The sequence below is a fragment of the Pezoporus flaviventris genome, unplaced genomic scaffold (assembly GCF_033815535.1).
Source record: "Pezoporus flaviventris isolate CSIRO_AGI_PZ_B2104156 unplaced genomic scaffold, CSIRO_AGI_Pfla_v1 ptg000002l, whole genome shotgun sequence".
NCBI lineage: Eukaryota > Metazoa > Chordata > Aves > Psittaciformes > Psittacidae > Pezoporus > Pezoporus flaviventris.
Genome location: NW_026892550.1, coordinates 14613608 through 15174478, shown reverse-complemented (window position 1 = coordinate 15174478; position 560871 = coordinate 14613608). Strand labels below are relative to the sequence as shown.

Sequence of the window (560871 nt, the reverse complement as noted above, 5' to 3'; positions counted from 1 at the left end):
AGTAGTACAGTGTAAGGAATTGGGTTCTATTTCTGATTCTTGTGAGTAATTGCCATTTAAAAATTCCTCAAGCAACATTCTCACAAGTGGATGACTCAGTTTTGATTGCTATTCTGTTTTACTGCTTCAAGAGAGGTTACTTTTAGCTTGTAATTGACCTTACAGCTACTGTTTGGATAGGTGCAGAACGGCATAATGTCAAAGTGCTGCGATCTCTGGGAATGCATTAAAAAACGTGTATGAAATACAAGTCACTTTTGGATTAGGCATCTTTGAAGAAAATGTCTTTCCTAACCGAAAAGGTAAGTTTTCCTGCTTTTGATTAACATCTGAATACAAAATTCATACATGAAACACCATTGCTTGAACATATGATTAAGACATGAAGGTGCAAATGTTTTGGTTTTACTGAACGAAGAGCTCTCTATATTACTATTTGCTCATAGGTAAGGTGTTATCAGAATATCTAAAATGCTAACTGTTTTAAATTTTTTACTGTACTCCATTTTGACCACTTAACACTGTCCTGCTTGCCAAAGCTGTTTGTCTTATGTATTGTATTGGTGCTTTTTCACATCCCTGAGTGAACTGAAGGATTGTTTTTTTTTCAGTGTGTTTTGGCTGCTTTTTTGGGGGGGGGTGGTGTGGCGTCAGTTTCTAGATCTGATAGGGATTAATAGCATAGACATCTGTGAGAAATACTATTGTCCTTACAGTTCAAAGTTAATATACAAAACATGAAGAAAGTTTCTAATTTAAACAAACACCCTGTGAATTTTTAATCCCTGCATTCAAAACCTAACTTTTTGCATTGTAGAAGTGATCTTGGTTTTAATATAAACTAGGTTTGTATACCTCTACCATTTCCACGATTGGTTGAGTATGGACACTTGGGGAGATGGAGGAGGAGATGAAGTAATGATATCTAGATGTTAGATGTAAAATTAGTTTTGTGTAGAAGACAACCTTTGGAAACTTTTAGGTTGGCAAGATTGTAAGTATGACAGACTTTCATCTCTGTAATACCAGTCCACCAACACCACCTCACATCTGAAAAGGAAACATCTGAAGCATGCTCGAGTAGAGGCGGGGAAGGCAGCTGGATGCTGCTGTTCACCAGCATGGCTGTTTCTTAAAGCCCTTGCAGAACTAGTGCTGCTGACTCCAGCCGTGGCTCTCCAACATACCACACACCTTGAGTCAGGTGGGGGATGGCTCTACAAAGTCGAAAGACAGTATCTAAAAGATCAGTGCAGAGATGGAACGTGCCAACTTCCTTAAGCAAGCTTTACAGCCTGTTGAGTGCATGTCTAATGTGACTTTCATTTAGAAACCCAACCAACCTTCAGTTGCTGCAGTGATCTGCAATGAGAATGGAAGTACTTGAATCAAAATGAAATCCCGAAATACACGATTTGAGTATACAAATGAAGAAGCACTTAGCTGAATATAGCATTTTCTCTGAAGTTGGCGTCTACTCAGTATGATAGCGCTTAGAAATCTTACATTCTTCAAGCTCTGCAGTGAAGTAGATGAGGCAAGACTTAATTTTAGTTTCCATTGGATAAAGATTCTTGAAATCTCGTGCTTGATGCCTAAGTGCTGAATACGGTAAAAGTTCGATGCACCTCTTCCAAGGGGACATCTCTGAAAAGCCTGAAATCCAATAATTAACTTGCATGAATGAAAGAGAATGCTAAATGTTAGAGTAACATAAAAGATTAATTTTTTTAAGTGGCTAGAGTTGCTCCGGAGAACATACTTTTCATTAAATGAGTAAAGACACAGTAGACAGAAACATTTATACAAAAGAAAAAATGAAGTGTAAATCTAAGTTTTCACTTGGAGGAGGAGGTGGAGTTCAGCCCTCTCGCAAAGCCTAAAGGGCCTGCTGTGAGGAGTCACTAATTCTTGATATGATGATTGTTTCATATAAAACATACCTGATCTTTTCACTTCACCTAAAGTTCTCTTTGCTATGATTACTCTTTTTTTCCCAACATAGAGTCATAGAATGGTTTGCCCCCCACCAGGGAAGGGTACACCAAGATGATATGTTCCTCTTGCACCCTTTTTCCTAATCTCTTACCTGTTATGAGTTAATACAATGTTAGATTGTTGGCTACAGCCTCCAACACCATTCTACATCATTAAGCTGTAGAGCAGCTTCCTGAATTGTTAGCAGCAATTTCCCTTTAAATCATGGTGACTACGTTAAGTCTTCTCAGACAGAGTCCAAATCTGAGCAGCAGAAAACTGCAGTAGGCTGAGGCATGATTTCATCTGTTAGCTGATGATGTTGCATGCAACTACCAAAATGGGAATTGGTAGGAAGGATGGGTTTCCTCCTAGGGGGAGGAGGCATCCCTGGCAACATCCAGAACTGCTGAGGAAGATATTTAAAATTAGAATAAATACTCGGATGTAGTGTGCATCTAATCATTGACAGGCGTATCTAAAGGTGTTAGACATGCAACTTCCACAGGCTCTCACAGGAGCTGTAATACGAGAACTTGTTGACTGTTGACACAGAACACTTAACCAGGTCAGACCACAGTTTAATCTTCAACTCTAATGGGCTGAAGTTGTACTGCTCTTACAAATTTTCATGTAAAACTGCACTTGAGCTTAATCATAGCATGATAACTACAAGGCAGATAGTGTTTTCAGGGGAGAACAGTTTGATGCCAAACGGGAGAGGACAGTTGAAAGGCCATGTTTATGAAATATGGTTGTAGATGTAAAAATACCTCTTTGCAGGCCATTACAATCCTAAGATTTGGTAAGCAGAAATGGGTGCAATCACTGGTACCTCATTCCTTCCACCTGTAGATGATGAACAACCCAGCAGGTTGCTCTGGAATGCTACTGTGCTGGGGTGATGTACACAGTTGGCCAGTAACCCTCAACAGAAGGAGGATCAGGATGTGGGAGCCATCACCAGTTTGTCAGCACATCCCTGGGAATTACTGGCGTTATCCCACCCTGTGCTGTAAGGCCATGCAGGTATCTCATGGCTGAAGTTTTCTCTCTACCGTGTGGACAGTGCAAATTGGCTTTAAAAATGGCAGGAGTATAGTTAGAACAGCCTTATGTTACCAGCTTCAGAGAAATGGATCTTTCTATCTAAAACATTCCGCTGCACAGTGATAACTGCAGGTGGAGTAAATAGTGTCAGCTGTTCCCTCCAATACATGGCTCAGTAGCTTTCCTATCACCTTCAGCAGCCAACAACAAAGTGACCCCTGTTGTGTCCATCTTTTTGACAGTGTTTCATACTTTGAGATTTTTCTGTGTCTTGTCTGCTATGTAAGAGCTACCTGGCAAGCTTCATTCTTTAAACATATCAGCTCAACTAGTGCGATTTCCCCTTCCCTGTGGCCACCTTATATTTAGTGTTGTTCCTGGGTGCAAGAACAGGAAGGAAATACAGCTTAAGATTTGATCATTAGTTTTGTAATGAACTCTTGAATAAACTCATGATAGAAGTTTGAGAAATGGGAGGAGAGTTTCCTAATCCTGACCAGTATTTCTGATACAGGAGATGGGAAGTTTTAGTCCAGTGCTTGCCAGAAAAAACAACTACACAAAACAACAACAAAAAAGACTCCAGCCCCACACAACACCAAAAATACTCACAAGCCAGACCTAAGCTAGCAAACAAAAAAACCTTCCCCTTCCTAGACAGAGAAAGCAAACAAATTCCTGATGCAGATCCCGAAAGCAACAAGAGCAAAATTTAAATACTGCTTAATAGGTAAAAATGTATTCACAGTGGCAAAGATGAAGGTGCTCCTTCCTCTGAGGTGCCCTTAGATTGCCCAGTGTCTAGACATGGTGATAATACTGGAGACTAATTGCTGAGATCTGGTGGTGCTAATTCAGCCCCCACTGGTCTATGTTTGAAGCCTTTGTCTGAAAACAGGCAGGCAGACCCAAGAGTGTCAGGAAAAAGTAACTTGGAGTGAGGTTACATGCTAGAAATACCGCAGCAATTAATGGCCAAAGCTGTCGGAGGGGTGATCTGTGTTCCCCGAACATCTTGTACAACAATGTAATTACCACAGTTCTAGGACTGGGGTAAAATTATCTCCTCCCTGCTGTCAAACAGCTTATACTCAAACAGGCACCTGATGGGTTTTTTTCCCAACTCCTCTCCCCCCTGAAGTTAACAGATAACAGCTGTTAACTCAGCAAGTTGGTAGCTCAGCTTGTCCAACACATACGGTGTGAGTGTCTTTCCTCTCCTAACAGGTTCCATCTAATTATCTTGTTTCCCAAAATACTTTTTTCCTTAATGATATTCACTATAATAAGCAAATATTATTAATAAAATATTAGTAATTAGCAAAGCCCCAGAAATCTCACCCCAAGTCCCCTGCACACCCTTCCCCCATGGGATACTGCCTGCTGCTGCAGGGTCCTTTTGGGGTTTTTTTTAAGTGGGAAGCATTTTTTAAAGCTTTATTCAACATTATTGGAATTAAGACAGACAATAAATTCCTGCAAGGCCAAAGGATTTCTTCTGTGAGACACGAACTGTTTACCTATGTAAAGATGATGAGCTCTGCGATAGCATGATATCCTTGTTAGTCTGGATCAGAAATGCAAAAGGTTGCCTGGAGGTGTATCTATGAGCTGCTATATTATTCTTGTTAATTTCCTTAGGGTTTCTGCTTTTCACCAAGTATCACCTTAGAGTCTTCTCAAGAGAATGCTAAATCATCATTCCTAATGCACAGAAGAGCACTTAAGAAATAAAAAGCCTACCCCTTTTCTTTCTGAGGGCACAAGACAGAGATTTTAAATTTATGCCCACCTGCCAGTGTAACTTTAACACAGCTGTTAAATACAGCTCTATGGAAAAATAGAAAAAAAGACACATACAAACTTCTTCAGGAAATCAGGTTGATTTTGGTTGCTTTTTCCAGCTGTGTCTGCTGAAAAGATCCAAGTTACTCTTGGATTGTAATTTACATTTGTCCTGGGTTCAGCAGTAGCAGTCAATTTTTGTCCTTCTTGGTAGCTGGTGCAGTGTTGTGTTTTGACTTTCAGCCTGGGAACAGTGCTGATAACACTGATGTTTTTAGTTGCTGCTCAGTAATGTTTACTGACCAAGGACTTTGTGAGCCTCATGCTCTGCCAGTGAGGAGGGGAAGCCGGGAGGAAGCAGAGACAGGACACCTGACCCAAACTAGCCAAAGAGGTATTCCATACCATAGCACGTCATGCCCAGGATTTAACTGGGAGTTACCCAGAAGAGCTGGGAGTCTGCAGGGTTGGAGGAGGTATCGGTTGGTGCTTGGTTGGGCTGGGTGGGTGAGTTATCGGTCGGCTGGTGGTGAGGTGTTGTATTCTCTTCCCTTGTTATTTCCCTTATCATTATTATTATTGGTGGTAGCAGTAGTGATTTGTGTTATACCTTAGTTACTAAACTGTTCTTATCTCAACCCATGGGAGTTGTTTTCTTTTCGATTCTCCTCTCCGTCCCTCCGGAAGCAGGGAGAGGGAAAGAAGGGGGTGAGTGAATGAACGAGTTACCTGACTGGGTTTAAACCACGACAACATTAAGGTGAGTTTTCAGTGTATTACAGAACGGGTGTCTAGAACCACAAAGCTGTAGGGAATGCCTCTTAATACTCTGCCTTTTCCACTGCATGTTATCAAATCAAAAGCTGGGGTGCTATCAGGCAGGTGTTAGAGGTGAGCTGCTGGTATCTTGTGCATTATGACAATGAGGCCCCGACTCCTCATTTCCATGGATGTAGAATCTCAGTGAGTCAATGCTCTCACACTAGCTGTGATCAAGTCCAGCCATGGCCAGCAGAGCTACCTGCTAACTCTAAGTCATTGTTCTCCCAGAGTACTGGACTGCATGAAAATTAAGCAGGAAGAAAACACATGCTGCTTTCCAAAGCCTGACCTGCCCAACTGCACTCCTTGGCCTCATGTACACAGCTATCAGAAACGAGGTTGGTTTTCACTCTGGAGAAGCTGTCCCTTGGAGAGCTGTTGCTGTAGCACAGCACTTGGCAGCTCTTAGCCTGCAGCAGAGTTAAGAGACAGACTTCATTTGAAATTATTTGACCTGTAGGCAATAAGCATAAGGAAGAAATAAACAGTGCATGTTGGATATCAGCCAAATGACTTACAGAACATGGAAATTTGATATCAATAATGGAATTGTTGATCCTTTTTTTATATCATGAGCATAAGATGCCGAGCACTGTACTCCACCTGTTCCAACTCTCCTCATCCAGAAGTATAAGCTTCAGTGGCTGTGTGCAAAGGAAGGGAACTGCCTACAGCCCTGTGAGGAAGAAGCCAGCATCTCTGCCTTTTTCCACAAATTTCTGTGGGCTTTGACTGACAGGAACTGTTCTCTGACCTAGGAGGGCAACTAAAAATACATGCAGTCAGGAGAGCTGATATTCTACATACATTACTTTTGACGAGCAAAGAATTGAGCCAAGAGTACTGGGAAAATGTTTAGTTCTTGATATACAGCCTTTGTTTCAAGGAAACTTGCTATTAAAATATATATATAATAATGCAAATATTCCCTTTAAGAATAAATAAAATTAGAATAAATTAAAATTTGCATTTAAGAATAAATTGAAGTTTGCATTTCTAGTTTTAAAAGTTTTGTGATGTTTCGTTTGTTCAAACTTAAATAATGTATACACTTTTCAGCAGCGTTACAACTTTATCTATTTGATAGTGAGGGGACAGAAATTCCCTAGAACTGTGCCCCACTTGTGCAAAAGCAAGGAGGAAGCCAAGGAACATTAAAGGACAGATAAAATGAGAATGGGGACAGTAATGGAAGAAGAAAATGTGAAAGGAAAGATTTTTCCATTTATGCCATGAATCTAAGAGCTGGTAGGTACCAATAGGTACTGCTTCTGCCTCCGGATCCTCCCACGCTTCCAAGGAGGTCATGGCTGCAGAAATAACTTCAAGGACCTGAAAGATCCCAAGAAAATTGGAGAAGGAAGAACAGAGGAGAAAAATTGTGAAGATGTAATTATAAATATACCATAATGTTGCTAGTGCCATGCACCGGTAATGGGCAATATAAAGGAATGGGAGCTATCACAAAGATAGGGAAGGGACATAATAAATAGATGATCTGAAGTAACAATGTGAGCAATAGCAGGATGGGAAGAGGCAGCGCAAGCCTGTCACAATAGACAGTTTCAGTCACGGAGAGAGCGTTGCCATGGATTTCAGTAGGGAGCAGACTTTCAAAGTTGCCTGCATCATATTAAAATGGAAAAAGTTCCCAAATGAGAGCACACTCAAGATTCATCTCGAGAAATGAAAGCCTACTTCAGTTATAGTGGTAGCAGAGAAAACAAAGAGCACGCTGCTGCTGTGATAAGGAACACAAAATGCAGAAGACTGGTAGGTAATGCTGCATTATAAATGAAGACTTTTATTATTTTCACTTTTTCTATTTTGCCTTAGAATTGTATTATTGCTTTCTGTTCCTTCTATTGCTATCAGCTCTATCTGTATTACCAGATAGTAACAAAAATCAGAACTTTCACTCAAAATCACAGTGTGCATAACGTATTTTTGGTCTACAGCGTCATTAACCAAGGTGTTATTCTAACATTCTTTCTTATGAGAGAAGTTTAATCAAAGAACAGCAGGCTCTAATGTCAGCTCAGCAAAGCATTTTGACTCTTATGGCTAAATAGATTTGTAAGGCACAGGAGAAGTTAATGTAGAAAGTGATCCTTCTGAAGAGTTTATATGCCAGTTTATTATAAACTGTAAATTGCTTTTGGAGATGAAAGACATTCTTCTCTGTTATTAACTATAACATAATGACACTTACTGATTCTGAAATCATTTCAAAGCTAGGGACAGGAATATGCTCATCTCAGTGCACCTCAGCACTCCTGAAAGAGTACGGTACTGAAGTATTCACCTTTCAATCTCAGAAGAATGTGGATGCAGCAATAACCAAACCTTTCCCATAACAATGGGAACATTTGCTGTAACAAATTGGGTCTTCTGGATTCTTCATGGGTGTTTTTACAAAAGCGTAGCATTCATTAACTCTTTGTCTAAAATGGCAGAGAAACGGTCATAAAGGTACCAAGAAACATCAGGAAATCAGTGGAATTTAACCTACATGCATATATCTTGAATAAGCTAGAAGAGGCAGTTTTGAATTCTGATTAGTAATCTCTTGAGTCGTCCTGCCAGTTTTCATTTAACAACCAGTTAAATGGCATCTCTAAACATCTGCAGTCAGACAATGACTGCAATTTTTACCACGTAAACTTCTTTCACTATTAAGATACAAGAAATATTACGTCAACCAATAGTAAGTTGTCTAAAGCAGGAAATCAGGTGGTTTTGAGTATTTGCTGAGTGAATAACATCAAACAGCAATTTTGCAGCATCAGGTTGTGAATGCAAAAGTTATGTTTATGTTCACCATACCCATAGGTGAATTGTGACATTCTTATACATGTGATGGACTCCAGTGGTTCCCCTGGTCTGATGGTAGTGGTGATGGTAGTAGCTCTGCCTAAAAGCCACTGAAAATCAAGATAGAAAATAAGGGAAACAAAGCTAAGAGTGAAACATTAACCAGTCACCTATATCAAGGCAATGTTTGTTGGTTCTGTTGTTTACCAAACAGAAGCTTTATTTGTGACAAGAACAAAGAACAGAGATTTGGGTCTGGTCCAACAAAAGCCTGTACTGGTTAATGTTAGAACTGAACCCAAATTCTCAGGATAATTCTACTCAGTCTAGATTTTTTGCTAATTTCTTAGTATTTGCTGCAAATGAAAACAGGGGTTGTGTGTGCACATGCATGTCTGTGGGTGGGTGTATAAAATGTATCAGCTTCACCCTCTTCCAAATACCCCCTGGTAGTTAATTAAAGAATGTAAAATTTCCTATGGATATTTTCAGAAGATCCCAGGCGATTTAGGGGCTAATAAATTACTTTCACAGAGATCACAGAGCTCTTTGCTTCTGACTCAAAATGCACACTGTAAAACCCCATCTCGCATTCTTGCATTTTGATTTTTGTTAAGAAGCCATCACAGTTTATTTGCTTGCTGCTGCTTTTTGCTTTTTTAGAAAATATGATTTACTACATTGGCAAACCTTTTTTTTCCCCAGAAGATGGCTCTGAAGGCTATATTGCAGGGTGCGCATTTTTCTATACTGCAGTGTAAAATCCTTTTATGTTTTATACATTGCAGGCAGCTGATTCAGAGGAATTTGCAGCCAATATGCAAATATTTCCTAAAGTCCTTGATTTTGCCCCAATAGCATTACTGCAAAACCTATGGCCAGTGACTCTGCCTAAATTGTGGGTAACCTCTGTGGCAAGGCGAGCTCTGCTCTCCACAGATTCACTTATTCAACTTATCTGTCCACCACTATAGTATTTTATTGTTGTTATCATTATTATACATCTAGTATAATAATTAGACTATTCTCCAAGCAAATTAATATCATCCTTCTTCTGTTTGAGGAAGGAGCTATTAGAACTCATCACAGACAAGTCCACCAGCAAGTTATAACCCCAAACCCCTTTGTAAGTCAGGTGGCAATGGGCTGTTAGCTGCATGAGCAGGTTCAGAAGACTGACAAAGAACCAGACAAACCTTCAGAGATTCTCCCTGTTGTCTCTTGCAATGGACATGTTACGGTGGTGCCTCTCCATAGGCAGCTAGCTCCTGATTTGGTATAACACTGTGCCATTACAGCGTAGTGACTGAGGCCTCCTCATCAGATCGGGACTGGGACCAATTTACTCGAACAGACTGACCACCACTGTCCTTCAGAAATTTAGGAATACTTTTGTACAGTTAATATCACCACCTCATAAAAATCATGTTTTCTGTCCATGAGGCCCATATGATTAGCAGCAGGAGGATATTCCATCATTTTCTTTGCCACTGTCAATGCTCTCCCCTTGCTCCCCAAGTTGTCCTCATCAGGAGGCAGACCTGGTTCACCGGTGGTCTGTGCAGGAATATCCTCACAAAATCTGGCACCTTTTGCATGAGTTTCTTGTCTGGTTCCACAAGGATCTTACTCCTGCTGCGTTCTGTTGGACAGCCCTTGGCACTCTGTACTAGGTATCAACTTGTAGTGACTCCATAGCACCCTGGAAGCAGTTTCAGAAGACAGAATTGGGTATTTTCCTCATTGATCTTCTAATTTTCCTGTCCCCCAGCTTTATTTGTGCTATTAATGCTTCTTTATTTCCAAGGACCATTAAAGAAAATAGTTTAATTACAGCCAATATTGGTTTTCTCTTGTTTCAAAACTTGGAAGAGTCAGATTAATTTCAAATGCAGTCACTGGAACTTTAACCAAAAAGAAAACAATGTGTGAAATGCATATTAACTAACATATGAAGATAGACTTTAGTATGTGGTTTATATTGCTGGAAGTCATCTTCATGACCCCTTCAAAACTGTGGCCAATGATGAATCATGTGACTAAAGAACACTTACTAATACTTTAAGCAAAATATTTTGGGGTTGATCTAATACCTGTACATGATCTCAGTTATTTTGCTATAAATATCTTGAGTTTGTCCTGTAAAGCAGGCTGGATATATAATCTCTTAATTTAATTATTGAAACATGAAGAAGTCTAGAAGATAAATGGAAAGATTTGGAATTGCACTGTTCTTGTAAAACTGGACAGGGTGATAAAAATGGCAATCCGGAGTAGTTTTATGAAATTCTTTTCAGTGTTGGAGAACAAAAACATACTTTTATGATAGTGGTGAACTGTAAGTGAAAAGATATTAAAGTAGATCGCAAATTCCTAGTAAATATTTAAAATGGGTTCTTCCAACTAGAATTTGACTCAGAAGACAGCTCCTTTGCGGACTAGCATTTTAAAGAAGCAGACACAAGGAGCTACACTTATGAGGCTCATCCACATGACAAAATGGGTCATTTTGTGACCATAAAGTTGTCAGACTACTGAGGCAGTTCCCAACCACAATGGTATGCCCACGTAATACGTGCTGGGCAGCACTGTTCAAAGATGCTGCCTGAGGACTACAACACAGCAGGCCCACATCAGCATGATTCTGAGCTTGGGTTGGCAAGTCCTGCCTCCAATCAAGACCAAACAGTGCCAGCATGCTCCATCCCTTGCGGTGTTCAAGGCCAGATTGGACAGAGCCTTGGGTGACATTGTTTAGGGAGGTGTCCCTTCCCAGTGCAGGGTGGTTGGAACTAGGTGATCTTAAGGTCTTTTCCAACCCGAACTATTCTATGATTCTATAACACAGTGCTGTTTTGCCATGGCTACTAGTGTCATACCGTGCAGCAATACCACAGTCAATGCCTCACTCTTTTACTTCAATGACCTGAGTTACACAGGCACTTTTCAAGACTAACTCTCTTTAATGAGTGAGTTGATGACTTTTGGAACCAAGTTTCAGATTTCTAAATTTCTAAATGGTTTCAGTTCAAAATGTTCCGTGACAAAGGATCAGCCGTAGTATGTTCAGAGAGGTCACTGTGTCAGCAGGCACAAAACATGTATTTGCAACAAGTGGAACCATCAAACTTGAACTGTGGATATGACGCAATGTCTCTTTCTCCCTTTAATGCTAAAGGTGCCTGACAAGCTCAGAGAAGAGCCATAATGCATTTAGCTAAGTGTGATGCTTGGAATAAGCCGGTAGCATCAGTGAAAGCACTCTTCTTTTCTGGAGGTGTGGAAGTAATGTGAAGGAGATGCCCCGTGGATATTCATATCATGGAAATTGTATGTAAGCATCTAAAGCAGCTTTTCATTTAAGAGAGGTAAATATTATCTGTCTGTACCTTCTGCCTGTTAAACTCCCCTTATAATTTTCTGTATCATAAACCTCCCTACTTTTTAGAAAAGCAGGAGTTAAAAAGAACCATTTGGGGCATATTACTTTCAGATAAGTATCTACCTTCACCCATTTCAATATGTATGGAATATTCTTGACTTATTCTACTCCAAAAGGGATAAAAATCTCAGGAGATGGTAAGTTTTTGTGTTGTGTGAGTATAGATCAAACCATCCAACTGATACTGAAGGCAGACTACCACTCTAGTCAAACCTAGAAATATCCCGACAACCTGAAAATCTGTTCAGAACTTCCATTTTGTAACTGGACTACTACACAACCAATGAGACAAAAAGTCTCCTGACTGCGTTTAGGCTTTGATACTGAGAGAACCATTTGGTTTTCAAAATTGCAGTAAAACCTCTATAGTATCATACACCTGTTTTTCATGAACTGACAAACATCCATTGAGACCCACAGGTTGACTGGGGTGGGATGGTATTGGTGAAGATATTGCAAACACGTCAAGTCACATCAGATGAGTGAAAAAATTCTGTCCCAAGCAAAGTTAAACAAAAACCTAAACCACCACCTCCCTCATACACCATTAAAAAATCCCACAATTTACCACTGGGCCAGCAAGTGTTTCTGCACAATCCAGTGAGACTTCAGCCACCCACCTTTGCCTAATTTAAATGTATAGGAAATCAAAGGCAAGAAGAAAAGATGACCACAGCTAATGTATTGGCAAGAAGTGGAGAGAGGGAGAAAGGAGTCACAAATTAGCCACTTTTGGCAAAGCAGTTAGGCTGAGACACACCAAATCAGATGTTCCACTAGGCCGGCAGATGTGAAACCGCAGAGCTGGAGAGAGCAGCTACCGAACACGGTGAGAGCATTCTCTCTCCTCCACTGAGCCTCTAAAACAGATCCCAAGTGTTCTGGTTTGTTTCAGTGGAATCATTCTCTGCAATTATTTCAGTTGAATTTTCATAGACGTAGGGAACTAAAATATTCTGTTCCCCTATTCAGTGCAGATTTTTCCTCTGTCTTTTCCTGATCTCCATTTCAGTATGCAGAGTTCTCCAAGTTTAAACTTTCAGGATATACTTTTAGACAAAAAAGATGTCTCAGTATCAAAATCTCTTTCTCACAATTTAGGGGCTAGGTAGTCAGGCTTTTAAGTCAAAATCTGTTGTTCAACTCACTTCAACACTTCTCTTTAAGTTGATTTTGTTGAATTCATTTTTGTTCAATGATGAACCACTGAGTAACGGTTAAATAAGTCTCTAGCTGTTAGTTTCAGAAGAAAGCAGAAAACACAATGTCAAAAATACAGAAAAAGATCTGGAACGAGTGCTTGTTCTGTTCATTGTAACACGCCTACACAATAAATTCTCGGTATGTGTGAATAAGTCATCTTTAGCATATGTCATTCAGTAGCCTTCAAGAACTGCCCCATAGTCAGTACTAGAGAGATTGAAAGCTAATGCTGTCTATTTTAGCACAGCAACTATTAGCCTAGCTTCTGCTGGTGCTATTAGAAATTGCCATGTCCAGAGGAATCAGAGAGGTCCAGATCAGCCTCACTAGCCACAATTATAGTTGAGGAACACTGACAGAGCGCTATTCATCTCACCACACATGAATCCTGCAGGAGGTATGAAGATATCCTTCCACTGCCAATCCCTGCAGTGTTGTCAGTACAGAGAATGGGCAATGGATATCAATTTAAAAACAGCAAACAAACCTGAAGCTTATACCCCAGAAAGACAGAAATAGCACTCTCTTTCAGTCTGCACTGTGAGACAGTTTGTGACAGACACAAACACCTGAGGCAACACTTGGGGAACACGACTTCCATGTGTTCTAAATTTTTATGTTAACTTGCTTGTAATATTTTCAACAAGAGTAATTTAGTCTTTGGAAATCTTGTTTATTACTTAAGATGAAACTGTAGTGATTGTTTAAATCAAGTAAAATTGAATAGGTTTGTGGGTACAGAGGTAATGAGGAGGAAAAGGGGAATGCCATGAACTTATTGTTTGGTAAATTTGAATGGCTATATTGCTAAGTTGTCTTTTACCTAAAAATGTCATTTGTTTTCATATTTACAGAGATTTAGAGGGCCAGAAGAGCAACACAGGTAGAATAAAATTGGACTAAGTATTGTGAACACGAAAGGCAGAATTTAAATCATTAATGGATTAGGTAGACGGGAGTATTTTTCTTCTAAGAAAAAAGATCTAGTTTTTTTTCCAACCTGCCAACTGACCTTTGATAATTCCTCTTGATGAATTGCGTAAAGGTATTTAACTTAATCTCTGGAAAAACAAACCAGAATCTCAATGCACCTTTTCCTAAGTAACTATCTGAAAGGAAGTGAACTGATGAAAACTGCTGTCCTGGGCCCTGCTCTTTTAAACCTTTATGCTGAGTATTCATAACTCAATCAATTTCCTTTTCTCGGAGCCTATGAGAGAGTGTGAGTCACTATTAATAATTCCTGAAGTTAATTCTGTTCAGAAAATCTTTGCTCCTCCAGAGAGTAAACTTGGTATTCATATACAAGAGGATGTTGCCCAAAGGCCTTATACCTCTGACAAGGAAAAAAAAAAAATCAGGTTAAAATAATATTTTAAAATCATGGAGTTATGCATGATAAAAGGGAATTTTGTTTATTGATAAGCCTTGTGCAAAAGCAAGTCCTCAAGTTAAGAAGGAGTCAGGAGGTTGCACTGCAGCTGATCTGCTCTCTTATATTCACCAGTAATCCATAGTCTACTTTGTAATGTCTGAGGGGTTTGGTACATATAAGGTCTCACTCCTTGTGCTTCTCTGATCCTCTTTTCAACTACTGCTTCAATAACAAATTGCAGTGCTTGAAAGTTCCTTAAGTGCCTTGCTGTTGTACCATTTCATACCAAAGGCTCATTAAGATCCAAATAGCAGGTGGTATTGTGCTGGGGTATCAAACAGTATCTGTTGTTCTTAGACTATGCATAGTATTTATAGAGAAGCAAGTACTTATAGAAGCAGCAATGTTCTGTGTAACAAACAGCAGAGTGTAAGGAAGCAGGAATGCTACATTGAGCCCCTATTCTCAGGCTGAGGAGCTTGAATCCACACCACTTGGCAGGAGAAAGCATCTGTGCTCTGCAAGAAAAGAGCCGTCTCCCTTCCTATGGCTGAAAGAAAAGAAACCCAAGATCAACCAATCAACCAAGCACAACAGACCATAGGAGCAAATACAAGAGGGAGTACAATAGAATAGCAAGCATTTGTAATTGCAGTGCTGGTCAGAAGAGGAGACATCTAGGGTTCTGCTGTCATCACTGCCTCCAGGACCTCTTGTAGAGGTGTCCTTGTTGATGTCTTCAGCCCTACTCTATGAGTATGCTCTGAGCGCATGAGGAGGGTTTCTGTGCTTCATCTTTCCCACTCTGACAGTGTGGGAATCCACCACATTAGAGAGGTGAACGGCTTACACTCAAAGCCTAGCATTTCCAGCACTGCTCAAGGAAGACGTCTGCTTTTCCCAGGTAGGCCTGGAAAACTAACCTGTGCCTCCCAACCAGACCAAGCACTTGAGAAACTTTTTTAAGAAATAATAATACTTATTAAAAAATAATAAATTTAAAAAATAATAAAATATAAAAATATGATATCAGGAAAAGCACTTTCTTCTGCTGTCATTTCCCTGCCTTCATACATTCCCAGAAAGATTTCTTGAGATAAGCTAGCATCCATTTAGTTCTAGGAGAACTTGCTTCTCACCCAGGACACCTGTATTTAGCTCATCAGTTCTGAGAAAGTCAGGTCTTGCAGCCGTTGCTGTGTCCGTGCTTCCTGTTCTGAAAGCTCTGGGGGGTGACTGTTTTGGATCTTATTTCAAGGTGCTTTTCACTTCCCCCTGAGTCTTTACCAGGGCCAAATCCCCTGGTTCAGGCACTGTAGTGTTGCATTTGTGGGTGTGAATATTGTCAGCTCTAGCTGTAGAAGCTTTGCAGTGCAGAGAAGGAAAAGGGCTAGGTGGCATGTCTGTGTATTCATCACATGCACCAGCTTTCACTAGTAAGGGGAAGAATATTGCTGAGGTGCTTTTTCTTTTGTATTTTACAAAGTGAGGGTAAGTGTGTGCACAAGCAGGGAGTCTGAAGAAGGGGAGATAGTTTAAAGAATATGATTGAGCTGGGGTAGCTCTGAGATCACATGTGGGAACAAGACTAGCATAGGTACCAGCAACTGCAGTCTAATCACCCTAATTCCACCTAACGCACGCACACCCACACCCACACCCCCTTGCTCCCCCAGCTTTTTCCTATCACAGAGCAGAAAAAGTCAGCCTCAGGAAACTCCAGCCAAGCACAGATTTGGTGTTAGAGCAGCAAAATACAAATCCTTACTTTATAATAAGAAGATTAACAATAAAGGCAGTTCTTACCTAAAGAATCTCAATTAATATGGGAACAGATTGAGGAAAAAGCATTGAAGCAGCATTAGCCTGGTGCATGGCCCGTTCTTACAGAATTGTTGATGTTGGATTTTTATTAGAAGAGCACAATTCTCTCCCAGATAAATGGAGTATTTTATTGACTGGGTTATAGCTCTGCTAATTTAAAACAGAAAAATCTGCAGAGCTTTACTTTTCTTTGATTTTTACCTTGCCAAGAATCTACAACCAGAGTGCTAACAGGCAAGGTATATCTTAGTGTGCAAGTTGGAGGTAAACAAAAAGTCATCAAATTTATCTAGCCTTTGAAGTACGTGGTGTATAATGAACACATTGGAAATAAAACCCATTATTGCTTCAGAAACAGAGATGATTACGTCCCCTGATTGTTCAAAGCACTACAAAGTACACAAGACAATCACATGTAATTGGTATAAATCGAACATCCTGAACTGCCTGGAGCTTAAATTGAGAAAATGGAGAACAAGACCAAAGACCTATAAAATACTAATGTTTTCTCGAATAGAATGCTGAATTTATATTATATGCTTAAGCTTTATTTCCAAAACTTATTAAAGCTTTCTCTCCCACTGGCTTACACATACTCTTATCCCAGCTCCAAACACATACAACATGACTTGAGATCTGGTTTTGATATTTGGGGTTCTATCATGTAGGATAAAATGTATCGAGTATTTATGTGTATGATGTTTATAGCTAGGTGTTCCTACTAATATGGTAAGTATATAGCATAGGTATAATTCATAAATCTAAAATCACCTATCATGAAGAGAAACACATTATTTTGCTGTCAAACAGCAAAGGGACTTCATCTTTATTTCAAAGCATCACTTTTCTGCCAATGTTAGATTTTCATATAAGAGGAATGAGCCCTTGTTTATTAATAATGTGGTCCAATAAGAGGAATATTAGAAAGCCTTTATTAAGTAATTGTTTCTCCTGTTACAGTCTGAATTCTATTGGGCTTTCAGCTAAGGATTAAAAATAGTATTTTCGCCATTATTCTTTAATTACCATTTCTCCAGTGGGATGTATAAAACAATTAGCACACCAATCTGATGGGATTGTGGCCAGACATAGGATTTTGAGGAAGAGGGAAAAGGAAATATAAGGAGGCAGGTCTTGAAGTTGTATAATAAAGTGATGACAGCTTTAGGGTCTACGTGATTTTCAGTCAGTCCTAACCTGGCTAGGAAAAGTGTCTTTCCTGTTTAATGCATTTTCTGGAGTATCAGAAGGAAAACTGAGCACTCTATTGCATCTAAACTGGGAAACACTTTCAAGCTATTGCTTCATACTGGTTCTAGATGTCATTCACTGTTACTGTACTTAGAGAGGTGCTCTAAATTATGTAATGAGCTTGGTATAAAAGAAGAAAGTTTAATCATAGCTGAAAGAAAGGTTAGTTTTAATGCATCTTTTAGAGCTTTTGACACCCATCAAATTGATTTGCAGTTTTAGTTGCATTCCTCGCACAAGAATCCCAACACAGTCAATTTCTTTTGGAAAATTTGAGTTCAAGATAGTAAAAGCACAAAGCAAGTCACATGCTCTCTACCAATATAGTAAGATTAGTGTACATTGTCACTTCCTGCATTAAACAGGCACAGAAATCCATTACTGAGAGGATAATGATTTCTGTTCTCAGCAACAAGGAGTTTGATTAACAGAGCACATGCTGTAATTTAAAAAAGCCTCAAAGGAGAGTCAAAAGATTTCTGTACTGGAACCTGATTAAACGTTATATCATTTTTATGGATTCCAGATACTATTTAGAGATCATGGATGGGAAAGTCGGTTTCAGCTGGAAAGTGATGAGATTGTTTTACAGCATTATCTTTTGTTAGCCATTAAAGTTTATTAAAGATACCATAGGCCACGTTATTCCTCCTCTATTTGCAATTTATAAAGGATGTGCCAGTAGAATACACTAAAGCAGGAAATGTTATTTAAAGTAAGCTAGCCATAAATGGATAATGTCCATGCAGGAATGAGTACTAATACTGTTTGCTGCTTAACATGCCTCTCTTAACACTTTATAAAGGCAGTAGTTAATAATATAGCCTCAAAAAAGAACTTAGTTCCTTGGAGATAACTGAAGAAACTTTTATTGCTTCTACCAACTAATCTGTAAGGAATGCAGTTTCAGTTTCTGCAGCTGTGATAGTACTGCACATAGTTCAAACCCAAATCTTTTTCAGTACTGATATCCCTATGCCTTGTTGGGATCCAAACAGATGAGACATTTTCCCACGTTATCTTAGCTACCTCATCCTACAGGACTCTTCAGATACAAATCTACCATACTGGAACAAATCCCACCAACGTCTGTTCCTTCCCTTCAGGAACTGATCTTATTCACAAAGGTGTCCTTTTGTGCAGTGAGTAACACTACAAAACACTTCAAATGTGGTAAAACGTTCTGTTCCCTCATGTCCATAGCAAGGCAAAACATACACTCCTGCTTCTCTGGTGCACTGGATTAACAGCGCACTGGATTAACAACCTCCCTCTACTGAAACTACCAAAGTTTGAAAAGTAAAAGTAAATATAAAAAACCCAAACCAAACCAACCAATCAAATGGTTCAGAGCAATGTGGCTTTCTCATGGGTAAGGTGTTTTCACAGGGAAAGGTACTCTAGATTTCAGTTTCTGATTCAGCAAACACAATAAAAACCACTAGCTGCTGGTTTTATTAACAATACTTGTTCTGGGTTTTGTTTTCTTTTTCTTTTTTTTGCTTTACATGCTGTTTGTAAATCTTGTCCTCAAATAATTTATTCACCTCATGAATAGCATGAAGTCAACTTTGAGCTGTACGCTGTGAGATAGGTGTTTAAGGTAGGATGAGGCAAGCCTTGGTTACAGTGAATTTATTTTAACACGGTGAGTGGTGATGTTTTGGATTGGGGCTTAAATACCCCAAGCTTAAGTATCCAAACGCTCAGACTGAATGTTTGAAATTAGGTACATTAACAGTTTAAAGTAATTTCTGTCTTACAACATTTCTGCCAATACAAATTGCTCTGTATTGGTATGCCTTTTGTCATCTAGATGAAGACAGACATCGTTCTTTTTGGCCCCTAAGAGCTAACAGATAGATGGGTCTTCACCAGGTTATTTCCATTCACTAGATTAGTCTGATATGGATCCAGTATTTCTTTGGTTCGTTTTATTTACTTAAAAAGTATACACATCATATCTTCATTCCCAGATCAACGCCAGTTTCTCCCTATGGAGGTTTCTGAACACATAAAAAGCTCAGATTTCCCCTGGACTCCATGCAAACCCTATGAGGAACAATTCTCCACACAGCTATTGCAATCAGTGCTTTGTCCAGCCTGGCTTTTCTAATTGCCTCCTGCAATATCTGTCACTGTCAAACAGTTCCATACGTGATGACCACTGTTAAATAGTACCCCTTTTGATCTCTTCAGTTTAGTTCTTACTATGCTCTCTCTCCACAGCTTAGGATGGGAGCAGAAATTTTTAGCTATTATGAAATAGAGAAGAATTTTCTCCTCTTTATAAGGGAATTAGCTCAGCATATACATTGCACATAAGGAAAAACTTCATTAACAGAGACTGCTGCCTGGGAAAAGTAATCGATTTGACCCAGTAAGGGTAGAGACATGAGGTTCAGAGGGCAGAGACACAGCTAAAGCTGGTTTTGACACTAGCTGTTTCCTGTTAATTTCCCAGCATGCTACTTCCAGAAGAGAACAGGGTAGATAAGAGGATATATGGTGTTAAATTATGTAAGCAAGTTTTTCAATAGGATTTGTCAGTCTTATAAGGGCAGCAAGTCTCTTTTGCATTAAGTAGCAGAAACAAAATAAAATAAATTTAAAAAGGCACTTTCACTTGCTGTGATGCTATTTGCTTTAACCCCAGTAATTTAATACTGATAATTTTCTCTGAAGAAGTTCAGAATATATCATTACAAACTGATGCAAAGCTACTATTTTTCCAAAATGTTGACAAAAGAAGATTTAAAGTACTGGCACATTAGAAATATACCACATTATTAAGAACAATGATTTGAAAACAACAGTTTTACACTACATGTATAATACAGATATTCAGTGAAACAAACACAAAGAATGTAACTTCCAAAAAGAAAGATTTACAAGACATAAGCAACTGATCATTATTTGAGGCTAACACCACCAAGAGTTATGCTTTAGTGGGTAACAGGTATCATTTGTTAAAATGTTTGAAATGTCAATATCTGTATTTGAGGAATCCTCCTGTTTATGTAACATAGAATATACTTAATTTTCATTGTTCTTCCAGGATTATTAAAAAGGTGACTTTTCTTCCTTATTTACTTTCTCAATGAAAAAAAAAAAAAACAAAAAAAAGGAAGAAGAAATAGGTGTTAAACCCACAAATTGTGCCGGGTAAGTAAGTCTACAGCCAACTGAGGTATGTTGAACTAGGCACATGCCCAGTCAAAACACTGAGGCGAGGTTGACAAATTCTGGAAGGCACCATGTCCTTCTCAGAAAAATGTTTCAACACATTTCAAAACAAAAAATGGGAGCCAAAAAAAGTAAGTACCCATCTGGTATTTATCTGCAATTCTGCAGAAGAACCACTTTCCAAAGGAGCAAGTTATGTCGTGCTTGATCAAAAGCATGCAACACCCCAGCAAAATTTCACATCCCTCTCTATCCCTTCACCTCTCAATTAGATATCTGTGGTAACATAGTATGTAAAAATAGTCAAAGAGGTAAAAACAGTGTTTGGAAACACAATCCAGAGCAACACAGTTCTCACAAAGAGAGCTGAAGGGTTCTCAGTAACCAACAGATCTGCCAAAGCAGATTACCATTTGTGCCTGCAAAAAATCACATCTCCCAGCACATCAAGTCAGTTGATTATACCAAATTGGCTATCCCACTGCACTTTGAAATCTGGATTTCCATTAACACTAATGACACTTGCCTGCTTGCCTGGTTTCTCCCATTCATTCCAGTGTCTTTTGTGCTGTGGGACCCTCTTTTTCTCTCCAGAACTCCATCTGCCCTTTTACACAGGTCTTTGATTTGCCATATGTTAGGTTATTACATGAAAGGAAGCTGTACGTGCTGCTCTTCATTTAAAGGACTCTTAGTAGAGACATTGCAGCTAGCACTGCAGGCATTTCTAAGGCATGCTGGTGCACTTTCCAACCTTTGCTTTCTCACACAAATTCCATTTTGCAGCTCCAGTACTACAGTCATCCAGCACTTCACATCCTATTGGTAAACACCTGCTGTATTTAGAGTATCTTTAGAGTGTCTTTAGAGGGAGAGCAGCTATGGGGGACATCACTGTGGGGATCTGTTACAGACTGCCTGATCAAGAGGACTCTGTGGATGAAGCTCTCTACAGACAGATAGGAACAGCCACATACTCACAGGCCTTTGGCCTCACGGGGGACTTCAACCACCCTGATATCTGTTGGAGGAACGGAACGGCCCGGCACAAACGATCCAGGAGGTTCCACAATTGTGTGGAAGGCAACTTCCTTCTGCAAGTAATAGAGGAGCCGACAAGGAGAGGTGTCGTGCTTGACCTCGTGCTCACCAACAGGGAAGGGCTCGTTGGAAATGTGATGCTCTAGGGCAGCCTTGGATGCAGCAATCACAAGATGGTCGAATTTGAGTTTCTCAGGAACGTGGGAAGAGCGTGCAGCAAGCTCACTGCCCTGGAGTTCAAGAGAACAGATTTTGGCCTCTTCAGGAACCTGTTTAGTAAGGTTCCATGGGATACAGCCCCAGAGGGCAGGGGGGCCCAAGAGTCTTGATATTCAAGGATCACCTGCTACAAGCTCAGGAGTGTTGCATCCCAACTAGAAGGAAGTGCAGCAGGAGGGCCACGAGACCTCCTTGAATGGATAAGGAGCTGCTGAGGAAAATTCAAAGGAAAAAAAGAGGCTTATAAAAGGTGGAAGCAAGGACAGGCAGCCTGGGAATAATACAGGGATGTTGTCTGGGAAGCTAGTGGACCGGGTTAGGGAAGCTAAGGCTCAGTTAGAATTAAACTTGGCTAGGGGTGTGAAAGATAACTGGAAGGGATTCTATGAGTACATTGCAAATAAAAGACAGACTTGGGACAATGTGGACCCTCTCCAGAAGCTATCAGGAGAACTGGCTACCCTGGATTTGGAGAAGGCTGAGATTCTGAATGACCTCTTTGCCTCGGTCTTCGCTGGCAAATGCTCTGACCACACCTCCCAAGTCTTGGAAGGCGGACGCAGGGACTGTGAGAGTGAAGACCTTGCGCCCACTGTAGCAGAGGATCTGGTGGGAAACCAACTTAAGAACCTGAATGTGCACAAGTCCATGGGACTTGATGAAATCCATCTGCAGCTCCTGAAGGAGCTGGCAAATGAAGTTGCTAAGCCACTGTCCATCATATTTAAGAAATCACGACAGTCAGGTGAAGTTCCCGATGACTGGAAAAAGGGAAATATAACCCCCATTTTCAAGAAGGGGAAAATGGATGACCCAGGCAACTACAGAGCAGTCAGTCTCACCTCTGTGCCTAGCAAAATCTTGGAGCAGGTTCTCCTGGAAGGCATGCTAAGGCACATGAAAAAAAACAAGGTGCTTGGTGACAGCCAGCATGGCTTCACTAAGGGGAAATCCTGCCTGACCAATTTGGTGACCTTCTACGATGGGGCTTTGGAACTGATGGACAGGGGTAGAGCAGCCGACATCATCTACCTGGACTTGTGCAAAATGCTTGACACTGTCCCGCACAACATCCTTGTCTCTAAATTGGAGAGACATCATTTTGATAGATGGACCACTTGGTGGATAAAGGACTGGCTGGATGGCCGCATGCGAAGAGTTATGGTCCATGGCTCAGTGTCCAGCTGAAGACCAGTAATGAGTGGTGTCCCTCAGAGGTCAGGGATCGGCATTGGGACCGGTCTTGTTCAACATCTTTGTCGCTGACATGGACAGTGGGATTGAGTGCGCCCTCAGCAAGTTTGCCGATGACACCAAGCTGTGTGGTTCGGTTGACACGCTGGAGGGAAGGAATGCCATCCAGAGGGACCTTGACACGCTTGTGAGGTGGGCTGATGCCAACCTTGTGAAGTTTAACTATGACAAGTGTAAGGTTCTATTCCTGGGTCGGGGTAATCCCAAGCACAGCTACAGGTTGGGCAGAGAAGAGATTCAGAGCAGCCCTGTGGAGAAGGACTTGAGGGTGTTGGTTGATGAGAAAATAAACATGAGCTGGCTTCAGTGTGCACTCACAGCCCAGGAAGCCAACCGTATCCTGGGCTGCATCAAAAGGAGCATGACCAGCAGGTCGAAGGAGGTGATCCTGCCCCTCTACTCTGCTCTTGTGAGACCTCACCTGGATTATTGTGTGCAGTTGTGAACTGTTGGAACTAGTCCAGAGGAGGGCCACGAGGATGATCAGGGGGCTGGAGAACCTCCCGTATGAAGATAAGCTGAGAAAGTTGGTGCTGTTCAGCCTGGAGAAGAGAAGGCTGTGTGGAGACCTCATAGCAGCCTTCCAGTATCTGAAGGGGGGGCTATAGGAATGCTGGGGAGGGACTATTCTTTAGGGAGTGTAGTGATTGGACAAGGGTTAATGGGTTAAAACTTAAGCAGGGGAAGTTTAGATTGGATATAAGGAAGAAGTTCTTTACTGTAAAGGTGGTGAGGCACTGGAATGGGTTGCCCAGGGAGGTTGTGAATGCTCCATCCCTGGCAGTGTTAAAGGCCAGGTTGGACAGAGCCTTGGGTGACATCGTTGTGAGGTGTCTGTGCCCATGGCAGGGGGGTTGGAACTAGATGATCTTAAGGTCCTTTCAAACCCAAACCATTCTATGGTTCTTTCACAGTAATCTCTGTGTCTTTTATTCCTTGGTGAATCAATCAAAAACAGGGGTGCAGCTTTTCTTTTCTCTTGAACAGTGAAGAGACACTGCTCTGAAAAACTGAACTCTGATTATGTGAAGAGACACCTGCAGCAGGGAGTTGAACCAGAGCAGGTGGTATGGGGAGGCATTTCTCAATGTTCCCAAAGCTAATCAAGGTTTTCTGAAACTGATTAATACATCAGCTTGCTATGTGAGGTGACCCTCTACAGGTGAGGAAAGAAGAGGAGTATCTTCCACTGAATCAAGGTAGCCAAACCTCCAGCCCTCTTGTGGAAGTACACAACTAAGAGGTATGATTCTTCATCATTCCTGATATGTTACAGAGCCTGTGCTTTAACATGCAAACCATTCATTTACTGTCATTCAAGTCTACTTCAAAATTTGCATCACTGTATAAAAGTTTTTACTGTGATTTACTGGCTTAAAAAATAAATACATTGATGCAAAAAGCAATGAAAAATAACATTGCAGGTGTATGTTCTATTATAACCCATTTTCAGCATATTTTCCAAAAAGCAGGTTACCCTCTTGTTTACACGGTGACCAAACCAGAACAGCTACCTGGATATAAATATAGAAGAAAAGTAAGATGAAGCAGAGTAAGAAACAAGGAGAAGTATTGATGAATTAAGTTACTGCACTTTGAGATTTATAAGCTCGTATGATGTTTCAATGTAGCCATCCGTAAGGAGAGACTGTAATTTAGACCTCATGTCGAAACTTTCAAATGCCACAAGGAAGGTAGAACAGTGCCGCATCTCTAATTTGAAATATTTCAAGTACCTGCCATCCACTTTTAGTGATGAGGTCTAAAAATGTGACTGCAGTACATCCTGTAATTACATGCAAACATTTTAATAATGGAATCGGAGCATATTTTTGGGGTATTATTCTCTCCTTTTTATCTGTCTGTCTAATTTGTCTCTCTCCAGGAGCTTTTCTGTTTAGGGCTCCTCTGTACTCCTCCTATAACAAATCTACAGTTTCTTGTTTTATTCAGAAATATACAAAGAATTAAATATTATTTCTGGTGCATATTTCATACTGAAAGCTAGACCTATTCAATAATACATTTATTGTTAGAGACTGCAATAATGGGAGAAGGCATATGAAAAGCTTTTGACCTTCATCATTAAAATACTCCAATGACAAATAGGTTTTGATTAATTGAAAAAGCCATAAAGCCATCAGTTTCATGTTCAAGGGCAGAAAGTTCCCCACATCAACAGAAAAATCCTTGCAGTTAAGACTCAGACTCGGAAGGCCTCTGCTCAATTTACAGTACTAGCACAGTATTCCTGTTTGATCATAAGTACAAAGCACTTGAGATAATTCTAAAAGTAATTAGCCTTTGCAGTGTCTAGGGTCATGCATCAGTGTCAAGTTTAAAACTGAGATTTCATGCTCACAATCTGAGTTAGACATCTAAAGGAAGGTTATTCATGAGCAGGGAGGAGTAAATCACAGAAAGGACTTGAACACTTGCTAGGTATGCCAATAGGGTGTCTTTTCTGTCACCTATAAAAGGTAGCTGAGCTGCAAGAAAAGCAGAAGGTGATCATCAAGTTAACAGTTTAGTGGTGTGGTGCTGGAGGCATTTACTTCAGATAAGCCCATTCATGACGTATTGGTACCTGCAGCTCAAATGCTTCATTTGGTTCCTGGCTTGAGAAGTCAGTAACATGCAAAAGGGTGCTCCAAAGTTAATGAAATGTTTCCACACACTTCAGTTAATGTTTGATCAGTAACATAACTGTCAAGAGCATCAAGTCCTTTCAATACTTATTGAAGTAATTATTTCCTAAAGGTTGCCAAGAAAAGTGGAGGTGTCCATATCTGGATACATTCAGTAACTATAAAAATATCACATGGGTCATATTAACTTAATTACAGCAAGTGAATGACAAGCAACCATAGCCTGAGCGTAGCTAGACAAATAAGTAGTGAAGTTGCACTAGTAATGATTTGCATCATTGCTTGTTCTGATGGTCAGTATCATCTTATCCTTGTCATTTGTTTATCACATCCAACAGGGAAATTCAGTTGTCAAGATTTAAGAAACAGGCATCCCTGTCCTCGAAGTCTTTTTGAGGCATTGTGGTGAACTTCAGCCAGTTGGCAGCGCCAGAAGCAGGAGTAGCATACCCAAGCTGTTCAGCCCACATGACAGAACTTTTCCTAACAGTAAGAAACAACAACAGAACAGGTTTTCTTGAAAAATAGTTATCATTTTCCCTCTCAGTATTCAGTAATTGGGGAATTTCCTGGGGTTTATGACCTTTTAGATATATTCACTCACACATTATACAAGGAGGCATTAACCAGCTGAACTCTAGATAAATCCTTATTTCATGCCTTTGTAAGTCGAGATAAAAATGTTACTGATTCCCATGCCTGCTGTTACCATCTCTCTTAACTGCACAGCTGCTTGTTTTCTAGTGGAAAGAAAATATTCTAATATGCTGCTCATTAATAGGCAAGCATTGGTTCTTTTTAAAAATTGCCTGTCAAGTTGCTTTTCTTTAGAAGTTGTCTAGTGAGTATTCAATTTAAAGTATCAAATCCTTCTGTCCTTGCATTCCTTAGTATTCAGTTTCATTTTGAATGAGATTTTGTAAGGCAGTACTTTTGGATCCATGTACCTCTTCCCTTTGTGCAGTCAATTTTTTTTTTTGATCATTTAAAGATTTAAATGATCATTTTCACCCTTGAAGCCATTATAGTTTAAGAAGTGCAAGACAGGGGCAAGCTCTCTAGTAATGATCAATTTTGTGGACCTTTCAGATATATTTTTCAAGTTATGCTCAGGCATAGATATTTATAAGATCAGTTTGCCTTGCAGATTCTGTGCTAGCTGATAAAGAAGAAGGGAAGGAAAAAGAGTCCTGGTGTGACTGCCATATTCCAGGCAGAGTCTGCAGATCTGCAGTTACAGAACAGCTTACCTCTAAATGGGGACAGAATTCATAGAACACCAATGAGCACAGGACTCACACAAGTTGTTTGGTCAAAATAAGTAAAAGACTGTACAACAAATGCTAGCTGTTTACTTACACACTGATAACTCCAAGGTACAGCACTACATATCAAATATTAGACATACAGGGGTCTAACAGGCAAAGGGCAGACCTCTAAACAAGGCATAAAATTGGATAAAAGAAGTATTTGTGCAAAACGGTAATTTCAACTGATCACCAGAGGTTCATTCCACAGCTGCTTTAACCAGCAGAACTCAGTATAATTACCACTCCTCAAATGCCAATAGTCTTCCTCTGTATTTCAGTGAAATGCTAGCCCTTTTCTTTAATGTCTAGCTCTGTAACTACCTTTAGATCTCTGCTAGAGATTTGACTCTGAAAAGTCGTTTATTTTAGATAGAGATTTTTATTCTTTTTTCTTTAGCATAGATGTGAACTTTAATAACTTACTCACATGCTCCAAACCCCTTGTGTTTCCTCTCCTCTTCTCAATATGAGTCATGTTATTATCAAAAGCTTTACAATCCAGCTCACCTATAGCTTAATAAGCTCTTCCAAAACACATCATACATTTTTAGGAACACATTGTTAAAACAAGTATGACTTGGCTTTCTTAGCATAACTGTCCAAAAAGATATCTTTCCTTTGAGGAAAGAAACCACCTGAGTCCTCCTGACCAGACACAGTCTCCTTCCAAATGTTACAACATAGTTTACTCTTCTGCATGTGGGCATCCCTTCCCCATTTGTTCTTAAAGAGCTTCATCACTGAGCTTGCTATTACTGTCATCCTTGTCCTTTTGGTTTCTACTCAGCCATACTTTTGTATGTAGCATCCTTCACCTGTGGTTTTCATTCCCTCTCATTATCTATGTATGTGACAGCAAAGCCCTGGCTTTTCTCCCCTTTCTACATTTATCAGTTTTCAGGCAAACACTTTCAAGCAACAACCTTCTCACACAGTGCCCTGCTCAGTGTTTTAGTATTCCTAACAGCATCTTACCTGGAGAAAAATTAAGCCATTACTGTTAATACTCAATATTTGCATAACACCAATTCCCTGAGACAGATACCCCATGACTGCCTCTACAGAGACATCTCAAGAACTAAGCTTATGTATCGATAAAAGTAGAAAGTCACACATATCTATCTACATCATACCCCAGAGAATTGCTGTAGTAATTTCAGTTTTAAGCTCAATACAAAAGCAAGCCATGTCCTGCTTGTTCTCTAGGTCTACATTTCTATTCAATACATCTCCAAAGGAAGGATCAATCATGATATTTTGCTGGTGCATCACAAAGGTTCCTTCAAATGCTGAGGTCATTGCAGGCGGTGAAGTCAAATGTCAAGGGATACCTGCCAAAGATTATTTCCTCTTTTAAAACTTCAGTGCATTTTTAAAAGATGTTGAATTACCTTCAAAATTAGAACAACTAGGCAATTGTAAAACATATTTTGCCATTAATGTAATTGCTTTCAGCCATATTTCTTGGACATTTTGTATTTGACAGAAAGAAGGAAGAAATCATGCCAATTTATTTTGTGTAAGTGATGAACTTGATGAACTCAGCCAATTACATGATGGCCTTGGTCTATTTGTAGTAGAGGAGAAGTGAATCACAAGTTTTTATCTGGAATGAATTATCAGAGGAAAAAGATAAAATGTTGACATTAATCTTCATCACAGTAAACAGTGTAGCCATTACTTACTGCTGTTAGGTTGTGCTCCAGGTTATACAGACTCATACTGAGACATTACTCAGTATAAATTACTTCAAATGAGGGTAGTTTTCAGTTTTTGCATTGCGCAGGGCAGCCACATCTCTCAGAACACCATACGGCAGTAGTATAGCTCAGAACCTCATGGCATATGATGAGTTCCAGACAGACTGTATGAAAAATGTGTCTATTGATTTTCATCCTCCCCCTCCAACCACCCACGAGGCATTAACTGCCTGCTTTCCTCTCTCACCACACTAGTGAAGTAGCACAATTAACTGAACTGCTAGTCTTGAGTCCTCACAATGCTATTATGCATACCCCTCTTAAAGTCTTTTTCAAAATCAGGCCAAGCCCTGTAATACAAACACATTTCTTCACTCATTCCTTGCCAGATGATTTTCAACCCCTCAGCTGCTCCCTTATTTTGCCTCTGTCTCTCAGAGTTCATCTCACACATCAGCTGACCAGAGGCAGAGTTCAATAATACTCACCTATCAATGTACCCTTGTTGCATACACAGTAAGACCAGTTCCAGCTAGCACCTCATTTTTGGGTCTTCATTCAGTTCTTTGTTGTCAATGATTTTCTTTCACACTGAACAATACTCTGCTTTCAAAATGAACTTCTTAAATGAAAGGAAGGTTTGTTATCCTTCTCATCCATCCTCATTTCATTTTCTCTACATGCCGATTTAGAAGTGCTCAGACATCTTCCCAGTTCTACTTCTTATCCTGCTCTGAGTGCTAGAAAAGAATACGTTTTTCCCGCCCTCTGCCATTCTACCAGCAGCTTTTTTTTAGTGCTTTTTCAACATGGAAGACACTGATGTTATGACTGCCTTTATGACTTCTCCATTCTGCAAAGTTCCTGCCTGACCATTATTCTTACCAATCTGCTGCATTTTTTTTGCATGGTACCTTGATGACCACATTCCCTTTCAATTTTCATTTTCTGCTTGCAGCTTCCAAACAGCACCTTTTCTTCTCCTTAAATACCTCTTCACAAGTTTTTTCTTCATAGGTGCCACCTTTCCCTGAACATTCAGCATCAAAAAGCCCACACCCATTGTAAGAAGTCAAGACCAAAACCATCTTCAACAACTTAGCACTCATTTGACTACTGCATTCAACACAACTGGCTAAGTTCCACCTTCGTAGTTTGCCAGCCCTTATTTCACCCAGTTTCTTATAGGAGCTACCTTCTTCCTCTTAAATCATGGGTTGGTTAGATGGGACACCTGAACAGGGCTCATTAACCTAGAGTTTTGGACCTTATGAAAAAGATAACTGTATTACAAACAGGTAGACCATAATTTGGTTGGGATGAGAATTATCAGAAAATAAGCAAATATTTTTTGTGTTTGTATCTAAGGAATCAAGTGATCCCACCCCTCTACTCTGCTCTTGTAAGACCCCACTTGGAGTACTGTGTGCAGTTCTGGTGTCCTCAAAATAAGAAGGACATGGAGCTGTTGGAGCAACTCCAGCGGAGGGCCACGAGGATGATCAGGGGGCTGGTGCACTTCCCATATGAAGTCAGGCTGAGAAAATGGGTGCTGTTCAGCCTGGAAAAGAGAAGGCTGTGTTGAGACCTAGTCTAGCGTGGCATCCATGCCCACGGCAGAGGGATTGGAACTAGACGATTTTAAGGTCCTTTCCAACCCAAACCATTCCATGATTCTATAAATTAGAATCCCTTTAAATTCTGTCCCTGTTTTCTCTAAAACTTTACTCATCTTTCGGCATAATGAAGCCTTCTGTTGGGATATGTGAAAAAATGTTTTCTTTTTGGCTCCTGCTCAGAAGCAGAACTGAATATGCCCTTTTTTTTTTTTTTTTTTAAGCTTTAAATGCTATACAGCACATTTTTATCTTTCTGGTGGCCTGCTGGTGCTCTTGCAATAAAATACAGATCATTTATTCATGTTATGAGAGCATCTTGCAGAGTCTAGTCAGAGCCTGAGATTCTATTTTGCTGGGTGATGGATAAAATCAATAGAACATACCAAGGTTTTTTTATTTGTATGAAGAAGACAAAATACTAAACCTTTACAAATTGCAATGGATTTTTTTTATATCTTTCTGTGACTTTTGATTATGCATTAATGGTCACATCCTCAAGTGATCTAAATCAAGATGTTTCTATTTGTTCCATGCTTGATGGGTCAAGTGAACACAGTTTGCAGCATCTGAAGAACTGGTCCTTTTTTAAAAATTTATGTATTCACACTCAGGGTATTTAATTTTATAATCATTAATAGGAAACAAACAAAAAACCCCACCTTACACTCTGTGCTATGCATATGTGGCCAGAACACTGAGATTGGCCAGCTAAATGTACTACCCACCTGCAGTTTGTCAGCTGCATTTGTTCCAAAATATATTGCGCAGCCACCATCTGTCAATCATAAAATCTGTGGCCAATGAGCAATTTATTAATTTAGAAATTCTGAAAAACACAGGTGCTGATGGAACTCATAACAAAGGTTATTGGATGTGTTGATCAGTATTATAAACAAATATTCATTGGTTTTTACATGTTTGCTTTTAAAAAATTTTTTTTTTCCAATTTCACTGATAATTTGGCATATGAACAAGCTGCTGCTTTACTCAATTAGGTAATTTTGATGTTTTATTTTCTTGCCTTACCAAAAAGCCCAGAATTTCAATAAATAGTCTTTCTTTTCCATTTGTTCATTAAAGCAGCTTTAAAGAGAGACAGTTTCAGGACTAAAGGTATACATTTTAGGGTTGTAAAAGCTGCTGGGGTCCATATAAAAGAATGAGAACAGTTTATTACCTATGGGTAACCAAAGGAAACATTGGTGAATGAAGAGAAGCTACTACAACTCTTATAATATGAAAACAATTAAGAAGCAAATCAAAAGAAGATAGACTTCTTATTCTAAGATTTCAGAAAGTTTCCAGTCTGTGGTTAAAACCAGAATAGCTGTACATACAGAGACACTTTGAAGAGAGTGAATACTAATATAAGGATATCATCAGCCTTCAACCTGAAGGACCTCTTCATTAACAAAAGCCAGAAAACATTACAGGTGTGGGTATACTACCCTTTCTTTCTGAGGTGCGGAAGAGGGAAGAAGATGTGATGGGCCTCTGTTATTTCTTAATACCCAGAAACAAACTAGTGGTTCCACACAGTTACCTACAGAGGCATCTAGCTATCAAATCTTCCGTTATCATCTTCTCATAGTTGGATTTTTACTTTCTTTTCTGCTTAAAATATGGCAATGAAATGCAGTTTAAGAAGCTATCTCCCAGCCAAAGGTTTTCTTAGCTTGAAAACTGCCACTTGCCTTATATAAAGAATAACACCCAACTCTTGAATTTACTCCGTAAGATCCATGTATATACGAAACATCAATATTTAATCACAGCATAGAGTAGCTTACAACATAACACTCTTAAATTTTCCAGATATTAATTTTAAGTGTTTATATCAGACTAACACATTGTTTAGGTTCACAGAGCAGGTTGTGTTCTAGGACTCATTTCTTTGGCCATGCACATCACTCATGCTATCTCAGCACTTGCTGCCTGCGAAGGAAATTGTTATTTTTTTCTCTTGCTCATAGAAGAATGTATGCTAAAGGCATACAGATATAAATAGATTTATAGCTATTAAACATTTACCTAATGCTTATTGAATTGTGGTTTTGTATGTCATAATATAAAAATACTGAATGCAGTCTTTATCATGTAATAATTGTATCTTTCTTCAGTATAATAAAACGGTTACACTTTGGAAGTGATGTTTTCCTTTCTTGTCAGAGTGTTAAGGAGAAAAAAATTTTCAAACTTTTGTATGAGATGTTTCTGTGCTGGTGGAGAATTAAGATTGCACAGGTATGATTGTAAACACAGTCACATCAATAGTAGGCAAAAACTTTGGATGCTTGAGTGAGATCTGACTCATTGCTCACTCTAAAAATGTTCCCCTCCTGTTCAAGTATTTGCACAATTTCCACACTTCCCTGAAGACATAGAGTAAGAAAAATGCTGTCTTTTGATAGTCTGGAACTTGTATCATAGCCTTAATTCACTGATCTTGGCATTTCAAAGTACCCACTCTCTAGTGACAAGCATGGCCTCTTTTTACATTTACCAAAAGTTTCTAACAATAAGACATTTCTTTGATTGAGATAACATGCAGGTGTAACGAATGAATACACAGCACAGACCTTGAGGTTTTGATATAATAAAATTAAACTTCTGGATCAAAAAAGTCCATCAACTTCATTTAATATCAAAGAAGAGGTACAGCAACACACTATCATATCAAGTTTTTAAAAAATCTAACAGTTGGAAAAATAGGAAATTAAAACTATATAACTGAAAAGAAGGAATATTCATAGTTAAAATAATCTAACACATAACTCATTAAAACTTCCTAAATAAAATCTCCACTGTAGCTGGAGTCTATGTCCTAAAAATTCCTATCAGAACTGACTGTTATCTTTATACGTTTTAGAATATATATTACAGCATGGATTTGGGATTCTTTGAACAATGATTTAAAGTACAAACTTAAAAAAATAATGCTTCTCTAAGGAATATTTCTTTCTACTTTTTCCATGGAATTTTGCATAATGCAGGTGAGTTTTTTCCCTTTCAGTGTATTTGTACAGATTCCTATGAATTTATTACTGTACTACTCTTCTTGTTTGCTATTTAAACTGTTAATCTTTTTAACCCCAGGATCATGAAAAGGTTGAAACTGGAAGAGACCTCAGTAGGTCACCTTGTCCAACCCCAAATAACCCTTGATAAATTTTTAGGATCAGTGATATTACGGAAATAAGCTCCACAGGGTAATTCTAATTCATACTTTAAAAGCATTTATATTTATCAATATTAAAAGCATGTTTAGTTTTGTTTTCTTTTATTTCAAGGTACAGTTCATCATTCATCAATGAGAAAAGGTAGAAAACCGTAATGCCATTGATGACATTCTCAGAAAGTATAAATAGAATTCTACCTATGCAACAAACTTGACAAATGTACAGTTTTTTTGTAGCTTTAATGCTCACAAAATGGAAGGCACAGGTTGTTTTCCTCCAGATCTTTTGACTTTAAAAATATGAATATTCTAATTCAATAAAGAAGTGGTCAGTAAAATCCTGTATCTTACTCAGGCTATAGACTACACACCATTATTTAGATTACCATACGTCACTTACTAAAATGCGACATGTATATTAGTGAATCTAGCTTTTATAATACATGTTATAATAATTGTATTAATAATATATAATAGCATATATACTATAAATTATTTATAAATATATATATATAAATATATAAATATAAATAGCATATTTATACTATACCTACTCAAGCATAGTATACTATTTATTGTATAATACATTATGTACACATCGTCACTGCTGTTACATGTAGCTGATGGTAGGGAAATGGAGAATAAAGATTGTTACACTGTTTGCAAAAATGTGTATCACCTCAGCTGCTGCTGGTAAAGTTCTGCTGGGTTGAAATTTCACCTAATAACTTGAGTATTATTTTTGATATATTTATTATTTTTCATACTACCAACAGTTGTGATGATATTTCATAGCTATTCATTTAGCGTAATTTATATGGTTTATTTTGGGTTTGCTAGCACAGCCTTTTTCAGATCAATGAAACAGAAGATAAATGGTGATAAATTAATAGCTTTTAAATTCCCTTTAAATCTGGCTTTATTATCACACATATTTATTGTGCTAGTTCATCACAGCACAGAGGGCTAATCCTTCATGTCCAATAGCCTGGCTATACTCCTTTGCAGTACAAACTACACCAATACCACATCTGTTACCAATAAACCAGAGGCACTGTGTAAAAGTATTATTTCTTTTACTATAAAACCATACTATATAAAAAAAAAAATTAACCCGTGGTTTTCTCTCAATAAATGGGGCACTCATTTAATATCTCATAGAGGGATACAAATATTAATCAAGGGGTACAGTATTCTGTTGGTGTTAGTTCTTTGTTGAATCAGTAAATCCTCACCAGATCCTTGAATTTAGACTTGATACTTCAGTCCTGATATGGCAAAAAAAAAAAACCAACACATTTAAGCCTGACCAGGCACTCACAATTAGATCTTTTTTTATGCTCAGAAAAAGTAGCCCCAGCTTTTATTAATAGAACTGTTTAGAGCATTAGATAATAATGTCTGTCTAAATATGCACTAATATTAACCTCTGCCTTGTCAATAGGCGGTATGGAGGAAGATTAGTTCTTACATTTAAATATCTTTTTATTCCACTGAAATTTTGTCTTTTTTTGCTTTTGCACCTCATTAGTCATGATCAAAGTGTATGCCTCTTAATAGTGCCTCAATGTGATACTTTGATCATATTTTGTGACTAATTTGAAAGTCCATTAACTGAATTACAACAGAGCCTGGTGCATTTGAAGTTTTTAGAACCTTTTTCCTGGGGCCATTTTACTCTGTCAGATTTTAGGTATTTAATTGAGGTTCCTGGGAGCCTAGTTGCTCTGGAGTTCTTCTAGAATTGCAGAATAAGACCCTTGCAGTGAAAAGTGAATCAAGTATCTCTAGAAGATCATTCGGCCCTTCTATGGGCCAAATTTTTCTCAGGTATTTTGCATTGAGTAGAAGAGAACACTGTCAACCAGGATCTGAACTTAAGAAACCAAGAAATAACTAGCATAACTTTGGTCTATGTTTTATGCACACGATCTTTGTTCCTTGCTTACTCATGAAGGTCTATTTTAATGATTCTTAGATATGGGTATCGACTGACAATGAACATGTACATCCATGAGCTATAAGAGCATCCCTTTATGGGCTCGAGAATAGCCACCTTAAGGTATTTATTTTATGTACCTTGCACTTCCACACATGGTATACCCCACCCATTTTATCTATCTATATCCTTACTTTCTTGGAGGCCACCTTAAAGCCATCTTAAGACTTACTAGCAGAAATCTCTGATCTGATGAGTGGATTCATCCTTAAAAATGTCTGCAAAGCATTGTTACTCCATGTAAGTAGTTCTACTGCCAATTTATTTCTGCCTCTGAAAATCATTTGCTGAGGAATCAGTCACATAGTCAATACGAATAGATGTAGCAAGGCCACATGATTGAGTATCACATGATCAGAAACCAGTAACTACTTCAGAAAATGGAATAAAAAATGTTTGGTAGGTAATTAGGAACTCCCACAAGAAGAACTGTGTCAAAACCCTCATTAGTTAGAGGTTGGCTTATATTCTCCTTCTGTAACAGATAAGTGGAATGTAATTCCTAAGAAATTTTGCTTGATTCTTCACTATCCTGGAGCCATATTTCAAGGGATGCCATTCTTCTCATTGCTGTCAATAGTCAAGATACTGGATATCAGGTGCATTAAGACAAAGTAGTCATTAATTTACAAAATAGTAGAGGCAAAATCTCTGTACTGTATCACAGTAACTTCTGTGCTATAAAATGGTCTGGAGTCAGCTCAAGTTATCCTTTGGTACTGCTGCATGCAAATCCATGTATACTCTTCAGCAGAAGCAGCCCAATCCTGTGGCAGTGTATAGGAGCACATTCTTTGAATCAACATTTTTTCAGGCACCAATTTCTTGGACATTCATTTGTGAATACAAATTTATTGTTAACTTGTGTAGCTACCCAGACACTTACAATTAGCACTTTCAATTTCTGCCAGCTGTTTAGTCACATCTAATCATTGTGAAAGATGCAGAAAATATTTTTGAAAAATCATCAAGTTTTCAAAACTGCATCGTGACAGTTTTATTTGGCATTATAATTTATTGTGTTCATTTTCCTACCCCGACAATGAATTCTAACTCCTATTACCATACAAACCCCAGCTATCTCTTACTCAGCTGATATGTGCTCCATATAAAGAAACCACCAAGTCTTTAATACATTGCAAAGGCAAAGGGTGCCATTTTCTAGAGTATTAGAACCTGGTCTAACTCTTGGTGGAAATAAAAGCCTGCTTGGGTGAAGTCTTTCATTCCAAACACTGAGTTTTGTCCCTAACTATAGATTAGGTAACTTTTATTCCTAAAATCCAGTCTAGCTGTTTAAAATCCAACTGTATTTTGTTAACCTTTTAGAGTTAAAATTAATTCAACTAGATTTTTCTAGTAAATGTGATTGTAACACATATCAGGAAGAACTGAGAAGGTGTGCTATGGGTTCAAGCATAGCAGGCAAAATAGCCAGTTTAGGGATTATTTCACTAGTTTATTCGATTATGCTGGATGAAGGAAAGGTAGAATCCCTAAAAGCAGATTTTAGTACACCAATTCTCTTTCTGCTGACCTAGCCAGGATATACAAGCAGATGTGCTCCCCTTTCTTAGCACACCATCTATGGCAGGCTGTGACACTGTATTCTGTGAAGGCAGAAATCACAGAAGGAGCGAACTGTCAGAAAGCAGAAAGTTAAAGAAGCTTTACAGCAGAGAAAAAGGAGGACTGCTGCAACAGCTTATGACATCCTGGGTACAGCTTGGGTTGGATGGAGTTCAGAGCAGGATGTAGACAAGCTGCAAGTTACAGGAACCCTACGGAAGAAGGAACTGAGAACAATATGCTGTAGGTGGATGCTGGCAGATTCTCTGTTTATAGATGGAAGTTGAGGTAAGGTAGGGGAAAGCTGCAAAGCCTGTGGGACACAAGGCCTGGAGCTAGCCCAGGCTTTTAAAGAAATAATAAAAATACTGCTTTGAGCAGTGATGTAACCCAGATCAAGAAATTGAATTGCTCTCCCACCAAGCCTTTATAGTTAGATCTGCTGCAGTTCAAACACTGACTTTTAGGAAGTTCTGGCACATCAACCTGCATATATGCTTAAGTGCATACATGTCCGTGTTAGGGGAGAGTATGTGTGTATGTGCCACCAAGCAAGATAAACCAGAACCTGATCCTGAAAAACAGATCTTTAAAAGGACTGGACAGGCCATACTTCCAAACTGTCTTTATCCGGTACTAAACTTTCACCAAAAGAACACATATGACAGATTTTATTCCAAACTGTCACAGAGCCTCAACACCAAGGGTATGTGCAACTACCTGCCCTGCATTGTATCCAACTGATCTTCCAACAGCAACTAGCAGCTAAAGAAATTCTTCACTTCCGTGCTCTAAACAATATTTCAAATAGTTGGGCTTTGCCAAGGGGAAGCTGTTGTCTAGTTCAAGTAATTTTACCAGGCTTAAATCTTCCTCAGAATGAATGACTTCATGGGGGAGAGGCTGCTTGGATAAAATTGTCCCTATACAGCAACTACAGTCTTGAAAATGGATTTAGAATATAATCTGAATTATGCTTATTCCCCAGCCATAACTTTTCTGACTACACGTTATTTTGACTTTGCTTACACATATATCTTTGGGAAAGAATAACATAAACTTAAGTTAATCGTCACACAAATTTCTGTTTAATATTGGATAGTTTTGATCTAAATTTGCACTGTATCTCCATGTATTTCAAATATAAAGAAGCATCAATTTTATGTCCTAGTTCAGGTCCACTGCTTGTTAAAATATTCAGGTGTATAGACAGCAAAAGTCGCATAAATGTTTTGGCCATAATACTCCGAAGAGCAGAGAGGAGATGTAACAGAATGGGGAATTTATCTTACACATAGACAAGTACGAAATTCAGTAAGATACTAAATCAAAATCAGCAGGGGAAATGACTGTTTTTCATTAAGAAACTGAGGTGAAGTAGTCTGAAAAGATGGCTAATGAGTTGACATAAATATCTGACAAAATTCAGTGGGCTCAGGTGCGCTTTGTATTGAACTTGCTGTTCTTAATACAGGAGATATGAGCATTTATAAATATGTTTGAAGTTTCACCAGCTTACTAACAGGTAAACAAATAAAAATAGCTCATTGATTTACAGACACGTCAGGGTTTTTCAAATGTGAAATCTGAGCAGCAGGGTGATAGGACAGTTTCTGCAGTAGCTACTGTATTAGGCATTTTTTTCCCCAGCTAGTTTAATTACTTTGTTAAAGAAACTGTTGCCTTATTTTGCAGGAGCACCAAGTCTAAAAAAGTCTGACTAGAGTTAAGATCACATACTCTTCTTAGTCCTTGGAAATTATGTGAAGAATAATAGTTTTATCTGGGTTTCGTTGCTAAAGGGGAACCCAGGATATATCTGGATATAAAGCTGAAATGTTCAAGTCTCACACTGGCAGTATGAGAGTGAAGAGGACTGACAAACACCACAAGTTTTGCTTGGTGACAAAACCTTATCACTTCAAACAGACAAAGTAGAAAAATCTCCATTAGTAGAGAAAGGGGAGTTCTGTTTTTTTTTGGGTTGGGATCATTCAAAGGCCTCTTCTGCTCTGATCTGTAAGAAGGATCAGAAATCTCTGCTTTTGCCATATATATCAAGACAATGAACATATGGGAATCTGCCATATAGCAGAGTGAGTGAACTGTTTGTTGGACCTTCTGGTAGGATTCTTGCTGACTTGGACAATGTTTTATATTAATAGGAATTAAGATTTCCATTTTAGACTAGAATAAAATGGAATGGAATAGAATGGCAGATACATTTTTTGCTGAGATACCAAGCTAAGTTGATTAACAATCGTCACTGTATTGAAGTCATAATCTTATTTCAATTACAACTGATCCATATACCACTGGTACCTTATCGGTTACATAAGACAAAAAAAATTTCTTTGAGAGTTCAAACTAGAAATAGCTCATACACTACAAACCCCCACAGACCCGAATGAGATGTTTATTTGTGATATACTTCGGGTACTTCTTACTGAAAGTGAATTTTTTGCAAAACTGAGAACCTCTGGTATGAGAAAATGACTGTCAGGGATTGAGAACTTCAGTAGATACATATCACCATGCAGCTAAGTTAAGTACTTCAGCAGTGTGTGGTAGTGATTTGTAGCAACTAGACCATCATCTAGCCTCCTGCAGAACATTTTATACTTGTCATAAGAGGTAAACTATATTAACATAATGTTTTTCTTGAATAATACTGATGAATGCCATGAAAGCTATGGTTATCTTTTCTATTTTAAGTAAATATTTATTACCTATTTTTCCATTTTTGAGTATGTGTCTATTAAAAGCTGTTTTATAACTCCTAGTCCTACAAATGGAAAGAAAATGTATTACATTGAAGAAACTTATTATACTTCTATGATGTCTCAAAGTAAAAGGTAATTTTCCCCTGTAACTTTTTTTTTTTTCTGTAGCTAGGACTACATAAAGAGAATGCAAATGTTAAGGCATGAAATTTAATCATCTACTGAACGTTCTATGAGTTTTCTGGGACCTCAAATGTGCACTGCACTATACACATGCTCTAGCAATTCCATTAGGAATAGGGTATGCTTAAGTCTCCAGTCTCCAAACTTAGATCTTCCAAACCCCAGATATCAGTTTCCTTACTGTTTTCAATCAGTACATCGAGTTCATACTTACACATATTTTCATCTTCTAAATACTGTCATGTCTGTTACCAAGACAGCATTTCAGCTGTTCTTTGGGAAATGCTCTGGAGACACAGGCAAATATTAGTGTGTAATATATACATACTGTGAATTGACAGTATATTGATATCTAAATTCTCTTCATTCTTACGCTTCCACTAAATTAATGCTCATAGCACCTAAATGACTGATAAAGAGATTTTGTTGCACCATGAAAATTTTGGTAAAGCCAAATCACCTGCACCTAAATCTGCCAGGATTGGTTTGCATTTCCCATATATTTTCTTGCTGAGGATCATTTGTCATGTATTTTCAAAGTATGCCTAACTCCAGAAAAGATGTAACTTCTCCCCAGTCTTTCAGCCCTGACTTTAATCCTCCTACCAAAGGGATAGTGAGAAAATCTGGGAATACAAATGCTCAAATTTCTTTTCTGTCTGTGGTAACACAAATGCAAGTTTCAGATGAATCCTGTAACAAACAAAATAGATGCATATGCAGAACCAAATATTGGCCAAGAAGGAGGGGAGAAAGTAAATGTTAGCATATCAATGTGGAAGTCGGGGTTACTGATTTCAATTAATACTCTAGCAGATGTCTTAATTTCCAGTTTTCCCTACTGGCTAGCTTGGGTGACTTCTCATGCAGCTGAATATCCATTGTGAACTGGGTTTCCTGCATTCAAAACTTCCCCTGTGTTTCGGAAAAAGCTTAATAAAATTCATGGACCTAAGTACATTTAAATTCCTTATAAAATACAGAGGAGATGTAGGTACTTTAGGAGGGATTAGGGAGAGGAGAGGATTAGCCACTGTTCTGAGAAGATGTCCAAAAGACAGTGATTTAAGGATCTAAACAAAACACGAGTGCTCAAGGTAGGTGGCATTTTAAGCACCACAACTGCTGGAAGAGAGCACGTATGATTTAATCTTTTTCTTCTTTAGATGTCTAAATAACTTGCACTCTGACAGACACCCAAACCCCTCCTGCTTTTAGCAGTTAAGATTTGCTTGCTCTTGATGGGAGTGAGTGTTGTGTTTTGTTGTTTTTTTCTTTCTTTCAAATCATTAATAAATGCTATGTTCTAAAACATGACTGGATTATTTATTTATAATGGTTAGTTAAGAAGTTTGCAAGACTTGAAATCAGTGAAAGACATTTTACTTCTTAAGGCTGAAAGAAAAAAACGAGAAACTTTGGACAGTCGCAAATAGAGGTCTGTAAGCTACTATAGAAAAATTGATCTTGGAGTGAAATCTGGATACTGAAGGGGACATTGGAACTTTCCTAATTTAATTCAGGAAAAAAACTCAAGCCTCCATCATTCATCACTTACTTTGAAAATAATGCTTCCTAAGCTTTGGTCAATTAAAATTAAAATGAAGTGATGCCAAAAGCATGCCAGAACTTAATAAAGCAGAAAACCATTAGTATTTGGAATCTTCTTATGTCTATATTCAAATAGAGCATCTCCTGTATGAAGATAGGCTGAGAAAGTTGGGACTGCTCAGCCTGGAAAACAGAAGGCTGCGTAGAGACCTCATAGCAGCCTTCCAGTATCTGAAGGGGGCCTATAGGGATACTGGGGAGGGACTCTTCATTAGGGATTGTAGTGACAGGACAAGGGGTAACACGTGAAAACTTAAACAGGGGAAGTTTAGATTGAATATAAGGAAGAAATGCTTTACTGTTAGAGTGGCGAGGCACTGGAATGGGTTGCCCGGGGAGTTTGTGAATGCTCCATCCACGGCAGTGTTCAAGTCCAGGTTGGACGAAGCCTTGGGTGAGATGGTTTAGTGTGAGGTGTCCCTGCCCATGACAGGGGGGTTGGAACTAGATGATCTTAAGGTCCTTTCCAACCCTAACTATTCTATGATTCTATGATTTTATACTGTAATTTAACTACATCCATTAAAGATGCTAATAAATCATGACATCACTGCAGTTTGCATTAGAGAACTATGAAATAAGACAACCATTAAATCAGATTTAAGTTAATATATACCTTTTAAGGAGCTAACTCAATAGGTCTCCTCTTACATACTGAAAGATTGCTGTGGCATCAGAAAATATAAGGACCATCTCTAAACTGTTTGCAGTTTTACTGATTTGTATTCAACAGACCCTCAAAGGTATCTGTGGATGGCCACACCTGTCGGAAGACACGAGCAGGGAGACTTTGTACTTTGCCTTAAATCAAGCCTGAAGTCCTACAAAAACCCACTGACCTAGCATTTAATCCTCAAAAGCCCTTTGATTAATAGTTTAGTGGTTAAAGCTGCTTGCTTTAAATTGCAAAAACAGTTTTTCATTCAGAAACCACAACAGGAGGATCTATTCTTCAAGGTGAAAAATTCTGCGGCTTAATGGCACAACAAGGTTCTCATCTGTACTTAATGAATCTTCTGGTTTTCTGCCGTTGGCATTGTTTCAGTAAAAAACACAGAAAAACTCTATGATTGAAAGTCTGGGTGTCCTTCCAGGACACAGGAGTCATGGTTTTCAGTCTCCTCAGGCAGAGGATGGAAACATGAGCTTCCTAATTCCTTAATAAGTGCTTCCTGTATTAGTTTACTGTACAAACATGCATTAAAAAAGTAACTCATTCTTTGCTTTTCTAAAGCGGGCTAGCCACTTGCATCTGGATCTTGACTGGATAGATATATTTCTTTGCAATGCTGAATGTACCATGCAGAAGATAAATAGGATTTTAGAGAGATTCTGGCTAACTGTAAGCAAGTGTCTTCTAAGTAAGTTGAATTTGATGATTTTTTTTTATTCTGCATGCTGACAAGAAGTCCCATTCTCTGTCACTTTCTGAATCTCTGTCTCACAGCCGTGTGGGTATCCTGTGGGTATTCATGGGTAGATCTCTGTATTCACTCTTGGTTTTGTCCAAGTTAAAAGCCTAATTTTGAAACCTAACCCCTTACAATGTAATATTTTAGTTATAATATAAATATATTTAATTAGTTACACACTTTTAAAGAAAATGGTGTGAAAACACCAGATGATTAGATATCTGTAAGCCATCAAAAAGCATAAATTCAGGCTACTTGGATCACACAAATAACTTGTTCATCTGTCATTACAACTAGTGTGATGTTCCTCAAGCATTTTGATGGAAATTAGGACCAAGCCAATGCAGGAAAAATTTTAATTTTAGCATGCTTTTAGGCCTACACAGTGTTTTTTGATATGAAAACCTATTCCTAAAATTTAGCATACAGACTATAATCCTAAATCCTATAATCCTATCAAAAATTTGACAGTCGACCACTTGGTGGATATAGAACTGGCTGGATGGCCGCACACAAAGAGTTGTGGTCAATGGCTCAATGTCCAGCTGGAGACCAGTAGTGAGTGGTGTCCCTCAGAGGTCAGGGATCGGTGTTGGGACCAGTCTTGTTCAACATCTTTGTCGCTGACATGGACAGTGGGATTTAGTGTGCCCTCAGCAAGTTTGCCAATGACACCAAGCTGTGTGGTTCAGTTGATACGCTGGAGGTAAGGAATGCCATCCAGAGGGACCTTGACACGCTTGTGAGGTGGGCTGATGCCAGTCTTATGAAGTTTAACTATGCCAAGTGCAAGGTCCTGCACCTGGGTTGGAGCAATCCCAGGCACAGCCAGCTGCAGGCTGGGCAGAGAAGAGATTCAGAGCAGCCCTGCAGAGAAGGACTTGGGGGTGTTGGTTGATGAGAAAATGAACATGAGCTGGCTTCAGTGTGCACTCACAGCCCAGAAAGCCAATCGTATCCTGGGCTGCATCAAAAGGAGCATGACCAGCAGGTCGAAGGAGGTTATCCTGCCCCTCTACTCTGCTCTTGTGAGACCTCACTTGGAGTACTGTGTGCAGTTCTGGTGTCCTCAACATAAAAAGGACATGGAACTGTTGGAACAAGTCCAGAGGAGGGCCATGAGGATGATCAGGGGACTGGAGCACCTCCCGTATGAAGATAGGCTGAGAAAGTTGGTGCTTTTCAGCCTGGAGAAGAGAAGGCTGTGTGGAGACCTCATAGCAGCCTTCCAGTATCTGAAGGGGGCCTATAGGGATGCTGGAGAGGGACTCTTCATTAGGGACTGTGTGACAGGACAAGGGGTAACACGTGAAAACTTAAGCAGGGGAAGTTTAGATTGGATATAAGGAATTTCTTTCCTGTTAGGGTGGTGGCGCACTGGAACAGGCTGCCCAGGGAGTTTGTGAATGCTCCATCCCTGGCAGTGTTCAAGTCCAGGTTGGACAAAGCCTTGGGTGAGATGGTTTAGTGTGAGGTGTCCCTGCTCATGGCAGGGGGGTTGGAACTAGATGATCTAAATTTCCTTTCCAACCCTAACGATTCTATGATTCTATAAACTGGTGTTCTCGTTCAAAAACTTTGCTTCATTGTGACTTTAGTATGGTACAATTTTTAATAAAACTGTATTTAATGCTTTCACCTTTTTCCATCAATTTTTCTCTTTGACTTTAACTTATGCAATAGTCAATATTCAGAACAACTTGGACTCAGAATCCCTGAGGTCTACTTAAGGCTAAATATGTAACAGTTGGAACACCACCAGGAAAACTTACTCTGTTCTATCCAAAATGCTAAGAAAGAGGCACGTTGGCTCTGGTACTGTCCTCATGGTGAACTGCCTTTGTGTTAAGGAGCCTAGAAAACTCTGAGTTCTTCCTTCACCTGCCAGGTTGGTTTCTGAGGTGCTGCCAGATACATAAGCAAAATCTCTGCCAGAAAACTGATGGGGTTTTGGTAAATTTAGACTGTAATCTGAAGACATTTAGTCTCTGCTGAATCAACAGCTCTTAGTAGAAACATTTTATCAATCTTATTAGTTTGTTGCTTTTTTCAATCATGTAAATTTACAACTAACTCAGCTCTGGGCTTTGTCTCCCCTGTATTGATTTGCAATTTCTGAATGTTTGGAAACATATAATTTATATAAAAATGGCAACAAACTTTAATAGTTGTGTACCCTAAGTATACTTTCTGGGCATTTAGAAACTTATTTCATAATTACTTCTTTTCACATAATTTTAAAACAAATAATAATAGACTGAAGGTGTCACATCGACAAATACAGATTCTTAACTTACAAATCAGGTCTATCCTTACACCAGTGGAAGTTTTGAAAACAAAACTAGACAAAAAGCTTGAAAAAACAAAGAGCTTCAAATATTGGCTTTATGTCAAAAGCATTAAAAAAAGAGCAATGTATCACATGTAGTATTTTGTACATATATTGTTCCCTAAGAATGAGATGCCTTGATTGTGAAATGGGAAACCTATAGAAAAATCAAAGAGTAAGATCTAGTTCAATAAGCACTTTAAAAAAAAATAGGGTCTTATAAAGAATGTCATGGTCTGTCCCATAAAATCATCTTGGTGACTCATTTGAACTGCTTTTTCAAGGAAATGTCAGATGCACTCAGATTACCATCAATGTCATTCCAACTTTGTGCACAGATATGACAATATGTATAATCACATATAATCACAATCTAACTGACTCTCAGAGTTCAGAAATGCTGAGATCAAAATAGATTTTTCAATCCTGATTATGAGTTCAAGTGTCCTTAATACAGATATTAATGATGATTTTATTATGTAATTATAAATGCCCAAGAGAGGAAGGATTGCATTAACATTCATATCATAAGAAGCAGAAAGATGATACTCTCACCATAAAAGAGAATACCCTTTAATTTCAACTTGCATGCCTTTACACCCAACCTTTTAGGGCTGTAAATACAATTCACTACTGTCTGTATGTTATACTAGCTATATTTCTGAATATTACCCTGAGAACAGGTTCAAACAAACTGGTTCCTTTTAAAGAAAGAGAAAACCCACAAGACAAGCCATGACCATTTGACAGAAAACATTTTTTTTTCCTTTGGGATACCTTTGGAAAAACAGGAAAGTCCTATGGTCTGTCTTACACAAAGGTCACTAAAAGTATTTATAAAAGTTTCTTCTGATTTTAAACTCTAGGAAGCTATACAAATTTTAAAAGAAAGAAAGAAATCTACCTTTAAATTCCATATTTGTCTTTCTTACATTGAAACACATTTGTATTCATGATTTACTGCTAAACTTCAGAACCAGGACAATATTTGGCTTGTAGATCACTTAGAGGAATAAATGGAAGGTACAAAGATATAATAAGGGACAAACCCCTTGCATATGCTTTTGTTATTCAGTGATAGTTCACTGCTGTAGGTAGGTAGTACGTCAGGTAGACATGCTGCTGGAATTAGATGTTCAACAGTTGTAGGCAGGTTCTGCTGGGATTTTCGAAATCACCATATGTCAGATCTGTTACAGTGATTCTGAAAATGTCATAGATAAATGACCTGCACCTTCAAAGATTTCTAGGAGTTGAAAATGCAGTATTTTATGGCACCCGTAAGTATAGAACACCAAGTAAACTGCTTGCTTAACAAAACTGGCAAAACACTCCTAGCCTAAGATAAATTGCCCAATTATTTTAAAATCCTTAATAATTATACTTAATAGAATTTGGGAATTGCCACTGTGAAAGCTTATCTTTTTGTGCACTATTAGACTCCACTTTGATACACTAGTGGCTTTTATTTTTGATACAGCAGTGGCTTATATTTAAGAGAGTTAGGCTTTTTAGAAAAGACAGGTCTGGTAGATGGGGAGGGGGAGCTGCTACTTATGTTAGTATAGCCTGGAGAGTATGTAACTCTGTCTGGGGACAGGTGATCAGTCAACAGAGAGTTTGTGGGTCAGGGTTAAAGGGAGAAGAGTGATGGGAGACATCACTGTGGGGATCTGTTACAGACCGCCTGATCAAGAGGACTCTGTGGATGAAGCACTCTATAGACATATAGGAACAGCCTCACACTCGCAGGCCCTTGGCCTCACTGGGGACTTCAACCACTCTGACATCCATTGGAGGGATGCGACGGCCCGGCACAAGCAATCCAGGAGGTTCCTCGATTGTGTGGAAGACAACTTCCTTCTGCAAGTAATAGAAGAGCTGACAAAGAGAGGTGCCATGCTTGACCTTGTGCTCACCAACAGGGAAGGGCTGGTTGGAAATGTGATGCTCCAGGGCAGCCTTGGTTGCAGTTATCATGAGATGGTCGAGTTTGAGATCCTCAAGACAGTGAGAAGAGCGTGCAGCAAGCTCACTGCCCTGGACTTCAAGAGAACAGATTTTGGCCTCTTCAGGAACCTGTTTAGTAAGGTTCCATGAGATATAGCCCCAGAGGGCAGGGGTACCAAGACTGTTGGTTCATATTCAAGGATCACTTGCTACAAACGCAGGAGCGTTGCATCCCAACTAGAAGGAAGTGCAGCAGGAGGGCCACGAGACCTCCTTGGATGGATAAGGAGCTGCTGAGGAAAATTCAAAGGAAAAAAGAGGCTTATAAAAGGTGGAAGCAAGGACAGGCAGCCTGGGAAGCTAGGGACCGGGTTAGGGAAGCTAAGGCCCAGTTAGAATTAAACTTGGCTAGGGATGTGAAAGATAACAGGAAAAGATTCTATGAGTACATTGCAAATAAAAGACAGACTTGGGACAATGTGGACCCTCTCCAGGAGCTATCAGGAGAACTGGCTAGCCTGGATTTGGAGAAGGCTGAAGTTCTTAATGACTTCTTTGCCTCGGTCTTCACTGGCAAATGCTCTGACCACACCACCCAAGTCTTGGAAGGCGGACGCAGGGACTGTGAGAGTGAAGACCTTGCGCCCACTGTAGGAGAGGATCTGGTGGGAAACCAACTTAAGAACCTGAATGTGCACAAGTCCATGGGACTTGATGAAATCCATCTGCAGCTCCTGAAGGAGCTGGCAAATGAAGTTGCTAAGCCACTGTCCATCATATTTAAGAAATCACGACAGTCAGGTGAAGTTCCTGATGACTGGAAAAAGGGAAATATAACCCCCATTTTCAAGAAGGGGAAAGGGATGACCCAGGCAACTACAGAGCAGTCAGTCTCACCTCTGTGCCTAGCAAAATCTTGGAGCAGGTTCTCCTGGAAGGCATGCTAAGGCACATGAAAAACAACAAGGTGCTTGGTGACCAGTAACGAGTGGTGTGCCTCAGAGGTCAGGGATTGGTGTTGGGACCGGTCTTGTTCAACATCTTTGTCGCTGACATGGACAGTGGGATTTAGTGTGCCCTCAGCAAGTTTGCCGATGACAGCAAGCTGTGTGGTTCAGTTGAGATGCTGGAGGGAAGGAATGCCATCCAGAGGGGCCTTGACACACTTGTGAGGTGGGCTGATGCCAACCTCATGAAGTTTAACTATGCCAAATACAAGGTCCTGCACTTGGGTCGAAGCAATCCCAGGCACAGCTGCAGGCTGGACAGAGAAGAGATTCAGAGCAGCCCTGTGGAGAAGGACTTTGGGGTGCTGGTTGATGAGAAAATGAACATGAGCCAGCAGTGTGTGCTCACAGCCCAGAAAGCCAACCATATCCTGGGCTGTATCAATAGGAGTGTGACCAGCAGTTGGAAGGAGGTGATCCTGCCCTTCCACTCTGCTCTTGTGAGACCTCACTTGGAGTATTGTGTGCAGTTCTGGTGTCCTCAGTATAAAAAGAACATGGAACTTTTAGAACAAATCCAGGGTAGGGCCATGAGGATGATCAGGGGGCTGGAGAACCTCCCGTATGAAGACACGCTGAGAAAGTTGGTGCTGTTCAGCCTGGAGAAGGCTGTGTGGAGACCTCATAGCAGCCTTCCAGTATCTGAAGGGGGCCTATAGGGATGCTGGAGAGGGACTCTTCATTAGGGACTGTGTGACAGGACAAGGGGTAACACGTGAAAACTTAAGCAGGGGAAGTTTAGATTGGATGTGAGGAGGAAGTTCTTTACTGTGAGGGTGGTGAGGCACTGGAATGGGTTGCCCAAGGAAGCTGTGAATGCTCCATCCCTGGCAGTGTTCAAGGCCAGGTTGGACAGAGCCTTGGGTAGCATGGTTTAGTGTGAGGTGTCCCTGCTCATGGCAGGGGGGGTTGGAACTTGATGATCTTAAGGTCCTTTCCAACCCTAACTATTCTATGATTCTATAAGAATAATGGTTTGGAGGTTAGTGTTCATAAAGGCTGCTGTAGAAGGGAGTAAAAGATTAAATACTTATTTTTAAAGTTAGTTTTACATTTATGGTGTTGTATTTAGCAGTACATTTGACTCTGGGATTGGGCCATGGTACCCAGAAGTTTGACATGGCCTTCATAACAGTAAACTACACGCTACAGAAACAAGAAGACTGCAAATGAAATATTTAAAACTTATCTGAGGACAAGAAGGTTCTGGTTTTGAGACCAGCTAAGCACCTGATGTTCTTAACTTCATGTAAATTCCCAGTATTAAGGGTTCTGATGCTCAGACTTTAAACAGCACCACTTTGATCTAGTAGCAGTCTGACAGCTACCCTGGGAGATTGTAAAAACTTCAACCTTGGAAGTTTTCAAGATCTGGTTAGACAAGTGAAGTTCCGGTGTCCTTAACATAAGGACACGGAGCTGTTGCAGCAAGTCCAGAGGAGGGCCATGAGGATGACAGGGGGGCTGGAGAACCTCCCGTATGAAGATAGGCTGAGAAAGTTGGGGCTGTTTAGCCTGGAGAAGAGAAGGCTGCATGGAGACGTCATAGCAGCCTTCCAGTATCTGAAGGGGTCCTACAAGGATGCCGGGGAGGGACTTTTCATCAGGAACTGTAGTGATAGGACAAGGGGTAATGGGTTTAAACTAAGACAGGGGAAGTTCAGGTTAGAAAGAAGGAAGAGGTTCTTTATTGTAAGGGTGCTGATGCACTGGAACAGGTTGCCCATAAAACTGGTAAATGCTTCATCCATTGCAGTGTTCAACGCCAGGTTGAATAGAGCCTTGGGTGAGATGGTTTAGTGTGAGGTGTCCCTGCCCATGGCAGGGAGATTGGAACTAGATGATTGTAAGATCCTTTCCAACCCTAACTATTCTATGATTCTATTATTCTATATTTGATTGTCCTGGCTGTGATTATAACTCATACTGTACAAATAGTTTATGCTGATGAAACAAAAATAAATACCAAACAAAATACAAAGGAATAAGAATAATTTTTTATTCTATAATTTGATCATTTAATTTTCATTCCTTTGAACTTATTTGTTTACTTAATCTTCTACAAATTTAATGTTGATAGTGGGCAAATTAAATTCCAGTACATCAGCATGAAATCAGTGTAGCCAACTGAAGTACAAAATCTGCTAGTGGAAACAGGTATCAGATCACACCTGATTTTCTATGTTACAATATATCTTCCTTCATTAGTAAAAGGATATGACTATCTTTGTAGCTGATAAGGTGTTCTAATTGATTTTTAGCAATTTCTCTTAGCATTCATTTCTGGCATATTCAGTCCTTTTTTCATTATACAAATTGATGTGAAATTAAACCATGTCCTGAGGAGAGAAAAAGGATGAAACAATAATATTGGTATTTTATGCAGAACTTGCAGCAAAGGATTTTAATGGAATTAAAAATATGCTTAGCAAGGTTAGTGCAGAAAACGTGGACAGTATAAATGTTAAAGCCAAAAGGCTGTAAAGGTCATTGTGAACAGGCTGTATGCTTACAGGATATTTTAATATTTTTTTCCTAAACACGTATCTACAATAACTTATAAAGTAAATTTTGCTCACTTTCTGCCACATAGCTACAAACTCACAGCTTTTAAGGCCAGATAGAAGCAACCTTATCACACAGACATCACAGTTTTAATTTAATGCCTCTTCAGTGAATCCAGCAGTTTGTTGTTTCATAACTGTGGCTGTCTACCAGAAGGGTATCCTTCTCAAACTTATTTCCAAAATTTTTGATGCTATGGAATGACAATGCACACTGTGGGTGTGAACATGAGCAGAGTTTAATACTTGTATATGTACCTGGGGCAGGTCTGAGTAACAACAGGCTGGCACACTCTGGAAGAAACTCCTAGGGAACACACAGACTGAAATAACTATACCTGCGCTTTCTACTTGATGCAAGAAGGCAGCATTTGCCAGAGACTATTCAACATCCTTTGTGTTTAAGCATCCACTACTACAAAATAGGACAGTTGTTATCTCTCCTACCTGGTACTCCCATGGCTCTGAAAACCTACAGTAAGTATCAGAGTAAAATGTTGAATATGGGAATGGGGAACATATGGTCTTATGGTCTGATTGAAGCTGAGGTGGCCCACAGCTTTAGTCATTATGACCTGTGGCTATTTTCATGTAATTTAATCATAAATCAAAGAAAACTACAAATTATATGTGGCCAACCAAAGGTGTTCGAAAGGCCTATTTGAATAAGGATAACCAAGAGTGTAGAATATTACTTCATCATCTCTCCTACATAGAAATGTGGTATGAGTCAGACTTTGCACCCCTTTTGTAGTCTTTTGAATGGTACTCTGTTTCCTGCAGCAGAATTATAAAGCAGCTTTTAGTAGAAAATATCTGTGTATGGAAATGTACCACAGAGCTGGAGAAAACAATCACATCATTTGGTGTAAAAATATTTAAAATAAATTGGTTTACTGCTGTATAGTAAGGCATTTATAGTGTGATTTAGTAGAGTAATTCAGCCTTATAGAGGTTTCCCTGACACAGACATCAGCTACTTTTGTTCTAGTCTAAACAGTTATATAAGCTATGTTCCACTGTGGTGGGTTGACATTGGCAAACAGTCAATCAACAACGCTGCCACTCGCTTACTCCCTCTCCTGTGGCATGGGGAGCAAGGAAGGAGGTGAGAAGACTCAAGGATTGAGACTGGTGCCACTTTAAGTGAAGCAATAGCTGCATAAACAAACAAATTAAATGCAGAATTTATTCACTATTGCTCATGGGCAAGCAAATGTCCAGCCACTAACTGGCAAGCAGGGCCTTGGCATGCAATTACATAGGAAAACAAATGCCATAACCACAAATGTTGCCCCTTCCTCCTCCTTTCCCTGAGCTTTTATGGCAAAGCATGACATCATATGGTATGGACTATACCTATGTTCAATTCAGTTTAGCTGTCCCAGTTATATCCCCTCCCATCTTGCGCAACCCCAGCCTACTCACTGCAAGCAGGGTCAGAAGGTGAAGAAAGAGAACCTCCAGGCTGTGCAAGCACTGCTCAGCATTAGCCAAAACACTGGTGTGTTACCAGCATTGTTTTAGCTACAAATCCATAACACAGGACCACACCGGTGCTGTGAAGGAAATCAACTCCATTCAAGACCCAGTAAAACAACCCATATAGAAAGAAAGGAGTGATTCCTTTTGGAAAATCTTGGCAATGAACTAGACACGGTGGGCCTTCCAGATAGGAAAAACTGTATCAGGCCGAGAAGACAGTACTTAGTGTAACTCCGTCAGCATCATGGTGCCTAGCAAATTGTTAGCAGAGTCCTAGACCATTGAAAGCATTATCAGACTGTTCTGTTTTTCTACACTTTGACAGGGCTTTTGAAATAGTTGAGAACAATTACAAAAACATACGCAGTTCTACTGTTGCCATGCTTTGAGGTCTGATCCTTGTCCTCACTTCAGCCTGAATTCAATGGCAAAGTGCTGCTGAGTTAAATGATTTCAGTGTCTCACTATTTATATTTACAACCCAATATGCTCCATCTGTTTTCTTCCTGTCAAGGCAGTCACGTCATATGTCTGATAAATATTTATAAATACAAGTTAATAAACTGAATCCATTTGGAAATAGAGTATGCAGCAGTGATATTCAATGCTGCTTTTGTGTATGGATATCATTAATATGAAGTTGCTTATTATATGTACATACGATCACAGGAAACAGAGAATTAGCTCTGCACATCTTGCTGTTGCATGCAACTTTTTTCCGTAATTCTATTCATCTTCAAATAGCTTATGATCTTTGTTTATTAAAAGGCAAATTTCTGTTTTGCCCAAATTGGCATTTTCAGTGCCTTCTTATTTCACCATCTATTTACTAATGGGTATTTTATAGCCACGTGTTCGTGTGTCAGCTTTATCCCTGACTTCAACTTTATCTCTTTCCTTCACATTTTTATCTCCCAAACAGTTTGTAGACAACAGATATAATGATAGCTTTCATTCAGTTCATCTTTTTCTAGGTGACTAGAGTGATACACACTGTTTCAGATGATAGCTTAATAGGATCTTGCATCTTTGTATTAGTACAAGTTTTTGGCACAACCTGTTGAAATGCCATATCATTATCCATATTACAATTTTCACCAATATCCTTGTTATTCATTTCAATAACTTCAAATGTGCCAGTATTCAAGGAATCTGTGAATAAGTGTGTGCTTCCAAACCCAGAGTGGTATGCGTGCTTTCACTAGTGACCACCAGCTTTTACTGGCTAAAGAGGAGGAGGGGATTTGGTTGTCTGTGCTCCTGTTTTATGTGAGTCCTGTACGTAGGTGCTGTTGAAGGCAGCACCTTGTCTGTGTGGTTGGCCATGTCAGTGTCCTCTGTGTTTGTGTGTATGCACATGTGTGTGCCTCTGGGACACAAATTGATAAAACATGCAAACAGAAAGCTGCAGCCACATCCCTTGGCCTGGAAGAAAACTCCCAGGCACACTGGACTGGGGTCCAGCAGCTGGGAGAAGGAATCCCTGGGCCCCAAACTGCTGAAGATGGTAGTTGGTTATAATATCCCTTTGCATTTATTATATTTAAAAACATTAGAAGCAGCCCGTAATAATCTCTTCCATAAAACCTGTGTTCGTATTTTATGCCACTTTGCTTTACTATCACCAATTTTACATTAATTTTTCTACTTTTCTGAATAATGTATCTCTTCTGATGACTGCATTTTAGGCATGACGTGTTACAAGAATTGCACTATTATCCTTATATAAGGATATGTTATTGTTATATAACATATCATTATATGTTATCCCTATAGATATATATACTTATATCCTGACACTTAATCAGTATCTTTGATTCCCAAATTCTACTGCCAAAGCTGCCTGGTATAAAGAAATCCTCAATTTCTTTTTAAGCTTACCTAAGTCTCTAGAAAACTTTCTTACTGTTCCTTTTTACCTCCTGTATACTTCTACCAATACTATTTCTTTGTTCTTTTAACTGCTGATGAGTTATTACTTTTACAGCATGATAAAATTATTCTTTCACAAAGTGTTATCAAGTATTTTTATCAAGGAAAACAATATTGACTTAGCAGTCTGCACAGTACATAGCACTCTTGCCCTTACACATTACCTAGGTAAGCAAATTAAAAAAACAAAACAAATAAAAAAAAACCAACCCAAAAAACAAAGATGAGAGTTTTCTAAAGTTTTGGCATCCATGGAATCACAGAATGGTTTGGGTTGGGAGGGATCTTAAACATAATCTTGTTCCAACCCCCTTGCCATGGGGAGGGATAATTTCCAATAGACAAGGTTGCTCAAAGCCTCATCCAGCCTGGTCTTGAACACATGGAACAAAAGAGACTTTCCCATCTTCTATGGGCAATCTGTGCCAGTGTCTCACCACCCTCTCAGTGAAGAATTTCTTCCTGATATCCCATCTAAATCTACCCTCTTCCTCTTAAAGCCATTCCCCCTTGTCTTATCACTACATGTCCTTGCCAAAAGCCCTTCTACAGATTTCTTGTAGGCCACCTTTATGCACTGGAAGACTCCATATTATAAGGTCTCCCCAGAGCCTTCTCTTCTCTAGGCTGAACAACCCCAGCTCTCTCAGCCTGTCTTCATATGAGAGGTGCTCCAGCCCTCTGATCATCTTTGTGGTCCTCCTCTGGACTTGCTCAAGCAGGTCCAAGTTCCTTCTGTGTTGGGAGTCCAAGATCTGAATACTGTTCTCCAGGTAATTGTGTCTTTCCGACTCCTCATTTTTAATTTGTGAATGAGTCATCTTAAGGGAAGTTACTAACTTCTCCTCTGCACTGCAGGAAGTAATTTTAACATGGCATCCTAATGGGCCCCACTTATGTATGATCAAAATGCAGAAAAAAATAGATGCTGTATTTCCATAATCTGGCCTCTTTGGGCTATGCCTATTCTAGATCATGACAACTGCTTCTAAAGTAATTTCTCAGATACAGCAAAATTAGGATAAAAGAAAGAAAATTTTAAGAGTGAAATATTACCATTCATTAAGCAAAATGTTACTGATCTTTTGAGAATGTTGATATGTCTTTCAGCTATTAAATATTATGTAAAGGAGACATAGAAGACATGTAAAGGAGTCTCTGTCTTTTATGCTTAGCATCAGAGTAAGCACCTTCTCTTTCATAAACATGTTCTAAGTGCCTCCTGGTGTATATTTTTCATATTATCAATTAAAAATTTAAGATATCATGACCCTGAAGAACAGCTTTTGACTGGGAGGCTGGACCTTCTGTGAGATGTGAAGTTTATGTATTTTTACTCCTATGGCTGTTTTCTTTTGCTTATAACCCAGGAACAGTAACTGAGATGGATAAACGAAATGCTGCTCTTATTCTAGTGGATTAATGGGTTGTGAACACAGTACAATCAACTTCCTTCATTAGGGTCCTTAATTCTTGTTATTTTATTGTCACTTGATACTAACATTCTTAAATGCTGCAGAATAATTAGTATATTTGCTTAGAATTTCATATAAATAGGTTTAAAATCTGATTTTTTTTAATCTCCTGTTATTTCCTATTCAGTATAAGTTTAAAATGAAACAATCAAAACCTTTGAAACTGTAAATGCTTCACAGTCCTTATGCTAAAACTAGACCTGAAAACTTGAGTAGCTTTACTATACTTTGAATCATCAATAATACTGAGGACTGGTTGTTACTGAAGTATTTTTTAGGGGTTTCACACAAAGTTTCTTTTTTTTTTTTTTACTACGCTTTTGTTAGCTCTGGAAGATAATATAATCATCATGAAGGGTACTTTGAAAGTTCTGTGCATTTATGGGTTCTTAAGAAACAGCCACTGTGTTAGAGAACAACTAGTAAATATTTTCACTGATGTCCAAAGAAGTAAAGCTTATACACTTGTTCTCTATCTATCTCTTCTTGAATGACTTTTCAATCTGCGGACTTAATTTCAGCCAAACATTGGTAGAGTGCTAAAGTTCTTAAAACACTCATGCATATGTAATGAAAATGTTTTCTGGTTCATAAGAGAGATGTACAAATGGCTTTGAGGGAAGGAAAAGCAAAAGATGAACCACCAAATCGTATCAGTCACTAGAGAGTCTTCAGGGGAAAATGTTGTTAGAAATACCTCATCTATGGAGAAAGTAGCTAAGTGCTGCAATCAGACAGTTGACATGATCCACGTGAAAATAGGTTCCATTAGCTGTGCTGCTCAGGAAAGTCCTTCATTATGCCTGTTAAAAATCATGAACATATTAAGGTTATTGTTGATATAAAATGCTGAGTAAGTTATAAAATGTCATGACTATTAAGTCCGGTAGAGAAAATGTCCAAAATAATTAGCAGAGCACTTGGGTTTTCTGGTATGTCTGAAAACTACCATTTATACTGTACAACAGAGGTATGGCTCACTTATTTTTTCTCCTTGACAGTAATTATGAGAGAGCCTCTTCTAAAGAAATGAATTTGATTTAAAAAATGCATCTTTTTGGATTTTACAAAAAACTGAAACCTTGCACTTTTTCATTAAGAAAAAGCAAAGTGTTGATACTTTCTGCAGAAAATGTGTCAACTAAAGTTATTTTTGTTGCATAAAACTATGTTTTCTGAGAAACTGTAGTCAGTAATATTGAGGCACAAGAAAGGAGAGTCACCAAAAATACTTTTTTGCAATTGAAAGGATGAACAGAAATTTGACTTGATACTTCTTCACAAATGTGTGTGGGTAGGAATTAATAATTGGAACAATTTAATTTCAGTCCTCACATAACTTTTTTGACTTATTTTGAGACTACAAATAAAGGCTTCTGCCTGCTCCTATGTAATTTTTAAGTAATTGTATCATATCAAATTTCTTTGAGGGTCTATATTCTGGCATTCACTGAGTATGTACTTTTTAATTTGGTTTTGAACAAAGGAAAATTAATTACATCTGTTGCATTAGTTCTTTCATAGAGTCCTGGTACCTTAGGGAAAATTTACAGATCTACTGCAATATCTTGCCTAAGAGTGTGAACAGCCCAATACATTATCTTACACAAAATATTTTGAAATGTTATATGCTTTTATCCATGCCAGAAATACAACCAGATTTTGTGAACTATACATGTATGAAATTATGTATATAACCAGGTGTGAAAAAAATAGATGCTAACCTTTTATTTTTCCCCAATTTTAAACCAGTTAGCATATGCTACATCATCACATTTTACTGCACTAATGTGAAGAGTGACCTAGTTCTGTCTTTCTTTACCAGTATCTTCTTTTTGTTATGAGATTAGAAATTACAAGGTTCTATACTAATATAAATTACATTTTGCCTACGCTGTGTTCTGTGATTGTCAGACTGAAGTTTTCTGTAATGTTTGAAGAAATGAGTAATTACATTTATTAAAAATCCTTGTCCTGCTGTGTAAGCTGTTTAGAATTTGCACTGAGAAAAGACTGTTCACTTCTATACCTGCAAAAATTATGACTTATTTAATTTTTGGTGCTTCTAATATTTCCATTGCTCAGATGTCACTGGCTACACAGGCAGTGAATGGAAGTTTTCCAGCAACTGAGCTCATTATTGTCTAAGCCATTTGCCTTCACCCGAATATGGGAAGTATGATTCCATGCTGGATTACTAGCAATGCAAATTGGTCTTAAAACATGCAGAGACTGCTCGCAGTTTGCTGTGGCACTTTTCCAGCAGGCACCTGAATGGTTGAAAACTCTTATCAAGAACAGTGCTTCTGAGCATGATGCTTTCTGCAGTTGAAGAAAGACCTCGTCATCAACTTCTTGATCCAGTGGCCTGTAGCAGACACCAAACACAAAGTCTTCGTTGTTGGCTTGGTCCCTAATTTTGACCCATAAGCTGTACACTTGTGCATTGCTAGTCTTCAAAAATAGCTCTGTGCAATCCCCATTTTTGTCCTAGAAGGCAACTCTCCTGCCTATGCTTCCTTACCTGTTCCATCTGAATAGTTTATAGCCATCAGTCATTGCATTTCAACCATGCGATTCATCCCATCAAGTTCACAGGTGTTTTCTGGTTGCTTCCTAATATTTCAGGAGCCCCTGGCTTGTCTGGGGTGCTTAGAACTCCATCCCTCTCCCCTGCTAAATCTAGTTTAAAGCTCTGTTTGTAAACCCAGCCAGCTTGTGATCCAGGATACTCTTGCCCCACTTGGTCAGTTGAGCCCCATCAGTTGTGAACAGGCATGGTGTCCTGGGTTCAGCAGTAGCAGTCATGTTTCTCCTCCTTGGTAGCTGGTGCAGTGCAGTGTTTTGACTTTCAGCTCGGGAACAGAGCTGATAGAGATGTTTTGGTTTGGCCAAGGACTTTGTGAGCCTCATGCTCTGCCAGGGGGGAGGGGAAGCCGGGAGGAAGCAGAGACAGGACACCTGACCCAAACTGACCAAAGAGGTATTCCATACCACAGCACGTCATGCCCAGGATGTAACGGGGAGTTAGCCGGAAGGGCTGTGAGACTGCAGGGTTGGAGGAGGTATCGGTCGGAGCTTGGTCGGGCTTGGGGGGCGAGTTATCGGTCAGCGGGTGGTGAGGTGTTGTATTCTCTTCCCTTGTTATTTCCTTTATCATTATTATCATTGGTGGTAGCAGTAGTGATTTGTGTTATACCTTAGTTACTAAACTGTTCTTATCTCAACCCGTGGGAGTTGCATTCTTTTGATTCTCCTCTCCATCCCTCCGAGAGCAGGGGGAGGGCAAGAAAGGGGGGGAAGTGAGCGAATGAGTTACCTGGCTGGGTTTAAACCACGACAGTTCTTTTTGGCGCCCAACGTGGGGCTCGAAGGGTTGAGATAACGACAGATTTGACTGGATTAATAGTCACTCGTCACAATGCTGATTTATTGGCTCTCAGAGTTGTTCTTGTTGATCTCACAGCTTCAGAATGTTGTAACTTACGTAGAGCCGGTATTCGCTGTGTTAGTGTTTATCAAGTGTGGGGCCTGGGCTAAGGTTCTTGTCTCACTGTGCTTTATGGCAATGGCTTGTAATACGGGCGGGCTCCAGCAGCAGGGCGGGACGGACGTGGCCGTGGACTTGTACCTGGCCGTCCGGCTGCTCTTCACCGTCCTGGCCCTCGCCCTACTCTCCATCTTCGTGAGGCTGCGGGGAGCCGAGGGGGAGCGGCCCCGGGAGCTGGCGGCAGCCGAAGCGGCCCGGGAGAGCGGCCCCGGGGACCAAGCGGTGGCGGGAGCGGGGCCGGAGGCCGCGAGGGGACGGCTGCCGGTGGAGGAGGCCGGGGCGGTCGCGGAGCTGAACCCAGGACACATGGTTTCCTGAAGGTATGCCCAAGATGATAAAAGCCAAGACCTTGAGCATGCCACCTGTTAGTCATGTCAAGAGTTGTCATTTTCTGAAAATTGTGGAGTGATGTATAATGGTGTGATTCCAGTGACAGGGGTGGAGGAAAATGTTAGGGTATTACAAAAGAAATTGGGCAAATGAGAATTATAGATGATAACAAATTAGCAAAGCCTTTCTTGATGTTCGTGATTAGCCTCCTCAGGAGACTCAGAGCACAGCCATTTTTTTAAATTTCTAGATTAGGCTAGTCAAAATGCTGAGAAAATGAGTATCGATGTCTGCATCCTGCACTTCTCAGGGTAAACAAAATCTCTGTGACTTCCTTTAGTTCATATGAAACATAATAAATGTTTGCTGAATGTAGTAAACTCCTCAGACTACTAAACTCTTCAGTAGCTAACACAATTTGCTATTCTTGGCTTCAAACTCAGAAGTGGGTTAAGATGGGCTGAGGAAGTTTAGAGCAGTTTTTTCATGCTGTTTGTTTGCACACTTAAGAAAATCTCATTATAAAGGACACATTCAATTCCATTTTGAAAGTTTATCTTCATATAGATGGGAGTCAACAGTGCTATTTTTTATTTTATAAATTCAAGTTAGTGGATCCAGCAAAGACAAACTGAGGTTCTAAACCAGTTTGTTGTCTGCTTCTCTGTTTTAGAAGGAAAATATTGGTAAATGCTGTTTTAGCAATACAGAGATTACTTGGTTATCATTAATAGGTTTTAATGTTGTTTAAAATGCTAATGGAAATCTAAAATACTGCAATGGGCAGATGGAAAGTGGCAAGATGTTTACTACCACCTCTATGAAAATTATTTTCATTTAATTTTCCAAACTAATTTGGAAAATTTACTAAACTAATTTGGAGAGATTTATTCTCTGAAGGATAATAATGTATGCTGTAATTCAGTTTGGAATAGTTGCTAATAATTTTAGAAGGAACGGAAATTAATATTCCGGAATTAATTTGTTTTCTTTGTTACTGTTACTTAGAAATATTGAATTTATGTTTTTATTCAGACTCTGATGGTTGCTAAGGAAACCACTTGTATTATATCTGTGGGTATGGCATAGACCTTAACTATAAAAACAGGCAAATGTGTCTACAACTACCTTTTATTTAGAAAGAATTGCACATTTTAATCAGCACATGATCCTCATCCACCTTAATTTCTGTATTTTAACACAACAAAAAAATTACACTGCATACACCTCCCCAGGAGGACTTATGCACAGCTTGTGTTTTCAGGTACATGAAGCTAGCATCACAGCAAGAGTTCAATGCAAGCTAAATAAACTGAGATCAGGCTGAGGTCTGGATGAGAAGCTAAGCTGAGACATCCAGCCGGCCCTGGATTTCAATAGTCAAATACTGTTAATTTTCCTCTTTGATCTGCCCTGCCCAAACAGAATTAGAGAACATCATTTGGTAGGAGGCACTGCCCTTTGGGAACGAATTAAAACTTACGTTCTGAACACTCGCTGCCATCAAAGACTGTGAAGCTTCACATAAAGTTACCTTAGGTCATGGTTAAATAATGGCTTTGATTAGCTGTTTGCTTTATGGAGGGGGCCCACCTTTGGGAATCTATTCACTATATAAAATGGCCTTTGGATTAGACACTTGAGCAAGTGATGCAATTTGCTCTAAGGATATCTGAGTTTAGGTTACATAGGTTACATATATACAAGTTTAGAGAGGTTGTACAGAACAGAGGAGGAAAGGGGAGATGACTTATCAGTCCAAAAATTATTTTCAAGTATCCAACAAGTAAATATAAGATCATCAGGAATTTTAAAGATTTGTAATGAGGATGTGGGTGATGGTTTTTAGCATACTGCTGCCTGATGGCAAGTACAAGAGTAAATATAATGAATCTCTTATCTTAATTTGGCGTTTAGGTGATTGTGTGTCCAGGCGCTGAGGGCCCTCCCAGCCCTGACTGTTCATACCAGCCCCTCTGGTGCTCCTCCATCCTGCCAATTGCCCAGGACCACATTTCAGTCCCCCTCCCAGGTCTACCAGTCCCTGCCACTGGCAGCACTGGCAGCACTGGCAGCACTGGCAGCACTGGCAGCAGAGCTCCAGCTCCAGCTCCAGCTCCCCACAGCTGGAGCCTATTGAGCCATGCCCACCAACAGACCTGCTGTCTGGCCTGGCTTTGGCCTGGTCCCCTCCCCAGGGAGTTGTCCCATACACAGCCTGGGGATGTATCTGATCCCATTTCTCCTCACCAGGCCTGATCTTAAACTCCACCCACAGGCTGGCAGGGCAGCACAGCCTGGTCTTGGCTTGACTGTCACCATGGGACTTGCTGATGATCTGGGCTCCTTGCTGGATTCAGTCACAGCCTCTGGGATTGCCCCACTCTCTTACTAGGCATTTCTGATCCCAGGCATGGTGTGTGTGCGTGCGAATTGCTTCACTTGATCTGCACTGTTCCAGTTGAAAACCCTAGCCTGAAAGCAAAAGGAATATTTCCCTTGATTGCAGTATGAGCCTGAATCTAACCTCCAGCACATCCACAGACAGGACAACACAGCCTGGGGGAGGCAGAGAGCAGCCAGAGAACAAACAGGGTAGTGAATGCTGCACCCAGCAGAAGTTTAGCCTTGCTTTTCCATGAGGTATTGTAAATTCATCTAATGTTCTATCTGCAAAGGCATGCACAAAAAGTACTGAAGAGAAAGCTTGCTGTTGCAAGGTGGCGTTGGCTCAGCAGCCATCAGGAAAGCCTTGGGGCCTGCTGTAGCCCAGCCTGAGGAGCAGGAACATGAGATTGAGCACAAAGCTGTGGTATGGTGGCTAATTTTTCTAGCCCAGCTTGAGCACAGGCACCTGAGCCTCTTGTGGGGAAGAGACCGCAGACCTTGTGGAGGAATTCAGGCCCCAAAACTGAGAACTGTGAGGGGGCTGATGAGAGGAATGGGTAGCAGCCTGCAGCATCTCTGATCCCAGCCAACACCCTGTGCTAAAGTAAAGGGCAGGATTTTGATCCTGTCCCATTTCAATCTCTTTTGATCCCATTTAATTACTAATCCATTACCCATACTTTCTTGCAGTCTCTGGGAATTCACTTTTTCTAAATTTTCACCCATTCTTGATTAACATGCGTACCTGAAAGGCTAGGTTTATGTAGGTAGCCACCTCAGTTATTAAACAAGCATAATGCCTTAAACAAGCAATAGGTTACATGAGACTGTTTTCCCAATCTCTGAAACGTGTTTGGTATCTTGCTGAAGCATAATCAGGAGTTTCAGAAAGGGTCTGCAAAGCCATATGCTGGCACAGAATTTGAAGACTGGTTATTGCCAGTTATCATGAACAGCTTCTTCAGAAATGTCAAGGAGTTGAAGGCAGATTTCTCCCTTTGAAGAATAAGGTTACGGCTGGAATGTAGTTATAGAGAATTGCTTCTGTAGAGCTAATGTAGCTGCTAAAGTGAATTAAATGATTCCAGATGGGCTTGAAGATATAATTTTGGAGATGCTACCTGCAGCTGTGACTCACTTCCCATTAATTTTCTAGTAGTCCTGGGTCTCCTACCCATCTGGAAGCTATTATTTAGGATTATAGATGTGTTTAAAATCCTGGAGACTAGGAGCTGTGATTTTGAAACATGCTTAAGTAGGCCACGCATATGAATAGGGAGTTATTAGAGGGTAATAAAAAAAGCCTTATTTTCAGTTTTAAAGGTGTTCAGAGAACTTTTCCTGTGGATGAGGCAAGTAATAGCTTAAGAGTTTTGTTTACAGAGAATGTTGTCTATGTGGAAACTGTCAAGATCAAAGAGGTAAATAGTGGACAAAACGTGGTTCATACGACACATTTCTTTTCTTAGTACACAGCAGTCCTGAGAACCTTGCCTATCGAGAAAGCTGAAATTCAGATTATGGCTGATGTCAAAGTTTCTTTCCATGTAAAGTTTCAGAGAGTTAGGCTAAAAGAATCTGTTCAAATAAATTCAGCAAATTACTACAAAACTATTTCCAGAAGCTTCCTCTCATAGTTTCTTTGCTTATCACAAAATAGAGGTGTAGAGTTGTTCAGACTTTAAAAAAACACAAACAAAATACTGCTAATTGGTATGAGAATGTTATCTTCATTTTTTAGACAACTATTAGTATCTTACTTATATGGAAAGCTAGAAAAGCTCATATAGAATAATAAAGACTTTGGTGCAAAAGGTCTAGATTCTGCTTACAAACTGCTGAATTTCAGTTCATTCTTCATAAGGAAATCAGAAACTGATACTCTTCAGTGTCAGTGTTTTTTCCTCTCATTATTGGTAAGGCGTTGCTTGGCAAAGTGGAATGCTATTGCTAAGGTTAGGATCTGGATTGCAGCTGTAGGAAGATGGTCTCACTGAAGGTCCCACTCACACCTCAGCATGCTCTCTGGATTGGACAAATGAGCCCACACAGAGGCAGTTAATGGGGAGTAGCTAACACTAAACCCAGGAAAACATCAGTGATAGGTTAAACCCACAGTCTACCTCATCTAGTTTGCTGTCAACGGTACTGGCCAACACAATACTGTCTGAGAAAGAGAATAAAACCAGGCAAGTTTATAGTAAGTTGTTTAGATGAAAGAATATTCTTTCATCTCCAGAAATTTGTGATTCAGAGGTTTTCTGTGCCAGAAGCATTGCCTTTTATTTCAAATGTGTGATTCAATGTACACATTCTTAACCTTACCCTAACTAGAAGCCAAGGCTCAGCTACTATATTGGGGAATACTTATGGTTTCTTCTGTAATAGTATTGTTGGATGCTGGGCAAGTCAGTCTGAAAGAAAGTGGGAAGTTAAAGGTCCTTTCCAAAGCAGAAATATAATGCTTCAAATGAATTGAATGTTATGATCCAGTCCTGTTGATAATCAGCTTACAAAACAAGAATTAAATACCCTGATACAACTTTTCCTGGAAAAACACATAGCCTTGCAGCAGAAATGTTGTTTGGCAGGTAGCTCCGTAGTGCATACTAAAGCAATAGAAGTCACCTTGAGAGCAGATGGAACACAATCAAAGATTAATGGCAAATTTATGATCCTTTTAAGAACAGGAGCCAAATAAAGTCAAATTGAATCATAGATTTGGAGGCAATATAGGATCAGAACATGTAAAAGTAGACATTATTGGTAAAATCAATTTGGCTACATGACTAAAACAGAGAGCACTCTGAAACACTGCAGGATGGGTTCTGGGCCAGTTTTGCTAATCTCCCTAAGTAATTAAAAGAGAGGAGGAGTGGAACTGAAACAGAGCACAGCAAAAGCTGTAGGCTTTCTAAGTTTGAAAAAGAGTCTTTCCTTTCTATTGGCTTTGTGAATTCCGAATAGGATACGGAATAGCAGTTAAACCTTTTGTCATAGCAGACTAACTTCGCATTCCCAGTGTAGCATTAAGTGCATATTTAACAGCTTATGTGAGAGGCACTGTAGAAGTCTAGGCTCTTCAAAGGATGCAGTGTTTAAACCAAAAATAACTATTTATTCATTTTCTCATTTTTTTGGAAAGAAAGCTGTAAAAGAAATTTATCTATAAAATATTGATGCATGAGGTGTTATTAATAAATATTATACAATGTTTATTACAGATTATCTTCAGATATGCTAGCCAAAATTATGCCAGTATTTTTTGCTATCTAGTTCCTTTAACTTCTAGCTAAAATTAGAAATTTGAGACACAAATGACTTAATGTTACCTTGTTTTAGGGAGTGGGGAGTTTGTGAAAAAGTGGGGAGAAGAAAGCAAAACAGGAAATTAAGCATTAGTACAGTGTTTCATCAATTTTACTTACGTGCTGCCTTTCAGCATCATGTATTGCTTGAGAAATAAGAAATGAGATTAATCCATAAAATATATTAATATATCATAGCTTCAGCAAGCAGGCTAAATTCACAAATACTTTTTTTTTTTTAATAAATCTTGAAGTAGTGAAAAAGTAAGGCTTTTTTGTTCAAATTCTACACTATTATTAGTACAGCTAAATGGTCTCCAAAGGAGCTTTTGCTGATTTTTATCACCAGAGGCTCAGGTGACAAGTATTTCTGTTCATTTATAAAAATCCATCTCTTACTGATGGTGATGAGATGCACAGCATATAGTGTAAACCAGAACTTAATAGTGTATAATTTCAAAATTTTCTTAAGGTTGAAGATCAAATTAAGTAAATTTCTGCATGAACTACCCAAACATGACAAAATTTAAAAGGCCAATAAGGTATAAATTAGAAGTCTTTAAAAACTTTCCTTGAAATTAATGTGGGTATTCAGTGCAATATGGTAGGTGTCTTATATGGGACTAAGAAGCAAAAAAGTATATTCTGTATGATGAAAAGCACATGTATAACTGAGCTACATAGTCATGTAGCTATGACTATATGTTGTTTTTTTTTTTTTTAGGCAAGAAAACACATTATTTTTATCCAAATACATTCAGTGTGGCTCTTTCTTTTTTTTTGGTCAGGATAGGCAGCACAGAAGAGCTACACATTGAGTCAGAAGCTAGGATTAATGCTGGAGCTCTCAAACCTCGTGCACTGATTTGAGGGCTGTGCTACTGGTGTACTCACACATAGGGCTGTATATCATGGTTTCACAGCTTGGTATTGGGTCATGTCTTTTGCTCTCTTGGGGAAAGTTGCCAGACATTGCTGGGCATTGCTAGGCAACTTTGATGGTGGCCTGATGGAACAGGAAACAGGCAAAGGCAAATCTTGTTGTAATCCTTACTCCCATGATGTAACAGGGCACATGTTGTTTCATGTGCTGAAAAGATGTTTCTAACAACTTTAACCTGTATTGGAAAAAAATGGTATTGCCACCATTGTCTCCATCCATTTTTTATGTGGTTTTGGTTGTAGGACATAGGTATTTCTTTCTTGTTTAACAGTTAAAATAGTCCTTTCAATAACTAAATAAACAGAAAAGTAGTTTAACTCGCTTACATATATGGGCATCATCCTAACCTGACATTTTTCTCTGAGAAGAGTATATGAAACTCAAGTAAGGAATAAATAACGTGAAAAAACATCACAAGAGAAACCAATGCATCTAATATTTCAACTGTTGTGTCAATTGAGCTTTGCTTTTCTTTTTTTTTAAAACTGATCTGTAATTAATGGTATTTATGTTCAGTGCAATATTATCAAGCTGAGAACAAAACACTATCCTTTGACTGAATTTACTTACTGCATAATAGGAGAGAAAAAGACTGCAATCCTAGTGCTACAAGTTAACAATTTTTCTCTCAATGACAAATCTGTTGAAACCAACAAAACTTAATATAGAAGTGCTGTCTTTGCAGAAAGAGCATCATGATCAGAGCTGAAGTGATGGCAAGCTGGAAACATGCTGTAATGAGCTGGAAAGAAGGAATGTGAAGGTAAAAATGACAAGAAAATATGCTACATTAGACTAATGACATACATACGGAAGTGCATTTAAGTCATTGCTTTCTTTATCTGAAAACTGTAGGCTCACAAAAGAACACCCCCGACTATTTCAGGGAGAGCTGTGAATCAACACATAGCTGTTGCTCTCTGTTTTGCTATTAATTCAATAGGTTGAACCACTCTGAATTCATGCATACTCTTGAATCTTACAAATATGCCAATATAAATGATTGCTGTAGCTATGGAATGCCTCCAGCTAATAAATGGTTTAGGATTCTGCAAGTTAAGCTACAATAATTGTTTTTAAATGAGCCCAAGGCAAAATTTGAACCTTGGATTTCTATACTGCTTGTAAACATAAATACAGCCAAGGAAGGGCAGGATCTGTGACTTTTTCCATGAGGATATGTATCTACCCCTATTCTTATAACACTCAAGCAGTGTTTCCTGTGAATGTTCTGACCATCATCAACTCAGCTCACCAACAGTTTAGGGAGATTCGCAAGAAATCATAATGTATGGTGAAGCTATAAAAAAACTAATTTAATAAGAAACTCTCCGCTCCTGTAACTGAAGTCATGGCACACTGCAGCAAGAAGCCAAGAGGCATGGAGTTCAAAGTAGTGGGTGTCTCTATACATCTGCTATTAAACATTTTGCTACAAAAGGAAACCCTGGGATTTCATGCCATGCTTTTGTAATTGCTTATACATTTATATTAACAGTCATGAGGTTAAAGAGTAGAAATATTCATAAATTATGACTGTTGTTATTATTTAAGTATAGACCCAACTACCATCTCCTGGAAAATGAGAGCATTTCAGTCCAAACAACTACCAATTTTTACCTTGTTATTCCTGTTAATAATCTTCAGTTGCATTTATGAGTTCAGTTTAAAACAAGTAGAAATATACTTTATTGGTTAAACAGATAGAGGAAAAATAGATATTTTTAGTGTTGGTAATACAACCCTGCCCAAGACTGACGCTACTGAATAACGCAAAGAAATCTGTTCACAGCATTTTCTAACATAATTTTAATGCAATAGTTCTTGTAAACTGCTTCAAATTTTATCTGTTAATCTGTGCTCAAATAAGTGATTTTCTAGACACTGGCAGGAACTTCAGCTTTCAGAATGCAACTCATTATTAAAGATAATGGACAATTTTCTGTGGTAAAGAATTACATTAAAAGAGTACCAGAACAGTATTTCTTGAAAAAAAAAAACCACACAAAAAAAACAAACCCAAAAAAACCCCAACCACAAAACCAAAAAAAAAAAACCAAACAAAAAAACCCCAACCTAGAACAAAATCTGCATTGCACAGATTATGTAAGAGGAGAATGAAAATGGGCACCAAAATTATTGTGATCCTAACTCTTAATTAGATTTTACAGATACTGTTTCAACACACTAAATACAGATACTCAAGAAAAATGTCAAAAATGTCATTACTTTCTACAGTAGGAATTAAAATTTTCTAGATCAAGAAAGTGGGTAATATGGAGAATTTCACTTTAATCCATTTTTTCTCCTTCAACTATTAGCTAGCAGAAAGATCTTACACATATGACACGACACTAGTACAGTAATCTCTAATAACATTTCCACAGCTGGTGTTATTCTTTTAGATTTTTGTTTTTAACTGTTAGAGGAAAATATTCTTGATTTGAGTGAATGTTAAAAATATCTGTCAGTGAAAATGTTTGCATACTTTGAAAGCAGATAATACTCATCCTGAGTTTTCAGATATGAACAGATCTGTTGCTTTAGCGCAAACAACTTCATTCTGACAGTAGTGTCCTGTAACCTATTCACAATCATTTTTATAGCAAAGACAGCCAACTGCAGGGAATGGACTTCAGCAAAGCTGGTAGATGTCATAGGTACTGCTGCTCCTAGCTACACTGTGGCATCATGGCAGTGGCCATGTCATGTGGGACACCTTCCCAGGCAAGTAGGTTAAAAAGTTTGAAATAGCTGCATTTTTTCCTTAAGAAGGTATGATAAATAAAGGCTTGCCTTTATTTCTGAAAGTACTAAATTTTTAATTTTCTTTGGGAAATTAGTACAGTTTCTTATCTTGGTGGGCAGGATATAATTAGTAGACACTATCAGTACATTTTCTTCTTTTCTGTAATATTATTTCCATTTGTGCACAACTGGTAAACTATCACAAAACTAAGAATATTCAGGAGGGCTGATATATGTTTTATGTGTGCATTAATTATACAAAATACAATTTAATATGTGCATTAAATATATGAAAACTTTTAACATTAGAAATGGTGTGAAGCAGTTTAAAAGTTACTTTTTATTACAGATGCTGCTAAGAATTTGTCAATTAAATATTTCAATACATAAAAAACATCACTGGCCCAATTACTAAAGCTACAGTTCTGAAGAAGACTGTGCCATAATTGCCAAAGGCATTATTTAAAGCACCTACAAAATGTGATTAGAAAGGTAGCTGGAGCTGAATAAGATCAAGTTATATTTGCTGTTAGCTTCTGCAGCACCACTCCTAAGCTATTCATGGAGAAAAATAATAACTTCTGCCACTTTGGTAACTGCGCATTGTTTTCATTACCAGTATCTAAATTCAGAAAAGTAATGCATTTCCAGTGATTCAGACTGTTGTCATTGTTATATACATACTTGAATATTTGCAATTTGAAAAGAGTATTACATATTTTCAGTCAACATTATGTATCATAATGGAGCTGTGTGAAGGCAGGCTAGCAAGTTGACCAGTAATAACAATTTGTCCCCTTTTGCATGAATAGAGTACTGCATCTGCCAAGACTTCAAAAGTGTTTTCTGTCTCTCATATGGATAAAAACTGAGCCTCGCTGGTTTAGGAGGTACTCATCTTTGCAGGGTGATTGAAATACTTGGTAGCAGCAGCTGCAAGCTGTGCTTTCATATTGCTAAACCCAGGATTTGTTTTGTTTTGGTTTTGGTTTTGTTTTCTGAAGATTTCTTTTGGTACCTTAGGCTCTTTTTATTCTTTTCCACTAGACATTTGTAAAGTAATGAAAACCATTTTTTTCTTTTTCCCAGAATTATTTGGTTTCTACTGAATTAATCAACTTGTCTCTCTTTCATTTAGTTAAGTGAAACTTTTGCATATCAAGTGAACTATCTTGGCTGCCTTTTACTTACATTTTCTGGCAGTGATACTTTTTCAGCTCCTCTAATTCAGTTATATGTGTTCTTTCTATGGTATAGTTTTGAATTTATTTACCTTCTATTATTGGTTTGTAGGTTATCCTCTTATCTCATCCACTTGCCTGAATTTAGAAATGGCTGAAACTTATAACCTTACTGGTTAACACTTAGTTGACTGGTTCTCCACAATAAAAATTAATTGGAATGAATTTGGATAATGTAGGGATCACCTGAAGAAACAGTATAAACTAACTTTTCCATCATGGTGATTAGATTGAACCAAGGCTTTATTTTCTGTCTAACTGGAGGGACAGGTCTTAATTTTCCATAACTACATCTTGATCAGGATGTGGGCTTGGATTTGTGACTTCAAGGCAACAGGAGTCTTTGAAAGCAGTATAAAAAGAAGTAGCAGTTGTTTATTCTCTGTTCTGATACAGAAAAGCTCTTAAGTGCCTGTTCAAATGTGTAATATTTGTTGGCTGATGTTCCAACTGTATGTAGACTGAAATTAAAAAAAAAAAGAAAAAAAAATGTTGGAGTTGAAGGACAGACATCTTTTTGATTGGTATTGAATTGCCCGGGTTAGGGGGCACTTGTTCTATTTATTGGCATTAAGAGATCAAGTTCTTCCAAGTCAGTTACATTGCTAATATTGCTAAACAGTTTCTAATAAATTCCTTACTGATAGTTTACTATTTTATTCCATTTCAGGATATTATTTTTGTCTCCAAGGGAGTCAGAGATGTGCATACATCTTAAGCATCCTTATTGTCAGTTATGTACAGGATCCATGTCAAATGTTTCTGTTTGTCCCACATAATGTCCCAGTCAGTCTGGTCTTTTCAAGGTCTTTTAGACTGTGTATTTCTGTGCAGGTTATTTTATCAAAACTGTTTATATATGATTACATAGCATTAGTATATAGCTGGTTTATGTATGTTTGCTGTCCTGGGTTCAGCAGTAGCAGTCATTTTTCTCCTTCTTAGTAGCTGGTGCAGTACTGTGTTTTTGACTTTCAGCCTGGGACCAGTGCTGGTAAGACTAATGTTTTTCGTTGCTGCTTAGTAATGTTTAGTCTGACCAAGGACTTTGTGAGTCTCATGCTCTGCCAGGGAAGAGGGGAAGCCAGGAGGAAGCAGAGACAGGACACATGACCCAAACTAACCGAAGAGGTATTCCATATCACAGCACATCATGCCCACTATATAAACTAGGTGCAGCTACCCAGAAGGGCTAGATCACTGCTCAGTCGGGCTGGGTATCGGTTGGCAGATGGTGAGTGGTTGTATTCTCTTCCCTTGGTACTTCCCTTATTATTATTATTGGTGGTAGCAGCAGTAGTTTGCATTATACCTTAGCTACTGGACTGTTCTTATCTCAACCCATGGGAGTTACATTCTTTTCATTTTCCTCCTAATCCCTCTGGGAGCAGGGAGGAGGAAGGAAGGGGAGAGAGAGAGCGGCTGTGTGGTTCTGAGTTACAGCTGGGCTTAAACCATGACCCATGCATATAAATGATTACATCCACCAATAATACCTCTTTCCATATTACACTGTTTGCTGTTTAATGTAATATTTAAAGATTGACATTAGACTTTCTCTTAAATAATGGAACTGCTTGAATATTTTCATTCAGCTACTTAATCTTCCCTCTCATCCTTACGTAGCATCCAATTTCTTCCACTTCTGTTTGCTGAAAAGTCTTGTCCAAGATCTCAGTTTTTTTCCCCTATAATCATTGTCAAGACTTCCAGTATCATAGGTATGCATATATGCATAGGCATATATATATGCATATATAAAATACATATATAGATATAACATTGAAAATATCACAGTCCTCCAGGAAGAACAACCTTGCACATATTATGTGATGCACTGTAGTCATAATATTTTATGTTGCAAAGCAATAGAAATATGCATTTCAAATTATTGATAATTAAATTAAATGTACATAGTTATCTTTGGAGTTTCCTAACTCTTACTGTTCTGCTTTAAGCTCCTTGGATGCCTGAAAAAAGGACTACAACTAAATGGAAGACCAGACTTTTAACTATTCCCATGTTACCCTCTTTCATAGAATCATAGAATGGTTAGGGTTGGAAAGGACCTTTAGATCATCTAGTTCCAACCCCCCTGCCATGGGTTTCTCTGTTAGAAAAAAAAAAAAAGTGTGTTACTCTTTCTCTGCACACATCTGATTCCACTCAGCCACTTTGTACTACATATAAAGCCTCAGCAAGAGCTGCTGGATACCTTTGGGTCATGAGTTTCTCTGCTCTTCTTGAGTTTTAGCCAAGCCTTGTGAACTACAGATACACTGACTAAAGCATAATAGTCTAAAATAGTATGCTAACAGAATATTGTTTGACATTTTAATTTCACTCCACTCTAAATACTACTGTGCAACTTTACAGAGTGTATATGTTGCATAAAAGAAAATAGCCTAAGTCTTTAAAGCAGTGTCATAATAGCAAATTACCTATTTCATGAGAGGAGCTGCAAATAAAGCTGGTTTATCAGCACTTGCATTGGAAATTTTCATACATCTTGGCAGACAGTCACACCTGAAGTTAAGTAGAGAGTTCTGGCTCATTCACAGAGGAGGAACTTACTTATTGCTGCCTTGTGGGTACAGAAGCTGCTGCTTTTATTCATAGTTTCCTTTATTGAACAGTATTCCATGACATGACAGTCATCAGTCTGTGCTGTTTATCTTAGATCCCACTCCAGTGTATTGATATGCAAGAACACAGTCAATACTACTTTAACAATTCAGAATTTCCACCCCTTCTCACCACTGTTACAAAGTTCCTTGCAGATAGAAATTTTCATTTACACCTTAGGGTCCTCTGGGAAAATTATTTTTCTCCCCCTCCATTATTTAAGATGTAACAAAAAATTAGTATCCTTTCTCAAAACATAGAATAAATTAATAGATAGTATGATGGTTTTTGCATTCTCTTCTCAAAACCACTGAAGTTAATAAAAAATGCCTTTAAATTTTCTGTATTTTGATAAGCAGCTGGATCATCTTTTCCATCCAAGATGTGTTTTCAGTATGACAACTCATTTTCTTTTTGTTTGGCCTGAGCCAGAGTGCTAAAAGTAAAAATGATGGCTTCACTGCAGTTTAATTTTTTTCTCAAGAGTGAGTCAAAACTTTAGGCAAGCCCATTCATCTACTTGAATCAGAAGGACTTTTGCTTTCAGATGAAACAAATAATTGGTTTTTATTGCACGATTTGAATAACAAAACAGCGTTAAAAGACATTTATTTTGAGACAGCATAGCTCGCTTTGTCTTGCTGTCACTTTTCTACAATATCCTCTGCGCCATGCTTCAGAAGCACAACACCACTTTTTGTCTTATGTAGCTCTTTATATATTAAAAAATATCCACAGGAATTTTCCAGTAAGAATTTAGAGGTCTTTTTCTGCTTACATTCAAAGTAGTTTCATTCTATAGATAAGGAAACACAGGAGATAAGATTTGCCAGGTTTCACTGAGGAAATTGGTAAATGAGTCCAGATTCGAACTGCAATACTGTTAGATGATCCTTCAGAAAGTCAGAGGACTTAATTAGTAAGGCATATAAATAGTAAGTAAGGTATCTGTTTACATCTGATGTATTCATAACAAATATTTTGATTGTGAGTAACCCAAGCAAAAAGTAATATTCAAAGGGGAAAAAAGCAATGATTTTGGTGATTTGGTTATTACTGATCCAGAGATGTAATTTCCTAATGCATTTAGACCTAAAAATTATTTCTCATTCCGATACCTATTGCTGATACATCTGACATAAATGGAGATTTTACTGCATGCACTGTTATGTGTTACTGTATATATGACTCTGTAGGTTGTTAAACTTTTACACATATTGCAAAATTCACTTATTCAAAAATACATGATAATGCACAATTCTAATGACGTTCTCAGTTTAAATCAGCACATTGCAGGCAGGCATAGAAACACATTCCTGTCACCGAAGCTGAGGTGAGATTAATATCTATGCTTTTTTTACTTATTACTATGTAAAATGTCTAAACCAGCAATTGAGCACTGAAACCAAAGTGGGTTTTTTCAGCTCCCTTTTCAGATACTGTCCTATACAACTTAAAGCTAATAAATAAATAAATAAATAAATCTGCCTGCATATCATTGAAAAAAAAAACCAACCAACCAAGACATAGTTAGTCTCGGGGCCTGTAAGATTACTATGAAGATGGTGAGTTTCACTGGATGTCTTTCATGCACAAATCCAATAATGCCTGTATTTTTATTAGCTGTATTAAGTTAGCAAATTTATCCCCATAGAAAGAAGCTGTTTAAAATGAATTTTCTCATTTCACATTGAGTTTATGGCTTATTTTCTGATTACTTTTTAACCCTCAGAAAGTAATCAGATAGATGGTAATGAGGATTTTTCTTGCTGCATAGTGGATTTATGTCCTATGGACTTAGCTTCTGCTGTTTCTGTAACTCAGAGACGCATCTTGAAGAAACAAATGCTGAATCTGCTCTTAGCAGCAAGTAAGTTTTCAAAGACTTTATATTGCCTTCTCTGAACTGACTAGAAAGTGTAGTTTGGATCTCTGGCTTAGTAACTGATGGACACTATTAGGTCTTCCCTTCAGGAGACTACATCAAAACTCCCCCCTCAAGCAGCATTCTGACACCTATGCTTTTATGCTTGACGATCTTGCTAAACAAAAAGTAACAAATTTCACGCTATTTCTTAACATCTGTTGTCTGTCTCATACATTTTTGAAATGTTGGCAGTCTTCTGGAGATGGAGTTACTTTGAGCTAGAGCTCCTTCTGATTTTTTAAAAGCTGTTTCTCAAAGTCATGAACCCAGCTAGTTGGTGTTGGACAGGTTGTGTCAGGAGGTTATTTACAGTTACTAGTTTGTCATAAATTCTGTTCACGAATTATCACTGTTTTTCTTAGTGATTAATGAACTACAGCCACCCACCACCTAAGATACAGTTGAATTATATTTGCCTAAAGCTGGGCATTGGAAGAAGGCTAATTAGTAGATGAGTGTCATCAGTTGGTTGGAAGGAGCTGAAGGACTAGAAGTTTACCTGAGGAACGAAAAATTATTTGCTACTTGGGTAAAAAGCTTGAAATTTATACTAACTACTTTACTAGTGGGGCTAGCAAATACACTTATTTTCAAACATTGCATTTTTTGGCATTTTCCATTCTAGATTATTTTCCCTGTGGTTTTCAGATTTGGTGACTTTAGTCAGTGTAATGAGAGTACTATGGCAGATGGTGCTCCATTTCTCCTTTGTTGTAATCCGGACATGAAAGTCTACTGAGACCAGGTGCCCCTGAATGTGTGTAAAAAAAACCCAAATCCAAACCAAACTACAAACCCAAACTTCCATCATATTCCATCACTCAAGAAATCTTGGAAGCTGAAGATGGGCTTGTGAGCCTGATTGTTGGTCTACCACAAACTTAACAGATTTTAAAGGCTATTACATGGGTTAATTTTATTTATTAAACTTGTTTCCTAGCTAAATTTCTGCCTTACTTGCTCAATCCCATTGCCTGGTGGTTGTCCTGATCACCCAATATAATCTTTGCTTTTCTAGACTTTGGCACACTTCCTGGCAATATTTTCTGCATAGACTTTTGATTTGGTGTAATCAATTTCTTCCCCATTTCCTGACCTTATTTGCCCTGGCCATGGGGACCTTCTCCATCCCATCTCCATTTCTGATTCCATTTTGTCTGACTGTTTGCACCCTAATGGTATTAAATGTGTACATATGCCATTTAATAAGTAATTTATTCTGTTGACTGTCTTTCTGCTTATCCTGTTAAAATAGGATTGAAAAGATTAAATGATTAACAGATTTTAAAGCATACAAACCTGTAATTTAATTTCTGTCTCAACAGTTCAGTCATAACCGCACGCCATAAAAAAGAAAAGTCATGTGCCATAGGTAGTTTGGGTCAGGTCATCCCTAATAAATGAGTGGCAGTGTTTTCTTTATATATCTGTCACTCCTAGAAAAGGCTTTGTTAGGTTGTGTTCAGAATAAGGCTCAGTGAATCATTGCCCCTCTAATAACTAAGTAGGAATTGTATTGCAGAAAGGAAAGGAAAATAAAAGAGGGAAGGAAATGAAAAAATAAATTCCACAAAGCAAATGCATTGCATCTCGCCCCAACCCCAATATTCTCATGTAGGAAACTGAAGATGTACTTATTCTGTGTAACTTCTGTCAAGACAGAACTCATATGAAGTGGCATGAATCTTAGATAATCAAGACCTGGAATTTCCAAGAGCAAAGTGTGTGGGGGCTAAGCTTTAAAACTGGCAATTTAGGATGAAGTTTGATTCTTACGTCAAAAGGGCAGTGAATCTGAAGTTGGAGAGCTCATCAAAGTGGTCTAAATGACAGAGAATGGTGCCTGTGAAGCTTCCTTCTCATGACCCCCAAAAATGAGAAGCAGCAAGGGTAGTCTACTTTTAATGGATCTTCTAAGCTAACTCTTTGCAATAAATCCATTTTCTTCAGCACAGCCTATAACTGTACCCTGTATGTGGAATTCAGTGAGCTCACCATTGTGTGAAGAATAACTAGGATGCCCTTGCATATTAATCTAGCCTGTGGCCTGGTAATTGCTTTTCTTTTCTATCTCTTTTGGAAATACAAACATTCACAGGTGCTAATGAACTCCATCTTTCAAATCTCAAAAGCAGCAAGTGTCACATTTAATATTCTCATGAACTGTATCATACAGGTAATGGTACTCTTTCTCCTTACAGGAACTTCTTTGAGATTCAGATCAATTTTGTCTCCTTAAATGAAATTTAAAATGAAGGTTTCTAATGTTACAGTTGTTGAGAAGAACATGAAAGTGTGAAAATGTGAATTCTGTGTACACTAAGGATGTGCAAGTGGAAATAAAAATTAATTTCAGGCTCACAGAATTTCAGACAATGCCACTCATTGTTAATGGGAAGGAGGAATTAACCTCATGGTTTTCGATGGTCAGAATGGCAGTACATAGTACAAAGCTCTTAATGTATAGTATTATGTACTTGACATTCAGCCTTTGTTTATAAATGAGCACATTGGGGGAGGAATGGCATATTTGAGAATTTATCTTTTTATTCTTAAGATCCTAATACTCTTCTGAAATACATATTTAATCTTTGAAAGCCAGAAAGGGTAATCTGAATAGAATTTGATGCAACAAGGTAAGCAAAGTGATGGTAACTTTTATTTTATATATATATACAATGGAGGAGTAAAGTGTTTAGAAGGCTACAAAGTACAGATTCATAAGTACAATAATTAATACTTATTCACTACAGTGTCCTGTCTTGATAACAAATTCAATTTTAGAACACCAGGCCACACAAAATATTAAGTCAAATTTCATTGTGTTGGGTTTTTTTAAATTATTATTTATTATGGAAACAAACCCAAATATCTACTACTGTGGCACCAATTTGACCTGCAGCAGTTAGAATTCTACAGTATAAAACCAAAGTAATTAAGAGAGAGAATTCTAGCTTTTATCCTAGTCTAGTGGGTCAATTGGGTGGATGGAAAAGCTTACAATGGCAGTTAAGAGATCAAAGCCTGCCTTATAGATTTAATAATAAATAACAATATGATCAGTGACACTAATTTATACTCTACATTCATTAAGTAACCAAGTTATATGCATATATGGGAGGCTGTTGAAAAAATAAAGCAAGCAGATTCTGCTTCAGCATGCAAGAACACACACCTTTATATCTGCATTTCCAGCTGCCAATGGAAAATTGCTTTGCTCTCCCTCTGTCAGAGCTGTGGCTGAAATAAATGCAATTTGGCTGAAAATCAAGTTGACATTGGGTCAGTTAACTGCTGAAAAGACTGGACAGTAAAGTAGATATATTCTTGAATCTTTCATCAAGGATGTATATTTGCCCTTAGCTAACTTAGGTCACCGGCTGCAAGGCTGACCTTATGTTGAACATTAAACTGCAAGAACACCTTTTGTCTGATTCTCAGAGACTAAGATTTTTTCATTTTTATATTATTTCAGAACTTTCATTGACTATATGATGAACTTGGTGTGACCTGGCATGACGAGGATTCTAAAATCCCTCCAGAAACTAAAGCTTCCTCGATGGTGGCCTGCTTCTTCACATAGTTGTCTTTTTCCTATAGGCATATTAAATATATGTTTCTTCTGTAAAGAAAAAATCCAAGCTTCTGATAATATCAAGTAGAATAATGTCATTACTAACCACGGAAGTACTGATCTGACGTCCCTGAATCTTTTAAGTATTTTTATCTGTCATCACTGAAGACACCTAAACCTACTTTGGCTTTTGGTGAAACTTAAGAGACTAGTAGGTTAGTTTTTACATGGAAGGAAAGCTGATGTGATAATTTTTGTACTTCATCAAGTATTTCAGCTTTCAGGTCAGACTGTGAAACTTCAACCAGTATAAAAAGGCAGGCATAGACAAGACATTTATACTGCGATTATTCAAGCAATTCTATTTGAATGTCATTACAGTTATATTCTTTTTATATAATTTCTTGCTTGTTTGCTGAACTGCTAAACATCTATCAACATGGATGCTCCTTCAGTGGAAGAATTAAAATTCTGGATTCATTTTAGTCAACAAGTACTAGAGTTAGTACACTTATTCTAAGTGAAGCTTGTATTCTTATGAAAGGACAGGGTAAGGTTTTGGCCCAAAAAATGGTAAGGCCGTGTCACTTAGATGTGGCAAGACAACATATAGAATACTTGGAGTAGGAATTAAAATCAGTTGATGCAGAAATCTGAAACAGAATTGAAGCAAGAGAGCTGGTCTTCAAGGGCTTCAGAGAAGAGATTTCCATGACAACAGAATACTCAGGTATGCAAATTAAGAAACAAAGCATCTTAAAAATTAATCAGGAAATACACCTCTGTTTCATAGAATAAAACCTGAACAATTCAGCAGCACTAGGAGAAATGTAGATGGGGAGCAGAGAAAGTAGGGCCATTGTTAGCTAAATTTCCTTCTCACTTAAATCGGTACTACTCTTTTAATCATACAACATAAGGATATATATGGAGAGATGATTTTTCAAAACTTATAGTAATGCTGTATTGTGACAAGATCAAAAGCTCTAGGCCATGTTCAGCAGGTCCTCTATATAGCAGCTCAATCAAACTCTTCAACAATAGAGATTCCACTAAATTCTTCATGAAACTCTCTTAATATTTCAGTATCTTAGAAGCTAGATTTTTTTCCCTACATTTTAACTACTTCTTTGCTGCAATGTAAATTCCTTTCTCCTGTCAGACTGCCATTGGCCATACAGAACAATTGATTACTGTCTTCCTTGGAGCAACTATTTAAATGTGAAAGGCTGTTACCATATTCTATAAGATTTCAGGATAGAATAAATTATTGTAGAGGCTTTTGTTATTACATATGCTATGTTATGTAATCTCTGAGTAAGCATTGTAGCTCTCTTCCTATGACTCATGCTGTATTATGTTCAGGAGCTTTACTAGTTAAAAGGAAGGAAAACATATATATGATTTATTATCATAGGGCTCTGTTATGATCATAAAGATCACACCACATAATTCACAGAGTTATCAATCTATGACTTAAAACATTTATTTTGCCTTTCCTCCCCTTTGTTTTGGAAGAATATTCCAGTACTTGAATTCTTCAATGCTTAGCAATTTTGCTTAATATACAACCTGAATTTATAGATGGTGCTTGCATTGACCTTTTATCTGAAATAGCTATTTTTTCCCTCCTTTTTTTTTACTTGTCTGATATATTTATATAGTAACAATATGTCCTCTGGGACTTTTTCATAGGAGGATGAACATGCTCTTTTAGTCTCCCCATATGGATTGGGATCATTCAAAAAAAAAGTATTGCTGCCATCAAAAAGAGAATTTGGCTATATGTCTCTGTATTTAGATGTACCAACAAAAGATGAGATTACTGTCTTTCCATATTTCTATAAATGAATCATTAGTGCCATAAATCTAGTAATCTTATTCCCTGGAGGAAACATTATAGTAACAAAAAGGCTTTAAAACATTCTGAAATTTGTTAACTTTGTGTTATTAATGATTTCTTGATATTCTGTGAACTGGCTTTTGAGTTAGCTAGGACTCCCTAGACTTCCATTCTTAAAAACCTATCTTCTGGCAACTTTGTGGATGTGGATTTAAAAAGGGAAAATATGAAGCACCGCATTCAGTTACATCCTGTTGGCTGTACAGAGCACTACTGCTCTCTGGTATCCACTAGCTGAACACAAAATCCATTACTCTTTCTGCTGTTATTCAGTTTTTCATGAGAAATTATGTGTGAGGTAAATAGGAAAGGGAAAAGGAAATAGAGGGAAAGGAGACAGAGAAGTAGAGTAGGAGAAGGGTTTACTGAACCAGAATTACCTGGTAAGAATGGAGGACAAAAAGCAATGGGAAGCCAACACACAGATGAAGATAAAACTGCCAGAAAAACTGCTGAGAAATCATGCTGCCATAAACCGGCTCAGCCTGGGTACTGTCCTACACCAGGGTCAGCTCAGGGGAGTTTGTTGCTGTTTTTTTGCTTATTTTTTTTCTTTTTTTCTGTCTCTTCTGTGCATAGTGCAGATCACTACGAGCTGGTATTTCACACAAGGTCTTAAAGACCATGATCTATTTTATATAAAAAACTAAAAGAACACAAGACAGCTACAGTATAATTAGCCAATATTTTTCTTCACCCTACACCTGTCTAAAGCACTGTTTTTCAGCTGTGTGTCCTCTGAAGCTGGCTACATTTCAGCAGCAGGTGAATTTGCTCCCAGCATGCTTTTATCTTTAAAGCATTTTGTGTTTGTCAGGCTAAGAATGAGGTGTTTAAAAACTACAGTGCCATTATTTTACATGACGTTTACGTAAACAGGAAACCACATATTGGCTCAGGTTTACTAATGAAATAACTTCAGTGACAGTCTAATAATGACAACAAACAATTCAACAGCAATTTAGATAGAGGGATACAGATTATGCCAAGGAAGTCTCTAAGCAGCACATCAAAGTCATGCTGAATATTACATGCGCTTTTTAAGAATCTAACCTTGCATTCATTTGCAATGACTTTCTTCTAAAATATCTGCAGTGTGGCTATTCTAAACCATGAATGACAGTTAAAATGAGAAATATAACTGCAAGACCCTCACAAATCAAAACATCAGATGTCCAAATACTGCCACTCAATAATCAAGGCACTGCAGTAACCTGCAGCACACCGAGGTGAAGCCAACAAACACAGATACAAAAAAAACCTAGCTGGATTTTAGGTCTGAAGGAACTGAGTACTTCCCATTGTCACTGAGGGAAGGGTGGGCCCATACTTCCCCGAGTTTTATTTTAAAAGCCCCAACAAACAAGTCAATCCGTATCTTGGCTGATTTACATGTGGAAACAACATTTAAATTGGAAGGTTGTTAAATAGGTGTTTTCTCTTCTCTTTTTGGTTACCACATATAAATTCTGACTTGTTTATTTGTTTATGGTGAGTCAAGTTGCTTTTGAGCCCTAGAGAACTTATTACAAAATGTTAATTTAAAAAAAAAAATTGAGTTTCAAGGAAAGTAGGCTCTCACCTTTCCTCTCACCTTTTCAGTAATAAGGTATAGTAATACTACCAGCAATTTTTGCCAAGTGTCTTCATTGTTTCTTGTCACTTATTTCTGTGCAGGGTAAGGATACACAGTACACAATGTTCTTTTGAAGAAATGTCCTGATTAAGGTTTAATAGGCACAAAAATCAGAAAATTCAAGATTACTCCTTCTGAAAGCACTGACAGTATCTAAAACTTCATGTGTTAACAGGAAATCTTCAACATTGAAGCTCCACTGTTTCGAGGACATGGAGTTTGTTAATAGTCTGTGACAACTTTCCTACACCTACAATCTCATTTTGCATTTTGAATTCTTCCATATCCACCCTATGGTGGGTTAGACCCGGATGGCAGCCAAGCACCTCCACACCTACTCATTTACCCACCACCCCAGTGGGACAGAGAAAAAGTAGGAAGAACACGACAGTGAAAACGTTGGAGTCAAAAGAAAGAGAAATCACTCAGCAGCTATTGTCATGGGCAAAACAGACTTGGCCAGTTTCACTTAGTTTATTGACAATCAACATATTTAATTACTGACTTGGATATCAGGAAATAAAGAAGAAAAACATTTAAACATTTAAGGAAAAAAAACTTCCCCCGCCCCCCCCCCTTTGCAGGCTCACATTCACTCCAGACACTTCTTTCCCATCTTTGTTCACACTGCAGGTTACACTCAGTGAGATGATGGGCACTGCAAGTGACTGGGGTCAGCGCGTAGTGGTTTCTCTCTACTGCCCCTTGTTTTTCACTCTTTTATCATAGAATCGTAGAATCGTTAGGGTTGGAAAGGACCTGAAGATCATCTAGTTCCAAACCCCCTGCCATGGGCAGGGACACTTTACTAAATCACACCACCCAAGGCTTCGTCCAACCTGGCCTTGAACCCTGCCAGGGATGGAGCATTCACAGCCTCCCTGGGCAACCTATTCCAGTGCCTCACCACCCTAACAGGAAAGAATTTCCTTCTTATATCCAACCTAAACTTCCCCTGTTTAAGTTTTAACCCGTTACCCCTTGTCCTGTCACTACAGTCTTCAATGAAGAGTCCCTCTCCAGCATCCCTATAGGCCCCCTTCAGATACTGGAAGGCTGCTATGAGTCTCCATGCAGCCTTCTCTTCTCCAGGCTGAACAGTCGCAACTTCCTCAGCCGATCTTCATATGGGAGGTGCTCCAGTCCCCTGATCATCCTCGTGGCCCTCCTCTGGACTTGTTCCAACAGTTCCATGTCCTTTTTATGTTGAGGACATCAGAACTGCACACAATACTCCACGTGAGGTCTCACAAGAGCAGAGTAGAGGGGCAGGATCACCTCCTTCGACCTGCTGGTCATGCTCCTTTTGATGCAGCTCAGGATACGACTGGCTTTCTGGGCTGCAAGCGCACACTGCTGGCTCAAGTACATTTTCTCATCAACCAACACCCTCAAGTCCTTCTCTGCAGGGCTGCTCTGAATCTCTTCTCTGCCCAACCTGTAGCTGTGCCTAGGATCGCTCCAACCCAGGTGTAGGACCTTGCACTTGGCATGGTTAAACTTCATGAGGTTGGCATCAGCCCACCTCACAAGCGTGTCAAGGTCCCTCTGGATGGCATTCCTTCCCTCCAGCGTATCAACTGAGCCACACAGCTTGGTGTCATTGGCAAACTTGCTGAGGGCACACTCAATCCCACTCTCCATGTCACCGACAAAGATGTTGAACAAGACCAGTCCCAACGCCGATCCCTGAGGGACACCACTCGTTACTGGTCTCCAGCTGGACATTGAGCCATTGATGACAACTCTTTGTGTGCGGCCATCCATCCAGTTCTTTACCCACCAGGTGGTCCATCCATCAAATTGATGTCGCTCCAATTTAGAGACAAGGATGTCGTGTGGGACAGTGTCGAAGGCTTTGCATCAACTGCTCTACCCCTGTCCATCAGTTCTGTAGCTCCATCATAGAAGGCCACCAAATTGGTCAGGCAGGACTTCCCCTTAGTGAAGCCATGCTGGCTGTCACCAAGCACCTTATTGTTTTTCATGTGCCTTAGCATGCCTTCCAGGAGAATCTGCTCCAAGATTTTGCCAGGCACAGAGGTGAGACTGACTGCTCTGTAATTCCCTGGGTCATCCATTTTCCCCTTCTTGAAAACGGGGGTTATATTTCCCTTTTTTCAGTCATCGGGAACTTCACCTGACTGCCATGATTTTTCAAATATGATGGCCAGCGGCTTTGCAACTTCATTTGCCAGCTCCTTCAGGACCTGCGGATGGATCTCATCAGGACCCATGGACTTGTGCACGTTCAGATTTTTAAGATGGTCTTCTATCTTCCATCTTCTATAGAGCTGCTCTTCCATTATTACTTATTTCCCCTGTTCTGGCTTGGGTTTAACCATGAGCCATAGTCTTTTTTCGGTGTAAATTCGCCAGCATGGGTCTCCCCTGGGCCTTGGTCCCTTTGGGAATGTACATACTCCACCATGGAGCACCTCTCTCTCATTCCGCACTTCTCAGTATTTTGTGTCCCTCCTTAAACACATTTTCCTCAAGGTGCTTTCAAGTTGACTGATGAGCTTAGCCATGCCCTGAGGTGGGCCATTTGCAGAGATGCCTGGAGCCAACCATCTGGCACAGGGGAACCCTAGTCTCTCCTCAGAGAGACTGCAGCCCTCTTCCTACCCCTGCCCCCCAACAACACATTGTCACTGACACCCAATGCACACCCTACAACAGGGTGCCAGAGGACTCTCAAGGATTGTTTTATATCAAGTACTTTTATCACAGATGCTAAATATTTGAATACAGCCAAATTATGGTTATTATTTTGTGGTTTAAAGTACACATAAAATGTTCTTATATGATACATTCTTACACAGTAAAATAAAATAAATAAAATACACTTCTGACAATGAAAATACTCTTAGAAATGTATTGTAGCATGAAGAACAGCTTCTTTCTCATGCCTGAATAAAAAATAGCAAAATGGAATTTTATTAGTTTTTGGAAAAAAAAGAATAGTTGACCTAGAAGTAACTAACACACTAATTTAGCTGTGTGGTTTTCTTGTGAAAAACATTGGAAGTGACATGCAGTATAATCTTAATGACAGATTCTTCTGGGAATCAAAAAAGGTCCCACCTAGAGAACCATTCTTCAGCAGACAAAGCACTGGCTTCTCTGGAGGCCTAGAAAGTAACACGGACATGCTGAATCCTTTTGGCTTATATTTGTTCTGTTTGACTGCTTAATTATAAATTATTTAGCTCCTTAGTGCAAATACGATTTGGGTAGCTGAACTACTGTGTTAGCCCTTTGCAGATGTCCCAAGACCACTGGGGGATTAGAAGAGACTGAAAAGACTAAATCTTTGAGTATATACACTTTCCGAGTCTGAACTTCATCTCATTCACACAAATAGGTAGCAAAAAAACCTGACAGGTCCTCCATCACAGGAAGGTGCTACCGCTAGAAATCATGAATATGATGAATACCTCATATTCACAAAATATTATTTTCTCTTTTGGATGAAAAATGCCTCCTTGATCATTAGTCTAGCTTTAAGATTTAACACTTAATTTTATATATTACATATTTTAAACAGCTGAGGAAATCTGAGCTTGATTTGGACATGCTGAATCATAGTTATGTTAAGTCTTTCCAATTAGTTTACATTTGAGGGTAACAGAAATACGCTGATTCAGATTCTAATTAAGGAAATCAGATGGAAACTAAATCAACTATTTCAAGAAGAAATTAAAATTTTATCACAGGTGATGGAAGAAATTTTTAGCCATACATGTATCTTTTAAATATATGCTCAAGCAGTTAGCTCCAAAAGAAATATTTGAAATAAAGAAAGAAGAAAGGAAGGAGCAATATATTTTGAAAAGTAGAAACTAGAATGAAACTCTATATTCACAGAAATATAATTATATGTCAAAATGTAATTATATAGAAGGGATGAAATCACAGTTGATGTCAATTTTTACTGAATGTTATATAGAACAGATACATGGGCTTGACATGCTAATTGGAGGAAACCAAATCAGGTTTGGTAAACAATAAAGAATTTGCCCTTTAAAACAAATTTGGAAAAACTCCACAATCTGATATATATTTTGTTTTACACAGAGCATCAAAATGACACATATTTATGTCTGTCAATTACTGCCAATGATTGTCATAATGTACAGTTAGATAAAATTAAACCAGATGCTCACTGGCTGAAAATCTGCTCAGTTCTATTATTGCTATAATTCCTATGAAGTCAGATGATTATATACAACTGCATTAACTGAGGATTTTTCCACTGATTTTTTTAAATAGGTTTTCATTTTATGTACTGCACCCCTAATTTGTAAGTAAATGGTAAATAATACCATAACATCTAGATCTCACAGGCAGTGATGGTGAAAAGGGAAAATAGGTAAGAGAAGGTAAGACAAGGTAAGAGAAAACTAATATGTCTAAACAGCTAAGAAGTGAAAAAATTCAAAAGGATGTTTGGGAAAGACTATGGCTTTTTCCAAGAAAAGTATTTAAATCCCCAAAGAAGTATGCAGAGGGAAACTATCAAACTACTTCAAGCAAGGCCCGTAAAGAAAAACAGGAGATGGAGAGCAAGTGGATGAAAATAAAGACAGCAAGCAGAAAAATAAAGAAGGTGAGCTTGAGACAAACATGCAGATTTATGGAGATGACTCCGTTTACGTTTGTCACTTTCTTCTTTCTTTGACTCAGACACAACTGATCATAGAGAAGGCACACGCTACCTTTTTACAAACTTGGCAGACACTTCTGGAGCTTATGTTCTGTGCTGAGCTGCATACCTGTAATCATTTCTAAGACACGTATCTAGTTTAACTGGCAACTGGAAAGGTATTTTTGATGTATTACTGCCACTGCTGCCTTAGCTCACTCTGTTATGACCAGCTGCTCATGTATTTGGAGTGTTTTTGTAACTCATGGAGTTCTGCTACAACATTTGGGTAGAGCAGAAAGAGCAAAGGTGAAGTGACAGCCATAAATCAGAATTGTCTTACTCTGGAAACTACATATATATGTCACAACAAGGACTCCTGAAAAATTGTGATAAATTACAGTTTTCTGTAAGGTTAGCTCTTGATAGCAAGGAAGCTCAAATCCTGATAATGAAACCAAATGCAGGTGCTTCAAATGCCTTTCCCTTCGTCTTAAGCACAACAGCCAAATCAGTCCTGATATCACATGGTTTCAGTGGAAATCCACGAATTTCCTCCAGCACTGTCCAAAGGGCCTGACTACATAATTTCTTGTCTGGTGCTATTTCTGCGCTCCACACGTGGCTTCTTAGAATTTCATATCCTATAGTATACCATAATTTGATCAAATATAGTGTTTTGTCAGAAAAAGAAAGGGTTTGATACACTGTGGGCATGCTCCTTCAGATATGAGCTGATGGCCGTCTTGGTGTTGGTGTTTGCAGTCCGGTCAAGCAACACGGCAAAGCACGGCAGCCGCTACCCCGACAGATGTGATGGCTCAGCACAGGTGGGACGGGGACTCACCCTGGCCGGGCCCTGTGTAGGTCTGCATCCCGTGCACCCTGCTGTCCAACAGGTGATGCCGAGAGCACCTTTGTGAAGCGGAGCAGAGTGGGCTGTACGGCCCCTGCTCAGGGCTTTCCCCACGGCTGCTCCCTCTCCCACCGACGGCTCCACTCCCACGTCGGCCCGGGGCGCAGGTACCGGTCCAGCCCCGAGGAAGGAGCCGTCCGCAGCCCTGCCGCTGCAGAGGCAGTCAGGCAGCGCAAGGAGCCAGGGGTCAGCTCCCGTCGCCCGACAGGGAAGGGTCGAGGTGGCGACCCAGAACCCCATACCGCGCGGGTAGCGAGGTAGATGGCGGAGGAGGCGTTGCCGCCGAGGCGGAGCCTCGCCCCGCTCCGCCGCGCCCGGCCCCGCCTCACCCAGCTCCGCTCCACCGCGGCCCCGCTTCGGCTCTTGCGGCCCCGGCGCGGCCGTGCTGCCGCGCTCCCCCGCTGCGTCCCGGCTCGCCGCGCCTCCAGGCGCCTCCTGCCTCCCAGCATGAATGTGAGGAGGGTGGAGAGCATCTCGGCGCAGCTGGAGGAGGCCAGCTCCACAGGCGGTAGGACGCGAGTGGCGTGGGGGCACGAGGCTTTACTTCCTAATTATTGTGGGGTCTCGCCCTCCACCTTTAAGCAGCAAGTCTTGCAACTTGGTGTGGGGTGAGGAGGGGGGAACTGCCTGCTTGCACGGGGTAAACGCATCTGTGCTCTCAAACTGTGTGTGTCTGTGGGGACAGTAAGCAAACGCTTAATGTCTGGGATCTCGGGCTAAGAAACCTCCAAGTCTTTGCGAAGCCCGCTGTGCGGTGCCTGCTGTCACCTAACTGGTACTTTTGCCTTTGCTGAAATGACCTGGAGGAGGGTATGAACCTCCCAGGAGGAACATGCACATCCTTTCTAGTTACCAACTCCCAGGAGGTAATTTTGATAGGTCCTACTTAACACCTGACTGCTTTTTACCTTTCTGATGCTTAAGTAACAACTATGTGATAGAAACGAGATTCTTCTAGTAAGCCAAAGGCTGGCTGGTGCCTTTCTCTTCTCTATGTTGCACATTGCAGTTGTGCATTCACCTGTGCAAAATAACTCTCATTTTAGGGAGGAGAAAAGAGAGATTTCCTGTTCTCCATGGTGACTGTGATGCCTGGAGTGTTTGAGTTTTCTCCCAGCATGGGTAGGAAATGAGTTATGCAAAAATTCCTTGGGTGCAATGTGTGTAACAATGTTGTTGAGGAAGGTGTCCAGTTCAGTGCAGCTGGTTAACCAGAGGATGGTTGGACAGTTGATGAAAAACTTGCAAAATAGCCTGTCAAAATCAGGGGAAGCTTGTTTTCTAAGAAAAGATGGAGCTATTTCGTGTTTTCTGTTGTGTTGATGGATTTCTCATAAACTGTGATGCCAGTGTAGAATAGCAGTCTTAGCATCAAGTTGCTTGGAAGACCAAGCGAACCCAGCTTTATTGCTTTATTTCTGATGCTTCAGAATAGTCTTTTGCTTGCTGGAAGTCACTCACAGCCACATGTCCTCTGTTGGATTATACTTGGTTTTTCTCCTTCGTTAATGTCCCAGCTTTTCCCATGGGTAAGAGCTTGTAGCCCTTCAGATAGGATACTAGATCATTTGCTTCAGAGATATGGAACTTTTGTAATTGCCTATGCAATTAGTTTTAGGCTGTCAGCTCAATTGTTTAATCCATCTTTGCATTTCTTTAAAGCTTCAGAAAAAAAGAAATATACTTAGTCATTTTGGTTATCCATCAAGGGACTCAGCAAACAAAGCAATGTAGTGATACTTCTCACTGCTTTTCAGATCCAGCCCCCCATTATAGTTAAGACTTTTCCCTCCATATACCACTGTCACCCTTACAGCTCTAGTTAGAGATCTGAAAGTCAAGCCATTTTTCTGTAACCTAATGATACATCATCAGTGACAACACCAGGCAGACTCTTACCTACACACCTGTGCAATCACCATTCAGGACTGTTTGGGCTGAATAAAACTAAGGTCATAATTCAGACACAGTGGATTTGCACAACTGCTATTGAGGAATAATTTGGTTTATGGATTGTTACTATAAATTTTGAAACATAAGAAGAGTTAGCAGCTTAATATTTTATCTTCTAGATAGCAGTAACAGGGAAGTGTCTATATGAAAATTGAGTAAATATGACCTAAATCCATGTCATACAAATAATATGAAATATCAAGATGATATTTTTACAGAAAATGTTTTCAGTTGACCTGTGTATTATATGTGTGTTTTCCATTTTGGTTCTCTTGATATGCATGCCTTGTAGCTTTTAGGAATTAATGACAGCTTTAGCTCACTTTAGGCTTGTAATGGTGAACAGTAGTAAGATGCACTTTTGAACTGTTTCAGAATAAAAAGCAAAATCTAACTGAAACATGAGTTACTGTAGGAGAAATGTTTCTCAAAAATAAGTTCTTGTTCCAGAAAGAGCACATGGAAAGGTAAAAGAACAGAGCTAAGATCAACCCTCAACTTACATCTCGTCATTAGCTTGATGAAATGTGAAGCTAACAAGTGTCTAGCTTTACTGCTCTGAGCTTTCTCCCTGTGTGAGAGAGTACATTGATATTCATCTTCCCAGTTTGTCCCTTTTTCATCTACACTTCTCTTTCCACCCTTCCTTTATCTAGCTCTATCCATCCAGGCTCCTAAACTTTTAATTTGCTTTCAGTGTCATTAGCATTTCTGAATGTATTTCTGTTGGTTGCTTAACAAGGAAGAATTTGGTGGATTTTTTTACCTCATTATTTCTCTTCAAATAGAACCAGTGCTTAAAATGTTAGTTACTTTTAAATGGTAATGCCTGCCTTAGAGCTGTTACAGCAATTTTATGGTAGTGCAAAAGAGTCAGAAAATGAAACCAGCAGAAGTGCAACTGTTCCCCTATTTTAGTTTTCTAAGTGAAATAAAGCCCAAATACACATGAGCAGCTTAAATTTAGAAAATTATTAATGACAAAGGAAACATTTTGTACCTTTTAAGGAGTAATGACTCCCTTAACCTGCTCTTCCTCTCTACTCTATTGCAACTTGCAAGGCATCTTCTCCATTCAAGTTAATGTCAGTTGGAGCACCACTGAGAGTTGCTGAATTCTCTCTTCAATACTGAGCCACTGTAAGGGTGAACCTTTTCATCCTTCTGCCCCATGAAACAGCCTTTGTCAATGTCTTATCTGTGAGGATGTTCTATTTGTGCTAGTGATAGCCCAAACTCATCTGCTGCTGAGTAAAGGCATGAAGTATCTCGGCAAAATGAGAAGAGCAGAGGGAGATGATTATCAGGAAAAGTTTGTATAGGTAGGAGTAAGCTTAACCACAACGTGTACCATCGGTTCAATATCTAGGACAAACTTAAGCCATTGGGAATATTAATATGAATAAGATGCTGTCACAGCAACTGGTTGCTTTGCTTTAAGGTATCGTGAATTCAGAATGGGGATTGTGCTGACCAGTATGCCCTTCATGGATTTTGTAAATATTTCTGTTGTTTGAAAAGGACTCATTTATGACACATTTGGAAGATTTTCTCTGACTAGATGGGGTAGTTGCAAATTCTGCATGTCAGGGAAGAGGCTGTTATTTCTCAAGCGTATGCAGAAGATGGACCAAATAGTACTATTGAGAAGTGCTTATCCAACTTCAAGTTTACTTAGAGTTTGGTATTCTCTGTCATATCTATGAGAGATCCTTGTGCAATAGTGTTCACTTTTGCTTTCAGTGAACGGTGGTGTGCTCTTGTTGCTTGAGGAATTCTTAGAAAACAAAACAAGTAGTGCTAGAAGGACAAGAAACTAAGTATGGGAAAAACTGAACATAGAAATTTAGGAAATAGGAATTTAGGGATGCTGAGAAAAATAATGAAAGTGAGGAGAAAGTGCTCTTGAAAACAATTACAGGAAGAAAGGTGAGAGGAGGGAAATGAGGAAGCAGCTTCTTGTATACCTTGAGAAACAACTGGTGTTAAACAAAAGCATGTCCTATTGAGGGATACTGGAATCCCATTATGTATTGGACAAACCCCTGTTGGGATTCATCTGAACAATGTAAAGCAGGCAGTGACTTTCCAAGTGATTTCCACCAATACTTGCATCAATGTGAAGGCTTTGGTTTGTCTAGCAGTTCCGTCCATAAGACATGCTGTCAGTCAGGAGTTAGTGTCACTTTTTCAACTAATGATCTGTTGTCCTTAAACACTCTTCATCTTCCTAGGTATGAGAGACCTTCTGGCCATTTTATCCTACACGCTTGATCCTTAGTCTCTGCCCTGAGCCTTCAGTAACATGAATATGTTCTCACTGAGGAGCCATGGTCAGCTAGAAATGCTGCTTCCAAATGCCATATGTTACTGTGAAAGTTTCAAATCCACAAGGGAAAGAATAAACTAAATAGACTAGGAAGTAATTGATGATTTGAAAGAAGTAGCTGCGACATAATCCTCCGTGTAAAAGTTGGTCTCTGCCTCCATTTCCATTCCTGTATTCAGTGAACATGTGAAGCAGTAATTATATGCAGAATTCTAGTATAGAGGGCCATATATGATATGAATGCTGACAATACTTTGGCTTTCCGTCAATATCAATTTTATATCAAAATAAATATTAATTTGCACAAAATCCAGCTTTCCTTTTCATTATTCTCTATTTCAAGGTTACTACCAGTGCTCAGAGAGTTGATACCTAAGAAACTAAACATCTGGACAAATTTCAGGTATATTGGGGTTAAAGAACTGACTCTTTCCAGTTGTTTTTAGGTGTTATGAAGTATATAGAGGCATATACGGTATCTAGCAGTTAGTGTGGCCATAAGAGAAGTAGCTAGGGTTTGTCATGGAAAGCTTTTACAGTGTATCAGATAAGCACTTAGGACTCATGCTTTGGGTTGGAGCTGAATATTTGATCTGTGCAGCATTCATCTGTAATTCAGTAACCTATCCCATCTCAGCTACTCAGTTTGCCATTGTGATTTATTCGTAATCTTTGGCACTTGAAAAAGAAAGTATCTAAAAATACAACGTCTGATTGCTTCACTATTACATAGATACGTGCATTCTTGCTAGGCTGTCCTGTTATCCTTCCCCCCACAGTTCTGCTTGTCCTCTATTTCAAGAACTGAAATAGACTGTATTAGAAACCTTGCTTGCCAAACGAACACTGGCCATTTATTGTCTCCTATTAGCAGAGGCCATTAATCCTATTTGAGATGAGAGAGAAAACATTGGCACAAAATTGTGGACTCGGCCAGGAGCCAAATCAGTTTTTCAGTGGATGTAGTTAATTCAATGTGAACCAAGTAGGATTCTCTTATCTGTTAGCTTGGGCCTATTGTGGGGTGTAAGGAGTGCAGATATAGAAACCATCTTTCTTTGGAGCACAGTGTGGCAGCATAGCTGGAGATAGTTAATAGTAGGGTTAATGGGCTAGTTTGTCTCCACAATGTTTGGCCTGAACTGTAGTGTGTGGTTGTGTCAAAAGTAACTGGATGAAGGGTTGACATAGGAGTCAAATTTTTGCTAGTAGTCATCTTTTCCAGGTCCTGTTTTCTCTGGCAAGATCTTTGCTTGCTATTGCTTTGATCATTAGGCAGTATTTGGCCTAGATTTCCCACAAAGTACCCCAGATGGAATGTGGAAGAGATGCAAAAATGTATGCAATGTACATTTATGTATATATTTTTTGAGTCTATAACTATGGAAAGCATGGAATCCAATTATTTTGTGATATTGTTAATTATTATTTTGTAATTGATATTACAGGAATCTTGGGATCATATAGATCATGGTTTGTTTTGGGTTTTTTTTCCTCTTCATTTTCCATTCTCACACTCAACAGGAGGAATGATTTCTGTGTCATCACCTTTGTGCATGCAGCAGCAGAGGAGTTTGGGCTCTAGACTTGCTGCTATGAATTTGGGAGGTCTGTAGACAACTATAAACTGGCAGCAGTTTAATACATGTGGTTGGGTTGAAAGTATATTGGATCCATTTACCTCTAAGAATAAACCCAAACAGAATAAAAGCTGTAGAACTGAACACATACTGTGTTTTATTTCTGACAGCCCAGCAGAGACTTAATATGGTAATAAAAGGAGCTTTCTGTCAGAGGTCTGAAAATATAGTGTTGCTCTTCTATATTCTTTTTGACCTATAAACTAGATTTCTTTAGATTTACAGTTTATAGTTGTGATCCCCTGTTGTATGTTTATGATTTACGCTGCAGTGACAGAAACAGTGGTATAAAAGTCATGGACACTTATGTCCACTGGAGAAAGGCATGACAATAGGGAACTTTTAACCATAAACATTTCTCACTGTTAAGAACAATAATACATATTTAAATGTTTGGACTTTATCATAGGAGAAAATATCTTTACGTTTATACTAGATGTTTTCACCAAATAAAGTGTAAACCCAAAAGCTTCCCTGAGCACAATGAAGTGGTTGAACGACCTTAAAGGCTTTGAGTGTCCTAAGACATAGACTACTAGGTAGTTGCTATATTTCATGCAGTCAGTAAGAAATGTTTTGCTATTTTAATGACAGAAAAAAAGACCAATTTTACTGATACATTGTCTTGTTCTCACAATTTTCAGTTACCTTTCCAGCAGAGAGAGTTTTTATGAATATCACTGTAGTCATAAGGCTTTAGTAAAACAAATATTTTTCTTGTTTTTGAACCAAAATTTACTTTTGTTAATAACCACGGTGAAACATTTAGATTTATTGGAAAGGTAAATGGTAGTCATAAAACGTGATGATGGGTCTGATTCTTCATACTGTGGATTTTTTAATCCTTGCCAAAAGTGGGAACAACCAGAACAGCTCTTCATCACAGCAGTTCATTTGACTATCATGACTATTCCTATAAACCCTTTGAGACCTATGGCAATAATTCCATCAAATAAGGATTTTGTCCCTAATATTTCTAAAAATCAGGAGAACACTGAATCTGGAACTGAAACACAGGTCAAGTTTATGTGATTTCATGTAAAGGAAGGAAACTGCTGTGATGGAAGTCCTTAGCAATAATTAAAAGTTTTATAGCTCTGATATATCTGAAATAAAGTCAAATGACCAAAACCTTTTATTGAATCATTCATCTACATGTTTTACTGTAAAATCAACAGCACGTTTAGGCACCCCTTCTCCAGCCTCATAATATCTGCATAATACATGGAGGGTTTCATAATTCGTGCAGCCTAACCAGTGTTACCAAAGGTATGCTCACCGAACAGGTGTTGCAGTAATGTACTGTCTTCTGGCAGTGGGAAATGCTGATCCTAGTCGTGCTGGTACTTTGCTGTTTGAGGACTCCTTGGGTCAAATGTCTAACATGGGTTTTTTTGGTAAGAAATTCTGCTTTCTGTGCAATCTCGCATAAATGTTTCTGGTAATCCATACCAATTGATTTCCAAATCCTTGAACAGTTTTATTAAATAGAAAAGAAACAGTATAATTCATATGAAATCACTGAGTCACTGGAGACATAGAGTCTGCAATATTGACAAATATCCATTGTATAGAAATCAATACTGCTGATTTTTTAAAATTTATTTATTTTGTTGGTTGTGCTCCAAAACAGTTTTTAATTATTTAGTTATTATAAGAGTTATTGTGTCTGTTCTGTTGATTTGTATTTTAATTTAAAGTACCATTAATATAACAAATAAATTATGTTGCATTCTACATCACAAGCATTTATCAATTTACCAGTACAGTGTGATTTAATCACTATTCAAGAAGCTGGGAAAAAATTTGCAAAATATATGTAATTTTTGCTTTAAAAATTATATATAGTTATTTAACTTAGTTTTTTTTTAATTATACTACAGTGTATGTTATAATAAAAACATATTGAAAGAGAACATAGTACCAAACAAAAGATAAATATACTATGATGAAAAGAGCTATCATAAATGCATGGAGTAAGTTGTAATATAGGAAAAATACAGTTTAGCATTTATTTTTCAATTTTAACATACTTACCTGATGCACTTTGAAATGATGATCTGGAAGTCACACTCTGTGTAACATCTGTCCGATACAAGCATTGTTGCAGCTGGTTATGAAGGTTAGACATTCTATAGTATGTAGAAATATCTGTGCACATGCTAAGTACAATGAATTTACAATCTGTAGCACATTTTCAAGATACTCGAACCAGTACTACTACAGTGCTTTTATGCATGAATGTTATTGATTATAGTTTCAAAGAACACACTAGAAAGGAGTGACCTTTTTTGAGACCGTTTGTTTCGGAGTGTGCCCAAGTGTGTTGTACCAACTGCTGCCAGGTGTTCTGCAGCAGCAGGTGCTCCCTCAATGCCCAAGTGCTGTGGCGGGCCAGGAAAACCTCTGCATACACACACAACACCAGTCGTAGGAGGGACATGCTGTATGTGTGCACATGGTTTTCCAGTTTGGATGGGTGTTGGGAGAATAAAAAGTAGGCTGTGGGATTGCAGTCCCTGCCAGAGCAGGAAAAAAAAAAAGGAGAGGAAAAAGACTGAGAAATGCCTTTTGTGTGTGTGGCTTCAGTGGTATCGGAGCAAGCCAACTCTGAGATCTGCTGTTGTATTACCTTTAGCTGGGGATAAATGAATTATGTTTGTTTTAAAATAATTATGAGAAAAATCAGTAAACATACTGTTTTGAAGCAATATAAAAGATGTGTATCAAGCAGATCAAGGCACAGAATCATTTTTTGTTGTGTGCTGCTAACAGTATGGTGGGTGTTTCCTCAGATCACCATCAGTCTGGAGTTTTGACAGTGTAGCTGGTTTTAACCTGGTGATACCCAGAAGTCCTTAAACATTCTGGCTATTGACTTGTATTTCACTGCTCAGTAAGTAAATGGTACCCTGTATATCTGATGATTCACTCTTTCTATTCTGTTCTATGTATCATTTTCCATGTTGATTTATCGACATTTGAGGTCATTTTGCTGTGTTCTCAGGTGCAACGTTATAAAAAGTATCACAGGTTGTAATGCTGTCTATAGAGAAAAATAAATCTAGACTGTTTCTCTGGAGTGTTGTGTGCTGGCAGCATCCACCTGCTGGTAACTGAAACAAGTACACAATAAAGTTCATTGTTATTTTTAAAAAGATGCTGTAATTGAATGCATACACACACTGACACTTAGGTGCTGTCTTGATCTCTGCACAGCCACGGTCTGCAATCTGCCAAACCTAAGATGCCTAAGGAAAAAAATATAATAAAACAAAGGAGATATACCTGCAAACTGTGAGAGTGTGAAGTACAATTAATATGCAGAGAATCTCATGCTGCTGTTTCAGTAACTAGGTCTACTTGACGTACTATGTCATTCTTCAGTCTTTCTGTTGCTGATGAGGTGGAGTTTTCCCCTTTTGTTTTTTTTGCAATATGCCACATTGTGCAATCATCTTCCCAGCCCATTTCCAGAATTGGGAAAATGTGAGAACTACCTCTGTGGCTAAGACCTATCAACCTGTTTCATTGTTTGCTTCGAAGCCGTTGCTTTCAGTCTCTCCCCATATTTGTTTCCCTACCTGGGAAACAGGGGACAGAGGTGTTAGAATAGAATAATTAGGGCTGGAAAGGACCTTAAGACCATCTAGGAGGTCAAATATCAGGATGGGTTTGATAAAAAGTGATAGGTTTTGCCCTGTCTGCCTTCCATTACGTGATGATGAAGATCCTCTTTGCAGGAGGAGCTTGAAACCTTCAACTCTTTCAGACAGTGGTTCCCCACTTCTGCCTCTACTTGCACTTGGAAAGCACATATGAAGCCCTCAGCTGAATGAGTACTTTCTCACCTTTTCTGCCTGATCTGTTACCTCAGAGCAATGCTGCTTTGAGGTTATGCACTTTTTCCTAGATTGGTTGATTGTCAGTGAAAGGAGAGTATGTGGTGGCTTCAGTGGAACTGGTTGGTCTCTAATGCATGTTTTATACAACTGAATGCCAGGGTAAAAAACCACACTGAGATTAAGGTGAAGAGGGAATAGGTGTGACTGAGGGTATACAGTGACATAGCTCTTTACATGGCACACCTGCTGTCAAGTTTCACCCTAATACTTTAAATCTTTATTAAACATACGAGCTAGCAAGACTTAAAATTATACAGATTCATACCTGAATACCTTGCTTACTTACTTACTTTGCAGGGTTGTACAGAATTTACACATTGTGTAGACTTGTAAAAATCTTTGCTTCAGTTGCACCTTTTGTTTGCATTCAGCTAATTTTCTGATACTAAAATAGAATAAAGCAATTCTATACTTCAGTATAGAATTATAAAGATCACTTCTGATTTCTAAAGTCTTTCAGTCATTCCAGACTTCTTGAGAATCAGTGACTTTTTTCCTTCCTGAAGATATGGGGGTGTTCAGCTAAAGCCCCATTTGTATTAAAAAAAAACAAAACCCAAACAACTCTACTGATAATTTAATTTCATGATTTACATTACCAGGGTTCAAAACTGACTGACTGTACTTAGAAATGCAAAAGCAAAAAAGCTTTGACCTGTTCAGAATGGAACGTAAAGCTACTTGAAACATATCAGTACCTTTCTAACATCTTATTAAACAGTGCTTTATCAACAGTCACTTTCATCAACAGCACTTTAAATTACTACTAGACTGATAATCTGTTAGGACATTTTCAATTAAATAATTCAGAAGAAAGTAGGCTTTTTGTGTGTATTTTTTTCCTTTCAAGAGCCCAAAACATTAATAGTGTGCTTTCACATATGCTGCATCACAAAGAGTACATACAGACATGCTTTCAGATGAGAGACAATTTCTCATTGAAAACAAACAAGAAAAAGTTGATGTCATTGTCAAACCACTATTTAGTAAGTGGCAACTTACAATGCTGATCATGTAGATCGTATATCATCCATTTTGCAGGTGTAGTGTTGAAAGAAATGTGTATTCAATAGTGAACATACACTTAATTAGATAAACTGGTACCAATTTCTTGTTGCAATAACACTAAACTGATGGTCTGTGTTCCAAGAAGAGTATGTATTGATCAAGTGCACCTTGCACTGGAGCAATTAATTTAGATCTTTTCTATTTATCAGTGCCTGCTTTTTGACTTGAAGGCCTGATCTTACAATAGTTGCAATATAGCGTGCTGTTTACAACTGAGAATCACCCTGTTAAGAAATATACTTGGTCATAAGTATTTGAAGAGTAGAATTTGGTCCTTCAGCTTCTTCCATGCCTTACGGAGAGGGGAAGAAATAAAGATTTTCTCTCTTCCTGTATAGTACACAATTTCATAAACCAAAATAGTCTGTGGCTTTAGGGGATGCACAACTACATTGACAATACACCTTGGTATGCTAATATGATCATGTAATGCTAATATAATGTGAAAGAATATGAGAAACAAAAAGAGATATCAAAAGAGAGTCTGTTTCCCTGCTCAGAATACTGCAACTTCTTGAGAGTCAGTTGTTTGTTTTCTGAGAAACAGAACTTCTCAAGGAATGCTGAGATTTTTTGTGTAATATGATTTGAGAAACTTGTATTTTAAGAAGAAAACCCACAGAACCAACAAAGTTGTGGATTTTCTGACTGAGGAGAAAGTAAATAGCATATACTCTGTCAAGTTTCTAGGTTTATATTTGTCTCTAAATGGTAGGAAGACTGACTAACCAGGCTGGTTACATGGAGCCCTATGTAGTCCATACAGCCTCCTTGGGGCAGAAGACTGATGCAAAATCCAGCTCAAAATTTGTTATGTTTAATTTCAGTTGTACTTTTCAGAGAAAAGCAATAAAACCCCATTGAATCACAGAGAAATAGTTTGGAAGATAAGTTGAGAAGTCTTACTTTTTATCCTGATGGCCCAAGGCAGGATCAAATTTTTATATGGTATTTCAGACAGCTTTTGTATAATGTACTTAAAATCCACTGGTACTAGGTGCTTCATAACATAAGAATCTACTCCAGAATATCTTTTTCCTCATACGAAGTTTTCCTAGTTCTAAAGTAAGTCTTCTTACCTTTAAAGCCTGGTACACCAGCGGTTGAAATACATAGCCAATATTTTACACTGCTGAAAAGGACAAAAGTGTTATTTTGTATCTCTTACAGACTTTTGTCTTGTTTATATTTTCAAGTGCAAACTGCTGCCCCTTTTGCATCAGCCTTTCACCTGTCTTCAGCCTGTGATTTAAAATGTTGAGCAGTGTCACACTTCTAAGATACACGAGTCTTACATAAACAGTTTTTCCTCCCCTCAGTGTTTCTGTAGAGATAGATTATTTCTCTGGAACTCTACTTGGTGTCTTCTACTTTAAAAATGATAGCTAGTCTTTGAATGTTGCTTTTTATTTTTTAACTTCCAAACCTGTTGGAAGCTTGCTGACAACAGTGCTTGAAATTGAAAAAAAGTATGGTACAGACTTCAACTTAGATCCAGGAGTTTTGGCCTTGCATAAAGGAGAGATTCCAACTTGCCTCCGTTGATGGTAATTCTACCCATCATGCAAGAGCTCTTTAAGAGTTATTGCTTCCATGGATATGAGATCAGCAGCTCCCAGTTCCTGTTGGGTCTGAGGATCAGTCAGTATAGAATAAGTTACATCCTTGCAGTGCAGCAAATCTTTTGACCTTTGTATGAAGCAGCTCTCAAGAATTGGGGATGTGATAGCAGTCATTGTCTTACAAGAAGTAATAGACATCAACTTTACCTCATTTCTGTGGGAAGCTGGATGAAAGACTGCAGGGATCCTCAAGGGCCTCCAGAACTTCTCTTTTATGAGCTGAACAGGTATTCCAAATAAATGAAACAGATAAGTGCAACTTCAGTATGCACGGATTTCCAGCTGTTGGATTTGGATCTTTAGAAAGGAAACTTTGTGGGAGACCTTTTTATGAACTGTATCTTTACTAAGAATATTTTAGCTCTTCAAGAGTCGATATGTAGCATGAACATCTTAGTTCTTTTTTCTATACATAAAAACTGAAGATGGTTACTGAAACATTTTCTAACATGAAAAGTCAATGTCACAGGCAATAGCAAAGCTTTTGAAGTTTCAAACATTTCTTATTCAGATTATTTTTATCAGTGCTGTACCATCTCACACTTGATAAGATGTGCCACCCCTTTTATGAATGTCTTTACCAAATGTTATTATAATGATAAAATACAGTGTGCTCTCATATTTTTCAAGGCTGATGTATCTAGGAAGCTTTAATCAGGAAAGATGTAATATATTTCAACTTTGGTATGAGAGTCAACCTTTTTACTTTTCATTTTGGGCTTACATACTCCAAAAATACAAACTTTTGCCTAATTAAAACCGCCATTAGGATGGCACTTGCATACAAATGGCCATACAATATTTATTAGCTACCTTTTGCAAAGTCATTTTTATGCTTTAATAGTTTAGGGATTTGGTTCTTTAAGTTTGTAGTTCCAGGAGAGTTCAGTGATAGCTAGTCTGTGGATGTTAATAAATTAAACTGTGTGTTTGTATTCAGTTGTGAGACATGATTCTATGTGATAAAGCTATTTCGGTGAGCCCGGGCAGAGGCTTTTATCAGGCAGTCCTCAAACGGCACAGAGTTGGCACTTTGACTTTATGCTATTAAGCATTCCTTGTGTTGGCCTTGCTGGGAAAATGTTACACTTGATTTTTATATGTATATATAGCATCTTCTTTTTTGTATACTTCATCAACTTCACAGTGTTTGATTCACAATTACTTTGTTAACATTAATCACAACTGATGTATTTTATACACTGTGTGTCTTTGCCTTCACAGCATTTATTCTTCCTTTGAATTTTATTTTAAATGTTCTGCAAGTATGTCAGCCTAGTGTTGCCTTTTTCCTTTAGAACAGCTCTGTTGGGACACTTGACCTTGGCTGGAAGTGAAGTGTGCAATGAATTCTATTTGTTGTGCCTCTTCTTGTATAACTTTTTATTTAGTCTAGTCATTAGTTTTTTATTAAGCTATAAAGCCAGTAATCATGTACCTTTGATAGTCTGTGAGGAGAGCTGTATTGTTATTGGATGATAGACTCACAATGCTTTTTAATCTGAATTCCTGACACCTTAAAATAAAATTACTGGATGCTTTCTGATGTCTCAAAGATTAATTCGTGATAGAGAAATTAAACTGAGAAGTCTTAGTAGGAAGATCCTAACTTTCTCGGTCTAGGCATTTGGGCTATGCCTGAATTTGGGAAATAGTAGCTTAGACTTGTATTGTGAAGTGGGGTTATTGAGTAATAATGAATAACAGTTTTTTACAGGGTTTAACTTCTAGCGCTAGTCTAGTTTGGCTGACTAAATACCTGCTAATAACGGGAGTCATTAAGTAAGCTTCTGGACCACATCTTCCCACATAGTTTTATCTAAAAGAATCCATTTCTGCATTCCAAGTGTATTTCCATGATGTGAACCAAAACATGGTGACTGGGAACTATTAGGTGACTTCTGAAAGCACATTTCTGATCTAAAAAAAAATGCTGGTATGTCTGCATGTCAGACAGCACTGTGGGAGCTTTGCCATTTTTGAGGGCCCAGAAATTGGGTGAATCTGTTGAATTACAATTTGATCTCTTTTGCAGAATCCAAATCTGATCCTTCCTAGATCAGGGAACTTACAGAGACATGCTTAGAGACAGTCCTAATATTTTAGGGATGTTTGTTAAAGATTGGGCCTATGTGTATGTCTTGTTAGAGCCAAATTCTCTGGAAGAGATTTTACTAACATCTAATGACCATCACCAAACATCAGCATCATTGGGCAGAAGCTATTCCTCACTATTTGATATCTTGTATCACTTGCCTGATTGACAATTTGCAGTTAATTCTCATTGTGTGTATTCAGGATGCTCATTTAGTTGTGACTGAAGAACACCATGTGCGCAGAAAGTAGCACAGAACTCCCATCAGCTAAATGCCTTCTTGAATAACAAAATCTATAGCTGTGTCAAAAATACACATCATAGGTTTTAAAAGTAGAATACATATATGCTAGGATTTCAGTGCTGGACTTCTTAGATTGGATGTATTGCAGACTGCGTTCTGCTGCATAATGCAGACACACCCTGGTAACTTTCAGTAATCTCTGTGTTTCAGGATGCAATTACTTGTCCAGAGAGAATATACAGAATAAGTGAAACATCAGAGGGAAGATTAAGTCAGTAGCACTGCGAGGAGTATAAATCTGTGTGAAGGTTGGCTAATTTTATAAATTAATTTGTTGTTGCAACTTGAACTGGAACTTTTAAAATATTGTGCCAAAGCACTGCTCGCTGAATATTTCAGGAACGTTTGTAAGTACACTTAGAGCTTGATCATAGCAATTGGGTAGTGTTTTCCTTGCACACCATGACTATAAAGTCTGATAGTACTCCTGTTTGCTATAGAAGTGGCCACAAAGCCAAACTAACTTAATTTTGTCTTGGCCATATTTTCAAGTTCAAAATCTACACCTTGCAATGTCTTTTTATTTTAAAGAATCAAATTTATTTTCAGAATGAGTATGCTTCTTTTAAACATTGCTAAATTGCTTCTAAATCCAATTATTTCAGAGATGATGCAGCTGCCAGATTTATTCTTAGCTCATGTAAGTGCCATCTCAGCCTATTATAAAAATGTTTTAAAATCTTGAATGCATGAAGACTTCATTCCTTGTCTCACGTATTCAGTTAACGTAAGAAAAGACACACAGTTGTTTGGTTTTTTCCCCAGAATTGTGTAAGTGGAAATCTCTTCCATGATGGAAGCTAAAAATGGAAATTATTATTAGTAATACCTTGAAACTTAAAAGTGACTGGAAATTTCTACTCAGCACTGGTGAGGCCACACCTGGAGGGAGTACTGTGTCCAGTTCTGGGCTCCCCAGTATAAAGGAAACATGGACATGCTGGAGAGAGCCCAGTGTAGGTCCACAAAGATGAAGGACTGTGTTCAGTGTTCAGTACTTAAGTTCTAAATTAGAGCAAAGTATAGACATACCAAAAATAACAGTTTTCTTTAATATGTACTCCAAGATGTAGGCACTCAGGCATTACATATTATTGCCATGATCTATCTGAAACTAGTTTTGAGAATCAACTCTTGTGTCAGTAGAATTTCCTTACCTGTTAGGACTCTTGTTAGTTAGTTTTGTATGTAGAATGGGGTCTGTCCTTTTTGCCATTTGGTCTCCTGTTCTTGCAAAGAACCTTCAGTGGCCTAGATGAGCATCAATAGCTGCAGATTTGAGCCACAGCATGGAAATGTTGGATCTGTATGTATATGCATGTATAGCATGCAAGAGAATGAAATTATTTTTGTTTCCCGTTTCATTGTGTCTGTGTAACTAGTACTTGATTGTGTGGTACATCTATAGTATCTCTAAATGAACTGAATAGGTCAGGTGGGGTAAATTAAGCATATCACTTCATGCTGGGTTTTACAGAAGTTTTCAAAACCTAAGTCTGGGATGTGTACTAAGCTGTCATCTGTTCCCAGGAAAATGTAAACCAGATTAAGGGTTCTGGAGCTCTCTCATAATTTTTACTTTAAGTGATTTTGAAAGTTTCTTAATGTGTTGTAGCCCACAGCAGCAGCATCTAGATATTGCATAATTACCCGCTTAAGAAATTCAGTCAGAACAGATGCTGTACGATTGTGTATTAACTTGCATAAAGATGTTTCCAGTCAAGTCAAAGAATTTTGCCGTTACTAGTTGAACACAGGGAGCTGCACAGCTGAGCTCAGGTGAATATTAGTCTGTTTCTTGAAGAAAAATATTTGGTGATTGTATCATAACATAACCCAGAACTAGTACTTTAGATTTATAGTGGTACAGTTTTCTTTTCATCGTTACTTGAAAACACAGGAAATTTTCATGTAACCTGAAGTTCTGTCTCCCTCAGGGCGTTACTTAGTGCTAAGTGAGACCCTGATATCATGATTATGGTTTTGTTCCTTTCTCTTTTTTCATGCTGATGAAAAGGGAATCTTTATTTCGTAAATTTTCTTACTAAAAACTATTGTGTTAATAAAACCACAAATAAAAATGTGTGAGGCAAAAGTATGAGCTGAAACATTTGTACTTTTCAGGACTCTCTTTTCTTGTAAACAAGAATGGAATTGCATAGACTTATTCATACTTTAAATATATTATTAGTTTAATCTTGTTTGTGAGCATTTGTAACATGGCTAAAAATAAGGGAAAAAGCTCCAAATCACAAAAATCCCAACCTCTTAACTTTTTCCAAAGTTTTTAAATTTTGATTGTTAAATTATAGTTTGTATTGAAAGCACACATAAGAAAATTATCCATTAAAATTTACAAACTCATGGGAGACTAAAAAGAGGTTAGTGCGCTGACATAGTCCTGATGGGCACATTACCTCTCTAACTGTTTTGAAAGGCAAGACAGACTTCAATAAATATCTTCAGACCTGCGTGCCCTATACTAAAGACTTCAGTGGAACATTTGGTCGAAGTTGTCTTTCTGTGCTGAGAAAATCTTCTGTTCAAACTTGTTGACACTTTACCAGTTATTTTAATCGAGAGGAGATAAACTTTCAGTCCCTTCAATTAGCAGTTTATTTATTATTAAAAAAAATCCATATTTTTCAAAGTGCAAATAAGAACAAGATCCTTAATTTTCAAAACTGTAAATTAGGATTTCCATATAATAAAACATATCTACAGCTGTGCCTCAAGTACACCACTAAATATTATAAGAATTAAAACCACAAAAAGGAGTTCCAGGAAATACTGCAACTACTATGCTAAACTTTTTAGCGCATTCCATCTAACTATACTATATCTGCTAATTGGATAATACCTTTTTGGCTAAAAAAGATAAACTAAATTCAATACTGTAAGTATCCTTTTTTTTTGTTTGTTTTGTTTTTTTTAGATATGAGCTATGCTCAAAATGCTTCAACCGTTTCACTGATTTCTTATTTTGATCATGAAAACTGTATAACTGTATTATGAATGTTCATACCCTTCCACACTGGTAAATGAAATTGTCATTTACCAGCCAAATCTCCTGTGGACAACCAATTATGAGGAAAATAGCTTCTGCCCAAGATGACAAGCCCCAGCTTGTTGGAGCATGCTCTATTTGCAGCAGACACCTCTGTGGTGCTTCTTGGTGAAGTCCCAAGAAGTGTATGGCCTTCTGTGAAATGCTGTTAGGATTTTTCAGGGGGTAATGCAATTACCTGAGATAAGTGTCGTATTCAAAGTTGTGAAGTTATAACTGCATAGAACAGTGTACATAGAATTACAGAGAGACAATTTGAGTATAATTATTTGTTTCTGAAAAACCTGCTGACTCATACGTCTCAAAGTGGATATGTGAAACTTTGGAACTCCTTTGCTATTAACACCTTTGTTTGAAGGTATAGAATCATCCGCAGAAGAGATTAGCTGTAAAATATGACTGAATTTGAAAACAGTAAGGAATGAAAGGTATTTTTGATCAGGAGAGAGCTTGCACATTTGTTTGGCTCCTTCAAGCTCCAAGACATGATCATCTCTACTGAAGTTGAAAATCTTGTCTCTAGACTGCAAGAAAAAGAACATTCAGAAAAGTCTAGTTATATTAGTTTGCTACCTTTTAGCAAATTAATGCAGAACCCGTTCAAGACCATGGTTTCTGCATTAGTTAGATAAGATGTCTTGGGGCAATCTAGGGATACATGAAACCTTAATTAAAGCTAGTGCTAAGTCTTGTATGTGGGCATCACCTTTAGGAACTAAAACCGCATAAATGCAGTTCTAAAGCTCTGGAAGTAGTGAACTGACAGTAATTTTGAGCAGAGAACTATTGAAGTAGTTTATTCTTTCTATATTGTTTCCCCTGTCTTGCAACTATCAAAGTGTAGCTTTTGTACACTATCAAAGTGTAGCTTTTCAGGTTGGGACATAATTTGTACTGAAAGGTGAGAGTAATTTTTTCAATGTCTTATTTATTAAAGTTGAAATTTTTGCTAATGAACTGGTAATTACTTTGATGTGGATTATAGCAGGCTTGGATACTATCCTGTGATTAATTTGCAGTTCAGCTAGAAAAAGAAATTGACAACTAGTAATAGGGGAAGCACTTTAAATTGTTTTACTGAAGAGCTACTTCTTGTGATCATTTTATAATAGCTCTTCTATCTTTTGAGTGCCATAAACTCTTGCTTAAAGCACATTTGATAAACTTTTGAAACAAGGGATAATTTTAATGTCTTTTTTTCCCCTTTCTGTACACTTAAATATATCTGATATGAAGACACATTGCATCAGGCTTAAATAGATCTCTAATTAGAAGGGAAAATAGAAGAAAAATAATTGGATTGTGGAAAAGAGGCAAAGAGTCTGTCTAGTTTCCCAGCTCTGCCACTGCTTTTTGAAACTAAGTACTTTCTTACATGGTTACAGTGACCAGACGTGTGTGACATAGTATTTAAAATGTTGATGCAGCAGTTTATTTGTGCTGCTCTTGTAACTCCTTTTAACAGAAAAGGAGAAGTAAAGCAGAAGGAGAATAGGTCTGATGGTGCACAGTCTATGTGTAGCAGGGTATTTAAGCCAGTTGTCCTGGTTTCAGCTGGAACAGAGGTAATTTTTTTTTCGTGGTAGCTGGTGTAGTGCTGTGTTTTGGCTTCAGTCTGAGAGCAGTGCTGATAACACACTGATGTTCTAGTTCTTGCTAAGTGACGCTTACCCTGATCAAGGACTTCTCAGTCTCATGCTCTGCCAGTGAGGAGGGGTACAAGAAGCTGGGAGGGAGCAGAGATGGGACACCTGACCTGAACTAGCCAAAGGGGTTTTCTGTACCACAGCATGTCATGCCCAGCATGGAAACTGAGGGGAGTTAGCTGGAAGGGACTGATTGCTGCTTGAGACAGGCTGGGTATTGGTCAGTGGGCGGTGAGCGATTGTGTTGTGCATCACTGTTTTGGGGGGATTTTTTTTCTTATCTCACTCTCTCTGATATTTCCCTTTTAATTATTATTATTTGTATTATATTGTAATTTAATTATTAAACTGTTCTTATCTTAACCTGTGGATTTTACCTTTTTTACAGTTTTCCTCAACATCCCACTGAGGGCAGGGGAGTAAGCGAGCAGCTGAGTGGGACTTAGTTGCCAGCTGGGGTTAAACGATGACGCCCTGGTTTAAACCTGGCAGCCTGGTTCATCCTGCTGCTCAGTTAACGCAAGATCTCTCTTTCTATAGGCTAGCAAAGTTTAGGGCACCATATAAGTAATAAACACTGCTGTGCAGCATGTTAGATGAGGTAATGCAAATGCACTGCTCTTCCATTCAACTGATAATTTAACCTTCAACAAAACCAATCAAATATTGATGGTAGCTCCTCCCCTTACAACTTCTCTATTCATCGGGCTCTGATGTATTCCTATGAGAGTTCTGCACCCTTGAGGACTTGCAAACTTAGACTTACTAAAGCTGAATGCAGTTCAGGAAGCTCTAATGGGATAACTTGGGTAAGGTTGACTCACTTTTAATGGCATTATGGTTCTTAACTTCTCTTGATGATTCATTCCATTTTTAGAGACATATTTTCTTCTTATTCTTAATGTCAGTGGTTTATTTAAACAGCAAAAAGAAAAGAAAAAAATCTGTAGTCAGGGGAGTAGTATTCTGAATCTTTTGCTTCTCTCTGTGGTAATCTTCAAGTTTAATGACTCTTTTTTGCTGACATCAAATTTCAAGGGTTCTGCAGAGAGTAGCAGTTCTACAGTACAATTGTACTGTTCAAAGTGCACTATAGGGTCCTAAATTCTCCTGTGAGTTTTCCCACTATGAAAAGAAGATTGAGACTAAATTCTGAAATTATTAACTATTTTGGAAGATGAATTTCAAATAAAGATCATCTTGGCAAGAGCAATGGAAGAGAGTGTGTGTTTTGTTTTATGATTGAGACATTCAGCAGTATCTCATATAAGTATATAGGGTTTTGACAGATGTGGTGAACAGAAAAATGTTCTTTGCCATGAATATTAGAGGTTTTCAGATTGGGTAAAGACTTAATATAATGAAGAAATCATAAATATATATATATTACTGGTCAAATCACAGCTTTATGACAAGTTTACTTAATTCTAGTGTCATCTGGTTATTTTTAAGGGAATGAAAAAATCTGTCACTTATTTTCTCATTTTTCCTCTTAGGAAACTCTTAGGGCCATCTAAAAACTATTTATTCATAACACTTTCTTCTGTCTGTATTGTAGTTATGGCAACTTCAGCCTTCTGTGTAAAGGAACAGAGGTTTGCTTTGACTTTTTTTGGAGATAGAAAATTACCAGTAATGTAAGCCTCTGTTTCTGTCATACTGTCATTGCTTGGCTTGATTCTTTTGAAAACTCAGGAGAAGAATATTTAACATGCACTTTACAGCAGAAAGCACTATACTGAAATTTCAGTGAAGTAAGAAAAGGCCATAACTGACTTTTTTTTGTGATTTAATTGCAATAGGCTGGTTTGGCTCAAATGCTAAAACAATCTGATGATTTTCCTCTGCTTTGTATGCTTTTTGGACACAGCAGAGGAACAATATTCTGCTCACTTCATGCAGTTCACTTGGAAACACTATAGCTTAAGAGAACTGGAGGTGTGTTAACCGACAATGTAGAGTTTTTTGGAGTAAGTATACTAATGAGAAATTCACTGTTCATAGCAGAATTCATCTGAGCCTTTTTTTCAGTCAAGCAGACACTTAAAAGTTTACACAAAGTTCAGGACTGAGAGCCTGTGTGGAGAAGCTAAAGGCTACAGCCCAGGGGACCAAAAGCTTTAGCAGGTGTTGAGCTGTACTTGCAGCCATTTAATTCCAGCTGCTGTGGGCTCCTCAAGGGCCCTAGTGATTTTCATGACAATGATCAATCCTATCATCATGCTGCTATGTACAGTCAGCTGCTTCTTGCATTACTCTCCCGTTCCCAAGCCTCATGCCAAGGTCAGGGAGGTGACTACTGCAAAACATCTGTACTGCAGCTTGGATCTTCCTCAGATGACCAAGAAGTGGTCAGTTTCTTACCCTTGAAAGCACAATCCTAATCTTCCAATTTTTAAAAAAGGTGATTATATTAGTGCCTTCCTGTTCTAGCTTTCATCAGATGGATGCCTCAAGGAAGCAAAAATGCTGCATTCAAACAAAGTTTTCGTCTTCATTTTTCTAGCCAAATGATAACTGGGAAGTACCAGAAGTTTTGCAGAAAGACTAGAATAACCCCAGTGCTGGATTTTGAAGTATTTCTTTGTATTAAGTGGCTTTGGCAAAGATCTGGGCACTTCCGGGACATGTCTGTTGTTTAGAAAGGTGTGATAACCCATACACTGTCTTTTAGTAATCATTTTTGAAGAGCACCAGCATTTTCTGATTTATCTTCCTTTCAGTAGTTGAAAAGGCCTTCTTGAACAACTTACTGAAAGTCTGTTAATGAGAATTTTGGTGGACTTGGGGCCTTGGAAATTTATTTAATACTTTTGCATAGTTTTATCCTGCTTATTACATAAAATATCAGGTGAATTTATGAATGAAGTTCAGAAATGGTTAAAATGGTAGTACATAGTTTTCACATCTAAAGTATCTGGTGTTGCATATTTTGTGGCTGTTAAATTTAGCAAAACTGCTGACATCAGAAGACACAATGGCGTGTTTATGCATTTGTTCCCAACTATTTATTTTTTTTTAGATAATCAAGGAATTAAAATGAACATACCGAAATTTTGGTAATTTTACTATCAGAATTTTTAAAGACTTCCAATATTTTCTAATAATCTGGGCATTAACAAGCTTATAAATGAGAACAAAGTGAACAAATGCTGCTCTTTTTTCATTCTAAGAAGTGTTGATCAAAAACGGACAGCGAATTAGATTTGAAGCTCCAGGTATAATATCTTTAAATGGAGCAAGTACTTGTATTCAGAACTGTGTCCAGTTTATTTTTGTAGATAGTTAACATATGATAATAAAATCAGCATAGTGAATATGCATATATTGGATATTTTTCCAATGTTGTTGGGAAAATATTGTTGAATGTGTAGATATTTGAATTAAAAAAATGGTTGTTTCATTCTGCAGTGTAAGTAGAATTAAATATCCCCCTTCTTTTATATGGAAATGTGGAAACAAGTTAAAAATATGGTCTAGATGAAGAACAAAAGCTATTTATTTTCTTAGAAAAGATGGAAGAGATGTCCAGTGTTAGGGGAAAAAAAAAACTCTTTTGTACTCTAAAAGGAAAGAGTTGTTTCTAGAGCTCCCTTAGAACCAATGATCTGATTCTTAAACCTATTTGAAGACTGTGAGAGAACTGCCTCAGGTGGCTTCTGAGAAACCAGAAAAGCCACTTCAGATCACAGATGAAGAGACTGCATTGTCTCAGTTTGCTACTTGGTTCTTAGTTTTCCTTTTACCATCTGGCCATATCAACACACTAGATTGTTTTAAAGCAATAAATTGCTATATATCTATTAACTTCTTATTCTGAGGCTCACTGCTGTGGTAATTTGAGTGCAAATTAAGTGATAGAATTCAGTAGCCATCCAGTGCGTGGTATATGAATAGCTTTTAATAATGGGCACTGCTGGAGCTTATACAAATGATTTTTCTTTTAACTTTCCTTTCTTTTTATAAGTATTCTAATGCTCTGCAACCTTAAACTGACCTCTCTCTCTTTCTCAGTTACTTAAAAGAAGAGATTTTCATGTGCCACCATCAGGCTGCTGGCATAAAGTTAACTGAGTGCTAATTACAGTTCAGAATTTTTCTGTGCTCAGAACTGAATATACATGAAGCCACAAAGTATCCTCCTGCTAGGTCCTCAACCTTGCAAGTTTTCTAGGTACCTTAAGACTGCAGTTCCTGAAGCATTCAAGTAGGTAAAATCAATCCATTTTCAAATTAACCCATTTTATTAACACATGTTGAAGAGTCATGAAGAGAATGTTCACTCTCCATTTCATTTTACCTGGGGTCACAAGTAGAAAAGTGTTTCTGGTAGACTGCCTTCTGTGGCAATTAAGTATTTGCTAAATCCTGTAATCAAAGAGGCTTTTTACATACAGGTATTTTATTGAATCAAAGTTGTTATAACCTCTGAACAGTGAAGGTGTGAAATGACTTCCCATGAAGCCTCAAAGGAGAGGAAGAGCCGTAAGATCCAGAGGATGGAGATGGATCATTTGGGTCTAATTCTGGCATGGTCTTACACTTACCAGAAGAGGATTAAATGTTCTTTACCTACTACTGTCAAACGTACAAAATATACGACATCTCAGAAGTTCTTGACATCATCAAGATTTAAGCAGTTGTGTAAAGCTGGTTATTCCACCCCACCCCTTAAACTGGTGATTGAGTTAAATAAACGTTAAGAATCAGAAGTTTTAAAAGGAGTATAACACTTGAATTCAATACCCTTCAAAAGTATTTTTACTAAAAGTTATGTCTTTCTAATATAATCATTCCTAACTTGCACATTGTCAGAATTGATAACATGAAAAAAGAATTGAAGCAATGTGTCTTTAATATTTTGCTGTTAGTCCAAAATGTGATAAGTTTCCTAAACGTATTTTGATTGTATACTTTTTACTTCAAATTCCTTTGTGACTTTCTGAGTGCAATAGAATAGACCATTATATTTTTCTCATTCGTTAACTTTGTGTTTGAACAGATTACAAAACAAACTGTATTCACAGAGATGCATTCAGAATATTAGTTTAATATGTTTTTCATGTTGTGTCTAAGGAAGATTTCAACTTCAGTACTAGTCAGCATATATTTTTAAAATGATTCAGATGTGAAAACTGTCTTGTAATACAATGAACTCAGTCCCAAATTATTCCAGTGCAATTACTTTAATCTGAAACTGCCATTATATTTTCTATTTTCAAGTTCCAGTAGTCAGCTATATCTGCTGCTGCAACTGATGAACTATAATGCTTATCTGCAGAGGTTTCATTTCTTCCTATAACTTTCTTAGATCCTGATTGCATTAGGATGAAGTTTTAAGGGTCTTTATGAAGGGGAGGAATGTTCAACCTTCCTCATGAAACATGGAGAGGGAGACACCTTATTAGTAAAAAGAAAACTTTGCAATGCAATTAAGACAAAAGATGAGGCTTACCTACAAAAAGTGTCCCTATGGTTAAGAATATTTGAGTTTCACAGTGAAAACAGGTCTGGGTTGGGTTGGACTACTTTTTAGATGTGCAGAAAAGGTTTGATTCTGCACAATCTCATTGACATCAGTATAGGTTCCCAGCTGATTTAAGCATGTATGAGAACCAGGTGTTTAGCAGAGCACTAATTAGTGCTCTGCTCAAAAAGTCTCTGACTATATGCCCCACAACTTTAAGGAAAAAAACCCAGCAGCTCTCATTGGTAATAGCCTGGAAGGATAAATTATTTACTTCCAAACTCCTCTTGTAGAGTCCCCTCCAACCACATAGACAGCCTAGAACTGAAACCGCTTTGATTGCCTAAATTTGAGTGCCCAAGTACAATAGGACACAAATCATCCTTGCAAGCAAGGCAAAAGTATGACAGCAATAAGGGATGTTTAGAAGATGGGAATATATATGTTGATTTCCTCCCACAGCATTGACTGACAGTTCCTTACCTTTTCCCTGAAAGACTGCATGATTCTTAACGCGTTAATTGTTAGAAGAAAAAAAAGCCCAACCAAACTAGTGAATAATATTCCGATAGCAGTTGTTTTCCTATTTTTGAGCTGCTTAGGCGGGAGGTGCTTTAATTCACAGATAATTATTCTCTGCAAATTGTCCAAAAGTTTTGATAAATATTGCTTGCAGCCAATTATTGTACCAGCATTTCTCTTCATCCAGTCTCTCACTCAAGTACCCTAGTCTGTTGCATGAACTAGCCTCAAAATTCATTTTTAGTTCTTATAAGAACTGTCAGAAAAGTGACAAAGCTATGGCTTTGGTATTGACGTTTTTTTGCCACAAGGGCTCTTTTGGCTGTGGTATAATTAGAAAGTAGAAGACTATTACTTTTTCCTTGTATGTCAGTGGTTTTATTATCAGGTTGCTTTCTCTCACATTTTCTATTTCCAGTATCAATTTGCTCATCATTTGTGGTATATGTGCAGAACCTGAATTTATTATATTTTTTCAAAGGGTCTTGATTCCTTTTGCAATGGTAATGATTTGTCTTTCCATATACTGAGTGGTGTGGATAATTAATTTGCAGTAAACAGGATCAAATTTTGAGGACTTGCTTATGAAAATCAGTGGGCGCCTAGGTGGTTGTGTAACCTCTCTATTTTTGCAGCCTCATTTGCCCTGCTTCTTCCATCATTACTTTTTTTCAGATGAGGCTATCATTTTGCAATTATCCCAGAAGTAGGACTTCAGAGTGTACTGTGCAATTCTCAAGACTCTGAGAAACAATATTATTCTTAAAAACCAGCTAAGTCTCATTTTTAGTAAATCTAATAATGTTAATTTCTTGTGATTTTTATACATACTATTAAATCTTGAATTAGTCTAGTGTCTGTTTAGGGAGTTTTGTTTCCTCACTCCTCCAATTCTACTGATCATTATCAACTAAACATCTGGCACGTTGGTTTGTTGTTTTGGTTTTGTTTTTTTTTGTAATTTATTTTTTTAAAACTCTGTCTCTTTCTCTCAAACAAAGGTCACAGATATGTAATTCATTAGATTGAATAGGCTTAGAACTTAGGAAAGTAGCAATTCTCTCAACTCTGAAATTTGGCCATGACAGCATTTATGTGTGATTTTCACCTTGCAAAAAAATGGTAAAGAAATCTCTAGCACAAAAACTGTTTGCAGCTGTTGTATCTGAGGCCGTATACTTGTTTTATGATATTTACAGTTGTCCATTTCTCACACTTCAGAAGATAGATGAATGAGGCATAGAACCTAATCACTCAGTATTGCAACACGAAAGTTGAATATATTGTCTATTTGTAGCACTGCACAGTTGTGCATCTTTTGAACTGCCATCAGAAGCATTTCTCATAGATCAAGTGTTTTTTCTCTTCAAGTATTTAATATCTGATTGATGAAAAAAATCACATTAGTGGTTTAACTGAAATAGTGTTTCATATGCTCTCAAAGGACTTCCTTCTGAAGCTTGAATCAAATTACTGGAGGTGGTTTAAAGAACATAGGAGCTGAGGGAAGAAACTAAAATCAATACAGCCTAAAATTTATAATCTGATTTTTGAAATTACTGACTATATTATTTTAAGACTGTGATCCTATTAAACCTGAAACAAAGCAGCGCTCCTTTAATTGCTAGATTATGATAAAAAGAATGCATAAAGATGCAGATACTGATGCAAGAAGGCACTGGTCTGGAACTCCAGCTGTCTAGGTCAAGTTCATGGCTCTGCTGTACACCACCTCAGGCAAATAATTCAGTCTCGCTGGGCTTCCATTCTCCATCTGTCAAATGGAGACAATGGATGCATCCTTCTGCCTGGCCTTCATCTTGCCTATTTATATTGTGGTTTAGAGGAAAAATAAATGTTTCTTAAAACATGTTTGTATAGTACCAAATATACTGAAGCTTTTAGGTACTTCCATATTACAGTAAGGGATGACAGCCTCTAAGCAGAAGCATTTTTAATGTGTGTTCTGCAGAATGGATTTGCTGTCCACTTCAGACCAGTCCTGAAATAGTGTAAAGCTTTCTCCTGGTCATTTTGGCATATTATAAATTTTGTTGTTCAGTTACCATATTGTGGTTACCATAATTAGTACTGTCAGCATTTATTATTGTTTGAGTTCCCCCATCCTGCCTACCCTCTCCATGCACAAACACCCTTGTAATAGGACATTATAAGTAACCAGCATACATCAACTATTGATAGATAATGGCTTCCATTGTATTGCTAGTATTAAAACTTTAATTTTTATGGCCAAATTGCATTTCGTGATCCCATAGTGCCTATGAGTGCTAGGACTTGGTAGAAATTCAATAGGCATAAAATGCATTCACACTGCCTAACTTAGGTACTTGATTAGGTTGAAAATGTAGCCAGAAGAGGGTAGCTGTGGGCAGAACATGCAGGAATTCTGCATTTCCCTCTGATGGGGCATCTCTCTGCAGGACTATAGATTGAGTCAAGGGAATTTATCCACTCAGTGGGGGAAATTGAGTACTAAAAGTCATAAAGCTTCTCTACTCTTTACTCCCTTCTAACAGAGCAATTTTTGATTATTTTTTTTTTTTATCTTATTCAAGTGGGTATTTCTTTCCAACATAAACCTTCATTTGCTGCCCCTGTAAAAGAAATGTGAGGTTTATAAATGCCTGCACACAAATTAGTGATGATGGTTTTGGATTCATGGTTTTTACTTGGAAACACCCTCTGAAAATCTTCTGACATGATCCTTTAACACAGACTTGTTATTACAGTAAGTACTTCTTTTGTCCAAAATTAGTATCTAGAAAGAGTGATGTGCCATGGTGTAAAAATCCGTGTATACTCGTGATTCAATATATCACTTAAAATGGAAATGAGACTATGAAGTATTTTGGCAGGCATTTAGCAAGGTTGGAAATTATTTCGTAGTGTGTTTCCTCTTTTTAAATTAATTTGGCCATTTTGAACTAGTAAAAGGTAGTATATATTAGTGTACTAAGGTGAAAATAAATGTGGTGTCTCATGAAGGTGGATTGGGTTACCACTGTCCCCTTGGATATGTCATGGTTACATAAAAAGAAACTCTGTGTTACAATGTAGTTTCCATGAATAGTCAGAGAAATGTAGGAACGCAAAATACAGGGGCCTATTCTAGTTGTTATAAGAAGTGCCATGCTACTTGACTACCCTAAGTTATCAGAACCCCGGAGGATCCTTAGCTACTCTAACATGGTACAGAATTAGGTCTGGGACAAGTATCTGAATGCTAAATCACCTTCTCATCCTTCTGCAAAGTGTTACTTGGTCAAAATATGGGCTGAACTCTTGGTATTTCTCTTCTTAAATGAACAGCAGTAACAGAAGAGAGTTTGGGGAGCTGTGGGACAGCTGCCATATCAATATCATGGACTGGTACTGTTTCCTTTTATGACTATTTTAATATGGGAAATTAAAAAAGGAATTTGATAATGCCACATGTCCTGAACATTTAGCTCTCATTTTCAGCATTCTTTTTGCATCAAAAATTGAATTTTCAATTAAAAAATAAATGTATGGCAGGGAGAATCCTAATTGCAACAACATTTCTTTCCTTTTCCCCTTCTCAGTCTCCTTACCCCTGTCCCTAGTCCAGTCTCCCTCCCTCATTATAAAATCACAGTTGGAAGTTTCTTTAAGTCCATTAAAATAATTATTGTTTAATATATACAGATGTTGACATATCAGTTCATTGACTGAGTAGTAGGTAGCATTAAAAAGCAGTGGGTAGCAGTATTGACATAGTCTGTTGGATTACTATGCTGCTGGTAATATCTGTTATAAGTATACACGGTAACTACTGCTGTACTTCGTATCAGAAGCAAAAGTCATACCTTACAGTACCTGCTTATTGTCCTGAATATTTGTGTCTTTCTTATTATTGTGTGCACACTTAATAATTTTCTTTGCTGATGTCCCTCTAGTCTGTTAATATTTCTAAGCTAGTCATTTAATTTAGCCTCTTAGTTTCCCCTTCTGTAATATGGGATAATAATGGTGCTCAACCAACTCTGTTTGCTTGCTGAACTCTACCATTAAAATTTGCTCAGTTATCATTCCAAAAGATAGAATTGTTTTGTTTGACCATTATACAGAATATGACAGAAAGTGGCAATACCGCAGTGTGAGAATCGCAGTACTTCAGATGGTGGACTCCAGTTACTCAGAGCTAGGAAATGCCATAAATGAATGAATGGAAGAATGAACAGAAGTCAGAATGAAAAAGAAAGAAAAAAATCATCATACCAGAAGCAACTCATAGGAAAAAAATAAATAAGTGGTATGAATGCCTGTTTCTCATTAATTGTGCCTTTTACAATATGCAATACTAGGTACAGGAGAATAAGCTTTATTATAGATCTTAATACATTAATTGGCAGAATGTGGTATACAACCTTATTTGTATAAAGGATTCAACTGAGAAATCACAATAATTTTTCCTTTACAAGAGCTAGAAATATGTATATATTTGAAAAGGAATATTCACTTCTTCCTAACTCTGTTCCCTGGTTTTACTCTTCAGTTTTAGTCTCCTTTACAAGATGGGGGCAATGACAAAGTTGAAAGCTTTGGAGTTTAACAGCAGGTCTGGTGTCCTCAACATAAAAAGGACCTGGAACTGTTGGAAAAAGTCCAGAGGAGGGCCACGAGGATGATCAGGGGACTGGAGCACCTCCTGTATGAAGATAGGCTGAGAAAGTTGGGGCTGTTCAGCCTGGGGAAGCCAAGGCTGCGTGGAGACATCATAGCAAACTTCCAGTATCTGAAGGGGGCCTATAGGGATGCTGGGGAGGGACTGTTCCTTGGAGACTAGTGACAGGACAAGGGGTAACAGGTTAAAACTTAAACAGGGGAAGTTCAGATTAGATATAAGGGTGGTGAGGCACTGAAATGGTTGCCCAGGGAAGCGGGAAGCTGTGAATGCTCCATCCCTGGTGGTGTTCAAGGCCAGGTTGGACAGAGCCTTGGGTGAGATGGTTTAGTGGGAGGTGTCCCTGCCCATGGCAGGGGGGTTGGAACTAGGTGATCTTAAGGACCTTTCCTACCCTAACTATGCTATGATTCTATGATTCTAAGTCTGCCTATGTCAGGAATAGATCAATTTACATGCCTGTGGAAGGTCAAAAATCTTATTATTATTTGCAGTGTTTATGACTGCTTTCCTAACCAATAACTTCAAGTTCTGAACTGCAAGTGCTGGAAAGCCATTTGATCTATGAGATGGTTTATGAATTTGAACCACTTGATATTGCCTAAAGCTGTGAAAATGTGGATATAGGAAAGCACGTTATTGTAATTATTCAATTAGGAATCCCTTCAGTTTTTCAGGTGTTCTAATCACTTGGGTATTTAACATACTGCTAAATGATGGTTATCTGATTAAATACAGATTTGTATGGTGCTTTAACACTTTTTATTGCTGAAGGACAACATAAGCAAATGCAGACAAATGACTTAATCCTAAAAAATTGGTTAATCTTGAATTCATTTGCTATAATTTAGCTGGTGCTAGAGGCATTGTTAAAAGCTCTGGAATTTGGCAGAAAATCTGACAGAATTGCTACAGAACTGTATTCTATTTCATTTATTTACAGTTATATTTCCAGCTTTTAAGGGCAATGAAGGTAAACTTGCAAACAACCCATGAAATAATGGGAGAACAACATAGTGCTTTTTCCTTCCATCTGCAAAAAATAACTTTTTTTTTTCAATCTAGAGATGATCACAGTAATCTTCTAAACTGACCTTCTCAGGCAGAGGTCTTTTTTCATGGAGATTGAATCATAATTTATGTTTCAAATATGATTGCATTTAACAAAACAATAAAGAGATCACCACTAATATTTAAGTACTCTAAATATTCATTTTATTTTCAGATTTTTCTAGGTTCAATTTTCACCTTTTGCATCATACTTGGTCCATGTCAATCAGCCTCAAAAATTTTCCATAATCAGATCTCTTTTCTGTTTATGAGTATCTTCACAGAGAGATGTAGTCATCCCTTAACTTCCTTTACTTTGCAGTCAATCTCTGAAGTTACTCTCATCTCTTTGGAAGTGTGGACTCTAAACCAGAATGCTGTTCTGGTATAGTTTTAGGTTTTTTGGTTTGTTTTGTCTGTTTTTTTTTTTTTTTTTAACAAAAAAAGAGTCTCTATTCTTTGTTCCTAGAAGTGTTGTTTTTCAGTCTGCTGAGTCGAAAAAAAACCTAAATCTACTGGGTTTATCACGTAACAGTAAAATGTCCTCCTGATTACTTACTCCATAAATCTTTGCATTTGTCCATATAAGGAATTCATAGTGTTCTTTAAATTGCTGATAAAATCATTCACAAGTTGGACCAAGAGCCACTCTTTTCTGCATTCATAGAATCATAGAATCATAGAATGGTTAGGGTTGGAAAGGACCTTTAGATCATCTAGTTCCAACCCCCCTGCCATGGGCAGGGACATCTTACACTAAACCATCTCACCCAAGGCTTTGTCCAATCTGGTCTTGAGCACCGCCAGGGACAGAGCATTCACAGCCTCCCTTGGCAACCTATTCCAGTGCCTCACCACCCTAACAGTAAATAATTTCTTCCTTCTATCCAATCTAAACTTCCCCTGTTTAAGATTAAACCCGTTACCCCTTGTCCTGTCACTACAGTCCCTAATGAACAGTCCCTCCCTAGCATCCCTGTAGATCCCCTTCAGATACTCGAAGGCTGCTATGAGGTCTCCATGCAGCCTTGTCTTCCCCAGGCTGAACAGCCCCAACTTTCTCAGCCTGTCTTCATACGGGAGGTGCTCCAGTCCCCTGATCATCCTCGTGGCCCTCCTCTGGACTTGTTCCAACAGTTCCATGTCCTTTTTATGTTGAGGACACCAGAACTGCACACAATACTCCAAGTGAAGGTCTCACAAGAGCAGAGTGGAGGGGCATGATCACCTCCTTCGACCTGCTGGTCACGCTCCTTTTGATGCAGCCCAGGATACGGTTGGCTTTCTGGGCTGTGAGTGCACACTGAAGCCAGCTCATGTTCATTTTCTCATCAACCAGCACCCCCAAGTCCTTCTCCACAGGGCTGCTCTGAATCTCTTCTCTGCCCAACCTGTAGCTCTGCCTGGGGTTGCTCTGACACAGGTGTAAGACCTCACACTTGGCATAGTTAAACTTCATGAGGTTGGCATCATCCCACCTCACAAGCGTGTCAAGGTCCCTCTGGATGGCATTCCTTCCCTCCAGCGTATCAACTGAACCACACAGCTTGGTGTCATTTGCAAACTTGCTGAGGGCGCACTCAATCCCACTGTCCATGTCAGCAACAAAGATGTTGAACAAGACCAGTCCCAACGCCGATCCCTGAGGGACACCACTCGTTACTGGTCTCCAGCTGGAGACCAATTGAGCCATTGACGACAACTCTTTGTGTGCAGCCATCCAGCCAGTTCTTTATCCACCAAGTGGTCCCTGTATCAAATTGATGTCTCTCCGATTTAGAGACAAGGATGTCGTGTGGTACAGTGTCGAACGCTTTGCGCAAGTCCAGGTAGATGATTTCAACTGCTCTACCCCTGTCCATCAGTTCTGTAGCCCCATCATAGAAGGCCACCAAATTGGTCAGGCAGGGTTTCCCCTTAGTGAAGCCATGCTGGCTCTCACCAAGCACCCTGTTGTTTTTCATGTGCAACTTCATTTGCCAGCTTCTTCAGGAGCTGCGGATGGATTTCATCAGGTCCCATGGACTTGTGCACGTTCAGATTTTTAAGATGGTCTTGAACCAGTTCCTCTCCTACAGTGGGCCCAAGGTCTTCATTCTCACAGTAAACAGATGTATTCTCAGCAATGAGTGATCCCTACCATTTATGCTTAATAGGATCTTAACTATGAAACAATAACATTTAATGAATAATTAAAGACAGAACACTTTAAGTAGTTAAAGTCTGAAAGCAGACATGAAAGCTGGTAGAGTTGATCACACTAGTAACAACAGAGTATGTAACTAAGGTGCTGTGTGAGAGCTGTTTATACCACTTGATAGAGGAGGGACATAAAAATGCCCACCGGTATTTTTATTATATTTAGACAAATAACAGCTCTAATTTGCTGGTATCTTTTCAGGCTTCTGTTCATACCAAGCTGATGGCTGCTTAGGTCTCAAAATATGTAGTTACTGAATCTAAAGTTTATTATAATTCATCAAAGATAAACAGTCTCCAGCTATGCTGCCTTCATAGGCACTATAGAAATGCGTAAAATTTTTTCTTGTTTTCCATCCTTTATTGGTACAGTCTAATTACATTCTCACTTGTTGAAGAAAAATTATTCTTTATGTGTGTATGTGCCCAACCAGGAAAATGAGAAGTGATTATTCTTATTCATTAGCAATGAGAAAGAACTGAGTTTTGTCTCATTTATTAAGTATAGATAAAGATGAGACTTTGTCTTTCAAATGATGTAAAATCTGATGGACTGCAAAAGTGTGAGACTACTAAATTACAGCATTTGTTTCTTTCCTGCACTGCTGTTTTGTAGTCACAGCATAATACAGAGATATCTGAGAGCTTACAAGTTCACTAGGAAGTGACAGCTTTGATTTTCTGAAAGGTAGCAGTGGAAGAGTTAAAAGCTTGCAGAGTATTTTCTGTCATTGTGAAGTGTTAGAATAAGGCATGCTGTTGATGGAATCTGTCTGTGTAGTTTCTGAGTACCCTGCATCATTTCTCCCTTTGAGAATTTCACAGTAACTCTGTAAGTACAATCACTGCTCTACCTGGACAGACATTTAACATATGTTGACAGTACATAATCAAACATAAAACCACATCCTGAATATCCAAAAATTGCAGACTTCATTTTAGAATAGTGCTGGCCTGGTAAACCACCTAAAAAAGCTGTTGTTTTTTTTTTCCCCCAAGTAATACTGCGAGCGCACACTGCCGGCTCATGTTCATTTTCTCATCAACCAACACCCCAAATCCTTCTCCGCAGGGCTGCTCTGAATCTCTTCTCTGCCCAACCTGTAGCTGTGCCTGGGATTGCTCTGACACAGGTGTAGGACCTCGCACTTGGCTTGACTGAACTTCATGAGGTTGGCATCAGCCCACCTCACAAGTGTTTCAAGGTCTCTCTGGATGACATTCCTTCCCTCCAGCATATCAACTGAACAACACAACTTGGTGTCATCAGCAAACTTGCTGAGGGCGCACTCAATCCCACTGTCCGTGTCACTGACGAAGATGTTGAACAGGATTTGTCGCAACACCAACCCCTGAGGGACACCACTCATTACCTGTCTCCAGCTGGATATTGAACTGTTGACCACAACTCTTTGTGTGTGACCATCCAGCTGATTCTTTATCCGCCGAGTGGTCCATCCATCACATTCAGTTGCCAGTTTAGAGACAAGGATGTCCTGTTGGATAGTGTCAAACACCTTGCACAAGTCGAGGTAGATGACATCAACTGCTTTGTCCCTGTCCATCAGTTCTGTAGCCCCATCATAGAAAGCCACCAAATTGGTCAGGCAGGATTTCCCCTTAGTGAAGCCATGCTGGCTGTCACCAAGCACCTTGTTGATTTTCATGTGCCTTAGCATGCCTTCCAGGAGAATGTGCTCCAAGATTTTGCCAGGCACAGAGGTGAGACTGACTGCTCTGTAATTCCCTGGGTCATCCATTTTCCCCTTCTTGGAAATGGGGGTAATATTTCAGTTTTTCCATATATTTCCCTTTTTTTGTGTATTTTTCCATATCGCTAGGTTAAGACCCATGCTGATAAAGTTGTTTCTGTAATGGAAAATTCTGGTTTAATATTTCAAGATTATTTTGAGGAAGAAAAGGCTCTCAGTTGTTCCAGTTATGTGAATTCTGGAAAGTGTTGGTAACTGTAGAAAGTCTATGCTGTACACTTCAGTTACACTGTACTCCAGAAGGAATTCTAGGTGGGCAGAAATACGAAAACACAGTCTTATACAAGTGTAAAAGTGCACTTATGGAGGTGTATACTTATATAAATGTTCAAGACTTTGTTTTTGTATTTCATTTTCAAAATAGTTATTCTTATGTGTATCTGTGATAGCAATTAAGAAATTGATGAGAACCTCCAAACTCCTATGGCACTCTTTCATATACACTTTTAGTATTGCATAAGGATCATTAGGCTAATAAAAAATCAATAGGTAGGACATGGCCATTAAAGAGTTTTTCTTCAGTTGCTGATAGTCTGTGTAGTAATTACTGAGGAAAACTGTTTCTTTTAATGGTAAATCTCTGGTTGTTAATTGTTTGGTAACCCACTTTGTGTGGTTTCTGTTCCTTTTCTCTCAGAAACTGCAGCCACAAGACACCACAACTATCAGTCTTGCTAACTGCCCTATTAGTCTCTCTAATTAGGCCAGCAATTCAGAAGAAGAAAAAAAAACATTGTCATTAGGTGTAGCTGTTCCAGTGGAAGGCTAAAGATATAGCTCTTACACAGCACTTGTGATTTTCTTGTTCTGTGACAAAACAGAATGTTTTTGTTCCCATTGCTGTCAGGCACATTCACAATAAAGACTAAATCTCTGTAAAGTAAGCATTTTAAATTGTATGGGTGGCCCAAGTGACTGGTGGAGGTGGTATTCAGCCTACAAGATGCTCATTCAGCTTGAACCTAAATTGCAAGTATTGACCAGCCTGGCCTCTGAATACCTATAAACAGCTTGAACCCTTTTCTTAATAATTATTAAGATAGTTGCACATACAATTATTTTTGATTGCTGTGCGTGTTGTCAGTTTCATAAAGACTAAACACTGCTGGATGACCCTAGAAAGAGAGAAAGCTGCTATGTAAGAATGCTGTATGCCTCTGATGAGAAAATTTTAACTTGCTATCACTTTGAAGTAGTTCTGGTAAATTTATTTGCATGAGGCAGTAAAATCCATGTCAACTATTATTTTAACTTACTAAACAGTACTGTGAGTAAGTAACGTGAAAATGCAGGACCATTAAGGAAAAAAAGCTAAAATAGATTCAAAGGATAATTTGTCAGTGTATGATAATCACCTGAGCCTGATCATGCAAAAGCTGAACACTACATTCTTCCGTTATCCACAGTAAGAGCTAGAAGTGCTCAGCATATCACAGAATCAAGATTCTGTATTTATGTGACTGCAGTATAGTGCAGTTGATTATATTCTGAATTTATATTCTCTCAAGCTCTGTTCAATCTTTGAGGCTGTTAATATCTAGAAAAGCATAAATTATTTTAGAACAGTTTCATAGATGTAAAATTTTATGACAACATATGAAAGTCTGTTTAAAATTCAGAAATACTTTTATCGACTTCATAACTTTGTTCACTTTGCATGTGAATAGAATAAATACACAGCTTTAAAGTCTGTCTGAAAATGTCTTTATTGTTTTTAACTCCTATTCTGTTGTCCTCAAGGTGTTTAGTGTTATTTTGCTGAACATAAGGCTAGGCATGAAGCTTAATGAGACAGTAATTTTCAACATGATTTTATTTAGTGCAAAATAATGTAGCAACCTAAAAATGCAGGTTTGTATCCAATCTGTATTGTTTTCTCCAAAATTTGGAAGGTTATTTAAGAGTTCAGCTGATACTTCATCAGGAATCCAAGCAACAAAGGTGTTCATAGTAATTCATATGTAGTGTCTCCAAGAAATCTGTATATCCCTGAGACTTCTGTCTTTTTGAGGAAATGTGTGAGTTATGTTCTACTGAAATATGAAATCATAAAATTTCTTGTCTACTGGTTCATAATCGATTTTATTTGAAACTGGAATATGAGGCCTGTTTTGCATCCTTTCCCAAGCATATTGTACAGTAGCATTCCTCTTTTTATTCCAGTTTCCTCTCCAGTGACCTTATTATGGTCAAATCAATTTTTAGAAGCTTCTGATTTCACCTATTCAGTTAATTGCTCAGTTGCACCCCTTTTTCCTTTTTTTTTGTTTTGTTTTGTTTCTTTTTTTTAACCATTTAAAGGACTTTATCAACATGACATTCTAGCATGTGAAGTAATTCTGATTTTGTTCCTGATCTTCAGTGACTAAGCAATAATTGCTTTGTAGCAGTTAAGAACTCATTTTGTAGATGATTTATTGTAGTGTTTTCTTGTTCTAAGCTGTTTGTATGTGAAAATGTATTGGATGAAGAATACCATACCTAGAAATAATCATTTCAGATACTAGTAATAAATTGTTTATAAAAGGCAAAAAGAGGGGTCTTGGAAATGTTTTGTCATTGTTCAATTAGCTTCATTTGTTGGTGCTGCCCCACCTGCAGGATGCTCTCTGATGAGCAGTTTTCTGCCCTTTCTTATTACTAGTGCTATGCTACTGCTAAGTGTTATTCAGTGCTGTCAAAAGGTGTATGAAAGATGTAACATCCTGTAGGATAGGAAAGGAATCTTCAGTTGTGCTGAATAGGTAGCTTATTTCCCTTTAATTTGTCTGTGAAAGCATTCCAATCTAAGTTTCATATGTGGTTTTTTACTTAGATGGTCATAAATAAGTCACTGTCCCTATAAGACTTACTGGATATGTTCTTAATTCTGTGGCATTATCAAAAATGAATAAGATGGATATGTGAGAACTGAACACTTCTCCTCTGTCTCTGTACCCTATAAATAGTATGGAGAAAAAAAATTTACATATCCTAGCCAAATTTATTCTTCTTGTGTTTTGGAAACTCCATGCCACAAAATAAGGATGAAGGCTTTGTTTCATGGTTCTTTAATTATAATTTATGTGTAAATGATAAACATCCACAAAGAAAGGAAATTTCAGGTGGTTTCTAGGGGTATTTTGACAAATATTTGGCAAAGTAGGAACCTAAGCAAAAAGAAAGCATAGCACTTTAGAAAGTAGTGACCATCATCTGAAATTGAGCTCCAATAGTTATGATTTAACAGAGAATAGCTGCCTGGTATCACATAATCCTTATATGAGTCATGAGCTTGTGATTCTCTGGAGTTTTTAACTGACATGATTTAGATCCCTCATAAAAACAGTGATTTAACCATCAATAGGAAATTAACAACTTCATGTATGGAAACCCAAGCTTTATTTTTAGATGTCACTGATTACAGATGAAATCTAATAACATGAAATAACAAACCCCTGCTTTCTTACACAGTCCCCATCTCTGTGCACTGTTACTGCTGCAGTAAATGTTTGCCTTTCCTGTCTTGAAGCATGTGGTCAAGATGACCACAGGTTCCCAGTTGCTTCTGCAGTAGCGTGTAGGGGCTCAGACCAGAGGCATTCATTCCAGGGGTTTTGAAGATAATTTCTCCATATTTGTCATCTTGTTAATGCTCTCACTAATACATAGTTCTGTTTATTTTCTTTCTTACCTGTTTAACTGCTCCTTCTCAGTTGGAAGATCTGTCCATCCCCAGATCCTGAGGTTGCTCAGGCTTAGTACCTTGTAGGTACCAGACCCATATAGGTGCTCCCTAAAAAATGTGCATTAATTTCAGAAACTGGCTGCTCATTTAAACATTTTGAAGGGTTCAGCCTTGCACTGATCACTCACAGTTAATGCACCCCCAGAGTGCTTTTTTGGCTCCCTTTTCCATTTTGCCTAAGTTATTCAATGATTCAGTGTATGTAGCGGAAGCATGGATTCTGTACATCCTGGGTTAAAATTCTTTCCACATATGATACTTCTCACATATTACTTACAACATGACCTTTTTTTCTTCATCTTTGCATGTAATGAATTTTTTACAGTCCTTGGTTATGCACATGTGGCATTTACTACCAGTCCATTTCCTTTTCTCAGAGTACATAATTTGCAGAAGAGATAGACGTTAATCAAGTGCATTGCCTCAGAATAGTGATGTTCATTCCTTTTGTAAGTTAAGTATTAGGGACATGTGAGGTACAGTGTCAATTGCTTGGAAAAATTCAGTGGTGCCTTGAACTTTACTATTCTACAGGCTAAGTTTATTTTAAGCTCACTACAACATCGTAGCATGATGATTAGAGCCACAAAGAACATCTGATTCATGTAATCTTCTGTTATAGAAGAAAATTGCAATGAGTTGATTAAGGCTTGAAGTAAGACACCAGATACAGTGTAATCTGAACTCTGACATCTTCTGAACCATTTTTAGAAAAAATACTGCCTTCCAGAGTTAAATCTCAAGTGAAGTATTCACATCATGGCAAATAAGATAGTTTTCAGCTGCGCATAAGCAAATCCTAAAGATTTCAGCAAGGGTTCTACCTTTCCATGCCCTCTTGAGGTGTGTCATTGAATTTGTGCTCTCATATATCCCATCTCTGGCAAAGCTCGTCTGTATTTTTCTCCCTCCTGAAGACCTTGCTCAAATGCTAATGTCAGGTATCCAGCAGCCCTCTCCTATTGCATGTGAACGGTTGTTTCATGTTTACGTCATGGCATTGTTTTCACAGTTGTTTGTCTCAGCTCCTGTGTCTGTTTCCCCATTCACATTACCTTTGGATTAATGAATCTCTGAAATGAGGTGCTCCCAACTGGCAGAACATGTGTGACAGAATATGTCATGAGAGCTAACATTTGAGCTGGAGGATCAAGGATTTTGTAGCTGACCTTTCATGGACAGGCAGTTTCTCTGAAAGTTTATAGAAAGAAAATGAACTTAAACTACTTCAATGACATTTTCAAGTTTTAGCTGTTTGGGGATACACTACATGATGCTATATTCCAATGCTGCTGGACATAGTACTGGTTTTCTCTCTGTGCTGGAGAGAAGTGATATAGATGTGTTCCACTGGAGAAGATGGGTTATTTTGTGGATGCCCTGCGCAGACTGATCATAACTGAACCTCCAGTTTCAGAGGGATGAACTCTAATTTCTCAAGTACATTAGTTTCATTTTCAAGATGGGATGTAGAAATAGTTAAGAGCATTATCTTTTAAATATAATTTTTATTTCTATGCAATAACTAACATTCATGCTTCACTCTTGCCACTCAAAATTCTGCTCCAGGAGTCTTCTGGAAGTCCAGACTGAATCTTTTGTGGTGAAAATGTATTTCTCAGCACAGTAAAACACCAATGTAAAATTACTATTTATTCTGAAAATGGTACCTTTAAAAAATGTAAGATAAGAGAGCTGTGAAATATGCTGAAACTGGAAGAAGTTTCTTTGCTGAAGTTTCAGAAGTTTCAGACACTGTCACCAGATTGAAATTCAGCTCACTTTAGTAGCGGCTTGTGATGGGAATACAGCCATGACTGGAATGCTGTGTCATGCTATGGGACTCAAAAGGACCTGCTACCAGCAAGTACTGCTCCAACACTGCAAATTCAAGCCTTGTTCAGTTCTAAGTAGTGATGGGCCTGAAATATAGCCCTATATATGAGTTTGAATGCAACTGCTTCCCTTTCCTTTAGCTGCCTAAAAAATTGGTTAAGTCCCATGGTCTGCTGTAACGAACAGAATTCACTGCTGGTTGATAGGCTGTTTCCAGAGGTGGAATTAGTGTGCTTGGAAATCTCCATCTTAGCCTGTGCTGCTAGATCTGAGATATCTCTATTTGTTATAGGTAGGTATGGGGTTTTGTGTGTAAGATTTTCACAAAGCAAAGGATTTAAGCCATAGTTTAGATGTGTGCAGAAAATGTCACATACATACAACTTGCAAATTTATGTAATTGGCATTAAGATTAATTCAGTTATAAGGAAAGCTGACTGATAAAACCCCTTGGATTGCTAGGTTCTTAAAGAAAAAATAAACTTCAGGAAAGGGAAACTTTTTATTGATTGTTTTGCATAACTGATAGAAACTCCTGACACAAAGGCATGCAGTGAGGTCATGTCTTAACATCATGCTTTTTTTCCTTAGGAAGAAGTAAGTTTACAGTTGAAAAGTCAGCTTCATTTCCCAAACTCCAGGGTGTATTGTGACCAATGCCTAGTTTTTGTTTGTTTTTTTTTTCTTTTACTGTTTTCTGCCTCTTGCCTTTAGAACTTGTGTTTAATGTTAGATTCAAATTATGGGTGAGAGCACAGTATGAGGGAAAAGCAGGCAAGTGAAACGGGCCACTTAGGTGTCCTGCTCCTGGCTGGGCACATTTATTGTTTGTAATTAGAGTAGCTCCCCTGGTACAGTCTATGGCTGGTTGTCAAAGGGCTGCTGCAGCTTGCAGTTTTCTTCTGTCCTCAGCAGCAGTCATCTCCTTGGCATCTCAGGCTGGAGTTCACTGAAGAGCGAACATGAATGCTGTTTAAGACTCTTACATGACCTTGGAGTAGCATGAAAGTCCTGGAGCACTGGGTAGGTGCCTTTTCTTGGGTTTTTGGCCCCAGAGTAGGGCTTTGGTTAGGTCCTAGCAGGTGTTGGTTGTTGCTAATGGCCCCTGCCTCCTTCAAGGTGGCAGTGTATCAAGGAAAATGATGTAATATCAAAATTTATTGGTCTGCTTGTGTGAATCAGAAGGTACTGTAGAGAAATGGTCCCCCAGTGTACAACTGGCTCTAAGTGGCTCAGCCGCTTTTCTGCATTTGAGTGACAGTGGCATTAAGGCAGCACTGAATCCCAACTATTCATCTTTTCTGGGTAGAGCAGCTGTCTTTCAATAACAGCCAGGGGAATGCAGCTCTCCTCTATGACACTGATGTAAGCTAAGATAGGAAGGATAATAGGTTCATGCATAGAGGATTACGTTACTTCCTTTACCTAAACAACTGACTAAGGTAAGAGGTAAATACTTATTTAACATCTAATGATATTATGTAACTTATAGCATTTAAATAAAATAAAAGTTTTAAAGTAGAAGATAAAATCTGATTTTTTCCCCGTCTTTTTTTTTTACAAATACATTAATGTTCCAGATAAATCATTCAAATACAAAAGAACATAAATACAATAATTCAATTTAAGTTAATAATGTGAATGCATGAGATAAGAATAGTGTCTTTTCATCTCCAGTCTATATCTTCCCTTCTCCCTCCATCTTTAGCCCCAGTCTATGGATTTAAGTTGCGTATATATCCTTTAGGAAAACTAAAGGTTAAGTTTTTGTTTAGGATGGAAAAGTTAACCCCTGAGAAGAAAACACATGAAGAGAATGAAGATTTGCAGCAGTATCATCAGAAGCCTGCAAACTGCAAGAAATTGCTTAGGAATTGCTGCTTGATAAAGCGATTTTTTGCCTGGAAAAGTTTAAGCTCTAAAGGTACCTTTCCTATTGAAATGTTTAGTGTAGGAGAAATTGTTGTCTTTCCAAAAACTCTGAATTTTTGCTACAGTGGTGTTACTGAATTTAGCATCAGTCAAGTTACATGTACAAAAAGTCTCTGCTGTCTTGGGTCTATTGTTCAAAGAGATTAAAAATGGTACAGCTTTGATTGAAAGTGCTTTATCATAATGTGATATAAATAATTGTACTGCATGAGCATTCATTTTGCAGCACATCAAAATATATGGTTGGCAGAAAAAAAAATCCTTCAGTCAGAACATTAATGAGTACATGTAAAATCCCAGCAATTAAATGTATCAATTTATTGGTGCCCAAACCAAAAATCTGTTTTGATGAGTAACACCTCCTTTGATCACTGTCAGAGTATATTTACATGGAAATTACATGATATATCCCTTTGTCTTTGGGAAAATAGGGAAAGGTAACATCCTGTCACTTTTGTACATAATGGTGCTATATACTGTATTTATTAATAAACACTGAAAGAAATGCTTCTTTTTAAATTGAAAGTTGGCTATGAAATATCTCACCCATTGAAAGTCTAACTCTCTTATGAATAATAAATTATACATCAACCATCCTGAAGTGATGGCTAATCTGCTTCACAATGTTTTCCTCAGGAACACACACAGAGTTAAGGATTTTATTCAGCGCTGATTCCTCTTTTTACCTCTTAATGTTGCATATTTGTAATTTGCAACATTATGTAAAAACAAAGCAAAAAAGCAGTGCCCCGAACAACCCTTCTGTGTTTTGACAGAATTTTTCATCCCCTTGCACACAGTTTCTGGCAATAACAAAAACCCCAGGTCCTCAGTATATTGAATTTGTGTCAAACAGTATAAAAAAATGCATGACATTGTTTTGTCATGAAGAGCTAAGTCACCAGATCCTGAGTGATATGTTGTTTTACTTACACATTTACTTTAAAGGATATGCTCTAGGAGCTTAGTTTCAGCATTTAGAAACAATGATCTGTTTAAATGCAGCCTACCTCTGATTTTAAACTGCCCTTATCCCTGTGTTATCCAAGTAAACAAGTGTTTATATGCATTTTAATCTAAGCATAATCATGTAGCTATTTTTGGCCACTCATTTTTAAAGGTCTAGGGTAATATTTCCGACAAACGTCTGCTTTAATCTCCATTAATATTATGGTTTGCTAAATACGTTTGATTTCTGATTACTGTATCACTTTGTACCTTTAATTCTCTTCACTTTCATTACATTCTGTGTTGTTTGTAGAGCTAATGAAGTACAAATGAATTTGCTGTAACCTTTTCAAAACACTAATCCTTTCGTTCACAGGAATATTAGATTTTTTTTATTTTTTTTCATTGGGTTATTTATCAGCAATCTCAGTAGGCATAAGGAGTCGGCTCTCTAGAAATTGTGAATCTGAAGCAGCTTGCACTGAAATTAAAAGGTCTGATTCTTCAATATGTTTAAACTGGCTAATAATTTGCATCTCTGGAAAGGGTATTAAACTAGTCAATAGTAATGATAAAATTAAGGATTTATTTCTTCTTGGTAAAGCTAATTAGTAGATATAATGAATTACTGTAAAATCAGGCTCAGCTAAGTTACTCTGGGATACTCCAACAGAGGCAAAATCAAAATCTGACACAGTTAGCTCAACGGGAAGATATTAATTTTGCTTTATCTAGTGCTGAGTGATAGAAAGCGTATTCCCATAAGGATACCTTTACAAGAACCTTTGAATATTTATCAGGATCGAGAAGACTGAGATCCTGAAGTGCTTTTTTTCAGCACTGTTCTATAGCCCAAGGTGACCTCACTGGCTCAAAAAGTTTTCTTGGTCTTCAGTGCTAGAACCTACTGACATCTGTAACACAAGTTGTATACAGTATATCTCATTATGTTCCTGAGACACATCTAGGTAATATTTCATGCATGTAAACAAGTGGGACATTTCTGAAAACCCCTAGGCCTGGGCACGGAGATGCTCATCCATTCTCTGGCATCAGTTAAGTCAGCAAGAAGTCTGCTGTAATTTAACCTTCCTATCCTTCCACGGTGACCTGGTAGCTACAGAGCACCAGGGTACTGAGATAATCAATCGATACTTACTGTTTTCTGCCAGCGGAATGAAGGTGGGTTTGCAAATGATATCATGGTGGCTTATTCCCACCAAAGTATTCTTTTATAGAAATCAAATTCCTATTGGTTGTCTTAAGCTACCTTACACTAGTAAAGTGGAACAAAAATAGTTACCAGGCAGTTGAGGCTTGCAGTTTAGTACTTAAAAACAGCTGAAAAGTTTTTTTTTCATATTTATGAAGCATAAAACGGTAAATTCTGAATTATTTGGTAATCCACTGCTATTGTAACAGTTTGTAGCTAGAAATATCATGAAGTAATACATATTTGATCTTTCTTTTAAAACAGAGATTGTTCTTCACAATTTGTTTTTCATAGTTTATTTGTATGATATTGAAACTGACTTTGTCAACATGTTTTAACTTCGTAGAATTAATTATACTTTCAGAGACAATTTCCATTTATGAATTTGGGGCAGGCAAATAAATATTTGATTTACTGCAATATTCAGATGATTTAACTCTAATTTCAGAATGAATAGTCTTCATTCTTATGATAAAATCTTAGAATATCCTGGCACTGGGGATATTTTTCTGCTCTTCCCCTTTTAACATCTGTCCTAGGAATGTTTTAACACCAGTACTGGAAAGATAATTACACTTAACCCTTTTATATACAGTATTTAAAAAGCATGAATTTAATGCAGGAGTGATTGCTCCAAAGGAAGATCAAGAGAATTAAAGAAAGTGCTTTTTATTTAATTGAGAATTAAACAGAATGACATAGTTGTCAATGGGAAACAATTCAACACTAAAGACACTTTATAGTCAATGCTTAAGGTTCAGTAATTTGACTAAATCCCTTACAGAGTAGTTTCACAAGGCAGGTATCTTGTAACTAAGGAAAGAGAACAGACTATGACTATTGCCAGTTATACATCAGTGCGAGCTTGATATTGCCGTAAGCTTGGAGCACAAGTTTAAAGGATGTTGAAAACTGGAGGGTTTCACTTTTAAAAAAAAGGAGCCCTGAAGTATCTCCTCACTAAACTCAGTTAACCTAAGGCACTTATGAGTTTTTCCTGATCATTCCATGCTATGAATATGCATTCTGCTGCAGATTTTATAAAATGCAAATGGGAGACACCAAGAAGACAGCAAGTTTTCTGCCACAAAGATAAATATGGGGGAATCGTAAGGATGACTCTGCATTACATACTAACTTATGTAAAAAATATTATAGATTAGCACCTGTTTATTTATAAACTTTGTAATATTGTTTCTAGTATTGTTTTCTCAAACCACTTATTAATGGTGGAATAGTTCCAAGCTGTCAATTAATGTGTGCATTTTTCCCTGTCAAATACATTTGTCATATATTTCCCTGTCAAAAGTACATTTGACAAAATATTTAAGGAAAAAATAACTCATGTTATTTGAGAACTAGTTAAATGTTCTGCTGTTCTTAGGGTACTTCATATAATCTCATACCTTGGATAACTCAAAAAATTCCTGCTGGAAGTTGTCTGTACTGTTTTGGGTTTTTTTTAGATATGACTTCTTGTGAACAGGGTTTTAGTTCAACCTGTTTGCCTTTTCCTATGCAAATATGTTGAGCATTGCTTTGAAATTCAGTCACATCTCAGACCATGAAAAGAAATCTTCCTCCCATTTGTTCAAAATTAACAAGAGATATATTAATATTGAGCAGGGGTCATTTGGACTGAAACATTCTTACTGTCTCTCAGCATTAATTCTTGTGTGCCTATTCATACTCCTTTTCTATTGAGCTGTGAAGTGATGGGGCAATGACAACCTGAAAGGTAGATAGTGATGACAGCAGGATTATGTACAAGGTATGTAACCTGCTATCAAAGTTGCCAACTGCCTTGATTAGAAACCATGACTCGTAATTAGGAGACAAGAGTTGTTTCCTAACTGTATTACTGAAGCAAAAGCATGTGTTTCTTTTTTGTTTCCTTGTGCATGGAATGATAGCTACTGAAATCTGCCTTGTCCTAGTCACCCTTTCCTACAAGAATATGAAATAAATGTCATAGATAAAAATGACAGAAAACAACAATAAATAAAAGATACCCAGTGTCAGGAATAGCAAATACTCCTGAGTTTATTCCACTGTCCCAGTAGCTGCTCTCCGCGATCAGTTCTCTCTTAAAGGATTGCTGATACACTGTTCAGATTTTGCCTAGTAATTGAATTTTTATGTCCTGTCAGATGTGTCAGTTTTTACTTCAAGTCAGACTACTTTCTGGGATTTTTCTCCCCCCCCGGTTATCTCACAGATGCTTTGGGCAATGTCTGGTTTCTTTTGAATTTATTAATTTACATCATGAGAGGACTTCACAGAACTTCATATGGGCACTAGGAAAAATGTGTCCTATGTGCCTATAGAACTGAAGTTCACATGACTGTTGAGTCTGAAAGCCTCTGAGAGAAGAAAAAGGAGTGAGAGAAGAGAGAGATGGAGGAAGGGAAGGAGAAGTGAGAGAGACCAAGGACCATGTCCCTTGTCAGACCCCCTTCTCCTTTCCTTTCTACGTGGTAAATATGTAAATAATTAGAACATATCCTATGAGATCTTTGCTGAATACTCAGCAAACAGGTTTTACATGTAGGCTATTCCCTGCCCATGACAGGGGGGTTGGAACTAGATGATCTTAAGGTCCTTTCCAACCCTAACTATTCTATGATTCTATGATTCTATGGTTCTATGATTCTATGTATCAACCACTGAAGAGAATAACATATCTGAGATTTTATGCACTGAAGACAAACATAGAAATCCATTTAAAATTGAAACCTCTCATGATTTTAGGCAATATAGAAATCTTTCTTTTGCAAAAACTACAAGAAGAGAAATTCACTTGGGAATTCAGAATGAGCAATGCTTAACCCATTTTGTCTATTTGAAATATTCATGAAAAAGTTTTACAATTTGATGATGATGTTCTTGGTATACATGCTAATCTTAAGTAAGCAAGCTATGAACTCAGGAAAAGTTACAGGATTAAAAACTGATTGACTTTGTGGTTTCAATAACTTTTTTTTCAGAGAAAATGAACATTGCTCGGTATTGCTTTACTTATTTCTTTAATTAAAATGAACTGAATTAGCAGTGTTTTCTTATTCAGCTCTAATAAGTCAAAGTTTTGTGGTACCTTATACCTTCTGGCTCACTATGTAAATATTTCATCTTATGTTGCAAAAATTTCAACTTCTGAATGAATATTGCATACATTGTATATATATAAGTCACTGAACTGAGGAGAAAAGGTGGGTATATTCCGTTTATTTGTAAAAGTATTGCAAATGGTGAGCATTTTTTTTTTTTTGATTGCAGTTTTTTTTCCCTGAAACCAATATAGGACTCTATTCTTAGCTAATAATTCTCCATATTAGAATAGAGATGGAGTTGTACATACTTACTAGGCATGAAAAGATTGTTTAAAGGTTCTCAAATAACATGGTGAAAAGAAAAGGAAAAAAGGTAAGTGAATGTAATTCAATTTTAATATTTACCCATTATAATCTCAGACAAAGGAGTTTGTCTCTCTGGCAAAAAGGGGAACCTTGCAGTTTGGTTATTTCTTGCTAAATGCTAACTCTGAAAGACAAACCATGGCAATAAAATTGTAGGCTCTCCCAGGTGAATGTAATTTTCTTTTAAATTTGTAGGAGTGATCTAATCTCAGTAAGACTCCTAATACTCTCTTCAGGGTAGCAGTAATAGTTAGTGGCACAAATTAACAGGCATGTGTATTGTGAGGGAATGTTTGTTATCTTTCAGACCATTGAAAGTGGAATTGGAAAAACATTGATATCACAATTTTGAATAATTCCAGAATGATTATTCCAGACTGATCAATGTTTTAAAATGAGTTGTTACTGTGTATTCATGTACAGACTTGCAAAATCGAGCAATGTATAAAGCTAATGAAAATGTATATAATATATATATAATATATACTTTTGTAAGTATGTATAAAATTATGCAGCACCATTTTTGGCTCCAGAAAGTTGAACTGTCACTCCTGTATTTCTGTGTTAGGAAAAACAAAGCAAAACAAAACAAACAAACAAAAACCCACATATCTTCTGAAGTTTTTAATACTTTGAAATTTTAAGATTAATACTTCAAGGACACAGTTGTGACTTAAGACCTTGCTGCTTTCACTGCGTACATACATGCTTTTAAACATTGCCAGATGTTAAAATAGAATTGCATAGATCTTGCAAAAAACAGTAGTTTACAGTTTGGAGAGAATTCACAAATGCTTCTTCAGAGCCCTTGAAACAGTTATTAGTGCCTATTAAAGCAAATATTATCCGTAACAGAATTTTTAAAGACATGTAACACAAAGATAGCAAATAGCAAAGTCCAGATTATTAATTCAGTTCTCCTTAGAGTGAATGTGCTTGTGAGGAGAAGCATATTTTGTGGGAATTAGATTTCCTTGGGGTTTGACATGCAAAGGATTAAATACGCTCCACAATTAACCCCTTCAAGAAATGGATCAGGAAAATGTGAGCAAATCACTTTATGGAGTTTCTGCTTTATGCTTCCCTGGCTATATAAATATCACACAACATGGTATGTTTCTCCTTTTCTCTTGAAGCTCTGTGTCCTTCCTGTCAGAATGGATTTTTTTGTGGTTTCCTGCAATTGACACCACTGTAATCCTGGCGTTGCTGTTTCTGGGAGGGACATGGTATTGGAAGATGAAGCATTCACTCATGGCAGATTACTGCCCGAAAACTCTACAATTGCAGAAGAGTATGCTGAACTCCCTTTTTTTTGCTCTTTACTTCTCTTTCTTTTCCTACTGGCCAGCACCAAGCACCAAGCAGTTTGCATAACCTTCCTAAGAATCACAAAATCGTAGAACTGTTTAGGTTGGAAAAGACCCTTAAATGTATCGAGTATAACCTTTAACCCCGCACTGTCAAGTCCACCACTAAACCATGTTCCTGTGTGCCCCATCTACACATCTTTTAAATACCTTCAGGGATGGTGGCTTAAGCACTTCCCTGGGCAGCCTGTTGAATGCTTGACGATCCTTTCAGTGAAGAAATTTGTCCGAATACCTCATCTAAACTTCCCCTGGCACAACTTGAGGCTGTTGCCTCTCATCCTGTCTCTGTATCAGGGAGTTACCTTCCACAGTCTCTGGGAACCTCTTAGTCTGTATAGAGATAGAGACTGTGCACAGTTTTAAACTAGCTCTAATTAAGAGCTTTGAACAGACCTGTTTTATTAACCGTTTATTTCTTTATTTATCATAGCGAATATGTGTTTTCTTTTCATATAGAAAGCATGAGGAACCATCGAGCTGACTGGAACCTTTCCAAGTCGCTCTGGACTTGGCATAATGAAATTTTATTTTATTGTTGAGATCATTAAGCCTGTTAACCAATGATCACCTTATTCTTCAATCCATTTAAACTGTTGGAAAAAAGAACCCTAGCATCTTCTTGGATCTGGCTGAAGAATAAAAGAATAGATGATTAACTGCTCTTTAATCATCTAGTTATATCAGAAGTATAATTATTTCTCTAACGCTCCTTTTTTTCCCTAGTAGAATTGAAGTTACTGCTTCAATATTATTTAAAAATGATCCATTGCAATAAAATATAGACTTGATATGCCCTAAACATGAAAGTAAACTATGAAATTCTGACATCTCCATTTGGAAATCTGATATCCAGTTCTGTTTGCCTGGATCTTCCTTCATTGTCAGACAAAAGTCAGTGTCCCATTAAAAAAAAATTATTAAAAATTGCTAATTTATTGAAAATCTGTTGCTTAAAAATCAAGTTCTATCAGTGAAAGGTTTGGAATATAATACATGTAGAGGATCACCATTTTTGGGAAACTCAAACAGATCCTTAATGAAAACAATATGCACTTCTATTTAGCATTGGTACTCTCAGTATCTTTAATTTCTACTGTGTCTGCGAACTGTTGCTTTTTTTTTTTATTTCAAACCATTCTATCAATCAAAAACTAATAAGCCAAAGAAGTGTATTAGATTAAGTGGAAGGACTTATATTCATGACATAGTTAGAAAGTGGAATCAATCTTTAATATCTTGCCACTTTCCATCTGGGCATTATTCCAGCAATTTAAATGGCTAAATGTATTAAGAGTACTCCCGATTAAATGGTAGCTCTGAATGTCGTTTTATAAATGGTATGGCCCATAAAGAACTGAATTTGTTGTGGTTGTTAACGATATCTACATTTTGTTTACCAAAGTGTACTCTATATTAGTGCAGTATAACACAATGGTGCTTGTGAGCACCTATCCCTGGAAAAAGTCCTCCAAGTAGAAAGAGCTTGCAGTTAGAAGTTTTAAAGTATGCAAAGCCAGCTTTTTTTCTTTTTTCTTTTCTTTTTCCTTTTCTTTTTCCTTTTCTTTTATTTTTTTGTGGGCATGATGAGGCATTACATCTGGGTAACTTTCCACAAAAGACGAAAATTGAAGGGAAAACCCACATAGTTTATAAGTGGAAATTTAGGGCAGAAGAAGGGAGGGAAAAACAGTAAGGAACAAATAAACCAGAATGACTAGAACAACAAAATTACATGTTGCTTTATTTGCTTCTTTCTCCTCATTTAATTTATTGCTGCTGCCACCTTACTTGAATGCTTGTTTCCATGGGAGTCTGCAGTGTGGTCCTGACAGTTCTTCTGCCAGGCGACAGTTTTGACAGGATAGATTTGCCCTCCTTTCAGCTCAAAAGGGGTAAGTGGGAGAACTTGGTGTTCTTCATTGCTGCAGTAATGCCATCCTACTGGGACCTCCCTGCTGTTCCTTCGAGTAGCATTGTCTTCTTGGCAAGGAGATGTGTTCTCAGTTGTTTTAATTTTCTTATTCATCATTTCTATGTGCAAGAGACTAAGAAAAAGCTCATAAGGTCCTTCATTGAGCCATATAAATGTTTAGTGGGTATAATGACTGTGTTAGTCATATGTGACAACACTGCAAATGAATTGTGTGAATTGCCTCAACCAAATGCCAACAAACCTGTACGGTGCAGCAAAGCAGAAGGCATAGTTGATTTCACATATGTCTCAGAAAATGGTGCTGGAAATGTTGAGCTAGCTAAGCACTTTTTGTATTCTACTCTATACCCCTGTACCTTTGAGGCCAGCATGATTTCTTTATTATATAGCCTGCCAAAAAGAGACTTATAAGAGGCCAACCCATTGAGAATAATACTAAAAATCCTTTTCTAATAGATCATTTAATTTATGAGATCTTTGGCCCTGTAAGTGCAGAAGCAAGATACTTGTGTGAGGTGGGGTCATAATTTCCAACAGCAGAAAAACTTATTTCTGATTAGTGTTGTCTTGAATGTAACAGCAAGAGTGCCTAAGAGCAAATTAGTAAAAATCATAGTGTTTAAACCTCTGTCAATTCACATCACCCAGTTCCTCTGAATATAACTAGCATCACCTCATCTGACTTCCTTGTTATGCCTCAGATATATATATGTTTAAAGCCATGGACTAATACAGCTTTTGAGTGTAGCATCTATCAGCTGAGCTGTTATGTTTCTGTGTTTATTTTGCACAGGTTGTGTTTATCTTTGCACAATTTTGTGTTTATCTTTACTGGTTGATGGGCAAAAATTTTTCAACTTAAGGCCCTTGACAAGAGCTGCCTTCCTCCCAAGCTGTAGTTACTGCTGTAACTAAGTCTCTTAGTTCATACCACTTCTGATGCAACTGAGATGCAGAATGAACAATGAGAAAAATCAAACTCAGATGGAGGTGGAAACATCACACTATGTCCCTACAACAATTTAAAATTGATCCTTGTGTTCCTGAATCTCAGTATTCTCTGCTGTGAGAAAATGTCTGTAAATCCAGAAATTATTTCATCTCCCTCAAGTTTTGAATTGCATGGGGACACAATGATGTATTGCAGCTACCAGTTTCCTAGCTGTTGATTTTGCCTGAAATCAAAACCTCTTACTTTTTAGTAAATAGAGTGGAAACTCTCAGGTAATGAAGAGATTTTTAGAAATGCTTGTAAGAAAGACAACAGTGCAATTTCTTAGTTGTTGACTGGACAATTGAGAAAGTAGTGAACAAAACAGGATACAGAAAAGAGTTCCATGTGGTTAATTCATACTGGAGAACTAAATTTCCTCTGTCACAGGGTTCATATGCAAGCTTAAAGGAGTCAGTTAAGAGAAACTTTAGGGATTGACACTCTGTGTTATTTTCTGAGTGAATCCTTGGGGATTGATCTACAGAATGTTGACCACTTGCAGCTTTACTAACTTGGCTTTAAACATATATGAAAGGCTGTGTATTAAGCATTGTGAAAATGAGCTTCTATGAGTTTTCTACCAAGTGCCCAAATTAGTCAGTACCTTTGCTCTTACTCTCACTGTGCCTCTGTTCTGCATAAAGTAAATATAATGGTACTCTCTCATCTCAGTGATATTGTGAATATAAATGTAGTAATGTTTGTGAAGTACTCAGACACTGTAGTGGTGAACATCATAGAAATTAGATTTTCAGTAATGTTTGGTAAGTAAATTATGGGGGCACAAAATGTGGAGTGAATAAAGTTTTGAATTTGGTAAATAGGTAATATCCATTAATTCAATTATCAAAAGAAATTCCTGTTCAAACTGCAGCACATGATCATGTCATTAAAAAGGGTGCACTGTAAAATACATATGTAGAAAGGGGCTGAACTAATGCTGTTAGTGTTTATGATCACAGTACAGTTCTTTTGATGTATACATTGTATGTTATTAATATATATAGCAAAATTTCTGAGTGCAAAGGATTTACAACATAAAACTCACATCTTGGCTTGTAGTTCTGCATAAAAGTAGAGATAATGTGATTGATCAAAGGCTCGGGCCGTAAGATGCTGTTCTGGGTTCAGCAGTAGCAGCCATTTTTCTCCTCCTTAGTAGCTGGTGTGTGGAATGTGTGGTGCGTACAGAAGGATGTACATCTTTCAGTTAATTGTGTGTTAATTCTTGGCTTGTTGAAATGGCTAAGAATCTTGCCGTAAGTTTCATTATAGCAGGAATTTTGTTCGATTTGCTTTATAAAAATAACTCTACACTGAATAAGAAAAATTTTTATGTAGGGAAAAAAAAACCACCCATCTTTTGGCTTTCTAAACTTACATTTTAATATATGCCATATTCGTTTAGAAGGGGAATTTGGGGGAAAAAGAGATACTTATTTGATTTTTGCTATAAATGGTCAGTGTCTCATTTTAAACAAGGTCCTGATACATAACTTATTTAACTGATGTCCCCACTTTAATTGTTTTTTTACTTCATTGTATGTGAAGCAAATTATGAAATCTCCAAATCGTAGTAAAAATACAGGAAGTTTTTGAATTTTCATTACCAAAATCAAATCACAGAAATGAGAAAAAATATAATACCAATTTATTTTTATAATTCAGTTAAGCTACAATTGATTCTATACTAAAAACTAATCAGTATGCTATAATTGAAGAGGTATTTTTGGACTGATGTACCAGCTGGTATCGCAGATGGTACAGATGGCATAAGGCTCTTTAATGGGATAAAGATAATGTGTTGGCACAGAGTGGAGTGTATGAACATGTGATTTTTCTTTTCCATTATAAACTGTTTATCAGTTTATAATTACACAATTGATACATTTGTATTCCACAAATCTGAGTAAATACTAAGATCAATACTTTGCAGTCAGTGACATTTTTATAACCGTCATTTGTTCATGAAAATCTCATCTGCCATAGTAGGCAACAACATATTAAATGCATCACTTTAAAAGAAAGGATTACAGGACTAGTTTGATATTATCTAAATGGTCTTCCTTGTATTTTTAAGGAGGATTAATAGAGAAATTTATGGGAACAGCTGAATCCCTCAGAAAGGTTTTATTGTTATGAGCTTTCTGATTTTTTTTTTTAGGAGCAAGATCCTTCTGGCTATACTGTTTGTATAGGGACTGAAGTGATTTGACACAGGACAAAATTATACTGGCACTTGTTTCAGAAATAAGCCTCTGTTGAAGTTTAACGTTCTTGCCTTTTTGTAAATCTAAATCTGATTCCCAGATTTTGTTTTTGTATTATTAAAAATAGGGATATGTTTAATATACTAGGAAATAAGTCAACACTGTTATTTGCAAAACCGGGGAAGGAGGAAATGGGGGTAAGAGTAAAGATATTATGAGATTATGTTGTCATTTGTCTTTTCACTTTCACCGGGATGCTGTAGATTCCAAGTTGGTAAAATTTTTCCATTTCATTCATAAGAAGTGGAAGATTAACCTGAACCTTTTATTAGTTTTCTTCTCTGATTTCTATTTTTTTTTTTTTTAATTCTTTGCTGGGGAACTACAGGTTATGATCTCCTCTTTGAAAAGAGTTCTGAAGAGCCTTCCTTCAGTATCATAAAGCATTTTTGATCAGACCTTTGAGATGCCAGCTGCTTTATTTTCCAGTCTTGTAATTTTAAAATAATAATAATTATCATCATGATCTTTAGCTTCTTAATTATCTCAGTATAAATTTTTGTAAACATTCTATTTTGTAAAGCTGATGTTATATAAATAATTTCAACTTCTATGAACCTCCTTCACAATTAAGAGAGGTGCTACAATTCACTGAGAGGTTGATTTTTAATCAGGAATGAAAATCTGGGATTGCAGGTTGTATTTTTCAGGTACACACATCTTGCTTCTTCTTCACACAATGTCTACAGTGACTATAAAATCCATCCTACAGTTGTCCTTTCTATGGGTGTCAGATTTTGATTGTGTAATACACAGTTTACTTTACACCTGGATTGGAGATTCTGAAGATGTGGAAATTGCAGGTAAAATTGATGCAAGACCTTGTCGTCTGTGCCACTGGTCCACATGTTAGAATTGCATGTAGTTGCTGAAGGAGCCATATTCAGCATAAAATCTCAAACTGAGTTAACTTTTTGTTTACAGTAACCAGCAGAGTACTATAGTCATGTTTATAACTGCAAGATATATATGAGATTGTTTTGAGCAATTTCCACACTGTCCTGGGTTCAGCAGTAGCAGTCATTTTTCTCCTTAGTTGCTGGCGCAGTGCTGTGGTTTTGACTTTCGGCCTGGGAACAGTGCTGATAACACCGATGTTTTTAGTTGCTGCTCCATAATGTTTTGTCTGACCAAGGACTTTGTGAGCCTCATGCTCTGCCAGGGAGGAGGGAAAGCTGGGAGGAAGCAGAGACAGGACACCTGACCCAAACTAACCAAGGAGGTATTCCATACCGCAGCATGTCATGCCCAGTATATAAACTAGGGGCAGTTACCTGGAAAGGTTAGATCACTGCTCGGGTCAGGTTGGGTATTGGTAGGCAGGTGGTGAGTGGTTGTATTCTCTTCCCTTGTTATTTCCCTTATCAGCATTATTATTGGTGGTAGCAGTAGTGGTTTGTGTTATACCTTAGTTACTGGACTGTTCTTATCTCAGCTCCTGGGAGTTACATTCTTTTGATTCTCCTTCCCATCCCTCCGGGAGCGGGGTGGGGTGGGGGAGAAAGGGTGGGGGAGTAAGTGAGTGGCTATGTGGTTCTGAGTTACTGACTGGACTTAAACCACGACACACACTAAATTCCAAACTTAGTTTTTTGCATTCTACTTACTCATCATTTTTAGTTTGATCTTCCTCAACTTGAACTGACCTAGAAAAAAAATGGAAAACTTTCAAAATGTTAATGTAATAGGGACTATATCCGTGTGTTTCAGTAGCTCATATAATAATTTGAAATTAACTGCAGAATGTAACATCTGTTTTCAGAGCAGAAGGTCTGATTGTTAGCTGCCTTTCACTGCATTAGGCTCTTGGAGAGGTGTACAGGAAATGATTTATTCTTTTTGCTCATTGTCAATTATAGACATATTCTTAACCTTTCCTGGGGGGAATGTAGATACCATTATTGTTGCTGCTCATTGCTGCACAGCAGAGCCTGGCTTAGTTTTTTGTTGCCTTTCACTTCTCGTAGTAAGATGCACTTCTACAAATTGAGTAAAACCCCTTCCAAATGAGAAATAATACTTAAACACGTATTTATTTTATGCTAGAAATAAATTACTAAGCATAAGGCTGTGGGGAAATGGACCTTCTGCGTTTCGTAGACATTAAATCTGTGAGCTTTTCTAACTAACCTAGCAATACTCTATGGGATTCTCTGGGTGATTTTTTAATAATTTTTTTGTTATCTTAATTTCGTCCTCACTGTTCTCAAGTTCCAGGTGAGAAGTTAGCTACCTTTATTTTTCATTTATTTAAGAAGTGCTTTTATTGTTAGCCTTTTTAACAAGTAAAAAAATTGTAATCAAAATGCTGTGTGAATTCATAAGTTCCTTTATTTATAATTATTCCATATAAGGTAGACATTGCTAGAGGAGAAAAATGTCCCCCTACGTGGATAAGATAATGAGAAATTTGTTCAGGTAATATTTTAGGATCATTATCGTGTACTATTTTCATAATGAAGTGTCAAAAGCATGTGATAAAGTAGTCATATTTTAATTAATTACCTGAGTTAAAGGTATCATATAATTATACTTTGGAAAGGTTCAATGATTCCACTTCAATTTTTTTCTGTCATATAATAAAAAATATTCTTTCAAATATGCTATACCTTCTGCTGTGAGGACTTCTTTACACTGCAGTAGATGTTTTTAACTATGAAAATATTTTGAAAAATGATGATGTAGGTTTCTGAAGCTGTAATAAGTGATTTTTTTTTATGTACAAGTATATGTTCTGATATATGTAAGGTAAAATATTAACTGAATATGTTACCTTGAGACATGTAATCTAAAGAGAGATTTTTTTATTTCAATTGATCAGCTTAGGAGCAACATTTTTTTAGATAATGTGGGTCAAACCACAGATATATGTATATTAGTTATTTATCTTCTTGATCATCACCATACAGACATAAAAGGAATCCAGCTGTTTTTCTAGACAGTGATATACTATGCAGAGATACCACAGCTGAGCTAGTTCTGCAGTGGGAAATAATATGCAAGTCCTATTGCAGGACCTTCACTAGGCTAATTAGCTGACTAAGCAATGCTAACTATAGCAGGTATTATGCCACATAAGCAGAGCTGTGCTACTACTCAGACATAGCTACTGCCTGTACACGATGCTATTTTTGGCAATTATGAGCTCCTAACAACTTATGCAGAGCTAGCTGCATGCGTCTAGCTCCCCTGTAGAGTGGGGAGGAAAGAAGGCAGCTTCCAACAGAAAAACTTAAAAGAGAGATAAATGGCACCGAGTTTCTTTCACTTATGGGCTGAGTCTCCTGGAGACACAGAGTCTCAGGCCCATCTCTGCTGATGCTGCCAGACTGCCACTTACTCAGTGAGTGTGAGCAAGCCATTTTCTTTCCTGTCATCTCTAAAACTGGGAAGCTCCTTACAGCTTTGGAAGGAAGATGCCACAACTGTCCAAGGATATCTCCATTTCGTCATATAATTAGCATTACTGACACATCAGTAGAAACTTTGCTAGTGCCTTTTAGTAGAGATCTGCAATCAGCCAGCTATTAGTTTTGATGGTTATTCCAAAAGTAATGGAAAACTACAATTTGAGACTGAGAGAACTGCTTAATGCACCCCAAAGATAACATTATTTGGCTTTTTTTTCTGTTTTGAACTAGCTAGGAAAATGTATGTTTGATACAAGATGTGAGTTAAAAAGTGTTTTAAATAGAGTAACTTGGGTTTGTGTCTTTGAATTGAGAATGGCTGATGTCAACATAGCTACAAAATCTTTCAGTTGAATCAAATAATATTTTTTGTTGGAAAAAGTACTGGATAAAAATTTTGTCCAGCTATGAGTCAGTTTCTCTAATAAAGAAAAACGTTCTCAGAAGTTGTTTTGGATCAGTTGTAATGAGTAGGTGGTTGCAGTGCCAAAACTATAGCTGTTCAGGGTAAGCCATTCTCAGAAAATAATACTACAGATATTTCTCTATTTTTCTGAAGTCTATCATGATATGCTTCCCCTAATTAATTAGACACATGTTGCTTTTTCCATACTTTTTTTTTTCTTACTGAGCTGTAGTTCATGTATCATCTTCAGAAAAGCCCTGGAAAGATTCTAGCTGGTCAAAGACTTTGGGAAGAAATTAATGGATGGAAATTATGATTAATAACTTACTCTGCTTTTCTTTTTTACAGCAGCAGCACTGCAGCACATATATTCAAAGTGCTTAAATCAGCAAGTAGCAGTATATATAATATATAAAATTATTTGGCTGGTAAAAAAAACAGTATGCAAGCTAAGAATGCGGCCAGAAACATTCAGAAAATGCCTTTTGGCCTACAACTTTAAGTTGTGTCAGGAGGTCCTGCCATCTCAAAGGCTCTCCCTGTCACTTGGATCAGGCTCCCTGTCTACCTTAGATGATGTCAGTAGGTGGTGTCCTCTGTGGCTCTAATGTCCTGATCTCCCACAGAAAACAATATCTGTTTATCTCTTATCTAGGATGATAAATAGAGGTTTTCATGGAAATCTTGCACATGCTAGTTCTGAGCAAGGATGGAATGGTTGCCTATTTGGTAAAGGAGAATTTTTTAACTCTGAAAATGTGGTAAGAATTGGCCCTTGTGAAATACTCCCTTTCAGGAATATAAACTTTTTCTCATTATTTGAAGCTGAGTCATTATGCATTTTCTGGATGAGGAATGAGTACACAGGTTTTTTTTAGGAGACAGTCTTGTTTAACCATTCTTTGTTATTGGTAATAAATTCCACCTTGCATTGTTCATGAAGTGACTGATTTAAGAATCAATCAGATGTGCCACCAGGTTGTGTCTTTTCAGAGCGTTTCATGGACTAACATAATCTTACTCTGAGATATCAGATTCTTTATCATAAATGTCATGTCTATCTTGCCTCTATACAAACGCCCTTAGTATGCAGAATAAACAAGAGGAATTAGAGATGTGTGCACATCTACATGGCATCACAGGAACATGGTGGAATGGCTCCTATGACTGGCAGTGTTGGAAGGGAAGGTTATAGGCTCTCTAAGAAAGACAGGTTAGGCAGACAGGGAGGGGGTGTAGCTGTTTATGTCAATTGACTGGCTGGAGAGTATGGAACTCTGACTGGAGACAGGTGATGAGCCAACCAAGGGAGAACAGCAATGGGGTACATCGCTGTGAGGGTCTGCTACAAGCCACCCAATCAGGAGGACTGTGTAGATGTGTATACTGCATAGGCAGGCAGATAGGAGCAGCCTCACCTTGTTCTGATAGGGGACTTCAACCACCCTGATATCTGTTGGAGGGACGGTACGGCCTGGCACAAGCAATCTAGGAAGTTCCTCAAATGTGTGGAAGGCAACTTCCTCTTGCAAGTGATAGAGGAGCTGACCAGGAGAGGTGCCATGCTTGACCTTGTGCTCACCAACAGGGAGGGGCTGGTTGGAAATGTGATGCTCCAAGGCAGCCTTGGCTGTGGTGATCATGAGGTGATGGAGTTGACCCTCAGGACAGTAAGATCATGCAGCAAGCTCACTGCCCTGGACTTCAAGAGAGCAGAGTTTGGCCTCTTCAGGAACCTGTTCAGTAAGGTTCCGTGGGATAAAGCCCTTGAGGGCAGGGGGCCCATGAATGCTGGCTGATATTGAAGGATCACCTGCTGCAAGCTCAGAAGTATTGCATCTCAACAAGAAGGAAATGGGGCAAGAAGGCAAGGAGGCCTCCATGGATGGATAAGGAACTGCTGTGAAAACTCAGAAAGAAAAGGGAAGCTTATAAAAGGTGGAAGTAAGAACAGGTGGCCTGGGAGGAATACAGGGTCATTGTCCAGGAATCTAGGAATCGGGTCAGGAAAGCTAAGGCTCAGATAGAACTGAGTCTGGCCAGGCATGTCAGAGATAGCAGGAAGGGCTTCTATAGGTATGTTGCAGACAGAAGGCAGATTAGAGATAATGTGGGCTCTCTCTGGAAACAATTAGGAGAACTGGCTACCCTGGATTTGGGGTAGGCTGAGATTCTGAATGACTTCTTTGCCTCAGTCTTCACTGGCAAATGCTCTAGCCATGCCGCTGAAGTCTTTGAAGACAAATACAGGGACTGGGAGAATGAAGACCTTAGGCCCACTGTAGGAGAGGATCAGGTTCAAGATCATTTTAGGAACCTGAATGTGCAGAAGTCCATGGGACCTGATGAAATCCATCCTTGGGTCCTGAAGGAGCTGGCAAATGAAGTTGCGAAGCCACTGTCCATCATATTTGAGAAATCATGGCAGTCAGGTGAAGTTCCCGATGACTGGAAAAAGGGAAATATAACCCCCATTTTCAAGAAGGGGAAAATGGATGACCCAGGGAATTACAGAGCAGTCAGTCTCACCTCTGTGCCTGGCAAAATCTTGGAGCAGATTCTCCTGGAAGGCATGCTAAGGCACATGAAAAACAACAAGGTGCTTGGTGACAGCCAGCACAGTTTCACTAAGGGGAAATCCTGCCTGACCAATTTGGTGGCCTTCCATGATGGAGCTACAGAACTGGTGGATAGGGGCAGAGGAGTTGACATCATCTACCTCGACTTGTGTAAAGCATTCGAGACTGTCCCACACGACATCCTTATCTCTAAACTGGACAGCCATCAATTTGATAGAGGGACCATTTGGTGGATAAAGAATTGTCTGGATGGCACATGCAAGGATTTGTGGTCAATGACTCAATGCCCAACTGGAGATGGGTAAGGAGTGGTGTCCCTCAGGGGTTGGTGTTGGGAACAATCCTGTTCAACATCTTTGTTGGTGACATGTGTGCACCCTCAGCAAGTTTGCCAGTGACACCAAGCTGTGTGGTTCGGTTGATACGCTGGAGGGAAGGGATGCCATCCAGAGGGACCTTGACAGACTGGAGAGGAGGGCCAGTGCAAACCTCGTGAAATTTGAGAAGACCAAGTGCAAGGTCCTGAACCTGGGTCGTGGCAATTTCAAGCAGAAATACAGGTGGAGAATGGATGGCAAACAGCCCTGAGGAGAAGGGCTTGGGGGATGTTGGTTGACAAGTTCATAACCTGGCCAGTATGCACTTGCAGCCCAGAAAGCCAATTGTATGCTGGGCTGCATTAAAAGGAGCATGGCCAGCAGGTTGAGGGAGGTGATTTGCCTACTCTGCTCCACTCTTGTGAGACCCTACCTGCAGTACTGCATTCAGCTCTGCGGCCCCCAACACCAGAGAGATGTGGACCTCTTGGAGTGAATCTGGAGGAGGGCCACAAAGATGATCAGAGGACTGGAGAGGATGGAGGACTGTCCCATGAAGACAGGCTGAGAGAGTTTGTCTTTTTCGGTCTGGAAAAGAGAAGGCTCAACAGAATCCTTACAGTAGCTTCCAGTACCTAAAAAAGGGGCCTGTAACAAATCTGAAGAGGGCAAGTAGGGATAGGACAAGGGGTAGTGGCTTTAAACTGAAAGAGGGTAGATTTAGATTAAATGTAAGGACAAAGTTCTTTACTATGAGACCGGTGTGACGCTGGAATAGGCTGCCCAGAGAAGCAGTGGTTATCCCATCCCTGGCAGTATTCAAGGCCAGGTTGCATGAGGCTTTGAGAAACCTGTCTACTGGAAGGTGTCCCTGCCCATGGCAGGGGGGTTGGAATTAGATGATCTTCAAGACCCCTTCCAACTCTGACTATTCTATGATTCTGTGCAGGGATGACTGCTTTTAGTTGGTTTCTTCTTTTGTACCCTTTTGCAGTCACATTGGCATGAAAACAATTGAGGTTCTGTTGGTCATAATAAAGTGAAAAGAGTATTTTTTTCTTTGAGTCTTTGTTTGGGCTGTGTTAAAACTTGAGTGGTTTGAACTTGGCTTGTTTAGCAATAGAAAATCAAGGGAAATACTTAAATATTCAAGTGTATCTTTTATTTCATAGCCTTGTTTTTTTTATGTGACTTACTATGTAAAAATGATCCAAGGAAAATCTCTGTGAGAGAGCTTTTCTACTTTAGAACTGAAATTATGTAATGCCTACAAAAATGTTGTCTTTAGGTTAATACAATGGGACAGATCAAGCAAGGTTCAAAGGCTTAGTATTTTGTTTATCAACAATAGATACCAAACATTCCATTCCTCAGAATCAGAAGCTTTATTTCAATTCCTTTTATCTAGCTGGAGAAAGGTTAAAGGGAAAGATTAAGGTATTAAGATTTGTAAGAATTATGAGATTCTCTACAGCAGTTCCACAGAATTTCCAAGGAATTTATTTTTGGCTCAGCGGCATGATAGCGCAAACCAACTTTTGTGCTGCTTTCAGCTGAGCTATTTATACTTTGTAGTTTGCTGAAGACAGTGCCTGAGGTTGTTATTATTATTTTATTTTGCGCTTCAAATGTTTTAAAATTCACACAAAGTGACAGTACTGTGAGTTTAACTCAGTGGAAGAAAATCCGTATCATACCAACCCAGAAAAGCAGGTTGTCCTGGGTTTAGCAGTAGCAGTCAATTTTTTCTCCTTCTTGGTAGCTGGTACAGAGTTGTGTTTTGACTTTCAGCCTGGGAACAGTGGTGATAATACCGATGTTTTTAGTTGTTGCTAAGTAATGTTTACCCTAACCAAGGACTTTGTGAGGCTCACGCTCTACCAGGGAGGAGGGGAAGCCGGGAGGAAGCAGAGACAGGACACCTGACCCAAGCTAGCCAAAGAGATATTCCATACCACAGCACGTCATGCCCGGGGGGTGACTTGGAGTTACCTGGAAGGACATGAGGTCTTCTGGGTCGGACTCATTTTTCAGCAGGTGGTATCATATTCTCTTCCCTTGTTATTTTCTCTTATCATTGCTGTTGTTGGTGGTAGCAGTGGTGATTTGTGTTGTACATTGGTTGCTGGACTGTTCTTGTCTCAACCCATGGGGGTTGCGTTCTTTTGATTCTATAAACAATGTATTCACCACCTGGTCTACCATCTGATCAGGAGTCATCATCACATGATGAAGAAGAAGAAGAACAGGTGACTTCCCGACCTCAGACCTCAAACGAGCTACGGAATATGAGAAAAGATTTTACCCGTCAACCAGGGGAGCACATCATCACCTGGTTGCTCCGATGCTGGGACAATGGGGCCAATGGTCACGAACTAGAAGGTACAGAAGCCAAGCAGCTGGGATCACTTGCTAGAGAAGGGGGAATTGACAAAGCAATTGCAAGAGAGAAAAAGTCCCTCAGCCTTTGGAGGAGGCTCTTGGCAGCTGTGAAAGAAAGGTTTCCGTACAAGGACGATGTTACGAGTCGTTCGGCCAAGTGGACTACTATAGACAAAGGCATCCAGTCTCTGAGGGAATTGGCCATCGTAAAGATGATCTATCACATCAAGCCGAATTGTGGGGATATACCCATAGACCCAGAAGAAGTCGAATGTACACGACTCGTGTGGTAAAAACTTACGTGGAATGCACCGTCATCATATACCCATTCATTGGCAACAGTAACCTGGAATGACATAGTACCACTAACAGTGGATAAAATGATTCCTAAACTCTGAGAGTTTGAAGACAATCTCACCCTTTCCATCATCTCAGCTGTGGAAAAACTGTCCCAGGATCTCAAACAATTGAGAGACGATCTATCTGATTTATCCAGCTCCTCACGTGTACCAACACATGTCTCAGCTATTAACAAAAGTCATCCTATTGTTTGAGAGAGGAGATACAGGAGGTATACGCCACGGGGTACCCTATGGTTTTACCTGCGGGATCACAGAGAAGACATGACAAAGTGGGATGGAAAACCTACTTCAGCTTTGGAGGAACGGGTGAGTGAACTGAAGAAGAGAGCAGAGGCCAAGACTGATCGTCCCATGAGAGCTACAGCTTCAGTCTCTGGTGAGCAGTTTCCCAGATGGAATGGAAGAGCTGATTTTACTCCAGCTCCTGTGATAATGAAGAATAATCCCTTTCAACACAACTTAAGTGTCCAGTGTTGTGACAACTATTAGAGAGGCCCTGCCTCCAGCCAGGTGGAGGTAGGGGACAATCGGATTTACTGGACTGTGTGAATCAGATGGCCTGGCACATCAGTCCCACAGAAGTATAAGGCTCTAGTAGATACCGGTGCACAGTGTACCCTGATGCCATCAAGCTGTCAAAGGGTGGAACCCATCTATATTTCTGGAGTGACAGGAGGATCCCAGGAGTTGACTGCACTGGAAGCTGAAATCAGCCTGACTGGGAGGGAATGGCAAAAGCACCCTATTGTGACTGGTCCAGAGGCTCATGGCATAGACTACATCAGGAGAGGGTACTTCAAAGACCCAAAAGGGTACCGGTGGGCTTTTGGTATTGCTGCTTTGGAAACTGAGGAAATTGAGCAGCTGTCCACCTTGCCTGGTCTTTCAGAAGATCCTTCTGTTGTGGGGTTGCTGAATGTTGAAGAACAACAAGTGCCAATCGTGACCACAACAGTACACCGGCGGCAATATCACACCAACCGAGTCTCCCCTAATATTTCTTGTAGCCTAAAGGAATGAGACCTGTTCCCTATTTCTCTTTTGGAAATGAAGTGAGGGAGCATGGCAGGTGGTGAAAAGAATGATAGCAACATAAACTTCCTCCCTGAAACAGAATCCTGTAAAAATGCAAAAGTATGCCAGTGAAGACAGCTCTGTCCAGGGCTTGGCTGAAAAGCCTGATGTGGTCGAGTAGCTGTTCTGTAACTGAGGACTATTACTATGAGATACTAGAGCAGACCAGGTGCTCAGTGGTGCAGACCTATGTTGCATGTTTCTAATCACTCTTTCTTTAGAAAGTTTAACTTTGCCGCCAGTGAGAATTGTTCCATTAACTTCAATACAAGGCCAAAAAGAAAATATATGTACTGAAAAGAGGGGTAATGGGTTTAAACTTAAACAGGGGAAGTTCAGGTTAGATATAAGGAAGAAGTTCTTTGCTGTGAGGGTGTTGAAGCACTGAAATGGGTTGCCCAGAGAAGTGGTAAATTCTCCATCCCTGGCAGTGGTCAAGGCCTTGGTGCCTGTCCATGGCAGGATGGTTGGAACTAGATGATCTTAAGGTCCTTTCCAACCCTAACATTCTATGATTCTATAAAAGAAACAGACTAAGCACTGGAAAAATACAGATTTTTGTGCAATATTTTTTTCTTTCTTTTTTCTTTAATACAAGCCTGACTTGTGGGCTGGATTTTCTTTTTGTTGTATTTTTTGTTTTGTTTTTATACAAGCCATAATCAGTCCATGAAATTCTTTGATGCAGGACAGAATTGGGGCCAAGGTCTTCGTCTGCTGCTGGCTTACAGTCCATGTTTATTCCGTTTATGAAGCTGGATGGAAAGACTGAGAGGTTGTACGTGTTGTGGCACATCAGAACTGTACAATTCATGCCCTGTAGCTTGGGTCATGGAAGAGGCAGTAGCTTGGACCCTGGGGTAAGGTGGAACAGACAGCAATGTGTTAAGAACTGTTAGATCATTTTTACTTGAGACAGAGTAGGCTTTTAGGAGATGAGGTTATTTAATCAAGGATTCAAGTTTGTTTCCACTTTTTTAATGAATTTATAATTTTCTTATGTGCTCCTTAGGGTGACAGACTGACGCAGACTTAAGAACAGAATGGGATCTTGCACAGTCTAGTGAGAAAGCCTGTCCCTTCTGGGGTATGGTCCATGTATTTTCCTGTTGTGTAACTCTGATTTCCTATTGATTTGTTATGTCAAATCGCTTGTGGTTTAAGTTTCTGTGCTTCAGTCTGAAACCTATTTAAGCCATGCTGTTAGCCAATATACCTGTTTCAGCCTTCTTTCCCATTTCCTTGTCGTAATTTATACTTAGCCAGTTCATTCCAAACTGTTTATGTGCACTGAGCTATAAACGACAAGGCAGCAATTTGGTGTGAATTAGAGACAAGTTTTCTAGAAAAGATAATATGTTTAACAAATTACTTAGATGCAGACATTCAAGCTAATGTAATGCAAAGGAAATACAAACTCACTTGGTGTTTTTTCTTTGTTTTCCCTACTGTATATCTTCTGTAATTTGTTTTGTCTTTACCCTGTCCATGCAACTCCCCTGCCCCCCCAAGAAATTTCTGTAAGAAGTGGTACCAAATAGTCTAGGAACTACACTTTCACCATCATAGGGCTTTGAGTATCCTCACTGGTGTAGTAAAGTATGATGACGCTGGAGGCAGAAATGCTGTTTTATATTTTTTATGATTTTGTCATATTAGTAATTTTCCTTTATATAGTATTCTATTTGGAAATGTATTTTAAATGAACTGGTTTCAGCTATTCAGATATAAGCTGTTAAGAAATAATTTAACTTGTTTCTACTCATAAAAAAGCATAATCGTATGTCAGAGGCATCATCTATTATGGACACCATAAAAAAGCATAATCGTATGTCAGAGGCATCATCTATTATGGACACAGTTGTAAGCAATATGAAAATAGAGAAACCATGTGGTTTTTTTTTTCATATTTTCAGGTTTTTATGATTTTAGTAGCTGGACCACATCCACATGCAGCTCCTAATGCAGTTTATAAAACACCTAGAACTGAGCAAGTATGGCGTAGAGTCATGCAGGTACTAAAGGAAATGATCCAATTTATGGGTTACAGGTAGCACACTCGGAGATGGTGCTTCAGCCTCACCATGCAGGAAGTGTAGGAGCTGGGGACAAACACCACTTTCAAGGTATCAGGCAGAAACATTAACAGCAAAAGCAGCTTCACACAGACACAGAATGTTTACTGTGACCAAGAGGTCAGAGGTAATTTTTAAAACTGGTTAAAAAAGTTCTGCAAGTAGATCTCTCTGCAGTAAGAGTTCAGGAGCACATCCCATGAGCACACCAACCAAGCCATGTTTTACAGCTGCATCCAGGGAGGATAATGGGGTGCAGGTGTGCCGAGTGTACCTGCTGGGAACAAGCCTTTCTTTCTCTCACCTGAACTTTGCTGACCTACTTGTGGATAACGGGATTCACTATTAGGTTTAGGGGCTGAATCTTAGGTGAAAGTTGTGACTTGAAGGTTTATTTTGATAAAAAGTGCAGTGATATTGGTATTATTTAAAAGCACTGAATTTCAGCTGCTCTAGGAATTTAGAGAGTTTGAGGCAAATAGAAACTGGTAGCCTTGTCTTTGACGGCTTTCATAGACTTATGTAAGCAGCCTTACAAATAGTGCTGTGGAAAAAGGCTTTAGAGATACAGCTATTCATGATTTTTTAGAAACACCTGCTACCACAAGACTATAGGGCATACAAAGGCTTTGTGACTCAGACAGAAGTAAGGTGAAAGGCTGTTTGGAGTGAATTAATCTGGGATGAGTTTTTTCCAAGGCATCTGTGAGTGTTTTAATGGAGAAGAACAGGGGGAAAGGCTGCAACTGAAGCAGGTAAGTCTTTGCTACAGCAATTTATAGTTTTTATAGTTAAAATTATTAATTGTTCATATTTTTAGTGCACGGAGAGCACGAAAACCTGTTTACATTTCATGTGAAACTGTGTTGTCCGGTTGCAGTTCACACTTTTAAGAAAGTAGAAGCCGGTATGTGTCGAGCTATCACCACCTAGTGGTAAAATAGGAATGATAAAAATAACGAAACCTCGGAGATTCTTTCAAGCATGTTTGATTTTTTGGTTTTGGTTTGTTGTTTGTTTGTTTTTTTTTTTTTTTGTTAGCTGTTGTGCTTTTTTAAGATGTTGTGGAATACACAGGGGCGATAGGACTGATGAACTTACTTATGAATTAAAATTAATAAATGCAGGAGTAATCCCTATTTTTATCTTTTAACAGTTCTTTCTGTATTGTAAGGTAACTTGTTAAGGAGTAGTTAATTATTTAAGATTTTCTTTCCTTAAAAATATTACTTGTAGATGCAAATAGCTACGGCACCAGTTTTATGTTCTTGTGTGTGTTGACTGGTTGTAAATGAACTTTGACCTTTAAAAGAAAGGGAGGTTTCTATTATATAATGAAAAGTTTTAACAGCTAAACTACAGCTTGCACCTAACTACATTTTATACGTACTCTGTACTCTTGTTTGAATGCACTCTGTACTGACTTGTTTGTATATATTGTTGCTTGATATTTATTTAATATCTATTTTTAATAACACTTTCACTTTTTAAATAAAACCAGCTTTCAGTAGTGTGGACAGTAAGCAGTGTATGTACTAGCTCATCAGTGGAAGTAGGCTGGTGGCGGAGTCCTGGAATTTTGATACCTTCTTAAATATGAGTTTTGTCCGCCTCCATTTCTCTATCTTCTTGAGCAATCATTGATTCTTGCCCCTGCCCCAATGATCCTGGAATGGGGACTGGCTCACACCTCAAATAAGCCATCTATTGGGGGCTTGGCTTTTCTCAGTTCTCTAATGAGAATATTTATGTTCATTAATACTGTCTATAACTGTCATTTTCATTATTTCTTGCTTGAGGTAACTGTAAGAGGAGAAAAGAAAAAGAAGTCTGTCTAAAAGAGTGAGCTTGTCTAGCCTAGGGAAGCTGAGCTGTGGGGCAAAGATAATGTGATGCTGCCCTCAATGCCTTGAAAAGGTAACATGGAAAAAGCTATTGAGCTGATGAGCAGAGTTACCATGTAAATCATAAAATCATAGAATAGTTAGGGTTGGAAAGGACCTTAAGATCACCAAGTTCCAACTCTCCTGCCATGATCAAGGGCACCTCACACTAAACCATGTCACCCAAGGCCTTGTCCAGCCTGGCCTTGATGGAGCATTCACAACTTCCTTGGGCATCCCATTCCAGTGCCTCACCACCATTACCATAAAGAGCTTCTTCCTTATATCCAATCTAAATTTCCCCATCTAAGTTTTAACCCATTACTCCTTGTCCTGTCACTACTGTCCCTAATGAAGAGTCCCTCCCCAGCATCCCTATAGGCCCCCTTCAGATACTGGAAGGCTGCTATGAGGTCTCCACGCAGCCTTCTCTTCTCCAGGCTGAACAGCACCAACTTCCTCAGCCTGTCTTCATATGGGAGGTGCTCCAGTCCCCTGATCATCCCCGCGGCCCTCCTCTGGACTTGTTCCAACAGTTCCATGTCCTTTTTATACTGAGGACACCAGAATTGTACACAATGCTCCAAGTGAGGTCTGATCATTAAAGAGACAAGTGTCTGAAGTGGGCATCTAACTAGTAACAAGGAAAGAAGGATGATTTCTTCATAGGTGAATTTGGGATGTTCATGGATGAAATGGGACATATATTTCTGTAGTTGCAGGTAGGTGCTAAAATCAGTGATGCTGGGAACTCTCTGAATGTCTTAAAGCATGGATACAATGCAGTGTTTTTTTGGAAAATTTTTCTTCTGTACCTTTGTTGGTTGCTTTAAACTTCCTTATGTTTCTTAGAATGTAACTGCTTTACCAAAATTCTTATCCATTGCCTTTGTTTCAGTTTTGTTGGGATTTGTTATGTAAATATGAAATTGCCTGATAAGAAATGTGAGGAAGAGCAGGTTTTTGTCCAAGTGCATGAACTGAGCACACAAAGATTATGTGCTGTAGTTCACAGTAAATTGCAGCTTTATTTCTTGAGGGAGAAATAATTTCCCTCAAGAGAGGGAGTGATCAAAGTGATCTTTTTGACAAATGTGAACATAAAATTGTATTCTACTTATAGAAGTAGTTTTCTTTAACCACAAATGATTCTGTGTGTTAGAAAGGTATTTTACTGCCCTTTTAAGCTGAACACCTTTTGCCCGTGTTTTCAGGGAGGTTTCCTCTGGTAACTCACCTCTTCTGACTCTTTGCTCTTAATGTTTAAGTTTAGCCCTTATGTAGCAAAATCCATGGCTGCTTTGTTGGACACCTCTTAAAGTTTCAGTGTAGAACACCTGGGGTTACATTTCTAAATAATCTTGTTTGTTTTAATGAGGAAGATAAATACCAAAGCTTTTTTTTTTTTTTAAACTTTAGAATTACTAGTATTCTTCAGGTGACAGTTTCATCAAATCTGGTAGTGTTTTGGAAAAGTAAAAAAAAGGAAAAGTAAATAAAAGCTGTGCTATGTTTTGAAATTATTTCTGCTGAACAGCTTATAAGATTTTTCAACCAAAATCAAGTTGTGTACTGCTTGCTTAGGCAAAATGATACAGTGTGCTCTAGTTTTATCTCTGCCCTTCTCACTTTATTTTTTTTTCTCGTACTGATTACTAGTATTTTGTCTGAAGAGATTGTAATGTTTTAATTATGCATTGTTCTTTAATGTCTTATTATATTGAATTAATTATGATACTCTCCATCTTATAAGAGTTTTAGCTGCTGTCATATTACAAGTGGGAATTTGAAGAATTGGCAAATTGTTTCTCAGCACTCTACTATTCATATGGCCTTATGTGTTTAGCCTTGGTAGGTGTTTCTCATCATACCAGTTACATCCGTTAAATTGCATTCTAGACTGAGCCAGACTGTTGCGTCAATACAAAGTCAGCAGGTAGCAGATGAAGGCAAGACAAATTGCTGTCTGCTGAAGGCACCAGTGATGGCCTGGCCCTGGACAAAAGGCAGGAAGCAGTGACTTACAGTTTTGTACTTCTGGATGAATTTTGACTATCATTTCTATCCAGATAGTTTGTATTGCAGTTTGGACTTCTTGATACTACAGGTTGATCTTTTAGTTTTCCTCCATCACCATTGTCATGTGCTGCCTACACACTTGAATTCCTTTGTTCATTTTAAATGTGCCATTTTTCTGTTTTTCCATGTTTCTTTAACCAACATAATAGGAAAAAAAGAGTGTCAGCTGTATTTCCACCATGTTTGCCACAACTTTATAGTCCCCTAATCTCTCTCTCCTCTTCTGTGATGCTTCTCAAGGCTTTGGGGAAGATAGAGTTCATAAATCTGTTGCAGTAAACTTCAACAGGAAGCAAAGTGGAGTAGCTTTACTGATATCTCCTGGGCTCAGTTGGCTTGATGACACTGGTGGCAGTGGAAAGGTATGTGGAATGATAGAAGAATCTGTGAAGTAGAATGGCCTCTTTCCATCACATTGGAGTGAACTGATTTGTCACTTACAAATGGCAAAATGTAAGAATTTAAGTGGGCAAATGATAATTATTAATACATAGTATTAGTAATATGATAATTACTAATACAGCTGCAAATGGTACTGGCAGTACCCCAAGTTCTTGTTCCAAGTTGCATCCGCTTGCATGCCATCAAACAGATAACAGTCAGGGAAGTCTGGCGGCTGAAAATTGTGGGCTTTAAGGGAAAGAGAACTTAGCAGTTCTGTTTCTGCTAGACTGCAAGTATTCAGTAGAAGGACTATGGTTTAAAGGATGAAAATGAATGACTAAAACAGCATCCCATGACTTATATGGTAATTCCCAGAAATATTTTTCTAATCGATAGATTTGTTTACAGGAACATACTTTCTCAAAACATTTGTGACAAAGTACATGTTCTTTGCTCTGGAAACAGAGCACAAAATTAGGTCAGTGTGCAATAAATGAAAGCCCATTAGGTGGCACCCCCTAGCACTGTGTGCCATCTGGTGAGCTCTACTTCTATTTGAAGTTTCTATAATTTCATCAGATGTCTTGAGTGAAAATTCGTCTGTAAGGGTCATTGTCTGGCTTACTGCTCTCGTTTTCTGACACTCTTAGTTACTATGTGATTTTTCACAACAAATGTTGGCTGTGCGGTCTGTCTATCTGTCAGGCTTTGTGAGCAGCAAATCTGGCAATCTTCCTAGAAAGCATTGCATTCTCCACAATGCTTTTTATTTCTAGTGTTGCTGAGCTATGATGAGGGAGGAAAAGAGTCTACTCTATTGGATTGTTTTCTAAGAAGACAGAAGGTGCGTCATTTTCTTAAACTGAATAAAAATTGTGAGTGCAAAGCAGTTAACCCTTTTTTGTTATTGCTTTGTAATAGACTTCCATAGCATGAAGACACTTATGCATGTTTTTATTGTAGCTTTTCTGAGTGTACTCAAATGAAGGACTCGGCCTCACACCTTTCTTGCAGACTGAGTATACTCACTGATTAGAGATTTAGAACATGCAATGCAGACAAGTGTAACTATCCTACTATTAACTTACTGTATGTGGAGTTTGATAAACATTTCTGTAGCCTTGTCTTCTGCAGTCAATCCAAATAGGGCTCAAAAGGCTTTGGAGGTACGGTATAGCCCATTTCAATTCCATTAATGTTGGGTTTTGCTTTTTTTCCCCTCTCCTGAACTCATCTTGAAGTCTTATCCTTCCAGCTGTGTCCTACTCTAGAACCTTATTGGAATGAACCAAAGCAAGTCCCCAAAACTTCATTCTCTTTCTCTTTGGCTCCCCTCCTGGCATGCTGACTGACCTTGGGCCCCTCATGTTCTCCAAAACTGGCTTCTTGTCCTGCTTCTGGGGAGAATTTCTCACACTGATAGGTTGTAATTTGGGAGTTGGATGACTGAGTTTAGATGGGAGCAGGGAAGGAATAGGTATATGGCAGGACAAGTCCAAGGCAATCATAAATTCTGTCCTTATTACTTGCTCAACCCATGAGACCAGTAAGATTGAGCCCCAGCCCCTTTGATCTCTGTATCATCTTTCATTTGGCCTTGGTGAGCTCCTTGATGTTCCCACAAATCTTTAAGTTTTCCAGTGTGTGCCTGCATCAAAATTAAGTATTGCTAAAACACGCAGGTCAAGCTTTTAAAATGAATATCAACAAATTGTCAAAGTCACATGGTCACTTCTTAATTTCAAGCATGAAGTTGTCAAACTGCTCAGTACTGTGCATAACTTCTTGCTTAACCTGACTCCAGTACAAGAGGGATGAGAGAAAGTAAAAATGGTCTTTAACAACATTTCAGAAATTACAGACTTATAAATCTGATGTGTAGGGAAAAAAAAATAAAGAAAAAAAATGAAGTGATTAGTAGAAACGTGTTGCAAAGGGGAAGAATAAATGTTACTTTTATAAACAGAAATTTCAAACTAGGGCCTCAATTAGAGTAAGCTTTTGGGTAAAAATGATTGATTAAAATATGATAACGATTTGAAAGACTTTTAGATGAGTTTTCTCGCCAAATACTTTCAATGGGATAACAAGGAAAGTGCTCTTCTAAATGGCTAAGAGGCTAAATGTAAGAACCAAAGGGCTAAGAATTAATGGAAATGGATTTATGGTTTTTTTCACATTAATAAATTATCTGGGGAAGCAGGTGAATGGTAAAATGACAAATTCAAGAAATTCCCCAAATTAGTTGGCATATTCAGATCTAAAATTCAGTAGAGGTACTGGCAGAAGAATACAAATCCTAATGACTAGCCAATTAAAAAAAAAGGAGTTAAAAATATTAATAAATATAGATTATACAAATGGAGAATATATGTATTCAGAATTAGACAGTCAGTGTCTGGAAGCATGCATACCCTTGGGAGCCTTGATGGAAAGGAAGCATATAAAAAATATCACAATTACTCTTCACAAATTCTGTCCACTTGTTTCAGAAAGGATGTGAAAGGGATCTGGAGGATAAAAGCTTTGATGTGAGGAGAACTTAGAAAGTTTAGAACAGTGCTTGGAAAACAAATGTCAGGATAATGGACACTGGCATATAAATGCAGAAAAGAAAGCAAATAGGGAAGATTGTCAAGTCTTCCTCATGATAGACAAGTCAGCAAATACTTAATGAAAGTATTAAGTGCCAGACATAAATAGTTCTCCACGTTTCAAAATTAAATAGGAGAGTTCGCTTCTAACCACTTTATTAATAGCTTCAAAAGCCATTAGAAAAGTTCAAAGAAGAAAAATGAGTCAAGCGCTGTTAAAAACAGTGTTTGAATAAAGTGTCTGTTTACCCTTAAGCCACAGATGGATGATGGAAGGCTGCACGAGGAGCAGTAGTGGTGGTTATTTGCCCTGGTTTTTCTTTTGAAATCTTACATGAAAATCTTTGATCAGGTACATAATTTCTATAATTCTTAATATTTTCTTCATAGATGTGCTTGTACTGTTTCTCTCTTGCAAGTAAGCATCTGTTTGTGCTCTCTCTGTTTTTACTGATTCATCCAGGTTCAGGAAAAGGGTCCCAGCTGAAGGTCTCAAGCCCGTATTCTTGAGTAACTTGCAGTTTCTGCATAGCTGCCAGCTAGGTTTGGAAATCTGCTGTCAGCTGGAGATCACAGCACCAAAATGTCATTACAGCATCTGGCCTTCCAGATTTGGCTGCAGGGTTAAGTGTTGTGACCTTACCAGCATCTCCACAGGTGGATGTTCTTATTCATCAAATCTTCCAAAGCCTGTTGTATATAGTAGCTGGCAACCATGGGGCCTCAAATTGTGTCTTTCACACTTCTGCTGTTATTGGCCTAAATTAGCACTTTCTGCTGTATTGGCAGCAATACCTGGGAATTATGAGGTACCCTGTGAGCTCTTGACACTCCCTGCCCTGAGCATACTTCTCAGTTTTGAGTTTTCCTTCCTCCAGCTTTATCAGCTTAAAATGGCAAGAGGAGGAAAAAATGCATCAAATGACCAACTTTGGTCTTATGAAAACTTAAAATTTATGAAAGTTTTAGTTTTGATAATTTTATAGAGCAATAATATAAACATGGGTGCGACTGTAGCTTGCTAGAAAGGCCCTGAACTCGAATACACGGTTTTAAGCTGCTTTGGGCACAGCCTTACCACCTCCTGCCAGCAGCAGGTGGAAGCACCTGTGTGCTCTGTGCCCTCCTGGCTGTCTCTCACGTGACTTCTTTGTTTTTCCATTTAAAAAACAATATTATTTACAAATATTAACTTCTTTGTATCATAAACCTTCAGTAGTTATAAGATCTACAGAAGGTTCTTGTGTTTTTAAAGGATAATCAGAAGATAACACATTGTGATTTTTATTTATTTTTTTAATGCAATGGCTGATTATATTTCTTTTTCAGGCTCTGCTGCAGTTGAAAAATGGAATATAAAGCTCAATATGAAAAAGGAAGGCTTTATTGCCACTCTCAAAATAACTAGGCCAGCTTATAATTGTTATTCATGATATTTGATTTCACAAACCTTGAAAATCATTTTAATTCCTTGATTATAGAGACTGTTAAGAGAACATGCGTTTTGTTATAGATGCATTTGTACTAGCTAGCTTTTCACTGACCTTGAGCAAACCCTTAGCTGGTACATGATTTTAGCTCCCTTGAAATCCATTAGAAAAGTTAGATTACTCCCCATCCCCAACTTTAGCCTTTCCATAAAGTGAGCAATGAATAAAATGAGCTCATTTGTGGATAGTATTAAATGAGCCCAGTGCATCCCACTGATGTTCACCCCCACACTCCATAATCTTTAAATTTTTATGGGGATACATGAAGGAAAGAAACCTTAGCTATTTTAACCCTTTTTTAAAAATAGGAAGAAAAATAGCTACTATAAAGTGTAAATGCGCAGCTAGTAGGTTTTCATGGTATAGTCCTTTGCTTGTTATGTTTTGCTGTGGCTGCAGGATGATGGACCTAACTGCATGCTGTTTCCAGAGAGGAGCATCAAGGCTGACATACCATGATGCCTAGGTGATTTAATTATGGACAGCATGTTCTGAAACTATGTTAGGAGAAAATGAAAGTATATGATTCTCATATTGCTTGTCTGACGGAAAAAGGTAGCCATCCCAAATGCAAATGTGGTTAATTCTGAAGCATTTAGCAGGTACGTAATGTGAAAACCTCAAGGCTTCTATGTTACAGGCTCATCTAAATATATAATGTAAATCCATGTAAGTACATAATGTGAAATAATTTAATTTCTAGCAAAACTGACACAATCTTCATTAATGCCACTTAAAAAGTGTAATTAACATTATAAATATGCATTTGCAAACTTTGGCTTTGGAATTATTAGATGTGATGACATCCAGCTTGATTTTTAGCTACTCAAAATTGTAGAATTTTTGGAGTCCTACTAGGTGGCCATGGGAGAGCCAGTGTTAAAGCCAGCTTTCATGTTCTCTATCCCTAGCTGCACATAAAGAAATAAGGAGTTTTTATCAAAACTTTGTTTTTTGTCCTTACTTGACTTGACTGCTTGTTTTTCAGTTGAAGGTTCTGCTAAATTTTTGCCTGCAGCTGCTTAAACTTGCCTGTGTTCAAATTGTACAGGTATTGGTAGACATAGGCAGGCTGTAACTGAATTGCTACTTGTGAAAAAGCTGGTAGAGCTCTGTGTTAAAAGTTTTTAAATAATGGAATTGATTTATTTAGCCTTCAGTCAAGTTTCTGGAGGTTCTGCACAAAGGTTCCTGCTTATTCAGGTTGCACAGATTTCACACCTGATTGTGGAACATTTTCATCTGTTTACTGCTTTGGGGATTTTGATTGCTTTTATGTAGTGCTTGCTCAAGATGTTGATAAAAGTTGATGGGTTGGTTTGGATTATAATTATTCAAGTAACTCTTGAAAAACTGGATTCTTCAAGAACAGATACTAGAAAAGGAATTTTTGAGCAAGTCAGGTATTCATGAAGTAACTGTATTGAGCCTAAGAAAAAGTATATTTTGAGTAACTGGGTGTTAAGGTGCTATGCTTATTCAAAGCTTACTGATCTCTGCACAGAAGCAGTTGATAAAGATTGAGACAGTTTTGCTAGACTCCAAAGGTTGTCATTTAAATTCAAATTAGAATGTTAGCTTGGTGGTTCTTGGTGACTGTATGACCAATGCATCATCCTGTGGAGGCTGTAAGTTCCTCCTTCCTACCCCTGCTTAGGGTACTTGCATCCTGTTTTGACTGCAGCAACTCTGCCGTTTTTCGGGGTGGGGGAAGGGGGAGGGTTTTTTGGGTTGTTTTGGTGGTTTTTTTTTTGGTGGTTTTTTTTTTTTTTTTGTTTGCTTTTGGGGGGGGGGGATTTTTTGGGATTGTTTCTTTGTTTTTATTGCTTTGTTTGGGTTTTGGGGTTTTTTTTTTTGGTTGGTTGGTTTTTGGGGTTTGTTGGGGTTTTTTTGGTGGTTTTTGTTTGTGTTTGTGGTTTGCTACTTGTTTGTTTGTTTTCTTCTGTCTTTCTGAAGCACCAGTCAAGTTAACCTCCAGATCTTCCCTGGCAGTGGCAAGCAGAACCCAGAGAGATTCTGACAGTGGCTACTTGTGTTATCCTGGCAGCTGCTAGCTTTCTTTCCTTCTGCTGGGGATAAAATTGAAAGTTATCCTCCATTTCATAGTCTTCTTCATGGTTATATCCACTAAGATAAAATTATTTGTGTCTTTTACAACAAACGGTATGAAAGTTTTCTTTGCTTGTCACAATTCAGTGTAGGATAGGTTGATCATCTGCTTCCTATGAAATGCAGAAACTGAAGCAAGAACCAAATCTATGGAAATAATATTAATGGTTTATGAATTGTTTTTCTGTATTTAAAAGATACAGATAAGGAGAAAAGTTCATTTCCACTTTAATTGCTTACCTAACTTTAACATAATGGGAGTATGGGAAATAGCATTAAATGTACTGAATGCATTCATGCAAAACCAGCACTATAAAAAAAATAAGCAGTTGTATGAATCAGAAAAATATAACTAAAAGCTACTTGAAGGTGACATGATAAAATTGGACTACCCAGGTTGCTCATTTCGTGTTAAATTAAATGATGCTGGGAAAGGCAATCCAAAATAAAATTGGTATAAATCCCTCTCTTTCCCCCTTCCTTGAGAAATGCAGGAGAGAAGCTGTCAGATTTTATTGATTTATGTGAGCTTTTGCATGGTTTAGTATTCATACCACTCAGAACTCTCATTATCTGTTAAATGTTCTCAAACTGCTGCCTGTCCTAATGCTGAAAATATGAAGCAAATGCTTGAAGAAGAATGGGATGGGCAGAAAAGGAGCTGCTCAGCATCACCTAAACTTGGTTTCAGCTCTTTTTGGCCTCTGTGTAGAATTCTAATTTAGATCTTTATGAACTAGAAGCTTGTTTGGTAGACTGAGCTTAGTCCCAACTTCTGCTAGCTGGCTTGAATTAGGTAAAACAGAAGAAGATTCTACCAATATGAGACTACAGTTTTAAAATGAACCACTGCATTCTTGTAAATCTAAGAATGTATTTTTTATTTTATTATTTAAAATTACTAAAAATTCTCTAAATTAAAAAAAATCTATGAATCCTTAAGGATTAAAGTATAGAGAGGCATATACAAATCTTTCTTTTAAAGACTGATTCATAGCATTCTAGTACATGGTATTGGCAATTCTGGAATTTTGGCAGTAGGCAGATAAAACAGACCTGTTATCTAGGGAGTTTGCTCGCCCTCTCCTGTTCCATCTTGAGCTTCATTATCGAATCTTTCCTTTTTATCTCTCTTGCTTTTCCTTCACCGTTTTAGAAAGGATGATAAAAGCAAAAAGACGGGCAGACAGGTGCAGAGGACAGAATTCTACCTGGGAACAATGAAGCTGAGAGGAGGAATCAGACTAGAGCTTTGTGTATTGGCAGGTCTGCAATAAAAACTTAGTTTTGATTTCTTACACCTTACATAATTTTAAATATCAGATTATGTTGGATAATAGACATGTATTCAAGTTAAATGCAGGCTGTGCTTCCATACTCTGCATTTCTTATCTGGTCTCTGCACTAGCATGGCTGTTTACAGAGCTGTGCTAGAAATAATGTAATAGAAACTATTTTGCAAGATATTGCACTCCTTCCTCTTTACACGTGCAGGGACTAACTTGTTTTTTTTTAGTTGTCACATTGCAGTGAAAATGTGCTCAACTGGGTATAAATGATGTGTTTTAAGCTCTTGCATTAGAAAATTACCCTCGTATAGGTCATACAGCACAGCTTCATGTGTCATAACAGCATCCTGACTTTGTTGCTGTGCATGGTGACTCAATGTCAAATGCTAGAGTTCAGAAAAAGTACAATTATTATTCAGGTGGTGGAATAACACTGTCCTTCCCAGTCTGCCAGCTTCTGCAGCATAAACAGCAGCTGTTGCTCAAGGCTGTGGATAACTATCTGGGGTACAAACAGTTGGGTTTTGTATCCAGGTTTATGTGGTCAGAGCAGCAGAGTTGTTGCAGAGTACCATTGTGAAAGCTGTCTGCAGTCTTACCACTGCAGTGGGGCGTAAGAGAAGTGCTGGCACAGGCACACCTGTGCCTCTTCCCCAGAGACTCTACATCACTGGTGCGGCTCCCCAAGGGAATAACCTGCCCAGGCCATGGGACCTCTTAGATGCCTCTGTTCAGAGTTTTTCCCAAAGGGAAAAGAGCCCCAGCACAGAGATGAATTGCGGAAGCATTTCTGATTGCCTTATACACTGTCCTCCAAGCAGAAGTGGCGTTGCCAATTGAACGTTTTCAGCTAAATAAATATCATTCAATTAAGTGGTGTTTTGTTTGCTGCTTGAAGTACATTGCCAGCTTTTGATGGCCAGATCCAGAAGTTGAGCTCTTCTAAAGGCTTTGGCTGCTCTCCCAGAGATCATTCAGAAATGCTGATATAGTTTAGTGAATTTTTAAGTGGCGATGGTGGCAGACTAACACAGTATGCTTGGAATTGCTTCATTCATGCCAGTAAATATGATAATCTGAAACTGTGCCCTGATAAATATAAGAAAAGTGTCATTATGTTGTTCCATACAAGTATTTTAATGCTTTAGATCGGCCAACATTAAATGTTTCCTTATAGTCATTCACATATCAAAAAGGTATTTTTGAGAGTTGCCATCTTTGTTAAAATCTCTCCTTTATATTTCCAAGGAAAAATGTAATGTCTCAGAATATAGTCCAGGGTGATAACTTATGCTTCACTTATTTTGGAAATAGTTACTACTTTAACATACTAATACATTTCCCAAGGCTTATAAATTGCAGAAATAATCATAAAACATGACTGTTATCTCAGATACAGTTCCATTGTCTCAACAAACTGTGCATATTTCTCAGATAGTATCTTAGTTTGTTTTTGAAGTCATTAAACATTTTCTTGCAGCTTCAAGTAAAAGTTTAAAAATATCAACTTCAATCTAGTTTAGTAATACGACCATGAAATCGCAAAAAAGGCTCATTACTGTTATCTGACAATAAAGAGGATCTGATGTTAATTTCTGAAATGCTGCTTGTAGAGTTTCAAGTTCTACTAAAACTTAAAAAAATCAAACCCCCACAATTTTCCTGTGTTCAGAGTGTTACTGAAATGCCTTTATGGGTATTCCCCCACCAAATAAAAATTGCATTGTGTTAGCTGTTGGCAATTGTCATTGTATCCTTATGATACATATGTATCCTGTAAGATATACCAATATGGAGGCGAGTTACAGCAGTTTTTCCGGCTTTGTCCTGTAGAGGACATTGTATATAGTATTATAAATATGTTTAATGTTCATCTGTTGTTTGTGAATTTAAGTGTCTGTTCCGAATGGCATAGCTTGTATATCTACAGTACCACAATTCCTAAATCTGTGCCAAACATTAAATTTGTTTATAGTGGTGTAGTTACGTGACCTGTTTTATGGCTCTGTGCAGAGAGGAACGGTTGTCCTTTCTTTAAACTCTGCAGAAGTCTTTTTACTGCATCTCTGACCTAGTGTGATGTAGCAGAGAAAAACTCGGTTCATTTGGAATTGGATGCTGCAGATCACTTAGATTATTGCCTGTCCCCAGACATGTAGTAGCAAAGTGCAAGTCTCTTCAGTATATGAAGTATATAAAGTGCCCCTTTCTGCATACAAAACTTGTAATGAGCCAACATATTTTTAGGATGATGTAGTATCCTTAGGCTTAAGTAGTCTGGGAAATCATGTCTAGAAGCAGATCTCCTGTACAAGCTATAGTAGTTGCAGTACCAATCATAACGGTGGAGGTACTGCACCCCGTAAAAGGCAGTGCATAACTGGAGTGTGTTTGTGGAGGGGGTGAGCAAATGAGCAAAATCTGCTGCTGCTTTGAGAGGTGGGGAAACAATGTGTCTGCTAAAGGGAAATTATTCAGGAAAGTCCTTGGATTTCATCTTTTCTGAGCTGACTCCTGGGGTGTGATTGTGTCCTATCCTCGTGCCAGGTGGCTGTCATTGAAATATAATAGGCTGTTGACTCCTTTCCCAAAGGAAGTGGTAAAAGCCAAGTTATTTGCCAGGCTTAAAATTAGACTTGACAAACCCCTTGGCAAAGTACTGAGAAATTATGTTGCATTTTCAGGGAGATGAAAGCAATGCCAGCTTGCGCTTCCTAATGTTTTTCCCTCTGCAGAAACATCCTGCAAACCCAGATTTACAGGCATACAAATCAGCCATGTGGCAACAGTGAACTCTGTCATATTGTAGCTGTTACATACTGAGCTATGAGTCCTGTGGAGTAATTTAGGCTAGCTGTGCTTTGGGTCCACTCTGCTCATCTGTGAAAAGTGCCAGTGGAAGCCAGAATCTTACACCCTGGTAGCTCTGGGTGGCCAGAGGGTGGTGGGTTCAGCAGGAACTGTAGTGAATCCTGGCGTCCCTTGGGTCCTGGGAAGTGCTGAGCTGCTTATGGGAAACACACAGCCGTGGAAAGGTACAGAAGTGTGCAGTGTGAACTTCTAGAGAGCTGGTGAAACAAGCAAGTAGTTATGCAGGTTTCCATCTAGAGTACATTTTCAGATGGCTGAGTTTGAATGAACTAGCATTTTCTGACTGGAAAACAGTTTCACAGTTTTTAAAAACAAAACAACACAACAACAACCCCCCCCCCCCCCCCCCGTTGTTACTAATTCAGTAAAACTCTACTTTAATTGAATCTTTTGGGGTCTGAAAAAGCAGGGAAGATAAATTTGGGATGCACACAAAAAAGTTTCAGTTTAATGATATCTTAGATAATCAGAAGGATTTCACCTTGAATTCTAAGTAGTCTCCCTTATAAAGTGGTTTTGATTTTTAGTTTTTGTTTTGTAGAGGATAAAGAAGTTATATCTTACAAGCATCAGCTGGAATATTAAACCTGTTCAGAAGTATTCAGTATTACCGAGCATGTAATCCACCAAGTTCTGGACAAGTGAGTAAGATGGGTTTCCAGTATCTGATTTTCAAGTGTGCTCAGGTCTGTAGACCTAGACAGATCTAAGGGAGGATTTGGGGTTTGTTTATTATGGGTAGGATAATGGCTAGTTAAATGGAATTTATGATGTCTAATAACCAGGTGGCTTTTAGCCTTCCAATTTTTCTTTCTGAAATGTATTTGTATACACATCGAGCATGGGATAGTTCTATACACAGGTAACTTTTCTTAATCAGGGACAACTTTAGAGAAAGTTCTGCAGGAAATGTGTCATCAGTTACCTTAAAATATTTTTTTTTTTTACTTTTTATGTATATATACGCACTCTATATATCTTTTTTTTAAGTTTCATCAAAACTGGCAATCTTCTATGTTATTACAATAACATTAGATGAATCCAACACAGTCTCACTGCAAAAGCAGTGAATCTTCACTACTTTTACAGTAAAAACTGGCTCTCGTGCACTGTCTGAACAAGGCTGATGTTTTAAAATACAACTTGGCTTTTCTGTTTTGTTTCTCTTCCTATTACTTTAATAGCTAAAACCATCAACTTGGTTCCAAGAATATATTTAGCAGACTGATTTAATCTAATTTCCTCATTGAGCATGCACTGGAATAAAAAAAGCAAATCAATAGCACTCTCGGATATCTTCAAGATAGTTTCAGTTCCTGCTGTCCTGTGTCATCTTCTTTCTCCTTTTATATGAGAATGAGCAAAGATGGCAAATGAGGGAATATAGAGGTCAGTATTCCAAGTCTTTTAAATGTATGAGGAAATTGTTGTTAAGATGTTATCATCTCCATGGTCTGCTTTGTTTGTGCAATATACTTCTAATGCATCCTTGGTTTAGTGGGAAAACACATTCCACTACTAAGGAGCTGATGTCTAGGCAGGCTGTTTCTCAAGTGCTTCTAAGACTTGTGCTGCTGTTTGTATTGGTTTGTTGTCCTGTTGAGTTGTAGTGTCAGATGCTCATAAACAGATTTCATGATCCTCATTTTCTTGTCTTTTGATATATAGCTTAGCCCTCCTCAGATCAGTTGGTGGGTTTTGTTTACTTCTCTGACAGCTCCATGAGAAATAAGCTGTTTTTTTAAAGTTGACAGGTCACATGTATTTGTCTGTCTTCTGTTCCCAATTTTATTGTTTTTGTTGTACTGTATTCTATGGATTTATCCATGAATCCTCATCTGGATCTCAGCTTCTAGAAAATTCTACAAGTTTCTTCAGATTTTTCTAAAGTGCATTTCTAGACTGTAAAAGCATCATTCTGCAGCATTGATTTCTTTGGGATGTTTCTGAAAGAATTCCCATTTGCCATATGCAGGCAGAGACATATTCCTGTCTCACTCTCTCCAGAGGCAAAACCCTGATGATAGCTGTTTCAGTCATGGACCATCACTTTGCAAGATCTTCCCCAGAGCTGTTTGTGTGATGGTGTCATTTGAAACTAAAGTGATATGGTTAAACTATTAAAATGATGACAAAAGCTGTGTTTTCTAGTAGAAGTTGAGGCTTGCAAAATGCTGACTCTGTTGCCACTGATCCTGGACCAACAGACTTACCTACTCAGACAGCTGCTATAGATTCTGTTTAAAGCAAGTTGTAGCTAAAAGGAGGAAAAAGAGGATAAGGAAGGAACAGCGGGTTTAAAGTACTGAACAGAATGAATTCACATGCAAACCAGTGTTGTGCCTAGGGAAGCAGTCTATTTAGAAAAGGCACGAAAGAAGTTTGTGTTTTTCTGTCATCGTTATCCCTAAAGTACTATACACTAAACTTAACTTAACTACTAAAGATGTAAGGTATCTGCTACCAGAACAAACTCCATATGCGTTTTGTCAAAAACAGAGATTGCTGTGAGTGTGGATATAACTATCACAAAAAAAAATTATGTTCAGTGACCTTTGTTTCCAGTTTAAAGTTGGAAAAGAGGCTAAGTTTGTAGTTTGTTATAATGAAAGGATAAATTCTTGTCACTTTTTGAAATGGAGAAGGATCTTACTTTCTTCTGAAAAAGAGTTATTTAAACCACTTCCTTTATAATATGGAAATAAGTTTTCACTATTCGTTGCCCTTCTTCATGTTCCTGATGTACAAGATTATTAATTGCCTGGAAAACTTAAAACTAGTGGTCTTTCTGGAAGAATCTAAGACATTGCAGGATGACTGATACTCACAACATCACTGTGAGACAAGGCTGAATTTATACCTGTGATACAGACAAATTTCGGAAGGGTAAATGCTTTGCCTTGTGATGTAGTGAAGTGACCATGGAGATGCTAATTTTTTTTTCTCTCCCCCATGATTGCTGTGTCCACCCTGGGTAAAGAGGCACAGTTATCTTGTCAGTTCACTGAGAAAACATGAAAAACTAGCACCAGTGAGACTTGTTTGGTCATCATTTTGAGAATGTCACAGCAGCATACAACTGTTCTGTCCCTCATCCCCACTGTTTTCTCTGGCTGAACTAATTCACCCTTTCAACCTAAGCATGCAGACAGCTCCTGTCAAATTGAAACCTCTATGTCCTTCAGCTTTGCAAATACATTGCAAGCACTGTGCTGTAGATATCCATGCAATTCTTTGCACATATATGCATTTTGATAAAATTGAAAACATTTGAACAAGAAGTCTTCTCCAGGTTTCCTCTTAAACTTTTATCTTTAGGTATGACTAAAATACGCAAACATATTTAGCATTGTGTATTTTAGTATTCACTGCATATTTCTTAAAGCAGCCATTTCTTTATCTAATGCTTTGCCAATACCTTTTTGACATGGCAAAATCTATTTCTAAATTACAATGCTAGCAGTGACATGTACACAAATACGGATTCTTCATAACTCCCTAAATTTAATCTTCAGAATTTACTGTTTACTTATTTTTAAGACTGATTATCACTTTGCTACAGTTTCTCCTGAGGACCACTGATAATTTCTTATTTGTGTTCTAATACCAAGAAACACCAGGGAAAAATAAAGGCTGTGAATAAACAACCTACTTATGAGTCAAGATTAGGGTTTGTTAAAATTACTTGGATTTTACTTAATACTTTCTCCTACATTTGCTTCTGAAAAGAAATGGCATACCCAGAGAACCTTGAGTTTACATAATTAAAAGTTAAACTTTTATGCTTTAACCTTCTTTATTTTTGATTTGTGTGTGTGTGTGTACTTTATACTTACTTTTCTGAAAAAGTGGTTTTCGCATCTTCTTGAAAATAAGACTTGGCTTTCTTCATATATTCAGCTTATTTTCACTGATTGTCCTCCTTGTAAATATGGTCAGTTCCTCAGATTTAGGACTTTCGTTTTTTCTGTTCACTTAAGAAAATGCTTAGATGTGAAGATATGATGACCTGCAATAGAAATAAAAGTCACAGAAAACTGATCTCTTGATTATTGTTTGCATGAATAGCAAAACAGACATTAGTAGGAAAAAAGACAAGAGGTGACATGCTGTGCAGCACTTTGCTTTCCATGTGCTGCCTGGGCAATTAGCTGATGTTGTTCCCTGTTATCACTTCATCAGAATCCAAAAGCCAACATGTAATTTAGGCTGGAAAGGATGTCTGTGGTCATTTCCTCTAACTGCCTGTCAAAGATTTTGCTAGCCCTTCTCTGCTCCATTCCTGGTGAAGGATTATTGCTGAGTTCAACCTGCCCAGGAGTGATCCCGGTGCTGGCATAAAATTGTTGAGATTTACTATTCTCTCTTCTTTTTTGAAAAGAGTTGGTAGCAAAGAGGACAGGGATGCAGGATAAAGGAAGTCCTGTGATGCCCTTTGTTGTCAGCTTTTATTACTATATAGGCATCTACATACAGAATACGTTGCACAGTTATATCTTTTTCTTTTTTTTTAATCTGCCAGCAAGAAATTAGGTGAAGGATGGGAGCTTGAGAACGGAAAAATTAATTTAAACTGCTGCTGTGCATGTGCTGTGCATGTATTTGCTGTGGGTAGACATGAGACATGCAAAGCCTCAATAACCAGGCACAGTTATTAAAAAATATACATACTTATAGCAGAAAAAACATTTGTCAGAGTGTGAGGGAGCACCCAATATATGTACTATTAACGCTAGGGACAGTATTCACCTTTCACAATATTATTCTTTTTTTTTGCAGTGTTTACACAGGGAAGCATTCTGGCAGATACTAGAGGATGTATAAAATCTTACGTCTGTGTTTCGTCAGCTTCTGTAGTTTTCAGTATGTGTTTAATGGAATTATTTTTTCTAAGGGCAATGAAGGTTTGCCTTTAAAAGTAAATTCCAAGTGACAAACTGCAGACAATTTGAGGTAGTAGATCACTAGGATTCCTTATCTGAATTGTTTGCATGTCAGATATCCTTTGTAGCGTTCAAGAATTTGGATAAATGACCCTTCAGTTGGTAATTGAATTTCCTTAACAATAGTTGGGTAACGGTACATAAAAAAGTAATAAAAGCCTTTAGCAATGCCTTTTCCTGGAGCTTGTCACAGTCCATACCTCTGATAATGGATGACACTTATTACTCAAGTCATATTTCCTAAAAGCTGTGCTTTGCTGAAGTTTTGTCTAAACTCGCATCTTTTCCTTTAAGTGAATAGTACAGTATTTAAATCAAACTGATTTTTTGCTTGTTTTTTGGTTATTAGAAAATGTTATAGGCAACTCATTTTCCTCAAAATATATTCTCAGAAACTAAGGTTGCTGTTAGAAATTTAGTTTCCTAACATTTGTGTCCTTCAGAGATCAATTAATTTTATTGTCAGTAATTTAGCTTTACTGACATAAGGGAAATTGATTCTGGATTGTTTGCATGAGACTGCACAACTTCTACAGCTATGCATATGTTGTCTGAAGCTCGTATGGGACCAAAATTGCCTCTAGTGATACAGAGATTTTTACTGACCTAAGAATTTGAGATTTGGCTTTTAAAATACAAGTATTGTGTAATACAGAAATAAACAAGTGGAGACTAAATAGGAATTTATAGTTAATTAATTTTCTTTAAAGAAATTGCTTTCCCTGTTTCTGACTGGTACAGCTATAAAAATTCAAAATCTAACCTTTAATTTAGTTTGGTCATACCTGTGTCTTGCAGAAGAAAGTGAAAAATATTTACATAAGAGATATCCCTCAAAGTAGCCAAATTTTCCAATATGTCATCCATATTGCGTGAACTCCTGAGTTGTTGTTTTGTTTTGGGCTTTTTTCTTGCTAAAAGATTACTTATATTTCAGTCAAATCCTTTAAAGGCTCATACTTGCAAATTCTTAGAGGCGTTAATACTTTAATTTGCTGGAACACGCTGAAAAACACTTTTCATGTTAATTTCTTTCTCTTTATAAGTTGAGGCAATAGCAATACCCCGAGAACTAATTGTAAATTTTTGTTCCTCATCAATTTTCCATGCGTTTCATTTTCTGGATTGGATTCTATCTGTAGATGCCTTTTTCTAGAATACAGGAGTGTTTCTGTGACTACTAAATGTTTTCTACCTTGGTTTTATTTGCCATTCCAGGAAATGCCTTGTGATGCTGCAGCAAGCATAATGCTTGTTAAAAATGATTCATAGGTCAAATATCTGTAATTACTGAAACGGGTAATGGCAATGATAGTGATTTGAAAATACTGGCTGCTTCATTGTCTGGGATAGCAAGGGCCTAATGCTTTTACAATACTGTACATGTGGCTTCATTCAATCACACAAGGTATCTACATTTACTCAGTCTTATGTGCTTATTTGCTTTCTCTTAATAAGTTCAATTTGTCTGTTTTGATTTTCCATGAATATAAATTCCTCAGACTGGTAATTCTCCTCCTGTTTTTATGTTTGCAAAATACATGGTGCATTAGAATACCTCTGGTAATTAATTATCTCCTGTAATTAATTAATAAGGGTGATAGATATTTGCTCAAAGCTGCAGAAGTTGTTCAGCTCCTCACCATCTGTAACCTGAAATGTACCATTCAATCTCCCCCAGTAATAAACAGAGCTAAATTCTCATTGTAGTTAGCACTAGCAGGACTTTCCATGTTGTTTTGACTATATTGGAAAATCGATTTACATATGAATAAGCCACTCCATCTTGCATAAAAATACAATAAAATAAGTGTATTAGATATATTAGTTTCCTCATGCATCTTTGTCTTCAGTGCCAGAGTTCTGTATGTTTTTTTTTTATTTCTGTGAGATTTAGTAGGAGCCATTATACTTTCAAAGTACATAGTGGATTTCTGATTGCTACAAAGAAAATAATTGTGCTGGATAAGAGAAATCAAAGCCTTCCTATTGCATGAAAGTACATGGAGCACTTACAGATTTATGATTGCAAAACTAAAAATGCTGTTTTTAAAGTTTGTGGTTTTGTTTTGATAAACTAAGGATACTTAAGCAATTTCATAAATTCAAATTTCAGCAAAGCAAGTATTGTCTACAAAATGAGAACTGACCTTCTTTGGAAGTATAATTTTGATATTATAAATAAAGGATAGTGAGAAGACTCGTGATATTTAATCCTTCTTTAGATTATGTCAAAGTTTAGGTTGATTGAAAATAGCATTGCCTTCAGAGCTGTAGTAAAAGCTGCTATGAATAATCATTCACTAGACATTTTTGACACAGGCTTTTATAATGCATTATTTTTTCAACTGTAGTGTGTTTTGATAAGGGAATTCTGTACTTGGGGAGCAACTGATTGTAACTGCCTCTGAATGTGTGAAGTTGTAACAGTTTCCCTAGAAATGTCATTTCTGGAAACAGTGTTCTTGAGTTTGGCATTAAATGTCAGTGAACCAACTGTTCAAAAAGCTGCTGAGTTTCATGATTCAAATATTGCAGTCTTCCAAGTCAATTAAGCAAGCCAAATATGCTCTTTTCGTCCCCACTGGCTTCTAAGCTTCACCAGGAATAGTTAGATAAATGTAGCTCCCATTTTAGTAATTTGCGTATTTATCTTGTTACTCTCTAGGATACTCTTCATCAAAGCTTTCAAAATTAGTGCGTTGTATTCAACTCTTACACCCTTATATAAATATCTACAAGTGCACAGAAGCACTTGATTTTCTCTTCCTTTCCAAAAAAAAAAAGCTGAACATTTGAAATTTCCAGTTGTTTTCAAAGGAGGTATGTGCATACATGCACAGATGGTGGGTTTATGAGCCTGATTTTTCTGGCCAGACTTCTAACAAGTGCATTCTTGTGTGGAAACTAGCTTTGTTTTTTTTTTCAGAGAAAAATATATGCAGTATGGTGCTGTGAACAATGGGCTCTCTTTTTTTCTGTATAATTTCCCTATTGTTTCTTGAAAATGTAACCTGTCTCTTTAGTATTTAATGTTAACTTGCTTGGGGTCAACAGATGTGGCAAACATCTTGGAGCTCCAAAGCCAGTCTATAGATGGTATGGGAATATCAACAAACTTCCGTAACAAGGATTGGAGTGAATTAAGTGGAATTTTTGGATGCTATCATCAGCTGCTGCCCTGACTTCCAGGGTATGAACCCTTTATTGAATTTAGCATTTTAAAGGGCAGTTTTCCTCTGGACGTGTATGCCAGAAATCCATATGAATGGTAACATTTATAAACCCTCTCAGTTCTGAGGCTTTTGTGAAATCACGTATCATCTTTGCTTCACAAAATCATTAGTCACAGGTTTACATAGGAGAGCATGGAGCTCCATCAGAACAAACCTAAGCTGTTTAACTCTTTTTAGTTGCCTCCAATTTGTTTTGTGAATTAATTTCCTCCTACTTAAATTGTACTCGTATTTTAAGTTTTTTGTGTTCTCCAGGTGTACTTTGGTATCAGACTTTGAACTAATCAACAGATAATACAATTCATGAACTGTTATCTTTATTTAACCCAATTTTTGATACATTTTAGGTGTTGCTTTTTTTGTCCTGCTAGGAGTTAACATATAAGTAGTTGCAAATGGAAATCTTCACTCTCAGCTTTTGCTTGACTCCTCATTCCAGTGGTTTTCTTTGAAGCAGCACTCATAAATATTCTTTAATAGATGAAAATATCCTTGAAGAGCAAATGCATTCCTAAAGTGTTGTAAATGTCAAAGGAAGGATGGAGGTAAAAATTATCTCTGAATTTAATATTTCTACCAGAAAATTCCCCAGAGGGAAAGAAGCTTGCAAGGAGCGCTGATAATGCGTAGACACCCATGCTGATTCAAAAACTGATCTTTAAGATCTGATACATTTTGAGGTTTGTGGAAGGTTATATCTGATTGAACTTACTTTATTTCTGCTTGTACTAATAAATTTCTGTATGGCTATGAAGAAACGGAAACTCCATTTCCCTGTGAGCTTCCCTTTCTAGCCTTGGCTTGAATCTAATCACAAACTCAGTTTTGCATGAACATATTATTTCATCATCCTCTGTCCCAGTGAAGCCTACAGGCATACCCTTTTACTTCCTCATCCATATGCTTTACGGATCTACACAGATGTTGTAGATACTTGAACATACAAGGAAAGTAATGTGTTAATTGTGCCCATGTTCTTAAGTACAGGATGCTACTTTAGCTACTCCTCAAATTTTGTGGGTTTTGTTTTTTTTTATTTTTTTTGGTATTGTATACATATGGATCAAAGCAGATTATCAAATTACCAATATTTTTGGTCACTAACAAAAAAACCTATGCATGTATCAAAGAGTAATAGACTGCACCAGGATACTTGTTATCTGTGAGTAAAATTGTCTGGAAAGGCTTAGAATGTTACTTAGGGAGAGGCAGTGAAATGGTTAGATGGTGGGAACTGAAAATTAGTTTGGTTCAGTATGCTGGAGAGAGGTCAGAGAAGCTGAGGAAAGACTGGAATGCTGAGAAAAGGCTGGTGTGCTGGATTAAATTGCGATAAGTGGAAATACGGGTGAGTAGACAGGGTGAAACAGTTTATCAGATGTCTCTTACAGTAATCTTCTTTTGTGTTGTATTAAAGAGGTAGAAAGGAGTATCAAACTTGAGTGGAATGATGAGTAACAATTCAAAGTAGCTAAGAACATATGGAAACTGTAGAGGGGATTGTTGTATCAGAACATGGTACAAAATATTTCTCAAGAATTTGTTTATACTGATTTTTACTTATGGTGACCAAAAAAGAACTAACTTAGGTTATCAGTATAAAGGTTTTTCAAATCCCATAGTGGCTCTGGGGAGTAAAATCGAGGACAGGTAGCAGATTCCTGAGTTTTTACCAAATGGTAATTTTTCCTTCAGCTGTTAAATTTTTCACTCTAATTTTGAATTAACTGCATAGTTTAATACTCATGTTGTCTTTTGAGACATAATTTTCTTTTCTGGCTTTATATACTTCTCCTAATATATGGGAATAGTTGCACTATGAAAGACAAACATAAAAGAACAAGCCTGAATATTGAAGGCATCTGTTGTTCTCAGTTGGAATAGGATCCTGAGGGAATAGGATGATCTAATTGGGGTAATATAAATTGTGAAATATGACAGTTTTATTTAAACTAAATCTGAAATGGGATTCAGATTAAATGCTCAGGACAAAAAGTCTTAGACCTGAATTGTTGCATGAATAGTTATTGCTTGTCATCTTTTTACATTAGCTGTTTCTTGTTACGCTGTGTCCAAGGACTTGGTTTAGGAGTCTGTCGGGTATTTCTTCACTTGTCATTTTCTGGCTAGTCCTTGGTTTCCTCCCTCATGTTTGTCACAGGCTGGGGTGTAATTTCAGAGTTTACATATCAACACTCTTGCATAGTTTTCAGGTTCTCCTCAGTTTGGAAATGCACATAAAATTTCCTAGACTACTGTACACTTAAATGAAATTGTGCTTATTGCAGTTTAGAAAAAAAGAAACTGAAGTAGGAATGCTTTGAAGAGCATGTCTTTACTTCCTGGCAGGCTAGACTGAATAACACAAAGCACAATAAAGTAAAAGATGCAGTTCTTTTTCAAAGCATTCCTCTCTGTCTTGTCATCTTTGGAATACTTGCTCTTATGTGCACCCAAGTTTTAAATGCTGCAACTTGTATAGGTGGAGCAAACACTTCTATATCTCTATAGATGTCTCTCATGAACTTTTTTCTGTATTGCTCACAGTCTTGTAGTTGGTGCTGGGCTTTTTGTTGGTTGGCTCCTGTTCCTTCCCCACCCTGCCCCCTTTGGCATCTGGAAAGGTAAAATAAAAAATTGAAGTAACTTTTATATATCTATTTTGTGGCATTCAATAAATTATTTGCCATGAACTTTGATTCTTTTCAAGCTGGCATAATCTCTTGCATAACACACTTAGGAAATAATTCTGGGGTCACTCGTGATATATTGTCAGTTATGATACTCTGCTCCAGTAGCTTGTGACTGTACTGTCATGTAATGGGAAACACTACCTCATCTGTTATGGAGCTTTTCATGCTCTTAATGTGCAATTTTCTTCATAGAAACCCTCTTTAAAAGGAAAGGGTGGAAAGAAGGAGAAAGCTGATGCAGTGGTCTCCTATAGCAAAATACATACCCATATCACAGGGGAAGTGTTGAGAAGAGTTGAGAGAGGTATGAAATACTCCATGTAAATTCAGCAGCAAGGAATGAGAATTAATTGTTCAGCAGTAAAAGCAATTTGATCTGGAACAAGCTGCACCAAATGGTTTGGCTGAAAAGACCCAAGTCATCTTCAGCACGATTGAGAGTGGATATCCTAGAAAGTGCTTTCCAGTCCTGTGTTTACAATTTAACTTTTTTTGACTCAAATGTTAGGATTTCTATCTTAGCATCTCAATGCTTCAGTCTCTACTTGTATTTGCAAATTGTTGTGGAGCTAGTGGTCTCCTCATTGCTGTGATTTTGGGGGAAATAATAGTAACTATGTTCTTGCTGTCATATGCTTAAAGATTGAGCCTTTCTCTCTAGTTAAAGCATGAGCCATAGGTGTTTGTTTGTTTGTTTTTGTGGGTTTTAGTGTTCTGGTTTGGTTTGGGTTTTTTCCCCTACAAGCATCTGCATTGACAAGCATTTCAGTTCTGTGCTTTGGAGTCAGTGGCCATGCAACCAGTGGCTGTGAGTCAAGATCATAGAATCATAGACTCGTTATGGTTGGAAAGGACCTGAGTGGGGTTTCTGTTTGATGCTTGTTTTGTTTTGGGCTTTGTTTTTTTTTTTTTTTGTTTTGTTTTTTTTGGTGTTGTTTTTTGGGGTTTTTTTTTAGTCAAATAAAGCACTCCTGGAAAAGTAAAATCAATTGCTCTTGGCAGATTTTTGTAGTTTAGGTATCAGATGGTAACATCTGTGCAATAGATCTAGTAAAGGACCAGATAAGAATGCTTTCTATTTTAACTCCTCTTTGGAGAAATAAATAAAGACTGGACATGTCAACAAAAGTAAACTAGCTCTGTGTTGCAAGGGGTGGGAATGGTTCTGTAAATCCATGTTCTGGAACAGAAACCAGGAGTTTCAGGATGAGGCAGAGGAAGAGCCTAACCCAATAATGTACCTTAAAGAACTAAGGAGTGATGTGTGTCCCCCGTTTCAGACACCTGAACTACTTCAAATGCAGGAATGTCTTGCATGATTTGAAGTAAAAGTTGATTTATTTCTTGCAGTCTTTGTTGTCTGTTGGCAAGTATGTGTACTTGGGTGACCAGTTTGAACTGTGAGTTCAGTGGGCACAATTCTGGTAAATTGTTGTTGTAATGCTGAGCAAGTTCAGAAATTGGCACTGCTCCTAGACAATGGAAGTGGTTAGACCCTTAGGATACCTTTCTGTAAAAAGCCACTGAAAGGAAAGCGAACTGCAAACAAGTTCTCATTATAAGAGAAGGTGCTATGCATGAACTCTTGCTATGGAGAAGAGAGGGAGAATGCTGTAGTTCTATACCTATTATGTATGTTTACAGAACACAAGTTTATTTTTAGCTTATTAAAAATATTAATGGTATAAAAAACAGAAAAGTTATTCTTCCAATTGCAATACTATTAAATGTTCATATGCTTATGGAATCTCGTAGTTCAACAAAATCATGATTAGAGACCTTCAGGAATAATACTGCTTGAGTATTATCCTTTCCTGTATAGTATCAAAATCTCCCCTGGGAAGGTAGAATGTTTTGAAATAAGGTGTCCTTCTGTTGGTACTATTCTACTTTTATACATCATTTTCAAGGCAGTGAGCCACATAGACCACTCTTGTGGGCTTTGGTGGGGTTTTTTCTCCTTTGGTTTGTGTCTCAGAAGATGGAGTGTTCCTGGGGAAGCCAAAGCAGTATGTCATTTAGAAATATTAAATTTAATATTAAAAAGGTGAGGAAATCCTATGGGTGTTTTTAGAGAAATGTTTTACCTTCACAGAAAATAAACTGATTAAAACATCTATTACCCATTTATCTCCATATTTTTTTAAATCTTTTGTTTGATAGAAAACAAAAGCAGCAAACTATTAAAATGTGACCAACTGGAATGATATCTTAAGACATCATATGGGAGAGTCTTGATAATGATAATATAAAATAATGTACGATAAGTGTGATTCCTTATTCAAAAGTAGCTTAAGGAGAGTGGAATTACCTGGTTTAATCAAGAGACAAGAATGAAAACTGTCTGACCCTTTTTTTTTTTTTTTAAATCTCGTTCAGTGCATATAAGCTCTTCAGTCAAAAAAAAAAAAATCTATTAAAGTTATCTTATCTCTTCCATTTTAATACAGTTTCTGCAGTAGAGGTAGCTGCCCAATTCTGAGGAGAAAATTTTTAATCATCATTTATGAAATATAAGACATGATTTCTAATTGGTGTCTGAAGTTCTGTATCCAGGCACATAGAGCAGCTGGTTTGAAATAAGACATTTCTGCAGGGCTTAAATAGAAGTAATATCCTTATTCACGCCATACTGTATAAGTTCTTAAAGGTTTACCTAGTGTTTAGGTGTTGTGTTCTTCCAATAGTATTTGTTCTTCTCACAATGGGAGAAACAAGTAGTGGTATTCCCCTGTATCTTTCTGTGCCTGGGCATCAGTGCTTTTTATATAATACATATGTGTGTGTGTGCACTGTATGAAAATGACTCTTCTTTGTACTCACCTGTAGAGATGGGAGAAATACTCTTTACCAGCCTTACAGTTAACTTCCTGTTCTAGGCTTCAGATTTGGAAGTTTGCAGCCAACTAATGTAATTCTCATTTTGCTTGCCTAGACCATATACAGGTTATCATTGACGTGTATAGTAGCTGAGTTCATAATAAAAATTACTTCACTTCTTCAGGCTATAGAGTTAGAAAATTTGGATTTATGTTTAAAGCATTTATTTAATCAGATCTTTGACTCTATTGTGACTAAGGGACTGCAGTGATTTAATACTCAAGTTTTACAGTTTCCTGAGGTCTCAAGCACATGGTCCCAAATACTTTCCCTGACATTGACTTTTCCCATCTGGGAAGCAAAGTTTCTGTCTTTCAGTAATACCTGTTGGTCACATGTGAGATTGAATTCCTTAGTTCCTCTATTTCTCTGCTTTTAATCTCCAATATTTATTTTATTCTGCCTCCTTCTGTCTATGGTCCTTAGGGGCTGATTTGAAATAATAATAGGACAGATGAGAGAGGGCTGTCTGAAGACATAAATAGTTGTGGCTGCACTTCATGGAGAAGTGGTGGTATGTATGGTCACAAAAGAATGTGGTAGGAGGTAGGAAGATACATGATACTGCGCAGATACTGAATAAGGCCATCAAAATCTGCCAGCTTATGTAGTATGCAACTTCAAAACTGTAATGCAGACTTAGATGTCTCCTTTACAGGGCCAGTAATGCCAAATGGTTATGATACTCCGATTTATAGCCTTGCTTACTGTTTCCTACCTGACGTGCACAGCGGGTAGCTTCTTCGGGCTTTATCCGTAGCATGAAACTTGAATGAATCTCCAATTGACTGGGAACTATAATAAAATAGTTTTTGGAATGTGTGTTTAATTAGGCTCTAATGGAAACAAGTGTGCAGAATAGAAAAAAAAAAAAGTTATTTAGTTTAAAGTGTTAGTGTTTTGAGCACATATGAACCTTTCTTATTCCCTATGAGCAAGGTTCAGCTCAGGTTTATCAGACTATATGTATGATCAGATCAATTCTAAGTCTATTTAAAATTATTTTCCTGTTTGCCAGAGTTAAATTTTGCATACTTTGGGAGACTAATCACTTCTATTATGTGGGAGGAAGATCTATGTGCCAATATTACAGTCACCACAGTTCCGGAAAATCTGGAGTAGATAAGTAACTGCTCATGTTCCCCAAAAGGCTTTACTGAAGGATCCTACGGGAATGCTGACATGAGGTTTTTCTTCTGGAAAAGTATCTGCAGGAGCCTGCTGGGAGGGAAATGATAGACATCATAGGCCTAGCAGTGTGGTAATTTCACTTGTTTTCAATACTCATACTTCCTATGAAATAATTAACAGACTCAAATGTTGGATGAAGGACAGCTTCATCAAAAATTACTTCAAAATTACTTCAGCCAAGATGTTTGAGAACTGTTTGGGGTGTAGCATCTGTCATCTTTTTCCTCCCTGATGTAGTAGCTACAGCATATTCCCAAATGCATAACAATTCATGCCAGATTAAGGAAGTGAAGACTTAAGGATTTGCACCTTTAAATTTGAATTTCTTTTGTTTAATCAGTTCATCAAGCCACATCTGCAACCTCTACAGCATCCACAAATTTTTTGGGCTAGCAAAAAATGCCAAGGGACAGAAAATCCCTGAAAAGTGCAGGGAAGCCCTTGACTGAGAAGATGGAATGTAAGCTTTGAGCATTTATGGGAAATCCTAGGAGCAAAAAGATTCTCACAGATGACTGAATAGAATATTGAAGGTATGAAATCAAACTTTTTTTTAAAACCATATTTATATTTTATAGAAATATGTATACACATATGTGTTGCTACACATATATGTACTGAAAGCATCTTTCTTGTAATTAATTTTACTTACTGGCCTAAACTGAACATATGCATTTATTATGTTTACAGAATTCTCATTGCTGATTTGGTGCAATGACTAGTCCATAGTCTTAAGAACACTGCATGCCTAGTATGCATAAATGAAAGATGTTTGCGCACTATCTGATATGTTTTTGTTCTGTAACAGGTTAGTGTAGCTGTTGGGGTCAAAATGCAAGCTCTTCAATGTTCTTACTGTGTATGGATGTGCTATGCGTATACTTTAGTTATATGAAATGTTGAAAGATCTGCAGAACCTATAGACTATTAAGGTTATGGATTCCTTATCAGGGAAACTAGTTCGTTCTGATTTGTTCAGTTCAGCTTTGTCTTCCATTAAATGCAGATGTAAATATGAGCAGAATCTAGTACAACTGAATTGAGTTGTAATAGTTCCAGATATTCCTTCCACAGATGAGAGGTTTGGAATGAATAAATTCTTTTGTCTTGGAGGTAAAATGTAAATTTCTTATAAATGGGTTATGTGAAACTAAGGAGTCCAAAGCCATCAAAAAAAAACGCACATACTTGTTAATAGTGGTATGCCTCAGTCTTTTTATTTTTTTGAGAATACCCAGCATTGGTTTATTTGTTTGGGTTTTGGTTTGTTGTGGTTTTTTGTTTTTTGTTTAAGTTGGAAGATATGACCACACAAAAGAACCAGGATCTGCATAATAAGGAAGAAAAGATTCTAGTGTTCTGCAGAAAGATTATTGATAACTCTGCCCATGCAGGTTTTATTGTTAGCTTTGCATACTGGTACTCAATTTATATTCAACATTAGAAGATGGTACTCTAGCTTTTGCAACAAGAATATTACAGTGCCTGCACAGAACTTAATGTGTGTCAGGAAAACGGCATAATGCAGTTTTATGTTTCGGCAGGTAAGTCCCAGTCCTGTTTATTCCCAGCATGAACAGCAGGCTGGCTGTGGAAGGTCAGGCCAAGAAGTTGCTCATGTTTGACACTGCAACATTCTGGAGTGATGAATATTTAATTAGGCAAGTCAGGGCTGTAGGGGAGGTGGAGGCAGCCAGTATCATCTTAGAGTGTTGTGTGCAAATGAATCCTTGGGGTAACCTTCAAGGACACTGAGTAGGTAAAAAAGGCCTTCTGACAGAGCAGCTAGTTACAGGGAAGCTGGAAATAATAGAGATAAATATTTTAAGTGGGTTTGTTACACTGGTCAAAGGCTTTATGTTCTGGTGGGCTAAGCCACCATGTTTTATTAAGCTTCACAAATACAACAGAAAATGAAATTTGAACCTATAGAGTCTGGAACTAAAACAGCAATGAAAGTAATTTACTTTATACAGGTATTAGAATAGAGCACATGTATCATTTGTTGATGGTGTGTGAACAGCGTGACGTAGCAGTCATTCCTCTGTGGTCCTATTTAAAGCACAGCAATAAAGCTGTTTGATTTTGAGGATATTATTCTTAGCAAGATTTCAGGAGAAGTTAGAAGCTTTAGACAAAAGCAGGAAGACTGTGTTAATTTTCAGTGGCATAGGCCAGCATAAAGATTCCTTATTATTTTTTCTTCCACATTAAGAAGCATTGCATGCAGTTTGTGTACGTAATGGTTGGGCTACTAGAAAGTTATCAATTTGCTATTAAAAAAACCCCAACAAGTCTGTATTCATAACCAGGGACCTTGGCAACCCCCTCACTGCCTGTCCTGGGCTCTATAGAAAAATTCAGGGTAGACAGCAATGAACAATAACCATTTTGAACTAAGTAAATTCAGTTATCACGTTGCTACTAATCAGTTAGGAAGGAAACATTATCTGCATCTCTGCTTCCCCAACTCATATTCTAGCATATAACCATGTCTGGTTTGTGTTAATATCCAAGATTATATTTGGGCAAATGAGGTGTGGAGAATTTTGATGCTTTTCACTGGCTGTGGCTAGATGTGGTGGCTGATATTTTCATAAACATGGTGAATAGTTTGGAATTAGTCCTGCAGTTTCCAGCAACTTCTGTGATGAAGAATTCTAATCCTGCTGCATCTACTTTAGTATAATGGTGGCCAACTTTCGACACCTCAGTACACAATACTGTTGTGTTGAAGTAGAAGTTCAGGGAAGAGCTATTAAATACGTTAGGGATTGTGATTTATGCGGACCCTTACTTCTGATAACAGAGAAGGAGTGACTGAAAGATCTGATGATGGTCATCTACTTGTGGCAGCTGTTTATTATGCTGATTGTAAATATCTTGCTGTTACCTTGTGTTCACCCATCTGTTTGTTTCTACCCATCTGCTATTTCTTGCCATGTGCTTAGGTTGTAAATATTTATCTCCATCCTTTGAAATAAGGAGGTTAGAAATCCTCTGATAAAAATGTTCAGTTGTAAAATTCAGTATTTGCATTAAGAACAAAAACCCTTGCAAGCCTCTGGAGCCAACAGCAAGGAAACTCTGTACACAGGTTTTCAGTACTCCTGGTTGACTTCCTGCAGTCACCCTGCCTGATGAGGTTGAAGCATTAATTGAGTTGATTTTGTTATTGTTACAAGACTTAAATTTGCTGTTAGTCAATAGCACAGGCTAGTTCAGGAGGAAGTTTTGCTCTTTGAAGTCAGAAGGATATTTAAATAATGTGCGCAAATCAAAGGGCTATACAAGACAAATCTTTTCCAAGAAGCCAGACAACTTGTGTTCTGTATGTGTCACTTCAGCTTGCGCTGTTGGGTTGTTTTTTGTTACCAGACTCGCAAATTTATCTTTTATGCACTGTCATCCTTATTCCTTACTGCAGGGACTTCTTCTTCTTGTCAAACATTTGTGATGGCTTTTCCCCACCCCCACCATCCCTTTAAACCATTATACTGAGCTTTTTGCAAGTTGAGTCTTTGTCATTGTTACTTAATATGATGACAGCAAAATTTATTTTCTTCTTGAGTATTTTAATAGGTGGTTTGGCATTATTTTGTTATTAAATACAATCTGTATTTAGTACTCTTTCTCTCAAAATTAAAACAAAAACAAAAACAAACCCAACTATAATGACAGCTAATACAGCGTTAGTTATGATTTTATGCCAGGCCTCACAATGTCCTGTCCTGAGGTGGGCAGTGCATTTGGGGTTGAGATTTTTTTTGAAGGGAGATTAGACTAGATTGACCCAGCAACCTCTGCAGTCTAAAAATCAGGGTTTTTTTTTTTTTTCATATTTTAAAACATGTTTTCATATTGCTGTCAATTGATTTCTGCTTTGGTTTTGAATGCCTTTATAGTGAAATAGTATTCCTACATAGGAAAAGTACTGATTACATACTGGCCAATACTGACCATCTCTGAACTACAAGATTTGTGTAGTTTTGCTTTTTGTAGTATGAGTCTAAAGCTTCATCAGTGTAGCTGAATATGTTTAAGGTGTGCTTCAGTTGCCAGCATACGTGCTTAGGACATAGACCAGTGATGCTGAGACCCTGATTGAGTCATGTGGAATTTCATCTATGGATACAAAGGAACTGAATTTCATAAACTGACAGTTTTGTGCTTTGCTTTTCTTGCCATGGTGACAAATATTTTTAAGATTTTCTAGTAGCTTTGTTTGAAAGCCTCAAAGGAAGAGATCTTTATCACTTTGTCTTAATAGCTCTATAGTACACTTTGTACATCCAGAGAAACTTTTCCATTTTGCATGTAAACTGCACTGCTGTTGCGGACAGTCTTTAAAAAAAAAAAAAAGGATTATGTTTTCTCCCTAGTCATTTTATGCCTTCCAAATACTTCAAAAAAAGATAAGTTTGTGTTTTATATTATTTTGGGAGTCTGTCAGCACTGGACTGGGTGAAACTTTGAAAATCCATTAGTTTACAAACAGTGTTTAATTTTTCCTTCTGTTCATTTTTCCTGATGTCTGAAAACTCCTTTTGTTGTGTGTGTGTGTGTGTGTGTGTGTGTGCATTTTGCTCTTCCTCCATTGTACTTAAAGGCTTTTAAACACCAATTTCTAAGTATCTGATTCCAAAGTCAGAACTTTCAGGACTTTATCCAGAGATCCAGATCCCTGTGATGTTAATAGCCATTTTCTTCTTCTTTTCTTTTTTTCTTTTTTCTTTTTTTTTTTTTCTTTTCTTTATAGATGTGTTACTTTAGGTTTATAGAGTATTAATTATTGGGGTGGACATAGCTCATAGATATTGAAAGTATTTATATACATCAGGGCAAAGAGACTGTTTCTGACTGAGAACTTTAGTGTGTCTCATCAAGAAAAAATAAAATATTGCCAACACATAGAAATTAATATCCTCTAACCAATATTCTCCAACTATCCCTTCCCAAGAATTTATTTGTCAACAAAACCATGGTGGTCTTATTAGTTTTCCAGTCTAATTTTCCTGTCCGCTCTGCCATCATCTGCTCTTCTGATTTGGGGTAAGCAATTTTAGTCCAAAATTGGTCAGATTTTTCTGCTGAGCAAAAAACTGTTGGGAGCTAGGTTCAGATCCAGTTCTACCTGAATGATGCAGTGTTTGCTAAAAGCCTCTTAGCGAATCTGGTCTGAAACCTTTCACGACTCTTTCAGAGGTAGTAGTTACTGTTATTGCCCTCTTGAAATGTAGATGATTTAGGAAACAGTGTCAGAACTGATGCAGCTGTGTTTTGGAGGGCACATCACCAACAAAACATGATGTTGGTGATATATGCTTATGTAAGACTTTAGAGAACCCGTATTTTGGTTCTTTATTTTGAAGTAATTTCACTGCTAGTGAAATCTGTATGAAGCAATTAAAGATGTCAAAGGGTTAAGAAGTAGCTGAGGACCATTTGCATTGGCCACCTCAGTCCTCTTCTAAAGAGATACAAGCTTCTGTTTTCAGTCTCTCTGCCAATACCAGCTACATGAGGAATTTCCTTTTCAGATACCAGTAGGGTTTAGAAATGTGTAAGGCACAATGCAATCAATAATGACTCAGAATTTGATGTGTTTTGTTTTGTTGTTTTTTTTTTGGTTGGTTTTGTTTTGTTGTTTTTTTTTTTGTCAATCTGGGCAGATTTCCTGAAAAAACACAGAAAATAATTACTGCTTAAAGTGAGTGGCTGTAGCAAGTGGTGTAAACATGAAATCTTGAAATTTGCCCAGTTCCTCCCCATGCTAAACCTTTCACTGGGCTAAACAGGGGCTTCTGGGAGCTATTTAATGTTGGTTCTTTCCATTAAATATGTAGCCTCACTGAAAGCATAAGACAGCAAGCTTGTGATTTAGATAACAGGCACAGAAACTATGTCATCTAAGTGCAACTTTGATAATGCTTTGATGTATTGTGTCTGTAATGTATTTATCTCTACTCAGTGTGTAATCTAAAGAATAGTTTGAGGATGTGGATTTGTGTTTATTGTAATTTTTTAAAGGCATTCACCAAAATGTTTTATGGTCAATGAGATCAGACAGTGATTTTCTTCTGTTAAGCTTTACCTTAATGGATCTTTTGTCTTCTTTTAACTGTATTAGGCATTACATACTGCATCGCTATCTAATGCAATGGAATTGTTCTCTGTGTTTATGCAGTACAGGGATGTACTCCAAGGGAAATTAAAGCATATTGTTTGGGTTCTTTGGTCATGGATAAAGCCTTCAGCAGATCGTTTTTTCTTATAAGAAACACTTCTCACGCAAGATGGAAAATAATTACTTTATAAAGGAATAGTGGTGAATGCATATAGCTTCCTAAAGAGACTTTCTTGGAGAGATCCTAAGCACAAGATGTTGACTGTGCCAGAGCCGCCTTCCCACCCGCCCCAGGTCAGTGGGCTGGAGAGCAGGGCTGCTCCGTGCACAGAGACACCACTTGGGGTGACTTTACTGCTTCTGTAAAGTTGTGCAGTGGCTTGGGGTTTCCATGACCTTCGGCAAGCCACGGGTCCCTTGACCGACAAGCAAAGTGAAGTAGGTGGGGAATCACTAGATTTCATTCCTGGACGTGAGACGGAGGCAGGGCACTCCCCTACTCTGACCCTGAGCAGCTGGAGGCAGTACCTGGCACGGGGATGCTGCAGTTGGCACAGCGATACTTCCTGACGACTTGGGGGTTTGCTGTTGATTGGGTTCTGGTGGGTTTTTCCCTCCCCTCGCAACTCGGAAGCCGTGGGGTGCTGAGCCCAGGCCGGCTCCCGCTGCTGATTCACGGCGGACATACCGCGCATCCGGGTGTGTGCCTGCGCAGGGAGGGCAGCCGGCCTAGCCCCGCCTCCCCCTCCCGCTCTGTCGGGCTGCGCGGCCGCGGAGCCGGCCGCGGGCAGCGCCTGGCGCGGGACCGGGGAGCGGGTGCTGCGCCGCGGTGTGGCAGCGCCCGGCGCCCGCCGCCGCGGGATCTCTGCTGCAGGCAGCAGAGGTAAATCGAGGGAGTTTGCTTGTCGGCGAGGAGTTGTGAGGAGGTCAGCTGCCCCAGAAGTTTGCTGGCAGACACTGTCCGATCTGCTGGCAGACCCCGGGCCCTTCCCAGAGGAATACCGTGCTGCCTAAGATGAGTGGCTGTAGGAAGCGGTGTAAGCGCGAAATACTGAAATTTGCCGAGTACCTTCTCAGGCTAATCACAGGTTCTCTTCACACAGGTAATGACTTGTTTTTCTTTGTAGTCGAGCTCTGCAGCGTGATAACAGGAAAACTACCTAAGGTTAACCTAATGATGGCACTGGTTTGTGTTATGATTCCTTTAAGCTTGTAAATTATGATACAACAGAAATCTGTGAACTATTTTGTGGCTGAGCATAATAACAGCAGAATATGTAGCATTACCTTGTTTCAGTATTCAGAGAGTGTAATGTTCTCTAAGCCTTTACATACCTGAATCCAAAAGGGAGCGTGAGTTTATGTGCTTTCGCCTGTGTACCTGTGTACGCTGGAGGTAATGCTGACTATGCGCACGATGCTTCTAAAAGACTGGTCTTTTTATTTCCACTGTTTCTTGAACTGATTCACTTTGACAAGCAGACTACATTCTTCTTCTTAGAGGCTTGTTTTTGTTTACCTTAGGTTGTAAATCACCTGCCAACTGTCAATATAATGTTACAGCGTCTTGCTGCAAAGTTTAAATAACACTTGTGCTTTTTTCCCTTAAAGAATTTGAAACGTATTTGGCTGTCAAATTTAAGTATTTTTTTCTGTAACCTTGGACAAATTGTACAGTACCAGATAAGGTTTCTAAGCTAGACTGAAAGGTGTAGTTTTCCTCCTAGCACTTTGGAAAATACACTTTTCTCACAATTCAGCATTTTCTGTGTCTCTTTCCAACAGCTGACAAATGTGACATGATGTCATTCTATACTTATAAAATATAATTGTGCTTCCATCTCAACTTCATATTTCTTTTTTTCCCTCAGATAAATCGTCAAGCAGAGGTGCAAGTGCAGCACCAGCAGATAATAACCAGTTATACTGACATGGTTATCGAGAATTCATTTTACTACAAGTATTCTGAAAGTTTCTGCTGATGTTTTCTTTTGTTACTGTTTTGTCGTGTTGTGTCATGCCCTCTCTCTCCCCCACCCCTAGCTTAGGCACTGGTGGAAGTATTTGAGAGTAAAGTTGACTCTTCAGTAATAATTTGAAGTATTGATGTGTGCAGTTTATCAAATTTTGGGTTACAGTGCTGTAAAGATCATGATGTCAAGGTTGGCAATGAGTACTTCATAGGATGCTTTTAACTTGTGGAAATCTAATGCAGCTTTTTAATAAGTTTGAGTGTCCGGTAACATAGAATTTCCCTGTTCTGTTCCCAGTCTATTCTGGTTTCTTTTGTGCATCAGTTCAGATTTCTCTGAAAATTCTGGCTTCTTACTCCTGTGAGTTGCTATGGAAATTAAATAATATACAATACAAGAAGAAAGCTGTGTTAGAAATGAACACCAGTACTCCCTTTTTACAAAGTCATTCAAGCTTTTCCTTCCCTAACTGGCAAATGATTCACGTTGTTATTTTCAGACTGATGTTTGTACTGCAAGCTTTCTAAGCTCATAGTTCAAACCATTTTTAGGAATTGTTGTGGATGGTGGTTCTTATGTTACTACTAAAGGAAGATCTTTTTCATTTATAATTGAAAAGCACATTTTTAATGATAAGTTACTTGAAAAACCAAATGGAGTGGTATGAAATGAAGGGTCACGAGGAGGCTCAGGGGGTGCAGTGAAGGCTGATAAATTTGGGATTTAAAATCCCTATTTTTACAAATTCTGTGAAACTCCAGGGGTGTGGAGTACAGGGATGGTGGAAACCCCTTGCAACCTTGGGGTTGGACTAGATGGTTTGTAAGGACCCCTTCTAACTCAAACCATTCTGTGATTGATTCTGTGAAGCATGTTTCCCTGAAGGAGATAATCAAACAACCCCACACGCATGCTTAGGAACTGTGAAGAACTGAGACACTTCCTAGGAAACTTTCAGATCGTTTTTACTACAGGCAACAGTATCTTAGGACTGTTACTAGGTTAATAGACTTCATTGTGTCGATGTAGCAAATAAGAGAGATAAACTGTGATCATATTTGAAAGGCTAACCTCAACTGTTGCAATACCAGTTACTGTTCCCTCTTCAAAACCCAATGCATTATTTATTATGTTAGTAATCAGTTGATAATTAATGAAGATGAATGATAAAGCCTAGTTGAAAGTGTTAGAATGTTTTACTTTAATTGGTATATTAAAGATATTACTGTTTATATCTGGAGCATTCAAAAAATGTAGGATAGCTATCAAACTATAAAAAGTATGCCTATTTAGCTTTTTACAAGCAGGCAATCTGCTCACTCAAGTGATCAACTATTTTCAAAATGTAAATGTTTACTAAGGACCACAATGGTGAACACAGTTTAACTTCCCTGTTGACACAATTTGGCTCCTGGTTGTCTTTTGGTTTTGTTTTTGGTTGGTTGGTTTGTTGTTGTTTGTTTTGTTTTGTTTTGTTTTTTTTTAGGTGTTCTTTAATGTTTAAATTATACTTAATAATTTGGAACTATGCATTGTTGAAAGCACAGGCACTGAATCCAATCCATTTCTCCTTTCTGTATGGGTAGGCAAGTTGAGTATATACTTAATCTACATTAATATAGACTGGTACAAGCTCTGCTGTGGTTGGGGTGATTACAATGATTAGAAAACAAGAGGGGGTTTACTTGCTGTAGCCCCACCTAAGAAGTCATTGGTAACTGCTGGTTTTACTGCTTGTGTTTCCTAACCATTTACAGCACTACAGACCTGTTCTGTGGTGAATCTCAAAATTTCAAATAATTATCTCGTATAGGTCTCTGTGCTAGTACATAAACATGGACTTCTGTTCAGTTGTTCAACTCAGCTGTAGGTAATATTAATGAAACTCTCCCCTTGCTTGAAGGTAAATACTGCATAAACCTTTACAATGGATTTTAAGTGGCAGCCTCTGCCTGAATACATCTAAATCTCTTCCTTTGTTTTACAGCAAGTTGCTATGTTTGACAGCAAAATGTAGTAAAATGTGGTAAAGGAGTTTTTCATTTTCCACAGTTTCTGCTATCTGTCAAGTTGATGTGTTTCCACAAGTGAAACAGACTCCATCAAATGCTTGAAGACAGTGTTTTTCAAATGTCATACCAATTCCTACTTTATTGCCTGCTGCCTCTGGAGGTGCGTTGGAAGTGCTCAGTCTTTGAAACATTGTCATAAGGAAGTTAGTGCTGCTATTCTGAACATTTCCGTTTTTTTTGGATGCAGTGTGAATCTGTATAATATACAAGATTTTTATATAATAACAAGATCAAGAAATTATAAAATATTTTGGAACATGCAAGACAATTTTGGAGCAATGGCTGGGAAATTTTTCATATCTGTCACAACTGATAAAGTATGGGGATTAAAGAGATGATAGAAACAAAACTGCCATTGACTTCAGTGGTAAATTTTCACAAGTATATCATTTGCAGACATGTTCATATTAAACGTCATAAAGGAGGCTAGGTTTCCAGGACAGATTCAAATCCAGAGTTAGCATGTACATTTAAAAAGGAAGAAGGAAAAGAACAAATCTGCCTGTGGAACTGCATTCTCTCTCTAACAAACTGAAGTAACCTTACTCTTCTAGGTTTATGTAGATTAAGCTATGGACTGTTGTTTGTTTTTGTTTGGTGTAGAGATTAATGACATCGGTGTAAAGTAGGAGTCGTCACAGGTCTGAGAGTGTTCTAAGTTGAAAAAAGATCTATTTGTGAATGTGGAATATACTTTTTGGCGGCACTTTGGGAAAACAGGTTATCAGAAGGCAATTTTTAGTCTTAAATTGTGCCTGTTTCTGCACAGAAATAGTTTTCTAGCCCACTGCCAAGAGGAAATGCCATCTAAGCATAGACCTGAAGGCATGGGGGTCACTAGCAGGGGCACTCAGGCACTCACAACGGTACTCCTGTGACTGTTGTAGCTCACCCGCCAACCAGTGCCTGAAGTTTAACTGTGTCTGAGACAGGATTTTATTATGAATACTTTCCAAGGTCACTACTTGCTAATTTCAAGATTAATTACCATTTTTGAATGCAGGTTAGTAATGTTCCAATAACTGCTACTGAAAATGCATGTAAAATAAAATGAGAAGTAGAATAAGTTAAAAGAAATAATCTAAAATATCAAAATAATCCTAAATAATGAGACAGAGAGCAGATGAACAGGATGGTCCCCTTTTTATGCAAGTATTATCTAAAACAAAATTATTTTAAAAGGAGCTTGTAGCTTGAACGTGTCATGAATAATCTAAAATGTCAAAATGTGGGAAAACAAGGGGTTTGTATGTTTCCAAACACTATCATTTTTGTTCTGTGTTTCTGAAATACTACTTTTGATACTAAATCAGTATTGTTCATGAACCCGCTTAGTTTTTTTGTTTTTGATTTTTGGTTTCGTTTGGTTGTCGGTGGTTTTCTGTTGTTGGTTTTTTTTGTTGTTTTTTTTTTTTTGTTTGGTTTGTTTTTTTAATGGAAAAGAATTCCAGTTTTAAGGTCTGCATCATTTGACTGTTTCCTGTGAGGGAGTTTGAACCTGTAGGGTTTCGTATATTTTTCATCTACAGAGATGCAGTGTTCTCTTGCACAAGTTCTAATGTGCAAGGGTAAAATGTTTGCCACGTCTGGTTTAGGAAAAGAAGCCTCATTAATTTTAAAGAAACCAATCAAGATTTCAAATGAAGTTCTGCATTGTATTTTATGCTTTCTTGATTTCCTGATTAGCATTGACAACTTTTTCTGGTGCAGTCTTGGTATTAGTCTACCTCAGAGAGAAATCATTTTGTTGAAGGGTGTGGTGGATACAGAAAGACAATACTCTGAGGCAAAGACTAGATGTATTGAATTTAGCAGCAGTTAGTTTAACAGAAATTCTGGGAAACAGTGAGAATTCCATAATTTAGTGTGTTTATGCTATGTTCTGCTTCAAGCTGGAACGGATTATAAATATTTCTTTTGTTCATCCAAACCCCAGTCCTAGCTATATACCTCTTATGCTGCAGCCACAGACCTACTGTGAACTGCCAGTGATTTTTTTAGATCAGTTATTTTAACTAATGTAATTAATTAGAAAATGTATGATGATGAACCACTGCTAATTTGCATACATCTCTTTTCCCTTAAGCAATATCTGCAAAACTCACTGTTGTGCAGAAGTGTTTCAGCTTCAACTTTTATAATCCTGCATATGGTAGATATGCATTCAGAAGACTTAAGCAGTGGTGAAAAATTCATGTGGGTAGAAGGATATCCTGAAGTAGGAGATATAAAGGCAGTACGCTAATCTTTAAAGATATTCTCCTGAATATTTAAATATGTCACTGAAATGTCCCATATTTTTGACATATTAACTCTATCATATAACCTAGTTTAAAAAATCTTTTTTTCCAGATCCTTCCAAAAGAGTCAGCATTAAAGTTTTAAGGTTTCTTGTGCTATGTTAATGGAAAAAAGACTGACAAAACTACCATGCTGCATAGCATTTTTTTAAAAAAGATTGAGTTTTTATTCTCTCATTCCAAATCTGAATCTTATAATGAAAGATACAGTTCAGCTTCTCTTAAAAATGACACATTGAGAAGCATCCCATAGCCATCCTTAATGATCTGCCTTTGGAAGCCCTACATTCTGTCCATTCATTAGAGTCTAAACTGCTGACATAATTTGTAAAGAAAATATTCGAATTTCAGTTGTATGTAGGGCACAGCTCTTGACATTATGTTTAAAAGTATTCTTAAAGGAACTCTTAGAAAGTTACCAAATTATGCACACAAAATGTTAGGAAATGGTAGTGTTAAGACATCTTAGCCTTGTGTGATATAATGCAGTTCTTAACTGTATGCATACTTTTCCTTCAGCCATTGTATAGAGTAACGGCGTATAGCAGCAGTAAGGAATAAAGTATACTAAGACTAGAAATTTGGATGCAAACTGTAATAACTATTGCCTTAGAGTACAAAGACTGGGTTTTGGTTGAGTGAGTTTGTTTTATGGGAACCTTCTGTCATAGCTAGATTTTGTGCAATGATTCTCAAAGACAGTAAAATGGCAGATAAAATTGAATGTAGATTAATATGTAAAGTGGTGTATGCTGGGAAAAATAAGCTTTATGCGTAAATGGATAGGTGGTGAGTTTACCACTGCCAGTCAGGATTGAAACCTATGAAACACCTTACTAAAGTGTAAATGCAAGAAGTCCTGCATGAGTTCAGACATACAAGCCGGGCAAGCACTTGGAAGACAAATCTTTTGGGAATCACTAACTAGATTAGCTGTAGCATATGTGAGAAATCCCTGAGATGAAAACAATCCATGTCTGGGAAAGCGTTAGGAGAGAGTATTCAATATGCTTATCCTTCTCTGTGCATACACTAATAGCTGCTGCTGAAGACAGGATATTGTGCTAGATGGTTCCTCAGTCTGAACCAATGCAATCATTAGGTTTTTTATGTTGAAATAAAACTTTTCTGGAGTTAGGATATCATCACAGCTTTGGGGGGTTGGTGGAGTATTAACTTCTGCCTCTTCCTAAAATGCATTTTCAACTAAATCATCTCTCCTGAGCCCCTTTCTCCAACCATGAGATGTTTAAAATGGGTAGTTCGCATGGAGTTATAAAAAAAAATAAAGCCAACTGACATTTTTTTTTCTTTTTAAGACAGCATTTTACAGCCTAATTATTAGAATCGTGCCATGCGCTTTTTTAATATAAGCGCACTCACAGAAGTCTGTTTTCATCAGTACCCATACTTTATTAATTTAGGTATTTGAATAAATCTGAAATGAGGTACTATAATTTGCATCTCTGATAGTCTGCTTTTGATTGACAAATTTATTATTAAATCCCTCTTATGAAGCATGTGATTAAAATCAAACAGCACTTAACATTTGTGACATGCAGGCCTGTCTATGTATGGCCATGGTAAACTCCAGTTAATTTCAGGAAAAATGTGTTAGTTGATCATACGTATGTGATTTATGGCAATGTTTGTAAAGGTCGGTGGATGATATATTCCTTAGTCAACTCTGAAAACAGGACTTTTTACTCCTCAAAAGTTTGTCTGTAGATTCTTCAGAGCAATGCCTACCTTTCATTTCATTAGCTGGAGAATTTCTTAAAAATCCCAGGGCAGATTTTCTCTTCGGATATGGAGCCTCAGGCTCTGGTTTTGCAGCACTTGAGAGAGCAGTTGCTGGTCAAATGTGGTACTGGTACATGCACTTAGATACATCCAGCTTTGAGCAAAAAATTCAAATTAGTTTTTAATAGAGTACATATAGTAGCTGCTATGTTAATTATTTAGATTATCCTGGATTATGGAAAAGTTATGTTTTTTACATTTGTTAATATTCATATTCAAAATGTATAAATGCACTCATTTTTAACACACCCCCCTGCCCCCCCATTTCACCCCTTTAAATAACCTTTCTTCATTTTCAGTTGCAAGTTTTAAATGTGCTTATATTCAGTCATCTGTGTCAGGTACAGTCAGTACTTTACTAGCAGTGATGTCTCTGGAATACATGACTATAAAATCTGTAGGACTTTCTGTAGAAAATGCATCTGAAATTAATTACTGTAAATATGAGTCTAATGATTATATACATTTAGTGAGTTACCCCAAAATATCATGTTTGTTTCCAGACAAACAAATATTAAACACCAGTGATAAGGTGCTCTTGAACTGCTGTACTGAAGCCGAACTTTTGTAAACTTCTTCCATTGCCAGGCCAGGAAATTAATTGGAACATAAGAGAAATCTAAGGAATTGTCTTCATGTGCAGATTTAATTCAAATTAAGTAAAACTGCTACATTTCAGAAGAATAAGAGCTAAAGTGACCTTATTTCAATTTAGCATAATTCATTTCTCAAGGAATTTAAACCAAACAAAGTCTATTTTAATTCTGAATGAGAGGGTCTCAACAGAGACTGAATTAATTTTGACCGTTCCACCATACTGACTAATTAATGTTAAACTTTTCTGAGTAGCCTGTGTGCACAGCTCCTCTGGATCCCTGAAAAGGCAGCAGGGCTTTTTTAGTGAGGATAAGAAGATTTTTAATTTCTTCAATCAACGAAATAACTTTAAAAAAATGAAACCAACCAAAGAAGATTAGATGCAAATCAATGCCAAAGAGAAAGGAAAATAGAAGATAAGACTGAAAAAAAACCCCTCTACCTGAAGTAAAATAGTTGCACATGCCCAGGAGAGTGAGGGTGAGGAGGGAAGATGGAGGGGAAAGAAGAGTACAAGGGACACTAGCATATAAAAATGTGCATATATTCACAGACACTGATACATCTGATACAGTGGTACATGTTATTGTGTACTAGATTTATCCTGGGTATAAGCCATTGGCAAATCCGTACCAGTGAAGAGTTTAGACCAAGAGTTAAGAAACAGCATTGTGCCATGTCTTAACTTTCAGTGCTCTGAAGCTGTAAGACTCAAGGCAAACTTATCAAACTCATGATTTTTCTATAATACAAAGAGATATTTATGCCAGAAAAAAAATGGGCTGTTCATGGTTTTGTGTTTACAGAGTTACAGCAGTAACTAAAATTCTGGTTGAGGGGACTGAAATGCTGATGGTGGCTGACAGTCACCTCTCCTCTTTAGTTTGGTTCATCTGTTACCCAGATTGCTGGTTTTGAAAATTTCATTGCAATTCAGGCGCTCTCCCTCTTACTGCACACAGGTGAATCCAAGTGTCGCCATGTATCCTCTGTCCACATTCACAGTGCTCTGAAGCTTTAATGCTGAGTGACAGATGTGAATGGAAACAGCAGGGCATTCCTGCCCCCCATGAAGATTTACCAGATGAAGTGCTTGAAGCTCCTTAAATAACTGCTGTAGCCTATTGTGAGAAACTAATTGAGCTGTATATATTGTTACAGGAAGCTCTGGACTGATCTATTAAATTACTTACCTGTTGTCTGCACAGTGTTTTACTGTGTCAGTAACTGACATGTCATCCTGTTGAGACAGTGTAGGAATAAGGCCTGTTCTTTCACAACTAGTCTACTGAAATGTTTTTGTCAACGAAGTCATATACAGGAAAAGATGTACATTTTCATCAGGGAGAAAACTGCCCTTCAAAAAGTGATAGAATTCTCCTAAATATTCATCCTGGCACTATAAACAGTCAATTTGCTATGAAGGCTATCAGTTAGGAGGATAAATAGTGCTCCGCTTAAATTTTCTGTATTAGCTGAATTATCTCTGTCCATTTAAGCATCACTTATTTTGGCCATTTCCAGTAGGATATGTTTGAACTGACAGAACTGATACTATATACTAAGATTTAAAAATATTTTTCTTGAAGTTCACAGTGGTTTCTTCAGGTTGTGCAGGCACCTATTTACATATAGTTGAGTGCTTTGGTTTTTGCTGTTTCCTACTTCTCGTTTTTCACCTAGAGAACCCAGGACATCTTGTAGTACTTAAAAATGTACAAACACCATGTTTTAACAGTTCTGTATGTTTGCTCTTTGATTCTGTAATACTTTTATAATAATTCTAAGTGGTTTGTTTGCCCTTTTTTTTTTAAGTGCCACTAAGCTAATATTTTCTTAGAATATGAATTATGAGAATGTGTTTTCATTTTTTGGTCACTGAAGTCTGTCTTGGTTTGGCCCTCTGTGGTGTGAGAGCAAGTTGGTTTTCCTACATGTCTCATGTCAAGTTGGCTATGTTGTTTCGTCTGCCTGGTGTCTTTCATCACCATCCCCGTGTCACCCAGTTCCATGTGGTACTTTTGCAGTTTTTGCACTAACCTTTCACTGAATGTCATGAACAGATTTTGCTTATGCATTATGTTGAACAATAGGAGCTTCAGCATTGACCCCAAAGGACTCCTCCATAACCTTCCTCAGCTGTGATGTCTGACCAGTTACTACTTCTCCATTTCCTGCCTTTGTCTTTTTTTTTTTCTTCTCATTCTGTTTTTCTGTCACCTTGTCAAGAGTTGCAGCTAAGAGAGAGGAGGGTGAAAAGACTTTAAAGATTGGCTGTCTCCTTAAAGTATTGAATCCAAATCGAGAGGTCATACACATCCTGAAGGAAATTGGTGCCAAGAGACCTGCCTCAAGAAATAAGTGTTCTTACATCCAGTCTGGTGTGTGGCATTCATTTTTTTAAATGAATTTAAGCTTTCTACTGGAATAACAAGGTATTAAAACACATTATCAAGACAGAGCATATTCCTGTAAACTGCTGCATGTTTCTTCTAAACATGAGAAAAGCATGAATCACTTTGTCCAATGCTTTGGGAGACACAATAATGTCCTGGAGAGATTCTTCCACAGATGCTACTGACATAAAGATCTGTTATTCTAAAACAATGCACAGTTGAGTAGCTAGAATGCAAAACTGTCTTTTGATATTTTTGTTCCATCACCAATTCCCAGACAAGGACAAGCTATTTCAGCCCATGGGTAAGTACACTGGGACTCTGGTGCCTAAATTCTGCTGAAGTCCAAGAAAACATTCATAAAACTGCCTCCCGTGCTTTTAATCCTTTGCAGTCCTGGAGCAGAAGTCATTCTGGTAAAATTAAGTAGCTTGGTATCTGTCTTATGATGTAGGATTAAAGACTTAGCATCCCAGCACTGGATTCCTGAAAAGTCCAATCAAGGAAATATGTCAAAGGCATACAAATGCATAAGTGTGGTAGCAGATGACTCAATAAAAAGCAAAGTTGCCAGGACAACTCTCTCTCAGAAGTGAATGATAAGCTGCTTTTAATACAACTCTGTAGCAGTTATAGCCTTTCCTCATCCTAGCCAGAGGCTGGAATACCTCTTCTCAGAAGGTCACCTTCTACACAGACTCTTATTTTTACTGCCCAGTTTGTTAACCTTCTCTCAGGCAGTCTGTTGCACAGTGACTGTCTCCTAGTGACAAAAAAAAAAAAAAACAACATATTGAGGATACTAAAAATTCATCGTGTGTAATTTGTGGCAGTTGTTTTTCTCCTCGCTGCCTTCCCAGGCTGAGAGCAGTAGCTGTTGGAAACTGAGTGCTTAAATTACATGGCAAACTATGATAAATTTCCAAGCATAGCACTGTACCAGCTGCTAAAATAGACTACTAACTTTCAGTATGTTGTGAAAATGCAATCAAACATCTTGAATCCCAGATGGATGTTTATATAATTTAATTTGTTTCTGTACTACGTACTATGGAGAGGAGGGAAAAGTGTTCTTAAGGTAAGGGCTTGGGTTTCTTGTGGGTTTGTTTTCTGTTTAACTTACATTTAGGTCATTGTTTCTAGAAGGTAATTTTTACTGGTGTTTATATTTTTCTTTTTAAATTGTATTTTGAACAATACCATTATACTGCATCATAATTTAAAAAATATATTGCAAGGGAAATAAGAGTGTGAAAAAGTCAGCTCTTCCTTTAAGATTTCAGCTAATCAGCTCTAGAAGTAAGGGTAAACTCGTGTGTGATTGGGGTTTATTTGTTTGTTTGTTTGTTTTTTTTTTTTTTAGGGGGAGGTGTTTGGGGTTTTTGTTGGGTTTGGGTTTTATTGTTTTTAGGGGTTTTCGTTGTTTTTTTTTTTTTTTAATTTTACAGTGCTGCTGTCTTATCTCTCGCACTACTGCTTGTAAATGCCCCTTTGGTTTTGACTTGGTCACAAATGTCTTTCATATTGCAGTTATTGTCATACTGCAGATACACAGATTCCAGAAGGCAAAGGTGCTTTGCCGCAATGATATAGGGGGAAAAAGCTGAGGTACATGGGCCCTAACTCAAGAAGTCCTTTTGATTGTTTCCCTTGCTATAGATACACAGTACAAAACCCACAAAGGCCATATATTCCGTTTCTTGGCATTCTTAGGAACATATGGTTATGGCCTTGGGTTTTGTCATGTTGGGGTTTGTTTCCTTTTTTATTTTTTCCCTGCTTCAAGCCATTGAGTGAAATGAAGATGACAGGTTGCTCTTACTTTTTGCTTGCTAATTAGACATTTGAGAGTAAGAGAAATAATTCCAAAAACCAACCAGTAAGCCCCCAAATGGATGTCAATTACTTATACACAGGGCATGTAAGCTGTCAAAGCTGGTGATCACTTTTCTGTGTGATACCTCCTGTGATGTAATCCCAGAGGCTCAGCTTCTTTGTTATAGAAAAATGTGCCTCAGTGCTAGAAAATGGTGTAACTTGTTTTCTTTTTGTAGCTGGCTCTTTATTTTCTTGACATAGCTAACAAGTAATAAATATCTCAAGTATGTATTTCATTTCTGTAGGTCCTGTGTAGTGCTGTCTATAGGCTCAAAATCTTATTTCCCTGCAGTAGACCTCCAGCCTCTGATTACTACTCAGTTAAGAAACAGAACTTAACTATGAATTTGGTGGGGCCAGGAGGGTGTGTATGTGTGTGTGGGTGTTTGTGCAAGAAAAGTTTCATAGCATATCAAAGCAGCCTGTTTTCAGAATGGACTTGAATGACTTTGCTAAGGTATTGAGTATCATAGAAAGATATTAATCTGCTTTGACCCCCAAAACCATCTTGTCTTAAAGACACTGGTTTCTGTTTTGTTTGGTTGAGGGTTTTTGACATTTAAATAGAAATGAGGACTCAGTCCATCACCCTTCTGCCCTTTACTTCTGGGTGGTTTAACTTCAGCAGCTCTCTGTGTGTTTGAGAGCTCTGTGTTACCTGAAAAGCTCCTCACATTTCTTACCCTTTTGTTCTCTTGCCCCTGTAATGCAAGCAGTTCCTTTGCTGAGTAAAAGGTTTACTTTGCTTTGTAATAAAGCACTTTTGTATCTTTCCAGTTTGCTAATAGTCATATATTAAATTCACATATTCCTTTGCTGGTGGCTGCTACCCATGAGCTTAATCTCCTGACTCCTTTTAAATTTCCTCTTGCTCCTATGGACTTTGTCCAACTCTGACCACTTATGTTAAGTATCTTGTTTGCTTTCAGGTTCATGTCCCAGGAAGTACTGTTTAGTACTCTGGGGTGAAATGATGATCATGCAGTGCCCCTTTTGCTAGAATCTTTCAGAATGATCTTTCTAAACAAAGTAATTTGGATATAAGTGATTAAAGATGGTGTGTATGAAGCATTAGCTATGTCAGATTATGGCACTTTCTTGTAAAGGGTTGCTAAAATTGCTGATTTTATTACTTTCTTTTTCTATTGCTGTTGAGTTTTGGTTTACAGGTTTTTTGACTTAATGGTAAGCATGCATTTCTGTTTCTGTATTTCTGTATTCAGTGCAAAGAGCATTTTCATTCCGACAGCTTGACTGTGAGCCCTTTTTCCTTGAGAAAAGTTTATTTGCAGTCTCCTGCTAGTCTTTATTTTCTCTTAAATCACAATCATTCTGTCATTGGAATTTATTTAACCCTCAAGTTTATGAAATTAACTCTGTGAATTCAGAAAAGGCCCAGATAGACAATTTGGTAGGTTGTTTATGTTCTTGTTTGGTTCTTACAGATTTTTTGATAAAATCTTGCTGCCTTGCCATGCTGAGCTAACTTGAAACTGTAGAAGCTGCCTAGTTTTGGGATCAGCTGTTGTCAGCATGCTTCCTTGTTCCCATCATGTGTAGCTCTTTTCCCTGTCTCTGTGCGAGTTGCGCTTCATTCTTTCACTTATGTGAATTAGTTTTGTTTGCTTTATTAATTCTTTTTGATACTAAATACTATTTGGAAATCACTCTGGGTCAAGCAGACTTACAGTCGCTGCTTCCATTCCGCCTTTTGAGCAATTTGCACTGGGTGAGCAGAAGCCCTGCAGAAGATGCTTGCAGGTGGTTATGTCAAATTTCTCAGAGATTGGTTGGCCTGCTTTTTTCTATCCCTTAATTTACAAGCCATCCTCATTTACCTTTCTGAAAAGCCTGATGTAAACAACTGATCTTTTTGTGAATGCTTTCAATAGACTTGGGCTTTTTGCCAGTATTTAATTGAGTCCAATTACTCCTCTGAGTTTTGGGTAAAGGAACTTGCTTCTCTGTTGATAAAAAGCAAGATAGAGAATGCATTAGAGCTACTAGCAGCTTTCAAAGCAGAGAGGTCGATAAAAGTGCTTTGGCAATGGCTGTCCTTTCATGGAAGGAAATCTACATGAAAAGTGTGAAGGTAGAAGAAAAATACAAAAGTATACTGGGAAGGACGGGAAACAACTCTGAAGGTTTAAATTAAGTAAAATAGAATACAAAGTCTCATTCCTGTTGCCATCTGAAACAGGAGGTTTTTTTTACATCACCTGTTGGAAATCTTCAGAGTGTAAATGCTGCCTACCCTATGTTCTAGAAACCAAAGTGCACTTCTGACTTCATAGACTTGGTGTTTCTACAGGCTCCTAGGAATTAAGAAGCCTTGTTACATTTAAAAGCATCTCAGGGAAGGTGTCTGGTTGTCTTCTGAATGTGATAAAATACAAGAGTTATTCCTGCCTGTGTTAAGAAATTGTCTGTAGCTCAGTTCAGCAACACGAAAAAAATGGTTTTGCTCTCTTGAGGACTGTTAGGAACCTTGTGTTGCGAGATCCCCAGTATTAATGCAATAATTTTATTAGGAAAAAATAAATACTTTTCTTGCAAAACTAGCTAACCCTATGCAGAATCACATCATATCAAGGCAATGATTGTCACATAAAATAAATATGTGTCTTGGCAAGAAAAGTTTGACAATCATGTAAGATTGTGGGATTTAAAGGAAAAAAAAATTGAAACTGGGAATAAAATATTTCCAAGCAGTTTTCTGTAATAAGTCAGAGTAGTGTAAATCCACAAAAAAGTGCTGAAGTTTGTGGGACTTGTTCATGGTTATTGCTGCCTAATAGTGGTGTTGTTTAATTAATTGTTACAGTATTTAGCTAACATCTTATAACTAAGGTATTAAATTTTACATGGAATTCTTTTAATGAATTTGAAATCCAAATGAACAAACAATCCAAATGAGAGGTCCACAATAAACTACAAAATTGCTAATTGCCTTGCATTTAAACAGAGCTTCCTGGATGAGACAGATCCCTGGGAACATCCAGTATAAGTCTCAATTCTTTTACAGTATTTTGCAATATCTGCTAAATTAGAACTTTGAGTAGTTCTGATGCTACTCACTTTAACCCAAATTTACATTTTCTAGAAATCAGACACCTTAATTTGTCAAGGTGTTCTCCAGACTCCATGAAGTACACAGAGGATGTTATGGGCAATGAGGACACCACTTGGGGCATTCAAATAACTTAGTAGCTGTTGTGGTCATGTATATCTGTCCCCACAATCCTAGCAATGTGTCTTTATATGAATAATTTGAATTATCACATCCTTTCTCTTTGAGGTTACTGTTGCTTTTTCAGAATTCTGTTTCACTTATATACTTTTTGCCCCCTAAATTTTTCTTACCTTATTCAATTTGGACCTATTCCATTTGTATGCTTAGCCTTCTGAATTAATATATGTATTAATCAACAGCTCTGCAAGGGAACTTAATTGCATCTAGATGTGACTATATTGGTTCTGGTTGTACAGTACAGTTTAAAAATAACTCAAACTTTGACCCTTGCTGCTGTAAAGCCTGTGCTTTATGCTGTCGTGTAGTTTTGAATGGATTGGCACAGGAATTGTGTTCTGTCTGAGCCATTGAAATGCTGTTGTGTAGAAACAAGCGTAGCTGGAGACAGCTGGTGGTACTCAGTTCAAGTGTAACTTCATTTTTAGTATGGAAAAAAGTACAATTCTCCTGTATTATTTTATTTAGAACTCTGACTATCATTCTCACTATTTCCTCAAGAATGTTGAATTACTTGGTTAGGTATATTATGGTGTCTGTCTTTAAGAACCTTACAATAGTTATGATGATTTTTTTTTTCTTACAATGAACTTACCTGTTTATGTCCATGTTGGTTGTGTGGTGGGTCTTTTTCTATAAAATCTTTCCAGTCACATTTCTTTATGTCTCACTTGAGATCTAGAGAAAGAGAGATCAAGGTTTGCAGGAAAGTGTCTGGAAGCATTTGTATGCTAACCAGATAATACCATTTCTTCTATATTTTAAGAAAATTAAAACACAAACAAGCAACTTTTTTTTGAGAAATAGACTTCTGAGTGTCCTTGAAAATAGTTTTCAGTTTGAACATATGTTACAAAATGCATCATAAATTATTCCAACCACAACTTGCAAATACAAGACTAATACAGGTTTTACCTTATGACTTCTTGTAACTTATAACTCTGATGAAGATAATGAATGGGACATCATAAAAAAGTTTGAAGTAAAAATATGAAGAGGCTTCCGAAGCTCAAGGCTTGTATGTATTAAGTATTCCTTTTAAAGTGAAAGAATAGGAATTACCTGCCAAGGAGAACAGATGGCTCTTCATGTTGACCTGAAAAATGTCAGGGAACTATGAAAGAAGAATCTATGAGTTGTATTAGAGAGACAAAAAAGGACAACAGATTTTCAGAAGCATGGGAAACAATAAGGCTAGTAACATCTGATAGCAAAAAGCACAAGGAAGTGGATGATTGAGTATAATCCCTGGGAGAATCTCTAAATATAATGGGCTTGTGTAAAATCTTTTAAGCAGAAAGAAAATTCCAAGGTAGAAAATATTTTGGTTATAAATGAACAGATGTTCTATGAATTTTCATTACACTGCACTGAAGGAACATGCAGGAGAACAAGGATTTATTGAGATAAAGGAAAACAGAAAATTTTGTTCCTACCCCGAAGTTTTATGAGTGGATCTTATCTGAAGAAAAGTGCCATTCAAGAATGAAGTCATAAAGTACATGGGAAGGCTTGCTGTTTTAAATGGGGAAGCAAGAGCTAAGCGCTAGTAAATTCATGAAGCAAATTGTAACCCTTTGATTGAATGCTTATTCTGCAGGCTAGATCAGAATAGTAAGAAGGGCTTTAGACTGATGGGCTGAAGGATGGCCAAACTTGTGCATGGTTTGTTTGGTGTGTTGTTGTTGTTGTTTTTTTGTTGTTGTTTGGGTTGTTTTTTTTCTTTTGAAAACTGATCTTTGAGAATGTAAAAACCATCTCAGGTGGTTTTGTTTTGACAGAAGCCTTCCACTACTGTGTTTCCAGGTTTCTGTCCAGGTTCTGATTGCTCAGTGGGTGTTGTACGTACTGTTAATTAACAGATAAGATAACTTGTGTTCATTATAGTGGCGTGAAATATTATCTTGCATTTTCATAAGCAAAAATTTTCTGTCTGTATCCTTCCCATATTAAATATTGTGTATTAATAGATATACCATTTAAACTTCATATATATAGCATCATAATGCATCCTAGATGAGGTAGGTAAACAGTTACTGCCAGTAAAACTGTAACAGTTTCCTGTGAACAGGAAAACCTCAGTCAATGCTAGGAGGAATCGCAAGTAATAGCCAGCTTTCTTAGGGCTGATCTCTGGTCAGTAAAGGGTAAAAGATTACTTTATCTCCTTGTCCTGATTCCTTTTAGGAATTCCATTCCATTTAAAAGTGAATTCTGGTTTTAAAGTCAAGAATTGCTCAACATCTACATCTTTTGTAGTATTCATGATCTTTGAATACTCTAGGGCATTCTCCATAAACTGCTGTTTCTTTTTTTCCCTTTAGCAGAGGGTACAGTTATGATGGATGTGACTCTATGAAGTAACTTTCTGGAAGGGATCTTAGGGCACAGGTGCTTGGCTTTGGTTGCCAGCCAGGAGCCTGGGTAAGTTCTGCTGGAGGCTGTAGATAAGAGCAGGTTCAGAGAGATACAGCCTCCGCGGAGATGCCTGCAGCTATTAGTTGATCTCAGTGCTCAGTTCAGCTGGATTAAAAACCTGTGTTCCTCTGGTGCTGTGGAAAGAAGCTTCTTGAAAGAAAACTGTTACTTGCAGTTTTCCTTCCCCTAATCACTACTGATGGTTGCTTTGATGAGGGACATAGAGAAGACGGTTCATTCTTTCTAGCTGCAGTTACATAAATAGTCTTTAGTTTTCAGCCTCATCTGATTTTCTCTTAATTAATCTTTAATGGAAAATGAAGTTTGCTACTTACATGCCTACGTTTTCTCTGCAGAGCCTTTATTTTAAAATATATACCATATATACAATGAAGGAATGGCTCAGTAATGTGGGTTAATACTGTTTTCGCTCATTTCAATTTTCCTCTATAGTCTCATTTGTATTAAGCAAATAGGGCAGGGAACCATATATCATGAAGATAAACCTGTCAGTACGACTCAAAGATATCCTTATAGGATAAAAAAAAAAAAACACAAACCAGCTGCTATTAAAGTAATAGAAATGCAAAGCCTTGTAAAGTGTTTTACAGAAATTGCTGTAATCCAGTCAGGCCTAGTTTATCTGTGTTTAGACTGTTTCTGTGTAGCTGTAGCTTGTGTTGTAGGATATTTTTGTAATGAAGCTTTCCTTTAAACAGCAACAGCAACAAAAAAATTTGTTTCTTCCTTTTCAAGGACTCTAGTTTTACTCTTTTAGCTGGTGAAACAGAGTAATGTCAGAGAGCAGCAGCTCAGCTTCCTGTTTTCTTGGACCTATTAGTAAATGGTACAGTAAAGCTATTTAACTATCTTAATTTTTAATCCTTAAAGAAGTTAAATAATAGGGTATACATATTGGGCAGTATGTATGTGTTTATATTGTCCAGCTATTTCTTCTGGAGTGAGTTATTTAAAGTCTTTCTCCTCTTGAATTCAACTATCTGTTTCAAACTTACAAACAGTAGGTATAGCAATGCAATAGAGACTGTATATTCTGGCCTTTTATGCTTTTCTCTTCCTTACATGGATGGCTGCTACTTGGCATAAGAAAACTAGAAACAGCTTTGTATTTTTACATACAATTGTTCTGTAGGCAACTTTGCTTTTTAATGCTTGAGAAGGTAGGGTGATCAGCTTGCAGCATGTTCATGGCAGATTCACAGTTTGTGGCCAGCTCAAGCTTTTGTGTCTGGAGATATGTGGTTTATAACTGTTGTGCTAGCAGGATTGTCATGACAGTTTTTTTGCTTTCACAGCATGTTAAGACCAAAATACGCATACACATGGGTATACACACACACACTAACACAAATCTCAGAACAAAACATATTAGCATTTTGCAGCTATAAAAGACAAATTACCATTTTTGTCTTGTTCTCACAGAAAAGACCAAAATGATTTGGCAGATTTTTCTTAATTTCTATTTGAAAAATATTGAAAAATGCTGCCCGGTGCTTTCCTGGTTTCTTTTTTGTTTCTTTTTTTTTTTTTTTTTTGCTAACTGCTGACAATGTAATTCTTGTAAATGCACCACAAAATAAATTCCACCTTTGACTGGCTTGGATTGGAGGAAGAGTTCCATCTCTCGTCCCAATCTCCATCTCAATATGTCCATCATATTTGAAAAATCATGGCAGTCAGGTGAAGTTTCCAATGACTGGGTGTCCTGGGTTCAGCAGTAGCAGTCATTTTTCTCCTTCTTGGTAGCTGGTGCAGTGCAGTGTTTTGACTTTCAGCTGGGGAACAGAGCTCATAACAGCGATGTTTTGGTTTGGCCAAGGACTTTGTGAGCCTCATGCTCTGCCAGGGAGGAGGGGAAGCCGGGAGGAAGCAGAGACAGGACACCTGACCCAAACTGACCAAAGAGGTATTCCATACCACAGCACGTCATGCCCAGGATGTAACTGGGGGTTAGCTGGAAGGGCTGGGAGACTGCGGGGTTGGAGGAGGTATGGGTCGGTGCTTGGTCGGGCTGGAGGGGCGAGTTATCGGTTGGCTGGTGATGAGATGTCGTATTCTCTTCCCTTGTTATTTCCTTTATCATTATTATTATTGGTGGTAGCAGTAGTGATTTGTGTTATACCTTAGTTACTGGACTGTTTTTATCTCAACCTGTGGGAGTTGTATTCTTTTTGATTCTGCTCTCCGTCCCTCTGGGAGTAGGGGGAGGGAAAGAAGGAGGGGAGTGAGTGAACGAGTTACCTGACTGGGTTTAAACCATGACACTGGAAAAAGGGAAATATAACCCCCATTTTCAAGAAGGGGAAAATGGATGACCCAGGGATTACAGAGCAGTCAGTGTCACCTCTGTGCCTGGCAAAATCTTGGAGCAGATTCTCCTGGAAGGCATGCTAAGGCACATGAAAAACAACAAGGTGCTTGGTGACAGCCAGCATGGCTTCACTAAGGGGAAATCCTGCCTGACCAACTTGGTGGCCTTCTATGATGAGGCTACCTGGATGTCATCTACCTGGACTTGTCATCTATGATGTCATCTACCTGGACTTGTGCAAAGTGTTTGACACTGTCCCACATGACATCCTTGTCTCTTAAATTGGAGAGACATCGATTTGATATGTGGACCACTCAGCGGATAAAGAACTGGCTGGATGGCCGCACACAAAGATTTGTTGTCAATGGCTCAATGTCCAGCTGGAGACCAGTAACAAGTGGTGTCCCGCAGGGATCAGGGGTCGGTGTTGAGACCAGTCTTGTTCAACATCTTCGCCAGTGACATGGAGAGTGGGATTGAGTGCGCCCTCAGCAAGTTTGCCAACGACACCATGCTGTGCAGTTTGGTTGATGCGCTGGAGGGAAGGAATGCCATCCAGAGGGACCTTGACACGCTTGTGAGGTGGGCAGATGCCAACCTGAAGAAGTTTAACCATGCCAAGTGCAAGGTCCTATGCCAGGGTCGGAGCAATCCCAGGCACAGCTACAGAGAAGAGATTCAGAGCAGCCCTGTGGAGAAGGACTTGGGGGTGTTGGTCAGTGAGAAAATGAACATGAGCTGGCTTCAGTGTGCCCTCACAGCCCAGAAAGCCAACCATATCCTGGGCTGCATCAAAAGGAGTGTGACCAGCAGGTTGAAGGAGGTGATCCTGCCCCTCTACTCTGCTCTCATGCGACCTCACTTGGAGTATTGTGTGCAGTTCTGGGGTCCACAACATAAAAAGGACATGGAACTGTTGGAAGAAGTCCAGAGGAGGGCCACGAGGATGATCAGGGGACTGGAGCACCTCCTGTATGAAGATAGGCTGAGAAAGTTGGGGCTGTTCAGCCTGGAGAAGGGAAGGCTGCGTGGAGACCTCATAGCAGCCTTTCAGTATCTGAAGAGGTCTTATAAGGATGGTGGGTATGGACTGTTCATTAGGGACTGTAGTGATAGGACAATGGGTAATGGGTTCAAACTTAACCAGGGGAAGTTTAAATTGGATATAAGGAAGAAATTCTTTCCTGTTAGGGTGGTGAGGCACTGGAATGAGTTGCCCAGGGAAGTTGTGAATGCTCCATCCCTGGCAGTGTTCAAGGCCAGGTTGGACAGAGCCTTGGGTGGCATGGTTTAGTGTGAGGTGTCCCTGCCCATGCAGTGGGTTTGGAACTAGATGATCTTCAGGTCCTTTCCAATCCTAACTATTCTATGATTCTGTGATTCTAAGGGCATACTTCTTTCTCAAAAACAATAATTTCCATTATCCTAACAAACTCTTGGGTGTGTGGTTTTTGTTTTGTGAATATAAAGAGCTATCTTTCTCACCTCCTTCTCTAGAAAGTTTGTTGTAATTTATAGAGGAAAAAGAAACCTGAGCATCAAAAGAGGCAGTATTTTGGCCTTTCTGATGTTTATTTGGTTAGCAAATAAAGACCTATAGAATTTGTCTCTTCCTTGCAGCTTTTGATGTAAGATTGTGTTCCTTGGTGCAGAGACCATGATTTAAAAGTTTATGGGCCATGTGGTTTTTGGGTTTTGTTTAATACATACCATTTTGTCCATGGTGAATTCTTATAAACTGTAAGGTCTACTAATTATTCACTAGTCAGTTTTCATAAAGTACATTGTTCTCATCTGACTTAAAAATCTGTCTGATTCGTTCTTTAGTAGTATTTCTGAATTTCAATTATGCACTAGGGCATGTGTGTGTCTGCAGCCAATAGATACAGCATTTTACACATCTGATCATTTTACAGCTGTAAAATCTGCTGGTATATAATCAAACAGATGCTGCAATAGAAAATACCCTGTGAAATGACTTATTGAATTCTTTTCTCACATTTTACAGCTCATTTAGCAGCAATGCTGATTTCTCCTTTCTAGAACTTCCAGAAAGCTCTGTTAAGAGAAACAGAAACAATGTGTAATACCCAAGTTAGGATAAGAATCAATTCATAGGAGTTAAAATGAATGCTTGCAAAAGAAGAAAACTTCAGAACCTCCTTGAGCCAATTTTGATTGGCAACTGTGGATTAGTTTTGCATGAATGGGTTTATCTTTCAACCAGAAGGATATTCTTTGTTTATGGAAGTTGCAGGTGTCACTGAGGATTATCCAAGTATAGCAAGTCTAAAATAACTGTATTAATGGTTAGATTTTTAAATCCTCTGATAATTTCAGTCACTTTTAAGAGTATTTAACGTTTCATAGACTTTACACTGTGTGCTTCTGAGTAATATGAAAGACCACATTTACCAGAATGAGGCAATTGCGCTGTTTTCACTTGTTCAGGTTTTCACCTCCAGTGGGTTGATTTCTACAAATGGGTCACTTTGCATCTGCCTTTTCATTATGGGCATAGTATTTCCCTGCTAGATTTCAGAACTGTTATCCTTCATCACTCCACTGATCTTGTGAGACTTACAGGAGGGACAACATTTACACCTGCTACCTAGGAGGCTGGAGGTATTGAAGAGATCTTATGATACATGCATATGTCCTGTTAACACTTGAAAATATTTCGCAAATTAGACTTAATTTTGATGCTATCTTAGATACAAACTAGTACTCAAAACCTACAGATCTCCACTGAGCTGGTCAAAAGAACAACTCAGCCTCCTTGGAAGGAATCGGCACTGCTGAATTTCTGCAATGAGGAGGATCCAGTGACCTCCTTCTGCCTCTCTGGGGTGGAAAGTGTGCTGTCATGGTGTTACAAGCACAGAGGATACTCTTCTCTCTGCTTTCCATTTGACTTGCAGCTTTGTTCTGTTTTCCTTTTTTCCTTACTTAACTAAATGAGGATTTTTTAATCATCTTTGCTTGAAGATATTTTTCTTCCTTGTCGATCTAGTGACCAGCATGATCTAAACCAGAAAACGTCCTTTTTGCTGTGGTTAAGTCATTTCAGCATGACAGCTACGGTGTTTGCTGTATCCTGTCAAGATCTGGTGGGATGCAGGGCAGCCTGTGGGAGGGTACTGAGAAAGGAGACTCAAATTCCCCTGGTTTCTTTTCGTCTTGGCACCTCCTAATGATCTTTAGAATGCCTTCCCATCTTCACATCTAGCTAGTCCACACACACTTTTCAGTGTCAGAATTATATGTTATGGGTGATTTATCTGAGCTGATTTTCCAGCAAGGGAAGAATAGATTGAGAGGGTTAGAGGCTTTTGAAGGGTAAAGAAGCTAGGGGTGGACAAAGAGGGATAAAACAACAGCAGGAAAATGGCACCAGATGCTGACACTAGTAAGGACAAAAAGTACGAGAAAACAAATGTAGAAAGAAATAAAAGTGGAAAAAGTAAATAATGTAGAAAAGGGGACCCAGTCAGATTTTCCAGGTTAAAAAAAAAAAAAAACCCTCAAACTTTCACTTTTTGCTGTTGTATGACTGTGCCCCAAAATCCAGACTTTTAGAGGCCTGGCCCTTCATATTGAATAATGCTCTTTTCCATTTGAACTGTTGTGGTTTTGTGAGTAGTGCAGGTGAATAGATTAGTTTTAATTTGGTCATTCACCCAATCTCATGAGTTGAAATTTTCACTGGCTTTCACTTTTATGTGAAAGCTTATCATAGCAAATGTTCCTACACAGCTACATCAGCCTCTTCTATTGAGTGCTGCAGGGTATGCTTTCTGTGCCCCTGTTAATAACTTTCTGTACATGCTGGAGTTAAAAGTCAAAAGAATTTTTGAAGTAAAAAGCAATGCTGAAATCAGAAAAACTTGGAATAACTTTTATCTTCAAACCCCTGTTGCAAATATGGCCCTCTACTTTTAAGAGGATAATAATATGTCTCCTTGGGTTTTCAAGCTAATCACAAGACCTGTGTGGGTTATGTAAGCTTTCTTGAGAGACTTAATAATCCATGGGAGACAACTGCCTGTTGAGATTAATTTTTTTTTTTTTTTAAGCATAAATATATGAGGCTTTTATGTTTAAGCCTAGAGTTAGATGTAGGACACTTTGTCTCTCCTGCAAAGTTGAAAAAGACACTTGCAATTATGGTAATGTGGTCTGGATGGGCTTTTTTGGGGGGGTGAGAGTTGAAATACTAGATTACATACACTTATACCTGCTTGATTAGAGATAAAAATATCTTCTCCTACTGATAAACTGTTTCATCACACAGCAGTGTCTGCTTGTGCATGTTTTGAAGCTATTAGGGATTCAGAAGTCTCTGAATCTCACTTTGGCTCACTTTCCTCACTGACATGCACCTTGTGAATTTTGATAGGTAAAAAATTGCATTTCTAGATCTATCACAAAGAAATGCCTCTCATTGATTTTTTTCTTTTTTTCTTTTTTCTTTTTTCCTCCATGGGGAAGTCTTGATCACATTCAGAATTATGGTAGCAAAATAGCCTGCAAAGTTTAGAAACAATTCATCTGTCCATTACATTTTTATATAATTCTCCCAGGCTTTCATTTTGACTGCATCTAGTTCAGCCCTTTGACTATAGTAAACAAAGCCTTTCTTACTGATATGGGAGATGTCATTTTACATATTGCCCTACTTTCAGAGAAATGATGCTTTCTGCTAATAGGAAACACGCAGGACATATATTTTATATGTGATTGAAAAAAATATCTTTTTCAGTGTCTGAGATTTCTAAGGATAGTGAATGCCCTTGAAGGATATGTTTTCAAGATACTGTTAACTGCTTGAAACCTTCAGTATCAAGCTGCAATTCTAGGTGTGCTCCCACAGTAAATCTACACATTGTCAAAGTAATTCCAGTTTAGATGTTAGCACCTTTGGTCAGATCCTTTTTTAATAACATCAGTTAGTTGATAGTTTGCAGGTACGAAAACACAAAGCATGGATTTAAGATATTTCCTAGTAGTATCTTCAGGAACAGTAATGGGAACATTACATTCTGTTAGATAATTTCTATTGTATCATTTCATTCTGTTGGGATTTGTACTAGTAGGGGAATTTACATTGCCAGTGAATATGTGAGCTCTTCAAATTCTTTGTTTGTGGAAAGAAGCAAAGATTATTTTTTTCTTGTGGGGTTTAGCTCTTGGACAGCCAGAATACAATCATTTGTCTCTTTCTTGGAGGGAAAATTTAGCCATTTATCTGTAACCTTCCAAATATGTATGAATTTAAGGTGATTCTACACTCTTGGTACAGCTGAGAGTTTATGTGAAATCCTGTTTTTACTGCATTACTGAATACAGTCTCGTATTCCATTCTCTGCACTTAATCTGGTAGCTGTTTTAGTATCTGCTTATCACTGTTTGACATCAGAAGTAACTATCTCAATGAAAGCAGAATATCTTAAATGAACTGGTTGCAGAAAATATTGAAACTAGTGAGCAATGACTTCAGCATGACAACCTACAATTAAGACAGTTTGGAGGCTGTTTAAATCTGTTACTTGAGAATGAGATCAGTAATTAATTTACAAGGCCAGTGATGCTAAATAGCAACTACAGTCTAACCTTGCCACTTGAAATTGTTTCTGAAGCTGTCTAGACGTGAAAGTGGACCTAGCAGTGTTCTGGAATTAATTCATTGATATTATAGTAAGAGAAGGGTTCAGGTTTGTGTGCCATAGTCAGTGGAATTGGCTGAATATCCTGAAGGAGAAGGTTCAGTTGAAATGCAGAAAGACTCTAAATGGCTCATTAACTGAGTGCAGTCAACGGTCACAGGAGGTAAGGAGAGCAGAAGGTCTCCACTATTTTACCCTGAAGTAAGGGAAAGTACTTTAGTTGCTCAAACTCCGCATTCACAGTAACTCTATCTTAATATTACATACTACCTTCTCAGCTGCGTAACTTTGGTTCCCTTGGGATGCATTTCACATGAACCAGGCAGTTTTTCTTGTAGCATTGTTGGTATTTTACAATCCTGGCATTGTGCTGAGTGTGGGTGGAGAGTTAGGACCTTCCATACTTCATAGGTGTCAGAGTTCAGCTGCCACTAGAGCAAGGTTTGTTTTTTTTCTTCCCCCTAAGACTCCTTATTATGTAACCCCATCACAATATACTTCATCCCACCTCAATTTTTATTTCTAAATCCAGATTAATATGTTAAGGGTTTGAAAGTATCATGAAGAGAAAAAGTTTTTCTATGGGAGAGTCATTACTTTCTTAAAGGTAAAGGAACTAAAATTATTTAAGTTACTCAAGTTTTGCACACTAATAATGTGTTGTAAGAAATTATGAATTACAAAATTTGTGATACAATTCTACAATCAGACCTGGTTTTGACTTCTTTTTGGAGTATGTTATGTGCTCCAGAATATATTTTCTCATTCCACAACGCTCTTTATTAGCTTTTCTAAGCTAGCTGTGTTAACAGCAAACCACCCCAAATGTAGATGCAAGTAAACAACTTCCCCAAAGGCACATTTGTTGTAACAGACAGCAGTAAACCTGAAGGTGATGTCCTGAGGGATATCAAACATCTTGCATTCAGAGAAGGACTGTCCTGTGAGGAGCAGCGGCCTTCATGAATATAACCCTACTTTTGTTTGTATTTACCTACCAGCCAGCTCTTCAATTTTCTAATGTTTGTTTTCATTATATTTGTTTGTCCAACATGCCAAATGTTCCGTGATTCATACTGATGTTTTCAAATTACAAAATCAATTCAGACAGACTGGATTAGATAATAGCAGTTACTGAAGAGAAGCAATAAAATTTAATTAAGGTCTGAAATTTAGCCAGCGAAACTGACTATGGTTTGTATCTGACCTTGCATGTACCTATCTACAGAGAGAAAAATGTGTGCAGATGTTGAGCAGTAGTTGTCTGGACATTATTAATCCTCCCTTCTAGGAGTTCCGCTGCATTTGTTGAAGTACAGATAGGAAACAATAAAACCTCTATAATTCATTTTCACTTACTCTAATACTGTATTCACTGTACCCATCCTCAGTCCATTCCCTTGCAGATCTTTCAGATTTGCACAGCAATGTGTATAACAACACTAGTGCCAATTTCACTTTGTAAAAATAATTTGAAAATACTAATAAATCTTAATAATAAATAACCATAATAAATAATGATAATTTATTACAGCTTTTTTAGTAAAAAACATACTAAGGCAGGCTAAGAAAGTTGGGGCTGTTCAGCCTGCAGAAGAGAAGGCTGCGTGGAGACCTCATAGCAGCCTTCCAATATCTGAAGGAGCCTACAAAGATGGCAGAGAGGGACTCTTCATTGGAGACTGTAGCAATAGGAGAAAAGGTAATGTATTTAAACTTAAACAGGGTAAGTTCAGGTAACATATAAGGAGGAAGTTCTTTACTGTGAGGGTGGTGAGGCACTGGAACAAATTGCCCAGAGAAGAGGTAAATGCTTCATCTCTGGCAATGTTCAAGGCCAGGTTGGACAGTCTTGGGTGACATGGTCTAGTGTGAGTCATCCCTGCCCATGACAGGGGGGTTGGAACTAGATGATCTTAAGGTCCTTTCAAACCCTAACCATTCTATGATTCTTCCCCTCAGAAAATATTTTGGCCTTATTTCTTGAACAGACTTAGTTTCTCAAATATCCTTTAGGAAGATTTAACAGACACGTGCAAAGAAGCAGATAGAAATTGCTAAACTGAAGCAAAATGTAACGTTAAAACCAGACTCCAAGTTGTCTTTGAAATGACCTATGCTCTTCTGTGTGTTCGCTTCACTACACAGTGACCTCCAGAACTTTCCTATTTTTAGAAGGAACCTAAGTGTGGTTTCAAGATAACACTGTTTTATTTGTACTTGGAAACTTATTAAAACGAAACCAAGATTTGCAAGGCACAGGCTAATATTAGATCTCATCTACAAATCAAAAATCCCCAGGTGTTAGCAGCTTCAGTATGGCCATTATTTCAATAAGCAGGTATTTATAGTTTTGATGTGCCTTTATTTTTTGCATGCAAGATAACATTTTTAAGCAGTTCCACTGGGTACACTGAAATTAGAGCTGGCCCAAAAAGTTTGTGCGAAAGTTTAGCAGTTTGATTACCCGTGATTACCTAGACAGCACTTCAGACTGTAAAAGGGAGAGAGGCAGAATAATTTGAATTATGATGTGACTGCAATAAAATGGATTAAGACAATTTGGTTACACTAAGACTTCAGAGGTGCTCTAAATTGGTTAGCAATGGAAGATCTCATTTAAGTGACTTTTTCAACTGGTACTGAAAATCTGGATTTGAAAACTGGAATAAATAATGGCATTATTTCAATCACATATACACTAAGAAGGTGGATTAATGATGTCATGTGTTTTTAATTCTTGGTTGCCTGGTAATCAAAGGGAGAGGGCTGGCACTGATTTTTCTGCTCGTAATTAGTAATGGACCGATAATGACAAAACAACATTTGGGTGGTCCATCAGCTATCTAAAATCATGATTTTATGTTATTGTTAAATTGAGCTGGTTTTGAGCTAGTAGTGATTACTGGAAACTGATGGTCATTTAAGTCATATGAAAATAAAGGGTTGTTAAAGGAAAATGTAAAATTTCATTCAAGAGAGGTCATGTCTAACTAAGCTTCTGTAGCACTTCAGATGTATTACAGATAGGACAGAGAAACTTGATGGATGGTAATTGCTTTGATTTTTCATCAAAGACTGAGAAACTTTTATTTTTGGATTATAAGCTACAATAAAGAACTTGGAATAATAATAAAGATGTTGTTAAGAATAATACCAAAAAAGCAATCTTTTATACTGAAGTGCTGTGTAACTTGCCAGGCTTGTGACTAAGCCTAAAAAGATTATTTGCATGACCTGTTGCTTAAACTAAATTACTCCATTTGAATCTGGCATTAGTGGGATACCCATAAAAATGTCACATTGCTGCTTTTATTGGATATGTACTCAATGAATTGCAGCTGTTAAGTGTCTATCCCCACTGGGCTTATTGCTTTTAGTAGTCTCTTGTGTCTGTTTGACATAATAAATCATCTATCTTTCATGTGTCCTTGCTCATATTATCCTAGCTAAAGGTTATTTGCTCTGCTAGATTTATAAATATTAATATAGACAGAAGTATTCACTGTTGTTCCACCATTACATGCAATAGAGTGATACGTACTACCTCAGGCACTCTGTTGCCAGCAGACTTTTTAACTGTTGGTGGTAGTAGCTGCTGAAGTTCTTGCAGCTTTTTTGTTCCAGGTTGGCTATCTTTTAGGTCTTCATAGCATCTTCTACAGCTTTGTAATGCTATCACTGAATGATTCTCAGATAGCTTCCAGCATTTAGACATTTTTGCTGCATGAAGGACACTCACCTCCCAGAGGCCATGGTTTAGTGTATAGACATAGCCCAATCAGAATGTGTAGGTACTATGACACAACAAAATAAAGACTGCTTCAAAGTGTAAGTCTTTCTCTTTATTACTTTTCTGCTACTGTATTAATGTATTAAATATTATCCAGGAATGTCCCAGGCACTGGGATTTAATCATCTGTACTGGTATTGTGTTCCCTGGGAAGCTTCTGGTGTGTGCTAACTCATTCTTTCTCCATCAATTCCTGAACACCATTCAGGAGTTTAAACTTTTCTGAGATTATTCCCAAATGGCTGTTTGCACAAAGCTGTGCTATCTTGGAGGATAAGAGAATTTGCTAACAGAGCCATGAGCTGTTCCGTGCCTGTGTGCCAGTACTCAGAGACATTTCCAGGCATATTACATTTATTAGCATAAACATTCTTTTTCTGACTCCCATGTATAACAGAGAGGAAATAGAAACTAATATATTAAATCAGTGAGGTGGTCACCATATAATTACTAAAGAGTGACCCAGCTCCATATGTAGAAGTGAATTAACACAGTGTTTTAGTATACAGACAGTGTTGTATTGTACTCATGTCTGCGCTATGTTGCCTGCTGCCTGCCTGCTGCTGGTGCATTGGGTGATGTGACTAACATCTGTCAGCTGTTGTTTGTTCTTCCATCATGTCCACAGTGAGTGTGCAGTGAAGTGTAATATGTATTGAGAAAAGCTTACTGAAACAGATCTTCTATATGTGTACACCGGAAAAGACCTGCTTTTTTTGTTTAGGCCAGCAGAGTTGAAATTACTGTAAGGTTCATAGTACAAAACAAAGCTTCATGCAGTTAAAAATTTGCCACCACAGCTATTCTAGTTCTGCACATGGCTTTTTGTTTAGCATGTTTATATTTGTAAACGTTGAAATGTAGATGAAACGCCAGAAAGAAATGCCCTATTTGGGGGCTTTCATTAAGAGAATCAATCTCAAGTGTTTATGTAGTATTTCAAAACATATAATAGTATCTGAATAGATATTGTTAAGAAATAAAGAGAATCCCTTTTGAATGGAGCCAGTAATAAATGAGGCAGGATAAATCAGTGAATGCATTTGACATCCTATTAAGTCCTATTGACTAACCACTAAATATATTTCTTTAATATTTTAATGGCAAATTTCACTTTATATTATAACTAAAGCCACTCCCATCACCTCACTCTGCAAACAACTCATCATTGCTAATTACGCTTTGATTAAACGATGCAGCTTAAACTGTACTTAACCTAATTCTCAGTTTCCAATTCAGTATGTCAATGAAAAATATCCTTACAGCTTAGAATAACGCAAAGGTAGCCACCCTGCAGGTTTTTCTCTGTCTTTCACATTCTGGTCACAAAAATGTTTGCCTGATATTGCATCTCAGTTAAGTACACTCTTAACCAGTATTCAAAACATAATGGTCTAAGAAAAAGTTTCACAGCAACTAAATATCTGTTATTCTTAGCAAGCACTGCTGGTATTTATTGTTTTGGTGTTTGCATGCAACCTGGAAATCTTAACACATGACAGAGTACCCCCAAAATTAACATGATGTTCCTACTTGCCCTGTTCCTACTGTGTGTCTTTTTGCCTTTGCTTGCTGCTCACATGAACCCCACTCTTGATACCATTTCAGCACCTGCACAAGCCTGACAAACTTCCTCCATCATTAGTCAAAGGATACCAATGTGCTCAGTTCAGGAAATCTTATATGCCAAACTATTTGGTAATATCTATCTTCCCAGCTGTACAGTGATGATTTTGTAGGAAGATCTGAGTATTTTTATACCTCAAGGCACAAGACTGTTGCACAACTGGTTCTGCAGGAAGGAATTAGATATTGTGGACAGACAGCTGCAAATTCCTGAAGAGAGAGATTTGGATCCTGTCAGCAGCTCATCAATGTCCTGGTAATAGTTCTGTGCTCTGATTCTGATTTTTGACATTCTGATATTTACTTTGCCTTTAATTTAAGGTGTGCTTCACCTGAAGAAAATAAATAGTGCCAGTAGAAAGATAATTAAGGTATTTATCCATCATTAGATTCAGCTATGATATGGCGAGGACAAAAAACATGGTTGTATTCATCTCTTGCCAGTCTGGAGAGACCACAAGCTCAGTAGAGCAGTTATTTTTCCTGGAAAAGAGAAGGCTATGTGGAGACCTTATAGCAGCTTACGGTATCTGAAGGGGGCCTACAAGGACAGCAGAGAGGGACTCTTCATCAGGACCTGTAGCAATAGGAAAAGAGGTAATGGGTTCAAACTAAAACACAGAAGTTCAAGTTAGATATAAGGAAGAAGTTCTTTATTGCGAGGGTGGTGAGGCACTGAAACAGGTTGCCCAAAGAAGTGGTAAATGCTCCATCCTTGGCAGTATTCAAGTTCAGGACGGACAGAGCCTTGGGTGATATGGTCTAGTGTGAGTCATCCCTGCCCATGGCAGGGGGGTTGGAACTAGATGATCTTAAGGTCCCTTTCAACCATAGTCATTCTATGATTACATCACTGCATGAAACATCCCCAAAATGTATGTAGTCATACATTCTAAAAATCTGAGGTAATCATGTTGATTTAGGAAATAGATTCTGATGTAAAGTTTCTGCAAAAATCAAATTTTCATGTCGTCTAAAAGCTTCAGTTTTTACCTAGAATCCTGGCTTGGAAGAAGATATTTATAAAACTTGATTCACTCCACAGGTTTATGTTATATGTCTGCATGTATGGTGTCAGTGTAATGTGACAGATAAAAAATAAATAGAAAATGCATGGTAGATGTACATAAATTCAGTGACAGAATGTCAACTTTAGTTCAGTGAATTAAGTAATTCTTTAAGATGACTGTCACCCTTTAAAAAGGTGGTTTATCAGTTTCACCTTCTATAAAATACAAAAATTGAGACACTAATGTAATTGCAGTTCACTTTCCTGTTCATTCTATGTTGATCTTGATGGCAAAAAGAGCAGGTCTAGTGTAGAATGAATAAATAAATCAATGTTCAATGCTGGTTTTGTAGCAAAGTAATAAAGATCTGTTGCCTACATATCAAACTGCTGCATAAGGATTTATGGGTAAGCACAGGCTTTCCAGAAAGCCCTTATTTTGTGATTGCCTATCTGAACCTTTTTCAAGTGATTTTGGATGATCATATTCTGTTTTTTCTCTGCCTATCAAGCAAGTCAGTCATGGTCCATTAAATTCTGAGGGAAGGCAGAAGAATGTGTTCAAAAGTGCTGTTCCATCTTAAATGTCTAAATATTCCCTCTTTCAGTTGTCATACTGCAGACATAAACTTTGAATAAAGATTGTTCAAGAAACTTAACAAACTTAAGAAAATAAGCCTGTGTCCTGTGTTCAGCAGTAGCAGTCATTTTTCTGCTTCTTGGTAGCTGGTGCAGTGCTGTGTTTTTGACTTTCAGCCTGGAAACAGCGCTGATAACACCGATGTTTTTAGTTACTGCTCCGTAATGTTTAGTCTGACCAAGGACTTTGTGAGTCTCATGCTCTGCCAGGGAGGAGGGGAAGCTGGGAGGAAGCAGAGACAGGACACCTGACCCAAACTAACCGAAGAGGTATTCCATACCACAGCACGTCATGCCCACTATATAAACTGGGGGCAGTTAGCCAGAAGGGTTAGACCACTGCTCAGGTCAGGCTGGGTATCGGTTGGTGGGTGGTGAGTGGTTGTATTCTCTTCCCTTGCTATTTCCCTTATCATTATTCTTATTGGTGGCAGCAGCAGTGATTTGTGTTATACCTTAGTTACTGGACTGTTCGTATCTCAACCTGTGGGAGTTACATTCTTTTGATTCTCCTCCCCATCCTTCTGGGAGTGGGGGGGGGGGGGGAAAGGGGGGGGGGGAGCAGCGCGAGCCAGTGGCGTGGCAAACTGGGCTTAAACCATGACGGCCTAATATTAACATGTTTTAGTTTTTAAGATGTTAAGAAACACCAGTGAGTTGCCAACCTTGTAGGAATAAGTGCATCTGAACAACCTGTACCACACAAACAGTGCTCTGGTGCAGGTTCCTCCTTTTGTCACCCAGTGTTTTGTTTTCAGTAGGTAACAGTGCTTATGGTCCAAGGAGAACAAATACTCTTCAGTTTGTTTCTTACATTTGCTTAGCTAAACCAAACTGGAGATTTAGATGGTGAAACAGGCTGTTAAAATAAAAGTAATTTTGACAATGGGTTTTGAAGTCTCTGCTGTAATCATTATTAGGGTATTACTTTGTGATTTTACTCTTTGGATTCTTTTCATTATGAGAAAGATTTGAAACTAAAAAAGGAAGAGCTTTCTCACTTTACCAGTTTTCTGAAAGGTGTTGACCAAACTATTTTAGAAAATGCGATCTGAATAAAAAAGATGTTCTTGCAGTTAAGTGTGACTCAGACTCTAAATAGACGTTTAAACAATAAAATACATTTAAATTTCTCATCATTTTTGTGATACAGATCTAGGATACTTTTTTTCCTTGGTTCTTACAATAGGGCACTTTGGGAGAGAAATATAAAGGAAGACAATGAGTTGCTGCTTCAGAAACCCAAGTAGTCTGTATTCATGAATTGCTTGCTTTACAAAAACACAAGTAGTCTGTATTCTTTAATTGCTTGCTTTGCACCCTATTACTTAATCAAACTTATGTTTAATCTTTTTAATGATTAGGTCTATGTCTTTGGAAAATTGTTTTTCATTATCTACTTTGCTTTTCTAAAATACATATTTATCTTTTATCCCTCATTTGCTTTAATGAACTGAATTTGCATGTAGAAAACGCATCTAATGTTGTTTGAGCACTTTAGACCTCTTGGATCTGTAATTTTATTTAATTACCTTCAAACGCATGTTCCTTCATAATTTTTTTTTAACAAATTCTGCTATTTTGAGGAGCTTTCTGTTTAATCAGGGAACTTGACAATAACTTTTTTCTGGTTCAAGTTCTATCTTCTACTGCTTTCTGAAAAGTTTATCTAGAAAGTCATGAATATGGTAATTTCTCTTTCTGAGCAGACTCTTTTTTATGCTATTTTTGTTCCACAATAGTTAGATGTATAGTTCTAAGTCAGTAGGCACAGTGTGAGCATAAAATGGAGAAATGGCTTTCTTATTAAAAAAGTTAGCTGTAAAATGAAAATCATTAAATGATAATACAATAATCATATTTCTAAATTTTGCAGTGTTAATCCAAGCATCTCATTCTAGTGTCACATGGAGGTACTTAATAAAGAATAATTTTTAAACAGAGTTAATCTTCTACTGGAGGATAGCTGTCACTGAAATTTTGTGGCTCAGTGATTTTCAAGGAAAGCGGAGTTGTCAGAGAAAAGTGTTAAGTAGAAAAGGAGGATGTGCAGTGAGTGGGGTGAAGGTCAGAACAGAATTTGAGAAATATTGATTTGTGCTGCTGTGGTTTTCTGAGATTCTTGTGTTTTAAATCAGGAAAATCTGTTTAGACAAAAGAGAATATATTAAGGACATCAGCCAAATTTTCAGAATAAATATCATGATGTGGCAATGAATATAAAGATAAAAAATATTTAAAAAGAAAATAGTGATAAAATAATGAAATGAAATCAAAACATAACAACAGTCATGTCAGATTAAGTATTCAATTAAGTTTGTACACAAAGGAGAAATTTAGTGTAAGTTTAATGTGCTCCTTCCTTGGAATAAGTTCTTAGGCTGAAGCAAGCAGATATTTAAGAACTTCTTGAGCAGTAAATTTTCTCCAATTATGAATTCTTTTAACTTTTTTTTTTAAGTGGAGACTTTTGTACCTCTCAGTACCCCTTGGCTATGAATGCCACAGTTAGATATATGGTAGGTAGGAAAACTACTCCCTTCCCTTTGTTTTAAACTTGCTACTTGATATTTTAATTGGATCATACTATGGTTTTGGTCCACTTCTCCATAGCTATCTCTTTTCTGGTGTGAACTGTTGTTACACAGAGATCATTCTGTATGCCTGATCATCCTTGTTGTCTTTTCCTCTGAAAGTTTTTTGTTTCTTTATATTCAAAGACTGGAAAATCACCACTGTGCACAGTATCAGAAGTGCAGTATATAAAGGCACAAAGATGTCCTTCTGTTTTCTTGTCCTTTTCTAACAATCCATAATCCATATTTGTGTTTTAGCACTGTCAGTCACCATGACGATACTTTCTGATAACTGACCCCTGAATCTCTTCTAAATGGACTTAAATAAATCCCTGTGAATAATCATTCCTTTTTGTGCTCAGTGTTTTAAGATGGATTTTAGTGTTTTAATTTTATTGATTTATTATTTTAGCCTGCATATTCCTGTGTGAACTGCTGGATAAAACCTGAGATTCTAATACAACAATGATTACTGGATTACTGGCTGCAAATTCTGGTTCCTCAAATATTTTCTTGCAATATTATTTCATCATTTTGTCATTCAGACTCTTCCAATTGTGAGAGTGATTTGGTGGTGGTATCTCTTCAAACCTCACAGTAGGTTTCTGTAACAGGAAGTTGATCTATATTTTTTAAGATTAAAACCCATGAAAGGCTTGGTCTGCTTCTCCTTGGAAAGGAAAAGTCACAAAAAAAGGATTAATCTATGATTAGGTAGAGGATACAAATATTACAGGTGAAAACCTAAACCCCAAAAACACAGACTCATAGAATCCCATCAGGTTACAGTATGCAATCTTCTCCTTTGGTAAAGATTAAGATTCATATTTAGCAAATTATTGTTTACAAAAGCAGTGGGATTTTGTAAGCAATATGCAATTATAAAATTGAAATATTATGGCAGGGATTTTTCTACAGTGTTTAATGAGCTTCCCCTAACATACAGCAAACACTGGGGAATGCTTTCTGAGAATTAGCTTTCTGAGGCGGTGATGAAGGAACTGTCTCTTGCTACGTTGACGCAATCTGGTTGCAACAAGGGTGAGAAGTCTTAAACGAAGACATTCTTTATGAGCAGTAGATACAGAAATAAGATCAGTAATCACACCATAATTTATTATTCAATACTATGCAATGCATAAACTCTTTTTAAAAGCAAGCAAGAGCAACCTAATTTTAAACTACACATGATATTTTTATTCTGTTAAAGAGAGGCTAAATTATCCAGAGTCTTTTAGCCTCTAATATTACTCAGACTGCAAGGATGTCTATCTGTATTTTAGGTGGTTTCTCTTTCTTATTTACATGACTTCCATGAAAATGAGGTGACCTATTTCAGTGGGAGGTTGTGTTAAATTTATTTGTTCCTTGGGCTTCACAGTCTACGCTGTGACTTACTAGTCAATTAAACATTTCATTGCAGCAGCTCTAAGAAGGTGAGAGGATTCTTTATTTCTGCTGCCTGCTTGGTCGCTGATAGAGAATGCCTCCAGACATAGTAAGGCCCTCTCCGTATTGTATTCCAGTTTCATGTCAACCTATGTCATGTTAGCAGAGATATCAATATAATGCACAGTGCTGTTCACTATTTATAATGCATAACTGATTGTTTTATATAGACACTTTAAATTATAGAATGTGTGTTTATAGTCTTGCATGGTATTGACACCATGCAGGTTGTAAAATATGATAAACATGTGTAACTTCACCCTAAAGTAGGTTATAATTGGTTCCAAACTTTTACTGTCGAGTATTTAATTTTTTAAACTGTATAGCTATTTACCTGCAATAAGAATTATTACACTCTTTGAAGAGTTTGTGAGGGTTTACAGGCATATAAATGCATTCTGGTTTGGCATATAAATGACAAAAAGAACATAAATATCCCTTGTAGGTCAGACTAAACGAACTGAAGTTCATTTAGCTCCATATCAAGGTCAAGATGTTTAGAGAAGGTAAAGAATAAGAAAAGCATATACTGAGATGTCCTAGGAAAGCTCTCTGTTTCTGAGATATTTACAATTATTCAAGGACTTCCCAAACAGGAGATAATGTCAATGTATTTAATAGTTCTTGACATATTTTTCATCCATGAATTTTTAAAACTGTTTTTTGATGAATCTCTTTATTTAGAATCTGCAGCATTCTGTCAAAAAGAGCTTTGTATCTTAACTGTTCAGTGTGTGAAAGTATTTCTTTCTCCACCTGCCCGTTTCATTGGGTGTTCTCTAGTTTGCAGCTGGAACAGCTACAGAAGTACTGGTCTTTACTTTTATATTTTGACACATTTTGTTAATTCCTTATCTTTGATGATGCTCCCTGCCTTTCTCTGTCCCTCTTTTATTCCTGTTACAAGTTAAAACTGAACAAACTATTTGTCTCAGGGTTTTGTGTTTGGTTTTGTTGGTTTTTTTGTTTGTTTTTTTGTTGGTTTTTTTTTGTTTTGTTTTTTTTTGGGGGGGGAGTGTGAGGATATTTGAAACTCAGGACCATTCTTTAAGAGATTTCTAGCTGTTTTTATATTTCTCAAACTCATTTCTCTTGTAAAAGACCAATGGCTGTTTGCATTTGAATCATCCTTCTATGCTTATAAAATAAACGTTCTTATTTTTTGTGTAGTGCAGGTATCTTTTGCAAGAAAAAGGTGTGCTGAAAAGCAGATATCGTTGTAAAGATTTCCTTTTTTCCCCAGTCATTATTAAAGAACTTTTGATTATGGTAAAAGAACTTACCTTTTTTTGTAACTTGATCTCTTTTGCTGTGATTAGTTGACTCTTCAATGATATTATCAAATGCTTTATCTCTCAAGAGCTTTTATGTCATATGATCTCTTTATTTTGAGTGAGCTTAGGCTATTTTACCTTTTCAGTATGTTTTTAGATGCATGGTGAGAGACGGCACAGGAGCATGCGTTTTCATTACATGTAAGGATTCTCTGACCCAGATTGAGATTTGTTGTCCTTTGCAGGATAAACTGTTCTGTTTTATATAGTTTGGACTGCCATTACATTTTTTTTTCTGAAAGCATGCACATAAGACTGCAGACACAGCTTTTAAATCTTTTTATTAAACTAAACATCTTAATTTTTTCATTAAACTAAAATGCTATTTGTTTATTTTTACCTTCTTCCTTCCTGTAGGGTCACATAAACACATGGGTCTGTGGCTTTTTTGAGTTTAATGAAGCAAAATGCTTTGTTCTTTAAAGACGTCAGTCATGGATATACCAGGTGAGCACTGACAGAATATGCTTCTAAGGTTATATAAATTCATCACATCATTTACAGCCACATCTCCAGTCTTCATTGCTGTGATAAAAGAATTTGGGGATATAAATACTTTTTTATTCGTAGTAGTATTTTTTATTTTTTTAATATATTTTTAGTTTCGTCAGCAAATTAATCACATCAAGCAAAAGTAAAAAAGATTTTAAGACTTTTCAAGGAAGGAATACGTGTGTTCAAATGACAAGGCTTGTCTTCTTAGGCATTCAGTAAAAACCCTGGCTTAAATTCACAAGCCTTTGAGAGAATGAGGACCTGATGTTGGGGTTATTTTTCCCCAAAGTGACTGAGCTATATCCCAGAATGAGGGATGTGCATTCACTGCTTTTATCTGCAAAAGGTTTAACTAAAAATTACTGGCATCAGTTTCTTAACCCTTGCATAATAGGAGGTGGAAATGACTTGCCTCGGAATGGCAGTGCTGAAACCTTGGAAGAATGGAGATTTGAATCTCTATTTCCCTTATCCCTAGGAGTATTATTCAGTCCCACTGATGGGTGAAACTAACCTTTCATTCACCACACTCCATAAAACTGTTCAAATAAAATTTTGAAAGACAATGAGAGCATTGAGAGTAAATATTTTTGCCTTTCTGTAATGTTTTTTGAGATTTTGTGTTTTTGAAGTATGCAAATTGTACTTGAAGCAAAATTCTATTCTAGTTTGCCACATTTTAACAATGTTCATAAAACTTTCAGTACTCTGTACCTTTCCTTTTTAAAAGGCAATTTATGTCATGGGGCTTTTTATGGAAAATGCATTAAGTTACTAATATTAAACTCTTTGGTAAAGTAACTTTTAATAAATAATGCAAATAATAAATCAAAACTTCCCTGTCCATGTGCATTGTGACAAACAGGAGTTGGGCTCTGGGATGATTTTTTACAGACATTTTTCTGATTCCATGGGTGTCAATCTACAGGGCTTTGGGTTTTTTTAAGTTTAACATATTGCTACTATTTCATTATGCTTTTTTGGCATTCCATCCTATTTGAGGGATATGTTCTGTATCGAAGAACAATTTGAAATTGTAATACATGGTTATTTTTTATCCTTAGTATTCAGCAACAAATATAAGAATTTAGTATGTGAATCTACGTTGAAGTATGCCACAGGACACGACACTTTAAAAAATACAATTACAATGGGAAAATTCCATTGGTCCCATTGAAGATAGGTTAAATGTGATTCTAAACTTAAATTTTTAAACCGCACAAATGGTTGTCCCATGTAACAGCTACTTAAGGAATCACAAGAAAAGAAGAAATTTATTTGATTGGAAAGAGTACACAGGATCCAGTTCAAAATGTTACTGTCAAAGAGCTGCTCTTCAACTCTTTAGGTCAATATAATGTAATTAGATTCAATATTCCGACAAGAACAACTCATTATATTAGTGCCTAACTTAAAAAGAAGATTTATCTTAAAATTAGAAGTTCATCAAAAGAAAATTGAAAGGCCTGTTCACAAGGGTAAAGCACATTCAGATGTAATGGGGATAATTTTGATTTTAAAATGTCAAATTAGAGGCTCAGTAAAAACTCAGACTAGCGTATTAAAACAGATTTTAGTGGGGAAATAAAAGGTGTTGTTAAATAAAAAGGCTTAAAGAAATTACTACCTAGGAAGTCAATATTCAGAAGGTCCAAGAAAGGAAACCAGAAAAATCTACACAGTTAACTATAAAAATATTATTACATTCCAATGAAATCTTGAAAAATAACTGGCTAAAGGCATAAAAAAAATGTCAAAAAGATAGTTTGCCCTGTGTAAGCTGCAGAAAGCCTTTCAGAGAGTCTAGGGGACCAATAGGTAATCCCAGAGTACTTTATGTAAGTGGAAAGACTAAATGAATCTGAATTTCTATACCCATGTGAAGCACGAGGAAGGGCTTAGAGTATCTCCTCATACAAAGACAGTTGTATGACAGGCTGTGTGTTACAAGATATGTTTACAGTTACAGGGCAAGAAGAACAAATCAATTATATGAATTTTAACAATTTGTAAAGTGGGTAGACTGTTAGATCTGTAGCTTTATGGCTAAGTGGATTTTGCAGATTATGCCTCGGGAAATAAATGGAGATCGTTAATGACAGGCCTGAAACACTTTGGTATTGCATATGCAGCCTCAACACAGAGAGCTGGTTTGTTTTGTGCAGGGTTGTTTTGTGGTTTGTTATGCCATCAGAAATTGTGTACATACAATAGGATACAAAAACTTGTATCAATATGTCTTAGGTCTCCCTAAACCTGGGTGCTGTCATCTAGCATGGGAGTGCAAAGGCTGAAAAGAAGACCTGCAGGGTAGTCTTCTCCAGAGGAGCACTGAAACCATCTTAATGCTTCCTGTGGAATGAGAAACTGTTTTATTCTTTACATTGCACACTTTATTCAAAGAACTGAAATAGCAACACTTGGCAAAAGTTGTGAAGTTAACTAAATGGGGCAGATTATCAAAGTGTGACAGGAGCAAGTGTTACAGAACGAGGAGGTGCAAAGTAAGGCTAACAGGAGTGGCAGGCAGAGAAGACTATCTTATATAAAGTTCAACTAATATATCAAATGATCTTTAAAGTGCTTTTGTTACTTAAATGTTGACTGAAGTATTCTATAAGAGTAGAAAACAGTTCACATGTAACTGACTCCCAGGAGGCAAAGCCTGTGAAGTACTATTGCTGTAGTTAAACCTAAGGGTGTCTCTGTTACTTTGTTTATCTGTCTTTTCAGAGATTTATTTTGCCCTTCAATACAAACAAAAAAAAAAAAGTTTTTAAAATAAACCCTTTGATTCATAATTGCAAGTGGTGAAAAATAGCTCATATTATTAGAAAAAGTAGTTTCCAGGCTTTATAAAAAAAAATATATAACCACTGGGTTTTATTTCAGTGACCTTCTTAAGTCTAAATCTCATCCTCATTGTTGCTATCACAGTCCTGGCAAAAGGGGACAGCCAGGGAGAGAGAAGTTCCCCTTAGGGATGGGCAAAAAGCCAACAGTGAAGAATTGCAGAAGAATGTAGAATGAATGGGTGATAAAATGTCAGTACTCATAAATGTAATGTGCATGTTAAAAACATTCCTCCCATTGCATCTAAAATGGTGTGTGTTCTTGGTTTTATCACTCAAGAATGAGATCTGTGAATTATAATAGGTCGTGCTCTGAAAATGTCACCTCAGTGCCGAGTAGCTATCAAAAAAAGTAAATATCATGTTAAGAATTATTAGAAAGGAAAAGAGAACAAAAGCAAGTATCATATCATTATATGAATCTATTGTCTTTATCTTGAATCCTGTATATTCTTTCTGGTGTCTCATAAAGGACAATACAAAGCTAGAAAGGGTACAGACAAAAGCAGCATGCATGATCAAAGGTATGGAAAGGGTTTAATATGAGGACATCTTTAAGCAGATCAGGGCTCTTCAGCCTTGGAAAAAAATTACTAATGGAGGAGACCAGATAGAAGGTTATAAAAGTGAGTGGCATGAAGAGGTTTGCTGTTTCTCATAACTAAAGTATAAGGATTCAGAATGTACCAGGGAGGTACATATCACAGTGCATTCTGGCAACTTCTAAATGATATTTATTTTGGCCAAAGCTCAAATGGATTCATAAAAAACAATTTTATAAAGTCATGGAAGAGAAATCCAACAAGGCAAGGATGCAGGAGGTTTAGCTCTGTCTCATAAAGCCCTGGCTGAAAACATCAAGGATATCTTGAAGGAAATATCACTTTTCTAGTCTCCTCCACACATCTACTTCTGGCTACTCATGGAGACACAGTACCAAGTTGGAGGCGCTTTTGCCCTGCTCCAGTACAAAAAGCTCTTAAGTTATGAAGCTGGCCTGTGCTGGCCCTGAAATAGTGAGTGGAGGAGGAATACCTTAGAAAATATGGACATAAACCCAAATACAGCTACAGTCTGTGCTATGAGGAGAACACAAAGAATGTAAGTAATTTTCTATTCCACTACAAAATACCATTGTGCTTAATGCTCCAGTTGAAACTATTTTAGAAAACAGAGCTGACTGCTTTCACTGATCATGTCTTTGATTGTGGGTTTTTCAGACTATGCAAGTTCCAAATCCCTATGGCTTTTCTAGAATTATTTTCTTGGCTTTTACAAAGGGACTGCAAATAGCTTTTTTCCATGTTTTGTGCAGTATTAAGAATTCTTACATGTGTCATGACTTATGAAGATGCATGTATAGTTAATGTTTGGAAATGTTTTAACCTTGCCTTTTTTCTGTGCCAAAAATCATGCATTTTAGAGCCAAAATAATTCAAAATGTAGATGGAAGAACACAGACAGAACCTGTGAGACAGTCTAAAAATAGGGGTTAGTTGGGTTTCCTTTAGTCATGCACTGTGAACTTTAGTACTTCAACCATGTATATATAAAGCTTACTATAAATTCAGTCCTTCGGCAACTGAAGGCTCATTGCCTCTCAATGCACCTACAGTGGGAGAAACTTTGCGTGTGGAACTTGTCTTTCCTTGCTTTGTGCTGACCTGGGAATTTGCTAAGCTGTTTTCTGCACTGTTTAGTCTGAGGCAGTTTGAGGCAGTACACAAGAGAGGCTATTTTTATTTTGTGTTATTTTTACTTTTCTGAACATGAAAAAGAGGAGAAAAATAGAATCACGAGTTTGGCTGAAACGGCTTTTCCTAGACCAGTTTAGAGAAGCATATGGGACAATAAGGTGATTTAAACTCATATTGATTTCCTTCACCAGTTAAAAATACATTTTTTATTTAATTAACGTTTGTGGTGTTCATACTTCAGCTATAATTCCCCTCAAGGGAACTATAGTAGGCCTGAGAGTGATTTCTCACCTTGTAGCCTAATGGTGACTCTGGGGTAGGAAGCAAGTTCATCTCTAGAGGATTTACAGTCAGGTAAGAGATGAGGACTTAGCTTTTTCTGTCCTTCAGGTTCTTTGCTCTGCACCAGAGCCTCTTTGCTCTGTGAGAGTAGAGGATGAGTGCTGCAGATGACTGTGCCCAGCTTTGGGTTTTGCAAAGGGAGGTTGCAAACTGGAACAAGTCCAGCTGAGGCCAGTCAGAGGTTTAAGGGGCTGGATTACAGGAGCAGTCAAGAGATGGCCGTTTTCAGCCTGAACAGAAGAAAGCTAAAGAGGAACTTGTGCTGCCTAAGGGATCGTTATAGATAAGATGGAGCAAGACTTGTGCAGGTACCCAAGCTACAGCAAGGGAAATTCTGTGTGATTGTAAATAAAACTTCTCAACTCTGAGTGACGGTGATCAAATGCTGGAGCAGGTTGCCCAGATAGACTGAAATCTCCATCCTGAGTGATTTTCAGATCTTGCTGGACAAGCCCTGAGCAGCCTGAACTAACTTATATGATGGATTCATCTTTGAAGTTGGAGGAGCCTCCAGCAGGAGGCTGGACCAGATTGTTTTGCAAAGGTTTGTGTCCAGCCTTTATAATTGTGTTAGTGCATGAACCTGTGTAATCTAGTCCTATATGGCCAGCAGAGAATGTGCAACTGCCATATTACTCCTGGACTTGAAATCAGTTTACAAAGCTTTGTTTCTTAATGGGGAAAAACCTTTCTGTAAGTTCTGCCTCTCCCTGGCAATTGCAGTAATTCTCCTGAGTCAGTCTTTAAAGTGATTTCCCATAAAGTATTACTTTATTCTTGTGGTCATATTCTCTGTTGAAGAATATTGACCCTGTTTATCTCTCTTGGCACATAAATGCCAGAAATGCGTGTTTTACTTGTACATTTTGTGAACTGCCGTGCCTTCTGTACTCAACCAGCCCACCTACCCTGTAAAAAAATATTTTCTTGGTACTGGTTTGACAAACCAACATGTTTTGGATATTTTTTGTTTGTGTGAATTTTTTATTTTCTTTTAAGGATTACAGTTTGCAATAGGAGGAGTCTTTTCTAAAAATTATGTGGACACTGGCAAAAGATTTGCCTAGTAGTTTAGTACAGGATCTTTGCAGGAATCAAATTGGACTGATTAGTTTGTCATTCCATCAGTCCTCCATTTTCTCCTGTGTAAGAGAAAAACGCTATATTTGCTTTTCTCCAGTCCTTTTGGACCTCTCCTGCCCTCCAGAAGCTCATGAAGATAATTGTTAATGATTCTGAAATCCCTGTCTATTTTCTCTAAGGTGAATTTAATAAAGCCCAGCCAATTTGAACACATCTATCTTATTCAAATATTCATTCATTGCATACTTTGGCTTGCAGTACAGTTGGGTTTTTATTTTTATTTTTTTTGCTTTTGTTTTGGTTTTTGTGTTTTTTCTTTTTCTTTGTGTGTGTGTTTTGTTTTGTTTTTTTTTAAGTTGTCTTGAATGCAATTGTCAAGATTTACCCTTTTATGAAGGCTGGAGTGAAGGACGCAGTAGATAATTGTTTTACCTTTCCCTGCATTGTTTTGTCTCATTTCCTGTTACCACGGACGCTTGTTTTCTTTTTTTATTTATTGTGTATTTTAAAATCCTTTTTTGTTCCTTTTGTCTCTTGCAATTTGAAACTTTATACTTCAGCTTTTTCTGTTATATGTATATAACTTTTCTCTGTATTCTTCCTTTATTATGTGGCCTTCCTTTTTTTTCATCATTACTTTTTGACAGTTAATCATTGAAGATTTCCAAATAAAATGACCTATTATTTCCTTTCTTTGGGATAATTTGTGCATTTCATGTAGCCTTCCTGCATAAATTGCCAGCATACCTGCACATGTTTATCCTTAAGTCATCTTTCAAAAATACCTTTAATCAATTTCCACAGTGTGCTGAAATCTGTTGGGTTTGATGGTAGTGATGCAGTGGGAGGGTGTCTGTTGTATTTCTGTAGCTGTCATATATTATTTTTCCTAACATATGAGTTTGTCACTGCTTTCCCCAGAAGACCTTTCTTCATATTGTTAATCCATTCTTTCCTATTAGATAGCACCAAATCTAAAATAACCACTCCCATGGTAGCTTTTCACTCTGAAATGACAATTTGCCTCCAATGTAACATCCTAACAACCTGAGTCTTAGTTTTTTCATGTGATACCTAAGTACTTAAGGTCTCTGTCACATCGCCTTTAGATACTTTTAAGGTTTCTCATTCAGAAAACCCACCCCAACCCCTCATAAAAGATGAAGTCCTCACTTTCTGGCTCAGTTTAGCAAGTCTGCTCTTTTCCGTTTTTTAATTTGCACCCACATCCCAAGATTTTCAACAAACTTTTTTTATTTGTTTAAATCTGTTTATTTTCTAGCATTTATATGTGTTCTTGAAACAGAGGACAATATTTGCAATTTTTTTCCATTGAGAGAGCTTGATAAACAAGTAACTGTTCCACACCAATTTTTCAGTCCTGTGTTTTGCCTCACAAAGCTCTGCTGTCCCGGTTATGTCTTCACTTGTGAGTTAGCATCTCATTCTTTTTTACTTTCTTCCCTCTCATGTTCACCAGGACGTCATGCCGTTCTTTGTGCATGCTCAAGAAAACAGACATTGCCTTTTAGGACTCTAGCCAATTCAGTTAAATGCTTTCAGAGCCTTCAGTAAGCTTTGCGACCATTAGGATGTTAATGTACTGCTATCAGGTAACCTATGTGGGCTTTTAACTTGGCTAAAGTAAGATCTTTGTTCTGCTATTGCTGTTTGAGAAAGTGTCAGCTTAGTTGTTACTTGGCCATACTGTGCAAGGTTAACTTTTTGCTAAGTGTCTTTTTCTTTTGAACACAATATAATATTTGTATACATTTGGCTGTAGCCCAAGAGTTCTGACCTTCTTCTGATCACAGCCTCTAGTTGTGCTTTTCAGTTTTCCTTTCCTGATCACAAAGTCATTTTTGTAGATCTTTGTAGCCTTTCATCCATCAAAAACTTACGGTTTCTTGCAAATTTTCGAAGTCTGAAAACAGTAGAACCTAAATGGTAAACTGAAGAAACACTCTTCAAAAGGGAATTTCAAATCTGCACAAACAGGTTGTTCACCTAAAGGAAGCTGACAGAACTATATTAATGGATCAGATGCAGTTCTTCAGCTGTCCTTCCAACAAGGTTTTCCCTTATAGAGGAAGAAATTTCTCAGTTCTAATCTGCTTGTTTAAATCTTTCAGGTCTTGACATGACTAATTGGTCAATTGACTGGTTGGTTTGTTCTTTTTTCTTTTATTTCCCTTCCCTTCCCTTCCCTTCCCTTCCCTTCCCTTCCCTTCCCTTCCCTTCCCTTCCCTTCCCTTCCCTTCCCTTCCCTTCCCTTCCCTTCCCTTCCCTTCCCTTCCCTTCCCTTCCCTTCCCTTCCCTTCCCTTCCCTTCCCTTCCCTTCCCTTCCCTTCCCTTCCCTTCCCTCTTTTTTCTGTGTCTTGCACATGTAAACATCTGACCTTTCCTGAGTTATTTTGGTATTCCCTTGACATGGCAGTAATGTTTCTAGGAGTGTCAACTGTGAAATGATTGAGTGCCTTCACCTCAGCTCTTTACAGTGCTTATAGACACCTTCCAAAACTACGAGGCATCTGCAAATGTTTCCTTTGCAGTTTCATCCTTTCCTAATGAGTACATGTTTTGGGTAAGACAAAAAAATTTAGTATTATAATACTAATACCTTGAACTTCTGTCACAAATTGATGAAACTGTATCCAATACCCAAGGAAAATAAAACCTGGATGGTAAGCTCTGCATTTTCAACACTCTAGTTTTCTTTATTTTAACTGTGTTTTATTTAATTTTACTTTTTTTCAATTTTTTTTTTTTTCAGTGGTGCTGTCATTGACTCTTATACTACCCTGACTTATGTCCTTGCATCCAATTTAAAATTGGTAAGTGCCCATATATTTCTGGGTCTCTGATCAATTTATCATCCATGATAAAATGGTCTTTGTCCCTTGAAGCACCCATGGTTTTGATAAATAGGACTTTTTACTCTGTTAGGATTAGCTAAATGATCAAAGGAAGAATAATCTGAGTAAATAAAAAACTGTACCTGGCAGATGAAAAATGAAATAAAAAGAGAAGCTGCAATCCTGCGTGGAGGGGCAGAGGAATGAGAATCTCTTCTCCATCTCATAGCAGAAAAGAAACCCTGAAAAGACTGCAGAAATGAGCCCAAAGCCTTCTGCCGGAGAATTCCATCTACCGTAGGTAGCAAGATTAAATAGTGAATAGGTCTTGGATAATGCTACAAATCACAGAAAGAGTTTCAGTCACAGACACATGTATTGGAGGTTTCATAAGCCCATTAAACAGAATTTTATTTCAGAACAGAGAAAGTACACATTTAAGGACAGTTCCAAATTCCACATCAGAATGTTTTGAGCAGTATGTGGTCATACTGGCAAATCTATCTGCAGTGTAGAAACTGCATTTACAATACTTCTACTAAAATAAGTTATTGTTATTTTGGGAAGACTGGTAATTCTCTCAGGAAAAAATGTCAGAAAATTCCTCTCTGGTATTAACTGTCAAAATATTTTTTTAAGTTTTTGGATTTATGAAATTAGGGCTTTTTTATCATACTCTTTTCTGGTCTGTGAGTTTGGACATACTTTACTGTCATTAATGTAGATTAGTTTTTAAATTCGTAATCCACAGAGACAGCTACTTTTTAGCTTAGATTTGAGAGCTTGATAATTGTTGCAGAATAGTAAAAAATCCATGTGAAAAAATGGGGACATTAACAAATACTCATTTATCTCATTTTTGCCAGGTTTTATCTTTCTGCTTTGTAGAGAGAGCAATTCATTTTTTATCAAGCTGCCAATGATCTTTAGTCTTCTGATAATGCAACATAGCATGAGATTCAACAGACTGTCAGGTTTGTGAACCCTAGCTGCATTCAAAGAGTTCTTAATAATGCCAAAGGGAAGTTTCCTGTATCCTTGCAGCAAAATGTGAAGTGTCTGTTTAGTCCCTACTATTAGAGAAGTAGTCACTGCCTGAAAGACTGAGTTTGAAATATCCCATAGTTAAACATTAATTGGAGCAAAGCAACAAATAGTTTTATGTGATTTCTTCTAGCACTTATAATATTGATTTGTATTTCTAACTACGTCTTTTATTTGATAAATGTTTTACATCTGTGAAGTCTTATATCTTTCCTCTTAATACACAGAGAATTAGAATCAAATTCTGAAACTTTGGTGGAAAGTAGAGTATCATAGATTGGTTTTATTCCACATTTTTTAAAACAAGAACATAATTATAAAGTTGTTTCCAAGTTAGAAGATATTAAACAGTTTTATATAAGTATCCAATACTCTTGCCAGTACATTAGGCAGCACAGTTCAGCCTCAGCTGCTTTTTGACAACAGAAATTGATAGTTGTTACCACCTTCCTGTATTCTGCTATCAATTATGCAGACGTGTTTTCTCATAACAAAGCCAGTCATGAAGCATAATTTGTGAGAGGAAAATAATTTCAGACAGACTCAGCAGCCTGCTATAAATAAAGCACTTTTCTGACAGCCCTGCGATCAGCACCAGACAGCACCATCATAAAGCAATGGAGTGTTCTGCACTCCTTGCCTCAAACAAAGGCAGCTTGACTGGCTCTGCACTCTCAGAAGCCTGTGTCAAATGGTCTTCTGCTCTGAGTGCCAGAAGCTGGGAAGGAAAAAAGTAAACGTGGAGTAGCCATGAATTTCTACAGAAAAAAAAAAAAACATGGTTTTCTGAGAGGGAAATTTTAAGGTTAAGCTGCACATACTTTATAAATTTACATCCCCTCTGTTTTTCTTTCTTAACACAGAATAAAAGTAGCTTGGCTATTACACTTGACAGGAGACAGATGGGCTGTCCATGTCAGGTTTGCTCAGCATTGGAGAAGAAGAGGGGCAGAGCTGCATGAGTCACTCCAACGACCTGCAGATCCCTCCCAGCTGCCCTTTAGTATAGGGAGGCCTTTCTTCACCTGACTGGAAGCACATGTGCAATGGGATAATGGGATCAAAACACATACACTTTCATCATGAGCTGTGTAGGCTGCAGGGGAGCTGGTGATGTGTCAGTGGTTGGTTGTGTTTTTCAGCCCACACAGTTGGGCTGAATAACTGTTTTATAAGAAAATTGTAACTGTCCTCTAACTTGACATGGAGAAAACGTAGTGTCTGTCCTGTGTTAGCTCATCCTGGCCATGTGGTTATTCCCTGCCAAGGATAAGCATCCCTTTACCTCAGCTGGAGAGGACATTGCAGCTATAAGTTGTCTTCTGCCAAAAGCAGATGTTTTTCCAAACATCAGAGGTACTGTGAATCCTTCAAAAGCTTTGGCACAGCTGTACTTGATTTCATTTATGCCTGATTTCCTCTTTGAGTGTGAAGGTACTAGTGCTTGGCATACTTATTCTTTTGTTTTCTGGTATACTAGTTCCTTTTTTCCCTCCAAATTCACAACCCCCATGCTTATCCCTAGCTGCTATGAACTTCATTCTTCTATTAATTACAGAGGAATATATACCTTTATTTTTTAAAGTGTTTGCTATTCATTTGTTGTTATAGAAATGAAGATAGGGCTCATTAGATTTTACTAAGAGCTAAGATACCATAAAATTAGTAAACAGTAATTTCCCAAGTATATTCCCTTGAAAAATGTGAAGTAGTTTAAACATCTGTAAGAAAGTGGGAAGTTTTTAACAGTGTAGGAAAAAGATGCTGCCCTGAATAAACAATGCATTTGAAGGTCATGTTTTAGTTTTCTACACAGTAGCATCTCTATAACTACAGATGTACACAAATATTTTGCAATTCAGGAGTAATGGCATTAATTTTGCGGGTAAGTCTATGTACATTTTTGACCCTACATTTCTAAAAGTGCCTTCTGTTTTTGAATGACTTCTTTCTGGATAATTACTTAGCTAGAACTTTTTAACTTTTCAGTGACTCTCACAATGCCTCTGCCAGCTCATTCTTTACTTTGCTTTCTTTAGGACCCTGTATTTTTTTTGAAGTTAAAAGGTGCTTTTTCAGAACTGTATTGTTATGGCTGCGAAAGAGGAAGGTTAGAATCCGGAATACCTTCCTTTCTGCACATCTGTTTAGGTGCTGATTTTTTTTTTTTTATTTATTTTTGCTGCACTCCATTTAGAGTAAATGATTATAAAACTGTGCTAAACTGGGATTAATTAAAGGGGATGACTTCATAAGCAAACTGAAGAGATCGAGGTAAACTCCAAGTGATGTTTTGCAAAATCTAGTAAAGTACCTTCCCCCTACTGCGGTTATGGAGAAAGAAAATCTCTTACCTGTCTGAAAAAGTTTTAACTGCTCACTGCTCCCCCAGTTCTGGTTAGGTGGAGTTAAATGTTTTGACTCATGCACATTTGGTGGTCTTATAACTTGGAGAGCCTGATGCTTAACCTGTTTTTTAACCCTGATACACTGTATTGACAGGACAAGTCACCATTTCTTCCATGTTGAGCATGTTCAGCAGTGTCTGTGAAACACTTGAATATAGTGTTGATAAGAACTGTTGGAAAGGCCACATGGAATGATGGGTTTGGGTCCACTGCATAGCCTGAGCGTATATAGAAAACAAGGCAGGGACAGCTGACTGAATATGATGAAAATAACATGGCCTCATTCCTTTCGTGAAGATGGTCTAACTATGCATTCAGGGACAGGTAAGTAGAGACACTACCTGTGAGACCAAAATTATGGCTTCACAGTATCTTCTAAACCCATGTTACATAAAGATACTACTGCAATGTCATGGTTTAAGCCCAGCCATAACTGAGAAAACCACGCAGCTGTTCTCTCACTCTCCCTCCCCACTCCTTGCTCCCCCCCCCCGCCAACTCCCAGAGGGATGGGGAGGAGAATCGAAAGAATGTAACTCCCACAGGTTGAGATAAGAACAGTCCAGTAACTAAGGTGTAACACAAACCACTACTGCTACCGCCAGTAAATGATGATAAGGGAAATAACAAGGGAAGAGAATACAACCGCTCACCACCTGCCGACCAATACCCAGCCCAACCAAGCAGTGATCTAGCCCTTCTTGGTAACTGCCCCCAGTTTATATAGTGGGCATGACGTGCTGTGGTATGGACTGCAGGGTGAATACTGTTGCCTGCTATGTAGCACTTTTTATAGCCCACCAACTAGATGTCTTCAGGTCACCAGTGACTGGCCTTGACTTCCCCCCCGGGGTGGGGGGAGTGAGAGAACAGCTGTGTGGTTTTCTGAGTTACAGCTGGGCTTAAACCACAACAGTTCTTTTTGGTGCCCAATGTGGGACACGAAGGGTTAAGATAATGACAGATCTGACCAGAGTGTGTCTAATTGTATTTGTGATAAGCATTCATCGTTTTGGGTTAATAGTCACTCTTCACAATGCGGATTTACTGGCTCTCAAAACTGTTGCTCTTGATCTCACATTTTCAGCACGTCATATCTTACTTACAGACGGTATTTGCTGTATTTGTGTTTATTGGCTGGGGGCCTTGGGTCAGGTGTCCTGTCTCTGCTTCCTCCTGGCTTCCCCTCCTCCCTGGCAGAGCATGAGAGTCAGTCCAACCAGTCCTTGGTCAGACTAAACATTACTGAGGAGCAACTAAAAACATCAGCGTTATCAGCCCTGTTTCCAGGCTGAAAGTCAAACCACAGCACTGCACCAGCTACTAAGAAGGAGAAAAAATGCTACTGCTGAACCCAGGACATGCAATATTAAACTATACAAAGTGCATATATGTATGTATAATGTAAATGTAAGGACTAAGAGGGTAGTCTTACCCAATGAATGCCAGCTTTGTTTTTAAAAATGTCTGTAATGCTTTGTCTCAAAACATTTTGTCTTATTATTTCTATGCCATTACTTGTTTCACAACATGAAAAACAGACAATTGGAATAACTAGATAAACTATAGCTGTGTAGTTTTATTAAATACTTGTTTGTGGAGGCAGTATTTGCCAGTAAAAGAAAATGTTATTCTGTGTTTGTTATATTCTGTGCAAAGTTATATGTATACATATAAAAATAATATCTCACTTCATTAAGCCATCACATCCACTTTGTGGAATGTTCATTCCTCTCTAGAGCAATTAAAGTGTTTTCCAAGATCTTGGAATTCTGTTAATTGTTTTTCTCTGAGGTAAACTTTAATTCTTTCTCATGCAAGCTAAACCCATTTCTCATGAAGTGACTTTCCCTATCCTGAAGCTAAGTAATCACCAAGCATTGGGAGGGTGGGAAGGAAAGTAAAACTTTAGGCCTCCCCTAAGCCTCCAAACCCAATTCTTCTATTTGTGTGTGTATTTTTAAATTGATTTATAGTGATTTTAGAGCAAAGATAATCTGTTAAGATAACACTGTGCTGATGTTTCCCAGTGTGACAAGGAAGGACTCAACAGAGCATGTTGTTGGTTGTGATGGACTGGTTCACTGGTACTCATATGAAGCATAATAAGGACTTGGTTAAAGACAGTACAGGGATATGAATATTTATCCTGATGATCGCATTATAGCGTGAAAAGAGCTGGCTAAACTTTAACCAATCACAGCAGCACGGAACTCCATGACATAAGTTGCCTCACTTTGCTAATGTGCTTGCATTGCTGCAGTACCTGCATTGGTTTATTTGAATGCTGTCTTTACTTTGCCTTGCTGGAGAGCAGATACTGATAATGGTAGCAAGAAAAGATACTGATAGATGGTTTCAAGCCAAACAGAGGTCCAATTTCGAGTCAAAATGATTCCAACTTCTCATTAAGTTCGGCGTTTCCTTTTTAGTGGTCATACATGCTGACTACTAGTGACTGTGCTACTTAATCCTACTAAAGCAATAATTTCAGATTTTATTTTTTTTTATTTCTGTGGAACAGAACACTGCATAGAGAACTTTGGCATCACAATAATAAAATTTATCTTATAAGTTTCCTTTTGCATACTTTTAGGAGTGCTCCTAGTACCTTCAGAAGTCCATAAAAGATTACAGCCTCCTTTAATTCAGCAAAATAAAGCAGTATTTATTAAACTTGGAGATTAATCAGGCAATCCAGATTATCTTTGTAAAATACGTCTAACTATCTAGCAAGTATATTTGTGTCTGTGTATGCATCATTACAGCTTTCTTCAGTAAGGAGTCGAAGCTATCAGTGGTATCTTTGTAAAATATTGGCTAGATATTCTTCCTTATTCCTGTTAAATTCAGGGATTTAATAGAGTAGAACATTTAGCCTACACTAAACCTAAAAACTGTTAGCTAAAAATGTCTGTTTCAAATTATACCATATGACTATGAAGTTCTGACATTTAATAACAAGCTTTTCAACATAGGTAATACCCTGCTGTAAAACCAATAGTCCATGTCATAGCTGCAGGCAGCACACAAGCAGCTACTATGCTCTGTTCCTTTAACTCTTTTCATTAAACATTTCTGAAATTAATTTGAAATGTTTTATAATATGTTGAAGTTAAGAGCTGATTATGGATGGTCTTGTAGCAGTAGTTTCATAGTAAATGGACTTAAAGTCATTTGTAGCAAAGCGGTGGTAAATCTGATTTATACTGATAAAACCACCTTGTTCCATTATCAAAGATAAAGGAGGGTGACAAGACAGGAAATCTGTATTGATTTACCGGAATACAACAATAACAACAGAATATCTGGAAGATTTATGTTCTGAGTCATTCGCTATTTACGTGCACCACTGAGATTAAAAGTTGAAGGAGATTGCTACTTTTGTTATAATAAAATAACTTTCCCTTTTTTCAAGACTGTCTTGAGTGTAGCCAAATATTTATTTCCTCCCACAGTTTTAAATATTAGAATTTAATAGCTTCTTCTCTTTGCTACACACCATTAGACTCTTTCCCAGAAGTAATTTATCACGGTACATTCAAAACATGAGTCAGCAAGTCCCAGATGACAAATGGACCTCTCTAATGTCACATGTTGTATCTCTTTCAGATTGTCTGAATTTCTACAAATCCAAATTTATCACAGGAAGATTTAGATTAACACAACTGATCCATAGGAAAGTACATACGTATGTATTCATATTGAACCCACATCTTTTCAGAGAGACTCTTGTAATTTCTAGACATAGGTTTAACCAGATGCTATGTGTATACTACACTTCACATAGGATGATCTACAATAGTACTTTTAATTAACTGTTTATAATGCAGTCACTACTATGTATTTTCACATTATTTCCTAAAATGTAATAATTTCTCTTTTGTCTATTTGTAGATAATAAAGCAACCAGACTGCTTAGTTTTGCTTAGTTGGTATAGCCATAATAAAATCTTTGATTATTTTCATGACTGTATAAAATCATCTTTTCTGTGATGGATTACTTTGAAACATACTGAAATAAATAACTAACTTTTTTTGGGGGGTGGAGGTAGGGTAGACTATGTCTAAGAAAGAGTTTGACTTCAAGAATGAAAGAGTAGGTAGTGTTACGAGATGGTAAAAAGTCAACTGATGATCAAAATAGATGTGTGTTCAAAGTTAGACAGCCTTGACCTGATTAGAAGAAAAGCAGTGCCGAGTAAGTAGAAGCAGAGAGTGGATGGGACAATGAGAGTGGATACTCAGTTCCTTAATTTCTTTCAAATGATTTCAAATAAGATGTAAAATTGGGCTGGAACACTGCTGCAATCAGGAGGGAGTTAGCTATAGATTACAGAAATGTGGTCATGATTTTTGCTTTTTTAAGTAGTGATTGTAAATCTAGAGGATCACAGACTGGGGCTGTAAATGTTTTTGTCACCTATAGGTCTCCAGGATTTAGATTTTGCTTGCCTTCTTGCTCATTTGCACACACAGACACACACATGCAAGGCATTGAAAAGTAAAAAAAGCCAACATAAATTGCCTTTGAATGCTCTATGCCTTTTCTGTATCCGGTTCATTTGTTGAACTACAGGACACTTACTGCCTGCCTGCATGCTCCTAAGTTCTTCCATTCAGGCACTACAGAAGAAGGTTTCTTTCACATTTTTGCCTGTGGGTCTGCAGCATGGTTGTATAATGCAGCAAAACACCATGCAAAGTTTTTGTGAACTGTTTTGTATTTCAAGACTTTTATTATTGGAAAAGGACCATTAAAAAATCAGTAACTGTGGTAAAGTAAGAAGAAGGATCCTCCAGTGATTTGGAATTCTAGAGCAGAGAATTAGTCTTCCAAACAGAATCCAGTTCATTGAGGACAAAGAGTCCATGGATTCTGACTTCAGCTATTCATAGTTTTCAACTTAGCAAGTTGTTCTTCAGATGAGCCTCTTTAAAGGCTTTGCTGCCACACTGTGGGGAAAAAAATATTTATTCCATTTAAACTGCAGATATAAATAACACACAAGCTCAGTTCCCACATCTTCTCAGCATCCAATCCACCCTTCAAAAAGACAGCCAAAGAACCGTAAACTAAAAAATACAGTGTTGGGAAGGACAACATTGGCAATTATATGAAGAAAGTGATTTTAATAGAGGACTGATTGAAATCAATTTAAAGATTCCTCCTATTTATAAATGACAGGTCCAGGAAAAAACAAATATATATAAGGCTCTGTCATTGCAGATATTAAGAATAAACTGGAAATAAGTAAAAAAAAATATAAATTTTAGAACCAAAAAAAGTTTTCAGACGTGACTCTTTTGAATTCATAGAATTACAGAATGGTTTGGGTTACAAGAGACCTTAAAGATCATCTAGTTGCAACCCTCAATATTTCCATTTTTTTCCATTATGGATTGATTTCTCCTTTAAATCAGCCAAGACACCAATTTCTGTATAAGCAATGTAAGGCATGTCCAAAGGACAGGAATTGAGCATGACTTTTTCTTTTATCTGTTGTTTTTTTGGTTTTGTTTATGGTTTTATTTTCTTAATTTTCATTTTTCTTTTGAAAGATCGGTTCAATTTCCAGAATGCTGGCCTGGTGTAATGCACTGGTGCTAGTGCTTGTTACAGATTTCAGTACAAAAGGCTCTCAGACTCCGCAAAGTAATGAATAAAAATACCACTTATTGGCACTAACAGTAGAAAGGAAAAGAGGATAGTGTAGATATTCTTACAGCCTTTCAGATGGACCAATGGGAAAAACAAACTGCTCAGATCCTGCTTGTATTGAGTTTTCCTAGTAGTGAGCAATTCTGTGCACCATTTCTACTGCCAAGCAAATGGGGGGAGCAAGCTGCTTCACATCAAGATAAAGGAGTGTGACCAGCAGGTGAAAGGAGGTGATCCTGCCCCTCTACTCTGCTCTTGTGAGACCTCACGTGGAGTATTGTGTGCAGTTCTGGTGTCCTCAACATAAAAAGGACATGGAACTGTTGGAACAAGTCCAGAGGAGGGCCATGAGGATGATCAGGGGACTGGAGCACCTCTTGTATGAAGACAGGCTGAGAAAGTTGGGGCTTTTCAGCCTGGAGAAGAGAAGGCTTCGTGGAGACCTCATAGCAGCCTTCCAGTATCTGAAGGGGGCCTCTAGGGATGCTGGGGAGGGACTCTTCATTAGGGACTGTAGTGATAGGACAATGGGTAACGGGTTAAAACTTAAACAGGGGAAGTTTAGATTGGATAGAAGGAAGAAATTCTTTCCTGTAAGGGTGGTGAGGCACTGGAATAGGTTGCCCAGGGAGGCTGTGAATGCTCCATCCCTGGCAGTGTTCAAGACCAGGTTAGACAAAGCCTTGGGTGATACGGTTTACTGTGAGGTGTCCCTGCCCATGGCAGGGGGGTTGGAACTTGATGATCTTAAGGTCCTTTCCAACCCTAACTATTCTATGATTCTATGATTCTAAAGATAAGCACAGACAGGTGTCATAGTTGTTGATGCCAATCAGGAGATGCCTGAAGGCTCCCTTGGTAGGAATAAATGGTAGAGTTTGGCATTCCTTTGTGCAGGATTGCACAGCCCCGTGCCATGCTCAGGTCACCTTGTAGGGAGGTCATTATCTTCACCATAGGTAAGGTCCTCCCATTAGCACATCCACACATGTGAGCTGGGATGTGAGCAGTAAATCTTCTTACCGGGCTGCCTTAAGATGTTCTTCGTGTTCCTAGTTTAAAAATACTATTTGCATCTTACATGGAACGTTGATGAAGCAAAATTATGTGACAGGACTTAGGCAGGGCAGCAACTCTTGCCATGAATAACTACAAGACTTTAAACTTAGGAAAAAAGATTGTTCTCTATACAAAACCACAAATTTTCATGTTACCGTTATCACATCTTTCATTTTGCACGTTATTTCTTTACTTCCTATGTTTTATGTAGGCATTTTCTATTTTATGTCCTTCTCCTAGTTTTTTTTTGTAGCTTGTTTTTAAACTTGAACTTTCTGGCTAAGCTAAACAGAAGAGGAGGCATGCACTCCTGGCTGTATGATGTTTTGCAGTAGAAATTAATAAAGAGTAGCTTTCAGGCTCTAACCAAGGGTTGGATCCTTTAATCATAGGCTGAGCCACAGTAAACAGTTGAAAGTGAAGTACGAGGTGACACAGCTGAGTTGTACTAATGCATAATACTTCCAGGATATTAGTGTATTAAATACATGAAAACACAGAAGAATAAAACAAAACCATGATGTGTTTTTGAATTATAAAAAATGAAATAAATTTCTAGGTTCTCAAACTTGGTAAATCTAGGCACATTGTAAACACCTCAATATAGAAACCAGTAACCATATGATTAAAATAATTTGGCTTGCATGCAGTTAAATAATGTAATCTACTTCTGACATTGGAAATATTAGAACCAGATCTAACCACCTGAACAACAAAATATGACAACTGACGAAACCAATGCTTATAAAATTATTCATCTTACCTCATTTTTCTTTTTTCCTTTATCTAGAATTTTCACAAAGCTCCTTTGGTGTCCATGTCTAAAAATATAATATGTTTAACTATCTCTTAGGGAAATGAACTTAAGATGACTTTTTTATACTGAAAAACTATTTACTGTATCACTAAACATAAAATCTACTTACTATCTAGTATAATGTTAAAGTGATTATCTTAAGGATGGTGAAAAAGTTAATTTTTCAGTTCTTTTAAATTAAGATTTTTTTTAAACAAATATTTTTGAAAAGAAAGGCAAAACCTAAGGGCAATATTTGGAGTGATAATTTGTGTATAGCAGAAAGCATGCTTATTAAAAAGCAAAAAAAAAAATAATGAAGGTATTGTTAATTAAGCCACCAAAGGGAATCAATTCACTTCTCTGTAGTTAAAAGGTAAAAATAACATTAATCTTGGTTTATTGTGAGTATGAGACAGTAGAATACAATAAATGCGCTTTTCACATACTTCCCTCAAGGCTGGATTTTTTTGGAAAGAGCTTTGCAACAGAAGGTATTTGTCAGTTAATCAGCTGGTGTTTTGATGAAATTTACTGCTGCCTTGTCTCATGACAAAGTCCTATGATAATCATAGTTCTAAGGTATAGAAAATCAGATTGTCCTACCTGTAAAGACATGGATAATATTAGTCTTAGAAACAAGATGAAATTTACATGGAAAAAACCCAACTAGAAATCTGGTGGGATACGTTGCAGTAAATAATAAAAATGAAAGTGTATAGTTGGATAAATTGTAAACTTGTAATTAGAACATTTTGTATTTATTTTTGTTTAATTTTTTTAATAATGATATACACACTGCAATGTGGGGGTATGAGGTGATTTCCAAACCCTTAACAAGCAATTTAGTTAATCAGTCTGGGATTAATCTCCAGTATGAGAACAATGAAAATAGTCTTCTTCACCAATCTTCCCCAGTGTACACTTTCTGTATTGAAAGATGCTGAATTTTCTCAGAGCTATGGAATGATAGCAGTTCTAAATCTACATGTTTTCCTCTTTACCAAATAAATAAATAACAGCCTCATAGCAGTTGAACTTGCAAGTCCTAGAACCAGAATCAGCAGACATTTAATGTTGGAAGGCACCTGCTTCTGCTGAAATTTGAGCTAAGTAAGAAATTAGGTCAAGTTGTGGAGGACCTTGTCCGATCAAGTTGTGAAAATCCCCATAGTTTTATAACTATTTTAAAAACAAGGGAAAACATGCATGGAATAGAATCATAGAAAGTCAAAGTAGATGTAGGGTGAGTTCAAGTCCCAGTCTGATTCTGTAAAGTTCACAGTGACATAAACCATTAAAAAGTACTGACAATTTTAAGCCACCTCAAAAGTATTTGCTTCCTCTTTATGGACTTTTTGGGGTGGGTTGGGTGGCTAATATCAGTCAGAAATTATGAAAAACCATGCCAAGTGCAAAGTCCTACACCTGGGTCGGAGCAATCCCAGGCACAGCTACAGGTTGGGCAGAGAAGAGATTCAGAGCAGCCCTGCGGAGAGGGACTTGTGGTGTTCGTAGATGAGAAACTTAACATGAGCTGGCTTCAGTGTGCCCTCACAGCCCAGAAAGCCAACCGTATCCTGGGCTGCATCAAAAGGAGCATGACCAGCAGGTCGAAGGAGGTGATCCTGCCCCTCTACTCTGCTCTTGTGAGACCTCACTTGGAGTATTGTGTGCAATTCTGGTGTCCTCAACATAAGAAGGACATGGAACTGTTGGAACAAGTCCAGAGAAGCACCACAAGATGATCAGCAGGCTGGAGAACCTCCCATATGAAGACAGGCTGAGAAAGTTGGGGCTGTTGAGTCTGGAGAAAGAACTAGATGAACTTTAGGTCCTTTCCAATCCTAACTATTCTATGATTGAAAATAAAGCTGTAACAGCAGCTCAAATCCAGAATAATCCATTTTGTGTCCCTTGGGTCCCATTTCTTTGGGAAGACAAAACAGAAACATATCAGAGAAGTTAGATGGGCATTATTACCCCTAAGCAACGTACAATTCTAAAGTTTATTCTTATGAGAAAAATGTAAGATTTCTCACCAGCTGGTTTATTCAAACCTTCCAACATGTACTTGAACATACTGCTTCACATTCTCCTGTGAACTTTTGCAGACTTATTGAGCAGATAGTATGACTTGATGTTTTGCATAATATTTTCATGCCCTGTCTTAGGATGAATCTAGAATGCTCATTTGATTTCAATAAAGTGCAAGGTGAATTTGACTTGCTATGGGCTTGCCCAGGAATGGATGCTACGTACTAAATAATTCCATCGCATATCACAGCTGGCTTTCTTAGGTTCTAGATAAAGGGTTTAAGAAGTAGGGAAGGTTCTGGTGCTGAATGGAGCATAAATTATTTCAGTCAAAAAAAGCACAAGTTGTCAGGCATCAAAAATGTGCCAGAATTAAATTCTTGAACAGTATGCTAGCGATGTCTTCAGGAAAAAGAAGATGTTTTTCTTCCACTCCCCATCATAAGGCTGTTTTCTTTCCTTTCATTTTTCTTTTCATTATCTATAGTGTTTTTACTGCTTCTTGCATGCAGATGTTCTTTTGCTCTGCAGTAATTATCAGAGTGTGTCAGTGGTTGCTGATGCATTTATTGATTCCTTCTGCACAAATTTCCCAAAAGGATTTGCTATATTGGGAAAACAGCTGTTTCTTCATGCCTCTGTTTGCATTTCATATAATTGCAAAGCATGGCCATCCTCCCACTGAAGTTTCTTTAGCAGAACAAAGAGTTATACAAAGTCTGTGGAGCAAGCATGTTGAGGATATACTCTGTCTCTAAATCAAGATCTCTAAAATCACTGTGAACAAGATAAAGGTGCTTCGAAGTTCTGGACTGTAATTAATTTTGTTTTAGAAATAGCTGGTTTTCTGTGATGCTCCAACGCAAGCATTTGATGTATGATTTGAGGGAGAAAATACTTTTCTGCTGACTAATTTTAACCACTATTATTTATGTGCATTATGGAGCAATGCTATTAAAGATTAAAGCCAGAAATGCTTAGACCTTGTCTTGCACTACAGCATTTGAAAATAAGAGGAAATTTTCTGACATTTTCTTTTTTTAAATTCTTTTATTCTCACACTCGCCTGAAAAAAACACTCTACATCAGTGGTAACTACAGTAAATTCACCTAGGGGGAGGTAAAGTATTTGTTTCTGCTAAAGGGATGTGACCTGTGGCTTTTACAGATCCTGACTCAAATATTAATTATGTTATTACATTTTATTACTTCTAGTGGGTTTACTTCTTAGAAATGATGAAGTTCTGCTAGTTTTCCTAGGAGTTATGATTGCTCAGTCTCACTGAGGTTTCAGGCAAAGGAACCTGAAAATGGCTGGATTTTCTTTTTAAAGAGCATCAAAGGACAAGGATTTGAGGATCATATCTGTGTCAAATATTAGTCTTTGTGGGCCCATATAGCATTCAGAAATTTCTGAGTAAAAAAATATTAATTTTTTAATTTTTTTTTTTCTGGAAACTTTTAACAAGAAGGAACTAATTCAACATTTACCTATCCAGTACTACATCACAATCTAGTCCTATTTATTTAATATTACCATGTGATGTGCCCTACACTGGCTATTATAACATAGGCAACTCTATTTGTATCTTAAGAGCACTTGAAATTTGAAGAGGTGTGCAAGAAGATGCTATATTGTGTCATATCATCTGTGATTCTATGATGATATTCAAGCTTTTCCACTAAATTATGCCTCTGATTTCTGATTATGCATATCAAGATAGAAAATATGGAGAGCCAGGCATATTAATAGTTAGATTGTAAAGAGACGTATGCCTATGAGAGGGCAGTTGGTAAAAGCTGTTACCTTCTTTGGTTTTATTTTCACAATCCTAGCTCATTTTCCATACATTGTGAGAGAGAGGATCCCTAATGCAGCAAACTGATATCAAGAAACAGAGATACAGGACAGAATGTGAAGGCCAGTATTACAATGGTGTTTTTTTTCTTGTTTATAAAAGAGGGGAGATGCAGTATTGACCTGTTTCAATTTCATATATGGAATCACGTAAGCATTGCCTGCAAGTTTGCAGATTATTTTTCTATGCATACATATGTGATTTCTATATAGAGTTAAATTTGAAATTGTCTCTGCCATAGTATGAGCTGTATGAAGCACTATTTTTAATTGAATTACGGTTTTGGTTTTACTTTGAGCTTTTCTGAGAGTAGAAAAAACCCTAAATATCTACAGAGGAAATTGAAATGCTAACTACTTAGACGTAAAAAACAGTCTTAAATAAATTAGCTGTCTTAAGTAAATTATTCACAATAATATTCCTCCTATCAGTCAAGCTCTAGCATAGTGAAAGTTGAATCCATGATGCTGTTTAGATTTTGCTTGTAGTTTTAGGAAGTGATGATTATGGGTTGAGGGTTTCTGACTGAGCGAAAAGGTTTCTTCAGTTTGCCATTTAAAAAGTCATAAGTAATAGGAAATAACAGCAGAACTGACCAGCAAGGACACTCTAGCAGGGTATTACAGCAAGGACGTTAGCTGCGTAGTACAGACACACTCACAGCTTCCAGGGCTTAGGTTGCAGGCAGTCAGATGCCCCTGTCACATTCTGTGTTTGATGACCAGCAGTTTGGGTTAGGCTATTCATCATGCCAACAGCAGTAACTGTAATTTCACAGGCAGATGGGAAAAAGTTCATTAAAAAAACCCTACTAGGTAAAGCAAAGAAGAAAGGAAAACCTTAGAATGCAGTTATTCAAGAGTTTTCCAGGCCAGACACTAACTTCCAAGTGTACCTCCTAAATACATATGCAAATGTATATGTATATGTGCATCTATGTGTGCAGCCAAAGAGAGGATGAATCAGGAAGAACTCTTTAGAGTGTGAGGACAGTATGTAGGACATTTGTTATTTTTCTATCTAATTTGTTGTAGCTCAGCAACTATCACAGAATAAGAAAATAATTACTATAACAGGAAAGATTCTGTTGTGCTTTAGGACTTTCGTCCTGGAGATGCAGCTTTCCCAAAGACATTTTGTTTTTAAAGAGTAAATAATCTATAAAAACTTAGCTTTCAGAAGATATGCAGCCACAACTGCATTAAAGTCATGCCTGATAGTTATCTGTCTATTGAAGAGGGTGCACAGATGCCTGTGGTGCCTTCTAGTGACATCTGAGAGCAGGTATTGTCTTCCCACTGCTCTGAGAGTCTTTATCAAAATAGACTTTAAAGATTTCTGTCTTTTTAGCATTTTTAGCCCAGTATTGTTATTCTAATAATTGTTTTCACATTTAAAATCTTTGTTACTGTGCTGCTAAGTGGTCGAAACTACTAAAGCATTTGGGGAATTTCTTACTTAAGAGATGAAAAGGTTGTGATGTGGTAAATTAGGTTTCACTATAATGTGCTCCTGGTAAATTTAGGTTAAAATGATAAACAAACTGTCATTCTTGTCTAAGCAATGTTGCTGCTGTTTAGATGACTTCTGAGCAGAAAACTGTCTCAGTGATATAAATCACATCAAAATGAATGGGAATCTAAGTTAGGTTTCTTAATGATAATTAAAACCAGGCAGCTTCGTCTTGAATAATTGAAGTGCAGCAGAACATGTTCACAAAGTCGTGGTATGGGCACTGAAGGAATGAATCCTGAAATAGCTGACATTAATTTCTCTGTAAATACCACATCTTGTAAATATATGGCTGAAAGCAAAATGAGGGAAAATACAAGAAAGGAGCTTTTCCCTGCTTTGTAATAAATAACAATACAAAGTTTGTATTAAAAAGTAAACTTCACCTGTGACTACAATATTAAATATAACTACTGAAGGATTTTGAATGTTATACTTTTAAGTCTCTAATGGCATCTAAGCTTAGCTGCACGGTTCTGTGATAGCAGTATCAGCCCTCCTGCATTACTCAGGTTGATTTTGATCAGATCGTGATCTGATTAGGGTTCATGATTGTATTATGCCAGCTAAGCCAGAGGGACAATCTGGATTTACAGTGGTACTGTTTAATTTATCACCTTTATGCTACATGGGAAGACAAACAATTTCAGTTGTGATGAAACACGGGGAGGGAAGCATGTGATCCAACATTACAGCTGCTAGTGTAAGCTCAGTCTGCCAGCATTCTATTTTTTTCTTTAGAAAAAATGGATTATCAAGAAAGACAATCTTGACAATTGTCAAGAGATTGTTGATATATTGAATCATGTTTTGCATCAGTCTTACTGTCTTAAAATACATCCTTGCTAACGTCAGTGAAAACTCATTGAAGCATTTTTGAGGGAAGAAAAAAAGGTAAGTGTAAAGATCATTTTTCCCTAGGAAAAAAAGGTAGATGGCAAAGGTTAAAGGATAATGCTGCTTCTGCTCAACAAACACTCCTTATCTTTGAAGTAACTCATGATACTTCAGAACTATTAAAAATTTTCCTGAACTCCTCCAACTTAAAGGCTGTCATACAATGTTCCCAGCCTTGTAATGAAAGCTTTCCTCTTTGTTCCAAACAAGCACTTTGTGCCAGGTCTTCAGTCTATTTCTAGAACATGTTTCAGTTTTTTACTCCTTTCACATGCAATTTTAATCTTTCGAGCCTGTGAGGACATTCCACTCAAAATAAGTGCTGCAGATCTGGCCTTCACCAGGGGCATTGCTGCACTGCTCATTGTTATCATTACTATTTCTGTTAACTCGACAACCAAGTCAAAATTTATACACCTAACCAGACCTACAGAAATGAATGGGGCTACATGTTTAGGAAGGCAGTATTTTATGAGCTCTGCGGCTACAAAGAAGTCAGAAGTGTTGCCATTTGCTTTAATAAGGCTCTATTACATCTTTACCAGCCTGAATGCCCTAAGTGATCCTTAAGACCTTAGATTTGAGGACCATTGTTCCCAACTGCTTAAATTCAGTGCCTGAACAAAGAGTGAAAACAAATATTTTCTCCTTTTATTTTTTTATAACTGGAAGCAGTAAATTTACCATCAGTTCCTATACTGAGAAATAATCTAAGCCTTACCTACTGTTATAGTGATGTGTGATTCATAGTAGATTTAAGTACACTTCTTAACAAGTGTTATTACCAGTAATAGGAAGAATTAAACACAGTTCTTTAACTTTTATCCTGAATTTAAGTATTTATCAAGAACAGTCTCTGAATAAAATAATGACATTTTGAAATGATAACATGGTGATGCGACTTTCAACAGAATCTCTGAATCTTGTCAGATGTCTGTCAGCATACAATGCATACTCAAAATGGGAATACAGTTATTTTTAATGTAATCACGTTCTAAAATCAACCTTCATTTCTTCATGATTATTAAAAATCTGTGGTGTTTGGAGAGATAACAATCATCTAAGTTTTTAATCTATCAGTAGATTAAATAGATTCTTATCTCCATAGCTCTGCCATGCTTTTCATGTCAGTAAATATCTCAGATTAGTCAAAGTGTCCTTGAGCTGTTTTAGTGTTCCTTTTTCACTCCAGTTTTATCCTCATTTAAATTCCATCTGTCAGTGTCCACTGCCGGAATTTTGCAAAAGAGAAAAGATGAAGTTGGCATTATTGAGAAAAGATGTGCCAGTAATAGCTAAGTCATGTTTTCAAATAAGAAGTAGTCATTGGTTTTGTAGTAATAAAAAGGTAGCTATAACAGAAAACAAGACAAAACAAAAAAGCCCCACAAAAAAAAACAAACAACCACACAAACCAAAAAGCCAAACAAACCCAGCAAAAAAACACCCAAACCCAACAGTAACAACAAAAAACCCTCTTTAATTTAGATTTTGGAATCTTGAAACTATAACCAGTATTAAACTACTGCACTGATATGATCACTAGTGTGATAGATTCATTTAAGTAGGAAGAGTTCATAAAACCAGTCAGAGCTTCATCAGGATGAAAGGTAACCAATCTGTATGGGGAGGACTCTCTGCTCAGTAAAGTTAGGGAGCAGTGACGTCTGGTGGCTTAAAATATTTGGTGAGATCAGCTTTGAACTTCTGAACTGTGCTTGGTGGGTTGGCTAATGGATACAGCACCTTTAATGAGAAGCCACTGCCTTAAACCTGTGAGTGGATGTCCAAGAGCAAATGAGATGACCCTCATTCTTTACATTTGATAAAAAAGAAATGAGCTACACTGGGACAGTGCAGATAGCTGGCCAGGAACCGCACCAACTGCTGCAGTGCCAGCAGAGTCCCTGGGAAAATACATACCAGTGAGCATCCAAAATAGATATAGAGAGTAGGTGGGAAAGGCAGAAGTTGACCTAAGCATTCAGAGAGAGTATTCTGGAGGGCTTCGAGATGTCACTGAAAATATTTTCCTGGTGCTCACAGGCATCTTGAAAAAGGTATGAAGTATTCAGGTTACGGCTTAAACCTTAGAATGAGGTCTAGATGAGTCATGATCTTTGTGTTAGCAGTCCCTGAACCTTTCTGAAGACTGGCAGCACCAAAACAGGAAAATTACAGCCTGATGTGAACTGGAGGTGAACATTAAGCAGTGGGAAAGGATTCACTTTCTTTTTCATTCACTCAGAACATGATATGCCTAAGCTAAGCTAATGAAAAAGCTAATTCTTCAACATAAATGACAAGTGAAAAGAATGAGAACTGCATTTTGTCTTTTCATAGCTGTTAAAATAGCCCCACACAGACTTTCTGGCAGAAGCTCAGACATCATACCCACACCAGTGAGTCAGATGAGTTTGAAATTGAATGGCAAATGAGAAACAGTGTAACACAGCCGTTCAACATGACAGAAGCACAGCATTTGAACAAATAACACACTTGAGTGGTCCAGTGAATACTACTGTCTGCTGCCAGTCAGCAGAACCGTTCAATGTAGTTTAAGCTCTTGGTAACAAGTTTCCTTGGTGATTCACTGGCAGGTGATCCATGGAGAGAAATGTGGAAGAACAGCATACAGGATCCTGGAATCAGGTGGTATTTTCCACTGATAAGCACTGCTTCCAGACTGTAGTGGTGTAGAAAGCTGGCAGACATAGAAGGCTTTCACAGCTCTAAAAGCATTGAAATATGCCAATTTTAGGAGCAAAATTTCTTATAAGCTTTCAAGCCATGTGGAGCATCAATATGTTTTCCATGCTATACTTGTCAGTTTAAAGAGAAATAGTAAATTTATAAGGCACAACAATTCAGCAAAGTCTGCAAGGTCTGTGTGCAAATGAAAAGAGAGATGTCCCGGAGTACTTAGCACACCCAACATGTGCTATTAAAAAATTTAACAGACTTCATGCTAAAAAGTATAAAATAAGGCATATATGATTCTGAAAGCTGCAGTTGTCATGTTCTTTTCACACATGTGATGATGCTTACCAGCTCAGGTGAAGCTTTTAAGTGAAATCCAGTTAACATTTTTTTCCCATGGAAATGAAGTATCCAGTATCATTATGATGCATGTGTTTAATTGGAGGCAGGCATGCATAGTGTGGGGTCTACTTTTGACCTAATAACATTTGAAAATAATCTAATTTCATTCAGATTTGGTGGAGGGTGGATTCCTTAAAGGTATTCATTTCCACCTGCTTCAGGAAAATTCAGGACTCTGGGGCAGGGAAAGAAGCTTCTTAGTACAGAGTAGTACAGGGGGAAAAGCCATGAAAAAGAGGATTGATAAAATATCACCTAGGAGTATCCAGACAGCTACAAATTGCAACTCAGGCAAGGGTCTCATGTTTGCTAATATTTTGCTAAGTATCTAAAGCTGTATTTGCCTTGATTAGTACACATGTATTTACATTACAGCTGAACATAATTGAGCACCTTTAACTGAGAATTTTTACATAGCTGGATAGACTGTCCTTGACTCTGTTCCAATATGTGGTTGCTTTATAACAGACATGGAACAATTAACAACTTGTAAATCACCCAGGTAGTCAGTAAAACAATTGTCACTACTCAGTCTCTGCTAGAAAATTCTAAGCATTTCACTAAGTATTTCAGATGAATTCAGGTTTTTGAGATTTTATGTCCTTTTTACTTTTCCTTTTAATGTGTTGGTACAAAAACAAGGTGATATTTTCCAACATATTTTATCTTTTTAAGGTAATAATAATAGAATGCAATCTTATCTGTACACATAAGGGAAAATAACAGGGAAAATAAAGTAGCTATCCATATTTTTCACTAGTAACTGTGTTCTTTTATATTCCTTTTATATATTTAACATTTCATATTTGCTTCTTCCAGAGTCTCATATAATTAGTAATCTTGTTACATTTGTGGAGGAGAAAACTCTTTTCTACAATTTTAATATCTTTTTGTGGGTGTGTGTCTTTGTTTTACCCAGCTGTGTTTGGCTTTACTGCATCAATACAAGATATCAGAGTTTCTTACAGCTCTTCTGCACCACCATTGTTCTTTTGGAATCAGTCCTCTCTTCTGCTTTGTAACTCAGCACCAGTGGCCATTGTTGCTGTGTAGCAGATGGGAGGGAATGCATTTCCAGCAGGCCAGGCTGCTTTAGAGCCAAAGGGGTGAAGTCTAGAGAACTAAGAGAAATTCAGACTAGGCTTTTCAATTTCTCCAGCAGCAGCAAGCCCCCAGCTTTTCTGTACTCGTACGCTATTGTACTACCACTTGCATAGTGATGGTCACGTGCAGCATTCATAGTGGTCTAGATCACAGGATCACAGAATGGAATCATAGAATATCTTGAATTGGAAGGGATGCATAAGGATCATTGAGTACAAGCCCTGCTCCTCACAGGATGATCAGACAACTAATGGCTCTGAAAAATAAGGGAGAAAAAAAAAAAGTGGTTTTTCAGCTAACCATCCTTGACCCATCCAGCTGAAGGAACTGTTGTGCCAGCAGAATGGACAGGAGGAGAGCAGCCTTGGAGGAGATCCAGGATGGGAAGGTAGGGAATCAAAAGGTGCTTATATCAGTACAGCTTTTGGAGTAAAAAGGCTATGGTGCACTGCTTTATGATAGGTCAAATTTGTGTGGAGGTGACAGCTGTGTTTAGATTATATTGGGGACCGTAATCTAGGCTGATGAACTAAGGAATTAATTTTACTCTGCAATAGGTTGTAAGCCTAAAGTCTCCTTTCATCCAGCTGATGTCAGTAGTGGATCGAATATCTTATTAGGCAGTAGCTGTATAAAATATGACTAAAGAGAACCCTTTAAAATCTTACTGCAGCACGCAGCTAGTATTGTCACAATGATGTTACAGTCTGCCCTTGTCAGCAAAGAAGGAGTGGACCATAAAAACTAGGACCACATCACTTAAGATGTGTTTTCACCTATCACTTTTACGTCTGGAAAAGAAATATAAGGCAATTTGTACTGCATTTGTCTGCATTTGAAGAAAGTGGCTCACGTCCTATGCTTCCCTCAGAAATTAAGATCTTAACTTTCTAAATAAACACTGTGGGGTTAATTGAGATTGGCATGCTCATTCATGAGAAGAAACCCAGGGGATCTTGGCATTTACACTTAAATTGCACATTCCATGTGTGGGATGTAACACACGGCTGTGTTTGCCTACACCAGACCATGCGTTATGTTGCACTTTTAAGCTTTAAAGGATGTTGTGAATTACTGAGCACTCAATAGTTTGATAATAGGAATTAAATGCACTCAACACTCAGCATGACCCAAACACTAAAAAATCATGCCTGTGATTGTAGTCACATATTTAGCAAAATTATTACAGGCTTTGATATTGCATTAAAATAAACTTCCAAAGCAAAATGCCTAAGCTTTACAGATAACCTGGAAAGTCTGGTTATGCTTGTTATGGCATGGACGCTTCCAAGTCAAAATGAGTAGCAGAGGGCAAGCAGACCTTGTGCCCTTCCACGGGGAGGACTATTAAGCAGGCTCAGATGACCTGGGCAACACACCTTGACTTCCAGCCTGGGGTGTCTGCTCACTTTTCCCAGAACAAGAGTGTTTTAAGCTGGATCAGTTCACAGCTTGGTGGACTGCAGCTCCCAAGCAGTTGTGCTCACATAAATGAGAGGGTGGGCAGATACAGCTGGGTGAGCGACATATGGGAGTTGTCGTTCAGGTTACATTTGTGGAACCACAGCCATGTCACCTGCTTATGTTGTCTTCACTAATATGGAGAAAAGCACAGGAATATTCATACCTAACTAACATTTAAGGTGCCTGTTCAGAGAACAAAACAAAGCAATGTGGCAAAGTGCACATCACTGTAAACATCTCAACACCTTGTCAGCTGGGGAGTGCAGCCTGAACACAGCTATGGGTGCTTTGGCAGCTGTGGGTAGCAATGGATGCTGACCTGTCTGCACATCTGTACAGAAATATGCATGTGCTTGGTTTGTAGACCTCTTATTCCTGACTAAAAACTATTTAGTTAATGTAATCTACTGAAAGCAAATGTATCTCAGAGTCCATTACTTGTCCACTTGCTGAGTTCTCACATTCCCAGGAAGCACTGTTTTATTTTTCTGTCATAAATTTATTTATATAAGGATATATGTATATATATATGACACGCTGACTGCATTGACCCTGCTTGCCAGGTGACAGAACATGACATACATAAGATTCTTTTGGTGAAAAAACATACAAAGAGAAGGCAGTGTTTTAAGCTAAGGATTTTTCAGAGTGAAATTTGCGGAAATTAAAACACTAGGTGGTACAACCATCTGATTTAATTTATAATCTTTTCATCATGGTGAACATTATATTTCCAATTCAGTGGCGGTAATCTAATATGCTGTGATGTTGGCTAATGATTTCTCAGACATTCTATATTCACTAAAGCTTTTGTCTTTACATCTGCCTCTATAGATGAATTTGCATTTTAATTAAAGTGTTTAAATGAGCGATATTAAAGCCTGGAAAAGGGAACATAATTTTTACATCCTCTCTAATGTAATTTAAAAACACTGGATTTTATCTGTTGTGGAGCATTAAAGATAAAATCAATTTATGTTTATTATTTTCCAGTTTATTTAATAGTTTCTCTATTTTAAGAGCTTTACATTTAAATTTATTTACTTGAAATGAATACAGTATAAGCTACATTGTCGTACCATAGCCTCTATACTCTAAAATGTATGACTTCCTGAATCTTGCTCTTACAGTTTCAGTAAAGATATTATAGGTAAAGTTTTGATTAATTACAAGTGTCATAAATTACACTGAATTTGATAAAATTTAGTGATAGATTAAATACATTGTATCTATCACTTCAACAGCTTTTGTTCTGTCTCTTTCTTAATTTTTTAACTGAACAGCAAAAGCATAAAATCATAACAAACATTGATTAGATAGCAGAATAGCACATAAAGTCAACTACTGTTTAGACTTAAATACATAACATGCATTTTCAGGGTTTCTGGATGGCCCTAAAAGAGTGTTCTTAAAGACTACCACTTTCAGTTTCTCTAATTTAAAAGCTTTAACTAGGATCTCCAGATACTTAGCTAGAAGTCCAGCAAGATGGCCACAGGCTCAGTTTCTGTTTTCATCTTAAAAACTTCAGTTCCACACAATTTTTCCTTGAAGGACCTTTCCTTTTTTTCTTACCAGTGTGACAGAGATCTCTTATGTTCAAGTGAAGAATTCTGTCTACAAAGACAGGGGATAAAAATCATTCTCTTATTAATCATTAAAATTATGAAGAAAACCAATAGCATTTAAGGCAACTCATCTGTGAAATTCTTCATTTGTATTCCCTCTAGAAAACAGGATTTCCTCCAAAGCTGGTGACACATGTCGACCAGGCCCATCATTTCCCATCAATTTGTATAAACACAGTTCTTCCCTTTGTTTCACTAATCTATCACTGTTTAACTTTTCCAAAGATACATTCTGTCATGCAAAGTGGATTTCTTTTGCCTGATACACAATGCTTACTTGATTCAAAGCCATCCAAGCAAAACACTTAAGTGGAATTCAGAATTATCCAATGGACTCACAGCATACTTACCCAGCATCCTATACTGTAGTGTCACCAAACATGAAGTTAGCATCAGTAAAAGTGCCGTTCTAACAAGAAGTTTTTGGGTGTTTTTTAATTGAATTTTGAAATCTCCTCAGACAGGGTATGATCAGATAGCATTGTGTTACACTCCTGGATACACAGTTATGAACTGAATAAAACACTTCCTTCAAAAATACCTAGTATTCTGAAAGATCTGATGTTTTGGGCAATATTTGTTCTTAATTAAGAGTCTTCAGTAGCTTCATTAAGCTATTGAAGTTAGTTTTAAACTGCATAGCATATATTTTTTAATAAAAGCAAATTTTAGGTGTAAAAATACACTTGTAAGTTTCATCACTTACAGGTGTATTTTTACATTTTGGTCTTGGGGATTCCTTACACCATGATATAATATCTGTGAAAAGGAGCATGAGAAAGCTAAACTTGCTTTGTATTGGAATACATTTGGTTTATGTTTTCAGGGAAATGTGAATCCAGCATGCTGTTGTGTTGTGTGTTCCATGAGTTAGAATGGAGCAATTCCAGAAGTTGTGGGTTTCTTGCTGGTGAATCAACTGCTGTTTTCCATGTCTAAATCTCAAAAGAACTGTTACTCTGCTGTCCAGTACCTACTTTTTCTGTTTCTATGTGTGCAGATAGATAGGTTGAAAGCATAACTTAAGAATAAAGAATTATATAGAATCATGGAATAGTTAGGGTTGGAAAGGACCTTAAGATCATCAAGTTCCAACCCCCCTGCCATGGACACGGACACTGCACACTAAACCATGTCACCCAAGGTTCTGTCCAACCTGGACTTAAACACTGCCAGAGATGGAGCATTCACAGGTTCCTTGGGCACCCATTCCAGTGCCTCACCACATTAACAGGAAAGAATTTCCTCCTTCTATCCAATCTAAACTTCCCCTGTTTAAGTTTTAACCCGTTACCCCTTGCCCTGTCACTACAGTCCCTAATGAAGAGTCCCTACTCAGCATCCCTATAGGCCCCCTTCAAATACCGGAAGGCTGCTATGAGGTCTCCACGAAGCCTTCTCTTCTCCAGGCTGAACATCCCCAACTTTTTGTGTTGAGGACACCAGAATTGCACACAATACTCCAAGTGAGGTCTCACGAGACCAGAGTAGAGGGGCAGGATCACCACCTTTGGTTGGCTTTCTGGGCTGCAAGCACACACTGCCTGCTCATGTTCATTTTCTCATCAACCAACACCCCCAAGTCCTTCTCCACAGGGCTGCTCTGAATCTCTTCTTTGCCCAACCTGTAGCTGTGCCTGGGATTGCTCTGATCCAGGTGTGGGACCTTGCACTTCCCATGGTTAAAATTCATAAGGCTGGCATCAGCCCACCTCACAAGTGTGTCAAGGTCCCTCTGGATGGCATTCCTTCCCTCCAGCGTATCAACCAAACCACACAGCTTGGTGTCATTGGGAAACTTGCTGAGGGCGCACTCAATCCCACTGTCCATGTCACAACAAAGATGTTGAGCAAGACCAGTCCCAACGCCGATCCCTGAGGGACACCACTCGTTACTGGTCTCCAGCTGGACATTGAGCCATTGGCCACAACTCTTTGTGTGCAGCCATCCAGCCAGTTCTTTATCCACCGAGTGGTCCATCCATCAAATTGATGTCTCTCCAATTTAGAGACAAGGATGTCATATGGGACAGTGTTGAACGCTTTGCACAAGTCCAGGTAGATGACATCAGATGCTCTACCCCTGTCCATCAGTTCCGTAGCCCCATCATAGAAAGCCACCAAATTGGTCAGGCAGGATTTCCCCTTAGTTAAGCCATGCTGGCTGTCACCAAGTACCCTGTTGATTTTCATGTGCCTTAGCATGCCTTCCAGGAGAATCTGCTCCAAGATTTTGCCAGGCACAGAGGTGAGACTGACTGCTCTGTAATTCCATGGGTCATCCATTTTCCCCTTCTTGAAAATGGGGGTTATATTTCCCTTTTTCCAGTCATCAGGAACTTCACCTGACTGCCATTAGTTTTCAAATATGATGGCCAGCGGCTTAGCAACTTCATTTGCCAGCTCCTTTAGGACCCAAGGATGGATTTCATCAGGACCCATGGACTAGTGCACATTCAGGTTCTTAAGATGGTCTCGAACCAGACCCTCTTCTACAGTGGGCCTAGGGTCTTCATTCTCACAGTCCCTGCGTCTGCCTTCCAAGACTTGGGTGGTGCGTTCAGAGCCTTTGGCAGTGAAGACCGAGGCAAAGAATTCATTCAGAACCTCAGCCTTCTCCAAATCCTGTGTAGCTAGTTCTCCCGAGAGCTTCCAGAGGTTGCCTACATTCTCCTTAGTCTGTTTTTCATTTGCTATGTACCTGTAGAATCCCTTCCTGTTATCCTTAACATCCTTAGCCAAGTTTAATTCTAACTGGGCCTTAGCTTCCCTAACCCGGTCCCTAGCTTCCCAGACAACATCCCTGTATTATTCCCAGGCTGCCTGTCCTTGCTTCCACCTTTTAGAAGCCTCTTTTTTCAATTGAATTTTCCTCAGGAGCTCCTTATCCACCCAAGTAGGTCTCCTGGCCCTCCTGCTCCACTTCCTTCTAGTTGGGATGCAACACTCTTGAGCTTGTAGCAAGTGATCCTTGAATATCAACCAACAGTCTTGGGCCCCCCTGCCCTCTAGGGCAATTTCCCATGGAACCATACTGAGCAGGTTCCTGAAGAGGCCAAAGTCTGCTCTTTTTAAGTCCAGGGCAGTGAGCTTGCTGCACTCTTTTCTCACTGTCCTGAGGATCTCAAACTCAACCATCTCATGGTTGCTACAACCAAGGCTGCCCTGGAGTGTCACATTTCCAACGAGCCCTTCCCTGTTGGTGAGCATGAGGTCAAGCATGGCACCTCTCCCTGTTGACTCCTCATATCTTCACTATTTCACTACCTGATAATTTCCTCATCAGTAAGAGTGCCTTTGGGCAATTGGATTGCCATGACTTACTTGCTGTCCCTGTTTAAGATGATATTTGGATTTGTACAAATCTGCCTTGATACCTTCCTCTGCCTGCATGCATTGTGAAGTACACCAGGTAGTTCAAGACATCTCAGGAGCAATAAAGTTTGCCTTTAGGAGAGCTTAGAAATGTTTTTGATAAAGAGCATAAAATCGGCTGCAAGACCAAATAGTATTCAACAGATAGAGGTATGACGAAAAAGAAAATACGAATTTTCCTTTCTGTTCCCTCTGCCACTGATCATGGATTGTCATACAAAGTGAGTATTTGAAAATAAGTAAAGTTACATGTTAAAATAAGTAAGTTTGGCTTCTGTTTTCTAAAAAGTTAGTTTAAGGCTTCAGGGTATGGCAAATCAATAATAATGTCTAGTTAACACAGAAAATAATGGGTATGAATAAATTGATTTTAACTTTTTTTTTCCATTTTAGGATAAAATCAGCCTTTACACTTTTCCTATTAGCAAGTATAGGTTTTCACGGCATTAAAAAAAAAGACAAATGAGTGGATCCATAACTTTTGTCCTTCGTAAGAAAGACTTAAAAGGTTATTTGAATCTGGTTTACTGCAGGAAGACATTAAGAAAGAAATATGTGGAAAAAATTTAAAAGAGGAACAAAATTAAAATTGACACACTATCTTGGTGTATATAGAAAGAAGGAGGCAGTTACTGAGAACGAAATAGGCCCACAAAAAGTTGTCCTTCTGTCCATATTATTGGTTTCCTCACTTTTCTAACTGTATTGTACTTTTTAATAGTTAATATTAGAAAGTTTATATTACTGTTATATAATATAGTACTGATATACAATATATACTTCTGGTTACAAAATGTATTTCTGGATGGGTATTTTTTATATATAATCAGAAAACATTTATGTTACTGAAAGTCATTAGAGTCAAAGCAGACACTATTTCAAACACCTGGTTGCTGAACACAAACTTTTTTCATTCAGCTCTGCTGTTCTAGCGAATTGCTTAAGAGGGCAGCAAAGAAGCTCCTAGAAGTAAAAATGCTTGTATTAGCAAAGCAATATAAAGTAATAACTGTTTTCAGTGGAAAGTTTTAAATTATAAAGTGACTGAGAAATAATGATTGCAAAGCTAATAGATAGAACATTCCTGAAAATGTGTTTTTCTACACCCAGAGTCATCTTCCTGCTGCATGTTTATATTGCCACTAATAAGATTATTGGAATACAGTCAGATAATAGTGTTCGCCTTATGGTCATGCTGAATGAAAAAGAATGTGCTTGCAGCATCAGTGAAGACCGGTTGAATAAAATGTGTAAATAATCCTGTGAAGACAGACCTAAACCCAATCCTGGGCAGTCTGCTGGGCTCTTTTGGACACCATACCTTCTGCTTTTTGACAGGGTGGCTCTTGCTGACCTAAATTGGGGTCCAGTTCAATAGACAGGTGAGGACTGCTTTGCCAGAGTCCCATCGTTAGCCTGGCAATTAAGGTCCTGTGGTAAAAAGCTACAAGATGCCAGCTGGAAATGGCTTTCAGCACCGTCTCTTGCTGGATTACTGCTTGATCTAGTCAGTCACTGTGCAAAACAAACGTGTCTCTTTTTCTCCTCCCTCCACTCTGTTTTCAGAAAGTCAAGTGAAAGTGGAGTACTTTGCTTTATACTATCACCAGCTGAGTGACTGAGCCTTTCCCCAGATGCAAACCACAGGTGAAACCACTCGGTCACCACAGTCCCAGGGTCTAAAGTGCCTCCTGGCTCAGACAATCAGATTCTTTTTGGAAACATGAGCATCTTCTATCTGAACAGGGATTTTGACACTTTGAGTTCAGCCTAAACAACTTACCCTGAGTGATGGAAGTATTTGTGGCTAAGCAGAACTTGAGCACAAATCTCTCTCTGGAGAGAAGCAGTGCTTAAATCATTAGGGCATATTTTTTTCTGCTAAAATTATGTATAGGAAAGCCTGTTTGTCTGGTATCTATGCCCAGAATGTAAATGAATGAAACTTTATGATTACCAAGATTGACAAGTTAGTAAATCCTTCTCTTTGAAACAGGAAAATGTACTCTAAGATGTTGGTTTACTATTAAGAAAGAGCCTTTAGAGACTCTAATCCTATAAAACGCTGCACCATAGGAGAGCAAATGGTAGACTTGAGCTGGCTCAATGAAGTCCCCAGCTCTGCTTCCAATGTTCTCCTGTGCCAGCTTTAACAACAGGCATTTGTTTTGGTGCATTATTGGTGTAGCTCAAAGCTTCCTACTGTATATTCTGTTAACCATTGAATGTACTCTTGAACTCATCAAGTAGATTCAACTTACTATCATTGATTAGACTGAGAGACACCTGTGGAACATTAGTGCTTTAAAGATTTTTTTAAACCTTTTTTAATCATTTTTTGTTTTTTTAAACTATTTGCAACTTCAGTGTTTGATGACAACTCTTCTCTGCTTTCCCTTCAGATGCTGCTCATATACCATGAACTGTCTGATCCTGTAACTTTAGAACAGTGGTACAGTAAAATAAACCTTGCTTTTCACTCAGCTCCTGTAAACTTTTGTTCATATTACAAACAGCAAGGAGACTGCTCTAAAGGAAGAGACGCTGATCCAAGGATTAGTTAGCTGGAATGGAATGGAATAGAGTTTGGTTCACTAACTTCACTAACACAACTATAAATTCAAGCTCTTCTTATCCAAAGTAAAAAAAACCCCATAGGAATTGTAAATTTTGAACCATAGGAATTCTAGATTTTGAACCCGCAAGTGGAGAACAAAAGACAATTAATGTTGAGAAGTAAGGAATCAACTTTTCTGCAATATGTTTAGCGTCTCCTCAAAAAAATGCATATTCCATAAACGAGATGTTGAATATGAGAAGGGTCACACATCTATTACAGAAATTCCTGCCATGGTGAATCATTGCTTCTGGTCTGAAAAATCCTTTGCTCATTGTTGATTTAGGTCTCTTTTTTTTTACTTTTTTTTAATATATATATATATATATATATATATAAAATTATCTATAACTCTGAAGTTATGAGGAAAATTATAAATGAGCCTATATAGGTTATATTAAAATTCAGTAATAAAATTATATTTTTTTTCAGTTAAATTACCAAGCAACAGAAATGGTCTGTCATTAATTTGAATCCATTTTTTTTATGTTCCTGCTTTAATAGTATGGTTTTTCATTTGAAAATGTGTTTTAATATTCCTAGATAACTTATTTAAAAATGTGCTCTAATATTCCTAAATAAGTAACATGTCTAGGGAACAGTATTTGAGCATTCAATAAATGTAATTAAATGGCATTCTGCTCCATGCATTGTTCCAGCTGGCGCATATTTGCTGACTGAGGGAGATAAGGTTGTTTATTTGGCCCAGACCATGTCAACATGCTGAAGGAACATGTAGACGTCAGTGTTAACGGCTGGACCTATGCTGCTGGAGCTGAAATACATGTTCTGACCTAAACCTATGTGAGAATAGTGTTCATACTTATGGTACTTGCTGAAAGAGATGTTTACAGACTCACCACCTACTCCACATACCTGCTAGCAGGCAGCCCAGCAGCTTTACACACTCCTCCCGCCTGGGAGGACTTTGTGCTGTGGAATCAGGACCTTACAGGACACGGAGTCCCTTGCAAACAAAGCTTATCCCATTGCACAAAAGCAGATGAGAGGCAGAGATAAAAACAGGAAACACTACAGTGTGTTTTTGTAGGTGTGGTCATGGGTCTGTATTGGAGGCAAAAGAGAGGAGGATGTGCTGGGGGCATCATTGACCAATATAAACATGGCAGCTGCTCTTAAAAGCTGGTCACAAATAGCAATGCGTAACAAAAGCTCTCTACTGTTGTAAAGCCTCAGAACACATCACAGGATTTATTTTATAGAGTTAACGAAGCCCAGGGTGGTTGAAAGTACAGGGACCCACTTTATGTTGTTTGGTGATCACACTGATGGGGTCCTCTACTCTGAGGTCCCACATCTGACCTCACTGTAATTTCTACATGGGGTGCAAGATACTGAAAGTATTGAAGGAGTATTAGTTTTCATTGTAATGTACGATCTAGTAACAAAATCAGTTTGATAAGAAGAAAAAAGTGACATCACTGTTCTGATTTTGAATGGAGTAGAGTTAATTTTATTCATATTAGCTGGTATGGGGCCATGTTTTGGATTTATGCTGTAAGCAGTGTTGGTAATTCAGGGATGTTTTAGTTAATGCTGAGAAGTGCGTATGTACAGTCAAGGCCTTTTCTGCTCCTCATACCACCTCACCAGTGAGTAGGCTGCAGGTACACAAGAAGTCAGGAGAGGATTAAGCCAGGACAACTGACCCCACCTGACCCAAGGGATATCCCAGACCATATGGCATCATGCTCAGCATAGAAAGCTGGGGGAAGAAGGAAGGGGGAGATGGTGCTTGTCTTCCCAAGTTATTCATGATGGAGCCCTGCTTTCCTGGAGAAGGCTGAACACCTGCCTGCCCATGGGAAGTGGTGAATGAATTCGTTGCCTTATGTTTCTTTGCTTGCATCCGTGGCTTTTGCTTTACCTGTTAAACTGCCTTTATCTCAACCCATGAGTTTTCTCACTTTTACTCTTCCAGTTCTCTCCCCCGTCCCACCTATGGGGCAGTAAGCGAGTGGCTGTGTGGCATTTAGTTGCTGGTTGGGGCTTAACCATGACAATCACATAATATTTCGTGATCTAGATGACCTTTAGATGGATGATAGTTGTTGGTTAATACTCCAATACCTGACTAGTAAATACCTTTCATAATATAGTTTACCTTGCAAAGTCACCAGAGTATAATACATATGCTATGAAAATAGCTTTTCTAGTACCAGTGCTGTTATTTTTGTTCTTCTAAATGAAGCTTAGAAGTTCAGTTTGTTGGATTAGGTTTTCACCTACAACTACATATAATCCAAATTATTCTATTGTGAGTAGGGTTAAGCACTTTTTTTTTCAAAAAAAAAACCTGAAAATGTAGTCTTGTCCACGTAATCAGACTTATTCATTACTATTTGAAGGGTATAGATATCCTACAGATATGAACCTAGGAAAGTATTAGTCAAATAAATTAAATGTAGGCTATTGTTCAGACACCAGGTGTGTTAATAAAAGGTAATTATGTTGACTGAAAATAAGTAAAAGCTCCATCCAGCAGACATACACATTTTTTCCATCACTCTCTGTAATAAATACCTTTTAATAGAGTGGAAAATTACCATGCAGGTCTGAAATAACTAAGCAATTACTGAAGGCTTTGTTTAAAATTCCTCAAGAGAATGTCACAAAGAAAATGATTACCATTATTTCAACAATGAATATAGTACAATGGTTTCCATGAAAAATAAGCTCACATGTAACTATCAATTAGCAGCTTTTGATATTCTGAAATTGTTCCAGCATTAATGTATTCATTCATGTATCTGTCTAAATATACCTGAAAAAAAATGGGAAGAAGCTGAAGTTCTAAACAACTGCTTTTTGAATGAGAATGTTGACTTTTGTTTAATAGTTGACCTACTGGGCTCCTTGTTTGCGGTGTCTAAAAATATGGCATGTTGGTATATGGTTTTTCCTCCTGCATGTGAGCTACCACAAATATTGCCATTCAAAGCAATAATTTAGGAATAAAAAAAAAAAATAAGAGAAGTAGTACACTATGTGTCTAATTACTTTTGATTCAGATTTTGAGTTCAAAAGTAGCTTTAAAAAAGGGTCGTGGCGTCTTTATTTTGACATTTTGTACCAAATGCATTCAGTTCTGAATGCAGTAGGCACAACGGAAGATCTGTGCTCATTGCTGAAGGAGTCTTAAAATATGTGCACCTGGCATGCAGAGACAGCAACTTTCAGATCTGGGGAGCTAGACCTCAAGTCTTTCCTTCTGCTTTTGTATTATCAGAGGGATTCAGTGCTGGAACATAACAGAAAGGGTTAAAAGCTGCAGAGGGTGCACATTTCCAGCTTGCTACCAAAGGGTTTCAGCCAGAAAAAATATCAGCTACAAAAATAGAGGAAACTCAGGATAGGTATGGTTTCTGAGCCACTTAGAACACTTCCTGATACATAGAGCTAACTGACACCAATGTCAGTGACACACCACTGTGAAGGATAAGGTAGAATGTTTCCGCTTTCTTTTGGGTAAAACTGCCTGGCATATAGCCTCAGCAAGCAGCCTGCAATTTTAGCTGGCAGGAGGAAGACTGCCAAAACTCCCAGCTGAATAAAAAACACTCATTGTTTCTTTGATTAAATCACCCCCTGTGCTCACTAAGGTGGGAATTGCACGTTGTTATGATAATTCCTCTCAAAATAATGCACATCACACCTAAACTTTTAAAAAGATGATTCCCACTTACAGCAAACACCTATATATCCAATTTGCTTGAATACCGTGCTGTGATTCAATGCACACTCCTGTAGGCTCCCAGCTATTCAGTAGCTGCCTTAGTTGTCAAAAGCAGTAACTATGAAAGCCAGGGGAGCTAGTGGGAAAATAACAAAAAGTTAGAGTGGAGATGCATTTGTGACACTGTCAACAGCAGCTCAGGACATGCTCCATGTCAAAAATTTGACTTGCCTGTGATTTTTTTCTTAAGTAAGCAATGTCTTCAGGGTTGAGAATAAAAGCAATTCTGACTTCTCAGCAGCAAATACCTAAAATCAACTCAGCTTTATTTTTGGGACAGAGGAATATCCTCTCAATGCCTATGTCAAAATTTCATGTAGAGTAAGACCGAGATCCGTAAAAGCACTGCCATGCAACCAAATCTATGTTTGACAAATGTACACAGGACAATTATCAGGAAAGCATTTTAAATGGCTTTTCAAGTTTTTTTGTGTGTGTGTGATTCAGTAGAGAGAAACAAGTAGAGAGTCTACCATCAGTGCCACAAATCACACTAATAAAGGCTTCTCATTTAAACTTTCTGGGAAAGTTAGGTTTTGGATCTCTTCACAAGAGGGAAGAACCCAGCAGAAGAGCAATGGAAGGAATGAGATTACAGGTCTGTTGTACTTTTTAAATGTTACCCACCATCACCTCAGATAAACATTTCTGGCCATACATATACTCATCCTTCTGCTGTCTGATAAAAGCTAGGTTTTCCATTTATCTGGTCAGTTTTATAACACAAATACCATAAAGTAGCATGTATATATACTGCCATATTTTCAAAGCCTATATATCTCTTTTTGGTTTAATTGTATGAGCTCCGTGACTCTGTCAGGATGGACATGAAAAGAGAGTTCTGTCCACAGGTTTAGGTTTTACATCTGGAAGCAGGTGTACATTTGTCTGTCTTTTCATATACCCTTTTAGTCATCTGCAAGTGCATTAATTAAAACCTCTGTACAAGCTCCTGAAACCATATACTGCATGGGAAGTGGCTGTCTCCCCCAAAGACTTCCTGTCTGCAGGTGTTGTGGTCCTCTCCTGTGTCCTACTGAGTATTTGTCAACAAGGGGTGTGGTTACCAACAAGGAGAAAAGATTTCTGTGCTTTGCAAGAATATGGCAGTGGAAATGTTATTTAAACCATTATTATGTTTACTCACTATTCTGTTAGCACCCAAAGGAACTGTAAACCCTCATACTTTAAATAAAAACATTCTGCAAGTCATGTACAACAAGCTGGTTTCATCCACTCTATTGGTCTTTTGATACCGATATGTTTTAGCTTGGCAAAGTCTTCGTTAGTGCCTCTTTCTTTGGCTCTTCATTGAAAAAACATTCCTGGGATTTAAAAAGAAAAACATTTCTAAAAGTTTATTTGCAAGCTATTATAGATGACACAGCGTCAGTTTGCTTCGTTCTGTTATCTCAACTTGCTTTTTTCCCAGCCTTTTTTTTGAGTGTTTAAATGATAGTTAACCATGTAGGAGACAAAAGGAGGCAAAGTAACTGTCACTTGTTCCTTTGTCTCATTGTGTCATGCTGTGCTATAAATATATTTAATCTGGAGAGAACCAGTGGGGTAAAACCCAATTTCAGAGCTATCAATCAAAGGTAGGAAGCTTGCAAGAAACACTGCAGTCCAGGCTCAAAGCTACTGAAAGAAAAAGAAACAAAAAAAACAGTATGGTTAAGACTGTGAGTCTTTAGGAACTTTAAGAAAATCTTCCAATTTCCTGTCAAAACTTATTCATGGGCAGTTTAATCATTGATGCTATCTTCAGTTTAAATAGCTTCTCTCTGTCCCTTGTATTTATATTTTTCATTCGGCTATTGCCAGAGTTAGTATCTTTACCCATCGTTTTGCTATAACAAGCAAGCCAACCTTTCTTGACTTTTCACAAAGGGGAAGTCTGCAATTTCTGTCTCTTCATGGAGGAGAACAGGGTTTTAAAAAACAGTGAAGTCCTCTTCTTTTCACCTGTTCCAACCCAGTTCAAGTTAATTTTCTCTCGGACTTGGAATAGCCAGAGATGTGTACTTGTTTGTATATGAATAACTTGGTAGCTTCTTATTCCATGGTGTTTATACTTTCATCTTGCCTGGAAGTTACTCCCCTTGCATGTTCTTTAATCACGTATTTCTAATATTCCTTCTTTGACCATTTTTTGCATAACAGTTACTTTTACAGGTTTTCATCAATGGGAAGTATACTGTCATAGCTCTTAAACCCTTCAACCTCAAAAATACCATTGGAAACAAGTTTAGAATGTTCTGAGAATCCTTATACAGTATTAACTGATCATCACTAAAAATTTGAAAAGGCCTCATAGCTAAATCAACTTTACTGCTCTCAGCTAAGGAGGTACAGCTGTGCAAGTAAAACAAAAAAAGGGGTTTGTCCCAAAGGAAATAGCGTGCAATTCATACACTTTCGTATGTGTATTCATACATAACTTTCATTACTGTAGTACTCACAGTGCTTACTATCACTTTACTCTGTGTATTTTGATTTTAGTAATTCATTTCATGAATTTCATGCTGAATTTTGTGTTATTTCTGTGTGTATGCTTAATCTTGCATATGCTATAGATCACATAGGTTGGGAATGGCTCTGAAGACATTTATTCTTGCATAGCTATCAACATTAAGATTCAACTTGCAAGCAAAAAATGTGTGAATGCATCTCACATGCATTGCTAATTCATTAAGAAATGTTGTGCACTTCAGTCAAAATTTAAATGCTAAGTGTTTATGAGATAATTGGGAATAATGAACCCACAAAAACCTTACAAAATTTAGAGCAGCTTCTGACAATTAACTTGAACAATTCAGAAAACAAAAAATAAGTTATCAGGTCTGCAAGAGTACAGCAGTGTCTTAACTCTCTCAGGTGTTACTTGAACATTTTCTTTCCTCTAGTGGAAAGCTTCTTTTGCAAAACAGGATTTAAGGGACTGCTCTTTAAATCTTTGAAAAATAGCAAACTGGGTAAGAAGTTTATTTCTACTGTGACATGTAAATTGGGAAGATTACTGTGTTATTATATCTCCCATTCCAGTTTTTCATTTATCCCTGATGATTACTTACTTACAATGTTCTCAGTCTGAATTTCCTGGTTTAAAACAGTCCCTGCTGCTGTAGAAAGAAAGTGAAACAATTTTTATTGAGAAGAGCACTTCAGAGAAAAAAAATCATGGCTCAAAGTCCAAGATCCTGAAAGCAAAAGAACTGCTGTCTATATTGTTTGGACAAAGTTAGCTGAAATACGATGACAGAAAGGTTAAAGGTAGTGTTATGACTCTGGTTATCAATAGCCTTTTTGCAATTTGTTCAGGACAATGTTGCTCAGTTTAGCATAGTAAAACTAAAATTATCTCTAAATAGGAGGAGTCCAAACCAAAACACCATATCAGTACTGAAGAAGAAAAAAAAGCACGTATCCGTGTTCTCATAACAATTGCTTACACTAGGGTTTCTCAATTAATGTTTATTAAACCAATAAACCTTTAGCTTCCCAGAGTTTCCTAGACTTTTTATGTGGCCTTGGAGCAAAGACTGCCAATAACTGAAGAAAGAGCAAAGATGAAACAGAGGCAGAAATGATTGAGGGCTGAAGAAGAAAGCTGATTTGAAGCAGGGATGGATTCATTATCATGACTTTTGTCAAAAGAGCTTTCCTTCCTACTCCCAGAAGAGCAGGCGCACACTTTTTTCTTGTTTAAACTGTTCTCAGTAGTAGGTAGGAGAGCTAAGGTTTTGCTGTCTTTTGAACTTCACTCACTGTATGTGGAAAAGAGTTTTATAATTACATTTTTGAGAAGAGAGACCATATTAGAAGCAGGATGCTTTGTCTCTACTGCATTTGTTTCTATAGATATGGTTAAATAAGTAATGGAAGAGACCAGAATATCAGCCTTTCTTTACCCAGCACAGCACAAGCAACACAGACATGAAGAAACAGGATGTCAAGCTGAAGGTCTGTCTCCTTTCTTCAATTCAGACAGTAATAGAGAGCAGCAGGAGATGGAGCTCTACATAATTTTTTCTGTCAGAGACAGTGGTAACTACATCTGTGGAGAAAGTGGAGAGGAAGCAGAGCACTCCCTTCCTAATTTCCTTCAACTCTTTGATCTAAGAGTGAGGAAGGGATCAGCTTCTTGCTCAGGTTCCTGCATTTCCAAATGCTAGTGCTAACAAGCATGCAGAGAGCCCCAGGAGCGCTAGCAGCATGGGTAATTGCACACTGTTGTGCAGAAGTGCAGAGTGAACAGAAATACTTGAGAGGGAGGTGATTTCTTCTTGGTTGTAATCATTCTCTGTATAAATTCTGATATTTCAGATGATGCAGAGATAACTCTGTTTTTTGAGTCTATCAGCTAGCCCCAAATTCCTTTGATTTAAATTCAGATTGGTTGCTGCTTTCTTTAAGTATAATGAGTGAGAGCTAGTATTACTTAAAACCACTGCAAATGTGCCAGATGCCATTGCTAGTCACTGTTGTCAAATATATGATGGAGCTGTCATACACGTTTCATTTTTCCTAGCCAGGGTTACGAAAGGAAAGAGTAGTGATGTATTGACTTAAACTCCAGATCTTTGGTGAACAGTGTAATGTCTGGCTTTCAAAAGCAAGAGAATGTTTCTGGGGATTCCAGACAGCAGTTTCTAATGCTTTCTCTGTATTAACTAATCTGTGATGGTGTTTGTTTGTTTGGGGTTTTTTTGTCTTTTTTCTTTTCATGGGTATGGACAGGTAAAGTAAGAACTGAAATGGTAGTGGTTTTTTTTATTTTTCTACTTTCCAGGCAGAACCTGCAGTGAGAATCTCCACTCACTTCAGGGTTATAAGCCTGTGGCATCATTCTGGGAGCGTTTTCCACTGAGCACCTACAAAATACAGCTCATTTTCTCTGGCCTCCAAGAACCACAGATTATGCTGTGTTGCCTTCCAAGGGCTTCTCAATGAATCTGGGCTATGAGGCTTGTAAAATGGAACAACTGAATCTGAAACTTGAATCTGTAACTCACAGTTCCACTTGACATCAAACTAATATTTTGTCTCCATAGTGAAACAGTATGAAATTAAGCTGTTATCACTTAGGAAAATAAATTATCTCTAATTCCATATTGATTATTGGCACCTCTCAGTGTTTAACATACTCTAAAAATTTTCATTAAAAAAACCAAACCCAAATCCAAAACTTTATAATCACAGATAATAGTACAAAGAATTCAAAAACTAGGTTTTTACTATTACCAGTATTTACCTACTTACTTAAATAGTCATCACAGATTAAATTTATTTGATCAAAAGTGTTTTGAAGAGGTAGAAAGAAATCAGAGTAGCGTTAAGTTTTGGTATTGAGATTGTCCAAGATACAATAAATAGTGTCCTTGAAGGCTACCTGTCTTATTGTCACATTGCTGGCACATTGTTTTCTCCAAATTTCTAAGTAGAATTAAGAGCTTTACTTCACCTCCATGTAACTATAAGAGAAGAAACCATCTGTGATTATAACAACACCACTTTGCTGTTAAAGTTCTACCATCATGTTCTCTCCTCAACAAGGAAAAAGAGGAGTGAGTGCTTGTCAGCAGGCAGGTCAAGGAATTTGGTCAAACCACAGTATAAAAATCCTGAGAAGTGGATGCCCCCACCTTCTAGCGTGAGTAGGAAAAAAACAGCAGTTGGTGTACACACTTTGGTTTGTTTTTACTGAAGACAGACCAGAACCAAAGCCATAGTTATTTCCAGTACCTATCCAAATTCCCAGGACAAGGGTATGAATGTACAGAATAAATTAGAAGGTACTTTCAAAGATATCCTGAATGGGCACTGAAAAACTGAGCGATCCAGAAAGAAAAGATGGTTTTGAATGATGATCTCATTTTCCCCACTTTTTCCCCCCATTTATGTGTAGGAGATACAAGAATGCTTATATTTTACTGGGAGAGAAAAATAGTTAATCCTTTAAGTACTACAGGAACCATGCTCAGAAGGGACTAGATTATTATAGATTGCTATTAAGAATGGTGACTGATATTATTAATTGATGGATTGCTCTGCCATATGCGTATGGGAACTGTGATGATAGCACTGTTCACAAAGTTCAGGGTTAAGTTATGAGTAAGAGTACGTCCATCCCCTCACAGGTCTCATCCCCTGTAGAAAATATGGTAATAATTTCTTAGTCCCCTGTAACCTTGTCAACTGACTCACATCATGTACAAGAATGCATAGTCTTAGTTTTGAGAAGTCCTTGAAAAGTGGAACCACTGTTTTTCAGAGGCTGATGCAGAGTAAAATAATCAGAATATCAGTTTTCAGGTTTTAACACAGCACATGTCCCAGAGCATGTAATTCAAAATAGTTGCAACACATTAGTTAGTACAGAGTGGTGCTAACTGAAGTTAAATGATTCTTTATTACTTCTTTTTGAGTAATTTTTCAGCCTTTGGCTAATTCAAAAAAGTCTCACAAATGTTCAATCCAAAAAAATGTTGTTGTTGTGTAGAAAACAAACAGCTTTTCTGGAAAGAAATCTGAAAAATAGACTTTTCTAATGATCTGTCATTCTCTTCCAATAGTATGACTTAGATTGAAATCTGCATACTGATTAGCTACTTTTAGGAGATGGCGACTAACAATTCAGTTGCAGGGAGATCTTTCAGCTTATATATTATTGCAACAGATCTTATTCATTTTCATATATGTACATTTCAGCAATGTACCTAATTTAAAAATCAGAGTTTATGTAAGAAATGAACAGTAAGCAAAAGTCCCATGCTGTGACTGATTGCATTATAGTATTGCTTCAGGTGTAATCAGGACTATTTGTCTTTCTGACATTACCACAATGATATGAGATATGGTATGCTAATATGCCTGTCTTGGTTTATAAGTTGTTATTAGTCCTTTATTTCTTTTGGTCTCTTAATTAGTGACTGTTGTTTAAAGTCATCCATCTTTGCTCACATTTATGCAAATATTCCAAATTATTAACGACAGCTCCAATAGGGTCATGGTTATCCATTTTTTTGCAAGAAAATATTTTCTAAAAGCCTCATTTTGCCACTCTTGTTCACATGGCACAGAAACTTACCCAATTAATTAATCTAGCTGTTTTGAGGAGCAAAGAATTACTGCCTGTGAATTTAAATTTCCCCATTGTAGGTGACTCTGTATATGTGCTGTATCAGTTGTATGTAAATGAACACTCGCATCAATCGTACATCAGTATTTTCACGGAATACTGTGGAGTGGCACATAAAAGGAGCAGTGCTGACTGAATGGCCAGAATGCAGCTAAGCACTTACATTTAAAAAAATAATAATAAAAAGAAAATAATACAAATGCTTTTATTTGTATTGAATGAAAAAAGAAATATCAGGGAAAACAGGAGAAAAAAATACAAACCTATAAAATATCTATTTCCTAAGGAGTGAATCTTCATTTCCTTTCAGCTGTGTCTGTGTTCACTAGTGATCCATGAGGCACTGGAAAGTGGTCAGAAGACTCTTCCCCTCTTCTCCTGAAGAAGGAGGTACCTGAGCAAAAAGCAGGAACAGACAAGCAGTGCCAAGCACAGCCAGATGACTATTCCCTGACCTGTAAACAACAGGACAGCTCTCAGTTTTATTCCTTCCCCTTTCCCTTTACTTGTTTTCCTTTATAACTTTGGCAGTAACAGTAAGAACCACTAAGGAAGGAAGGTGTTGTGTGATCGAAGCATCCACTCAGTATAATTCAATATACTCTAACAAGGAGTTTTGGGGGTATGTTTTTTCCTCATGCCATGGGACTGCCCAGGAGGTGGCCTTTTATGCCTATCTGGGTTCTGCAGTTTCCCCAGTTACGGTGACTCTGATGTTTAAACCTTGGGTTTAGAAGTACAGTGAAAGCACCTCTGTCCTTGTTGATCTTACTAATGAGCAGGATACTTATTTTGCTAAGTCACTATGTCAGCTTAATACTAAGGGCCCAAGTGGCTTTGAAAGACTGAAAAACTAAGAACTTTTTAATGAGCTTTGAAAATTAATTCTTGCTGATGCCAAACAGTATGTGAAATAACTGAGAGAAAAGGAATTTGACATAATTCTACTCATCCATGAGCTAACAGATTATTGCATTTGAACACACTTATAATTAGCTTTGTAACAAAGCTGATTTTCTAAAATAATTAGGTGCATTTTTGAAAGGTATTCTCTGATTATTTTTTTTTTAATTGATGGGTTTTTTTCATTTCATGGGGTTTCTAAACACTTAATGAAAAGTTTATGAATTATTTTCCTTACTAAGTACATGCAACATGTCTTGATTAAGGTAACTGCAAGTGAACCATTCTTAAGAAATATCTTTAGCGTATCTCATTCCAGTGCCCTCCAGTCGCATGGAAACAAAAATAAATCTTTTCTTAAATGCTAAAATGAGCCCTGTTCGTAGCTAAGGAGGACTTCTTTCATAGAACAGGAGAGAAACATTGCTGAAGTAACACTTCTAAAGTTTTGTTTGGCACTTCAGACATATCAGGACCGCAGAGTTTCATCCAGCCTTTTATTAGAAAAATATGTAATTTTAAAAGTATATAAAATCTCAATTATCGATATATTTTATTGCTTTCAGACAAGGAATATATAGAAAAGAATATATTAAACCCAAGCCTTTTTTCTGCTTCTGAAGCAAACATAATGCATTAAAACAGAAATTTACCTGATTTTATGAAAGAGCTCTCTGCTGTCACATAAACAGGCAGAAAATAAAGGAAATGCTATTCCTGTTGTTAATTTTTGGAATTTATTCTATCTGTCAGGAAACCTGCAGTTTGCTGTCCTGGGTGTAAAAAGTTCATTAGTGTACATGCACAAAAGCTTTTTTAACACTAAAAGCAAATTGACTTTATTTAGAAAAAACTTTGAGTGCAGTTTCAATTTGGGGACTGATTACAGCTTTAAGAATCTACAATCTGTTCTTCAAAGACCTTTCAGTCCATATTTTAAATTACATGAAGTTAATGCGAAATAGTAGCTGTTCAGACTTTGTTGCCGATCAGTATCTGTAACTTATACAATATTGAGTTAATTCTCTGTGCTTAGAAATGATGGAGCTGTGTGTCTTCAGGATATATTATGAACTAATACAGAAATCTGAGTATGTATATAAAAGTTGGCTTGGAAGTCTAGCAGATATGTTTAGCAGGTGATGCTGGAGCACAGCAAACTAAGGGCAGATCATTCAGAATAAGGAAAGTCAAACAGAAAGAGACAAGTAGAATTATGAAGACTGCTATCACTGAGGTGTTGTTTTTCATCTTTTAAGCATTATCATCTGTAGGCACTGAGGGCACTTTGGGTGGAAAGTTTAGTGTTGAGTTTCTATGCCATGCTATGATACAACTTCTGCCGATGTAGATCTGACCACCCAAGGACTTTAGTTTTATGTTTCCCCTTCCGCAGTGTCTCTCCCCCATTTGTTTATATATATTTTGCCTTTGTTTTTGTTATAGTGCAGACACTAGAACAAATTGCTGGTACAACAGAAGCAATTTCTGTTAATTGTTTTACTATATTCATTGGGCATCCTGTATGAATAGAGCTGTCTCCCAGAGAAATGCATTATTAAAGATTCTCCGTTTGCAGTACCCGTATATCATTATTTAAACATGTTCAGCTTTCCTTCCTGTTTAAAGCACAAAAGAGGAGCTCTTCCAGTGTAGATGAGGCAATACTTAAATGTCTCTCACTTGAGAGAGGCTCTGCAGGTATACTAGCCCTTTGGAACAATTCCCCTAGTAGCTACAAGCATATTTGATCATGTTTGGCATAGATTTTGTTTGCCTTTAGTTCCAAACAGGTTGCTGCTAAGAAAAGCAAAGGGCAGTTTGACCAAGACCTCTAATCTGCTTTTACTGAAGGTCAGTACCTTTGTCATGTTGTTTTTCTCCAAAGCTCCAGCTTGCATTTCAGATGGAAACAGCCCTTTCTATGACCAGTATTAGCCCCCTGTGAATGTGTATCATTTATCATTTTATTGAAAGCAGCTGAGGATGCTCTAAAAATAGATGTGTGAAAAGATGGACAGTTCATGATTTGTTGGCATGGAATCAAGACATGACAGAAGGGACCTGTGAGCCAATTGCATCCTCACTGCCGAGGTTACCATGGAAGCTTTAACTCCTTACATTCCCTTCATCTCTCTTGCTCACGTAACTTCTGCAGTACACTTCAATTGTTATGGATGAAGTGCATTTCATAGAGTAAAATCTACCTGCCCACATTAACTGAAGCTGTCAGACATGATTTATTTAGCTATGTATATTCATAAATTCTTATACGAGAATGGAGGTACCTCTGCCAAGGTCTTTGAGACAAAAAAGCAATAGACATGCAAAGTTGAAAGGTAAATGAATTCTGATTTGTGTAAATGTAAATATGTTTATATAGTGAGAATTTAAGGAAAAGATTCCCAGTGAGGAAAGGAAAAGGAAGGAAAAAGTGAAGACAGAGAAAGTAAGGAAAAGTGAAATCTCTTACATCTCTTCAGCCAGTTTCTTTGTGGTCTACAAGCATTCCTTTTCTCACCTTTCAGTTCAACCCATCCTCATAGTATCCTTATAACCCTGAACTTTTTTTCCTTTTATGTCATTTTGATACATTTCTGTCCTTCAGCTACATGCAATATTTAATTTATATATCTCCTTGTTTAATGCAAGCCTCCCACAGCTTCTTCCACAAACTTCTGCTTCTGCACACAAACATTCTATCTTTTCATCTTCACAGAGACTGCATGGAGGAAATAATGGCATTTAAGACTTAAAATACAGCATTTTCCCACCTGTTGATACCCAGAATAGATATGGTGATAGGAGTCTTTTTCCTTTTTAGCTTCCTATTTTCTTAACCAAGTAAAAGAGAAGTGTGATAAGGGCTGTAGTCAGCCTGCCCTCTTTCCAGTTCTTTTGTTCCATTACCCTCATATTAAAGACAAAAACAATCTTGTGTATCGGCAGGTAGGTAAATGGCAGTATTCAGAATATCTCATTTCTGAGCCAAATGATTTTCCTCCTTTTCTCAGTACTTAAGCCTCATAGGAGGCTCTTTTCTCTTTTACTACTGTTGACTGCAACTCAAATAAGAGAAGTGAAACTTTCAGTCAGATTTCCTTTGACCTCTCTGATAGTACACAGATAAATCCATCACAGTCTCTCTCTCTGCCTTGGAAATTTATTATGCTGTATTTCAGCATTTTACCCTCTCAGAGACAAATAACTAAAGATTTTCAAATAAATACCTGGGGTGGGAAATGCAAATCTACTTAATTTTTTGCTTGTTTCAGATTCAGAAATATCTGACACACTTTGTGTTGAACCTACAAAGTAAATACGCCTTCCATTTGAAGGGTTTACCTTTCACAGAATCATCGAATCAACTAGGTTGAAAAAGACCTTTAAGATCATCAAGTCCAACCCTTACCCCAGGACTGCCAAGACCACCACTAAGCCATGTCACTGAGAGCCTTATCTACATGGATTCTGAACATTTCCAGTGATGGCAATTCCACCACTTCCCTGGATAGCCTGTTCCAATACCTGATCACCCGCTCTGTGAAGTTTTTCCTAATACCCAATCTAAACCTCCCCTGGTGCAGTATGAAACCATTAGCTCTTCTCCTATCACTTGATACTTGGGAGAAGAGACCGACCCCTGCTTCACTACAACCTCCTTTCAGGTACTTGTAGAGAGCAATAGAATTCCCCTTGAGCCTTCTTTTCTCTGGACTAAACAACCCTCTGTTCCCCTTAGGGTGGCATCACCAATCACCACCAGTCTTCTTTTTTTTTTTTTTCTCTAGTATAGCTAGATATAAAACGAAGTGTTCTCTGACTCACTCAGATCAGTTTTTTGGCAGCTGATCCTCACCAAGCCCCAGTTGATTGTGCCGTGGGCAGTTCTGTGCACAACTCCAAGGGGCTCTCCTTGCCATGGAAATTACTCACCTCTGCAAAGTCAAAAGCAATATAGTACTGGCAGGCAGCACAGGTCCCAACTCACTGGTCCCATGTGTAGTAATGGGTCAGTTTTAAGGGGTGGCAAAATCCAGATGTTTCATTCTAAGTTGCGTACATTTTATGGGATTATATTATGCATTTGAGAGCATGTGTTCCAATAGCATTTGCAGTTCAAATCAGAACTCATCATAGCTATAGACTGTGTACATGAATTCAAAAGTTTATCAGCCTGTTATTTCTAATTGCTTCCAGGCTTTCCTTTCTCACATTCAGCATCAGTAGGGAGCTATAAACTAAGGGGTTTGGATTTTGCTGTTACTATGAAGGCAGAAATTGTATTAATGAAATGTCTATTTTTCATTCCCAGAATATAAAAATCTAGTTTGTCAGCTCCACTTTATCTAGCCCAACTAATGCAGTGCAAAATTAAGAGAGATGGTTAATAGCAATCAGACAGTGGGCTTGGCTACTTCATTCTAGGATGTCTTGCACTTCTTTCTCACAATGCTTGGATCAAGATTTGTTATCATTTTGGGAAGAGGTTGGAAGGAAGGCAGTACTAAACTGAGTTCCTGCTATCCTGATTATATTTAACTTTGGGATTACCAGAAGCCTCTATGTCATGTAGCATCCTATGCTGTTTCAGCTCGAACATTTTTCACAGTTTTGATTTTAAAGAGTTTGTGAGCTTCAACAGTTAAGTCATTACTGTTGAGACTCTGTAAGGAGAAACTCTTTAAGCTGACAAATTTCAAAGAATTTTGGAGACTCTATTAAACGCCGTAGTCGGCTGTTACTCTATGAAATAAAACTTTGCTTCTGCCTTTTCTAAATTACATTTTTTTTTCACAGCAAGAACCGTACTCAGCCTTCTTTTTTTCAATCTTTCACAGCAGACTAACACACTTAAAGTAATTGCAGAAATTGCAACAACAAAATTAGAGTGTTGTTGTAGATACTTTATTATAGCAGACAGGCTGAATACCAGGGTGGATAACAGGATACACAGGTCATACTTTTAGATGTGTTATGAAAAGCAGCTCATTACCTCTTAGGTTTTTTCCCTTTCTAAAGGTGAACAAGAAGTATTCCTGCAAAACACTTTTGAGAAATACTTTGGGATATCTGGGAAGGTACCTATTAGTACCTTCCCCAAAACAGTACTTACGTACTATTGGTTACAATATGGGAAAAACACATATAGCCAGAAGTAGTTTCAGTCTCCAGAATGCACTAAGACTACATTGGTAAAACTGAATTCATAGTAGAAATTGAATTTTCCTTCTCATAGAATCCAACTCATAGACAAGAATATTTACCAAATAAAGTGCTACTTGTCAATATTTCTCAAGGTAAAATACCAGATCTCATTATCTGCTTCAATAAACCACATTAACAATGAGGTCTATTGCTTTTCACAGTGTTATTATTGCTGTTATCCCGATCACATGGTGAGATTAACTTTGTTCACAGGATTTTGATAAGGATGGAGTAGGACGCACAAAAAGGTCTTTTCTTAAATTTAAAATACAGGATCAAAGTAAAGAAACATAATTGAAGAGCTGTGACTCATTTCTCTTAAAAACTGAGGTGCATGCCTATTCACATACCTTCTATTTTTAAAAATGTAACAGCACTCTAAGGCACTCCATCAGGCTGTGTTAAAGCAAGCAGAAATATAGAGCTGAATGTTGTTTGTGAATAACCTTTATGTGGTATTTTCTACCACATTAAAAAAGCCTAGTCTAAATAAGGTACTGAATTTCAATGTTGGGTTCAGGGGGTGGAGCTGAGGGGGGTGGGAGTTGTGGACTGTGATTTTTTTAAAGAACTGAATCATACTTTTATAAGATAAACTTTTACTACAGTTATACAAAATGCAAGTTGCCTGTTTTCAGAGTGACTAAGGGCCTATGTTTCTTGCTTGTCTGTTTCTGCAGAAAAAGGAGTTATATTAAGCAGGCTTTCCACTGGAGTTTGTGCTGCCCCATGCAGATGCTAGCAGCTGGGAATGGTCCTCTTCCTCCCCTCATCGAACAGGCTGCACCCAGGTGTCCAAATTAAAGATGGCAGTACCTGCCAATATGGTCAGAGAATTCTGACAAGCAGTATTTTACTTGCATTTGATGCAAGCGTGCATGATTATATTGGTCACAGTTCTTCATAAGGGAGTCTGGTGTACACCCATGAGCCACAGCTGGGGTAGTCAGCAGTGCTGCCCATGGCAGGAGTGCCATCCTGTCGCTGCAGAACATGGTCCTGCCAGTTTCCTGGTGTGGTGACAAGCCAGGCCTGTGGTGCTGACTTGTATATAGTTGTGTCCTCCTTGGTGTGTGTAATGACAGTGCCCTGACTGGGAAAGAAGGCTTGAAGTCATAGTTGTCCCCCATGTAAGTTAAGACATAAATTAATAAATAATTTGTAAGTAGACATAATAACTGTCTGTTCCTTCTGTAAATTAATAACTAGTTGCACAGAGATATAATAGTAGTTGTAACAAGACTAATCAGTCCCCCATCTTCAGGCTTCAGCAATACAAGAGTGCTACACAAAGTTCCTTGTAACTGTATGCTCTCCATATATCACAAGTCATATCCAATATGCTGCAAGGCCAGAACACAGCTGGAAAGAAAAAGTGTAGAATAACTCATTCTGTCTCTTTCCTTTCATTTTTAGTGAGTAAAGTCAAACATAAATCATGAGATGTAAACTGTAAGCATCAACTTCAGAAAGAGAGAAGTCTTGCTGTGCAGTTTTCAGCTGACCCTGGTCACCTTTCTCATGCTGGCATGAGAATACTAATATTAAATACTAAATACAAGCATGCCACATGCCATGTAGTACTCCAGTACTAAATAAATGTCATCTATCATTTTGAACTGGAAAAATTTTGCACCCATGTTATACTTTTGGAAAAGATTATATATACCAAACCAATAGCAAATGAAGTCCTGTACCTTTGGGACAACTGGTTTATATAGGTCTTTTTGCTCACAGATTGTGTTACAAATTGCATAGGGATTCTGCTAGCTTGTTTGTTTCTTTGTTTCTTTTTAGCTGAGCTACTTCAACTGAGAGAAGGAGAACCCTTAGCTCACATACTGTTTCCCTGATCTCTGTGAAATCACATGCTATTTCTCTGTACTCAAAATGGGATTGGGTTCACATTAAAGCAGAGGCAGAAGTGTGTCCAGATGATTCTTAGCCCAATTTCTTTGAGCATCTTCTTCTCTTAGAAGATACAGTCCAACTTCAGCCAAACCACTTTATTTTCTGAAAATGTATGCACTGGAAATCCATGTCTTGCTGGATGCAGTTGCCATATGCTATTCTCCTTTCCAGCATCACTTTGAATTCTGCTGATGGATGACCCATACTTGATTTGCACTTGATTTTCATTTAATTTATTATGAACCTTATCATAAAGCTCTCTGGTGTTCACTAAATTACATGGAATTGAAATCCAACCACATAGACTGCTAACATACAATGAGACAGTTATTTAGGGCTAATCTCTGCCAAGAGATCAACACATTCAAGAACAGAATAATTTATATATTGACTATTTGGAAGTAGCTCCCTGAGTATAAAGCAGTCTATCTTCTGGAATAGTGAACTCCTCTGAAAGAGTTGAGTCAGAAATATGTATTTCTGATCAGAATTCCCTGAAATGAGTCCTGTCTTAAATATATATTACAGTTTATGTCTCTCCAGACAAAACTGCCATATCAGTGCTAAATTTATTTCATACACCAGACACTGGCTTTTCTTGAATAAATACTGTATACAAGACACATAATTGTTTTAGTGAGTCAGGAGCTCTATGACTACTTCTAATTTAATTTGTCTTTCAATTAATGTAGTGCTCAAAATGCAGAAGCATTCTCTGTATTTGTGGGATTTCTGACAGGAATTTATTTTCCAGTGCAATGGACAAACAGACTGAGTCTCCATGTGCTGTTTTTTTTTCAGAGAGTATGATCATACTATGCATTCATAGTGTCATGGTTTAAGCCCAGCCGTAAATCAGAACCACTCAGTCTCTCCCTCACTCCCCCCCTTCCCCACCGTGCTCCCAGAGGGATGTGGAGGAGAATCGAAAGAATGTAACTCCCACAGGTTGAGATAAGAACAGTCCAGTAACTAAGGTGTAACACAAATCACTACTGCTACCGCCAGTAAATGATGATAAGGGAAATAACAAGGGAAGAGAATGCAACTGCTTACCACCCTCTGACCAATACCCTGCCCGACCCAAGCAGTGATCTAGCCCCTCCAGGTAACTGCGCCCAGTTTTACATCCTGGGCATGACGTGCTGTGGTATGGAATACCTCTTTGGCTAGTTTGGGTCAGGTGTCCTGTCTCTGCTTCCTCCCTGCTTCTCCTCTAGAACATAAGACTCAGAAGGTCCTTAGTCAGACTAAACATTACTGAGCAGCAACTAAAAACATCTGTGTCATCAGCTCTGTTCCCAGGCTGAAAGTCAAAAACGCAGCACTGCACCAGCTACCAAGAAGGAGAAAAAATGACTGCTGCTGCTGAGCCCAGGGCAGTATCCACCCCTTATTCCATACCATTCACATCATGCTCAGATCCCACATTTTCAATATACCATCACTCTTATATATATACATATATATACACATCCACAGAGAGACAGAGAGAGATCATTCCTTAGTGCATGGACCAATCCCTATAAAGCTGCTGAGTCCATCCGGTCCAGTCCATGATGTCGGCTCCATGTCTTGTAACAGTCTGTCAGAGCAGGAGAGGCTGTGTGCAGTGCTGGATTGTTGCCTGCTGATGCTGATCGTTCCTTTATTGCAGAACTCATCAGGTTTCATCAAAGTTCGTTCTTTGTCAGGATGATGGTCAGAGGGAAGTCAGGGCCAGTTGCTGGTGACCTGAAGACATCTAGTTGGTGGGCTATAAAAGTGCTACATAGCAGGCAACAGCATATAGTTGAGTTCATTGGCTGTTTTCCCCTAAAACCAAATCCCCTTGAGGTATACATCAGACTTCCCCATCTTCCTGCATTACCCACCAAGTATATCTGGGTCCCTGAGCAAAAGCAGTCCCATGAGTGTGTTTGCCTTTATCTGAAGCAGGAATAACCCAGACTGTCTTCCCCAGCAAATTCTTCATGTGCACCACGGGAACTTTGTCCCTCTCTACAGTATGTAAAATTTCTGAGTGAGCTGGGCCGGCCCTATTGGCAGATCCTCTGGTGTTGACCAACCAGGTGGCCTTTGGTAAGTGTGTATCCCAATGCTTGAAAGTTCCCCCACCCGTTGCTCTCAGTGTAGTTTTTAACAGCCCATGGTACCGTTCGATTTTCCCAGAGGCTGGTGCATGGTAGGGGATGTGATATACCCACTCAATGCCATGCCCTTTGGCCCAAGTGTCTATAAGGTTATTCCGAAAATGAGTCCCATTGTCTGACTCAATTCTCTCTGGGGTGCCGTGTCGCCACAAAATCTGTTTCTCAAGGCCCAGGGCAGTTGTGGGCAGTGGCATGGGGCACAGGGTATGTTTCCAGCCACCCAGTGGTTGCTTCCACCATGGTAAGCACATGGCGCTTGCCTTGGCGGGTTGGTGGCAGTGTGATAAAATCAATCTGCCAGGCCTCCCCATATTTGTACTTCAGCCATTGTCCTCCATACCAAAGAGGCTTTAACCGCCTGGCTTGCTTAATTGCAGCACATGTTTCACACTCATGAATAACCTGGGCAACAATGTCCATTGTTAAATCCACCCCCCGATCACGAGCCCATCTCTATGTTGCATCTCTGCTCTGATGGCCTGAAGTGCCATGGGCCCACCAGGCTCAAAATAATTCACTGTCTCCTTCAGCAGTTTCTGCAACTTGTTGCTGGGGACTCCATACAGCTGCCTTCCATCTCTGACGCTGCCAAAGCACTGGAGGGGCCCAGTGGACTAGATACTTGCCCATACTGTCCCAAACACCCTGCCATTCGTGACTGTCCAGCCTTGGGGAAAACCTCTTAGTCCTCCTATATCATCGTCTAACCCCAGACAAGACCCAAACCCGACTCTGCTTAACTTTTGAGATCAGACAAAATGGTGGTGGGTAAAACACAGTCTGTGTGCCAATATGCTGATCCTGATCACAATCAGCGGGCAGGTCTCAAGGGTACCCAAAGGCCATTCAAAACCAACTGACACTGCTATACTTGTCACTGCGGCTGGTGTAGCTGCTGTGCTTGGAGCTGAAGTAGCTGCGTTGTCTGCTGTGGTTGAAGTTTGAGTAGCTGCTGTACATGTCACTGGGGTTGGTGTAACTGCTGTGCTTGGAGTTGGAGTAGCTGCATTATGTGTTGTAGTCAGAGTTTGTGTAGCTGCTGTACTTGCCACGAGGGTGTGTGGGAATGTCTTCCTCATAGGCTGATCACCCAAGGAGGGGAAAAAAAGATGTGTAATTGCTATACCCTCCTATTATATACCTCCCAAAGTATAGAGGTGGTGACCATGCTGGGAGCACAAGCTACATCAGTTTCATGATCAAGGATTCTATTGTATTACAGGTCATTACCATCAAGTACAATGAAACAAGAACCTTAGCCCAAGCCCCCCAGCCAATAAACACTAACACAGCAAATACCAGCTGTAAGTAAGGTACGACATGCTGAAACTGTTAGATCAAGAACAACTTTGAGAACCAATAAATCAGCATTGTGACAAGTGTCTATTAATCCGAAACAATGAATGCTTATCACAAATACGATTTGACACACTCTGGTCAGATCTGTCATTACCTCAATCCCTCGTGCCTCACGTTGGGCACCAAAATGGACTTTTGTGGTTTAAGCCCAGTAGGCAACTCAGCCACTCAGCCCTCGCTCACTCCCCCGCTTCCCTCCCCCCCCCCGCTCCTGGAGAGATGGGGAGGTGAATCGAAAGAATGTAACTCCCACAGGTTGAGATAAGAACAGTCCAGTAACTAAGGTGTAACACAAACTACTACTGCTACCACCAGTAAATGATAAGGGAAATAACAAGGGAAGAGAATACAACCGCTCACCATTCGCCGACCGATACCCAGCCCGACTGCGCAGTGATCTAGTCCTTCTGGGTAACTTCCCCCACTTTATATACTGGGCATGACGTGCTGTGGTATGGAATACCTCTTCGGTTAGTTTGGGTCATGTGTCCTGTCTCTGCTTCCTCCTGGCTTCCCCTCTTCCCTGGCAGAGCACGAGACTCACAAAGTCCTTGGTCAGACTAAACATTACTGAGCAGCAACTAAAAACATCGGTGTTCCCAGGCTGAAAGTCAAAAACACAGCACTGCACCAGCTACCAAGAAGGAGAAAAAATGACTGCTACTGCTGAACCCAGGACACATAGGAATATCCAGGGCACAGGGATACATGCTGACATCCATTAAACACTGTATACCTCAGATAATTTTTCTGCCTGCAGCTGATTTGTATTTGAGAGGCCAAATGAGCTTATAGAGACAGTGGTATTCAGTGACTTCCAAATGAAATAGAAAGCATGGCTCCACTAGGCTTTTCAGTTAAGTCATGTTCTACTTAAACAGCTACCTTAGATGCTTAGCTTCATTTTATTAAAATTTAGAATTTAGATTATGTTACACCCGGGATGACTTTCTGAATGTATACAACAACACAGTCAATGCCAAGGGAAGCATTTAACCAAAATTAGGAAAAATAGAGGAAAGAGTACAATGTAAAAGCAAAGTATGCAGCAGTCAGTTTTAATGAGAGTTATCGTTTCTGCAGCTGTGGAATAATTTAGAATTTATTCTGGGTGATTCTAAAATTTCTACATTTTTATGTTAGGAAAAATGCATTTCCGAGAACGTTTTTCTTCTCTTTTTTGAAAAACTGTTTTAAAAATAGACAGAATATTTTAGATATTCAGTTTTCAGATATAAAAGAAAACATCATCATACAAAGGATGTATATGAAAGGACATATGAAAATTAACTTACTGCTTCAAAGAACTCTAGTAGCTTCAGTTTAAAGTTTTTAGATCAGATCTGCTTCTGTGAGAGCCAGATTTAAAGAGATGTATGAATAAGACAAGAATAAATGGGCTCAAATGTTCCAGTGTTCAAGGCCAGGTTGCACAAGGCCTTGGGTGATATGATTTAGCATAAGGTGTCCCTGCCCACGGCAGGGGGTTTGGTACTAGATGATCTTAAGGTCCTTTCCAACCCTAATGATTCTATGATTCTATGAAATGGCAGCAAAAGAGATTGGGGAAACACTGGGTTGGGGTCAGGGTCAACTTCTAGAGAGTGATAAAAGAGAGTCCTGGTGGCGGCTTGGGCTCTAATTCTTTTTAATTTTTTTAAATGTCTGTCAGTGCAGTACAATTCCAGAAGCTGGGCCAGGCGAGTTCCTGAGAGCCCTGAAAATTCTACAACTTTGCAATTTTGAGTCAAAGAATTCTTTGAAAAATATTTTTAGTCAGTGTTTTTCTCAGATCTTTTTTTTGCCAGCTATATTTTAAGTCTTCTTTCCAAAGGAATTCTTTTGTTTTGCTATTGACTTGAATATACCATGTTTTCTAAGGGTTTATTCAACTTCAGTGATCCCTCTTTTGAAACTTGAAGCATAGAGTCTATATGTATTTAACTCTTAGCAGAGCTAGGTGTATCTCGATGGTAATCACTAAAACATTTTTCCAGTTTAAGATTATTATTATATTAAAATCTTGACCTGACATTTGGACTATATTTACAAAAATATGAAGCAGTGATGTGGGATAGGACAGATTTCAAAGCTGTATGCACAGAACAAGTTTCACCAATGTAAGTCATCAGAATGAGGAATGAGAATGACTCCCTGCAAAATGTGCAGTTTTTCAAAATGTCTCTGAATTTATTCTGGGTCACTGAAAGCTGTCCCAGTACAAAAGTTAAGAAAACCCCAACCCAGGCAGTCTGCTAAACTTCCCTGCCTGCAGAGAGGAGTATCGCAAAAGCTCTCATACCTAGTTAAGTGTCAGGTTGTAATATGCCAAATGTTTGGTTCTTTCACTTGATTTTTGTTTTTTGTTTGTTTTTTTTAATGAGAAGCTTTGAAATGCCTAATGCTGATGACACTTCAAAGCCCCTATTACTAAGCAACTACTAAACACATTAAATAACATCTTGCTGAGAAGAAGGATCAGAATTATTCTGACATCACAGACTTAATACTGTTACAGCTTGCACATAGTTTAGCATGTTTAGCTTAGGAGCATGTCTTCATACTGCTAGATTCCACAGGCTTACATACCTATGATGTCATCTACCTGGAGTTGTGCAAAGTGTTTGACACTGTCCTGGATGACATATTTGTCTCTAAACTGGAGAGACATAAACTTGATGGATGTATCACCCAGTGGATAAAGAATTGACTGGATGGACACACACAGAGACTTGTGGTCAATGGCTCAATGCCCAGCTGGAGACCACCCAGTGGATAAAGAATTGACTGGATGGACACACACAGAGACTTGTGGTCAATGGCTCAATGCCCAGCTGGAGACCAGTAATGAGTGGTGTCCCTCAGGGGTCAGAAATGGGACTGGTTTTATTCAACCTTTTTGTCATGACATGGACAGTGGAATTGAGTGCACCCTCAGCAAGTTTGCTGATGACACCAAGCTGTGTGGTTCTCTTGATACACTGAAGGGAAGGAATGCCATCCAGAGGGACCTTGACATGATTGAGAGGTGGGCTGATGCCAGCCTTATGAAGTTTAACCATGCCAAGTGCAAGGTGCTACACCTGGGTTGGGGCAATCCCAGGCACAGCTAAGAATATTACATGCAGTTCATACCAATATGTTATTCACTGAAGAGTTAATGTATGTTTTGCTATTTTGATAAATTCAAAGAGGATTCTTTGTCTTACTGTAGCAGTATTTTAATCCATCCATTGCTTGGCAGGCAGTGTAGGAAAGATTACACTTGGATTTTACTTTGACAGTGAGATACCAGATAGGAAGTGGTGGTTAATGTGTGACATGGATAAAGAACGGTGTGTTATCACTCGGATACACAACTAAATTGTTAAAATACAGTGATTTGTGGCTCAACTGCAAGTTAGTCTCTACTGCAATAACAGTTCAGAATAGAACCTGAAAAAAGCATAGCAAACCTTCTTCTTGCAATTTGATGTGTTCATATTTCAAATTATTAGTGCTGGGGACAAAGGAAAAGAACGAGAACTTTGTCCGAAAAAGGAAGCTACAGAATTACACATGCTGTTAGTGACTGGCAGTGTCAGCAGGGAACAGTGCAAAGCTACAAAACAATCAGAGAAGATGCAGAAAAAATATACTGAAATTATAAGTGCTGCAAAAAATGAGAAGAAAATATGGCTTCAAAAGTGAAGTCACATAAAACTCTGCCAGCATAGAAAGTCAAGCACACAGACCATGGCTGGCAGATTGCAAAACAGGCATCAAAATGTCATTGCTTTAGGTTTGTAGGATTTCTAGAGGTATAATAATGGGAAAAATTCTGATCCTGGTTCTGTTGCTGGGAGGTGGAAGACATGTTGTGGAATACTTTTGGGATCCTATGTAGGGTTTAGATGGGTGTGTACAGCTTGGCTGTGCAGGATCCTTTCACTGAGGGAGCAGTGGGGCCTACATTGTGGAGAAGTATACGTTGGGAAAGCATACATTGGGAAACAGAAGCATACTCATTTTGCCATCTACCTACAGGCTACCTTCCTCATATGCAGTAAGACTGAAAAAAAGTGGTTAACTCTGCTCCAGACATCAGTCCTGCTGCATTAAATTTCTGTGGAAGAGCTCTCTACTGGCAAAGACCTCTCCTCCCCTGGGAACCCTCAGCCAGACCTTGCTGTTTGCTTTGAATACAGAACTCAGGTTTTCTCTGTAAAACACTGCAAATGCATCAGAGGGACTTTCCTCAGAGAGAAGAAAACCCAAAGTATGTCTGAAGGAGGAATTTTGAATTTGAAGCATACTGAAAATGCTAAAGAAAATAAGATGTGAATCACTGTTACCTCCAGCCACTACCATGTTATATATATAAGTATATATATATTTAATTTCACAATTCTCCTGTGCTCTGATAAGGCTATATTCATGGCTGGATCTCAATTACATTCTGAAATTAATTTCTAGGTAGCAGTATTAGGATGCTATTTACCCTGTCTGGTTCCCCCAGCTGGGGGAAAAGAAAGTGTTTCGGAATCTCTTTTCATTCTTCTGTAGTGCTCTTTTTTTTAAGCTCTGGTCAGTTTTAGACTTCCCTGGTTTTGCAGACAATCTCAAAATACTGGTCTGGAGCTCTTTAAATTACTTTTTTCTTTTTTTTTTTTTATCCTATCTAGCAAAACTTCAGTGTTAGTACTTTTCCAGTAGAGACCACAGACACAATCTGTTTGCTTCAAATACATTTTTAAGTCCTTCCATGTGAAGGGAAGCATTCAACTTTTTTTGTTTGTTTTACTCTGCAGGATATTCTAATCACCTGACAGCCTGCAGAAATTAATCTTGTCTCTGTCATATAAATTGACAGACAGCTGAGTGAAAGAGTTTTAGTGGGCTATCATGCTCTGAATGCATCCTCTGATGACTGTCCTTACAGTGCTTCTGGAGTAGGCTCTTTTATGTTTTCAATACAAGAGGAGAAAATATGGACTGTCTAACCCAGTAGTGTCTGGAATGCTAGCAGTGCTAATAATGGTAGCCAAAAGTCTCAAGGAAAAAATTGTTTGTTTTTTTTTTGTTTCATGCATGTCTATCCTTTAAATCTAGCAGACCTGGGCCACTCAGAGCCCTGAAGTGAGCAAACTAGGTCTGTGGGTACCTGCTCTCTTTGATTGCTGTCTCCCTTTTAATTACTGTAACTCTGGTGTTGTGTATTCATTCTTTGTTCTTTTTTATTCCTGAGGAACAGATGTCTTGTCACAGTCATCTACCCCTTATGTGTACTTTCTTATGTAAATTGCACAAAACAGACCATAGTTGCCTACCAGATTAGTTTATCCATAGTGAAGCTCATTTTCATGGTGGAAGAGAATATGGGGATTGACCTTCAATCAAAAAACTGATGAGTTATTCAGAGAATGCAATAAGTAACACAAAATAAGTACCTAAATGTAGTGAGGCTTTCCAGGCATCACACTTGTTTTTTTTGTTTGTTTTGACAAGTGAGGTGCATTAAATGTTATATTTCATATTGTTTTATGTTTCTGAATTCTCTGGAACATTCAGAGCTCTCTTCATCATGTATTGCCAGTGAATATCAAAGCAAAGCAAATATTATCTGGACTCTCATAGAAATTCTTGCAAGATATTAAAATGAAACAGCAACACTCTTTTGACACATTTAAGGATTAATATGTAAACAAATTCCAGTGTCTCATTTGTTCTTCTTGTCTCCACTGTTTTTGCTCCTGAAATTTCCATGCCATTTTGGATGGTTACTAGCTCACGCAGAAACATGTTCACCTTAGAGATCTATGTGGAGAAGGTATAAATCAAGACCTAATCTTTCCAGCACAGCAAGTCTGAATTTAAATAAAAAGCACAGAGTGACACAGACTAAACAACTGATAGAATTACTAATCTGTTTGAAAAGAAGTCATATTTTTGGTATGCAAATCACCACTTTATAAAGAAAAATGCTCACTGCACACCAAAGAGTGTAATAAGAGAGGAAGTGGTAATACAGACATCCATATTGCACAAAGACAGAAGATGGAGAGAGAGTTTAGATGACAAGAAGAATTTCCTGACTATTAAAGACTAGCTGTGCTGATTTTATCAATGTTGGAAGTCTCCCAGTCTTGGTGCTCAATGCACAGAAATCTTCTGTTCATTTAAACAGCAAATGCCAGTGCTTTATGTTTGTCTGAACTGTTGCGCTAATGTTCTTCAAACCTATGCTGTAAAGACCACACATGCAGCTGTGCTATTAGGACTGTCTGCTGAGACTGCCAACACAAATGTTTTGTATTTGTTTCTGTAGTTGCTCACCTGGTAGGGCCATCTATCCTTGTCAGATGGTCTAAACCAACCATTAACAGTCATTGACTATCAATGAGGTAAACATTACTATTGAATATATAGCTGGTATAAGTTATTTGTAACATTTCTATTGAATATATAGTTGGTATAAGTTATTTGTAAGGTACATTTGCACTGTGAGAAAAATGAAACAATTCCCCTTGATCCTTTAGGCATCCTACTGCACCCTTCAATGAGTTTCTGTTATAAGATAACTTAGCATCAGCCTCCTACCAATTCCAAAACTCCTAGCAAAACTAAGACTCTCATGTTTGAATCCACAGAAAGCTTTGCTTAGGCACATGGATTTGTTTGTATCAGGTTCATACATGGTTGAGGTCTGCAGGAAAGAAATTAAGAGACACTGTCAAATTGTTTAGAAGAAAATTGTTGGGCTCCTTTATAGTACTCCAAGTAAGTTAATTGGGCAGTTGGAAACTGAATACATTTGTCAGCTTGCTTTATTTCCTTCATGTATGTTCGTTAGCATTGTATAACCAGTCTGAAATAAGACACTGAATTTAACACTGCTCTGTTCTTGTCTTAATGAGTAGTTCTGGACAAGGTAGAAGTTCACCATTTGGACTACAAATGCACCCTAACAGCATGCTAGTGTTTAAACCAGACTACAAGGCTCAATAGACATTGGCTTTATATTTCCTTAGCTTTTTGTTCTGCTTTGTTTAATGGTTATTTGGTTTGTTGTGAATTTTTTAAGCAGAACTATGAAAGGTGCTGTCTTGCTCCAACCTCTCTGTTTTCCATAGGTGCATGAGCTAGGCTTTCCTGTGACATTTGCTCTTGATTGGCATACCAGTCTCTTGTCTGCAGTGAGCTGCTAATGAAGCAACATGGGATTAGGAAGACAAGCTGGCAAACATCCACATGCTGCATCAACTGAACTGGAGGAACTCTTCTGTCAGCCTCTTATTTGAAGGCTGTAGATAAGTTTCCTAATCATATTTATGATAAAGTTAACTTAATACAATGTTCACAGCTAAAGTCTGAAGGAGGAGTGGCAGTTTTCCAATAATATGCAGCAAAAAAAATGTAGCAAAAAGCAGAATGTCTTTCTAATTATTAATAATATTTCTAATTATTAATGACGTGTCTTCTCCCTTTGCTATCTGGATGAAATTTTTACCATGTTGTGTCATAAAATTCTCACCCTTTGTCCATAGCTATGGGTTCAAAAATATCAGCATCTACGTGCTGTGTATAACAGAAACTCTGTAGCACAGGGAGAACAGATGTCATAATATTTCAGAATATTAGGGGCTGTATTAGAGCCAGCAACATCTCTTATGAGTAAAGTCGAATTTACAAACAAGTAAGGCTAGCATTATTGCTTGAGAGGGTTAACAGTTTGATATTCTCCAAAAGTCAACAGTGAATAGGTGTGGCAGTAGAATGTTAAGACTGGCCTTGAAGGTGATGGCAAATAGTTTGTGTATGAGGAAGTGGATCCATCAGAAATGTAAAGAGAAAGCTGAGATAGTTGAAGTGGTAAGCCTGAATGGTGGTTTTGCAGCAGCATCCTGAGTGGATAAAAACCAGCAAGACAGCACTTGACAAAGACAGAAAGAGAAGGTCATAGTAGTTGAGGAACAAAACCATGAAAATCTGAATTAAAAGTTTTGTTATCTATCAGGGAATAAATATGAATCTTAGAGCTGTTGCACTGAAGGCATTAGATACACCCTAGATTTGAAGGTATAGTGGGAGAAATAACTTAAGACGTGATACCCAGGTTAAATGGCTGCAGGACTGAAATGGCTAGGAAAGTTTAAATGAAACTACTTTTGTCACCACAAGTGTTAGCTCACATGCTTACACATTGGCAGAATAACAGTTTCTTAAACCACATTGAATATAATGGAGGTGAGGGTCATGTACTAACAGCCCTAGGAAAGCATGGTGAAACAAGCTGTGGGAGCCTGCTACGACCTGTGGCATCCCACAGCTGTGTGAGGCACTGAACATGAGCTATTCGAGGCCATGTGTCATTCAGAGAAAATTAAATCAAATACCATGAAACACCATCCCTTGACATACTGTGACTATCTCAACATTTGAAATGAAGCTTGCTGCATTAGTTTCTCATTGCTGAAGATGCATAGGACTTTTACAAATGACAGCTAATAAATCTCTGTCCTATGTGACAGGACTTTCTCTGTAGTTTGGAAAATGATCAGGATGTTTCCTCAATTGAAAACACTTGAAAATACATCAAATTTCTTAGGAGAAAAACCCTTGCTAATAAATAGGTAGCACAAACAAATCATGAGAACAGTTGGGCTTCATCTGTGGAATTACAACAGCCAAGAATTTTTCAGCTTCAGTTTCCTCAGAGAGTTTTAAAATATACTTGTAATTTTTAAGATGTTGAACCTTTTTTAAGATTTTTCTTTATTTTTAATGAGGTTTAAAGACCTCCAGTAAAGGAGTTATTGGAATGGGGGTTTTCCATGTGATAAGAAAATTTCTGTCTTCTAATGACATATAGTTCATGGTCACAGTTAGTATGATACCTGTATCCATTTCCAGAAATATACACTTCCAGATTCAGGGAGCTGTATTTTCACTGCATGGAAAGGGATAAACTTGAAATATAATTCCATTTTATAGGCTACAGAATACCCAGAAGGATATCAGAATAATATTTAGAATAACTGACATATTGACAGATTCTCTGCTGCTTCTCACATTTATAACAACCCAAAACTTCTGAAGAGTGAGGTTATAATACAATCCAGATCTTCAGGTATAATTTTCAACCAGGACTACATCTCAGTTGGCTGGTGAGGATATTTTATGTCAGACTCTTCGAAAAGCCTGCTTATGAATGTTATAGTACATAACTTTTTCTATTTAATCAGTTATGTAAAAGCACAGGATTTATCTATTGCCATCTAAATATGCACCAAGTGTGAAGAGCCAGAACTTCTGCTTCATGACTTCATCTTGCCTCCACAACCTCCCTTCACAACCAGAGACATTTTGGGTAAGATACAACCTTCATGCCAGCCCACAAAATTGTTGCTTCCTGTTGACACGGGGCTGAATTGCCTGCTTTGGGTGTTATCAGGCATACCACTAGTATGGCTTCTTGGGTAGGACTGGGAAGTAGTCTTCTTCTGATATGATGTAAGCATCATCATGTCTGAACTGAGGTAATTCCATGAGTTGTGACAAGTGAAAAGCATTGGACAAAGTTTGGGATGTAAACTTAGAGAAAAGTTGTGAAGAGGTAGAAATATGGCACTGTAATGTCAGATTGCTGTATTTATTTTTATTTTATTTTTTTACCAGTGCTAGATCTGGAACAGATTCTATGGAAACCAAGCCATGCTAGCGCAATGCCTAGAGGGAAGATGCAGTATGTATTATAAGATTTAAAATTTATAATGGCTGAATGAATCATAGCATTTTGTATCTTTGGATTCATTAAGTATTTACTGAGAAAGTAGGTTAAATGAAAACTAAAAGACAAAAGTTAGTATCTTTTTGCTGGTTTTGCTCAATGATTTGATGGGCTAGAAGATTTGCTAGGTTTTATATGTTGAAAAAATTACAGGATTTTTTTTTTTATTCATTTCTTTTGCAAGTAGTAAATTTAAGAGACAGAAAAAGGGAGACGTAAGTGTAATGACAGCTGCTGAGATAATAGTAATGTATTTGCACTTATGATACATCAAGATTCTGTAGCCCATTTTTTCCTTTAGAAATAAGAGTGGTTTACCCCCTTTTAAGATTAAAAACATATAAACTTATTTTAAATAGACTCACAGAATATTTTAATGATTTTATTGGATGTTAGAATATTTATTCAAAGCTGTTCTTATTAAGGAGAAAACAGTATTTATCTTGGTAATAATTTGCAGGGACATCACTTCTAAAGCTATCTTAGATGGATCTACCTTTACATTATGATGTTTAACCTCATCATATACATATTGAAAAGTATTATTTAGGTTGTTCTCAGTCAAAATTGAGAAACTGTTGGTTCTATTAGAAGCTCTGTTCTCAGACATTATGTGTGATTTGGGACTCTAGTGCTATTCCATTTCGGCTTTCTCATGCTTTTCATAGCTGTCCTGTTTGTACCCAGCTCTGCTAATTAGCTCTGCCAGTTAGCTCTGCCACTAACCACGCTGTCAGTGATAGCTTTCCCCCAGATTTGTTAGTGTAGCAGTGCATGTGTGCATCCCAGATGCACAGTCATCAAGATTAGCTCAGATCACTAATCTGAGCTTCTTAAAAAATCAAACTGATTTTTACTCATGCAGGCCAGGCTCCTTCTGTATTCCAATAGGTACCTATTTCCTATCTGCCAGCCCCCTTACTCCCACTTCATTACAGTTTTCAGGAATGATAATACCAATCATAATGCAAGTATACCTGGGGGACAAAGAAGTTGCTGCCTGTTCTCACGTGACACTATGATTGTTTTTGAATCTTATCTAAGGGAAAGAAAGAAAACTGAGCCCTTGGCAGTAATTGATTTCAGCTGTGTGAGGGACAGTACTCTACCAGATAGGATTAAATTTGTTGCAATTGTTCCTCTGCTCATTTTGCTGCAATAGAGGCACTATTTTTCCAATGTAAATTCCTTCTTAGATGCTAAATTATGAAGGGATTTAGAGAGTAAATCCTTAACTGTGAATAGAGTTGTGCATTGAGTGAGACAATGCCAGCCAGTACTGCAAACTGCTATAGATAGGCCAGTGGCTGTTACTGGTGTAAGATGTGTTGGACAGGGCTTTGAGCAACCTGGTCTAGTGGAAGGCGTCCCTGCCCATGGCAGGGGGTTAGAACTAGGTGATCTTTAAGGTCCCTTCCAACTCAAACCATTCTATGATTCTATGATTCAGTCTTGTGATTTGTGTTCCTGTATTTCATCTCTCATATTTTCCGTGAAAAATCTTTGTTTAGCAATTATTACTGAAGTGAGAAACTGTCAAAAATATTGAGCTTGCTTTTTGTTCTCCTCAGTGTCTTCTTTTGAATTTTTGTTTTCCAGGTAAGCCCACTGAATAAGCCTTTTTGAGACAGCATGTTTTGATTGTTCTAATTACAAAAAAAAAAAAAAATATTCTTAATGCACTGCTGCATATAAAATGCTGTGTATTGCTTGCCACATGCAACAGTCTGTACCTCATAGTACCGGGGCAGCTTTTTCACCTGGAGAAAGTAATGGACAAGTTGGCAACCCATCACCTGCCAAATCCTTATCTCAGCACAGCTACAGACCGCCGCAGCTCGCCACGGTGAGAAGCGGCTACGGCTGTGAATGCCCCTTCCTAACGGCAGGGATTCCACCCGATCGCTCCTGTGCTTCCCCGCCAGGGCTGCGGCCAGGCCTGCGCGCCCGGCCGGTCCCCCGGTGCCCAGCGCCGTCCGGGTCCCCGTTTCCCCGGCAACGCGCTCCCGGCCCCGACGCCGCCTCCCGCCGTGGCCGGGCTGCGGAGCGGTTCCCGCCCGCCCGGCGCGCTGCCGGCGCTCCCGCACGGCGTTTGCCCGGGGACGTTTCCTAGGTGACCTCGGACTGGCCCCTCGCTTCCCACATGGGTGGCGGGCCGGGCGGTCTCCGCGGGCCGGGGCTGTTCAGCCAGCCCCGCCTGGCCTCCGCCCGGGCAGACAGGATGCGCTGCTCCCAGCCGCTCCCCTCCCGCTCCCCCCCTTACCTCGCAGGAGCCTTATGCGCCTAGTTTAATGGTTTTGCAAAGAAAGCCAGCAGAAGAGCACTTTTCTCAGTGGCGGTGGTCAGACCATGACCTAACTCATCATGAACTTGGAAGGGCTCGAAATGATAGCAGTTTTGATCGTGATTGTGCTTTTTGTTAAAGTGTTGGAACAGTTTGGGCTGATTGAAGCAGGTTTAGAAGGTAAGGGAGTGCTTTTCAGTGGTTTGTCATTTCTGTGTTCTTGTCATCCTCTTGCAGCAAGGCAAAGGGCACCTGTAAACTGGGTGTAAGGCACTACCTGATCCACCTCAAGAGCGACGTGCGCGTCAGTGGCTGTGTGTGGTTGATGTTGAAGTTGAGGTGATTTGCTTTCACAGGAAAAATAAACTGGTATCCTGAATACTACAAGTACAAACTTAGATGTTAATCAAATATAAATGGCTCAAAATCTGAATCTCTTAGTCCTGTTTTAAATCTGAAAATTTAAAGTAGTAGGGGTCAAAGCAGATTTCAAGATGTTAACATGCAAATACAGTTATATTGCCTTAAAATTGTTTTGCAATCTATCCAGAATTGTTTGGTAATCTATTCATGTTAACATCTGTACTGGAATTGTTATAATGTCAAAATATATACTTTACAGTATTTAAAAACCTGTTGAATATTTAATTTACTGCTAACATTTTAAAATGTTTGAGGAAGAGGAACTACAATACTCGGATTCAAAATATGTAGCTAACAGTCACTTGGGGCAATCAAGTGCAACGTTTATTGATGGATGCTTTGTTTATCATAGATCACCACTTCTTAGAAATACTGTTTCTGTATAAAGCAGTAGCAATAAAATATAAGAAGCTTACTTTATTTTAAAGGTACTTTTTATACCTCATTTCTAAAAGTGCTGTTATGAGAAGTTAGTCTGAAAAAACACTGATTGCAGCATGGCTGGTAATGTAATGATATTCATTGCATCCCAGTGTTTTATTAGGTTCCAGACCAAAATGGTCTGTTTCTCAAATATTGAAGAAATACTGTGTTCTCAAATCTCCTGTAAGCTAGCATTTGAGTACCGTGTATATACTTATGCCTAAGAAAAGGGGAACTTTGTTGACTTAGAGATTGTGGTCTCATGTGTTAACGAGTGAGAATATAAGCAAAATTTGCTCCTATGAAAAGGTCTAAAGTAATCCTGTTGATTTAACCCTTTCAAGAAACAGTCTTACAGATTTTAAATAAGGAAGTCACACAGCTGTTTCTCCATGTTTGTGTCTTGTGCGTATTTGCTAGTATTGATATGAAAACCCTGCAGAGACTCAAAAACATGTTATCGAGTGCATTTTTATTAAAATTTTATGTAGCCATTAGAGTGCATTATATTGAGTTATAGAGTGCATATTTAAATTACAATGCAGAGATACCCTTCAAATGTATGAACTTCTGCTTTTCTTTTTGTTTCATGTTCACTTGTAAATAGAAATGTCAATTAATTTAAAAAATGTTATGATAAAAGTTATCTCCAGAATTAGAGGTTGCAGAGATTTGATTAAACAAGCCATATTTACTTTTCAAGTTGGTCGGCAGGCTTGTGTATACCCTGTCGAGTCTGATTGCTGCACTGGGTCAGGTTCCCTGGCAAAATTTAGCGCTTGATTGTTGTCTGTACTTGTTTTTAGGGCTAAGAAAACTGGTAATGGAAAGATAATTAGAAATATAGTGAAGCTGCCTCTAAGTGGTTGTAAGATTTCTGTAAGAAATAAGTTTCTAATCCATCTGCCCTTTTTGTCTGCCTCAGTGGCCAAAAATTTCTTCTTACATAGTATAGGACAGGTTTCTAGCATGCCAGGTAGATGAAGGCACAGGAAGACATATATGCCCCATTCCTCTGTGGTGTTCAACTGCTGTGAATGAGATAAAAGGCATGTTACATGGGAATCGAGTAATAGATATAAACAATGGTGTATGAAAATGGGGCTTAGCCAAATGTCACAGACTTAGGAATTTGTTTTCTTGTAGTTCAGGAAGAGTGCAGGTTATTCCCTATTTTTTTCTTAAACTTGATAATTAAAGATCTGAACTGGTTACAACAGGAAAAAAAGGTAGTTTTATACACTTTTACTAGGGAGCTGAGAAAAACTCTCTCGATTTAAATAAGTATCAAGGCTATTCATTTCCACCCATGAATGAAAAGTGCAAGCATCATAAAATTGTGCAAATGTTAGAGATGTTTTTAAGTAGAATGTTAAGAAAAAATGAATTTTACAAGTGTACTTAGACTATCCATGTACTTTTCCAGAAATCAATGAGGAAGCTCATTGCAGTTTTCTGAAAGTCTTCTGGTTTAAGGATATTTGTAGTTGTCTAGTTTTGGATAGATTGTATCCCTTCTTTTTGTTTTCTCAAGGGTTAATATGTTTCATACAAATTAATAGTTTATGGCATATGAAACACATCCTGTGTCTACCTGGAAATCATCCATAGAGTCAAAAGTAGTTTGTAATACAGTGCACCCGAAGCAGGATGTTAAATCGAAGCTCTCTAAATCAGATTGAAGCTTTGGTAGAGATCTAGGTTTCACAATCAGTCCCTATCGTGGTAACAAAAGCTTGAAGCAAACTTACCTTCCTTCCTACACTGAGTTGTCATGGTTCTGAACTTTGTGGACCACTTCCACACTAATTTGGAAGAATCAGGTGCAATTTTTGTAAATCAATAGCAAAATCTCATTTTCCTCTTTTCCGTGTCATAATTAAGTGTAAGTAATATTGGGCTTTCTTCAGACTCCTCAGTACAAATTACATGTATAATCATAAAGTATGCAATTATTTTCATAATAAAAATAATTAAAAATCAGTATACAAATTGTATGTACTTTTTTATGCTTATTTTCTGAGGTATGCGCACTCAGCAGTATGCTGTCTGTGGTTTTTGCCCAGTTGCCTTCAGCTGCTGAGTGATTCTGTTGTAGAAGTATTTTCAAATAGATGTCTTTAATATTGTATGACAGCTCTGAAAGCGGTAAGTAGCAGAATAGATTTATACAATTTTGTAAGTTGTGGGTTGCAGAGACTTTAGGTTAAATATTATTGTCCTGGGTTCAGCACTAGCTTAAACCACAACAGGTATTTTATGATGTATTGCACTCACTTAGATTACAGTATGCTTTCTGTGGTTTTGCCTAGCTGTCTTTTACTGCTGAGTGATTTTACTGTTGTTATAAAACTGCTTTCAAATAGATGTTTTTTTAATATTGTGTGACAGCTCCTAAAGTGATCAGTAGCAGAACTGATTTATTCACTCTCATGGGTTGTGGATTGCACAGACTTTTTCTCTGGGCTAGATATTTAATCCTTCATAAATTAGAATGTCCTCCTTAATAAACTTTACTGATTTTTTTTTTTTTTTATCAGGTGTATTAGGTGTAAGAAGTAATGTATTGTTACTTAATCAGGAAGGTCTATTCCTAGATATACCTAGGTATATGTTTAAAATCAGTCATATTTCTTCTTTTATGTCCATTTTGTCCAAAAGTCATTTATAATTAAAATGAGATACAAGAACTGAGCAAGTTGAATATACAGTATGTTGGCATTTTAAGATTATGCAATATTCAGGATATCAGTTTATATAATTTCAATATGTTTATAGTATTTTTATGAAAATTGTGATCTTCATTTATAAGGATCATATGAATTTAATCAAGACATGGAAGAGGGTTTTTTGTGAGTATCTTCCTTGTGTGTCAGTTATTCTGGATAATTTGTTGTGGACAGTGATTGAAGCATGATGAGATCAGCCCTTTACTGACTTAAAATAATTTTGTCCTAATGTTTCTTGGGAAACCTGGACTGATTTTCAAAAGCCAAATCACTTACTATTCTTCATCAATGTAAGCACTGAAACCTACACCACTGGGGATAAAGTTCAGGGAAGAAATGTGAAGGATATGAGTGATTAAAAATATTTACATAATACCCTGTTTGTTGGGAAATACTCTTAAGCAGTTACTACCTCTAATAGGAAAATTAAAAGGGCGTAAAAGTGATCATAGGTTACTATGGAATATGGATTTCCTATCTATCTAAACTCCTGGTTTAAGAGCACTGAGAATGACAGTAGTAGAACTTTACAGCTAAAATTGTAATAACTAAGTTAAATTACTGAAACACTTGAGCCCTCTAAAATATCAAAGCAGCTTCTAATCCCATTTTAATAATCCTGGCTATTGAAAACTTCCCATTCATGAGCTGGATAACAGCAAAACCATGGACACGTAGAGAGTTGCTTGTGATATTTGCAACTCTTTTTAAAAATGACTGGTTATGGCTGGAAACGTGGTGGAAGTTACTCGTGGTTCCTCTGAAATTAGCGGCCACTGAAGCTGTTTTGTCATCCAGGCTATGATCTGATGGGAATTTCAACATTTCCTTAGTGTTATTCATAGATGGAAATGGAGGAATATTCATTTCAGAAGATTCATAATGACTAGCAATTCATACTAGAAATATCTTGTAATAAATATAATGGCATTTCTGCCTTTTTTCTTAAGATCAGTCTTGATGTCAAAGAGAGTTATGCACAGAATTTTGAACTACGAAGGCAGTCATGGACCAATATGTGAAATGATTAGCCAGAGCTGGCAGTGTGCATAAGAAAAAGATGATATAAATTTTAATATTAGCAATTTCAGGCATTCCTTTGAAGTAATTTGTTCAATTAAGTCTTCATATATAACAAGATAAATTTAATTAAAACAGCTGTTGAAACAACTCCTTATATGCAGATGAGTGAGCAGTAGATGGGAATCGTTAATGCAGAACTCCACTAAAGTTTTCCTTGATTGAATATTTCTGTGCAAACAGCACTAGCAGGTCATTTGGAGATGGCAGCATGTACTGTGGTTGGTTTGGAGCTGTGTAGATGTGAGCACCTGACCAGGTTGTGTATCCTGCAGGCCACTACTGGACAGAATTAATAAGAGGAAACCTCTTCTGATTCTGTTTTGTTTCTTTCATATGAGATGCCTGAAGTTCTAGATACAGTTTTAAAAAACAGAAATAGGCAGGTAAGAAAAAAAACTTGCCAGCCAAGGGAAATTTGTGATAGGTGCATTTCAGCTGCCTGCTTTAAACAGTCTCAAGTCGCTGAATCATCTTCTGAAGTCTGGTCCATTTTTGCTGAAAAATCTTCTAGTGTTCCCAGGCCAGCATCTGCTGAAAAGCTTCTTTTCTCAAGACTGATTGTCAATCCTGATGATATAGTGCTTGTCTACTGCTTTACATCCACAGAGATCAAAGTAGGTAAATACTGTAACTGCTAATGAAGAGATATCAAAGAAATGGGTAAAGAGCACTACATTCTGAGTTACCAGTACAATACCTTTGGAAAGCTTGCTAGTTTATAATTAACCTTTTGGTTTTGAAAAAAAAAAAATCAAAAAGAAAAAAAAATATTAGACCAATGTAAGCAGAGAGTTCATAAGAGAGCTCTCAACTTTCCTCTGTGGTGAACAGTTGTGATGTAGTTCATGAACACAAGGGTCTCATTCCTATTGCAGTTTTGTTAGTAGTTATTTCATATAGAATGGTACTTTGAATAAATGGAAATCATATCATCTACTATGAAATGGAAGAATACTAGAATATTATTGCTCAGTTTTATTCTTGTAATTCTAGGTGATAACCTAGAGGATTTTACAAAAATAACCTGGATATGAGAAAGAGACAGGATGGTGGTCTGTTTTGTCTCCCCCAAGGGGACAACTTCTGAGATTTACTTCTCCTGCCTCCTACTGGCTACTCAATATAGAACTTATATTTTCAAAGTCACTGTTTTATTTATTTACTTTGAATAAGTAAATACTACCTACCTACTGTCAAAGAGCCACCATAAGCAGAAGAAAATTATATATCACACAGTCTTTGCCTACTATTGTAAATGCCTTTACTTTTACATAGTTTTTACAAGGACTGAGTTCCCTCTTAATGCAAATCTATAAATGCCCTCTGGTTATATTTATTGACACTTTTTCACTTTTCCACTTTCTTAGCTATCAGTAAATGTGGGTTGTATAAATCAAAATATGCTCATGCAATTGTTTCTAAACAAGTTTTGAGAAGATTTATTACTTCTCAGGACTAAAATAGCAAAAAAACAAAACCAAAACCGAAAAACCTATGTCTTTTTTGATTATCAAAGAACAATAAAACTTAAACTGTTATGGATTTTTTAAAATAAGATATTTAGAGCTAATTAGTTTCATGAGTAGAAGAGTAAACCTTTTCTAAGAACACAGTTTCGTAAACGTTTAGGGGGAAAATAGAACACTGAACTTGGTAGACAGAAGAAAATAAACTGGGTAGTGAAATGAGGTGTACCATTTCTAGTTAGAAATATATTAGTGCAAATAATACTTTCTGCACTTTTTTTCCTGTAGAAGTAAAAATACTTTACAGCAGCAAATAGAATTATCTCCTGATATATGCAAATATATCAAGAAAAGCCAGAGCATAGTGTTTCACAAATTGATACACAAAGTAAGAAGCCATATGCTTGAAAGTCGTGTATGCCACAGGGCAATAACGTTCATCCTTTTGATATTTTTTGATGAACCCCATAACATGTTTTCATTAAAATAGGAAAGGTATTTAGTTAGAGAGCCCAAGTGTACTTTTAGTTGGGATCTGTACATTAAGGTCAGTGATATTCTCAAATTGTGAGAGTTACAGGCTTTCTAAAGTTAGGTGGGGTGAATCCAAAACCTTGATGTGTTCTAAAGATGACAAGGGAAGAAGGAACAATCACTTCATTTCACAATTTCTTTTTTGCTATTGTTAAGAAACAGTGTCTGATTCTTTTTTTCCCCCTCGTCTTCAAAGAGTGAAGCTGTTTGCTTCTTTGCATTACTCCCAGATTTACCCTTCTGTTGAAGTAAGCACTATATGTTTTCTGGCCATTAGCTTTGTGTCAGTTAATTGGTATACTTCTCAGATATCAGGAAGATCAACTGGACTTACAATATTAACTCTATGATGCTGTCCTTTTTAATATGCTTTTTGTTCCTAGTGCATTTTAGAAATAACCAACCCGAATATAAACTCTGAAAGTTGATTTAATAATGGATTTTTTTCCTTTGCCATTTGTTTCCTATGCATATTTTCTGTATAATTCATTCAGATTGTAATTTTCATTTTTTTCCATGTGGTTACTATTATGCTCACATTTATAACTAATGTAGCTACTGCACCACAGAAGGAAAATTAGTTTTTAACCCAAACTTCTATCTTTATTAGGATTGCAATATTTTGACTATCTATCTAATACATCTTCCTATTGAATTCCTAATTTTTATTGTATTTTTCTGTCTGATTTTCCTATCAGTCACCTTCACTCAAAATATTCCCCAGCTTAGTAAACTCAGGCTTTTCGACACACAAAGGATATATGGATTTAGGTGTATTAGATACCCTTTGAATTCAGACTACATTAATTTTGCTCACATACAATGCAAAGAGGGGCTCAGCTTTGGCCCTCATGCCTTTATGTTAACTTCCAGTTCACTTTTGACCTAGTGTCTTTCTATTTTAAGGATATTGAACATGTAACTTACATTTAGCTCAATGTTTCTTTGTTAGAAAATAGTAACTCCAAATTTTAGGTACTTTATACCATGCAGTTTCAAGCCGGTGTATCCCTCACATCACAGATTACATATGTCATTGTGTTCTGTAGTTTGATAATATCCCCATGAAAACCCTTTGTAGGCTTTGGCATGTCTTTGCCTTGTGATTATGAGCTTTGCATTATGGTTAACTCAGTCTGCTACTTGCTTCGGCTAATCTCTGACCAGCATACTATCTTCTGCACTCCACTGTAAGATTCGATGATCTGATTCAGGTAGACCCATATGGATCAACATCACAATAATCATCACATTGAAAATGGCTTATTTCCCAATATTTTACCTTCTCATGCTCTTGCTTTTGGAGTAAGAAATCTTAGTTGAATTTTTGTGTTTTTTTACCATTGGCTGATGAGGATTAGGTCAGATAAATTTGCTCAGTCATTTTAGTCCTATGTATTCTTGTATCAAAGGTAAAAAATTAAGCAGCATTACTGAAAGTGTGCTAGACAGTTTATTATTTAGTATTATAGTTTGTGTTTTTACATTGCCCTGTGGCTCCTTCCTGAATTTTCTGCCCAGGTTTACAAATAAATTTACAAATAAAGAAGATGATGTGTTTTAGCTGTTGTTTTTTTGTTTGTTTGTTTATTTGTTAATAGGAGAGTTCTTTATTTATCTGACCTATTTCTGTGGTAGCTAACAATGAATAGCTCAGCACCTGGTAGAAAATTCTGTCCAGCCAGGCTGAATGCTATCTAAATCTAATGAGGCAGATGATTTAATCTGAGAAAACATTCCTGGCTTTGCTTTCTGCTGTCATTTTCCCCAGTGGTATCTCTAGAAGTAACTTTTGATTGTTGTTGTCTAATCTTTCTCATAGCCCTTACTGTCATTTTCTGGTAATACTACAGAAGCATGAATATATATACACACTTCTCCAAGCACATTTTCTTTTGGGGATCAATAATCCATTCTTCTTCAAACAGACAGATAAAACTTGGATCATCCAAAGCAGGCTACAACAGGTATCTTCTCGTTGATAATGTGAAATAATGAAAGAAAAAGATTAGATCAGGTGAATACCAGATTATTAATCAGATATTTATTTCCCAGTAGTTATTGTAGGAAATAGTATGTAGTTTTACATAAGAAGTGTGATTGTAAGTTTAATGCTTATTACAAATTACAAACTCTAATGCATAAAACTCCAACAAAATAAACCTGTATGTCTGCAGCAGAAAAAAGTTTAGCAGAGAAGTGATTCGTTTAGGACACTAAGGAAGATACCTTCACTGGACATATGCGTTATGCTAATGCGTAGCACTCACCTGATGTTACAGGTACATCAGAGTAGATTTTTTAGTCCAGGATCTATCTACATCAGGAAGGTCTGATAGGGAGGTATGGGCACAGACCTGATTCATCTTCTCTTTGCCTATACTTTTGAGTAAATCTAATTTGGCTTTGCCTTTTATGACAAACTTAGTTTCCAAATTTTGTTTTGTATAAATAGCTTTATTTAATTATCCCTGCTAGAGGGGGCACACAAAATTCACATGACACTAGTTTTTTGGTCCCCATTACCCTTTTCCATCAGGCTGACAACCTTTTGTGTTCAGTGATGGCTTGGTGTTGCAAAGGCAATCGTGTGTGTAGTATCTGAAGGGGGTCTATAGGGATGCTGGGGAGGGACTCTTCATTAGAGACTGTAGTGAAAGGACAAGGGGTAACAGGTTCAAACTTAAACAGGGGAAGTTTAGATTGGATATAAGGAGGAAATTCTTTCCTGTTAGGGTGGTGAGGCCATGGAATAGGTTGCCGAGGGAGGCTGTGAATGCTCCATCCCTGGCAGTGTTCCAGACCAGGTTGGACGAGGCCTTGGGTGATATGATTTAGTGTGAGGTGTCCCTACCCATGGCAGGGGGGGTTGGAACTGGATGATCTTAAGGTCCTTTCCAACCCTAACTATTCTATGGTTCTATGTAAAGAATGACAAACCTCACAGTTGCATGAATATTTGCTAGGACACTTAGAAAAAGATGCCTTTTGGATCCCTTACATTATCCATACTCACTGTCTCTCTAGCTTAGCATGAATGAATAACTGACAAGAGACCTCTTCTAGAGACTACTCTTCTAGCTGAGTCCTCAAGAATGCCATTTCCCTACCTAAACTATCCAATTTACATAAATAGTTGTAAGCAATAACTATACTTCTGAATACTTCAACACATGGGTTAGCGTTGTGCCTATATTACAGTATTGTCAAAACCCCGTTGCTAACAAAGATTAGTATTTTCTTGAAAAACAGTCTGTCTTAAATCCACTAATGCAGTATGACGGTAGATACATATTAAAACACTCTTATTATCTAGTTTACAAATATTTCAAAGCTAATGTAATACACTTCAAGATTAATTGCTACTATTATCTCCATTTAGAAAACCTTGTGCCCTCTCTTGTATTAAAGATAAATTACTATACATGTGTATATCTGCCATGTGCATTGTAAGTATTGGAGTAATTTTATCCAAAACTCTCAACACCTTGACTGATAAGGTGAGACAGCATGTCATGTCAATAAGGCCCAGAAATGAACTCTTCTCCTCTCCCACCCTGCTTTTCAGAAGATCAGAGAGTCATCTTGCAGCTCACACGTTATTTGTTGCTTATCAGGCCAGTTTTCTTGGAAAATACCTGGTCAAGGGTTTCAAATGCAGCAAACAAGCCATCTCTGAATTGATCTGTTCTTTTAGTAGCAGAAGCTCAGACTCAATCAGTGCTTTTTCTTACTGTACCTCTACAAAGGGAGGGCTGTAGGTCACCCGGAAAGACGATTGCTGCTGGTGGAAAAAAATCACTGATATACAGTGACCTTTTTCCTGTGTCTGAGGAGCTTTTGGGAGCAAGACTCAGCCTGCATAAGTTTTTCTGATGGTGGCAGCCCGTGCTTATCTGTGTGCCTAAAAAGCAGGCAGAAATTTATCTTGTAGTACATAAATAGTGAACCTGAGGTTTATGGAAAGCCCGAATTTGTGCAGATTATCTGAAATGCATATATGCAATTCTCTTAGAGGGTAAGACCATGTTCTGCCTATCATAGAAAGGGTAGTCTGTCTTCATGGAAGTTAATCTATCATCTGAGTAAAGTCCTTGATCATTTATTCATTAGAAACAATGTTTGCCACTGAACACCTAGCAACATCCCAAGGATAGGAGGTGCATTGGAGGTCTGCCCTTGCTTCATTTGTAACTTGCAACTGGTGATAAAAGGAATTTTACACAGTTTGACTTTTCTAAATTTTTAATGTATTTGAATAAAAATTACTTTAATATGTTCATTATGTATATTTTCTACAACATCCATTTAGATTGTCTTAATTAATTTTGAATTTAAGACTTCTGAGACTTATTTTACAAATAAAAGTCCTGCTCTTACACAGATGTCTCAATGTAAATGCCATGCTTCCAAACCATGCAGGATTTGAAAACAAGTTAGAGCTTTTCCTGTCTTACTTGTTGTCACAAAGCTCAGAGTTCACATTCTGGCCAGTTTTAAGGCTGGATAAGTAATCTGAGTTGAAACAGGTTACCAGAGCATAAGTAATTGTTTACAGAAGTGGAAAGGTATAACTGAAGGCAGAATATGGTTATGAAATTGTTGTTTAGCAAGCTGGCAATTGAGATAATGAAATGCAGTTCAGTTGCCCATGATCAAAATTGGTTTAATAGTTCAGGAAGGAATTCTCAGTCAGCTCAGAGGCTGACCCATTCAGTGAGAAGACTTAACCTTTGAATTATCATTGCAAAAATCACAATAAACTGCTAAATGTCATACTATCAGTAACTAAACACATGGTTATTTGGATCTAGTTAAAGCTGATTATAATCTTGACCTTAGCCTGTTTCTTCACAGTATCACAGTATGCTAGAGATTGGAAGGGACCTCGAAAGATCATCTAGACCAATCCCCTGCCGGAGCAGGAACACCTAGATAATGTTACACAGGAATGTGTCCAGGCGGATTTTGAATGTCTCCAGGGAAGGAGACTCCACAACCTCCCTGGGCAGCCTGTTCCAGTGTTCTGTCACCCTCACTGAGAAGAAGTTTCTTCTCAAGTTTAAGTGGAACCTCTTGTGTTCCAGTTTGTACCCATTACCCCTTGTCCTATCATTGTTTGCCACTGAGTAGAGCCTGGCTCCATCCTCGTGACACTCCCCCTTTATATATCTATAGACACTAATAAGGTCACCCCTCAGTCTCCTCCAAACTATAGAGACCCAGCTCCCTCAGTCTTTCCTCATAAGGGAGATGCTCCATTCCCTTAATCATCTTCATTGCCCTGCGCTGGACTCTCTCCAGCAGGTCCCTGTCCTTCTTGAACTGAGGGGCCCAGAACTGGACACAATATTCCAGATGGGGTCTCACCAGGGCAGAGTAGAGGGGAAGGAGGACCTCTCTCGACCTACTAACCACCCCCCTTCTAATACACCCCAGGATGCCATTGGCCTTCTTGGCCACAAGGGCACAGTGATGGCTCATGGTCATCCTGTCGTCCACTAGGACCCCCAGGTCCCTCTCCCCTACACTGCTCTCTAACAGGTCGTTTCCCAACCTATACTGGAACCTGGGGTTGTTCCTGCCCAGATGCAGGACTCTACACTTTCCCTTGTTATATTTCATCAAGTTATTCCCTGCCCAACTCTCCAGCCTGTCCAGGTCTCGCTGGATGGCAGCACAGCCTTCTGGCGTGTCAGCCACTCCTCCCAGCTTAGTGTCATCAGCAGACTTGCTGATAGTACACTCAATTCCCTCATCTAAATCGTTGATGAATATATTAAATAATACCGGTCCCAGTACTGACCTTTGAGGCACTCCACTAGATACAGGCCTCCAACTAGACTCAGCCCCATAGACTACAACTCTGGCTTCTCTGCTTCAGCCAGTTCACAGTCCTTCTCACTACCTGATCATCCAGACCACACTTCCTCAATTTAGCTGTGAGGATGCTGTGGGAGACTGTGTCAAATGCTTTGCTGAAGTCAAGGTAGACCACATCCACCGCTCTGCCATCATCCATCCACCGTGTTATTTCCTCATAAAAGGCTAAGAGATTGGTCAAACATGATTTCCCCTTGGTGAAGCCATGCTGACTGCCCCTCATAACCCTCTTATCCTTGATATGCCTTAAGATGGCACCAAGGATAAGGTGTTCCATCACTTTCCCAGGGATGGAGGTGAGGCTAACTGGTCTAGAGTTACCCAGGTCCTCCTTCTTGCCCTTTTTGAAGACCGGAGTGACATTTGCTTTCCTCCAGTCCTCAGGCACCTCTCCCGTTTCCCAAGACTTGGTAAAGATGATGGAGAGCGGTCTAGCAATGACTTCCGCCAGTTCCCTCAGCACTCGCAGGTGCATCCCATCTGGACCCATGGATTTATGGATGTCCAGATTGCTCAACTGGTCTCTAACCCATTCCGCATCGACTAACGCAAACCGCTCCATCGACCTGACTTCATCTAAGGTCTCAGGGGTACAGGGCTCTTCAGGACTGCCTGCAGCAGAGTAGACAGAGACAAAGAAGGCATTCAGTAACTCTGCCATCTCTGTATCTTCTGTCACCAGGGCACCCATCCCGTTCATCAGTGGGCCTACATTGCCTCTGGTGTTAGTTTTATCTGCCATGTATTTGAAAAAGCTCTTTTTGCTGTCCTTGACCCTTCTCGCCAGGTTTAATTCTAAGGATGCCTTAGTCCTCCTAGCTGCCTTCCTACATCCTCTAGCAGCAGCCTTATATTCCTCCCAAGTGGCCAGCCCCTCCTTCCATGACCTGTAAACTCTCCTCTTCCACTTGAGCATACCCAGCAATTCCCTATTTAGCCACGCAGGTCTCCTGGCCCTCTTCCTTGACTTCCTACGTGTCGGGATGCTCCGATCTTGAGCTCGGAAAAAGCAATCCTTGAATGCCAACCAACTATCTTGGGCCCCTTTACCTTCAAGCAGCCTTGACCATGGGATTTCCCCTAGCAATTGCTTGAAAAGGCCAAAGTTTGCCCTGCTAAAGTCCAGGGTTGCAATTCTACTTGCTATTCTACTAGTCCTACTACACAAGATCCTGAACTCCACCATCTCGTGGTCGCTGCAACCAAGGCAGCCCTCAACCCTTACTGCTTCGACCAGATCCTCCTTGTTAGTGAGGATGAGATCCAGCAGCGCTCCTCTCCTGGTCCATCCACCATTTGCAGGATAAAGTTATCATCCATACACTGGAGGAACCTCCTGGACTGCGGCTGGGTTGCCGAGTGGTCCTTCCAGCAAACATCAGGGAAGTTAAAATTCCCCACAACGACCACGGCCTGTGACTGTGAGGCCGCTCTCAGCTGCCTGTAGAAGGCCTCGTCAACTTCCTCACCCTGATATGGTGGTCTGTAACAGACACCCACAACAGTATCGCCCCTGCCAGCGTGCCCCTTAATTCTCACCCACAGACTCTCAACTCGCTCGTCATCTGTCCCTGGACAGAACTCGGTGCATTGTAGTTGCTCCCGCACATAAAGAGCAACCCCACCACCCTTCCTGGCTGGCCTGTCTTTCCTGAAAAGGACATAGCCCTCCATGACTATATTCCAGTCATGTGAGCTGTCCCACCACGTCTCTGTAATTGCCACCAGATCATAGTCTCCTGACTTAACACAGGTTTCCAACTCCTCCTGCTTATTTCCCATGCTGCGCGCATTGGTGTACAGACATTTCAGTGAGCGAGCTGAGCACACCGATTTCACCCTAGGATTATAGGAGGCCTCCCAGTCTTCATTAATTCTGGAGCGCTGCCCCACTGGGGCAAGCCCAGCTACAACCCTATCCCCCTTCGAATCTAGTTTAAAGCTCTCCAAATGAGCCCTGCTAATTCGTGCCCAAGCATCCTTTTGCCTCTGTGAGACAAACCTTTCTCACTTGTCATTGTCCAGACTAGTGCCCTATAAAACCAGCTGTTATCAAAGAATCCAAAGCCCTGCCTGTAGCACCAGTCTCGAAGCCAATTGTTCATGAACTGAATCTTCCCATTCCTTCCCACATCATCAGTGGAAGATGGAAGGAGAGAGGAGAAGATCACTTGAGCCCCAGACTCTTTCACCATCCGCCCCAAGGCCCTGAAGTCTTTCTTCATCCCCCTCAAACTGCGGGAAGCAGCTTCCCCCTCACCTGTCTGGAAGATCAGCAGCGGGTAGTAATCTGTCAGGTGCACCAGGCTGGGGAGCACCCTAGTGATATCCCTGATCCGGGCTCCAGGCAGACTACACACTTCCCTATGATGAGGGTCAACTCTGCATATCGGGCCCTCTGTTCCTCTCAGAAGGGAATCCCCTACTACAATGACCCTTCTTTCTTTCTTATCAGAGGCAGTCTTGAGGTGCAAAGTTGACCGCCTTTTCCTATGTGGCCTGGTAGGCTGGCCTTGCACCACACTCACCTACCTCTCCTTCATGATCCAGGGCCTCGAACCTATTACAGAGGGACACCTGGGGAAGCAGGCCAGGAAGGGGGGGAGGGTTTCCCACGACGCCGAACTGGAACTTGCTTCCAACCCTCGTCGTCTTTTTGGTCCCCTACCTCTGCGCAACAGCTACAGGGCAGGGGCTGTCTCGGGCCATCCCCCTCTGTCTGAGAGGGCAGGGGGGTCCTTCCCCTTTTGGGGGGTATCTCCCTGGAACCGTTCTGACTGGCACGCCAGGGAGTTACTCCACCAGTCAGTCTCCCTTTCACACTCCCTGATGGTCCTCAGCGTCTCAACCTCCTCCTTAAGTCATGCCACCAGGCTAAGCAGATCTTCTACCTGCTCACACCTCACGCAGGTGGAATGCTGTCCTCCCTCCCCCGGCAGCAGCAGGCTCTGGCACTCCCTGCATCCAGAGACCTGAACAGCCACGGTTTGGGATGGGGTCTCTGAGTTGCTGCAGTCTTCTTACTGCAAGCTTTCTTTCTGGAGGCGACCATATTGGTCAGCAGTCTGGGACACCATCAACAGGGTCAGCAACACAACCTGCTTGTTCCTCCCTGCGCCTGGTGGGCGGTGACACGTCGCTGCCCTCTCAGAGGCTCTTTCAAAGGCAATCGGCAGGGGGGCGGTGGCCATCCCCGTGGGAACGCCCCCGCCACCTCAGCCTCTCTCTCGCAAGGGCTGCTGGGGCTTCGGGGATCGGGAGATGTTGGGAATCGCGATGTCTCTGCGCTTTCCCCTCTGATTTTCCTAATCTCCGTTGACCCTCGCGGTCGCTGAAGCGTGCCGGCTGTGGCTCTAGCTAGGCTAGCTCCGATCAGCTGACTGAAGTTTCTTGGAAGTGAGCTGTAATTTGCAAGTACTTCAAGACCTCCAGCACTGCTCTTGCTAGGCAGATACAAGGTAGAATCATAGAATAGAATCATAAAATATTTAGGGTTGGAAAGGACCTTAAGACCATCAAGTTCCAACCCCCCTGCCATGGGCAGGGACACCTCACACTAAACCGTATCACCCAAGGGTTCGTCCAACCTGATCTTGAGCACTGCCAGGGATGGAGCATTCACAACCTCCCTGGGCAACCTATTCCAGTGCCTCACCACCCTCACACTAAAGAACTTCCTCCTTATATCCAATCTAAACTTTCCCTGTTTAAGTTTTAACCCATTACCCCTTCTCCTATCAGTACAGTACCTAATGAAGAGTCCATTCCCAGCATCCCTATAGGCCCCCTTCAGATACTGGAAGGCTGCTATGAGGTCTCCATGCAGCCTTCTCTTCTCCAGCCTGAACAGCCCCAACTTTCTCAGCCTATCTTGATACGGGAGGTGTTCCAGCCCCCTGATCATCCTCGTGGCCCTCCTCTACAGTTCCATGTCCTTTTTATGTTGACAACACCAGAACTGCACACAATACTCCAAGTGAGGTCTCACGAGAGCAGAGTAGAGGGGCAGGATCAACTTCGACCTGCTGGTCACGCTCCTTTTGATGCAGCCCAGGATACGGTTGGCTTTCTGGGCTGCAAGCGCACACTGAAGCCGGCTCATGTACATTTTCTCATCGACCAGAACCCCCAAGTCCTTCTCCACAGGGCTGCTCTGAATCTCTTCTCTGCCCAACCTGCAGCTGTGCCTGGGATTGCTCCAACCCAGGTGTAGGACCTTGCACTTCCCATGGTTAAACTTCATAAGGTTGGCATCTGCCCACCTCACAAGCATGTCAAGGTCCCTCTGGATGGCATTCCTTCCCTCCAGGGTATCAACTGAACCACACAGCTTGGTGTCATTGGCAAACTTGCTGAGGGCGCACTCAATCCGACTCTCTATGTCACTGCCAAAGATGTTAAACAAGACTGGTCCCAACACTGATCCCTGAGGGACACCACTTGTTACTGGTCTCCAGTCGGACATTGAGCCATTGACCACAACTCTTTGCCTACAGCCATCCATCCAGTTCTTTATCCACCAAGTGGTCCATCCATCAAATTGATGTCTCTCCAATTTAAGAGACAAGGATGTTGTGTGAGACAGTGTTGAATGCTTTGCACAAGTCCAGGTAGATGACATCAGCTGCTCTACCCTTGTCCATCAGTTCCGTAGCCCCATCATAGAAGGCCACCAAAATGGTCAGGCAGGATTTTCCCTTAGTGAAGCCATGCTGACTGTCACCAAGCACTTTGTTGTTTTCCATGTGCCTTAGCATGCCTTCCAGGAGAATCTGCTCCCAGATTTTGCCAGGCACAGAGGTGAGACTGACTGGTCTGTAATTCCCCGGGTCAAATCCATTTTCCCCTTCTTGAAAATGGGGGTTATATTTCCCTTTTTCCAGTCGTCGGGAACTTCACCTGACTGCCATTATTTCTCAAATATTATGGCCACTGTCTTAGCAACTTCATTTGCGAGCTCCTTCAGGACCCGAGTATGGATTTCATCAGGACCCATGGACTTGTGCACGTTCAGGTTTTTAAGATGGTCTTGAACCAGATCCTCTCCTACAGTGGGCCCAAGGTCTTCATTCTCACAGTCCCTGCGAAAAACATCCCCACTCATCCGTCACATACCTTGTCAGTATAAGATCTTTTCTTTGATAATTACTGCAAAAGAATGATTACTTCCCTCTGAGTCAACCACAGGTTCAGCCTGACCTGGTTTGGAGTTTTGGGTGTTTTTCAGCAGTGGACATAGCTATGAGTGGCTATTCTAGAGAATGGCAAAAATCAACAGGTGTTGAATCAGTCTGGTTTGCAACTGTGTTTTGTAGTGCCATAATCTTAAGGACAGGTCGTTGTCATTGAGTCCTTGTGCTCAGAGAAGAAGCAGGCTTATTTTCTAGTCCTTTGACATTTTGCTTTGCAATGAAATTGTGTGCAATAGTACCACAGAAATAAAAGTGTATGCTGTGGTATTCCTTCATGCCATGACCTGTTAGGAGTTAAATCCTCATTATAACCACAATGCTATGGATGCTTCTTTAGCATCTATAAGAATGCTGGGATTTTCCTGACTTGATAGAAACTGTAACAGTGTTTCCCTCTAATTGAAAAAGGCATTCATAAGGATTGTACATCAGACATCACTTAACATAGTAATGCAAAGGTCCATTCAGTTACCTTCCACTCTTGTCCAGTTCAGTCTTAAAACTTAAGAATCAGACTTCTTTCTCGTTTCTCCCCAGTTGCCTCACTCTCTTGGCCCTCTTAGCTTACTCCAGTCTGGTGGGTGTGGTGGAACTATGATAGCGCTGTAGTGAATTTGTGTCCTGATAATGACTTCAAAGGAAAAGGAAGGTTATTTAGCAGCAAATGGAAGGTACAAGTAAACCAGTATGAAGTTTTTGTTCCTCAAACATCTGAATGTGTAACTGAGGTTCACCAAGAAATCTTCTGAAGTGTACCAAGCAGATTGGTGTAGGGAACACAGCTTGCTAAATCACTGCCCAGTATTAACCCATTAGCCTATGTTTGATGTGGCAGACATTAAAAATATAGATAATGATATCCATAATGCATTTGGGAATGCTTCTATCCATATCCAAAATAGTTACATTTGGTATAGTGGCTTTGTATACTTACTGCTTGCAGTTGACATAATAACTTCACAAAATTCAGTCTCCTCTGAGCCTCTTTTGTGGTTTAGCTACAGTTGTTTTGTTTAGATCTATGGGCATGAATGTTTTTCCTGTGCTTTCCTTCGAGATCCTAGTTCCGTGTTTGGTGTACTATAAATCTTGACAGTTTGTATCTTATATCACATCTGAACTGGCTGTGGAGTTTAAACAACACTTACAGAATCATAGAATTGTGGAATAGTTTGGGTTGGAAGGGACCTTAAAGTTCATCTAGATCCAGTCTTCTGCCAGGGTCAGGGCACCTTCCTCTAGACTAGGTTGCTCAAAGCCCCATCCAACCTGGCCTTGAGCACTGCCAGGGATGGGGCATCTACTTCTCTGGGCGACCTGTGCCAGGGCCTCACCACCCTCATAATGAAGAACTTCCTCCTAACATCTAATCCATATCTACTCTCTTTCAGTTTAAAGCCCTTGTAAAAAGTCCCTCTCCAGCTTTCTTGTAGACCCCTTTAGGTACTGGAAGGCTGCTCTAAAGTCTCCCTGGATCCTTCTCTTCTCCAAGCTGAACAACCCCAACTCACTCAGCTTGTGTTTGCAGAAGGAGTGCTCCAGTCCTTGGATCATCTTTGAGGCCCTTCTGTAACGTGACTTACCAGTTTTCATATCCTGCAGCTGACCCACTCCAACTCATAATGGCTACAGCCTTTTACAGCACCAGATACAGTTCAATATTCAATATAGTTCAGTCGTTCTCTAATATAGGGTTTAACTAGTTTCATTCTGAGATGACCTCAGATAGTTCTATCTGCTGTACTTTTGCAGCCACAGTCACATGAATATGATAACTGGACATCTTAGATACATAATGGCCTTTATGGTTGTTTCACCTTGTGTTTACCTGTAATGTTATTTTGGGCAATGATTGCTAACAGTTTGGCAATAATTACTTAATGACAAGAATATAGCCTATCTGGGATCAGTTTATCATCTGGAAGCAAACGTGTGTAGAACACAGACTGTGATTGAGTACACAGGTAGAGCAGGTTTCCTTCCTGTGGACTGTTTATCAGAACTGATCAGAGAAAACATAACTTTCAAGCTACCTTAAGGAAGTATTAGTAAGGAGAGACTTCAAAGTCAGTTGGGCTTTCACTGAGCAAAACAGTTATACTCAAAATTCATAGATATTTTGGCCACTCCAAAGGACCAACCTAGCTCGGAGCCTATCTCTGTCAATGGTGTACAGAGCTCAGAGGAGCAGTGTGTGCTAGTCTCACTAACTCTCTAGGCTCATCTTAAGTGTTTATATTATATTATGTTTGCTGTCATTTGTCTGGCATAAGGAGCATGTTATATGCAGTGTAGACTTTATAATTTCTTGAAGTTCCCACTGTTTCCTCAAGTGAAGGAATATAATCCTGCTTGCTACAACTTGCTACTAATGGTTTATTTTATTGTTATTGTACCTTGTTTACTGATTATTCATCCAAGTTCGGACCGTGGCTTCCTTTAATATGCAGTCTCTCAGACTCATCCTTTCAGCTAGGATATTTCTTACCCATTTCTGATCTAACTTACTATAACTACTTGTAATAATGTTCTCTTAAAAACATCCTGTGTGGAATATTTTTTTCCATCTATACAAAGCAACAGTAGAGATAATACCTGGAAAGCAAGGCTGCTGATGTGGCAAATCAAAAGTGCAGACCAAACATTCTGATGAATCAGTCCATGCCACAGGATCTCTGCTTTTCAGTTCTCACAGATGCCCTTTGCTGTCTAGGAACAGTGGTGCAAAACCATATTCAGTTTATCTGCATGTGGCTAGCAAGTATCTTTTCACAGAATCCCAGAATCCCAAGGGTTGGAAGGGACCTCAAAAGATCATCTAGTACAACCCCCTTGCAAGAGCAGGGTAACCTAGAGTACATCACATAGGAACTTGTCCAGGAAGGCCTTGAATATTTCCAACGTAGGAGACCCCACAACCCCCCTGAGCAACCTGTTCCAGTGCCCCGTCACTCTCACAGTAATTTTTCCTGATGTTCACATGGAACCTCCTATGCTCCAGTTTGCACCCATTGCCCCTTGTTCTGTCACTGGACATCACTGAAAAAAACCTAGCGCCATCATCCTGACACTCACCCTTTACATATTTGTAAACATTGATGAGGTCACCCCTCAATCTCCTCTTCTCCAAGCTAAAGAGATCCAGCTCCCTCAGCCTCTCCTCATAAGGGAGATGTTCCACTCCCTTAATCATCTTAGTTGCTCTGCGCTGGACTCTTTCAAGCAATTCCCTGTCCTTCTTGAACTGAGGGTCCCAGAACTGGACACAGTAATCCAGATGCGGCCTCACCAAGGCAGAGTAGAGGGGAAGGAGAACCTCTCTTGACCTACTAACCTAACTGACCTACTATAAGGTTGGTCAAACATGATTTCCTTGGTAAAACCATGTTGGCTGCTCTTAATGATGCCCTCATCCTTTTACTCCTTTCTCTGGTTTAGATTTTTTTTTTTTCACATTATTTTACAACAGCAGCAGTACTGTTATTTGTTGTCACTGTTAATCACTGGGATTAATTAATTTCTGTTGGAGCAGCTCAGAACTATTCTCCAAAGCAGAATCTGAGAGGAATTTATAACTGCCTACATTCTTCTAGTGTATTTCTGATACTGGGGTTTTGGAGTTTGGCAGATCAGCTGGGACAGTGGGACTAAAACAGCTGCAATAGTTAATTGTTTTTGATAGGAAGCATTTTCTTTATGGCAGGAATAAATACTGCTATTCATATTAGCAAATTCCAAGATTGTGATTTCCCAGAGAATTGTTACTCACTGTAAGGATCTGGTACTCTTGCATGTAACAGGCATAAACATACTGTCTGGAAAACATATTCCTTTTTTATGTTTCTATCTGATTACCACCTTTCAGCTTCTTAGCCAGTTTCTTTGCATTAAGCAAATTAAATAGAGCACAATTAGAGATCCTAGGAAGAGTGTCTGTGGAATACAGTGGTCTTAGGAGCAGCAGATATCCAGAAGCTCTGATTTACTAGCATCAATTAAAAAAATAAATCCTAATTCCTCTAGAATTTCACCTCCTTTAAGTAGTCTTTCTGACAAACAAAAAAATCTCCACTGATACTCTGTTGCTGGTAGTTCTATGTCAAGGACGTATACTGGAAATACACAAAAGACTACCAAAAATTAAGCAAAACTATTTATAGTTTACTAATCTGACTCCAAACTACAGGACTCTTATTAAAATCTTAACATGCAATTGTTGCATAAAGCTCATTAAGGTTTCCTAGATTTCAAAGCAAGTTTTGATTTTTTGCAATGAAAACTTGTGAGGGCTGCACTATGTGCAACAATATTTTTATTTCCAATATATCTATATAGAAGTAATTGCTCAGTGTCTGCAAGAAAAATGAGACTTTTTTCCTTGTATGCCCTGTAAGTGGTGTATATGTAATTAAAAGAAGCATACATTTTTTCCCTTTTTTTTCCTTTTTTTTTTAAGTAGCTCCTTTCTAAGCTGCATGAAAAGTCACTATGTTCTCAGTAGGATTAGTAGCACCATCTGAAATTGGAAATTCCTTCAGTATTGGTTGTCAACCTGTAAATATTTTTTGTATTTGGAGAGGACAGGATAGAGAGAGAAATGTAAGAAACTGGAAGGCAGGAAAACAGACATTTCACTATCTTGAATATTCTGTGACTAAATGCTTTTTTTCTAAAGTAAAAAGCAAAGTCAGGCATAATCCTTTGGTAAATTTGGTCTGATATTTAGTATATCCTTTGATTATTTCCCCACTGTGTTTTAATAGTGACTCCAAGTTTAAAACAAAAAGCAATATAAGTAGTTTGAGATTTAATCTGAAAGGACAAAAGCATGCGATTTAACATGACAGCATGACATATTGGAGTGTCAAAATGCATACTAAGGAAGATCTTACTTTGGTAAGCACAAGTTTTTGTACCTGTTTTGTCCGAACAGAATAAAGCTAGAAAAAAAAAAAACCTGATCATATAAGAGAAATTACATACAGCAGTCCCAAAGTTAAAATGCATACATGTTCATTCTTCACATGGTAGGTTACTTTCTTCAGCACAGCAAAATTTCTAGATGCTATAGGTAATATATTCCTCTGTTTCTTAATCTTATACATTCAATAATGACTAATGTAATAACATGTATCTCAGTGCAAATAAAAGAACAATTTCTACATACTACCCTACAGAATTCCTTCAGAGAAAGCTTTTTTAATGAGGCTTTTTAATATTCATGAAAAAAAAAAATGAGTTTCCAAATATTATAGACATTTGACAGTTATTTAGTAGGAAGTATATATTATTGGCTGTTAAAGCTGTTCAACAAAATACTTGTGAAATGGAGATCTTCATACATCACTGACTTCTAATATGTTTAAGATGTGTATTTACTACTGTAGTGTCAGTGGTTGGTAAATGACATACATTTCATCAAAAGACAGAGCAAAGCATGATTATAGTTCATGTGAGTTTGACATTTTGTGATTTATTACAGAAATAATGCAGGCTACTATTTTGGAGCTGTAGTCTGAAGCAGAAACTATTCTATTGAGTCTAGGAAAAAATACTAAGTCCCAGGAGCTGCTGAGTCATATCAAGAGAAGCCTGTATCATTAGTTGCTGTGTCACAGTTCTTGTGTAGTATATTGAATACAACGTATTCCAGAAATAATTCAGAAAGTGCAGCTTAATGCTTAACTCAGTTTATCTTTCATATGGGTTTGGATAAAGCTGAAGGAAATTGTTAATGAAAATTGGAAACAGAAAGAAATTGAAGGTGCTTCTTTCATTCGAAGTGGCGTGTTTGAAAAAGAACGTCAACACGTGGAGGAGAAAAAATGACCACAGGAACACACTGTTCATTGTGCCCTCTTCCATTCAGAAGTTAAATATTTTAGAAAGAAATAAGCAAGAATTAATAATGCTTCACTGACAGGGTATCCACTTGGCTATTTTTAGTAGTTTTGCAGGGAGCTGTCTATGTTCCCAGCAAACAAAACCCTTATTAAACTATTTTCAAGAGTGTTTTGAGAACATCAAATATTGTCTCAGAAAGTGAGGTTTTATTATGTTTATTATGTTTTCCTGAGTTTTTTTCTAATGTAATTATTTTTTGGAGAAAAGAGAAATGAGAGCCAGCTGTTCAAAGGTCAATAATTGATAATGTTATTGTTAATAAAATATGGGTCCAATCATTCAGATATGGGCTCTACAATAAAGTGCAGTAACAAAATGCATAATTACGTGTTAGCTTTTTGTCCTTTTTTAATTATTTTTTTTTAAAGATTTAAGTATGGAATTGAAGATTTTAACTCAGTGGTGAAGTCAGCTTTATGTAATATAGTAATAATGTGGGTAGTACAAAACAAAGAAAATTGAAGAGAAAACATACGCTGTTCCTGCATAGATTAATAACTGAGGCTTTAACGACAATAAATGGTTTAGAATTCAGTTTATTTAAAAATGGATCTTTTGCTTTATCTTTTTTTTTCTCTCCATATTGAAAAGTGGGTGATATAATGCATGCATGAGGGAATGAGAAAGTATTTCTTGAAAAATTTGTGAAAGAACTTGTAAGTTTTTATCTCTCTTTAAGATTAGCAATAGATAAGCCATGTTCCACATGTCTTTTTAGTTTAAGTTTGGTGTGATTTCTCTAAGCACAATTTCTGATGCACAATTTTCTATTAAAGGTTGTTATACCAGCCCTTCTCATTTGAATGTTGAACTGACTTGAGAGAGACAATATCAAATGTATATCTATGCATTATTTATACATCACAGCACTTGGTTTGTCGTATCTAGAATATAGTGACAGGAGTAAACATACAGCTCTGCATATCCAGCTTTGGATGTGATTTTTAATCAAGCATTTGTGCCAAATGCTGTTTATCCTTTAAGCAGCTCAAATAAACCTGAACATGAGTATCACATGGCACATGAAAAGGGCTATTTTTAGATTCAGAGACAGTCAATGTTAAGGTAAAATTAGCATTTGAGAGATGAGTTGCTAGAAAGCTGAGCTGGAAAAATATTTTTACTTGTATAGGATTGAAATTTTGATGTTTATAGAGAACATCATTTTGCAGTCAGTAACTAAAAGGTAGGTTTTAATTTTTCTATTCTTTTCTCTTTACTCATAACAGAATCCATGCAGTGTCTGGTATCAGTCTGGGGAAAATGTAGCCAAATATACGATACTGTCATGAACAAATTATTTACTTGTAAATCAGTCACAAATTGGATGGATAAATTTTTTTTTGGGGATTTCCTTTTGCTCCTTCTTAAACTGAGTCTGGATCTCACTCAAATTTCTTTAAAACTGACAGGCTGATACATTTTTATTTCACTTTTGTGATAATTATGAAAGTGATAATTATCACTGTATTATATGGTAGTTTTCACTGCCAAAATTGTGTAACTGGAAAAAAACATATTCTGTACCAGTGTAGCTGAAATTCAGCCTAAACCTTTCTTGGCTGAACAGCAAGTTGTGCTTTGTGCAGGAAAAAAGTACTGCAGGAGTTTAGACTGGAATAGTGTTTTCTTCTCCTCTTTAACAACAATAACTAAATTAAAAATAGTCATCAGAAAGAAAAAGGAAGAAACTTCTGATTTTAGTTAGCTTTCAAGTGAAAAAAAGGAGAAAGCAAAACAAACCAAATAAAAAATCCTGAGCCATGAACAGTTTCAGCACCAGTCCAGGTAATATTGCCGATTGTCAGGACATGTACAGTCTGCCACCTGTCATGCTATTGCATTTGGTGACCAGCAGTTCATTGTTAACCATCTTTTTCGCATCCTGTGATTATACTTATTTCGTGGATAATTTTAAAATATGCTAACAAAATGTTACTGGCATAATATGCATTAGAATAAATGAATAGATGAATCCATATGGTTCTAGCCTAGGAATTTTTTACAACTGTCCTTGACCCGTAGCATATTTGACAGTGGTTAATTAGGCAGATCTATTAGCCAGGGAGTCTTTACAGAAAATCCATGGAACTAAAACAATCGGTCGCTGCAGCTATCTACCTTATAACTTTTAGTGTATCTGGGTCAAATGCTAAAGAAATATGTGGCCTACATCTCCATCACTGTGAACAACTTATTTCTGTGGACAATGTCTTATAAAGCATCATGTCATTCAAATTTCATATGAGCCAAACTTTCTCAAAGCTCAAGAAAATTCCTCTCTGTTGGGACTTACACTGCCTAGTCAGTGTAGAGGATGATCAGAGATCTGATCTGCTTTTAGAAATGTGGTTATAACTCTTAAGCTTTAATTTGAAGGAAGTGTAGATAAGTTCTAAAACACTTTTAATTCTGGTTAATATATTAATAAATAATACTGCTTTCCCAGCTGTTGATCTGACACATGCACTGAGACTAGAGGTCAGCTGTGCAGCATGTGTTTCCATGGGCAACAGCTGAAGAAGCTCGTATGAAGTAAAAGAAGAAAACAAGCAAAGTGCAAAACCCTTTATGAACATCTGACTTCTGCCTTAAAACATGTATTTGAAGTGTACTTATTGACTGAAAAGAAGATGAAAAATGGACATATTCATGGCTTTCATTTCATTCATCTATGATTTTCAAATACAAGGGTTTTGGCTCTGGGTTTAAATATAGTATAGTACCTTTTATTTAGTTAGTAAATTATTTCGTTATTTATTTTTATTTTTTTTAAAAAAGCAGTCACAGCAGTTAATGTTTATACAGTGTGTCCCTTACAGTGTACAGGAACTAAAGCTGAAGAGTCAGATACCAAAAGGTATGACAGAAGTCTATCACATTTAAAAATTAAATTTAATTCCAGATAATCCGAAGATCCTATAACAAAAGTAGTTTCATGGTTTATGGAACTGAAACAGAAACATAACTCTTACAGGTAATTTGAAGTCACTGTAGTTTTTGTATATATCAGTTAGGCATATCAAATAAACAATGGAAAAAAATAGTGTGGAGATTATAAACTGGTAATTGCATCAGTTTGGGGGGAAGATGTTGCAAAGAATTAGGATCTATACATTTCAGGTTTTAATGTTTTACTGCTTCTCTGTAGGCAAATGGCCCATATTAGCCATTAATTTATATTTTTTTTCCTGTGTCTGATCATCCCACCCACAAGGCAGTTATAAGTAGATGATTACAATATCAGTATAGCATTTTCTAGATAGAACTGCAGCACAGAAAGCCTCGAGGAATAGTGCTCAACTCTCCCATCCTATAATCTCATGTTTTTAATTCTGAAATGCGCATTTCTTCCATTAATATAATTTGTAAGGGGGAAGTAATATTACAAGTCCATAGTATTTTCTTAGCTATTCTTTTTAAATTATTATTTAAAAAAAAAAAAAGCTGTGGTGTTTAGGGTTTTTATTCACTATTATTAGCATGATACTGAATTGAAGATGAGGGTTAAGCATAAATAGTAAGACTTCCCAAAGTGCATGAGTTAAGAATATAGTTTCCTTCCTTGAACCATCCCTGGTCCTTATTTATTTGTTGAATAGCCTGGATTTCACAGGTCCAGACAAGGAATGTAAGGCTGAGTAGTTCAGCAGTGGCTTTCCTTCTGTACGTAACTCTAGGCACACTGATTAAATTGGAGAGGCAGATATACCAATGCTCACAGGAGACGTGCCTACCTCTTCTGAGCTAGTGAAAAGTCATGCATCTGACAGCTGTGTCTTCTGATCAGTCAGACAGAAGACTGAAAATCACATGGAGAAGTATAAGTTGAGTATATAAATAAAGAAGATGTAGTCTTGGCAGGACAGATTGGCTGAATGCATCGAGTTTTGTCCTGTTGTTTAAATGCCGTGTCAAGTGTCATCCTCTCATGTATGTGTTCTGAAGCAAGAAATCATATATTGAAACTCTTGAGTTTCTAGTGCTGCATCTGAACTATTTCCTCAGCTTGCTTTCCCTGAAGGCATTAGTAGGGGAATCCATCCCTGAATGTGTCTGTACTCTGGAACATAAATGAAAACAGAACAGTGGGGTTTTCTGCTTAGTTTCTCACTGCACTCTTAAGATTTTAGCTGTGACACCTATATAGGTAACTGCTTTTCCTCAATTTACTCTAAGGAAGTTAATATTTGTACTCTTTTAAAAAGAAGTTTACTCGACTTCCTCTTTTTCAGATACCATCAGTTTTTTGTCTGCTTTGCTCTCAAAATCATCTCCTATTGCAGCTACCTGCTTTACTTGTCTCATCATCTTCTATATTCATTCCATTCTGTATTGCTTTTACTCTTCACTACTTTCATTTCATTCTCGAAACTTTAAAATTGCCCACGTGTTTGCAACATCAAGTGTTTTCACACCAAGCACTTTCTTTAGTTCAAAGAGGTAAATGTTCCAACTTTTAAATTCTTCCTGTTATATATAACTGGATATCACATTGGTCTTATTTATTATATTAACCTTATATCTAGCTCTAGCCTTTAGAATGACTAGTCTCGATGCAGATTTTTTTTTGTCCCATAAAGTCCCTACAACCACAGTAGTTTACTTCATACGTAGACTTTTGCTTAAAGCATGTTAGTTGTTGTAAACAGTTTATCTCAGTGGCAAAAATAGCTAAGTAGCTGATGTCCATTAGGTGAGATATTGTGAATCAAAATTGTTTGTGACTGGGGGGTTCTTTTCAGTAAAGGTCTAAGCCAAGGATGTTGCTGCGTTTATTTTGACATTTACCTGTGCTTTGTCTTACTTTTTTGTTTACTGGACTTTAGTTCCAAGTTAGCATTTGTTTGTTCTTTATGTTGTTAGAGAATTAATTTAATTCTATTAGAGTTCAGATAAGATGTCCTTTTCAACTACCTGTAGAAAGTAAACACCACACATGTATTCTTACAGCTCTACTGAGGGGAACTGTATGTAGATGCCAGTGACTGACTCCATGTTGTGCTCACCTCACAATATTCAAATGTGGCACCAAAATGTCCAACCCTAACAGCATTTTTTAATGGAAGTGATTTAATGAGATTTTATGGTTTTCTGGCACTTTTATTTTGCAATTCAAACTTCAAGGGGGTAATTCTGAGCATTGATTAATTCTCTTTTCACACACTTGTTAGTGTGCTTGTTAGTACTTTAAAACCAAAAACGGAAGTGCTATTTTGATAGTTACTGCCATTAATGATCTAGTTGTGACTTGTTTGTGCAGCATCAGTAGAATAGGTCTGAAATCGGATTTTAATATTCTTGCTAAAGTTATTCATAATTGCTGATGGAATTTCTCATGGGTGAGGAAACCAGAGATTTTTAAATTATATCAGATACTGTTTGTCTATCTCATTCTCCTTTCACAGAGCTTCTGTTGTACTTTGGCTTTGGCACAGTTATTTGACCTAAGAGATCTTGTCTTAATTTTGTAAACAGCATTCTGGGCTGATATAGCTTTCTCTTCAGACCCTTTCCAATCATTTTATTGCTACTAACTAGTTATTTAAGTTCTATTCTGTTTTTCATGCTTCTCATTATTGCATTGAGTGGTAGGTTCAAGGTATGGTTCAAGGTAGTTATACGACCTGATATAGTCCCTCATAAAAAGAGAAGTAGAAAACTGCTAGCTAGGTGAAGCTGCAATGTCTGTTTCACTTTCTGAGCAATTCCAGAAAGAATTTTCCATGCATGGTCTATATCATCCACATTTTTATAAAGCACTTAATTTACTGTGAGCTTTCTGCCAAGCTGACACAAGCCCATGCCATGACTGTGTGCAGGATAGAAGGTATCTGACAATCTTGGATGGTCAGAGCCACTTTTCCTGCTCCAGCTAGCTTACCAGTCTTTCCAGGACAAGAATAGTACCCTAAATATGCACATAGCTAAAAATTCTGGCCATAGCAAAAAGACAATATCCTGAGAAACCTGAGAAAATATATACAACTCTAGTAAAAGGGAACTGTGCAAATAGCAAATAAAATAACAAGTTTGGCATGTTTTGTGTTTTGAGGGAATGTGAAAAACAGCCAGAAGCTGTAAAGGTAACTTGATGCTCCTAAAATGATTTCATTACCAGTCACTAAAAGCTTTTCCTTTTGTCCTCAGTCAAAGCAAAAGTCTTTGGCTTGGCAGTTTGGTTTTTACATTGAATTACAGTCCAGGCTCTTGTGCCTTTTTTATGCCACTAATCAAAATATAACCATAGATATTTACTTTGATTTACTACAGGCTTCAGATGAAATAAATTTAGGACTCTCCCTACTGAAACGCAGAGATGCCAGGTCTGCTCAATAGAACTTAAGAAAAAGTGACTTTGAAAAAGTGCCTCTTTGTAACGTGACTCTGAAGTAATAGCATTCCAGCATTACTGTAGCCCTCTGAGATAATTACACACGTGATCCATTTACACTGCTGCACCTTCTCTTGGTCCTTAAGATGTGAGTGCTCATGTCAGCTGCCGAATGAACTATCCAAAGGTTTTAATTAGATACACTCTGCAGCTATTAGATGTTATTTTCCTCTTCCCATTCTGAATGAGCACATCACTGCAGCCTGCTCTTTCAGATTTTTCTTTATTTATCAACTGTTTCTTGTTTTCATCAGATCTTTTTCTTGCCCCTACCTATGGCTTTTTCTGTTTGTTTATATATATACCCTGTGGGTAAAGGGAGCGTGAATAATAAAAACATGCTGAAAGTGATCGCATTTCTTTGATTGTTGCAACAGCTGACCGCATATGTAACACTTCGGGAGCAGAACTTCCTGACCTACACCTTTAGAATAGAAGCTTTCTCCCAGATGAATTAAAAGCTTCCCAAACTGAAAATTTGCATATGGATTTTTTACCTAGAAGGCACAACTGTTATCCAATTGAAACTGTTATCATAGAAAAAAAATACTGAATATTTATATAATCTTTCATCCTAGAAAAATGGAGCTGTAGCTAGGTTCACATTTTAGAAGATATAGAATCGTAGGACAACTTTGGTTGGAAGGAGTGTCTGGAAATCACTTTGTACCATCTGCTGCTCAAAACTGGGCCAGCTTCTTAAACAGGATTGGTCAGAATCTTTTTCATTTGAGGTCTGAGTATCTCCAAACCCCTTTGGGCAGCCTGTCTCAGTGTCTGACCAACCTTATAGTGGACAATTTTTTCCGTAAATCTGCTCAGAATTTCCCTTGTTGCACCTCATTTGTTGTCCTTTGCATGCTTCCAAGAAGAGTCTGCATTCATCTTCTCTACAGCCACCCAGTGGGCAATGGAAAGCATTGGTTACCCTCTCCTTTACCTTTTCTGCTTCAGGATGAAAAAAAACAGTGCTCTCAGCTTTCCCTTAGCTCTGCTTTGGAAACATCCCACCCAGTTCCATATATGCAGTGTACATACAGTTTCCTTAAGGGCTACCCATCTTCTGCCATGAGCTGTATCACTCTTTGGCATTGGCACCAGGGACCGGAGAGGCCATTGAGCAGATCTGTTCAGGAAAGACCAAGACAAAGAAGGTATTGAGCGCCTCAGCCTTTCAAAGTTCTTTGTCACTAAGTTCCCACCCCATTTCATGCCCAGGTTCTCCCCTCTGCTATACTATAGCAGGTTTTTAATTTGAGAACAATTATGCAATTGTAGGAATTATGCAATATGTAAGAAAAGCAAGAGGATGCAGTAGGGAATGAGGAACAGTGGGTACTACTGGTGATCCTGGGTACTACTGATGATCCTGGCCTCCTGTTGATTGCAGAGGAGATGTATTTGCCTCTTACAACACTGGAGAGGTGAAGCAGGTTAAAAAATGCAGGCGGTTGTTACTCTTCTGTCTCTCAGAAAAGTGAGGCAACGGGATCTGCTGTTCTGTCTGTGTACTGACAGTCACTGCAGCCTCATAGAAGCTCAGAATAGATCTCAGAATAAGTACTGCCTGTATAAGGTCCCAAAAAAATGTGTTTGGCTTAGAAAAAGTGAGTGATTTTTTTAAAACAGAAAATTTCATCAAAGAATACATAGATGTTTATGTAAACACCTAAACAGCAAAGAAACATGGGGAAAGCTTTTGTTGATGATAAGTTAAAATAAAAAGCAGCTGTAGAAAATTGAGAAGCTGAAAAAGAAGTCCATTTTGGAAGAGAAATCAAATTCGGAAAAGAAGGACAAAACCTGTGGAACAGGGCACTATTCCTAGAAAGTGGAAACATTTTTAAAGTAGGGAGTGAAAAAAGAATTTTAGGTAATATAATTCATTTCACTAGCTTGCGGGGTTTCTTTTTCCACATTCTGAGCACAACAAAAAAGCCTTGAAGGACTTTACACTGATTTAACTCTTATAAAACTTATGGCACTGTTTTAGTAAGTCATGTAATGAGTAAAAAGAAGAAATCCTTTCTACTTGGCTCAAGCAATCTATTTGGACACTGATTCTTACAAATACTGAGGGACAGAATGAATTCTTAGCCTTGGAAATACTGGGAATAGCTTCTGAACAAAATTAGTGAAACAAATATGCAGTAGGATTCCTCTAATGAGTAGAAGTGTCCAAACACTAGAAAACCAGCTTAGAACCATTTCAGCTTGGTGTACTGTTTAGCCATAATTCACAGCACTGGCCCTGTATTTCTCTTATGTCCATGTTTGCCAACTGATAACTCAAATGTTTGGAATTTGTACTGCAACTGAAAATAGGAGTTTGGCCTTTGGCAGCGATTCCTCTAACAATTCTGCATACAGATCTTGCTTAGCAGAGCTTTAAGGTTGTGTTACTGATGTCACCAGTGAAGCTGTCATCCTCATCTTTTTCATCTGCTGTGTAGGTAGAGGTTTTTTGTCTTCCCCTTTACACTTTTTTTTTTGGTTTTTTTTTTCCTATAATGTCCTTTCACAATTGTGAAATTGTGGCTTTTCCAGCACCAAGATGTGTGGTGACAGTTCCAAGCAAAATGACTTCTTAATTCATTTCTCCTAACTGTTTAGGTGCATTACTGCCTTCAGCTTTGTGAAGTTGTGACATTTCAATGCAGGAAAGATTAATGTTACTTACCTTTGCCTTTCTTTTGCACCCGTGTGACACATGCAAAGGCACGATAGTTTATACTGGACTAGAACTCCCTTTGTACTTGTACATCTTATGAAAGCCTAGTTCAGCACATCCTAAGCCTTTTCCTCTGAAAGCTGAAAGTAATTTTGAGGTAGGGGGTGCTTCTCCAGCTCTCCTTGGTGGCATCTAATTTTATCCATATGAAAAAAAAGCCAGCAATTTCTCAGTCATGTGGATCAACTCACAAGGTTTCAGGATTACCACAAAGATCAATTTTATAGTTGGAAATTGATCAAATTGTCATCAATTTACTTTGTGGACATTAATTATTCTTTACATCACTCTTGTGAAATGGAAGCAGAATTATTGACTTTGAGCTGAACAGCGAAAGCACAGAGAAATAAAACAGTTTGAATAAAGTTCCCCTAAAGAAGATAGTATTTCAAAAGCCAGCCTTTTTATTTTATAGTTTTATCAGTAAATTTCCATTTAGGTTATTGTAGGAAGAATCAATGCTTGAATCTGTTTCTAACATAGAGATTTATAAATTCTGACATGAGTAAAAAAACTAGCATACTTTTGTGTGTATTCTCTCTCAAGCATTATTCACTTAGATCTGCTTTTCAGAAGGGGGGGGGGAGTTTCCACAGGGACCTGAATTTTGCAGATGGGTTTGTTAAAGCCAGTATTGAAAGGATAAATTTGCACTGCATAGTCAGTTCGCCTTTACAGCACTGGCCTTAAATGTCATGTTTTCAACATACTTGTATTTCTTCTGTGTCAAGAAGTCCTCAGTTGTTCCACCACAGCTTTCCTAAAGTATAGCTGTACTGGTTTGTGCCACCTGAGTGTCTGACTCACAAAACTGAAGAGGATGTTTATTTCAAAAGGAATTGTTTCAGCAATTGATGTTTTTTGACAAAATTATACTAATCTCACTTGCACTCCATTCTTTCTAGAGATATTCTAATTCATGTAGGAACCGAAGCTGCAACAGGTATTGTCACAGTGGATGCTTGAATAGTTTTCTGATAGGCATTGGTTGATGTCTAAATCCTCTAGCATTTGCTCCCCACTCTGCCATATCTGGCATCTACTGTCATTGTGGTTTTGCAACATTTTTAATGTGTGCTAACTACTGGCCTCAGGGGTGCTGTTGCTGAGAACTGGCATTTTCAGCATCAATTCTTTGCTTAAAGGCTCAACAGCACAAAATAAGAGTAGTCAAAAATTGGTTGGGTGGCACAAAGTTAAATCTGCAAGATTAGGGCTCTTTCTTAAGTCTTCCTGCTCCCATTGCTCAAGAAAAATAATTGGAGAAATGAGAGACATCCTGCATAGAGGCGATTTTGACAGTTAAGAAATACTTACGTCTCTGTGTTCCATTAAATATACTTCCCAAAGCACAGTTCATTTTCCAACCATTTTAAAAATAATGTGTTAAAAGATGCCTTCTGTATCCCGTAGGAAAGTTACCTGACAGATTTTCATGAGTGACTTTGTTTTTACAAAGTTGCATCTGCTGTGTGAAACCACACTGCTATATGTTTACCAAGCTGTAGTAACATTTGTATGCACAGGTCTGAATCTCTTGAACTACACAAGCATGAAATTCTTACTTTGAGGGTTGTCCTGGTTTCAGCTGGGATAATTTTCTTATTAGCTGGTGCAGTGCTGTGTTTCGGCTTTAGTCTGACAACAGTGCTGGTAACTCACCGATGTTCTAGTTGTTGCTAAGTAATGCTTATCCTAATCAAGGGCTTTTCAGTCTCTCATGCTCTGCCAGTGAGGAGGAGTACAAGAAGCCATGAGGGAGCAAAGACCTGACCCAGACTAGCCTGAGAGATATTCCATACCACAGCACATCATGCCAGGTATATAAACTGGGGGGGAGCTGGCCATCACCAGTTAGCAGGTGGTGAGCAATTGTACTGTGAATCACTTGTGTGTCTTGGGTTTTATTCCTCTCTTTCCCCCACCCATTATTACCATTGTTATTGTTGTTTTTGTTACTATATTTTACTTTATTTCAGTTACTAAACTGTTCTTAGGTCAACCCAACTGTTTTATCTATTTATGAATATCCTCCCAATCCTATGCGGGGTGGGGAAGAGGGGAGTGAGTGAGTGGCTGTGTGGTACTTAGTTGCTGACTGGGATTAAACCACAACACAGGTAAGCACCCATGGCACAAGAAAAAAAGACATTTCAAAAATCTGGTTATCATTTGAAATAAATGGTACCTTGGTACAAATCATTCTATATGTAGTAGTTAGAAACCATGATACAAATGTTCTTACTGATTCCCAGGACTGTTCTCATTGTCCTGTTTCTTGACCATCTTCTTAGCTTGGAGGTTATCTTTATAGTATTACTGCTGTCAGACCAAAAGAAAATTTACAAACCTGACCACCACTTACCGATTTCTTTGAAAAATGCTATTTCATTGCCATTCACTGCACCAAAATCCTCTAATATTAAATTTGCCATTTCATAGTTAATCTGTGAATTTGAAAGCATCTCTTCTCCCTGCCTTTCTAAATTCTACCTGACTTTCCTCAATGCCTCTTTACTTCTCACTCCTGCCTGTGTTACTACACTGGAACACCATTCATTATACACTGCTCTTTAAAGAGTTTTCTATTAATTATTCCATTGAGATGTAACACAGCTATTCAGTAGCACACTCTGAACAGTAATGTGCTTTGGACGAGTGAAAGCTTGGTTTGATATTAGTAAAAAATATCCAGTAAATCCAAAGCTCAGATTGCATTGCTGCTTACTGAGTTGCCTGCTAATTTTTTTTATGATTCTTTACACTGACCAAAGTTCTTATCTATACAATAACACAGGTGAAACAATGCAAACCCCAACATTTTAGTGAGCTATGTTTTACCAGCCAAATCATTAGCAGTTATTACACGTAGAGCTTTTTTTCTCTTTTTAACATGTCCACTATCAAAACCAACATGAATCCAAAGTGGAAAAAAAAGCATGGGAAAAAAAGATTGAAGCTATTTAAACATTTTTCTCCCCCAAGTTTCATGAAGTACTATTTAGTATCATAGGGCGTTTTACAGTATTAAACATATCCAATATACTTTCAAACAAGCTATTATACCTACAGTGCACAGGACAGTGTTGTACAGGGATATTTGCATGCATTCTGGTAACAGGAAATCTGTGCAGTGATAATTACCTTAGCAACCAGCCTCGAATGATTACACATGTCAAAATATAATAACATACAAGAATTGTGATGGCATCTGTGACTTCCTTAGTAGCCTTTATCCAGCTGCATATAAACAGTACTTAGAGAAAAACACCATTCAAATCATGCCACCGATAGGGTCATTGGATATATTATTATTATATGTTATATTGGTTGGAATTTCAGAGGAATCTTACTTGGTTTATGATTCCAGCTGTAGTGCAGGAAAAAAAAAGAAAAGTAAAAGAAAAAAGAGAAAGAGAGAAAAAAAATATGCTTTAAAACAACCTAATAGCAAGCATTTGGCAAATGGGTTTATAAAAGATTTGAATTGTACTAGTGTATCATTCTAGAAGAGACATCTAAAACTGCTATTTCTTAATCTAAAGATCCTTGACAGTGACTGCCATAGCAATTTTTTAAGGCAAGTGGGGTCATACAGGTTTTTCAATAGCATCTTTCTTTTGCAGTCTACTGCTGACAGTTTTAGAAAATTCAAATATGTGTTCATCTGTCTCAGCAAAATATCAGAATTTCCTTAATAATTAATTTAGTACAAATGTAGCCCTAGTTGTACTTCTACTGAGTATTTAGCAGACTAAATTACATTAGAGAATAAAGGAAAGGGTTAGAAGAAAGGGAATGGCAGGGAAATAGACATATTTTCTTCAGGTTTAGACACCATTAGGAAAAATTGAAAGCAGGTAGAGGAGAAACACTGCAAGTGTTTCAAACAAGTGACATATTGATGATAAGCGAGAAGAAAAGGAATGGCAGGGAAATAGACTTTTTTTTTTTGTTTGTTTTAGACACCATTAGGAAGAGTTGAAAGAAGGCAGAGGAGAAACATTGCAAGAGTTTCAAACAAGTGAAATATTGCTGAAAAGTGGAAAAAGAGAAACTGTTCTCACTGCCACCAGAGTAGGATGGAGTAGAATATGTGATAAAGATAGATTTAAGTTAGGTATTAACAGCAATTTCTTAGCAAAAGGATGAAGTCCTAGAAAACCAGAATGGAGGGAAAAACAGGAGGTCATTTAGTCCATCCTGTTTGCCGTAAACAGTCAACTGTTCTTGCCTCTTTCCAGGGAAATATTTGGGTAGAGATTCAGCAGTCCTATTGGTAGTTTGGCTTTAGAAAGATTTCCTTAAAGGTGAAAACTGAGCATTTACATGTTCAGTTTTTAATGCAACTACTTCTTTTCCTAGGTGCTATAAGGAGCGTTCCTGGTTCACATGGCATCCATTGTCTCTTTGAACTCTTTTCTAGGTTAAGTAACCCCCATGCTTTCAGTCTTCCCTGCTAGGTCAAGCTTCCTGGTCCTTATGTCTTCTAGACTTAAATCTTGCTGTCTTCCAAACTTTATCCAAGTTGTCCACAAGTTTCTTGCAATTAATACTCCAGCTAAAACCCTATTAAAGCTGACTATAAGGAGCAAGTCATGCATGTTGCACATAGACAATCCACTGCTTAAGAGGGATTACAAATTTAAAAAAAAAAAGGCAAATACTTTCAGGAATTACTAAAGAGTAAGTTGATTTTTTTTTCTTCATTAAGAGAAATGCTCTTTGACCCATCAGGTTTCTTTTGGATATATTTTCTATGATTCTGTGAACTTATTTTGTACTTTAATTAACCACAATTCCACAAAGAGTATCACAGTAGCAGCAGCATTTATTATAGAATCATAGAATCATAGAATATTTAAGGTTGGAAAAGACCTTAAGATCATCCAGTTCCAACCCCCCTGCCATGGGCAGGGACACCTCACACTAAACCATGTCACCCAAAGCTCTGCCCAACCTGGCCTTGAACACTGCCAGGGATGGAGCATTCACAACCTCCCTCAGCGATCCATTCCAGTGCCTCACCAGCCTAACAGGAAAGAATTTCCTCCTTATATCCAACCTAAACTTCCCCTGTTTAAGTTTGAACCTGTTACCCCTTGTCCTAGCACTACAGTCCCTAATGAACAGTCCATCCCCAGCACCCTACACACTGGAAGGCTGCTATGAGGTCTCCACGCAGCCTTCTCTTCTCCAGGCTGAACTGCCCCAACTTTCTCAGCCTATCTTCATACGGGAGGTGCTCCAGTCCCCTGATCATCCTCGTGGCCCTTCTCTGGACTTATTCCAACTGTTTCATGTCCTTTTTATGCTAGAGGACACCAGAACTGCACACAATACTCCAGGTGAGGTCTCACGAGAGCAGATTAGAGGGGCAGGATCACCTCCTTCGACCTGTTGGTCACACTCCTTTTGATGCAGCCCAGGATACGGTTGGCTTTCTGGGCTGCGAGCGCACACTGCCGGCTCATGTTCATTTTCTCATTGACTAACACCCCCAAGTCCTTCTCCTACAGTTTATAATTAGGAAGTGTATTAAATTTTTTTTTTTGTTAATAGTATATTTAGGGACATGAGGTAAAGACAATACATTCATAAACCATAATTATCTTTTATGCCAGTACTTGACTTTGTCTACCTAAGGAAGCATTTCTGATGAGGAAACACCAATGTTGTCTAAGAAATAGGATGTCAGGAAAACAGTACATAAATTCATCACTGATTACAAGGCAGGAACACAATTCATTTAAAGCTGAGCTGGGAGTCAGTGGCCTTGATTAAGTGTAGGTTTTCCTTAGCAATTAGGCCCATGAAGTGTAATTTCTCTAGAATATTCCTCTTCATATCCTTTTCAGCTTTTCAGTGATTTTGTAGTCTTTTCTGTAATGAATTTCCTTCCTGAAGTTGACTAGAATTTGAAAGCACTGAATGATAATAAATTTTTATCTTTTTTCATGTAACTTCAGTGTTTTAATGGAGAGCAAAAAGTTGCTGTAATTTCTGGGTTTGTGCTTAAATTGATTTTATGAGGCCATGATTTAAAGTGACCTCAAAACACATTTTCAAATTAATCTTACTAATTTCTGTACCATTACAGCAATAAAATGTTTATTCTTTAGGCTATATATATTAATTCATATCACTCTTCAGTACGGTGAGGACTTTGTAATCATAGCAATTTTGTCACATTTTTTAATTCTTTTTCTTTAGGAAAAGAAAAAAGTTATGTAGTGGGTATCGGGCCTGTTTTCTCTGTACAGCCACGTATTCAGAGTCAGAAGTTTTAGTATTTTTCTTAGATTTGTCTTTCTTCTAGTTAAAAGGAAACTTTCAAGATCTAGCAGAATGTGATTTTTAACATTAGAATCATTAACTTATGGCATTGCAAATGCTACAACATTTATAGATAACATGAAGCAAACATATAACCTGTAAGTATGCTTTTTATTGGTCTTGGCAGAGCTGTCCCTTGGAGCTTTAACAAAATAAATGAGTTAGTTTGCCATCTTGCAGGGAGGAAGCTGAAACATAAGAAAATGTTCATGTTGCCCTAAGATAAACATACGGAGCCAAGTAATATTACAGAGGGTGGTATACCTTACAATATGTAGTTTTGTAGGTGCTCATTTTGGAAAGATTTTATATTTAGTTGTGATAGCACATATTTTCTACTGACCTTCACAGTTAGCTTAAGAAAAATTAAAGCACCACAGTAGACATTTGAAAGAAAACAAGCCCTTCAGCTAGCCTGAGACAGAGAACTGCTGCTCTCTGTAATGTTTTACAGAAGAGCAAATGGATCTGAATCTGCTCTTGCTTTGCTCAGGTGAATGCAGTACAAAGGGTTTGTAATATGCAAGGCCTATGTGACAGTAGGAGGCATTGTCAGTCTGACTTCAAATTGAATCCCATCCCTAACTAAAAATATTGTCACCTTCAGCATAAATCCTATAACTGCATGGAAATGAAAGCTGAGAATTTTTACTGTTGTTCTGTGTATATCACTGTCTGATGAAATAGCTTAATTTTTATCTATTCTGAGAAGTAAACTCAGGACTCTGAGGTAACAATTTTTCTATTTTTCATGATTCTTGTTTGTTTCAAGTGTCCCTTTTTACAGCTCTCAGGCTCAGGAAATCTACTACAGTTATTGCTTGAAAAAATAAAAGAAAAAGATAAAAAGTAATCAGTGATTACATCATATGCTCAAACCTGAACAGTAAATATTCACACTGAATTATATAAAAGCAGGCCTGTTTAAAATGGATGGGGCTTGAGGTTTTCTTTTGGTTTCAAATCATATAAAGAATAGTGTGGAAGTGATTATCCATGTGTCCTGGGTTCAGCAGTAGCAGTCATTTTTTCTCCTTCTTAGTAGCTGGTGCAGCGCTGTTTTTTTTTTTACTTTCAGCCTAGGAACAGCGCTGATAACACTGATGTTTTTAGTTACTGCTCAAATGTTTAGTCTAACTGAGGACTTTCTGAGTCTCATGCTCTGCCAGAGAGGAGGGGAAGCCAGGAGGAAGCAGAGACAGAACACCTTACCCAAACTAGCCAAAGAGGTATTCCATACCACAGCATATCATGCCCAGGATGTAGAACGGGGGCAGTTACCTGGAAGGGCGAGTTCACAGCTGGGTTGGGCTAGGTATCAGTCGGTGGGTGGTATTGTATTCTTTTCCCTTGTTATTTCCCTTATCATTATTATTATTGGTGGTAGCAGTAGTGATTTGTGTTATGCCTTAGTTACTGGACTGTTCTTATCTTAACCCATGGGACTTACATTCTTTCGATTCTCCTTCCCATCCCTCCAGGCGCAGGGGGAAGAAAGCGGGAGGAAAGGAGTAGACTGTGTGGTTCTGATTTATGGCCTGGGCTTAAACCATGACAGTTCTTTTTGGCGCCCAACGTGAGGCACGAAGGGTTGAGATAATGACAGATCTGACTGGAGTGTGTCTAATTGTATTTGTGATAAGCATTCATTGTTTCAGATTAATAGTCACTCATCACAATGCTGATTTATTGGCTCTCAAAGCTGTTGCTCTTGATCTCACAGTTTCAGCATGTCGTGCCTTACTTGAAGCTGGAATTTGCTGTGTTGGTGCTTATCAGATGAGGGGCTTGGGCTAAGGTTCTTGTTTCACTGTACAGGGGGAAGAAAGTGGGAGGGGTGAGTAGACTGCATGGTTCTGATTTACGGCCTGGGCTTAAACCACGACACCATGTTTTAATACACTTTTAAGCAGAATTTTGAGAACCTGAAAAGTATGCCAAGTTCTCAAAGTACAGAAGTCAGTATTGTTTAAATCACAGCTTGCACAGTTTACTACGGTATGCATTAATGTGAATACTAAGAAAGTAAAGGAGCAGATTAAATGTATTTTACATGCTGTATTGCTATGCAATCAGATAAAAAGGTTTAAAACAAATGCTCTTAGGGGAGAGTTTCTCATTGTTTACGTCTTTTAGACTTGAAGACTTGGCAAACCTGCTGTGTAACTATGCCTGCTGCCTGGAAAATAGCTTTTTCCTTTTTATGAGTCTAACTCAGACACTGATTTATTGAGCCAGAGAAGGATAAGGCAGCTTTAGTTGTTCCATTAACACCATCTGGGGCCTACATCACATAATACTGTGTGAATGCACAGCTTCATCCCATCACATCTGAGCTGCAACAACCCTCAAACACTGCCAGTAATACTATAACTTTCTAGAAGTTATTTGTGCCACGTATCTCCTTAATTATTTTGTTTCTTTTCTCTGTGATGTTTTTGCTTTAGCGTTAGACAATCAAAGAGGTTGAAATCGAGGAAACAAACTGAGGTACGTGTAACATTAGCAATTCTTTTGAATAGAAATATCCTCCTTATTAGCTAAAATATGCTAAGAAGTCTCAGAGAACTGATAAGGAAAAAATGCTTCACTGAATCTTAAAACGCTATGAAAAACATCAGTAATAAATAAATGAATAACTAGTCAGTTCAATGGTAAATTTGTTTAAGCATCTGTTGTATATCAGAATAAATGCATACAATTCAAGACTTCTGTACTTCTTAACCTTAGGATAATCCATCACTACATGACTTTTATGCTAACATATTTTGATAGCTTTTCAGATTATTATGCATACATCTTTTGCAAAATATTCTCATTAACTTCATCTTCTGAGCACTGGATCCAATACTGCTTTTGTTGGTGAAATTAAGCTCATCTCCAGTGAACTTTTAGCACATCAAGGCAACCCACTGGATGCCATGTACTTATCCAACAGCTCTTGAATTGCTGTTGTCTTTTTTTTTCTCGTTTTTTTTCTCTGTCAAAGGGAAAACACTTTTCTGTCCTCTTCTAGGAAACAGTCTTTTTCCTCTCTTTCAGTCTTCAGAGCCTCTCTGGTGGTTTGATCATCACCAGCAGAATAAAAAAAAATTGTTATAGACCATTGTAAAAGGTTTTTTTCTTAATGGAGGAGATGATGTATAATTTGTGTTCTTGCCTCAAATAATACAGTGGGAGAAAAAGCCACTGTTTCCGAATGTTTTTCTTAGCTGCAGTTATGGAAGTCCATGTTTAACAGGATATTAAGCAAAGAACTCTGCTGATTTGTTGTCAGAGATAAACTAGAGAAAAGCTCCCACTCTTAGTTCAAGGTTTATTCAACTTCCCTAGTCAAGATTTTTGAAAGTATTAAATCCAGCTGATGTTGAATGATGGGGTGTTATTGTCAGAGAAAACTTAATGTCTGTGTTATATTGAGGGCAGAGGTGGAAAGCAAATTTGCAGCATGTAATTCTTCATTTTTGATAACACCTGTTAAAGAAAATTTGCTGTAGAACTATAGGGTGTTAGAGCACATACAGAGTTTTCAGCCCAGACCTCCAGTAGTTATACAGTTCTCTTTGTTATCTTGCAGATAAGAAGGTGGAATCAAATGCAGACATGAATAAAATGGCATTTAATCTTTCTCTTTGCAGTGCCAGATACAGCAAGCTTTACTCTGTGGGAACTTACCTTGAGTGATGCTTTTTATCTGCCTCCCTATTACAAGGCTTGCATTATGTATTGCGAGCTTTTCTACTTTCTCTTTGGTTTCTTTAAGCTGAACACTTGACATTTAACTTACTAAATTGTTAGGCTGTTAAGGTAGTCAAGGTAGGACATCCTGCCAATAATAGCAGTGTACAATAAAACAGTTCAGAAGTTTCAGGCTGTACCTGGACTATCTTGATGGTCACCAGCAGTGAGGTCAAGTGACATGGAAGGGCTCGTGTTTGTGTTTTTACAGGTGTTAAGACAGAATTTACATCCATAGCATCTGTCATGGTTACAGATTACCAGGTATACAAGCCATTTGATTACTTTTTGGCACCTTACCTTCTTTCCTCCAAGGAAACTGCCTTCCTGCCCAAGGCTCACAAACACTGGTGACACCAATGTAATTGTAAGCCCTTGATACTTATGTTCATGCTTGGTGAGGAGGTGATCTACGCAGAGCCCTTTGCTCCTGGCAGTGGATTCTTTCATGACCAATGGTGAGTTACATTTGGTAATCTGACCATAGGTTCACAGATTCTCACAGTGCTGAGACCTTCAAAAGTTGTGCAAAACCTCAAATGAGCCTTATGTCACTAGTGAGTGCTGAGAGGTAGGAAATGCCAGGGTGCCCACTATATTATGCAGCATTACAGTGGGTACATTGCACTGGGCAAGTGTTTGAATCCTAGAAGGCCTGAGGAAAGCCCATGCTCAGTCAGTGTCACTTTCATTTCCCCTTGACCAATGTCCTAAGTGTGAAGAAGCAGGCAGGATCTTGAAGGTGTCTAGAATCTCTGCTGAAGCCTCAGCTCCTCAATGTTTCTGCTATGCCCCCAGGAAGTTTTACGTTTTTGTAATGCTTCTGGGAACTGAATTTCCACTGTGAAGTTTGTGCTTTTATCCCAAAGACACCCTGAGCACATGATAAACAGCACTGAACAGCAAGGCAGCAAGCTTTTCTTCTTTTTTCAATTTACTTTAGTTACTTTTCTCTGATCTCAGCATACTTTCATACAGAAATTTGAAATGGTTACCAATCTCTTAATAAGATGGAGCTAATCAGTCACGAAAAAAATCATTACAGAAAATGATAATGGAAAAAGCATTCGAGTTCTTTCATTATGTATCCTGGGGTACTCATTTAAAACCACTGAGTCTGGCCCAGAGCACAGTGCAATTCATGCCTGCTCTCATTTCATGCTGATCTCAGACTTCAGTGACACTAAATGGTTTATCAGCTTGAGCTGAAAGGTAGAGTGGTAGATGTCATGAGGAATAAAGATTGGTAAAGCAATATTACCATGTTTATTAGTTGGATGTTAGCTTTATGCATAGGTTGATGATGAAAGGGGTGGCTGAATTAATGTATATCTCAGGTTGCTTTCAGCTGTGAGGTCATAGAGAGGGATATCATCTCTTTGGATGTGAGTCCCAGATTGTTAGTATCTTTAGTGACATCATTAGGAAAACTTGATTTCTTCACTGTAAAACAGGTAAAAAGTATATGGCAAGAAGTGTACTATACTTTTTTTGGTATACCATAATCTACCGCTTCTGCCACACCCAGATTCCTGCTGTTGTGCTGTTGCCATGAATGAGCACAAGATAATAAAGAAATCAGCAGTCAAAAAAGCTGTGGAGAGGAGATGAAAGCTGTCTGACCACAGTGATGCAGAGGTGAAGTGGAGATGAGGCAGATTTGCCACTGCTATTTGGGAATCCAGTAAAGCAATGCACTCAGAAAGAATGCAGTAGATGACAGAAATTTTCTGGATTTCTTATAATAGCCTAGATTAGATGCTTAGAATTTCTCCTAGGCTGAAACTCGAGTCTTCTGTCTAAATCCATATTTTATTCAGAGAGTGGGAGAGGTGATTTTGATCCCTGTCTCAGTATCTCAATCACCCACTACAAAACCACCAAAAAAATAGCTTTATAAGAACCCATGCTCAGAGGACGGAAGTAAAGAGCTTGAGTGACAAATCAGCTTTACATGTTGATTTGGTTTATCTTCTTTTTTCTCAGCTGATGAGTAAAAGGCCATGTTACATGGGCCAAGGGAAAATTATCTGAAATTTTATAGGGACCAGTTAGAAAAGCATTCTTGCTTAATAGAAATGGATGGGACAAATCTTTGTGGTTTTGATAAAGGTAATGAATGATCTATTGCTTTTTCATTTTTCTCATGCTTCATCCTAGTGCTAGGATTTGAAGTTCTAGCTCTTTGCACTGAAAAATGAAACTGGTCACAAAGTTTGGACACTTAATGAGGCTTAGGTTTTGAAATCCTACAGTTATCATTACAGTTATCCTACAGTTATCATTAAAGAATGCTAGTATATGGATGTTAAAATAAATTTTGATATTGACAATTAAAAAATAAATAATTTGAAGTCTGTGTGTTGATAACTTGCAATGACAACATAAAATTGAAAATTAAGGAAAAAAGCAAGTAAAATGTAATCTTATATTTGTTCTAATCATGCACTTTTTTTAGCCATTACTGATGGTTTTGGAATAAATAAATATATACTATGCAAATATATTTAAAAAAAAAAAAACAAAGTTCTTTTTCTATAGCAGTACATAAGACAGTTGTTTCAGCATGCCTTCTAAACTACTTAATCCAAAGTAGAATTTTAGAAACAGTCACAAAAATCACAACATTTTTTTTCTTATTTATGTTATCATAAAGTGAAGTGCATTAACTTCAAGTAAAACTCTCTAAACCATTTGGGAATATATTCTTTAGCTAGCAATTTCTTTTAATATTCTATGCTCAAAGCCAATTCAAGTTTTGTAATCCCAGACTATTGCTAAATGTGCCCATGTAGAGAACTGAGGTATTTCATTGAGAAAAACATGAGTTTGCAAAATAATATTTCTGTACTTTGCTAAATAAATTTTTTTCTTGAGCAAACTGTGTTGTGTTTCTTGGTAGGTACAGATATTATTTGATATGCCTTGTGGAAAGAGTCTTATTTACATACTGATTTTGGTATAATTTTCATCTTTTAGTTGAAATTATTTTCACACTATGGTAATTTGATATTGTTTCTTTTGGAGCCAGTTTTGAAACCTGAATTCATACTGAGAAATAGTCACCCAGTGCAACCACTTAATTAAGGTTTACCTGGCTCAGAGCTCCAAAAGTGAGATTTCTATTTATATCAGAATTCAAATAGAAAATAGGCAGTCTAAAAAGGTATTAAAGATACTTGAAATTAGAAGTGATGGAAAACTTATATTCTTTTGTTCTTTATTGACAAAACTCTTTGCCAGTTTAGCTGAGGCAGATTCCAGATCATGGCACAACAGAAGCCATGTTGCTTTACATTTTAACTCTTTAAATGTGTTCTTTACGCTTTTTACAGTTGTCGCACGCACCTCAAAAACATCATTGCATTCATCAGCCTTCTTGCTTTGCCTTCCATTAAGTGCAAAGTCAAGTGACGTTCCCAATGACTGGAAAAAGGGTAATATAACCCCATTTTCAAGAAGGTGGAAAATGGATGACCCAGGGAACTACAGACTAGTCAATCTCACCTCTGTGCCTGGCAAAATCTTGGAGCAGATTCTCCTGGAAGGCATGCTAAGGCACATGAAAATCAACAGAGTCCTTGGTGACAGCCAGCATGGCTTCACTAAGGGGAAATCCTGCCTGACCAATTTGGTGGCCTTCTATGATGGGGCTACAGAACTGATGGACAAGGGTAGAGCAGTTGATGTCATCTACCTGGACTTGTACAAAGCGTTCGACACTGTCCCACACGACATCCTTGTCTCTTAAATTGGAGAGACATCAATTTGATGGATGGACCACTTGGTGGATAAAGAACTGGATGGATGGCTGTAGGCAAAGAGTTGTGGTCAATGGCTCAATGTCCAGCTGGAGACCAGTAACAAGTGGTGTCCCTCAGGGATCGGTATTGGGGCCAGTCTTGTTCAACATCTTCGTCGCTGACATGGATTGAGTGCGCCCTCAGCAAGTTTGCCAATGACACCAAGCTGTGTGCTTCGGTTGATACGCTGGAAGGAAGGAATGCCATCCAGAGGGACCTTGACACGCTTGTGAGGTGGGCTGATGCCAACCTCATGAAATTTAACCATGCCAAATGCAAGGTCCTATGCCAGGGTCGAAGCAATGCCAGGCACAGCTACAGGCTGGGCAGAGAAGAGATTCAGAGCAGCCCTGTGGAGAAGGACTTGGTGTTGTTGGTTGATAAGAAGCTTAGCATGAGCCAGCTTCAGTGTGAGCCTGCAGCCCAGAAAGCCAACCATATCCTGGGCTGCATCAAAAGGAGCGTGACCAGCAGGTTGAAGGAGGTGATCCTGCCCCTCTACTCTGCTCTCGTGAGACCTCACCTGGAGTATTATGTGCAGTTCTGGTGTTGTCAACATAAAAAGGACATGGAACTGTTGGAATAAGTCCAGAGGAGGGCCACGAGAATGGTCAAGGGACTGGAACATCTCCCGTATGAAGATCGGCTGAGGAAGTTGGGGCTGTTCAGCCTGGAGAAGAGAAGGCTCTGTGGAGACCTCATAGCAGCCTTCCGATATCTGTAGAGGTCTTATAAGGATGCTGGGCATCTACGGTTCATTAGGGACTGTAGTGATAGGACAAGGGGTAACAGGTTCAAACTTGAACTGGGGAAGTTTAGATTGGATATATGGAGGAAGTTCTTTACTGTAAGAGTGGTTGGGCACTGTTATGGGCTGCCGAGGGAAGTTGTGAATGCTCCATCCCTGGCAGTGTTCAAGGTGAGGTTGGACAGAGTTCTGGGTGGCATGATTTAGTGTGAGGTGTCCCTGCCCATGGCAGGGGGATTGGAAGTAGATGATTTTAAGGTCCTTTCCAACCCTAACTATTCTATGATTCTGTGATTCTAAATGATTTGTTTCCAGACAGTTTTCTCTACAACTGAAGTAGACAGTTTATTCCTCTCATTATAACTTCTCTCTTTCTCTGCCGTATGTTTTATGCATAAAAAATGAATCTGATAGTTGTTCTTTTTTTCACAGTCCTGCAGAACTGTGACTTGCAACTTTAAATTCTGTATTTCTGGCCTTTTACAGTTCAATTTGGTGCTGGTGTAATTTCAGACAGCAGCCTCTACTAACATATTGCAGTTAAAAAAATAGGATATACATTGTTCTAATACGCACTGATACTGTCACACTGCTCTCTATGAGCAATGACATGAACTGGTGGTGGAAATCATTGTCTTTATTCTGTGAAATTGTCTTCAGTCCTAACAGTGTACTGTCTCATCATGTCTGGTGAACCTCATAGCATTACATTTTCATCATTGTTAATTTCTGAGGGATTTTAGAGTCTGCTTTGTTTGTGATTTCAAAATTTGAGTATTATAAGAAAAAGTGATTTTAAATGCTTACATCTATGAATTTCTCAGGAATGCAAATATACCTATGAAAACAAATCATTGTGATGACTTGAGACAGTGATTTAAGTGCCATAAAAGAGCTTCCTATTCATGTGATATTTGCTGTGCTTCCTACAAAATATTCTGAATTTCTTTCACCAGGTTTTAAATAAACGAATAATTCCTTTGACCAGCAGAGAGCAGCAATGATATACTTTATAGGGACTTAACTGTGAGTCTGCCCTTGCAAAATCCTATTGTAGTTCTAAACTGGCGTAAGGAATGGATAATATTCTGATTGTTATGAACAAGTATTTATGGGGAAAAAAAAACCTGTTAAATCAACAATGGGCAAAATATGCCTGCTTTAAATTGCATTCAGTTATAGAACCTTTTAATTTAAAATGCATTCTGTTTATTTCTTTCCATATGATATATTACTTTGCCTGAACTATTTTTAAGACACCCTTATTCTTAGTAGATGGTTATATTCATGTTTATCTTTAAAATTGCTGTTGAGTTTCAATGTTTTTGCTGGGCAGTGTAAATGTTTTAATTTTTATAGTAAAATTTTCACCCCATAAACGTCAATAGGAGTTTTTTCCACTGCCTTACATGGAGTCAGGGTTCCACTGTTCTTGTGATGCATATATTAATAGTTCATTGTAAAGGCATTCATAACATAGGGTTAAAAATGATTTTAACAGTGCTTACTTTAGTACTTCAGTGTTACAGGTTTTTACTACTCTCTGATCACAAGGATACTTGTACAACTTTACAGTGTAGAAAGGACGACAACCTCAGTTTTTCCTGTTCAGAGCAGGCCAACAATGCTGTTAGAGATATGTATTCCTTGTTCTGTCTCTGTGGCTCTTGCATGCTTGTTGTGCAGTAGTACTCCAGAATAGATGACAGCCGTTCTTCTGTTTTGGCTAACCACATGGGTCAGTCTTACTTTCAGAAGATATGTAACTAGAATAGATGTTCCAACCGCTAAGGAATATTCAGTTCCAGGACATACTGTATGTAGTTCAGAGTAAAAACCCTGTGAAACATGTGAACATAGGTGTATGTAGGAACAACATCCCCTTGGCACCAAGGATTCTGCACCACACCAAGACCTCTCTGGGTAAGGGAGTTGAGGCTGCTTCATGCTTATACATTTCAAAGAAGGTTGGGTGGCAGCTATAATTTATCTGCTTACACTGAACCATGTCTGTATAACTGCCTGAATACTGGTGTGCAGGAAACTCTGAGGTCTAAACTAGAAACGCTATTTGAATTTGGGTTACACTAGACCTGGGCAATGCTGACGAGCAAGCATTATGAATTTCTCATAATTCCAACGTGAATTACAGTAGCTCTCCCCTTTTTTCAGTGTTAACATAACCTGTATTTAGTTTCCTGTGCTTCAGTATTCCTATTGCAAAGTAGGAGCAAATATTATCACAGAAATTTTTTAAAAGTAAACTTGGTCACGTTTATGGAGCATTGAAGTCCTATCACGATGAGCTCTGTAAAAAAGCTGATGAGGAAAATATTACTTCTTCAGTCAGAGCAGGTCTTGAATAGCTTGCAACAAATTAGTTGTGAGACCACAGACTGGGTAAACAGGGAGAGAGAGAATATGAAATAGCTCTTTGTTACACGAGTACCATCCTTTCTGTAAATGTAATGAAAAAAGGACTTGAAGCAAAATAATGAAATTGTGTAATTAAAGATCATATCAGTGTTCATATGCCCAAAGCACCTGGCTTGGAGTTCTGTGGGAAATTTATTTCGGGCATTTCATCACATGAATGCATGATACTGCAACCTGCATAATATTTTTTTAACAAATTGTTTTAGTACAATGTACTCAAACTAGGAATGGAAAAGGTTTAATATTTATTAAATTATAATTCTCACCCTGTAATTATTTAATTTATTTTAATTATTTGGAGGATTATTAACAAAAATTACAAGAACCCTTTCATGAATCAGTTGTTCATTGATCTTAAATCATCATTTTATTAAATAGAAAGATACTACTAACTGTCATTCCATAATTACTGTCACAGCAGTATTTGTATTGAACCAATATAAAATTCTTACTTTGCAAGACATAGTACGCTTGTTAGATGAGATTCAGTCTCGGAAGGGGAGAGATTACAGCCTTTTTAAGTAGCAAGGGCAAACTGTATAAAAGGAAACACTTAAAATGAAGGCTAAATAAAAACAAAACAAAAAAAAGGACTTTTTGCAAATGGTATCTTGATTCTGACAGTGTAATTCCTTTTATTTAAGTAATTGTATTCCTAGGCAGAGTTTTGTGCAGAAAGACTTAGATATATAGAATTTAAGAAGAAAAAAATTAACAAGAATGTGAAAAATAAATGTTGGATAAGGACAGAAGAATACGGAGGGCCATCAGACAGGGTGAATGAGGGAATGGAAGCTGATAGCCCAAAGCATAAAGTGAATTAGCAGGCAAGCGATTGTTCTTCAGCATTTTCTGTAAACTGAAATTTCTATCGTTTTTGGCATTGCTTTCTTGACTCTTCAAGCTTTGTTTAACATTTGATTTCAAATTCATTAATACAGAGTGTAAAAACAAAAGTCACTTAAAAGGAAAGCTGAAATGCCCATGTTTACTACAGTCAGCTGCTAGTGCAAGATTCTCCATGTAAATGTTTTTATGCACGCACACAGTGTAATGCAAATAACAGTACAGATGAGAGGATGAGTAAACATGAAAGTGCATATTTTCACCTTATTTCTTGATTTTCTTGTTTAGCAGGCATTATTTAAACAAACAGTGCTGCCATCTGTTTCATTTTAGTGGCTGCTTTGCCAGGATGACTGAGCACTGGGATTGACTGCTCCTACCTTTGCTTTGGACAGGTTTCATACTCAGGCTTTGCTGCTCTGTACATCCCTAACAACACAACTGGCTTGTGGAGACCTCACTAGTTTCTGCTTCATGCTGTTTTGAAAATTCCACCCCCCCCCCCCCCCCCCCTTCAGACAGAGCAATTTTGTTGATTATTTTTGTTAATTGTTATTTAGACCAAATAAGCCTCTTGAGGAGATCGTGCACAGAGAGAAATCAATGGGCATAAGCAGAGGTGGCAGCAGCACTTCATGTAGGGGATTACTCTGTGTGGATGAAATAATAAGTTGCATAGGGCCAAAAACGAGCCTTCTCCACACCCAGTGTCAAAACCCTGACTGCCCTAGGCTCTCCCATTGTTTGCTTGTTTGTTTGCTTTCTTCCATCCAGCTGGACAATTTTAAGGTTTAGCCAGAATTGGAAGGCTACAATAACCAGGTGTGTGCTGGCTCTCTACTTGCAGATACTGTGAGGCAATTGAAACATCTCACAGAGTTATCTAATGAGATTTTCATACCCTTTTTGTTCCCTGACCTGAGAGGTCCTTGTGGTCTGAATATATGAACTTGGTTTAAAATATATGCGATGACCAAGTCTAGGTTCTGATAAATGAAGTCTGTAAAGACTTTCTTGAAAGTTAGGAATTCTGTTATTTAGGGTGAAGGATAAATATGCCATTTTGCATTTGGATTTTTTTTTTCTTTTGAAAGACATTTTTGGTTAATTTGTATTTTATTTAAAGTGACATGACACCAGTATCCATTGTTCACACAGGGACAGCGCATTACAAAGTTTCTCTTATATTAATGAAGATGTTTTTCAAATATATTCATAGAAAGTTAACTGTGAGTATAACCATGATGATCTTATGCATCTACTTTCTAAAACCAGTTGCTTATTATAATTCAGCTCTATGTTACTTTTAATTTATGCAATTATTTTGGTTGTAATTAATGGTGGATTATATGTTGCTTATTAGTTATATATTCATGAAGAAATAGAGCTATAATATTGTAAGTAAACTGTTTTGGATTTTTGTACTCTCCATGAGATTGCCAACAAATAAATACTGTTCTTTGTAGATTACATTTGACATGTATCTGGCGAGCAATATATAAAAGAATATTATAATTATTTTCCTTTTGAATAGCTTATAATTTATTCTTTCTAATGCTCATACTTTTTCTTAATCTGCCTTCACAGACTTTGACTTCCTTTTTTATTTCATGTTTTAGTTCCTGCTTGCAGCTCTTCATAGTGCAAAAGAATGAGCAAACCCCTGTGATTTACTTTAATCTTCAGCCTATTAAATCTTGCACTTGAAGGTCAAATTTAAGCAGAGGCAAATCTATGCTTCTTTAATAAACTTTAATTCGACAAATAAAATATGATTGAAACTAGATTGTAGTAGGATTTCATTTTAGAATTTCTTTCTTCTTCATCTAGTAAATATTACTTGAAAGGAGGATAATGAGAATCTGAAGTTACTTGTTCCCAAGAGCATAGGCATCGTTTTCATATGGCTTTGTTAGAATGTTACAAGAAGATACCTGGTAAAAATGGTAAAACTATGAGCTTACAGCAGGAAAATAAAAAGTCAGTAAGAGGTAACAGAAATTATTAGCAACATGTGGAAGCTTCCAGGGTGAAGCAAGATGAGAAAAAAGCGTTTGTTACATCTAATTAAGTTTCAAAAAGGAAAACATTGAAGATTTAACTTTTTAAATTAAGAATTTATTACTTTCTGGAAAAACTGAATGGGAATTTAAAGTTTAATAAAAAAGGAATGGATGCCGTTAGACTGCCTGCATTATATGTTAAAACAAACCACAGAATTCTAAGTGATAATTCTGATCATAAAACTATGAAAAAAATTAGTGATGCTTCTCAAAGCAATTTCTATCATAGATAGGAAATGGGAAGAAAGAATACAGAAAAGCTCAGAGAAGACTTTGAAAAGCTTTCAGATGTTTCTAGTATAATTATCTAGGGACATGTTTTCCAAGAGGGAGTAAGCCACAGTTAAGTTTGCTAAGCTGTACCATGTATAAGTTAAGAAAAAAACATTTTGACCCAACTATTTATTTCTTAGAGATATCAGTGGGAATCCATCAGACCAATGTTGAATATTTTGGGAAAAAAATGCTGAAAGAAACTTTAAAGACATTTAAGAATAACGTTACAAGAAACTTCCATGCACTGAAAGAAAGGATTATTTTTTTTTTTCCCTTTACTGCTCTTACAGACTAATTACTCCTATTTTATTGGTGATAATTTACAGGAAAAAAAGTAAGTGTTGCTCTGAAAAATATATTTTCTTCTGTTCTCTATGAAACAAAACCATGGGGAGCCAACAGGTGTATTAGTGGACAGATCAGGGGCACCTGCTTCTAATTAAGGCTTCTTCTGAGCTGCATCTCTACTCTGTAGCTCATAGGAGTTTGGTTTAGCGTCTTCAATGACTCCTGCAAGGAAGAATGGTGTCCAAAGCAGAAAATTAGTTCAAACAAGAAAGGGTCCCTCTGTATTAGAGGTGAGTGAAACTGGTGTGTTTATCAGTGTGTAGCTGAAGAGATGACTGGACCAGAGCCTGGCTGAGTGGTACAGACAGTAGTCAGTTATCTGGAAAGTAGGAGGGATAAGCCTGAATTTTTACTGACAGAGGAAAAGATGAGACTCTCTCAAATCAAATCTAGTTGCTTAGTTAATATGTAGTAGGTGAGAGTGGGATGAACTAAATCTCCCATTGGAAAGAAAAGAAGTAATATCTGTGTTAACTTCTAAAAGAGAAATCTGCATGTATGTGGTTGAACTCTTAGCTATCAGCCATTGGTATGGGTTTCCTCTAGTGCTTTGAGCCTTGAGGAGAGGTAGAATTAGAAATGTTTTTCTCTTCAGTTGGTGCTGGACTGTTCAGGTAAATCTGGACTCAACATAGTGGACCTGTCTAAATGTTCAGTGTGATCCTGCGGTTTTGTGTGAGGTGTATTGGGGGATGCACTCAAAGGTGTCTTGGTGGATACAAAGGCAACTAAATTTATATCAGAAAGGTTTGAAAACCTCACCTGGTCTCAAAGTGCAACAGATGCTGAATACAGAGAAATATGGCTTTCAGGACTCAGGCTTTAAAGGAAACGTTTTCAGAAGTTTAGGGAAATAAATTGGGTTATTGTGGCAGAGAAACTGGTGAAAAGAAAGCAAAGTTAGCAACTAAGAGGCAAGGCTGCATAGTGTATTGATGATGGAGGAGGAATAATTCATGGTGTTGCATCTGTATATGTGTGAACAAGAAATACTCCAAGAATTTACATCTTTGCCTGACATTTGCAGGGAAGTTATTCTACTGTTTACTACTTCTGAAGATGAAAACTTAAGTCTCTTTAATGGCATATACAAACTTAGTGTCAGAAAATTTGTTTACGTGCTTAGGCTGCTCTAATTAAATTTAAGTCTGCTTTAAAAAAATTTAATTACAACAACCTTATGCAGGCATTTTAATATCTATTTAAATTGGCTATATTGGTTTGGTTTGTGCAAAAATTTATACTTAAAGCTATAAACAGATTATGTCTTTAAGTTGTCATTTTCAGTTGAGGTGTTATCTGGAAGCGTGTATCCTCTTCTTATATCATAATTGCCAAGAAAAAGGTAGATAAAGATGTCAATTTGGAAGTATTTTAAATACATTTAATGATATTGTCAGTTCCATAAGTGTTACATGTGGTTGATCAGCTGGCAGAAGTTATTTTATACTGGATTTTAAGAATTCCTCATGTGTTTGCATTGACATAATTTATGACAAAATTGTCTCAACCCTGTATACAAAACTGGATTTACACAATGAAAAAGTTCTTAGCAATATTATACCTTGTGTATAATAAACAGTTAACTTTTTTAAAGTAACTTTTTTTACTAGAAGAGTTATCAGAACAAAGGGCTAAAAGAAAGAATATCTTTTTTCCCTGCTCTTGTCAAGAAGATGAGTGAGGTTGACTGTCTACATCATACCAAAGAGTTGACAGTGGGTCTGAGATGGAAACTACCTGACAGAAAGAAGCAGCCTCAGAATTCCTAATTTTGGCTGTTTAATTATATATGACTATGGTTTTGCTAGTGAAAAAGTATGGGTTGTGAAGAACAAAGAAAAGGCTTCTAGTTCAGATTAAGAAAAAAAAAAGTTGATTTTGTGATGAGAATGTCAGGGATGTTGCTAAACACATCATATGCTATGCTATTTGTTCCATGTGGAGTTTCAGAATCCCATAAAAAGGTCTTTCCTAGTGCCGAGGTGCATGTAGCTGTCTAAAAACCTCCAGAGATGTGGCACATTCATAGCAAAAAGAAGCAGGAATGATAACGTATTATGGAATATACTAATTCATACAAGATCTGACAATTCGGGCTGCGATATCAGTTTGTACTAGTTCACTGTCTATTTTGAGCAAGTTGCACTCTTTCATGTAATAAAAGCCTAAAAAGTGCTTATTTTCCTCTTGGAGTGGAAAATCACTTTCAGATCAAACCTGCTTTTTCTTTAAAGAATTCTTTGGCATTCCAGATGCAATATATTATTCTCTGTAACCCAAATATGTAGTCTTATCCTTGAAACAGTTATCAGTAGACTTGACATTTAATGTCAATGGAATCAGATTCATTATAGTTCATTTGCCATTCTTCTTAGTCATTTAACTGTGATATTTCATATTTTTAGGGGGGTAAAAAGGGTTGTTGTCATTTTCCCATGACCATATATTAAAATTTTGGACCAGTTTAGGAAAATATTAAAGTATTTTAAAAGTAATATAATATCAGAAGATCCAAATTCTCTTTGTATACATCAGTGAAGGGTGTTGTGGTTCTGTTATCCTGGGCTCAGGTGTGCAACTCTTCTCTCATTGTCCTTTACAACTAATGATTTGTCAGTTAATCACTCAGGAGATAAAAATCCCCTAATACTCAATGAAGGAAATATTGTGCAGCATTGTGATTTAATGTTAGTTTTGGAACCATGTAGTACCCTTAGCCATCAGATAGTAGTCCTGCTGTGTAAAGCTTATTAAAATACAGACATTATGTCAGAAGTTGGAAGGGCACATACCCCTGGTAGACTTGTATGAGGGCAATGGTGCACTTTGTTCTGGGCTCCCTGTCTTCCCTGGCTCAGCTGGTACTGGAGCTACAGCTGTGCCTTTCTTCTGAATAAATCCACTTAATATCCTTGGACAGCCACAAAGGGCTAAGAATAATTTTGCTCTTTAGATTTGACTTTTTAAATTTATTTATTTATTTTGTAAAATGCACACACATCCATCGTTCATTAAAAATTAATATATACAGAAACAATACAGTGTTTTAAACTTTAAGAATGTGGGAATAAAAGAAGAAGAGTAGAAATAAGGAGTTTTTACAGTTGCAGAGACCTTAAAACTTCTCAATTTTTATCTTTTAATGAAGAATTACAGACTGGCTTTGGGTGCAACAAACAGTTCTACTAAGTTGTTATTGGGTTCTACAGATATAATGCAAAACTTATAACAAGATGTGAACCTCCATGATTTCTTTTTCGCCCAGTACTTAACCTAGTTACTTTTGGTGCATGCACTAATCATTTCCAAGTGCAAAGCCTGTGGCTGTGATGAAAGAACTGGCTTTTTTTGTCACTTCTTATTCTCTATTGGTGTGAGAAGTATGTATATCTGTGGAGAAAACAGGTTGATGTGTATCATTTGTCATGAAAACTGTTACTCTGTTTTAAGTTAGAGTTTGTAGCTGAAACTTGCACTCAGCATAACCATAGAATATATATACACACGTCTTCATCATCATCATAATAATAATAATATATATGTTTGTAAAGTTACAGTTTTATGGGGTTTTCAGTCAGATTGAACTTGAAGTCTGTTTTGCCACTGAAATTGAAAAGAGAACAGCAGTCTCTGTGAAGAGCAGCGTGATAAAGAATAAATAAAAATGTCTATGGCTCATTGATTCTTTTTTGAAGAGAGCAAAGGTATAATATGTATTGGAAAATGCACTATATTGCAGTATATTTCTCTCCAATATATTGGAGACTAACCTTAGATTTCTTATCAGACCAGAAGAAACTATACTTTCTGTTACTACTCGGCTAGGAATGTATTTCTTTAACATTGGGAATATATACTACTTTGCTCTTTTTCATAGTGCATGTTCATCATTCCCCCTGCCCCAGTTCTTCCAACTTTCTTGGTGTAACTCTCAGTAACCATACTTTGGCCTTAGAAAATCAGAAGTGTGTGGCTGGATCCAGTATCAAGAAAGGATATAGGACTCTTTAATTTCAAGGCTGGTGGGCAGTACTTACACAGATGAGTAGCAAGAATAGTATCTGGTTTTCAGAACCTTACTTGGTTGCAGTTCACCATTTCCCCTGGTTTATCTGTTTTCCTTACACTAGATTAATTTCATAGTTTACACTGTGGGTGGGTTCCCAGTACCTAACCCAAGTCTCCTTTATTGAGAGGTAAGCCATTTACTTCTCTACTGCTTTAGATTTGGAAACCTTGTAATTGTTCATTCTTTTTGTAATATCACTTCAAACACTTGAATATTGTTCCCATACATCTTTGCCCTTTTTCTTTCCCTAAGGCCAGCCCTTCCTTGCAGATAACAGTCTCTAAGCTTATTAATTTTCTTGTCATAGTGTCTGCTTGGTCTAATTTTATGTGTGTCTTTATTTGGCTAAAACTTGTCAGAATAATCCAGCAGGGTATTCTCCTCCAGCTCACCAAAGTCAACAGAGCAAGCAGGGACAGTTTCTACAATGTATAGCTTAATCTAGTTATCGGGACCTTCTCTGTGATACTGCTACTCAGCCATTTATTTCCCAGGATAAAAGGCAAAGATTCAACATTACATTGACAATACTACAAATATTCTGAGGAAAATATCATCCCAAATAATAGCAATAAATTCACCATATTAATAGATAATGGTTCATGTTTATTTTAGTTTATTTCAACAGTCATTATATGTAACTGCAAGCAATTCAGGTAAGAATGTTTCAAAATATAGACTCATAGAATAGAATCATAGAATAGTTAGGGTTGGAAAGGACCTTAAAATCATCTAGACACCTCACACTGAACCATGCCACCCAAGGCTCTGTCCAACCTGGCCTTGAGCACTGCCAGAGATAGAGCATTCACAACTTCCTTCAGCAGCCCATTCCAGTGCCTCACCACCCTTACAGTAAAGAACTTCCTCCCTAGGTCCAATTTAAACTTCCCCAGTTTAAGTTTTAACCCATTACCCCTTGTCCTATCACTACAGTTCCTTATAAATAGTCCCTCCCCAGCACACTAATAGGCCCCCTTCAGATACTGGAAGGCTGCTATGAGGTTTCCACACAGCCTTCTCTTCTCCAGGCTGAACAGCCCCAACTTTCTGATCCTATCTTCATATGGGAGGTGCTCCAGTCCCCTGATATCCTCGTGGCCCTCCTCTGGACTTGTCCCAACAGTTCCATGTCCTTTATATGTTGAGGACACCAGAACTGCATGCAGTACTCCAAGTGGGGTCTCACAAGAGCAGAGTAGAGGAGCAGAATTACCTCCTTCTACCTGCTGGTCACACTCCTTTTGATGCAGCCCATGATACAGTTGGCTTTCTGGGTTGTGAGTGCACACTGAAGCCAGCTCATGATCATTTTCTCATCGACCAACACCCCCAAGTCCTTCTCCGCAGGGCTGCTCTGAATCTCTTCTTTGCCCAACCTGTAGCTGTGCCTGGGATTGCTCCGACTCAGGTGTAGGACCTTGCACTTCTCATGGTTAAACTTCATGAGGTTGGCATCAGCCCACCTCACAAGCGTGTCAGGGTCCCTCTGGATGGCATTTCTTCCTTCCACCATATCAACCAAAACACACAGCTCGATGTCATTGGCAAACTTGCTGAGGGCGCACTCAATCCCACTGTCAATGTTACAACAAAGAGGTTGAACAAGACCGGTCCCAACACTGATCCCTGAGGGACACCACTCGTTACTGGTCTCCAGCTGGACACTGAGCCATTGACCACAATTTTTTTTCATGCAGCCATCCAGCCAGATCTTTATCCACCGAGTGGCCCACCTATCAAATTGATGTCTCTCCAATTTAGAGACAAGGATGTTGTGTGTCAAACGCTTTGCACAAGTCCAAGTAGATGACATCAGCTGCTCTACCCCTGTCCATCAGTTCCATAGGCCTATCATAGAAGGCCACCAAATTGGTCAGGCAGGATTTCCCCTTAGTGAAGCCATGCTGGCTGTCACCAAGCACCTTGCTGTTTTTCATGCCTTAATATGCCTTCCAGGAGAATCTGCATGCTTTCATTTACGGGTTTTATTGCATTTGTTTTCAAGGGGTTATTTAGGTATTCTCGGTGACTGTGCTGACTCATTTCACTGTATATGCCAAAATTCCTCTCAGTCAGCCGTATGCTTATATAAGCCCTCTGATCTGAATTCTAGCAGCTCTGCAGAACTTGCTCCCTTTATCAGATCTACTGCTCAAATGACTCTAATATGTGTCCTTTAGACTCTTCAATGAAACTGTTTTACACCTATAGTCAAAAATATGAGGCCTTTTTTATAGTCAGGTTTCTTTATTTTAGCAGAGCTGACGATCCTTTATCTTTATTATGGTGCATTTCGTAAAGTGCATAGAGTGACTTAAACATCATAATAATTGTATTTTTGTTGTTACTGCAAGGAGGTAGGATACCCAGGCCCTGTGGACATGAGCCCATTTATTCCCCAAAATTGTATCTCCTGTGCAGGTCCTTTGACCTTACTCCACTTTATGGCAAAACCAGCCTTCAGAAAGATATGGGTTATTTTCTTCCCTTGCTCAAATGCTTCTTCTACAGTATCACCGCACACAATAATGTCATCAATGTATTGCAGGTGTTCTGGAGTTTGCCCCTGTTCCATTGCAATCTGGATCAGTCCATGGCAGATGGTAGGGATGTGATTCCACCCCTGGGGCAGTCTGCTCACCATTCTTCAGTCCCTCCTTTTCCCTCTGCTTCTTGCTGAATAATACCATAACTTGTTCTGTGTTAGTTCTGTTCCTTATCTGTTCATGTGCTAAATCGGTGCAGTTCAGTAACCTGTACAAAACCACCTTAGCACAGAAACTGATTCTGCCTGCACCTTCCTTTGTTGATGGTTGAATAAGTTTACTGGGCAATCAGGCAAGTACCAGAGCTAAAAATGGAGAGCAGCAGGGTTGCACAATGAGAAGAGTGGGATGAATGGCATTACCCTTTTTGCAACAGTGAACCACTTAGTCAGCTGGTTTGCAATGTAGAGACTAATTATTAGTTTCCTGAATTTAGATGTCAAATTTGTTATGACAGCTAAAGTAAGCAACGTTAATACTGTCCTATAGATCACTAGAATATTTTCATTCTACCTTATTTTCTTGAGTACGAGGTGAGAAGATTTTGTGTTTTGAAAATCGTTTAACCCTTTAGAATGCTTTTTCAAAAGACAATACCAAGGGAGAAAATCAGATTAGAAAGACAAAGTCATAAACTAAGTGGAACCTGGCTGTTTTCCTACTGTTCTGCAAGAAATTTGAAGTTAGCAGAGATGGTCTAAACATAAGCAAACTTGGTGTGAAGCAGAAGGAAGTAAAAAAGGTTAGACTGAGATTATCATCTAACTGCAAGCATTATCTGTCTTTTCCACAAGTGGATGCTAGTTTTCTCGGTTAACTAAAATGTATCTTTTCTGCGTCTTGAAATTAGACTTGCAAGTAACTCTGAAATTACTTTTTTGAATTATTCTGTAGTAGTAACACAAACAAAAATGATAATTATTTTGAGATTTCAAAAGAAACATGTTTCTTATTGCTTTCTTTTTTGTTTAAGGATGGTATGAGTAAAATCATTGTCAGCTACTATTACATTATACATAATGTGGTGTTATAAAAGTACTTATATTATCAAGAGTTTCCACAAAGTGATAAATGGGATGCCCCCTCATTTTAGTAGGTTTAGCACAGGTAATCAATTTGTAGAAAGAGAAAATTTCAAAGAAATTAAACCTAAAAAATTATGTCCTTTCTAAATTGTCTGTCAGCAGTTCAGGATTTAACTAGATCATACAAGTTATTTCTTCTTGTGCTACCTTTCATCAAGCTATCTGAAATGAGTCCATACTTTGAAAGTAGCTACATTGGCTTTTTGATGTGTGTTATTAATATATTCAGCAGAAAGATGAATAGACCAGATGTCTGTTAATTCTCAAATTTCTAATTGAATATAATCACTAAAAGTTATGCTTACTTGGGGCAATCCATTACGAGGTTAATACAGGAAATTACACAATTTTTCCCTCTGAGTTTCTCTTTAACAGTTACCCTCCTTATTGTAACTTTGAATTGAGTCTGTGTGAATGGTCTTGACAAGGAAGGTGTAAAAGAACATAGAAATTGTGTTACTGGCACTTCCCTAGTATTCCAGTTCCAAATGATGTGTATCTTGGGGACTTCTAAAGCCAGAAGGCATGCATTTAATATGTCTTGAGGTTTGGGGTTTTTTTTCCTCCACTCTTTGTCTTGTAACTTTTAAATCTGTATGAATCTGTCTTGGGAAGGAGTTCCACAACATAACTGTATGGGTGAAGAAGTATAACTCTATTTGTTTTGAACTTCTCACCAGTTTAGCACACAAAGCTTCATAATCAGTTTCACAGGCTTCACCACTCATCATTCGTACTGCATTTTGAGTAGTTTATATCTGAAATGAATGTAGAAACATTTTATACCAAAATTGGAGATGCTTTTCTTGACAAAGCTCTGCATGAAATCTGTTGGCATTGTAGTTTTTTGTGTTTTGTCACATTTTTATTTTGTTTTATATTTTAAAAACCTAAATATTGCTGCCAGTGAATCTTGGATTTCCAATACAACCTGTTTTCCAGTGGGAAGGATGTTAATTTGGAAAATATCTAGAAGCTCTAAATTTCAGAACTGTGCTAATAAGTACCTTTTAACAAAACCTTCTCTCTACAACCACCAGCAGTATAAATTCACTGTCAGTTTCTGTTGAAAACTCTACTATAAATGGTTCTTGGCTCTGACAAGTATTGTAATCACCATAATGAAATCTAAGTTTTAGGTATGTGTTACTCCTTTGAAGGATGTATGAGCAATCTGTTAACATTGAAAACTAAGCTTGCTCACTAGGGGAATTACAAACTGCCAGACATTATTCCCTTGAAACTGTGCTTAGAAGTCTTTGTTCTGACAGGGTTTTTTTTTCAGTTTTTTTTTTCTTAACAAACAAACAAAATTTTAAGGAAAAGCTAACAGTTTCATATACTGCCTTTTTAATCCTCAGCTGTTTTCCATAGCTGTCGTGGTTTAAACCCAGTCAGGTAACTCGTTCACTCACTCCCCCCTTTCTTTCCCTCCCCCTACTCTCAGAGGGACGGAGAGGAGAATCGAAAAGAATACAACTCCCACAGGTTGAGATAAGAACAGTTTAGTAACTAAGGTATAACACAAATCACTACTGCTACCACCAATGATAATAATGATAAAGGAAATAACAAGGGAACAGAATACAACATCTTACCACCAGCCGACTGATAACTTGCCCCCCTCAGCCCGACCAAGCTCCGACCGATACCTCCTCCAACCCTGCAGACTCCCAGCCCTTCCGGCTAACTCCCAGTTACATCCTGGGCATGACGTGCTGTGGTATGGAATACCTCTTTGGTCAGTTTGGGTCAGGTGTCCTGTCTCTGCTTCCTCCTGGCTTCCCCTCCTCCCTGGCAGAGCATGAGGCTCACAAAGTCCTTGGCCAAACCAAAACATCGCTATCAGTTCTGTTCCCAGGCCGAAAGTCAAAACACTGCACTGCACCAGCTACCAAGAAGGAGAAACATGACTGCTACTGCTGAACCCAGGACAATAGCTTACCTGTTTTTTAGATCAGAAAGAAAGAATCTTTTTCATGTTATCAGAAAATGTCTAGAATGGTTTTTGTTTTTTTTTCTTACAAAGTTAGAAACATTACAAACTGTGCTAACACACAGTAGCTAAAATGACTAAGTATACTGCAACTTTTTTTGAAAAATGGAGTAAAAGATTCTAGGAGTGGTTTTCCTATGTATTTCTTATTTTACTGATTATTTTAACTCCTGCTTTGAAGATACCCTGCAAAACATCTTCAGAGCAACCGTTTAGGAAGGCATATCTTTTGTCATGACTGCATAAAGTTTGAGTGACTGGGTAGCGAGTGTGATGTGACCATTACTGTATTATTGTGCCTTTATAATCCTTTCAGTTTCCTTTTGGTTTTCAAAAGTTTGGGTTTTTTTTAATCTGCATGCAGTTCTTACCATAACTGAATTTTACAGGGCTATGTGTGTCAAAGTTAGAGGTAGGTGAGTTTGACCTACACAGCTGTGCTGCCAAAAGTCATTACCGTGCAATCTTTTATGCTGTAAAAATTGTTTTTGTGATGTTTCATGTGGGAAGTGAAGTGTGACTGAGATTACCTGCTCTAGCAGAACTGAAACTCTGCAGCTGCTTTGCTGTGGCTGGGTTAGCAGTGTTTTGTCTGTGCTGTGCATCGTTAGGCTGCATGAGCAAAACCATTTTGGTCAGTCAAGTAAAACATCTAAATCGTAAGCTCTTTGCACCAGAAATCATATCTACCACCCTTCTTCCTCTTCTTGCCATATACTTTTTTGCTCCCCTTCATAGTCCCTGTAAACCTTTGAGTTACCTATTACTGCCACTAATTGACCATGAGACCAAGGAATCCTTCCAGCAAAAGCTGAGAAAGTGAACCAAAGGCATCTTGCAACACTGCTTACTTTTACCAGCAGTGGATGGTAGAAGTCAAGACCCCGATGAAACTGGGATCCTTATCCAGAATAACATATTTTATACTGCAACAAACCTAAATGTACATTATTTCCTGTGGCTACCTCCCTAGATTTTGTGTGGGTTTCGGGTTTCTTTGGTTTGTTGGGGTTGTGTTTTTGTTTGTTTGTTAAATTCTGCACAAAACCAAGGCAGCTCTCAATAGCCACTGCATTCATTCATTATAACATTCAGGAAACTACTGAGAAGCAGCAAACAGTGCTGCTACATGGTTAACCCCTGATGTTCATTCAGAACTCTTGTAATGTGTGTCAGGGCAGGGGCCCATCAGGGATATCTCCTAGTTCATTTATGGTTTGGGTTTTTTTCATGGGAGAAGGTGTCTTCCATATTACAACAAACTGTAGAAATACAGGCACAGGCACCCAATTTTTGTTGCACCTTGAAAACCTTTCTAAAACCTCACAACTGATATCTTGAAGTCACTAATTGCCATTAAGGTTAAAGAAGGATTACTGGGATCTGACTTATTAGACTGCAGGAGCAGTCTGTTTGTTACCCCAAGTCCTTGTATGCACTTAGTGTTGCAGTATACATGGTGAAGGAAGAAGAGAATTGTTCTGAGCAAAAAATTTGAGTAGAAAATGCTGAAATGCTGAGCTGGAATAGCCATTTTTGGTGCTTTAGGACCTGCCAAATTGATTTCACTGCTTGTTCTGGGAAACTGCCCTTGAGCAAAAGAACCAGAAGGGCTATTTGGGTCCTTTACCACTTAGGTCTGGATTACTGTTCTGGCTAAAGTAACATCTGGGATTTTAGACTAAAGGAAAATAATGCTTCAGTTTTCTGATACTGAATTAATGTTACATAATCTTTTCTTCTGTCAACTGCAAGATTTATTTATAACGTATTGTGTTGATCTAGAATGTAAAGTAATAATTTTTAACACATTGAGTTAGCATGTATTTTCATTGTGACCTTTATTATTCATTTTTTATTAGTTTATAATAATATTACAGTAGCTTTTTAATGTTTGTTATTTTTCAAAAAATCCATTAAAACTGATTTATTATTGCTGATGGTAAAAAAGGTCACTAACGTCAAAAATTTAAAATAATAAATTCGTGAGAATTCTAATCAACCACAAATGCTTCATGCCTGGAGATTTTAACCAGGAAAAAGCATCCCAAACCTCTTTCCACTTCTAAGTAGGGCGTTTTAACTTAACTGATATTAAGGATATGGTAGTATCACATATACTCCCAATCATAAATTCTGTAGTACTATATGTAAAAATCATGGAACTGATAACTAATTCTTCTGATGTATCTAATGAGTTGATCTTCATCTGATTAATCTGAAATATTAAAGGCTACCTAAAGCTGTGATTTTTAGCTTAATGCCTCTTTTTCTATCCCCATTCCACTGTTTTATTGACTCATTTGAAGTATTCAAGAGATTAGAGGGGCGTAATATCTTTACATCACAGAAATATCCTGATTTGACCTTATTCAAGAGATTATTAGGTCTTCCTATCTCTACACAGCACAGTCCATAAAATTTCCCTTGCAAGTCTCGCATGCTTTATCTTCAGGCTTATTGACTCCATTACAGTTAGAACTCCTCAAGGTAAAAAAATTCTCCTTGTCCTATTATGTTTAAGCTTACCAGATGCCTTTTGTTTTGTTGGTTTTGGTGTTTCCATTTTTTTTTTGATTGTTTTTTGTTTGTTTGGTTGTTTTTTTTGGTAAAAAAGCAATCATTCTGAAAATGTTTTATGTAGCCATAACACTTTCTACTCTGACATGAATTTCCCATACTGTAGTTTTTATCAAATTTTAATATTTTCTCCCTAGTGATAAGCTTGATTAACCAATGAAAGGTAAGAACATCTTATGAGTCACTAAAGCTCATGCAATTTTGATGGTCTTCTAAGTTTTTTGGAATGATGCAATTAAAATAAGCCTTTGGAAATAATATAATTTGCAGATATTTTTTCAACAGGTGTCTGAATTATGATTTTTATTAATACTGACACAAGGAATAAAATCAACTTGTTTATCACAATCTATTGTTCCTAATGTTGCAGTTGTTGCAGATTGATGGTTTACTTATTTAAACTTGCTCCTGAATGGGAAGCATCACCCTCCAACAGGTTTGGCTTTCTCCTTTATCACCCATTCTTTGTCGTCTGTTTTCATGTACTATGCTAGGATGAACATCTGTATTATAGGGTGTCATAGACTGTGTGTGTATGCTGACAAAACTTGGGCAGCCTGACAATACTGTGTGTCCAAATACGGTTTCACCTGGAAGCTGAAAAATGCAGTGAAAAAGATTGTGGGGGACCTTTTAATAATAAAATACTTTTTCTGAATTTTCCTTTTTCCATGTGAAATGATAGTCTCTATTAAAAATGAATCTGATTCTGCTAATTCATGCTTCCCAGTTTTGGCAATCATATGAAAATATAAAGAATATGGGGTTTTCTTTGTTGGATTTTTTTTTTTTTTTGGTCCACAAGATTAAAAATGTATAACCACATCAGTCTTTCTTTATATGATTGTTTAATTACAAAACTAGAGGAAAGGGAAGGGATAGAAAATTAATAATAAAAACCCCTAACCTGGATATGACTAACCAGGTGATAAAATACAAACATATAATCAAAATCAGTGCTATGAGGTTCACGAACAATTTAGAAATCTATCTTTATTCTCTTTTCTTGTATGCTAGCTTACTGTTTTTAGTGTATTTCGTATGCTTTTGTTTATATGTTTCTCTCTCAGTGCTCCCCTACAATGCCGTGTTCTAGTCTCCATTTTTTATACAGCACTTCCCATTCCTGAATGCTTAATCTGCTAATTAAAGTACTCTATCCAACATGATTTTTTTTAGCTGTGAGCATATCTAAAATATTTTTCCTCTCTGTTTTCCTGTAGGTTTCCCAGTGGCTATTTCCTTAGTCTTTTCTTTCAGTATCTGACTGAAGTTCACTAACAGGACTGTTTTTTTTCTTGGAGGAAAAAGTTTCAACTTCTGCCTTCAGTGTGCCATTATATACTGAAAGTCTAAGTTGTTTCTTTGTCATCAGTCTGAAGAGTAATTACAGCATCCAAATCAGCTGGAGAAGCAGTAGATTTTGCCAAGTGATGTTTGTTGGTTAATTACAGTTAAACAGCCATTTTCATATCACTTCATAAACTTCATATGAAGTTTTAACCCCTTAACATATTAACAATAAAAAAACAATAGCTTTATTTCTTAGGATTTCCTTGGAGCATAATTCAGTATATACAATTCTGATCTATTGATCAATATATATTAGATACAACAGTTTATATGGGTCTCGAAAATGGGACTTTGTCAGAGGAGAGGTTGCTGAACTTGAACATGTTCAAATAGGGAACACATAGATTCAGAAAGTACAGCAGGGAGAAAAATACGAAAATGAAAAAAATAGCCTATTGCTCAAGATGGGCTTCAAAATTGAGTGAAGATAGCAGCTGAGTTGATGGCTTGGTAGATTAACTGTGCAATAGTCACCAGTGTTTCAAGTAACTGTAAAATTCTAGGATAATGAGTCAACAACAGAAGGTAACTGATAACTTTCTAGGTAGATCCCAAAGCGTATACAAATAAGGTTGTGCTTAAGGTTTTTTCTTGTAGGTCTAGAAAAAAGCTCCAATCTCTGAAGTCTTGCCAGCACCTGTTCTTCAACCATGAACAGATGTACACTGGTCATTGTTACAAAGAACTGGAGGCAAAGCTGGTTTGACGTTGGTCAGATCTTTGATCCTGGGGTTGATGCAGATCAGACACACAAATAATACCTTATTTTTGCTCACATGAAAGTAAAGGTTTTTTTTTTTCCCTTCCTTCTGAAGAGAGATTGGTGTTTTTTTGCCTGCTAACTTTATTTCTCTGGGGTATTTTTCAACATATGCATATCGATATTTCCCCCCCCCCCCCCATATTCTCCTGTGGAAGAACATCCATATAGTCCCACAGTGTTACTGTCTTTCTGAGTCAGGATTTCTTTATTCTGAAGTTCCTCTGAAACTGCTACCCTGTCAACTGCTGACAGCAGCATGTTACCATGTTTTCCATCCTTCCTGTTAAAACTGTCCTGTGGTTCCTGTGTCTGTTTTCCTGCAACCCACTGGCTCCTCTGAACAGCCCAGAGACGTTGTCTTCTCTAGACACTGTACAAAGGACTAGGCTCGTCTGTTATTATTAAAGTCCTATGTACCAGGGAAGCAGAGATAACTCCTCAAAGCATACTTGTTTAAGTTCATGCTGTTGGCCACTTGAATAGCAATTGAGAATGAGGATGGTGTCAGTTGTCCACTGCTGTGTTATCTCATGTTCTTGGTCTCCTTCACCCATGCTTTTTCCTCATCAGAGGGGCAGTGGGACAGCAGAGATTGCTTGGCAGCAGTCTCAGACCCTTCCTGTGGGGCTGTGCTGGGCTATGCTTACCACACCGGTGGCCAACATCTCGTCCTTGCAGCTGGAGAGCAGGAATGCTTAAGCTCAATTTTGTGAAGTGGTAGCTGCTTAAGTAAAGAAGATGTCTTTTGGAAGAGAGAACAAAGAAAAGTGGTACCCAGGATATGCGTGATGAACACAGATTGAAGTATTTTCCAAAATACTGTTGCATGCAGATATGGTACCTGTAGCTATAGTATCTATATTAGCATGAGTCCAAGAGAAGAAAGATTACATAGGAAAGTGAACCTTGCACTGAAACCTTCCTGATTTGTGGTGGTTTTTTTTTTCCTTAGCTTTGCAAACATTAAAGGTGTTTTGGGGTAGAACAGACATTTTTCATACCTGCTTAGAACTTGAAGGAAAATGTCAAGGGTACCTGTGAATTCCACCAGGCCTTGATGAGCTATTGTACATTTGAATGAATTTTAAAAAGGCAGTAATCAACATGGTGGATAAAAAAACAAGCAATAATTCTAGAAAAACACCTAAAAGTCGCCTTACAAATATGTGTATAAAACTCAGAAGAAATACGAGACTAAGACTGGTACAGATATGCACTTATAAATAGCACAACAAAAATCATGTTTCCTTTTTCTTGAAATGCTCCTTTTAAAATATGTCCTAATTATGACTCAGTTTTCTTTTCTCATAAGGGAATATTGATGTATCCATTTTGCTTCTCTATTTATTATTCTGTTGTTTGAATCTGAGACAAGGAACTCATATCTTCCTCTAGTGCTGGTTCTCAAATAAGTGCTGTTTAGTAATGTGAAAAACTTTCCATTTGCCCTTCACAACTCGGTGAGCTGAAGTAATTGAGCTACTCGCATCCTGGTCTGCAGGTGATACGAGTGATGCATCTTATTAGCATTTAATTAAATTGTAAATATTATGCTAAACTGTGAAATTGCTGGCAAAAGCGGAATAACTGGATCAAAGCACACTGTTGTTTAAAAACAATAAATTCAAGGATTGTTGAGTAATCTGGAGAAGGTTTATTCTTCAACTTTCTTGAAGCAATGAACCTATGCTATGCTGCTTTAAAAAAAAAAAAAAAACAACAAAAAAAATCCCTCAACAAACATACTGAAATTTGATGTAGATGCAGCATTAATTTCACACCTTCCTAGTTTAGGTTAATGACTTCTGATTATAACAATGAAGATTAAATGGATTTCATTCTCTTTTAGTGAAGAGATAATAGAAACTTGCAACAATTGCAGATTACTAAGATTCTATTATTATTGTATTATATTAAGATTCAGGGAGGGTTGTAATAACTTCAGTTTATGAAAAGTTGATTCTGTTTCAGTTTGGGGAGCACTGAATGATTTGACTTAGTCCTATTTCCTTGTTTGGATGTGTGCCTTAAGTCTAATTATGCAAAAGCCATGCAATATGACTTTGTTTAGAACTAAATCTTTCCAGTGAAAATTTCTAGTTAGCAGTAGAAGATACTGGCTGCTGCAGAGAATGCTACAGCCAACTGTCAAGAGTATTCTGATGGGAAATGGGAGGCAGGAGGGCTCCAACATCTCATTTTTCATTTGAGGGATATAACAAAAAAATGTGGAAAATTACAAATTTTCTGGATTGCAAAATAAACAAGAGTTAAAAGACTCAGAGAGGAATTGAGTTTCCATCCAGAATTCATTTTGAGCTTTTTTTTTTTGGTTGTTGTTGTTTTTTGAGGGTTTTTTAACAGGATGAGACCACTTTGAACATAATTTTTAATTAAAGTATTTTCTTTGGCTTTTTATCTTTTTGTGACAGTTCCTTTTAAATAAAAGAAAAAAATAGCAAGCGGGTGCTTATTGCACAAAACCAGTGTTCTATTTCTAAATGGTGCTGACAGGAAAGTGTAATTTCATTTTTATAATTGCACATTGTAAGTTGTTCTAAGAAGTTCAGTCTTGGAGCTGTCTGGGTAACTGTAGGTATTTTGGTGGTGTTAAAGATGTCTAAATATACATGGGCTCACATGACTTGTAACTGATATCAATGAGGATCGCTAGGTATTCTGCATACACACAAACGGAGGCCTAGCAACAAAAAAAATTGAGGCGCTTTGTCTTTTTTCATGTTAAACTTGAATTCTTTTTAATGAATATTTTAATCAAGTCTGATTGTTCTGACCTGAATGCTGAGCACTTCTGAAAGACAGGTCCTTACTGCTATTTATAGCTAAAGAAAAAAAAATTTGTGGGATTACAAATAACTTGCAGAAATGCAGTTTCCAATCTCAATTATATGAAAATTGGTACTATATGGTAGAATTTTTGGGTGATGGGAAGTCTGTCCTTATTTAAGTTAAATTCTTGTAATTATTGCATGCTTTTATATGCTAGCCACAAGATTTCTATATACTTAGGAATAGCTCCAAAAGTACCAGATTGCACTGTTGATATACCAAACAGTCACAGTTTATAAATAAACACCAATATGCAAAAGCAGCATGATTAATGTTGGCAGAAACAAGACTAATTTCTTATTGCAGCTTAGTCACTTGAAGTAAGAAATATTTAATCTTCTTATCTCGAATTTTATACATTCTTACAAAAGTTTTCAGTGAGCTTGCTGAAGATAGTAAAAGTACCTTTTAGGTACTTCTTGCTGTGAAACTGCAGCTACATGGTGTGATATTTAGACAGTTGTCTAACTTATCTGAAACTGTGGGGTGGGAAGTGGGGAACCAACAACAAGATCAGTAGTAACTCTAATCCAATAAGAGACCATACAGACTAGTCTGTGCAAAACTCACTTTATAGACATATCTTACGTGTGGGCTCTACCTGCCTTAGACAAAGAGACCAGATGCATGCAGATGAGCACATGCACACACACTTTTTTAACTTACCATGCAGAGTATTCATGAACCCCATTTTTACATCAATAACGCTAGCCATTACATGTTTTGGAGTGTTCTTTGAAAAATGAGAGACAGTTCAAATTCAGAACTGGCATTCTTACTATGTCAAGTTATAGATACATCTGTACAAATAAAATACTGCCTAGTTGTACTGCGTATGTCAAGAAGTCTCCTGCAGCCCACAGATGTTGTCAGCTCTGCAATACCATCCCTATTTGAGAGAATTCAATTTCGATGACCTAGGACAGAGGACAGGTTAGAGCTCAAGGACTGCCAGTGAAGTGGTAGGACTGTGCAGCCCAAATTGTCAGACTCACTAGACAAGCAAAACAAAGATCAACCAAGACATGGTTTTAGTCTAATAAGCATGCCAGTAATGGAAAGAAAGGTCCTGGGTGTTTACATATTCCACATTACATTAATAAAATTGAGCTGGAACTCTCCATGTTAGAATCATAGAATAGTTAGAGTTGGAAAGGACCTTAAGATTATAGAATAGTTAGAGTTGGAAAGGACCTTAAGATCATCTAGTTCCCACCCCCCTGCCATGGGCAGGGACACCTCAAACTAAACCATGCCACCCAAGGCTCTGTCCAACCTGGCCTAGAACACCGTCAGATATGGAGTATTCACAGCCTCCTTGGGCAACCCATTCCAGTGCCTCACCACCCTCGCAGTAAAGAACTTCTTCCTCGTATCCAGTCTAAACTTCCCCAATTTAAGTTTTAACCCGTTACCCCTTATTCTATCACTACAGTCCCTAATGAAGAGTCCCTCCACAGGACCCTAATAGGCCCCCTTCAGATACTGAAAGGCTGCTATGAGGTCTCCACGCAGCCTTCTCTTCTCCAGGCTGAACAGCCCGAACTTTCTGATCCTATCTTCATATGGGAGGTGCTCCAGTCCCCAGGTCCTTCTCCACAGGGCTGCTCTGAATCTCTTCTCTGCCCAACCTGTAGCTGTGCGTGGGATTGCTCTGACCCAGGTGTAGGACCTTGCACTTGGCATGGTTAAAATTCATGAAGTTGGCATCAGCCCACCTCACAAGCATGTCAAGGTCCCTCTGGATGGCATTCCTTCCCTCCAGTGTATCAACCGAACCACACAGCTTGGTGTCATTGGCAAACTTGCTGTGGGCGCACTCAAACCCGGTGTCCATGTCACCGACAAAGACTTTGAACAAGACCGGTCCCAACACTGACCCCTGAGGGACACCACTTGTTACTGGTCTTCAGCCAAACATTGAGCCATTGACCATAACTTTTTGTGCGACCATCCAGCCAGTTCTTTATCCACCGAGTGGTCCCTGTATCAAATTGATGTCTCTCCAATTTAGAGACAAGGATGTCGTGTGGGACAGTGTAGAATGCTTTGCACAAGTCCAGGTGGATGATGTCAACTGCTCTACCCTTGTCCATCAGTTCTGTAGCCCCATCATAGAAGGCCACCAAATTGGTCAGGCAGGATTTCATAGAATCATAGAATCATAGAACAGTTAGGATTGGAAAGGACCTTAAGATCATCTAGTTCCAACCCCCCTGCCATAGGCAGGGACACCTCACACTAAACCATGTCATCCAAGGTTCTGTGAACCTGGCCTTGAACACTGCTAGGGATGGAGCATTCACAAACTCCCTGGACAACCCATTCCAGTGCCTCAGCACCCTAACAGGAAAGAATTTCTTCCTTATATCCAATCTAAACTTCCCCAGTTTAAGTTTGAGCCTGTTACCCCTTGTCCTATCACTACAGTCCCTAATGAAGAGTCCCTCCCCAGGACCCTAATAGGCCCCCTTCAGATACTGGAAGGCTGCTATGAGGTCTCCACACAGCCTTTTCTTCACCAAGCTGAACAGCCCCAACTTTCTCAGCCTATCTTCATACAGAAGGTGCTCCAGTTCCCTGATCATCCTCGTGGTCCTCCTCTGGACTTGTCCCAACAGTTTCATGTCCTTTTTATGTTGAAGACACCAGAACTGCACGCAATACTCCAAGTGAGGTCTCACGAGAGCAGAGTAGAGGGGCAAGATCACCTCCTTCAACCTGCTGGTCACGCTCCTTTTGATGCAGCCCAGGATACGGTTGGCTTTCTGGGCTGCAAGCACACACTGCCTGTGGCTTAGCAACTTCTTTAGCCATCTCCTTCATGGGCTGCAGATGGATTTCATCAGGTCCCATGGACTTGTGTACGTTCAGGTTTTTAAGATGGTCTTGAACCAAATTCTCTGCTACTGTGGGCCTAGGGTCTTCATTCTCACAGTCCCTGCGTCTAAAAAGTTTGAGATCAGAAGCAAACAGCCTAAGCTTCTTTTCCCAGGTCTTGCTAGAGCAGGCCAGCTGCTATAGTAAGGAGCAATGATAGATGTTCCGACTCAAAATCTGTTGAGGACAAAGGAGAGGTACTCTTAAACCATTAAACCAAGGGTTTAATAGACCCTGCACTGGATTTGGAATGAAGCGGCAATTAAATCTCCAAATTTGATTAGTTCCTTCTTTTTTTTTAACTGGATGGTTATTTTTTAATTAATAACTAGACTTAGATCAGCTAGCTTCACAAAGATGGTTGAAAATCCATTGGAGAGTAATAATTGTTAAGCTATGTTGTCTTATGGCAACGAAGGCAATGGTGAGCCAAAGTACACCTTTTGCTGTATGAATGAATTTCTATAAAATATTTGTCACGCTTCTGCGAAGTTGTTACATCAGCAATTGCTAACTGTAGTTAGTAGTTGGCACTTAAGATTAGTCCTGTAGTCTGAAAGTCTGTGTAAATTCCTGCAAGTGTTGTTTACTTTAAATACTGTGTTCTTAGCTTACATTTTAACTGCTATTGCAGTACTAAAAACACTTATCTCACTGTACATGCAGAAGCTTTCTCGAAATGCTCATAATTCTGAATACCACATGTGTACTTGACTTTGGTGGTGGTATTTTTCACATCCTCTGAGATGAATCAAGCTAGAACATAGAATGAGGCCACCAGTGAGGGTTTTGAAACAAAATTTCTGTCTATATTTCAGAGCCTAGTGCTTTCTTAAACAGTTAGCTAACAAATTTTTCTGTAAGCTATTCCCATGTTTGGGATTGCTTTAAGACTCAAAAGCAAAACTCTAATAGTATTTAAGCTTTTCAAGGAATTATAATGGTTTATGAGTTAATAAAATGTTGTTTAGTGCAGCTCAAGACTAGTGCTAAAAATGTTTTTATGCTTTCAAACAGACAGGGAACTCTGAAAATTACAAAATCCATTTTAACTAATATGTGATAAAATGCAAGTATTAGTTGGGTTGCAACCAACAATTCCTATGCTTATGAACATCTTCTTGATGTTAAACTTACTTGCTATTACTAAGTAAGATTTCCAAAACCCAGTACCAGGATGTGAGCAAAATAAGAGTGGAAGGAAGACTTGGTAATTGCATTCAATGAAGATTCATAGTGCCTATGCAGTTATGATTGCATAGGCGCCATGACTCTATTAGTTGAAGAAAAGATTTCTTCTTTATGATTCTCTAGCAGTACCTTCTTTCAGGTTTCTACAACTTTGTTTCTTTTTTTGAAGACCTTGTTCAGTAAGCTGTTGTCCATAGACAATCCATATCTGATATTTAATTAGTTGCAACAGAAACAAAGAACAACAGCCAAAAATTACAACTGTTCTTCTAATTATGCTTTTTAAAATATGTGCTGTTTACCCTATGTAGGTTTACAAAATAGAAAACTCAAAAATAAATGGGGGTTGAATATTTCATCTAGGATAAGTTCTTACCTCAGACTTGTGACTACATAGGAAAGTGATACCCTTGAAAGGTTAGTGGCTTTAACTCATAAATTTCTCTTTGTGGAAATGTATTCTTGCCTAACACTGTCATCATTCTTCACATACCTTTTATTGACTGTAAAAAGGCTCTTAGGAACATGTAATCAGACACAGTCAATAAGCTCTGCTTGAAGTTTTGCTGTTATGCATTGGCAGAATGCTAAGTTTTTTAACTATGCTCTATGCCTAAATGCCACACAAGCTGTACTTTTCTCCTGCCTGGGAAACAGAATTTGCATTGGGCCAGATGGAGAGTTGGAAACCTATGGGACCCATATAGAGGACTTGGGGACAAGTGATTTCTTCTTTGCATAGTTCACTAAATTGCTGTTTTATGCAGGAGTTGAAACTGCTGGGAGTAGGATTGCCTTATAGCAAACTTCCTTATGCTAACAGAGAGAAGGGAGATGGAAGAGTTCAGATAGTCCGGATTGCATTTCATTCCCTGAACTGCTCTTCGAATGAGATAACTGCAGTGTACTTTGCATCTAAACTGCTTGAAAAAAAGTATTTGCTGATGTCATTAGCAACAGTGACAGAAACCAAAGTGCATAAACATACAAATACCAAAGGTGATTATCCTCTGCTTTGGTTAACCAGCAGTGTAAAAACAGTAATATGCCCTAAATGTGGTTAGTCACTTGTCCTGGTGTCACACAAAACATCCAATGAACAAGCACTGTAGTTTGAATGTCTTTGTTCATTAGGAAAAAAAATAAATCTTTCGTATATAATTTTAGAGCTGAATGGGATGAATTGCTACAGAAAAATAAGAAGTTCTTTTAACTCGGGCTCATTTGTGGCTTGTCCTTTTGTTTTTGCCAGCAACTGAGGGTTTTTTTTTTCCATCAATGAAATATTGTGTATTCCAGTTTTGATGTTATTCCAAAACATTGTTCAGTAAGATCTGCTAAGGATTACTGAGGCTCCATCTGTTCTCACAATGAATAGGAAATATTGCAGATGATACTGAGCAGATGTATCCTGCCTATTACAGTCTTGCTCAAAAACACTGAAATATTGGATTGAAAAGGCAACAACATTTGAGTTCTATACAGCTTTCTCCTGTATTTGCCAGACTGTATGTATGTGTCTGACAGGCATCTCAAAATCATTTTACTTTTCTTTAACAGACTCCAAATTGTGGTCTTGGGTGGAGTTTGGGGGGGTTTATTTGTTTGTGTTTTATTTTTCTTTTTCTTGAAAGTAACATTGTTCACAGCCCAGAACAGAAGTCAGTTTCACATCCAATCCATAATGGCATCCGATATTTTAGGAACTTAGTGCCTATGAATTTATGCTCACGTTTTGTTTTTTTCTGGCCTAATAAATTTTGATTTTCTAACTTGGATTTTTAATTGTATTTTTCAAGAGCAGAAAGGAAGAAGAACACTAGCCAGGAATCCTTAAAAATTTTTGTTGGTGTGATGGGTGCTCTAAGAAAGATCCTTGCTTAGCCTTGAGTACAAGATAGGTTTGAATGCAGGTCTCTCACTCAGAGATGAGTATCTTAAGCTGTAGCAGTAGAGATAGAAGAGTGATCAGGTGCACCCTAGTTTCAAAAATGTAGCACCTCTATCTCTATGAGAATTAATTATTTTGCAAAAGTTGAAAAACACCATTGGGCACTTTAATTACCTGTATTATATTTACTGGTTTTGTTTGGGTTTACACTTAGCCAGTGTAGCAGCAGTGAGCACGTGAAACGTGACTGCTCCTTTCCCTGCCATCCTGAGATGAAGAGGCCCAGACACCCAATGAACTCAACACATGGCTTGTACATGATACTGCAGCTCTTCTTCCAGTTCCAGGTCATGCAAGCCCCATGCCTACTCCCCTCTGAGGGAGCAAGCAACAGCCTGCTGAGCTGTTGCAGGAGTGAACCTTAGAGGAAGTGGCTGAGGTAAAGGATGAGAAAGGCTTTGAAGGATTGATGTTCCTGCTGAATTTATAAGAATGATGGACTTAACTCCTTCCCTGATATATTTGGGGCTGTAACTGTTGGGTAATTGGCCTGTTTTGTATGTGGATCAGAGCCTGTGACAATTAATTTTGGTTTATGACACTCCACTTGTCAGGATAGAGCTTGACAGTTGAATTCAAAGAGACAGAGGTGTAATGAATGGACTTGAACCAAGTAAATAACATTGAATCTTTTGATGCTAGGGGCTTAATAGTATAAAAGTGGTGTTTAGCTCCCTCAGCAATCCTCCCTGATTGAGAACCTAGGACTCCCATTCTGATTAACCTTTCCTTTCCTTTTGAACATCACTTTTAGAAGAAATACTTTGCCAAATACTTTGTATTCTTCCATTTAATTTTTTAACTCCCTTGTTAGGTATGCCCTTCTCTTTTTCTCTGGTCTTCCAAAGTGAAGGGATACTGGGGAGGGACTCTTCATTAGAGACTGTAGTGATAGTACAAGGGGTAATGGGTTCAAACTTAAACAGGGGAAGTTTAGATTGGATATAAGGAGGAAATTCTTTCCTGTTAGGGTGGTGAGGCACTGGAATAGGTTGCCCAGGGAGGCTGTGAATGCTCCATCCCTGGCAGTGTTCAAGACCAGGTTGGACGAGGCCTTGGGTGATATGGTTTAGTGTAAGGTGTCCCTGCCCATGGCAGGGGGGTTGGAACTAGATGATCTTAAGGTCCTTTCTAACCCTAACTATTCTATGCTTCTATGATTCTATATACTGTAATACTGAATGATTTTATTTTAGGTGAAGTTGATCTGTAACGGTTATCTGCCTGTGTACAAATGTGATAATGGAATTAGAAACTCAGTTATTTGTTTGTGCAAATTTGGAAAAAAAGTTGATCTAACAATGATGAAAAGAAATAGTTGCACCACAGGAAAAGCTGGCAGCTGTCATTCTAATAATGCCACATACTTATTCCTTGAGGCAATGGGAGGTAGTTTAAACAATGTGCTGATGGCATTTGTGGGGGAAAAATCTGTAGCTAGATTCTGTTCAGTACTTTCACTGCTGCTCTAGCAGCCTACATGCTGTATTGTGATGCCACCCAGGCTGCTATTGTGGCTCTAATATTGACTTCTCTGAACATGGATGCAATGAAGCTTGAAGAGTGGGATTCAGTCTAATTTAATAAAATTCACAATCAGTATGATAATTAATTTAAACTGTCTATTAAAAAAAGAGTCTCATGTTCAGGACATTTATTTGCAAAAAATGGTAGTCTGATAGTTTGCAAATCTTAAATTCAATTTTTGTGTAAGACAAGCTAGTTATAGATTTCAGTTCATTGGCATGTCCACTAGGACCATTGTCCGTGTACCTGAAAACGAGAAGATCTCTTAATTTTTGCCTTCAATTTCTCATATATAAAGTAGAAAAGGGAAGCATGATTAGTTGTCTTTTTTTAGCACTATTTTAGCTCTAGAACTGAAAGAAAACTAAGTGAAGTGTTAGGCAGTTAATTCACCAGTAAAATAATGATCCTTCACTGTGATCTATCCTTAGAGCATAATGTGGTGGCCAAAGAAAGGCAAAACTTTGGCAGCTGCAGAGAGGCTGAGATGATTCTTTGGTCTGGCCCTTGTTTCAAGGAATCTGGATCTTCCAGGAGACAGTAGTGGTTTGTTGTGCCACGTAATAAGATCCAGTCATACAAGCCAATGATTTTTCCAAGGTATTACTTGGATAGAGAAATTTGTCAGCAGTTTGTCACTTAGTGCTTTAACCATTTTTCAATTCACTGAGACTTCTGACAAAACAATATAAACAAACCCTTTCTATTCCAAACTCAATGCGTTAAGTGCTTTTGGTGGAATTTTTGTTTGTTGGCTTTGTTGTGGTTTAGTGTTTGGGTTATGGGTTGTTTTTTTGTTTGTTTTTGTTGTTTTTTTTCCCCATAGATTCTTTTTTTATACACAAGATCCAACCTGAAAAAATTACATTTTGCAGTTTTTGATTGTGAGCTACTTTGTTTTATATCTCAAAGAACACACAATTTTAGACATATGCATGGATTTATAAATACTAAGTAGCTTGGAGAGTAATTCTGAAGACATCTAAATAACCTGTTCCTGATCCAACAAAACAATGGAACCTCAGCTTTAGCTAAAATAAGTTGATAAAGAAATTGGAGACTCTGTATGTTGAAAAGCGAATACTTTATTTTAATTAATCTTTCAGCATATTGTGGGGTTTGATTTGGGACCAACTTTTTCTTAATGATATATTTCTTACTGTTAACAGTTAATTCAGCACTTGGGATAAATGGTAAAACTTCAGTATCACCTACACTTTTTTTCCTAGCCTTCTAGGTGCTAAATGATTCCTAGCATTAAGAGAAAGCTCACTTTTATTGTAATAGAGCTAGATAATAAACTGGCTATAAGTGGATCTGAAAGAAAGTGTACTGAAGTACATTCTGAAGCAGTGATTGTGAAATATTATTGTTCTTATGTATTTTGGATGATTTTTGGAGTAAGAAAATGTGTAATTTTAGTGGCAGAGCAAGAAGGGGATGCAGTTATTTATACTGCTATTTAAAAACTCCTCAGCCTTTGCAAGAGGATATGAATTTTTATAGAAGTGTGTTTGTCTTTTACAATTTTATTCTTAGCTCAAAATTTGGATCAGTTGTACTGAGACATTATGATCTTTATTTTTTTATTTTGTTTCTGTTTTATTAGTCCTAATTGCAGTATCACATCTTATGTCTTGCAGTCTTGAGGGAAGAAAGCCACTGAAATAGAGTGCAAGTGTCTCATTGTATGAGTAATGCTCACAAGTGAATGGCTTTTGGGATCTATAGATTTGATCCTTTTATGGTGTTATTTATAGCTTCTAAAATATGACCTTCTGAGCCATCTAAAAGAGCAAATTATGCTTTTGAATTTGAGTCTGTACTCTGCTTGCTTCTGTTTTGCTATGTATTCATCCGAAAATATAAGAATAAGGAAACAACTGAGCCACAAACTTCTCTTGGATAACAAAATGCAAATCAAGGAATCTACATGCATCAGAAAAGGACTTGATTTCATTTATTCAGTTCATCAGTCTTATGGAATCTGTGTCCAATTTTCTTGTTCATGTGACATTAGCAGTGCCTTCAGAATTAACAGAGCAGAGCACAACTAAGATTTTTTTTCCCCACTGGATAATCTTGGCAGCAACTCTTGTGCGATCTAAAAGTCAACTTGTTTATTTCTCTGAAGGCACACATATTTTGAGGAACATAATACAAAGTAAATTATTGTATACTGTACTCCTTTTTGCTTAGCAATAGCAAAACAAAGTGCTTCTGCATCCCTGGTTAGAAATGTGCATGTGTGCTCACACCCCCTGCAAATAGTAGATAAGCAGACTATATACAGATGATGTGGAAATTCATAAAAAAAGCAAAAAACTACCAGTCCACAACCATAGCTCTTCAACATACTGTTCTTGAGATTCTAAGACTCAATAAACTAAAAGCAAGAGCACGCAGAAAAAATGCTGCTGGAGAAAAGCAGATTCTTGTGTTCAAAATTAGTAAGCATAGAATAGATTAGTACTCCTGAGTGCAGAGAACAGACTATGATTGAGAAAATTGTGGAAGAAATAGACTCATTATTTGTATTGAACTGGAGAGGCAGCAAGGAAGAGTCTATGAGGTGCTGGGCTCTCCAAAGGTAGTGAATAGGAGAGCTTCCAATCCTCCTTTTTTTCATCACTGTGTGGCAAATGCTGTTCCAAACAAGTAACAAAATTACATTAAAGTATTGTGCCTTTAATAAGTGAAAAATATATATTTTGCTTTAGTTTTGTTTTCTAATTATTTAATTAATCCTTATCATCTATTCTTGATTTGGGGAAGAGGCAAATGGTGTCCTTCTTACATGCGTTGAAAAGAACTTCTTTGGTTTTATTACTCACTTCAAGATTTTGTAATAATCATAATTAGCACCCTTTGTAACATTTCAAAATATATAAATGTCTTGTCTCTTGAATATGTGCTTTCAGTTCCAGCCTGCTTTGTTCAGGGCTCTTTTAACATTTGGGGGTTTTAGTCATATACTTCATTTACTCAGCAGCAAATTACTCCATCTTGCTACTTTCTGGTAAAAAATTTTCTGCATACCCATCCTGAGTCTTTACAAGTACTTAAAATATAATCAAATGTTTGGTCCTGCTACTCTGTTATAATGCTGTAGTAGGTGATCTCTAAGGAGTTGTAAGACATGTCAACAACACAGCTGTAATAAAAACAAGAGTGATTATAATTGTCTTTGAAAATTAGTTCTCTTTAATAAAGAGTATCTTGGACTATAACTTGTCCTCTGATGTAGACTGCAAAAATGCGGATTAAGAATGAGTCGTAAACTTTTGAAGGCTACACTTTGTACTGAAGTATTCTGTCCAATTATTTGACTAGACCCTTGATCCTGCAGCTCTTCAGGCAGAAATACATCTCTGTTGTACTTTCCAAGCTGCACCTAAAGTTCTAACAATGCAGCCAGGCATAGGATTCAGCCTGCAGCTCTGTACTTGTGATCTTTTCTGTTTATGAGTAAAAGTATCTGAAAGTGGGCATGCACGTCAAGTACATCAAGGTGGATAAAAAAAGAAAGGCCCGTTTGGATGACTAGGCTTAGTCAGTAGTGGGTCATACTCTACCTGGAGGCAAGTGGAGTACTACAAGAATCTATTCTGAGAGATGTGCTGGGTTACAGCTTTATCAATTACCTGCAAAGTGCTATCTCTGCTAGAAGAAAGTAGATGTTTCTTTAGGTAGATCAAAGTTGCTCTCAGCAGACCTGCTGTCTTCATACCATTTGTAACATTAAGAGATAGCCAAAAGCCTAGTGTGGAGAGAGAGTCTGTGGAAACCATGTTCAATACCACCTTCCTTCCCTCAAGAAACAGCACAAATTTGCAAGCATGTGAATGTAGGTTGTATTCCTGCAACCTGAGTGTATGCATCCATTAATGTGGTTCAGTTTGAGTGTGCATTGAAGAGCTGTTTTCAAGAGCAGGAATATGCAGAAGAATGGGAACAGGCAGAAGCAGCTTTGCCTGATTAGGAAAACAGAAAGAGTAAACAGTCAGTGGTGGAGAACACAGGTGAACTGAAGAGGAAAAAGAATTTTGTTATCTGGTCACTATTTATTAATGAGATGGATTTGGGTATTCCTTTGGGAATTTATTTTGTTCAGTGTGCTTGGTTCAGGTTAAGGATCCTGACCATGCAAATTTAAATTTTTTTGTGGCTTAAAAACATAATATAAAAAGATTTGATGTAGGATTAGTGCTCCTATGTCATACCTCTATCATAACAGCAAGAAACTATTTGTGTACTTTTAAGCCTCTTTTTTTCATGCATATTTTCAGGGCATGTATTCCCATATGTCATATTCCCTACAGAAAAAAAAAGTCTTAGTTAACTGCTTTGTGACTGTAGGAATATTTTGCGCTGCTTTTCACTAATGGCACTTTCTTAAGTTTTTCAGTCTTCATCGTTCAGTGGGCAGATGTGAGCCCACTGGCTTGCCAGAGAGCACTGCTTCTTCTATTTTTATTTTTTTTTTCTTTTAAAGGTGGGAGGAAGAAGTTGTGGAAGTATCTCCATAAAGCAGATAAGCCAGGAACAGTGTCCTCATAGACCAGGGCATGGTCCCACAGGGGCTGAGCAGGGCAGGGGTGCTGATGGAGTCACTGTCAACCATCCAGATGTCATCAGAGAAAGTGATGTAATGAGTCAGATATGGGAGGTCAATCCTGAAAGCCCAGTCAGGAACAGAGGGAAGAGAGCCATTAATACTGCTAACAGAGGTTCAAAGTCCCCCAAGGAAATGGCCAAAAATGGGTACAACCATGACATAGCTCAGGCACAGTGCCCAGGCCTCAGCTGAACTGGACCTGTTGGACCCAGGGACAGAGGAGGTGTGTAGGAGCTCTGCAGGATGTGGTTTTCCAGCCATACCTGAGCAAAAGACTTGAGTGGCCTTGAGGGGGGTGATGGTCCCCTGCCCTGCTGGGGCTGCACCTGTGAGGGGAACCCATAAGGTTCAACAAGGAATGTGAGTTTCTAGGGCCAAAGCACAAACTGAAGGTTTAACACTAGTCATAATTCTTAGTTTTTAATAAGATATATAATTTATGTCCATTCTGACTGCCTTTAATTTATTGATATTGTCCCATCTTATGTAGAAAATGTATGGTGGTGGTTTTACTAATCACTGTTTCCTTTGCTGAGTGTGTCTTAGTTCTTGCAATATAGATCTGGTAGAATTTGCAAATAAATAGTCTGAGTTCTGCCACTCCCTAGTCTTGGAAGGTTTCCCCTTGGTCGTGTCTGATGTTTTCATTGGGTGATTGTCACTGTTAGATTTCTCCAGGGAAATTCGTGATTTGAATTTAAACTTAAAGAAGAATTTTCTCTTGGCAAGGTGTGCAGTAGAGGAGGAGTTGCACCACTCTAGTTTCTGCATCTGGGGCTTAACAGTGTTTCCTAACCTATTTCTTCCTCTCATGCCATTTTAAAGAAAAATCTCCCTGTTTTTTTCTCAAATGGAACTTCCACTTTGGGAATTGTCAAGGGCCTTTCTGTTTCTCATCATCTTTGCTTGGTTCTGTTGGGCTTTTTTTGTTGGGTTTTTTGGTTTGTTTTTGGTTTTGGTTTGTTTTGTTGTTGTCGTTTTCCTGAGAAGCACAATTGTTTGTATGATTTCAGCTCTCCATTGGCTTAATAATGTGATTTGGTGGTATGTAACCCCTCATTAACTGAACTAGTAAACATAGAAATAGGTGCAGAAAGGACTGGAGCAAAAGGCAGCTGGGTAACCTCACAGCAGAGAGATTCAAAAACTTATTAGAAGTCATGTTAGCAGGTGAAAAGATTAAAAAAACCAACAAAAAACAACCCATGGGAGCAGACCTGCTTTAAGCTGTGAGTGACTGTTACCACCTGCTGAAGCCAGCATGCTGTGCTCCATTTTGACTTAATCACAGAGAATTGGTATTATTTTTCTCTGTACCATTAAAATTATAAATGGCTGTCATCTGCTTCACAGGGGTAAATGGAGCTGCCTTTCAGGCTTGGAAATGTGGGCCCCTGAATCCCAAATGAATAGAGCTTCTAAAATGTAACATTTCATCACAGCTGGAGAACTTCCTACTTCCCAACAAACAAAATTATTCAGGACTATTTTCCTACTACATTAAAACTATGCGAAAACAGGTATCTTGCAGTAGGTTTGATTCAATAAGTGTGTGAAGAATGCATCAATTTATAATCTATACAGGAGTTTGAAGCAGCTTGCTGAAAAGATAATAAATTTGCAATTATATTGTAAGTGAGCATCAGGAAACTGAAATTTAAATAATCCAATTTCTATGCAAAATGTTACTGTTACCAGTTTTTAGTCCTGTAATTGCCCTTAGATATCAATGAGATTATAACATTAATAATTTTTATTTAGTGTTTTTTAAATTTGGGTGGATGTTCAGGACTCTCTTCAATTTCTGGTTTTGTAGTGATACTGGTGAAGCAATGTCAAAGATGCTTTTTGACTCCAAGTGAGCAATGTGTTTTATTAAGTTAGATAGCAGTTCTTTGAAAAGTGTTTATGGACTACAATGTTTATTCTCCTAAGTTGGTCAAGAGATTTTTTTCTCAGCGTTATATAGTGTAGAGGTATGGCTATTCTTATATGAATAGGAATAATATATCACCACTAATTCCTTTCAGTTTTTCCCTTGGCCGTATTGAACTTATTTAGCTATGGTTTTGATGTACAGATCTATGACAACACACATTCGCTTGTTTCTCTGCCTGTGGGTGTGGGGTTTTTGTGGCTTTAAGGCACTGTCTCTGTAATGTAAGCTGTACAGTCCTTCTAGGTATTATACTCTGTTATGTTTTATTCAGTAAATGAATCATATCAAAGTTCTGAAAAATCTATAATGTTTTTCAGGATTTTATGAAAACACTTTTTTTTTACCCACAAAGGCTTACAAAAATGAATAAATTTTTGACAAGCATTATGGTATAATATAGCAGAGCTATGATTACTTATGGCAGCCTCTAGTTATAAGAAATCATGTTTCAGTCTCCTTGAAATTTTTTTCTCAAATATAACCTCAAAACTGCAACGAACACCTTCTCCTTTGTGAAGTTCAGTTTTTCCTTGTTTCAATAGATGTTCTTGTCTGCCATGTAAGATGGAAAGGATATGTACATTTCTTGAGCTGATTTTAAATGGCTTTGGTAAATACTAACTGTTTTTCTGAGGAAAAAGGCAACAGTAGTAGTCAATACCTTTATTAAGATATGTTAAGAATTAGTCCAAATCCAGATTAGAGCATTATAACCTATGCTTTGCACAGCTTTAGTTGGACAAAATCCTTTATAGAAAGGTATATTCTTTTGGGTCAGTTCTTTATTGCTGGTGTTGAAAAATGTAAGTAGAGAAATACCTGCTTCTCTCTAAATAGCAAATTTAAATAACTAAATTAAAATTAATCTCACAGTGTGCTGTGACGTGTGAATACTTAAGAACAAAAGGTAGTAATCATTCAGGTACTTCCCATTGTGAAAGTGACTCCAGCTGAGGGATTTCACTGAAAACCAAAAGAGAAATATGAGTATTTTCTTCTAACTTCCTGGAAGACGGAATTCTTGAGTAGTTAGCCAAATTCTGCTTGCTTGTTTCTCATGCACTGGATCCTGCAAATCCTTCATTATTCTGGAAATCCAGTAAATCACTAGGAATGGAAAAATAAATTGATGATTAAAGCTGAAGCATGGAAGGCAGATCTAAACTCTACTTACAGCTTTTCGGCTGTTTCATTTTGTGATCTAAATGTTTCTGAGCCTGTGTTTGTACCTTTGGTCTCTGCCTCACGATGAATGTGAGACTTCAGGGTAACTTCTATCATTTCTATTTACTGCTGGTAGAATTTGGTCCTTAACTTAATCCATAATCTGAAGACCCAATGTAAACAGACTGTATACATTCACACCTCCTATGAAATGTTCTGTGAATGCCTCCTAAGATCTGATTACTGAGAAATTGGAAGGTGATTTTCACAGAGCAGCCAATACTTATTTAGCATGCTGTACAACATGATGTGCAATGAATAAGTATGTACAGGATATTACCAATGGAATGTACTCCTGTGCTTCAGAGGTTCAACAATTATTGAAAGCACAGTCACACCACATTTTTCATTATTTTTTATATGTAAAGTTATGCCAATACAGGTGTATTGTGCTTTCTCTTTCCACAGGGAAATGTGATAAAACCAGCAAATTTACATAATCTTTGAGATTAAGACAAAAATAAATCCAAGTTTACATCAGCAACTTTTTATTTTATTAATTAGGTGCTTTAAAAACAGTACGTATGTTGCTTAAAGTTTATTTTTCATCATTTTCAGCTAGTCTGACTACTGTGATACTTTCTTCAAAGATCTGTATCTGCAGAAGAATGCGTCATTATGACCTCTGCATCTTTACTGTTCATGAGATTTAATAAAAAATCTGGCATGAAACAGTTCATACAGAACATTTGCATTGAGTTTTGTTCATGGCTGTTGTAGCTATAACCCACTGTGTTTGAAAAATTGTAGACAAAACTTGATAGAACAAAACATGCAGTAATTTATAAGAACTAGATACTTAGTCCTAAGGCTATAATTACTACATAATTGCCAGTATTTCCACTAGTTTTCCTGTAACATTTTGGATGTATATATTTCAGCGTGGGAAGACAAGGTGTGCTCTTTTTCTGACAGTCTAGTAATAACTGAAAAGTTAAAATATTGTAACTTTGTTGGCTTTGTTTTACCCGTTAACATAAGGCTACTAATAAGAAAGCTTTATTATAGCAGGTTGTGTAAATATCTCTAAAATACTTCTGATATTTGTCCAGACTCCACCTCTTTGTTGTTGTTCTTACTGTATGTTCTTCAGGCCCTACAATGATAAATGTGAAAGACTGAAGAAGATAAAATGAATTATCTGAGATCATGGAACCTTCCTAAGCAGGCTCCTGAAGAGGCCAAAGTCTGCTCTGTTGAACTCCAGGGCAGTGAGCTTGCTGCACGCTCTTCTCACTGTCCTGAGGATCTCAAATTCGAGCATCTCATGATCACTGCAGCCAAGGCTGCCCTGAAGCATCACATTTCCAACAAGCCCTTCCCTGTTGGTGAGAATGAGGTCAAGCATGGCACCTCTCCTTGTTGGCTCCTCTATTACTTGCAGATGGAAGTTGTCTTCCACACAATCGAGGAACCTCCTGGATTGCTTGTGCCGGGCCGTACCGTTGCTCCCACAGATGTCAGGGTGGTTGAAGTCCCCCATGAGAACAAGGGGCTGTGAGCATGAGGATGTTCCTATCTGTCTATAGAGTGCTTCATCCACAGAGTCCTCTTGATCAGGCAGTCTATAACAGATCCCCACAGTAATGTCTCCCATCACTCTTCTCCCTTTAATCCTGACCCACAAACTCACTGTTGACTAAATCATACCATTGAGAAATACCTAAGCATCTCATCTAAGAGACCATGGATAGCAACATAATCTTGACAGCATTTCAGGAATGTATTCTTGGGGAAAAAAAAGTTCATCTTTTTGTTTAAATTGAAATTACTGTTTCAAATGACTACACACTGATCATAACTTCTAAGTAATATTAACCAAAGATGCCCTATCAAAAAACATTGTAATTGGATTGGCTGTGATTTGGTTCAGTAACCCAGAACAGAGAGTTGTGCACAGATGTTTCTCTTGTTCCAGTGAGGGAAAAAGGATAGTTTCCACTTCTTTACAAAGCTGAAGTCCTCGCTACTAATTCTGTCTGTGTTTTGCAGATCTTGTATTTCTTGCTACTAAGATGTCACTATATCTGTTACAGATGTTTTCTGGTCAGTCAGATATTTTCTGCTTATAACTCTTTTTACAAAGGATATAAATTACATAATACATCAGGAGGAAACTATTCTTACCTAACATGAAAATCTGAATGTAAGATCCATACCACAGTATGCACAGCAAAGCTGCAGAGTGAAAATAAATTTTAGTTAGGAAATAGGACTAATGAATAATGTAATTGATAATAGTACAATCTTTATCACAGTATGCTAGAGATTGGAAGGGACCTCGAAAGATCATCTAGTCCAATCCCCCTGCCGGAACAGGAACACCTAGATAATGTTACACAGGAATGTGTCCAGGCGGGTTTTGAATGTCTCCAGGGAAGGAGACTCCACAACCTCCCTGGGCAGCCTGTTCCAGTGTTCCGTCACCCTCACTGAGAAGAAGTTTCTTCTCAAGTTTAAGTGGAACCACTTGTGTTCCAGTTTGTACCCATTACCCCTTGTCCTATCATTGTTTGCCACTGAGTAGAGCCTGGCTCCATCCTCGTGACACTCCCCCTTTATATATTTATAGACACTTATAAGGTCACCCCTCAGTCTCCTCTGCTCCAAACTATAGAGACCCAGCTCCCTCAGCCTTTCCTCATAAGGGAGATGCTCCACTCCCTTAATCATCTTTGTTGCCCTTCGCTGGACTCTCTCCAGCAGGTCCCTGTCCTTCTTGAACTGAGGGGCCCAGAACTGGACACAATATTCCAGATGCGGTCCAACCAGGGCAGAGTAGAGGGGAAGGAGGACCTCTCTCGACCTACTAACCACCCCCCTTCTAATTCACCCCAGGATGCCATTGGCCTTCTTGGCCACAAGGGCACAGTGTTGGCTCATGGTCATCCTGTCGTCCACTAGGACCCCCAGGTCCCTCTCCCCTACACTGCTCTCTAACAGGTCGTTCCCCAACCTATACTGGAACCTGGGGTTGTTCCTGCCCAGATGCAGGACTCTACACTTTCCCTTGTTATATTTCATCAAGTTATTCCCTGCCCAACTCTCCAGCCTGTCCAGGTCTCGCTGGATGGCAGCACAGCCTTCTGGCGTGTCAGCCACTCCTCCCAGCTTAGTGTCATCAGCAGACTTGCTGATAGTACACTCAATTCCCTCATCTAAATCATTGATGAATATATTAAATAATACCGGTCCCAGTACTGACCCTTGAGGCACTCCACTAGTTACAGGCCTCCAACTAGACTCAGCCCCATAGACTACAACTCTCTGGCTTCTCTCCTTCAGCCAGTTCACAGTCCACCTCACTACCTGATCATCCAGACCACACTTCCTCAATTTAGCTGTGAGGATGCTGTGGGAGACTCTGTCAAATGCTTTGCTGAAGTCAAGGTAGACTACATCCACCGCTCTGCCATCATCCATCCACCGTGTTATTTCCTCATAAAAGGCTAAGAGATTGGTCAAACATGATTTCCCCTTGGTGAAGCCATGCTGACTGCCCCTCATAACCCTCTTATCCTTGATATGCCTTAAGATGGCACCAAGGATAAGGTGTTCCATCACTTTCCCAGGGATGGAGGTGAGGCTGACCGGTCTAGAGTTACCTGGGTCCTCCTTCTTGCCCTTTTTGAAGACTGGAGTGACATTTGCTTTCCTCCAGTCCTCAGGCACCTCTCCCGTTTCCCAAGACTTGGTAAAGATGATGGAGAGTGGTCTAGCAATGACTTCCACCAGTTCCCTCAGCACCCACGGATGCATCCCATCTGTACCCATGGATTTATGGATGTCCAGATTGCTCAACTGGTCTCTAACCCATTCCTCATTGACTAAGGCAAACCGCTCCGTCGACCTGACTTCATCTAAGGTCTCAGGGGTACAGGGCTCTTCAGGACTGCCTGCAGCAGAGTAGACAGAGACAAAGAAGGCATTCAGTAACTCTGCCATCTCTGTATCTTCTGTCACCAGGGCACCCATCCCGTTCATCAGTGGGCCTACATTGCCTCTGGTGTTAGTTTTGTCTGCCATGTATTTGAAAAAGCTCTTTTTGCTGTCCTTGATCCTTCTCGCCAGGTTTAATTCTAAGGAGGCCTTAGTCCTCCTAGCTGCCTTCCTACATCCTCTAGCAGCAGCCTTATATTCCTCCCAAGTGGCCAGCCCCTCCTTCCATGACCTGTAAACTCTCCTCTTCCACTTGAGCATACCCAGCAATTCCCTATTTAGCCACGCAGGTCTCCTGGCCCTCTTCCTTGACTTCCTACGTGTCGGGATGCTCCGATCTTGAGCACGGAAACAGCAGTCCTTGAATGTCAACCAACTACCTTGGGCCCCTTTACCTTCAAGCAGCCTTGCCCATGGGATTTCCCCTAGCAATTGCTTGAAAAGGCCAAAGTTTGCCCTGCTAAAGTCCAGGGTTGCAATTCTACTTGCTATTCTACTAGTCCTACCACACAAGATCCTGAACTCCACCATCTCGTGGTTGCTGCAACCAAGGCAGCCCTCAACCCTTACTGCTTCGACCAGATCCTCCTTGTTAGTGAGGATGAGATCCAGCAGCGCTCCTCTCCTGGTCCATCCACCATTTGCAGGATGAAGTTATCATCCATGCACTGGAGGAACCTCCTGGACTGTGGCTGGGTTGCCGATTGGTCCTTCCAGCAAACATCAGGGAAGTTAAAATCCCCCACGACGACCACGGATTAACAAGTGATCCACACTGTAACAGCTACAAGATCATTCAGGAGATGGCTAATGCACTTCTACATTGTCATTTAAAGCATTACTACCATGTTGGAAGGTATATTTAGATGGTACTATCATTATTGATTGTTTCAGCTTTGTCCGTATCTGGAGATGTAAACTGGATTACAAATTCATAGTATTTAAAAGTAAGTAGACACCAAACTTCCATTAATACTCCAAAGCTAATTCACACAGCCCATGTAAGCATGCAATAAAAATATTTTTTTGCTTGTTTTTATATGTCTCAATGGACACAGTCTTTATCTGCAGCAGGTGAAAATATTACTTTAGTTGAAACAATAGCAAACTTATCATTGATGTGTCTGTGGCCAGGAATCATCTACTTTGAAGATATTCTTTGAGATATTCAGGAAAACAAAATAAGAGAACAAATGCTTTCAGGGTTAGATTGCTCACACTTTTTACACTTAAAATAACTTTTTGGTCTTCTTTATCTTGTCTCATTTAATGAAATTTTTATCATCCTGTAGGAATCTTAGTACCCTCTTCAGTTTTGACAGAACTGAGCAGATGAGTCATAAGGTTATAAATGAGGTGTTCATGGTGAGAATATGAGCACCTTTCAGCAAAAAGCCATGTTTGAAAACTTTGATTGTTATAAAGAACAGTATGTCAAAACATGCCATACCTGCTTTCAAAATGGCCCTGCTGACAGTGATTCTGCTTCTCTGCCTCTATTGCCCAGCATGAAACTTAGCACACCAGGGATCATCCACACAAGCAGGATGGAATAGAAATCCAATAGATGGCCAAGATGGTTATAAAAAACCCTGATAAATGCATACATGTTAATTTACTGTAAAAAAATGATCAGTTCACTTGTAGCAAACGAATTTAATGGTAAAATGCAGCTTAACGGCTGCAAAAAGTTTTCAAACATAATTTATTATTCCCTTTGATTTTTCTTTTGATAAAATATATTACCTATTCTCAGGGATGTTTTATTTATTTGTAATTGGTTTTTATAAGGAAGATGCAACGGGGATGTATAGAACTAATACGGAATTTAAAATATGTTTATCCATCTTTCTTAAACTGCTTTTTCTACTGCATAAGACAGTGAAAGCTAGCTATTTAAAATTGTATTATTATTTATTGAAGCCATCAGTGTAATGCAGCAGCAGGAAAGCCTGCAACTCAAAGTGGACGATGCTGCTAAAACAGCTGGGTTATTGCTCTCTAATGTGTGTGAATGAATAATGTTTGAATGTACACTGTAATTATAATAGTAGTAAGAATCTGGAGGAATGGAAAAGAATATTTGCAACTCCACAGTTCCAAGTCAGTTTAGTATTTGAACAGTGGGTGCTCAGGGCAGGATTTTTCACCACAACACTGCAATCAAGTTTCTGTTCTGCATTTCTTCAATTAAATGCCTCATGAAATTTAAGTCAATTTGACAATATGCTTGCTGGAGTGCATGGAAGAGGTGGGGAAAAAGCCCCCAGACCATTACAGTAAGTAATCTTTCCCACTATATTGATCCTGCTGGATTCTGTGCTTAAGTAATTGTACTAGAGAAAAGAAATAATAGCCTAATAAAACATACCAGGATGCACAATAAATGTGCTTGGAGGTTGACTCTTGAAATGCCAGCTGATTAGGCAATTGTCTCTTGGATGTGCTTTTGTGCATATGAGCAGCTGTGCCCAGACCTCTGCAAGAATGCTGTTGGTTGGAAGTCAAGTCTGGGGCCTTGTATTAGTAGAAAGTTAAATCCAGCTTTGCTTGAATCAGAGTAAAAGGCAGAAACTATATTAGTATTAACAAGTAATTTCATCTTTTTAAATTTTCTTCCTATTGGGAGGGCCAGGGAGAAATCAGTGTCCCACCAAAAAAGTAACTTATATAGGGGGAGCGAAGGCTCCCATATCCAGATGCCCCTCATTTCCCACTGCTTCTATTGAGGAAGAAAAGCAATTCCCATTCCCAATGGAACCGTGAAAGGCCTGGGAAAAGTGAAAAATCTCAAAGAGAAGAGCAATATTGTCTCCCAAATGGCTGGGCAGTTGGGGTGGCAGCAAGCGAGGGGTGGCTGTGGGCAGGGAGGAGAATTCCAATCTATGAAGATAGATGTCAAGGAAACTGTGAAATCTCTGACTGTGACTTGCCTTTAGGTGTTATGCATCCTCTCCATCTATTTTTGAAATACAGTGGACCTATCAATATACAAGTAGAAGGGAGTTTTCTCAGGTCTCCAGTAGGCACAAAGATGTATCTGAACAAATGTCTGATATAGAACTTCCCAGAATCAGTCTGGGAAAATATAGCTGAGAAACTAAGAGGTTTTTATCTGTCTTTTTAGTCAGATTGGTTCTTTTTTGTTGCAAAAGCACCTTAAGAAAAAACAAGGCTTCATGTTATAGGAGAGTCAATACTTGTCTTTGCTGTCAAATGGTACATTCTGGAGTTAGAGTTTATCCAGAAGAAAAATGGTAGCCCATTTCTGGGGAAGGAATGCGGCTGTTACAATCTCCTAATAAAGGTGGATCCTGAATTTCATTTGCTCCTACATCTGTACTCCTAGTAAACATTGTTCACTTATTGTTGACTGTATATATGGTCACATACAAACACCTGGAGTTTAATTAGACTGATTAAGTATTAGATTTTGGGCCTACTGGGCTAGTTGTCTAGAGCAGAATCTTAGTAACTCAGGTAACTTAGAGGCAAGGACTTTTTATTTTATTAAGGATTTTTTTTTTTTTTTTTTACTGTAAGATTTTAATCAGCTGTCTATCACTGCAGCTGCTGACAAAGCAGCAGTGGCTGCTGGAAAAGGAGAGATATTTCAGTGATTCCTAGTAATTCCATAATGGTGATTATCACCAGCCTTTTTAAAAATAAAGGCAGGATCACCAAAGAAGAGCTTGAGCTAATCTTCCAGAGATTTTTTTACTACTTGTATCTGGTTTTCTATCTCACTTCTGTTGTTTTACTTTTTTTCAGTCTGGTTTTGTAAAGCATAATCAACTTGTCTTTGCTAAGCAGCAGAAGTTAACCACAGAATTAAACAAAGCAGAGTTGTTGGTGTGTCAGCAGTGGTATCTGATGAGTCTGATGTGTTCACAAATGTACAGAACTGGAAACCAAAGTGTTTTAATCTGTTAGTAGAAAAAGGCTTCAATTGAGAGTGGAAAGGGCGATCGTGATCTGCTAACAGATAAAAATACAGTTGTTGTGGAAGGAAGGGGCAGCTGATGAGCAAGAACAATGATTATCTCTTCCATTAAATTTAGAAGCAGATTGGTAACTTGCTATTCTTTATAAATTGGTTTGCAATTTAAAAAGATTTATAAGATTTAACAGGTGTAGATAGTCACTCTTTTATAGAGTGCTGGAGGTACAGCTAGAAAGATTACAGCTGTGTGAGTAAAGCTGCTCTTAGTTCTCACGGAAAATGAAAATGGCAGATAAAGATGGCAGATGAATATAAGTGACATAATATTATAGGGACTAAAGTCCCTGAGGTATTTGAATGCAATAACAATATAAATCTTCTTTGGTATTTATTCTGCAATTGGCTAGCATTGCAAAAATGAAATATTTATTAACTTCTGTATGATATAATGTGTACAAACAGATTGACAGTGTTGCCCTGTGTTCTTACAAGCATGGCTGTTGGTTAATATGAGATCTCTCTTCTCAAACATTCATGTCATATTTGCTTGTATATTATGGATTATTGTGAAATAGAAAATGTTTTCCTTGACTCTAAAGGTATCAGTAGTTCTACATGCAATCTTTTCCGATGTAGATGATGTATTTTTTTTGTTTAAGGGTATGACTACAATGTAGCCCTGGGAGGGAGCAAGAGCAACAGCCTCCATGTAAATGTAGCTCCCAAGAGAAATAGTGTGATTTCTTCCAGCTCTTTCTTGAACAGCTTCATGGCCAGCTGCAGCTGCTCAAGTAGCTCTTGCCCCCCCAGGAGCAGGCCTTGAACACAAGCAGCTAAAGTCCTGGGCTGGGGCAGGCACTCTGACATGTGCATCCTTGAATCAGAAGTACCTAAGGACCTGATGTTTTCTTCCACAAATTTTCAAGTGTCCATCATGAGACATGTTTTTTCTAGCTTTCCTAAATTGTTTGTCTCCTAACTGTATTTGCTGATATTGTGATCCAGTCAGTTTTTTACAAGTTTTAAAGAAGTTGGCAGAGGTGGATGTGGGTTTTTTATACATACTTTTCCTGAGCCTCTAAAAGTAGGCTTTAGATGCCAGATATACATTTACCAGCTGTCAGTCTGTGTCTTTAATATGTACTTCCACTGGTGAAATAAGGTATTGCTTATAAATATCCTAGGAGAGTTTGGTTGAAGTACAGGAGTAGAGAAGGAAATATAAAGAGTCTACACATATAGATAGGTTATATAGTTCATCATTGTCTAAAGGGAGTAAAAATTTATGATTCATTAATAGTTTGGGATTTTTTTTTATGTTTTGAGTCTTTGGAGTTAGCAGCCTGTTAACATATGTTCCTTTCTGCTGTTTCTCTTAAGCAAAACCAGAACTGGCAATCTTTCCCTCATATCCTAAAGATAATGTTTTCAAACTTTAAACTTCTCAATTCTAATACTACAGTATTACGATTTAAGGGCATTAGTAATTTTGCCCAAGGGAAAAGGCTGGTTTTAACAGCATCATGTTTAAAAAGACAAAAATCCTGTATCTTCTAACAGAAATCACCAACTTTACCAGTAAACTATATAGTATAGGGATTAGCGTACCTTGATAGATGTTGGTACATGCAGTGCCTGCGTATTCTGAAGTATATTTCGTGCTGTTTATGTATAGGAGCAGTGTCCATTTAAAGATCTACATGTCTAAACTCAAGCACTTGCACAGAAATGTTGTTTGAATTTTACAGAATGAGAAAAGGATAAACAACAAAAACCTCCAAATTTGAACCAAGAAATCATTTGGACAAAGTATCCTTAAAACAGACACACAAACAAACGTGACAAGCTTTTCTTAGTATTCATTGTTCTCTCACTGCTGTTTTTGTGTCCTTTAGTACATCAGGTCATGATTCTGGCTGAAAATGCTTTTCACATTTACTGCTGAGCAGTTGATATCTCAGGGCACATAATGGAAATAATGATAAGGTGAAAGCTATCCTCTCAAAATGTGGGTCACTTTTGAACTAAAAAGAGGATACTGTACCAAATCACTATGGTCACTGGCCAACAACTGCTTCATAGAGTAGTTTGCAGTTATGTCTGGGACTTTGTGTCTACTATCAATCTCTTTACTCTTTGCAAAACAGCTCTTGATGTGTTTCAAATGCTGCAGATATCCCTAAAACATTAATTAGCTAATTACTCTTTGCAGTGCATGGTGGTGCCTGCTTTTTCTTCTTTTGCTTTAGGACAGCTGCATTGCACAGATTATTGAACCAATCATTTAAATTGTATATAAGGCTGCATCTGGGATCTGACATCTGGATTTTTTTTCTCTGGACCCTTTTTCTCTTCCCACAAGTAGGGTTGAAATTGCTGCTTCTGTCAAATAGGGACTGAAAACTTCCACTCATTCTTGCTGCTTATCAGCACAAGGGCATACTCTGCAAAATACTGATTTAGCCATCAGAAAGCTTGGAAGTGCAAAAGTGAGCTGAACACCACTCCTCTACACCTGTAGTATATCTATTTTGTTTTCACTGGGGATTGACAGTTGCAGAGAGCCTGAGGTTGTTGGGACTATTCCTTCACTTTTCTGTCTTCCTTTTTTAAAACTGCTTTCTGCTGATACATGTTCCTCAAGAATATAAAACCAGCTTAGCTTTGCATTTTTTATTCATATACACAAAAAAATTTTATGGTTCTTAACTCTATTAATACCACTGAGAAACTTCTTTAAAGATCAGATTTTCCCTAATTCTGCTAAATGAGAACCTCAGTTCAATAAATGAGGCAACATGTATTGCTCAACCTTTACTGCAGTTGCATTCCCATTTCTCTAAAACAATTGAAAGTAAACAGCCTTCTGGCAGTGAAGGAATGAGCCACTGCATTCTGTTAGCTTGCAACTCAGAGCAGATATGGTAAATATTTCTTTTGGTATGCTAGGCAGTGTAATTCATTAGGAAGAAAGACTGTAATAAACTTGAATTCACCAAAATAATTTACTGGCTGGCTGAATACCATGTAATATAAACTTCTTCCTACAGCCAGAATCCAACTCAGAAAATCTAAGATATACCTTTCAGACATACTAATTCCATAAGTGTATCCTGTATACTTAAGAAGTATAAATCAGGATTAATCATAAAACACATTAAAAAATCAAAGTTGGACTGAACTGTTTTTCTGCTACTGCATGTGAGCATACAGGTTGTATATCTCCTTGAATCCTACACAGTAAGAAATGCTTGGCTACTGCTTCTTTTTTTTTCACGTGCATCTGGTATGACAGCAAGTGTTGACGTTGTTGTGTAGTATCTTTGTGCTGGAAGTGTCAGTTAAAACATACCAGGATTTATTTTCCTTGCTTGCCTGTTCTTTCACCATTAGCATTTGTTTTTTTTCCTACACATGATTGTTAGTCTTGGGCTACAACCATGAGATCAATTCTCAGAAATGAAATGTGCACTGCCTGCAAAGTGTCTTGAGGACAAAGGCTCCACTGTTTCAATTTTTTTTTGGTCAAATTATATTTTGCTTGGCTTAACAATCTGTGAAAGCTCACACGGTATCAAACAAGCACCAAAACAAGTGCAGAAAGGACAACATGCTAGTGACAGAGCAACAAACTGTCAGACTGGTTCAGGCAACCTTGGAACAGCCTAATTATTCTCCAGAGTTACTTCAGTGAAAGGCAGTGTGTGTTACTGTCACTGCTAACAGAGAAAGATCTCTAAGAATAAACATTACCAAATCAAGCATCAGTGGCAGTGAGGGAATGGTCTAAAGTCTTCACACACTCTTGGGGTACCTGAAATTTATTTGCTTTTCAGTAATAAGACAAAATTTTATTAGACATTTAATATTATTTTTATGAGAGGAAGATGTTAATGAAATGCTATGGCTATGGCTGCCTGTCTCATCATACAATCTTGTTTATGACTGATTGAACTCTACCTAAAAACTAGGTACTAAATTTTTTCCATATAACTGTGTTGCTGAATTAGAGTGAGTTCAGAAAAGAGCAGCATGATTGGAAAGCTGGGAAATTGCTTCCGAGAAGATTAGAGAAATTAAAATTCATAGCCTAGTGCACTGATGATTATTGGGACGAAATGATTCCTGAAGTATTAATGGCAGCAAAAATATTCTTGGCCTTAAAAATGACTGAAAATATCTTTAAAATGGCCTAAAAATTCAGACAGGTCCAAATTATATTGGTTTAGCAGGAGGAAGACTTGAAGTTGTCTCGTTTCTGAAATTTGCGTATGGCCATATGCATGTCAAGAAGAATGTGAAAACAATTATTCATGACCTCCAACCCCACCGCACAAAATGTAGTATCTGCTTGTCTAAGTTGGAAGCATTGATAGTATAGAGGCTGTGGTGAACCCTGCAAAGCTACTAAAGAAGAAAATATTTGATCCCTGCAGTAGCATTACACAATCAATAGCAGCATCTAAAGTTGGTTTTTTTGAAAGTTCAAGATAGTGTGCTTCTGTATTTTGTTGCTTCCCTCACATCAGCAACTACAAGAACCTCATGATACTGATGTTGGCTGGACATTATAATGCTTCCTCAGGGAAAAGCTGTAACCTTACTTTTAGTTAAGTGATAAGGCATTCTAAGTTCATTGCTCTCTTCAGGGTTTGTTTTTATACTGCTTCTGCTTTCCAAAGTGCCAGAGCAGCATATTTGCTGGAGCAGAAAATATTTCATTGTGTTACATGGATTTTCAAATATCACTATACTGGGATAGGGCTGTAAGCCAAGAAAAAAATGCATTAAGAGCTGAGAAACATCAAGTTATGCTTTTTCTCCCAGTCTCTTCCCCATATTCCCCCTTCTCTCCTTCTGTAAAGAATGGGAGTCTTGCTCACAAAACCTTTACATTTCCCGAACTGTTAGTACTCTGCCTAACTTATACTTTTGATGAGGGAATTAGAAAGCTTTAGATACCTCCAAGATTCCCAGTCAAATGAAAGCTCTGCTGGAGGACTGTCAGTGAGTGTTGGGAGTATATGCATTTATATCCCTGTATCTTCATTTCCCTTTGTTGCTACTCCTACCAGTAAAGCCATTCACTCTGTGTGAATTTCAGGCCCTACACTGGAAATAAAATAAAATAAATAAAGTCATCAGTGTCAGTTTTGTTTTTAAATGTACTTGGAATTAGCTTTAAACCTAAAGTTACTGCCCATAAAAATGCATGAAATTTTGTAACATGAAAAACTAGGTCACCTAGAAATGGGTCTACTCAGGAAAGGAAGCTCTAAAACATTGTTGGAAGGGATGTAAATCACAGAATGGTTGAGGTGGGAGGGACCTCTGGACTTCATCTGGTGCCACATCCATGCTCAAGCAGGGTCACCTATAGTCAGTTGCCCATGGCTGTGTCCAGATAGCCTTCTGCTGCAAGAAGGCAGATTACGCAGTGCCTCTGGTCAATCTTTGCTAGTGCTCTGTCACCCTCACCATTAAAAAGTGTTTCTTCATGTTCAAAGGAAATCTTCTGTATTTCGGTTTGTGCCCATTGCCTCTGGTCCTGTCACTGGGCACTGCTGAAGAACCTAGCTTCATCATCTTTGCAGCCCTCCTCGGATATTGATATACATTGATGAGCCTTCTCACTGATGGGAAGAACACTCCCAGCTCTCTCAGCCTTTCCTCATGGGAGAGGTGCTCCAGTCCTTTAGACATCTTCATGGCCCTTTGCTGGTCTCTGTCCAGTATGTCCATGTTACCCTTGCACTGGGAACTGGGAGGAGTGATTCAGGTGTGGCCTCATCTGATGAGGGTTTTTGTTTTTTTTTTTCTTGTCAGTGACAAAAGAAAGAAACTATGTCGTGCTTCAGGAGCTGCTAGTAAATCACACAATAATATACAAGCGGATGCTATGGACTGTTATGAAATATTGAATAATTCTGTGTGGTAACCACATGCTGCAGATCTGTAATCAAATCTGTGCATATGTTGTATATAGTCCAAATATTGCGTAGACCTCAGGGACAAGATCATTGTGACTACGGGGGGGGGGGGGGGGTGTGTGTTATGTTTCTTGAATGTGCTACAGCCATGTTATATGGGTTAATTTATTATAGCTCATATTATGGGACATATACACTCATCTTTTAGCAAGTACATCAAATGTAGAAATATGTCAGCCTCTTCAGACTTCATTTATAATACTTTCCTGTTGCTATGGCAAAGAAGAGTGATTCACCTTTCTAAAAGCCAAGGAGAGAAACAGAACATTTATTGTATACAGGTTACTTTATATTAGAGAAAGACAGGGACATCACAAGAAAAGAGCTGCATAGTAGAGTTGTTCTTATGATCATGTTTAATAATACATTTTTTTCCTTCAGTTTACTTGCTAACCATTCATTGAACCAGACTCACCAGCTTTGATAACGATGTTGTTAGGTTGAAGATTTAAAATTGACAGATGGTTGGTTTGGAGGTTGGAATGGTGAATATTCCTGTTGGTTACTAGAACGTTAGCTTTTATTACTAGCATACACAGTTCATTTATTTTCTCATTCATCACAGCAGAAATTATTGTCTCTTTCTTTAGGAATTCAATCTGAGGTCACCTAACTACAGAGTCCATAAAAACATAGCTTCTTAGATCTATAGGCTCTGATCATCCTCCTCTGGGCTTGATCCAACAGCTCCATGTCCTTCTTGTGTTAGGGGCCCAAGAGCTGAACGCAGTACTCCAGGTGGGGTCTCATGAGAGCAGAGTAGAGGGGGAGAATCACCTCCCTCGACCTGCTGGTCACAATCCTTTTGATGCAGTTGGCTTTCTGGGCTGCAGGTGCTCTCATGACACTACTGGGTCATGAGTGTTCAGTCAGATGAAGGTAGGTCAAAGATTTACTCAGATAATACTAGAGAGAGGGTGGGAATTAAAGATATACAGGTGAGGCATGGCCTGGGCTTGAGCTTTCTTAAAAATACTCTTTGCACTACCACTCAAGTAGTTCAATGGCCAGAGACAGCAGTAATTTAATTCATTTACTTTTAGAGCCAATCTACAGCAAGATTTCTTTTTTTGAGCAAATTTATCCTTACTGATGATTCTCTATTGGTTAGCTTAACGCAGTCTGAGCTTTATAACACAGCTAATAACGTAGTCGCATTTGACTGGCCCCTAGTAGTTCCACTACACTGTGTAGACTATCATTTAAGCTTACAAACTTAGTAGTGGTAATTCCTGCTGCTGCACGATCAAGTATGATTTAATATAAAAAGAAAAACAGGTCTGTAGGCTGAAGGCTTAGTCACATAATTTAGAGATAATTTCATTTGTTAAACAACACGGTGAGCTTTGCAGTAAAACAAACTAGAATTTGATTGCTTACTCTTACTAATGTAATTTAACCTTATTTAGGAAAGAAAAAGCCTCTCTGTAATGCTTTGATAAAGCTTGGTTATTTAAAATGCTATTGTTGTTTCCACCAACATGTCATTTAATTTGCAATCCACATTTATACTAGCTATTTTAAGCATAATTGTATAACATACTATAGCAATTTTATAGTAAAATGAAACTACCTGTAGCTGTTATGTTATAGGGTGAGTTGGTAATTGTTGTCTTGTGGGATTCTTTTCAATTCTTGTTTTCAGATCAGTAATGGCAGCTGTCCTTTGATATAGATCAAAGCAAGAACAAAGGCTTCTTAGGAGCAAGTGAGAGTCAGGTGAAAATGAAGAATTGAAAAAAGGTAACGAAATCCCATCCATACTATGGAACTAGACACTAAAATTAGGAAATCAACTTTATGCAGCTATAGCTGCAATATTAATTTAGTGAAATTTCCTTCTAAGTATGACACCAAACCTTCAGAAGCTTGATATCATATTTTCTCCCTTGATTGCAAACCAGTGAATCTCATCTTGTCTGTGCAGGTGTTGATTTTTTAATTTCTCAGACTATATTCACTTACAGCCGTTAAAGGTGTAGAGCACTTAGTGCAAATAGTGTACATATATGTGAAGCCTGAATCTTAGGTAAATACACTCTACATAGCTCTTCTGACTAGCGAAAGTTTATCTGCAGTTTGGGTTGGATAAGTTATCTGCCATATAATATTGTGTTCAGCTGCAGAGCTGACAAGATCAGCAAAGTGATTCAACACATTAGTCTCACTTTTCTAAGAAAATCATAGAATCATAGAATTGTTAGGGTTGGAAAGAACCTTAAGATCATCTAGTTCCAAACCCCCTGCCATGGGCAGGGACACCTCACACTAAACCATCTCACCCAAGGGTTCATCCAACCTGGCCTTGAACACTGCCAGGGATGGAGCATTCACAACTTCCTTGGGCAACCCATTCCAGTGCCTCACCACCCTAACAGGAAAGAACTTCTTCCTTATATCCAATCTAAACTTCCCCTGGTTAAGTTTTAACCCGTTACCCCTTGTCCTGTCACTAGAGTCCCTAATGAAGAGTCACTCCCCAGCATCCCTATAGGCCCCCCTCAGATACTGGAAGACTGCTATGAGGTCTCCACGCAGCCTTCTCTTCTCCAGGATGATCAGCTCCAACTTTCTCAGCCTATCTTCATACGGGAGGTGCTCCAGTACCCTGATCATCCTCGTGGCCCTTCTCTGGACTTGTTCCAACAGTTCCATGTCCTTTTTATGTTGAGGACACCAGAACTGCACACAATACTCCAAGTGAGGTCTCACGAGAGCAGAGTAGAGGGGCAGGATCACCTCCTTCAACCTGCTGATCACGCTCCTTTTGATGCAGCCCAGGATGCGGTTGGCTTTCTGGGCTGCAAGCGCACACTGAAGCCGGCTCATGTTCAGTTTCTCATCGACCAGCACCCCAAGTCCTTCTCCGCAGGGCTGCTCTGAATCTCTTCTTTGCCCAACCTGTAGCTGTGCCTGAGATTGCTCTGACCCAGGTGTAGGACCTTGCTCTTGTCGTGGTTAAACTTCATGAGGTTGGCATCAGCCCACCTCACAAGTATTTTATGAAAATTTTATAGTGTTCTGTGATTAGCTGCAGCAGCATGTTGCATTCAAAAATGTTAATTATTTTATCCTAAGAATTTGAAATATGTGTAAACTAACTGCTTTTCTTGTTTCTTGAAATTCTTTATAGCGGACATAGTTTTCTTCTGAAGATCTAAGATAGAAAATTTCTGGGTAGAAAACTGTAGATTATTGCTTGTGAACAGATATTTTACTAGCTAACTAATAGGACTAAGTTCATTATCCACAAGATAACCTTCCTAATAAGCTTAGATCCGTTGTAAACAAGAAGCTGAAGATTAGCAGTTCATCTGACCTGTACATAGGTGCCCTTTCTGTGTTTATCTGACAGTTTCTTTCTTTTCTGGTTGACTGATATTTTCCTCTGGGAAAAAAAGAGAGTAAAGAAAGAAGGGCAGCTAATTAATACTGCAGATTTTGTTTCTATTTTGAACTCATCAGCATTTTCCCTTTTCAGCTACATTAGGGGAAAGTATCAAATAGAGTCTAATGAACTATAACTGCTAGACAATTAAGATACCACTTCCCTGCTCCTCTTCCCCTATCCTGTCACCCTCTCTAAAGTACTTAAAACACTGGGCAGATTTCATCACTTAGGAAAATAGTATAATTCAAGTCAATTAATAAATAATAATGCATTCTTGCTTTGAAAACTGTTCAGTTTTGATCAGCTCCATTCTATATTAGACAACAGCAAATCCAGGATGTCTACACAGAAATGAAAATGGTTCTAAGTACGAAGAGATTCCTCTTTGTGAAAAACCTGAGGACTGATACTCTTTACAAGCAGATATTAAAACCAAAATATAGTGGAAAGACACAAACCGCTTCTGTGTACTTGGGAATCAGGTAGGCTTTCATATTTCTCTAATCTCATGTACAAAAGTCAGAAGAAATTGAAAAGAGAAAATTTATAAATCACAGTGAAAACTTTTTGTAAGCATTAAAATAAAAATAAGTGAAAATTCTTTGTGAAAACTAACGTAATTAAAGGAAAAACACTTCATTTTAGTGTGCTAATTTCAGTGACAGATTATAGTTAAAAACTGAGAGTTTATTGGAATTAAAGTAGTTTACCAGTCTTTATAAAAAAGTATGATAATACTGGGTAAGTTTGAAAGGAAGGGCTAGATCACTGCTCAGGTTGGGCTGGGTATTGGTCGGCGGGTGGTGAGCGTTTGTATTCTCTTCCCTTGTTATTTCCCTTATCATTATTATTACTGGCGGTAGCAGTAGTGGTTTGTGTTACACCTTAGTTACTGGACTGTTCTTATCTCAACCTGTGGGAGTTACATTTTTTCGATTCTCCTCCCCATCCCTCCGGGAGTGGGGGGAGGAAGTGGGGGAGAGTGAGCGAGCGGCTGCGTGGTTCTGTGTGGTTCTGAGTTGCCAGCTGGGCTTAAACCACTGTCTAATTATATAAAATGTCAGGAAGATTTTATACCCTAATACACTGACCACATAATTATTATTTCCTTAATTGTTCAATTCATAGCACCCTGCATGTTATTCTCAGCATTTGCTACTTCTTGTGGTGTGTTAAATTAGGAGGAATATTGTTTTAAAATGGCAGATCATATTTTCATATTTGCACAGCTAATCACCAGGGGGAAGGAACTGGTGCGAGCAGGCCCATGGCCATGAATTCCACCCCATCCCTTGAGGAGCACCATACCTTGCCATGTACCTGCACCCAGCGCAACCTTACACTGCAGCATATCATAGAATCATAGAATAGTTATGGTTGGAAAGGACCTTAAGCTAATCTAGTTCCAACCCCCCTGCCATGGGCAGGAACAGAGGGAAATCAGCCTAATGCTGTAGCTTTGTGTGCATGTTTATTGCTAATTCAGGAGTGCTCTGTGTTGGAGTTTAGTATTAACATGGTTATGTTTTCTCATAATTAATGCTTCAGTAAACCCACAGGGCAGTAGCACCCAAGTTTCCAGGAAACAATAAAGGTTCAAGTTTTTGTGGAGAGGAATTTATAGCCGGTGAGGATGCACAGTTTAGATTTCTTAGCTTCCTAACAATGCTAGCACTTTTTTTCTTTCTTTATTTTTTTAATATGCAACCTACTGAAAAATCACAAGAAAGTTTTTATGCAAATGTTTAAATATATTACTTAAACACCACAAGAATGCATTGCAGTGTCAAAAATGAAAGCAGGAATTAGGGAAAGACTAGCAGCTAGAGCAATGCTTGGATATTGCAAGCTGTCAGCCCCTGGTTTCAATGCTTCATGTAAAGGATGGTGTTCTTTTGTTTCCTGGGGATGGCATTGATTAATGAACTCCTTTACTTTGAACAGCTTTTATAATTTGCTACTAGTGTCAATACAGGCACCCCATAAGGATACGTCACGGAAATATTTATTTTGAAATACTTGTACAAAATACAAAAGTGAGAGAAAGAAATTCCGTTTGACTGTGGATTTAGGTAGAGAGATCAGAATACAAAGAGATGCCCTATATATAAATGAATTTTATTATCTTCTTGGCCAAGACTGATTTCATTTTCAAATGCTTTGAGGCATGGAATTTTCTTGATTGAAACACTTCCAGAAGAATTCATGTCTGTAAATGACACTGTTGTTTTAATTTGTTGCATGGTGTATTAAAGGAAGCATTTCATACATCACTTCCTTTTCCTTTCCACATAGTTTCTTACCCTTACTTCTTTACTTTTCAGAGCTAAGACTTGTTAACTCACAAAGTCTGTGTGTGGTTCCTGTAACTTAGAGAGCTCTCACTTGAAACAACAGGAAAAAATAATAATCTCCAGCCTTTTAATTTTTTTTTAGACAGAATATAGGTCTCTCTTCTTGTGTGGAAGAAAACAAAACACTGGTTATGGCTGGGTCTACTTGCTGGGTGGATTTCTGAGCATGGGTTGGCACATTCATTGATGGAGTAGAAGGGCCTATGCTCTCAAGAGCACAAGGTAGCCTGGACCTACTGCATGAAGCGAGAATGTAGACTAACAGGATGGGTCAAAGTTCTGATCCTAGAATCACATCAAGCCTTGCAGTTTCATGAGTATTTGATTGTGCTTTATCGTTTGAGAAAAGGAAGGAAAAATAAGACAAAGATTAAAATAAATAGGAATAAACTAAATGGAAAAATAGAAGACAGAGATGAGAATTAGTTAAAAATGAACATGTCAGAGCCTTAAAAGGAGAAATATTATGGAATAATTAGAACTCAAAAAGAGCAAACAAAATGTTAATTTTACTTTAAAAGGAATAGAAGTTAACATGAAAATGCAATAAATAAGTCTTTCAAAATGAGGCAAAGGTAATGATGTATTTGGAAAGTGCCAATTTTGGGACAGTGTATTTTGTCTGATTTATTTTTATTGTGCTTTCCTCTTAGACACCAATTTAGATCTACAGGTTAATAGACAAAGGAGCCAACAGTCAGGTTGAAATCATATATAAATAATACAGAAGTCATGACATTGTAGTATTAAATACCCAAATGAGCAAAATCAAAGAATATTGTTGCTTATTTATTGCCTAAATAGAACCTAAAATTAACTGAAGCAGACATGTTTTTTTTGAAAAAATCATATGCAGATTCTAGTCTGAATCATATGCAGATTCTAGTCTGCTGCCTATGTAGAAAAATCTGTGACTCCTATTATCTATTGTAATTCCATGCAGAAAGCCTACAAAGAAAAAGCTGAGAAAAAATTGGAGATTAAATTTTTCTTTCTTTACCTGGTAGTCCATAAACAATAGATTGTTAATATTAGAATTTGTTATTGTAGTGCTTTAAGATTATAATGGCTTTCTGACCAAAAAATAAAAATTTCCCAAGCTTGTCAAAAGTTAGTAAAAATTGTTTCTGATAGAAAGAGTTAAGCAACCTCTGTTGAATGGTTGATATTGGACATCCTTTACAAGATTGATTTTAGTGTTAGATCATATGTGTTTCTTCAGTAATAGGGGTGTCTGAAATTATATTTTCTGAGGCTTCATTTTATTCTAGTGCCTTGTATACCAGTGGACAGGATTTAGTTAAAAAATTAGGCTGGGCACAATAATAAGCATTTAAGCCTAACCTCATAATGTTTATGTGCTGCATAAATATTCTTCAGAGCCTGTCCTTCCCGCTGGGTCCACTGGGTATCCTCTTGGTAATCACATTAATAAACACAAGACAACTAGTTTTATACAGACTACCCAGTAAATCAGCTGGGATCATAAGTCTCTTTTCTTTTTCCCCTGATGCGTAGCCTGGGCAAGATCTTCCCAGGATCTATGTAAAATGCCTAATTCCTGTTCATATATATCAGTTTAGGGTTCAGCACATGTCCTTAGGCAGAAAAGCACTGTTTTGTTTTTCAGTCAATAAAAACTACACACTCCCTGGCTACAGAACGGGGGTCTGAGCATTGTATGTTTCCTTGACAGCTCTGTATTTTGCTAGCTGGAGGCATTTTGCTAGCTGATGTGTATTTCTTTAATTTCCATTCTCATGTCCACAGAAGAGTCTAATTAGATTCTGGTGATGCTTAAGACAACTAAAGGACAGTGTTTTCTCTGAACGTTATTCTTTCTAATGCAGAGGGCAGTAGATTTCTGATACGCAGCATTTAGCACACGTGAAAACAGATGTCTGCCTTTAGCAAACTGCCATTGGTCAAACTTAACTCAAATTGTGCTAAGGATAGCTGGGGAAGGGCTCCTAAGCTGGGGAGAATCACAAAGCCTGGGTCTGGAAGCACTGGAGTGCAGAGTGCTGATAGCAGTGTGCTCCCTAGTGCAAGTTTCTTCTTGGCACTGACACAGGCAAGTCTCCAGCTCAGACACAGATGTTCCTCCAGCAGCTCTGAAGTAACGCTGCTTGCCGGATACAATGTCATACCCAGGGGTTCATGGTCCACCTCAGCTTTCTAAGAGGACTCGCTACTGATGAAATCAAATGCTGAGAGAAGCATGAGCGGCGGGGCTTTGTCTAATATTTTGTCTCGGAGTGGCTGGTAAATCCCCACAGCTCAGTACAGCACTGCTTTACACTGCTGCAACTTTCTTCAAAGCAAACTCTTGGTAAAATCCTCTAATCTTCCTCTGATTGTGAACCAGTGTGAAGACTGGAATGATTTGCCTGTTGGAAGAATGTTGACTCTCGAGTGGGAGTCGGAGGGACTGCAAACAGTGGGTATTGTTGTGATTATATTTGCATCTCTGAAGCTGCTTCATTTGCTGGGACTGATTGATTTTTCAGAAGGTAAAGTGGTCACTCACAGTTTGTGCTCTTTGTAGGCGTGGTGTCCGATCTACTAAAATAGAGAGTGTCAGGTATAAAACCTGTGAAATGAAAAGGCTTGAAAAGTGAAAATAACATTCAGACTGAAAATCCTGGTGTGCTTCTGCTGGTTTTACTTTGTTACTGAAAACAGAAGTAGGTGATAGCATAATATTTGTATTTTACAGTGAATTTCCAAGTGCCAATGAGTTGATATTTATTAGAAAGACTGAAAACAGAGAGCATAATGCCTGTCAGTTGTCTTTGAAAGCTGATCACTGCTACAAAACTTGATAGATTCATTGAATCTTAGTTCAGTTCATGTTTATAACATGCTTTGCTCTTCTGATTTATCACGCAGTTAGAGTTTTGTTCTGTATCAGAATCCACGTTTTAAAACTCCATTTCATAGATAAATGCAAAACTGCTAGTGCATGTTAAGCTTTAGGATCAAGTCTGTATGACGTCTTTCAAAAAAAGGCAGATATGCCAACATTAAACGTAGGTATTTGAAATACATATAATGAATATAAATTTTAAAATTCCTGATTACTTGCTCAGATTTCTGTCTGCTTTCTACTATATGGGTCACCTACTCTTAAAGAGGGCTTCACACTAACTTATTAGGATTTTTATTTCAGTAGTTAGGTGGTTTTCATAGAAATATGAAAATTCAGTTAATGACATCTTTTACTGATAACTTTTCAGCTGTTTTTGAGAACATTTAGCGTGGGCTGCTCTAGTGAACAAAAGCTGTTCACTCACTGAAGCCCTTGCACAAAAAAATACTTGCTTTCTTCAGTATGTTTGTACAGGTGAGCCCAAACCAATCCTTTTTGATGTGTAACTGCTTTCAGTCACAATCACACAGCCAAGGAGAGCACTCCAGTTTTCTGGAACATTAACTTTTCATCGTGGAGTAGGATCTCTGATGGATGTTTATTCACATCATCACCTCATAAAATTGTTCAGGGTGCTGATAAAATGTGAAATCTTTAACACAGCACTTTTACAGTTACTGAACAGTTGAAATAAATCATCCTTAAAACTGTATGTGGTAAGAATGTACATTTGCTATATTACTATATCTATATAATGCATTGTTTATGGAATTGTAAAATTACTTTTTGAATTCTAAACGAGTATTTTTTCCTCATAACTGATGCTCACTTTGTTTTGGTTTGGTTTTGGGGTTTTTTTAATGCTTTTGGTGTGTAGCATTTTTGACATCTAAAAAACTCCACTTCCTAGAAATGTGTTAGCTTTGACTTTATGACACATGGTAACAGACAGGAAAAAAAGATTAAAATACAATATTGCTTTTTAGCAAATCTCGAGTGAGATCCTGTTCTTGATTTCTGACAGAATGATCTTTCCATTAAGTCTGTGAGAAGATGTTTCATATGTTTTAAAGGATATTAAATCACCTTTTTTTTTAAAAAAAAAGCCCCCAGTAGAATTTATACTGATGTTAATATAAAGAAGTCCAAGAAGATATATCATTTGAAATACAACTTTTTGTTTTAAAGTACCCATTAGTGCTACGGCATTGTCTTCACGATAATGGAATAATTCACTCAAAAGATCCTAGCAATATAAAACCAGTCTCTAAATGTAAAAAGATTAAACAACATTAAAAGGTACAGTGAATATATTTATATCATCCACAGTGTGAATAGCTTCAGTGACTCGGGGGATTTACAAGTCCCCTAGGGCTGATTTGTGCTAACTTCTCCATGCTTGGGATACTACCATCACCATTAAACAAGAATTCTACCGCAGATGATTAAGGAATATTTCATAGGGTATCAGAACTAGTGGCTTGTTGTTATTCTAGTGAATGCAAGGACAGGGTTTCTGTTGATGTACAAGCAGGACCATATTTGAATAGCCAGTGCTGCTCCTGAAACCAAAATGAGCAATTAGCCCTCCCCATCCACCCAGTGAAGGCAGGGCATGAGTCATGCACTGAAACAAAGCTGATCCTGTAGTTAGGCTTTCTGATATCTTAACATTCTTGTCTAAATATCCCTGATATATTGACTTGTTCTGAAAATACCACAGGAGGATAGGATAAGGCAGCATGCTTGTCCTGATGTTTGCTATTACAAGACAAATAAGACAGCTAAATGACAAATCATTAGTTGCTAACTTGTTACAACTCCACTAGTTTTAGTGAGGTTGTGAAGATGCATTATGGCAATTTCTACCAGCAGATTTACTTGTCTAAGCCCAAAGCAAGAGTCACCAGAAGAAATAGGAGCAGTATTAAAGTGATCCACAGAAGCATTGTGGACTGAGTAACTGGAGTGTGTCCATCCTTCCAGTTCACTTTTCTTCTCTGTCCACAGAAGTGTAGAGGTAGCTTTAGCTTCATTGCTCTACTCTTTAATTTGTTTGTACTGTAAAAATGCAACAGCTTGTTTATTGTTTATTTTTATAGCTGTTTATAGCAAGATATAAAATATCCTATATTTTGTATTATAAGCTCTTTCAGTATTATTTTTTTAAAAGAAGAAAGGTAAAATAGTAGTACATTTTAATTGCAGACAAACTTATTCTTTAACACAACTATTGCAAATGTTCTACTCAGTACTGCTTCTTCAGTGTGCACAGTCATCTCTCCTGAAAAAATGGACTTTCAGTTGAGCAAGCAAAAAAATGGGCCATATGCTGTGCTGTGGTGGACAATCACCCTCCTTTACTTTACATAGCAAAGGAGGGCTTGGCTTGCCCTCACTCCTCTGTGGGAAATTTGGAGAATCCAGGCAATCTTCTTAGTTTTGTTACAGTGTTCAACATTTGGAAGAACAGGAAACCCAATTTGATCCCCTGTCCCAGACTAGGGACTATGTTCGACTTTATCCATCTTCCACTTTGCAAGGAAGGAGAGATTAGAATGAAAAGCTGGCTTCCCTGCAGCCAGCAACCTATTTCAGTTATAAGGACAGAATTAAATCAATACCACTTTTACTAGAAGAGATGAAACAATCCTTTCCCTCTCTGTTGAAATTCTCCTTTCCCTCTCTTTCCATTACTTTGAAAGTTGTTTGACACTGATCAATATCTTCTCTCCAGCTTTCTTGCCTGAAACTTTTGCTGCTGGGCATCATCCCTACAAAGAGTTTGTTAGTCAGCTGGGAAGGTGGGCAATCAGAACTGAAACAAAGGATTAGAGGAGTAGAGTAGCAGCAGCAGGCTTACAGGGAATTCATCCACCAGAAACTTGGAGGGAAGAAATGGCAAAATGAAGGCTTCAGCTTGTTTTTGTGTGTCCAGAATATCTGTCAAGTGGTAGCTATACGAAGAGGTTATGTAAATATGTGTGAGCAATTTTGTAAACATCAGGGGACTGCATAAATGAGAGTCTGTAAAAGGACAAACTTTGTGCCTTTTCATCATGCATTGATTATGTTTTGAAGTGTAACGCCTCATACAGAAATGTTTTTCTTACACTTGTGAGTAGAATCAACCAACATTGCAATCTGTTTTAGACCTTGCTATTCCTCCCCTTCTCTTTCTGCTAATCTCTAACAGTTTCCAGAGCTTGCTATTACATTTCAAATGTTTATTCAGATGTAAATTTCCTGACTGGCATATGGGTGTCCTACAAACTCAACATCTTTTGGCTGGTAGAACCCACTGACTTCTACATGTCTTTCAATTCAATAGGTTATCAAAGCTACATAGGAATATTTGATCTTTAGTTTCTCTTACTGTGTTACAGAGCAAAAAGCAGTTCACAAACAGTTATCAATAAACATTTGACTGCACAGTCGGCTTTGAGAGTAAACAGGGTAATTTGCTGCTTTGACTAGACTTTGGAAATTGAGGAAAAGGGGGTGTATTTCCTACAAAGAGAGGTAGTTTTCTGTCTTAATATGTATCTGCCCTCTGCAGGTACAGAAAGACCTTTTATTTGTTTGTTTGTTTGCTTGTTTCTAATCTAATTTGGATGGACCAAAGCCACCTGCAGTCCAGAAGTCATGTTAGTTCATTCATCTGTTCTGTCATGCCAACATGCTATAAAATGTGACCTCTTTCATAGCTCAAATACTTAAAAGCACAGAGAGGTCTGCAGCCATCTGTGTTAACATGTTGTTAGTTACCCTTACGGTCCAACAAAACCAATAAGGTTTAAAAAGTTGTCTTGAGTGCTGTATTTTGTCACTCTTAGAAATGAATGATATAGGGAGAGACACAGTGCTGAGAAATTCTCCATTGCTTCATATTTTTCTAAGCAAAAGGACTCCCAGAAGCAAGGGAGTTTTCTCCTTGTCTACATGTGGCTGAAAAGAAACACCATAATTTGAATGTCCTACCTGTGCACTGATGCTGTGCTACAAGTCCAGCTTCCAACAGGTGGTCCCTCTCCTGTATAGCCTCTCTCAGCCAAATGGGATGCAATAACTACACAATAAACAGAAAGGTAAGGAACAGACCACACAGGAGTATGTGTCCTTTTGCCTTTTCTCAGCAGCTGCTTATAACACCTGATTTAGGCTCTGATATCAGTAAGCTGCTCAGTTTTCACATGGTGAAATGACCATTTCCTACTGTTTTTCTTCTCCAGAGATAGTTAGAATTGGGGGACCTAACATGTTCTAAGTATCTATTGCCTGCCTCAAAAAGTTCCTTTTCATAGATGCTGATATTTCAGTGCCAATTATAGAATCATAGAATCATAGAATCGTTAGGGTTGGAAAGGACCTTAAGATCATCTAGTTCCAACCCCCCTGCCATGGGCAGGGACACCTTATGCTAAATCATATCACCCAAGGCCTCGTCCAGCCTGGCCTTGAACACTGCCACAGATGGAGCATTCACAACTTCCCTGGGCAACCTATTCCAGTCCCTCACCACCCTAACAGGAAAGAATTTCCTTCTTATATCCAACCTAAACTTCCCCTGTTTAAGTTTTAACCCCTTACCCCTTGTCCTATCACTACAGTCTCTAATTAAGAGTCCATTCCCAGCATCCCTATAGGCCCCCTTCAGATACTGGAAGGCTGCTGAGGTCTCCACGCAGCCTTCTCTTCTCCAGGCTGAACAGCCCAACTTCCTCAGCCTGTCTTCATATGGGAGGTGCTCCAGTCCCCTGATCATCCTCATGACAATTCATGATATCCAGGTACTGTCAGGTTTCCATTGATCACCAGTCAGTCTTTCACACCAGAAATGAGAACTAGCAATCCCTTCAGCATCTGATATATTAGCGCCTGTGCACATACACTGTTTATTTCCTGAATATAGGTAGATGAAAGGTGGTAAGTTTCAAACATTACCTTCCCAGAGGCATAATTATTCCCTTCAGAAGTGAAAAACCTGGATTATTTTTCTTCTTCGGGTGTTTCCGCAAGTCTCTTTGTAAATCTTGACAGAGATTCTGGATTCTGGAAGGTCACTTTAGGAAAGTCAGTCTATAGAAATATCTCTAGATTGCACAGCAGGGACTAAGATTAAGTTGGTGCTTTAGGTCTAATACTGATCCAAATTGATGTAAAAATTAAGGTGCAAATTTCAGTATGCTCATTTACAAGGTCATGTCTTCTTGGACATACGTATGCTTATATTTGGGTCTGAGACAGGCTGAAACTTGCTGAAAATTACTGAATCTTGTAACCATCTCTTACACGTAGCTCAGGGTTGTTGAAGATGTTCTATTTGCTCTTCACCTTTCCTCAAAGACCAGGCTCTTTCAGGTTTGGGAAGCACCATCTTGACTAACCTTCTTATGTAATAACACTAGAACATTAATATACTGAAGCTAAAAATTTTCTTTTGCTTTGCTTTTACTTTAGTGACTTTCCTATCTGAACCTGGTGATAAGATGCACAAATGATATACAAGTGTAAATTAATGTGATTTACAAAGAGTAAAATTCATTCTTTCATATCAAAATCAGGGAAATCATGCATCAGCCTAAACATTTGATTTTAGTGAACTAGGAATTAAATGAAACAATTAAGAGTTTTAAGGAAGGCTTTATTGTTTCGTGGAGTTCTTTTCATTATCTGCTTCCCATGGACATAGATACTGTTTAGATACTGTGTGAAAAGTGGAGAGAAATATTTGAGGTACTGGTAGAAACCAGGAAGATTTCTGTAAGGAATGTACTGTCTCTTCACATGAGAGTTCACAAAAGGATTAGGCATTATGGATTTTTTTTTGACTGCTTAGATGAAACGTTTCTTTTTAGCATGCACTCACCCACTGTACTAAAACTTTACTCTCTGGCTCATGATCACACAGTGTATTTGCATCCTAACTTGAAAAGAGCTCCTTCTGGCCACACTGCTCTGCAAGAGCCCTTCCCCTCAATTGCTGGATCATCCACTTGGACATTTATATTCCTAGCCTTGATTTACTTTTTCTTTTTTTTTCTTTTATTCCCCCAAGAAAACATGCTAGATGATAGTCATTTTAGCCTGAGGGGTTGACTATTTACAGGCAGGTAGGGCAGCTTCTCCTTGTTCTTGTCTTTGCAAAGATGTACTTACTTTTGAGCATTTTTTGAAGTTTCTTCAAGAGATGCTGTGGATTCATCTTAACAAGGTCATTCATCCAAAGAAGTTTGGGGGTTTACTACTTTTGCACTCTGCTCCTGCTTCAGGCTCAGGCTGCTTTTAACATGTAGCTCCATATAAAATAATTTATTTTAAGATGAGAGAGATTTGGTATGACAAAGTATGCTTCTGAAAAATATCTACACTCAGCTGACTATAGGTGAGGAGAGAAAAGCATTGCCTAATCACTAATGTATGTTATGGCTGAGAATCTAGAAGGCTTTACTGTTAGAATATGATATTTGCAATGACATAAATAATCATTGCCTAAAGTGACATTATAGAACAAGATTAAATATGCGCAATGATGGAATGACTGAATGAAAAAAAAATCCATAATAATGCACTGATACAGAAATAACATAGTCACCTTTGTTCTCTTGACTTCTTAAATTATTTATTTCATGTTTGATGCAGTTTTTGACCAATATTTTTGACGTTTAATATTAATGAGTCATGGGAGATACTCAGTGAATTTTTTAGGAATTTATATATATGATTGCATGCAGACCTGTATGAAACATCAAGATTTACAAATCATTTGAATCTGTTCCATGTAATGTGAAAATAATAACATATTTTGTAAACAGGGTATAATTTAATTGTCTACTATGCATTTTAGCTCATAATAAAAATGCTTATGGCATTTCCTTTGGGAAAAATTGCAAAGGCATCCATAAAGCTGGTTTTGCAGTCTTATCTGGGTACTTAATGATGTATAACTGCTTCATCTTACTGTAGCAGTATAAAAAAACTCAAATCAGGCTGATCCATTTATAGAAATGTAATATGCACTTCCAAAGTCTGTAGTCTGTGAAGTTTCAGAAAGCCTAATGGTAGTTTGAGCGAACGTGTGTATACATATATGTACATGAGTTGTTGAAGGAAAAGAAATAATCTAAAATTATGTATTTGTGTATCAAATTTTAACACTAAGTAACTTTCAATGGGTATTGTATCCTAAGGGAGAGGTCTGTAGGTCTGACAGAGGCGCAAGTAGGTCACTTTTAAAATTTAAAACCTAACAGTCCTGCCACTACTGATCAATCCATTATTTGTCTGTAAAATGTTACTGCTGAATAGTCTGTTTCCATACTAAAATGACAAGCTACTGTGCAGGTTATTTTATAGATGCTTGAAAGCAGATGGAAGGATTCTATATATGCATCTGTGTGATTTTTGGTATGTATGTAGCTGAGCAGACCTTGAGTATTTCTGACAGACATCTGCCCATTTTTGAAGTACATTTTCAGCCTTCCACTAATCAATTAAGAAAGAATGAGTTATGTCATGTAAAACAAATCTTTGTTCAAATAGTGCTATTGAAAGTTAGAAGGAGGGATACTGATTGAAGTTCACTGAAAGGAGTCAAATGAAAATTAAGTGCAACAGTTCGGTGATTGTTTCATGATGCTCCTGAAGAAGGTTTGTTACCTGCAGACAAAACTGCTGGATTTGAAGTGGGAGAGTGATATTAGAAGAAATGGTTGAGAAATGAGGGAAAAAAAAGTGTAGTTTGATTAGTGATCTATCACCAAATAACTAAGTAGCAAGGTAAGGAGGGCCTCAAACTTTTTAAAATCAGATTGAATAATTACAAATTTAACTAGAAGGCTCAGGAGTTTCAGTGAATAGCCTTTCCCTATATTTTTCATGTAGTTCGAGTTGCTTATAAGGTGTTTCATTATTGCTCTGTCAGACAGATACCAATTGTCAGCAACTTCAGTTACATGATTAAGAGAGTCACAAATATTAAGAAAACTGAGTTAGCATTCAGGATCCCTCATCTTTCTTTTGTGAGCTTAGCATATCTTCTAGAAAATACTGAAAATTTTACTACCTAACTCACTGCCTGTTGTGAGAGTAAATAGATTAAATGTTGCACCAGATACTAAAGTGGCTAAAGCCATTCAGGTGTTGAGAGACACACATTGATAGATCTCTTTTTGTCTCACCGTCAAAACTAAGAGCCCAAGTCTGAAACTTGATCATGCTATGCAGTAGTTATAAACAGCTTCAACCTGTTGAGACTTCTTAACAAAAGGCACACTGAATCCGACTAGAAATGTGTTGGCCTAAGTCAAAAAGCAAGACTTCATTTTTGACTACAAGTAGTATATACTTTCTTGCAGATAAAATAGTCTCATTTCAAATTCTAGTAAAAAGCTGTTGTAAAATAAATTACAGTAAGATTTTTGGTAGCATAGTATCTTAGGTTGTTCTAGTGTATACTTTCTTCAGTTATAAATGCTTCATATCACCTATTCTTGTAAAGACAAACCTTGCAGTTTCATCTTTATTTATTATGAGCAATATAATTTATTTAAACTGGTATGTATATGTATAGAGAGGAATGCACTCCTTTATGAGATGTATAGCATATAGAATACATATACATACATATGCAGTGAAATATAAATGGAAAATAGTTTTAGATTTCAACTTATGGTGTATTAAATACAAGTAAATCAGTTTGCAGTATTTGACAGACTGCAAATTTAAAAAAAAATTCTTTGCTGATTTGTATTTCCTACAAAATATTTAAAAATACAGGCCCTATTTATTAACTTACTTAAATGAATAGTCTTTTAATACAACATATTTGTAATATGGATGTACAATTTATTTCAGCACAAGATGCTGTTTTGTTATTAAAGTGTAGCTTTCCTTCATGCTTCTGTTTTCCCAAACATAAATATAGTTAATTTTAATTTGAACTTGTAATATTATAAATAATAAGAGAAGGATTTTTTTTACAGTTTAACATAGCAGAGAGACTCTTCCTCCTTATGTTCCAATAATGATGCACTGCAAAAAGATATTCCTTTGTTATATTTCAATAAGTAATATGATTTATATTGCTAAAAACAGAAATGTTTCCAGTTCTTTCTCCCTCTGGGCAATTAATTACTTAAGTCACTAAATGGAGCTCAATCAATTAACTCACAGTAATCATTTTGGGACTTAGTTCAGCCCCTGATCCTCAGCTATGTCAGAAAACTGTAACTTTTCTACTTGTTTTTCTCAGATGAATAAGTCTAATGCATTGTCCTATATGCAGAGGTTATACTATCTAACAGAGGTTATGTGTCCATAACTTTATTCTCTCAGCAGAATACTGTGCATGAAATAGCTCATTCTGAATATAACAATCAACACAGAAATATGGACTGTTTTTGTAAAAGTAGAGAATTCCAAAGTAATACCAATAAATGGATGCTTCACTGTGTACACATATACTACTGTGAATTTTTGCTCCTAGCTTTTTTCCAAGTGGAGATAAAATTGCTGAAAATGGTGTTATTAAAAGCTTTTATTCAGATCTCTTTTATCTGTGCCAGGTTAAACAAGTATCTCATGGACGAATGCTTGAATAGAAGCATCTGAAAACTCATAATTAAGTAAAATCTTTAGTAGCAAATTCTTGCTTTTATGAATTTTACTAAATTGTGCAATTTTGTATTATTTGTATTAACCACAGACAGTAATCACATCCATTCTATTGGTTATTATTTTAAAAATAAGAAAGTTTCTCTCTAAAGGCTTTACAGTTCAAGGGCTGTTTCTAGTTGTACAGCTTTAGAATCAGCCAGAGAGAAAGCTGGTGACTCAGTCTCATTTTTACTTCTCTGCTGCTGAGAAGGAACAAGTAGCAGCAGGTCAATATTTATGGCAGCTCAAGTTGTCACTCTGCATAGCATCCTAATCATGGACATCTGATGGGAGGAAGAGAGCGGAGATTCAATGCAATGGTTACATGAGTAGAAAGCAGGACAGAGCAGGTCCTCAACTCTTCTCCAGAGTTGGGGAGGTGACGAATGACCTGACATCTGCATGCAACAGCATGCAAAGGCAACTGGACATTTTGTGTGTGCTATATAGAAGGGTCACAGCCAGGCCCAGAGGAAACGGAAACACATTTTGAATGCAGTTTTTAAAGAGGGCTTAGAGCTATCATGGGTTAATTCATTAGAAGAGTCAAACACCTGAGGAACTGAAAGGAAGGAATAACAGCAGGGTTTGTTAAGGAACTGGTGATGTTAGAAGTCTTTTAAGAGTAAGAAAGATTGGAGGACAAATACAATAGGCTTCACAGTTCACGGCAAAGATAATGATTCTTATTTACTGTATTGGGTGATAAGTTAACATTTGAAAACTTACAAAGAAAGAAGCCTGGAGTTGGCAATATGGTAATAATAATAAGGATGCTGATTTTTAGAAGTGTTGAGCTGTGACAAATTGTGGTGGATTTCAGAACAAACTTTTCTGAAAATTAGGCCTCCTCAATTCAAATTCCTAGATATTAATCTTTGTGACCTGGTTTAGGCATCTACATTTGAAAATGCAGTTTAAGCACTGGTGGTTTTTTGCATGCTATTTATCCTCAGAAGACAATTATTTTTTTTTTATGGTGTTTTAGGACTTTTACATGATCAGTCTCATCAGTGAGATGAATCCAGGCAGGCCTGTGGTTTGGTGTGAAGTATAGTGAAACCAGATGGCCAGGAAGCTGCCTGGAAACTATATTAAACCACTTCCCATAGAGAAAACAGTTTTTATAGACTTGTTTTTTGAATAATCTCCCTCATTCTTATTTCTATAAAGACTAGTCTTACCCTGCAGGAAGTAAGAAATATTATTTAACACCAAGTGATTTACAGTGTATTACTACTGTACTACACAGTTGCACATTTCTGAGAAAAAATTGATTTAATAATAGTTTTATTACTTTAATCTTATTATAATTGAATTCTTAAATTAGAGCATTGCTTCTGCTTTGGAATGTATTTGAGAATAGTTAAGAGAGTCTAATTCTAAAAATTAATGGGAAAAAAAACATATTGTCTTGGTATTTTAAAACATAAGCAATATAATTATTATTTTCTATTGCTTTCTTCTCAGTTGTGCTCTTTCTCTGAGATGAAATTTTAGTTCCTAAAAAATTTTATAGAGAATTTTATCATAAATCTTTCTGGCTTATTATGTGTAGGAGGAAGGAAGAATAAGCTTGTAAGTTGGAACTGAGTTTTTGTTTCTTTTCCTTTAGCATTTATGGAGAGAAACTGAAAATGCAACCTTTTGACAGGGCTAAAACTCAGGAAATCTTGGGTGTGGTAGGAATGTGAATTGACAGAATATGGTAAAGTTTCGCCTGGTTCAGTGTTTTCTGATTGTCTTATTTAATATCTGGTTTCATATTTGAGAAATATTTTACATTCAAATCATGTTCTTCATTGCCATAACTTGCAAAAATAGTGTTACCAAAAAAAAAAAAAAAAAAAAAAAAGAAAAGAAAAGAAAAGGAGGAAATGAAATGAATTAATTTCAAATCTTTGCATTCCTAACCCAAATGTATTCTTTTAACATAAATTTATCCTCTAGGCATCCTAAGTAGTTAGCACTTTTCAAGATGAGACTATGGAAGGTTCAAAAGCAGACAGACGTACCAGAATCTCTTTATACTGGGTTTCAGAAAAGCTCTGTAGAGGGTAGCTCCTAATGGATAACGTTTTTGTGAGAATCTGCCTCTTGTGAAATTTTTATCTACATCTGTCTGCCTAAATGCAGTAATAGGGTGGAAAGCTCTTTGAAAATAAATATACAAAACTTATACAGAAGTTAAGTCACAGAGAACTGTTTAATACCTCAGAATAAGTCATAAGTTGGATTTTTATAGTGCCTTAACTTTGTATTCTTCTATAAAAGCATGAATTGCACCGATATTTCATACAGCTATATATGTATATGACTCCTTTCTTACATCTTTTTTCCCAGTTAATAAAATTACAGTTTCTGAAATATGGCTTTACAATGACAACAGAGAGCAACCTGAGTAATTTGTATGTATAGTAATTTCATGAAAGTTAAAATGAGTTCCTGACACTTATGCTTAGCAAGTTTGCCGATGACACCAAGCTGTGTGGTTCAGTTGATATGTTGGAGGGAAGGAATACCACCCAGAGGGACTTCAACACACTTGTAAGGTGGGCTGATGCCAACCTCATGAAGTTTAACCATGCCAAGTGCAAGGTTCTACACCTGGGTCAGAGCAATCCCAGGCACAGCTACAGGTTGGGCAGAGAAGACATTCAGAGCAGCCCTGTGGAGAAGGACTTGGTGGTGTTGGTCAATGAGAAACTGAACATAAGCAGGCAGTGTGCGCCTGCAGCCCAGAAAGCCAACCGTATCCTGGGCTGCATCAAGAGGAGCATGACCAGCAGGTCGAAGTAGGTGATCTTGCCCCTCTACTCTGCTCTCGTGAGACCTCACCTTGCGTATTGTGTGCAGTTCTGGTGTCCTCAACATAAAAAGGACATGGAACTTTTGGAATAAGTCCAGAGGAGGGCCACAAGAATGGTCAAGGGACTGGAGCATCGCCTGTATGAAGACAGGCTGAGAAAGTTGGGGCTGTTCAGCCTGGAGAAGAGAAGGCTGCGTGGAGACCTCATAGCAGCCTTCCAGTATCTGAAGGGGATCTATAGGGATGCTGGGGAGGGACTCTTCATTAGGGACTGTAGTGATAGGACAAGGGGTAATGGGTTCAAACTTAAACAGGGGAAGTTTAGATTGGATATAAGGAGGAAGTTCTTTACTGTAAGGGTGGTGAGGCACTGGAATGGGTTGTCCAGGGAGGTTGTGAATATTCCATCCCTGGTGGTGTTCAATGTCAGGTTGGACGAAGCCTTGGGTGGCATGGTTTAATTTGAGGTGTCCCTGCCCATGGCAGGGGAGTAAAATTAGATGATCTTAAGGTCTTTTCCAACTCTAATCATTCTATGATTCTGTGCTTTGGGTAAATAATTAATAATATCTTTAAATGTGTACATGAAATTAATCATATAACATGATATTTTTAACATATTAAGGGGGCCATATTCTGTAAGTAATGAAGAATGTAAATGTATTGCTTATTTACTTTGCATAGTGCTATGATTGTTTTCTTGCAATAGATGTTGAGATTTTTTAGAAACTATCTGGTTTTGCAGATTTATTTTTTTATTTGAGTTGCAAATTTCTTCTAGCCCCTAAATGCAAGTGTATGATCATAGTTTCAGCTAGCAATCAGCTGCTTCAGCTTGTTTTGTGGAAGATCAAATGACACTAAGTGCTCAATAACTAGATTTTTTTAATGTGTGTCAGTTCTTCACGCTGATACCAGTCAGGAGTTTGTCATTCAACAGCAAGATAGAAAGTATCTCTGAAAGTGCTATTCCAAAGTAGAATTGAAAGTTTAGATACTTTTCTTCAGTTGCTACAGGTGTCATCCTGTGATTCTCAGAAATGCCACATTTTATCAATTACAAACAAGAGGAGGATGGGAATAACCTCTGAGTAGTTTAGTGTTCCCTTATTCCTTGTTTTCTGTTAAAGGCCAGGTTGTCATACTATAGTGAGAATGAAAATTCATTTAAAAAAGATGAATTTCTAGATGTCATGGTAGCAGATAACATTTTTAATGAATAAATGCAAGTAACATTTTTTGATGCTACATTTTTTGATTCTTTACCCTCCTGAAAGTAGTAAGACATTAAAAAAAAAAACAAAAACAGCAAAAATTAGTTCAAAGTTTTGTGATTCACAACTGTTCCTGGAAGGGAAGTATTCATGAGAAAAATTGGACTGGGATTAACTAGAGAGATTATACTTTACAATTACGACTGTATGATAAAGTACTGGATTGTGAAGTTGTGATATGCAGTGGAAGCATAATAGGTTTAAAGGAGAAAAGCAGGGCTCAGTAAGCACATGTATGTCAAAGACATCATAAGTCAGTCACATAGTTTAGGACCATACTCAGCAATCTATTTAAGATGTAGAAGTTGAGTCAAAGCAATCTGAAGACTGCTTACAGAATTCTTTAATAATGATTTATTTTGTTGTTGTACACTGCAGCAGAAATTAACAAAAGCTGCTTGGAACAAGACCGATCTAAGTATTGTAAATGATAGCCACCAGGACAATATTTGTCTACAGATTTCCGAAACACCACTAGGGCCTCTAATTAAAAAGTATCACATAAAAAGGAAAAAAAAAACACCTATCATTATTAATCTCCAGAAGCAAGGCTATTTAATTAATTGTAGAATAAAGGTCATTGTCAAAGCTAACTGAAAAGGCACGACTTCTGTCAATATTTATTGGATTAGCTTCTCTGTTTTCTCTAAGCATGGGGTACTGCAGAGTGTTGCTTCCTTATCTTCCTCTAGCTACTCACTGGCTGGATCTGCAAGGCTTCTTTGTACCCATTTCAAGCTGTATCTTACCACACTTAAACGTTTAGTCTAACACTGGCTCCATATGGGAAATAGGCAACCACACCACTGAGCAGTGAGCTTGGGCGTATGACAGTGCCCATGGTGTGTCTCTGGAGACAGATAACCTCTTTATTCCCCTTTTACAAGATGCATTTAAAATACATGCAGTGCCATGTAACACTTCAGCACCAATGCAATTTTCAGACTATTAGGATTAACGTTTTCAGTGTAACGAAAATGAACTTTAGGTTAAATCCCCTCTTATTATTCCTTCTGCAACATTATTTTAAATTATGTTAATACACACTGAGACACTGTACCTGTCACATTCAAGTGAAGGCACTGAACCATATGCCGGTTACTTTTCTGAATAGCTATTTCATGTAAAAGCTATTTTTAACAAGAAAACACATTTGTGATAGTTCACATTATATATTGATAATGTATAGCTACTTGGATCCAGTCCTGAATTTTCTGCCATTTCTCCACGTAGAACACTTGATGATAATTTTCATTGTTAATGTCACCAGGAGTTTAGAATATATAAGAAATTCAGAATGAGTCATTGTTATCAGCAAAACAATAATCTTCAGATAATATGAATAAATTGCTGTTTCTCAAATAGTATAAAGGTCAGCTTCTACCTGTATTTTACAGAGTGAAATTATCTGCTTGCTACTGTTAGTTTAATAAGACCTATTAATAATGAAGAACTTTTTTTGAGAGGAAAAAAAATTAAATGTCAAAGGATTTTCAGTCTCCTTTTCAATTTTATCTGTTCACAAATTGCCTTCTGAGAATGAGACATTTATTGACATCAAATTGTAACTGCCTTTTGGTTTTCATTTGGTTTTTCATTTAGTTTTTTTCTACTAGCACATACACAGTAGTTGAAAGGCATTTCTTAACCAAGCTGCTGTGTCACAATGGCCAACTGTTATAATCGCTGTGGAGAAATCTACTTTTCTGGGCAATTCACTTGTAGTAAAATCACCTCTTGGCTGCTTTTGCAACCTTTAATCTCCCTTGCTCATGGCTAGCAGAGAAAAATAGTTCAGCAAAGGTAATTGGTTTTGCAAGGCTCTCCCAGCTGGAACATGGAGGCTGCCACCCTGCCACCCAGACTTTCAGCCATGCAGAGTACAAGCCACTGAGTACCACAGTCTAAAAGCAACATGGGTGAGGCCACCTCTGACAGCTGGCAGATAGCGACAAGTTGGACAACATCCTGGCCCTAAATTATCGTAGTGAAAGTCTCCAGGAGCAATGTGAGACGTAGGCACTAGTCCTTTCTCAAGACTCACTGGCAGGCTGTCACAGCTGGGCTATCTGGGGATGGCACAGCTCCGCCTAACCTTCAGCAGGACACCTCTTTACCCTTTCCACAGTAACGAAGTGGCATCTGCATTCCCAGGGGAGGAATTGCCTGGAGAACCACCATGTATGTGTCATGGAAGCAGACAGCCAGTCTGGCAAATAACTGAATCTTACTCCCTGCCTCTCTGTAAAAGACATTATTCATTTTCCCATCAGATTTTGTTAAGAATTTGAACTCTTTTCACTGACTTGCTCCCATTGTCCAGTTTGCTCTTTTAATAATTTTAATCCATTCTTCTGTTAGTTGTCTCCAATAAAGCAAACGGAATGCATACTTCCACAATTCCTTCTCCCTCATCCTTCTAAAATGAAGCTTAACATTAATATTTTCACACTTGCCTTCAGATTTAAAAAAATTGAGCCTAAAGTTGGAAAGTAAATGTCAAATGCCACCGAATGCAGCATTGCAAGACAGCCTAAAACAGTTGCTGTTTCAGACTCTTGTAGAGCTAAATCTTAATATAGTCTGAAATGTCTGTAGATACAAAAGGCAATCCTAGGAACACCTGGTAAAGACTTTTCAAGAATCAGGTTTTTTTAATCTCTCATGCTTTTACAGGTTTCAGAAGAGTAAATTCTTGCTGTGTTTATTTCTCTACAGTGGACCCCCCAAAATGAATGTTCTACTTGACTGATGTTTTGTATAAATTAATTGGTTATTGCATGTAGCAAAAGGAAAAAATATATGAGGAAAGTAAAGTGAAATACTTCTGCTCCTCTTTAGCAATATCAATTATTTTGAAAGAGTTTCTTACAGAATGACACAATGCATTTTCTACCAGGCTCTTCGGAAAAGGCTCCAAAAATTTCCACCGGTTCTAACTCTAAATATTGATCTGTTTTCCTGGGGATTGCTGACAATAAATCTTCACCTGTATATCCAGTCTGTAGTAGGTCCCATGCTAAGCAAAAATTGCTCTTCTATTTACTGCACTGCTACTAAATGACCGACCACCTTTATGGTTTTGTCCTAGTTAATCACTAGTGTTATTTCCTTAGTACTGCAAAACCCCCACAGAAACTGCTTATTTCTGGGTCAGTGGAATTCTTCCAACCAAAAAAATGATCACTTGGCATGCTAAGCTTTCTCCTGACATTCTCAGTTTTATGGGTCAAAATTCTTGAAAGGCCATGAAATTCAAGATCTTCAAGGAAAAATGTATGTTTGTCCTTGTGCACATTGTGGGGATCTTTCTGCTGTATCTACAAAATCAAGTAAAAAGCAAGCCAGATGTGGGTTCATTTTACTTTACTTTCCTTATTGAGAGTAAAACAACTTCTTTAAAAATTAGCTTCAAAATTTTTTTTTTTTTTTTAAAAAAGTTCTTTTTTCAACTTTTTATAAAAGGAGTTGCAGCAGATAAACTTGAGCAGGTTTTGGAAGGGGTACTATTTTCAGTTTACTTTTTATGCACTTGCATCTTTTTCTTAGTGCTTCTGCACAGATTTTGGGTTGACAGTTATACTCTGAGCAAGCTAATTCTTTAAATTCTTAAATTTAGATCCACATTTTAACTGTTAAATATCCATTTCTTTTACTGTGGCTAAAAAGTGAAAAGGGAAAAAAAAAAAAAGCAAAATGTGAACTTCTTTCTGTGAAGGATGGTGTTTCATATGGAGTATAACTCTCACAGTGAAGCAGTGTCCTGTCAGCTGGTCTGTTATTCAGAGTTCTCTGCTGGGGATTTTTAACTGCCTGAAAATACAGATAAGAATGGTGAAAAATGAGGTTTGGCTCTCTGACAAATTTAATCTGCATCATATTTTCAATATTTGAGTAAAATATGAAATATTAGATTGCTCTTACATCCTGTTTTGTAAGGATAAGAAAACTAACTCTGAAAACAGTAAGATCTAATTTAAAACTATTTACTTATACTGGACAGGGGATTGCAAAAGTCTGTGTAGTTTAGTTCCTTTTCTTTGAGTCCATCTGGAATCAGGAAGTCAGTACAACCTCATAACATAATCTATTTGTATTAAAGGACTTGAAAAAAGATATTTTTTTTCATGGCCAAAATTTTTCCTTTCTCATCAGAAATACAGCATACACACATAAAACTAGGCTTAACCTATAATGACTCACATGCTTGATTGATTGGCATAATCATGATGTAAAGTCAATTTTCACAGGATTTCTTTTCAGTTCACAGACTGAAACTGTTCTGGAGCTAGAATTTAATTTAGATCCTATTTAAAAAAAAAAGTTTCCAAATTTTCCTGCAGGGTTTCTATTTAACTTTTTCTAATTCAGATTTTTTTCACTGTTGAGTAGGGTTTTTTTTAATGTTTCCCTATTGCCTTCTAACTTCAGATTCTCAAATTACTACTTCAACCAGTCCAATTCTTGTCTTTGGGAAGACATTTCCTTCATGTTGCTTAGATTTTATTCCCTACTCTCAGTTCAGGCTACTTGTGTGCAGCCTACTGCTGAGAAAATCCTGTGGATCCTTGGCTTCCTTGCCCAAACCTTTGAAGGAAAGGAGTTTCTCACAATTCCTACAGTGTCTTTGTGAACCTCAGTTTCAAAGATTTACAGTAATGGCCAAATTTTAGTAGCTTTTAAAGGGGAGTCCAAAGGTCCATTCAAGTAACAAATTTAAAGGTTCCAATTTCAAAGCTGACATAGTCTGACAAAGGCCTTCAGGAACATTTTAAGTCAGGAAAACAAAGCATATTTTCCTACTAATGGGAATAACAGAAATGCTTTTCCACAGAGCAGGGAAAATTATGGGAAATCTTAGTTCAAACACCTCTGGATTTTTAAATTTAGAGTTATAACCAAAACCAGGGTACCAGAATGGGAATAATAATAACCAATAGCTTAGTCATGCATGAATATGCAAGTTAACTGATCTGCTTTTATATATAATGCAACAAATAATTTGTGTATTTTCATAAACATGTAGTACTTCGACTGTTATCTGTCACAGCACCATTTGCAAATCTCCCAATGTACTGCAGCCCAAAGGAGATTAATATCTCAGAAAGACGATAGAGTATGCTGCATTTTAAGCTTATATAAATGTGTTTCAAGGGTACCTAAGAGTTTGTTGAGTTGTAACCCTTCTCATTTATTCAGTACTTTATTGTGTATTAGGAAACTGCACAACCTTCTAGTGTAAGGTTATGTTGGACTTTTTGCTCATTTGAAGAATTAATATTTAAAGTTTCTGTCTAAAGCACAAATATCCAGCTTCACTTAAGTACTGCTGGAGATACTGGTAGTGGGACAGACATAACTAAAATTTCCAATTTATTTATAAGTGTTGCTCATTGAAAATACTACTCAAGGAAATTTACTGTATTGTGATGATTATATGTGGTGCAACATCTCCATAAATAAAGAAATAATTGAATGTAGTATACAGGGTCCTTTATACGAACACTTATACAACAAACAGTTACACTTAACACTTATAACACAGACAGTTACAAATTGGAAAGTAATTATTTTACAAGTTTTGCTTTGAGAAAAGCCAGACAAAATAGATTGATTTAGCAAGAAGCAAACTTTTCCCATGGAATAAATTCCTGGGGTTTTTTACGATAAATGATGAAAATGCTGAACACAGTGCTGAGAGGAAAAGGGTCATTAACTCTTCTGGAGCAGTCTGCAGCTACGTTTTTCGAGCTTGGAGGTTATTCTAGCTACAGCTGACAAGGTAGAAGTTATCTTGACTGTCATGATTTCACTTCTTTTCCAAAAGAAGATTTTATCAGTAATATTTGTCAATAAGCCAGGTAAAGCTCATCTGTTTGAGAGAGAAATCAGTTACCTTCACTCAGGGTCAACTAAATTATGGAATTTATCTGCAGCCACAAGTCTAAACCTAATTTCCTGGGAGCTTTCTATCAAACTTTAGAGTATGAAGCCATAGTAACTCCTTGTTGTTAGATCCCTTATAGTAAACAAGTAGATGTTCCCCACTATACAGCTTTTTAATGATAATAAATTCTAACTTTTTTTGCTCACAAAGTTCCTATTTACATTGAAAAATTGGTACCTTATTTATTTCTAAATATACTTCCACACATTACAGAAATCACTCTAAAAGAGTTATCACCATGGCTCGCGTTTATGATAATCTCTCAGCCTTGTGAACTTGGTCTGTTCTGTAAATGTTTGTTACAGTTAAAATTAGTGGTGTTGAAGATTGAGAAAGTGTTCGAGAGTGATGTAGAGAGATGTATTGTCTTTTTTTTCCAGCTTCATTCTTCCTGTCTACATTAAAAAAAAAAAAAAAAGACTGGATGTCAGACTGACATTTTCAGTTGATACCATAGTAAATCAACCAATAAAATGCATTGTGGTTTTTCTGATTAGTGTTTATAAAAATATTGTGCTTGAACTTTTAATTCCAGATCAGAGCGTACTTTTGTCCACCCTCAAAACAGGTACCATAGCTTTTTGTATGCTACAAGCGTTGGAAATAATGTGCCTCAGATGTGACTTAGGTCGTTTGTATGGCCTTGAAACTCTTCATCTGACGCTTATCTTTATCAAAGCATTATTTACAAATAGTCTGATGCTGCAGGGTGCTAAGCACATTTCATTTGTACAGAAAAATAATTACATAAATGCATAAATTAAAGGCTGTTATTACCATTAATGTCTGTGCACTTAAAAATCAGTTGAATGCACTGTGCTTAAACTTAGACAAAACAAAGTTAGGATATCATCAGAGTAATTAGAGCTTGAAAGGGTCAAATACATGGTTAACCATTAGATCTAATTTATGGTGCTATATTGGGTTTATCTTGAAAACTATCAGTGATAGACGTGACAAGCATAAAGTGAAAATGAGTGAAAGTCAACAACTCGGAGACTACTTGTCATTGTCATGTGGTCCCACTGTATTATGACACAAAAAAATTGGGGAAGATTGAAAGATATGTTGATCATAAAAAGCTTTTATTTAAACAAGGTTTGATGTTGCTTCTAGTGTACTTAGAAATGTGCATTAGTCATCATTATAAAAACAACCTTTCCCAACTATTACCAGAGTGATACATGGATACTGCAGTTGTTTCATGGACACGCAAAAGCCTTTGCTCTGCAAACCATTCATTCTCTTGCTGAGTTGAAAAACATAAATAAATCCTGCAGACCTCTGAGCACTTGGCTGTGCTAGAGATGAGGTAGTGGCTGGATTTTTTTTTGTGGAAATTTATGGGTCTCCAACAAACCATGTTAAAATTGTGCTATATTAATGTGCAGATTCAGAGTCACTGCCACAGTAAGAAACTAATTAGACAATGGTATTATTGTGGGTTAGTTTTGTACTGTTGCTGATACAGAAATGGTGTCTAACTCATAGATGCTTCCACCTATTAGAGATGGTAATAAAATATTCAGGCCCTGTTCATCTGTGTTCTGCAGGGCTAGGAAGAAGAGGAAAAATGCTTCCAGAATAGCTCCTGGGTGTTTTGTGAGCCACACTGATAGCATAAGAAGTACTTAGAAAGAAGTGTTATCATCTGTGGAAAAGGCATTAGAGATTACTGAGGGGTTATTAGGTATTTCTGAAGTGCTACTGTGTCATGAATTTACTAAGGTAAACTGTTTGTAATAACTGCAGAAAAATAAAGGCAATGTTAGGTAAACATGAGGTAGGATATGCATGAGGGAGACAGTCTTTATTAGCTTTTCAAAGGATTGTCATACACCTTTTCCTAACACGTATTTTGGGGTATTTTCCCTAGCTAAAAGGAAAAACCGCTTAGGTGAACAAATTGTCAATTATAACAGCATACAGCTTCAAAGTCCATTTTATGTCTAACGAGATAACCAAAAAGCCTCTGTTAAACTGTCAGTTCAGCTAAGCAATCAAAAAGTTTAAAGCTGACTACAGTATATGAAATTTTGACTGAAATGTAGCCACAGTGCACATACAACTGTCAAAAGCAGCCAGTGAAAAAAAGGCATGCAAATTTATTAAGTGTAAATAAGAATAGTCACACTAAAAGTTCAAATCCTTTGTTATTTACTATTTACTTTGGTATTTTCTCAGCACTCTAATATGCACACAGCTGTTTAAATGGTGTCACTTCATGTGAGAATTTTGACCTATAAAGCTCTTAAACATATTTATGATCAGTAGATTATTTTGCTGTTTATGGTTTTTGGTCAAACCATAACGCAACCATGCAATTTAGTTGTTGCAAGGAGCTAACTGGACAGTTAATTCTAGGGGACCAAAACTGAAGTAGGACTTTAGTCCTGATGTTCTCATGGAGGCTTCTTTCACAGAGCTCCTCTGGAGCCCCTATGTTGCACCTGACATCTGGCAAAGCTTTGCCTCAGATTCTCTCCCAGACTTCCGCAATTCACCAATGTTCATAACTAAAACTATATTAAATGAAGGTCCTTGTTCTAGGTCACAATAATTACAGTGGTGATTTAGGGAATATGCTTATGTGTAATTTCTGAACTCTCGTTGGGAATATGAACTCTCTACTTGCATCTGTGTGAGGCTGAAAACTCCATTTTCACTCCATTTTCTATCTCTTTTTTTTTTTTTTTTAACAAAGGATGGTTAAGCTTCAATTATCCTTTACATGCAGGTCTTTTAAACAGTTTTGGGTGTTGCCGCAGGTAATGTTTGATTGCCTGAGAGAGGTATTAGACATCATCTGATGAACACGTGTGGAAGTTGTAAAAGATATTTTCTGATCCAGTGTTTTGTAGAGAGGGATAGTAGATGAGAGAAATTTTGCTGAGGGGTAAAAAGTTCATGTCCAAGAGGCAAGGAATGACCATGCAACTTACACAATTTTGATCCAAGTAGTGGGTGGGGAGGAAAATGTGGTGGAAAAGCTTATGGATGGACATAAAGACAGGGAGATTACTTAACAAGTACCACTTGGGGCAAAAAAAAAGAGAAAATTAATTTAATTTATTGCCAATTAGGGTTAGATACTGAGAACCAAAAACTAACTTGACACCTTTATTACTGTCTCCTCTACCTCCTCTTCTGTGTCAAGTGGCACAGGGATATGAGGAATGAGGGAGTTGCAGTCAGTTCATAACACCTCTGTCGCTCCTTCCTCCTCACACTTTTCCTACTCTTGTGTGAGTTCTTCCCATGAACTGCAGCTCCAGCTTCATCTCTCCATTGGCTTCAACTTCTTTCGGGAATACTCTCCTGCTCTGGCGTGGGCTCCTCTGCACTGCAGAGGTTGCTCTGCAGCCCCTGTCACTACCAAGATCTTGCTACTTAAACCAAATACAAGTACAAATAAACAACTGGATATGTTCTTTGTCACAGAATCCAACAAGCTTAAATGTAACAGACATACAATCTTTTATGCTGTTTGATCAAGCATTTACTTTGAAGCTAGATATGTTCTTAACCCTACTGGTGCTATTCAAGGACTCCAGGTTCATGGTAGCTGAAGATCTTATGTTAGTTTCTAACTTAACAGTATTTGCAGTGATTTCATATCTTTTGTGCCAATATTATTCTTTGGATTAAAAAGCATTATTTCCAGCTTTCAAGTTTGCATTTTTGGTATATTTGCAGTCAAGAGCCATATCCTTTCTTGTAATTGCATTCACAAAGCTAAACAAGCTGCAGGTCACTGTGGGAACTTTTGTCTTTATTTCAATTTGAGACCACCTTTCACAAACATGGCTGAGCAGAACTTTGCATGGTACCACCATGCAATAAGGGTATTGTACCTGTATCAGTGCCAATATTTAGTACTGATGATATTTGAAGCAAATACATGAGCTACCACCCAAATCCCAATCCACCTAACTATTCCTGAATGGTACTTCAAGTTGTGAAAACTCATGGATTGGATATAGTACAAAATACTCAAGCTATTTGATCTGCTTAGGTTTTCATTTGAGAGTTAAAATTTCTGTTCTTTAGTTCTCAAAATTGTAAAATGAGGATGATGATAATTTATGTAACCTCTGCCTGAAATAGCTCAGGCAAGCCTTCCGCATTTTCAGCTTTGATTGTTAATAAGTATATTGTTTTGCTTTGCATGCAGAAAAGAGGAGGCTTAGGGGTATATGGTTTTGCTGCTTCAGAAGGCTTCTGAATGCCTTCTTTGGGTTCCCATTTTGTAAAATACCCCAGGAGTGATTCTTGAAAGTAAAGTTTTAATGCACATCCTACAGCTCCCGTAGAGGATGTTTTGCAATGTTTTGTTTTCTTTTGCTTTGTTTCCACGTATTGGCTGCCCAGATGATATATTTCTTAGATCACAAGGACCACATTTCTCAAGAAATACTATTCCTTCTAAAGGAAGAGAGTTGTAATTATCTCAGAGCTCTGAAAAGCTCTGAGGGAGACATGTTGATTCAAGAAACTTACCATGTATGTGTGTGTATAGGTGTGACAGACTGCTGTGTTGTGCTGTGTATGATTCTCCTGGGGGTTCCTTCTGCACAACTTTTGTGCCTTGACACCTGCAGCACAGCAGTACTTCTGGGCATATCCTGACAGCAAGAACAAAAGCTTACACCCCCCCACCCCCCCACCCCTCCAGTGTTTAATACTGTATTTTGTGATACAACATGGAGGAATTACACACCTGCCTCCTTACCTAGGTAAATCAGCATTTCCTTGGATTTCTCATTTCTTTTTGCTTTCTTACTCCCACAGACATATGCCATCATCCCACCTCGGGGAATTGCTCTTCTCAGTCACCCCAAATTTGAGACAGATTGCATTAGAGCCTTTAATAGAATGTGCTGCATAGGCTTATGGTTTCTGGGGGACTTCTGGCTTCTTCACGCATTCCTTGCCTGTCAAGCTGCATTTGTTGTTTAAATCAAGCAAAAGAAAAAAAAAAATGTGAAATACTAAAACTGAACTGAACAAATAAGTGAACTTCACTTGGAAAGAAGCCCCCTAATAATGCTACAGTCAAATTTCAAAATTTTTAGTTCTATGTTTGCTTTTGTTGGTCAATTTTAATTTATCAGATCAGCTGCTTTCCTCAGAAAATTAAAGACATACAACAAATGTGTTGACAAAAATTAAAGAGATAATTTTCTTTGTTAGAGAATTCCTTAGAAATTTTGACCATTTAATAGAGTTTTCTAAAAATAAGTAATTTTCCCTATTATATTTCTGCTTATCTGCATTACTTTTAAAAGCTGGTAATTATATCAATGGTACATTAGTTGGTTCACGGACACCATGAATCAAAGATTTTCAAGGTATTGTTATCAGGGCACTACAAGCTACTTATTTCTACAAATAAGAAATTTCTGCACCTAACTCTGTCCCTGCTAAATAGCAGGGATGTTATGTTGATGCTGTACTTTGTTTCAAGATTCAACAGCTCTACACAGGATACCAATTAGGACTCCTGGAAAGTTCATCTTTAGAAAGAAATTATATAAACACTGTTTTGTTTTAAATCATCAGGTTTTTTTGTGAGTATAAGATGACATGAAATTCTGGAGTAGGTCTAGAAAATAACAATCAAATGCCAATAATCGCTAAAGTTAGTGCTCTGTTAAACCATTCATCTTGGTTTATAATTCACATCACTTTTTACAGTGCCACTGAAAGCTAGAACAATTGCCATTTTCTGTTAATATCCACAAATGTAAGCTTGTATATCACACAAGATATAGAAGTCTGGCTCTTTCCAGAGTTAAAAAAGAAGGTTTGAATACAGCTGTATTGATTGAAAGCAATATGAAAGCAATGGTGATCCTCCATTGTATTACGTTTGTGCTGTACAGTAAGATAGAAAGAAGAAGATAATTTTCTGTTTCCATGTCAACTTAAGATGGAAGAATACAACTGATATTTGCTTTTCACTTTTATGGGACAATTTTATGACATTATGTTTTAAGAAAAAAGAAAATTCTGGTGTAGAAAAGACTGGTTTGTCTGGCTCTTTGATTTCAGTTATAAATAATAACAATTAATGAAATTAAGTATGATAAATGGATTTAGATATCATCTTTGGTGTAAAAGCGCATATGCGTAAGGGAACAGATAGGAAAATAAAATTTTTCTGTGACAGGATAAACTTTGGTAAAATTTTCTTCCCTGACATCATTCCCATGGTCAAATTCAAAAATCCATTAAAACAGCATAATTTCTTCTGTGAGTGTGACCTCAGTACCACTCCATCTCCCCATCTTTAGCCACTAGTGCTTCAGATGTTTGAGAAGGAACCAATGCCACTCACAAGTCTCACGCTAATATTTGCAAAACTGGGCTGCATAGAAGGAAACTTCAGAAGTTTTAAGGACCCTTCAAACAGGTCTAGAGCTTTGCTGAAATCACTGCAGGTTCCAAATTAAGCCACATTTATGACCTGTTGGTAGGGGCCTGACTTCAACGCATAGAAGGCTGAATGCAACAAGATGTATTCTGCCCTTATGGAGTCTACTTTTCTCCGTGTCCTGCAATCGAGAATCTTTATTAACTTATTCCTTTTGCACATCTCAAGCATATTTTAATGTATCACTTACTAATGATAACAATTGCTTTGAGTACAAAGAATACTAAACACATTATGTCAATGATTTAATGGGAAGTAAAATACTTGTATTCATAGAGTCATAGAATAGTTAGGGTTGGAAAGGGCCTTAAGATCATCTAGTTTCAACCCCCCCTCCCATGGGCAGGGACACCTTACACTAAACCATGTCATCCAAGGGTCTGTCCAACCTGGCCTTGAACACTGCCAGGGATGGAGCATTCACAACTTCCTTGGGCAACCCATTCCAGTGCCTCACCACCCTAACAGGAAAGAACTTCCTCCTTATATCCAGTCTAAACTTCCCCTGTTTATGTTTGAACCTGTTACCCATTGTTCTATCCCTACAGTCCCTAATGAAGAGTCCCTCCCCAGCATCCCCATAGGCCCCCCTCAGATACTGGAAGGCTGCTCTGAGGTCTCCACGCAGCCTTCTCTTCTCCAGGCTGAACAGCCCCAACTTTCTCAGCCTGTCTTCATATGGGAGGTGTTCCAGCCCCCTGATCATCCTCGTGACCCTCCTCTGCAGTTCCATGTCCTTTTTATGTCTTGGACACAATATTCCAAGTAGGGTCTCACGAGAGCAGAGTAAAGGGGTAGGATCACCTCCTTCGACCTGCTGGTCACAGTCCTTTTGATGCAGCCCAGGACACGGTTGGCTTTCTGGGCTGCAAGCACACACTGCCTGCTCATGTTCATTTTCTCATCGACCAACACCCCCAAGTCCTTCTCTGTAGGGAGAAGTCAGAAGTATCTATTCCAGACAAGTCAGAAGTATTTGCACGAATACCCTTCCGTGAGCTTTGTTACTAGCCAGCTCCAAGTAGCTCTTTGCTTAGAATTCAAACCTTTATGTTCATCAGTTTGACAAATGTAAGTCTCTTATTCATACAAAATAGTTTTCTTAGGGTTCTGAAAGTCCTTATCTGGCTAAAAACAGGGTAGTTGTCCAGCTTTCAAAGACTCTTGCTGAGGTCTTCAACCAATAATTCTTTACTAATATAATTCGAATTTTGTACCTAATTGGTCTTAAAAAGTGTTTTGTAACTTTTACTGTAATCATGTTAACAAACAGCTGCAGAAAACCCCAGCATAAAACAAAAGCAAAATTGCATATTATCTTCTGCTCTCTGAAAGCAGTGTATTGTTCTGCCATCTTGTAGACAAGCAATAGTGTTACTGAAAATTTGCCTGAATAACTTTTTGATGCAATTAACTTGCTGCATGACTTGGCTTATCTTTCAGAGCTAAGCAAAATTGATGGGGTTTGCATGCATTTTGTTCTCAAACTTATTGTATGTCTCAGTTTTGCTTGTGTGCTTCTAATCATTCAGGGAGCAGATCTCTCTATCAAAATATCTCAATATCAGAAATACCTATGTTTGAGTTTCAAGGCATATATAGAAAGACATGAAAAAATAATATCTTTGCCTATTATACATACAAAATTCCTGGTGTATGCTTCCCACTGTATGGCACCAAAAATCAAAAAACTGAGTTGCTTAGAATTCCATTGACAGCTGCTTTCTTTCAGCTTTCAGTGCTGTTAAATTACTAATAACAGAGTCCGTTGACAGCAGTAGGGTAATACTTCAAACACCACAAATTAGGTAAAGAAGATCTATTATTAAAGTCAGAGAAAAACTGAGAAATGAAAGCTTGCTGTGTGTTGCTGGTACTGCCCTAATACATATTGTTTGACTAGTGTGTGTTTTGATTTAAGTCCAGGCATCTGTACTTGGAAAAGACCAGAGTCATCAGTCCAAGCTGTTATAACAAATATTAGTGAGGAGCCCGCATAAAAGGGTTGTGATGGATGATAACACAAGCTGCATTCACAGGAAATTAGACTTTTCTAAGTGCTGAAGAGAAACATTACAAAACTCAAACACCAGTAAATAGCTGCTTTCTCCAAGCTTTACCACAGAGGAGGAGGAGGCAGCATTAATGTTCCTACAGGCCAGAAGAAATGTTTTCATAACTGAAGCTGTGCACTTGATCTTGAATGCAGATCTTTTGTTTCATTAGACTTAAATGAAACTGATTCCTAAAAGGTTATTCTTCACAGGCACAGAAACATATATTGAAGAAAATAGACTTTTAAAATATATCTATCAAAATGCATCATTTTGTCTTTTTTTTGTGTGGTCAGAAATTTTTTTTTCTAATGATAAGTAGGAAATGAGAAAGAATCAGAAAGGCTTTTATTTCAAAGGCAGCTGTTAGTAACAGAACCTTTAAGGTTATAAAGTATCTGATGCAGGTGAAGGCTGACAGGATTCCTTAGTTCTGTGTGTTTGTAAAATTAGAAATCTTGATATTTTCTTTAAATTATTTTATATAGCATTGTATTTCTTTCTGCACTTGATAAAAAAATTCTTAATAAATGTTTATTAATGACTGAAATTACCTGAATACTGAATAGAGCCACCACATTATCCAAGTATCTGGAGTGGAAGAGAGCGGAAGGAGCCTGTCATCAGGAATTGTGTATATGTTTTACTAAGAGCTTATTCACAGCGCTATACAAGGCTGTTCTGAACAAGGTTACTGGTATCATTTGTTAGTTTGTTTTTATCAATAGCTATGCTAACATATTACAGACTCAAGTAGATGCACAGTCCCTACCTCAAATATTTAACAATCTAAAGTCATATTTGATCCATCTGAAGATCCTTGAGGCTGTACTTAGAGAACGAGTTTTATAATTTATGAGGGTTCATTTGCTTTTCTTAGGGCAGTATCATTTTCCCTAGAAGCATAAAAATAGTGCTGGTAAGGTTGTCAGGTGATCATTTAGCTTAGCTCTGGGCCTTGAGCCATTTCTGACAAATGTTTTAAAACAACTAAAGCGGTGATGAACTCATAACATGCTAGGAAATCTGACTCATATTATTAGAATGATATTTTAAAAAAAACAGAAACCTCTTACTATAAGTTTTTCCTGAAATTTATTACTTACTGTTACCCAGCAAACTTTAGAAGTTTTTCCTTTTCATGACAAACTTGCTGAGTGAAAACCGTCATGTTGTTTCTCTTCAGTCTTATCCTCTTTATCCCAAAACCCCTTGCTTTTTCAAGTTCTTTCTGTTAGAATCCCTTTCATTCCTGATGCTCATCTGTGAACTCACTTCTTCAGGTCTGTGTCCTTGAAAAACAGTTCCCTGACACTGACATAAACCCATATCTGAAGCATTACTAATTTTGCCAAGTAGTTCTTTCTGCAGGGAGTGCTTTGCACTTGTCTTGACTGACTTCTATTCTTTAGGTTTTAACATTATTTTTTTTCTGGTTTGTCCAAATTTCTTTGAAATCTAATCTTGTCTTCAGTGAGTTTCTAGTTCTTCTCAAACAATTGCTAGAACGGTTATTTTAATTTTACTGTCTGTGCAGCTATAACTTGTAACTTGCTGGTGTTGGGATATGATCATCTGAAATAGATATAAGTTTGGGGCAGAAAAGCCTTCTGATCACAGCAAGATCAGCCAGTTATATAGGCAGCTGTAAGTTTTTCCCCTGCTTTTGATGTCATCAGTGAGCTCAGTTCAAAGTATTTACAATACTAAAATTGATGTGAATATTTGGCTTGTTTTTCAGTTTTGCTCCATCAATAGTTTTCAGATAAAGTACTTAAACAGAATACCTGCATTATTATTTACACAAAAATGTAAATAATTTATCTTAGAAATGATATTAATGACTTGCAAAGAGATCTTTCTGGTTAGCATATTTTACCAGATAAGGTAAAATTTCTACTATGAAAAAATTCTACTATGAATTTCTACTATTAAGTTTCTGCTGTGCATCTTGGAATGTGCATTTTACTCCCTTTTAACCTCCTGCTCAAGAGTGCTGTAATACAAATCTGGTTCTGTATTGTTATTGCATTTTAGCAACCAAATCCAAACCAGTATAGCCTTAGTGACTTCATTGTAGCTACAGTAGTTTGTATCCACCCACTGTCTGCTTCTCATATTCTTAATGCAACTTCTAATTGTTATGATTACACTCATTTGTGTGACACAATGATATGCAATAGTGATACCCAAGCGACGTTAATCTAGTAAGTCAGTGAAGATATCTCAGTCTCTAGGAACATGTATGTGTACTAGGATGTGATGGTCAATCAGACTAAAGGTCACTTCCATGTGCTTTTCCATATAGTTTCTGTCTACATAATTCAGTGTTAGCCATGAATTCAAATCCACCTGTTCTTGGAAAATATATTGCTTTCTGGAAAATGATGCAATTTCATCTGCCATCAGTATTACAAATTTATGATTACCAATGAATCATTGTTCCTCAATATCATACATTTTAATCAAATGTTCCCTGGGGCACATTTTCATTTGAGATGATTAGTTTGATTCTTGTTGTAGTTCGGAAGGAAATATAATTTAAAACACCCAGTAGTGATCTGGATTTTTATGGAGGGTTCAAAGTCTATTAGAGTCCCATTTTGACATTTTTAATGAAATAATTTAGGCTAATTTGATATTCTTTCTGTGAAAAGCATCTGTTCCAGGTATTCATGAAAGATCTTCCAAGAGTACAAGGGCCTTTCAAAGCCCAGTTAAGTGTATGCATATAGCATGTAGTTTTCTTCTCTTGTTTTCAGCTGTAACTCTTAGTAAAGTGAAAATAAGGTAAAAACTTTTCTTGCTCTGTTTCCTTTTGCACAGTAATTGTTACTGACCAAAACACAGCTGCAAGCAATTTTGAATATTGGACTGCCACTGTCATAAGTAAGAGGTTAGGCTGGAAGTTTGTCATCACAACACAGTGTATATTCCACGTAGCCAGCAGCAGAGGAGGAGGATGAGGATAGCCTTCCAAATATCTCAACTAATCTGGCTCTGGATTTGGGATCTGGAAAAAAAGAACCGTTCTACTAGCTACTCTACTATGCTACCTTTATTTCTATCATTAGAACTCATAGAACTTCTTGCAACAGATCCCCTTGCCTGTTTCAGGTTTTTTTCAATATTTAAAATACAGTAAAGAACATCTGAATAAAACCGTAATCTGTAGCCGTGGATTTCGGGGTCTTTCTGTAGATATGGGGACAGATAAAGAGTAAGGCTCACTTGATCTGTAACACCTTAGAGCATAAAACTAACTGACCTAAGTTTCAAAAATATTTTTCATGATGACTCTTCATTCATAAGGTCAAAAGAAAGGTGGTATCATCAACTCATAATTTAATCCTGAAATGAAATGTGCATTCTGCACTCAATCCATCAATATGCTTTAAGGCTTTGCTGACTTAATGCCTAGAATGCTCACCAACCCTGTAAATTAACAGTCCTTAAAGTCTTACTTTGCTCTGACTTTATTGCATGATTTTATCACTATAAATAAATCATGGTTTGGTCATTCAGCTTATTAGCTGTGAGAACGTCATTGTGGTTGCAGTGAAACCCATTGGAAACTTCTGACACTACCACTCTTTCTATTTTTAAGTGTAACAGGGAGTCACACTAGATAATATCTCTGTCTTGTATAAGATTTAATTTATAGAATTGAAGGATTTGTTTACTTTGTGGAGGAGAAAATATGATCACATTCTCTGCATCCTTGACATTTTATTTTTTTTCTCATGAAAGATCTGGCTAATAACTCAGCTCGGCTTTTAGCCTATAAAGCCACATCTTCTTTGACTTCTCAAATATCATTAGATTGCTTGTTCCTTTTAATCTGCTGAAATGTACCTTGGTTAAATAATTCTAGTGTACATTATGAGCACCCTCAGAAGGTTTAATTCAGAATGATTTCTTTTTTTTTTAATTTTATTTATTTGAAGCCACTTCCATGAAGGCACAACGTTACTGCTCCTTTACTTTCTGTCTTGCTTAGGCCTAGTTCTGTCTAAATCTGAACTATGCTAACAGATTTATCATGCAGTGTCCTAGGATAGTCCAGCTGGCTTGATTGAATAGAATCTCAAGAATCTGGAACCTGGAAAAAACACTGGGCTATGTTTGTGAAGAATGTGAACGTGCTCTGCAAGACCATAATGCTAAAGAGAAATTCTAAACCCTTTACCTTTTTTCATATTGCAAGTAACTGCTGAATCCTTTTACTGCTTCTTCTGCTGTTGCTGCTGTTTGCTTTATGCTCATGGAGTTACTGCTTTTGTGTAAGACAATATTGTAGGGGTAGGAGCTGTGTGTGGCTTAAAACACAACAGTGTGCTGCTTGCAGGCTTTGATTTACTCCTGCGTGGTTCTTCAGAAAGGTTACAGCATTGCTAAACCAGTCTTACAGACTTCAGACTAAGAGATTTCAACAAATTCTAAAAATATTTCAGGATATTATCTTAAGAAGCTTAGGCTTCTGATGTAATAAATCTTGAATGTGTCATCTGCTACAAAAAAGGTCTAATCCTGATCTTTAGACTATGTTTGGACAGAATTTTCTCTCTCATGTTATTATTTTGAAAGAATTACTGACACTGCTTTGAAATATGATATTGTATGCCATCATCTCTTAAAGAAGCATTTCAAGGATAGAGAGGAGCCCTTTTAAACATACATTTTCAAGTGCAATTTTAAGTAAGCAGTTGCTAGAATTTCATTTATTCAGCTGTAATGAGCCCTGCAGTGTATAAGGCAGAAAGATAAAGTTTCTGCAAATTTGAAAAAGCCCACAATCTAGAAGGTATTAACTGGTAATATGAGGGAAGAAAATATCATGTTTCTTTTGTTTTTGTTATGAATTCACTTAGGGGATTTTATATGCTTAAATCAGTTTAGGAGGGTTTTTGATAACAGTGGTGGAACATCTTGTTTAATAGCATCATTGTCTAAGTGAATGAAATGAAAATATCAAATGACAAATGAGACATGTTAGTCCTACAGATTTATGTAAGGAATGTTTAAGAACAATAGTAGATAAAGTTTGGACAAAATGTGTGATTATTAATTCCCCAGATGAATATTCTTAATATGTTGAAGAATATAATAAAAATAACATCTGGAAAAATAACATTCCAGCTTAGAAATACCATCAGAACAAAGGCATCACTGGAAAATATGCTTCCTTTTCTATGATACGTCTTCCCTACAACCATGATTAAAAGATAAAATTCTTTTGAACAGCATGCTTTCAAACAATGCTTGACTCAGAACTGAAGAGCAATTAGGAATGTATTTTCTATATATAAATGTAAAAAGTTTTTTTTTTGGTGCATGTATTTTCTATCTGCTAATGATAGGTATTTATTTTAATTTTATCATCCTGCCTGACAAAAGAAACTGTAACAACCCTGACAGCAGTAGGACCCTAAAGGCTTAATCACTTCCAGCTACAGCTCTGCCAGCAGGAGAGATTATTATCCACTGCTTTCTCACAGCCATTTGTCACTCTGGGGAGATTATTGTCCTCCCAGATCTATTAGCTCAGTCTCAAAAATAAACCACATTAATGTAAACAGTTTCAATAGTATTTTGTTAACATGTCTTAGAATATATATATATTGAGTAATGAAATTTTATTTCTGAATTAACTGCCAAAGCAGTTGTGTCACTGGTTACTCAAAGAAAGTAAAAAAAAAAAAGTTAGATGTTGATTTAGGGTATAATGTGCCTTGAAAAGTAACCATGTTTGATCTCAAGAAGTCATTAAGCTATACTGTAATAAAACCCTGTAGTAAATTGGTTATCAATTCTGAAACATTAACTGATGGGTGATCAGGTTGCTTTCTCAATGCTTCTTATCCTGTTTCCTTCTCCTTTTTTTTTTTTTTTTTTTTTTAATTTAGCAAGTATGTGAAGCTGACCAATGCTAGTGGTGTAGAATGGCTAAAGCATTACAGTTTTAGTTACAAGGATTAAAGAGTGTAAAGAGCTTCTAAAAATCAATAATTATAAATAAAAGTGTCATTTAAAAAAAAAAAAACCCAACATTGTGTTAAATTGCTCAAACAAAAGTAATACCAAATACCTACAGATTTTTTATAAAGCTTAATTAGCTAGTATTAATATAGCTATCATTGATTATTCGAAACAGTTGCCAAAAAGATTGTCAAAAGATGCTTTATTAGGTATCTTTTTTCTCAGTCAGTCCAAGCTCTTTTATTAAAAGGTGTCTCAAAGGAAATTCTTACAGCTGACCCACTTCCTGAACCTCAATAATTTCCTGAAATTTCAGGACCCAGATTTCCCTTACAGGTAATTGCAGACAGAATGATATAAGCCTAACTGTGTCATTGCCTAGTGGAGTGCAGCCATTCAAATGGGTTTGACTGTCCAGAGTGCCAGTTCCTACAGTTGGGTTGTTGTGGTTTAAGCCCACGCCGTAAGTCAGCCACACAGCCCTCTCGCTCACTCCTCTCCTTTCTTCCACCCACCCCCCCCCCCCCCGAGAGGAGAATCAAAAGAATGTAACTCTCACGGGTTGAGATAAGAACAGTCCAGTAACTAAGGTATAACACAAACCACTACTGCTACCACCAGTAATAATAATGATTAGGGAAATAACAAGGGGAGAGAATACAATACCACCCGTCGATACCCAGCCTGACTGAGCAGTGAACCAGCCCTCCCAAGTAAATCTCAGTTACATCTTGGGCATGATGTCCTGTGGTATGGAATACCTCTTTGGCTAGTTTGGGTCAGGTGTCCTGTCTCTACTTCCTCCCTGTTTCCCCTCCTCCCTGGCAGAGCATGAGACTCACAAAGTCCTTGGTCAGACTAAACATTACTGAGCAGTAACTAAAAAATCAGTGTTATCAGCGCTGTTCCCAGGCTGAAAGTCAAAAACACAAGGCTGCATCAGCTACTAAGGAGAAAAAATGACTGCCACTGCTGAACCCAGGACATGGGTTTTCCCTAACCGTAAATGATTTGGAAGAAAAATGAAAGGAAGAGAGTGCTGCTCTACTTTTCTGAGCTGGCTAATAAGCCTCTTTGTGACACAGGTCAGCAGAGCAGGCATTTTCTGGGACGTTGCTATCCTACTCACAGGATCAGGCTTTAATGCAAACATTCCTGGTATAACACCTTACATTTAGAGTAGCAGCATCAATTTAAAAAGCATGCTTATATATAAAATAAAACCTGCTTGTTTTGTTGCAGTTAATAATGTAACTATTTGAGTATGTTTAATCTCTGTTTGCATTGCATTTTTATTTTTTTTTAATTATTATTTTATTCCCACTTCTAGTGATCCATGTGGGTGCTAGTGATATAGATAGCAGTAGCCTGGGGAACATAAAGAAAGACTACAGAGACCTGGGGAAGGTGGTTAGGGGCTCTGGAGCTCAGATTGTCTTTTCATCCATTCTCCAGGATGAAGGGGAGGACTTTAAAAAGGCTAGGAGGATTGGCCAGGTTAATAAATGGTTAGAAGAGTGGTGCCATAGTCAGGGGTTTGGGTATCTAGAACACAGGACTCAATTTAGTAGGCCAGGTCTATTGAGGGCTGACAAGGGGAGGAGCGATTTTGGTAGGAGGCTTGCCAGAATGGTCAGGGATGCTTTAAACTAGATGTGCTGGGGGAGGGAGGAATCATTCCATTCCAACACACCCAGTCAGTTGCCAGCACCTATAATAAATGCTTGTAGCAATGTAGACATATCCCAGTGTCGTGGTTTAAACCCAGTCAGGTAATTCGTTCGCTCACTTCCCCCCCTTTTCTTGCCCTCCCCCTGCTCTCGGAGGGGTGGAGAGGAGAATCGAAAAGAATGCAACTCCCACGGGTTGAGATAAGAACAGTTTAGTAACTAAGGTATAACACAAATCACTACTGCTACCACCAATGATAATAATGATAAAGGAAATAACAAGGGAAGAGAATACAACACCTCAGCACCCGCTGACCGATAACTCGCCCCCCAAGCCCGACCAAGCTCCGACCGATACCTCCTCGAACCCTGCAGTCTCCCAGCCCTTCCGGCTAACTCCCAGTTACATCCTGGGCATGACGTGCTGTGGTATGGAATACCTCTTTGGTCAGTTTGGGTCAGGTGTCCTGGGTCTGCTTCCTCCTGGCTTCCCCTCCCCCCCTGGCAGAGCATGAGGCTCACAAAGTCCTTGGCCAAACCAAAACATCATTGTTATCAGCTCTGTTCCCGAGCTGAAAGTCAAAACACTGCACTGCACCAGCTACCAAGAAGGAGAAAAATGATTGCTACTGCTGAACCCAGGACACCCAGTCACTCCAGCCAATGAGCCGGCTTCATTTGGAGTTTGTCTCAGATGCCTCTATACAAATGCCGGTAGCATGGGGAACAAACAAGAGGAATTAGAGATGTGTACACATCTATGGGGGTATGATACAGTAGACATCACAGAAACATGGTGGGATGGCTCCTATGACTGGAGTGTTGGAATGGAAGGTTACAGGCTCTTTAGAAAAGACAGGCCTGGCAGGCGGAGAGGGGGGGTTGCCCTTTATGTTAGGTATAGGCTGGAGAGTATGGAACTCTGTCTGGGGACAGGTGAACAGACCACAGAGAGTTTGTGGGTCAGGGTCAAAGGGAGAACAGCGATGGGAGACATTACTATGGTATCTGTTAAAGACTGCCTGATCAAGGAGGACCTGCAGATGAAGCACTCTATAGACAGATAGGAAAAGCCTCACGCTCACAGGCCCTTGTCCTCATGGGGGATTTCAACAACCCTGGCATCTGTTGGAAGGATGGTACATCCCAGCACAAGCAATCCAAGAGGTTCCTCAATTGTGTAGAAGACCACTTCCTTCTGCAAGTAATAGAGGAGCCGACAAGGAGAGGTGCCATGCTTGACCTCATTCTCACCAACAGGGAAGGGCTCGTTAGAAATGTGACGCTCCAGGGCAGCCTTGGATGCAGTGATCATGATATGCTTGAATATGAGATCCTCAGGACAGTGAGAAGAGCGTGCAGCAAGCTCACTGCCCTGGACTTCAGAAGAGCAGACTTTGGCCTCTCCAGGAGCCTGCTTAGTAAGGTTCCATGGGATACAGCCCTAGAGGGCTGGGGGGCCCAAGACTGTTGGTTGATATTCATGGATCACCTGCTGCAAGCTCAGGAGTGTCGCATCCCAAGCAGATGGAAGTGCAGCAGGAGGGCCAGGAGACCTCCTTGGATGGATAAGGAGCTCCTGAGGAAAATTCAAATGAAAAAAGAAGCTTATAATAAGTGGAAGCAAGGACAGGTGGCATGGGAGGAGTACAGGGATGTTGTCCGGGAAGCTAGGGACCAGGTTAGGAAAGCCAAGGCCCAGTTAGAACTAAACTTAGCTAGAGGTATTAAAGATAACAGGAAGGGATTCTACAAGTACATAGCAAATAAAAAATAGACTAGGGAGAATGTAGACCCCCTCAGGAAGCTCTCGTCAGAACTGCCTACACAGGATTTGGAGAAGGCTGAGGTTCTGAATGACTTCTTTGCCTCGGTCTTCACTGGCAAAGGCTCTGACTGCGCCATCTAAGGCTTGGAAGGCAGATGCAGGGGCTGTGAGAATGAAGACCTTGGGCCCACTGTAGGAGAGGATCTGGTTCGAGACCATCTTAAAAATCTGAACGTGCACAAGTCCATGGGTCCTGATGAGATCCATCCGCGGGTCCTGAAGGAGCTGGCAAATGAAGTTGCGAAGCCACTGGCCATCATATTTGAAAAATCGTGGCAGTCAGGTGAAGTTCCCGATGACTGGAAAAAGGGAAATATAACCCCCATTTTCAAGAAAGGGAAAATGGATGACCTCGGGGAATTACACAGCAGTCAGTCTCACCTCTGTGCCTGGCAAAACCTTGGAGCAGATTCTCCTGGAAGGCATGCTAAGGCACATGAAAATCAACAGGGTACTTGGTGACAGCCAGCGTGACTTCACTAAGGGGAAATCCTGCCTGACCAATTTGGTGGCCTTCTATGATGGGGCTACAGAACTGATGTACAGGGGTAGAGCAGTTGATGTCATCTACCTGGACTTGTACAAAGCATTCGAGACTGACCCACATGACATTCTTGTCTCTAAATTGGAGAGACATCAATTTGATGGACGGACCACTCGGTGGATAAAGAACTGTCTGGATGGCTGTAGGCAAAGAGTTGTGGTCAATGGCTCAATGTCCGACTGGAGACCAGTAACAAGTGGTGTCCCTCAGGGATCGGTGTTGGGACTGGTCTTGCTCAACATCTTTGTTGCTGACATGGACAGTGGGATTGAGTGCGCCCTCAGCAAGTTTGCCGATGACACCAAGCTGTGTGGTTCGGTTGCTACCCTGGAGGGAAGGAATGCCATCCAGAGGGTCCTTGACACGCTTGTGAGGTGGGCTGATGCCAACCTCATGAATTTTAACCATGACAAGTGCAAGGTCCTACACCTGGGTTGGAGCAATCCCAGGCACAGCTACAGGTTGGGCAGAGGAGAGATTCAGAGCAGCCGTGTGGAGAAGGACTTGGGGGTGCTGGTCTATGAGAAACTGAACATGGGTCGGCAGTGTGCACTTGCAGCCTAGAAAGCCAACCGTATCCTGGGCTGCATTAAAAGGAGCGTGACCAGCAGGTCGAAGGAGGTGATCCTGCCCCTCTACTCTGCTCTTGTGAGACCTCACTTGGAGTATTGTGTGCAGTTCTGGTGTCCTCAACATAAAAAGGACATGGAACTTTTGGAACATGTCCAGAGAAGGGCCACGAAGATGATCAGGGGACTGGAGCTCCTCCCGTATGAAGACAGGCTGAGGAAGTTGGAGCTGTTCAGCCTGGAGAAGAGAAGGCTGTATGGGGACCTCATAGCAGCCTTCTAGTATCTGAAGGGGGCCTATAGGGATGCTGGAGAGGGACTCTTCATTAGAGACTGTAGTGACAGGACAAGGGGTAATGGGTTAAAACTTAAACAGGGGAAGTTTAGGTTGGATATAAGAAGGAAATTCTTTCCTGTTAGTGTGGTGAGGCACTGGAATGTGTTGCCCAGGGAAGTTGTGAATGCTCCATCCCTGGCAGCGTTCAAGACCAGGTTGGACTAGGCCTTAGGTGATATGATTTAGCATAAGGTGTCCCTGCCCACGGCAGGGGGGGTGGGACTAGATGATCTTAAGGTCCTTTCCAACCCTAACGATTCTATGATTGTATAACTGTTCTATCTACCTGGACTTGAGCAAAGAGTTCGACACTGTCCCACAGGACATCCTTGTCTCTAAATTGGAGACATCATTTTGATGAATGGACCACTTGGTGGATAAAGAACTGTCTGAATGGCCACATGCAAAGAGTTGTGGTCAATGGCTCAATGTTTGGCTGGAAACCAGTAATGAGTGGTGTCCCTCAGGCATCGGTGTTGGAACCAGTCTTGTTCAACATCTTTGTCCCTGACATGGACAGTGGGATTGAGAGTGCCCTCAGCAAGTTTGCTAATGACACCAAGCATTGTGGTTTGGTTGATACGCTGGAGGGAAGGAATGCCATCCAGAGGGACCTGGACATGCTTGTGAGGTTGGCTGATGCCAACCTCATGAAGTTTAACCATGCCAAGTGCAAGGTCCTACACCTGGGTATGAGCAATCCCAGGCACAGCTACAGGTTGGGCAGAGAAGAGATTCAGAGCAGCCCTGTGGAGAAGGACTTGGGGGTGCTGGTCGATGAGTAACTGAACCTGAGCAGGCAGTGTGTACTTGCAGCCCAGAAAGCCAACTGTATCCTGGGCTGCATCAAAGCAGCATGACCAGCAGGTCAAAGGAGGTGATCCTGCCCCTCTACTCTGCTTTTGGGAGACCTCCCCTGCAGTCTTGTGTGCAGTTCTGGTGTCCTCAACCTAAAAAGGACATGGAATTGTTGGAACAAGTCCAGAGTAGGGCCACGAGGATGATCAGGGGACTGGAGCACCTCCCGTATGAAAACAGGCTGAGAAAGTTGGGGCTGTTCAGCCTGGAGAAGAGAAGGCTGCGTGGAGACCTCATAGCAGCCTTCCAGTATCTGAAGGGGGGCTATAGGGAATGCTGGGAATGGACTATTCATTAGGGACTATTCATCAGGACAAGGGGTAATGAGTTTTAAACAGGGGAAGTTCTGGTTAGAAATAAGGAGGAAGTTCTTTCCTGTGAGGGTGCTGAGGCACTGGAATGGGTTGTCCAGGGACGCTGTGAATTCTCCATTCCAGGCAGTGTTCAAGGCCCCTTTGGACGAACCCTTGGGTGATATGGTTTAGTGTGAGGTGTCCCTGCCCATGGCAGGGGGGTTGGAACTAGATGATCTTAAGGTCCTTTCCAACACTAACTAATTTGTGATTCTATGATTCTATTATCTCTGAGGACACCAGAACCCAGTCGATTGATTTTATTTCTTAACAAGTAAATATATGTCACAATATTTGTCATTAGACTGTTGTATCAGAAATAATATCTGAAGCAATAACTGCTCCTTTTCAAATGAATCTAATTTTTGTCAGTATTCTATAGTCACCAGCAACACTTTGTTCACTATCTCCTAGAGGACCTTTAAAAACTTTTGAATTATCATTCTTTAGAAATACCAGCTGGTGGGTTTCTGTCCATTTTTTTTTATTTATTTTTTTAATTTTAAAAATAATACTTAGGAAAGTTCTTTCTTTAAAATTAGATAAAGCCAACCAGATAGAAAAAGCTGTTCTGTTGCAGCCTGTTACAAAACGATATGGAAAGTTTTGCAAAAATGCCGTAGTTGGAAGTTAGTGAGAAGAACTGCAAACAGAGCAGTATTATTCCTGCTTGGATTTACTTTAGATCAGAAAAATCAAGTGCTTTATTCAAACATCAAGTGAGAATTATATGCCAAGGGCTGTCTAAATTTTTGGTTTTATTTGATTTTTTTTAAGAAATTACTACAGACTTGCTTAACACATGTATCTACTTATATATATGTAATTATGGCGTGTGTTTGTATTTTAATTAGAAATTATTTCTTAAAAATGTAAATAATTACAGATTTTTTTAGTATGACCTAAGCATTTTATAATTATATTTTTATGACTACATATATTTATCCATATATTAATACAGTTGCATGTCTGTCTGCTCACTTGAGTTTAAACTGCTCAACAAAAAACAGCTAATTTTGCAGATAGTATTTTAGACCATTTGTCTCTAGCAGATGACATCAGACAGCTGTGCTATGTGGGTTTGTGCATGTGTGTGTAAGAATCCATAGTTAGTTTTTTAATTTCTCTATCGTGTCTGCCTTGTTTACAGTGTCTGAGAGTTATTGCTGAGTCTCTATACTTCACAGTTTAAAGAATTTTCTGTGGCTTCTAGTCTGAAGTGGCATGTTGTGAGCACTCTGAGGAAAAAACATGAAATTACTACTTTGTATAAAATATGGATTCTTTGTGTTCCACTAGGAAGCAAAGATTTGAAGAAGTCTTCAGGAACTCAAAAGGAATTTCAGTTTATCCTTGGCAGCAGTTTCCAGCTGTGACTGAGAGGCTGAGATAGGTGTGTGAATGGGCTGCTGGAAGAGAGCAGCATGAGAACAGTTACCGAACCATAATAATCAAAAGTCTAAGGCATTTTATTTAATTGAAGTCAACAGTGAAAGTGGTCTGGAAAAGGAAACTAAAAAAACAAACAACCCATCAAACAACCCATCAAACAACCTATCAGAGCTTTCTGTAAAAGAAAGAAGCAAGTGGATTTGCTTGCTTTTAGGCCTACTAAACACCAGTACCCAGTAGGAAAATTTACCGTAGTATGACAAGACTATGGTTTGTCAGAATGCCCGTGGAATCGCTCTCATCTCAACTGATTTGCCCTGGCAAGAACTCCCAAATCAATAACCCTTGCTCTAACAAGACTTTGCAAATACATTTTTTTATTAGCAGTAAGACATTAAGGACAGGGGAGGTCTATGCTGGGACCTTGCTTCTTTGTGTTTCTTGTGTGCTAGCATTATGATAGCCAGTGATATTCCTACCTACTCTCTCTCACACATTTAGTCAGTGATATTCCTGCCTACTCTCTCTCACACATTTAGTCACAGATTGTAGCTTCTTTGGTTGCTCCTTTTAACACAAGCTGGCATGTGTTATCACACAAGGTTACTTTTCTTTGGTTTAGCTGAAAATTTTGAACACCGAATGGAAGAAATTTTAGGGAATGAAAAAGGCATAGGGATTTTATGTATAGCAAACAAGTTTACAACTGATTTACACCAGGATCTGTCAAGTTCAAAAGTCAGATGTATTTCTGCTGATGGATGCCAAGTAAGCAGGAGACAAAATGAGACAAAATGAGACACAGTATCCTCTTCAAGAAATTATGATTTGTTTGTAAATGGCCAATTTAAAACAAATGGATTAGGACTGTGAGAGCTGTGGTCCCAGCACATGTTCTTCCTTCACAGTTGAAAGCTCTGTCAGGCTTGTCAGAGTTTGCTCCTTGTAGCTCATGACAGAGAACTGCCAAGCCGCTTTCACACTTCTTTCTGTTCAGTAGTTGCCACTAGTCTTTATCCTGTTCTTTCCAGTAATTTTTTTGAGTTTTTAAAAAATATTTTGTTATTTATAAACATTCTGTATGAGATTATTGCCTAACAATCAGAATCATCTTGGATTTATGGCTGTAGATATTGTGTGAATGTAAATTAACGTCTTTGTTCTCCCACACATATTGGGACCTAAGCAACCAGCAAATAGATGAGGAGCCATTGATAAAAGCAAAAATAAAAGACAAATATCATACAAACTTTAAATGCCTTTATTCATGCCATTCACAGCTCCCCACGTTTCTATGTAAAAATTCAATCTAGTTGTAGCCCAATCCACAAATAGAAGAGTTTAAAGGGATGGCTAAAGAATGTGGTCCAGTTGTGATTTCCTTGTGCATGCAGTGATATGAGTAGAAAGAGTGAAATTCTTAGCTAGAAATTCAGGGAATTGGTGATGAAATGATGAGATCACCAAGGGAGCAAAGGGAGACATCAACCTTGTATTAAGGTAACTAGTCTGAATGAATTGTGTATAGTTAAACTGTGGTGAATTTCCACAAGACAAGAAAAGAGTATTCCTTCAGGAGGAAGGATATGGGGAGAGAAGCTTGAGAAAGATGTTTAGCTAGACGACATTGCAGCAAGCATAAGTTTATGTCAGGCAAGACAACTATCTTAGCAGCAGATTTTGCACAGACTGCAGGAGATACTCAGTGACACTAGAAATGTAATAAATGCACAAGAATTGAGAACTGTACAATGAAGGTTATGAAGTGAAATGGATGCTGCAGGCAAAAGAGATGAAATTGAGCACTGGCAACTGAAAAGCCCTGTGACCACAGAAAACTGCATGTTTTAATAATTGCAAAATCAGGAGGATGTAATCAAACATCCCCATCTGTTGCAGCAGTTTATTTTTTTTATCTTGCAACCTGAGTTGCCAAAGGGAAGACATAATTGGCATCAGAATGCTGGAGTCAATGTTTGTGTGTATACTTGTGTGTGAAAGTGTTGATTTATAGAGAAGTATCTTTTAAAAGCTGTCCAAAAACCAAAGGTTTGAACACTTTTCAGTAAGTGACCTTTCTTTTATATTTCAGTGTTATTCCTTCCTTAGGTCCTTTGCAGCAGTTAGCAAAAGCATCAGTATGGAAAGTCAGTCATCTGTTAAAACTTTTTCCCTAATACTTTTGTGCAAAGGTTTCAAAGTTCTTTTATAAGTTCAAGCAAAAACTTTCATTATGATTTTTGGCTTTTGAAAAGAAAAGGACTTTGCTCCAATTGTGCTCAGAATTCTCTGTGAATTAACCAGCCTTTTAAATTCTGTAACTCATAGAAAAACTAATAGAAATAGATTTTCTTGATTTATTTTTTATTTTTTTTTCCCACATACCTATTGCATGCGTTAGATAAATCTCATTGTTAGGACAGTGTATAATCATCTAACATTTTTCAGGCTGTTGTAAGTTAATAATTTAATGAATTTGCTAAACATTAAATCCTTCAGCTGAAATAGGATAGATGCCTTTCAAAACACTGATGAACAAAGCTGACAATTGCTTTCTAATCTCAGAAAGTTGCTTGGAATACTTCAATTTCTCTCTTTTGCAAGGATTAGAAGGAAAAGATTTTTTGTCTTTCTGCCATGGGCACGGACTCCTTCCTCTAAACCAAGGCTGCTGAAGACCGCATCCAGCCTGGCCTTGAATCCTTCGAGGGATGGGGCTTCTACAGATTCTCTGGGCAACCTGTTCCAGTGTCTCACCACTCTCATAGTGAAGAATTTCTTCCTAATACTTAAATCTACCCTCCTATAGTTTAAAGCCATTCTCCCTTGTCCTGTCACTACTTGCTCTTATTGAAAGTCCCTCTCCGGATTTCTTGTAGGCCCCCTTTAGATACTGGAAAGCTGCTGTAAGGTCTGCCTGGAGCCTTTTTTTCTCCAGGCTGAGCGAGCTCAGCTCTCTCTGCTTGTCTTCATAAGGGAGGTGCTCCAGCACTTTGACCATCTTCGTGGCACTTCCTCTGGAGTCGCTCCAACAGGTCCATGTCCTTCTTCACCTGGGGACCCCAGAGCTGAACGTAGTACTTCAGGTGGGATCTCATGAGGGCAGAGTAGGGGTGGAGAATCACCTCCCTTGACCTGCTGGACACACTTCTTTTGATGCAGTCCAGCATACTGTTGGCTTTCTGGGCTGCAAGCACGCACTGCCAGCTTATGTTGAGCTGCTTCTTAACTAGCATCCCCGAGTCCTCCTCCTCAGGGCTGCTCTCAATCCCTTCTCTGCCCAGCCTGTGTTTGTGTGTGGGATTGCCTCGATTTAGGTGCAGGACCTTGCACTTGGACTTACTGAACTTCATGAGGTTTACATAGGCCCACTTTTCAAGACTTTCCAGGTCCCTCTGGATGGCATCCCTTCCCTCAAGTCTGTCAACTGCACCACACAGCTTGGTGTTGCTGGCCAGCTTGCTGGGGGTTCACTCAGTCCCACTGCCCATGTCTCTGATAAAGATGTTCACAGTGCCAGTCCCAATACTCTGAACTTTCCCCCCAGTTCTGTGGTGTAGAAAATGGGGTCATGGCTCAGCACTATATGAGCTTTGACAGCAACAGAGGCCTAAGAAGCTGTCACTTTCCCGGGTTGACCATTCATTCTCATTCCACCCAAATACATCCCCACCCCTGGCATGCAAACAAAATTATTGGCAGAGGTGTGCTGTTGGCACAGCTGTTGGAAATAGAGCTAGGTTTGAAAAGGAAAGTGCTGTTCTTAAGTAGGGTGATGTTGTGATGAGAATTAGTGTCAGGGAAGAGAGGACTAGAGACCCTCAGCTCAGGGAACTGAGCTCTTCTATTGAATCAAAGACTTAGCTTTAGTAAGAGGAGAAGATTTTGTATTTTTTGTACTTTGTAAATTATTTAAACATTATTTCAAAATGGTGCAAACACATTCTGTTATTCTACATTTTTTGCAAATATGTGCCTGCTGAATTTTAGTAAGCCTTTAAACTTATGAAATTTTTACCAGTTCAGATCTTATATTCATCACTAAGGAGAATTTGTTGCTTCTAAGTGGCTTCTTTAATTATGAATTTTAGAACACTAGCGAAAAACTGACAGTATTTGAACAGTGCTATCCAGGTCATTAATTCTTAAATTGAGATTAATTATAGTCTCAGAAAGCAATTGTACTCAAGATGGACTAGAAGACTGAGTAGAAGTTCTGCATTTTTGCACAAGGTCACATTTGTGTAACAAATTACACACCAGTTCTTATGTAGGATGTTATTTGCAAGAATGTGTTACTTCTAGCCATCCTAATCACAAATCCGTCACACTTACCCATCCTCTAAAATTCATCATGTGCACATCCCAGCTATTTTTAATTAAGTAGTTCTTGTCAAGGCTCTCATCGGTTGCATGGTTAGAAGTGGTTTTCAGGTTGGAACTGCACACAACTGTAAAAGGTGCAAGAGAAGCTGCATCATTCTTAAGGAAACCAGAACACTTGAAATAAAACACTGCTCTTACTACTTGGTTGAGAGGAAAATGGTGCTGCATCTAACTATGTTAAGTAACTTATAATAACTCTGTGCCAAGGAGAGTAAATGTGAATATCATGTTATACTTTGTTTTAAGGCTAGTTGACCAACAGGAAGGACTTCATACTCTTCTATTTATTCTTTTAATTAAGCATTTAACGAATGGCACTGGGTTTGGTTTCTTTAAATCTCTTTGCAAAAGAAAAGCATATCCGTTATTACTTTGCCATACCCATTTACTGTCTTATATAAAAATACTATTTTTATGGGAGCAGGATACAGATTATCAATGGAAAGTAGAGTAGTTTACCTCGAGACTGGCAGTTTAGCAACTGAAAGCTATCAGTGTGTAAGACTGGCTTGTGTCTTCTGTACAAGGGTGATATAGCATCACTATCATAAAATCATAGAATGGTTTAGGTTGGAAGGGACATTAAGATGATCCAGTTCCAACCCCCTGCCATGGGTGGGGACACCTTGCACTAGAGGAGGTTGCTCCAACCCCGTTCAACCTGGGCTTGAACACTGCCAGGGATGGAGCATTTAGCCACCAAAATTTGCAGGAAAATGTGAGCAATCCAAGTATGGCATATAAAACTTCAGCTCCAGACAAATATTACTGAACTCTGTGGAAAATCTGCTGTTGACTTTGATAGTGGATTTGGAAGTGACCTACTCCTGAATGATCTAGGTCAGAGCTGGCTCACTTCATAGTCCAGCAGAGTTGAAAAGTGTGCACTGGTTTTGTTTCACCGTTTTGTGAAAGTTCTCTGAGCTGTCAGCGAGACATCCCTCCTAATAACTAAATCCATATAAAGCATTTAAAAAACACATTATAGTGACAGTCTAGAGCACTGCAGGTTAATTATTTCCACTCAGAGTAATTGGATAATAATGTGAAAGCTATGAAGGTATACTCCAGAAATTATTCACTAGAAGTATCTCTTTCTGGTCTAATCTAACCTTCCTCATGAATATGAAAAGACTTTTCTCCACAAAGTACAGACATGCTTGTTAAGGGGTGCCATAACGCACCCCATACACATGATCGGGGGGAGACACAGGCACCCACTCACCCTCCAGGAGCCAGCACCAAACATGGGGGCTGTGACCTGCGGTCGCGATCCTGCTGCTAGAACTGAGCCCTTCACTCACACTAAACCTCCCCCGCCCCGTAGGTGGTCTTCAGGGAAAACACCGCTCCCAGCCCAGTGGCTGGGTTTGAGACCCCCATTCATTCCAGTGAGTGGCGCAGAGACCACAGTGGGTCCAGTAGCTGACACCGTAGGCCAGGTGTACCCAAAGCCCTGATCTGACTCCAGCTACTGGCCCTTTGGCAAATGTAAGCATATCTGAGTCCAGCATTGTACATGTTCACATACACCATACACACACTTTATATAAAAAACTAAATATAAAAGTAATAAACATTTGAAAGTTCTCTCCTAATTTTTAATATGTCCCTATTTAATTTTTCATTCTAATTCTTAAGTCCTCTTTAACATTCTTATTTCTCTCTTTTCTTTACTGAGCTCTTCTTTTTCATTCTATCTCATTTTGTATCACTTTTTTTTCATTCTCTGCACCATATAATACATTCTTATTCAAGTATTGCTTTCCTTTCATCTCCTTTGACATACAAACCTTTTCCCTCTAATCTGTCTCCTTCCTACCTCACCACAAGACAACTTTCTGTAGATGTAATTATTCTATGAGCATCTGTATATATTACAGTTAGTTAAAAACTTCTATGCTCTTCTCATAAACAATAGAAGGCAATAAAATGAAGGAAAATACATAGTTCAGAGTACCAGTTAAACAAATCTGTTTCATTTTGCATTCCCTTATATGCTCAGATGGTGCACTCCAAATGAGATCTTTCTAAAGAAAGCAGGTGATCTGATATAAATACATTTCCTGTCATAGTGGACCAGCTTAGTTTTACACATATACTGGGAGTGTGTGTGCAAGTGTATTAAGTGGTATTAAATGAACAAACTGGTATTGAAAGAATAGCAGATTTTCCATCTTTGCACCGAAGAAACTGCATTTTTCAGTGTTTATGCTCCTGGAGATGTTTATAACAGTTTTAGATAATGTTTGCATTAAATATTTGCATAGAAAATGTTCATAACGTGAGCAGTTTTTCAGGTTGAAACATCATGTGAAGGTGTACTCCGAATAATAAAGGTATATTTGGAAAATTTAATAAAGACTGTAATGATGATACTGTGGCCATTTTTCTGGTTTATATTTTTTATACTTCAACACTTCGCTGTTTCTTCTCTCCTGTGACATTAGCTTTTTTCTATTCTTATTTCCTTCTTTTCCATTTGCCAATCCCACAAACTCCCAAATGTAGCTACTGGTTTTGACAAGATCACTGTTCCTTGTTCTTCATTTTTAATCCACATTGAAGTACTAATGGTCTCCAGGCTTCTCAATTGACTCTGACCGCCAATTTATTGGAAGTGTGGCTACCAACTCTTAATCTGTGTCTGCCATTGGGAGGCTGATTTATAACAGTAGGTGCAAGGGAATTTAAAGTGAAGGAGAGCAATCTGACTCTCAAATGAGTGTTTAAAGGTAGTCTCTACTAAGGTATGACTGCTACCCACTTTTTCAACTTAGTATTTTCATGGCTTCTCCTTGTAGCAGGTCTGATGTGGTTTATAGGTCTTAAGTATGCTATGAAGCTGATAGGTATATTAGGCGATGAAAAACAGAAAGTTAGGGGCAGTGGAGGAAGAATCACTAAAAATACATATGTGCAAGCAAATGCGAATGGTGAGAATGTTTTCATGGTTTGGCAAAAAACGCTGATGTTCTGTGGAATAGCCTACTGACAACTCACATAGTCTCTTGGCAGGTGTTTCTAAAGATATGAGGCTGGGATTTATAAATATTTATGTTGTACATCATTTTATTTAATTCCCAGACTCGCTGCACAGAAGGAACACACACTCTGGTTTGGCTCTCTTCCACAAGTGCTGAACTGTGAATATGAAATCTGCACTTCATTTTGTGTCCCTTGCCTCTCCATCTGTGCTGAACCACCAACAGTTTAGTGGGGCTGCCAGCACCTAAGGCCCTGGTAGAAATTCCATTATAGAACAGAAACTGAGCATAAACCATTATGCTGAGAAAAACATTCATGCATTTCTCCTTTTGGTTTCCAGAATCTTTGTAATTTCCTACCAAAACTTTTCATTTAGGAAAGTGCCTTGTGCAGATTGGCTTTCAGGTCTTCTACTAACCCTCTTCCCAAAAGATCACATTCAGAACTAATACAAGATAAGCATTTTTCCCATTATTATGGAAAGATATATAATTCTGTAGGTGAACAAAATACAGATTTCAGAACTACTCGGAGTTTAGCTGTACTGTATAGACATTGGATGTAGCCAAGGGATTGTGGATACTTCTGTGTAAAACGTTGAGTGAGACTCAAACAGTGGAAGCTCATCTGTTGCCTTTGCCAAATAAGGGACAGAGACTTTGAAAAGGAGGAAAGTAAACAAAAATAAAAGAGGCATGGAGGGAAAAAGAGTGGGGAGAAAAGAGGTAGCTTTACAGGTGCCTTTTCCACTGGTAGTGGAGGAAGAATTTCTTGGGAGAACCATTTCTATTTTCTGAACTTCCTATTAAATAGGATGATTACCTGCCCCACATGCTTGTTTTAGTACTCAGATAACTGGCTACTATGCTGACGCTTACCACCCAATTCCTATTACAAAAAGGCAGCAATGAGGTGGGAGGCAGGGCAGGAGAGTGCTTCTTTGAATAGATGGCATTTGATGCAGGCAGGAAAGGTGGGCAGGACTTTGGGGCCAAGGGCATCCACGGCACAGTCCATCCTGTGCATTTAGTGGGGATGCGAGACAGATCTATCTGCCACACCAGCAAGAAGTGTCCTACCTGCCCTCACTTTCATGAATACAAGGAATTTGCAAAGAAAACCATCACATTTAGAAAGAGGAATACTTTGCCTCTGAAAATCCTGCAAAAATCTTTTGGCTTGATAGACTTTCCTGGGGTAGTCTCACCTGTCTGTGATAACACAGCAAAATGTCATATATCTGTCTTTCTAAATTAGGGCTCATATGTCTGAAGAAAAGTGGATATGTAGAGTTAAGATAGCATAGGAATAGATGTATATGATTAGGAATATATAGTCATTTATAAATCACTTATTATTTATAAATTATATTTTTTTATATTCTAACACATCCTTTTTCCTAGTATTTTAAAGTCTTTTATGACTGTATTAATTTTTAATAAATGAGGAAATATTTTTGTGCTTCGTGTATTTTCTTGTAACCAGCACTATTATCATAGAATCATAGAATTGTTTGGGTTGGAAAGGACCTCTAGATCATCTAGTTCCAACCCCCCACCTCACCCTAAACCATGCCACGCAAGGCTCTGTCCAACCTGGCCTTGAACACCGCCTGAAATGGAGCATTCACAGACTCCCTGGACAACCCATTCCAGTGCCTCACCACTCACAGTAAAGAGCCCTCCTTATTTATAACCTGAACTTCCCCTGTTTAAAACTCATTACCCCTTGTCCTGTCACTACAGTCCCTAATGAACCCCCAGCATCTCTATGGCCCCCCTTCAGATACTGGAAGGCTTCTATGAGGTCTCCCCACAGCCTTCTCTTCTCCAGGCTGAACAGCCCCAACTTTCTCAGCCTATGTTCACATGAGAGGTGCTTCAGTCCTTTTATCATACTTGCTCTCCTCTGAACTTGTTCCAACAGTTCCATGTCCTTCTTATGTTGAGGACACCAGAACTGCACACAGTACTCCAAGTAGGGTCTCACGAGAGCAGAGTAGAGGGGCAGGATCACCTCCTTGTACCTGCTGCTCACACTTCTTTTGATACAGCCCAGGATACGGTTGGCTTTCTGGGCTACAAGTGCACACTGCCGGCTCATGTTGAGCTTCTTGTCAACCAACATCCCAAAGTCCTCTGCAGGGCTGCTCTGAATCACTTCTTCATCGATTAGATCTACATCAGCCTGTCATCACTGTACTATTGGACTGACTAGGTTATGCACAGAACCAAATATGTTTTTTAAAAGTAAGAATTTAGAAAACAATTCTACTGACCAGAAGTATGCATGATACTCTTGCTACTGGATGTTTAATAATAAAGTGGTAGTTTAAATATCTGTAAATCAAGTTTAAGCCATTGATGCATTTATCTGTTGTAAGTGGAGGGAGAAATCATGCTAAATAGCAGCCACTCATAAAGTGTCTAGTGTGCCCAATGTCTATATGCAGCACCTATATCACTAGAGCAGTACTTAAATGAGAATAAGTAAGCTGTGCTCCAGTTACAGAGTGTTTTGTGAAGGGGGGGCACCTCTTAGTACAATCACACACAATTCCAGGTAGTGTCATATGGAGGTGAGTTCTAGGACATTCCCACAGTGAATTCTGGGGAAAAGTGTGTCTCACAATTTAAATTTCATTGCAAAGGAGTAACTTATCAAGCTCAAGAGCAAGCAGCACTATTTAACTAACCTAAATTTGAAGAATCTTCACACTTAGCCCAGAGGAGTTTCCGGCTGATTGGGTTGGGAATAACAGCTATGAAATTTCTAGTCAACCAATTATTAAAGAAGAAAAAAAAAATCAAGAAGAGTTTGGAAAATTTAGCTTCTGAATATCATTTTGAGGATAAGAATTACTATTACTCTACTCTGAAAGTTTGAAAGAAGCAGTATCAGTCCATCATTGTCAGTGTATTGGTGCTTCTGTCTTAGATTAATTAGCTTCATAATGGCCACAGCTTTTTCCTCAATGTGTTTCAAACTGGGGAAATAGCCACAGAATTCACAGAGATTATTACAGTATTTCATTTTAACACTTTTAGTGTTCAACATATATTAAACACTGGCTCAGCATAGGCCCAGTGTGAAATATGTTTACTCAAGAAAAATCACATTGAAAGCTGTAGTGCTGATCTACACTGTCTTGACAGTGGACTGCAACAGCTGCAGGACAAACTGACTGCAGCTACTGGAAGCACAAAGTTTCCATGCTGCTTTCTGATGCTGTGAGAAGCTAAACCTTTGCCCTGATCTTAGTATCAACACCTTAAATTAGCTGCCAGAAGTGAGTACAAAAATTATACCGTCCTAAGTTACTCCTTCGATAGAACTCTCTCCCATATATTTCATCTTTGACTGTGATCATACTACTGCAAAGCCCATATGATTTGCATTGAATTCCATGAGATTTTGTGAGCATAAAAGTAGCAAAACTGTTTGCTTACTCAGGGCTTTGAGCTTCCAGCCTTTGGAAATAATACATCCCTTTAAGTTTTGCAAAACACTGTATACATCTTCAGTAATTACATATGTTGTGGACCTATGAAATTATGTAAGTAGTACATGGGCATTAAACTTTTGCAAGCCTCAACTCAAATTCATAAGCTAGAAGTAGATATTTCTAGATCATGTCTATGCTAGAAGAAGTCCTAATACATTTTTAAAAAAAAACAAACTTTTAAGAGAAACAGATTTCCTTTGTGTTCAGATATCTACAGTACAGGATTAGTGTGATACTGCAGTTACTGCCAGCTAAGACCACAAGGTATATGCATTTAAAAGCTCAGGTTTTGTTCTCAAACTAAAAATATGGAGTTTGAGATAACCATTGGACACTGAGTACCTTCTTTTTTATGCATTTATCTGCATAGTGTTTCTAAGTTGAGCTGATAGTTAAATGCTGCAAATAATGAATGCAGTCATTCTTATTAGTCATATTAAAAGGTTTTGACATTTCCAGAGATGGCCATTTAGGTCCATCTGACCTTATGCTGAGACTGGATTGTTTCATCCATTCACCGGAGTCCCCTGTTCTCCCAGGGGAGGAATTTGCCTGGTAAGACTCGATTTTTTAAGGCTGTGGTTAAGTCTTCCCTAGCTTTCCAAATTTCTTTGATTTCATTTCCCCCCATGTTTTACTCATATGCAAACTGAGTAATTTTCTTTTTTTTTCATTTACAAAGTTTAATATAGAATCATAGAATCATAGAATCATTAGGGTTGGAAAGGACCTTAGATGATCTAGTTCCAACCCCCCTGCCGTGGGCAGGGACACCTTATGCTAAATCATATGACCCAAGGCCTCATCCAACCTGGTCTTGAACACTGCCACAGATGGAGCATTCACAACCTCCCTGGGCAACCCATTCCAGTGCCTCACCACCTTAACAGGAAAGAACTTCCTCCTTATATCCAATCTAAACTTCCCCTGTTTAAGTTTTAACCCATTACCCATTGTCCTAACAATACAGTCTCTAATGAAGAGTCCATTCCCAGCATCCCAATAGGCCCCCTTCAGACATTGGAAGGCTGCTATGAGGTCTCCACGCAGCCTTCTCTTCTCCAGGCTGAACAGCCCCAACATCCTCAGCCTGTCTTCATACAGGAGGAGCTCCAGTCCCCTGATCATCCTCACGGCCCTTCTCTGGACTTGTTCCAAAAGTTCCATGTCCTTTTTATGTTAAGGACACCAGAACTGCACACAATACTCCACGTGAGGTCTCACAAGAGCAGAGTAGAGGGGCAGGATCACCTCCTTCGACCTGCTGGTCACGCTCCTTTTGATGCAGCCCAGGATATGGTTGGCTTTCTGGGCTGCGAGCGCACATTGCCGGCTCATGTTCATTTTCTCAATGACCAACACCCCCAAGTCCTTCTCCACACGGCTGCTCTGAATCTCTTCTCTGCCCAACCTGCAGCTGTGCCTGGGATTGCTCCAACCCAGGTGTAGGACCTTGCACTTGTCATGGTTAAACTTCATGAGGCTGGCATCAGCCCACCTCACAAGCGTGTCAAGGTCCCTCTGGATGGCATTCCTTCCCTCCAGGGTAGCAACCGAACCACAAAGCTTGGTGTCATCGGCAAACTTGCTGAGGGCGCACTCAAATCCCACTGTCCATGTCAGCGATGAAGATGTTAAACCAGACCAGTCCCAACACCGATCCCTGAGGGACGCCACATGTTACTGGTCTCTAGCTGGACATTGAGCCACTGACCACAACTCTTTGCCTACAGCCATCCAGCCAGTTCTCTGTCCACCAAGTGGTCCATCCATCAAATTGATGTCGCTCCAATTTAAGAGACAAGGATGTCATGTGGGACAGTCTCGAATGCTTTGCACAAGTCCAGGTAGATGACATCAACTGCTCTACCCCTGTCCATCAGTTCTGTAGCCCCATCATAGAAGGCCACCAAATTGGTCAGGCAGGATTACCCCTTAGTGAAGCCACGCTGGCTGTCACCAAGCACCTTGCTGATTTTCATGTGCCTTAGCATGCCTTCCAGGAGAATCTGCTCCAAGATTTTGCCAGGCACAGAGGTGAGACTGACTGCTGTGTAATTCCCCGAGGTCATCCATTTTCCCTTTCTTGAAAATGGGGGTTATATTTCCCTTTTTCCAGTCATCGGGAACTTCACCTGACTGCCACGATTTCTCAAATATGATGGCCAGTGGCTTCGCAACTTCATTTGCCAGCTCCTTCAGGATGGATCTCATCAGAACCCATGGACTTGTGCACATTCAGATTTTTAAGATGGTCTCGAACCAGATCCTCTCCTACAGTGGGCCCAAGGTCTACATTCTCACAGCCCCTGCATCTGCCTTCCAAGACTTGGGTGGCGCAGTCAGAGCCTTTGCCAGTGAAGACCGAGGCAAAGAAGTCATTCAGAACCTTAGCCTTCTCAAATCCTGTGCAGCCAGTTCTCCTGAGAGCTTCCTGAGGGGGCCTACAGTCTCCCTAGTCTGTTTTTTATTTGCTATGTACCTGTAGAATCCCTTCCTATTATCTTTAATACCTCTAGCTAAGTTTAGTTCTAACTGGGCCTTAGCTTTCCTAACCTGGTCCCTAGCTTGCCAGCCAACATCCCTGTACTCTTCCCATGCCACCTGTCCTTGCTTCCACTTATTATAAGCTTCTTTTTTCATTTGAATTTTCCTCAGGAGCTCCTTATCCATCCAAGGAGGTCTCCTGGCCCTCCTGCTGCACTTCCTTCTGCTTGGGATGCTACACTCCTGAGCTTGCAGCAGGTGATCCATGAATATCAACCAACAGTCTTGGGCCCCCCAGCCCTCTAGGGCTGTATCCCATGGAACCTTACTAAGCAGGCTCCTGGAGAGGCCAAAGTCTGCTCTTCTGAAGTCCAGGGCAGTGAGCTTGCTGCACGCTCTTCTCACTGTCCTGAGGATCTCAGATTCGAGCATATCATGATCACTGCATCCAAGGCTGCCCTGGAGCGTCACATTTCCAACGAGCCCTTCCCTGTTGGTGAGAATGAGGTCAAGCATGGCACCTCTCCTTGTCGGCTCCTCTATTACTTGCAGAAGGAAGTGGTCTTCTACACAATTGAGGAACCTCTTGGATTGCTTGTGCTGGGACGTACCATCCTTCCAACAGATGCCAGGGTTGTTGAAATCCCCCATGAGGACAAGGGCCTGTGAGCGTGAGGCTTTTCCTATCTGTCTATAGAGTGCTTCATCTGCAGGTCCTCCTTGATCAGGCAGTCTTTAACAGATACCATAGTAATGTCTCCCATCGCTGTTCTCCCTTTAACCCTGACCCACAAACTCTCTGTGGTCTGCTCACCTGTCCCCAGACAGAGTTGCATACTCTCCAGCCTATACCTAACATAAAGGGCAACCCCCCCTCCCCGCCTGCCAGGCCTATCTTTTCTAAAGAGCCTGTAACCTTTCATTCCAACACTCCAGTCATAGGAGCCATCCCACCATGTTTCTGTGATGTCTACTGTATCACACTCCCATAGATGTGTGCACATCTCTAATTCCTCTTGTTTGTTCCCCATGCTACCGGCATTTGTATAGAGGCATCTGAGACAAACTCCAAATGAAGCCGGCTCATTGCCTGGAGCCGCCGGAAAATCTCTACATTGCTCTGATCATTTATTATAGGTGCTGGCAACTGACTGGGTGTGTTGGAATGGAATGATTCCTCCCTCCCCCAGCACATCTAGTTTAAAGCATCCCTGACCATTCTGGCAAGCCTCCTACCAAAATCGCTCCTCCCCTTGTCAGCCCTCAATAGACCTGGCCTACTAAATTGAGTCCTGTGTTCTAGATACCCAAACCCCTGACTATGACACCACCCTTCTAACCATTTATTAACCTGGCCAATCCTTCTAGCTTTTTTAAAGTCCTCCCCTTCATCCTGGAGAATGGATGAAAAGACAATCTGAGCTCCAGAGCCCCTAACCACCTCCCCCAGGGCTCTGTAGTACTTATTTATGTTCCCCAGGCTACTGCTATCTATATCCCTAGCACCCACATGTATCACCAGGAGTGGGTAATAGTCCGTGGGTTGTTCTAGAGCAGGCAGCCTCTCTGACACATCCCTGATCTCTGCCTCTGGTAGGCAACACACCTCCCTTGAGACCGGGTCAGGCCGACAGATGAGTGCTTCTGTCCCTTTCAGTGTAGAGCCCCCTAGTACTACGACCGCCACTTTTTCCTACCAGCACCAGTAGAGATCTTTACCAGGGCATCAGCCGGCTGTTTCTGGTTCGAGTGCATTTCCTTATTAGCCCCCTGCAGGACAGCAAAGCGGTTCTGCGTGGGGACAGGGGATTTAGGGGGAAGCCCCTCGCTTTGGTTGTCCTTTTCCTCCTTTTTTGTTGCTTTTGTCACTAATTTCCAGTTTCCCAGGTTAACGGCCTCCTTCTTTCCTTCATGAGCTAGAGGTGAAGCTCGAGGCCCCTGCACAGTTTGGGCCTGGAGCAAGCATTCCTGCTTCCTCTCAGCTTCCCTGACATCTCGCAGTCTATTGACAGCATCCCGCAGCTCAGCCCCTTCTGCAGGAGGACCTCCACCAGGGAGCACCGAGTGCAGCCCTGCCCATTGCGCTCCCTCCCATCACCAGACCAGTGCAGGCACTCTCTACACCCTGAGCTCTGCACTGCAGCCTCCCCTCTCATCGGCTCTGTCTGGTTGCCTACGCGGCCACCGCCGGGGCAGCCAGAGCAGAGCTCCCGGACTGGGCCCTGATCATAAGATGAGTGCTCACCATCCCGCTCCAACTGCCGCGCGAACTGCCTCGACCTGCTCTGCTCGCCGCGCTCCCTGGGGCAGGTTTTTAACCAATCAGCGCTGGTGCCGCTTCTTCAGGCTCCGTCCCATGTGAGTCAGCTGCTCGCTCTCGTCAGCTGAGCTGCCGGCTCCTGGGCAGGCCCTGTCGAGGACTTGAGGCTCCCTCGGTGGCTCTCGTCGCTCTGAGTTGAGGCTCCTGGACCTTAAAGCTTTCTCACTTTCTCCTTCTGTTCCCAAATACAAGTATGTACTTTCTCAAGATGGTTTGCTGGCAGGAAGGAAGCTCTTCTACATCATGTCGCTAACACCAGTGTTCAGCACAACTGCAATACTGGGGATAACTCAGGATTATCCTGGTGACTGTGCTGCTAGAACAGCAGCTTTCAGTCACGTGGTTGATTTCTTGCTCAATCTGTTTTACACTCATGCTGCTGTAGCAAGAGCCATGGCAGAACAGCTTTTGCGTTTGAGCACACGCAATCGATATGAAAAGTGAGGGAGACGCGTAATAACCAAACTGAGCTCTACCTTTCTCAGGAGCAAAAATAATTTACTCATCTGTTCTACAGATGTTAAATCTGTCATTTGCAGTAAATATCCATCCAGTGGATGCTTGCTTATATCACCAATTTTGTATAAAATGGTTAGCAAGGCCTTACAGGCAGTTACTCTTATGAGTTCCTTCACAATAAGTAAGGGTAATTCTGTTCACCTGCTTTACAGTAGATGCACATTAACTGTTCAGCCATGTCAGTATTTAAGGATGAAAGTATAAATAATACTTTTGTTTATATGTAGAATGGCAAATATTAAAGGAAAGGGAGACTGACTACACATCATGGTTGACATTTTATTATCCAGAAAAGGCAAAAGTACCAGGTTGGTTATTACAGTTGCCAAATGACATCTACGGGAAAACTCAGCTGTAGAACTAGAAAACTGCTAGAAAGGACAACAAAAGATATCTTGGGGATTTTATTTGGTTTTGTTTTCCATATTAAACTTCAAAATCAAATACACTTAACTCATCTTTGAAGTATTTTAGCTTTAAAATTTTTATGAACACTCTTACTTTCTGTTGTTTCAAATACATAATCTGATACTTCTCTGTTAGCTGTTTTGAAGTGGGTTATAAGAACTTTACAAGAGATGCACACTTATTAAAAAAAAATCCCCTTAATTGGAAGGATACAAAGACAATATAATTTTGTTGTCCTGTTCAAAAATTCTGGTTGCCTTTTGCAATTCAGGATGGCTGCAGTCTATTTGTCCTTTTCCCATCAGGATACTGCATAATGATGAACTCTGCAGCATGTACAGAAATTGTTCTCAAGCCTGTGTTAACAGTCCTGATAATGTATTTTTTAGGTTTCCTCTACGCTCAGAACAGTGCCAAACGCAGTATTAAAGAGCGACTTATGAAGCTCTTGCCCTGCTCGGCTGCCAAAACGACCTCTCCTGTTACTCAAAGCAAGTTTTATTTTTAATTTGACTTTTTTTTTAGGTTGCATGCATCAGAAGTTATACTTTCATTAACTGCTAATTTGAGAGACAAGATACGTGCTGAAATAAATGTATGCTCTGTTGCGGTTTAAAATAAAGTGATGAACAGATTTGTGGGTTGGTAACAGATTTGTCTATGCAGAGCACTATGGCAGTATACCAAGGCCAGGGTCCGCTGCGTAGGAGCTGCTGGGTTGGCACGTATGCTCTGGAAATGATTCAATTAAATACCTGCTCTCAATGTATTTGAAAAGTGGTATCTTTTCATTTACGTGTGTGCATGTGTCTGTGTATGCTTGCTATCCAATACACATGATAGTATCAGCAGTACTAGTCTGGGAGGAAAGACTTGTCTCAGCGGGTTTTGACTAAATTAAACTATTTAGAGAATGCAACTTAAAGTCTGCATTTGAGAGAAAAATAGTGAGATTGAAAAAAAAGTATGTGAATGTGGAGATATAGGAAAAGCACACTGACACTACCTTTGATGTTTTGATATGCTGTGAGGAAGTAACATTTCTCTAGGATAGCTAACAGATAAAAACAGGGGGAGTGAAGGAGAAAGTGAGCCGTACAAAGGTGCATAAACCTAGAGATTCATTTTAGTAATAAAACTAATGTCTTCCTTTATAAATTGGCTACTATAAATGATTTTAAAATATCCTTGTGTACCCAATTTCGTCTAGCTTAATTTGGCTTTATTCTAGGCACTAATCTAAGCACTTAAAATTAGAAGATCAGTGGTCCTTATGGTTCCTATATGTGGTGCCTATATGTGTGGTTCCTCTTCTGATAAAGCATCTCAATCAAAGGTGAAAGAAAAACTTCCAGAAGCAGTTCCCCACGTCCAGTGAATACTTGAAAACCCAAGGCAACTTGGGTATGAACACAGGACCCTATTAAGTGTCTGGACCTCAGTGGTATGGATCTAGGCTTTCACTTTGCTGCCCCACATCACTGCCTTTCATGCTTCTCTAGAGAGAAGACAGTGGTGCTTGCTTTCTTTTCTAAGTGTTTGAGGTCTCAAAGATGAGAAGGACTAAAGATGTGATTTTTTTTCACGGTGCTTCAACTGATGTTTTATTTGAAAATGCGATAGCTTAACCTGGTCCATTACTGTCATGACACCCAGTAGGAATTAATTATGTAAAAGTTGCTTTCAGCTACAAGGCCTGAATAATATAGTTTTAGACTATAAAAGGCATCATAGAATCAAAAATTGACTTGAGTAATAAGGGTTATTGTATTAACTTGTATTAAATATTTCATATTGGAGAACCAAAACATAAAACCAGATTAATTTGACATTTTTCCATGTACTCGTCATTAATGAAGTGCTATGTTAAGTATGAATGTTATAGTAAGTGAAAATATTACATTAAATAAGAATATCATTGTAGACACATTGTTATTATACCACTTTGACATGTGATATTTGATTTCTGCTAACATAAAATAAGCAACATGATAATGTACTAGGAATGAAGCCAACGCTACCTACAATAACAACCACATTAATGTGAATTCCTTAGAAATTTTAAGGGGAATATTTTTAAAACTAGTACTTTGTTGAAATATAAATAGCATGAATTTGCACTTCTGCTCTTAATGTCTATGAATATATGCAGACAAAGGTTACCTGTGGTTTAGCTTAGTAAAATTAAACTTAAATCCATCCTTCTTTAGCTAAAGGCATGTGCTAGAGATAGGACTAGACTCAAGAATGGTTTTGGAAAGGAAAAGCATGTTTGCATGCGGTTATTAGATTCGGGAGCTATAATTTGGGTTTTGTGCAGGCAAATGCATGGGCACAATTTTTACGGTATGAATTGAGGCCTGACTTTGGACTTGCCTCTCCAGCTGCCATTATTTGAAGCGTATGTGTGCTTTTTGCATTGCTTTTTTTCATTTTGTTCTTTAATGAATAATGAAAGGTTCAAAGCATAGCTCCTGTGGGAAATACATTGAAAACTGTCCTTACTATTTAGCTAGAACAAAGCTACTAATCAATGAAGTCAGTAAGAATATTTTGTTCAATATATTGAGTGAATATGAACATGTTTCTGGTTTTCAGTTTACATATGTTAGCCTTCTATAAAATAAATAAAGAACCCTCAACTTTCTTAGGCTGAAGAAACTACAGAACTGAAATAACTATTTTTTTGCTAATGCTGTAGAAATCATTCATGTTTGGAAGTAGATATATTTTCACACATTTTCACTGTATATTTTCAATGTGTATAGTTTTGCATTTTTTTTTCCCAGCCTGGATAATGGTAGCCATAAGTGTGAAGAAAAAACTTAAACTCCTGCAACTCATAAATGCTATAGTATTTTAATCTGCATACTTGGCACATTTTAAGGAAGTTTATGGTGATTTTATTTTTTTATTATATCGGTCAGAGTCTAGAGAAATAGAGTGTGAAAAGAGTGTTATAGTGAACCTTTTAATTACAGAAAAGCATCATCACCACACTGCAGTCTTCTACATTATCACCGTATCATTAAAACACTATAAAAATGTTTATTATTAAGGAAATGCCAAACACTGTACTCAGCATCACATTGTCTGGCCTTTATCTCTAGCCTCGCATCCATGATGCATATTCATTTTGCTTCTAGAAAAGCTTGTAGATGTCTCTCTAGGTAGCCAGATGTTTCACGAATGGATGCTCAGGGAGCTCATTTCCAGTTAAGTCCCCTTCTATCTAAACAGTGGTCCATTTAAATTCCATATAACTCTTGGAATATAAAATATAAGTGACTTCAAGTATGTTTATTCTCAGATTGATTCTCTTGCGAATTTAGAATAAGCACCTGGTGTTGACTTGCAGTTGACAAAAGACGAATAAAATAATCGGCTGCATATCTGCAGCCTGACATTGCTACAGATACTTCAGTGACTGTATAGGGAATATAAAAAGATTAATCCCTTAAAACATGATGGAAAGGATTTAGGAACTGTGCAAAATAAACCCTGGCTCATAGCATCATAGAATCATAGAATAGTTAGGGTTGGAAAGGACCTTAAGATCATCTAGTTCCAATCCCCCTGCCATGGGCAGGGACACCTCACACTAAATCATGCCACCCAAGGCTATGCAGTTTTATGAAGGTTTAACCAAATACTTTATATATTATGATTATTTCTATTTAGTGTGTTCAATTTTTTTTGTTTAACTGAACTATATATTCTGATGCCAGATTTCTCCCAAGCAGCTGAAAGTTATTATTACTGCATTGTAGCACAACAGAAATACGTGAAGATGTAAGCATAGTACTGTTTTAATGCAGTATCCTAATATTGTGCTCTTATGAAAACTGAACTGAATAAAATTTATTTTAAGAATGCAGTCCCACAGTGACAGTTGAACATGCTGTCTCAAGTTACATTTCTATAGTCAGTATAACTCTTAAACCGTAATAAGGCAGTGATTTGATTAGTCTGCAGTACTACACAATAATACTGAGAGTACTTAAGATGGATATGCACATTCATATTTTTATCAGGCATACTGTTGGCACCCTATAGAAAAAAAAAATCATACTATTAGTTTCTTTAGCTATTGTATTGAACTTTCACATTTAAAACGCTACCTGGAAAAAATGCATTGCTGTCTCTCATTGTTTAGGGCTGGACTCAACTATAAGACTTGAATGTGAATAACCTATTTTTATTCACCTATTGATGAGATCAGTGAAGTCATCTTGTTCCCCACTTAGGCTGCTCACCACAAATAATCATGTTTGCCTGAAAGGTTTTGTTATACCATTCTGAAAGTAAGGTCTACTGTTGAATGTGCGGCATCATTCTCACATGCTTTCCAAATCACAACTTCACAGTAAAAGGAGGACACTGAAAATCCAAGTCTGATAAAGTGAATTCACACCTATTAACTAACCAAGGAAAAATTTCTAGTATCCTGGAGTCACTGAAGTTTAATAAAATTGCTCTCTTTGCTCCGAGAGTGATAGAAACAGAAAAGCCATACTGAATGTGTCATGCATGCCCTTGCAGAATGTTGGCTTTTCGGTTTATTGCTATTTGTACTGATGTGATAATATCCAGACCACTGGATCTTCATTGTTGTTCCCTGTTCCGTGCAGCCACAGAAGCAGATCAGGTACCCTTTCCCTCTGAGTTTAAAATGAACATGTCATTTGTCTTTAAAGTTGCAAAAGATGTTCTGTAAGAGAATGTCATTTAACTTTTTTTTTCTCTGCAAGGATTAGATAGTTCTGTATCCTATATTTCTTGTTGAGCTTTCCTTTTCCATCTCTTGTATTCTGCAGACACTGTAGAAGATGAAATGGAAATGGCCACAGTACGACATAGACCTGAAGCTCTTGAACTTCTGGAAGCACAGAGTAAATTCACAAAGAAGGAACTTCAGATCTTATATAGAGGTTTCAAGAATGTAAGCACTTTCTTTTTTAATTTACCATCTGTTTACTGGATAGGCCACTGCATCTCCATCAATATGAGAATGACTGACACTGAAGCTCATGGAATCAGTAGCTAAATATTGCATGTCGGGTCAGGTGAGGAAACAACCACTCTGCAACACCTGAGCTGTTTAATGACCAAAAGGTGTAGACAAATTAAAAAAGTATCCAGAAGAAAATAATTATAATTTAGTATAATAGGACTTTGTTCAAATACAGATTAAAAATTGTGTTGAGGTAGTTTGTCTAAAAATGCAATAATGGGAGAGAATGTAAGTCCTGAAGAATTTGTTTGGTAAAGAAGAAAGATTTTGATTTTTGTGTTCACAGTAGCTATCACAAGAAGTAATTGGTTTAAACTGCACTAGAGTGATTTTTTTTTTTGTTAGGGGAACAGCAGCAGGTGACTTCTTTAGTCCTTTCTAGTTCTGTAATCTAAATCTGTAAATTAGTTTGATCCCTTTACTAGGAGTCATTCATAGCAATATATGATATCTGCATTCTATTGGCAGGCCAAACATTTTTAGTTGGCAGGGATCCCCACTGAGGACCTCAGTACATGGGTACAGTCTGTCTTCTTTTCCAGCATGTACTTGCTGTCCTCTGGTGCTGGGTTTGTTGTTGATATGTGAGGCATCCATGGGTAGAACAGCAGAGAAATAACACGCAAAAAGGTTTTAGTAATTAATATTAAATTCTGGCTCTATACTAAAATTAAGAGGTGCCCTGATTTTATTAATACTATATGTTAAAAAAAAAGCCTGTTAAAAAAAGCTTTTTTCTCTCTGTTTTCCTCTACTCTTTCATGTGATTAACAATTCTGTAGGATATTACATGCAAGTAACATTGGATAGAAAATACTTGATATTAAAAAAATGAATAATAGAAATACTTGTGAATAATTTGTGTGTAATCTGTGGACTCAGTTGTGAATACTGCAGCTGTGCTAAGGTGCTAAGTCTTCTGCTGAGCTGAAGACAAAGATGAATTTAATTGCATTTATCACCTTTATATTTAGTTTTTCTTTCACCCTTACAAAAGGGTTGCCTTCTTGACCTTGGCATTTACTATTCAAATGAAATCGTGTAACAAAGTATAATAATGCTAAAAAGACGATAAAGGTCATCTGTGGAATCAGAAGGAATATTTTCAATAGCTTGTACAAGGACAAGTGTAAATCTTGCAGAATTCTTAGTTAACATGTATTTTATAATGAAAGCAAGCCATGCAAAAGGATGTTTTAAAAATACATTTTTATCAGAAGCTTACAATGCAAGTAAAATATGGAGTCACTTAATGTGTCCTGTCTATATATCATCCTCAGTTCCAGAAGGTATATAATGCTGGCGTGTTAGTGATTAACAGTGATTGCTCTTAAAAGCCTTTCATTTCCTCAGGGTACCAGAGAACATTCCCCTGCTAATGACAGTATTCCCTAGGCATTGCAAATCATTAACTAATGTCCCTAGATCTAAGGCAAAAAAGTACAAGCTATAGTAGATAAAATAAGCCTTCTTTCTGTTTCTCCAAGAATGATTATTTTTAGACTCTCAGAAATGAAGGATCTTTATAATTCTCTGTGTAATATGAGGTATGGAAAAAGAGAATACGTTATAAGGAAGTATTTCAATTGATTACCTTTTTATCACTTTTGAAAAGAGGAATCCAGATGTTTGTATGCTTCTGTGTTCTAAGATGTAAGTTCTACTTACATCAAAAGAGCGTCTATGGTAATAACTTGTAATACATCTTTATTCAGTGTTTCATTTCCTTATCAGTACATGATAATTCAAGACATGCATGTATAAATATCATTGACTATATAAAATTAATAAGCATGGTCTTCAGGGTTTTGGTTTTTTTTAATATAATTGCAAAGTTATCAATTCCTTTCGAAAATGCTGTAAAGCATGCCCAAGGCTAGCGACTGTTATAAATCTGTTTAAAGACAGTCTTTAGCCAAGAGACTTCAGAAATGAAGGATTTCAAAACTTTCACTTGAGTTCATGTTTGTTTTGTTTCTTATATTTATCGGTTTCTACTGCAAAATTTGGTGCTAGGTCACAATTCCTTTCTTCCCCTGACAGTGATCAGTCACCTGCTTCTGCCTGCCACAGGCCACCTCCCTTCTCATTCCACTTCTTTCAGATCCAGCTGAATGCTATCCTGCCAATATCTCCTCCCATGTATGTTTTATGTGTGTGTTTCATGCACCAATATATGCTGGTAACCACTGAGCTAGAAAGCAGCCTTGCTTTTTGAGGATGAGCCAACAATGTGCCTTTGTGGCAAGGAAGGCAAACGGTATCCTGGGCTGCATTAGGAAAGATATTGCCAGCAGGTGTAGGGAGGTGATTCTTCTCCTCTGCTCAGCACTGGTGGGGCCACACCTGGAGTGCTGTGTCTAGTTCTGGGCTTCCCAGTAACAGAGGCATCAGTATACTGGAGAGGGTCCAGCGAAGGGTCACGAAGATGACTAAGGGACTGGAGCACCTCTCCTGTGAGGAAAGTTTAAAAGATGGGTCTGATCAGCCTCAAAAAGAGAAGGATCAGGTTGATCTTATCAACATATATAATCATAGAATCACAGAAAGGTTTGAGTTGGAAGGGACCTTCAAGATCATCTAGTTCCAACCCCCCTACCAGGGGCAGGGACACCTTCCACTAGACCAGGTTGCTCAAAGCCCTATCCAACCTGGCCTTGAACACTTCCAGGGATGGGGCAGCTGCAGCTTCTCTGGACAACCTCCGCCAGTGTCTCACCACTCTCATAGTGAAGAATTTCTTCCTAACATCTAATCTAAATCTCCTCTTTGTCAGTTTAAAGCCACTCCCCCTTGTCCTGTCACTGGCTGTCCTTGTAAACCTTTAAGGATATTTTCATGGATTTGATTTTCCAGTGTAGACAAATTACATGCCAAATCCAGGAAAATGTAATTCAGGCAGAAGGCGCACAGGGTCTCAGAAGCATTTCTGTGTATATGTAGACGCCTGCAAGCCTTACAAAGTCTCAGATCACACTGTAGTATACCTGATGCTCTAGGATGCAAGAGTAGAGTGTAATTGCAGGAAAGGCCCAAATAGCACTAAAATGCTTGTCATGACAGTGGCTATTTAGGTAGCAGTCAAGCTCAACATTTAAAATACAGGAGATACACTAAAGAAAACAGAAGGTGGGACAGGCACTTTCAGATGACCTAGAGAAAGCATGAACTTATGCCTGTATTCGGTGATTTAGCCATTTTGAAATTTCTATACTATCCTTGAAAAATGAGTTTAACAGAAGTCTGAAGCCCTCCCCAGTCTCAAAAGTTCGTCACCAGCACTCTAGTTTTACAATCTTCCTGCACTCTTGTTGATGAATTGTTGCTCAGCTGCCATCACAGTAGGACCTTTCCATTTTGTATTTGGCTTCCTGTTACTCCATTTCTTGTAAATTGAACTTGTGATTGCTTCAGTCATTAACCTTTCAAACCAATAGCTCTGTGGCAGGCCTAGTACAAGTGGTACTTCACAATAAATTGTACAGACTATCAAGCATGCACTCAACATGTGGTCTGTCTTTCTCTTCTGTCCGTTGATAGGTCTCTCACAGTTTTAAAAATGTCCCTGAGCTATGGCACATTTCCATTTTAAGAATACTTAGATAATGCATTTGCTGCAGAAAAGATGCTTCTGTGCTAAATGTAAATATTAATGATCTTTACATTTTGGTTGATTATGCTTATAAAAAATAACAAACCTATAGAACTGTGTGTTGGAAAACTACTATACTTTCCCAGAAAAGTGAAAGAATTTTTGACAAACATTTATCTTACCCAGCCGTATATCAGAGAAAGTGTAAATTGAAGTTGTGCATGCATAAAAACGTCCCTGGATACATACTGTAGCTTTAAATTGTCAGCTTCATATTTGTGACATTTATTGGGAGAACATTTCTCAGCCACCTTTCTTCCCTATTGCTGTTAGCAAATGAGGCAACAATGACAGTAAGAAAATAACTCTGATAATGTTACAGCTCAAAGATAGGTTCACCCATCACACTACCTATCCATATAAGAATACAATTGTGCATAACTCAAAATATGCTAATTTATTCAAAGATTTTTCCACTTCAGCTATGGTTAGATGGAAGCAGTATATAACTATATGTTGTGAGTCTTGCAGAAATTTTAATGAAAACTCACAGGTTATAAATCTCATTTATTGATTGTCTAGAATATTTGGCTTTTGCATGACAAAATACAACTATTCTCATTGTCCTTTTCTGGAAAATTCCTTTTCTTTGTTTTTCTGTTAGTATCTTACAGGAAAAAAATAAAAAAAGAGAAAGTGCTTGTTTTATCTAATTGACTATATTCCCAATCTAATGAGTAGGAAATAAAAACATACAGTTCATGTCACGCAGATTTATCCTTTAAGGTATACATGCATATTTATTGTAAGAATATTCATAGGATATTTTTGATAACTTGAACTAGGTGACCTCTAGAGTTCTCTTCCTGTGAATAGTTCCACCAGTGTGTGATCTGAACTGCCACATTCTGATAAGTAATTTAATATACAGAATTAATTGGTGGTTTCAAACCGATTCTGTTTCTGTATTGTGCATAGCAGGCCAATCCCCTCAACACTTCAGTACACTTACGATGTGAGTATTCCCATGTCATGAGTTTCAACAAGTGAACAAAAAAAATATAGATTTGATAAAAGACTTGGAAAAATTAAGTTGGTCCATTAGAATATTTTTTTCTGTATAAGTGTTTTCTCTACACCTGCGATATTTTGTTTAATGATGAAGATGGTTAGGTATATACTGTGCATTTTTCAGTACATGCAATAGCTTGTGCAAAACCTGAAGCATCTGAATGTTCTAAGCCTGGTTTAAGATTTCTTTGTATGCATGATATTCTAGAAACATTAAATATGTTTGGTTTGTTCATTGTAATTGGAAATTACTTGATAAGAAATGAGATATGAGAAATGCATCTCAGTGTCCTAAACACTGATTTTTATGTTTACAGCTATTCTGTTTGCACAGCCTCTTATCTAGGACTACTAAGGATGTACAGTTTTGTCTTTCACTTTTGTCTTTCAAATGTAGTTTCTATGATTAATCAATGACTTGATTAGAATTTCTTTAGTACAAATGGAAATGTGTCTCTTTGTGAGACAGGAAAAGCTGACAAGGAACACTGGCATCTAACTTTAAAAAAGACTAAGAAAATGGGTGGTTGTCAAGAGTTTGAATACCACTGTGATCATCCGAAAAGAGTTTTAAAGTCCATTCCGTTTTCCTTGCTTGCTTACTTACTTAAACTTTTCCACTTGTTCCAAAGCATGACAAGGAGCAAAGACAACATAATGCTCTTAGTTTATGTCTCAGGAACACCATGTATTATGAGACACAAGATTTCATACTATGAGAAATGACACTTCAGCTTGGAACAGCTATCTCTGAGTCATCAATGTCCCCCATCTCACAATCAATGGGATATTTTCAGTTCATTGTGATCCCATTGAGTTCCACACTGAATCCATGTGTTTGTATTGTAATGAATAAAGGCAGATTCAAGATTAATAGAGACCAGAATAGAGAGAAAAGGCAAAACTGAGTACAAACGACAATCACACTAGTACAAGAGTATTTTGCCACTCACATAGGTCCTCCAAAGCTTGTTGTTGTAGATCAGGTAGCTTAGAACTTAAATATGCTTTTCACCCTTCCCATGGAGACAGCAAGGAATATTTGATTTCACCAGCAGTCAGTACAATTGCTTTTCCCTCAAGATTTGACAGCTATCTGTACTTCTTGGGTTACACAGGATTTAATCTTAGCAAGAACAGGATCTTTTTAGATGAAGACTTTCTTCTGACTGAATAGAAGAGAGCCTGGAAGAAAAATATATGTCAGTTAAATGTTCCCACCTAGTTCTCTTGGCTAACATGAAACAACATTTAAGCCATTTAGCCTATATCCCTCTGTGACTGAATATCAAACAGGGGATGGGGTCGCTCTACTGGATAACAGTGCATGAAATGTGCTCATTGTGCTGTAAGTTTTTACAGAGGTGCTGACTGTTCTGAAAAAGCTCTGTATGAATAGTAGTGTGGGTAAAAAGATGATGTGTATACAAACAAGCATGAGTCATGCCTCATGCATATGAATCTGCTAAATTCATAGCATAGAAATGCCAATAAAATGGGAAAAATCGAGGAAGTTCTAAATCTTAATAGAAAATCAGATAGTGATTATAAACACTGAAAATTAACAACTTCTCATGTTAGAAAACTCTTGTGACTTGCTTAGCCTTAATAAACTAAAGAATAGACATCAGCATGATGAAACTCCAAGCAGGTAAACCTAGGAGTTTGTCAACAAAATATGTCAACAGCCAGATTTCTGTGAATCTATCTTCTTCTACCTTAAGAGAGTTCCTGAAGACATGTGTAATACACATAGCTCAAAACCCCATTTTTTTAAAAATTGAGTTATTATTTACCAGCTGTGCTTCAGATCAATTGTTTTCTCAACTTGAGGTGACAGAAGAAAAACTTAAAAACCAAAAACAAAACCACGAAACTTGGCAGAATTTTGTTATTTTGTTTCAAAAGCACTGGCATTTATTTACTAGGGGCTTAGAGGGAATTTTTTCATATTTCAAACAAGGCTATGTGAAAATCTTTTAACAAACTGAGCAATAAATAGCGCTTACATTCATTATATATTTCCATTGGGAGTTAGTGAGTCAGGAAACTTTTCAAATAGAAAAGTGAAAATAATTTGGAGGTACAGTTTGACAGATCTAGTGTATAGTTGTCAGTCGTCGCAAATTTACATTTGTGTTCAGCTTAATGCGTTCAGCAGAGATATTTGTTTCATTTAGTCTCGCAGTTGCTGGCAAAGATTGAAATCTTCTTTTTGAAAGTTAATAATGAACTTGGTCTCTACACTTCTATTCATCTCATGACTTACGGCTGTTCTTGGAGATACTTCATGTTGTGTTCATTTGGGAAAACTGTCATCTAGTGTACCAAGGACTGTCTTTGTAATAGTGATTGCTTACTTCTGAATTATCTCTGAAAAAATGTAGATGCCAAGTCGCTAATAAGCAGCATATAAAAAGAGCACCCAGTATCTATAATAGTCCAGAGCATCAAATACCTCTGAAGTTATTCTTTACTCTAAAAATGTCAATATTATGTTCTAGTGAAATTCTATTCCTCTGTGTGCTAGTCAGCCCTGCCTATTTGAAATGGGCAGTACCCTGTCCTGTGCACTCTCATGGGGGCTCATGGTAAGGCATGGCATCATTCATGCCAGGATGACACTTGATGCATGGTATATTCCTTCTGCTCTGCCAGCCAGCTGCTCAGTGTAACTCATCTTCTGGTAGAGCTGTTTTCTACCACAGAGATTTCATGTGTGATATCTGAGGAATATAAATTTTAATGTACTAGAATATGAGCATCAAAATATCTTCTTTGGCTACAGCCCATGCAGTTAATTTTTGCTGCATCTGGAATAAACGTTACCAAACTTGGTACTGGAGTTATATAAATTGTTGGATTTTGGTTTCTGGGTAATAAAAGGTAACACTTGGTGCAATGCAGCACTGATAATCCTGTCATTTAAAAATTTAGTGAATAGACACCTCTTATTCCCCTTTCTCCCACTTGTCCCCGTTTCTTCATGAAGTGAGATGAATACTAACTGCACTGCTATAAACACTGCACAGCTAAAATGTCAGTTGAGAAAACAGGATTCAAAAATCTCTTTACTTGTATTTTTTGCTACTGATTTTCTTACTTTTAAAGAGGTTTTATGTAAAACAATTCTGTAGTAAATCCTGTACTAAGTTATCTTGCTGTTGCACTGCAGTTCAGGGGCACAAAGAGGACACATGTATTTTCAGATGGGCATCCTAAGCCTGTAAAATGAGAGAAGAGGGAGTAAATACATATTCTAGTGATCCTGCTGGATGTAGCAGTTCATCTGTTTCGGTCCTGAATACTTCAAAATTTTATAGTCAAAGTCTTATATGTGCTGCACTCAGGGATCTGTTCTGAATACCAGCAAATTCCAAGTAAATTTGGATTTTTGTAATTTTTTTCTTGTTTAAACTCCAGCACAATTTAAAATCAGCAGTGTGTAAGTTTCATCAGAAAGCAGTGAAACACATCAGAAGTCCATTCTTGAGTTCTACAGAATTAATTTCTGATTAGAAATGTCTTTAGATCTATATATATGCTGAAAATAAACTCTTGTAAGTCTTCAAATAAAACAGCAAATCACAAGTAACAAAGCATTAAGGTCAAGTCATTCAGTATCATAGAAGTTTATTACAAGTTTTGTGCCAACTTGCATTTTCCTTCGAGTGAAAGTCTAAAATCCATTATCTGACAGAGCCTATATTCTTTAGATCAGCTGGACATTTGCACAGTTGCTCTCTGCTCTGTTGTTAACTTTCAAGTAAGGGAATTTATTCAACCCAATCAGTTCCATTGTGGAATATACTTAAAGGGCCTTAGATATGGTGAGGATAACAGAAGAAGTAGGAGCCAGTAATTCAGAAGATGGCATGATTCAGTAAACACAGCATGAAACTAGAAGTGAAAAGACCAGCCTTTTGGCTCTCTGGCTGGCTTACTGACTGGCACACACCTTTAAAAGCTTTAACTGTCACACTTAAAAAGCCTTCTGGGTTGCAAAAATGCTTTATACCAGAGCTTTGCTGCCTGCCTGGGCTCCACATTGACAACTGCCTAATTTAATGTCTCTGGTCTGACAGCCAAAACCTTTAGAGCATCCCTAGCTATCTGAGAGATGCTTCCCAGCCTCCTCTAGTAGGCCCTGGGAACAAAGTGGGGAGCAACAGTGGGGGAGCTGGTGGCTGTGGGAAACTGAACTTTCCCAGGAGCTGGAGATAGCAAAGTTCATCCTTTGAACTTCAAAGTTCAGAAAAATGAAGGAGAGAAAAATGAACACTGAATCCCTCAGCGTTAAGACTAAATGTGTGGTTTGTGGGCAGCATATTTGAGCGAGACTGTCTAGCCCACCATAACCAAGCTCCGTATCTGTCAAGTGGAAATAACAGTAACCTCATGCCTGAAAAGAGCACTGACCTAGGAAGCACTCTATGTGGTATTTCTAAGAATTATTTACTTGCTCCATTTATGCATCTCTGATGCTGTAACCAGCTTCACTGTGGCCTCACAAAAAGAAGTGTCAAGAATAATTTTTTCAAGTAAACCCCCAGTAGCTGGATAAAACAGTATTTATCTCTGGCACACTATCTACCAGCAATTATAGAACAGACACATGATTTTGCTTGTGATTTAAAACGTCAGCACGAAGCACTGGACCTAGGTGCACAGGAAGCATATTGTGCAGGCTACCAGATTTGGATCAATAGGGAGGAAATCTAGGTTCGATAACTGCCATATTGTCCTGCTGAACAACCCAATTAATCTCACTTTTTTTTTTCACCTCTTTCCTAAGTTTTTAGGGCATAAACTCTCTGTTGGTGTTTCTCCATGTCCTGATTAATGCATCCCTGGTAAAAATGACTGTACCATAGGTGATGCATTACTATTAATAAAGTTTTAAGACCTGTAGTGTTTCTTACCTTCTGCCAGAGCAAGATGAGAAAAGAGTTACACAATATAAAACAGCAAAGAACTTTAATGTGAAAGCAGATGCAAAATTAGATTCATCTTGACACCAGAGAGTAATGGAAAATTTGTTTATTGGTTTTTAACTGATTCTGGATACTTGTAATGCAGCTCCTGAATTTATATTGTTACTCCTCTAGGCTAAAAATCCTGCCTCTTTTAAAGCCAGTTGCAAAAAAATCATTTATTTTAATGGAATGTGCCCAAATGTCATGAAGATTTTTTTTTTTACTCTCTTCATGTGTTTTTCACTACAAGAGTGCCTTCTCAAGGATTCCAGAACCCTAGATAGAAATGTAGCAATTACAGTTTTGTTCAGCTGATTCGTCCCCCACGACATTAACTGTCTGTGATGAAAAGAGCTGAACTGTTCTTACAGTCTGCCAGACAACTGTAATTAAGCAGTAATTGTCTCCAAAATCTTCCAGTCCAGTTCCAGATGAAGATATTCCCATAAGGCAATACCAAAAATGTATATATTAATTTTTAACCAGTAGATGAGCAGGTACCTGTCCTTGTTGCCCTATGCTTGAAAAATCTAATCCTTTTTCTGTTTCTTCAGAATATTTTATTTCTTTACTCCTACATTAGTAAGCCATGAAAAAGTATGCATCCCAGTCAAGACATTCCTGCCATTCAACTGGGAGCGTACCAAGCCTCTTCAGATCTCTCAGTTGTTCAACAGAGGACCTAAACCTGGAGGTTTCATGTTTCGCTCTGCAAACAAGATGCCTTTCTGCATTTGGTTATTGCATTCTGCATTTAAAGTTCCTTGGAGCAGTGTTTCAAGGCACTCTGAGAATTAGTTTTCTGCTTCATTTTCCAGTGAAGACCTAATTAGGATCCTAAAATAGAAGCCCGTCCCTTTTCTATTAATGTAACTGTCTCAACATTAAACAGTCCCTGAACATGCTAGAAGGTTATGCACAGGGATCAGTTATTTTTTCTGTTTCTTATTGCTAAGTAGGATAATTCTCCAGATCTGAGTCTCATATGATCCTTCAGACTTGATCGAATAACCACAATGAATCTGATTTCCAAAACCTCCACTGCACTTGCAGTACTGTTGAAAATAAATAAATCAAGTCATATAGCATCTGCTTTATTGAACAAGAGATGTAGGACCATCCCCTGTAAAGGAGCCCAAGTTATAACCGCCTTATTTTCTTATTCCATTCTCAGAAGCTGTAGTTCTGGAATGAAGACAAATTTTATGAGCCCATAGCTTAGGTTTTGCAAGACATGCTTATGCCCAGCAATTTCAATCTCAGTTTCCATAGGGAATGATACAACTATGAGAAATTAAAGCTCCTTCTTAGGCCTAGCTCTGTACAATGGATAACTCTTTTTCAGATGTGTCTGATTCTCTATCTTTTTCACTTCTTGTTATTTGTTTTAACTGGGAAATGTCTTTTGACATTTTTTTTTCTTTGTTTCTCTATGCTGTTCATGTTTTCACATTTCACAAAATAGGCCAGAAAATATCAACAACGTTTATTTAGATTTATCTCAGTATTTAGTTCCAATGATTTGACTTATGCTACAAATTTTACATATGCTGCCAAAAGCAGTGTATCGAATGTATCCTATGTTGGAGATATTCAAGGCCCGCCTGGACAAGTTCCTGTGTGATGTACTCTAGGTTACCCTGCTGTTGCAGGAGGGTTGGACTAGATGATCTTTTGAGGTCCCTTCCAACCCTTAGGATTCTGTGATTCTGTGAATATCCACATATGAGACAAGGAAAGCTTCAGAATAGGCTAAAGGACACTTAGGCATTTTGTTTAGATTTGTTTTTGCTGTGCTAAAAAGTTATCAGCTCATATTCCTGACCAAACTTCAAATTCCATTCTGTTGCTTTTCTCATGGCTTTAGAGAGCAATGTAGAAATAATCTGTCATTTGTAAGTAACAATGGTATATCTTTCCCTGTCTTATGGAACCTTTCACTTCTCCTTCTCAACGGCATTTAGATTTATAGCTCAATGTATTTCCATGAAGCCCACTCTGGCCCATGAACAGCAGAGCTCTAGTCGTTAAGTACCATCTTCATATCACGGACCGATGCTTTAAGGAGCCCTTTGGGCAGCAGAATAAAGGAGATGGTGTGATGGGAGTGCAGATATGACAGTGGGGTTTTGGAACATAGAGAAGGGAGCCTGTGATTGAATGTTAGAACAGTTTCCTCCTTAGTGAATCTTCTACTTTTTGAGGGTACAGGGAGCTTGTAGGGAAAGCAAAAGCACCAGCAGAGCTTCTAAATTCTAACTCCCTCATGTAAGAAAAACAAAATAAACCCCCCATGGTATTAATGTAGGGAATTGACATATACTTGACTATTGCTGTTGGGGACTGGTGATGTCCTTCGTTCTGCTGAAGTCAATTGCTTGAACTGTTCTAAGGGAGTGCATCTGAGAGACCAGCACTTGCCAGCAAGGAACTATTCCTCCTCTCACCTGAAATGTCAGTTAATTTGAAGGGACATGATCAAAAACACTCACACAGGAATGTGTGAAAGGCATCTCACACAGAAGCAGTGCTCTCCTAGATACAGCTTTTCGCAAGAGGCTGAGTATTTTGTCTTCGCCGAAGTGTTTACAGCAAGCTACACCACTCAGTATCTGAAGCATGGGTTCTGCTACATTTAGTTTAGTTATAGCTCCTGCCAATTTGTGAAGTCAGGATTGCAAAATCCTCTCCTGCAGTGAGGCCAGAAACAGTAAGTACATTTCAGATGCCAGGGACTCATCCATAAAGTTTGGTGTGTCAGGCTTTGGGGTGACCTTTTAAGTTCAAATCTTTAGTCATATTAGCTGATGTTTTACTGCCAGTGCTAATAATAAGAAACTAAAAATTACACTAGTCAGTGGGATCTTTGCTAAACAAAGAACAGCACTGATTAAAAGCCTGGCTGGCACTTTTCCCAGTGCATAGTGGAAGCAGCCACTGTGTTGATTGTTATTTACTGTGTGAAGCCGCTCATGCTGGGTGTGAGCCAGTTCCTTTATTTCTGCTTGTTTTCCTCTGAAACTGCCATAGCAAGTAGAGGGTGGGAAGAGGCTTTTGTTCATTAGAGTATCTTCCAGTGGAAACTCAAAATCGTGTACATCTTTGCTGTGCCATTTGGAAACATTATTGTAACTCTCCTACGTACTAAATAGAAGAAAGAAATTTTGTATTTTGCGTGGTAAGACAAGGCTTAGAAGGAGTTTTTACATATATTTCACTAGTGGATGTCAATGGAGACTTATGCTACCAAATCCACTCACTTCCACAATGTTCCTAGAAATACAGACTACCACAAATAAGCTATAAAATGACTCCACAGCTCCTGCGGTAGAAATTATAATGCAACAACCTGGGGTGTTGCCTTTGTGAACCTTTAACTGAAGTAATTCCACTGCACTTTTGATCAGGGAGGAAATATCAAAAGGGAGGATATCCCTTTAGACCCAGTAATTAGTGCATTCCATTTGGGAATGCCTCCTATGTTCTAGGTCCTCCTTCAAAAGCTGCTTATGCTTTACACTTGTAACTATAAATAGGCAAATTCATAGGAAGGCTTTAGAGTAGGGACAAAGACTGAAATAACCATCCCTAACCATTTAACAAAAAAACACTTTCCTTTCGCATTACTCACTCTGTCTTTCATCCCATACAGCTTCTACAAAGAAGAGAAAATATTTCTTCACCTCTGTTTCTAGCTTTCAAGGCTCCCAAGTATGTTCAAGTATATAAGACTACAGTATGTTATGTTCTAATCTATAAGGCTTAATTCTGCAATAATTGAGAACAAAATAGTAAGCTGTTTTAGAAAGAAATTTTGGCCTTGAAGTCATCAGATAAATCTGGTCTGAGATGCACCTTTGGTCAACATATTTCATCATTCATCACTGTCTGATTACAGCATCTTTCTATATGTAAACTAAGAACTGCTTCAATAAGGAAAAGATGCTGTGAAAGCTGCTTCTTTTTTATAACCGACTCCTGAGAAAGCTAAAATGAGAAGCCCATCTTTTATCCATCTCTTCCAGTGAAGCCTGCCTCTGCTCATCTTCCCATCTGTGAACATTTCTCAGTAATTAACTGCAGTTTCTTCAACAGGACCCCAAAATGATAGGTGTAAAGATAGAATAAAACCAACTGTCATCCTTTGTGAGTAGTTTGAGATGCTGTCCTGCCAATCACCCTTCCAGTCCTTTGACAAACTGGCTTTTATAGTAGGCAAACAGCAAAGCTCAAGAGGAACACAGAGGTGGGGGAATAATATAATTGCCTGATCAAAAGAGCCAAAGCAGGTATCTCTTCTATAGTCATTGTGATTATCTCCTACACGAACTGATTTCCTAAGAACCCTCAAAGCTCCCATTTGATGTGTTGAGGTTTTGAATGATATGTCTAGACAAAGGAAATTGAATGTTTCTGTTATTCATCTACTTTCAAAAAGAGGTGTTAAAAGGCAGGAGCCCAAATACTGACAATACAGAATTCTAGAAGTTGCCAGTTCAAAGAAGCTCTTCAGAGAAATAACTGTCTATAATACATTACAAAGACACAGGGTTGTTTTATTTTTTCTCTTTTAATTCACAGGAGAAATAACCCCTTGAAACTTTACCAACACCTAATGGACAATATTTATAGTTCAATCTCTGTGAACTCATTGTCCTCTTGGGGGAATCTAACTGTGGCAGAAAAACAGGTGCTCTCCTCTCCCCATATCTTCTTTTGTTATTTCTTCTTCTAGAAGTATTTAGAGCAAAGGAAAAGAAAAAAGAAAAGGAGCATAAATATGTTTGGAATCTTTTTTCTTAATCTGTATTAACGAGTAAAGAAAAAGATCTTTTGAACTACCTAACTATTCCCAAGTTAGTTTTTCCAGTCTTAATTTCTAGTGCTTTGTTCAGCCACATTTCAAATATTTCAAGAGAGAGGGTTTCTCTGACTTAGTGTTTTTTGAGGCTGCTTCAAAAGCTAGTGCATGGCATCTTCTTTAAGCACATATTTTCATGTATTTTTCAGACTACATTCAGTTTTCCTTTAATGACATCAAAACCTTCTTTGCCCCAGAAACCTCATTTTGTTTATATTATCTACCTTGAAGTCCCGCTAAAATAATTTTGCTTTTATTAGCTGCTGCTGGTTTTCCCCTGCTCTTTGTATTTCTCCTACATTGACCAATAATGTGATCTGAACTCCAGCAGTGCCACACATTCCCTTTTCTGGTATGTGTTCTGCCTTTTTATAGAAAAAAAAAACTCAAAACAAAGAGCCCAGTATAAAAAATGAGCCCTGAATTCTAAGAGTACTTTCAGGACAAAAAGTTAATCGCACTAGTAATCACTTAAAAATAAAAAGGCAATGAAATCTATTCCTGATGAATATATGAAAGATAAGTAGATTTATACTTCCTACAAAGAAATTAGTTACAAAATTACAAATTTATTTGTTTAATTTACAATAAATTGCAAACATTTCTTCTCAGCATGCAGCTCTAAAGTTGGTCAAAACTTGATCTTAGCCCTTCTGGTATTTGGTAAATACATTAAAAATGGTAACATAGTAAATAAATTAAAAATGTATTTACCAAATACCAACATATATTTAAAGGTATTCCAAGTAAGTTCAATACAATACTGATTAATTAATGTGCCGAATTATATAAATTTATTAAATCAAATAAATGAAATCATTACATTTCTTAAGCGAAAATGTCAGGCAAGATTCAATGATGAGAGAGAAGAGGCTGTTGCTATCCTCCCAGATCCATCAGCAGAGAGGCTGAAGGTGTGATCAGGTCCTGCAGACAGTTAACTTTGTTCTTCAGTGATTTCAAAAGTTTACTTACATATTTATAGCTGATCATTTGCTGGGCTGGGCATGTCAAGTGCTCAAGGTGCTCAAGGATTCACTTTCACTCCTCTTGTCTTGCAGATACCACTCATGCTGGAGATAGAGTCATGTTTACAGAACTGACTTCAAACATGGTTGAAAAGTTGTTGGAAGTACAGCATGTTTTAACAAATACATACCCAAAGGCAGCTTTTTATAGCAGAAACAATTTTTTTTCTTTTCTTCCCCTCCCTATTTTCCACTCTTCCCCCCACCCCTGTCTTCCTCTGGGAACAGCATCTGGCTATGAATGTTCTTTTCCTCATTTCTTTTCTGGTCTTAGTCTGAAAACTGCATCCCTATTAGAAGGCAGGACTAACTTGAACCATGTTAAATCAGCTGAGATCATACCATTTTATCTCCAATGGAGGTAAAACTGTAGTGAATGAGAAATTCTAGCCCCTACTTTCTTTCCTGTAACATCATTATATTGTTTTGTTTTCATACATAATACAACAGAACTTGCTTTTGATTATTGATCCTGCCCCTCTACTCTGCTCTCGTGAGACCTCACTTGGAGTATTGTGTGCAGTTCTGGTGTCCTCAACATAAAAAGGACATGGAACTGTTGGAACAAGTCCAGGGGAGGGCCACGAGGATGATCGGGGGACTGGAGCACCTCCTGTATGAAGACAGGCTGAGAAAGTTGGGGCTGTTCAGCCTGCTTGGAGACCTCATAGCAGCCTTCCAATATCTGAAGGGGGCCTATAGGGATTCTGGGGAGGGACTTTTTGTTAGGGATAGGACAAGGGGTAACGGGTTAAAACTTAAACAGGGGAAGTTTAGATTGGATATAAGGAAGAAATTCTTTTCTGTAAGGGTGGTGAGGCACTGGAATGGGTTGCCCAGGGAGTTTGTGAATGCTCCATGTCTGGCAGTGTTCAAGTCCAGGTTGGACAGAGCCTTGGGTGATATGGTTTAGTGTGAGGTGTCCCTGCCCATGCAGGGGGGTTGGAACTAGATGATCTTCAGGTCCTTTCCAACCCTAACTGTCTTATGATTCTATGTATTCCCAGTAGGCATACACACATAGAGCACATGTATACATAAAATATACATACCTGTATACATAGCCAGCTGCACAATTCACAGATGCACAGAACAGGCACATAAACACAGGCAGCACCAACAGCCTCCCCTGAGGCTGAGCAGGATAGAGGTCCACAAATGATAATACATACATATGTATACACATAGATACTGTGCATAAGAGCCCTCGAGGCTGTAGCCCCACTGCAGTTGCTGGTACAGGCCATCTCATGTGCACACACAAATCTGGACCGGACTCCCTGGGTCCTAGGAGCCAACCCCACCATGGTGTCATAGTTAGAGACCCACTCACATCCTGGGTCCCAGGTCACATCACCTGCTCACCAGCTCATCCATCTTGCTCTTTTCTAGCACTCACACCCCTGCACATGCTCCAGACAAACAAACTGACTAGCTCACTGTGTACATGTGGACAGGACTTTTTATCCCCTTACCCCTCTATTTTCCTACACTTGTTCCTCTGCCGATCACCTAAATCCCTCCCTTTCCCCACCTCTTCTTTGCTGCTAAACATCCCATAATAAGACCTGTGCAATCCCAAAATGCTCTTCCGCTGCATGCTGGAATGTGTCCACCACAATGAAGCAGCAGTCCTCTTCAGTCCAAGCATTCATCTATCTTGGTGCCCTGACGCTGGGGCTGAGGCTTTCCTGGGACAGCGCCAGGAAGTGCCAGGACAGTGTTTCCCTTCCTCTCTGTCCTTAATTTGGGTTCCTGCTTCCTTTGTACCTCTGTGCTCCTCTGGGCTTGTGGAGCAGGGCCTTTGATGGTCTGGTGGTTCCTGAGATGTCCTGGAAGCAGCTACGGCAGGGCGTTATTTGGGCTCCCCAAGCTGCCATTGTCTCTTTGTGCTCCTCTGTGGGTGCACAGGCGAGCTTTTACCACGTAACCTAACAAAAGCCAGCATTCAGCCAGGAGCAGCATGCTTATAAAATATAAACAGTTTTATTAAGTATAAATAAAATATAAACAAGTTTAGTCTAGAAGTACATTAGGTTGTATTTTTTTTTCTGCTCTGCTTGAAGTATATTCACTGGCCTGCAGACACAACTAAATCATTTTATACCATGTCAGCTGGATATTAGCTAAATTTATGCCGTAAGGCATAATAAAACTCTAAAAAGCCAGCTCCTGCATTGGCCCTAGAGGAAAAAAGGCACAGCAGCCACTGAATTCTCTTCTTCCTGTGTCTGCAAGCTGAAAGATTTTTAGATAAATTTTGGGTATAAACTTCTAACTAGCATTTTTTTCATGTCCTATGACATGACATTATCCGCTACCATTAATTATTTGCGATAAAACGCATTTTGATTAATAGCATACATACTGACTTATATCATCTTCTAATAGTTTTTTTTTAATGTCCAAATAAGTAATTTTTCAATATTGCATCTGCTTGCCAAATTAGCATCACCCCTTTCTTGTGGCCCAGAAGTGTAGCAGTTGTTGAAAGAGCATTGGGTTTTCCTGTTTGCCATGAGAATTTACCATATCGGTGTACCATGTTGCTATCACTTATACTCCCTTGCGCTGGAAATCCTGAATTGCACCTCATTTTTTCCCAGGAAAGGGTTCTCTCTCTGCATCCTTTGGCTTCTGTTACAGAAACAGCACAAAGCAAGATGTGACACAAAGCGAAAATGCAGAATATTAGGAAAGAGAATTGTTTCATGCTTTTCACAAAAGGTGCCAGTTCTTAAAAGTGAGCTGAGATTTTACATCTGTCTGACTGGAAATTTGCATCTATCTGATGACTTCTTGGTTTGATCTTGGATTGTTATGTCTGAAAAATTGAGTAATATTTGGTGATAGCCTGGTAAAGGGTTACTTGTGATGGAGCTTCTGCAAGGAAAGATTAGGATCTGGAAAAGATTTTGAGATGTGGGGATTCAGAGAGGGGCTGTTAAAATGGTTTCTTCAAAAAACTAGGAAACAGAGACTATGTGAGATAGGGCTTGGTGCTCTATTGCAAAGGGAAAGAGAAAAGACAGGTGGAAATAAAGCATCAACCAGAGGAACTAAGAAGAAGCTCTGGGGAGAGCTCTCCTTGCAGAGTGGAGGGAAATGAGTGAAGAAATGACCAGGAACAAGATCCATCCTTCAGCACAACCAAGCCAAGTGGATTAGCAAATCTGGGAAAAAGAGTTTGGGCCACCCTGTGTTGGAGGCAAACTGGGATATTACATTAAATAGCAGGCACTTGAAGTATTTAAAACCAGCTGTTATGAATTTGCAGCTGTAGGAAGGAAAGTTAATTTCCTCAGAAATCTTGACAATGAAATTGCTGTCACCATTGTTTCTCTTTGGCTTTTATATCACTTCCTGTTTTGGGGTTTATTTTGCAACTGTAAACTTTTTTCAGTATAACTTCACCACCCCTGAACAGCCAGTTATTCCAATTCTCATGTGTAAACATGAGATATTTTAATGACCCAGCAGCTTAATCTTAGCAGCACTTAGAATCACATTTGTCATTTCAACAAACTCAAACCATTTTTTTTTAATGTGACACTGCTTGTTTGAGAGAACTTTTTCTGTTTGTCTCTGATCCTCCCACCCTCACCCTTCTGCTTTTGTAACTACTTACTTTCCTGGTTCCCATCACCCTAGGGCTACAGAGCCATTACTTAAGCAGTAACACTGAGAAACAAAATACTGTAATCTGAAGCGAACTGGCAAAACCTAGAGAGGCTACTGAGTGTCAGAGATCTATATTTAGGTTTTGAAAGTGGCAGTTGGTAAGATTTATAAGTCTTGTTGTTTTGGATCAAGTGTCATATCTGTACAAAAAATATCTGCTTGGCTCAGCAACTGCAGTAAAATGTCTGATTAGTGCTGTTCTTGGCAAAAGTCTTCAGGTGGATGTCATGTGAATGTTGTAGGATCATAGAATAGTTAGTGTTGGAAAGGACCTTAAGATCATCTAGTTCCAACCCCCCTCCCATGTCAATGTGTCAGCTTCAGTGTCAGAGCAAAAAGGGGTCCTTTCAGCGTGAGATTCATCTGGTGTTTCTGCTTCTTCCAAGGCATGAGATCATGTTAGACATGTTTCACCTGAGTCTTTACCTTTTCTATCACTGGAAGGGCTGCTAGTACCTGTTTCTTATGTCTGCTACTTTTGACACATTTTATTTTGGAGGAGGATCAAAATAGGAGTAATCTGTGAACTGGGTATCACTGGGCTTGTTCCAGATAATTTATATAGTGCTTAAATACTTTAGCAACTGGATTTTCAGATCACCTGAGTTCGCTTGCAATTAAATTTTCTATAAGCTTAGAAAAAACACTGTACATTTCAAGTATAAACTTTGCTGATATAATACATTCCTGTAGCCACACTAAAAAATGCTTCTGTCTGATAACACATTGACTAATGGTTTGCTGATAATTTTGCTGAGTAACTTTATTACAAAGCCACTGATATTTTGCCATGGGAGGGCAATTTAGGCTAAATGCACATCAATGTGCACTGATTAAACATCAAATACATGTGTTTTTTTTCTGAATAAAACTAGATGTTGGTTCCAAATCACTAGCAGGATAAATTAATTTGTATTGCAACCCATGTGCATTGCACAAATATAATTTGGTTAAATTTTCTGCAAGTATAAAAATCATAAGAACGTCTGCATCTCAATTACATACATCAGAATGCCCACTAAATACAGTGAACTTCAATCAGTCTTAGGTATGTAGCTTTGAAAGTAGGAGGTGCACAAAACTGCATAATCCTTAAAAGCATTGAAGACTGAAAAAATCACAAGCTTAAGAATCTATTGTGTCAAGTCCCTAACTCACACTCTTCTTCCTGGTCAGTATGTTCCTGTTCATAATGGCAAATTATCAAAATCCACTTGTCAAAGCCTCTCCTCTCATCCTGTAGAAAAGCTCTGCCATGTACATAGACAACTTTCCAAGGCTGTTGGCTGTGTTTCCAAGGTGGCACATACTTCCACTGAAATTAAGAGTTGTCTGAAGCATCAGTACACTTCAGGTTATCAAGAAGAGTTCAAAAAGTTTTCCTGGTGTCTAATGTGAGCTCACAAACTTCAGACTGTGGCCACAAAACTTTGTTAAATTGTCTGTCTCTACTAAGAGTTTTGTTCCTTTGTTCCTTAATCTCTGTCACAGCCTTTCAGATGGGCTGCTACTATCTCAGCCCTTAACGATGGCCTAAACTAAAGAAGCTGAGCTCTCTCTCTCTTGGTCCTCATTAGCTATGTGTTCTCATCCCTAGTAGTCTTCATGGCCTTCTGCTGAACCCTCTTCAGTTCTCCCACATCCTTGGAGGGGCCCCAAGACTGTCCCAAGTAGAGAGAGAGAATACCTTCCTCAGCCTGCTGGCCTTGGACCAATAGGTGGTTTATATTATTTGTAGTGAGAATTCTTTGATGGCTCATATGCTGCTTGACATCAGCTGTAACCCCACAGAGCTGCCATTCAGCGAGGGCAGAGGAGGATTTGTTCCCAGGCACAGAACATTGAGATTCTTGTTGAGCTTTGTGAGGTGCCTATTGGCCCAGAATTCATTATTAATTTGACTTACTTATGTTATTAGATCAAGCCATTTGTTAAATTTTCATGCTGCTTGGATCAAACCCCTATTATATGCAGATGAAAAATTAGTCACTGGACTGGACTATGAAAAGCCAATGTGAGTTTAGGTTGTGCGATTTTTGGTAGAATTTAGCTTGAAAGTATCAGCATGCTATTTCAAAATTACATATGTGTTCTTCTATCAAGTTTTGTGTGTTTATGGAACATTTAGATTTTCAGTCAAAATAGAAGTGCATGCAAAAAGAGAAAATACTATCAGTTAAAAATAATGAAATCAATGGACATGAACATAGATCTAAAATGAAGCAGAGTGAAAACTGACAGCAGATAAAGCATGGGATGAAGAACCTGTCATGCAAAAGCACATAAATATATTGTAAATTGCCAAAGCTCTTAATACAGCTTTATCCATCATACACTGTTTGTTATACAGCCAAAAGTCTGAGTTTTGAGTTTGTTTCTCCATTCTCTTTTCACATTTCATTTCACTATTTCTCCTTTTTTGTCTTTTGTGGTTTGTCTTTTGTCTAAAAAGGGTGTTGATTAGGTGATAAAGAAGAATCCACTCACTGCAGTATACTTAGGGATATTGCAAAAAAGGCAGCTTAGACAGCATGAAGCTTGTAAATAATTTACAGGTTTGCAGTGGTTTGTAAGACCATGTGCTGGAGGTGTAATCTCCCAGCAGTAGAATTGCAAGCAAGAAAGATCAAAAGGCAGAATCATATTTATTATTCTCTGTCTCGTCTTTCTGTCAGTTTGCATTTTTTTTAAAGGAGGGAGCACTGGACTCAGGAAAAAGAGTTCAGAATGAAATTTCCCTCCTTTTTATTCTCCAGAAGTAAAATATAATGCATCATTAATGCAATTTTAAAAGACTGTCAAACAGAAATTTTCTGTAACAGATTATATACAGCTGGAGGAAAAAAGAATATACAAAATGGTTTAAATAAGGCTCACATTTTTCTTTCAAACAATTTAATTATTTTCCTCTCTTTTATATAAGTTTAATGAAAGGTTAGAAAGATTTTTTTTCATTATAGTGGGTAGAATGGACAAAGTCAGCAATAACTTGACATAAAGCCATGGAGCATACTTTACAATTACAGTATTAAATCTCTTTCATGGAACTAGAGAAATCTCCTGATAAACACAGTAAAGCCAGGTTTATGAGTCACGAAAAGAGCAGTTTTGGAGGTAAATGATGCTGTCTCTCTCTATATATATATTTAGACTTAAATTATTTAAGAGCAGGAGTGTTCACTGCCTTGTAGTCTCAGAGGAAAGATCCAAGTTAAAGAAAGATTTTAACTGATATTTCTGATAAGAATTGGCCAGCATCACATATTTTTAATGAATGTCCTTAAGATACCATTACTACAGACTTCCAAGAATGGAAAAGATATGGTGTTAGTGGCAATGATTTCATAAAGAGCAGAGGAAAATACAGAGGGTCAACCTAGGGAAATTCAAGAGGTCATTCCTGCCTCTACTTAATACATAATTCTGTGAAAGAAGGTTGCCTTTTCAAGCAACGCTTCTTTCAAACAGTGACAGAAAAAAGTATTACCTTTAAATGAGGTATGTATATCATGTATTTCTCTAAAATTAGGCTGCTAACTCATTTTGAACTAACAAAGAATAAATCAGACAATTTTTTCCAGAGTACCCTTAATTCTCCTCTAGTATCACAACATTTAAATGCAGTCGGGAAATAGAACTCTGATTCTTCACAGCTTCAGACTAAGGACTGGCACAGCTGGAGTTGGTGGCATTTCTCGTAAAAAAGGGAATTGTACTCTATGCAAAATGAGCATATTTTGAATAACTTTCTCATCCAAGGAAAAGGTAGAAAAATTGCTGTACACGTTAATAAGCCACAGAGTTAGATGAATGTAGGAGCACATTTTGTCATTCATTATTTGTTAAGCTTCACAATTAAAAAGAAAAAAAAAGAAAGAAAAAAACAGGAAATTCTTAATTGTAGACATTCAAATATATAGAGGGACTTTGTTTTGGTTTTCTTTTTTAGTTCACTCAAAATGTGCCTAGCTTTTTGTCTGAAAAGATACTGCATATGGAACAGAAAGGAGCCACAGCAGTTTTTTTCTAGATTTTAAAATACTGCATTGTTCTTTCACACTCCCACCCATCTTGGGGAGAAGGCTGCCCCTTATTCTTCCTGGGGCAAGTCTGGGAATGATGTAGACTATGTTCTGATGTGTGCTTGGGATTTATGAAATACTTTTGTCAAATTTTCTACATTGCATAACATTTTATCAGTGAGTACCTGAACACTTCTCTGATGTTTTCTTTATTGTGCTTCAAATACAAGTAAAACCACTGCTCTTTTGCGCGTACTTATATAACACCAGAAGGCTTCACATAAAAGGACAAGCTAGTAAACTTGCTGGGGACCACAAAGACGGTATCCTATCTGACTACAGTCTTTTGGGGAAGTAGAGAGAGATGTTTTAGAATGTCCTCACAACCAAATACCGCCTCACCTAAGGGATTGCTCCTTCCCTGATGAAGGGTAGAGATGCTAGATTAATTTTCCTGTTCCTCCCATTCCCTGAAGGCTTTGGTTTGAAAGGCAGTGTGGCCCAGCAGTCAGTATATACCTTGTCTTACAGAGGCCTGTGCTGTAAGTCTAATCAGTGACAGGCTCTGTGGCCAGGAACAAATTTTATACGTCTGTCTCTATGACATCTGTTTTACATCTGTACTGATCAAACAGAATTGTTTCCTACTCCATGCTTGCATGTGCTTAGTTATGGTGGAGAGCTGATTTTGGCTGAGGATAAGTGACATAAATCAAAATAATCATAGATTTACAGATCTGATATGCATTTTTCAGGCAGTGCATTCATCTCTCAGCAAGATTACACTGTTTGTTTCTTAGCAGAAGCTGTCATAACTAGGAATATCTCAGTGTTCCTTATTTGAGCTAATAGAAATATCATCTGCTCTCACAGGAAAATCCGTTGTTACACTGGTAAAAGATCTTACACTGTTCTTTAACTTCATTTAAAGCTATTTCCTTTCTCTAGTTTAGGACTAGGAGTAAATAAATTTGAGCCATCACTCCACATAGCTTAGAAATAGACAAAAATAAATATATAAATCTTAGTACTTAATTTGTCTTTTTTTTATTTACCTTTGTTTCTAGAAATACTTTCCTTTTAAAGAGCTTGAGAGGCTTTTTTCACACTCTGTGTTAAAGGAATAAATACAAAAGGGAATTAAGTGCATTGCCCAAAGCCATCTGCTCAGTCTGACAAATTCAAGTCTAGAAGCTGTCTGTCTGGCCTTTGATGTTTATGTGCGACTTAGTAAACAAAATAATATTCCTTCTGCTTTTCCTACCTCTTTACATAAGTAATTTTTTTAAACTCACTGGTCTAATCCTCTTTTCTTCCACTTTACTTCCTTTTTCTTTGTAATAACTCTGTTCTGACACTTCATGCTTATTCTTTATTACATATTGCAGCTTATGAAAAATATATAAAGAGGCAGAAGTATCTGCAAGGTTTGAATAGAATTTTCTGTTGTAGGGTCTTTTGAATTCATTGAATATAACTGTTCTAGTATAATATGACTGCATGATCTATCAGTAATACCTAACTGCAAATGCAGTTTACATTCCTGCTTGGTTTCCATACCACACAAATGCTGCTGGCAGCTGCAGGAGCAACCACCCATGTCCCACGGTGACACCAATAGTTCCATCCACTGCAGCAGAGTGGTTGCTGCTCACATCTAACTCAGGTCTCAACACTGAAGTTGAGTTATATGGCACAGAAGAAATATTTGTTCCATGGGAACTCTTTAGGAAGATGCTTCAAAGTGATAAACATTTAATGCATTATTATTCGGTTGAGAGTGCAAAATCAGACATGTTAAACCCCCAGTTACATTCATGTTCTGTAGCGTCTCATGAACACATAATTTGACTGGGCCAGATTGGATGCTATTCAGTTCTCGTCTTTCACTTTTTTTCAGGAATGCCCCAGTGGTGTTGTCAATGAAGAAACCTTCAAAGATATTTACTCTCAGTTCTTTCCACAGGGAGGTGAGTGCATGTAATTAGTACTACAGTGAACAAAGAGCTTTGTTTGTTAGTTCCTAAGTCTGACAAAAGACCCATTGCTCAACTTGACACGATTGTTGTCTCAAGCTCTAGCTGAACTCAAGGGATAATTTCCTGATGGATGGACACATTTTAAAGTATATATTTCTGAATGGAATGCAGTGATACCTACAAGAAGTCAGTCTTCTATTATGAAGTTACTAGCTGTGTTTGGGTACCTTTGAAAGCCAGGTTTCTCCAAGTAGATTATTTCTTTTTAAACTTTCTACACAGCCTTCCTCATTCTGTTTTATTCCACAAAATCTTTCACAGTAGGAATGAAAACTGTAGAAGGCACTACAGGTACCCTCTAATATTAATGGCAGAACCCCTTTGACTTCTATGTGGTTTCTTTACTTATATAAGGGCTTTTTTTTTTTTTTTGCTAACCTGAATTTCAGTTAATCAGCTTCTAGGAGTTCCATTACTTTCTTTTTCTTTAGTACCTTTTAGTGCAATGAAGGTAATACAAAAATGTGTAACACTTTTTTTTTGTCCGGAACCTTGGATTTTCTTTCAATTTGAATTGTTTTCCTCTCTTCCATTTCTCTTGCTTTTGTCATTCAATACTCCTTCTTCATATTCTCCTACAGCACTTCAATGCTGCCTGTTCATCTTCTCCCACAGCTCTTGAGATTTTCATGTTTCCCTGGGACTGTTCATACCTCTTTCTGTTCATTTGTATTTTAAAAACCCACACACTTAATTGGTATGAACAAAACATGTACCAATTAGTTTTATTTTGAATGAAGACTTAGAAGATAAAGAGTAGCATTCAGTATGGATTACCATCACTGAAATCCTTACTAAGTAGGCACACTCAATAGGGAAGAACAAAAGGCTAGAAGAGTTGACCTGCCTACTGATTATTTCTGTATCTAAGCTTTTAAACCAAGCTAACAATTACAGCTTCTGATATTATATTTTTTAGTTACCCTGGCTAATGAAAATAATTCTTTGCATGTGACTACACCTTTACTACACTTTAATAATATTTCCTATTGTAACATTCGGAATTGTTTATGAGCAAAGAGAAGGCACATCTTTTCTAAAAGTAGAGCTAAAATGTATTGTGAGAATAAATGCAATCTTAAAAGCCTAATCTTCTAGTCTAGACCTAATTGTTACAGAAAGAATATTAATGTAATTGAAATTGATATATACTCAATTCTTAGTTTCTACCCCTTTTTCTGGTGCTAATGCTCACCCTTCCACTGCTGCTCTGGGCCTTTAGGGCAGTGGCATCATGTGGAGGAGAAGGTGGGGACTGCAGTGGACTGTCGGCATTTGGAGTCCTTCTGCAGGAGGAATACGATGTTCACGTTGGTGCTTTCAGCTTCCTCACAGGATTCACCTGGGGTCATTTCTACATGCTTGCTGACGTGTTTTTAAGCCTTTATATTTCTCCATTTGTTTGCAGCTCCACATTACACTCAAGTCTGACTATAGGTGGTGATTTTTACATGTGTTAGATACTATTTCTTTGCATTGCTACCCCTAAAACCAGTTTTGTTCATCTCCATACCCACATTTCTTTAACTGACTGAGTTGTCTGTAGCTGTGGGGCTCCTAGTGCCAGTCTTTGTCCTGAGCCCTCTCATCACACACCTGCTCTCCTCTGTGCTAAATCCCATCCCTCAGCTGCTTAAGGTCTGTGTTGGTGTGTGGGGCAAAAAGTTCTTCACTGCATCATTATGTTAGTCATGAATGCCTGCTTCTACATAGAATAACTGCCTATTACTGTTACATGTGTAAAGCTGTAGTTGCACCACAGAACTAAAATCAATGAGACTAAGAAACCCAATCAATTTGAGAGATTGTTGTCACAGCTAACCCACAGGAAACATGGCTGCAAGCTGACGAGCCTCTGTCCTGGGACAAGCACCTTATAAAGCTTGTGGCTTCTTAATAGCAGTGACAATACATGGTTACACAGTTCATTGGAGTTTCAGCAGTGACATTACTCTCTTTGCAACAAGGGAGCTACACTTTCCTAAAAATAAAATGGAAAAGGGAAAAATAAAAACCTGTTTCTTCTTGCTTCATTTAACTTCAGTAAAATACAATGAAAAATTAGATTTTTAGCAGGGTAGAAAAGTACCAAATACAGATAATTCACTCATCAATAATAGTATGCTGTTCTGCACTCATAATAGCATTTTTAGCTTTTATAATAAAGCGTTTTCAGAGATCTCAATGAAGAGTACTGGGAAGTGACAATCAAAAGTTGTCCCCTTCTCCTCCCCCTCCTCCATGGCCTCCACACAAGGGCATGCATCCCTAGTGGTACATAGAGACAGCACAAACAAATGTGAAAACCTAATGTAGTTTTACTCAAAATTTCAGGAAAAATATTCAGTGCAAACAGCAGAAGAGCTGAGTCTTCTTGGAAGAATAACAGCTCACATCAGTAATCCTTTAATTTCTGTGCACCCATGAAGATTGGATCTGTTTTGTGTAGGTTTTATGCTGTTTTGTAGGTGCCTGTGTTGACTTTGCCATTTTCTGAGAGGTATGGGAGCCAAAGCCTATTCTTTGTTCCTCACATTAGCCAAGGTATATTCAAAACCCAATTGACTGTCTGTATTTTATCACAACAGGGTGAGATCATCATATTTAAGTGTCTAGTTAAGCAACCAGACTGGATACCAAATGCCTATGTAAACCAGATACAAACCAGATACAATATGATCTGTCATTGTAACAACTCGTATCTGAGCAAACAGAATGATGTTGGGTAAGATTTTAAGATTCAGGGTGACCAAACAGTCATCAAAAAGAAATTTTCCAATGACAACCAGCAAATCACTTCATCAAGCAACTTTCAAGACGATCTAGGACAAAGTACAGGAGGAATAGAAAAAGAACAAGCACAAAAAAGGAGGTACACTGGATTGCAGTAAAAGAAGAAGTAGATTTGTAAGTGGCTTTCCATGACAGAAAGGCACTCCAATAACTTCTTTTTACAAACCCATTGCCATACAGGTGAATAGGCCCCCTGCATTCATGCAGTGGATTACCTGCAATATAACTTGGGATTTGTTCTTTGGCTGGGCGAGTTGTAGATAAGAATCCACACACTGACTAATTATTGCACTCCTCCTTCATGTTATGAACAGAACAGATTATGTCCAGGGTTTGATAAGACCTAGGTTTGGATGTATAATGACTACCATTTTTTCTCTGATGTTTAAAATGATTTAATGGTGTATTTCAAAGGAAATCTGATTTAATATCTGTTCCTGTCTCAACCTGTCAAAATATCAATTTAGCCTACCAGTTATGATATCATAACTCTGCAAAGAAAACATATTTTGTTTAAAAAGTTAAGCTTTTGTCTAATATGATTAATGTTCAAGATTTAGTGGGGTGGAGGCAGAAGGGAATTACATTAAGTGGCTCTAATTAAAGACTAGTGTACATCATACTTCTGTGTTTTTGGAGGTAAAATTTCAGACCAGAATTGCCTGAACAAACCCTGAAAAATATCTCTTTTTCAATTTTAAAAAAGGGTTACTAGAAAGAAAAGATTCTTCAACTGGGACTTCTTTTCATATACCGTCATACAAAAAAGGACATGTAACACGTATAGGCAACAAACAGTAGAAAATCTTTGTGATAACCTATGTGTTTTCTGTAAATCTACAGAAAATAATTAGGAATATTCCACTTGTTTGTAAGAAATAAATACCAAGAGACTGGGAAGCTATTTAAAATTCAGTTTAAAGTAATTATACCACTGTAATATGCATTTTCCCTCAGGATGGTTTGCATAATATATTCTGTTGCGCAACAGAAGTCTCAGTAGATGTAGAAAATATAACTATAAAAATCCTAAATATAAATTGAAGTCAGCACGTTTTCATTTTTTCTGTTAAGGTATGAATTTATCTCCTAGGCTATGCTTAAGCAATTACACTTATAACAGGATACATGAATGAATGAATGAATGAATGAATGAATGAATGAATGAATGAATGAATGAATGTCTCAACACCTTCCACAGTGTTTTGGTTTTGGCGTTTGTTTTTTTTTTTAATTCTCTGTAAATAGATTAACAGACACAAGGTTTAAAGGTTTCCGAGTTTTTTCTTGTTGTAGCTATTTCACATGATATTAAATTAATAAAGTAAGACCAGAAACATTACTTACTAATATCAATTCTGACTCTGTGAAGTACAGAGTTTTCAGGTTTGGTATATTTGGTTCCTTGGGGTCAAGGTGCCATTTCAGGTGAGTGACCCAAGACTATCACTGTTTAATTCAAAACAATATTTTGGGCTGTGACAAATAAAAGTTTTCAGGATTAATATGAAAGTTAAAATGGCTTAGTGCCAAGAAAACAGCAAAAGGCTTCTCAGAACTGATGATGTGAAAGGTTTTGTCATACAAGGGGGACTCAGATTTCGTAACACTCTCCTTTTATTAAAAGTTTGTGAGGTCATTGTTAATTAAACTAAAATTAATGTAAATACACGAAGTAGAAGGAGGAAAGTAATAACTATTAAAAGTAAACTATACCTTAGCCTACATTAATTTGCATAGGTTTTAAGACAGGGAAAAGACACTGAAGAAACCTGACTTCCCAAAACCCCAGTAGCTCACATCAGCAGCACAGCCTCTGGAGTTCTCTCTTTGCTAGGTATCTCCTGGAGCAGGTTGTGGCTGTTGGAAGAAAATGCAAAGCTAGATCTCTGTGAAAACTTAGAGGTTTGACAAATTTATATTCATGCTGTCTTAGAATCACAGAATCAGAATAGTTAGGGTTGGAAAGAACCTTAAGATCATCTAGTTCCAACCCCCCTGCCGTGGGCAGGGACACCTCACACTAAACCATGTCACCCAAGGGTTCGTCCAAATGGGCCTTGAACACTGCCAGAGATGGAGCATTCACAGCCTCCCTGGGCAACCCATTCCAGTGCCTCACCACCCTAACAGGAAAGAATTTCCTCCTTATATCCAATCTAAACTGTTTAAGTTTGAACCCATTACCCCTTGTCCTGTCACTACAGTCCCTAATGAAGAGTCCCTCCCCAGCATCCTTATAGGCCCCCTTCAGATACTGGAAGGCTGCTATGAGGTCTCCACGCAGCCTTCTCTTCTCCAGGCTGAACAGCTCCAAATTTCTCAGCCTGTCTTCATACAGGAGGTGCTCCAGTCCCCTGATCATCCTCGTGGCCCTCCTCTGGACTTATTCCAACAGTTCCATGTCCTTTTTATGTTGAGGACACCAGAACTGCACACAATACTCCACGTGAGGTCTCACAAGAGCAGAGTAGAGGGGCAGGATCACCTCCTTCGACCTGCTGGTCACGCTACTTTGATGCAGCCCAGAATACAGTTGGCTTTCTGGGCTGCGAGCACACACTGCCTGCTCATATTCATTTTCTCATCAACCAGCACCCCAAAGTCCTTCTCCACAAGGCTGCTCTGAATCTCTTCTCTGCCCAACCTGTAGCTGTGCCTGGGATTGCTCTGATCCAGGTGCAGGACCTTGCACTTGTCATGGTTAAACTTCATAAGGCTGGCATCAGCCCACCTCACAAGCGTGTCAAGGTCCCTCTGGATGGCATTCCTTCCCTCCAGCTTATCAACCGAACCACACAGCTTGGTGTCATCGGCAAACTTGCTGAGGGCGCACTCAATCCCACTGTCCATGTCAGTGACAAAGATGTTGAACAAGAGCAGTCCCAACACCGATCCCTGAGGGACACCACTTGTTACTGGTCTCCAGCCGGACATTGAGCCACTGACCACAACTCTTTGCCTACAGCCATCCAGTCAGTTCTTTATCCACCGAGTGGTCCATCCATCAAATTGATGTCGCTCCAATTTAGAGACAAGGATGTCATGTGGGACAGTCTCGAATGCTTTGCACAAAGTCCAGGTAGATGACATCAACTGCTCTACCCCTGTCCATCAGTTCTGTAGCCCCATCATAGAAAGCCACCAAATTGGTCAGGCAGGATTTCCCCTTAGTGAAGTCATGCTGCCTGTCACCAAGCACCTTGTTGTTTTTCATGTGCCTTAGCATGCCTTCCAGGAGAATCTGCTCCAAGATTTTGCCAGGCACAGAGGTGAGACTGACTGCTCTGTAATCCCTGGGTCATTCCATTTTCCCCTTCTTGAAAATGGGGGTTATATTTCCCTTTTTCCAGTCATCATGAACTTCACCTGACTGCCATGAATTTTCAAATATGGCTTAGCAACTTTATTTGCCAGCTCCTTCAGGACCTGAGTATGGATTTCATTGGGTCCCATGGATTTGTGCACGTTCAGGTTTTTTAAGATGGTCTTGAACCAGATCCTCTCCTACAGTGGGCGCAAGGTCTTCATTTTCACTATCCCTGCATCTACCATCTAAGACTTGGATGGTGCAGTCAGAGTATTTGCCAGTGAAGACTGAGGCAAAGAAGTCATTCAGAAACTCAGCCTTCTCCAAATCCTGTGTGGCCAGTTCTCCTGAGATCTTCCTGAGGGGGCCTACATTCTCCTTAGTCTGTTTTTTATTTTCTATGTACCTGTAGAATCACTTCCTGTTATCTTTAACATCCCTAGCCAAGTTTAATTCTAACTGGGCCTTAGCTTTCCTAACCTGGTCCCTAGCTTGCCAGACACCATCCCTGAATACTTCCCATGCCACGTGTCCTTGCTTCCACTTTTTAGAAGCCTCTTTTTTCATCTGAATTTTCCTCAGGAGCTCCTTATCCACCCAAGTAGGTCTCCTGGCCCTCCTGCTGCACTTCCTTCTGCTTGGGATGCAACACTCCTGAGCTTGTAGCAGGTGATCCTTGAATATCAACCAACAGTCTTGGGCCCCCCTGCCCTCTAGGGCTATATTCCATGGAACCTTCCTAAGGAGGTTCCTGGAGAGGCCAAAGTCTGCTCTTCTGAAGTCCAGGGCAGTGAGCTTGCTGCACGCTCTTCTCACTGTCCTGAGGATCTCAAATTCGAGCATATCATGATCACTGCATCCAAGGCTGCTCTGGAGCATCACATTTCCAACAAGCCCTTCCCTGTTGGTGAGCACGAGGTCAAGCATGGCATCTCTCCTTGTCGGCTCCTCTATTACTTGCAGAAGGAAGTTGTCTTCCACACAATCGAGGAACCTCCTGGATTGCTTGTGCTGGGCCATACCGTCCTTCCAACAGATGCCAGGGTGGTTGAAGTCCCCCATGAGAACAAGGGCCTGCGAGTGTGAGGCTTTTCCTATCTGTCTATAGAGTGCTTCATCCACAGAGTCCTCTTGATCAGGCAGTCTGTAACAGATCCCCACAGTAATGTCTCCCATAGCTATATTCCCTTTAACCCTGACCCACAAACTCTCTGTGGACTGCTCACCTGTCCCCAGACAGAGTTCCATACTCTCCAGCCTATCCCTAACACAAAGGGCAACTCCCCTTCCCTGCCTGCCAGGCCTGTCTTTTCTAAAAGGCCTGTAACCTTCCATTCCAACACTCCAGTCATAGGTGCCATCCCACCATGTTTCTGTGATGCCTGTTATATCATACCCCTGTGGACATGCCCACATCTCTTATTCCTCTTGTTCCTCGTACTACGGGTGTTTGTATAGAGTCTTGTGTTTCGAAAATGAGTCAATATGCACCGGTCAGTATGCTTGAAAAGTAAAGTAAAATAGTGAAGAGATCACTTGTTTAAGGTCATCATTCAGAGTCTTATTGACCACTTCACTTAGTCATAGCCAGTTTTTCCAAGGTTTTTAAGTAGCTAGCCCTTAAAAAATGTTTATGGGAATTAAGCAGCAAACCAGCTTTAAGAATCTGCTTCTCTGGACAGGATTTTATCTCACCTGTAATTGAGCATATGAGGCAAGCACAGCAGCAGCTTTCTGACAAGCTCAACTTCAACCTGGCTGACAGGCCTGTCTTCTAAGTAGTAAAACCGATATGCCAGATGTGCAGATGACGTCTGCTTCCCTCATTTAAAGTGAGCAAATGAACACATTTTTCTTTTTTAACAGGTGAGATAGACCCCATCACAGTCATTTAACTGGTAAGGTAGCTTTGCCATTAAGACAGGTTGCTTCAGATTACAGTAATGTGACTTTGCTATTTGTTCAGATAAGATGTGCTTACTATGAATTATTTTTACTGTTTTAAATTATAGATTCCACAACTTATGCACATTTTCTGTTTAATGCATTTGACACTGATCACAATGGATCTGTAAGTTTTGAGGTAAGTGATGCTGTTACTTCTTTCTCTGTAATTGAATATTTTGCCATGCTTTGTAATTAAGTTCTATTTGGTAGCTTTTACTATGTTAAAAATTTAGCTTATATGACTCAGATTTCAAGTTTTTCCAAAGTATTAACAAAAGTAATTATTTATTATAATTGTATATCCCTAAATGGCAACTCAAACCATACTGCTATGTAATACTTTTATAAATCTGTAACCCCATTTATAAACAAGTTACATAAAATAATCCTTATCATCCTCCCTGCTTCTGCAAGGTGAGAAGGACTCTTAACTACAACTAATGTTATGAGGATGACTCAGCCAAAATACGATTGCTCACATACTGCATTATTTTCCAGGAGAAGGTTCTACAGAAAAACAGCTTTAAAGCAAATGTATTTAAAAGCACAAGAGTTTCAAATTCATTCTTCCTCTGTTGAACTACCTAATCTGTTTTCAAAATTCTGCCCTTCCCTGCTAAAGCTGAGGTCATCAATGCAATATGGTAAAAAGGCAACCCGCTGCAATAGTTTTGATTAAAGCACGGTGTACAAAACACTGTGAGGGAGCCATTATTTTGAGGGATAGAATTAAATAGTCTTGGTTCATTTGCAAAAGTGTATGTTTGCTTTGTCATGTTTTCCTTTGTTTTGTTTATAATGGACAAATTATATCCTTACAACTTGAGACTGGATTGTCATAAATACACCCACTTTAAATATGTTCATATGTCCTATATGTGTTTTTATGATTTACTTGAGTGAACGATGATGTGAGGTCTGCCAGAACTTTTTAAAAAACATTTGCATTGCTTTATTATTCATGCAATATAGAAGGAGATGCCTCGCCAAGCAGATAGGTGCATTGCAATTGGGAATCTATACTTCAGATGGGACCATAACCAGATCGTTTTGTGGGGGGTTATTTGCATTTATTTAGAAAAACAAGAACACTTTCTACATGTTTCATGGGCAGCTGGAATCAATGGGCTCTGTGTGAAGGTAGAAACAGGAATGGAGGTTTTATTCACATCTTCTCTCCATAAGCTATTTCTACAAGGAATCTTTCTAGTTAAATCAGCAAAAGCAGAAGTAATGAGAGAAAACATTTTCAGCATCAGTATTTTAGAAGTATTTCTGCTGTTAACATTAAGAATAATGAGAATAAAAGAAGCTTTTGTCTCTTTCCTGAACAATTTGTTGACATTTGTATCTCAGATAGAAAGCTTTAAGAAATGCCGTAAATACGAATCCCTTTCTAAGGGATTTGAATATCTCGAAAGTGCAGGTCTGTGTACAAAAAAGGCTTTGGAATAAAACAAACCAGGAAAATAAAAGAAGCAGTGGGGTTTTTGTCGTTGACAAAACAGATTTCCAGCTTACTTTTGTTCAATATAGACTCAAAAGAGTGATACAGGCTTTGCTATTATTTGCACTAATTGTGAAACCAGCATAACTCTACTGCCATCAAAATACTCTTGCTTCTGTGTCCTTGTACCATGTTGCAACATTAGACTTACAAACTATATGACATTAAAGCATCCTTCTTACATTAGAAACGTTAAGGTTCTTTTCTAATCATGTGAAAACAGGTGCTAAATGTGAAAGTAGATATTGTGAAATGCAAAACATACAACCATCATTTTTTTCCTGCTCCTTTTTATCACAGGTGCAACTGTGCCATATTCTTTGTATGCCAATCTGCACTCTAGTTTTCTAATTTCTATTAGAAAAAAAAACACAAACCCCTACCAAAAAATCCCAAACAACCAACTAAACAGCACAAAAGGTAGAAAGAGAGAGTGATTTGAAAATTTGGGGAATAAATAATCATCCCAATTTACTTTCTGCATCAAACTGTAGGAGTAAATGCGATTTAATATAACAACTGATGATGGAAAATGCTCTCTTCTATGTAAAAAGGATATGAAAAACTGAAATGGTACTGAAAGAATGTAGGTAAGAATGACATTTTTGGTGTTGCACTCTCATTTTTCTAATGAAGCAGTGGTAACTGGGGTTGTGGGGAAGAAAAAAGGGAGAATTTGTTCCAGCTTTTTGCTCTTTTTTCCTCAAATTTTCAATCATCAGCAATGAAGAGTTAGACTTTAGGACAACTTAAACACATGCCATCATTGGATGAGATTGCCTAGTGAGATTGCTATGTCCTTAAGAGTTTTGTCATCCCTAAATCTCTATATGCTCTGATAAGAGTCAGTCCCTCCAACTGAAGCATTTTATGTAGCATAAAAAATAAACTCATGAAACTGCTTGAACCTATATCTCCATATCCCATACTTGTATCAATTTTGACACCAATTTATTTCCAAAATTAGTTATGCCAACTAGCTTTGCTTTTAACATCAGTGAGAAAATTTCAGACAACCTAGGGACCCAGCCATTGAAGGGGTCTTTTGGCTTATTAGTGAACTTTTTTAATCAGACAGAGAGAGATGTGACAGCAAAGTTTTCACTTGCTGCATGAATTCTATAACTGAACCAAAACAAAGACCTGGCCCTCAAGTCTATTTATAGAGCCAGGAAAATTGAGGCTAATTAACTTCAATACTCAAATGTAAAGCATATTACAACTACATGCAAATATCCAAATCAGTTTAGTTTGTTGTACCTGCAGGTTAAGGGTATTCTGAATGTGATCTTGATGAGGGGAAGGTCACTCAGTAATCCCACTGTCAGTGCCTTAAACTGCAAAGCTGTGCCCAAATGCAATGGAGATGTTTAAAGGTTTTTGACACTTTTAAACAAAATCAAACTTACATTTGTTTCTCCAAAAGTGAATTCTTAGCAAAGAATTTAGCAAAGGATTTTCTGATTCCTTTATTCAGAGAGTAATAGAGAGTTTGTGGGTCAGGGTTAAAGGGAATATACCTATGGGAGACATTACTGTGGGGATCTGTTACAAACTACCTGATCAAGGAGAACCTGTGGATTAAGCACTCTATAGACAGGTAGGAAAAGCCTCATGCTCACAGGCCCTTGTTCTCATGGGGGACTTCAACCACCCTGACATCTGTTGGAAGGACGGTACGGTAGATGTCATCTACCTGGACTTGTGCAAAGCATTCAACACTGTCCCACACGACATCCTTGTCTCTAAATTGGAGAGACATCAATTTGATGGATGGACCACTCGGTGGATAAAGAACTGGCTGGATGGCTGTAGGCAAAGAGTTGTGGTCAATGGCTCAATGTCCAGCTGGAGACCAGTAACGAGTGGTGTCCCTCAGGGATCGGTGTTGGGACTGCTCTTGTTCAACATCTTCGTCGCTGACATGGACAGTGGGATTGAGTGCGCTCTCAGCAAGTTTGCCGATGACACCAAGCTGTGTGGTTCAGTTGATACGCTGGAGGGAAGGAATGCCATCCAGAGGGACCTTGACACGCTTGTGAGGTGGGCTGATGCCAGCCTTATGAAGTTTAACCATGACAAGTGCAAGGTCCTACACCTGGATCAGAGCAATCCCAGGCACAGCTACAGGTTGGGCAGAGAAGAGATTCAGAGCAGCCTTGTGGAGAAGGACTTGGGGGTGCTAGTCGATGAGAAAATGAACGTGGGCCAGCAGTGTGTGCTCGCAGCCCAGAAAGCCAACCATATCCTGGGCTGCATCAAAAGGAGCGTGACCAGCAGGTCGAAGGAGGTGATCCTGCCCCTCTACTCTGCTCTCGTGAGACCTCACTTGGAGTATTGTGTGCAGTTCTGGTGTCCTCAACATAAAAAGGACATGGAACTGTTGGAACAAGTCCAGAGGAGGGCCACGAGGATGATCAGGGGACTGGAGCACCTCCCGTATGAAGATCGGCTGAGGAAGTTGGGGCTGTTCAGCCTGGAGAAGAGAAGGCTGCTTGGAGACCTCATAGCAGCCTTCCAGTATCTGAAGGGGGCCTATAAGGATGCTGGGGAGGGACTCTTCATTAGGGACTGTAGTGACAGGACAAGGGATAATGGGTTCAAACTTAACCAGGGGAAGTTTAGATTGGATATAAGGAGGAAGTTCTTTCCTGTTAGTGTGGTGAGGCACTGGAATGGGTTGCCCAGGGAGGTTGTGAATGCTCCATCCCTGGCAGTGTTCAAGGCCAGGTTGGACAGAGCCTTGGGTGACATGGTTTAGTGTGAGGTGTCCCTGCCCACGGCAGGGGGGTTGGAACTAGATGATCTTAAGGTCCTTTCCGACCCTAACTATTCTATGAGTCTATGATTCTATTCCTCAATTGTTACCTGAGAATTTTGCATTAATTAACAAATTAACAAGCATGTTAACTCAGTTCAATAGGACAGTTCAGATCTTAATCAAACACAACTTTGATATTTCAGTACAGTGATAAACAGTCATTGTCTGCAAGGCAGTAACATGAGGATAGCAATTTAATGAATAGTTAGAATGGTTTGCATTGGAAGGGACCCTAAAGATCATCCAGTTCCACTCCCGCTGCCATGGGCAGAGACACCTTCCACTACACCAGGTTGCTCAAAGCCCTGTCCTACCTGGCCTTGAACACTGCCAGGGATGGGGCTTCTACAGCTTCTCTGTGCAACCTGTGCCAGTGCCTCACCACCCTCACAGTGAAGAATTTTTTCCTAATATCTAATCTAAATCCCCCTTCTGTCAGCTTAAAGCCATTCCCCTTTTTCTGTCCCTTCATGCCCTTGTAAAAAATCCCTCCCAGTAGGTCCCTTTTAGGCTCTGGAAGCTGCTCTAAGATCATCCCAGAGCCTTCTCCAGACTGAACAAGCCCAGCTCTCTCAGCCTGTCTCCATAGGAGAGGTGCTCCAGCTCTTTTATCATCTTCTTGCCCCTTCTTTGGACTCAGTCCAGCAGGTCCACATCCTTCTTTTGTTGTGGCCCCAGACCTGAATGCAGTACTCCAAGTGGGGTCTCATGAGAGTAGAGGGGCAGGATCACCTCCTTCAACCTGCTGGTCATGATCCTTTTGATGCAGCCCAGTATGTGGTTGGCTTTCTGTGCTGCAAGCGAACGCTGCCAGCTCATGCTGAGCTCTCTGTCATCCATCATCCCCAAGTCTTTCTCCTCATGGCTGCTCTTAATCCATTCTCTGCTCAGCCTGTGTTTGTTCTTGAGATTGCCTTGACCCTGGTGCGGGGCCTTGCACTTGGTCTTGTTGAACTTCATGAGGTTTACAAGTGCAGTTCTCTGTGTTCAATGCAAAAAGTCCTGTTCATGTCATGTAGGAAATGAGCTAATAGTGATCTCATAAGCATTTTAATTCCAGCTGTAGCTACAAAGAAATATATTTCCTCTTAACAGCAGCTCCTACTCTTTGTTTTGTGCATGCCAGGGCTCTACCACTTGTGGGACTGACATTCATCACTTGGTGCCTTTCCAAAATCCCAAGGTCTAAATCCAAAAATTGATTTAGGTGCTTGCCTACCTACATCTGGTATTGAACGGAGGATCAGGTGAAATAATTTTAAGCTTTCCTGTAGGTATATGGACAGCATACTATTAAGCTTGTTAATTAATTTATTAATGAACTAGCTTTCCCCAAAGATTTGATAAAGTAATCAGAAAGTCATCAACAACCTTTCTAAGAGATAATTAATCACTCCTAGAAAAACAACCCAAACAAATACAAGTCAATCCCAAATGACAACCAGAGGCTCTATACAGCTGTAGTGCAGAACGGAAATATGAGCAGGTTGTGATACTGAGCACTAAGAGCCTCCGGTACAGGTGAGGCTGTCACCCTTCAGTGAGACATCCCCCTTTCTTGCAGAATCACAGTTAAGCATAGGAGAGTTTGGCATTTAATGGAGGTCTTCATAGGTATTAGCATGCTCATCAGGTGCTCAGCTGAGCAAGACTGTCCCTCTCGATAGACAATGTTGGCATCTTTAAGGCATGTAAGTATCTAAGAAGTACTGAGAATCTTATTTAAAAAATAAATAAGCTCTATAAGTAGAATTCCTCTCTCCAGAATCAGTTAGAATCATTCAATCATAGGATAGAATCACAGAATAGTTAGGGTTGGAAAGGACCTTAAGATCACATAGTTCCAACCCCCCTGCCATGGGTAGAGACACCTCACACTAAACCATTCCAGCCAAGGCTCTGTTCAACCCCAACTATGAACACTGCCAGGAATGGGATGTTCACAACATCCTTGATCAATCCATTCCAGTGCCTCACCACCCTAACAGGAAAGAACTTCCTCCTTATATCTAATCTAAACTTCCGCTGTTTAAGTTTGGATCTGTTACCCCGTGTACTACCACTACAGTTCCTATTGAAGAGTTGTCTAAACCAGAAATGAAAGTACATCTGGCTACTCTGATACTGTAATGGGGAGTTAGGTTCATGCTGCCTTCTAAATGGTGTGCCTGATTCGTGCATCACTGAGTTGATGGTAACAAGCATATAGACAGACATTCTCTGAGCTTAGCTGCTACCCCCAACACCATTGCTTTACTACAGCGTTCTGCAGTGGATTACTCACTTAACAGCTAGCATAGGTATATTGCTCCTGACATACACATTGCCTTCCACTATGCAGAGCATTTTTCCCTTTGAGGATCTAGTCCAAAATACCCTGTGGATTTTGCCTATGTCAATTGAATCAGATTTTCTGCTTCTATATGATTTTATTTCTGTATTTTTCAATTGCATGAAATTAAGTACATAGAAAAGTTACCCCAGCTCTTATCATAAATCCTTTCTGTTTTTCCTGAGATGGCTCCTGTACAACACTCAGATGAAGTCAGTGCTTCTGAACTGAACTATATATGACTCTCAAGCATTGTTGGTGCAACATGAAAGGAGATGACCCATTCTTGCAATGTTTAGAGCACACACCTGGAAGGTTTTTGAGTTGTCTCACCTTTTATAAGGACAGTCAGCATCATGCAAAACAGCATAAGTTCAAGGGGGTTTATGCATGGTTTTCAAAACCTATGATAGAAGGGCAGCTTTGCAAATGGGGATACAAATGATGCCAGGAAGACAGCTAACTTACAGGTGATGCAGTGATGCAAAAGAAAGGAAAAAACAGAAATAATAAGAAAGAAAAATATAATAATAAGAAAGAAAAAAAAAAAGAAAAATATATATGGTTCAAGTAGAATAAGTGCAAAAATGTTGCTGGTACGAAATTAAAAAAATAATTCAGAGTTCTGAACTATAATACTCTAAGGAAATAAAGTTACTGCAGGATGTTGGTAAGGACTTCAGGAAAAGCCACATCAAGAATGTGAAACAGTGCAGAAAAGATTCAAAGACATAGTACTGAATTAAAAAGGTTAATTGCCAATGCTGTAAGGTGATCAAATCTGTTCTGAACTTTTTGAACATTTTAATACTTAATAGTACGTTGTTAAAGAGCTTTTGGAGATTTAAGCCTGTGACCCTCAATTAGTCATTGAGATGTAGACAAGTTGAGCAAAAAACTCTTTCAAGATTCATGTATCCATTTACCCCAAAGGGCACATATACCAATGACAGGCTGAGCAAACCACTTGAATTGTTAAGAAGCCTGAAGCTGTCAAAGGAGCTGTCTGTCCCTACTAGAGGCCATGATATCTGTGTATGCGTCACTTTATTGGGTATACTTGACTGTGAAGTACATCAGACCTTTGTAATTGGTGTCTAACCTCAGTGCAGTCTTTTCCATTGTTACTGTTTTAAGGAAGTGCATAAACTTTGCTGGTGCCAGTAAGAATTTTTTCAGCTTTTGTTGTGTCCGTTTTAATGTTACTCTAAAACATCTTGTATGTCTTAAGCAATGGCATAGAAGTGTACACTTAAATATAAACTCTTGCCATATTCTGCTCAACCTATTATGGGGAGAGTTTCACAGATTTATGGGTTTACAAGCTTATCAAATGGAAAAGGGGGAGAAGATAGGAAAGAAAACATTGTTTAAAAAAAGTTAATATGCTAAGAAATACAGAAGACAGGTGATGGCATATCCCAGTTGATATCTTCCCCCATCTGGAAGATGCTTACTAAATGTAGATAAGTTTTGTGCTGTCTAAAGAGTATTAATTATGAAACAAAAATCTATAACCTATATATAATGTCAAAAGTCTTCTGATTTATTTCTGTGGAATAGCTCTACAATAATAGAGCTTTGGTGGGTCACAAAAGCTTTAAGATTATACACATCGTAAATATTAATCCCTATAAAACCTGCAATAAAAGTTTTAAGTATTGAGGGGTACTGTAGCATACATGAAATTTCAGATGTTGGCTGAAACAGATTCATCTAAGAGGTCTGGGACCACATATTCCACTTCCAACAAGGTATAGATTTAACAAGAATTTAATGTTCCTTAGTAAGTAGTTCTCCCAAAATTGGTCTCCTGTGCTTATTCTAACTGCCACTTGAGCTATTTTTTGGGCCATTAAACCATGGGAATTGCTTTTCCCTGGTATTAAGTTGAGGAACTGCTTATGTGAGGCATTTCAGAGGATAAATCCACTAACAGAAAATTATGGCTTATTTTATAGAAAATTAATTTACTTATTAATTATGAGTGTGGCAAACAGTGCTCAGATTGTTAATTATTTGAAAAAACAGCAATCCTTAAGACTTACTGTGAAGGAAAAAAAAATAGAAACAACCCATTTTTCCAGACACCTGTGCTTCTGAGAAGTGTACTGTTATGGATTTCTGGGTGTTTGTGAAAAACTGCTCAGTTCCAAACTGACCAAGACCTCTTGTCTATTTAGGATTTTGTTATGGGTCTCTCAATTTTACTCCGAGGGACAGTACAAGAGAAACTGAAGTGGGCTTTCAATTTGTATGATATAAATAAGGATGGATATATAACTAAAGAGGTAAGGCCTACTTTTTACACTAATCACTGAAAATAGAGGCTGTATATGTAAATCTTGTTTGCAAAGAAGAATGGCTTCACTGTCAGATTAGACAGATTAACAAATAAACATATTATGAAACTAGACATGCTAAAAATAAAGCAATTTTCTCATTTTGAAAGCATATATAAAAATTGAAAAGGGGAAATCTTCACATAAAATGTAAAAGGTCAGGTTCTTCAGGTACAGAAATGTTTGGCTTTAACTTATGCCTATGTACTTGCACATAGAGTGACTAGAGTAAATTAGTCTGGTAGGCTATTTGGACAGAAAAAGTACCTGGGCCATAATTGTTACTCATTTTATGAATCTATGTCTAAAAATTTTTATTTGAAACAAAATTTATATCAAAAGATTTCTACATCTTTTATTCTGGAAAGATTCAAACGTACTTAAATTACAGTGGGACCGAATAAGTGCTTTCATAATGTCATGGTTTAAGACACACAAAAATAGAACTTTTTTCAAAGTGGGTCTTTATGTAAATATTACACTTATAATTTTACACTTTTAGAAAAATCATAATTATTACAAAAGGGTGATCTATAGAATAATTTCACAGCATACTGGCAGAAGACTTGTTTTTATAATTATTCTATTTTTTACAAGCCATTCTGTTAACAAAATTCAAAGCTTTTGATGTGAAAGGAAGACTCTTCTTATGTGCAAGTGTATGCATGGGTGTTTCTGTTTTCTTTATGAAAAACTCAGTTGTAAGAAGCTGGTGTGCTTTGACCATTCACTTGGTGTTACAGAACTTCTTCTGTTTAGTTTTCTTAACAAGACCTCAGGAGATTCTTCCCACAATCCATTTAAAATCAAAATTATACATCTGCATGTATTTAAGAAGTATGTCTATGAAAACTGAACAAACATGCTAGAATTTCTAGGAACATAGTAACATAGTAGCTCCTCCTTGAAGCTGTTCAGATATAAAATAACAGGCACAATCTCAAAATTTTATTCTAAAATGTAAATCCTAAAATAATTTTTGTGGTCTGTGTTAAAGCAGTATCTACAATGCACCTTACGTTACACAGACATATTGTTTTTTCTCCAGGAAATGCTTGATATCATGAAAGCAATATATGATATGATGGGAAAATGCACCTATCCTGTTCTCAAGGAAGATGCACCTAGACAACACGTGGAAACGTTTTTCCAGGTGGGTTGCGTAACATAGAGCCAAAAACCAGCTCTGTTAGCAGGTATATATATCCTACCGATTTTATAATCCTTATTCTTCTCTGTGGTTCTGTCCCACATCTCTCAGATCTACACATCACACCTTGCTTTTTCAACAATAAGCTCCTTATGCTTTTTCTACAATGTCACTTACCACATCTTTACAGCATTTTGGCCTGGTTATCCCTTAGGCTGACATATAGCTAAAACTGATAATAAAAATTACTTGTTTTACACAGGATTTCAGGAGGATAAACATACATTCTTATTCTTTCTCAACAGAAAATGGACAAAAACAAAGATGGAGTAGTTACCATAGATGAATTCATAGAGAGCTGCCAGAAAGTAAGTACAAAGTGATAAGTATTGAACTTTTATCTGTTAATGCTGTCAGGTGTATCGTAGCACTACACAGATTTCTGGAGTGACAGTGATGGTAATCCTAATAACCAGAGGCAGTATTTTCCCAAGGTAGAGTATGTATGTACACCATTACAGAAAAACACTAAACAATCTAAATAAATTTGTGTCCTGAATCTCTAGAAGAAATGCTATATGCAAGCTGTCATTACTTAAGGGAAAACTGTCCGCATCCCTGGTCTCTTTAACAGTGCTTTGTTTGTATTTGATGGCAGAAGGTTTCTTCACATTCAGATAAATATTTATTTCTATCTTCTGCCCGTGCTGGGGAACACATTTCTCTTACAATTGGCATACAGGCATAGCAATAATAATAATATTAATACTGCTTGAAAATTTGTCATCTATAGGAGTTTTCTCCACCAGCAAATCATGACATGCTGGAGGCCTTAAAAAGCAAGAGTACAAGGAGTTTGCAGTGTTGGATGGCAGGAGTTAACAGCAGGCAAGTTTTGTCAAGGCAAGGGAGTGAGAACTGATTGTGATTATCAGTTGCAAGTGTTTATACTATGGAGGTGGCTGTTAATTTCCTTGAGCTGCTGAAAGCAGCTCCTTGCCTCCAGAACCAGGAATGAGAATAAACTTCTGCAGCAGGAATTGCAGCCTGTTTTTGCTCCTCTGCCCTTCAGAGACTACCCTGCACTCAGACCAGGAGATGTTATAAGGAAAGGTAAGTTGTATTTTCAGAAACGTAAGGAACTACTGTTAATTTGTCAGTTAAAAATGCAAGAAACAGGATATAGTGCAGAATAATGATGATGACTCTGGTGTGATAAGAGGTTATTAAATACTGTAAATTGTCATGTTAGATCCAGTGATAAGGTAATCATACATTATCAAAATTGATGTAGCAAATAAACCCAACACCATTTGTAACAGTTATAAATATAAGGAATCATTACAGTGTTCTACTGATCCCTTTTCCAGGCTGACTGATTAATATGAAGCTGACATAGACCAGCAATATGGCCTCTGTGTGTTGCTTAACTCTTATACCGAGAGTAGTAGACAAGAGTCAGGAGAGAATAAGACTAGCAAGATAAATGCAGTTAGTGAGTGGTAAGATTTTTAATAATTTGTAATAGGGAAAGGTGAAAAGGAAACAGAAAAGAAGCTCTAGAATTGTTCTATTTTTATATGCCTCCGTAGTTATTCCTTGGGGTTGCTCTCCTGAGCACAGCCGCCTAGCAAGTGATTCTGTTTGATTTTAATCCGCTGATTTTGGGGGATGAAACTATTCTGTGGCTATTCTTTATACGCTTAGCAATTCATACTGGGTAATGTCTTGACTGTCAGCAGTGCTCTACTGCACTGGCTCTAGCTTGTCAGTCTTGTTCTTGCTCTGCTAAAGCCGAGTGATCATTAGAAATGGAGAAGAGATTCATTTTCCAGCTGAGAGTCTGCAAAGTTCTGGAAGTTAAATGACAGATTAATCTGGATATGACAGCAATTATGGTGATGGGCTGAGTGATTCATTTATGAAGAAAATTAGTACCTTCAGAAAGGAATTGCCTGGTCTTCTTTTCCAATGTGGTTCGACAGGTTCGTACGTCTATTAGATTTCTTACTTACCTCTTCTGAGTATTCAAAGTATATGTGAGAGAGATGTTCTCTAAACCGCTACATGACAGACAACGTTCTCATTGTGACACTTGCCTTCACCTGCTTTTAACTTCAAAGGTGGCAATGTTTTTTGATACAAAAGTATCTCACTGCCTAAATTTTTATTTCTCTACCTACTAAGACCTGGTCTTCTATAAAGACATCTGAGCTGCAAAGTGTGTAATTCATGCTTGTATCAAGACTTGGCTGAGAAATGAGATTTGGGGTTAGGATTCAAGCTGAATCCTTCAAGAAACTTGATTTGGGTGTTAACATGGCTTCAGCCATTTTTCACATTACATTTTTCACAAAGGACAGTATTGGCTGCTTTTTTTTAAAACACAGCTGTAGGAAAACCTTTTTTTAATATCTTAATAGGTACAAGGCTGACCTAAAAAGGTAAGGTTCATGTTCCTGTCTTGCCTTAGCATGCAGTGAATCACACCACTCCAGGAGTGAGGTGTCTCATCTTTCATAAGCATTTAATAATGCCAAAAGCAAAAGTAAATGATCCTGTGATCTTTCCTGTAGTAAATCTGCCTGTGCTTTAGACCTATTATGCAATATTTTTATGTTTTCTCTATGTTCTGATGTTATGTAAAATAGTGCTTACTTATTGCCCTTCACTCAGTATCTTTTCTGAGCTGTACTCATTGTTCAAGTTTTCTTCCCAGGGAAACCAGCCCACACTCTTAATCACACTTGGCCCTCTCTCTACACCACTGCTAGTTCTATTAACTATTGCTTATCAAACTCAGGATGTTCAGGACAGTGGCACAGCACATCTGCTGCTCTCTAGGCTTTGACAGCTCTGGTGGTACTTTATTAAAAAAGGCACGTGTGCATGATATTCAGATATGCTCTGTTGTGTCCCTTCTCGCTCTTAAAGCAAACACACTCTGAATACAGAGACTTCACTTCAGGTTCCTGGAATAGGTTCTTGAGATTTTTTTGCAACATCGGGAGTATCTGGTGTGTTCTTAACCACTCATACACACATGTGCCTTTTTAATAAAGTACGTAGTACTTTGTGCTAAGTACTAGTTTGGCACAGTTATCACTGCAGTAGCACTGTACAGTCTGAAGTATACAGCAAGTTCAAGACTCTTAATTCACGGTCCCAATACAAAGAACGGGCTGTCCACTCACAGAATGTTGAACAGCTATGTAGGGATTTACAAATCATTCAGGTTTTGAGCATGGTCGTCTCTGGTCACTGGGTATAAGGACCACTCTTTGCCCCCAGTTAAGTGAAGACAGCAAAAATGTCCTCCCTCTATCTGGACAAGGAATGTGTATGACCTGATTTCTCTGCCCTCCCTACCCATGTGCTTGAATGCCAGTCTGCCATTCAGACTCTAGGAGTCTAGCTGCTCCCACAGCAAAAACAGCCCTAGGTATGCTGGACTGAGCCCCCAAAAGCAGGTGCTCTATGTCCTACTTTGGATAAGGTACCAAACAGCAGAGAGAGGTCTTGGGAAACAGTAGCTGGGTAACTTGAGGGTGAGGTGCTCCTCAGTTCTCTACCTTCCTCCTTTCACAGCTTGGTACTGGCGGAAAATGCTCTGACTCAGGCATTGCTTCCTATCTACAGCAGTACTACTACAGAGGCAAAGGACTAAGGCATGCATGGTGCATAGATGAATGTCAGGTTGAATGATGTAAAGGTCTTAATAATAAAAAAGGCTCCTGGGATAGATATTTTCTGCAGGAGTAACCTATTCCATACACAGTGCTGACAGTCTGGGCCAGCCTTAAAAAAACAAGCAAGCCATCTCAGACTTCACTAAGGAAAACTTCAATGTTGACTTAAAGTTGTGTCTGACCGAGCAAAGTTCATTGATCCATGTTTTGTGTGTCATATGGACTATCTTTTCATATGCATTAACACCTCCTAATGTCTTGAGTTAGGAATCGTTAAACAAATCCATGGCAAAAAAATTGTTTAGAAAAATGTACTGAAAAAAAGGGGACAAATAAGAAGGATATACTTGCCAAAGGATTCTGATGCAAGCATCTGCTTTTCTTTTTTTTTTTTTTTTTGAAGACGCAATAAAAAGCTATTAAAAGTCACCTTGTTCCAAATAGAAGCCCGTATTTTCTTGTGAAGACGCTTCCCATTTGACTGAAGGAAGGTCACTGGAAGTCTATCCATACAGAAACAGCAAACCAGAATATAGAGCTGATTTTAGAAAACCCAGTTTCGTTATAGCTCTAAGATGAGAGAGATTAGATAGGAAGAGATTAGGAAGAAGTTCTTCACTGTGAGGGTGATGAGGCACTGGAGCAGGTTGCCCAGTGAAGTTGTAGATGTCCTATCCCTGGAAGTATTGAAGGCCAGGTTGGACAGGGCTTTGAGGTATCCCTGAGGGGGCTGGAACTAGATGATCTTTCTTTAAGGTCTCTTCCAACCCAAAGCATTCTATGGTACGACTCTATGATTAGTTATGATACATATAAAATTGTTAGGAAGTTTTAAAACACTTTCTTTATTAGTGTTGCTTGCTTGGCATGTTTGCTGAGCTTAGTTGCCAATGTTAGTTGCCAAAAAACATTTGCAAATAATTAAATGACAAATTATCTCAGTTAAATCAAACTTTAACATTACGTTAATCAGCTATATTCAATAGTGCATTGGTGTTTCAAAACAGTGTAGTGGGGAAAAAAAGTTAGTTTAATTTCCAGCAATACAGTGAATTTCCTATACAAGGTTTTTATGCATTAATCTTTTTTTTTTTTTAAATTACATATTACTGCTTTCAGTAAATTCACAAGGTAGTTCAGGAGCATAAAATAGTGCACAAATCACTTCTTACAGCAACATCACATAAGATGACATACAGGATCAAAGAAAAACCCCACTGTGCATGTTTCATAATATAAATTAAGAAAATTACTCAGACTTGACATTTCTACAAAGCAATTCATCCACTAGACGGAACAGTGAATAATTTACCTGGAAATGGATACTGAACATGTGTTATTGGGACATTAACGTACAGGCAGCTTACACAGGAGAATGGCATGAGACAACTTTCCTAAGTGGGGGGTTTCATACACCTCTTTCATGAAACTTCCTAAAACAGTGTATGAAATTCAGTCTTTTCACTCTCTGGAATTAAAGATGGCTAGATTATCTCTCCAAGTACTAAAGGGTTTGCACTCAGATTAAGAGAGAAGATTATTACACTGGAGACCAGCAAATTGTAAATGAGCATGTAATATACTCTTGTATTGAATATATTTTATTGTACTACCAACTGTTGATCCAAAAGCACCACCAAATATGGGCTACTACAAGTAAACGGGTTATTCTATACACTGAAAGGTAAATCTTTTTTACAAAAAAAATATTTTTTGCTGACTGCTTTGCTGAGTTAGCTACTGATAAAAACCAAGGTACACAGCGATGCATCGGAAAGCATTATGCAGAACCTGGGTGTCAAAGGGTTTGTTACCTACCTAATGCAAAGTAATCAGAAAGCAGAAGTAGCATGGGAAAGCAGTCAACATCTTTCAGTGTAAGCACACAGAAAATTGTAGCTGAGGAGTCAGTGTTGTGGTGGAACTGACTGACCCTTCAGTTCATGCAAAGATGCACATTTAGATCTATTTGAGTCACCCCCAGCTATGTAATAGATTTGCAAGATTTGCTAGATTTGCAAGAAGGCTCCTGTGTGTGATACACAGGACTAGAAATTTCATGTATGGATTCACACTTCAGGTACAGCAACTATTACTTGAGTATTTATTGTCTATATGTGTTTTTTTTATACTGCATATAAACGTGTAACCTCCAAAATATTAACTGTCTTTACATGCTATTGTATTCTTGATAGAATAGTTTTAGTTTAATTAATATATACACAAACCTATTTAAGCACAGATCCATTACCAGCCTTTTTCTCCTAACCATTTCTCCAAACAAGCTCAAAAATAATGTTAGCATTAACTAAAATACAGTTAGCTCTACCCCATTTCACTATAGATATTGGCCAACTACATTTGTAATGGTGTATGATTTTTGGTTTATTGTTTTCTTTTTTTACAGGATGAGAACATAATGCGATCCATGCAGCTCTTTGAAAATGTGATTTAATGAAGACAGTAGGTCTACAATTAATGGACAAATATGAGTTATTCTGCAACATTATCTAAAAGATGGATTTCCACTTTATCATAAATAAAATTACTCAGCTTTACACTGAGACATGTATTATGCAAATAATTTTTTATTATAAACTTCTCCCCCAAAAATATTTTTAAATTATACAATTTAGCACTTCAGCAGTGGCTAGTTAGTTAATAAGACTGCTCTTCAAAGTCATGTTTTCACTCCAAACCCAAACAAAACAAGACCTTACATTATTATAATTCCAACACATTGATAAAATAGATACTATAACAAGGAGATTAACTAAATATTCTAAGTTTTGCTACTCATTTGTATTGGATTAAGCTCCAGATGTCTGAGTGTATTTCTCAAATAATAGCTTCTAATTTATACAGAGGTATTACCATGTTTGTTTTTTTTCCAAATTTGTATGGTGTAGTCCTCATTTTTTGAATAATACTTTGAGTTAAAGTGGTGTACTCGATATGCAATGCACATCATGCTGCTATTGCCTTCCACCTTTGACTTGCTTTTCTATTAAAAAAAACCCTCCAAACCTAACAAAATAGGTAACTTGAAAAGAAGAATTGCTGTAGAACAAAAAAGACATTGCTTATAGGTAGATATACTCCTTAACAAATATGAGTAAGCTTCTATCAATCACACTTACCTAATGAATCTGCATTTATCATGAGAGGAGTCCTACATACTGTATTTCTAATTCTTCTTCAACGTGTCTGCAAAGTTCTTTGCTTAAAATTAAGGATCTTCCAACTTAAATTTTTCATGAAGAAACCCAAAACTGTTTCCATGAGTATGTGTCTTTCTGCCTTTAATGAAGAAAAGGCATGAACTTTGGAATCTTTCATCCTGCCTCAGTGCTCAGAATGAATATTACTATGTAGTATCATATATTAATAATGACTGACTGCTAGACAGGCTAACATCTGTATCAACTTTCTGCAATATCTTCAATTATGAGACAGAATGAAAAGAAAATGGGAAACTTTAGCTATACAATATCATCTATGTGTACAAATGCATTACTTTTTTTAGGATCACATCTTCATTAAGATTGGAGCTACATTAATTCTGAACCTGGAAAGACTTTTCTATAAAAATATGTACCTAAATATAATACTGCCCCCCTATCCCTGTAATTTTTAAGATATACAGTCCACAGAGGTTTCTTCAAAAGAGGTGAAATGCTATCAGATATAGGCCAATCTTCATTGTGACATTGCTGCAGAAAATGTGAAAGGGGATTAATGAAATAGAAAGAATGTTGCAAGTGCATTCTTTGGAAAAATAAATCAGGTATCTATTCTGGTGTAGAGATGGGATGTTAGAGGCATGTTGAAGGCTGCTCTGCTATCACCAGTGTAGGATAAGAGTAGTACAATACATGTACACCTGAAATCTGCTGTAGTGTGCTTGTGTAAACTAAGTGTGCACAATTTGTTAAAAAAAAATAAAATAAACATGAAGAAAAATCAGCAGCATGATCGATTTTTTAAAGTTGTTAAGCAAATACCTGTATTCAAATTAAACTTTTTTGTCAACAAGATTAATTTTTTTAAGAGGCTTAAATACATAGATCTTGCTTTTGCACAGTTCTGATCTTAGCATGGTCCTGAAGTAAATCTAATTTAGCCAAGCAGTTGGAACAAGTCCAGAGAAGGGCCACAAGGATGATCAGGGGACTGGAGCACCTCCCATATGAAGACAGGTTGAGAAAGTTGGGGCTGTTCAGCCTGGAGAAGAGAAGGCTGCGTGGAGACCTCATAGCAGCCTTCCAGTATCTGAAGAGTGCCTATAGGGATGCTGGGGAGGGACTCTTCATTAGGGACCATAGTGATAGGACAATGGGTAATGGGTTAAAACTTAAACAGGGGAAGTTTAGATTGGATATAAGGAGGAAATTCTTTCCTGTTAGGGTGGTGAGGCACTGGAATGGGTTGCCCAGGGAGGTTGTGAATGCTCCATCTCTGGCAGTGTTCAAGGCCAGGTTGGATGAACCCTTGGGTGAGATGGTTTAGTGTGAGGTGTCCCTGCCCATGGCAGGGGGGTTGGAACTTGATGATCTTAAGGTCCTCTCCAACCCTAACTATTCTATGATTCTATAAGCAGTGGTAATTTAAAAACAAAATTTAAAAACAAAATTTGAAATTGCTTTCATATGTTCATACAATAAACTTTTTTAATACCACATGAAACAGCATCTTCTGATGACAAAAAAAAAAACAAAACAAACCAAAACAAAAACAAACAACAAAACACAACCTTTAAAAAACAAATTTAAATTCCAGAATTTCATTTTCCGTAGGGGAAAAAAAGTTCTGTGGCATATCTTGTTACTCAGTCAGCTCTCCCTTACAGAGAACCCTGAACAGTATTTATTACAAGACCTGTTAGGAATTATTTTATCAAGTTCAAATATGTTAATGGAGAAATGCTGCCCCCTACAAGGCTTGACAGCCAGGTAAGCTGACTTCTGCAATCTTTTTATTGTCTTCAACTCGTGGGGGGGGTTTTATAGCTTCTACATTCAGAAGTGTATTAGCTTGCCTGGTGCTGAATTCACAGGCTGGTCTTAAGCACATCTGTGGCATTACAGAACTTAATGCAAAGGGCGCACAATGTAAATACTCCAAAGTTGCCTGATACATCTTGCTTACATTCAGTAGGCCAGCTAACTGGATTTTCAGCTAACTGGAAATAATTGGTTGAGCAAAACCTAGGCTGTGGCTCTATGGAGCAACCTGATGTCTCTGCATTGTGTTCTCCAAAACTTCTCCAGCTTCTCAAAACAATGTGCTGATAATGCACTGAGCAAGTTCAAGTAGCACTGCATGCTACCTGTTTAGTGTGTTCTCATTCATACCTTTAAAAGCTGACTCTCAAGAAGTCCAGATGATTTCTCATAGCTCTACATCTAACCCAGTAAGTCCTGATGAACCCAAAATGCATCAGCTGTGCCTGCAGCACAAAGTAAGTTATGTGTCTGAAAAGTGGGTGTACATATATAAGATACTATTTTAGTAATTAAAGCCAAATTATTTTGCATCACACATGTACAAAACATTAAAAGCTGCTGACATATTAAAGGACATTGTAATTTACAACAAAATAAGAATCAATATTTACTCTGCTTTTGAAATAATAGCCAGTTAGTCAATGTCATTGTAAGCACAATGCATATGCGAACAGCAGCCAATACAGAGAGACTTTTTTTAAGTTGTCTTCCATAATTACATATTCATAAATTGATAGGACTTTTCCCACTCTCCATCATACTGAGGAGTTGTGATTATTTTAAGAGATTATACCGTACCCCAAATAAGTGTCAGTGACATTCACAGGCAGTTTCTTTCCAAACTTCACTTTACAGTACAAATTGCTACAGTTTTCTTGTTTAAGAGGAGACAGAACAATGTGTTGGAATTTTAGATTTGATGATAGCCGTAGCCGCCTGTTGAGAAAATAAAACAAATTGAAACAAGAAACACTAGTACTACATATGACAGCATTCATATAGTCTCTATAAATTGTATAATTCACAACTTTTACTTAGTTATCTTCATTATTAATCAAATCATAAAAAAATGAGAAGTTGCTATTTGCTGAGAAATTTACTGTCAAAAATGCTGACAACAATGAACTGAAAAAATGGACCACTGTGATAGGTAATGCTGGAGAGTAAACATCAAACAGAAGAGATATGCAAATTCATACCTAAAACTGGGCATAAATACAGACATGATATACTATGGATTTTTAAACAGAGAAGTAATACTCTGGAAGGGCCTTCCAATAAGAGTAAGAATCATATACATTTTAACACATGTAGAATAGAAATTTTATAAATTCATTACTTGTATTATATAATATTGAGTACAATCACAACTTAGGAGTTTGTTTCCAGTTTATGTTTTATCTTATTATAGTATTTTTTTAAAAGACTTACAGAAATACCTACTCACAAAAATGGTAAGACTACAATAAATCAGCGGACAGACAGAAGAATTAGAGGTCAGTGATTCTCTGGATTAGTTACATTATCTAGAACTGAATTTTCAGATCATCAAGATGAGATGCAATTTTCCTTTTCCTGTCTCACATCATTTAAATAAAAAACTCTCATGCTGCTTTATTTGTTGTGATGTTTTTCAGGTCTGTAATACAAACAGTGATTTTGCCCTTAAATGAACATGAGAACACGCACACACACAAAAAATGAAGTACAAACTTAGAACTGGTAGACCTATATTTATGGTTCCTACTCTTTAGGTTATTCTTATTCTTTACCAATGACCATTTACTATAATACATGCAAGTGTTCATAGGGTCAAGAAAGCCGGTATTTTCTCTTCCACATGAATATCCAAGCCAGTACTCTTTTTTCTTCTCTCTTTGCACATGTATAACACAACAAAAAATGGCAACAGTGTTCAGCAGAAAAATATTCTGCCATCTGCTACTTAAAGCTTTTTTTTTTGATATATTTTATTTTTAATTTATAGCAATTGTAGCTCTAACCTCTATGTTAACCAAGGTGGGCTGGAATGGGACTATCTGATTTCCACAGCAAGTGATCTCCATAATAAGCTATTAGTGAGAATGGTCAGGCATCATCAATAACAGCAAAAAGTCTCTTTTAGAAAGAGTAAATCCTGTTGAGAAAAGTATGTAGGCTCACAAAAGAAAGGAACGCATAGCGTGCATCCAGCCCAACTCAGGTGTCAATATTCCAGAAGGGGAGGAAGCTGTTTACTAGTTGACATTTGGTGAATTCTTGGATCATTCTTCATAGGCAACTAGCCTACCCTATGGACTGTACAAGGAGCTCACAAGCTTTACTCCTCAGTATAAGCATTAACTTTCTAAGAAGTGTTGTAATGCCCTACTTGGAGTAAGGACTTAGGCATCCTGGGTCTTACCCCACACAACTAACCCATCTGTCACACCAGTTCAAACGCTGGGTGAAAAAAAGTCTTTCTAGAGAAAAGGAAAATTTTCATGAAAGAGCAGCAAGTATTTCTTTTAACTACTAAGTTTGTATAAACTTCCCACCAAGGACAATAAAATGTTCCAAGCAAACATCATAGGTAGGAATCCACATGTATGTGCATTTGCTCCAAAAAATAGAGCTCTCCTGAATGGGGCTTGATGTGGTGTTCTGTAAGAGTCAGCCATGCAAATTCCTATGTATGTATGGATCCCTTGGAATATTTTACTGAGACATTCTCTTGAATTTCCTGCTCAGAGATTAAAACAATGGAAAATACAAATGAAAAGTGAAATATAAATAATGGATTACAACAAAGCCTAACTGTCAGGATATGGATTATCCAGACTAGACTTAATGCCATTTCTGCTACCACTCAATATATCAACTGACTAAAACAACTCTTTCACTATGGACTGGAATACAGCTCAGCTGATTGCCATAGTGCAAAATTCTGTGGTTTATGATATATGAATAGTAGTGACATGTAAAAATAAGCAGTTTTCAGAATGGGGTAAATCTGAAAGAGAGATGGAAGCTGATCTGGCAAAGCTGCATTCAAATGTGAAGAGTACAGAATAGTCATGAGATCAGCTCACCTTTCCACCATATTGCTCCAACTTCTGTAAAGCAGCAGTAATTTTTTCTCTAAATTTCTTGTTCATTAATCTCCTTGAAAGCTATTGGAAAAGTAAAATAAAAAGGTTAGTTGCACAATGTAATACAGTAGATGCAAAGAGGCCAATATAATTCTATTTTATTACTTTAAATTTCCACAGATAAGATGAAATAGAGATGAAAAGGAACCACTTTATAGCTTGTCACTGATGTCAAAGTATGAAACTCAGTGAAGGTAAAAGGAATAAAATGTTAAGTGATGAGAAATGTTAATTCAAAGAAAGCTCAACTGTTCGCCAAAAAATGCTTCATTTTTCTTTTAGCAAATTTTGAAGACCTATCAACCTTATAAAAATTAATTCTTAAAGTGTTGCCCAGATGAAAAGTTTACACATTTTTCATGTGCACTGAAAAAGATTTATTATAGTGGAAATGCTAAAAAAACCAACAAAAAAACTTCCTGCAATTTCTCCCTTCTGCACTGGATGCCTAAAAGGTCCTTTTATTTTGCTGTAAAATCACACTTTGGAAGTAGGCTAAATGAAACCATGACAAGCCCATCTGACAGAGGACTCAGTATAAAAATACTTTCCATAATCTCCCTCTAATTTTATTTAATGAAAAATTCCTTGTGCAGAATTCTCATCTGAAAGAAGTGGGAATATTTGCTTAAGTTAATTTATTGGAACTCTCACAGATCTGTTAAAATGTTCACACTTCAAATGCAAAACTCAACATAAACTTCCCTTCAAAACACAGCCTCTATTTCACCTCAGGCTTGAAGCTGCATCTTTTTATTATTTTTATTTTCCACTATTCTCTAATTTATGTTAACAACAGTTTTTGGACCTTGCTAGAACTTTATAAGTCACCATATTATTAAAGAATTATGGACTTACACAGGGGAATATATGAAGCTTGTTTTTCATGGAACTTGAGTTGTACTGTATCTATGCAGATATTATAGTAAACTTCTCAACAAAAGTACAATAAAAATACAGATCATATTTTACTATAGCAGTAAAAACTTACATTTGTGAGTAGATGCTTAAGATGATCATTAAGAGATGGGCCAACCACAGCACTCAGTTGAACTAAAGCATCCAATCCTCTTCCAAATACTTCATCATCTGAATGGGCCTCCAGAGGGGGAAAGACAAATCCCATCAGCAATATTCAGACAAATGCACAAGTTATTTTTAAAAATTAAAATTACTGTGTAACTGCTACTTGCTATAATGTTACAAGTTTAGAAATCAAGTACAATGTAACAATATTAGTATCTAGAGGTAACATTTAAAAAACATGTATTTTTAGAGTACAAAAGTATCCATAAAATGTCAGAGAAATTCTTGCCTTTCTTTTGAAACAAGGAAACTAATAATTTATTAATGATGAAATAAAAAATTTTGCATGCAAACCAAACAGTTTACTACACCAACAATTTCAGGGCTCCCAGCATATTAGAAAGAACCCTTCAAATACTGGTATGTTGAAATTGGGAGATGACATCTTAGTTACATAGTACCCTGAATCTATGTAATACTTAACCATAATTGTCTTTGTTGGAGAAACACAGGAGCCAATGAGTTTCTGGCTCAATTAATTTAGTCCCTTGCCAGCTCTGTCACCTGCAGCAATGCTCAGGCTGTTACCTACTTCTAGGGTGCTCTGTCATTCTTGTTAATCCCATTGGAAGGTTCTTCTCTACCTGAATTCTCTAATGGTCTAGTTATTTCACTCTTCCCTTAGCAGAGAAATTGATTCACAACAATTTATTTTGTTCTTGTATGAATACTGACCTTTATTTAAAGTTATTTTTCCACTCTGATATTTGGGCCCTGAACATTTTCTTGTTAATTAGAAGTCATCGGCTGCTTGTGTAGTAGAAGGTTTAACAAGACTTTATACCAAAATAGTGCAGCAATGAAAATTACCAGATGAATAACAGTAATGGGAAGAACACATAAGAATATTTTTTCTAATTTGTCTTCCAAACTGAACCAAAGATACTCATAACACACAATTCTGATCTGTTACACTTCTGATCTGAGAACACAAAGAATTTTCAACCTTTCAGTGACCTCTATAAAACCAGAACTAATACTCAGGTAGATTAAAGGATAGCAAGAAGCTAAACCAGAAAAGAGCTCTGAAAGTTATGAAAAAAATCCAAAAGAGATTACCTTTGAGGACCATACTTTTACCTCACTTTATTTTCTGAATGAGTAGAAAACTTAAAAACGTTTAAAAAATTAAGAATATGACCTCAGAGATTTTAATGGTATTCTTCCCTTTTTCTCATTGGCATATTCTATCTTTGTAGCAGGTTTTGAATTTTTAAATCAGAGTATCAGAATTATTTGGGTTGGAAGCCAAAAGCCTATGAAATAGACTTATCATGTTAATATTTTCCATGTAGTCCTCACCAGCACAACAAAAAAAAAAAAAACAAACCCAAAACAACCTGTATTAAAATATCTGCATGAAGAGTAAGACATACCAGTGCAGCCTTTAAGACTGGAACTAGACGAGGTAGTAAGGGAACTGCTTTTTCAGTAGCACCATCAATCATAAGTAATTCTTTAAAACCCTCCTTTGAAACAAACGTATAGGGATGTTTTGTTTCTCTCAGACCCTGTTGCAAATGTAAAACATGTTTGCTTAACAGCGAGTCTTCTTTTAAACAAAAACAATAAAAAAGTTGCACATACCAGCAAGATGTTTAGATTTTATTACATCACTTCAAAACATAAAGTACACTAACTCCACCATGTGGAGCCACTGCAACTTTGCTCAGAGAATATTCTTAACTAAAGAACTACAAATAGCAATGTTCTTGCCCATCTTCATTCATACAAGATCCTCATAATTATTATTTTTTTTTTTTTATTTCCCTAGGAGGTGAGTCTGAGAGAGCTTGCTTAACTTGTTACAAAATGCTGTTTTCAATTAGGAAATCCTGCATCCTTAACTTTGCAAGAAAATTGAGTTTACCTCTGCCAATGTCACAAGAAGAGGATCAAAGGGAACAGTTTCAGGAAGGCATTCCCACTGCAATCTGTGCTTTACTGATCCATGCACTAACCTATATAAAAAAAAAGTTTTAACAAATTAACATATAATAATACACAATTTATTGCTAACACTATTGACTTCTAATACATCACAAATTGGTTTGCAATATTACTAAAATTTTATATACATAATTTCAATATGCACTGCTGTCCTTAGTGAAATGGATAATAGTATTTAACAATGCAATTATTATCATTTCCAAACATGGTGTTTTTCAAAATTCTGCTGCCAGTCACATAGAAATCAGAAAAAAAAATTACAAAATGTATAGATGCCTCTCATAATGACACAAAGATGCTCTCCTTGCAAAGTCACATTTTGATAAATATAAATAAACATTTTCCTCAAATAACAATTGGTAGGTGAAGTCAATTGAAACTAAAAGAAAATCATATTTGAATCCATCAGTTACTCCTAAGATACATAAAAATGCTGTGTATTAATGACTATTTTATACATGTATATTCATGCATGAATGATTACTTAAATTTTTGTTATGTAATTTTGCATCCACTTACAAAACAGTAAAGTGCTTACTGACTAGGCAAATATATAATAAACAAAAGCAACTTAAAGAACCACAAACTATTAATTACTAGTAGTTTTGTTAACATGTGATATTGCTGACAACTACAGAATTGGAACATTCAAGAAAAGTTGTTATACTACTCCAGACAAAAAAGACTGCAAGTTGTCTACTTACTAAAGTGGCATGTATTCTATTGTTAGTAGGGAGAAGTAAACACCATTATCCGGAGAAATAAACTTCTTTCATGAAAGAGCTTCAGCAAACCTGCAAACACCTAGCTGCAGTTTTAAAAAATAGCTATGGTATTAACGCACAACATAGCAAAAAAAAAAAAACAGAACCAAAAGAAGGCAATTTCAAAGACATAGAAAATTGCCTTCTGTTCTGAAAAGAGGTAAATATCAGAAATCTTTTCAGAAATGAATGGAATCAAACAGCCTATCTAAAAGATCAAACATGAATAGATGTATTTCAACCTGTGTAATTCTACCTAACCATCATATACTTGGTAAAAAAATAAACAAAGCCTACCCACCTGCACGGAATGCCACCTTTAGCGTATATAGCAGCAAATGCAGAAGTTGGTCGAGAATAAGCACCAAACTGTGACCACAGAAAAACAAAAAAAAGCATTATTTATTAATAACAATGTTTGACAACTCTTATGAATATGTTACAACCCCAGTTTACAAATAGAAGGAACTTAGTCATATGAATCTAAAACGAATACAATTCCCCAACCCTGCAGCTATGGGGGGTGGAAAACATATTTGCTACATTTACCAGAAAACTGCTTTTCAGAATTATCTGGCTAGGAAGTTGAAAAAATTAGTAAATAATGTAGGATCAGAGCTGTCCTACTGGAATACCCAGTATTTCTATTTTCTCTTGCAAATCTTAAATCAAAAATCGTACAGGTTTTCTCCTTAGTTGATTTAAGGACATCCCACTTTCCTGATGCTCTTATTGTTGGTATATTGGTAACATGCAGAAGGCATGAACTCCAGTGCCATCTTGACCCAAGTAGAGACAAAAGGACAAATGGAAAGATGTGGGAGAAACTCCAAATGTTGGGTAAGACAGTATAAGGTCCCTGAAATCAGCAGCAAGGTTCACATTGGCTGAGAATCTAGGGAAGACTCGCTGGAGAAGGAAACCAGCAGCCTCACAGGAGGAAAGCCTATCCAAATTTGGCTTTTATCACCTACATGCTTCTTATGTATATGAACTGTGATATTTGTTAGCATGATCATTCAATGCTACTTTTCAGATTAAAAGCCTTCTTTGCAAGTCTATGTGAATAAACAACTTTCATCAGTCTTCTCCTGAGAACCCAAATTCTTCATAAAGTATTACATATTCACAGTACTTGCGAGCTTCAAGTAATGCTCTATTTTGCTAGATTTTATGAGTTCTTGACGATCATCAAGATGATACCTGATTCTTGGTTTCACTGCATAATTGGAATTAGCTCCTGTAAAGTAGCAGGTGTCAAAATTTATAACTATACCAAATGAACTCCAACCCTTTTTAACAATTAGTTCTAAATCTTTTTTCAGGGCAAAAGCACGCATAAAATAAAAATGTCACCATCCATGCCAGAATTGTACCAAGCCCCCTTTTCCCCTTCTTTAAAAAAAGTAATAAGCATATTTACTTCTCAGGCCTTTATGCTTAGAAATTAGGGAATGTATGATTAATAACAAAAGCTTAGTTTAAATTTACACAACAGGACCAGAAAAAGAATGTCCTGCATGTATTTCATACAGCAATGAAATTTCTTCTGACAGGAGAACTGTTTAAAACAAACAGAAAACCCATCACCTATACTTCATCCCTGGCAGTGTTCAAGGCCAGGATGCACAGACTCTTGCGTGACATGCTCTAGTGTGAGGTGTCCCTGCCTATGGCAGGGGGATTGGAACCAGATGATCTTAAGATACTTTCCAACCCAAAACATTCTATGATTCTATGATTTTATACATACCGGATCAATAGTTTTAGGATTCAGCTTGTCACTAGGCTTTGGTTTAGTTGCGGGTTGTGGAGAATGTGGCAAAGGAGATGTCTTGCTCTTCTGTACTGCAGTCTTAGGTTTTATTTGGATGCCTGATGACATTCTGAAAACACTGCTTTCTAGAAATGATAAAGATTAAAAACATATAATAATTTTCATTCTTATATGACTGTCAAGTGTTAAAATCTCCAAACCTGAAGACTGACATGAACAATCAATCAAGAAAATCTCAGTAAGTGTACTAGAAAACAAATGCTTATTCTTACACATCTTACGCAGTACATGGGATAATTATGACAGTCTTGTCACTCCATCTGTCAAGTACACACATTTCCTAATCCTCCCCTTTACTTCTGCACTTTGACACCTGCAGCAAAAGTGAAATCAGCTACAGTTTGCTTTTAGGGTAGCCTACAGAAATCTCAGCAGTATTACGGTGCTCAGCAGAACAGCCAGCAGTGAAATAGGTTGGCTGAGTAAAGTAACAGCAGAGGACAGTAACAATCTGAGGAATAGCCAGGATGAAGGAATGAACAGAAGAGCAAGTGGATTAAGAACATAAAAAAACAAAGCAGAATCAGTAACACAAGAGAACAGAAATAAAAAGCAGAAAAGGAAGAACACAGAAAATTAATTCTAATTCATTCAGTAAGAAGAATTAAAAGTATTTTCTTAAAAAGAATGCAAAAATAGCTTTCTGTATACATCCTTAAATACTGATTTAGGTATACATATCTTCTAAATGTTAACGCATCAGTGTTAACAGGTGTTACTATATATGTTTGTAATTGGGTTAAAATGTCCCTGATAAAATTAATAGTCTACTGCCTTTTAACTTGCCAAGCCTGACACTGATGAATAAACCTGGCAAGAGGTTTCCAAACATTAATAAAATTATAAAATGTGAAAATGCTAGTTCTGAATATTGTAATGTTCAGTAATTTATGCTGCAGTGCAGTCTGGGTGGAGAAAAAAAAATAATAAATAAGAAATTACGTTCCTTTCATAAACAAAAAATGACACTGTATAGAAATTAAAACAATGGGAAGCCAATTAAATAATACACACAAACAAATATTGCCACAAGGATGAGCATGGTGCTTGCCATCCAGTCATCACCTTTCCCAAGTTGATGACACCTGTTTTTGTCTACAACATGATTACATTCCAAACACTGAGATAAGGATGAACTAGAGTGGCTGATTTTTTTTCTATGCTGCTTCCACGTCCTCAGCTTTATAAACCACCTGCCCTAATCTCTGCCAGAATCCTGTACATGCAGCCCTTGCTTAGCTTCTAATTCTTCCCTCCAAACAGAATTTCTAGTCAAGTACTAGGATTATTTCCAAATCTTTCGGATTATTTCTGTTTCTGGTAAGAAGTGATAAGGTCCCAGCACTTACATAGTATGCTATGCCCTTATGACTTGCAAAAAAGAATGAAACCTGATGTCTGTTTTTACTGAATGTTGAAAAACAACATGCAATAATGATCACCGTATTTTTTAAAATATAAATACAAAGCAAAACTAAAATTGAACATATAAATCAATGCTTCTTGATTGATTATTGTCCGTGATCAGGACTAGTGATGCACATCAGTTTACCCACTGCAGATCTTGTTTTCTTTTTCCTACCATGTTCATAATAATAATTTTCTAGTGACAGTCTTTTTAAAAGAAGAAGTAACATATCACAATTAGACAATTAAGTCTCTTCGGAGCATTCAAAAACTTACATGACACTTATGGGAACCGTTCTGCTTGTAAAGCACAGATCATTAAACCCAGAAATAATCTGAAGCCCTAAAAGATAAACAATAACGTAGGAAGAAAATTTAGTGATTTTGTTAAGTGCCAGCTCATTATCACAAAACTCTAATCACACTAGTGTCAGAAAACACATTTTTAACTATCAAAAAAATAAGAATCAAAATGGCTTTACACTATAAAAACACCATATAAATTCTTGACATTAGCATTATATATCACAAAATAGTGCTATCAGTGTCAACCCTCTCAATGTACAATTGCTCATAATGCAGTCATCATGCTATTAACAATATGTTTTTCTCAGAAAAGTATTCAGAAGTAATTCAGACGTATTCAAATTCTTTTCTTTTCCAAGAAGTAATTGAGATGCATGCCAATGTCTTTACTAAGATTTTAAATAATGACAAAATCTTGACGCACTTAAAAAGTTACCATCAGTTAAAGTAAACAATAAAGGCCGTGACAACAGGCAAGAACAATGTTAGCCCTCTGGGACAAAAGGCAGGACTTGAGTACAGTGACAAGGGTTTTGTAAAAACTAAATTGAGACAACATGCCTACGTATTGGCAGAGGAGGAGGTGGCAGAGAGTGGAAAAAGGACTTTTCACAAGGAGGCCTTAGTCTTCAGCGCAAGATGAAAGTTCTTGTGTAGTCACGAGCTGGGAGAGCCACATGCATTTGTAGAGAGAGCAGACAGCAGAAGTATAGCTGCGAGTCAAACAACTGACACACGAGGTACAGAAGTGAACCATCCTACTGGCAGAGGACAGACTTCAAACAAAGGGCAGAAACCCTTGAACAGAAATAGAAAAGGCACCTTTAAAAAACGTCTTCCAAAGCAGGAAAAGTGCCTCCTGGAGTTTGGGTTCTAGAAGTCACTTAAGAAAGGCGGAATGAAAGTAAGTACGATTTTAAAGGCGAGGTTGTTTCCTTACCCCGGTGTCAGCTCTCCCGGAGCGCAGCTAGGGCAGAGAGAGAAAAAAGTAAGGGGCACCAAGCACCTCCAAGAGGCTTAAAAGGCAAAGCTCCGGCAGTCACCACAGAGCCGCAGGTCCGATCCTCTCCACGGGACACCAAAAGACCCTGTGAGACGCTGGACGCGCACCCCTCTTCCGGGGCCTCTCTCTTTCCCGCAGCTCCCGCTCTCTCGCGGGGAAGCCTAGATGAAGGCGGCCAGAGGGGACCACCGGTCCGATGGGCAGCAGTATTCCCGATCCTTACGGCCCCTCCGAGAGCTCCCCGCGGGCCCGGCCTGTGCCGGCCGCACGATACCTAGACCTACGACGCTTCCTGACGGTTGCCACGGAAACTACGGGCGTCCGAGAGGCCAATCTTCCTCGGCAGGCCGCGCCCGCGGCGGAACGGAGTGGCGGCACTCAGCGGTGACCAAGCACGATGACCGCTGAGGTGATATGGCTGCCCCGGCGGCCTGGGGTTACCCCGGCGCCGTCCTGCCGTGCTGGACGGTGTGGGGGCGAGTCTGCCGGGGCAGCTCGGTTGCCAGGAAGTGCCAGGAGCTGGGGCATCGTCTTCAACTGATCAGAGATCAGTACTTGCTGAAGAAAGAGCAAAAATTAGATGAAAAGGCTCCATATATGTTTGTGATTAGAATGGGTATGGTGCATTTCCAGGTGACATTGCCACTCATTTCTATCCACTGTCTTAATAGTTTCCCATTGGAAACGCGATTTGGGAAATACTATTTTGCTTTTATTTATGTGTGACAAAAGTGTGGCTTTCAGGGACAGAGCGACATTCCCATTTGTGATCCTTTTTGTTCCAATAGTTAATTTTTAGGTGTGGTTTGTTTTTTTTTTTTTTCTCCAGTTAATCCACTCATATGATACTGAAATCTCTTGTCATGAATACAGTGTTTATTCATGCAACATCACATCTGAATGTGGTAAATGACCTTTCGGGTAAAAGGTCCCAAAGAATTATGAGAACGCTTCCTTGCTTTCTTCAAGAGATGGGTTTATTCTTTCATGCGCACAACAATAAATCTCCAAGCAAGATATTTTCTTGGTTTGCTTGAATTGTGTGGGATACAACCTTTCCACCACTGCATTCTTTCTTATTTACATAATTTTTAACAAGGAAGTGACTGGGACTGCAGAAGTGAATAAGAAACTTTTCTGTTGGTTTTCCACAAAAACCCAGAAGGGAATGCACTGATAGTGTTGAAAAGTAGTTGTTGACTATTTGAAAACTACCATTGGCATTAGAGTTTAGCAAATGCTGGCATTTCATAATTAGTTTTCTCCAACATGAATAGTTTGTATCTGCCATTAATGGGAAGTTGTAAGTGAGGACATTTGCAGAGTTAAAGTAGGGCTGCATAATTGAATGCCTTTGGAATGCATTAGCATAAGAGGCCTTTTGGAAATACAGAAGGAAAAAAAATATAACAATAATGCTGGAGAAGGGAAGAGTTCTATTTTGTTTCTAAGTATTTTTAACTAAACCCAACAGACATTACAGTACTTTCACAAAATTATTGTGTTGTTCCACAGTAGTAAAGGCAATAGAGGAATGTATGTCTTTTTTATCTGTAAATTTTACAGGCTGGTAAATGGTCTTAGAAAAATCCAGTAATTCTAAGGCAGACTGTGCAAGTCTTTGAAAATCACACTACAAAATACAGACCAGCATGATCATCTCCATAATGAGAAAAAAAGAACTGCTTTTCTGAGCAAGGTTTATATTTAGCTCAGTGGTTTAGTATCATTTTATACATTTTATGTAGTTGCTTTGGGAGTGCAGAGCAGACTACAACTACATTCAAGCGTGGAAGAAAGCAGTAGTACAATTCCTAAGTCAGTAGGAGGTATGAACTGCTGTGTTGCATGAAGCAAAATACCACTGATCAGTTCTGTGGGGTCAGCAGCTCCCACTGAGTTCCTGGAGGCACAGAAATGGCTGGGTTGTAAAAGGATGAGTTAGACTCCAGCCTCTGTGCAAGAGCAGGGCTTAGTTCAGAGTTCAATCAGTTTCATGAAAAATGAAAAATAAAAGAGTGTTACGGTATGGTGGTGCATATGGTACAACGGAGAGTCTTGCTGTACGTTTAATGTTAAATATACAGACTACACTGCTTGCCTTGCAGTGAGAGGTGATGTGTTGCTGAATATTGTCATGGGGAATATGGGTCAAAATACTTGTAATAAAATGTTTTTGTTAAAATAAAATACTTTTCATACTATGTCCCACTATTTTTGATGGTTGTAGTAGGATCTAGTCTATGACATTTTAAACATATTTGGTGGATGGACAGTTTAGAAGGAAAAATACTGTAAGATCTATATAGTTCAACAAAACATGACAAATTTTAGGTTTTTCTCCATTGTGTTGATACCACTTTGTAGTCTTAAATATGGTGTCATGAGCTGCTGTTATTACTCAAAACTTGTGTAGCATTAGCTCCAGTTATTGTGAGTTTCTCTATTATGTATTTTTTAGTTTGTTTAATTTAACTGCCATAAATCTCTCTAAATGATTGAAAGTGAGTAGAAGACAAAAATATGAATAATTTGCAAGGAGATTTTATCATTAAAAGAAATGTGGTCACTGACATGTATGTGAGTGTGTTCAGGTGAGTATTTATAAATCTGAAAATGAAAGCTGACTCTGCACTGATTAGTTTTTCATAATAACAATACTCAACCAACTTAAATAGAACCAATGATTAGTTAATTATCCATTACTGCTGATAAAACCAATATGCAATTTGACTTTTCATTAGTCACAGTTAAATAGTTAATTGCTTAGGGGTAGGAGAATTCAACAAAGCAAAATGAATTCTGAGGCTTCTGAAATTAAAACTGAGGTTTACTGGGCTATGGCTAATTAATAGAACATCACATAAAACAGTCCTGTTAGGTCTTTTTGTCTGAGAACACTTGTGTTTTTTTTTAAGCTAATTTGTTTTGTATGGTTTAGGCTTGGCCTTTGGCCAGTGCCAATTGGGAAATGGTGGAGAGAATATTTCTTCACAAGTACAGACTTTTGGATGTGGAAGGAAGGGATTTGGTACTTGGATTTTTGTAATTTTTCTAAACCAAGTGCAATTTTAACCCCAGTTGGAGGCTAACAGCTCTTACAACCTAGTAAGAACAGTAAAATAACAAAATATGTTTCCTCAACATATTTGGTAATCCTTTTTAATTTCTCCAGTAACTGAAAAGTCAGAAATTCTCACTGGTCTCTCAAAAAGTGCACATTCAAAACTCAAGTCTCTAGGAGTGTTTTCCTCAGGTAGTCTTCAAACACCATTCCCCAGAGCTTTTATTCTGACTTTACCACTCTGCATGCATTATAAATAGTACCCTATAAAAAAGGAGTTATTTTACAGGGTTTGGCAATACAAACGAGCTACAGAATAGACTGTGGATACCTAATTGTAGCTTTTAGGTTCCTCTGCAAAGATTTGGATGTTCCAGGCACTTTCATTGACAAGGCATTGTCAAGGTTACCTCAGTGCCTGTCAGAAATTGATAGACCTATGAATGTTCCCTTATATCCTCAGCGAAAATTGGTGAAAATAGTGCTGTTTAAATTGAAGGATTCTAGGTAACAAACCATAGATATTACTGGATAGCTTAATATTTTTTTCTGTAACACACTAGTAATTACTTGATCACCTATTGTTAAGTGCTGAATTGCTGTAAGGATTTTGGATTAGCAGATCAAAGTCCTGTGGAAAATTTGCAGGCAAACTCCCAAGAACCAGACTGATCCAAGGAATACTTTCAGGTTTTCATATTGCAGAGTAACAAAAATGCATGCAACCATGACACCCAAATTTAGGAACTTTTCATTACTTATGAAAGTGCTTAAAACAGCTGTGCAGTTGTTTGGTTATACTTTTATTCATCTTGTACTTATGACCATACAAACCCAACATTCCTATCTCCTGTAGTTAGCTCGTACTGTCAGAAGCCGAAATAGACCACTTATACCCACATACCAATGAACTGTACTGTCTTAAAAATGAAGTTAGGATTAAAATGAGATATATCAGGATTTGTTTGTTTTCTTTCTGATTCTTCTAAATTTTCATATTGCCATCAATAATGGCAGTTCAGTTTGTTCTTTATTCTGGTGATGCCAATTTTTCAGGAAGAACAATTCGTTCCATTGCCATCTCTCAGATGGTGGCACAATCACAGCTACTTCTGTAAAAGTACTTTGCTTATTTATGGAGAAAGATCCATTCCCACAGTCAAAAAAGTAACAGTTAGGAACCTATATTTCTTTGAATCCCTGGATCTAAATCCAAGTTTTATGAGATTTGGTTTCCTGCCTCCCTGCTGTTCACTGGAATCTTGAGTCCTAATTTGTTTAAGGAGTCCTTACCACACCACAAAACGTCAATAGGTAAACAACTAAGAACAAGACTCAGAAAGTACCGAAGGTAAGCAGGCAGTGGCCAGCAGTAGCTTATGGGGAACATTAACGAGAAAGCTGTGGGTTCAGGGAAAGTAGGTGCCAAGCACTTGGGGGGAAAGAAAAGAGGGAGTTGGATATATATCTGTGAATTCTTGCCTGGAGTTTACAATGCTCAAAATGCTCAAAGCTAACAAAAAGTTTTGGAAGCAGTGCTAGAGGGCTTACTGGGTTATGGAAGACTCAGGTTCAAAAATCTGCTTTTGCGTGATTCGGAGCATAGACTCGAACCCAGGCTCTCCTGCCTCTCAAACGTGAGGAATACAAGGTGATATATCCAAGTGTTATTCTTGGCTGCTTTAGGATGTCTCTGATTGTCCCAGAGTACCAACTTTCATTAATTATGCTTTTGACCAAACAGGTGCAAGTACCTGTAAGTTGAAAAATAGAGAGAGACTGTATCTGTGAGCATAGGAATCCTGAAAGATGAACTGGTACCCAGTGTCACAGAAAATAGTAACAGGACTAGAAACAGCACGTTCTCTGTATAAACCAGAATCTACCTTTAAAAAATGGGAAAGAATATTCAAGGGTGACTACTTTATTACAACTTTGGGTGCATTGAGAAATGTTCTCCACTATTTTATATTGCAGATAGTTTTGTATGATGAGTGCCACACTACACAAATAGAAAAAGAGCAAGTAAGCTGGCCTTTCTCTTCCCCCCACAGAGAATGCCATTATTCTCTTCCTGCTGATTTTTGTGAAGCTGGAATTTGCTTTTAGGCATACAAGAAAGTTTTCATGGGATAATGTTCTTTAAATGCAAGACAGACATGCATGGGTTTTAACTGTGCACACCAATTTTTATAATTTTTTGAAAATAAAATCTCTCTACTAAATTTCTAAAGAAGGATAATCATAATATAAATTCTACTTAGCAAAATAATTAAGCAAAGGTTGAAAACTTGCAGCTGATTGTTAGGGTGCTGCTATGAGAGTTGACCGACATGTTTTCGCTGTCAGGGTTGCATAGAAAAGAACAGACAACTATAAACATTTGAGGCACACTCTGCAGTTTTCTGTTTTCCCACTTGGTGGCAATCATTCACTGTCTTGCCTTCCTGTTTCTGCGGTTTCTCTGGGAAAGCTGCTGCTCTGTGTTTTGTAGTCCCTCGGTTTGGTGAGAGAAACAAGGGAAAACACAAAGTTTTCTGTTACTTCAAATATCAAGGGTGGCAAAATAGAGGAGTTTGTTAAGTGGAAATGGAAGTATTCCACAGTTCAGTTGTCAGAGAAATTGTGTTCTTTGTTAGGAAACCTTTTACTATTCTTTTTTCCCCACTGTAAGGCACGGATCAGTAGCGGTATATAAAGCATTGATTAAGAGCAAGTCTACTGGGCTTTATAGGCCTGTACAGAATGAGGTAAACAATAGTAAATGTGAAAAAGTTGCCCATGAGTTAACAAGCCATCACAAGAGTGCTGCTTTTTTGGTTGGTTTTCCTTTTTTTTTTTTCTTTCCCCAACAGCAAGAATAAATCCATGTATTTAGGACTTCTTGGTCTACAGAGAACATGCTGGGGCAGAGGTGTTGTTGCCCTGGCTAACCAAAAATATCTCTGCAGAAGCTGTAGCTGGGCACAGTGTTGTCTTTTATAACGTTAACAGATCTTTCAGCTTTTCCCTGAGTCCATGAGGTTCCTTTTGGTGGATAAGGGTGAGGGGTAGCAAGAGCATCTGAGGCACACACAGCTTGGATGTACTGCCTCACAAAAGCATTTAATGTCCTCCACACACCAAGCACAGCAGGTATTTGAGATAATAAGTCCAGGGATGGTAAGAAAAAGTATATTTTTTATGATATAGAGAAGGCTTGAAAGACAGACTTAAGGTCCATAGAACTCAATTCAAGTTCGTGGCTGAGGACTAGTAACAGCCTAGGAGTGCTGGCTGTAGTGATGGTGATAAGGATGGGAGCTGTGGTAATACAGCTAGAATCAAAGCTGGTGGTGATAGTAAAAGTAATAGTTTTCATCTTTACTCTTTTCAGAAAGTGGTGTAGCAACAGCCCACAAGCCCCTCTGTCCCTTGCACACAGGAGTGGGGGTGTAATACTGTACTGCTGTCACTTTCTCTACTGGATTTCAGAGGAAGATGAATTCAGACTCCGTAAAACAAACAAAGAGACAAACAAACCAGGAAAAAGAAACAAAAAGAAGAAAAATAATGCCTTTCTAGGAAAGGGTGGTGGAACGTGGGGGAGGAAAAGGAGCAGTGCACTGGGGTTGCAGAGGAAGAGAGAGGGGGGGAAATTAAAAAATGAGGATATCAGGAGGGAACCACAAGCAGAGCACAGCATGCTCATGACTTTTAGACTTCTATTCATGGGTTGTACTTCCTGTAATTCAGACATAATTTTGGTTTTCCACAGTTTCACTTTCTGATATGCAAAGAGACCTGGAAAGAGAAACTAGAGGGATATTGGTGGGGTAGGAGCTTTTGCTATATTCATCATCATAGCACACTCCCATAGTCTTTATTTGAAATAGCAGAATATAAGCATGTATATTTTTGAGAAAGGAAAAGGAAAGAATGAGAAGGGTAAAGGTACAGAATGAGTACCTCACTGCACTGCTGTTCTGCAGACTGCACTGCTGTCACTGAATGCTAACATCATCCCACATGTTTGGGTTGGCTGGTGAAACTCATGGGCTGATATCCCTGTGGAAGGTGCTGCAGCATGTAGGACTAATCTCAAGAGCAGGTTGAAAAGAGTAGTGTGCTTGTAAGAGAGGCTGGGAATGTGATAACCTGGAAATTTGGTAGTCTCTGTAGGATAAAAACTGATAATTATGCAGTATGGGGTGCAAAAGAGGAAGCTTACTGAGAGCCTGTCTGGTGCAGGTATTTGCCATGAGACAAGTGGCAAGTGTATCATTTATCAGCTTTGAGTTTTGAAAGGTAATTATGTTCACAAGAGACCTGTGTATTAAAAACAAAACTACTATGAACTTGCCACCTCACCAAAAAATCATTTAAAAAGTATTGCGCGTTCTGTCTAACTGAAAGAATGTGATTAAACACTGGGTCAGATCAAAGATTAAGACATCAGTGTCCTGTAGTTAACTGTCCCATCTGAGACAGCCAAAGAGGGTGCCTACAGAAGCCTATGTGAACCATAGCAACTGTACATTACATTTCCCTTGAGTATTCTCCCAGCTTTCAGCCATTTGCCATTCAGGAACAGCCTGAGCCAGGGATGACTGCTGCATATTCGGTAATCTTCAATGGGTTTCTCTCATCTGGGTTTCTCCTGTTGAACCTCAGGAGACTATTAGTATTCACAGTAGCCAGCGACGAGGTGTCTCATGGCTCACACTCACCTTTTCATGTTGATTGTGAATTTGATACCTGCTAGTTTAAGTCATATCAAACAGTGCTTCTGCTCAAGTTTTTTCAAGGTTAAAACAAGGATAGGAAAAGTTTATGTCATTCCACAGGTTGTTTTTTGGCTAGTTAATGAAAAATATGGTGTCACTTCCCAGATTCTCAGTACCCTCTCTTTGTTCCTAAAGTCCCAAACTTCTTTAGCATTTAACTTTTCTAGACAGTCTGCAAAATTACAGTTTGTTTAATTATAACAGTTTTTCTATTCAGTAATGTAAAGCAGTTCGGTCTGTAGTGGGCCAGAGTGTGCTTTGTAACTGTCAGATGGCTCACACTGTGTATAGAAATTTTACAAAACACAGAAGACCTCAAGGTGTTCTCTCCTGTTATCCTCATTCTTTTGCTGTTTATTTTGCTTATTTGCTTCTTTTGCTCATCTGGAAACAGATAGAATTTTTGGACAGGACACTCTAGTCTGTTGCCTGTTCCAGCCCCACCTCTCACATGCTTTTATCAGTCACTGTAGGTGTAAGTTTCTATCCACAAAACTGAAAATGGCACCATTTTCATTACCAGCCCAATCTAGGAAGTGCAGTGTTCCACTGAAAATATTGGTAAAATATATTCTTCAGAGCAATGTAGTATTATTCCATCCTGTTTGTCCATTCACTTTTTTTTAGCATACTAAGAATGCACTTCTAAAGTGATTCTGTAAGTTATAGTATGGTATTCAGTCTTGGAAACTGTTAACAGTGTTCTAAAGGTGACTTAGTAAATAATAGTGGTATTATTATTCGTTGAAAAGTGAAGCAATCAGTGAGGGACGAACAGCGGTAAATAAACAGGTGTCCTTGCACAGTCACAAAAGGACTGTATCTGTTAGGGCAGATATTGTGCGCATTCCACAAAGTAGTGAACAAAAGCAGTGTGTGGGGGAGGTTAGATCACCAGTTGGAGGTTTTTTGGTCAGTTGATTGGTTTTGTTTATTCTGACTAGCTACATTCTTGTTTGTGTAGGTATTTTAATGCTTTGTGACTTTTGCTGAGTATTAATTATCTATCAAGGGCAAGAAGTGCCACATTCTGGGGAGTGAAGGCAATAAGGTTTGCATAAAAAAAGAGTTCATGAATGAGCTCTGAGGCCTTGGTGCTTGACAAGCCCTGGGGCGATGAGCTGAAACCTTGAAGGACAGGGAAGGTAAACAAGCAAGCCTTGGGAGGATGGGCCGGGATGTAGTTGTGGCGGAATCTCAGCTGGAGGCCAGAGGATGTGGGGATTGTGAGAGGGTCTGAAACACTGTGATTGGACTATTTACCTGGAGAGTTTCACAGTGGCCAATGAGATTGAATGTTGTATGTATGTGCAGGTTGGGAAAGTACCAAACAAGGAGATAAAAAAGGCTTGGTGGTAATAAACGAGGATTTGAGTCTCTGCATCAACTTGAGTCCGTGTCATGAAATGCCACACCACTTGAGTGATTTTTCAGCATGTATATTATTTCTTTGACTCAAATAATAATAATATTATTTACACTGTCCTTCTCCACCAAGGTGCAAATTTGCACTTGGTTTTATGATATAGCTTAGGAATTTATTCAATAATTTATTCTTAAAGTGAAGAGGTGATATTTAAATCTCTTTGATTTCCATTGTTGATCTGATCTATTACTTACAACAACAGTTTGCATCCTAGCCATGAATATTGTATTTCATAGGGTACATGTATGAGTAGTGTAGTCTATTAGTAGTCTAGTAGTGTATTTCACTATTGGACACTGGACCATGTCAAAAGGAAAAACAAAAAGATTAATCCACTGCTTTGACAAGCTCCAGGTATTTTATTCTTTAGCTCAATCTTATAGTTAGATACAAACTTATCTAGGTATTCTAGTTTTGATGTGTGTGTTTATATGCTTATATAACTTCCTTCAGTTTTACAGGTTCAAATACAATTTTCTGGAGTGCTGTTCCCTCACCACTAATCCGAGCAAATCCTGAGAGCTGGGTCTTGAGCATCAGCTGTGCCAGGGAGCTTGTGAAACTAGGTATAGAGCAAAGTACAAATGCAGAACTGCTTCCAGAGCCAGTCATGTGCCCAGTAGCAGAGTGTGCCTATGCCATGCAGAGCAGGGGCTGTGGTGTTAATAAGACCTGTGGACTCGTGCCAGCAGCTACCCAACACTGAACCCCTGGACCTGAAAGGATAGCAAGAAAACTGCATGGCGCCTTACAGTCAGCAAGAAGCCGTAAGAGTTCATTAGCTCTTATCAAGGTCTGACTTGGCTTATTAACTACAGCTCAGCACTGCATTTCTCCAGTTCCTGGTGTGGTGGCTGTAGGTACCAGAAGTCTTCTCTGCAATCTGAAAGATCAATAGTTATTTTAATAAGAGAGAATTGTTATGTTCACAAGACCCTGAGATATCTCAGACTTAAAATTACACTGTGTAGTGATGAGGGTTTCCCAAATTAGTTCCAGCTGGGCTGGTATGTCTACACAACAAAACCTGGCTCCTTTTAGAGCTTTCTGCTAATCCCTACAGCAGTATATATACATTTCTGTGACCCTGCCCCAGCACAATTCACTCCTCCTCTCAGTTGTGCTCAGTTTATGAAATCTGTAAAATTCTGCACAATGCCCTATTTCCCCAGGTGCTTGGTTGCTGCATTAAGAACAAAAAGAAGTGCTATAAGAAGATAATATTATTGCTAACTAAATTGTGAGCAGTTCACCAAGCTGGAGTCCAAGGTTCGACTGCACATGCACATGCATTTTAAGTGTATAGGTGGCCACATGAAAAACAGAAGCACCAAAAAGATTTGTCACCGACAAATCCTCAGTGACAATCTGTTAATAACAATACATTGGAAACACATTAAGTCCATGAAAGATTTAGAAAAACAAAATAGGAAGCAGCAGTTCCAGTGGGTCTCTTTGAAGTGCTGTTAAGCACTGCAGCAGAACCATTTGGAGAATGGAATGAGGCTTAGAAAAGAATTGTGAAAAGTGCTTGGACTGGAAGCAGGGCTATAAAATTTTACATGGGGACAAAAGTGTTCATTGCTAGAGCAAAACAAAAAGAGAACTTTAGTTTATAAAAGATTGAAGATAGCATTAATCTCAGCCATTTGGATATAGCTCACAAGTACAAAGTAATTCACAATCATAAGACTGAACTTGATCAGGCTGAAAAATGGCATGTGACCATTTGTACTAAAGTGATTGTTTCTGCACAATAGGATACAATAAAACTGTTTCTGCCAGGCCCAGTTCAGGGCTGTTATGTGCCCTCAAGACACCATTTGTACTCAATAGAGTGAATTTGTGCATTGGAAGTTATTATGTTCTTAAATCACAACAATTCCTTGCCTTTTGTCCTTGCAAAACTATACAATGACTAATTCAAGACTCCTCCTCAGAAAATATAACAGTATTTTTCCCCCTCAACCCAGTGCTGCTGGGTTGAAATTGTTTTTTCCAGACCTTTGTGAGGTAAAAATCTTTGAGGTAATGAAAGATCTTTTATCAAAACAAAAGAGGAGTCTTTAGTGGGTTACTCTTTAGCTCTATTGTAAATGTAGTGGTCCATTCCAGCTCAGTCAACTTGTCCATCAGTTTACAAAGAAATTTCCAATAGGGCAAATTCCAGATTCTGCCAAAACTCCATTTGTTTTTTTATTTTTTCTTAATTTGATTTGTCGAGGGTTTGTGTTTGACTTGTTGCCATGAATAAAACTATTCCCCTTTTGACAATGGTCTCTCCAGGAATGGTGTGGTAAGGCTAATCCCATTACACAGCTCAGAAGTTCCCACTCAGTAGTGACCCAGGAAAGGCAGTTTATCAGGCCCTTAGCAGAGCTGTCAGCTGGTCAGCTCAAGTCGGGTATTCTTTGTGAAGTGAGGCAGGCCAGCAGGAGCAGTAGTAGAGTTTTGTTTGTTTGTTTTAAGTAAATAGAACAACAGGGAACTTTTACATTCTTGTCCTGAAAGTCATGTTCGGGTAAATAGAAGACATTAACGGTGAAGCACACTACAGTGTCAGATGTGTTAATTAATTTATGATCCACAGAGGAGTCTTCCTAAAATGCTGTGTCCTGTGACATTTTCTGTGACTATCTCTGCAATAGCTCAGACTATCCAAGTCATTTGCTAGACGCCTCTGGTAGAATAGCTTTCCTTCAAGGGAAATTGTTTTCAGACTCAAAAGATCCCTTCATATTTTTGCTCTAAGTGATGGGCATCTTGTGATAGCTTTTGTTACATGGCTAAGGTCTCCTGATGATACTGGAGGCAGATAAATACCTAAGGAAAGAGTTCTGTTTGCGAAGGTGGAAACCCTGGCAGGACTGCCTGAGGAAGGGGCCTTAATTCACAGTAATAAGGTGAGAATTTGCTGGTGAGGGGCAAGAGTATCTAGAGAAGCATTAGAAAATACATGGAAAAACATGTTACAGTACCTTGGTTTTGAAGAGAACAGGATTAATGCAAAACAGGATAAATGTTTTGTGGGTTTTTTTGTGTTTTTTTTTGTTGTTTTTTTTTTTTTGTCTGTTTTTGTTTTTGTTTCTGTTTCTGTTTTTTTCTTTTAATATAACTCTGTGTTTGACTTGTAAAGCCATTGCAGTGTGAAGGGACACTGTGTTTGCCATGTAAGCACCTGCAATACTGTTTTCCAGAAGCCCAAGTGCTGGAGACTGAGTTATTGGTAGAACTGAAGAGCCAGACTGAGTCTTAACTCCAGTCTTACTAGTATTGTGCCTTAACTGACTGTCCTTGTTGTTAAGTAAAGCAAAATATTATCCGGTCATGGGTGCAAAATACCACACTGGATCAGGACTCAGAAAAATTTGGGTTGTCATATGCAACTTGCGGAAATCCTGCTGTGAGCAGTTCTTGCCTTCATTTGCCTAATAATCCCAGTATTTCTCTTTTACCTCTGTGTAAGTATAATGCTGATACTCAGAAGATGTAAACCAAAATGTCTTGAATAGCCTAGTGATGATGCCCTAATCAGAAAGTATTAGTGTTTTATAGTGCCATTTAGAGAATGGCCTTATTAAATGCTTCTTTAAGAGTCAATGCATTAATAATTCTTTTATTTCCTTTATTGCAAGCAGTTATATTACTTTAGGGAAGCTCCTATTTCCTAATACAGTTCTCAAAATGAGCCAAGCTTGTAAGCTGTGAGGTATTATCAGTTCCCAGTGCCAGCGAAGATGGCTGAGGGAGCACAGTGATTCCACAGGCCAAGGATTCTACAAAGAATATCCTTTATCTATAGTTAGGCATTTGTTTGCTTTCATAGGTTTTTAACCAACAACACTGCATCCTGTGATTCTGAGTTTGTGAGCTTGTTTTTTTTTTTCTCCAGGGCAAGTATAGGCAACAGTCAATTTTGTGTGCTCAATATTTAGACTGTATAGCGTAAAAAGCTAACAAAATGAAATTTAGAGCACTGGGGTGTGCCACCTATTACTTGCTAAAGGAAATAAGGGTGCTGAACTAGATAAATATGATCTGTGTTTTAGTTTTGCAATTTTTTTTTAATTGCCTGTTACTTCATTGCCCAAGGTCAGTCTTGTCAGACAAGTGGACCAACAGTTCTCTAGAGTAACATAAAACCATTAAGTTGCTCTTTGATCTTGCACCTTCTTTAGAACCTTTTAATCAATTAACCATGAACCTACTCAGCTCGTCTTATTTCCTGTGCATAAAACTACTTTGGTTGAGCTGACACGTTACTACATTATAGATCAAAGATTGAAGGAAACTTCACATCCAACCAGGATAATTATGTGGATTTTTTCTGAATACGCTATATACGTTCTCATGCCTCAGATGGAAGAAAACAGCATTTTGATCTAGATTGAATTAAAGGATTCATGTGTATTTTAAAGGGTGGCTAAATAGGTTTGTGCATGACTGACTTTACACAAGGTGTGGATAGATTTCCTGCTAGGCTGCTAAGACTTAAACTGTCCATCTGTCCTTTGAGAGTACCTACTGCTGACAATAATAGGAAATATGACCTCTTGCAACATAAACACTGATCTCTTGTTTAGGATGCCTTTAAATAAGGTAATTTAAATATTGAACATATTGTGATGTGCTACAGATTGAAATCCTTTTAACCCAGGAATTAAATCTTGGTAGTGAAAAGATTTGTGGTTTCAGGCTTGTAGGGGTGCACTTCTGCAATCTTACTTGTATGCATGAAAGGCTTTTTTCCAAGAATCAGGGCTACCTTCAGTATTGTGTTCTTAAAGACCTGTGATTGTTACTATTATTTCCTAGTTAGATGGGAATTAAGATGTCTCAATATATATATATACCCCATTCCTTCTGTCCAAATACTGGAATACACAAACAGCTTCAATAGCTACATATATGAGCTTCTCCCTTAAGTGGGACAGAGTGTCACCCACAGCAGTCCAATGCAGCAAAGCATATGCTCACTTGGATGTTGCTCAAGGCGTATTTTGCACAGCTGGTTCTTGTGGGATTGGTTTGTTCTCCTTCTCCTTGCTGATGCCAAAAACAGACATAGCCTGGCCCAGATAAGAGTGTCATCTGGTGCCTGTGCATAGGTTGCAGGTAGAAATGCCATGAACCAGCACAATTTCTGAAGGAAACCTGCCTCTATTGATTTCTTTAAACCAGTAAAGAAGCATTTTTTAAAGAATTCACTTTGTAAAATTAATCATGTAGGATATTCTTCACAGATATCCTTTATTCTCTTAAGACATATCTTGTATCTAGATTCACTACACTTAAAAGTAGATAGGAAATGGGAACCCTTAGAGCTTCTGTAACTCACATTATTTTAACACTAAATTTAAGCCACTGTATCTTTGCAAATCTATATTGATTTTTCAGAATGTTACACTTCCTTTAGCTGAACAGCTTCCTGCTGATGTTTGTCATCTTCCTTTTAAGCTGAATTAAAAGAGAATGAACAAGTATGTGGATGGCATGAATAAAGTGCTGTTTGATAGATATACTTCTTGTCTTCTGAACCAGTAAGAGTACATTCAGCTCTTGATATTAAGGAAGAAATATTTTCCCCAATCTCCCTGTGCACAAATTCCTCATCTAAGTCTAACTAGAAATTTCCAAGAAAAGGCAAGGGTATTTGTGAAACTTACATTTACCACCGCAGTGTCTTTTTTCAGGCTGGATTTAGTACTCAGTAGAGCACCTTCCTTGGGGTTTGAAAAGACACAAAAATCTGAAAGAAGTCAGTAGGAGATTACACTTCATTTTGAGTCTAAAGGAGTCCAAACTTTAGATTCTGTTGCTTGTTTTCTTTCTACCTCAAGTTGTAAATCATCTCAGATTCATCAAACTGTTTGTAAATCTAATCCAAGCTGGACCAAGTTACAGACTGGACCAAGATGTAGGTTTATAGTAATGCCTGAAAACAGGAAAGACTTTAGATCAGAAAGGAAAAACTATCCAATTTCATTACATGTGGCTTCAAGTTTCATTACAAAAGGTTTTACATGGCTTTGATCCCCTAATTCAGCTAAAAAAAAAAAAAAAAGAAAAAAGAAGTGACCTCCATGTGCACACAGCTATTTTAGTGCGTGCATGTGACCAAAATAGATATGCTGTACCCCAACGAACTACAGTGTGTTCCACACAGACATGCTGCATTTAAATGCATAGAGTGCAAAGTCAAGGTAGATTAGACCAAACTCCTTCACTGCCTTGAATTCTTAATCATACCTGCTGTTGTTCAGAGCTGCTCAGGGAAACCAAGAAGCATAAATAAGATTACATCCTGAAAAACAAACAGAAAAAAGTATGTACTTTCTACCCCTATATATGCATGTATATACACACACACTAAAGAAAAGATTTTACAAGAAGAATCTGTTTTTCATAAGGATTTCTTATGGAGCCACAATTAAGTGAGTCTTTAAAAGTGAGTATTAAAGAAATTACTTCACTGGAAGCAGTTTTACTACAACAGTACTCACTTCATTTTATTTTTTTGGTTAAAAACCTCCTGTCTTTCATTTTTGATTGCTGTTGCTGAAGAGGAATTGCCAATTCTCTTTGCTGCTCTGGAGTTTGGAGAGCAGCACTGAAAAGCGAGCTACTTTCCCACAAGTCCTCAGCACCTCTTTCATGGGGAAGAGAGGCAGAGCCAAGTGAAAGGGGCACAAAGGGTTTTCTGAAGTAATACAAGTGATGGCTACTTTAACCAACACACTGGAGGATGGACCACAGTTCAAAACCCAAGTTTGGTGTACTGGAACCACTAACCCCTTTTTGTAGCAGATAGATGTTGTAGTGGCTCCAGGCCAGCTAAGCTGGGTTTGCAGGTGCTTTCCCCCACTGAAACAGCATGAAGCAGCTTAAGCCTACACTGAATCTGGTCCTAGATGTCTTAAATCTACTATTTTCTTCCTCTGGTCCAATATAGTTGTTTTCCTGTATTTTACAAGCCTTTTCATTATCATTTGAAATTCAAATGGATTGTGGTCACTTTTGCTAAAAGATGTTACTCCCAAATGCTTCTTTCATATCAGCATGAAGTAACAGTAGGATGGCTTGTGTGGATGGTAGCTACTTTCTGGGCTGTAAGTGTCCTTTCTACAAAATTTTGAAAATATATGGCTGTATTTGTTATCCACAAGCAATTGCAGCAGTTAATTCCCTTGTGTGTTCACTGCCCAGCATTTTGATATAGCCAGAGTTGGTTCCTGTCTTGCATTCTAATTTCCCAGGGACTCATACATTACCTGTACATTTACTCGTACATTACTCGTGCATTTTGTACAAATACAATCAAGTATTTGATTGATTGCTTATTCTTTGTTCACTTAGTAAAAAAAAAAAACCACAACCAAAAAAACAAAAAAACACCAAAAAACAACAAGACCAAACTGGGACATACTATTTGTAGCTTTTGAGTGTGACTGCTGAGCAGATTTTCAGTTAGCACTAAGACTCTTCATCCTTTCTTTCAATCAACGTGAAGTTATGCATGCTTTTCAGAAAGAAAATGAAGAGGCCCCATTCTCCATGTCAGAATGGGAGTTTTATTACTTCAGCATTTTGTCTGCTACAATTTCTGGTGATTGGTACAAGCACTTTGCTGTAACAGTTTAATAAATAATAGCAGATTTCTAAATGTTCAAATATGAATTATCTGGAGAGCATTCTTTCCATCACCAGGAAGGTGTTTTGCTCCCACTAGCTGCCTCTGGTTATCTTAGTGACTGCACATACAGGAAGGTGATTTCTGTGACTTGCTGCAAAGGGAAGGAAAAAGTGTCTCATCTGGTAGGGCAGTGAGAATGACAGGCACAGTCCAGTCCAGAGCTGGGTGGGTGGGACGTGGCGGAAACGAGTGGTGTCTGGAGTGCCTGGAGCTAGAAGGAAGGGCTGGATGCCAAAGGCTGGTCTGTGGTTTGTGATAATGAGTGATGAACACTGTTCTGATCAAGTGGGACTTAACAAACCTTTTGCTTCTAATTTTTAAGCTGCTTTGCAAAGTTTCTCTTAGATTTTATTTTTATTTTTATAATTTAAGGTAATAGTGAACCTTTTTCTGCAGTGCCACAGAGTCTATGTAGTGCCACATGGTCTCACTGTGGATATTTAGACAAAGAAACATGCCCAAACCTCCCTCTCCACAAAAGTTGGACAGAATTAGGTAACGGTTAGGCCCCTTTTTCTTCCTTCTCTAGTCCTGGACACTCTGTATTAATTACTTTTAAGGGTGTACTTGGAGGATGCTTAATAGCTTTGTTCAATAATCATGTAACAGTTTGTTCAGCAAAAAGGAAGGTAAAAACTAATGAATAATAATTTTTGATTTTTCTGAGAATTTAGAAGTAACTTTTTTAAACCATGGCATAGATGTGTGTCTTCTGTAGTCAGTTTAATTTTCTATTGACATTGACTCATGTCCTTACCTTTCCTTTATGCAATCATCATAAAACTGCGCAAAAATGAGTGAACTGATAAGGAATGACATCCAATAAGAAAAAAAAAAAAAAAGAAAAAAAAAAGTAAAAACAAAGGAGAGAGAACAGGCAAACTTCAAGCTCTTTAAACTTGCCATTTCAAAACAGTAAGCAACTTCTAAAGCACAGGTCAGCTGGTTCCCTCTTATTGCTGTTACCATAGCAGAAACACAGAAATGTGATTAAATAAATAAAGCTAATCAGAAGCAAAAAAACAAATTTGCAGTAAAAACAGCTCAAGTTAACCTATTCTCAGAGGACTTTGAAAGAAAACATACTTCTAAAGATGTGCTGTGAGAGAATTTTAGGCACAGCTGCAGAAAAAAAGAAGTATCCTTTCCCTCTCTTCAGAAGGATTAAGTCTGTCCTAGGAATAAAACAAAGTGGACAAAGTTTCTAACAGAAACAACAGATTGAAGCCCAGAATGTTAAAAGCTATGAGAAAGAAGAAAAATATTCTGTAAAAAGGCTACTGGATCTTTTTAAGGAACTTTAATGACAGAGTAAGCAACCCAGGCACATTAATTCTACCTTTACTTGTCTCTTGTGATATGGAAAATATCCTAACGGGAATTAAAAAAAAAAAATCTAGCAGACAAAACCAGATAACAATTCCCCTTGTTTGAGTCTATAAATCCATAAAATATGCAAGTTTATATCAGTCTAGGTTTATATCTATCTGTGGATGTCAGACTGTTCCACAGGAGGTAAAGTAACATTTTCCAAATTACAAGGGACATGGAAATGTCTGATCTGTGTAGCTGGGTGCGTAACCCGTTTCTTCTTCTTTAAGGCAGGTCTTCTGCTCCCTCTACAAACGTTAACAAATACCTAAAAAAGGAACAAATAACAAGTCTTAGTTTCCTGCATGTAGTATAGGGCATGGATTAAGATTACTAAGGCTCAATGTTTAGAACTAAAACTGGAATGAAATAAAAAGATAGAGTTGTAAAGACCAGAAAGCATTACTAAGATCAACATTTTGAAATGAAGCCATGGATCTGGGAGGCAGTTTTAAAGTTTGTTCCCATGGCTAAGTAAAATTCCTACAGCATGGGTGTCATGCTGTAGAGCTGGACCAAATTTGCTGGGACTTTGGATAGCCAGAAGTTTTGCTGTTCAGTGAGATTACTGTTTTTTCTCAGCTTGACAAATGACATGCAGCACTGACAGAATACTTCTCCTTTGCTGGCCATCACCCCTACGGACACTGGCCAGAACAGCAGCAGCAGGAACATAGCCTCCAACCCTGATTTAATCACATGGAGCCCAGGAGACTAGTGAATAGAGCTGTTAACTCTCTGTTCCGTTTGCTTTTTCCATCTGTGTTTTATTAAACCGAGAACAAGATTTACTCACTTTTTTAACATCAGGAGCTGTTGGTGTCCAAGATGATGGTTGATGTTAAGGTATACATACACATTTTATCCTGGCTGAGGACCAGAGAGGCCTACATTTTCCAGCCTAGACAATTTATTTGCAAAAGAACACAAAATCCCTCTACTCTCCCTCTACTCTACTTTCTCATCTGAAAGGATGAGCACAACAACTCCCCGTTCTCCCAGGAACACAGTATGTAAAGAACACAGTGAAACAGTAGGCTCTCCAGGAGGAGCCAGGCTCTGCAGGCACACAGGCGAACACATTAGTTTTACTTTAATCTTGACAGCCCCTGCGTAATCACAACTACTAACAATTTTCTGATTTCCACTCCAGGAATCTTAAATAGATTGGAGATACCAGCTCAGTGTATAGATACTTCTTCTAAAAGCCAGGAATCCTGAATGGCTCAGCTGGGGAACTGTGCTTTATGGGAACTGAAATTATGTGCCAGGCGCTTCGGTGCAAGGTGGGAGAGCTGAATCTCAGACACTTGCATACCTAACAAGCTACCACAAGAATAAAGCTCATTTCTAAAAGAGAAGAGGAATTAAAAGATATGATTTTGAATTGCGTTGAAAAGATAAACTTTTCTTCAGACAGTACAGTTGACTCAAGGTAGAGAGATCAAGTGTACAATTTTTGTACCTTTTAAATTTTTTTTTATAAATACATAAGTTTCAAGCAATAACAGATAAGGCTTCTGAAATAGAGTTTCAATGCAAACAGCCTCCAACACTCTTGATGCTTTTCCAAAACTTCTGGGCATTTTCTTCTTAACAGCAAGCTCCTTTCCAAAATGTAACATTCTCCCCCTCATCTCTTAATCATCACTCATCTCATCAAAACTAACATAGTGACATCCACTTTCTCTATTGCCATGCTACTGTCCCTCCAAGTACACTATGGCTTATTAGGTTTGCCAGATTTGTTGTCATCTACAAAACCTCTACATTCTGGTTTTTTTTCCGGGCAAATGCCTTCATAACATCATCTGAGTATCATATTGACTGTGGCACCTACACAGAGCATCATCATATTGCAATGATTCTTGTAATACTAAGACTCTCATGGTATCCCCATATGGCAATAAAAAATATTTGGAACACAAGACAAAACTGTTATTACAGTAGAGCTTAGGAAAAAACCCCATCTTTCTCAAAGCTTATTCAAAGTCAAGCCCACCATTGTTTTGCTTAAAACACTGTTTCTATTACTCACATATCCATTTCCTCCAGAAACTTTAATAAAGGCTGCAGAATCTGGTTTCATGTCTGATAGTTCCTGTTCTTAATTAACTTTCAATGTTAACAAAGCAGCAATGACTTTTGTTACTGTTTCCATTCAAGAATGGTCTTTTTTCCATGGTCTGTCACATTTTTATCATCTATGAGATGACAGTAGCAGCTGTTCATAAGCCAGTACAAATTAAGCAATATTCATGTGCTTTCCCTTTTATAGCTTTTAAGAATACTGGCAGAAAATGATGAAATCTGCAAGTTTTGGTTTTCTTGGTTTCTATTGAAAAAAGAATTTTAATTGTCTGCAGTATTAACTTGAAGAGAGGAACTTGGTCACTGTACTGAATCATGTCATAGAATCATAGGATGGTTTGGGTTGGAAGGGACCTTAAAGATCATCTGGTTCCAATCCCCCTGCCATGAGCAGGGACATCTTCCACTAGACCAGACTGATGAAATCCCCATCCAGCCTGGCCTTGAACACTTCCAGTAATGGGAATTTCAGTTCAGACTCAATGCTGTTTATGCATTTTATTCAATACATTAAAAGGGGGCTGCATGACAGATTCCTATAGCAGACAGCAGACCCTAGGAGAGAAACCTAAT

At 38.1% G+C, this 560871-nt stretch overlaps 2 protein-coding genes across 15 annotated transcripts; one reads left to right on the top strand and one right to left on the bottom strand.

Annotated features, from left to right (window-relative positions):
* Nucleotides 1–87988: 87988 nt before the first annotated feature.
* KCNIP4 (potassium voltage-gated channel interacting protein 4) lies at nucleotides 87989–526003 on the top strand. 9 transcript variants are annotated; one of them, XM_061470193.1, is made up of 9 exons: nucleotides 87989–88182; nucleotides 471612–471713; nucleotides 476040–476164; nucleotides 501368–501437; nucleotides 509622–509692; nucleotides 518400–518507; nucleotides 519607–519711; nucleotides 520014–520076; nucleotides 525805–526003. In XM_061470193.1, exons 1-9 carry the CDS (start codon nucleotides 88122–88124, stop codon nucleotides 525850–525852), a joined length of 753 nt encoding a protein of 250 aa, XP_061326177.1. In that variant the 5' UTR covers nucleotides 87989–88121; the 3' UTR covers nucleotides 525853–526003. The 9 variants fall into 9 exon arrangements, with proteins under 9 accessions (XP_061326177.1, XP_061326234.1, XP_061326196.1 ...); XM_061470212.1 differs by lacking the exons at nucleotides 87989–88182; nucleotides 471612–471713 and adding exons at nucleotides 129432–129565; nucleotides 130318–130466; XM_061470202.1 differs by lacking the exons at nucleotides 87989–88182; nucleotides 471612–471713 and adding exons at nucleotides 129820–129984; nucleotides 130318–130466.
* Nucleotides 526004–528398: 2395 nt separating this feature from the next.
* PACRGL (parkin coregulated like) lies at nucleotides 528399–540284 on the bottom strand. Of its 6 annotated transcripts, none has more exons than XM_061470128.1 (8): nucleotides 540172–540284; nucleotides 537088–537236; nucleotides 535636–535703; nucleotides 534491–534581; nucleotides 533997–534131; nucleotides 532526–532633; nucleotides 531475–531555; nucleotides 528399–529339 (listed from the first exon to the last, which is right to left on the bottom strand). In XM_061470128.1, the coding sequence occupies exons 2-8, from the start codon at nucleotides 537217–537219 to the stop codon at nucleotides 529283–529285; spliced, it is 672 nt and encodes a 223-aa protein (XP_061326112.1). In that variant the 5' UTR covers nucleotides 537220–537236; nucleotides 540172–540284; the 3' UTR covers nucleotides 528399–529282. The 6 variants fall into 6 exon arrangements, with proteins under 6 accessions (XP_061326112.1, XP_061326123.1, XP_061326083.1 ...); XM_061470139.1 differs by having other exon boundaries at nucleotides 540111–540182; XM_061470099.1 differs by lacking the exon at nucleotides 540172–540284 and adding an exon at nucleotides 539825–540097.
* Nucleotides 540285–560871: the final 20587 nt, after the last annotated feature.

Coding starts and splice junctions, on each gene's coding strand:
- PACRGL (XM_061470128.1), bottom strand. CDS start 537,219: ATGTCATCAGGCATCCAAATAAAACCTAAGACTGCAGTACAGAAGAGC. Junction 534,582..535,635: donor AAAGGTGGCATTCCGTGCAG/GTGGGTAGGCTT, acceptor TTTTTTATATAG/GTTAGTGCATGGATCAGTAA. Junction 531,556..532,525: donor TTAAGCATCTACTCACAAAT/GTAAGTTTTTAC, acceptor CTTTTCCAATAG/CTTTCAAGGAGATTAATGAA.
- KCNIP4 (XM_061470174.1), top strand. CDS start 412,432: ATGTTGACTCTCGAGTGGGAGTCGGAGGGACTGCAAACAGTGGGTATT. Junction 471,714..476,039: donor GACCTCTCCTGTTACTCAAA/GCAAGTTTTATT, acceptor TGTATTCTGCAG/ACACTGTAGAAGATGAAATG. Junction 501,438..509,621: donor TCAGTTCTTTCCACAGGGAG/GTGAGTGCATGT, acceptor TTTAAATTATAG/ATTCCACAACTTATGCACAT.